The sequence below is a fragment of the Dipodomys spectabilis genome, unplaced genomic scaffold (genome assembly GCF_019054845.1).
Source record: "Dipodomys spectabilis isolate Male_0828 unplaced genomic scaffold, ASM1905484v1 ptg000015l, whole genome shotgun sequence".
Classification (NCBI taxonomy): domain Eukaryota; kingdom Metazoa; phylum Chordata; class Mammalia; order Rodentia; family Heteromyidae; genus Dipodomys; species Dipodomys spectabilis.
This window is the reverse complement of record NW_024870692.1, coordinates 11299091-11871605: the sequence shown is the minus strand read 5'-3', so window position 1 is coordinate 11871605 and position 572515 is coordinate 11299091. Positions and strand designations below refer to the sequence as shown.

Here is a 572515-nt window from a genome sequence, read left to right as displayed (position 1 = left end):
GCTAAGTTCAGTAAGCCAGTCACAAAAGCACAAATACTATATAACTCCCGTTAGCATTCAGGGGTGGGAACCTTTTTTCTGTCAAGGACCATTTGGCTAGTTATGACATCATTGGCAAATTTATCAAATTTCACTTTGAAAAAAGGCTCCTTGAAGTGCCATATTTTGAGTCTTGTCTTCAGTTGCCTTGGCAGGGCCAGCCAAATGACTTTGGGACACCAAAGTCTCCAACTGGACATTTCCCACCTCTGAATTATATGAGGGACCTATCATAGTCAAATCCATAGAAGTAGAATAGTAAATGCAGAAGAAACTGGAGTGAGGGGAGATGGAGAGCTAGAGTTTTGTAGGTAAAATTTAAATTTGGGATGATGAAAAAGTTCTGGAGACAGATGGAGGTAGTGATTACAAATAGCGTGAATTACTAAATTCCATGGAATGACTGAAATGATATAAAAATCACAAGTGTACTCCCTTATTCCACCACCAAAAATAAATGTCAATAATTCCATATTCCTCTCTAAGAAATGTGACTATGAGCCAGACACCAGTGGCTCACACCTATAATCCTAGCTACTCAGAAGGCTGAGATCTGAGGATCACCGTTCAAAGCCAGCCCAGGCAGGAAAGACCGTGAGACTCATCTCCAATAAACCACCAGAAAACTGAAGGTGACACTGTGACTCAAGTGGTAGAGCGCTAGCCTTGAGCTGAAGAACTGAGGGACAGCGCCCAGGCCCAGAGTTCAAGCCCCACAACTGACAAAAAAAAAGAAAAATCTGATTATAATTAAAACACTGTTCATTTGGTCATTTGAGAAAGCCAGCAGTCATTCTTGATTTGCCTCCCTCCCTTACCCAAATCTTCACTTGTCTCCTGCACCTCCAGGATTCATTAGTACTTATTTTTGCACCTATACTCTTTAGTCCCAGCCATTCTCCTCTCTTGCCTAAAATAGTACAATAGCCTTTAACTCTTGGCTTCCATTGTTGGAAGAGGTTTGGAATTTTTTTTTAATATTCTGAGCATAAAAAACTTCATGAAAAATCCATGGAATCTCTGACTTCTTACAGTCCCTTCACAGGCTGTAGATACTACAGACTGCAAGTGGATCTTTTGAAAGGAGTGATGATGGAAACTATTAATTTTTTTAGTTATTAAAAGAGTCTAGCAACAAAGCTTTAACAAAACAAATGGATCACATGAAATGTTTTACGCTGGCCACTATGCCAGGCACTAAGGAGACAAAGGTAAACAGAACAGCATCTCTACCGTCAAAACAAGCTCATGTTCTAGTTTTGGAGACGTAGTACATAATACTGTTATGTTGGTTTGGAGTAAATAAAGAGTATCTAACCTAGTTGCTTATAGAAGGCTACCAAAAGAAGCCTGAGCTCAGTCTGAAAAGCTGAGACAATTTAGGGAGATTCATTTGGGAGATGGGAGGATTTGCTCTAGTTGAAGGAAATAGTATATAGATAAACAGATTTGGCAGAACATCTCAGGGGTGGGGAACTAATAGCCAACTTTTGAGACCAGAATATATGGTGTTTTTTAATTGAGGTCATGAGGATAACATAGACATCACAAAGGAAGCAGTGTGTCATTGAGCCACGCTTCAAAGGTAATACAGTGATACACTATGTATATATGTTATATTCTACTACCTCCAATGAGTGCCTCAAACCATAGCTACTATCAAATTCTCTCTATACTTTGTATTTTCCTTTATTTACAAACCTATATTGAAGTTTTAATTTATAAATTTGGTACCATAAGTTAGGTGCTGGTGGCTCACACATAATTCTAGCTACTGGAGAGGCTAGCAATGGGAGAATTGTGGTTCAAGGCCAGCCAGGGCAGAAAAATTCATACGACCTCTTCTCAATCCATAGCTAGGTGCAGTGGTGTATGCCTGTTATCCCAGTCTACATAGGAGGCTGTGATTGAGAGGATCATGGTGCCAGACCAGTCTGAGAAAGGCAAGTCCTCAAGACCCTGTGATGGAAGAGATGCTACAGTGCACAGCTGTGATTTCAGCAACAACTGGAAACCTAAAAGAAAATCTATGTGTGTTCCTGGGCAGGGAGCAAAGCCATAGATTATCTAGTTAAAAACAGGCACTCAGCAGTATGCTTTATACTTACAAACTGACACTTTGGTAACCCCTCTGTACAACTACTTTAAAACCATAAAAATAATAGTATTTTGGGGAGGCATTTTACAGCTCTTCTCTGGCCGATGAGAAGTGCCAGCATCTTACTCTGGAGCACTGTGAGTGCTACTACTGAGTAAAACAAAGATAACTGGAACACAGTTGCTGTGCCAGGGTGCCGAGCGGGTTATGAGTGACTAGAGGGCATGGAATGAGCACATCAGGAACAAGCTAGATGAAGGACTATTAATGTTCTGGGAGAACAGCATGAGGTGTCATCTCACTACTTTGATGTTCAGCTCAAGTTCCAGGACTGAGAAACAAGAGTTTCTCCTGTCATAGAGATTTCTTTTTTCTGTTCCTAGTACCCCTGCCAACTCCTGGCCCATCATTTGATGTACCTGTACTCCTCAGACCTGTGCTCACTTATTTTCTGTATACTTGAGACTTTCTAGTCTCCTTGTCATCACCCTTCCTTGTAACCTCAGCTTCTGTCTTAGCAACTAAGTAACATTTTGTGTGGGAAACATAGACCTCCTCACAGAGGAGCACCTGGTTGGTGTAAATGGGAGGGAGAGTTGTGTTCTTTCCTATGTTAGGGACCAGCTTAGGTGGTTGCTGCTCTGAACCAATCATCTGGGACCAGAATCTCTTCAGAAGGGAACAGAAACTTAATTTAACCAAGGTAGTAGATAGGGTAAAGTTCTGAGACTTGGTTTTCCAATACAGTAAGGGAAAGACAGAAGCAGAAGGCAATGTCAAAAGTAGATATCTAGAGACCTGTTAGACTTGAGAGATGGGAATTGGACAGGAAGGAAAAAGATAGCTATAGATCTCTGACATGGACAGTGCAAAGATGTTTATGATCAGGATGAGAGATTATAGGCAATGAGGAAGGTGGAGTGTGAGAGAGAGGAAAGATGTTCCATGAATCTTTGTCTAGAGTTCAAAGATACTTCGTCAGCACTTAGAGATATGGAAGTGGAACTAAGTAGATAGAATATATTTTGTTGCTGGTGATGGGAACATTTTTCTTTCTTTCTTTTCTCTCTTTTTCAGTCATGGGGCCTGAACTCTGGACCTGGGCACTGTCCCTCAGCTCTTCAGCTCAAGGCTAGTGCTCGAGCCACAGCACCACTTCTGGCTTTTTCTGCTTATGTGGTGCTGAGGAATCGAACCCAGGGCCTCATGCATGCAAGGCAAGCACTCTACCACTGAGTCACCTTCCCAGCCCCATTAGTAACATTTTTCAACTGGCTTATGCAAAAGAAAATTCGTTGATGCAACTGACCTAACAAGAATCAGTGGAGTCAGGCTTATAAGCAAGAACAAGAATCTCCAACCTGTATTTCTATTTTGAAGGTCAAAAGTACCATAGTCAGTTGGGGTATGGTATTTTGGGCAGCTCTAGGCTCATATCCTGACCACTCTATAATCAGCAGGAAAAGCTGGTTCTTCCAGTTTCACTATGAAAAATATCCCAAAGATTCCTTGATTTATACTGGCTCACTCCCCATTTCTTAGACCATTCCCTGTGGTTAAAGAAACAGGGGGTTCTCTATATGACCCTGTTTTGATCTCATGTCTAATTCTGGCCAGAGTGTGTGTGCTGTCTTCCCAGAAAAAGAGTCACAAGAAGATTCTGGACAAATATTGTTTCCTTCCTTCAAAGCTTTTCCTTCTTTCCAATGTATGGAAAATGTATTACAAATAAGACTTCTGTCAGTAGCCAGTTCTTAAATGTCCATCATCTTTTTCTTCCTTCCTTGCTTCCTTGCTTCCTTGCTTCCTTCCTTCCTTCCTTCCTTCCTTCCTTTCTTTCTTTCTTTCTTTCTTTCTTCCTTTCTTTCTTTCTTTCTTTCTTTCTTTCTTTCTTTCTTTCTGTCTTTCTTTCTGTCTTTCTTTCTGTCTTTCTTTCTGTCTTCCTTTCTGTCTTCCTTTCTTTCTATCTTCCTTTTTCTTTCTTTTTTTTGGTACTGGGGATTGAATTCAGGACATTGTACTTGCTAGCAAGCATTGTGTCACTGAGCTATATCCTAGCCCTCTTTCTTTGCTTTTTTTGAGGGTTGTTTTGACACAGAGTCTTACTATGTATGTAGCTCAGGCCAGCCTCAAACTCATGATCCTCCTCCCTGAGCCTTACTGCTAAGATTGCAAGCATACACCAGTACATCCGGCTTTGTGATCTTAATTTTGCATGTATGCTTCTGTGTGACTTTGAGAATTTTTAAGAAACCTGGGAGTAATTTCACCTCTCTATATAGATATTTGAATAAGATGCCCATGAAATGCCTAGTATCAGGGAAGCTAGAGTCCTAGAGAAAATGAGAAAAGATCCAAGGCAAAAGTTCTTCATTCTGCCAGGCGTTGGTGGCTCACACCAGTAATCCTAGCTACTCAGGAGGCTAAGATCTGAGGATCACTGTCCAAAGCTAGCCCTAATGCCAGCACAGGTAGGAAAATACAGGTGAGACTCTTATCTCCCATTAACATGAGAAAACCAAAAGTGATGTTGTGATTCAAAGAGGCAGAGCACTAGCCTTAAGCAAAAAAGCTCAGGCCCTGAGTTTAAGCCCCACAAACAACAACAACAAAAAAAAGATCTTCATTCTATGGACGGTTTGTGTTGGTGTCCCCTTCCTTATAAGTCTGCTCACCAGAGCAACAGATCAGAATGAAAACTACTACCAATTTCTAGGCAACACTGAAATAGGAAAACTCTCATTATTATCAATCAATCAATTCTTCCTTGTCCTGTTTTTGGGAGTGCTTAGAAAGATACCTTGTTTGAGTAGAGAAAGAAAAGTCAGTATTTGAAATAGTGAACATAGATAGATAGATAGATAGGTAGATAGATAGATAGATAGATAGATAGATAGATAGATAGATAGATATGGTATGGTATGGTACTTATACATTCACAAAATATCTTTGGGGAAAAACATATGGACACTAATTCCCAAGAAGGGAACTTATAAGTAGCTAAAATACAAATATCAGAAATGGAAACTTTACAGTATTCACCTTTTGAATTTATAGGAAATTATTGCCTATTTAGAATGTAAATAATAAAGCATTTACATTAAAAGGCCTAGATGAACATGTAACCAAGTACTGGAGAGGCTTAGGTAAAAGGATCATGAGTTCAAAGTCAACCTAGGCTAGATAATAAAACCCTATCTCATTAAATAAAGAAATGATCCAGCCTTGTTTGCAACACACAGGCCCTGAATTCAAGCCGTAGGACCAGTATCAAAAAAAAAAAAACACCCCCCCCCCAAAAAAAAGAAGCTGATATGTGTATACAGCTGTATTAAAGTGAACTAGGTATTAAAAAAAAAAACCAGATTAATTTAAGGAGAGCAGGTGCTGATATCACAAGCTGAAGCAGGGATAAAGAACCTAATTATAGACAGTGAGCTGTGTGTACATGTGTGTGTGTGTCAGTCCTAAGGCTTGAACTCAGGGCCTGGGGGCTGACACTGAGCTTTTTTGCTCAAGACTAGCACTCTACCTCTTGAGCCACAGCTTTACTTCCGCTTTTGTTTAGGTGGTTAATTGGAAATAAGCATCTCATGGACTCTCCTGCTTAGGCTGGCTTTGAACCATGATTCTCAGATCTCAGCTTTCTGAGTAGCTAGGATTCTAGGCATGAACCACCAGGGCCAAGCTTATTCGTAAAGAGGAGACAAAGAGGAGCACAGGAGAAATTATGTGAAACACTAGTCAGTCTCCTTTCCTCTTTTCTTATTTGTTCCCAGAAGAGTGACGGCAAGTTATATATTGATGCCAGATAAAAGACTGAAACCTTATTCTCTAAAGAGTGTTACTAGAGGGAGAAAATGCAGTCACATATAGTGTTATGTAGCTTCTACAACAAATGGCCACTTGTCCTAATAGTGAAACCTACCAAGTCTCCATGTATTTATAGATAATACACAGCTTCCAATGACTATCTCATATATCTAAATATCACCAGATATGATAGCACAAAACAAACTATGGGAAAAGGACAACACAGAGAGAAAAATATTAATGTGCTTAGAGAAATAAGGGGAAGTAGTATAATAGGTAAAATAAGAATAAAATAGCATGAAAAATGGTTCTATGTAAAAGCTTTTCAGGAATATTTGGAAGTTAGAATAACAACAAAAGCCTTCTTGCCTTGACGTACCTCGCTTTGCCCTGCCTCACCTCTACTCTGGTCTCTAATGCATACTCTGTCAGATTCCTGAGCACTTCCCTTTCCCAATTCACCATTTGGGGGGAGTGTCCCACAATTCTCTCACATCCTGAATTGAGTTAATCCTTGGCCACTCTCGTGTGGGGTAATCCCATGGTGTTTAGGTGGGGCAGATTTTTGTCTAACTTCGGGGTGAGCTGGAAGGCAGTTTCAGGGCCCAAGACACTACTGGTGAGAGAATGATGCTCACAGGAGTGACAGCTCACCCAAGAAATGAAAGTTGCTCACTTCACAGAAACAAAACTATTATTTGTCTTCACCGAGGATATATTCTTGCTATGGTTTATATATGACTTGAATGTCCCCCAAATTTTTTCATTGCCTGAAATTGAATCCCCATTTTGAGGTATTACGAGGGGTAGCCTTTGCTGATTAGGATAGGTTTGTTCATCACAGTGGAGCTTGTGATGGACTGCTTCCTGAAGGCTGTAAGGAAGTGAGAGGCCAGAGGACAGACATTCACACCCACTGCCTTGCTCTTGCCATGGGAGACCCTGCACTACTTTGGAATTCTGCCAGTTAGAAAGCCATCACCCTATGTAACCTTGCATCTCCAGAACTGTCAGCCAAAATAAGACTTTTTTAAAAAATAACTCTTCCTATTTGTAGAATGGTGTCATTGGCTTCAGAAAAGGGACTGGTAGTATTCCTTTCTTCTTCTCTTAGTCTCATTTCCCAATTAAAATAAACTACTACTAATTGATTGCCCTGTATGTAGCCTATTCCTATTTTCATTCATCGTGATAGTGGAGGTAATACTTGTTCAGTCAATTCCTCAGCTGTACAAAGGAATCATTATCCCTGGCTCAAAGAGGTGTTGCAAGCCATGTGCCAGTGGCTCAGGCCTATAATCCTATTCAGGATGCTGAGATCGGAGGATAACAGTTCAAACTCAGTCTGAGTAGAAAAGTCCATGAAACTCTTATCTCTACCTAGCTGGCAAAAAGGTGGAGGAGTGGCTCAAGTGGTAGAGCACAGCCTTGTGCAAGAAAGGTTAGAGTGTGAGGTGTTGAGTTCCAGCCCCAGTACCAGCACACACATACACACTCACACACAAAGTGCTGTTGTCGGTATTAAATGAGTAATTTGTAATGTTTAGCAGAGAGGTTGGCACCTAACAAATCTTAATTGCTTATATTTTGTTTTAGTTGTGAATAGTACATTCATATATCCCTTTATGATTATTTTACTCTAACTTACACCTGCTAAGTGCCACAAAGTTCCATATTTATTCTGTAGTTAAGCTTTATCCCAGCTTTGTAACATTCACCTTCTTCAGATTAGAAGTTGGAACTTAATACAGTAGCTATCGTTCCTTAAGCAAGATTTTTCTGAACCTGGGACAATATTATGTTTTAGGTTAATAAGAGGTTAAAATTAATCATGTACATGATAAATGCTTGTTGGACTGCCATAATAGGTGTGTTTTAGTTTACTCTCCTTGTGATGTTGGCTTTGTTTTAAAGTACCCGGGTTTGATGATGCAAATGAGGAGAGGGCTCCAAGGACTCACTGGCCCTTATCTTATCCCAAGACTTTGCTTCTACTAGGCACTGAGCCATATAACTTTTTTTTTGAAGGTTACAAGCTCTCCACTCAGTTCCACCAGCCACAAATTACCCGCAGCATAATTCCTTCTAATTTTAGAAGCCACACAGGAAAGCATTCTGTGCAGAATGATGCTTTCTGTGTTTACTTCCCAGGTGACAGTGATGTACTACTGGGTAGCCTCCTTGGCAGATGCCAGTGCTCACTAACCTTCTGAAGCATCTACTGTCCTGGAGCTATTACTTGTCTCTATTTCCTTGTTTGCTCATAAGGAGCCAGGAGTATTAAGCAACAGTTCAACCAAGAGCTTTCAGCTCTTTATGATCACTAAAATTATTTCACAAATACATCTTACTACACATCTCCATAGCTTTGAGGCAGTTGCCTCAAATATAGTCATCCCTTCCATTTTTTCTTTTTTAGGCATGTTCATACTTCATTACTTCCTGTCTTGGTGCAACGACCTCCTCCTCTCTTTACCTCCAGAACTTTTTGTTTTTGTTTTTGTTTTTTTTTTTGGGGGGGGGGGTCTGGTCGTGGGGCCTGAACTCTGGGCCTGGGTGCTGTCCCTCAGATCTTCAGCTAAAGGCTAGCGCTCTACCACTTGAACCACAGTACCACTTCTGGCTTTTTTCTTTTTTGCTTATGTGGTGCTGAGGAATCGAACCCAGGGCCTCATGCATGCAAGGCAAGCGCTCTATCACTAAGCCACCTTCCCAGCCCATACCTCCAGAACTTTTTTTGGGGGGGGGGGTCCGGTTGTGGGGCCTGAACTCTGGGCCTGGGCGCTGTCCCTCAGATCTTCAGCTCAAGGCTAGCGCTCTAACACTTGAGCCACAGCACCACTTCTGGCTTTTTTCTTTTTGCTTATATGGTGCTGAGGAATCGAACCCAGGGCCTCCGGCTTGCAAGGCAAGTGCTCTACCACTGAGCCACCTTCCCAGCCCCTACCTCCTCCAGAACTTTTTACCATCTTATCTGAGACACCTATGATGCTTCATAGTTTTAGTTGATTAATACATCTCGATGCACACCTGTTAAGAGACCTATTTTACCCTCAAGGAAAAGCATGTGATCCAGTTGGACCCAAAAGTATAACATTATCTCCATTTCAAACGAGGGTAAAGACTCAACATTTGGCAACTACTATATGAAGCTTTAACTACCAGGATAGAGAATGTGAATTTTATTTTATAAAGTTATGGTGTGAATTCACTAAAGCCTACATATGGTATTTTGTGACATATAACAGGTATTAAGTCAAGGTGACATAATCATAAAGGAATGTGTGAATGTAATGTTAACACAACAAAATAAAAGCAGCTCGTATTTGTTGGGGGCCCATGCCTGTGCTAAGCACTACAACTTGCTCATTTAATACTGTCATTGAGTGAGGTACTTGTGTCACACAAGCTGGTACAAGGGTATCAAGCCTGTAATTCTCCCTACTTGGGGGGCTAAGAATGGAAGAATCGTGCTTGAAAGCCAGCATAGGCAGAAAAATTCTTGAGACTCCTTTTCATGCAATAGCTGGGAATAGCTATCATCCAAAACTATGTGAAACTGAGAAGCTCCAGGCTAGCCAGGGCAAAAAAGTCAGTGAAACCCCATCCGAGTGGAGGGGAGCTGGACGTGGTGGTATGTGTCTACTATCCACAAACAACAGGAAGCCTAAAATGGGAGTGTGCACCAAGGCAGGAAGCAAGACCTAAATGACAACCTGAAAACATATCTGGACCTTCACTGAACTGGGCTCCAGTGGCTCCTGCCTGTAATCATAGCTACTTTAGAAGCTAAGTTGTGAGGATTGCAGTTCAAAGCCAGCCCAGGCAGGAACACCTGTGACACTTTTATCTCTAATGCACCACCAAAAAGCCTAAATTGGCTGTGTGTTTCAAGTAGTAGATGCTACCCTTGAGCAAAAAAGCTTAGGTACAGTGAATGCTCAGTCCCCCTGAATTCAAGCCCCAGGACTGGTACCTGGTCTTGGGGCTTGAACTCAGGGCCAGGTTGCTATCAGGAGCTTTTGAGCTCAAGGCTAGTACTCTCACTTGAGCCATAGTTCTACTTCCAAGGTACCAGTTTTATGTGCCAGTTCTTAAAAAAAAAAAAAAACACTGTAACAAAATACCTGAGAAAAATAACACAAAATAACAGGACTGGAGGCAAAGTAAATCACTGCCTAACAAGGACAAAATGCTCTGAATTCAACCCCCAGTACTGAAAAAGAGAGAGAGAGAGAGAAAAAAAACACTACTAGCAAGCCTTCAACACTTAAGCCTTTCAACACTTAAGCTTTCAGACAGATACTTTATGTCTAAAATGTAACATATTTTCCTGGCCTGAAAACTCATATCCATTCAATGTAGTCCATCATTTAGTCCATCTCCAGGAGTCCCAATAGTCTCAGTTTTCAATATTGCCAAAATCCAAGTTCAAAGTCTTCTCTGAAATTCAAAACAAACTCAGGGCCATGAGCCTCAGTGAAATTCAAAACAAAAAGAATGCTCCTTCCAACATGCTGCGTCACAGAGATTTCCATTCCAAAAGGGAGAAATAAGGCCTAGAGAGAAACTATTGGACCAAAGCATGACTGAAATGCAACAAGGCAAACTACAACTCTTTTTCTAGCATCAAGGACAGATGTTAGCATGATTGAGCTCCATAAAACAAAACTGTATAGACTCTACAGCTTTTCCAATTGCAGCTCACAGGGCAACTGGCCCGTGGCATGGTTCTGCTCAATGACTACAGCATTCTTCAACAGTTATTCCAGACTTTTGTCATCTCTACCCTCCTGAGGTCTCCATTACAACTTTATCTTGACACTTCATAGCTTCATATACCATCCTCTCAGGAACTGCCTTGCAAGGATTCCAGTTCTGCAGCATACTGCCTGCTCCCCCAACCCCACCCCATGCCTTCCTTTGAAATCTGGGGGAAAGCTCCATCACTCTTAGTATTCTGCATACCTGAACCACCAGCACCAGGAGGATAATGCACAGGCCTGCTGTCAGCTTGAATAACAGACCGCTTAGACCATGGCTGCAGCTGCCTCTAGCTGCCTAGATGGCTGAACAACATTGGGCAATAGTTTCCTAGGTTACCTTATGCAAGCTCTTTCTCAAAGCAAAATCCTTTCAATGAGCTTACAACTTTACATACTTGCCCCTGCAATGTCAACGTTACATCCGTACCCCTGTGGGTATCTCGCTGATTTCTGTCATACCCTTCCAAGTATCTTGCTTAATGACCCTGTACAAGGAACTTGCCTTCTTTCTAATGGCAATGAATTCTTCAACAACCATACCTTTCCTGGACATAACTTTAAAAGTGCTTCTTTTCTAGCCAAACTGAAAGTTTTCCTAACTTTTTTGCTCTGCTGTTTTGCTCCTGATGTTCACTGCAAAAATGGCTAAAAGTAGCCAGCAGTACCCATTGCCACAGTTTGAATGCTACACTGCCTCTACCAGATTAATAAATTTGTTGCTTCTAAACTCAGCTTCACACAAAGTCTTAGGACATTGACAAAACAAAGATGAGTTCTATGCCAGGCTACACAAATGGCCTTTAGTCCAGTTCCTTGGGGAGTCCCCATATCTTCATGAAACACTGAACACAGTCTTTACTGTCTGCATTTCTATCAGCATTCTGATGTTCTGAGTTCATACCTGAATCATCTATTTAGCATTCCAAGTTTTTTTTAAAATTAGCTTCTTTGAACTTGTAAAAATTCCTTTCACAAACCAGTTCCAAAGAGATTTATAAACCACATGGTCAAGTAAAGTCACAGCAATGACCCTATTCCTTGGTACCTGATTTTTTTGTTTTTATTTTTATCATGGTCCTGGGGCTTGAACTCAGGGCCAGGGTGCTGTCAGGAACTTTTGTGCTCAAGGCTAGTACTCTCACTTGAGCCACAGTTCTACTTCCAAGGTACCAGTTTTATGTGCCAATTTTTTTTAAAAAAAATCACTGTAACAAAATACCTGAGAAAAATAACTTGACAAAAGGAAGGATTTTTATTGGTTTGTTTTTTTTTTTTGGCTTTTGGGGGTTTTGTTTTGTTTTGTTTTTGACTTACAGATTCAGAAGTTTCAGTCCATGGTTGCTTTACCACATTGTTTCTGGGCCTGTGTTGAGGCAGAACACTGTGGCAGGGAGAATGCAATGGAGCACAGCTCCATTATCGTAGCCAGGATGATGCACAAAGTCACAGCACAGCACCTTTCTCCAATAAGGTGCTTCCAACCTATAGACCATTCAGCTTTGAACTCATCAATGGGCTCATCTATTGATGCAGTTAGTTCCCTTGAGAGCCAATCCCCTTTCAATAGCACCCACCACTGCCTTTGGGGGAAGATGCTCCATTTCCAAACTATAACAGTGTACTGTTATGCCTTTTCTGCAGATGAAGAAATTGGACAAATATTATTATTAACTTATTGCTACTCACATCATGATAAATGGAAATGAGAATGTCTGTAAGAAATCACTTTGAATATACATACAGTAGTCCCTCTTATCCTTGCAGGACATGTTATAAAACACATTATATACACATAACTACTGCCTACTTGAGCCCACAGTGGGCTTCATGACACGAAGTGAGCAAGGATTAACTCAACTTGGGGAAATGGTGGGATCGCTCCCCCACATGGTGAATGGGGAAGGGAGATACTCAGGCATCTGACAAGGTGGAGAAGGTAAAGTTCAGGTTCAGCAAACATGTTAGGCTTCTTTATAGTGAAACTGTTGGTAGTACCACATACTATAACTTAAAATGCCTTCCATCTTTTTTTTTTTTTTAATTTTATTTTTGGTCCGGTTGTGGGGCCTGAACTCTGGGCCTGGGCTCTGTCCCTCAGCTCTTCAGCTCAAGGCTAGCGCTCTACCACTTGAGCCACAGCACCACTTCCGGCTTTTTTCTTTTTGCTTATGTGGTGCTGAGGAATTGAACCCAGGGCCTCGAGCATGCAAGGCAAGCGCTCTACCACTGAGCCACCTTCCCAGCCCATGCCTTCCATCTTAATTAAACATTATCCAGCAGAACCATAATTTCTGTAGCTTGAGGTTACCCCCAAAACTCCTAAGTATTTATTTTTGTCTTATTGACAGATTCATAAACAGAAGCACATTATAATTTCTCTTTACATATCCAGCAGAATCACTCTTGCATATGGAGACCACTAGAGAGTAAAGTTAGAATTACCTGAACACAGCAGCATGAATCTCTTAGATGGCTAAGAGATTAATGGTTATACCAGCAGTGTATGCAGCGTGGAATGCAGAACAAATGTTGAATCACACCCTAAGATGGAAGGGAAGATTATGCCAATACTCAGAAGAGCATGACAGTTTAGATTTTTTTTTAGTTGTTTATTTGTAGAATCTTTCATTTGAGACATGACTGACCTCTGGTAAACGAAGCCACAAAAAGCAAAGCCAAGACTGAGGAGTGGACTGCCACAGCAGCAGCTTTACTTTAATGAGAATGTGAATACAAGGTTTAGGGAATATTCCAAAGGAACCCTCAAGGGTTCCTAAGACAAATAATAGCTTTGTTTCTGAGAAGTGAGCCACTTCCATTTCTTGAGTGAGCTATTCCTCACTCACCATCAGTTTTTTGGGGTCCTGAAACTGCCTTCCTGCTTATCCTCAAGTTAGACATAACTACTGCCTACCTAAGCCCACAATGGGTTTAGATAACACAGGAGTGAGCAAGGATTAACTCAATTTGGGAAAATGGGGGGATCACTTCCCCCCATGGTGAGTTGGGGAAGGGAGGTACTCAGGCATCTGACAAGGTGGAAAAGGTAAAGTTCAGGTTCAGACATGTTAGACTTCTTCATAGTGATGTCTAACTGCGTGAGAGAGCCAAAAGAAGGGTCTTGCAGGCAACAAAAGATTTAAACCTGGAGCTTTTGTGAATGATTCCAGATCAAGCTATGTGTGGAAATTGCTCTATGTGACAACAATGTGTTGCTACCTGCCATGTGCCCCTTAGCCCGCGGCTCTGGGGAGCAAGGCAGTGACAGAGACAAAACCATGGAATTGAGGTTTGTGGTGCCAGGGGACCTGTAGTCTTTCTCCAGCTTCAGATCCCAAGGTTCCATTCACCAAGGTTATTGGGCTTGTTCAGGAAGTAAGGTACAAACTCTACAGGTGACAATATTTTGTATAAAAGTGGTACAATTTGCTTACAACTTGCATAAAACTAAGTCTATCTTCAGGCACCCACACAGGTTAGGATGGAGTTAGCCCACACTTGGGATAGAAATCTGAATTCCCTAACTGAACTGATTGACCTTTCCAGGAAACTCTCAAAGTGTCCTGCAGGTATGTTGGGAGAAGGCATTCTAAATTCCCAATCCTTTCAGGGTCTTACGGCTTGGATTTTCAGGCTCTCACAACAATGGTAGAAGCTACTAAAGTGGATCTGCCTTTAGAGGTGGTGGAGGAAAGAAGGAAGAGCAGGCAGGACTTGCTGGCTCATGCCTTTAATCCTAGTAACTTGGGAGACTAAGATCTGAAGATTATGGTTCGAAGTGAGCCCAAGCAGGAAAGTCTGTGAGACTCACTCTGTAATTAACTACCAAAAAAAAAAAAAAAAAAGCCAGAGGAAAGAAGAACAATAGATTCATTCAAGAGGGAAGTGGTACCATCACAGGGATCAAGGGGGATCAGGAGCCAAATTGTAGATGTGGAAGTTTTTTATTTTAATTTTTGTGTATGTAGGTCCTAGAGCTTGAACTCAGGGCATGGGTACTGTCTCTGAGCTTTTTTGCTCAAGGTTATCACTTGACCACAGCTCCACTTCCAGCCTTTTGGTGGTTAATTGAAGATAAGAGTATCCACAGACTTTCCTGCCCAGGCTAGCTTCAAACTTCAATATGCAAGTCTCAGCCTCCAGAGTAGCTAGGATTGTACATGTGAGCCTCCAGCACCTGGCTCAGATGTGACATTTTAATACCAATTATTTCAGAGTGCTTTTCAAACCACCATAACCCTGATTGGTGAAACTTTTTAAAGCCATAATATTCTTTCATGCTTTAATCCTAACATCTGATTTAACTTTAGTCTCTAATGCTATTGCAAATAATGTGCTAGTCCAATGGACAGTTATATCCTCTGAAGTTGAAATTTATTGAAAACACATTAAATGAATCAAGTAATAGAATGAGAAGAGAAAAGAAGGATAATTATATTAAAGAACTTAATTCCTAAGGGAAAAATATGTAACACTCATTTCTAGGAAGCCGAGACAAAAAGTGAACAGAATGAATTAAATATTGTTCAAATTCATTAGTAACACAAACCAGCTTAGTGTAGTAGGTCCATCCTAGAAATAGTTGGATAGAAGCTTCAAATGACCCTGGTTTTTTTTTTGTTTGTTTTGTTTTTGTTTTTTGCTATGTAAGTAAAGACTACTTATAATAGGAAGAAATGAAGCCAACTTTAAAGAGAGAGGAAGAGAGGAAGAAATAGGGAAGGAGGGAGGGAGGGAGGGGAACAAGTAAGAAGGGAAGGAGAAAAGGAGGGGATAGAGAGAAAGAGAAAGAGAGAGGATTCACTGAGTTCAAGTGCCTAGTTCTGGCTCCTGAGATCCATAACACATCCTACTTCCTGAAGCTTTTCTCTCGACTCTTTTGATGTTTGGTCCAATTCCTTGGTTAGTCACTTGCTTCTAAAGGAGTAATAACTAATAAAATCTAGTCTGTTGTAACTGAACTCTCCTATAACCTTCCCCAGTTCAACAAACATTCCCTTTGGCCAGCTGCTTTAACTGGTCCTCATCTCAAATCACCAATTCCTTTCAGAGGTCTAAGTCAACATCTTCCCTCTCTTGGATACTTTCTCTATCTTGAGGCCAGAGATGGGGCTGACAATCTCCTATCTCCCCATACCCCTCTCTACTGAAAAAGTCTCTTTTTTAAGCCAGTTATATAAAAGCCAGCTGCTCTTGCTGCAGAAGTGGAACTCTGTTCATAAATCTTTTAATGACCAAGTAAACTCTGTTAAATTTGTTTTGTCTGAAGTTCTTTTGGCAATCCAAAACAGAAATTTGGCTTATTTCTTGTGTTACTTTCCCTGATTGCACCATCCATGAGGCTGAACCTTAGCTCAGACAGAGTTCTAAGATGTGTGTCTCTACTTTCCTTTGTTCTTCTTTGCATGAAAAAAGGTGTCTTTCTCTATATTTTAGTCAATTCTAAACTATACAATTTTCCAGCTTCTCAGCAATGCCTTCAGTCTCTTGTTCTTCCTTTCCGCTGGTTATCTAAGCATCTGGTTATTCAATCATCACATCATTCCAAAACAAATCTTACCTAGACTCCCTTATTCCTCTTTCGTTACTATACACCTGGCTCCCTCCTGCTTTTCAAAGAAATTTCTTGAAAACATTGTCTACATTTCCTGTTTCCAGTCCCTTACTTTTCAATCTTTACTTTCTGAAACTGGTCTCTTTTTACCAAAGAATCATTAACTCAGGCTTCCTTTAAGTAAGGTAAAGATCTCTGCCGTGGGTTCCCTCAGCCTTCAGAGGCCTCAGGATCACAGTCCACCCCCACAGAATCACAGGATTCAGAATATTATTCCCTAGGATCACAGTCTGTACCCAGGATCTCAGTCTATTCCATAGTATCACAGTCTACTCCTCATGATCACAGTCTACCTCACAGGATCACAGTCTACCCCACAGGATCACAGTCTACAGGACCAGTGGATCCCACAGGACCAGAGTCAGTCCCACAAGATCACAGTCTACTCTACAGACTCAGTCTATCCCACAATTTCACAGTCTACTCCACAGGATCATAATCTACCCTTCAGGAGTGAGATGGGAGTGTCACCTATGGATAGACTGTTGGTCATAGCCACAAGCAACCAGCTCTCTCAATCATCAGATCACCTTCAAGCACAATGTGCCACTAGGTCCTGTCAGTCTTAAATACTAGGAACTCCCTGCATCATAAATTTATTTTATGATTTCCTTTCTTTCCATTTTCTTAATTGTTATTATAAAGGGACTATAAATTGTTATTATAAAGGAATTATAATTACATAAGTCAGGTAAAGAGTTCATTTCTTTTTTGAACAATGTCACCCCTTCCCTTGCTCTCTCCCAGTTTTTCCCTCCCATCCTGTCTCCACCCACAAGTTGTATAGTTCATTTCAACATAGTATCTAGCAGTACCCCTGCTACATTTGTTCACTCTTTTTCCCTCCATTTCTGTGCCCACACTCTCTCAAAGATAAAAGAACAAACAAGACAAAAAGAAAAGGTAAACAGCAACAAAGAAAGAAACTTGTTTCTATTTCCTGAAGTTCATTTTTATAAATACTATTTTATATGATCAGAGTCACATAAGCATTGGGCCTTTGCATTCCTCTCCTAAGAATGTCCTCCTTCTGTCTCATTGTGTGTAAATGCCTAGAGTCCTGTATAATTTATCATGTCCCAGTGTGTTTTAGACCAAGCTTCTGTATTTTTATGATTTCTTTAGCATTATATGTTAAAAAAACACATGAGTTTTGAAGATCAATGTAATGATTTCCCTTCCTCATAGAAACAGTTCCCATGAGTTAAATTTTAAACTTTAAAAACTTACTATAAATAACATAATGATAGTATGTAAATACATATATGACCTGCTTTACAAAAAATGGTGCAGGAGCTAAATTCTTTTTTTGTGTGTCAGTCATGGGGCCTGAATTCAGGGCCTAGGCCCTGTCCCTGGACTCTTTTGCTAGCACTCTTCCACTCTGAGCCACAGCCCCACTTCCATTTTTCTGCTGGTTAATTGGAGATAAGCATTTCATGGACTTTCCTGCCAGCCTGCTTTGAACCTCCATCTTCAGATCTCAGCCTTCTGAGTAGTGAGGATTACAGGCGTTAGCCACTAGTGCCTGGCATGGAGCCAAATGCTTAATTAAAAAAAATCGTATTAATATACATTGGTCTCATAGGGGGTTTGTGATGTGCATGGGGGAGAGGGGACCTCCCCTCTAACTACTCTCCCCTCAAACTGATAACATCCTCCAACAGAATCTGTTTTACTTTCCTGGCATTCTACTTTTTACTGTATATTAATTGTACCACAGAATTTCACATAGTATTCTGACATGTCTTGTTTTAACTCAGGGCCTTGCACTTGCTCCACTTTCTTACTCACAGCTGGTGTTTTAGCCCTTTAGCCATGCCCTTAACTTGGCTTTTTGCTAGTTACTTTTGGGCATAGAGTCTAGCAGACTCTAGTAATCTATTTCATCCAACTAAGACCCCCACTCTTAGATTTTCCACCACCTGCCAATAACCCCTCAGCTGGGGACCAAGCTTTTAGTACATAGACACAGAGGGACTTTTAAGATCCAAATCAAAACACTGGTAATGTGTGAATACTTTCATTGGGAGAAGATAAAAAAAATATGCTGAAGTTCTGTTACAATGACTGTTATTAAACAGTTTAGTAGGGGCTGGGAAGGTGGCTCAGTGGTAGAGTGCTTGCCTTGCATGCATGAGGCCCTGGGTTCGATTCCTCAGCACCACATAAACAGAAAAAAAATGCCGGAAGTGGCGCTGTGGCTCAAGTGGTAGAGCGCTAGCCTTGAGCTGAAGAGCTGAGGGACAGCACCCAGGCCCAGAGTTCAGGCCCCACGACCAGACCCCCCCCCAATAAAAAATTTAGTAAATATACTAAAAATAATTGAATTGCATACTTGTTTGCACACAACACCGTTTCTGGTTTTCTAGTGGTGTATTGGAGATGACTTTCCTTCCCCGGGCTGGCTTAAGCCGTGATCCTAAGATCTCAGCCTCCTGAGCAGCTAGGATTACTGGCATGAGTCACCAGCACCCAGCAAATTGCACACTTTTAATAGGTGTTATCTCAAAAAGAGTTGCTTTTAAAAGTATAATGGAGGACTGGGAATGTGGCTTAGTGGAACAGTGCTTGCCTTGCATGGGTTCGATTCTTTAGTACCACATAAGTAGAAAAAGTCGGAAATGGTGCTGTGGCTCAAGTGGTAGAGCAATAGCCTTGAGCACAGAGAGGCTCAGGGACAGCACCCAGGCTCTGAGTTCAAGCCCCAGGACTGGCAAAAAAATAAAAACAAAAAACACAATGGAATCTTGACAGATAGGTCAGTCATGGAATTAGTAAAGGTTTTAAAGAGAAACAGCAGACATTTCTGACTGGGTTTATGAGAAGACAAGAAAATATTCCAGAGGCAGTAGCAGATACAGAGGCCGCGAGCAAAGTGTGGGAGGGCAGCACACTATAGCTCCACACTGTGAGGGGCGAGGAAATGAGGTAGGGCTTACAGGGTAGGTCCAGGAAGGCTGGGCCAGGTGAGTTTCCATAGGCTGGGCCCTGTCATAAAGGCCAGTCATGCTAGCGTTCCATGACAGACAAGGGAAAACACTGAACAATATTGAGCCTGCTAGAAGGATTATTCTAACATAAAAACTGGAAGTGAAACTTCCCAAAAGGAAGGGAAATACTAATACCTGACTGAATTTATAGATTCCCCAACTCCCTGCTAAGCACTTTCCTTGGATCTTCTCATTTAATTGCTCAAGTGAGTGCCGCAATTATCTCCATTTTATGGAACCCATATGGCCTCCTTCAGGTCTCAGGCAAATGCTCCTTCCTCAAGCTGCCCTTTATTTCACTCCTGGGTCCTTAACTCAATTTAACAATTTTCACCTTCGAAATCTTGTTTAAAGACCTTTCTCCCCCTCACCACACTGAAAACCCATACAAATGGGTTAATTTAAATATCTCCTTGAGTTCAGAATCCCCAAACGTCTGGCTCATGGTCAACTCCAGTAAGTGAATACATGAATAAATGAATACCTGAAATAAATGAGGAAATTGAATCTCATAGAGATTTAGTAACTTGTCTATGACCATAAAGGTAGTAGACTGCAAACACTGACTTAGGAACACTTAATGATTCCACCAAGTAATATTATAGGTAGAGAAAAGCCTTCTCCTGGGACGAAGGCAGTGGGAAGTGGAATGGAATTGTCTAGATTGCGGGTTGTGGCAGGATGCTACAAGGACTAGATCTAAAGTGACGTTAGGTTGAGGTTACGCAAATGGGTAGTGATGCAGTTTCCAGTTAAAAGAATATAAAGGGTTCTCATTAGGGCAAAAACGTTGAAAGAGTAGTACACGTCTAACCAACCAAAATTATCTTCCAGGATTACTGTTGTCAATAAGAAATGTGATATTCTTAGGAGAGGCTATGAAGGCTCAATAGCTAGGTACATATAATCATATAAAATATTGATCAAAATGTAAATGCAGCAGTGATACTCGACACAATGTTGAAAATGAACTATTCCAACTTGTGGGTGGGGACAGGAGGGAAAAACTGGGAGAGGGCGAGGTTAGGGGTGACATGTTCAAATGGACTGCTTGCCCCCCTCAGGTAGCTGTAACCTCTTTGTACATCACCTTTACAATAACAATATTTTTTTAAAGAAACATTAACTAGGTGAACCCAGGCTGATCCCACCGTCTCCGTTGTGACACTCAGTGTGGGGGGTAAAGATAAAAACAACCTAAGGAGGAAAAACTATTGAAACTAATTTTTACAGCAGATGAAAAAAGAAAGAAAACGGTGTAGGGCACAGTCCTTTGAGGTTTCTCCGGCGGCCGGTGAACAAGCTGACCATCCGCACGGAAGGAAGCCTGGGCACCCAAGCCCAGGGGTGGCCAGGAGCGCGGGAAGACACGCCGGAGGACCTGCGTGCCTTCGCAGTCTGTTGACCAGGGACAGGAAGCTCGCGCCGCAAACGACTCCCAACTCCCAGCCTGGGATCCCGGCAGGGGCGCGCGCAGCTGGGGTCCCGCCGCCCGCGGATACCCGACCGACCTCCGAACTCCAGGTGGCGCTGTGGGCTGGCCAGGGCGGCCCCGGCGCGAGAGCGCGCCGCGTCCCGAGTGCGCATGCCCGCCCCCGCTGCGGGCTGGCCTGCTGTGCTTTTTTTTTTTTTTTTTTTTTTCCCTCCTCTTTTTTTTTTTTCCGGGCGGCCCCGGCGGCTGCGTACTGGCTGTGGGATGGGAAGTGAAGCCCCAGCGAGCGGCGGCGGCGGCGGCGGCGGCGGCGGCGGGGCGGTGAGTGGCAGCCCGGGGGAGGCGGCGGCCGCGGCGGCGAGTCGGTGAGCAGCTGGAGAGCGCGGAGCCCGGCGCAGCACCTGCAGGCACGGGCGGTGACCCCCCCACCATGGCGATTCGCAAGAAGAGCAGCAAGAGCCCCCCGATCCTGAGCCATGAGTTCGTCCTGCAGAATCACGCGGACATCGTCTCCTGTGTGGCGATGGTCTTCCTGCTGGGGCTCATGTTCGAGGTGAGCCCGCCCCGCGCCCCAACCGCCCACTCGGCTCCAGCCCCACCGACCCCGGCCGGGCCCGGGTCACTGGCTCGGTGGTCCCTCCCTGAGGCCGGGATCGCAGTTAGGGTGGAACACGGGGCGGGGTGGGGGGGAGTGGGAGTGGATGCTGTGGGACCCCCCCCACCTCGGGAGACGCGGCCCCAGCCCCGAGGTGCGGGCCTGCACCCCCCTCGTCCCGTTCGCCCCGAGGCCATCCCGGAGATGCGGGGCTCCCGCGGGCCTCGCCGGCGCCCCGCGGACTTGGGGGATGGGGGAGGCGCCGCGTCGGCCCCCCGGCCCCGGGCCCCGCCGCCCCCTCGGGCCGGCCGGCGGCGCCGCGCAGTTCCTGGTTCCCGCGAAGGGTTACGTGGCAGCCGGCGAGGGGCCGGCGGGCGGGGGCGGCCCAGCGCCGGGGAGCCGGGCGGGCGGGCGCGGTGGGCGGATTGGGGGGCGGCCCGGCTGGGCCGCGGCGTGGGGGGGGGGAGGGAGTGGAGTGGAAGGGGAGGGACGGTTCAGGAGATCGGGGTGACGAGAGGGGGGGTCCCCCCGCCTCCGGGGAGGATCAAGATTGGGGCGGAGGAGAAAGTGACGGAGCCCCGCGGCGGGGTGCTTGCTGCCTGCTGGGAGGGCGGTGGTCGCTGGACCCCGAGGGGGGGGGGGGACGCACCCCGATGCTGTTCGTTCTTGACTTACGGCCACTTCCCGAACTTTCTGGCCTGGTGCTGGCTTTTTGCCGTCCTAAAAATAAATTTTAAAAATTTAACCCCCCAAAAAAGGCTGGGGGGGGGGGGGAACCTAAATCGAGGTTTCCAGCAGCCCGCGCCGGCATCGAGCCGGGGGAGGAGAACGTCGGGAGCGTGTAGATTCTCTTCCCACGCCCCTCGTGTTTGACGACTTACTTAACAGCTGTTGAATGTGGTTAATAAACTTTGTAAGGTGAACGTGTGGCCTCCCACGGGTTTTTAACTCGCTCCCCAAGACGCAAGCCCATGGCTTTCCCCTTTTTACACGTTTGGCCCCGTGTCCCCGCAGATAGACCCAGTGTTTTCTTTAGGTACTGATGTGTCTCATTTTCTCATTTCTCTCCGTATGGAAGACAAAGATTATTGTTATTTTTTTAACTAGTCTATTACCAGTTCCAAGAATAGTGCTTTAAAAATACGAGTGAAATTAAGAACCTTGAGGAAAACTAATGGAATAAAAGGCTGCTGGGGAACCAAAAGATGAATGTTTGTTTACTTTTCTTTTTCTTTTTACATTGTTGTTAGGTAACTTTTTTCTTTTGCTTCTCTTCTAATTGGCTTTTCTGAATCTAGCTAGAGATTTTCTTCCAGATAGTTTCATGTATGGTAGAAACCACTATTTAAAGGGTAGCAGGTTTAGTTGACAGGAAACAGACTAGAACTAACATATGCCACAAGCTTACTATCTTGACCCAAAGCTGAGATTCCGTTTTCCGCCCTTTATAAGGAAATAAAAATCACTTATCTTCATATAGCTATTGACGCAGGCTGGGGCAATAGGATGTTTAGGCGTGACAGTTTACAAACTATTATATGAATGTATAATACATTGATGAAAGAAGTTAAAAAAATGAGGGGTAGTGGGGACAGGGAAGTGAGAGGAAGTCGGGGTCAATCTCATTATGCTGCTGGAAATACTTCAGCAAAACCTCTTTGAACAATGAACATACACGATGAATGAATGACAGGACCAAAAGCACAGGTCCTGTTCAGGTGTGGGTCCTAGTGGGAAGAGAAAGAACCTAGAGTGGTGAAATAGGGTGACTGGTTCCTATGCTTTATGTATACATATGGAAATGGAACAGTGAGGCTTGTTGAGATTGGTTTGGTGAGGGAAGAAGGAGAGATGGAGGTGAGTCTGATCAAGGTAGACTGCATTCATATATGAACAAATCAAAAGGAAACCCCTTTGTACGACTAATTGATGCTAATAAAAATGTGGAGATTAAAATGATAAGATCGAGGGCTGGGAAGGTGGCTCAGTGGTAGAGTGCTTGCCTTGCATGCATGAGGCCCTGGGTTCGATTCCTCAGCACCATATAAGCAGAAAAAGCCAGAAGTGGCACTGTGGCTCAAATGGTAGAGTGCTAGCCTTGAGCTGAAGAGCTGAGGGACAGCGCCTGGGCCCAGAGTTAAGGCCCCATAACTAACAAATAAAATGATAAGATCGAGTGTATAGTGCTTGCTTTATTCTTTTTTTTTTCTTTTTGGAGGGGGAGAGTGGAACTCTGACTCTCACATGTTAAGCAAATGTTCTACTGTCTGCATCCTTTCAGCTCCCAGTGCTTGCGTTGGCATGTGCCAGGAAGGCCCTGGGTTCAAATGACAGCACCACAAAATAAGGAGATGAGGGAGGAAGGCATGAAAAGACCCAGGGAGGAGAGGGAAGGGGAAAAGGAAGGCATTTGTACTCCTTGAATTTGGTACTTACATATACTTTTTTCTCTGATACTAAAGTAATACTTGTGTATATGCAACATGTGGTAGAAGACTGCAGACATTCAGGAATATCATGACTTGTAAGGCAAATGATTTGAATGAATTAGAATGTAAACCAGAAATTCTGACACTTGGTATTGCTATAACTTCTCATTCTTTTACCACATTTTCAAGGGAAGTTCACCACCCAGATTTTTCTGTGTTAGCAAATGAATAGATTTTCACCTTCATGTCAGCAGTAAAGTAGTTTTGTTTGTCTTTTGCTAGTCCTGGAGCTTGAACTCTGGGCCTGGGCACCATCCCTGATCTCTTTGCTCAAGGCTAGCACTCTGCCACTGGTAACCCAGCTCCACTTCTGGCTTTTTTGAGTAATGTATTGGAGGTAAGAGTCTCATGGACATTCCTGCTTGGGCTGGCTTCAAACTGCAGTTCTCAGATCTCTGCCTCCTGAGTTGCTAGGATTACAGGCATGAGCCACCAATGTGGGGCTAAGTAGGAGTTTTTAAAGTTATTTCCAAAGGAATGTTCAAATGGTGCACCGAAGAGGGAAGTTTGTACAGACTGTTTGCTTTCCTTACCATGTGTTAAGAGTTTTAGGATAGTGAAAATATGTTATCTATTGATGAGATGAGTTTTGCTATTTGACTAAAAAGAATTGCTGCTGCATCTTAGTTAACAAAACTATAGAACTATAGTTTTGAAGTAGAGGTTTTTGCAGAACGGTTAATGCATTTGTGTAAGTATATTGAGGAAATGGCAGAGGATTTATGAGATAGGAAATAACGTACTATATTACAACCAAAATGAAGCTAAGTGAGTATACTATAAAACTAAAGGTTGTGAAGCTAAAGAGATCCATATTCAAGGAAGGGCCTATGTGGGCTTAAGCTTCAATAGGCCTCATTGGCTTATTGAAAGAATCAGGTTTACTAACTTGTATTATGCCTCCATTAGTGTCCAGCTGAGAAGAACATAATTTATTCCTTGGAAATTCATCAAAGTTGTAAAATAGATGACAACATTTTTATATGTGAAAGTGTCCAACAGTTATTACAGAAAAGATTAAATAGACTGAAGGAATAAGGAAGTAATCTGATTAGGAGAAATGTAAGAGGGGTTTCCAGTAACTTTGTAAGTGTTGCAATTGTAGTTTTGTAGGTCTTTTTGTTTGTTTCTATTTGTTTTTGATTTTTCATAGAGCTGTCCACAGAACGTAAGTGTAATTATGACTTCATCTTTGAATTAGGACAGTTTGAACAGTCAAAAAAATAACAATACTTAAAACTTTCTAAAAGTAAGGATGCACAAGAGGAGTGCAGAGTTAGGGATTCACAAAGAAATACTTCCTTCTAGAAGAGCATGACTGTCCACACAGAAGGTCAAGAATCTGGGGGTTGCTTGTGCCTTTCAGGTTTGGGGAATCTTTGCAGCTAAAACAATCTTGGAACTGTTTTGGAGGCTTGTTTCATTTTTAAGCATGGCTTGTTTTAATGATAATGATAATTTTAATGATAAAATTTGTTTTCTCTTGTTTTTAAAGTAATTTATATATGGTGGTGAAGTGAAATTTGATATTAAGAAACTGGCTTCACTTTTTAGGAACCCAGTGTGTATAGCAACTTAATAGAGGTCTGAATAATTCATATTTTTTAATAGATGGAGACCGATAGTATTAATGTGAAGTATAAGAGACCCTCTAATATCTAGGAGAATGACTTCTGATTTGATTCTTCTATTAGCCCTTTTGGGTTTTGTAATTTTTTTTCTTCTTATTCTGCTTAAAGTAACATGTTAAACCAACTGCATGTCAGATTTTAATTTTATTTGGAATCCTAACATAAAAGGATAATTGAATTTTTGTTGCTTTTGGAATTTCGTGCTAAATTTTGAGGACTTTCATTTGTTTGTAAAAGACTCTGACACAAAGTTTTCTTAGCTGTGGTAATGGTAACCTCCTATTACAAACTAGAGACAGGATGTAGAGCCAGGGGAGAGGAGTCAGTGCGTGTGTATAAAGTCTAAAGAAAGAAAAGCTATGTGAAATTCAGTAATCAACGTGATTAAAATGGTTACATGAAATTATGTTAACTTTGTTAACATAAACAAGCTTCTGTTCTAATTCTGTAATGAATCCTTGCCCAAATTTTTTTTTTTTTTTTTTTTTTTTTTTTTTTTTTTGGGTCTGGGCGTGGGGCCTGAACTCTGGGCCTGGGCGCTGTCCCTCAGCTCTTCAGTTCAAGGCTAGTGCTCTACCACTTGAGTCACAGCGCCACTTCCAGCTTTTTTCTTTTTGCTTATGTGGTGCTGAGGAATCGAACTCAGGGCCTCAGGCATGCAAGGCAAGCACTCTACCACTGAGCCAACTTCCCAGCCCCCCCAAATTTTGATATACGAGCTTTACTAGACTTTTCTATTCTTGTCATCTTCATCGCCATCTCACTTTGGAACTCTCTTGAAGGGCCATATTGTAGACTTTTCTTTATTTTCTTCTTTTTTTAAATCATGTAGATCTGATTTTTCTCCAGGTCTTGAATTCCAATATAACAGAGGTCAGCCACAAACTTACCTGCTATTCTGCTACTTGTATGCCGTGCTGATTCTCTCTCTCTCTCTCTCTTTTAGTCTAATTTACGTGCCCATTTATTCATTGGATTACTTGTTCTCTTTATGATTTTTTTGAGCTGATTGTATATTCTAGATATTAATCTTGCATCTGTTGAAAAGCTGGTGAAGATTTTTCTCTTGTTCCAGGGGTTGTCTCTTGGTTGTGGTAATTATTTCTTTTTTTTCCATATATAGATTGTTATTGTGAAAATACTGTATAGAGGGGTTACAGTTACATGAGTAGGGTAATGAATACATTTCCTGTCAAGCATTGTTACCTCCTCCTTTGTTTTTCCCCTACCATCCCTTCCCTCCCAAACTCCCCAACTCCTTCCTTCCCCTCCCCAAAGTTGTAATGTTTGTTTTCAACAGTGTCTTCCTACATCTCACTATTACAATACAACCTGTATCCTTATTTAAAAGCATTTTGCTATGTCCCTTCCCCTCCTCAAATTATAAATATATATATATACAAGATGCAGATGCAGATTCTCTTATCTTTTTTCAGCCTTTTTTTTTTTTTTTTTGGCCAGTCCTGGGCCTTGAACTCAGGGCCTGGGCACTGTCCCTGAGTTCTTCTTTTGCTCAAGGCTAGTACTCTGCCACAGCACTACTTCTGGCTCTTTCTTTTAATGTGGTACTGAAGAATTGGACCCAGGGCTTCATGCATGTTAGGCAACTCTACCGCCAAGCCACCTTCCCAGCCCTCTTTTCAGCCCTTTTCCTGCCCTCCAGTTAACCAGCCCCTCCCTGCTTTGCTTTTTTTTGCCCCCTTGCATATGCTTCACTCTCCTTTATCCATAGGGATGCTCCTAAATCCTGAGTGGATGCCCCAAACCACATAAACTACCAAACCCTATATGTTCTAATGTTTTTCCTATTCATACACACCTATAATAAAGTTTCATGAATTAGGTACAGCAGGAGATTAATAATAAAGTAGAACAATTATAACAAAATACTATAGAGTATGTGAATGTGGTCTCCCTCAAAATAGGGTTATGCTTACTTGTCCTCCTTGTGGTGAGAGGAGATGGTATACAATGAGATGAAGTAAGGCAAATGCAAGTGTTAATTAGTCTGCAAATAAAGGCTCCTGAACCAAGCCCTGCCTTGATGGTTAATCTGATAACCAATACCAACTACCAAGCTAGTAGCACATACAGCACAGATACATTGAACAAACATGACTTCTATCCTGGACTAGATGAAGTGAGACAGCACAAGATTGCATCATACTGCTTAAAAACAGCCCACAGCTTAAAACTTAATGTTTACTTTTGGAATTTTCCATTTAATATTTTCAGATTGCTGTTGACTATGAATAACTGAAATTGCAGGAAGTGAAACTGAGTAAAGGAGATGAATGTTTATGCTTTTTTTTTCCTTTTCATTTTCTTTGAGACAGGTTCTTAATCCATAGCCCAGGCTGTCCTCAAAATTCTACATTCTCCTTGCCTCAGCCTTCTGAGTTCTGGCATTATAGGTGTGTGTCACCACATCTAGCTGTGTCTGACTTTCTGTGCCTCTCAATTCACAGATTGTTGAGGGATACTAGCAAAAGTTACATACTTGTCCTGCTGGATAATATTACAATCAAGATTTTTAGCTTTGGGCATTAACAATATCCATGTTTTACTTTTCCTAGCTAACTTCTTTCCATGTAAGAACTATGTCCATACTTTTTAGTCAGGTCTTCATTATTGCTTAACGTGTGACATTGTACAACAAAAGAAAAGGCTTACCAGATACAGATTTCTTCAGTTTCCTGCCTTTTGAATTTCTGTATCTTATCTGACTTGTACATTACAGGTTGAGCATCTTTCATACCAAAATCCAGATTGCTGTAAAAGATAAAATTTTTGAAGCACCAGTATAAAACCACAAGTAGACCTCACATGACAGATTGTGCTCAAAACACAGAGCCATTAAGTATGCTTTTAAATCACCTTCAGGGTAGGTATAGAAGTTGTATCTGAAGCATGAATGAATTCTATGATTAGAGTTGAGTCCCATTCCTAAGATTTCTCATGCATCTGCAGGTATTCCATAGTTGTAAGAAATATGAAATCCAAAATTCTTCCGATTCCAAACATTTTGGAAAGGGGAGAGTCCACAAATCTGCCTTTGCTACCTCCTCCCCAGCCTAAGAGGGACCATCCAAGGAGACTCCGCCCCTTTTCCACAGCCTGTGTGCTTAACTTCCCTCTTCTCCCTAGCATCTTTGCTGCTGCCCACACATGCAAGCTTTGTCTCCCAACTGAAAACACCAGTCTTCACTTGGCTTCTACTAAATTTCACGTTCTTCTCCTGTTATGTTCTTCAGTTCATTGCAGTTGGCTGCTTCTCTTAATACTTGGTGAATCCACTCAAGCCTTGGCCAGTGCTGCTTACATTATCTGGTCTGTTACACTCTCTCTGACAGCCACACCCCTCTTGGACATTTAACTTTGTTAACCTGCCCCCCTTTTGAAACATTTTTCTCAACTTTGGGGCTGCCAGGCTCTCTTCAGTTCTCTCCCTGCCCTCTGGGTATTTCTTCTTCATTGTGGGGACTATGTTTGTTTTCTGTTAACTAATTTTGGCTCACAGTTTTGGAGGTTTCAGTGTGTAGTTACTTGGTCCTATTGCTTTTGGGCTTGTGGCAAGACTATGTACGTAATGGTGGGTTACATCATTCACCTCAAAATGGGAAAGTCAAAGTAGAGAAAAGTAGAGAGGTGGTACGGGGGGGGGGGGGGGGGGGGGAAGAGCACAGCACCTTTCCTCTCCCCCCTCCCCCCCAATCAACTTTGGAGGTGATACTTCCACTCACTGGAAGACCTCCCATTAGGCTCTACCTCTTAAAGACTTTTTTTTTGTCGGTCATGGGGCCTGAACTCTGGGTCTGGGCACTCCCTCAGCTCTTCAGCTCAAGGCTAGTGCTCTACCACTTGACCATAGCACTACTTCTGGCTTTTTCTGCTTATGTGGTGCTGAGGAATCGAACCCAGGGCCTCATGCATGCAAGGCAAGCACTCTACCACTAAGCCACCTTCCCAGCCCCCTCTTAAAGACTCTTAACACCTTATGCAGGAGAACAAGCCTTTGGAGACATTTATCCAAATTACAACAGGACTTCAGTGTTGGCTTTTTCTATGCCCTCTCCACAGATCTGATGTCTTTCCTATAAATATGACACACCTTCTATATAGGATTCCAGTACTCCACAGCTCAATTTCTGTGTAAATAGACATCTGTAAGCTAGGCCCTCCCTGCTAAGATCTAGACTTAAGTTTTAGCTACCTGCTACTTTCTCTACTTGTTTATATCACAGAAATCTCAGGATGTCCAAACTCACTTTCTTCTCTTTCATCCCACATCTGTTCTTTTTGTCTTTCACTTTTATTAGTAGTAGTTGTTTAAGCTGTAAATAAACATCAGTAATCTTTGACTTTGTCTTTTATTTATTAAGCCCTATTCTATTTCCTGAGAATCTTCTCTGTCCACTCTCACTGCCTTCTTTCAGGCCTTACTTACCTTTCTGTAGACTCTTGCAAAGCCTTCTACTTGACATGCTTACTTACTCTAAGCGGTATTTTATCTCTATCAGGTAAAAATAGATGACCATTATTATTGACCAGTTGCCTAATATTTGCTAGGTCCCATAGTAGGCTCTGAGCATACTGTGACAAAGAGAAACAGGAATTGCCCTAGCACTTAGAGAGTCTTTATAAAGAATGAGGAAGAAATTAGTATGATCATAGCAAAGTATGTGTTCTGAAGGAAGGTAAAACAGTTCTCGTTAAGAGAAAGTAGACAAAGAAAATGCCCTACTCTAGGAAGACAGCAAAGGCTTCCTTGAAAAATTGTGATTGAATTGAGATCTAAACAAGATTCTTAGCAATGCCAGGATCCTGTGGTGGAGGGACAGTGGGGACAGGGAGCAAGAGGAAATGAAGATGAAGTTGAGCAGGCATTAGAGTCACATAAGGAGTTGGTAATGGAGTGTAGGCCACATAATCCTAGAAAGACAGGAATCCAAAGATAGATTTTTAGTGTAGGTGGGGAAAGGAACATAATGACACTACTAGATTATTGTAGTTTTGGGGTACAGAAGATCTGAGGGGGCTTGAGAGACGACTTAGTAGGCTATAGTCAGCAGTCTTCCTAAAAATTATAAATAGATATCCATTTCCTTAAAGTCCTCCAGTTGTGTGAACTACTCAAGTCAACAAAATGCTTTCAAAGCACTCAATAATTTCTGGACTTTTCTGCTGTCTTCCCTGAAGACATTTGTGCTATAATTGACACTGTACTGCTGCTTTACCTTACCCTGCACTGCCCTCTTCAACCTCTGTCCCCTGTTCCCTCTCGCTGATAGGAAGACTTCTGTTTCCCAATGTCATGTTGGGAACAGCCCCCACATCTTCTCTGAGAAGCATTTCCAGAACAAGCTTCCGTTTCTTACCCCAGGAAATGAAATTCACTGTTTGTCCTGTCTACTCATTGTGTGTATGTTGACACTGACTTGATGGTATTACAACAGTTTTATTTACTTGTCCTTTTGACATGGCTGAGCTTGTCATGGAGGCTGATTTGTTTTGTTCACTGGGTCTGTGTTTTTGTTTTTATGCTTATCCCCATGCTTGAACTCAGGCCCTAGGTGCTGTCCCTGAGCTTCTTTTTGCTCAAGGCTACCACTTGAGCCACAGCACCACTTCCGGCTTTTTTCTGAGTTGTTTGTTGGGGATAAGTGTCTCACATACTTTACTGCCTTAGCTGGCTTCCAACCTCAGTCCTCAGATCTCAGGCTTTAGAGTGGCAAGAATCATGGGCGTGAACCACCAGCGCCTGGCCTGATTTGATTTTGTATGTATGTATGTATATGTGTGTGTGTGTACCACGGTGCCTGCTATTTATCCAAGCTGAGTTATAATTCCACTTTCTGTTCGTTTGTTTTTTTGGGGGGTCCGGTCATGGGGCCTGAACTCTGGGCCTGGGCACTGTCCCTCAGCTCTTCAGCTCAAGGCTAGTGCTCTACCACTTGAGCCACAGCGCCACTTCCGGCTTTTTTCTTTTTTTGCTTATGTGGTGCTGAGGAATCGAACCCAGGGCCTCAGGCATGCAAGGCAAGCGCTCTACCACTGAGCCACCTTCCCAGCCCCTTTACTTTTACTAATAGTCAAGTCACTTAAACATTAGTTGTTTGGGAGATTAATACTTAGACACTACATTTGATATGGTTTTTAAAAATGCTATCTGTGCTTTTATTAAATTACATTCAAAAACTTGTTGATGGGAGCTTTGTGTTCATTACGTAGTTCTTTGGTAGAGAACCATTTGTGAAGTCGTTCACTGTAACTGCAAGAGGGTGTCACTTAAAGTTGGGGACAAATTACATAGTCTCATTTAAATTGCAGAATTTAAATTACAGAATTATCGTAACTCCCACATTCAACCCAAGACATGAGGCACTCCCATTGAGCTGATGGGGGGTGTGTCTAGGAAACCTCAGTTCTTAGATTTGGGAGCCAAATCTATAATGTTTTTATACCTAGTTTATTTGAGGGTTATAAACTCATCTTTTTTTCTTTCTTTCTAGATAACAGCTAAAGCATCTATCATTTTTGTTACTCTTCAGTATAATGTTACTCTCCCTGCAACAGGTAGGTAGTGTTCATTAAGAATTTCCTATTGTAGTAGTTCAGTTAAATAAACTGGGAAATATTCACAAACATTTGATTCTGCATTCATCCTTATAGCCCATGATGAGACAGACATTGTGTTGATGATTTTGTTATAGAAGATCTGATTATTGATTTGGGTTGATTTTGTCCTACATATTGTATGAGAATCCATATTATATGTTTAATGTTTATTTTCTTTTTTGTGTGTGAGTAGCTATGAAATTCCATTGAAGAACTTTATGAGTTGCTTTTTCCAATCTATTAATAAGAAAATTTTAAATCAATATATTAAATTTGTTCCGTGTCCTTTACTTAAGGCTTCTATGGGCACAATGTACTGTTTCAGTTTTTCTGACATATGTGTTATATTTTGTATCTAAAATGGCCTTTATTATTACACATAATTATTTTGTTTGCTGTTTTTAAATTGTGTTCTACCTCCTAGCAATTATTTTGATTACAATGTCATTAAACTTTAGGAATTACCAGGTAGTTGCTTCCAAACTATACTTTAGGTTTCTATTTCAAAATTTTTTATTTTTTTGCAGTGTGAGAATCAAGTTGTTATAGGAAGCTGGCTGTAGTTGAATATAGTACTTTAACTAGTGTGAATGAGAGAGTGATATATCTGGTTAATTAAGTGTGAATATATTCAAGCAGTTAATCAGAACTAAGGTTTTTAATTTGAATTTGAAATCCAGGTACATGACATTGAGTGGGGTTTTGGTTCAGTTATATGTAATTGTATAAATACTTTATTTGATCACTCAGATATCAGATTATATAAAACTACCATGTTCTTTTAACATTTAATTATTCCAGAGAAGTCCATTTTACCTAAATAGACTCATACACATAAAACTTGAGAACAAGTGTCAGCAAATCACAAGATTTGATTATTTGTTTTGAAAAAGTAAAGCAATTGTAAGCATTAAAAATTTTGAGTAGTCTTGGCCTCTGCCTTGACTGCTAAATCGAAACTAAGTCAGCTAAAGATCAAGTCAGTCTTTCTACCAAAATGATAATATAGTATTTCATTTGAAAGTAGGACTTTTCAAAAGTTCCTGAAAAGAGGCAAAGAGACCAAGTGTAACGCTTCTCAATTTGATCTATGCCCCTGAGGTAATCCCAGGTTAGTGAGTAGGGTCCCCGTCCCCCGTTTTTTGGTCTGTGATGGTGTTACTAACATTTGTCAAGTCTTTGTAAGTAATTTCTGAAGCTTTGGGTTTTTAGATAGCATTCTCCTCAGTTTTTATTGCCCCCTAAGACTTGAGAAGTCTAGGAACAAATTAGGATGTTTTTAGAGACCCTTTTTTTTTAAAAAAAAAAAACTGGGTTAGTCTTCTTTCGTTTGTTTCTATAACTGTGTTGTATTTAGTGCTGTTTTTATAATCTTCTGTATATTTTTGTGTATGTGTGTCCTTTTTGGCCTTCAGAGGAACAAGCTACTGAATCAGCGTCCCTTTATTACTATGGTATCAAAGATTTGGCTACAGTTTTCTTCTACATGCTAGTGGCGATAATTATTCATGCCATAATTCAAGAGTATGTGTTGGATGTAAGTATTCATTCTTAGAAATCTATATTTTGTAAAGCACTAGCTGTCCATGCTATGATAGTCATATATTAAATACATTTCATAATTTACTCTTAATTACTAATAGTTGTTTTTATTTTTAGAAAATTAATAGACGAATGCACTTCTCCAAAACGAAGCACAGCAAATTCAACGAATCTGGTCAGCTTAGTGCATTCTACCTTTTTGCTTGTGTTTGGGGCACATTCATTTTAATCTCTGTAAGTATGTCATTCTTATTATTGTTCTCCATTCTCTTCTTAATTAGAAACTAGTAAAGTGACAGTGTGAATTAAGCATGCTAGTGATCAATGTCTCTGTTAGTTTTTTTTGTTTTTTTGTTTTTTTTTTGGTTGGTCATGGGGCTTGAACTCTGGGCCTGGGCGTTGTCCCTAAGCTCTTCAGCTCAAGTTGAGCGCTCTACCACTTGAGCCACAGTGCCACTTCTAGTTTTCTGGTGGTTTATTGAAGATAAGAGTCTCACAGTTTCCTGCCTGGGCTGGCTTTGAACTAAGATCCTCAGATCTCAGCATCCTGAGTAGCTAGGATTACAGGCATGAGCCACCGGCTTCCAGCTCTGTTGGTTTTTTATACAGAAAAAATTCCCTTCACTGTTTCAGAAAGCCGTCTGCATTTGTAATCATTCTAGGGATTTTTTTTATATCTTATGATCATTTTCAGATACCTGTATATTAGCAAAAATAAAGTTAGAATCTTTACTAGGTCACATGAGATACAATGTTTCTAGTCACTCCCTCCTTCAAAAACATTCCAGTTGTTTTCCAGACAACTTAAAATGTATAATTTTTCAGGGAAAACAATCAAAAGCTTGGGTTGTCTCATTCTAGTGAAGAGGGGGAAAGCAGTATCAACCTTAATCTCTGAAATAAGAATCCCCTACATTTTTATAATATTTCATGGTTTCCTCATTTTTTTAGTTTTTGTTAGGCACATCATTTTTTTGGGGGGCCGGGGGGGTCCGGTCGTGGGGCCTGAACTCTGGGCCTGGGTGCTGTCCTCAGCTCTTCAGCTCAAGGCTAGCGCTCTACCACTTAAGCCACAGCGCCACTTCTGGCTTTTTTCTTTTTTGCTTATGTGGTGCTGAGGAATCGAACCCAGGGCCTCATGCATGCAAGGCAAGTGCTCTACCACTGAGCCACCTTCTCAGCCCTGCACATAATTTTTTAAATCATCCTGTTAAAGATGAATAACAGGTGAACTGAATTTTCCACTTAATGTTGGAGATGAGATTAAAACTCAACTTTTCAGTCTCAATGTATACTTCATTTTGCTTTGCTGTTTTTATAATCCTTTTAGATGTATGTCAATTTCAATTTACAATCTGTTGTATACATTTTTTTTAAGTCATACAGTTCTTTAGGAAAATATCCTTGTTACAGATATGTCATTTAGTTGTGGGGGAAGTTTATTTTTTTAAATACATAACCAATTCAAATAAGCACTTAAAATGGTAATAAGAACAATGAAAAAGTTGACTGTCAAGTGATGTTTGGTTAAATATAATCTGAGGATCTAAATGTTTGCGTGATACTTAGGTAAACATATGTCTTCTTTCTTAGGAAAATTACATCTCAGATCCAACTATCTTGTGGAGGGCTTACCCACATAACCTGATGACGTAAGTCATTTTTTTTTTTTTTTTTTTTTATTTTAATTTTATTTTATTTGTGAACATACTGTACAGAGGGGTTACAATTACATGGGCAGGATAATGCGTACATTTCTTACCAAGCATTGCAGCCTCCTCCTTTGTTTACCCTTCACCTCCCTTCCCAGCCTCCCCCCTCCAACCCCAATCCCAATCCTTCTACTTCCCCCTCCTCAAAGAGATAATCTTATAAATGCATTAGAAACATATGCATGAAAGAAAAAAACATTAAAATACATATCTAAGGGTTCATTTTCCTAACATCACATTATCTGACCTTTTCCCCTTGACTCATACATATACTAGATATTGCAAATAAGGGAAACCATGGGACCTATGTTTCTTTGGGCCTGGCTTACTTCACTTAATATAATTTTTTCCAAGTTTTTCCATTTCCTAACAAATGGGGCAATGTCATGCTTTCTAATGCAGGCATAGAATTCCATTGTGTATATATACCACATTTTCTTGATCCATTCATCTACTGAGGGGCATCTGGGTTGGTTCTATATCTTAGCTATGGTAAATGATGCTGCAATAAACATAGTTGTGCTGGTAGCTTTAGTGTGGTCTTGTTTGTAAACATTTGGGTAAATGCCCAAAAGTGGGATTGCTGGGTCATAGGGGAGCTCTATGTGAAGTCTTTTGAGGAACCTCCATACTGCTTTCCAAAGTCGTTGAACAAGTTTACATTCCCACCAACAATGAAGTAAGGTTCCCTTCTGTCCACATCCCCTCCAGCATCTGTTGTTGTTAGAGTTCTTGATTTTTGCCATTCTAACTGGAGTGAGGTGGTATCTCAATGTTGTTTTGATTTGCATTTCTTTTATGGCTAGGGATGTTGAGCATTTTTTCATGTGTCTATTGGCCATCCTTTTTCTTCTTCAGAGAAGTTTCTCTTTAAGTCTTTAGCCCACTTATTTATTGGGCAGTTGTTTCTTTGAGGATTTGTTGTTGGAGGGGTTGATTTTTTGATTTCCCAGTATATTTTAGATATGAGACCCTTGTCTGTTGTATGGCTAGTGAAGATCTTCTCCCAATCTGTGGGCTTTCTATTGATCTTGCCAGCTATGTCCTTTGCCATGCAGAAGCTCTGCAACTTCATGAAATCCCATTTGTCCAACCTTTCTTTGATTTGTTGTGTTTTTGGGTCTCTATTCAGAAAATTTCGGCCTGAGCCAAGGAGACCTAGTGTTTCTCCTATTCCATCCTGTAATGTTTTCAGAGTGTCTACTTTGACTTGGAAGACTTTGATCCATTTGGAGTTGATTCTGGTGCAGGGTGATATATAAGGATCTAGCTTTAGTTTTCTACATGTAGTTAACCAATTTTGCCAGCACCATTTACTGAAGAGGCTGTCTTTTTTCCATTCTATTGTTTTAGCTCCCTTATCGAAGATTAGATGGCTATAGGTCTGTGGGTTCATTTCTGGATTTTCAATTCTATTCCACTGGTCTTGAGGTCTGTTCTTATGCCAATACCAAGCTGTTTTGATTACTATGGCTTTATAGTAGAGTTTGAAATTTGGTATTGATATTCCTCCAGCAGTGTTCTTTCTGTTGAGGAGCGATTTTGCTATTTGGGGTCTTTTATTGTTCCATACGAATTTTTGGATTGCCTCTTCTATTTCCTTGAAGAATGAGGTTGGAATTTTGATAGGTATCGCGTTGAATTTGTAGATAGCCTTGGGAAGTACTGCCATTTTCACGATGTTAATCTTTCCAATCCAGGAGCATGGGAGGTTTTGCCATTTTCTAAGTTCTGTTTTGATTTCCTTTTTCAAGATTTTAAAGTTTTCATCATAGAGGTCCTTCACTTCTTTAGTTAATTCCTAGGTATTTTATTTTTTGTGGGGCTATTACAAATGGAGTTGCTTTCCTAATTTCAGCCACACTATTCTCATTGTTGGCATACAGAAAAGCCATTGATTTTTGGGGGTTAATTTTATACCCTGCTACTTTGCCAAAGTTTTGAATCAGCTTGAGTAATTTGGGAGTGGAGTCTATGGGATTCTTTAAATACAAGATCATGTCATCTGCAAAGAGGGAGAGTTTTATTTCTTCTTTCCTTATTTGGATCCCCTTTATGTCTGCATCTTGTCTTATTGCTGTAGCTAGGCATTCTAATACTAGATTGAAGAGAAGTGGAGAGAGTGGACATCCTTGTCTTGTTCCTGAGTTAAGAGGAAATGGCTTTAGTTTTTTCACCATTAACTATAATGCTGGCTGTAGAGTCATATACAGCCTTTATTGTATTGAGGAATGTTCCATGGATTTCTAATTTTTCCAGAACCTTCATCAGAAAGGGGTATTGGATCTTGTCGAATGCTTTTTCTGCATCTATTGAGATAACCAAGTGGTTCTTATTCTTGCTCCTGTTGATGTGATGAATAATATTAATTGATTTGCGTATATTGAACCAGCTTTGCATCCCTGAAATGAATCCTGTTTGATTGTGGTGTATGATTTTTTGGATGAATTGTTGAAGTCGATTGGCCAAAATTTTGTTGAGAAATTTTGCATCAATGTTCATCAAAGAAATGGGTCTATAGTTCTCTTTCTTTGATGAGTCCCTGCCTGGTTTTGGGATGAGGGTTATGATGGTTTTATAGAATGTGTTCGCTAGTGAGCTTTCTCTTTCAATTTCATTGAAGAGTTGGAGGAGTATTGGTGTGAGCTCTGCTTTGAAGGCCTTGTAAATTTCTGCTGTAAAACCATCTGGTCCTGGACTTTTCTTAGCTGGGAGGTCTCTTGTTGCTGTTTCTATTTCAATGCTTGATATGGGCCTGTTAAGCTGGTTTAACTCATCTTGGTTTAGTTTTGGCATGTCAATATTTGCTAGGAAAAGGTCCATTTCTGTCAAGTTCTCAAACTTATTAGCATAAAGTTTTGAGAAGTATTCCCTTATAATGTTCTGAATCTTGGTTGTTTCCGTGGTGATGTTTCCATTCTCATCTCTGAGTTTATTAATTTGGGTGTGTTCTCTTCTTTTTCTGATAAGATTTGCTAAGGGTCTGTCAATTTTGTTAAGTTTTTCGAAGAACCAACTCTTTGTTTTGTTGATTCTTTCTCTAGTTTTTTTGGATTCTAACTCATTTAATTCTGATTTAATTTTGATTATTTCTTTCTGTCTACTGGATTGGGGTTTATCTTGCTGCTCTTTTTCAAGGAGGTTTAGATGTGTCATTAAATTGCTAGTTTCAGATCTCTCCAATTTGTTGATGTAGGAGCTCAGAGCTATAAACTTGCCTCTGAGTACTGCCTTTGCTGTGTCCCAGAGGAGCTGGTAATTTGTGTGTTCATTTTTGTTGAATAGCATGAACATTTGAATTTCCTTTCTAATCTCTTCCATGACCCACTCTTGATTCAGCAGTGTGTTGTTCAGCCTCCATGTGATACTGGACTTTCTTTGGTGGCTTTTGGTGTTGAGTTCTAATTTTATTCCCTTGTGGTCAGAGAGAATGCAAGGTATAACTTCAATGTTTCTGAATTTAGACAAGTTTGCTTTGTGGCCTAAAATGTGGTCTATTTTAGAAAACGTTCCATGTGCTGCTGAGAAAAACGTGTATTCTGATGCTGCTGGGTGAAATGTTCGGTAGATGTCTGTTAAGTCTAGTTGATCTATGCAGCTGTTTAGATCTGCGGTTCCTCTGTTGAGTTTTTGCCGAGTTGATCTATCTAGTGGGGAGAGTGGTGTGTTAAAATCCCCAACAATTAATGTCTTTGGATCTATATGGGATTTGAGGGAAAGTAGTGTTTCTTTGATAAATTTGGGTGCTCCATTGTTTGGCGAATAGATATTTAGAATTGTAATATCCTCCTGAAGGAGAGATCTTTTAATTAGTATGTAGCGACCTTCTTTATCTCTTCTCACGAATTTTAATTTGAAGTCTATTTTATCTGATATTAGGATTGCAACTCCCTCCTGTTTATGGGGTCCGTTTGCTTGGTAGATTTTGTTCCAGCCTTTAACATTGAAAATGTGTTTGTTTTTACAGGCAAGATGTGACTCCTGCAGGCAGCAGATAGAAGGGTCTTGTTTTTTAATCCAACTAGACAGTCTATGTCGCTTAATTGGAGAGTTCAGTCCGTTAACGTTAAGAGATAGGACTGAGAGGTATTTGGGAGTTCCTGCCATGTTATCCACCTTCTTGGGGGCTGCGAAAACTGGGTTCTTCCTATGGTTCTTGGATTCTTAGTTTGGGTGCAGTTTCTTGGCCTTTGTTGTGGTCTTGTTGGTTTTCTATGTGTAAGACATCTTTAAGAATCTTTTGTAGGGCTGGTTTGGTGGAGATGTATTGTTTCAATTTTTCTTTGCTATGGAAGGTTTTTATTTGGCCTTCAGTTTTGAAGGAGAGTTTAGCTGGGTACAGTATTCTTGGTTGATAGTTGTTTGTTTTTAGGGCATGGCATACATCATTCCAGGCTCTTCTTGCTTTGATTGTCTCTGCTGAGAAATCTGAGGTGATTCTAATTGGTTTCCCTTTATAGGTGATTACCCTTTTCTCCTTGACAGCTTTAAGGATCTTTTCCTTATTCTGAGTTGATCCTGTGTGGATTATAATGTGACAGTGGGATGTCCTATTCTGGTCTGGTCTATTTGGGGTTCTAAAAGCTTCTTGTATCTGAATAGGCCTATCTTTTTGTATGTTTGGGAAGTTCTCTGCTAGGATCCTGTTAAACAAATTTCCTAGACCATTAACTTCTGTTTCTAGGTGCTCCTCTACACCCATTATCCTTAGATTAGGCCTTCTGATGGTGTCTTCCAGGTGTTGGATAGATCTATCATACTTCTTGGACTTGTCTTGGATGGTTGTATGTTCTTTCTCTATAATATCTAGGCTGTCTTCAATCCCTGAGATTCGATCTTCTGCATGGTCTAACCTGCTGTCAAGACTCTCTACTTTGTTTTTTATCTCTTTTCCTTCTAATTGGTCAGCTTTGATGGCTTCAAGTTCTTTGTTGAAGCTCCGTTTTAGGTCTTGTATGAATTTCTTTACTTCCTTAATTTGGTGTTCAGTGTTTGTTCTCAAATCACTTAGTTGATTGGTTATGGTTTCTTTGGACTCCCATTCCTTCTGTTGGGTTCCATTCAGCATTCCCTTTGTGGTCTCCCTGACTTCCTTCAGCTCTTTGTTAATGGATTCCATGAATGCCTTTAGTGATCTTTGTGTGTTCTCTACCTGGTCTCTCAATTCCTGAATTACTCTTTGATTAGCTTCCTCCCGTTTGTGGGATTCCTGCAGTTCTCTTTCCTCCCGTTCGTGGGATTCCTGCAGTTCTCTTTGAGTGTTCTCAGCCTGCTCACGCCATTCTTCTTTCTTAGGAAAATTACATCTCAGATCCAACTATCTTGTGGAGGGCTTACCCACATAACCTGATGACGTAAGTCATTTTTAAGAGGCCTTTTCTTTATTAAAAACTAATCATATCACAAGCAGATTCATAATTACTATTCCCATTAGAAATTCAGGCAAATACATAAAATAGGAGAAACTGTCTTGGCAATCTCATTGCCATTTGAAAAAGTCATTTTGGGCTTTTTTAAAATGATTATCTTTTCAGCATATTTATTAGCTTAAGGCAAATGATTTTAACAATTACCTTAATTTGATACGCCTTGTTTTTTCTTTATTCACCTTTATCTTTTCTCTTAATAGCTCCATCTTCTTCATGCTTTTCATTCTCCCCCACATCTCTCCTCAGTCCTTGTTTTTTAAATGGTTCAACCATTTTACTTCTTGCACTTAGGTATTATAAGGTTTCAGGTGCTTTCAGGAGCTCAGTGGTTATAAAGATACTTAGATAAGTTCGTCATTCTTCAGACCTTCCTCTGTCTACTACCCCTAATTCTATATTAATTTTCGTTGCTGATTTGTTTATACTGGTTTATGTTTTATGTGGATTCTGCTTAAGGTCCTGATTGTTTTATTCATCTAAGTCTTGTATTGTCCATTTCTACCAAGACTGCCTTAATAGCAGTGAGAACTCTCCTTTTGATTTTATATCCTTTACTTTGTTAGGTAGATTGTAGGTGCTTGTCATCTACCATCTCACTAAATACCATCTCCAATCCCCAGTAAATACATTGTGATATGAGAACTAGAGAAAAAGACTTGAAGAAGACAAGAATAATATGACTGTACATCTCTCTTTTTTTTTTTTTTTTTTTTTTGCGTCCAGTCGTGGGGCCTGAACTCTGGGCCTGGGCGCTGTCCCTCAGCTCTTCAGCTCAAGGCTAGCACTCTACCACTTGAGCCATAGCTCCACTTCCAGCTTTTTCTGCTTATGTGGTGCTGAGGAATCGAACCCAGGGCCTCATGCGTGCAAGGCAAGCGCTATACCACTGAGCCACCTTCCCAGCCCCAGACTGTACATCTCTTTAAGTCCAGCAATAGTATCCACTCTAATGAATCATTTTCTGACTTTAAAAAATTACATTAATTCAGTGACAAAATGGGGTTGTAAAAAATTAGACTTTATGTAGAACTATTTTTCCCTCAGAAATGAGTTTATTTGATGGGCTTTATGTATTTCACTTTAGACTTCTGGGGAAGAGGAGAAGGAAGGGAGAAAAAGTGGGATCAGAAAGATCACTGGGAAATCATGTAAAGAGGAGACGATTGTTCTAGACTGATCTTATGGGAGATCCTCCTGTGCCTTATTCTTGTCTTATTTGAGTGTTTTTTCCATGTTCCAACCACATAGAATTGCAACAGAAGAAAACAGGATATTTGACTTTGGGATTGTCTCAGATTCCAGTGATAATTAATATATGAGCCTTTGCTTTGTGCCAATCCTTTTCTTTCTGGCCTATATTAATTGTAAATAATGATTTTTATTGTGATATTTGTCCAGGTTTTTTATTCCCCCTTCTTGTTTGCTTTTTGATGAAACCTTACAAATCTGTGGGTTGATCAGTTCCTTGTATTTTTAGTCACTACCATGACTTATTAATCAGTATTAATTCACTTGTAAATAAAAGGCTCTGGCTCCTCTCAGACAGCGTGGGTATTAGCCACTGCCTTCAGATACTATCTGCCTGGTGTTTTGCCGAAGTGACTGATGGGCAGAGCTCTGCTAGGGCCCTAGAGGATCATGGCTGCTGAGGAGTTGTCTGAAATGATAACACAAAGATAATTGCCTGTGTCCTGATTTCCAGTGTTCATTTACTTTATTCTTTAAAAAAAAAAATGTTTTAAGATACTTTTTGCTTTCATGTGTTGTATAGATTTCAAATGAAGTTTTTCTACATCTCCCAGTTGGCTTACTGGCTGCATGCGTTCCCTGAACTCTACTTCCAGAAAACCAAAAAAGTAAGTTGGGATTTTATATTTGTAAATTTTTTTTTCCTTAATTTTGTGAAGTCTTCTTAAAAGTTTCTTACCTTGGAAGTGGAGCTGTGGCATAAGTGGTAGAGAGCTAGCCTTGAGCTGAAGAGCAAAGGGGCAGTGCCCAGGCCCAGAGTTCAAGCCAAAAAAGAAAAAGAAAAAAGTTTCTTACCTTTTTACTGTCAACTATTTTCTGTCATTCTCTCGCCTTCCCTATTTCTGAAAAGGGACTAAAATCCTTCAGTGTTTTGTATGTGTGTGTGTGTGTGTGTGTGTGTGTGTGTGTGTGTGTGTGTGTGTGGTCAATTGTGGGGCTTGAACTTGGGGCCTAAGCACTGTCCCTGAGCTCTTTTGCTCAAGGTTAGCACTCTACTACTTTGAGCCATAGCTCCATTTACCCTTCAGTATTTTTTGAGAAAAAACCTTACCCATTATTAAACTAAGGGGAGGAACTTCCCATTGGACCTACTAATTGCTTATTGTTAATTTATATTAGTGGTAATTTAAAGGAACTTAAAATTTAATCAAAAATTTTAAGTGTGAGTCATCATATTGGTATTTGTAGCTATTTATTTCACAAATGAGACAAAAAATGATTTGTCAGATCACAGGTAGCAGTTGTGTAAGTCCCAAGGAAAAATTCAATGTTGACAACAAAAAGTAAACCATGGTTAAATATTCACCGGGAAAGCCTTTCCTGAAATGGGTGGAGCATTCCCTTTTTAGCACTTGGGAAAGATGTTTGTTTAAACCAATATGTTAACTCCTGGAGTGCTGCAATATCCTCTTTCCTAGTTTTGCCCTCTTTCTGCAGTGGGCTTCTGTGGTATCACAAGTCAACTTCATTTTCTTTCACTTTTTTCCTCTGAAATCTGTAAGTCCTCCTTCCTACTTTTAACTAATGTAAAGCTGCTTACCTTGTCTCCAAGGATCTCTCTCTATGTGTTGCCTCTTCTGTGGCCTCTGTTCCTTCCAGCTTTCCTCCTGCTTCTCCCACACTGGCATTCTCTAATGATAGAATCCAAACATATCAGTACTTTTTCCTTTAATAAGTTAGCCAAGAGCTTACATTCCTTCGATGGTGATGTCCAAATGTGATGGGCTGTGTGGGATTTACTTCAAAGTATATCAGTTGAAAGGAAGTGGGTAAGGCTACAGAAGAAAGTTTTGTTACTTATTAATGACTGTTATGGTTGAGTTATATATAGAGATAGGGATTCATTTGATTCCATATCAGATATATGTATATTTACATTTGCTTACTTTCAAAATGTTACCTTTCTTTAACCACCTTTCTTACTTTGAGAAGGCTTCTTAAGTAGAAGTGTGACAGCTGTTTAGTGACCAGATTGCTCTGCATTTCCAAGAGCCAAAGACACTTGTTTTTTACTATTATGTTTTTATTCATATTACAAATAGGTAATTCATCTTATAGGCCCTTGATGTCTATTTTTGTGTTCTAAGTTTTTTTAAGCAATTTTTTCTGCTAGATTAGAAAAGAGGACAAAATTAGAAGCTATATAGTATAGCACAGTAGTTCTGTGTGTGTGTGCGCGCGCATGCGCGTTGGTCTTTGGGCTTGAACTCTGGGCCTGGATGCTACCTCTCAACTTTTATGCTCAAGGCTGTTACTCTGCCCCTTGAGCCACAGCTCTACTTCCAGACTTTTGGTGGTTAACTAGAGATTTTTAACTGTGGAATCTATTGGACTTTCCTATCCAGGTTGTCTTCAAATTGTGTTCAGATCTCAGCCTTTTTCCTGAGTAGCTAGGATTACAGGTGTGTAACACCACCACCTGGCACACATTAGTTTATTGAATGTTGATATCTTTTAACTATGTATATATTTTTGTCTTTTTTGGTACTGGGGATTGAACCCAGGACGTTACACTTGCTAGGCAAGCGCTTTGCCACTGAGCTACATCCCAGCCTGATAACTTTTATAGTGTTTTTTCAGTGAAGTTGCTTGTAAGTACAAGAATGAATATCCTCATGTATGACTTGAAACTGTATTAAGATAAAATTACTAGGCTTACAGTTTCCAGTAGCCCTTCCATGTTTAGTGAGCTACCCATGTAGCTCATAGAAACCATACTGTCCAAAATGGTAGCCACTAGCCACATGTAAACTAATTTTTATTAGATTAAGGGGGGAGGCACTTTCTTGGCCACATAAGCCATTTTAAATTCCCATTATCTACCAATTTGGATAAAAGTTTTTATTTGTTGATAGGGTCTTGCTGTATAGCTCAGTCTGTCTTAGAACTTGCTATATAGCATAAGCTATCCTTGAACTCATGGTACTCCTGTCTTGCCTCTAAATGTTGGGATTAGAGACATATGCCTAGACAGATTCATAGACTATATCTGTGGCTGTGCAAAGTTCAGTTACACAGTGTTACTGACAGTGTCAACGTTTCTTGGTGTCTTAATACTATGGCTCAAATATTTTGAGTTTTCTTTAGTTATTTATATACCCATGGGCATTATACTTGTGGATTTCATTATTAATCCACTTCTCTTGTCTTTTTTTATTGATCCTAGTAAATAAAAAAGGAACATTTCAAAGTAATTGTTCATTTTAGTTCTTGAAGCTTTTTCTCTTATCAATTCCTGCCAGATGGCATTTCTCCAGAAATGCAATCTAATTTTTATAGAATAATTTGCATAACTTAGAACTTAACTGAAACTATTTTTAACATTTACATGTGACAGTTGAAAGTAACTGTTTCAAGTAATTAACATAATTTGCAAGTAACAGCTGCACATGTGTTAAGCTGTTTCTTAAAATTTACTCTATGAAAATTATTTTTGGAAGAACTCTTTGCTGGAAGAAACTAGTACAGTGATTGTTTTGAACCAGTCTACAGAAAAGAAAGGAAGGGAGGAAAGGAATGGAACATGCTTAGAAACAGTTCAAGAACTATCACTCACAAATAACTTAGTTTCTTTTAAAGAGAAAATGTAAGCCACATATATTATAGACACTTCAGTCTAAAATAGTTTCCCATTTGCCCATGAGAAGATTCAAAATATCATTATGTTTAGCCAGGCACATAGCACACATCTTATGGTCCCAGTTACTCAGGAAGCTGAGCCCAGAGGATTGCTTGAGCCCAGAGTTTTGACACTCCCCTAAGCAGTTAGAGGAGGAGATACTGTCTTAAATAGTTAACAATAATAGTAATAATAATTTCATAGCCAACCTAACTTAAGAACTTTTCGAAACATCGTAAGATAACCAAATGTTTTATTTCTAATTCAAAATTTAAGTAAAGGATAGCTCAGGTTAGGAAGGAAAATCTTAGTCTTCTATGTGAGCATATATGTGATAGTTTGGGCAAAGTTTGTTAGTGTAGGGCAGTCAGGAAATATATTTTCTTATAAAAATAGGTATCTACTAAAATTGCCCTTTTTAATGAAAAGGTGTTGAGATAGGTGAAAATGTCACTTAAAGTTATTTATAGTTTTAAATTTTACGATTTAAGTGTATTGTACTTACTCGATATCCCATGAAAAACAAAATTTTCTGAATTTTGAGTTATTTCATGATTTTATCCATGTATAAACTGTTAAACAATAAGAGTATGTAAGAACTTTAGGCAGGCACTAGTGGCTCTCTCTTGTAATCCTAGCTACTCAGGAGGCTAAGACCCAAAGGATTGTTGTTTGATGCCAGCTTGAGCACTAAAGTTCAGGAGACTGTATCTCCTATTAACCAGCAAAAATCCAGACTAGAGGCATGGCTGAAATGGTAGAGTACTGGTCATGAACAAGAAAATGGAGAACTTTGCACTCTGAATTTCAGACCCAGTGCCAGCACCAAAAAAAAGAGGAGAGAGGGAAGGAAGAAGGAAAGAAAGGAAGGAAGGAAGGAAAGTAGGCAGGCAGGCAGGCTTTGGAAATGCTTTTCTAATAACTTATATAAGTGTATATAGTGTATATATGCACACACATATATCTGTATATACATATATCTCCCTTCAAGTATTTTTGAAATTACTAATCTTACATAATACATTTTGACTTCTGGGAGAACATGTTAATTCATACAACAAAATCATAGAATGCCATAGGAAATGTATTGAGAAGCCAAAGTGGCCTCTTTGTAGAGTACTGATGAGCTATCCTTGGACAGCTTCCTGACTCCTTGATTTCAATCTGTGGTGTGACTAATTAACTAATTTCATGAGCGCCCTCTTAGTTCACCCAGCCTCCTTAGTTCTCTCCTGGTTCCCACACCCTGCATGAAACCCCTAAGCTCCAGAGACTGGTGCTAGACAAGGTTTTTGTTGTCGTCTCAATCATGTGACTACCAAGCCTGAATGGGTTTTAGTGCAATGATAAAAGCTGCTTTTTTTAAAAATAAAATTTCTTATTTAAAAAAAAACCATCTCCACCACTGCTGTATTTTTCTTAATCAAATGAGAATGCCTTTATCTAGAATATGTGTTCTCCCATTAACCACAATCCCACCACTCCTGTGGTATTACTCATATCTGTCCCTCATTTTATTTGTTTTGGTATTATTGTTATAGCTTTTTATCCCCATTGTGCAGAGAGATGAACTAATTGACCAGAAATGTAAGTTTCATTAAAATAATTGGTTCAATCTTCCTAATAAGTTACATTTTTATAAAAGTTTTTCCAGTGGGTTAGTGTTTTGGTTTGACTTCTACAAGATTTTATGTAGTGAAAAAATGAGTTCAGTCAGCAGTTCAAAGACTAAAAAGTTATTGGGTGTTCGCAGCTCACACCTGTAATCCTAGCTATTCAAGAGGCTGAGATCTGAGGTCATGGTTTGAAGCCAGTCCTGATAGGAGAGTCTGTGAGACTCATGTCCAGTTAACCACCAGAAAACCATAAGTGGAGCCAAAGCTCTAATGGCAGAGTGCTAATCTGTAGCAAAAAAGCTCAGAGATAGCACCCAGGTCCCAAGTTCAAGCCCCTTGACCACCACCACCACCACCATCACCACCCCCACACATAACAATAACAACCTACTAAGCTTCTCTAATAAGAATCAAGGGTTTCCTTGGTCTTTCTTCTCACCAGAGACTAGGAGTATTGACTCACAGATCTTAAGAATCTGTGCAGCCATTCCCATCCTCAGTCATTTGTATGACACAGTTCTGTTTGACCATCTTCGCATACTTCTAATGCATGCTTTTCACTCTCTCATTGTTCTATGTAATCATACTCAAGACATTTTAATTATTAAGATATATGAATATCTTACTAGTTTATATAAAATTATAAAGTTAAATATGTGTTTTATTGTATAGTATCTAAAATGATTTTATGTAGTATCAAGGATGAACTATGCTTTGTAAAACCCAGGCATATCATGCCCTTAGTGGCTGCTTTATATTCCTGGAATATCTGTTGCACAATATCACTACAAGGAGCTATTTTGAAATTATCATAAAAGAAGAAAAAACAGATTCCTCTGTTGGTTGAACTTTAGCATATTGTCTCCACACATTTGTCTCTCTTTCCTTTTATCAGGAGAAATGTTTCACTTACGTATGTAAATGGAAAGAGGATTTAGGTACTGTACAACTTATTTTCAGAAACAGAAGAACCCTTGTAAACTTGATATTATGTCTTAGGGAATTCTCAGAGTCCCAAAATAAAATACTATATGTGAATCTACTCATATCCTCTTATAAAGGCTACAGTTATAACACTTGAACTTTACCCAAGAGTTCTCAGCTCAAAACTGTACTTATTATCCCACTGCTCTATCAGAAGATTTGGTGAAGCAGCCTTCACTGAAATGCAAGGGGGGCCATGGTGGACCAGCATGGCCTGTGCCCAACTACACTAGAGACTAGCGATGTCTTTATGAAGTTCCAGAGTAACATAGCCTACCATGCTGGTCATTTTAATCATTAGCTATAGTACCTGAGTAGTGTTAACCAGGCCATTAATGTAAGGAAACCCTAAGAAGATTATCTATCTATAATATATAATATGTATATTACATATTATATGATACATTAATCTATATTATATATCTATATATAGAAGGTATGTGTATATATGGATATATCCAGAGAGAGAGAGAGAGAAAGAGCGAGAGGGAGGCAGAGCGCATTCTAATCCAAGGGGAACAGGAGCAAGTAGAGGCTTGTCATCAGTCAGTGGATGCTTATTTAATCACTACCTGTGTTGTGCAAGCCAGGACGAAAACAAGAGTCTTCCTCATAATTCTACCCAATGTATACAATGTATACAATCTAGAATAAAATATTGTCGTACAATGCATCACATTGACTTTTTTTTTTTTTTTTTTTTGGGTCTGGTCGTGGGGCCTGAACTCTGGGCCTGGGCGCTGTCCCTCAGCTCTTCAGCTCAAGGCTAGCGCTCTACCACTTGAGCCACAGTGCCACTTCCGGCTTTCTTCTTTTTGCTTATGTGGTGCTGAGGAATCGAACCCAGGGCCTCAGGCATGCAAGGCAAGCGTTCTACCACTGAGCCACCTTCCCAGCCCATCACATTGACTTTTGTGTTGTATTTTATTGCATATTTTAAGAAATGCTGTGTGATTCCTAAATTGATGAGCCACTAGCGGGTTTTATTTACGTTACAAAATACTTTTGTGATAGCTAGAAATAGTCGACTTGAGGGCTGTGGGAGAGGAAAAAAAGGTATAGTTATTGAAGAATGGATGATCTATAATTAGGTGGTCTCATAATGAGAAGGTAGAATTTTAGCTTTTTAGGTACAACAGCTGATAGGGAACTAAAACTCAAATTTTAACAATGTGGCTATCCTAGGTGAACAAAAGCACCTCACTGCTGCTAACCCAGCAGTTTTAATATTGGCCATCAAATCACTAGCATGTTGCGGCTCTTATTATTGTGTTTATATGGTAAATGTTTATTATTTTAAAAATGAAACCAGCCGGGCACTGGTAGCTTACACCTATAATCCTATCGACTCAGGAGGTTTAGATCTGAGGATCCCAGTTCAAAGCCATCTTGGGCAGGAAAGTCAGTGAGACTCTTACCTCCAATTAAAAGCTACTCAGAAAAAAAAGCTAGAAGTGGCTTCGTGGCTCAAATGGTAAATTACTAGCCTTGAGCCAGAGAGGGCAGGGAGCACAGGGACAGAGTTCAAGCCCCAGGACTGGCAAAAATAAAACTGAAACTTTATAGCCCAGCACTGGTGGCTCATACCTGTAATCCTAGCTACTCAGGAGGCTGAGGTCTAAGGATCACAGTTCAAACCCAGCCCAGGACTCTTATCCCTAACTAACCAACAGAAAACTGGAAGCAGAGCTGTGGCTTAAAGTGGTAGAACACTAGTGTTGAGCAAAAAAGGTCAAGGATAGTACCCAGGCCCTAAGTGCAAGCCTCACGACAGACATTAAAAAACAAAAACCTGGAATGGATTCTGAATTCATCTCAATGAAGCAAACTGAAGTTTTCACATTTTATAGGTGAGATAGCTGATAACACCCCAAAAAGACTTGATAAAGCCGTGTAGCTAAGTGGAAATGAGAAGTAAGAATATACTCAGAGGGGAGCCTCCTGAGTAGCTAGTATTACAGGTGTGAGCCAACCACACCTGGCAGGTCTCATTCTACCTTATTGTACTGCTTTTGAACAGAAGTATGTAAGCACATTTTAACCTATAGTATATTTTCCTTTTCTGCAGGAAGATATTCCACGTCAGCTTGTCTACATTGGCCTTTACCTCTTTCACATTGCTGGAGCTTATCTTTTGAAGTGAGTTGGGATTGTGACTGGGTATGTAAGGAGATGGGGACAGATAGTGTGTTAATGTATCTTAATTGATTTTCTTTACATTTTAAATTTGCTCTTTCAACAGCTTGAATCATCTAGGACTTGTTCTTCTGGTGCTGCATTATTTTGTTGAATTTCTTTTCCACATTTCCCGCCTATTTTATTTCAGTGATGAAAAGTACCAGAAAGGGTAAGTTATTAACCATTCTTGTTACTGTGTAGCTGGTATTGGGAGTCATTTCCTAGACTGCCAAAGCCCATACCCTTGGCAACTATATTACTTTTTTAAGATGTTAGTATAGCAGCTTTAAATAAAATGAAACTAGCAATGCTCAGATCTGCTATTTTAATCTCTTAAGTATAGTCTTTCTCAGCTGGAGAGACTTGACGGTTTTCAAGGCTTTGGGACTTACTTTTCTATCCACAACTTTTCCTGCTTTAACTTTTGCATGTTTTTCTTTTTCTTTTTTTGTGAAAATCCTGTACAGAGGGGTTACAATTACATGGGCAAGATAATGAGTACATTTCTTATCAAGCATTGTAGCCTTCTCCTTTGTTTCCCCTTCTCATCCCGTCCTCCCCGCCCCCCTCTCACCCAACCTTCCCACCCAACCCTCCCCTCCCCCACCAAAGTTTAAAGTTCGTTTTTGACATACAACTTGTACATCTCATTGTTGCAATGGGTCTACCTGTATCCCTATTTAAACAATTTGTTTTTTTCCCTTCCCCTCCATAATTTTTACATGTTTTTCTTTTTGAAAAAGAGGTGAAAGAGAAGTCAACTTTCAGAAGCAAGGTGAAAGAATACATAATAGAGCATTAAAGATCCTTAAAAAATTGATAGAAAAGTCTAGCTGAAAATAAACATGACAAAGCTCTAATTTGTATAGAATGTAGTCTTAACAACAAAAAAAAAGAAGCTAGAACTGTCATGAGAATTAGACTTATAAAAAATATTATACAGCCTGACTTTTATTTTGTCCACATTTTTCAAAATTGTCCCAAGAAGCATTAGTAGAATCTTTCTTGTTTTGTGATTGTATGAAATTGATTTACTACATTTTTCTTACAGATTTTCCCTCTGGGCAGTTCTTTTTGTTTTGGGAAGACTTCTGACCTTAATTCTTTCAGTACTCACCGTTGGGTTTGGCCTTGCAAGAGCAGAGAATCAGAAGCTGGATTTCAGTACTGGAAACTTCAATGTGCTGGCTGTTAGGTATAGTCAGTTAACATATTGGCTTTGTACTACTGCTGATATGTGACAGTAAATTATAGGCAACATATAACATCAGTTACCTAAAAAGTAAGGGGATACATACAGGGTTTGGGAGTAAACACTCATTTGATATCCTTGCATGTATGCTGCAGCTAGTTTCTGAATGGAAATACCAACATATCTGTTTAACTTCTAGATTAAATTATTAGTGGAATGGTTGTTAACACCATCTTCACAAAGTAAAATTTGGGACACTGGATTACTGCTATCAAAGCCCGATGTATTTGATGGCATTTTCATACCTTCTTGATTTTTTTTTTTTTTTGCTTTATCTCTTGTGTTTCTCAGAATTGCTGTCTTGGCATCCATTTGTATTACTCAAGCATTCATGATGTGGAAGTTCATTAACTTTCAGCTTCGGAGGTGGAGAGAGCACTCGACTTTCCAGGCACCGCCTGTGAAGAAGAAACCAGCAGTAACCAAAGGCAGGTCTTCTAGAAAAGGAGCAGGTTGGTATCTGGTAGCCCACCACTTGTGGATGTGAAACAAAAGATTTAAATTGGTTATGGGGTCTTAATTATTTTCAAATCTTCTTCCTTCCCTCCCTCTCCCTCTATCCCCCCCCCATTCTCTTCCTCCTTCCCTCCTTCCCTCCCTTTCTTTTTTGGCAATACTGGGAATGAACTCAGGACCTCCAGCTTGCTAGGCAAGCACTCTAGCACTTGAACCATATCTCCAGTCTTTCTGCTTTAGTTATTTTTCAACTAAGGTCTTGTGGTTTTGCCCAGGGCTAGCCTCTATCTAGCCTATCCTACAACAGGATCTTCTAGCCTATCCTGTCTGTCTACCTTCTAAGAAGCATGTACCACCAACCCAGCTTTATTTGGAGGGATAAAGTCTTGCTAACGTTTTTTGCCTAGGATCCTCTTGTCTTAGTCTCCCAATTAGCAGGGATTACAGGTGTGCACCACCACATCCAGCCTTTATTTTCAGATCTTAGAAAGAAAACTTTATTTTACTCTTTATTAGAATTAACGACAAAATTATCTTCTTCTGTTCCAAAGGGGATTCCTTGAGTGAGGGGAATCCATCTCTCAGAACCTGTCTACTGTGTTATGTTCTTACAAGTCTTCCATGATTAGTTACTTTGAGCCATTGTAGACCAGCGTATATGTACATTTTATTGAATAGCTAAGCTAGAATATGGTAGTAGCTGTTGTTCACGTTCATATTTTTAGGATTTATTAACAGTGCAAGAGCGTTTGTGTGAAATTTTCATTGATATGTACAATTAGTTTTAAGCAAATTCACCTCTATTCTCTTATCCACCCAAATTTTTTAATGTTTTTTATTGTGAAAATACTGTACAGAGGGGTTACAGTTACATGAGCAAGGTAATGAGTACATTTTTTTATCCAGCATTATTGCCGCCTCCTTTGTTTTCCCCCTACCATCCCTTCCCTCCCACCTCCTCAGCTACACCCCCTACCCCCACCTAAATTGTAAAGTTTGTTTTTAAACATAATGTCTTGTATATCTCATTGTTACAATGGGTCAACCTGTATCCTTATTTAAACTTTTTTTCCCCTTCCCCTCCCCAAATTATACTAACATCAAATACAGTGAAAACAGGGGTTATACTATGGAGGAGGGACATACAAAGCAACAAAAAAACTAAATTAGAAACAATAGCAAGAAAGAATAAAACACTTGTGTTCCTATCTTGGGGTTCATTTTGCTTCATCTTATCTGGTCATATGTACAAAGCTTTTGACCTTTTCTACTTGTCCCAGACATATAACAGTTATTGCAAATAAGGGAAACCATAGGACCTATGTTTCTTTGGGCCTGGCTTACTTCATTTAATATAAGTCTTTCCATTTCCTAACAAATGGGGTAGTGTCATTCTTTTTGATGTAGGCATAGAAATCCACTGTGTATGCATATATATATATATATACACACACACACACACACACACACACACACACACACACACACACACACACACACACACACACATTTTCTTGATCCATTCATCTACTGAGGGGCATCTGGGTTGGTTCCATATCTTAGCTATGGTAAATAATGCTGCAATAAATATAGTTGTGCTGGAAGCTTTAGTATAGTCTTGTTTGTGATCATTTGGGTAAATGCCCCAAAGTGGGATTGCTGGATCATAGGGGAGCTCTATGTGGAGTTTGCTTTCCAAAGTGATTGAACAAGTTTACACTCCCACCAACACTGCAGTAGGATTCCTTTTGGCCACATCCCCTCCAGCATCTGTTGTTGTTAGAGTTCTTGATTATAGCCATTCTAACTGGGTGAGGAGGAATCTCAATGTTGTTTTGATTTGCATTTCGTTTGTGGCCAGAAATATTGAGCATTTCTTCATGTGTCTGTTGGCCATTCTTATTTCCTCCAGAGAAGTTTCTGTTTAAGTCTTTAGCCCACTTATTTATCGGGCAGTTGTTTCTTTGAGGATTTGTTGTTGGGGGATTTAATATTTTGAGTTCCAAGTATATTTTAGAAATGAGACCCTTATCCATTGTATAACTAAGTGAAGATCTTCTCCAAATCCATGGGCTTTCTACTGATCTTGCTAGCTATGTCCTTTGCCATGCAGAAGCTCTGCAGCTTCATGCAATCCCATTTGTCCAACCTTTCTTTGATTTGTTATGTTTCTGCTCACCCAAAGTTTTAAAAACTCTTCAATTCCTTCTTTTCATCTTTTATTCCCAAACTTATGATCATTTAAGCTTTTGTCTTTCAGCCTCTTTCTTGTGATTGAAAATGCATTCTAATACTTTCAGTGTTGTACTTGGGATCCTAACACAGGCAGTTCCTGTTTTAAGAATGCATTATCTCTGATTTGCTGGCGTTCGTTCTCCAGTTTCACCCCCTTGATTCTCGGTCCTTTGCACCTGAGTCTGTCTCCACACACAAACTTAACGAAATACTGGATTGACAATACTTCAAATCTCGAGATTTTTATAGACATATAGTTGAGTACTTCAGTGTGGGAATAGGCTATATGACTCCATTCACTTTTTATTTTAGTTGTATTTTTAATAACTATTGGGGTGTGATTCTCACATTAAAGTTACCATGATGCACCTGAAAAGTATGCATCTCAGTGGTTTTTTAATACATACTCACAAAATTGTGTGAGCCACTAATTCCAGGAAACTTTGTATAGCTTCCCAGAAAAATGCCACAACTCAGCAAACACTCTCCTTCTCTCCCCTTGCCCTCGGGCACCAATCTATTTTCTGTCTCTGGATTGGTTTTCCTCTGGACATTTTATATCAGTGGAACAATACGATATGCAGATTTTTGTGACTGACTTCCTGTATTTAACATAGTAGAGTTTCCCCAGTGTGACAAGATGTATCACTACTTCATTCCTTTTTAGGACTAAATACTCCATTGTACACATATATATATATATTGTTTATCAGTTTATCAGTTGATAGAGACATTTTGTTTCCATTATTTGACAAGGAATAATACTAACTTTCATGAAGAAATTTTAGTTTGCACACCTGTTTAAATTCTTCTCCTCTTTTATTCCCAAACTTCTGATCATTTGAGCATTTGTCTTTCAGTCTCTTCTCTGTCTTGTGATTGAAAATACACTGACATTCTGATTAACACTTTCAATGTTGTACTTGGGTCTATACCTAGCAGTGCGATGGTTGAGTCGCTTAGGGGAACCTGCCACACTGTTTTCCAAAGAGCCTGTGCCATTTTGCATACATTGTTTTACAGGTTGACATCCGTCCCTGGACCATTTGGGCTTTTCTCTGTTGAATTATCTTGATGCCATTTTGTTTTGAAAAAGTGGAGCTGTGGTTCAAGTGGTAGAATGCCAACCTTGAGCAGAAAAAGCTAAAGGACAATGCCCAGTCCCTGAGTTCAAGCCCCAATAAAAAAGTTTAAAAAAATAAATAAAATAAACTATGTATGTATATATGTATGTATTATATAGAGAGTTTATTTCTGGACTCAAATTCTGCTGCATGAATCTGAATATCTGTTGTTAGGAGTATCACAAAACCTTGGTTGCTGGTGGCTTAAATATTTAGCTCTTTAAAAAATTAACTTTTGAAGTCAGAAGATGTGAGCTTTCCAGTCTGTTCCTCTTTTTCATGATTTGTTTATTCTGAGTCTCCTACAGTTCTGTATGAATTTTAGGATCAGCTTTTCATTTTCTTACCAAAAAGCCAGATGAAGTTTTGATAGGAATTACTTTTTATCTGTAGATTGTCTTGAGGAATAAAAACATGATTGTCTTTTTCTTCCTTAATCTGATGCTATTATAAAATAGATTCATCTTCTTGATTTCACTTTTAGGTTGTTCATTGCCAACGTATCAAAATACTTTAATGTTTGAGCATTGATATGTAATCTCTAACCTTGTTGGATTTATTCTAACAGTGTTTGGTGTGGATTCCTTTGTACTCCATGTCTACAAAAATCATCTGTAAATAAAAGTTGTTTTACTTTCCATGCAATCTGGATGCTTTCCAGTTTATTTTCTTGTCAGATTATTCTGATTAGAGGCATCCTTGTCTTGTTCCTGATCTTGATCCTGATAAGCAACTGGTCTCACCATTAAGGATGATGTTAGGGTTTTATCAAAATGAGGGCTTTTTTTTCTGTGCCCCGGATGAGAGGGCGTGCATGCATATGCACACACATGCATATTGACAGTTTATACTTTGGTATTGTTTTTCTTTTCTGTTTTGTTTTTCTTAGACTCAGGGGGGGTCTCAGTCATGCTAAGCAAGATCTCTACCCAGCCCTGGTTGTGTTTTGGGTTGTAAAACTGTATTCAATTTTGTCAAATGCTTTGGATTTTTTTCTTCTGTATATATTATAATAATGTGCTTTTTTATTGATATTATAGATTATATTTCTTGCTTTTCAGAGGTTAAGCCACATTACATTCCTGAGATAAATCCCACTTTGGTCATGGTTTGTAGCTCTTTCTATATGGTATCTTCATTTGGTTTGCTAAGAATTTGTAGAGGATTTTTGTGCCCTTATTCTTAAGGGATATTGGCAACTGCTTTCTTCTTGTTTAAAGAGGCTCTTTTGGTTGTTGTTTACTTGGATTTTTTTTTGGTACAGTGTCTTTGCAAGTCATTTGTCAGTGAATTGAAAAATGTTTCCTCCTTTTCTTTGAAAGTGTTCTTGAAAGCAATATTTTGTTCTAAATAAGGATCTCATGTATTTTTCATTAGATTTATTCCCAGGTATTTTTTTTGGGGGGAGGGTCCAGTTGTGGGGCCTGAACTCTGGGCCTGGGTGCTGTCCCTCAGCTCTTCAGCTCAAGGCTAGCGCTCTACCACTTGAGCCACAGCGCCACTTCTGGCTTTTTTCTTTTTGCTTATGTGGTGCTGAGGAATCGAACCCAGGGCCTCATGCATGCAATGCAAGTGCTCTAGCACTGAGCCACCTTCCCAGCCCCTCCCAGGTATTTCTTTAAACCACCGTGTGTGTGTGTGTGTGTGTGTGTGTGTGTGTGTGTGTGTGTGTGTGTGTGGCCACCATGTATGTGTATCTGTGTGCGTGTGCATGCGCATGTGCACACGCGCACGAGCACACTATGGAAATTTGCATTTAGGGCTTCTCATTTGCTAGGCAGATAGCATACCACTTGAGCCACATCTGCAGCCTTGTTTCACTTTTGTTTTTACAATTTGTTTTACAGTAGGCTCCCACTTTTTACTCTAGCCCACTTAGATCTCATGCTTATGCTTCTTGCATAGCTGAAGTACTGCCACTGTGCTCAGATTTTTTTTTCCCTTTGTGGAAGTATAGGGGTTTGAACTTCGATCCTTGAGTTTGCTAAGCAAGTGCTCTACCACTTGAACCCACTCCTAATGCTCAGATTTATTTGTTTGTTTGTTTGTTTATTTTGGTGGGTCATGGGCCTTGAACTCTGGGCCTGAGTGCTGTCCCTCAGTTCTTCAGCTCAGGGCTAGCACTCTACCACTTGAGCTACAGTGCCACTTCCCAATGCTCAGATTTTAATTGGTTGAGGTGGAGTCTCTCAAACTTTACCTGTCTGTCCTCAAAATGTAAACCTCTCTATCCCAGGATTTACAGGAGTGAGCCACCATGTCTGACTTACATATGCTATCTTTTGTAGTTTTGACTATTTGTTATATAGAAATGATGTTGTTGTTTGTGGTTGTTGTTGTTGTTGTTGTTGTTGGTTGTGCAGCTTGAACTCTGGGCTAGACGCAGTCCCTGAGCTCTTCAGCTCAAGGCTAGTGCTCTACCACTTGAGCCACAGCACCACTCTGGCTTTTCTGTTTATGTGGTGCTGAGGAATCAAACCTCATGCATGCACTCTACTACTGAGCCACCTTCCCAGCCCCGACATTACTCTTCTTTAAGATACTATCCTTGTATTAAGGAACCTTCCTACTTTATTCTAAAATTTAACTGAAATACATAATCATATACTTGGCAAATATTTAATCTTTCTTTTCCCTTGCTGTATTAGACTAGCTAGGACCACACTATAATATACTGGAAGAAATAGACCTTCTTGTCTCCATCATATCATGGGGTGAGCTTGTAAGGGTATTTGGGTCTGGGGATGTTGTTTATTGGTAGAATGCTAGCCTAGCATGCCCAAAATCCTAGGAGCAATTCCCAACACACTGAGAAATAAAGAATATTTTGTAGATGCTTTTTGGTTCTCTAATAAAAATCTGTTCTCTGCTGTATTTATTACAAGTTATGACTTAATGTGGGATTTTACAAAATGTTTTTCTGTGTCTTATTTAGATGATTATATATGCAGTTTCTCTTTATTCTCTTAATGTAAAGCAAGTCTTATTCTGGCATACACCCAAGTTTATAATGTTAATATGTCACTTTTGCTGAGTAGGTTTTTAAGTATTTGGTAGGATTTTTCCATCTGTGCTTCTGTAAGAGAGTGGCCTATAATTAGCCTTTCTGTGTAATATCTTTGGCTGGTTTTGCTATGAAAGTTATGTTAGTCTTATAAAAAGCATTGGGCACATTTGTCCTTGGTTCAGTATCAACAGATTCTAAGTGTTCAAAAGAATTGCCCAGTGAAGACAGGTGTATAGAGCAGTTAACTACAGATTTACATTCTTTAAAAAATGAGATTACCCAGGTTTTTGCCTTTGTTATTGTATCCCCTTTAATAAATTGTTTTTCAAGGAATTTTGTATAAATATACAAGTTCATTGACAAAAAAGTATTCATAACTTCTTTTGTTATCTTAATGCCAGTAGATCAGCAGTGATTTCACTTTTTGTTTCCTTGTGTTAGTAATTGACATCTTTGGAAACCAGCATTTGAGGGCTGTGGTGTAGTTCTGCAGTGGTAGAGCACCTGCCTAGGCTATGTGAAGCTGTGACTTCTATCCCAAGCACTACCAAAAATAACAACAAAAATTGGATTTCTTAGGAGTATCTTTCTGTATCATTGATTTCTGTTCTTATCTCCCTTTTGTTGGATTTTACTTGCTCTTTTGTTGAGATGGGTCTTCAGATCCCTGAAATGTCCATCAACAAAGACAAACTTGCTCTCTCAGCTCAGCTCTGGTTCACAGATTTTCCATTGCCTCTAAGTTTATTGAGATGAAAATATTTTATAATCCCAAGTGTGATTTCTTCATTGAGCCAAAGCCTTTTTTAAAAATTAAGTTTCTGTTTAATTTACAAATATATGGTCATTTTCTACTTCTCTTTTTGCTGTTAATTTCTAACTTAACTCCACTGTAATGGAAAAACATCTTGCAAATAATTTCCATCCTGTAGACATTGTTGAGGCTTTGATTGCTGTTCAGCCTGTGCTCAATTTGGGTGTTTAGTTTGTACGTCAGGAGATGTACATTCCCATTTTTCCTGAGTTCCAGATTACAATTATTAATAGTATTCATTTTTTTGTCTTTACTGACTTGGTCAGAACTTTGCTTGATCTGACCATGACTACAAATTTTATGTTAAAATCTCACATTGTGATTTTAAAGGGGATTATTTGTTTTTGTTTTTTTGTGAATTTTTACTTTATATTCTTTGAAGACATGTTATTAAGTACATCAAAATCTAGGAGTCTTCATATTAAAAAAGTGCTTTTGTCATGATCAGATGTGGAGTTTGAATGTAGGGTAGCCACACCAGTTTTCTTTTGGCAAAATACTTTCATGGCATATCTTTTCTATAGCTTTCACTAGAAACCTTTCTTTTTATATAAAAATGATACTCTTATTAACATATAATTGGATTTCATTTTTTTTTATCTATTCTAATGACCATCTATACTTGTAGTGTAATGTATCATAGTATATCATTATTCTATGACATGCCTGGCTGTGACTCTTTTGTATCTGTCCTGTTGGATGGAGTTTTCTGAGCCTCGGTTTCTCTTACTATTTTTATAAATTTTCTTGACTATCACTTCCAAACATTGCTTTAACTTACTTCTCCTGTCCTGTCCTTGTATGACTCCGATTCTACATATGTGAGACCCCTTTACCCTGTTCATTATAAGCATTTTTTAATTGTGTCAAGAATTTGAACCTCAATGTTTTCTTCAGCTCATCTCTTCTGATATATAAATCTACTTTGTTTATTAAAAATTAATCTGTTGTCCAGTTCTCATATTCAAGTGCTGTTTCTCTAGTAAAGTTCTCTCTTCTATTTGTTTCTTTGTATCTTTTTTACTTTAAATATCTCTCTTTGATAGTTTCAGTCTACAAATTCAGATTCCTTTACATCTTCAGAATTCACATCTTTAATGTAGTCAGTCTCACTTCCTTTTTGTTCTTTCCAGAGCCTCGAAGCATCCATTCTTTAATCTTAAACTTTACAGATTTTTTTTTGTTTTTGGAGGGGTTAATCAGACATCAGTTACTATTTATATATAACTTTTTATGGTCATTTGCAGGGTTTGAACTCAGGGCCTGGGCACTGTCCGTGAGCCTCTTTGTGCTCAAGGCTAGCATTCTATCACTTGAGCCACAGTGCCAATTCCAGTTTTTGAGTGGTTAATTGGAGATAAGAGTTTCACGGGGCCTTTTCTGCCCAGGCTGGCTTCAAACTGTGATCCTCAGATCTCAGCCTCCTGAATAGCTAGGATTATAGGCATGAGCCACCAGCGCCTAGCTTACATAGAGCTTAAAGAAGGGAGGTGGCAATTATACATTCTTAAACATAGCAGTTATCATCCTAAACAACTTTTTATATGTTGCAAAGAAATATATCAAAGTACCTACCTTGCTATGAGATGTGAAAAGGTTCTTTATTTCCACCACAAGCACTACTTATGAGTATTATTTTTAAGCTGTTTTAACTGTTGTTTAGTTTCATTTGTTGTTCATTGTTGTTTCAATTGAATTCAGGCCTCATTCTTGCCAGGAGGTGGTCTACAACTTGAGCACCAGTTCCAGAGAGTTTTGAATCCTATCACTTTTTTCTGTTTCCAATAGTACTTAGTCTTTATTTGCTGCTTTCAATTTATTGTGTTCAACAGGATACCAGGTTTAGTTAAGATTAATCATTAGCTAGATATTTGGAATCCTAGCTACTCAGGAGGCTGAGACATGGAGGATCAAAGTTCAAAACTAGCCCAGGCAAGTTCAAGAGACTAACTCTACTTAATCAGCAAAATGCCTGACTGGAGCATGTACTATGAGCACAAAAGCTGAGCAAATGCTGGGTACTCGTGTTCAAACCTTAATACCAACACACACACACATACAAGTAAGCACAAGTTAGTCACTAGTAAATAAGTTTGGCCTGAGTATATATATTGTATTTTAAATTTTCTATCTAGTTGTATCTTTGTATATTATTACATACATATAAAGGAAGAGTTAACACTGATTTTTTTTTTCTCTTTTTAGAAAATGGTGTAAATGGAACAGTAACATCAAATGGAGCAGATTCTCCTCGTAATAGAAAAGAGAAGTCTTCATAATAAATTACAAGCTAACTGATTGATGTCCCCAAAGAAATCTGCTTTTTACTCTATATTTCAGCACTAGAGATTTTTTTCTGTTCTTCAAAATACAGTTTGTGCTCTTTGATTCTTGCTATTGTACTGTTTCATGCATTTGAGGGGAGGATGATTACTATGAGTGAAAAAATATTTTAGCTTAGACTAAGCTACCTGCCTTCAGAATAGTTTAGGGACCACCACATATTTTCTTTTTGTTTTTTATCTTTGAACATTTTTCTAATGTCTTGGGGAGACACCTATTTACAAAACCCCCACATACCAGTGATAAACTCTCCTCTCACCAGTTTTTAGTGTTTTTTTTTTTTTAAACTAATTTTAGCAAGGTGACCTGTTCCATCAGGGTCAGGTTTTTTAAGTTATCTTTCAGGGTAAAATGAAAATACTATAAAATCAGATGTCAAACTTTAATATGTTTTCAGTGTTCTCTAATTTTTAGGAATTTTTGTAGCCTTTGCACCTGGAAAAAAGGATTTATAAAATCACCAAAATAATTGTGTGCTTTATTTTGTATGTAGTGGTTGTGAGTGTTAGCTCCCCATCTAAAGAGAACATAGTAATGGTTACAGATGTGAAGATTTATTGCCATATGTATTGAATCAGAATATCTTATTAACATAAAAGTGCTTGTGAAGTAACTCTTTCTTGTGCATTTTCAACACTTGTAAATGGGCAATCAGAAAATGTTTACTATGAAGAGCCCTTTTTGATATGTTTATTAATAATGATTCTTAATGGGGCTTGTCATAAGTTTGATATGCATAGCATCTTAGAAAAATATTGTTTAGCCTGCAAACCCTTTTAAAAAATAATGCCTACTTGATTTATATCTATAAAAGATGTCAGGTAATTCTGTTTGGAAAACTAATGCACTAACTTTAAGGAAATTGCAAATTCAGGTGGAAAGTCTTACAAAAGACAGTGCTTTATGTCATACCGATAGCTTTGGTCCCATCTTTAATTGAGAAACATTTATCTGTATAAAACATATTTTTGGATAAATATATATATATTTGTATCTCTACAGAAAGGCTCTAAAAAGCATTTGAGTAAAATATTTGGTTCCCTTTTCTATAATTACCCTTTAAAACCCTCATAGATATATATCTGGTTTGTTTGTTGTCTTTCCATTAGTGCTCCCTTGGGTGTCCGCATCGTGTTCCCCTCTTCCCACTTTTGTCACCAGCTAATGAATGTCTGCGCCACTTTCCATGTAAGAGTTGCAGACCTGCAAGGTCTATGGTTTAAGTTGCAATGCTGCTAGAAAGTTGTGCTTTCTCTTTCCAGCTGTTTACCTACTCCCTGGGAAAAGTAGTAGCTCTCTGTAGCATTATGGACTTTCAGTGGAACCAAATTTTTGCCATTAAAAACTGGCATTATATTGAACTATACATTGAGAAATCAATCAGAAATAAAAATTTTTACTTTCACAAGCTGCTTCCTGGACAATTCCTTCATTTATTTATGTTGTAGTATTTATGTATTTATGTTGTTTTAGTATATAATCTCGTTAAAGTGTACCATTAAGAAAAGATTTTTTTAAAAAAGGATTGATCATTCCATAGAATATTTATGAAGGGCAGGGGAAGAATAGCTCCTAACCAAAGAATAGAAGAGAATGTTGGTTAAGTCAGTCTTGGGCTGCCAGCAGTGTTGACAGTGGTACTTCAATAAATACATTTCATTAGACTTTTTGTTGTTATTTGCAGCACCTACCATACAAGAAAAGCCCTTCGTGTGTGATTTGAACTTTACAAAATACACCCGTACACAGTGTAATTGTAAGTTCTAAGCTATGGCTACTGCTCCCAAAGGCCTAAGGAAAGTCTGCTTACTGGCTTCCGTATCAGGCTGGGCCATCTCTGTTAGCTGAACTCAGGTTGAACTTTGATACCTGATGGGCAACAGGATGATGAACCAGGATGCTGCTGTTTCCTCTCCGACTCAGAGACTGTGAACTAGGTGTGTTGCCATTCTGGGGTTTACTCTTTCTCTTTAAAATGCTTTTGTACCTCCGTTTTCGAATGTGACTGAGCAGTCCAAGTGACTATTCTGAAAAAAAGTAGTAAGTATCTTCTAAAAGAGTCAGTCTTACAAAGTAAGTTCAGAACTAATCCTGGAGCCAAGATAGATTGTTTATGTAAGGAATACAGGATTTTTTTTTAATTGTTAAGATGTGATTAGTAAATAACACCTTATATCTTCATGGTGTTGCCAAATGTTTAAACAAGCTCAGCAATGAAAATGGATTTTAAAAAGAAAAATAATGCTGGGCACCAGTGGCTGAAGATCTACTCAGCAGAAAAGTTTGTGAGACTATCTCCAATGAAGCACACACAAAAAAGCCCAGTAGTAGAGCTGTGTTTAAACTAGTAAAGTGCTAGTCATGAGCAAAATAAGGTCGAGGGATAGCACCAAGGCTCCAAGTGGAAGAGCCAGGTACACACACGCACGCTTGCGCCCCTGCGCACGCAAACACGCAGAGGTAACCGTGGCTAGGCACCAGTGTGCTCACAGCAATAATCCGCACAGGGCCGGAAGCTGACATGACGATAAAGTAGTTTTGGAGCCAAACCAGGCAGGCAAGTCCATGAGGCTTTTCAATTAACCACCAAAAAGCCAGAAGGGAAGCCATGACTCAAGTGGTTGAGTGCCAATCTTGAGTGAAAAAGCTCAGGAACAGTGGCCAGGCCCTGAGTTCAAGCTCCAGGACCCAAACTCTTCCCCCAAAAAAAGTAATCTTAGAGAATATTCTATATATGCTTATGCAGATTTTTTAAAGTTAAAACTATGCTGAGATTGAAATTATTAAGAATTATGTGCTACAAGAGTTCCATAGCATCAGTTTGGAAATTTCAAAGCAGACATAGTCAGGTTTTGCTGGAACAATTCAGACTAGAAATCCAAGGACCTGAGAGATTGCAGTCTCCAGGTGCGTTAGAAGAGCCCTGGGGATAAAACCAGTCCACTGCCATAAAAGGAAAGGCCAGAAGAGAGAGCTTCATTGGTCTGGTTACTGAACACTTCTTAGGGCTATTAGCCATTTACTGAAGACAGCAACACACCCACTTGGCTCACTACCATTTTGTGCAGACCATAGAGAATAGTATTTCCAAAGACAAACCAGTTCTGTGTCTTACGAGCATAAATTTCAAAGATTGTGTTATGACCGGATGTGACTCAAGTGCTACAGCACTTAATGAGCAAGCAAGAGGTCTTGAGTTTAATCTCCAGTAACACACACACAAACACACACACACACACACACACACAAAGTTGTAGTAGATACCAAGAGACATGCATGAGCCCACTATGTTCAGTATTTGGGAAAGATAAACCAGTTTGTCTAGCTTAACCATCTTTTGTGAAAACATGTATTTCTTCAAAGCTAGAATCAAAGATAGGGAGTTTCCTGAAAATAAATAAAAGATTTAAGAGGCCTACATCTATAACATGATCTCAGATAATTATTAGCAACCTTGCTTTCTAGCTGATTTTTAAGTTGGCTTAAAAGCTATGGAGAAAGCAGGGAAGAAGTGACATTGTCCAAAAAGAAATGTACTCATTACCTGACTTACATAAGTGTAACCCCTCTCTATATCCCTCTTACAATAATGACCCCAAAAAATAAAAATTAAAAAATAAGGAATAAAGTTCCTGCCTGGTAAAGACAAGGCCATAAGTTCAAACCTAAGTATATCAAAGAAAAATAATTCTCATATTTTGAAGATTAAAGTTCTACTAATTTAAGTGATAAATCACTTCCTTGGTTTTAGCTGTAATTGATAGTTACACGTGGGTCTTGGGCACTGAAGCAGCTCTGAGAGGGGCAATTGGAGTCCATCCTAAGGACCACTCAGCCAATCTGAGGCTCTCCCTCCAGAAGTCTGGTGTTCAGTTCCCAGAGAATTTCAGGTGAACCAACACAGTGAAGAACCTTTACCTGGCCTCTGCAATTTCCCCCAGTCTTGACTAGAAAGCCTATGTGCATAGCTCTTAATCCCTTAGACTGCAGGGCTTCCACAGAGAGGAGGGTTGAGAGAAAAAGGCAGAGACAGAGAAAGAATACAGTAGCTTTGTTTTCCAGACTGACATGGTCTAGGGGCAGTTCAGGTCTTTTGTCTCTGCCCTTTCAAGAATAACAATGCAGGAAATGTAAGACAGTGACTAATGTAGACAGAGAAAGTTTACTTGAAGATGAAAGCAAGCCATGAAAGGGAAAAGAATCAGCAGACTCTCCAAGTGGGAAGGGAATCTCCTAGTCACTCCATGAGAGAAATTTGAAGCTTCTTCGTTCCTGCTAGATAGTTGGTCCTTTGTTCCCTCCCACTTGAGGATGTACCTTTGGCTTGATCTGTTAAAGCAGTGGTTGCTCAGCATGGTGGGCCTCTGATTGGATGCAAGTTTCTGTCTGGTTGGACCCCTCCCATTCTGGGTGAAAGTGGGAGGGCTAGCTTCTGATCTAAGCCCTTATGCACAACATGGAACCTATCACCCTGGACAGGAACAGGAAATGTGATTTATGTCCTTTCTTTGTTTCCTGTCATAAAGGACCCAGTCACTTTCCATTCCTAACTGCCTAATTAGGGTCAAATAACTGTCCCTCAAGACCAGCACATTTGGAAGCTGTGTTCTCATTTAAACCAAGGAGGCAGTACTGAAGGCAAAAAAAAAAAAATCCAGATGCAGTACAACCTGTGACAGAAATCTCAAATGATTTTCATCTTTGTAATTTGTCTGGCCTTCTAGAGACAGGAACCCTACCACTGTTTAAGAGGACCCCCAAGGAATGCCAGATTTTTAATACCAACCTGGGAACCTGAAAAGTTGTACTTTCTCTTTCAGAGTCCTCAATAATTTAAGCAGCTTCTCATGGTTATGGTTAGACAGATATTTTCAAGTTGTCCAGTATTACCACGATGAAGGTTCAAGACCAAACAGATAAACTGACTTTGCACAGATTGACATAGACATAAAATGTCTTTTGTAGACTAGACAGGGATCTGAGAGTTTGCTCCACTATTCCTGGCCCTATGATAAACATACTGTTGTGATTCCTTTTTCTTCCCTGCCATTTGCAGCATCAGTGATAAATCACACATTCATTTTGGGATGAAGATTGTAGAGGTAAAGCAGATTTCTTCAAGATGCATTTACTAAGCCCTGAAACCATAGGTGACTGAAAGGAGCAAAGTACTTAGAGAGGGATGTTGGATCTATTAGGCAATTTGCAGCTGCCAATTTGAATCAGAAAGTCCTATTTTTAAAGCCAATAGAAACTGGAATTCATCAGTGAAATACTAGTGGAGAAGCAAAGGTTGGAATTAGGCCAAATGGAGGTCCAAGAGGGACATTTGACCCTACTAACTGCCAGAGAGCACAAGAAAGTATGCTCTTTCTTTGTGGGGAAAATTATGAGCAGACTGTGCTGAGCTTATGGAAATAAGAGGAGTGGTTTTGTTCTTCTCTTTGGGTGGTGGACTTCCCATTCTTGCTTCCCAAGGAGGAAAGTCCCATAGAACCACAGTCAGCCCCCTCACCCCAATGACATTCTCCTCCTGTGCACTGAACCAGAAAAGGTTTGTGGCCATCACTGCAACTTGTTTTCAAAAGGCAGAGAAAGTATTCTATCTGAATTCACCACAGTGATACATCCTGAAACATTACAAAAGGCAAATGTGAAATCACTCTCCATCTCTCCAGGCTATAGATGATGGGGTACCACCTGGTGGAGGAAATGTGACTCAGTCTGTGAAGCTGCCCAAAACCCTTCCAGAGAAATTACCTCATGAGCAATGCCCCAACATTGCCCTGCAAAGAATTAAAGCCGGATCACATGGGGGTCTCTTGGCCAACAGACTCAGAAACAGAAAAGAGCTTGTTGAATCAGTCACACTTCATAGAAACATTGAACTTTTCCGTTGTGTCCTCTTTGCCTTGCCATGGCTAAAATCAAATCCAGACCTGCCACATGTATAATAATCAGGTCTCTAGGCGGAGGTATTCCATACAACGTTCTTCACTATAAGAAACAGAAAACTCCTGGTGGTACATACCTGTAATCTCCATACTTGGGAGGCTGAGGCAAGAAGACTGTGAGTTCATGGCAAGCCTGGACAATGTAGCAAGACTCTGCTTCAAAAAGGAAAAAGAAGGAAGGACAAAGAAAGAAAGAGAGAGAGGAAGGAAGGGAGGAAGGAAGGAAGGAAGGGAGGGAGGGAGGGAGGGAGGGAAGGAGGGAGGGAGGGAGGGAAGGGAAGGAAAGAGAAAGAATCAGAAAATATGCAATTTTGATATGATAATATGTACCATTAAGGCTTTCCTTGATTGAGATTTTTTGTGAACTCTGGTCCTTGTGCTTTCTGGGAAGGTGCTCTTAACACTGAGGCACATCTCCAGCTCTGATCTCTTATTATTTTGCGATAGGGTCTCTAACCACCACCCTAGTCATCTTAGCTTCCAAATAGCTAAGATTACAGGCATAAACCACAAGTGCCTGGTTGGTTGAAACTTTAATGGTAGTTTGTTTTTACTTGGAGAATTGTAAAAGATAGCTCTCTGCTGGAGTAATGAATCAGCTTAGTATCTTCTAATCATGTTTTTTATACCCAAATAGTCAATTATTTACTTAGGACACAGGAAATAAAGTTACACAGGAAAATACTTGTCCCTGTAGACTGACCAGTGAGTTCAATTCATGTAGCCTCAGCAAGAGAGCCATATGAATTAAGCTTCATTGTGACATTTCAGGGGACAATATAATCAGGTAAGAAGGAGGTAGAGTGTAAAAAAAAATTCATTGAATGAGTTATAAAATCCCTATCAGTAGTTTGAATTACATATACTTGGTTGAATTACATATACTTAGTTGTCCCTACTTTTTTTACCTTCTTTGCACTTGCAAAATGCAAATGGTGCTGTGGCCCAAGTGGTAGGATGCCAGCCTTGAGCAAAAAAGCTAAGGGCCATCACTCAGGCCCTGAGTTCAAGCCCCAGAACTAGCAACACACACACACACACACACACACACACACACACACACACACACACACATTGCATTGTTGAGTTCTTTTTGAGTTGGTGTCCTTATTCCCACACAGCATTGCAATATTCTGCAGCATTTCCAACTGAACAATTTGAATTTAATTCCTCAAAAATACAACTTAACTAAATTTAGGTCATTAGTGAGCTCATGAGCTAGTAGAGAAGTCTTTAGTCCTCTTCTTAGTTCTTGTTGATTTGATTTACAACAAAAAGAATGAGATTTTTTTTATGTTACTGAGGTCAGAAGGCAAAAAGTCTATGTTATATACTAAATACAAGGAAAAAAATCAATTGTTGTTCTTACAAGAGTGAACTCAATTCTGCATGATCAAAGCTTAGACAACAACTAGGAACTGGTTAGAATTATACATGCCAGAAGTTTTATACAATTCCAAAAGAACTATGTAAGGCTGGGTTAATCTTTAAAGTGAATGTCCATAAGAGAGCAACCTCTTCAGCTTTACAGTTTTTTTATTTTATGTTTTATATTTCATATTTTATTTTTACTAACAGTTCCAGTACAAGACTAGTGGAAAACTGGAAGAAGGAATGGAGGAAACCAGGGCAATTGCATGGAGAAGCATTTATTACAAGCACAGATTAAAACCTGGTGGAGTCCCCCTAGGCTTATAAAGTAAAACGAAAGAGTCTCATTGCCAAGCCCCATAGTATACAGACCCGAGTTACATGCACTGTGGTAATAAACCAGGGTCAGGGACTCAGGGTTTTTCTGTGATGTACATAAGCAACTTCCAAAGCGCACGTGCAACCTCTCACATTGATGCGCACGCATGGCTTTTACATTGGCTCCCTCAACAATGGGTTGAAACTCAGTGTTTCAAAGAGCAGACCTACATGGTATGACCCAAGGCTTTCCACCCTGGAGACCAAGTTTGTTAGTTGTATCCCCACCTTTAGCCCTCAGCTCCACCCATACCTGAGCTCCTCCCTGTCCTGTAGTTCTCACCACACAGACCCACCTGAGCTCCCACCTACCTCACTTCCTCCCCCAGACCCTCCTGCTACCTGGAGAGGGACGGCTGCCTTGTGCTCCTTCTTGGAGGGAAATAGGGCTCCTTTAATAAACCTTATAAAAAATCTTTCTCCTGTGCCTGCCTGCCTCCACCTGGTCCCTGGGATGGATGTGAAAGATTCTTTTCAAAGTTCAGACGTCTACAGTCGGTGAAGCTACAGCTCAAATTGAGAAGGAACCTCATTGTGGATGTTGTGTGGTGGTCCATGTGCTCACACTGCAGGAACACAGAAGATAGAAGATAGAAGACAGCCACTACTCAAAAGAAAATCTTTCTCAAGGAAGAAATACTCCCGAGTGATTTTCAAGGCATTTATAGAACACATCTCTAGTTCATCTGATCTTATTCATCTTTTTTATAGCATCTGTATTTTGCATGGCCTGTGGATTTTTTTTTAATGAGTTTTAGCACGGAACAAAAGGCATTTAAGAAGCAATTCCATCTTGGGGAATGTGGCTTCAGGTTGAAGTAATCACTACACTCCTTGTTTTGCTGTGTTTTGATGAGCACCAGCATTCTAATTACAGTCCAGCGTCTCTCCTTCAGCAGGCAATGCCAATCATCCTCCATTATACATGGCTGTGGAGGAAGTGGCCGTGGGGGGAGGGGCGCTGCCATCACTGCGCTCCGTGTCTGCGCTCTGCTCTTCTGAGGTAAGAGCAGCTGGACTCCCTGTTCTTTTAAACCCAGCCATCCTTGACATTTGTTCCTCCCTCCCCCCGCAAAAAAATGTTATAAATTCTCTACTTTAGGCCTGTAATTTGAAAAAAAAAAAAAAAAAAGATGACTTCAGCTGTTTCTCATGTGGAATCTGCACTTCCATCTCAAATCCTGCTTTTATGCTTCATACTGAGGCTCAGAATTGCAAAGACTCTAGGCTACATAGAAAGACCAATGGTCGGGCCAAGTTAAAAGTAGGTCTAGAACTTCACTCAGTGATCTGAAAGTGCAACTTCAAAAGTTTTCAAAATTCGTTTCTTCCTGATATTTCCAATTGCTTAAAAAAACGACACCAACTGCCTAGGAAATTTGGGCACAGGGTCTTACTATGGAGCCCAAGCTGACTCTGAACTCACGATTTTTCTGCCTAAGCCTGGCTTGGGATTACAAGCATACACAGCCATACTCAGCTAGGAAAATTTCTACTTAGTGATTCTGCTTTGTTTCATTGCTGTTTTTGTGGTTGTGCCAGTACTTGGGCTTGAACTCAGGGCCTTGCACTGTTCCTTGGCTTTTTAGAGCTCAAGGCTAGCACTCTACCACTTATGCCATAGCTTCACTTCAGGCTTTTTTTTTTTTTTTTTGCCAGTCTTGGGGCTTGAACTCAGGGCCTGTCACTGTCCCTGAGCTTCTTTTGCTCAAGGCTAGCACTCTACCACTTGAGTCACTTCTGGCTTTTTCTGTTTATGTGGTACCTCCTCAGTACCAGGGCTTCATGCATGATAGACAAGCACTGTACCATTAGGTCACATTCCTAGCCTCTACTTCAGGCTTTCTGCTGCTTAATTGGAGGTAAGAGTCTCACATACTTTTCTGCCCAGGTTTCTTTAACCCACAACCCCTCAGATCTCAGACTCCTGAGTAGCTAGGATTACAAGCATGAGCTGCTACTCTCCTGCTACTTAGTGATTCTTATTTCAGAAAAGCTGTTACAATTAGATGATGTATTTTGGAATGCTCTGATTTCCTTTTAACTGCAAAATACCCCTTATTGACATTATTGTTTACATTCATCCATTCTTGTCTCTATCTTTCCTGGCATGAAATAGGGAAAGAACATTTGCATTTCGCATCCAGGTATATACACTAGACCTGAGAGTCATCCAAACAACCTCCACAGCCCAACTTTTCCACTCCACACTCTCTTCCTTTAAAAAAAAAAAAAGGCACAACTATATTAATCTTGGGCTGATTTATCCAAGTACATCAACTGGGTACCTTATACTTCAGAAATATACTTCTGGCACTTTTGGAGAGTGAGAAATTCATGATGGAGGCACTGGCAGATCAAGCATCTGGAAAGGATCTGCTTCTTTATAGACAGTGCCTTCTTGCTTTGTCCTCACATGCTGGAAGAAGCAAACAGCTCCCTTGGGCTTCTTGAGAAGAGACATGAAACCACTCATGTACCCTCATAACGCAACCACCTCCCCAAGTTCCCACCTCATTCCTCCATCATCCTGAGGGAATTGAACCTATGAAATGGGGGAGGGGTACATACACACATTCAGACCATGACAACAAGAACGCTGTCCTTTAGTGATTCTAAAACATGTTCGTCTTATACTTCAGCAGTTCTGAAATTAAGTTCAGGTCTTCCAATCAATGGCATTTTTTTTTAGTGATACACAAAATAAGAACCTTTGTAAAATCTGATTGCTGTGGTTTCTGTATCGATCCCCTCCCAAATGAGGTCATAAGGAGACTTTGCCTCATGAATGGCTTGTTGATTTTGAGGAAAGGGGAAAGGATGCATTCCAGTCTCATGCCCTTTCTTCGCCCTCCCCCTCCCCTTCCCTTCCCATCCTGGGATGTCACAGCAAGAAAACCTTTTCGATGATGCTGTCCCTTGGTCTCTCATGTCCCAACCTCCAGAATCATAACTCAATATACTCTGTTTATAAATTCCTCCGTTTTGCTGGGGTGGGGGGAGAGGAGAAGTGGGTGGGGGGACGGAGGAAGGATGGGAAGGGATGGGAGGGGAAAACAAAGGAGGAGGCTACAATGCTTGATAAGAAATGTACTCACTATCTTGCCCATGTAATTGTAACCCCTCTGTACAGTATTTTCACAATAAAAAAAATTCCTCCGTTTGGTATTCTGTTGCTGTACACACAACAGACCAAAAACATTGATGATCGCTCATGTTTATTGAGGGTGATTAAGCCTCCATTAGTATTTCAAGGGCTTAACATCCTCCCCCCGCCACACACACACACACACACACACACACACACACACACACACACACACACACACACACACACACCAATACCCTCCACAGGATCCCTGTGGCTATGTAGAGACCATTCTTAGCCACAAGTTACTAAGACTGTATCTCAGTGGTGCTGCAAAGCCAGGTTTCAAGCACAGGGGTGTTTAATGAAATTGCCACTCCTCACCAGATTTCACTTCACAAATTCCAAGACTCTAGGCAGAAAGGCAAGGGCACCCAAGAGACAGAAAGATGAGAACAGAAGAAGGAGAAAAGGGAGACCTCTCTGAGGAGGGGTATATGAGGGAGAAGACCAGGAAGTGTGACGTGGGCAGCTGTGAAGAGCAACCGTTGAGGAGTGTGATTAGACAGAGGCAGGCAGGATGAGATCCAGGGAAAAGCTCAGAGCCAAGAATGGAGCCAAACCTGGTGACTGCAAGCCCAGAATTCCTTCTGTTCTCCTGGGGGAGCTTGGAGGTTCTTCTCTTCCCTCCCTGTTCCCACCAGGAAACGTGATCCACAGGTGTGTACATGCTCAGCTAGGGAAAGAGTACATTCCCCTTCCCCTCCTTTCCATTCCATGAGGATGAAACTTCTTGGGACCCTCCCATATCTAAGCACCAGCTCGTGGCATGATTGAATGAGCTAGTATGATTTCATCACTTCATTTCTTCTCCTCATGTCTTGGGCAATATTGAAAGAGACTTGCATGTCAGTAAAGGGGAGAAAACAACACAAAACTACTGAGAGTGGACAAGAGGGGGGTGTACATTTCAGCTGGGCAACAAGAGGAATGGCAACTGGTTCGCAGAGAGAGAGAAAATCATTGATTCAAATTTGCCAAGCCCTGGTTGAAGTCATAGCATATACCTTCATAGAAGCTTCTGGGGAATATCAGCTGCTGTCTGATTTCCTAGTGGCTGATAGGCTCCTACCTCGGAAATAAAGCACAGCTCCATCATCACGCAAGCCAGGCTACTCAAAATGCAGCTAGGGACTCATTCTCATACTATCCTGTAAACCACTAGAAGTCTATCTGCAGGCATAAAGCCCAGAGTTGACCTTTATAATACTTTTTCACTAGAACAGTGTAGTTTCATTTTTGCTTTGTTTTGTTCCTGTGTGTCAGGACTAAGCTTGAACTCAGGGCTTAGGTGCTGTCCTTAACTTCTTTGCTCAAGGCTGGTACTCTACCACTTGAGCTACAGCTCCACTTCGGGCTTTTTGGTAGTTAATTAGAGGTAAGACTCTCACAGAATTTCCTCCCCTGGCTGTCTTAGAAACATAATTCTCAGATCTCAGCCTTCTGAGTAGTACAGGCATGAGATACCAGTACCCAAGCAGAACTTGAAAGGGAGACACCAGTGGCTCATACCTATAATCCTAGCTGCTCAGGAGACTGAGACCTGAGGTTCAGAGGCAACCCAGGCAGGCAAATCTGTGAGACCCTGACCTCCAATTATCTCACAAAAAGTGGAAAGTGAAAGAGTGGCTTGAGTGGTAGTGTACCACCGATGAGAAGACCCTGAGTTTAAGATCTAGTACTGACACAACAATAAAAATAATGGGCATAGCAAGCAAGATCAACAGAAAGCCCACGGATTGGGAGATCTTCACTAGCCATACAAGGTACAAGGGTCTCATATCTAAAATATGCTTAGAACTCAAAAAATTAAATCTCCCAACAACAAATCCTCAAAGAAACAACTGCCCAATAAATAAGCGGGCCAAAGACTTAAAGAGAGACTTCTCTGAAGAGGAAATAAGAATGGCCAATAGACACATGAAGAAATGTTCAACTTCTCTAGCCATAAAAGAAATGCAATGGGCTGGGAAGGTGGCTCAGTGGTAGAGCGCTTGCCTTGCATGCCTGAGGACCTGGGTTCGAGTCCTCAGCACCACATAAGCAAAAAGAAAAAAGCCGGAAGTGGCGCTGTGGTTCAAGTGGTAGAGCGCTAGCCTTGAGCTGAAGAGCTGAGGGACAGCGCCCAAGCCCAGAGTTCAGGCCCCACGACCAGACCCCCCCCCAAAAAAAAGAGAAAAGAAATGCAAATCAAAACAACATGGAGATTCCACCTCACCCCAGTTAGAATAGCTATAATCAAGAAATCTATTAACAACAGATGCTGGAGGGGATGTGGCCAGAAGGAAACCCTACTGCATTGTTGCTGGGAGTGTAAACTTTTTCAGCAGTATGGAGGTTCCTCAAAAGACTCCACATAGAGCTCCCCTATGACCCAGCAATCCCACTTTTGGGCATTTACCCAAACAATCACAAACAAGGCTATACTAAAGCTACCAGCACAACTATTTTTATTGCAGCACTATTCACCATAGCTAAGATATGGAACCAACCCAGATGCCCCTCAGTAGATGAATGGATCAAGAAAATGTGGTATATATAGTGGAATTCTATGCCTCCATCAAAAAGAATGATATCGCCCCATTTGTTAGGAAATGGAAAGACTTGTAAAAAATTGTATTAACTGAAGCAAGCCAGACTCAAAAAAAACATAGATCCCATAGTTTCCCTTATCTGCAATAACTAGTATATGTCTAGGACAAGCAGAAGAGGTCAAAACTATGTACATATGACCATATAACCTGATGCTAAGCTAAATGAACCCCAGGATAGGGGCACAAGAGATTTTATCTTTCTTGTTGTTCTTTTTACTTTACTTATAATGTACTATGTGATTTTTTTTGTTTCTTTGTATGTTCTTCCCCCATGGTATAACCCCTGTTGTCACTGTATTTGATTCTGGTGCCCTGCATCTTGTATATACATTTTTCTAATTTGGGGAGGGGAAGGAAAATAACAAAATGCTGAAATAAGGATGCAGGATGACTCATTGTAACAATGAGATGTACAAGACACTATGTTGAAAACGAACTTTACATCTTTGTGGGGTGGGAGGAGGGAGGCGTTGGGGAGGTAGGGAGGAGAGGGATGGTAGGGGAAAAACAAAGGAGGTGGTAACATGCTTGATAGGAAATGGACTCATTATCTTGCTTGTGTAACTGTAACCCCTCTGTAAAGTATTTTTACAATAAATATATATATATAAAAGAAAAAAATAACTATCTTGTGTTTTTCATGTCCTTTATTTATCTTTATAGCAAAAGTGAAATTTTGATGGTTTTATAGTGGTCTTACAAGATTGGTGTGTAGTGAATAGGCACACCCAAAGCAGTTGAAACAGGTTTTTTATCTTCTTACTGCACAGGTCCCTCCCCCTGGGTCCTCATTGGCTGAGTACTATGGGGTGTACATATCCTTTTACAATTTCATTTTTCTGGTAGTTTATTACACATTTTTTTCTATTTTAAAAATATTGATCCATGAAAAATGATCCTGCCTATCTGAGGCTCATGTTTATGTCTCAGCACCTGGGTTTCTGAGTGCTTTACTCAAGTTCTGGCACTCAGACCCAGCAGCTTCCAGAAGGACTTAGAAGTACTCACCCCCCAAATCAAACATGAGTCTGGTGCTCACTCTGCAGACTTTCTCCCTACAATCATCCTTTTTGCCCAACTTCTTGGCATCCTTTCCAACTCCTGCCAGCAAGAAACACAGATAAGGAGGTTGTAGAACGTCACTCACTCCCTGTGAAAGTCAGGTGATAAACCCTGTGATTGCCTTTGCCCAGGGGCAGAGCTGGGTTTCACATGAACTCTGAAAAATGATTCACTAGCTCCAGGAGGCACAGAGGGCCTGAGTGATTCTTGCCTGTCTGCAGAGCCAAGTGTTGGGTCTGCCTTTAAGGGAGATTAAGAGAGTCCCAAGGTGACAGGATGATACATCATGATGCACAGATCAAGGTGAGGAAGGAATCTTCAATTAACTGAAATCGTGTGTTTCTGGTAGGAAACCAGGTCTTCAAGCTCTTCAAGCTTCTCTGGCTCTGTAACTCCTGCCATGACTAAGAGATGCAAAGAATGTTGTTGGTGTGGGACTTCACAAGTGGAATTCAGCAGTCGGATTCTCGCTGGTACCCTGGCGACTGCTGAGACTGGAGGGAGCAGTTATTGCGCCCAACCTCTCCTCCCACAGTTGATGGAATCATGTGCCTCACGTGCTTCTGTCATCTGTACTCTCAGCTCTTCTCAGGTGTCTTCATCAGGTGTCTTCCAGTAGACTAAACTAGATGGATTTTTTTTTTTGCAGGTGAATAAAAAAGCATTTCTATATCTTTTATAGTTTCCCCACATCTATTATATTTTGTATGCGTAAGCATTATGACCGCCTTTGGTCCTCAGCTTTACCCAGACCTGAGCCCCTCCCTGCCCTGGAGTTCCCACCGTACAGCTGGCCCCTCCCTCTCTCCACCTAAACCCACCTGAACTCCATCTACTTCACTCCCCCCCCCCCCCCCCCCCCCCCGCTGTTACCTAGGTAGCGGAGGGGGACAAATATGGCTCCTCTAATAAACCTTGTAATACTCTTTCTCCTGTGCCTGCCTGCCTCTGCATGGTCCCCTGGCATGGGTGTGATGGTTCCTTTCATTGGTGGTTCTATGGGGTTATGTTCCTTGGTGGATTTGCTCCCCTGCCTCCACTTCTCCAGGACCTAGCCTGAGATCCTATATGCCTATTGCCAGAGGACCAACAAGGTCACTTTCTCCTAACCGTGCGCTCTACCTGCTGCCCAACACCGGCTATTTAAGTCCTACCGCAGGTCAGTGACCAGTTGACCGGAGTTCCAGGTTTCTGATTTCTGTACTCCTACTGTCTGACTGAAATCCTGGCCAGGTGCCCAGTGTTAGGTTTTTAAAAAGAGGTAGCCGAGTAAGAACAGCACCATGCACATGGTATTCAGGTAAGGGGTAGGTTTATTCATCCTTCTGGCTCGCACCAGGCCATCTTGGCCCTCCATGTGGGGGGACTGGGGGGAGGGGGGAAGCCTGGGAAAGAGCTAGAAAAGAGCTAGAAAAAGAGAGCGTCTGGGCCTGGGCTAGGCCTTATCTAGGGTATGGGCGGAGAATCAGGTGTGGCCACATCAAATTCAGATGTGACCTCATTGGATGCAGATGTGACCTCTTCCAGGTGTGCCAGTTGCCTAGGTAACGCAGGTACTGGGTGGAGACTTTGCTGTGAGGAGGGTGGAGTCTGCTGGCCATCCAGGAGGGGACTTACACCCAGATCTCACACCCACGGCCTTCCGTGGCTGGTGACCACCATGGAAAGAGGTGATGATCCTTCCCACTGGTAGATTCTTGTTCGAGCTACATAGCACTGCAGAGGACGCTTTGTAGCTAGCTTTTGGCCCCGGGCACTTACCATGGAAAAGGACACAACTAAATTTCAAATTTGGCCCCAAATTTAAAACTCCACTTATGTGAGCACTTGGGCAGGTAGAACACACAAACACACACTCTCTCCCTCTCTCTCTCTCTCTACCTCTCCCTTCCAACTGAAGGTAAAAGTATGGATGAGTTTAAGTTTAAACTCCTCCTGTGCAGCCTCCCCTGTGCGGTACCCCCCCTTTTGTGGCCTCACCAGTGTTTCAATGAAAAAGGGATTAAAAATGGCGTCCCCTTTGTGCAGATTTGGGAAGGTGTGGGGAGTGGCTGGCCTCCCAGACAAAAAAGTTTAAAATATAAATTTGTCCTAAAGGTTTATTTCAAGGTTTAAAAAAAAAGATAAATTAGGATTACCAGAGACCTGAGATTGTGTCCCTATTGAGATCTGCCTAAATCAGGTTTCTCAGCCAGCCAGAAAAAGGCTTTTATAAACCAGAGTGCTAAACAGGCTACCCTGCTATAGCCCAAGATATAAGCCACTTTAAACAGGCTGCCCAGAGGCAATGGGTGGTACTTACAGTGCTAATCAGTGCCAGTTTAAAAACATCTACTGGGTTTTATTAAAAAACTGACAAGTAATTGTTAGTCAATTGTTAACAACTTATAGGTAACCTCTATCTCATTGATCTCCTTGTTGCTTTAATTGGAAATAAAAGGGCGTTTGTAACAAAGACTCCTTTTGCTACAGTTCAAAGCTATTCTAGGCACAAAGAATCCCTCTAAAACTCCATCTCCCAGCTAATCATCACAGAGCTAGACTGGAGACATGGCTTGAGACTCACCTCTAAGTAACCAGCCGAAGGCTGAAAGTGGCATTGTGACTCTTAAATGGTAGAGCACTAGCCTCGAGCAGAAGTACTCAGGGACAGTGCCCAGGCCTTGAGTCCAAACTGTAAATGCCAACTGGGACAAGTTATCCCAGCAATGGATGCTGAGACACCCGCCAGGACACAGTCAGGCCTGACAATGGAAAACCGTGGAGAGGAGTCAGAGGATTGGATTATGGTTTAAAGGCATCCAAGGCAGGAAAGTCTATGAGACTCGTATCTCCAATGAGTCATCAAAAAAGCCCGAAGTGGACCTGTGGCTCAAGTGGAAGAGTGCTAACCTTGAGGAAAAAAATTCAAGGATAGCTTCTAGGACCTGAGTCCAAACCCCAGGATTGAAAAAAAAAAGAAAGGAAGGATGGAAGGAGGAAGGAAGGAAGGAAAGAAGGAAGGAAGGAAGGAAAGAAGGAAGGAAGGAAGGAGAAAAGAAAAGAAAAAAAATGATGATTCACACTTGTAATACCAGCTATGCTAGAAGCATAGATAGGAGAATCATGGTTCCTGGGCAAAAAACACATAAGACTATCTGAAAAATAACTAAAGCAAAAAGGGCTAGGGGCTATAGCTCAAGTGGTTTAGTGCCTGCCTAACAGGAGGGAAGACCTGAGTTCAAGTCAAAGGCAGGAAGGAAAGAAGGAAGGGAGGGAGGGAAAGAAGAGAAGCAACAGTTAGACCTCATGGGCTCAGTATAGCTCCTCTTCCCACTCTAGATCTTGGCACATTTGTATCAATACTTAATTTGTTCAGGCAAAACCAAGCTATTCATCATTTAGTAGCTTCAAATGATTAAATTTCTCTAAGGGGTATTAAGAAGCTGAGATGTAGCTAGGCACTGGGGACCCATGCCTATAATCCTAGCTACTCATGAGGCTGAGATCTAAGAACTGCGGTTCAAAGCCAGCCCAGACAGGAAAGTCCGTGGGCAGGGAAGTCTCTCTCTCAGTGAGACTCTTATCTCCAAATTAGCCACCAGAAAACTGGGTATAGAACTGTGGCTCCAAGTAGTAGAGTGCTAGACTTGAGCAAAAGAGCTCAGGGACAACACCCAGGCCCTGAGTTCAGGCCCCATGACTGACGGAAAGCAGGAAGGAAGGAAAGAAGGAAGGAAGGAAGGAAAGAAGGGAGAGAAAGAAAGGAAAAGAAACAGATTTAAGGGCTGGGAAGGTGGCTCAGTGGTAGAGCGCTTGCCTTGCATGCATGAGGCCCTGGGTTCGATTCCTCAGCACCACATAAGCAAAAAAAAAAAAAAAAAAAAAGCTGGAAGTGGCGTTGTGGCTCAAGTGGTAGAGTGCTATCCTTGAGCTGAAGAGCTGAGGGACAGCGCCCAGGACCAGAGTTCAGGCCCCACGACCGGACCCCCCCCCCCAAAAAAAAAAAAAAGAAACTGAGATTTAAGCACTGGTTCTTCTGTATTACTTTTATTTTCCTTTTTCTTCTCTGGAACTTGCTGAGAGCTGTCCAAAGGGCTGAAAGGGAAACTGAATGTGTTCTTTCCTGTGATAGTAAAACTCAGTTTCAACACCCAGGAAGCAGAGGACTCTCCTCTGAGGGTATGTAGAGGGACTGAAGTTGGTACAACCAGACCAGTGGGGACAAACAAGGGAAAGCTAGTCCGTGAGAGCAAACCACACACCACCATTGTTGACTTGCATCCATCTTCTGGTAACTTGGCAGAACTTAGGACCCAGAAATTTCATCCTACCTTTTCCTTTTCTCTTCCTTCCACCTGTTCAACTCCGCCTTTACTTAGCCAAACTCACTTCCCTTCTGTATAAATCTGTTTTGTATTGCTGTAACAAAATGCCTGAAGCAGGGTATTTTATAAAGAAAAGAGATTTATTTAGCTCACAGTGCCGTCATCTGCTCAGCCCTGGTAAGGTCCCCTTTGGCTGTGTTATAATACAGTAGATGGCATCACGGCAGGAATGTGTGGAAGGAGACATCACATAACAAGATGGGAGCCCATAGAGATTTGAGTGCCAGACTTATTCCTTTTATAAGAACTCCCTCTTGCAGGAATTAACCAGAAGCCCATGAAAACTGAGGGTGTGTCCCCATGACCTAACTGTCTTGTATGAGGTCTCACCTCTTAAAGTTTCTGCCATCACCCTACATGGCCACACTGGGGAGCAAGTCTGTAACACACATACCACAAAGGCTCCAATTGTGTGTGAATGTGTATGAATGTGTGTGTGTGTGTGTGTGTGTGTGTGTGTGTGTGTGTGTGCTGGTGTAGAGCTAAACTCAGGGTCATATACTTTCACTTGGTTTCCTGGCTCATGGCTGGTGCTCTACCATTGAACCATACATCCAACCTAGCCTTTTTGCTGGTTATTTTAGAGATAGACTCTCAAAGACTTTTCTGCCCTTTCTGGATACAAACTATAATCCTCCGGTTCCTAAGTAGCAAGGACCCTGGCAATAGTTCTGTTTTTATGTTCTGCATTATCTTCGTGACTCCTGCAGCAAACCTGGTGAGTAAAGTCCAATGGTTTTTTTAAGAAAGACCAAAACTCTTCAAATACAGATTGCAATATCACCAGGTCACTCTGTGGATACTAATTAAATCCTTTGAGAATTATAATAGTGTTTTAGAACATTGTCATCTGGCCCAGAAAAGACAACTTACATATTTGGTGTTGCCTCTGCAATGCCATTTGGCAACATTACTATTTATCTAACAACAAGCATGAATCACATTAGAGAGGGACATGTGGGAAGAGCACACACACACACACACACACACACACACACACACACGCACGAGATAATCAAATAAGGGAAAATTCAACCCCAGAATCTTTCCCTTCCTCAAATGATCTTGTGAAAACAGAATGGAAAAGAGGGGAGAAGAAAAAATAAAAGAGGGGAAAGAACAAAAGGAGGGGAAGAAGAGAGGAGAGGGGGGAGAGAAGAGAAGGAAGGGAAGGGAAGGGAAGAAAAGGGAAAGAAAGGGACAAAAGTGACTCATTTGCTTGTTCCTTCCTATTTCTCTTGTTTGGTTTTCTGAAAAGGAATTTTGGTGCATGACTATGGTATATTTTCCACCAGCAGAAATCTGTGGGATAATTCTTTCATTAGTGTAAAGGATCTGAGGGCTGGGAAGGTGGCTCAGTGGTAGAGTGCTTGCCTTGCATGCATGAGGCCCTGGGTTCGATTCCTCAGCACCACATAAGCAAAAAGAAAAAAGCTAGAAGTGGTGCTGTGGCTCAAGTGGTAGAGTGCTGGCCTTGAGCTGAAGAGCTGAGGGACAGCGCCCAGGCCCAGAGTTCAGGCCCCACAACCGGACCCCTCCCCTCCCCAAGAAAGGATTTGATTTGCCAGCTTGTTTTGAAGTCAGAACTTTATTACCTGTGGTGTCATGATACAGACGATTAGGATATTTTGGTGGATAAATGAAAAAAGGATTTCAGTTCAAAAACACTAACAGAAAGGGATGAACACACAATTTTAAAAAAGAGCTTTAAAAATGAATAACCAATTCAAATCAGGCTAAAGAGGATCCACTGCTTGTGCAATGCTACGTTCTCATTAGTAAGATTAAGAAGATGTCTGAGGCAGACATGATGCTTCCCTTAGTCTCTCATCATTTCTCTGTTTGCCTCTTGGAACAACCCGCCACTCTTATCTGACCATGTGTAGCAAGAAGTGGAGAATTAAGGCAGTCCACAACCTAGGTCCATGACATGCCAGATGGTACCTGTGTTTAACCTGCTCTTCGGGAAGAAGCAGTCATCTGACCCCATCCTATGACAGGCCACAGCTCCCAACATTTTCCTGGACAAAGACTATTCTTACTTTATTCCCAGTTGGAAATGTGGAAGCAGAACTAGAGCAAAAGAGGTCGTAACAAGATTCCAAAAATACATACTTATTTCTAATTGGCAAAGACAAATATGGGAGCAAGATCTGAGGTTGAAGGAGAGCACTGCTGTGCCAGAGAGTCTTTGTCTTTAAGATCCTGTTGAAGCTGGGCCCAGGTGGCTCACACATGTAATCCTAGCTACTTAGGAGGCTGAGATCTGAGGATCACAGTTCAAAGCCAGTCCAGGCAGGAAAATCTGTGAGACTCCACCTAAAAACCAGAAGTGGAGTTGTGGCTCAAAGTGGAAGAACATTAGCCTTGAGCAAAAATGCTCAGGGACAGCACCTGGCCCTGAGTTCAAGCCCTACAACCAAAAAAAAAAAAAAAAAGATCCTGTTGAGTTCCACTCACTGGGTTGTTCTGTTCCACTCATTTGTGATCACAGAATGAGTACAAAAGAAACTGTTGTGAAATTCAATGCAGTTTCTAAACACGCACGTGCGCACACTCACATGCACACACACACACACACACACACACACACACACACACACAGAGCCAAATAATCTCAGACAAACCTAGCCCCAACTTTACTTTTGCCCTTGAAATGCCATTGCTCTTTACAACCAAATCATGAGTCAGAGCTGAGGAAGAGAACTCTCTCACTGCTCTGTGGGCTCAAATGAAGTTCTGATGCACAGAACCCAATAGCTGAGCTTCCTATCAGACTATGAGAATATGTTACCGGAAGTGGAGGGGTGGCTCAAGCAGCATGAGCATGTGACCACTCATCCATTCTTCCATGAAACTAGTAGTAGAACACTTAGCCCACCCTAGTGAGCTTCAGGATCCCAGACCACAGCCACAGACCAAAGTTCCTATTCTCAGAGAGATTAGATATCTGGAATCTCCATAAATCATTTCATAGAAAAAAAGATATGAACATGAACACCCCAACTACTGAAAAAAATAATTCCATGTCTGCTGAGACCTGTGAGCCCTGTCTCTCTCTCTCTCTCTCTCTCTCTCTCTCTCTCTCTCTCTCTCTGCTGATTCATTTGTGCCATCCATCCTTCACATGGAACTCAGGCTCAAGATCTGTGGCCTCAGAACAAAAGAGTTCCATTCCATGTGTTTGTAAAATAACTGGTTTTTGGAACTAAATGTCCTCTTTACAAATTAGAATAATGTACAAATGGGCCGAGAGCAGTTCCAATGTTATTGTTAGCCAGAGACCTCACACCTCACAAGGACAACAGGAAGAGCAAGTAGGAGCTTGAGGTTAGTGGAGACAAGGACTGCCCTTTTGTGACTTAGACTGGTGGGTTCTCAGTCTTGGATGGGTAGAAAAGGAATCATAGACCTCTGAGAGAAGGGACAAAGACAAGGCCTGAGGTGAGTCAGTAGAGAGGCAGTATACACTTGAAGCCACTGGAGCCTCCTTTATTTCCTGTGTATTCCACAAGAAAGTGGGCCTTGATGTGCGTACTTGCCGTCACTCATTAACTCAACAATTACTGAGCACCTACTACATGCCATGAAATCTAGGCTCAGAGAACAATGCACCAGTACTCACTGAAGGCCAGCATCTCCGACATCACAGAGCCTGCCTTACAGGAGGAAAACAATAAATAGAATTCATCCCACCAGGCCCATGTGAATGCAACCAATCCTGGATGGAGAACATCTAAGGGAAAAAAAATGGTATCCAAACTGAAGGTGTACAGATTTTTTCTTGTCATAATTCTCTAGACATCACACTGGCATTATACTAGATATTATGGGGAATATGGAGATAATTTAAGGAGTATGGGAGGATGTGGGTAGGTTATATGAAAACACTATGCCATTTAGATGAGAGATTTGTGCACAACCAGGCACTCTAGCATCTGTAGAAAGTTTTGGAACCAATTCCTATGGATAACAAGGACGGAATTTATGCATCAATGTATTGTCTGTCAGAAAATGATCAGAACTGTGGGCAATGTCAAGGAGGGAGCAGGGAACAGGAAAGTCATCTGGGGTGTATATCTTAAAAGCAAAAAGCAGGGCTAGGACACAGCTCAGTGGCAAAGCACTTGCCTAGCAAGTGCAATGTCCTGGGTTCGGTCCCCAGCATCAAAACAGAAAAGACAAAAAAAATACAGCTAAAAGAAAAGGTGCAGTCAAGGAAGTAGAACTAGGCTAGACATCACAAAAATCAAAAAAAAATATGAAAAATACCCAGTGACTTGGAAGGTAACTCTGAGATTTTAGTTAACTTGAGAATCTAACAAGAAATGACTAGGGGACCAGAAAATATTTTGAACTGTGACGCGGCTGCACGTTTGCAGCCCCATTTTTGCCATTCCCATTCTCTCCATACCACCCCACCATTTGTAGGATCTTGGTTCTGTGCACAGAGGGCACCTATTCATAAGGCTTTCCTGTGCAGCCCTGGGCTGCAGCAGCTTCGGCCTGGTTTCATTTTTCCACACTGCTTCAGCTTCTTCCTGGAATTTCTGGCTTTATCCAAAATTGGTTTTCTAGAAGATTGTCCTCCCCTTTGATTGACCGAGTCACTACATGAGTACACTTGTAGGTCCCCAGACTATGTGTCTAAACACTTTAAAGTAGTAACAACCTAATTAACTGTTAAACAAAACATGTTCTTTCTTACTAGATTGACTTGCATACTTGGATGGCAACCTGAAAGACCAGTTTTGCATTTGAATCCCTGAGTCCTTGGCATTTAACACTTGAAGGAGGTGGAGTGGGAAAGTTAACTCTAGCATCACAGCAACTCACTTCTTTCTCTCCAAGTTCCTGGCCCTGCCCTGTAACCATCACTGGCCCTATCCTTTGCCCTCCTTCCAAGGTCCAACCAAACCACTCAATACAGCCTCCTCCCAGCCAGACCTTCATGCTAAGGCATAGAGCAACAGCCCAATCCACCTCTGGGATAGGCTCATCTACTCCCACAAATGATCCTAGAATCATTGAGGCAGGAAATCAAAAGCCCTAGATGCCTGAAATAGGGGAAAGGGTAAAGAGTTCAGGCTTTATGGGACACCAGTGGCTCATACTTGTAACCCTATTTACACAGGAGGCTGAGGTCTGAGGGTTGTGGTTAGAAGCCAGCTCAGGCTAGGAAATTCATGAGATTCTCTTCCCCAATTAACTACCAAAAAAGCTAGAAGTAAAGCTGTAGCTGAAGTGGTAGAGCACTAGCTTTGTGCAAAACAGCTCAGGGACAGCATTCAGGTCCTCAGCTCAAGCCTAGGACTGGCACAAAACAACAACAACAAAGAGTTTAGGCTCTGGGTGAGCATTTTTTTGGCTAGATGGATTTTGTCTGTAATCAGGAGGGATATGACCAGAAAAGGGTGTGAGTAGGACACAGGAAAGAATCTCTGTATTTTGCAGAGCTGCATCAAAAGTGACTAATTCACAGTATTTAAAAGTGGGTGCTGGTAGCACAGGCCTGTAGTTCTGGCTACTCAGGAGACTGTAATCTCAAGACCATGGTTCAAGGCCAGTCTGATCAGAAAAGTCCATGAGAATCTTACCTCTTATTAACCACCAAAAAGCCAGAAGTATAGCTGTTGCTCAAATAGTAGAGCATTAGCCTTGAGTACAAAAAGCTCAAGGACAGGCCCTAAGCCCCAAGTTCAGGCCCCAGGATGTCCACATAAAAACAAAACAATAAAAACCAAACAAAAAATATTTATCCAAAAGTGTAACACTAGCCAGATACTGGTGACTCACACCTGTAATCCTAGCAACTCAGGAGGCTGAGATCTGAGGATCGTGATTCAAAGCCAACCTGGGCAGCAAAGTCCGTGAGACTCTTATCTCCATTAAGCCACCAGAAAACCGGAAGTGGTGCTGCGGCTCAAGTGGTAGAGCACTAACCTTGAGCTGAAGAGCTGAGGGACAGCACCCAGGCTCAGAGTTCAAGTCCCACGATCGAGAAAAAAAAAAAAAGCGTAACACTACAAAACTACAGTATGGTGCATTGGTAGTATACTAGTTACTTCCCCTGTTGCTGAAGTAAGTGCTTGAGAAAAACTACTCAAAAGGAGGAATTATTTTTTTTGGCTGATACTTCAGTTCACAGCCCTTGAGTCTGTCGATTCCAAGACTGGGCCAAACATCATAGCACAGAAGCACAGATTAGACCCTGCTAACCTCATGGCAGACAGGAAGCAGAGTGAGCAAGCAAACGAGAGAGAGAGAGAGAGAGAGAGAGAGAGAGAGAGAATACCTGTGGTAGCAGGTGATGGAAAATGACAACCTAAAGCACTCACCTTCTCCCTGACAGACATTACTTAGGACTGTCCTTACACTCCATTGAATCATCCCCCCTTCCTTTACCCCTGAAGAAATGTAACAGCAGTCTTGGAAGGGAGCCTGAGACCAAAGCCATGTCTGATCCTGACTATCCTGATGCACACAAGATGCTGTTGAAACCCCTTAGTCAAAATGACATTGCTCACCACCCCACCTGTATCTCACTCCACTCCCAACTGTCTTTCCCCCCTCCACGCCCCTCCCTGCCCCTCCACTTCACTCTTTCTGCCTAATGCTTAAAGAACCCTAGCTGTAAGGGAGGTGCACATTTCCCTGTGAGCCATGCTGAAGGAAGACTTGGACACCCTTCCCAGGCTTCATTCTGAATAAAGCCTGTTGGTGTGTTTGAGCTTTCTTCCCCTTCTTTATTCTGATACCCTCATGACTCAATTTCCTTATAGCCTCTGTTTTTCTTCTTCTTTTATTCCATCCAGACCTCTCCCCTTTGGCATAATGCTGCCACCTTTTAGGGTAGGTTTTGTTGTTGTTGTTGTTTTCTCCTTAGCTAATCCTTTCTTGGAATGCCTTCAAATACAAACCCAGGGTGTGATTTACTAACCTAAGCCTGTCTCAATCCAATAAAGTTGACAAGTCATGTTTGTTTGCTTTTGTGGTTTGTAGAGCACCGCATCAATGATAGAGAAGCACTGGGAAATGACTTACGTCTTCTTACAGATGCTGTGTATGATAATGATAATGACGGTAAAGACTGGTAGCAATAATAATAATACCAGGCTTCAGTATAAAATGGTGGACTGCACACACTGGGCCTCTGCTTGTAGCAGAGATGAATGCCTTCTACCACAGGTATTGTCCCTCCCTGCTTCCTGTCTGCCATGAGGTTAACAGCCATGATTGTCTATGAACTGAAACATGAGGCAAAATATGTAATTTCTCCCTTTAAATAGTTTTTCCCAGGGTTTTTTGTTTTGTTTCGTTTTTGTTTTTATTTCATGGCAGGTATTGGGGCTTGGCATTCTAGACTTTATACAGCTTTTTCACTTTTAGCTGGTACTCTACTACTTGAACTACATCTCTGTTTTCAGTCTTTTGCCAAGTAATTGGAGATAAGAATCCCTTGTATTTGTCTGCCTGGACTGTCTCCAAAATCAGATCTCACCTCTCAGCCTCCTGAGTAACTATGATTATGAGTTACTAGTACCCAACTTTTTTCTCAGGATTAGACTTGGCATCAAGAAAGGCAACTAAGCTGGGTGTTGGTAGCTCACACCTATAATCCTTGGTACTCAGGAGGCTGAGATCTAAGGATTATGGTTCAAAGCCAGCCCAGGCACGAAAGTCCATGAGATTCTTATCTCCAATAAACCACCAGAAAACCAGAAGTGGTGCTGTGGCTCAAGTGATAGGGTGCTAGCTTTGAGCTGAAGAGCTGAGGGACAACACCCAGGCCCAGAGTTCAAACCCCACGACTGACAAAACAAAAAACAAAAAAATAAAAGCAACTAAAATACCTATAACATATTACTTTATTTTTCATAGTGTTTATACTTTGGATAAATATTAGTAACAAATCACTTTTGACATGCTTTACTTTTTCTTTACTTAATTGAGCTTAGAACCTGATTAATTGCTACAGCAAAGTATTTTTTACCATCATAAATAAGTCAAAAAAGAAATGAACAAATTGTCTTAATATTACAAGTAAAACTATTTCTATTATGTGTGTGAAATGTAATGTTTGTGGGTTATTGAAATACATGTCAAAGAAAGTCAGAGCTCACATATCAAAGAAAGTTTCAAAGGCTCACCTATTTGGAGAAGAAAGTCTGAGGAAGCAGAAGGGAAAGTTCTTTCTCTGCCCTTCAGTGGACTCCCCTGCCATGCCCACGAAAAACCACTACTCTCCATTCATTAGCACTCCCAAGTTCATTCTCTGCTTCTACAGACACAGAAACCACTTACCAAACCTTGGATCACACCTGCAGTTTGTCTTCCTTTCATGCAGCAATGTATTATGGGCATCTTTTCAGGTCAGTAGGTAAACTACCATAATTTGCTTATCAAAGTCGTAGAAAGCTAGCCTTGATCAAGAAGTCTTAGGGACAGCTCCTAGACCCTGAGCTCAAGCCCCAATAAAAGAAGAGAAAGAGAGAAAGACAGAGAGACAGAGACAGAGAGACAGAGACAGAAAGAGAGAGAGAGAGAGAGGGAGAGAGAGAAGAGGGCTAAATGCATCCTTTTGATAGGTGTCGGTGGCTCACACCTGTAATCCTAGTTACTCAGGAGACTGAGATTAGGATCACAGTTCAAAGCCATCCCAGGCAGGAAAGTCTGTGAGACTCTTATCTCCAATTAAGCACCAGAAAACTGAAAGTGGTCCTATGGCTCAAAGTGGGAGAGTGCTAGCCTTAAGCAAAGGAGCTCAGGGACAATACTCCAGCCCTGAGTTCAAGCCCAACCCACCGGCCAAAACAACAACAACAACAACTTATCAGCTGCTTAGTATTTAAATAATTTCCATTATTTGTATATTTACTATAATATTGCTATATGTGTATCCCCATACATATACATTTATAGGCCGATGAATCTTCACATGCTTTTAGACCAGAATCCAAGGAATAGTACTGCGGTCTGTCAAGTATGTGATATCTTCCAGTATTCTACTTTTACATAATGAACAACATACTCTTTTCCTCTTTGCTTACAATAGCTAGACAATATATGCATTTTTGAATTTTTGCCAGTCTGACAGGTTAAAAAGTTCTCTTTCAGGGCTGGGAAGGTGGCTCAGTGGTAGAGCACTTGCCTTGTATGCATGAGGCCCTGGGTTCGATTCCTCAGGACCACATAAACAAAAAGAAAAAAGCCGGAAGTGGCACTGTGTCTCAAGTGGTAGAATGCTAGCCTTGAGCTGAAGAGCTGAGGGACAGCGCCCAGGCCCAGAGTTCAGGCCCCACGACCGGACCCCCCCCCCCAAAAAAAGTTCTCTTTCATTTGCATGTCTTAACATATTAATTTAATTAATGTTTACAAGTCTGTTTTGGACTGAATGTTTATGTCCCTTCCACATTCATATATTGATATTCTAGCCCCAATATAAAGGTATTTGAAGGTGTAGACTTAGTGATGTAGTCTGTAAGGGTGGGTTCTTAAAAATGGAATCTGACTCTTAAAAAGACAGAAGAAGATGGGCACCATTGGCTCACACCTGCAGAGATAGAAGGATGGAGGTTTGGAGTCAGACAGAAAAGTCTGAAAGACTCTTATCTCCAATTAACTAGCAAAATGCTAGAAGTGGAGATGCGGCTTGGATAGAGCACTGAGCTAAGATAAGCTAAGAGATAGCACCTAGGTGTTAAGTTTAAACCAAAGTACTGGCACAAAAAGAAAAAAAAATCTTGTCTCCAGTACTTATTATAAATACTGTGTCATCTGTTGCTGATTTTGATGTTTTGTTTTGTGTGTTTTTGTAAGCTAAAAAAGTGGTTTTTAAATTGAGTCACATCTGTCAATCATTTCTTTATGGTATCTGGTTCTCAAGGCTTAGGAAATTCCATCCTGCCTCCTACTCTCCTTCATTTCCTTTTTTTAAAAACATATTCATATTTTTAAACAATGTACAAAAATGCACAAATTCACACCAAATTACTGAATGAATAAACAGTATTATTTTACTCTTTCTGATGTTACTTCTCTCCTTGGAGATAACTACCACCAATTTGGAAGATACTGCTGCCTTCCAAAAGGGTTCAAGACAATTGTCAAAGATAGAGACATACAGTGAGATAAAATATGTTGTAAATTTCCTGGCAATCAATGTTATAATGGAGGAATATCTCTATTTACAAGCTGGGATGCAAATCACAGACTCAGGAAAACCAGTCTCTAATTCCAAGATGTGAGAATAATGTTATTTGGAAGACATAGTAATGCAGTGGGCAACTTCCTCTCGGTAATCGCAAGTGGTAGCTTTTAGCGTTTACTAAACTAGCATTCAAGGTCAATGGTATCTTGTTTTTAGATCAAGTAATATGGGCAAATATCAAGCACTACAAGTTATCTCCTCTTAATAAGGTTGATTTTGGGGTGATGGGTTTTATAGCACATTATTCATTTTATGAAGAAAGAATCGAAAGCAACAGCATTGAAGTGACCTGGGTACTGGTGGCTCACACTCCTGAAGGATTGTGGTTCAAAGCCAATCTAGGCAGAAGAGTCAGTAAGAGCCCTTTTCCAACTAATGAGTAAAAAATCTGGGCTGGTGGCATGGCTCATGTGATAAAGCACCAGCAGTAAACAAATGAGATATGTGAGAGTTTGAGGCCCTGGCTTCAAGTTTCAGTACAATACACACACACACACACACACACACACAACATACACACACATACACAACATACACACACCACACACATTCACACACACATTCACACATACATACACACCACACACACACACACATACACACACACATATACACCACACACACATACACAACAGACACACACATACACAACATACACACACACCACACACATTCACACACACATACACATATACACACACCACACACATACACACACATATACACACCACATACACATACACGTATACACATACACACACCACACACACACACCACACACATACACACACATACACACACCACACACATACACACATACACATACACACACATACAGACACAGATGCACACATACACACAGACACACACCACACACATACACATACATACATACCACACACATACACACGTACACACACACCACACACACATACACACACACACATACACATACATATATACACACCCCACGCACATACACACATACACACATACACACACCACACACATACACATACACATATGCACATACATACACACACATACACATACATGCACATACCTACATACATACATTTATGCACACACAGACACACACAGACACACACAGACACACAGACACACACACATACACACACACAGAGTACTACAGTCTTTGCCTTTTATAAAAAGTAAGTCAACTAATTATTTTATTGTAATTTTGACAAATTTATGGGGATGCTTATGAAGTACTTTGTAGTAATGATTAGTAAAATTAAAAGCAGACATTTAACCCTCCAAATTATTATAAAATGTAAGAGAAAATGCAAGTTATGTTTATACTGAAAAGATAATTGATCTTTTTATTTAAAAAACAGAACACACAAAACAGAACAACAGAATTATATTACAGTTGTCATAACAATTATTAAAATTGAAAATTCTTGCTAAAAGACAAAGTTTATGGGAGTGTAAAATGGTTTGAGCATTATGTAAAGCTATTTAAGTCTCTTGTAAAATTGGATATACATATATCTTGTGACCCAACAATTCCATCTCAAGGTAAATTCCCAAGAAAAATGCATATAGTAGGCCTATCATGGTGGCTTACATGTTGCTACTTAGGAGGTACAGATCAGAAGGATAACAGTTCGAAGCCAACATAGGCAAAAAGTTAGTGAGACCCTTTCTCAACAGAAAAAAGTTCAGTGTGGTGGTCTATTCCTGCCATCCTCGCTATGGCAGGAACCATAAACAGGCAGATTGTGGTTTAGGCAGGCCTAAGTGAATATTGAGACCTTATCTTAATAATAACTTAGAGCTAAAAGGGTCAGGAACATAGCACATGTAGTAGAATATCTGTCTAACAAGTTGGAAGCCATTAATTCAAACACTAGTATAGTAGTACCACCCCCCAAATAATGCATATGTTAGTTTATCAAAATGTATGCACAAGTGTGGTAGCACTATCTAGACAAAACCCACAAGACCAGTAGCAGTGAATGTGATGTCACTCAGTAATAAAGATGAGAGCCAAGGGTACCCACCTACATGGACACATCACACCAACAAGTTATACAAAAGAACTCACTTAGGGGCCAGGAAGGTGTCTCAGTGGTAGAGCGCTTGCCTTGCATGCATGAGGCCCTGGGTTTGATTCCTCAGCACCACATAAGCAGGAAAAAAAAAAAAGAACTCAAACACCAAACTGCACACTTTCTTCTAGCCCATTCATTTTGAACTCAGTACCAAGCTGAACTTACCTACATTGTTACAGGTGATTACTGTGACAGGCTTGGGGCTAGAAGGAGGGAGAGAAGGGAAGAGAAGAGGAAACTCTGATGTTCTGAACCTGAATGCTGGTTCCTCAGCCCTTTCACTTTGTAAAAACGCATTAAGCAAAGCACTCTCTCTTTACACTTTTCAGGGTGCATAGTATTGTCAATAAAGCTAATTTTGTATGTGAGGGCAGTACTGGGCCTTAAAATCAGAGCTTTTCATTTTCACTTGGCTTTTTCACTCACTTTTCACACACGTTTTTTCACTTGAGTCACACTTCCAGCCTGGTTTTTTGCTGGTTAATTGGAGGTGAGTGCTTTGGATTTGTCTGCTAGGGCTGGCTTCAAACCTCATTCCTTATATTTCAGTCTCCTAAGTAACTAGGATTAAAGAGCTACCAGCACTGGATTAAAACTACCTTTTAAAATCATTATTTGATAACTTGCTGGCTACAAGAGGACACAAATAGCACACACACACACACACACACACACACACGGAAAGAGAATTGGAAAAAAGTTAGAAAATAAAAGAATTAGAAAGCTATTGGCTGTCGTTTATTGAGCATCTGTGTGTGAAGCACTCTTCGCTGATATCTCATCACTTCATTTACTTCTTCAATTCATATCGCATATAATAGGATAAAGATGATTTCTCAGCCATGAAGAAAAATGAAGTCATGTCATTTGCAGGAAAATAGTTGAAATGAGAGATCATCATATTGAGCAAGATAAGCCAAACTCAGAAAGCCAAATATCACATGTTTTCACTCACTTGTGGAGTACAGATCTAAAATAATGATGATGGTGACAGGGATAGTAATGTCATTAGGACATGAATAGAAAAGGGGCACTGTGAACTAAGGGTTCAGCAGGAGGGAAAAGTAGGGGATATGAGGGGTGAAGAGGATCTAAGGGTATGTGTGTGTTTATATATATATGTGTATGCATGTGTGTTGTATATTGCATGTATAACGTGCTATATAATATATGTACTATATATTATACATCTAACACACATGCATACACAGACACACACAGCATAATGAAACCTACCAGATGCTGTTTGAAAAAAGGTGGGGAAGAAGAAACAAATGGAAATATGGTAAAGGGGGTGAATTTACCCTGTCTTCGTGTGTAGAAATATTCCAATGAAACCCTTTATAGTACAAATGTATGTATGTTAACTCAAACAAACAAACAGTTAAAGAAAAAAAAGCTTCTAACAGTTTCAAACAGGATATTTCTTGGGACAAAGTGAGGGAAGAAAAAGAAAAGGAAGACTTCATTTCAAAGGTGTTTAAATTAAAAGTGCTATATGAAACTGATGGTAGATTTCTCAACAAAAACAATGAATTCTGATTTGAAATTCCACACTCAACAAGAGATGCTTCCAGAATGAATTTGAGACAAGAGATTAAAAACAATTTTTTAAAGTCATTATGCAAAGGAGTTGCCATTTAACAAGCAGCTTTATGAATACAATGCATCTTGATCAATGCTACCTTTTCAATATTTTCGCTCATCCCTCCCCTATCTATCCCTGCCCTCACTCTTCTTAACTTTGTATGATATACATTGGATTCTTGACTTCACACTCCCCTTCTTCTCTTCTTCCTTTGTGTAGCCCTGTCCCCTTGATTCTACTCCACTCTTTTTAGTGTCCACTTCCTGGTGTTTTATTTTGCTGAACTTTGACTTTACCTTTTTAAAAATTACACTGTTTGAGTTCTCTCTTGAATCTACTGTATTTCAGTTAATACATTTGTATATACTTGCATACACCCAATGTATTTAGCTTATAGATGTCACACATAAGAGAAAAATGCATCTTTAAATGTGTCTCTGGGCCTGACTTAACTTCACTTAACATAATTTTTCCACATCTTTCCATTTCTTTACAAAGGGTACAATAACAATTTTTTTCTTATAGATGAGTAATTGTGTATATATACCACATTACCTTAATCAAATCGTCCATTGAAGGGCATCTGGACTGTTTCCATACCTTGGCTATGGTGAATAATACTGCAATAAACATGGTTGTACTGATGGCTTTAGTGTATCCTGGTTTGTAATTTTTTGGGTGAATGCCCAGAAGTAGAATTGCTGGATTATAGGGTAGTTCTATATTTGATTTTTTGAAGAACCTCCATACTGCTTTCCAGAGTGGTTAAGCAAGTTTACATTTCTACCAACAGTGGGAAGGAAGGCATTCTCTGTTGACCACATCCTCTTCAGCATCTGTTATCCTTGACACAAAGGAATTTTTAAATAAGTTAGAGTAATTTTTATTGATAGAGCCTAGAAGACTGATTTTGAACAGAAAATGAGAAGCTGGAGATACAGAAAGGAATGAGAAGACATGGAGATGATAGCTATGTGGATAAATCTAAATGAACATTAATGGTTTAAAAGAGTAATAACTCCGGCGTTTAAAATGCAGAGACAGAGGTGACATTGTCCAAAAAAGAAATGCAATCTTTGCCTGACTTACATAACTGTAACTCCTTTGTACCTCACCTTTATAATAATAATTTAAATTTTTAAATGCTGAGACAAAATACCTAACAAAAATGGCAAAAATAAGGTAAGATAGCAAATAGAAATAAAATATTCTAAGGCTTTAGCTCTGCATGACAAGAGATATATTAGACCCTGGGAAGCTGAAAAGGTATGCTACTCTCATTAGGATTATTACCTAGCTACTTAAGATACTACAAAATATGGATAATTAAAAGGTATAAGCCAGGCACGGTGGTGTGTCTATCATCTTAGCACTCAGAAGGTAGAGGTAGGGTAGATCATGAGATTGAGTCTAGAGTGGTCTATATAACAAGACTGTCTCAAAAAAGGTACATATTTTAGTTAATAGAGGGGAAGATGGAATATTAAAAAGTCTTAATCTAAGAAAGGGAAGAAATGTGGAAAAAGAGGAAAGCAAATGCACTTAAGGTATATTTAACTCCCCTAAATAATACTGCTTAATTAAGTGTAAGTGGGAAAACTGTTATAATTACAGTCAAAGTGGATATAGGAGCATATTTTTATTTAGGTAATCTAAGACTATCTTGGGTGATATGGCTGATAGACTCACATGGACACATATATCAGCTATAGCTCCTAAGAAACAATTTTCGTGTGTTTGCAGCATGAGAAAACAGAAACAGAATGAAAAAGAATAAAAAAGACCCCAACTGGACCTTCAATGGTATTGTAAAATCAGTAAATCCTGTGTGAAAATTATTTCTAAAAAGGGGAGAAGGTAGGGATATCCATTATCCCCAGGGGAAAGGAGAGCAGGGAGCATCTGAAAGACAGGATGTCTTGCTCCCAAAGCCTGGTGCCTAGGCTTGAGGTTGAGCAGGAGTTGCAAGCTAGTGGTGAGCAGGTCTAGACATCTGTGATTAAAGAGACAAGATCCTAGGGAGTTCAAATCATTGAGTCCTGGGTATTGAAGTGATTTGTCACTGTGTCTCCTTTCATCACTAAGAGTAAGGGTGAGTGGGATGGCTCCAATAGAGCATCTGCTTAGCAAGCTTGAGGCCCAAAGTTCAAATCCCAGTATGATTTAAAATACAAATAAAAGAGTTGAGAAGAACATTCAAGAAGGAAGCAAGTGGCTTGCAGGGCTTTAGTAGTGGATGTAAAATTTAGGGGGTTGGGGTAGAACAGAAGGGAAGTATGATGACATCTGGGAACAAGAAAAAAAGGAGTAAATGGATCAAAGACTTTAAAGTCAAAGCAGACACCCTGAAAACATTACAGAAAGGAATAGGAAAAACTGGAGGGCTCCTTGGCACAGGCTGAAAATTTCTTAACAGAGACCCAGAAACACAACAAATCAAAGAAAGGTTGGACAAATGGGATTGCATGAAGCTGCAGAGCTTCTGAATGGCAAAGGACATAGCTAGCAAGATCAATAGACCACAGATTGGGAGAAGATCTTCACTAGCCATACAACGGACAAGGGTCTCATATCTAAAATATACCTGGAACTCAAAAAATTAAATCCCCCAACAAACAAATCCTCAAAGAAACAACTGCCCAATAAATAAGTGGGCTAAAGACCTAAACAGAAACTTCTCTGAAGAGGAAAGAAGGATGGCCAATAGACACATGAAGAAACATTCAATATTTCTGGCCATAAAAGAAATGCAAATAAAAACAATATTGAGATTCCACCTCACCCCAGTTTGAATGGCTATAATCAAGAAATCTAATAACAACAGATGCTGGAGGGGATGTGGATAGAAGGGAACCCTACTGCATGGTTGCTGGGAGTGTAAACTTGTTCAGCAGTATGGAGGTTCCTCAAAAGACTCCACATAGAGCTCCCTTATAACTCAGCAATCCCACTTTGGGGCATTTACCCAAATAATCACAAACAAGCCATACTAAAGCTACCAGCACAACTATGTTTATCATAGCATTACTTACCATAGCTAAGATACGGAACCAACTCAGATGCCCCTCAGTAGATGAATGGATCAAGAAAATGTGGTATATTTATACAGTGGAATTCTATGCCTCCGTGAAAAAGTACGATACTGCCCCATTTGTTAGTAAATGGAAAGACTTGGAAAAAATTATATTAAGTGAAGTAAGCCAGGCCCAAAGAAACATAGGTCCCATTGTTTCCCTTATTTGCAATAACTAGTATAATTCTAGGACAAACAGAAAAGGTCAAAAGCTATGTACATATGACTATACAAGATGATATGAACCCCAAGATAGGGACACAAGCGGTTTTTTCTTTCTTGCTATTGTTTTTAACATATTTAAAATGTACCATGTGATTTTTTTTTTGTTTCTCTTGTATGTTCTTCCCCCACAGTATAACCCCTGTTTTTACTGTATTTGATGTAGGTGCCCTGCATCTTGTATATACATTTTTCTAATTTGGGGAGGGGAAGGGATATAACAAAATGCTGAAATAAGGATACAGGTTGACACATTATAACAATGAGATGTATAAGATGCTATGTTGAAAATGAACTTTACAACTTGGTGGGGGTGGGAGTTGGGGAGGTAGGGAGGGAAGGAATGGTAGGGGAAAAACAAAGGAGGAGGTAACAATGCTCGACAGGAAACGTACTCATTACCTTACTCATGTAACTGTAACCCCTCTGTACAATATTTTTACAATAAAAAAAAAAAACACAAAGAAGACGAGAAAGAGTGACAGGCACCTACCAGAGTCCTGACAGTCCCAGAGAGATGTGGGTGACTAAATGCTCTTGTCTGTCATTGGTTAGTTTTCCCAGTAGTGTGGCTGTTTTGTTTGGTCTCAACTGTCTTCTTGCAGGGCAGGTATGTGAAGCTTTGCTTTCTTATTCTCCCTGAGCTCACTCCTCAAAGCACTTATTGTTCATGCGACTGCCTCAGTCCCAATGCAACAGAAGCAGGGAAAGACTGAGGCAGCCAGACAGTCTGTTCTTGTTGTACTCTACCTGTGTGATATGCAGGAGCCCCTTTCTGACTGCCACCATGCCTACCATGTCTTTTCCTTCCTTCCTTTTTCCTTCTTCCTTCTTTCCTTTCTGTCAGATGTGGGGCTTGAATTCAGGGCCTAGGTGCTATCCATGAGCTTTTTTGCTCAAGGCTAGCTCTACCACTTTGAGCCACAGTGTCATTTCTGGTTTTCTGGTTGTTGATTGGAAATAAGAGTCTCAACGACTTTCTTGCCAGGCTAGCTTTGAACTGCAATTCTCAGATCTCAGCCTCCTGAGTAGCTAGGATTACAAGTATGGGCCTGGTAAAGGCATGTGCTTGGCTGATCAAAAGCAGAGGAGCTTGTCAGAGCCTGGGTTCACCCAGCTGACCTGGTCTCCTAGCCACCAGAGAACAGTCCACTTACAGCCCTGCTGCAACCCCACACTGCCCAAAACACGTCTGCTGGAACAGAGATTTATAACATGGAAATTAAGACCAACTTTTCCTTAATAATCATAGAGTTTGGGAAGGTCTTTAAATGGTTTTTTTTTTATAAGAAAATATGTGGAGGGCAGGAATGTAGTTCAGTGGTTGAATACAAGGCTTAGCAGGCCTTAGGTTTGATCCCCAGCCCAATAATAGAAGGAAGGAAGGAGAGAAGGAAGGATGGAAGGAAGGGAGGAAAGAAGGAAGGAAGGAAGGAAGGAAGGAAGGAAGGAAGGAAGGAAGGAAGGAAGGAAGGAAGGAAGGAAGGAAGGGAAGGAGGGAGGGAGGGAGGGAGAAGAGAGGGAGGGAGGGAGGAGAAAGAGAAAGAAGAGAGAGAAGGCAGGGGAGAATGGAGAGAGAAGGATGGAAGGTAGGAGTTCAATTTTGAATGACCAACCCCAATAGTAAAATCAGCAGTAATCAATCAGCTCCCTGAGAAAACAAATATATATATTTCAAATATGCAATTTTAAACCACCATCACTATCAAAAAAGTGAATTCAAGCTCTACTGAAAGATCATTTTCTGTCTACCCTGCAAGAGAGGCCATCAGCTCCTCTGGTATAATTGGTATAATTCCTGTGCCTTCACATATGCAGACATGTCAGTCCTTCTGCTTCAGAAGCCTTTGACCTTTTTATCATTGGAATTCTACATCTAACCCCAACTCATCCTTTAAAACCATCTCAGCTCACCTCCTCCAGAAACCCTTGTCTATGCCATTCTAGTCTGAGTAATCCCTCATTCTTGGATTTTGTGTCATCTTTCCTTTTTAAACTTCGATCCTAGTCGTCTCTTGTTGATTCAATCGTTGATGTACTCATTCCTGTCCCCAGCTACTCTGTGAGAACACCACATCTAATTTGATTTTGTGTTCCGGAGGCCTAGCTCATTGGAAGCACTCAAAGATTCTTTGTTAGACAGATGAATGCAGAACTTGTTACTTCACTCAGGGAATAGATTTAGTTGGTTTCTAGATACAGGGTTCATGTCAAATACATTCCACTGGGAGGCAGTGTTGCGCAGTGAAAAGATCCCTTTGCAGGCCAGAAAACCAAGCTACCATTAGAGTTCTGATCTTGGGCCCTGCCCACGCTCTACAAGACATTAACAAAATGAGAAATCTGAGATTTTTTTTTTTTCTTCCATCAGTATGCTGAGAATTAAAGATCATTTAGGTCATTTTTTGGTCAAGAATATAGTTGGTGTATTTATCACAGAAAAGCTCTTGATTACTTATTTATATAACAAGCACAGTTGGAAAAGACCCATTTTGAAGTGATCTTCACAATCAGGCTACAAATGATTCTCTCTGAAATTGTCCACACGGTTTCACCTCCTTCAGAGGGCTCAGGGTTGGGTGCCTGAAGTTCAGAAATCCTTGGAGCTCCCTGAGTCTGGGTCTCCTACAGTCAAGGGCTCAAGGGACCATGGTTGCCAGGCCCTGATTCAATTGCCTGTGCATTAAATAGATTTTTGTGCAATGGCCTGGGAAACAAGCCACCATCTATAATTCTGTTTCTATGGGGAAAGGCTTTCTGTGTTCCAAACAACCAACTTACTAATGAACTCCTGGAACACAACCTATTTGTCGATGGGGACCGGCTGACTGGGTTTCCATGGCCAAGCCAGCCGCCCGAGTGACTGCGCAGTGTTGATCTAATTATAATGAGTTCTCAACGGTGACTAATCTAGCTGTGGTCTCCACAATTGAAATGGAATTTTGAAAAATTGGAGAGAGTTTTTCAAAGAACCACAAAGATGATTAAAGGACCGAAGGGAAATCCAGTCTGGTCTCTATAGCCTGAAGTATAGACAGTGCTCATTGAATAACCACTTGGAGATGAAACACAGTATTTGATTCTGTACCATGTCAAGTGCCTCTATCTTTTGCTAATTTACTACAAATTTGTAGAGAAGGGTGTTATATGCTTTGTGCGCATTTTACTTACAGTATTTAAGTCTATCTTCCAAATCACTCTGCCAGATAGACATCTCTATTTATAAAACAGATTCAGTAAGATTTGTGGAAAATCTTAACACTATAGGTTCAAATATAGGCCAGATTAATTTCAAAGCCTCTCTGGCTTTTCACACAGCAGCTAATGATTTTTCTACAACTCAAACCTGATAAAATGTCCATTCCAGAATAAAATAGTCCCCTGACCCCATTCTGCTCTGGCAATGGAATCTAAGCTTGTAAACATAGTAGATGGAATCCTGTGTTTTAGCCTCCTGCAAATCAGCTTTGTCTCTGACTTTCATCCATTCCCACTCTTCCTCATGCTGTCCATGTGCAGATAGCTGTCTCTCCATTTCTTCCCCAGGCTTCCAGCCTCCAGCCTTCACAACCACAGCTCCAGGCCTTGTGGTGCCATCTTGTGTACTGGCTGACTGCAGTTCAGTCTGTGCAGCTCAGTGATGCATGCTTTCCAAGTTCCAGTATAGCTCTCTTTACAGCTTCATACATGACACACTTCCACAGAATGACATTCATTACGGGCAATTGCACTGTATGTTGATTTAGCCCCGGACACTCAACTCACTCTGTCTGTCTGTCCTTCTCTGTTTCTATCTCTGTCTGTTTGTCTCTCTCTCCTCTCTCTCACACACACACATACACACAATATGCAATAATTATTTGGCAAATAGATGTTGAACGATCATACCACAAGTTATTTTTCCAAACAATTGATAAAGAGACTGACATTTACAAAATATTTACTTCTTTATTTTTATACATTTAGTTATTTAATTAATTAATTTTGTTAGTAGTCGGGCTGGAAATCAGGGCCTGGATGCTGTCTGTTAGCTTTTTTTGTTCAAAGCTAGCACTCCACCACTTCAATTGCAGTTCTACTTCTGACTTTTGGGTGATTAAATTGAGATAAGAATCTCATAGAGTAGCTTTGAATCTTGTTTCCTCAGATCTCAGCCTCCCAAGTAGCTAGAATTATAGGCAGGAGCCACTGGAATCTTGCTAAATAATGTGGTTTTGTTGTTTTGCTGGTATTGGGGGCTTGAACTCAGGGTTTTATTCTCTACTTTTTTGCTTATGGATGGTCCTTTCCTACTTGAGCCAGGCCTCCGGTCCTTACTTTTTAAAAGAGGCTTTGAAGTGACCCCAATCACCACACAGGTCTTACTAGTTTTCAGTGGTGTCTTCATGGGAGGGGAAGTGGGACACGGCAGCCTGCAGAATGCTGGGTGTTGGGCAAAGGTCCATTTAGCATGCTCTGGGTGTGCTGGGTGTGTCCCACAGTGGACGCCATCTGTGTCATAGAAAAAAAGTGTCATTGAGGACCTTCCTTCCTCAGTTGCAGGAGGAACCCTGGAAATCCATTGCATTCAAAAGAGCTCTGTTCTCTGTCAACTCTTCCCTAGAGAAATCTCATATGCTATCAGTCAAACAACCCAAGGGGCCAGGAAATTCTTTCTTTGATTTTAAACATTAATAAGCCCATTATTTTAGTGTCCTTGGCAACAGAAAGAAGAAAAAAAAAAGGAAACAAGAAACAAAACAAAACAAAAACAACCAGCCATCATATTCTCCACACTGGTTCTTCTGAAAGTTTAAGTTCAGTGCTGATTCTCTTTAAATCAGCCCTGAAGTTTCTGCTAAGCTGAATACACTCAGGTCCTTTAGCTCTTGTTTGGTGGTCTTTGAATGATGATCCTGTTTCTCGCGCTGAACTCTCTCCACATTGTCTCAATTTCCACCAAGCTATGGAGCCTGGAGCCAACCTCAGTGCTTGCTCGCTTTGCTACAGAGAGCTCTGCTCAGTGAGAGCAGTGTAACAATGACCTCATCCTACAGACATGCTTTTCAATTGCCACAGTTCTCTGCCTGCATTTTTTTTTCAATCAGCAGAACTGCAGGGTTGTGACAATTCCTCCTGGTCAACTGGCTATTCACTAAAGCTATACTTTGTATTTTCCAGCCAACTGCTTTTGAGTGCCTGGCATCTTGCCTTTGAACATGTTTACTTTTCAACTCTTAAGTGCAGAACCATGAATTTTTCTATTGAACTTTCTACTGAATTCCAGCCTTCTATGCCCCATCATTCCAATAAGCAATAAACCTGTCTTACTTTCAACCATCTTTCCCGTTGGTAATATGTCAGGGGGTAAGTTTTTAGCTGCTGGCTTCGAAGGCAAATTTCTTATTGAGCAGTGCTAACTTATTCTGTGGAAGATGACTGCCCCTAAATCTCAGTGCTATTTCCTATTCAGGTTACATTTTCTACACTGGTAGCAAAGGGGCATTGATGGCCATACCTTCTCCATGGTGCAGTTGGCAGAAGATCCACCAAGTGACATCACTGTTTTCAATGCCAGTCTTCAGGGTTCCTTTGGGCAGGAGGGAAAAAAAGTGTGAAAAACGGGGAGATTTTTTCATATGTATTCCATCTGCTAACATTTCATTTGCTAAAACAAGGGACATAGCTGGAATTTATTCCAAGGCAATGTGTGCTCTGAGAGGGGAGAAGAATTGGAGAGAAATCTTGGTAAGGTGTTCTGCACCAATGAGATTTTCCTAACCACTGTGATCTTGCCTTTCATCTTGTGTAGCATTCATAAAATCAGGGAGGAGAAGAAGAAGAAGAAGAAGAAGAAGAAGAAGAAGAAGAAGAAGAAGAAGAAGAAGAAGAAGAAGAAGAAGAAGAAGGAGAAGGAGAAGGAGAAGGAGAAGGAGAAGGAGAAGGAGAAGGAGAAGGAGAAGGAGGGGGGAGGGGGAGGGGGAGGGGGAGGGGGAGGGGGAGGGGGAGGGGGAGGGGGAGGGGGAGGGGGAGGGGGAGGGGGAAGACAGACGTGGATTCTCAACCTGTTTTTCCCCTATAGCATCTCCTCCAAAAATAGGCGTATTCTGGGGGCTGGGAAGGTGGCTCCGTGGTAGAGCCCTTGCCTTGCATGCTTGAGGACCTGGGTTCAATTCCTCAGCACCACATAAGCAAAAAGCCGGAAGTGGCGCTGTGGCTCAAGTGGTAGAGTGCTAGCCTTGAGCTGAAGAGCTGAGGGACAGTGCCCAGGCCCAGAGTTCAGGCCCCATGACTGGACCCCCCCCCAAAAAATAGGCGTATTTTTCTGTTCTATGATCCATGAAAATATGAGGGCAAAGACCAGATTCTACAAAATGCTGGTACGCAGAATGATAAAGCTCAGTAAAAATGTTTTCTCTCTACTGCTAGGAGATAGAATTGTTGGGAAAGCAGGGAGATAAACTTATGGGATGCATCTCTCTCAGTCTACTAAATCCACCACTCCACCAGAAGTAGTGTGTAGCTGATGGCCTGCTGCAAATATGAGAGCGAAGTGTGAGCTTGGGTTGAGTTTTCAAACCCAGATTAGACAAATGGGGCTGACAGATGGCTCAGCTGTAGAGCACCTGTGCAGTATACTTGAGACCTTGGATCCAATCCCCACCCCCACCCCAAATTATCTAAAGAAGACGAAGCAAACCAAAGCTCATGGAGCAGAAAAGACAGTAGCCTGGGAACCTTACTCAACTCCTCAGAGTGCCATGATCTTGGGACTCAAATGCCAGCTTTGATGGGGCAGTGTAAACTTGCCCTGTGGTTCTTAGGGTTGCTGGGAAGATTCTCCTTAAGAGTTCTATGGATTTTTTTCATTTTTTGTAGTGTGTGTGTGTGTGTGTGTGTGTGTGTACACACATGCATGTGCATGCATGCATATTTGTGCACTGGTACTGAGGCTTGAACTCTGAGCCTAAGCTCTGTCTCTTAGCTATTTCACTCAAGGCTGGTGGTCTGCCATTTGAGTCACACCCCTAGTTCTGGCTTTTTGCTGGTTAATTGGACATGAGGCTCTCAGATTTTCCTGCCCAGGTTGGCTACAAACCATAATCCTCATATCAGCCTCTTGAGCAGCTAGAGTTATAGGCATGGACCATCACTTGCAGGGATGTGAAAATTAATTTTTAAACTAATACACAAAAATATAAAACTACCTGAATTCTTGAAGCACATTATTTTTACTTCTAGCCACTTTTCTCTGCCTGTTTGCTCAGGTACCGACACACACTATATCAAGCAAGAACGTTTGAAAAATTAAAACCTAGAGAACTTCTGAAATATAGAAACCTCCCTGCAGGTCTTCCCTGGAGGAAAGCTGGCCAGGCGATGGTTCTTCCATGCTCCTGCAATGACCAGCCTCTGCTGTGTGTTCTCGTGGCTGTGGCCAGGATCACCGTGAAAAATGTCTCTCTTTTACTACCTTCCTTATTTAAACAAACCTTACAGAAGTGCCAGTGCTAAGCTCTTAGAACTACTTGTACAATGATTTTCTTCTTGAATGGTTATGTTGCCCAGCCTGTAGAGCTTAACAAAGAACATTTAGTGTAAAGTAGCAATGCAGATGAATGGTTTTACTGTGTATGCCCTAAAAACTGAGACTCGGAAGAACAAATCAAAAACCCATTAGGAATCATTCAGTTTTCCCCAATGATGGGCAGAAGTCATACAGGAAAAAGGAAGAAGTTATAAAGGCTTCGTTCTCAAGGGTCAAATGTGAGTCAAAGAACTGTTAACTGAAAATCAACAGTCAGCTATAGAAGTAATCACTACAACTAACTCTGTTATCTGTTTTCCTTCTCTCTCTTTATTTCACACACACACACACACACACACACACACACACACACAACCACACTTCACATATGGGAAAAAACTCTTTTGGTGTGACACTTCAACATCCCAATACTGACTGGTTTGAAATGCTTAGGCAGCAAAGAGCAGCTGTGTTAAGATTTCTCTGCTGTCATGTAATAGAGTTTAGGTCTTGTTTTAAAGGGCAGCAGGTACGATTTCACACAAGTCAAGTGATGTTTGGGGGAAATTCCAACTTTTTTGGACACATATACAGACCTAGTAAGCTCCCTCTCACCTTACTTTTTCTCTGTACCCTTCCCAGTGCACATCCACAGTTAAAAAAGAGGAAAACCAAAATCCAAATAAGCTGATTTTACAAATTAGATTTTACCTGGGACTAGGTCGAGCCAGCAGAAACTCTTTCACGCTCTCTTTCAGAGACAAGCTAGACTTTGGACAGGGTTGGCGGGAGGGGGGGGGCAGTTTTTGTATGATCCCAACCAAGGCACCATTTCATAACAGAAGCAAAGGAACGTGTGGGTTCACTAGGATGTGGTCTTTCTGCATTTTCTTTATTATGAACTTTTACCTCGTTTTCAAGTTTCTTTATTATGCTAACACATAGATTCTTTAGGGAAAAAAATGATTACATGTCAATATTAACTAAGCCAATGACAAAAGTAGGAAGTATCTGAATTATCTAAGAGCATGTGCTTCTCAGGGAATTCCCTCATGCTGCCAGTTTGTGGCTTTCCCCTGCCAGAGCTGGCCTTTTCATCCCCTCCCACCTTACCCTCTTACACACCTCTCAGCTGACAGGAGGCTGCCATAACAAAACGCCCTAGACAAGGTAGTTTAAACAATAGAAAATTGCTTCTTGCAGTTCTGGAGGCTGGGAAGTCCCAGATCAAGATACCAGAAAGCCAGATTTCATTGTGAAGCCAGCCACCCAACCAGTGTATTCTCATGACCTCTCTTTGAGAGCTTCCTGTAGAAGAGAGGGAGATCCTTGTCTCCTCCTCAATTAATGAAGACACAAATCCCATTGGCTCTGATCCTCACCTTTATGACCTCACTTAACCTTGATCAACTCCATAAAAGCCTAGGCCCAAACAGAGTAGGATCCTTTTGGGGCATGAATACATGAATTCCAAAGGGACACAACCTGATCCACAGAACCCACCTTTGTGCCTTTCTAACCATTTAGCTGTCTGCTTGACTTTGACTCTCTAAGGAGCAGTAATAGGAGATGTGACAGGAAAAACAGAACTGGAAAAATTGAACAACATTCGTTTTTTACTGTATTTATGATTGCCCACATATCTAGAATAGGGTTGGGGGGGAGTCCTATTTTTTGTATTAGTTGATTTTGGCTGATTTAAGCTAGGCACCGATAAGCAAATAAGTTTGTTTTAGATTGTAGAGGACTAAGTGACTCTAGATGGCCTGGTTTACGGTAGGCCTGTGTGGGGGTGGCTCTATTACACGTCTCTCATCCTGCAGGGACTAACAAGCAGGACTGGGCATGCTCATTTCATGAAGGAGGCTGAGGTTCCACAGTACAAGTGGAAACACATAAGGTCTCCAGTACTGTAGGCTTGAAACAGCATGCTGACATTTCTGATTACTCCACGAGCTGAAGCAGGCCCCATGGTCAAGCCTGAAGCTACCAATGGTACGATGTGGAGAGGAGTGAAAAACTCAATGGAAGACATCTCCTTTGCTTCCCATCACAGAGACATTACACAGGACTTCTGATTTTTACCACCACCATCTTCTGCCTTCTGCCTTTCCCCCTCTCCTCCAGTACTACCCTGGCCCAAGCTAGAAACATTTTATCCACACCCTATAATTGCCTCCCCAAATTGGCTTTTGCTTCTCTAATCTTGGACTTAACCCCAAAGTGATCTTACAAACTCACACATTTGCTCATGTCACTTCCTTTGGCTGCTCTTTGTTCCGAGAATAAAAACAGATTTCCTCATGTGATACGGCAGCCATTAGCCCTCAGTCTCATCTCATAACCCATTTCCTGTTCTCTATGTTGCAGGCCAAGTGGCGTTCTCTGAGGCCTTCGTGACTTCTGGGCTCCCCATTACTTCAAGGACACGTTTGCAAACCCTGTTTCATTGCTTGAAGTCCTATCCTCTACCCTGAGCCTCTGTATTCTGACTTCTTCTTCAGGTTTCAGTCCGACCATCTTCTCTTCAAAGAACCTTTTATGTTCCAGATGTGAAAGCAACTCAGATGACTTTATACCATGACTTTTTGTCACTTTTAACATTTGTCATGCTGTATTCACTTGTGTGATTATTCAATGTCCTCATTCCTAATCTATAGAAATAGACTAACTCTATGAAAGAATAAAAGCTTTCCGTTTTTGTTAATCATTATATCTCCACGTCTAGACTGGTACTTGGCACATGGCAGGAATTCAGTGCATTTACATTAAGTGAATGAAAGGAGAAATCCAATGGCAAAACCATATTCTCTTTTCCTTCTTTTTTCTCAAGGATCTGAGGGTACACACACACTTTTCCTCAAGATTTAAGACAGATATATTAGTAGATTAAAAAAAAAGGCAATCTAGGGCAAATTACACTTTCTCAGAACAATGAAATACAATTAGCCACACTCTTTCTTAGACTTAATCCAAGTTCATTTCAGCAGAAGAAACATTCTAAGATCCAAGGACTTTTTCTACATTTTCCTTCATGTGTATATCTAAGACTGCTGAATGAAACTAATAGAGGGCGTAAGTTTTTCTAGGAAGAAAAACAGATACTAAATAAAGACAGGACGTGTTGTTGAAGGTTATCTTTACCATTTTTCAATTGTAATCCACCCAGGTATTAGCATCATGGTAGATGGATTACATTCATTGCCTCAATTAGTGGACTCTGTACACATGACTTTGCAGTTCCCTCATCAAGAGATAAGGGTTGATTTTTCCACCTGTGAATCTAAGTTGGTCTTGTTACTCTGACATGAGGCAAACATGATTTTGACCCAACTAAATGTTTATGCCTCAAAAAGCTTCTTATGAACTGGGCATGTTCAGGAGACTGAAACAGGAGGAGCAAGAGCTCAAGGCTAGCCCGAGTGTTTCAGGCCAGCTTTGCTACAAAGCAAGACCCTGACCCCTGACCTCCACCTTTCCCCAGAAAGACTTATATACTTCCATTGTTCCCTTCTGGACTTCTGCTGTCCCATTAGAACAAGGCAAGCAGGCCTGATGGAAGATAAGAGGCCTTGTGGAACAATATCACTTGTCCTAACCAAGGCCAGAACCAATTTCCAAGCAAAGATCAGCCAAGATTGGTGCACTAGATCATAAATGATCTACTGAGCTAAACAGATGAGGATTGTTTGGGTAGGGAAAAGCCTGTAACATGGCAACAATTAACTAAAACAATGTTTAGGACAACAGAAGTAGGCTTCTAAAAGAAATTATGACTATTCCCATCCCGCTTTGTACCTCTCCTTAAAGCAGAGCCTTCCAGATAGACAGATGTTGGTTTAAGTCCACTCTCATTTACCAACCAGGCAATTAATGAATATTCCTAAGGCTCAGGTTCCTTACTTATAATATGGAGTTGATAATATTTTGGCCAGAGAAGGAACTTAATGGTCCCTAATATGTACTACCATCTTTTCTCCAAGTTCACCACTTGTAAGTTTAGTGACTAAGTGAAACAATCATGTTGTAGAAGTCTTAAGGAAACTAATGTATTTCCTTTGCTCCCCTTTAATCTATTTGTTGTTGATTGATGAATGACTGATCAAGGCACGGTCATAATATTTTTTTCTGTTGTTTCTTTTTTTTTGGTACGTTTTTTATTGTAAAAATGCTATACAATTACAGAAGCAAGGTAATGAGTACATTTCCCATTGAGCATTGTTGCCTCTTCCTTTGTTTTCCCCCTATCATCCCTTCCCTCCCACCTCCACAACTACTTCTCCCCATTCCCCCCACCCCCACTGCTGGAGTTGTAAAGTTCATTTTCAACATATTGTCTTGTACATCTCATTGTTACAATGGGTCAACCTGTATCCTTATCTAAGCATTTTGCTTTTCCCCTTCCCCTCCCCCAAATTAGAGAAGTATATATACAAGATGCAGGGCACCGACATCAAATACAGTGAAAACAGAGATTATAAAGGTCGTAGTATTAATGCTCCAGAGCTCAAGTAATCCTGCTGACTCAGTTTCCTGATTAGCTAGGGCTATAAACATTCTGCTATATTCAGTCTGCTTCTTTTCTCTCATCCCTTTCTCGTGCTTGGCATTGCAGTCATTGGCCAGTTTTAAATGAGAAAAATCCTGGGTTCTTTAATGACTTTAAGAAGCAGAACTGTGAAACCAGCCCTGGCCTGTCTGCCTGTGGATGTTCATGTGAGATAAATAACATTCTGTCTTATTTAAGACATTATCATTTCAGGTTACTCTTACTTGAAATTGAATGGTCATTGTAGTTAATATGAATAGTCATCTGGTTGTGAACTAGGTGATAAATGCCTGTGTTATTGCAAGAACACAGGAAGTATCAAAAAATGAATGTAGATGCCATGTTTCTAATTGATTTTAATAGTGAAGCCCCTACCAGTATGGCTCTGTGGCTAATGGAGAGATAGACCAGACAAATAGATACACCTATAATCCTAGCTACTCAGGGGCTGAGATCTGAGGGTCAAGGTTCAAAGCCAGCCCAGGCAGGAAAGTCCATGAGACTCTTATCTCCAATAAACCACCAGGAAGCCAGAAGTGGTGTTATGGTCAAGTGGTAGAGCACTAGCCTTGAGTCGAAGAGCTTAGAGACAGTGCCCAGGCCCAGAGTTCAAGTCCCATGAACAGAAAAAAAAAAAGTATTGTTGAAATCACTGATGTTATGACCCTAGTCACAATATTTGCAAAATAGTATGGACTGATTACATCTGTCTATTGATAATTGTATCTTAAAAGTGTTTTCTGCTTGACTCATACCTCCCTAAAACAAGGTTTTATCTTAATAAAATTTAGAGAATACATGCATTAGTTTTGTTGGTATAGAGTTCACTAATGTCTAACATATAGCAAATATGAAAAAGTTCTGAGCATGCCCTATGTGATTTTCCATTTCCTCACAAACACTTCAAAACATTTCAACAATATAACCTTGATAATGTTATGTATTTAAAATGATATGTTTACAAAGATAGCAGTTTCTAACAGAATTATACAATTTGAAATATTCAAAAGCTTTATTTTAGATATTAGAAGAAGAGATAGCTTTTAGAAAGCTATTGCTATTGTAACCCTGTCATTAGCTTCCTTGGGATTCCCTACTGTGAAGATCATTATTTTGAGACTTGGTAAGTCAGCAAAAAGGCATGCAGAGCCTCTCCCAGCACTGAATCAATTTTTAAAGCAAATTTCTCTCAGAAATATGGTGAAACACAGAGAAGTCATTCATAATGAGTTCCTCAAGCAAAATTTCTTCTTCATTATTCTGATACTGGAAAAAGCACTTACAGAGAAATTCTGTGCACAGTCACTTCTATAGTATTTGACTGTTATGTGTCATGACCAAAGTGACTAGCTGCTTCCATTTTAACTAAAATGGACATCTTCCAGTCCTTTGTAAAGTTAGTGAATTACACAAATCAATTATGAAGGTTTTTCAGTTAAACTTGTGTTATGAAAAATCAATAAAAAGATAGTTAAGTGGCTATTAAAGGATATCAGCAGAAACATTTCAAGAAAGCCTAAATTAAATCAACAAGGGAATAAAGAAAAAGTGTCAATGTGTAGTTAGACTTCAGTTGTCACAGACCCAATTAAGAGAGGAACAGAGTCTGTGTCCAAATTACCAAATTAACCAACAGATTTCATGTCTTCCCTACCTGGATTCCATCTGATCATTCTCCTCTTCCCTCGTCTCCTTCTTTTTATGGTACTGGGGATTTAACCCAGAGCTTCACTCTTGATAGGCTACTGCTCTACCACGAGAGTTCCATCCTCAGTCCTCCAACTGGCTTCTTTATACAAACAAACAAGCAGATCCTAAAATTCATCTTGGATGAATGTTGAAGATTTACATTTCCTTATTTTTTAAGACTTACAACAAAGCTCCAAAGAATCAGATATTAAGGCACCAGCATAAAGGTAGATACACAGAAAAATGAAACAAAACAGAGAATCCAGAAAGAATTCTTTTTTTGCTAAGGATGTCAAAATACATCAATAGAGTAAAGACCAATCTATTTCACAAGTGGTCCTGGACACAGGGGATAGCCACATGCAAAAGCATGAAGTTTGGTCTCTAACTTACACCATTTACAAAAATTAACTCAAAGTAGATCAAAGAATTCAATGTAAGAATTAAAACTATGTTTATAGTTTTTAAAATTTTATAGCTTTATAGAAAATGGAGGAGCAAATCCTTATGGCTTTCACTTTGGCAAGGGTTCCTTAGTTATGACACTAAAAGCATAAGCATCTAAAGTAGACTTCCTTAGAATTAGAAATCTTGTGCTTCAAAGCGGACCATGAAGCAAGTGAAAGGCAGAGGAGGCAAAAGGAGAGGGCTTAGAGGGTAAATATAATTAAAGTACCCCAGACATTTAAATGGTTTTAAAGGGGAAGAGGAGATAAGAAAGAGTAATGGAGTGAATTTGATCACAGTACAATATGTACATGTATAAAAAGTCAAAATGAAACCTCTTTGTACTAGTAATATATTATAGGCACATTTTAAAAGATCTGTTTTTAAAAAGAAGGTATTAAAAGTAAACAACTGGAGATAATATTTGTAAATCATATATATATATATATATGATAAAAAAATTTATACCTACAACATGTAATATTCTAGTCAACAACGAACAGGCAACTCAATTTAAAAATGGGTCAAGCATCTGAACAGATATATCTTCAGAGAAGATACACAAGTGGTCAATAATCACAAGAATACTCTCCACATGGGAAATGTAGATCAAAGCCGAAGAGATATCATTTTACACCCACTTGTTTGGCTATAATAAAAAAGATAGGTAATAACAGGTGCGGACATTAGGTATAAAGGAGAGCCCTCCTACACAGCTGGTGGGCTATCACATGGTGTGGCAGTGCCTCAAAGTGTCACCACGGGGCAACTCATGCCCCAGCAATTCTACTCCCAGACACACCCCCAAAAGAAATGAAAATATATGTTCACAAGAACTTGCAAACGAGCTGGGCACATTGACTAAAGCCTGAATCCTAGCTACTTTAGAAGCTGAGATTGGGAATTCAGATAAAAATTTGAGGGCAGCTCTGGCAGGAAAATTCACAAGCTTCCATGTCCACAGACGCTCTAATGTTGTGCTGTGCGCTTGTCATTTTCATCCTTGTGGGAAACCACAAAGAGGAGGTTCACAGTCCAGTTGATTTGGGCATAAAATGAGACCCTGTCTCAGAGGTGGCCAACACAAAAGAGTTAGGGTGTGGTTCTGTGGTTGACTGTCTTCTAATCAACTGTGAGGTCCTGAGTACAAATCCCAGCACTACCAAAAACAAAACAAACGTCCATGAACTGATGAGTGGGATAAATATGATATAATCCTACAATGACATTTTACTTGGCCATAAAAAGGAATGGAATATTGATGCATTCTACATCCAGATGATCTTTGAAAACATTATGCTAGTAGAAAAAGCCTGTGAAAACTGTACAGTATACTCTACATCTATGAAATAATCAGAAACCTACAGAGACAGAAAATGTTTTATGGTTGAACAGGGCCAGGTAGTGGGATGGGCGAATTTAGATAAAAAGCTGTAGATAAAAACTGTGGGTTTCGGGCAAGGAAGGTGGCTCAGTGGTAGAGCGCTTGCCTTGCATACCTGAGGCCCTGGGTTCAATTCCTCAGCACCACATAAGCAAAAAGAAAAAAGCTGGAAGTGGTGCTGTGGTTCAAGTGGTAGAGCACTAGCCTTGAGCTGAAGAGCTGAGGGACAGCGCCCAGGCCCAGAGTTCAGGCCCCATGACCGGACCCAAAAAAAACAAAAACAAAAACAAAAAAACTGTGGGTTTCTTTTGGGAATAGTGAAAATGTTCTAAAATCAATTGTGATAAAGGTTGTGCAATTCTTTGGAATTATACAAATTAAAGTAATCAGTGGTAGGCACTAGAGAGATCACTTTGACTGGAATGGAAAGAAAGGATTGTCAGAGACCAATCGGAGGTTCTTGCTTTTCATATTGAGGCTTTCAGAGGAAAGATTCGTTCTTCCAAGTTTTTCATCTTTGACTCTCCAAGAAAGAAGCCTGTTCCTTTCAGTTATAATTAAACTTACTCAGTTGTAATTAAATCAATGCTGATATGTTGATAAATATGATAGAGGAAGGAAAGGATGATGAAAAGAATCTCCCAGCGTTCTAGTGGCCATTTTTATTTAAATGATTAAGAAGAAAAGGTCGGTTTCTCAACTGTTTAATTAACCATTGAAATTTTTGAGTAGGTTCTGGGAGAAAGATATTTAGTCAATGTAGAGCTTCAGATTAGATGGTCAGTTAGTTTCTGTTTTGTGTCTGACCTATAATAGGCTTTCACTATCTTTCAAAATAATTTAATTGAATAAACTGTGCGCATAGAAACAGACTTTATGCTATGTTCTATTATATGAGTGAAGACAGAGTGAAGGAAAAACAATGATCATTATTTATCAAAACAGTAACTTCTGAAATCTGTCATGATGCTATTCCATCCTATTCACGAAAGAAAAATTGAATGAGAAAAGACAAATATATTTGTGGAAAAGAGTGAGAATATTATACTTAAATAAAACAAAAGGATAAAAATCAGTGTAACCCACCTTGTCAAAAGGCCGCTAAAGAGAAAATCATATATTTGTATTAATAGACACAGCAAAACATTTGACAAAGTCCAATTTTTTTATTTTTAAAAATGCCTGGAAAAGTAGGACATAGAATAATTTCCTTAACTTGATTGACAACATTAAAAAGGAAAGTAAATAAGTCAGAAGTCAATGCCTTTAAGGAGGCAGAGGGGAAAAACTAGTTGTTCCTTATCTAAAACTGATCAATAAAAAAGAAGTACAAGCTAGATGCTGATGGCTCACAACTCTATAACCCTAGCTACTAAGGAGGCTGAGATCTGAGGATCCAGGTTTGAATTCAACCTAGGCAGAAAAGTCTATTAGACTCTTATTTCCAATTAACCATCAAGAAACTCAAGTAGTAGAGCACTAGCCTTGAGTGAAAAAGCTGAGGGACACTATGTAGGTTCTGAGTTCAAGACCAAGTACCACTACAGAAAGAGAGAATGTGAAAGAGAGAGATAAGGAAAGGAGGGAGGGAAGGAAGGGGAGAGAGAAGGTGGGAAAGAAAAGAAGGAGGGAAGGAAAGAGGAAAGGCAGGAGGGAAGGAAGGAAGGAAGGAAGGAAGGAAGGAAAGAAGGAAGGAAGGACGGAAGGAAACAAGGAAGGACAGAAGGAAACAAGGAAGGAGAGAAGAGTACAGTAGGAAAAAAAGATATTAAGGGAAAAAATTAAGTAGAAAAAAGATATTAAAAATGGTAAAAGAAAACAAAAAATTAAGGCCCCATTTTCAGGATCCAAAACTGAAGATCATGTTCAGCTGTCAGAAACACCAAGCTTTGTTAGACAAATCTGTCCTTGTAAATCCAGAGAGTTCCTATCTTCATCCCAGAGAACAATTAGGAAGCTGAGAAGAAACCCAAGATTTAGGGATTACTAAATTCTTTCTCACAAGGACGATGATTAAAATATCATGATTGGGAATCAAGGACCTGTCACCTCTTTGGAGTGATTAGCAGGGATTAGGGTGAGACTAACTATCTTTACAAGGAAGATGATTTGACTCATTCCAGGTGCTCAGGGACAAAGGTGGCAGATGGTTTTGCAAAATGCACTGAGTAAAAGACTGTCAAATTTTCATTTTCATTTGGAAAAGGGAAGGAAGTTCTGGTGGACATGCTTCACGTTGTGTAGTTTATGTCATGCCTTCTCAATGTGTGGAGTGCAAACCTTATGTGATTCCTGTCTGTCTGGCAAGAAGGGAATGACTGTGCAAGGGCACCATGCTTATGTGTAAACATTTCACAACAAATTCCCCTCATATTACACATAGATGCTAATGTTAAAAAAGAATGGAGCCATGCAGGCAAAACATTAAGACCAGGGAACCCCTTTGCGCCTTTAGATAGTAACCGAAAGCCATTTGACAGTCAGTGCTGGAGGCTCACACCTATAATCGTAGCTACTCCTGAGGCTGAGATGTAAGGATCATAGTTCAGATTCAGCCTGGACAGAAAAGTCTACGAGGCTCTTAGCCCCAAACCACCAAAAAGCCAGAAATGGAAGCATGGCTACAGTGGTAGAGCACCAGCCTCGAGAAAAAAAAAAAACTAAGGGAAGCATGAGGCCCTGAGTTCAAGCCCTATTACCACTGCTGCCCCCCCCTTCCCGCCCCACCACACACACACAGTCTTTGGATGAGAATTTATGGTGTTGACTAACCTGTTTGGGCTATTATTTAGACAGATGTAGAAGGAAATAAAGTAGCTTAAATGTTTAAACTAGTGCTTGTGTACGCAGATGACATGTTAATGAATGTATCAACTGATGAGATTGTAAAACACATCTCTTGAGTATTTGATGCATATGTTTTAAAACAGCTGGTTCTAACAGAAGTTTAAGAGTAGCTATTTGCTTGATACAACTGACAAATTGGAGCAGGTGGCAGCTTGGAAGTGGTTGTTGTTTTAAAAAAATGAACCAGTTGGGAGAGAGAGGAAGGGTGGACAAGTGCAATCATAATGTTCAGACTACATATGTGAAAATGGAACTAGGAAACTTGAGGGAATGGGTGGGGTTGGGAGAAAAGGGAGAGAATGATGAAAGGTGTGATATTGATCACCACGCAATGTAGTCATAAGCTGACGTGTTGAATGGAAACCCCCTTGTACAAGTACTTAAGGATAAAAAAAATCAGTATTTTTAAAAGAACCAGTTGGGAGTTTAATTGGGTTTTGATAGAGTAGAAGCAATGAAAACTCCACAGAAAATAGATGTAGCAGATAAGCTGGTTTGCTCTAGCAGATTTCGAAGTTATTTTATTGTAGTGAATGTGTTGTTCATCAGAGCAGTTTCCCTCTTTGCCTTGAGCCATATGGAAGTAATTTGCCATGTTTTACTTGCTGTCCATTTGCAAAGTTATGTTGCAAGTTATGAAGGAGCTGGCAAAGTGCCTGTTTAAAAAAATCAACAACACTACTATCTTTACAAAGTTACCTTAATGAGCTGATTAAAGAGAAGATTCTTTGCATGGCAACCATAACTGGGGTGGTTGTCTTAACTTGTAAGAAGAATCTATGTAAGAAAGAACTTGACAAAAAAAGTCTTTCTTCAACAATCCTGTTATTGTAAAACGTAATTCAGAAGCATGCTCACGGAATACGCTACTGAAGGTTATCTATAGAAAAGCTTGCCTATTAAGCACAGTGTGTAAGCATTATTTTGTAATCTTTTGAAAACCTTTAGCATGATGGACAAACTTAGAAATGTTTAAAAAGCAAAAACGCTATGGAATCCTTTTTGGGGGTGAAATCATTTAAGGGAAAGAGCCACAAGGTAAGAGTGAAGAGCCTGCATTTCTTGGACCATGTCCATGATGGCTTTCCACTCATTCTTTTCCTGTATTATTTTCTTCACATGAATAAAACTATTAACAATAGCCAATGTTTATAAAAAGGCTTAGTAGCTGTCTGGCACAATTTAAACACTTTATACAACTTGTTTCATTTCCCCAAAACACTGAGGTAGATAACATTACTACCACATGTTACAGATGTCTAAACAGAATGGTGGTATTAAAATATATTGGATCTCCCATGATACTTGATTATACAAATGTAAGATTGCCAGCCAGGGGGATGTATAATGTATGCCTGTAATTGCAGCACTAGAGAGTTGAAGGTAGGAGGATTGTGAGTTTGGGGCCACCCTGGGGTTGTATAGTAAGACCTGTCTCAAACAAACAAACAAAAAAAGGTAAGGTTTTTTGTTTGCTTGCTTATCTTAGTGTGTAATCCCAGCTACTGAGTATTTTGAGCACAGTATAGACTAAGAATTGAAGAGAGAGAGTAAAAAGGATGACACTGGGATAAAAGGACTACTATCATGAAAGGGGCAAAATGAAAAAGGTTTTAAGTGGGCAAGAATGTGAAGCAATTTGACTGTTCTTATACCACTGGATAATATGCAAATATGTGTAACAACTAGGACAAATTGTTTGGAAATATCTACTTAAATTGAGCCTACCCAAACCTTCCATTTTATAGCAAAGAGAAACTTTACATACACCAAAAATTACATTAAAATGTTCATAGCAGGTTTGTTCATAAAAACAGAAAATACTATCAGCATTAGATGATAGGCATACTGTGAATAAATAAATATTTGATAAAAAGTGATCAAATATTTATTTGATCAAAGATTTTCTAGTAACCAAGGCAAAGACAGAAGAACAATAATGAATTGCAGGCTTATCTGGCAACTTGGACACCCATTTTCTTATATTAGAACTTCCTGAAGTCTTAGAAAGTTAATTTGAGAACAAGCTCATCTTTCTACCATGGACATTTATACTCTAAAAACAAAAATCCTATATTCAAGATTTCAGACCTTAGGACTCCTGGGCACAGGCTGAATTTTCTTAATAAAGACCCAGAAACACAACAATCAAAGAAAGGTTGCATAAATGGGATTGCATGAAATTGCAGAGCTTCTGCATGGCAAAGGACATAGCTAGCAAGATCAATAGAAAGCCCACGGATTTGGAGAAGATCTTCACTAGCCATACAAGGGACAAAGGTCTCATATCTAAAATATACCTGGAACTCAAAAAATTAAATCCCCCAACAAGCAAATCCTCAAAGAAACAACTGCCAAATAAATAAGTGGGCTAAAGACTTAAAGAGAAACTTCTCTGGAGAGAAAAGAAGGATGGCTAATAGACACATGAAGAAATGCTCAACCTCCCTAGCCATAAAAGAAATGCAAATCAAAACAACACTGAGATACCACCTCACCCAAGTTAGAATGGCTATAATCAAGAACTCTAATAACAACAGATGCTGGAGGGGATGTGGACAGAAGGGAACCTACTGCATTGTTGGTGGGAGTGTAAACTTGTTCAACCACTTTTGAAAGTAGTATGGAGGTTCCTCCAAAGACTCCACATAGAGCTCCCCTATGACCCAGCAATCCCACTTTTGGGTATTTACCCAAATGGTCACAAACAAGGCCATACTAAAGCTACCAGCACAACTATGTTTATTGCAGCATTATTTACCATAGCTAAGATATGGAACCAACCCAGATGCCCCTCGGTAGATGAATGGATCAAGAAAATGTGGTATACACAATGGAATATACACAATGGATATACACAATGGAATTCTATGCCTCCATAAGCAAGAATGACATTGCCCCCTTTCTTAGGAAATGTAAAGACTTGGAAAAATTATATTAAGGGAAGTAAGCCAGGCCCAAAGAAACATAGGTCCATGGTTTCCCTTATTTGCAATAACTAGTATATGTCTGAGACAAGCAGAAATGGTCAGATAAGTTGATGTTAGGCAAAGTGAACCCCAAGATAAAGACTCAAATGGTTTTTCTTTCTTACTATTGTTTCTAACATATTTATAAGATGATTTCTTTGTTTCTTTGTATGTCCCTCCCCCACAGTTTAACTCCTGTTTTCACTGTATTTGATGTTGGTATAACTTGTGGAGGGGAAGGGAAAAAAACAAATGGTTTCAATAGGGATACAGGTGGACCCATTGCAACAATGAGATGTACAAGACATTATATCAAAAAATGAACTTTACAACTTTGGTGCAGGGTGTGGGGGGGCAGATGGGAAGGGATGGGAAGGGGAAACAAAGGAGGAGGTAACAATGCTTGATAAGAAATGTACTCATTACCTTGCTCATGTAATTGTAACCCCTCTGTACAGTATTTTCACAATAAAAAAACATTTCAGAGAATCATGGAAGGAGAGGAGGTGGATAGCCTTAGGATTATTGCAGATTTGATAAACAACCTGTTAAAGGCATGGCTAGCTACAAGCAAAATTCTTTGTGTGATTGGAATCTCTCCTGGGAGAAATCAAAGGTTTTTCACTTTCCAAATTTGCTGCTGACCTAAAGCAAAAAGAGTCAGTTTTCATCCATACTTGAACCTTGGCTGCAGCCATGGATCTTCTCCCCCTACTGCCTCTGTTTTGTTTAGAGTATGATGCTGGTGATTGAACCAAACCATATCTCTAGCCCTTAACTCTGTACCTCTCTACTCTCTGAACTTTCTCCATATAGTATGTTAATAAGAAGAGTACAAGGTAAGACATAATTCTTTGAAGTGGATATTCATTTCAAGGTCTAACATATCTGTGATGCCAACATAGACCTTCAAAACAAAATCATTGGATTTTAGACAAGTCTCTTTTTCCCCTGGTGTCACTCAGATGATGTAATGATTCCTGAGAAGCCATCATGAAGCCATCATCTATGATAGTACAAACATAAAAGAAAGATATCTGTATCTGCCCTCTGGCACTGGCTTTGAAGACCAGAGCAACATTCTTAACATGCACCTGCCAAACCAGAATCACTCAACATCATAAAGTCAGTGCAATCAAGAGTGAACATTTCATTGTCTTCTTAGAGACTAGAACATTGTGCAAAAGTTAATAGATTGAGTGAAGGAAGGGGTGACATTGTCCAAGAAGCACTGTATTCATAACCTAACATATGGAGTTGTACCCTTTTGTACAACTACTTAATAATAACAATTTAAAAAGTCAATGTATTGATATAAACATTCAGAAATCGGAAATACACAGTTAAGTACCAGATTTAAGGAGAAAGGAATTGATCTCAGTGAGCTATGAAAAGAGGGAAATTGTCATTCAGTGTACATCTGCTGTGGATAGGAGTAGCACTCCGCTGCAAAGGAGTTTTTGAACACCCTACATAACATTCACTCTTATCTCCAATTAGCCAGAAGTAGAGTTGTGGCTCAAGTGGTAGAGTACAAGCTAAGTGCAAAAAAGCCAACGAAGACCTCCAGGCCCTGAGGCCTGTGTTCAAGCCTCCTTACTGGCGCAAAACAACAATAACAAATAAAAAATCGCATGCAAGTTCACTGTGTTGCAACCCATATTTTTTTCAGCAAAACTTTTACTTCATTTTTTATGTAATTTTATTTTGTTGTAAAGGTGATGTACAGCGGGGTTACAGTTATATAAGTAAGGTCATGAGTACATTTCTTGCCCAACATTGTTACCTGCTCTGTAGGTTTTCTCCCACTATCCCTCCCCCTCTTTGGCCCCCCCAATGCATTCAGTCACCCTTTGTCAGTCCTTGTCTCACCATTTTGTTATTCCCCTTCCCTTCACCAAATCAGATAAACATAGATACAAGACATAGGGTACCAGAACTAAAAAAAAAAACAGTGACTACAGGGTATAAACCAAAGGAAAAAAGAAAAAAAAAAGAAAAGAAAGAACTTTATATAGTACTTTAAAACCAACAAAATCGGGAGGGCGGGGCAAGAAGGCTACAGGACAGTAAGGAAACACCACAACTCTCTCCAACCAAATAGAGAGTTTGAGTTCCAATGCTTAATTTCCCCAAGAGACTGACAACAGCAAAAAGCTGAACCCCCAGAGAAAAACAGGAATTTTGAAAGAAAGGAAGAAAGAAAGAAAGAAAGAAAGAGAGAGAGAGAGAGAGAGAAGGAAGAAAGGAAGGAAGGAAGGAAAGAAAGGGAAGAATTTCAGACTGGAAAAGCATGAAGACCCTTCCCCCCACCCTTGCTGGCCAAACTGCAGCCAGTCCGGCCCTGGGGCTGCTGGAGACCCCGGAGACACAGTGGGTCGTCTGCAGATTGCCTGTGCAGAAGATGTCCAAGGTGCCGGTGCCAGACCTGCTGATCACAAACAGAGAAACCTTGGAGCTTAAAGCCTGCACTAAGACCCCTCACCAGAGCAGCGCCTCCTCATCCTGTCAAAACCACTAGGCCTCATGGCAAAGGCAGGAACCTAGAACTACAGAAGTCCATCCACAGAATGCCAGTGCAGAAGTCTCCCAAAGTGCCAGTGCTGACCCAGAGAGCATAAACAGAGACTGAAACCTTGGAGCTCAGAACTTTTGCAAAGACCCCTCTCCCACCTCTCCAGCGCAGCCAGAGCAAAAACCGCCCATGCCGTTGAAGGGACAGTATCAACAGAAGCAGAGATGGGGAGAAATCCAGACCCAGAGCAGCCACCAAGCATCTCAACCAAACACAGAGAGCAGTGGCAACCAGCGGCCTACATGGCACAGAAACAGCAATCTGCCACGGCACCTCTGGAGAGTTCCCAACTAGCTCCAGGGTGAGTACCCCGCAGAGGATAGCCTCCCCGCAGAGGAGACCAGTGCTGGTGGTAACTCCCAGAGCTTGACCACCACCTGGACTACAGGTCCCACTCAAACTGGGAACTGTTCAAGCGTCCCACCAGTCCACGAGTACATCCAGCCTGGCAGGCTTGATCAAGACTGCCCCTGGGAAAGAGCTTAAATGCTCAAACAGGGAACACGCCCATGGGCCACAGCAGGCAGCAGCAGAAGAAATCCGAACTGTGTACCCCAGGCTGTGTACCCCAGGCAGGATACCCAGCAGCACAGGTCCATATGGTATGCCCCAGGTGGGGGATTGGGAGCCAGGGCCAGGTCTGGGGATTGGGTGCCTGAGCTGCACGACCCATCCGACCCGATTCAAGTCAGAAGCTGAGCACACACCTCAGCAGAGGGGGGGAAAGCAGGGAACCACGCCACCTGGGAATGGCACCCATGAGGGAAAAAGACCTGTGTGTCCAGGGTGGGAGAACCAGAAGCTCAAATCCCACCAGAGCCTGACCTGTATATTCTAGGCTGGGGATTGGACAGCTCAGGCCGCCAGCATCTGATTATAGTCAGGAATTCATAGTAGACTCCAGCAAAGGGGAGAATACATTCAGGCCACGCGGTCTCTCCAAGAGCACCTGTAGGAGGAAGCAGGAGCAGTCTAGGCTGCTTAGTCCTTGGCTAAAGGTCAGAACTGCCCATGATCTCCAGCAGACAGCTGAGAGCCCTACATGGGTCAGACTAGCAGCTGCAAGCCGGCCTCTCCCCCAACAGAACCGAGACCAGGTATAGAGTCTCTCAGCCAACCCAGGGCCGAGAGCAAGCTTCATCAATAGATCCAGAGACCAACCCAGAACCAAGCAAAGATAGCCATCTGTTGACCAAAACAGTCAAAGTTTCAGATTAGTCTCCAATAATCCCTGAATCCCCATGTGAAAATCACAGAGAAAAATTACAAGATTTATTAATAGCCAGGATAGCAAGCTACACCCCCAAACCAGCAGCCACCCAGGAGAGAGCCCCACTGGAAGCAAAACAGCAATGGAAGACAAACGCTACATCCAAGAGCTGCTGGAGGCAATGACTCAAGAATTAAGGTGAGAAATAGATCAGAAATTTAAAGAAGACAGAAACAAAATATCAAAAGAGGTGCAGGATTTCAAAGAGGGGCCATGCATGCAAAAATAGATGCAGTACACACCTCACTAACAGATGAGATTAATACTCTGAGAACCAACATAGAAGCCATAAATGGCTCAATTTCCTCCCTGAAAACCACAACAGAAGCCATAGTTAACAGAATGAATGAAATGAAAATTAGGATATCAGATATAGAAGACAAAATGCAGCAACTGGAAAAAAAGTCACAGATATGGAAAAATCACTTAAACTATGCCAAAGGGAAATCCAAGAACAAGCAGACAGTGCCAAAAAATTTAACCTTCATATAATTGGAATGGACAAAGGTGAGGAATACCAGAACAGGGGAATGCAGCACCTATTCAGTAAGATTATCAATGAAAAATTCCCCCATCTTAAAAGAGAACATCTGGGGCTGGGAAGTTGGCTCAGTGGTAGAAGCGCTTGCCTTGCATGCCTGAGGCCCTGGGGTTCGATTCCTCAGCACCACATAAGCAAAAAGAAAAAAGCCGTAAAGTGGCGCTGTGGCTCAAGTGGTAGAGTGCTAGCTTTGAGCTGAAGAGCTGAGGGACAGCGCCCCGGCCCAGAGTTCAGGCTCCACGACCGGACCCCCCCCCCAAAAAAAGAGAGAACATCTTACCTACATAACAGAAGTATATAGAACACCTAACAAGCAGGATCCTAGGAGAAACACTTCTAGGTGTGTTATAGTAAAAACGATAGATCTGAATAATAAAGAAACAATCTTACATGCAGCAAAAACAAAGAAGGTGTTATACTATAATGGGATAAAAAATCAGAATCACTACAGATCTCTCTACACAGACACTAAATGCAAGGAAAGCCCGGGAAAGTATGATCCAAGCACTGAGAACCAATAACTGCCAGCCCAGACTGATATACCCAGCAAAGCTAGCATTCACATTTGATGGAGAAACTAAAATTTTTAATAGTAAAGAAAAACTGAATTCATAAACAATAAGCCAGCACTACAAAGAATATTAAGAGAGGGAATACAACCTGAAGAAAACAATCAAGAACAGGGATCCACATCAGACAGATATCACTAGAAGTCCAACTTAGTAAGCAAAGGAGAAAAAGAAAGAAGAAAAAATTAGGAAAGCAGGAAATTGACAGGAAACACAATGCATCTCTCCATAATAACCATAAATATTAACTGGCTCAATTCACCAATCAACAGAAAAAGAACTGCAGATTGGATCAGAAAACAAGACCCATCTATTTGTTGCCTTCAAGAGACCCACCTCACAGCCAAACATAAAAACAAACCCCAAGTGAAGGAAGGAGAAGGATCTACCATGCAAATGCTCCCAGCAATAAGGCAGGAGTTGCCATCCTGATATCTGACAAAATAAACTTTTCATTAGAATCAATACAACAAGACAAAGAAGGACACTACATATTAATACTGGGAACAATCCAAGAAGAGGATATTATAGTCCCCAAACATTGGTGAACCCAAATATGTAAAACAAATACCCTCAAACTTACAGAATAAAATAGATCCAAATACAATAATACTAGGAGACGTTAATACCCCACTATCATCAAAGGCTAGGTCTACCAACCAGAGAATTGGCAAAGAAACCATCGAATTAAGTGATGCCATATTTCAAGCAGAACTAATTGACATCTCTACTGAGTTTTCCATCCTATAAGGACACAGTACACATTCTACTCAGCAGCTCGTGAAACATTCTCCAAAATAGACTATATCATAGTTCATACAGGAATTTAAGCAAATACATAATCCCCTGTATCCTATCCAACTACAGTGAAATCAAGCTAGTTCTCAATAACAAAACATACCATAGAAATTACTCAAATACATGGGAATTGAACAGCACACTTCTGAGCAACACCTGGGTAACAGAAGAAATTAAAGAAAAAATTAAAAAGTTCCTACAATTCAAAGAACATGAATATACATCATAAAGAAACCTGTGGGACACAGTAAAAGCAGTCCTGAGGGGCGAATTTATTGCTCTCAGTGCACACACAAGAAAATAGAGACAGACCAAGTAAATAATCTCATATTGCAACTAAAACTGCTAGAAAAGCATGAAAAAAAAAATGAACCTAAAGTTACTAGACGAAGAAAGATAACCAAAATAAGAGCTGAAATTAACGAGATAGAGACTAAGAAAACTATAAAGAAAATTAATAAAACAAAAAGATTTTTTTAAAAAAATCAATAAAATCGATGGACCTTTGGCAAGATTAACTAAAAAAAGAAAAGAGGAAACCAAAATCAATAAGATCAAGGATGCCACGGGAAAAATTACAACAAATACCCAAGACATCCAAACAATTATAAAGAATTATTTCCACAATCTATACTCACTAAGGAAAGAAAACCTAGCAGAAATGGGTGAATTTTTAGAGAAATACAAATTGCCCAAACTGAACCAAGAAGAAATAAATCAATTAAATAAGCCAATATCTTATAATGAGATAGAGGAAGCAATCAGAAGTCTTCCAACAAGGAAAAGCCCAGACAGATAGAATTCCATAAACCTTTAAAGAGGAACTAATACCTATACTCCTCAGACTCTTCTGAGAAATAGAAACAGGGTGAGCTATCCCAAACTCATTCTACAAAGCCAATATCATACTCATCCCCAAACCAGGCAAAGAGCCAACAACAAAAAAGAGAACTACAGATCAATCTCCTTGATGAACACAGATGCAAACATCCTTAACAAAATTCTAGCCAACAGAATCCAGAAACATATCAACAACAAAAGACCTAGAATAGCCAAAACAATTTTAGGCAAAAAAGACAACATAGGAGGGATTTCAATGCCGGACTTCAAACTCTACTATAGAGCCATAATAACAAAGACAGCTTGGTACTGACACAAAAACAGACCCAAAGACCAATGGAATAGATTAGAAGATCCAGATATCCATGATTACAGTCAGCTGATATTTGACAAAGGTGCCAAAGACATACAATGGAAGAAGCACAGCTTCTTCAACTACTGGTGCTGGGAAAACTGGGTGGCCACATGCAGAAAACTAAAAGTGGACCCCAGCCTGTCACCATACACTAACATCAACTCAAAATGGATTAGAGATCTTATAATCAAACTCGAAACTCTGAAACTACTGCAGGACAGAGTAGGAGAGACACTTGAACTTATAGGCACAGGCAGGAACTTCCTGAACAGAGTCCCAGGGTCACAACAAATTGGAGAGAGACTCAACAAATGGGACTACCTTAAAATATAAAGTTTCTGCACAGCTAAAGACATAGCAACCAAACTAGAAAGACAGCCAACTAACTGGGAAAAAATATTTACCAGCAATATATCAGACAAGGGCCTAATATCCAGTATATACGGAGAACTCAAGAAACTAATCCCTTCCAAACCTAACAAACCAATTACCAAACGTGCAAGAGAACTAAAGTGAGACTTCTCAGAAGAAGAGATAAAAATGGCAAAGAAACACATAAGGAAATGTTCACCATATCAAGTTGTAAAGGAAATGCAAATAAAAACAACCTTGATACCACCTTACCCCAGACAGAATGGCCCGCATCCTAAATTCAGCCAACAACAAACGCTGGAGGGGAGGCAGAGAAAGAGGAACCCTACTGCACTGCTGGTGAGAATGTCCACTTATACAACCACTTTGGAGAGCTATCTGGAGGGTCCTCAGAAAGCTAAATATAGACCTCCCTTATGACCCAGCCATACCACTCCTAGGCATCTATCATGAACAACAGGAACCGGGACACAAGAATACATGCACCTCCATGTTCATTGCAGCACAATTTACAATAGCCAGCATATGGAAACAATCCACATGCCCCACTACAGATGAATGGGTCCAAAAATATACATATATGTGCACATATATATATACACACATATGTATGTATATATGTGTATATAGGTATATATACATGCATGTATATGTATATATACATATATATGCATTTTCTTGATCTAGTCGTCTACTGAAGGGCATCTGGGTTGGTTCCATATCTTAGCTAAGGTAAATAATGCTGCAATAAACATAGTTGTGCTGGTAGCTTTAGTATGGTCTTGTCTGTGATCATTTGGGTAAATGCCCAGGTGTAGGATTGCTGGATCATAGGGGAGGTCTGTGTCTGTCTTTTTACCTCCATACTGCTTTCCAGAGTGGTTGAACCAGTTCGCATTCCCACCAACAGTGTAGCAACTAGCAACTACAATATTTGATTCATTCTCAGATATCTTTTTCCCCACTCTCAATTATCTTTAATGTGGGAATATATCTTACTTTCAGTAACATCTAATAATTCACAGTATTTTTAATAGTGGTACATAAAATAACAACATATCCAATTTTTAAAATGAATTAAAAAAGATTCCAATGAAATTATCACCTCCAATGCCAAATAATTCTTCCTAGAGTAGCTATTTAACTATTTCCCTTGACATTAATGTTGGAAATTAAAAGAGATTTAAAGATAAACCAGCCATATTCAGTGTGACTTTTGTGTGATTGGTGATTTGAAAAAGCCAAAATATTTTTTGAGCAAGCAGAAAAATTTGACAACTTCTTAGGTATTGTGTGATATTGAGCGGTAACTATTAACTTTTAAAAATGTGACAATGGTATTAGGATTTAGGAGAAAGGCTCTTTATTTTTTAATGATACATACTGTAATATTTATGGATGAAATCATATAATGTCTGGGATTTACTCTAAAATAATCCAAGGAAGGGTGAAGGAATTAGAGCCTAAGTCCTACTTTCACCTTTATGGATAAAAACAGATTTACTATATGTGGGTTGTTAAACTGGAGTGGTGGGTTCATTATATTTTTCCTTCTGCCACTGTGAATGTTTAAACTTTTCTACAATGATAAGTTGAAAAATCAATGTTGTCACATCTTGAATGATTACATTTTGTTTTAATATACATGTTTTTCTCTGGGCACTGGTGGCTCATGCTTGTAATCCTAGCTACTCAGGAAGCTGAGAGCTGAGGATTACGGCTCAAAGCCAGCTCTTACAGGAAAGTCCATGAGAATCTTATCTCCAATTAACTACTAAAAAATAAATAAAGGATAGGAATAGAAGGAACATTTCTAAAAACAATAAAAGCCATTTATGACAGACCAATAGCCAATATTATACTTAATGGGGAAAAGCTACAACCAATCCTCCTAAAAACAGGAACAAGGCAAGGATGCCCACTGTCTCCACTCCTCTTCAACATAGTCCTAGAACCCTTAGCCAGGGCAATAAGGCAAGAAAAAGACATTAAAGGGATCCGCATAAGGAAAGAAGAAGTGAAACTATCCCTTTTTGCAGACGACATGATACTATACCTCCACGATCCCAAAAACTCCATCCCCAAACTTTTAGAAATCATAAGTCACTTCGGCAAAATAGCAGGATACAAAATAAACCCACAAAAATCAGTTGCCTTCCTATACACTGATAACGTACAGGAAGAGAGGGAAATAAAGGGAGCAACCCCATTCACAATAACCTCCCAAAAAACAAAATATTTAGGAATTAACCTAACCAAAGATGTAAAAGAACTATTTAATGAGAACTATAAAAAGTTAAAGAAAGAAATTGCAGAAGACACTAGGAAATGGAAAGACCTCCCATGCTCCTGGATAGGCCGACTTAATATAGTAAAGATGGTAATACTTCCAAAACTAATATACAAATTCAATGCAATTCCTATTAAAATCCCAATGACGTACATCACTGAAATACAGAAAACAGTCCAAAAATTTATATGGAACAACAAAAGACCTAGAATAGCCAAAACAATTCTAGGGGATAAAGACAATATGGGAGGGCTATCCATGCCGAACTTCAAACTCTACTACAGAGCTATAATCACAAAGACAGCATGGTACTGGCACAAAAACAGACCCGAAGACCAATGGAACAGAATAGAAGATCCAGAAATAAATCCACAGGCCTACAGCCAGCTGATATTCGACAAAGGAGCCAAAGACATACAATGGAAGAAACACAGCCTCTTCAACCGCTGGTGCTGGGAAAACTGGGCAGCCACATGCAGAAAACTAAAAGTGGACCCCAGCCTATCACCATGCACCAACATCAACTCAAAATGGATTAAAGACCTTAACATTAAACCTGAATCTCTGAAACTACTGCAGGACAGAGTAGGAGAGACACTTGAACTAATAGGCACAGGAAGGAACTTCCTGAACAGAGTCCCAGGGTCACAACAAGTTGGAGAGAGACTCGACAAATGGGACTACCTTAAAATAAAAAGCTTCTGCACAGCTAAATCTATCGCAACTAAGCTAGAAAGACAACCAACTAATTGGGAAAAAATATTTACCAGCAATATATCAGACAAGGGGTTAACATCCTGTATATACAGGGAACTCAAGAAACTAATCCCTCCCAAACCTAACAAACCAATTACTAAATGGGCAAGGGAACTAAAGAGGGACTTCTCAAATGAAGAAATAAAAATGGCAAAGAAACACATGAGGAAATGTTCATCATCCCTGGTGGTGACGGAAATGCAAATAAAGACAACCCTGAGATACCACCTTACCCCAGTCAGAATGTCCCACATCCACAAATCAGCCAACGACAAATGCTGGAGGGGATGTGGAGAAAGAGGAATCCTATTACACTGCTGGTGGGAATGTACACTTATACAACCACTTTGGAAAGCAGTCTGGAGGGTCCTTAGAAAGCTAAAGATTGACCTCCCTTACGACCCAGTCATACCACTTCTAGGCATCTACCCTGAACAACAGGAACCAATATACAAGGACACGTGCACCTCCATGTTTATTGCAGCACTGTTCGCAATAGCTAGGATATGGAAACAACCTAGATGCCCCACCACAGATGAATGGATCCAAAAATTGTGGTATCTATACACAATGGAATATTATGCAGCCATTAGAAATGACAAAATAATGGCATTTGCAGGGAAATGGATGGAGCTAGAAGGAATCATGTTGAGCGAGGTAAGCCAAGAACAAAGAGACAAACGGTACATGGTCTCCCTGATAAGTGGATGCTAAATCCAAAAGGTTAGGTGATACGACAAAACTAACAGGACTTAAGAAACAAAGAACTCCCGCTCATCTGGTTGAACCACTACTAAATATCCCCATGCTGCTGATCACAAATATGGTATATAACATGTGAACACTGTTATATATTACAGACTGTGGTAGACAATTTGCTCCAGGGAAGTTAGAATGAACTTGTGACTTTGAAATTATGTAATCACTTAATCACAATCAAAAAAAAAAAAAAAAAGAACCTCGGGGAAGGGAGGGAGGGAGGGGATGGTAGGGGGAAAACAATGGAGGGGTAACAATGTTCAAGAGGAAGTGTACTCATTACCTCACTCATGTAACTGTAACCCTCTGTATAGTATCTTTACAATAAAAATAAATAAATAAATAAATAAAGGCCAGAAATGGAGCTATGACTCAAATTATAAAGCATTAACCTTGAGCAAAAAGCTCAGGGACTATGTCCAAGCCCTGAGTTGAAGCCCCAGGACTTGCACAAAAATAAATAAATAGATTATATATATTATATATACATTATATATGTGATATTTTCATATACCCTTTGGCATAGTTTTGAAATTTATTGAGATCATCTTCATTTCTCATCAGAATGTATTTACAACTTACATTGATTTATTGATTTATTGAATGCCAGTATTCATATATACTTAGAAAGATTTACCACTTGGAAGTCCTACCAACTACAGCTTTCTCTCTTGAAATAATGTATTGATAGAAAAGAGATTGTAAGGAGATATGAGCCAAAATCCCACCTAGCTCCATCACTAAAACCTATGTGACCTGGAATCAGTCTGAAGCTGAATGGTGTTAATGACTTAATCTGTTTCACAGGTTATTTGGGGCTTGAAGTAAATAGTAAGTATAATTTTTTTCTTTCCTTTTAAACTTTCAGTAGTTGTACAAAAGGGTTTTAATTCAGCAGGTCAAGTTTATGAGTACCATGTATTTTGATCACTGTTACCCCTTCCATCGTTCTCCCCCCTCTTTCCCATTTCTGTCTATCCCCTCAAATTACATGGTTCAATTTTCACATATATGCATCAGTTATAATGAGTGTATTTGCCCACCTTTCCTCTCTCCATCTGTTTTCTCCTTGATACACATATACAGTGGGCAGTCAGCATTGTGCCATGTTCTGCTTGGCTTTAGCTGACTGCTTACTGTTCAAGAAGCTGTAGACAGGGCACAGCTGGGAAATGGGTTCAGCACAAAGTAAAAGGAATTCACAGGACACTGACTCCTGAGAAGACAGCAGCAGGAAGCTGCACAAAGAGCAGGCAGGAGAGGTCTCTCTTCCTGGGTCCTGTAGATTCATTGTAGAGCTCCAGAGAGTTTAAAAGAGAGCAACTTTCTGAAATGCTTGTCCTCAAAGCATCATTCCTTTGGTATGTATTTCTCTTTCTTTCTTTACTTTCTTTTTTTGTTGGTCATGGGCTTGAACTCTGGGCCTGGGCACTGTCCCTCAGCTCTTCAGCTTAAGGCAAGCGCTCTACCATTTGAGTGCGCCACAGCACCGCTTCTGGCTTTTTCTGTTTATATGACTCTGAGGAATTGAACCCAGGACCTCATGCATGTAAGGCACTCTACTACTGAGCCACCTTCCCAGCCCCTCTTTCTTTCTCTCTTCTTTCTTTCTCTTTCTTTCTTTCTTTCTTTCTTTCTTTCTTTCTTTCTTTCTTTCTTTCTTTCTTTCTTTCTTTCTTTCTTTCTTTCTTTCTTTCTTTCTCTCTTTCTTTCTCTCTTTCTCTTTCTTTCTCTCTCTCTTTCTCTCTCTCTCTCTTTCTTTGTCTTTCTGTCTTTCTTTCGTACTTTCTTTCTTTCGTGCTTTCTTTCTTTTGTGTTTTCCTTTCTCTCTTTTTCTGCCAATCCCAGGGCTTGAATTAGGGGCCTGGGATATTTTCCTGAGCTTCTTTTGCTCAAGGCTAGCACTCTACCACTTGGGCCACAGTACCACCTAGAGATTTTTCTGAGTAGTTTGTTGGAGATAAGAGTTTAATAGAAGTTCCTGCCTGGGTTGGCTTTGAACCACAATCCTTAGATCTCAGCCTCCTGAATAGATAGGAGAACAGATGTGAGCCACTGGCACCTGGCTTGGTCTGTTTCTTTTTTCCCTATTTTGGATATAGTTAATTTACTCCTGGTATGAAGGCCTTCCTAATGTGTCTTGGGTGAAATATCCAAAAAGCTGAAACCTTGAAAGTTTTCATCTCTTCTCATATAGACAATCAGGCAGTTGAAACTAAAATATAGTTCACTGAGCCCTGTGATGTTTTTGATTCCTTAATGATAACAATAATGTCTTTACTAGAATGTTTGCATCATTCATTGTAAAGTTTCAGAGCCAAACATAGCCATTCTCCTTCCGCTCCAAGAGTATTTAGATAATGTTTCTTTATTTCTTCTTTCAAGTCCAACAACCAGCTTATATTAACCAATGCCTGCCACTCTAGGGAGTGTGATCATGCACACATAAAAAAATTTGTCAGCAGCTGTCCTCCCAACCTACAAAATCAATAGGTTTATACAGCTCCTCTTCTCACTTTAGTGGTTTTTTTTTTATCAAGTTCTGAGTCTCTAATCCTTATCACAACACTTAAAAAAGGGATTTCTTTTTGTCAGTTATGGGGCTTGAACTCAGTGTCTGGGCATTGTTTCTGAGCTCTTTTGCTCAAGGCTAGCATTCTACCACTTTGAGCCACAGTGCCACTTCCAAAAATGCATATTTTTAATGACAGTATTTTCTTACCAACTGATGCTTAATAAACAAATTTTCTTATAATTTCTTTTTTGTTGGTTGTGGTGCTTGAACTCTGGGCCTGGGCGCTGTACCTCAGCTCTTCAGCTCAAGGCAAGTGCTCTACCACTTGAGCCACAGCACTACTTCTGGTTTTCTGGTGCTTTATTGCAGATGAGTCTCACAGACTTTCCTTTTGAACCATAATCCTCAGATCTCAGCCTCCTGAGTAGCTAGGATTATAGGCGTGAGCCATTGGTGCCCGGCTCATAACTTTTTATACCCCAAAATTTTCTGACACATTATAATCTTTTGAATAAATTCAAATGTTCAATGATAAATATAACACTAGTAAATTAAATCTGACTGAATATTTCCAAGTAACTTTAATTCCAGGAATGCAAGGATGGTCTGTTAATAAGAATACTAATTCAATTCCACATCTTAACATAAGAGATTATATCATTATGTTGATTAATGCGAAAAAGTCAATTGATAAATTTCACATTTTTTGTTTCTACACTAGTGCTACAAGAAATCTTTATTAATATAATAACCAAACTTTTCTGAAATCACAATCTCACTTTTAATAATGGATACACAAACCCAACCCATGGTCCATTGTCCTTGAACCTCCTAAAACTGTGGACAAAATTTTGTGCATAAATGCATTTTCCTAGAATTCATTTTTATCAAATTCTCGAAGGGATAGAGCATGCTAAAAATGCTCTAGGGCTAATATCACTAAAAAGAATATTTTTATTTCAGTATCACTAAAAGAATATTTGCTATCCCACCATTATTTAACATTATACTGTAACTTGTGGCTAATCCCATATGAAATGAAGCAGATTCAAGAGGCACAACCATGAGAAATGAGAAAGATTAACCTATCACTATTTTAGAATAATATGTTTGCAATAAGTTCTTCCAATGTAAGGCACAGAGAGATGAGCTCAAATAAGCCTTATTTGTTATAAATTATTATGAAGATGAACAGGACATGGACAGAGGAGACATCTCAGCCATGTTGAGTGGGTATTGCTCAGAACAGATGAATATGTCTAACCATCTGACAGTGGATGTCCCTTGTTCTTTACTGCTGAGCTCCACCACAATCGATTAATCCATTTCCTATTTCTTCTATAATTAGTTAACTGAAAGAATCTTCATATGTCTTCTTTGTAAAAAGACAAACAAAAAACTACTTTTTCAAAGCCCAGATTCATCTGGCCAAACCAGTTTATAAATGCTGATTCTCTTATTAGTATGGGAGGATGTAAAGGAGGAATCTCCCTATTTGCTGTTCAGGGAAATCTACAATATTGTGCAGAGTCCAGAATACTGAAAAATTTCTAGATGGATCGCTAATATGTAATTCAATCATCTATAACACATATTCATATGTGTTATGGTACAAATATCAAGTGTCCACAACTCACTCACATGTTAAACACTTGTTTTCCAACTGATAGCACTCTTTTGGGAGGATGTAGAAACTTTACAGGTTTGAGGCTAACCTGAACAAAGTAGGTCCTTGGAGGTATGACTTTGAAGGTTATATTCTTGGTCTTACACATTTCAAATTAATAAATCGATTAGGTAAAATAAAGTGAGAATGGTATTTTCTTGTTTTGTTCTGATTTCAGTGTTGGGAATTGAGCTCAGGGCCTTATGCATATTGGGCAAGTGCTCTATCACTGAGCTACAAGCCCATCTTGGTAGGGTTCTTTTGGGGACTAAATAAGTTAACAAGTTATAAAGCACTTTGAAGGCTTGAAGGCATGGCTCAGGTTGTAGAGTAACAGCCAATGAGTGAAAGCAACAGATACCAAGTTTGAGTCCTGGCCTCAGAAATAAAACAAAATAAAACAAAAAGCCATAAAGTATTTAGAGTACCTAGTAAACATTACATGAAGTATTTGTTAACTTACTAACTAATGTTTGTGGAGTACTTACTGTGTGTGTGACACACTGCTAAGTTTTGTTTTGTTTTGAGATGCTAGGATTGAACTCAGGGCTTTGAGCATGCTATGCAACAATTCTTTCACTGAGCTATGCTCCAGCCCTGTGCTGTTTCATAAGCAGTGAAAAAAAAATTAAACACTATATCAGCCTTGTAATGATGACTAAAGATCTAACACAAGTGTTTAAAAAGATTCTTTCTGCCTAGGTTTCAGCTGAGAGGAAAACAACATTAAACTAGAATTCTCACATTGCTCATCAACTTTGGCAGGACTTTGGAAAGAGGTGGTGAAGAACCAGCATTGACCTTGACATTAAGGAGACAAAAAGAGAGATGTGATTAGAAAAGGGTGCAGTTAATAGAAAGAGGAGATAAGTGTTTTCCTAATTCTAAACATAGAGAGAAGAGCCTTAAAGAGATATTGAGAAGCCTCACCCTGTGTCTTCTAGAATTTGGGATCTCCTTGGTCAAGTGTCTGATGCAAGACCTCATTCTAAAAAGTTTAAAGAATTGAGCAGGTTGACCCTTGGATGGCCAGACAGAGGAATGCAACGCCCACAAGCAGGATGGCCACATGGATTGGGGCAGCCTAGATTTGTCCTAAAGGGACCTGAAGCCAGTGACATGAGACGTTATGCAGAAACAGAGTGGGAGATCATTAGGGCTTGTACATTATGACCTTCAAGAGAGCTCTGGCCCGTGCCCACATCAAGGGTAGTTTCAGTATGTTCCTCAGTGAGTGTTCCCAGGAAACAACCTACACCATTCCAGGAAAGAAAGTCAGGGTTGATCACCAGCTTTAGAGAAGTCCAGCAGCAGTGCTAGTAAAAAGAAAACACAGAGGGGTCTGATGATCTGGGCATGGGTTTGCAGGAAGGGGAAAACGGGAGTAGGCAAGAATAGGTTAGAAAGAAAGGCAGGCAGCCAGAGCCCATGCTTCTTCACTTTGCAGTCCTATATATTCAATCAAAAATGCAGCACAAAAGGGGAAATGAAGTTCAAGCTTAGAAATTTACACAGAGCTGACATTTCAATTACTGAAATGTGACAATTTTGTGAATACTTCTGACAGAGAACTTTGTAGGACTGAGAATGACTGGAATAGTACTAGCATTGCCTTAGACTTCTCCCTGGGAACGGAAAAGGACAGCTCTACAGAGCAGGTGGGAGGGTAACTTTTTTTTTTTTTTGCTTGTTTCACAAGAAAGCTTGCCTTTCAAACCATCTAAAGAGAAAAATAATTAAACAATGATGATAACAATAATTACAAACCCTAACATTATTAACTTCTGATTTATGATTAAAGTATACTTAGAGGTGAAAATTGGAGGACCACAGTTTGAAGCTATCCCAGGCCACCCTCCCCAAAAGTTAGTGATATCTTGTTTTAACAATAAGCCAGGCCCAGTGGTCTATATCTGTGGCCCCAGTTGATAGGGAGGATCACAGTTATGAGGATGGCTCCAGGCAAAAGCAGAAAAACCTATCTTTAATAAAAAGTGAGAAAAACTAAAACCCCCCCAAAGCAAAACCAACTGGGGATATGGTTCAATGGGAAAGTATTTGCTTGGCAAACTCAAGGTTCTGAGTTCAATATCCAACACTGCTCCAAAAATTAAAAATTGAAAAGATAAGGCCAAGTGCTTGTGGTTCATTTCTGTAATCCTAGCTACTTAGAAGGCTGAGATCTAAGGACCAGAGTCCAAAGCCACCTCGGGCAGGAAAGACGTTGAGATTCTTATCTCCAATTAACAACAAGAAAATCAGAAGTGGAGTTGTGGCTCAAAGTGATAGAGTGCTAGCCTTGAGAAAAAATGCTCATTGACAGCATCCAGGCCTGGAGTACAAGCCCCAAGATCAATTTAAAAAAATTGAAAAAATATAGTTGAGCTCTCTGTATCCTCAAGTTCCACATATATAGATTCAGAAAAGTATTTCATCTATACTGAGTATGTGCTGACTTTCCTCCAAACAATATAATATAGCAAGTATGTTTATAGCATTTATTGTGGATTACCTATAAGTAATCTAGAGATGATTGAAAGTCCATGTGAAGATAGACATAGATTATATGTAGGTACTATGCCATTTTATACAAGAACTTGAGCATCCTGACTTTGGTAAACTCAGTTGTCCTAGAACCAATCTGTTGTAATGACAAGGACAATATATGGACATTTGGGAAGATTTCCAAATGTACATGAGGATTTTTTCTTCTCTTTAGATGGTTTCTACTATTTTGACTTCCTAAATGATACTGAACAGTTTTCTGACAAGCCATATATGCACATATAAGGGTATATATGTAGGAATGGCCATTTCTGCTTTTGTAAACTCAAAGTATGCTTTACATATTGTGTTGTTTGTTTTTATTTAATAATATATTGTGATTGGAAATGGTGAAATTCACAAAAAGAAACCTTTGGAGATAAACCAACAAGTTTTCTAAACATTCATTTGTATTACCTTTCCACTGCTATTTAAAAAAAAAACACCCCAAAGCAAAGCCTTGAAAATGAAATTGAGAGGGAGAGAAGTCTGCAGGGAGAGAAGCCTGTGGGCTCATGGTTTCAGAGGTGTCAGCCCATGTTGGCTTGGCTTGTTGCTTTGGAACAGTGGCGGCACAGTACATCATGGCAGGAGCACATGGCCCAGGAGGTTGACTCAAAGCATGTCATGTGGGAAGCCACAAAGAGAGAAAGGAGGGCTGCGTCCCAATATGCCCTTCCAGGTGTGCCTCTAGTGATCTAACCTCCTTCTACTAGGCACCGCCACTGGCTGGGCACCAAGCTTTCAACACACGTGCTCTGGAAGGACATTTAGCAATACAAATGAGAACTCTATTTATAGAAAGAGAGATTGGGGTTCTGAGAAATGCCATACCTGTCCATGATGACACAGTAAGTAGAAGAGCTTGTGTCCCTCTGGCATTTTATACTCAAATATGAACCCAGGCAGATCACTTCCTTGCCATAAGAAGCTGGCAAGCTCAGAACCAAGTCAGGGGCTGTCTTGGTCCAGGAGCCTAGACTTGCTCCCAAATCTTCAGGATTAGCCTGCTCATCCCCAGACTTCCTGTGGATTCCACACAATGAAATGTCCTGTTTTATAAACTTGTTAACAGTGGAAAGCAGAACTGAGTAGGTCTTTTTCATGGCATATACTATGGTTTTCTAATAGCCTCTCTTCAAGGACTCGAGCCTTTCTCTTCTCTGAGTGTCTTGGAATTTTTAATTAACTTAAGCCTGGAACTTGCCTGAGGGCCTAATACTTCTTGCTCTGTGGAGTTTGAATTGGGCAGAGAATCCTGTTTGTCGGGTCTGAGGGTTTTCGTTTGATACAATCAAACAACCTTTTGTGTTACCTGACAACTCTGTCTCTGTCTCTGGCTCTCATAATTGATCATCCTCAAGTACTTTGACTGTAGAGCCTCTCCTCTGCACATTTGGCTACTGATGCCTCTCATCTGCAGCTTCCCTGACTGGTGTGCCCACTGGCTCATTGCAATCACCTGGACCCACTTGCAATCACCTGGACCCTCCTGCAGATTCTCCTCTCAACATCACTGTAGGAAGAAACTGCCTTGTGTTTCAAACTCTTATGGGGAGAAATGAGACAATATGAAAGTAAACTGGGTGTTAAGAGTTGAGGTAAAACTGCATTGGGCATAGGCAGATCATGCCTAGAATTCTAGCTAATCACGAGGCTGAGAACTGAGGATCATGGTATCTGAGAATCATGGTTTGAAGCCAGTGTAAGCAAGCTTCACTTTTTATTCAAAAATAAAATGCAACAGTGGGCCAGGCGCTGGTTGCTCATGCCTGTAACCATAGCTAGTCAGGAGGTTGCAATCTGAGGATCGCAGTTCAAAGCTAGCCAGAGCAGGAAAGTCCATAAGACTCTTATTTCCAATTATCCATTGGAAAACTGGAAGTGGCACTGTGGCTTAAAGTGGTAGAATGCTCGCCTTGAACAAAACTGTTCAGGGATAGCACCCAGGATCTGAGTTGAAGCCCCACAACTGACAGAAAAATAAAAAATAAAAAATGCAACAGTGGAGTTTAGTGGCACATACATGGAGGCCCAGTTTACTTGAGAGTCAGAGGCAGGATACTACCTTAGGCAATCTATTAAAACCTTATCTCAAAAACAAAACAAAACAAAAATCCAGCCGGTGCAAGTGGCTCACAACTGTAGTCCTAGCTTCTCAAAGGCTGAGATGTGGAGGATTGAGGTTTGAAGCCAGCCTGGGTGGAAAACTCTGAGAGATTCTACCTCTGATGAACCAGCAAAATTCCAGGCTAGGTATTAGTTGAATGGAAAAAATGAACGGAACACTTTTCAAAAGAAGAAACACAAATGGTCAATAAAGACATAAAAAATTAAACATCTTTACATCTTTAGCTATGAGGTAAATGCAAGTAAAAACCACATTAAGATTCCATTAACCCAAGCAGAATGGATAGCATCAAGAAAACAAACCAAACACAATATTGGATGAGGTGGCTCATGCCTGTGATGCCAGCTTCACTCGGGAAGGTCAAGATTGGGAGGCTAATGCTTCAAGGCCAGCCTAGGAAAAGAGGTCTACGATTCCCCTGCCCCCTACCCCAAACCATCATGATCAATTTCAACAAACAGGCTGAGTATGTTGGTTCATGCTTATAACCCCAGATACTTGGATGGCATAGGTAGGAAGATCACAGTCTAGGCTAGCCCCATACAAAAAAAGTGAGTGAGAACTTATCTAAAAATAATTAAAGCAAGTAGGGATAGGTTTCAAGTCTGGATAGAAAGTGTAGAGACCTGAGCTCAAATGCTACTACTATCTCTCTCTGTCTCTCTCTCACACACATACACATACAAACACACACACACACAAACATACCAAGTTAAATAAAAATGTCCTTTACTCAACAACTCTGTTTCTGGAATTTAAGATTCACATACACTTATACACACCCCCCCCCCACCCCCCCCAAACCATATTAAATCATTATGGTATTTTTAGAACCAAAATGCTATCAATGCCTATCTATATCTATCTATCTATCTATCTATCTGGAGCTAATTAAATGATACAGTAAGGCAACTGAATGCTATGCAACTATTTAAAAGGTAAATTCCATCATTAAGACTAAATTCCATGATTATGGATTGTTAGAGAATTGTCTCCATAATGTTTGGTTAAATTTTTTAAAAATGTAATGTATAAAGCATGTTCTAATTTGGATTTATAATAAAAAGGACTATTTCTACATATACATTCTTGAGTGTGCATATGTGCCTCTCAGAAAACTTAATATTCTTTAAGAAGTAGAAATGGGGCTGGGAAGGTGGCTCAGTGGTAGAGCGCTTGCCTTGCATGCCTGAGGCCCTGGGTTCGACTCTTCAGCACCACATAAGCAAAAAGAAAAAAAGCCGGAAGTGGCGCTGTGGCTCAAGTGGTAGAGCGCTAGCCTTGAGCTGAAGAGCTGAGGGACAGCGCCCAGGCCCAGAGTTCAGGTCCCACAACCGGACCCAAAAAAAAAAAGAAGTAGAAATGGTCTAAATCACATAAAGAGAAGGGGAAAACTCCTTGGATGGTTTACATAGTGGAAGTAACATTTGTAAGTGTCCAAAAGACTCATGTGCATTAAAACCTTGGCTCTCTATCCTTGGGACTATTGGGAAGTGGTAAAACCTTTAAGAGATGAGACCAAGTAGATAGAAATTAGGTTGTTCAGGGAGTACTTTTGGACCCATGCTGCCCCGCCCCCCTCCTCCATAGATCCAAATCTTTAATTATCTTGACTATTTTATCCCAGCTATGGAAAGGGACTAACACAGGTATCAGCCTGAATCATCAACCAATCATGATTAAGCATATCCTTGACTGATTAATTCCTGAGAAGGCCTTATATGGAGAGTTTCATTTAAAAGAACTTTAAACACAAAACAAGCTTATTCTGATATTTTTTTCTCATTTAAAAAAAATGGGGAAATGCTTCATCTTGTTAAATAGTAAGTTCCAGTCAATCATGAATTTGTCACAGATATTTGCTTAATCAGTTAGAGGTACTATAAAAGACAGGATGAAATCATCCTAGAGTAAGTATGAAATCTCCCAGCAGCCTCTGGTGTGCTTTCACTCTCTTCCTAAGGCAGAAGAAGATAGAAAAGACAGGAGTCCCACCACAGGACCTAGGACCAGCTGCCAGCAGGAGGGGAGAAGCCCGAGGGAGCTAGAGTCCGCCACAATGTGTCTGCAAGTCACAGGAGCCTTGAAGGTTCAAGAACTGTATTCCACAGTCTCTATAATGAAAAGCGAAAAAAGTGTTTAGGAATGAGGCGAAGTCTCACCTCCCTGACTGAGCGGCACTCATGTTGAAGTTGAGCCATTTTCCCGGATTCTGCCTCAGACCCTGTTATGACTGGCAAGCAGCAAATGAGAACAAGTCTGTTTCCAGACATGTTGACTTGTAGTTTTCATCACGACCCATTTAGCAGCCATAGAAATGAGAGAGAAATATTGAAGTTGGTTCTTGATCAACCTTCATTTTTCCATTTGTAGCCTAATAGTTCACTGAACATGATGCATACTAGATGTAGCGATCTTGGGCTTAGGCAGAGGTTCTCAAGTAGTGGTGATTTTCATCCCCAGGGGACATATGACAATATCTAGAGACATTTTTCATTGCTGGCATCTGTGTGGGTAGAGATCAGCGATGAGGTAGACCTCCTGCAATGCATAGTCTAATTCTCCTTGTACCACAAGGGACTCGCCAGTAAGCATGTGTGGTGCTAAGCATGGGCCACCTTGGCCTTTTTTTCCTGGTAAAGAATCCCTACCTTAATGCAAGCTCAGGTCCAAACCCAGATTTCCTTTGGTTTAAGGTTGTCAGTTTATTTGTGACAATCTTAATGCAGATCTAAAAACGAATTGACTCCTAAAGTACATGTTCAGCCCCCTACCTTCTATGCTGTTACATATTTTCTTCCAAGATACTTTCAAAATAACTGCGGACATAATTCTACTACATACTTTCTAACAGCTAGTAAATATTGAGTAGAATCCTTTCTTCTAAATCAAATATGATGCTAAGTGTGCTTCATGCATTGCTCTTTTTGTGTTTTTCAGTACTGAGGTCTTGAACTCATGGTTTCATAATTGCTTAGGTAAATCCTCTGTCATTGAGGCCCCACCCCTCCTCCTTTTTGCTTTAGTAGTTTTTTAATAAGGTTATCTTGGACTGTGATCTTTCTATTTAGACCTCCTGTGTTGCTAGGATAATGGACTACCATACCCTTCTTATAATGACTGAGATGGGGATCTCTCCAACTTTTTACCTGGCTAGCCTCCAGTTGCAGTCATCACCACCTTCTCCTTCCAGGTAGCTGACATTATAAGGGTGGGCCACTGTCCTCAGCTGTGCAGTGTTCTTTTCAAGCTAATGGAAAGGTAGTCAGTAGCCAACACCTTGACAGGCGTTGCTTTCTTCTTTGATGATAAGGCATACTTATGCCTTACAGTAACCTCACTCTTAGTCTCTGACCTCCCCTCAGCCTTCCCTCTTATGACTTGGTCTCATTAACTTATATATCTTTAGAGCATTTTACCCAGAGACTCACACACTGTGAGATAAATAGCTGATGAATGAAAAAATGGCTAATTGGTTGTCTAGATGCACGCTGTCAAATGTGGAATCTTGTCACATTTGCCATATCTCTGTATAGATTCTCTGCCATGTTAAGGAGATCAACTATTTCAGCTTTCCTCTTTAAAAAAGATAAAGAAGTACAATAGTATCTGGAGGCTTCTATAAAAAGTATTTAGCTAAAAATATAAATTCTGATTCAGTGTCTTAATTCAATTCCCAGTGACCTAAGAAAAGCACTTCTATTCAAGAAGTATTCTATCAGAAATGTTTCCCAAAAATCCCTTATTTGGCTCATCTTCCAAGTAGTTGTCACATGGAATAATATCTGAGGTAAGTGTGAAAACGATCTTTGCAGTTTCTGAGTAGGATGCTCTACTGGCTCGTGGCTTTTTGGCTGTGAATGTGGAACCTCATGATGTCTAGACCAACAAAGCCAGAGACATCAGTTGGCTTGGACTTTGGGATGGGTTTCCATCTTTGCTTTCTTCCCTGGACCATGGAGTAGCTCTTTGGCCAGTGGAAAAGATGTACAAGTGTACAGAATAAGTTAAGACTCACCGTATCCTTAGGGGAACAGTGAACACAAAGATTTGATTTGGAGTTTTCCTTGCTTTTTAAAATTCTTTTTATTTATGAATATGTATGTGTTTAGTCATACACTTCGCAAAATATGAACATAATAGGATGATTCCAGAGTTTAAAAAAACAAAACCAATGATCCATAGCTGCTTGTTCTTCACTGCCTGTGTCTTTTCCCAGGGGCAAGCACTGTTTTATTGGTGTTTTCACTTGAGTGTGGATAATTCTTATGGGACAAACTTCAAAAACTATGAGAAAGTAAAGTCTGCCTCCATTCCTTTTCTCCAGAGCAGGCCATCACCATACTCCGCTTATCTTCCCAGAATGGACACAGTCTTGTAAGATTTAATAAAATTACATTTTTCTCTTGGAATCCACCCTCAGCATTTACAACATAAAATCAGTAGAAAACAAGTTAACATTTATTGACCATGTTTTTTCACCTTTTAGAACTAGAGAAAGGAAAGGTGCAAAAGGAGTAATCTCATTGAAAGTCTGGATCAACTAAGTAAAATCTGTGTTCTTCAGAAGGTATTTGTTGTTACAGTGGGTGAGCTTCTTAGGAAGCAGAAGAGGAATCACACAAAAGCTATAACATATTATTTTTTCTAAACATACTAATAGAGCATACCTAATAGTTCAGACCTGGCACCACACAGTACTGTGGCTTCAGTTCCTATATTGCTTACAAATCTGAACCACAATCATTCTAGGTGACGCAATTGTCCCAGGCAAAGGCCATCAGGTTTCCTGGAAATGTCTTCTGTATTGTATATGTTCAAGAACCATCTTTTCAGTCCTTTCCCAAGATAAAAATCTCATTCTCTCCCCGTGAAAAATGACCTAGCCAGTGTACATTTTAGCCACATTACTAAATGCACCTTCCAAATCTATCAGAAGGACTATAGTTGGGCCACACTTTGTGTGTGTGTGTGTGTGTGTGTGTGTGTGTGTGTGTGTGTGTGTGTGTGTGTGTGTGTTCTGGTACTGGGGTTTGAACTTTAGGCCTAGGTGCAGTTCCTTAGCTTTTACTGCTCAAAGCTAGCTCTTTACCACTTGACCCACAGCTCTGCTTCAAGCGTTTGGGTAGTTAATTGGAGATAAGCGTCTCACAGAAAGGGGTAACATTGTCCAAAAAAAATGTACTTATTACCTGACTTATGTAACTATAAGCCTTGTCTATCTCACCATTACAATAACAATAATTTTTTTAAAAAAAGAATCTCAGACTTTTCTGCCCTATCTGGCTTTATACTTCAATCTTCAGATCTCAGCCTCCTAAGTACCTAAGACTATAGACATGAGCCACCAGCGCCCAGCAGGACCACATTTCTGTCTTTAGGTTTTTCAGTCTTATTCTTTTACTTTGCTTTCATTTTGTTTCTCCTACATTTGTGCAAAAAGGAAAAAAAAAGATTGTCAACTCAATCCAGCATTCAAGGAAACAATGTGTACAGCATTCAAGGAAACTGTATACACCATACCAATGTATGGATTTTTCTCATAACCATGCCTTTGATTTGGTTGGGATGAAAAAATCTCAGGGCGCTTTAAAGGCTTCAAAGACATTTTATTCCTATTTTAAGTCACATTAACTAGCTATTTTATCCATGCAGTGCCTCTGTAATGAAAGTAGAGAGAACAGGGCGTTACTTTGGTGGATGCATGAGGAAGCCCAGGTCTCAGAATAACCTCAGTGCTCAGGGATAGCACTCAGATAGCATCTCAGAAAGAATACAGCACCGCTCCATCCCCACTAGCTTGATGGAGAATAACATGCCCTCAGCATTCTTGTCTTTGCCTGCAAGCAGTTCCTCTGCTCACAACACTGTGTCATCTATTTTGTCCATTGGACATGATGCACAGAGAAGCTTGAAGGTCCTCCAGTTCGCCCAGAGGCTAACAATAACCCATGCAATTGTCAGGCACTGCCCCTTTCACCTTCCATTTGGGGTAGCAATAGTAGAAGATAGAAAAGTCCATGTGCCTCCTGAAAAATGGCTTCCCTCCTGCTATGACCTACCTTGAGCCATTGGCTGCCTCTCTTCAAGCCTGGGCTCTGGCTTTGCACAGATAAGGAGCAGGGGAGACCCAAGGCTGCTGGGGAAGGATGTGGATAATTGAGGGTGTGTGGTGTGTTTCTGAAAAATCCCAACCAGCCAGGGGAAAGCAGCTTGAAGCCCTGCAAAACTGCCCCTCCTTCTAGTTTTCTTCAGTGATGTGCAAAGAGCCTGTAAGAGCCACTGCAGTTGGAGCAGGCAGGTAGGGAGGCTCGGTACAAATCCTTTAAAAATCTGCCCCTCAGACATTCAGAAGTTAAAAACCATTACACTCAAACAGATTAAAAGCAAATCCTAGCAGTCCAAGGAATATTTCTGTCAGAGAACAAGATCCCCTGAGTAGTGAATTTCCTATTTCATCTCCTTTTTACTTGAAGGCACATTGCAGCCCCAGAGACCAGGACAAGTTTCTTACTAGTGGTTTGCCTGTAGAACTTCTTTAATTGAAAAGGGATTAAGAAGGGAACTGTTGAGAAAGACTGAATAGGGTTATGAAACAAACTAGGGCCAGGCCCCAGTGGCTCCTACCTGTAATCTTAGCTACTCAGGAGTCTGAGATCCAAAGATCTCAGTTCAAAGCCAGCCCAATCAGGAAAAGTGGCATGAAATTCTTTTTTTTTTTTTCGGGGGGTGGGGGGGAGGTCCGGTCGTGGGGCCTGAACTCTGGGCCTGGGCTCTGTCCCTCAGCTCTTCAGCTGAAGGCTAGCGCTTTACCACTTGAGCCACAGCACCACTTCCGGTTTTTTTCTTTTGCTTATGTGGTGCTGAGGAATCGAACCCAGGGCCTCGAGCAAGGCAAGTGCTCTACCACTGAGCCACCTTCCCAGCCCTGGCATGAAATTCTTATCCCTAATTAACCACCCAAAATGCCAGAAATGGAGGTCTGGCTCAATGGAAAAATAGTAGCCCTGAGCTCAAGAGCTCAGGATCAGTGCCCAGGCCCTGTCAAGCCCCAGGACTGATACCAAAACAAAATCAAAACCCAAATAACTGAAGTAAAACAAAATGGATGCCATTTCTATATAAATTAACCAACTATCACAGAAATAAACACCACATTCTGCTGTTTAGACAAGTGAGCCATTAAAAAAGAGTCATATTTTATATTATCTTTAAGTAGTTGTACAAAGGGGCTATTATTCAACAAGATAGTTTATAAGTACAATAAGCAAGTAATTTTTATTATAGAAAAATGTGTTTAGTTATAGAAAAATAAGAAGTTGTGCATGAACAAAAAGAAAAAACTACATTCAATCATATTACTAGACATAACCTTCATGCAAGTTACAGAATTCCATTATACTTTTTCTATCCTTTTTCTTTATACATGTGCACATATATATTCATGTAAAACAGATCACCTGACACACCAGCTGATAAACTCCTTTTATTCTTACACTATGTTATAAATATATTTTACATAAATAAATATTTATCTATACTATTCATTTTAATAACTGCTTCACATTTAATTGTCTGACTATGGCTGCATTTATTTTATCAACATTATTGTTGACATTCAGGTTGTCTTCAAAATTTTCAATTTGAAGAACATGTCTAGAATAAATAGCCCTATGCAAATATCTTTTCAGATTTTCTTAATACAAATTCCTACAAGCAAATTTGCGCATGGGTCAAAGACAAGCACATTTTTGGTGATTGACTTGTTCAATGAGCATTTAACAGTAGTAAGTAAAAACTGGTTGCTAGTGGCTTATACCTATAATCCTAGCTACTCAGGAGGCTGAGATCTGAGGATCACAGATTGAAGGTAGCTGAGGCAAGAGTAAGTCTCTGAGACTCTTCTTTCCAAGTCACCACCAAAATGCCAGAAGTGGAGCTGTGGCTCAAGTGGTAGAGTGCTAGCCTTAAGCAAAAAAATCTCAGGAACAGCCTCTAGGCCCTGAGTTCTAGTGCTAGGAACAGCATACATGTGCATGCCTGTGTGTGCATGCACGCATGCTCACGTACACACACACGCACACACACACACACACACACACACACACACACACACACACACACACACACACACACACACAAATAGCAAAACAGAAGACTTTTTGTCTTAGAGTGACTTAACAGAATTTTATACTAGAGCTCTAAGTGCAGACATGTACCAAACACTTTCTAGGCAAATGTTCTACCAACGAGCCACACAGCTAGTGCCATTAGTAATTTGTTATACTCTCATTTTCATTTGACAGTTTGAGAGTGAAAGAGAGAAAAGGCAATTAAAAGACATACAACAAAAAAATCTATACAAATAAAACAAGGGAAAGAGAAGGCAATTTTGGCAAATTGGAGGTAGGTGGGGTTTTCCCCCCATTTCCTTGGGCAGTATTAGTTTTGAACTCAGGCTTTAAACTCACTGATTTTTGAAGTGTCTTGCATTACACACTCAGGCATTTTACTTCTAGAAATATACTCCCATTCCTTTTATGTTTTGATATTTTTGTACATAGGGACTTATAGGTGGATTTTTCTTGGTGTGAATGGGGGGTGGGAGTTTCTTTTTAGGCTGAGGTCAGTCTAAGGCAATAATTTTCCTATATATGCCTCCTGCATAGTTCATTATAGCATGCTCCACAGTGCTCCATAATTTGAACCAACAGTGTTGGTTCAAATGAGGTCTTGGTAACTTTTTGCCTGGGCTTGCTTCAAACCTCGATCCTCTCCATATCTGCCTCTCAAGTAGCTAAGATTACAAAATTATGATTGTCTTAAAAAGAAATATTAGGGGCTGGGAAGGTGGCTCAGTGGTAGAGCGCTTGCCTTGCATGCATGAGGCACTGGGTTCGATTCCTCAGCACCACATAAGCAAAAAGAATAAAAAGCCAGAAGTGGCGCTGTGGCTAAAGTGGTAGAGCACTAGCCTTGAGTTGAAGAGCTGAGGGACAGCACCCAGGCCCAGAGTTCAGGCCCCATGACTGGACCCCCCACCAAAAAAAAGAAATATTAGAGTTCTAAGAAAACACCTGGTATATGAGACCTAAATGCCTTTTAAATGCTCCAGGATGATTATTATACTCCAGGATGATTATTACCTTACTATGCCTTGTCTCAGCCCCAACTTGAGGTGTGACTCAAATGGTAGTATGCCAGCTGTCAGTGAAAAAAACAAGGAAGAGTAAGAGACCTTGGTTCAAGCCCCAATATCAGCACTCAAAAAAAAAAAGGAAGTTGAGGTGCAACACAAAAGCACGGTGCCTATGTGCCTCTGATCATATAACATTTATCAAAAAAAAAAAAAAAACCAACAACTTGGATCACAAAAGAAAGAGCAACTTTCTATGAAGAGGTAAAAGAGCCACACTGAGCAGAGCTGGTGAGAATGTGGGTGAACTATGCCAGCAACAGATACAGGTTAGCAATTGCAGACAAGAGTTAAAGCTGTGTGGAGCATATAGAAATATGGACCCTGTTGAAATGTGGGGAGATGGGCCTTCCTCCAAACAGAGTCATCTGTGGACCTTGCTATCTTTACACAAACAGGCACAAAGAAACCTCTCACTAAGCAAAACTGAATCAGATTTGTTTTATTTTAAGACATCACATTCAATGTATCAATCAATCCATTAACAGCTATCTTGTTCTCATTGATGGAGTAAAGAGAGCTGACCTGACCAAGCTTAAACCTGGTTGACTAGAGAATGAATGCTGGAAGACTTTAAATTTGTTGAAATGTTAAACCTCAGGCAATTATCTGCAAAGTTCATGGGTCATATAAAAGAATAGTAATGGATCTTCAGTGCAGGTGTGACTTCATCTATCAGTAAATACTTGTTGAATGTTTATCCTGAGGCTGGGTGCAGAATAAAGATAGATAGGTTCAGGAGTGGAATATAGCTTTGTCTGAGGCCTCTGCCCAATGAAGAAAGATGGAAAATTAAATACATACAACTCATCATTATGATGCAGATATGGACAAATTACCAAGGAAACAAAGCACAGAAGTCTGGGTCTATACTAGGGAAAATGAGAAGAAATGATGTTGGGGCTGTTTCTTTGAGAACAGTCACATACAACGTAAGACTTGGGTTCCAAATGGCGATGTGTGAAGTGAAACACTAAATCATCCAGAAGGTACAAGTGTCTAGACATATACTCTACATACCCAGGGTTGAGACAACCCAACACAGCCAGGTTTTCTTAAAGCCTTGAAACAGATTGTTGCTGCTTCTGGGAATACCAGATGAAGATGTGTTTATTGGCTCTACTGTATGAAAAATGCTTATGCTTAAACAATGAGGTGAGAGACACTCTCTGGTATGAAGTGAGACACAGCAGGTCTAAGCAGATTGAAGGAACAGGAGATCAAGCTCCATATCAAGTTTATTGAGGAAGAGAAAGTCACTGAGTGGAATGGGAAGGCAACATGGTCTTCTTTCTCAGTTACTTTGAGTAAGACACAAAATTCAAGATGCATGGGATCATCTTGTGACCCACCCTGTTTAAAAACAACAGCAAAAAATGTGAGTAAGAATGGTGTAATGGATAAAGGGACAAGAGTGAGGAAGTGGGAGAGGATCTTGATATGTTCAGAAAATCAAAGATGTTTAGGATGGTCAAGCTGTTAGAGTATGTGATGCAAGGGTTAATCTATGCCAGTACTGGTGCTTGAACTCCTGGTCTTTGTGCTCTTTTGCTTGGGTTTTCCCTCAAGGCTGGTGCTCTGTCATTTGAATCACTCCTCTACATCTGGCTTTTTGTTGGTTAATTGGAGGTAAGAGTCTCTTAGATTTATCTTTCCAGGCTGTCTTTGAACTGAGATTCTTGGATTTTAGCTTCCTGAGTAGCTAGGATTACAGGCTTGAGCCAAAGGCACTCAGCATGATAGTTCATCTTAAGTGGATTGAGAGATGCATGGGAGATTAGTAAAACACACTTCAAACTGTGTCTGTGAGGGCCTTTCCAGAGATGATTGGCATGTGAGACAGCAACTGAGGGGGAAGATCTACCCTGAGTGTGGGTGGCTGGGGGGAGGGGAGGGGGTCCAGATAGAACCGAAAATGAAGGAAGAAGCTGCATTTCCAGCTCATTCTCTGCCCTGCTTCCTGTTCAACATGAACAAAACCAGTTTGATCCTGCAGATGCTCCCTGACATGATGTTCTGCTTAACCACGCACAGGCCAAGGAACTACGAAGGCAAGTGACCATGAACTGAAATTTCTGAAATCATAAATCAAAATAAATCCTTTCTCCCTTGTTTCCTCAGGCATTGTGTCATAGCAACAGCTGCCTAATGCGGGCTTCAAAGAGTAGTTAATGGATTCGACAACTTGTCAACCATAGAAGGCTTTGGATTGACGACGTAGGCGATTTGGAACCATCTGAAACTTTTGAGACAGAAGGTGATAGAATAGGTGTATTTTTGGAAGGACTTTTTTTGTGTTAGGGTAAGGATGAAGTCAACACTTTTTTTTTGTTGTTTTTCTGTAAGGGGCAAAAGTATGAATTTTTTAGCCTCTGTTCATCACACCATCCTTTTCAACAACATTCACCTGCCTTAAAACTCAAAAGCAGCTAGAGCTAATATGCAAGCAAATAGATCTCGTTGTGTGTTACAAAAATAACATAGGCAAACTGGGGGAGGGGTGGAGAGAGAGAGAGAGAGGGTGACACTGGCAAAAAAATGTACTCACTACCTGATTTACGTAACTGTAACCCCTCGGTATATCACCTTTATAATAACAACCACACACACACACAAAAAGCTACATTTGGCCCAAGGGGGTAGGGTTTGCTGATCCCTGCATTAGAAGATAATGGCTTTACTGGTGGAGAGAGCAGTGTGTGAGGTGATAGTTGAGGACAGCTGTTGCATTAAGCCACCTGGGAATGCTGAGGCAGAATCCTGTGAGCAGTCCCGGCTTGGGTAAGCCCTCCAGATGATATTGATATTTGCTAAAGTTTGAGGACCACTCATCTTGGAAAGATGAAAGATGATGTATTCCTACATTTGACAAGATGTCAGTAAGGAAAAGAGAGGAAGGAACAGATTCAAGGGCTCTAGCAGAATGGGATCCCACTTTCTAACATACTGGTTTACAAGGAACGGGACGTGGGTAGTTGTTTGGAGGAGAGGCTGGGGAGACTGAAAGGGATATATAAATTTTCTTCATGCCTACATCCCCATGCCTAGAACACCACTAGGCAGGCAAAAAAGTAACTGTACCAAAAATATGGAAGTTTGTTTGTGTTAGTCCTGGGGCTTAAACTCAGGGCCTAATGTCCCTGCTCAAGGCTAGCCCTCTACCACTTAAGCCATAGCTCTACCTCTGGCTTTTTTGGTAGGTAGTTGGAGATGAGTCTCATAGACTTTCCTACCTGGGCTGGCTTTGAACTGTGATCCTCAAATCTCAGCCACCTGAGGGGCTGGGATTACATTGGTGCCTGGCCAAAAATATGTTTTGAATGAATCAGTAAATGACTCAAAGTTCAGTTTGATGACTGGATAGATAGGGAATGGTATTTGCTGAGATGCAGGGCATATTTCCTTGTTTTAGACAGTCATAAATGAAAGGGAAAAAGGGACATTTACATTGTCACCTACCATGAGCCAGGCAGTACTTTACAGATTTTCTCACTTATTCCTCTACTTTTTAAGTAGCTACAATCACCATCAAGTTTTTATAAAATGATTTTAATATAGGAAGTACAATGTAATAAATTGGACCCTTGTACATACTGTGTAAGGACCAAACAGGGATAATTTGACATTTCTATCACTTTAAACATTTTTAAGAACTTTAGATTAACCCCCAAAAGGTTGTCCATATTCATGAGCACAATGTGGACAACACTGGAGGCTCCCACAAGCGTAAACAATGGAGTTGGAATCTTACACAGGCAACTGATCTGACATTTAAACCCAGTTTGCAGAACCAAGAGTTCTGTTTTGAATTCGTGCCAGACTTTGTAGACTAGGAAAGCTCCAACAAATTCTAAAATAGCTCATAATGCATTTCCACAAAGAATTTCTTGTGAGAGGAGACTTGATGCAGCAGAAAAAACAGAAAGGTCTACGTTCCAATTTCACTATTGCCACTAATATGTTGGTAGCATGACACATTCATCTGCAAAATGGAGGCAATGATATTAACTAATGGAACCGCTACATAACATACCTCTAAATGATGCATGGTATTATTATGATTTACCTGTACTAGGGGTCATACTCAAGACCTTGCATTGACATGGCTTGGTACTGTCCCATTTGTGTTAGGCCTCCAGCCCTGCTTTTCACTGGTTCATTGGAGGTAGAATATGTTAGACTTTTCTACCCAGGCTGGTTTATCTCCAACTACCAATTCACAGAATCTCAAACTCCTGAATAGCTAGAATTCTAGGCATGAGCCACTGGAACCCAGCCTTATTTCTATCTGTTTTTAACTTTTATTTTTTGGTGCCAGTACTGGGGCTTGACCCCAGGGCCTAGTTGCGGTCCCTTAGCTTTTTCACTTAAGGCTGGTGCTCTATCACTGGAGCTATAGCTCCGCTTCGACTTTTTTGTGGCTTTCTTGCCTACACTGGCTTCAAATCACAATGCTCAGATCTCAGCCACTTGAGTAACGAATTTCAAGCATAAGCCACTGGCTCCTAGCTCTGTTTCATGATTCTACAAATGGCTTGTCATGCAAAGCTCCTGAAGATGAGAGTGGGCCACTAGGACCCCCAAGAGGTCATTGGAGAGAAGTTCTGCACCTTGTCTTACAAGTATCTTAATGAGTTTCTCCATTTCGCTTAGCAGTCCTAGCTTGTTTGAGGTGGGCTGACATTTAAACATGGGTTGTTCTTGGTTGAGATCTGCTCTACTCTCTCCAAAGGTTATGCCCCTTGCAAGCCCTGTCTCCAGTGGTGTTCCACTCCATTTGTATTGGTTTTCCTTCTTTCAACACATTTAAAAAAATCTGTACCTTCTACATTTTTTTCCCTTGTCAAGTCAGACAATGGGTGGGGGTGGGTATTAGGAAAACAGGAGCTGACGGAAGTACAGTTGTTCCTGAAAGAAATACCTTTTAGTTTCAAAGAAATATGCTCACTGTTACAGGGTGGGGGAAAAAAATAGTCCAAAGCAAGTAGGATTCGATAAAGAGGCAAAACCAATTCCTTTTTCACTGCCTCTTTCCCCTATTGAGAGGGGCTAAGAGGGAACTGGGCATGGTAGTACATACCTGGAATCCCAGCACTTAGGAAGATGAGGAGGGAGAATCAAGCATTGGAGGCCAGACTGGGCTGACCCTGTCTCAGAAGTGCTGGGGTTATAGCTTACCAGGAGAGCACTTACTTGGCATATGCAAGGCCTTATGCTGGATTTCCAGCACCTCAAATCACAGAAATGGTGGGCCAAGAGGGGCTGTGCCTGTTGTCCACCTTCCAGTCTCACAGTTTGGGACAGTTTCAGAATGACACCAGTTCTTTTATCCCAAAGAAGGTAATGTGACCTTATAAATGTCAGCTTTTGACCTCCTGCTTTCAGGAACTGCTGGGGAAATCAGAGAGCAAGATCATCACTTTGCCAAACCTATAATCCCAGCTACTTAAGAGGTGGAGACAGGAGAATCACAAGTATGAGGTCAGCCAGGGTGAAGGTACCAGATCCTATCTCAAAAACAAAAGGGTAGGGGGGGAGACTGGGACAATGGCTGAAGTGGTAGATTACCTGCCTAGTAAATGTTGAGACCCTGGATTCAATGACACCTACTCCCCAACAAACAAATAAATAAACAAAACTCTAAAAAATACACACATATATATGCATATATGTACATACTTGTGTATATTACAGCATACCCGCATATGTTCATATTATATATGCATATATACCTATGTGTAATGTATGCATAAATGTGTACATACATGCATCTATACATATTATATGTGTTTGCAAGTATTATACACATATATACATATGTGTACGTCTACATGTATATATGTATAAGTGTGTCTGTACATGTATAGTGCTTATATTCATATGTATATATATATATGTGTATATACATGTATATATGTATGTATTTTAAATAAGGTCTATTAAATGTGTGTTAAGTGAGAAACAGCAATTTCCATTTAAGGGAAAATCATACTTGGAAATCTTACTTCCTGAGTCTCACTAGGCTAGGCTAGGAAAACACACAGAGATTATAAACACTACTTGAGTGGAGTTAATTGAGCTTGTTAAGATAAATATAACTGACAAAAAACATATTGGACAAAATATACGCATCATCAGGAGAATTACTTTAAACCCTAATGTATGCAAATAATGCTTAATTTATTTTGGTGCAAGTATCTTTCTCCCAAGATTAAAATAAAATCTTTCAGGGTTGAGTGTTAATGGCTCATATCTGTAATCTCTGCTATGTAAAAGGCAGAGATTTATAAGATGGTAGTTCAAAGCCAGCCTAGGCAAAAAGTTAGTGAGATACCTCCCTACCCTCCCATCTCAACTAACATGCCAGATCATGTGGCAAGGATCTGGGATTTTAGGTATGCTGAGGTGAAGGTAGAAGGATCAAGGTTTGAGGATAGCCTAGGACAGAAATACCACACCCAATCTGAAAAATAACTAAAGTAAAAAAAAATGAAACAAAGAAAAGACCAGAGTTTGGCTCAAGTGGTTAAGTGCCTGACTAGCAAGCACAAATTCCAGTACTTCCAAAAAGAAAAAAAAAAATCTTTCTTTTAGTTTCCCACCTGTTCATCAGGCTTGCAGTTTTCAGACTGAAATAATCTGTGACGTGCCCCAGTCAATTTGAATGAGAACAGCATGCATGAGAACAAAGTGTGCTCTTCACTGTGTCCTGCCACACAACTGGCTTGCCTCGGACCTCACAAGATTTTATCACAAGATGGGAGAAGTCTGATTAGAGAACAATTTCCCTCCACATCGTTTGGCTTCTCAAAGGATGACAGATGCTCTCTTATGGAGTACTAAGCTGAAGTGGTAACACTGAGATAGATTTTCTTTTGTTTTGGTATTTTTGTTATGTATTTTTGGTTTTGTTGTTGGGATTAAACCCAAGTCTCACTCATCCTACCCATATGCTTTACCACTGAGCTACACAGCCAGCTCTAGGATGATTTTAAGGTTTACTGTGGATTCCTTCTCAAGATCTGCCCATTTTTGCATCATTAACATGAATTATAAGAAAAAAGGTCTCCTGCCAGACGCTGGTGGCTCACGCCTGTAATCCTAGCTACTCAGGAGGCTGAGATCTGGAGATCACGGTTCAAAGCCAGCCCAAGCAGGAAAGTCTTTGAGACTTTTATCTCCAATAAGCCACTAGAAAACTGGAAGTGGCGCTGTGATAGAGCGCTCACCTTGAGCTGAAGAGCACAGCGACAGCACCCAAGCCCAGAGTTCAAGCCCCACGACTGACAAAAAAAAAAAAAGAAGAAGAAGAAAGAAAGAAAAAAAAAAGAAATGAAAAAGAAACAAAGTCTCCTTAAGCACTGGTAGCTCACTCAAATAATCCTAGCTACTCAGGAGGCTGAGATCTGAGGAACTTAAGTCATCCCAGGCCTATGTGTCTTGGAAACTCTTATTTATTTATTTATTTATTTATTTTGTCAGTCATGGGGCCTGAACTCTGGGCTTGGGTGCTGTCCCTCAGCTCTTTAGCTCAAGGCTAGTGCTCTACCACTTGAGCCACGGCACCACTTCCAGCCTTTTCTGCTTATGTGGTGCTGAGGAATCGAACCCAGGGCCTTATGCATGCAAGGCAAGCACTCTAGCACTGAACCACCTTCGTAGCCCCTCTTGGAAACTCTTATTTCCAATAAGCCAGCAAAAGACTAGAAGTAGAGGCATGGCTAAAGTGGTAGAGCATCAACACTAGCTTTTGCTGAACCTCAGAAGAAAAAGCTGAGCGAGAGTGACAGGCCCTGAGTTCAAGCCCCAGTTCCAGCACAAAAAGAACCAAGGTTTCCTAGTTGATGTTTCTTCCATGCAGTAATAACTTGGAGGAGAAAAGGCAATCGTGTAGGCAATCCTTGTGGTGATTTGTATTACAGTCAGGTGCACTTCCAACACTTAAGCAGTTTCTCACATCACCATGTGCCCTTCCCTCCTCTGGAGGAAGTGTAACTACAACTCAAGCGCACTAGTGGGCCATGGTGAGTGCTTAGCCCCTGTTTTTACAACGGAAAAATGAACTAGAAGAAAATGAGGGAACAAGTCATCACTCTTGATTCCTTTTTTTTTTCCCTTTTCCAAAACAGCATCAAGTAACTGCTTCCAAACTTTCCTTCAGTATGCATGTCAAAATAACCTCATGGGAATTATCTTGAGATCCTTAAGCGAATACAACTGCTTCTTAAGAGTTGCGCAATAGTTGGCTGGAAGACACAGTCAAAGAGTCTGAATCATATTAAGTGGATTTTATGTTTATCAGCTACTTGTAGCACTATTTCATTGATTGATATATGCTTTAAATAGCTGTACACTATAAAACATATCATTTATAGCTTATTAAGTGTCGCATTGGTAAAAAAAAAAAAATCAGTATAAGGCCCTGGGTCAGGCCCTTTACCCTCAGCTTCAGCACTGTCTATAAAAAAAGTATTTGATAAACATTATTCCTGCTTCTAGTGAGTGGCCTAGGGTTAGAATCTATACATAAAGGCCATCGATATTTCCCAAGTACTACTCTCTGACAGTGTCTTTTGTGACATTGAGGTGAAATAATAAATAAGAGGAAATAGTAACAAAGCAAAGCACGTTCTGCCTGGCTTTTAGGACATCCAGCAAAAGCATAAGACACTAAGATTTTTTTAAACTATCTTAAGTACAGCCATTCCTTAGTGTCTGGGAGATGTTGTTTCCAAGACCTGCTTGGACACTAAAGTCCCCAAAGAGCAACTCAGTAGAATGACGTCACATTGTGTATAACCCATGACCTTTGAAGCATCTCTAGATGTCTTATAATACCTAAAGCAATGTAAATGTTGTGGAAATAGTTATGTCACGCTGTTAAAGGAAGAAGGATGAGACACAAATCTGTATTTGCTCTATTAGTCCTGGAGCTTAAACTCGGGGCCTAATGCTTTTGATTGGCTTTTTTACTCAAGGCCTGTGCTCTCCCACTTGAGCCACACCTCCACTTCTGGCTTTATCCTGGTTAATGAAGATAAAAATCTCATGGACTTTTCTGTCTGGGCTAGCTTTGCCTCATGATACTCAGATCATAACCTCTTGCATAGCTAGAATTACAGAGGTGGGCCACCGATGCCTAGTGTGTTTTTCAAATATTTTTGATTAGTGGTACTCACAGATACAGAAGCCCAACTCTATATCTACATCCTTGCCTATACCTCTATAATCTCAGTCTGATCATTGATGCAATATATAAAAAGTAATAAGAGACAGGTGAGGATGGGGAAGATGTGGGGGAGAATGATGGAAAGGGTGACTGATCAGGATATAGTCATTATACACAAAAATGGACCTGTTGGGCTTCTAGGCATTCACACACAGTCAGACTAAAGGAAGTTACCCTCAGAGGAGGATCCCAAAAGGTATAACTTCTTTGAACACTTAAAATTTGATTTATCAAAAATATACTTGGGCATGCTAAATTATACAGGACTCTAGACATTCACACAGTGAGACAAAAGGAGGATTTGCTCAGGAGAGGATCACAAGCTATGGGCATGTGATCATATAAAATGATATTTATTGAAATGAACTTCAAGAAATGGAAACAAGAGGGTTTTTTTTCTCTGTTGCTATTTTTGTTTTCTGTACCTTTTGTCTTTTTTGTAAGTTTATCTGTTTGAGGGAGGGTAAGGAGGGACACAGAAATAGTGAACAGCTGGGTGCTGGTGGCTCTCACCTATAATCCTATCTACTCAGGAGGCTGAGATCTGAGAATAGTGATTCAAACCCAGCCTGAGCAGGGAAGTCCATGAAACTCTTTATCTTCAGTTAACCTCCAGAAAACTGAAAGTGGTAGTGTAGCTCACAGTGGTAGAGTGCTCAGGGACAGAGCCCAAGCCCTTGAATTCAAGCCCCATGGCCGACAAGCAAGGAAGGAAGGAAGGAAGGAAGGAAGGAAGGAAGGAAGGAAGGAAGGAAGGAAGGAAGGAAGGAAGGAAGGAAGGAAGGAAGGAAGGAAGAAAGGAAGGAAGAAAGGAATAGTGGGACAACAAATGCAGCAGTGGTACTCATTGGATACTAGATGAAAATGAACTATACAACTTACAGGGCAGGGGAGGGCACAGAAGGGAAAAACTAAGAAAAAGTGAAAGAAGGCGTGACACTGTTCAAAAAGGAATTTATTCATCACCTGACTTATTTAACTGTAACCCCTCTGTCTATCACCTTTATAATAACAATAAAAAATAAATAAAATACCACTTAAAAAGGGAACTCCAGGAAATGGAAATATGGGGGTTTTGTTGTTATTATTGTTGGTGATAGTAGTAGTGGTGTTTGTTTTTGCTTTGGGTCGTTTTTGAGGAGGGCAAAGAAGGGGCACAGAAAGGAAGGAAAGAAGGATGAACAATTGCAATCATGCTATTCAGTATACACTATATGGAAAATGAACCATGTAACTTGTGGGCAGGAATGGGAGGGGAAAACTGAGGAAAGTGAAGGAAGGGGTGACATTGTCCCCTCCCCCCAAAAAAAGAAAAGAAAAGAAATGTACTTATTACATGGCTTATGAAATGGCAGCTTCTCTGCATGCTAGGGCCGGGGGCTGGTGGATCAAAACCGCGAGTCACAAGCCTCCACTGCCTCCCAAATCTTCCCCACTCAGAGGCCTATGTTTTGGGTTTTGTTTAGAATTGATTCAAAATGCTTCTTGTGCTAATGTGTAAATTCCAAGAATAATTCACTGTAAAAACCGAAAGGTCAGGTTAAATGATTCTTGAAAACAAGGCAAATTTCATTAAAACCAAAAACAAGGTTGGCTGTAGGGATACACCCTGCATTGCTAGCTGATGATATTGACTTGCATATCCTGCAAGGAATCTGTGGTTGGTTTCTTGCTTTGGGCAGTACTGGGGATTGAACTCAGAGAGTATTATACTTCCACTCCTCTGGCTTTTACTAGTTTCCAGTTAGGGTTTTGTGCCTTTGCCTAGACTACCTCAGATTACAATGCTTTAGTCTCCACCTCCCAGTTAGCTGGGATTACAGACATGCACCACCATTCTTTTTCTCGTCTATTCAAGTCTGCCTTCCTGTTTCTATCTCCCCTCTACCTCACCCTCTCTCTTTAAATGGCAGGTCATAGTGGGGTAATTAATGGAGCCAGACAGACCAGACTTCCAACCCCGGTAATGATGCTGTGGGAGTTTGGATGCTGGATTAGTGTTAGTTAGTTCTGAACTTGAGTTTCACCATCTCAAAATGGGCTTAACCATACTTCCTTGATAAAGCCATTAGGAGAAATCCTCTTTCTTTTTGTAAACTGCACAATATCTAATAGATTTGTTTTCTTTTGTCAACTTTGCATAAATTTATACAGCCACATAAATGTTGTGCTTCTTATCTTGGGCATTCATTTTGTACTTATAAGGAAAAATAGCATTGTTTTATTGGACTTAGGGGTTTCAGGGGGAAAGCTTTTAAACCAAGCACCAGTAATCATCTAAGACTTGCCTAGTTATTTCTTCCCATTTTGAGCATGAATCATCCTTTCTTAATTGTGCGTGGGTTTGAGTCCCTTTCTGGAGTAGTTTCCTTATATAGATGACTTTCGTAATATCTCTCTTTGTAACCTGAAAGATGCCTTTACCTCTGGGAAGTGATTTAGCTTGCAGCTACACATCCTAAGTGCTTGGATCATGTTGAGTCACTGCTGGCATCAGTGATCTTATTGTGCCTGCAGTATGGTCCCTTGTCCTTGAAGACAGGTCCCTCATCCAATTTGTGATGCTTTCCTTGACTCTGCAAACCATTCTCTTCAAAGCCCACTTCAGGCCATGTCTGCCCAGCCCTCAGCTCCCATAGCATTCATTCAAAGCAAGTACACCTTTGACTACATGCTTTCGTGTTGGTCTCTCTATTATGTGCTTTTGGGGACTCTGTTTCAATTTGATGTTTTTGTTTTGTTTTGTGTTTTAAATAGATTATAAACCTCTTAGAATGGATAAAAATGAATTCAAGGAGATCAGGTGAAAGAAAGCTGTGAAGGTAAGAACGATGGTGTTCCTGCTTTTTCTTTGTTCCTACCACATTATTTGACACATGGCAGAAAATTCAGCATATACTTGTCCTAAAACTAACCACAAGTATTCAGAGAAGGGAAGTTTTTGCTCAAGTGATTAGGCTTTCCTGATTAACTTCTGTCATTTGTTATTTTTAAACAATGTTAGATGAGAATGTTTTTGTGTGTACCAGTACTGGGGCTTGAACTCAGGGCCTCAATCTCTCCCTTCCTTTTTTCACTCAATGCTAGTGCTTTGTCATTTGAGCCATACTTCTATGTCTGGTTTTCTTTGCTTGTTTATTGGAGATGAGTCTCTTGGATTTGTCCAGGCTGGTTTCAAACCATGATTCTCAGATCTCAGCCTAGCAAGAATATTTTTAAGATGATAGGAAATGTCATGAGCAATGTGATGTACAAAGGGATTACGGTTTTATAAGTTTTATAAGTCAGGTAAAGAAATCTGTGAGACTCTTACCTCTGTTTAACTACCCAAAAGGCAGAAGTAGATCAATGGGTCAAGTGGTGGTAGAGTGCTAGCCTTAACCAAAAAGTTCAAGGATGGGGGGGGGAAGGAGGGGGAAGGAGAAGGATTGGGATTGGGGGGGAGGGGGGAGGCTGGGAAGGGATGTGAAGGGTAAACCAAAGGAGGAGGCTGCAATGCTTGGTAAGAAATGTACGCATTATCCTGCCCATGTAATTGTAACCCCTCTGTACAGTATGTTCACAAATTAAATTAAATTAAATTAAAAAAAAAAAGTTCAAGGACAGTTATCAGGCCCTGAGTTTAAACCTTGTAAATAGGCAAGACCCAAAATCAGGCAGCCTGGCAGAAATTGTCATTATAGCTGAAAATAATAAATTAGTCAATTGATCAACTGGTGATGATTGAACTCAACTTCCTCTTAACATTTTCTAGATTTCTTTAGGTAAGATTTCCATGAGACATTAATTGCCTCTCAGAACAGACTTAGATTTACATATTAATTTTTCCAACTCAGAGAGTGGGAAAAAATGATACAAATTGGGGGGAGGAGAGAATGTAGTTGTGGAGATGGGAGGGAAGGGATGGTAGGGGAAAAACAAAGGAGGAGGCAATAATGCTTGATAAGAAATGTACTCATTACCTTCTCATTACCTTGCTCATATAATTGTAACCCCTCTGTATAGTATTTTCATGATAAAAATCTTATTTAAGAAAAAAAATGATACAAATTTAGAGAACCAAAGTCCTAGTCAATACTGAATCATTTTCTCAATAAAAGGTATTTATTGAACATATATTATGTGAGAGGTAAATTTAGGTGCTAGAGATAGATCAATGCATGAGAAAAACAAAATTCCATTTCTCATGAAGACCGCATGCTGGTATCCCACCTGTGAATACTGATATATTGATTGGCATCCAAGCTTCCTATGCAAGAGTCTTCAGGGAACATTTTATATCCAAACAATAGCACTAGTCTTAAGGCATTTTGTTATAGCACTATAAATGGGTAAAGACAGCAATCTCTATGGCTAACTAGGAAGCTATACTTGAAGAATTTGAGATCAGCCTTTAGAGCTTTGGGTGAAAATTTAAAGACTGTAAGTAGGTATTTCCATAGTTAGCTAAGTAACCCTTCCTTCTCCTCTTCTTCCTTCCCAGGCCCTCCTCCATCCTTCTTGTTTTCCTTTTGTTTCTTTTTTTTTTTTTCATGCAGATCGTCACTATGTGGTCCAAGCTACCACCAAGCTCTACCTCAGCCTCCCAAGTGCTAGGGTTACAGGTGTGTACCACCAGGCCTTGATTTTCTTTCTTTTGTTTTTTGGTAGTTTTTCCATTTCCATCCAAAAATGAAAACATAGCCACAATGTAAAGACAATAACACCCCAGAAGAACAACCACCTATCACCTCCTTAATGATGGCCTTACACAGGACCCACTCAGACCCTAGAGAAGCACCCAGAATATAAAAGTAAGCAAATCATAAGAACACTAGCGTACTATAACACCCAATAAATCTGAAGAAAGTATTCATAACAGCACATAACACATAAAACCAGATGTTAATGCTGAAAGGTGAAGAGATTGCAGTACCATGTAAGAAACAAAGCAGTTAGCCTTCAAATGTGTAAATATATCTGTATATATACATATATTATTTATATATATTATATATATGTAAATCAAAAACATATCCTCCTGGGTTTTCAGCACTACTCTTTCATATAAATCAAGTTACTCCACAGTAATGATATTTAATATTTATGATGTTGAAGGACCCTTATAAATTATTCCACAAAACATAGCAAGATGGAAGCATCTAACTTTTTATGGCTGAATGGTGAAGGAGCTTAGGGAAAACCCAAGTTTACCTCCTGTCTGTGAAAGTTACACAAGTCAGCAATAGAGCCAGTTGAGTGTAGTGACAAGCTGGACAGCTTGTGGGAGAGATGCAAGATACAAACTCAGGTTCATGTTACTGATTCAAGCATTTAATCGTTCAAATATAATATTCCCCTTGGTGTACCATAGATTTTCTTCCTGTTTCTGCCATAAAATTAAGAGTATTGCTACTAATAGACACATCCAAGATATAACCAAGGCAACATTACCCAAAAGAAAACCAGATAGAATGGAAAATGAAAGATAATAAAACTTCCCAACTAAAAAAAATCGAGTCAGGCAGGGATGGGAGGGGGAATCTGGAAGAAAGAGAAGGAAGGGTGACTTCGTCCAAAAGAGAAATGTACACATGACCTGAATTGTGAAGTGGCAGCTCCTCTGTGCCACACTTTCGTAATAACAATAAAATTCTACTTAAAAAAACTGAGTCAGATGTGGTAATACGCTTCTTTCATCGCAGCACTCAGGAGTCTGGGGAAGGAGGACTGAGAATCAAAGGCAAGTTTGGAGTCTATAGCAAGACTTTGTCTTATAAAGAGAAAAAAATAGAAAAATATATGGAGAATGGTCATTTCAAAATTAAATGTGAATATATGTTCAAGTCTGTAGAATTTGATGTGACATCATGGTGGAAAACATTGACCTTCATCAAACTTTTATAAATTATGCCCTCAAGGAATCAAAAAGGACTGTACATGCAAAAATGTACACCCTGACTAATGCAGAGCTGGAAGAAGGATTATACCCTAAGGAACAAGATAATTAGAAAAACACAAAAATAGCTTTTAAAAAAAAAGTCTTAATGCATTTTAGGCAGGACTGTTGTCAGGGATATCAGCACATTAACATGACTTTTAAATATTCAGAGCAATCTGTTAATAAAATCATCAGCCAGAAAGAATTTTCTTAATTATAGCAAAAAGACAAAGCAAAATCTGCAACAAGAGTACAAATCCTCAGACCAGCAACTGAATGAAAGGACGACCTCGTCAAAGCGTTCAAGGTCAACAAACGGCCCGACCGGCTGAGAAGTAACCAAAAATAGAGAGACTTTGATTGTAATGGATGAAAGGGTCTTAAAAGATATTTTTTTTCTTTGTACCGCGGCCTCATTGTAAAGCAATGAAAAGGTTACCTATACTCACAAACTAAACTTTAAAACAGTTTGGACCCAAAGCATGTAATAAATGCTCTCTCTACTGCCAAAATGTCTGTCAGTTCAGAGAGAGTTTGCCTACATAATGCCAGACATCTGTGCAAAAGCTGAAAATTTTGGTCAAGGATTTTTAATGTTTTGTCGACATGGTGCCAAACATCTGGGTATTTGAAAGTATCTAGATAATTGACTGATTTTTTTTAACTTGTCATCCAGATGTTTGGCATCAGAATTAAATACCACCTATTTAAGTACATATGTTGACAAAAAATGCTCACAATATAGCTTTAAAACCACATACACAATGTGATCCCAGATATGAAAAAAAAAATTTGTGTGTATGCCCATAGAAAAAGAACCAAAAAGGAAACACACGGAAATGTTTACAATCATTCTTTGGTCTCTGGGTGATAGGATTATTGTTGAACTTGATTTTATTTGCACTATTTCAAACTGTTTATAATGTTTTTAGTAAAACATAGATTGTTTTTAGAATTACAAAGACATTTTAATTATGCACCTAGGTAGTGTCCGTTAATTTAGAAGCTAAAAGAACTTAATTTACTTTTTAGTGTCATGAGTATATCGTTGTAGGTTTGAACCCACTAGCTAGTTATGCTGGTTTTGGAAAAGCGAGTGTTGGAGAAGAAGTAAAAAGTAAATTCACAAAGATATGTAGGTTCTAGAAATCTGATGACCACTAAAAGCACGTGTAGCTAGAAAAAATGATGCTGACAGGTTGTTTTTTTCTTTTTACTAACTGAATGAACTAGCACTTTATTTTGCACATGTACTAGTAGATGCCCACAAGGACATACAAACTCTAAGGGCTGACTTGTAGCATGTTAATGTCCTAGTCCAAGTCTCTATGAGTAGAGACTTTGTATATGAGGAGAGACTGGCTCAATGTGGCCAATACTAGGCCTAAGTCTAGGGCCACAACTTGGCTTAGGCTGAGGGATGTGGCTCAGTAGTAGAACACTAGTCTGTCAGTCAGAGGCCTTGGGTTCTTCTCAGCTTTGGACGTGGCAGGGCAGGAAAGAGAATGGAAGAGAAAAGAGAAGACCTACTAAACCAAAGGGTCTGTTTCCAACTCAGGGCATTTTGTGTTGTTGAGAACAGGCTACAGTAATGATTCTACTCTCTAATTTATTCATCTACAAAAGTAGAATAAATACTTGAACAGAAACTACCTTGAGATCAAGTACTAGGACTTGAACTTGGGCCTGACATCCTTTTTCACTCAGGGCTGGTGCTTTACCACCTGAGCCAGAACTCTACTCTCAGCTTGTTGCTGGTCAATTGGAGATAAATGTCTCCCCAGACACCTGGTCTTCCCAGCTTTGCACCAAATTAGGATCCTCAGATCTTAGCTTCCTGAGTAGCTAAGATTATAGGTGTGTGCCACCAGTGTGTGGCTACCTTGGGATTTTTGAGTTAGAAACTAAATATAAATTTCAAGTATTATCTTTGTTTTTACAACCTTGTTCTTCTTATTTTTAAAAAATATTTTGGAAAACCTGCTCTGCAGTAATCTTGGAAAACGTAGATGTGATCTAGATAACATCTCTATAAAATCATCATAATAATGTAAGCTCCTCAGCCATCATAATCCTAATTATTCTGAAAGTTTTAGGAAACCAAGTGTTCTTCAGATGATCTAAACAGTCTGAAATTAAATAAAGAACAAATGGTAAAGTTATCTGGAAGCTTTTGAAATGGAAAATCTGAGATCCCTTTTAAAAAGTAACAAAAAAGAATGAAGGGTGATTTTTATTTTCAGCCTTTGTAGAGTAACCATAATTCACTGATGAATCCCATACACTCTTCGGTCTTGTTAATCTTAAAAAGCTGTTCAGTAAACAACATTTAAAGCAAAAAAGCAAACACTTTATTCTTTAGTTTATTTTAAAGTTCCTCCCATAGTTCAAGAACAAAACAACTAACCTGAAAAAAACACAGGCAAACAGATTTTTAAAAAGAAATGGCTTCCAGTCTCTGAATAAAGTTAAAGCTATATGACTTAAGAATACAAGTTGGTAAAGCTTACCTATTGCCTTTCAGTAGGAGAGCAGGAAGAACAAAATAATCATTTCTAGGCAGTGAGCCCTGTAGTTATATTCAACATACTTTATTCAACTCTTTAAAGCCAGACCAAGAAATACTTCCATATTACAATAAGTATTATAAAACATATGCTATCTTGGATCTAGAAACACCCTTAACATTGCCGGGTTTTTTAGAAAAATTATTTGCTCAAGTCATATATAAAAAGAAGCAAGAAGTTGATCTATAAATACTTTGTCTTTTTTATAAGCTTAATGTCATTTTCAAAATATCTTTCCATGAACCAGACCTGGGGGGAGGGAGTATCATAGTTACTTGTATGCAGGCTCATTATTACCAGTACTTTTCAAAGTATTTCACTATTAATTTCATGTCTACAAAGCAGAATGTTGGTCTTGATAGGAAAATGATCTAATCCAGTATGGAAAACTTTGTTACTAAAAAATTACACCTGGGAAGGGAAAAACCAGGTGAGAATTAAGAAGGGGTGGCATTGTCCAAAAATAAGTACATTCTTTACATGACTTATGCAACTGTAACCCCTCTGTACGTAATCTTTACATTAACAACTAAAAAAAATTAAAATCACACCTGGAACAAGAAAACTTCTCATTTCTTGTCTGTGCAGAATATTCTGGAATATAAAGAGCTATTAAATATGTCCCTACCATCACCTTCAAATGATGTTGGTGAAGCTATTTGAATACATAGAATGGATTTGTTGTTATTGTTTGGGGAACAGAGGGGGAAACTTCATTTATTACCATGAAGATGGTATTTTTTGATAAAGTTTGTTTTGTTTGAAATTGCCTTCATTTTTCAGAAAGGAAAGAAGGTAGTCAAATGAAATGTTAATGGTATGCTCTGAAACCAATTACCCATAGACTAGAACTGCCATTGAGATGAAACAAAAGATTAGTCTTTTTTTTTCCTTTTATTATTTTATTTGTTTAATTGCTTATTGAATATGCCAGTGTTGGGGCTTGAGCTCAGGGCCTTCTGCTCTTGTTTGTTGTTTTTATTTTTTCTTACAGCTAATGCTCTACCACTTGAGCCACATCTTCACTACCAGAACAAAAAGTATTTAAGAATGAGAAGGATAATAATTTCCTCAGAGAAGGGTCAAATAATCAGGCAACGCATTGCAAGGGAGTTTACAGTCAGGTTTTGATGAAGGTAGCAGTTCAGTTCTTTGCACAATTGCTACTTGTGCATCCTGTCACTCACTCTCTTCCCAAGAACAGCTCAAACTGCTGAGCTGTCATGAGCCTGACTTGATTCCTGTGAATTGACTGCGTTCCAAAACCTCATTATTGGAAAACTTTTCCATTTGATGCTAAATATAGAGTATTATATAAACACAATGTATTGTAGGTCACATTCTGTTACCCGTAAGTGCTAAGCGGCTATTCAATTTGGAGTTAGGAAGGGAGATTGCATTTGAATTTTATAGTACAGATCAAATCAGATTACAATGGTAGAAAACAAAACTATTTCAAGTGCTAGTCAATGGGCAACATATTTCAATTTTCAGTAGCAAATTCCTCACTGATGCTCTAATCAGAGTGCCTTGCGATGAAGTACTCTCAGCCTCTCCCACCCTTGTCATCCTCCTTGCCTGTGATACTTGCCCTGTACCATTCAGGAGAAATGGGCATCGCATATTCCTTTGCAGTATGGTTACACGTGGATTAAAGCATCACATTTGATAAAAATGTTCTAGGTATTACTGTTTGTCGTTGAGGGCCCAAATCAAAGATTTTATTCCTATGTGTGTCAAAACGTCATCCAGTACAGACAAAAATCCTTACTGAAAAAAGAGGGGGAAAGGAAACAGAGGAAAAGAAGAATTCAGGTAGACTAGAGGAGAACCTTTTGGAATGTGGGTCCTCATTAGGACTTTAGGGATTGTATTTATATAGGCTGCCATTTATTTACATATTAGTTTATTTATTTGCTTGTTTACTTATTTATTATTTACTGTTTTCTACTGCTAGGATCAACCCAGGGAGGGCCTCCCACACACAGTTCAGTGATAAGGGTACTTGTCCAGTATGCTTGAGGCCCTGGGTTTAATCTCTAACACTGCAAATTAATATGAGTTAATAATCAATTAAAAGAAATGAATAAATTCAATAAAGTCTGCTACTTACGGATACTTCAGTCTTATAAATTTGAAATTTTTGAATTTATTCCCCCTGAGGGTGAGTTCATAGGTTAAATGTTAGGCTTCCTTTTAATACACATGGAATCAATCTCTTTCTGCAAAATGGATTCATTTCTCTAGCCCTCAGCATGTGAGGAAGGGGTTATCCCTGTCCATAGTGGTGTCTGCAAAGTCTTAGGAGAGCCCTTAGCAGCTATCCATCTTTCTGCTGTCAACCAGCCTGCCCATGAGCCCAGCACCAGACTGCCCCTGAACTTGGCACCAGCCTGTCTGGATGTGGAACTAGATGGCTCTTACCCAAAATTTTCACCAGCAGCACGTTGGCCAGGTCTAAACTCCAAGCCCTATCCTGAATTAACCTTAGGTTAACAGGCTCCTTCATTTGAGACACTCCTAAAAATTTACCAACTATTGTACTAAGAGATATTAAAGTCAGGTGCTGTTGGTTCATGCTTATGAAGCTGCTTATGAGGCTAGCTACTCAGGAGGCTGAGATCTGAGGATTGCTATCCAAAGCCAATCTGAACAGAAAAACCAGGAGACTCTTATCTCCAATTAATCAGCAATAAGCTATAAGTGGAAGTGTGGCTTAAGTGGTAGAATGTCACACAAAGAAAAGGCCAAGCGAGACTTTGAGGCCCTGCATTAAAGCCACAGTACTAGCATAAAAAAATAAAAAGAGAGAGAGAGATTAGTCTTTACAATAAAAGCTTTGGGCTGGGAAGGTGGCTCAATGGTAGAATGCTTGCCTTGCGTGCATTGAGGCCCTGGGTTCAATTCCTCAGCACCACATAAGCAGAAAAAGCCGGGAGTGGCACTGTGGCTCAAGTGGTAGAGCACTAGCCTTGAGCTGAAGAGCTGAGGGACAGTGCCCAGGCCCAGAGTTCAGGCCCACGACTGACAAAAAATAATAATAATAAAATACAATAAAAAGCTTTGGAATTTCCATCTGGATAATAGCAGATTGAAAATACAAATCCAAACCTTTGTCCCTGCATTGATAATTAATTATCCACATCTTATAGAACCAGTTCTTTTATCCTAGTCTTCAGCCCCAGGATCCTTTTGATCTTTTGAATCTTTTGCCCTCAGTGATAAATAGCAATATGTAAACCATGCTACAGAGTGGGATAATTAAATTTATATTCTTACAACTTCATCTGTACTGACTGTCCCGTACACAGAGTATTCATATAATTGTCCGGGCAGGATGCATTGGGGGTTTTTGTTTTATTTTTGTTTGGCTTATAGGATAGTTTGGCAATTTCTAAAACTGAGCTGAATTTCATCATATATAATTCAAAGCCAAGTATGGGTAACTGGCTCACTTTTGTAATCCTAGCTACCCACCTCCACTTCTGGCTTTTGTTGCATAATAAGAGATAAAAGCCTCACAGACTTTTCTGCCCATCCTAGTTTCAAACCAGGATCCTCAGATCTTAGCCTCCTTAGTAGCTAGGATAACAGGAGTGAGCCACTAGTGCCCAGCCACATTTGTCCATATTTGAGTTGACTTGTTTTTTATAGTTGAATTGTAAGAGTTGTTCTTCAGGATACATTTGTAACTGAAAGGAACCATTGATACTTAAAGAATGCAGGCATGAGCTAAGACTTTCCTAAACAAGAGTATAGAGTTAACCTATGTATGCAGCATCGCAATCCAGCAGGTTGAAGAACAATGTTAATTTTAATAGGACAATTTATCCAAATGATCAAGTATATTAATCAAACTAAGTACCTATATAACTCATATTGTTACATTCAGTGGCAAGGAATATAAATAAACATACAAAAATGAAAGATATGACAGATATGGTGGCCCATCCTCTAATAGTAACACTTAGTGGGCTGAAGCAGGAGGTCAAGTTCAAGGCCAGGCTAAGCTATATAATGAGACTGTCTCAAAGAAAGTGAAGAAAAGAAAAAAAGAGAGAAAGAGATAGAGGGAGGGAGGAAGGGAAATACAGGAAGAAGGAGGGAGAGGCAGAGAAGGAAGAAAAGGAGGAAAATTCTTAATGTCTTAAGCAATTGAAGGTCAACATCAAAGAATAAGCAAAATCCACATTTAAAGAAATAATAAAGCAAAAGGTTGCATGCCACTAAGAAGAGTTTAGTATTGGAGTATGGGCAGAAGTTCAGCCTTGAAATACAAGTGGTACTGAGATTAATAGAAATTGTTTGAAAAGGCGAGTGACTATAGCAATAGCATATGCTTGGTGACTTGGAAACAATGGAGATTTATTTACAGTTTTTGAGGCTGGGAAGTCCAAGATGAAGTCAGTGGCCAATTCTGTGTACAGTGACGGCCTTTTTCTGGATGACACCTTCCTCACACAATAGAAGGTACTGGTATATAGTTATATAGGTACTTAGTTTGATTACTTAATGACCTCTTTTATAAGGATACTAATTCTATTCAAGAGGGTGGAGCCTTTGTGTCCTAACTTCTAAGGGTACCTTCTAACACTATCCTATTAAATATTAGGTTTCAGCATATGAAACTGCAAAAATAAGGGAACAGACACATGAACATTCAGACCATAGCAGTTTTCATGAATGTGTTTCCTGTGCCCAAGCTTGAGAAAGGACAGGGCAACCTTGGATACTCCTAGGAGGAGGGGAAAAGTGGGAAATGTTTCATGCAGTGCTTCTCTTCCTCCTGTCCAACTTCTCACATTGAAAAAGTAGAAGGAAGAGATAAGTTTCTAATAATGAAAAAAGGTATCTGTTATTCTGCAATGGGACTTTTAAAGAGGCAGAGAAGCTCTTCATGACACATGGATTCCATATATTTACTCCTTCATTGTCTTCTTCCAGACCCAGTTAAATATTGGCCCTCAGCTTGTACTACTGGCCTTAACCCCTTTGCTGTTCCAGGTGAATGTAGCTGCTTTCTTAAAAGTCAGCCTGGTGAGGACAAGAGCCTTCTTATTCGCTTGTCTGAACCCATCCTACGATCTTCCTCTAGCCTCCCTCTCCACTCAACTTGCCTCTGCCCCAAGTCTCTGGCTGTTGGACTGGATGGACGGACAACAGAATCTGAGACATTCAAATTCTGGCTGAGTTTGTTCAGCAGAGATATCCAGGTACAGACAAAACAAAGGAGGGAAAATTATTTCTAAGTGTTGGTCTCGGTCCTCTTGGCTTCATATCTAGCTGAGTTCTTTTGGTTTATCCTTCTCCTTCTCCCTTCAAAACCTAGAGCTGAAGCTGGGCATCAGTGGCTCATGCCTGTAATCCTAGCTACTCTGAGGGTAACAGTCCAAAGCCAACCTGAGCAGAAAAGTCTGTGAGACTCTCATCTCTGATAAACTAGGAAAAAGTCAGAAGTAGTGCTGTGGCTCAAATGGTAGAGTGCTAGCCTTGAGCACAAAGTGGCTTAGGGACAGTGCCCAGGGCTTGAGTTCAAGCCCCAGGTCCTGCAAAACAAAAACAAAAACCCTAATGCTGATAACAGTTTTGCTGACACTAGTGTTGGGTTCCTTCAATGCCCTCTTTACCTACTCCTTTGAGATTAATCTCTTTTGTACATAAACTCTCCCTGGATTATGCTGATTTGAACATGCCATCTGTTTACTCTTGGGATTCCTCACTTATAGAACCACTCAGAGTACCCAGATCTTTAGAAAGGGCTTCATAAATATCCATTGAATAATTAGCAAATAAAGAAATGAGGAGCAGATGATACCATGTCATCTTCTCCCCCCTGACAGTTCCTTGGGCAGAGGTAAGATATTTGATAAAGGCCATACAACCAGTAAATTCTCAGCTGAATATATAAGTTGACTTCATTTGGGAAATCTATTTTTAATTTAAAATGCCAGGTAGCATGTCTCATTGTGTGATAAATCTGCCTTACTACATCCCCACAGCAATTAAGTATATTGTTTTCTGTGGTCCAAAAAAAAAAGTAGGTAAGGGTAGAAGCAAAGGATATTTTCCCTTTTTTTCCCCAGTTATGTAATGTAAGTAGGGTGGGAAGTGAGTGTTTATGTGTATGTGTGTGTATGTGTGTGTGTGTGTTGAATATCAAAGGATAGAGAAGAGTAATTTTTCTCTTCACTCAGAAACTTTATACTTTTACTGTACTTTCTTTCTTAGTCATTATCTCAATTTCTGTCTCTGCCAATTGTCACACTACATGCTTCTGATCACAGGATAGTAGTTCAGAAAAAGCCCTGGGGTACAATAGGCTAAATTTTAACTTTTGTCTTACTTCTTCCAATTTTGCCTTCTCTCTGATTTTTAATTTTGTTTGTGGTGAGCATGTCTATTTGCTAGGTGCCCAGGCCATCAGTAAGGAAAGGGAGTTTCTGGGCTGGGAATGTAGTTCAGTGATACAATGCTTGCCTAGTGCACAAGGCCCTGGGTTTGATCTTCAGTACAGGAACAAAGGAGATTTTGTCCATCAGCATGTAGAGATGTCCCTTTTAGACAATTAGCTTACTCACAGAAGCAAGCTATCCACAGTTACCTGGCCCACAAATACCAACAAAAGTAAAGAGTTCCCTTAATCCTCCCCTTTTCTTTTCCTTTTCTTTCTGTGTGTGTGTGTGTGTGTGTGTGTGTGTGTGTGTGTATGTGTGTGTGTGTGTGTGTGTGTGTGTGTATGTGTGTGCCAGTACTAAGAATTCAACTCAGGGCTTCACTCTCTTTCTTAGCTTTGCCCACCCAAGGCTGTCACTGTACCACTTGAGCCACACCTTCACTTCGGCTTTTTGCTGGATAGTTAGAGATAAAAGAGTTTTTCTAATTTGTAAGCTGGCTGCAAACCATTTTCCTAAAATCTTAGCCTCCTGAGTAGCTAGGATTACAGGTGTGAGCAACTGGCACCTGCTTCTTCTTCTTAAGAAGAAAAAAATGCATTTTTAATAAGTGGACCTGTGTTTCAAAGTAGTAGAGTGCTAGCCTTGAGAAAATAGTTCAAAGACAGCACCCAGACACTGAGTTCAAGCCCCAGGACTGGCACCAAAAATAAAATTATCTTTAGTCCCCATTTTACCCCTTTGTGCCGAAGCCTTGGTAAACACCAAGGGAAGCATGTCCACTAGAAAAACAGGTGTTATTCTCTGCTTGCCAGACAATTTGACATGTTTGACCTGAACATATCCAAGATGACCAAGGACAAACAGCACTGAATTCACAGAGCAAAGAATAAAGAAATGGCCATTTTCGCAAGCTCAGGAAAGAAAAATAAAAGTGGAGAGAAAGCTTTTTCTCTCATCTAGGGATTAGAAGATAGAAACTTTGGTCTCAAAGAAAAAGTTTTATGGAGCATCTTTTTTGGTGGATTCTGAGTGAGTCACAATATAAATCCCTTGGCCGATTATTGCCGGGACACAGTGGGTGTGGCCACCATTATGTGACTGGACATGATCCCGGGTGCTTTCTAAATTGGGAGTTCCATGCAGGATCTTTTTGGAAAAGCTGTTTTCAAATTATTGCCTGGGCTTGTCATGGCTTGTCCCAAAGCAGTCAAACAACAAACAGTCTCCATTGCATTGAGTCCCAATCCAGCTGTTCTGGGCTTTGGAGAAGCTAAGGGCTATGTTTCTAGTCTGCATCATGAGAGAAATAACAACCAGAGGGCTTGGAATGCTAAATACTATCGTTCAGTGACAATGTATTAGTTTGTTTCCTTCCAATACATATGCCATTCTTTTTTCTCTTTTTCTGTTCTTAGGGCTTGACCCCAGGGCCTGGATACTATCCCTGAGTTTTTGTTTTGTTTTGTTTTTTTAAATGTTTCTTTTTGTGAAAATACTGTACAGAGGGGTTACAATCACATGAGCAAGGTAATGAGTACATTTCTTATCAAGCATTGTTACCTCCTCCTTTGTTTTTCCCCTACCATCCCTTCCCTCCCATCTCTACAACTACATTCCCCCCCCCTCTTTTGTTTTGTTTTCACTGCTTGAGCCAAAGCTTTACTTGTGATTTTTTGGTAATTAGTTAGAGATAAGAGTCTCATGGGCTTTTCTGCTTGGGCTGGCTTTGAACTACAGTCCTCAGATCTCAGCCTCCCAAGTAGGTAGGATTACAGGACCGAGCCACTGGCGCCCAGCTGCATATGCCATTCTTAATGACATTTTTCTCCAAGAGTAATTCAGGGTGATTGTCAAAGAAAAACTCAGTGATAAGTATGAACTTCCTATGGATTTTGTAGGACAGAGATGTCATCTCTTTGGGATATTTGGATTTTCTAGATTTTCCTAAGTCCAAGACAATTCAATGGAATTATTTTGATTTGGTTAATTCAAGAAAGAAATCTGGGAAGCCTACCATTGCTCAGCAGCCTGGAATTGAGACACTGATGAGCAGACAGTAACAAATGCTTTGTTGCATTTTATGCATAGTTTAGGATATACATCAAACTTTAAAGATTCTGAAGAAGCAGAGGTTGTATTAAATGATATATTTTGCTATTTCTTATTCCTCTAACTCATAGCAGAAGAACCATTTATTTCGGAAAAAAAGAAAACTTAAGTAGACCATCCTACCAGTAGGTAAATTAGACAAGTTGACCATCAAATTAGAATATTTCTCAGGTAAGCTCTGCAGAAAGGTAGGCAGCAAAAAAAAATGTACATTTAATGAAGGAGTAAAAAAAAGCAAAACACCGAAACTATTATGCAATGATGACCCAGGAATGAGAGCAGAAGAAATAAGGGCCCAAAGCTAAGCAGTAAGAGACGGTAGGAAAGGAAAGAAAGAGCCCTTGCTGAGAATGGGAATCCCTATGAAACCATGTAATTCTTTATCCTTTGCAGCCTTCTAGAAGTTTCCTTGGGGGTTAACGTGGCTCTGAAGCTATCCTGGGAGCAAATCAAATTTTAGGCACCCAGCCCTGAAGCTGATCAAGGGGTTGGTGGTGGTTTGATGTTGGTGAACAAAGGCTTCTCCCAGTCCTCAAATTTAAGTGCTGTCTTAGGAATGAGGAGCACAAATAACCATGTGGAGGGGTGGAGTCAGCTTGCTCTGAAGAGCTTTTTCTCTGGTGATTCTGGGACTAAAGATAATATTTGTTTATCTTGTATGTTTAGCTTGTGTCTTGTAATCCAGAGAGCTGGAAAAAAAATGTGGAATTACAAGTAAGTTAGTGAGCAAACCCATAGTATAGGGTATAATTTCTAGGCATGGGAAGGGCAGGAAGAACAAAATCAGCAGTTATGAGAGAATGTATTTTTTCTGTGCTCTCTCCAGGCCTTCCAGTAGGATAATTTTACAATTAAAGTGCTGATTGCACAGAAGCATTTGATATAAACTTATGTTGCATTACTCATGGAAGCAACTTTACTTGAAATATTTCCTTACTTAGGGCTCTAAATTCTTGCATAGTTAAATGGTTTAAAAATAAAAGTGAAATAAAATAAAACAAAAAAAGCCTTCCAGAGGCACTCAAAAGGCTGTAAAACCCAACAACACTGAAGAAAACTGAGGATTTAAGCTTGGAATATCATCAAAATGTAAGCAAAGAAACCCTAGGAATCTACGAGATACAGTAGAATAGAGAACACAACCAGAGGAAAGTGGGGTGTTCAGGTGTTTGGTGTACTTAAAGATAAAAGGCAGACATGTTGTGGTAGAGAGAAATCCCAGCTAACTTGGAGACTAAGACAGGAGAATTGCTTGAGCCCAGGAGTTCAAGGCCAGCCTAGACAACATAGCATGTCCCTACTTCCTAAGGAACAAACAACAAATCAAGGAAGAAGAAGAAAAAGGAAATAAAGTATATGGGGGGGGGAGGGGGGGACGGAAATTAATGAAGAATATGAATCCTAGCAAGAAATCCCAGGGAAGAGAAAGCAAATGTGTATCTCAGCATGCATTTTTCCCCCCTGAAATGGGCCCCTCCTCTTTCTCTGGTTACAAGCTCGGCTCAATATTATTGAAGTAAAGCCAACAGCAAGTTAGCAGACCGGCAGGGGAGCAAATTGATTATACAGTTAACTGTGGAAAAACTGAAATTCTTTATTAAGGGAAAATGAAATACAGTTAATTTATGCTTCAACAGAGCCTTCCCCCACGTGGCATTTACTCTAGTGGTTCTTTGACTTTGCTGTGTGAAGCTGTACCTCGGCCAAAAAATGACAGAAGCTTTACTGATTTAAAAATAAGGCAGGTTTTGAGCTTTTTTTCCCCCCTCCTTGCATGATGATTTTTCCAGCTACAATTACTGTAACTCACTCATTACAGAGGATAACACGGCAGGCAAACAGGCAAGAAAAAAAAAGTGTGGTAAAAGAGTTGGCAGGATGGCAATTGAAAGTCTTTGCCATCTAATTTAAAGCAGTATTTATAGAGAGCACCCATAATACAACATTCAAAGTCTCACACAAAATCTCTTAAGTAGTAGAAACATTTACTGAAGTTGTTAGCCAAGCTAATGGAAACTAATAAATGAAAGAAATTCATGAAACTCTAAATTCCAAACTTAAAAGATAGAATCAAAGTCCCATCATTATGGCCAGATTTTAAATGATAAAACCTTGCGTTCCTCACCAGAATTAAAAATAATATTAATTATTTACACAGGTGAATCCCTTCAAAAATGTGTAGTATATATCTTTGTCTTCTTAAAGCAACTACCAGTTCAGAGAAATTGCTATGTTGTCTTTTATTTTGAGATAATGGTAGATTCTCTATACTTGTAAAAATAAATAAGTAATGTAGCCTGATACCACATTCCCTTAGTAAGGTAATCCTCCAGGGTAACATCTTCTGTACTTACAGTACAATATCACAACACGAAAAATCAACATGAATATAACCCAGCAGCTTTATTCAGTTGCATATACACTCATTTGCTTCTGTGTGTATGTGTGTAGGTTCAATTCTATGTGGACTTAACACATATGCATTGTTGGGTCTTTGTCCTCCCACAAAAGACCGACTGGGTCCAGGAAAGGTAAGTGCGGTGCTCACCCTTTCCCCAGCCTCCCTCAGCCCGGGAGACAATCAGACACAGTAGGGAGCCAAATCCAGCAGGTAGAAAACTGTTTATTAACAGAGAGCAGCCCTGTTTAAAGCCAAAAAGGGTGGATGCCATGGCAAAGGAGGAAGAGGAACCAATCACTGTCAAGGTCACACCCTATCATGCACCTGAGCCTTCACGGGCTGGTTAGGCACTGACCGGAAGATCAATTGGGCTCTGCCCACTCTACTCTCTCCCAGCGCCATCTTGGCTGCCCATGTGCTCTACAGTAAATTGGGCTCTGCCCACTCAACTCCCTGTCAGCGCCATCTTTGCTGCCCATTTGCTCTGCAATGCATATTCTTGTCACCACCACCAGTCAGAACACATAGAAGTTTCATCCCTGAGAACCCTCCTGCCACCATTTACAGCTATAACCACCTTGTACCTTCCCCATTCCTTATTTCCTTAAGATGTATCCAAGCCATTTATATCAATAGTTTGTTCCTTTTATTGTTAATATTTTATAGTGTGGATGTACCACAATTTAACTATTCACCTATTAAAGGACATGTGGATTGATTTCCACATGAGGGCAATTACAGACAAATTGCTATAAACATTTGTGTGCAGGCTTTTGTGTAAATGTTGCTGGTTACTCTGAAATGAATAACCAAGACAACTAATCTGTGTGTGTGTGTGTGTGTGCACATGCACATGTGCACACACACGTGCATAAATATGAGCAAATGTGTATGTGTGTGTTTACTTAGTTACATGCAACTTATCACATGTTAAGATTTGTGGGACCACCATAGTCAAGATAATACATTATTCGTTTAGCAATAAAAATATATTGTCATATATGTTAAGAACAATTCACTTGGGCTGGGAAGGTGGCTCAGTGGTAGAGCGCTTGCCTTGCATGCCTGAGGCCCTGGGTTCGATTCCTCAGCACCACATTAGCGAAAAGAAAAAAGCTGGAAGTGGTGCTGTGGCTCAAGTGATAGAGCGCTAGCCTTGAGCTGAAGAGCTGAGGGACAGCGCCCAGGCCCAGAGTTCAGGCCCCACGACTGGACCAAAAAAAAAAAAGAACAATTCACTTATCCATGTGCAACTAATTCGATGTCTGTCCTTTAATTCAAATATTTTTTGAGGGGCTGGGAAGGTGGCTCAGTGGTAGAGTGCTTGTCTTGCATGCCTGAGGCCCTGGGTTTGATTCCTCAGCACCACATAAGCAAAAAGAAAAAAGCTGGAAGTGGCGCTGTCACTCAAGTGGTAGAGTGCCAGCCTTGAGCTGAAGAGCTGAGGGACAGCGCCCAGGCTCAGAGTTCAAGCCCCACAACCGGACTCAAAAAAACAAAAACAAAAAAAAACAAAGATCAAATATTTTTTGAACACTGGCTATAGTATTGACAGCTGAGCCAGGCCAAAAAAAAAAAAAAAAAAAAGAACAGAGAAGAGCTACCGCACAGTGAAATACATGGCTCCATTGTGCATTTCTCTATAGGCTGTCCAGAACAAGGCAGCAGGAAATACTCTAGGGTACCTAAGGATGCTACCAGTGATCCAGTACAGAGGGGAGTAGGATTTGCTGCCTGACAACAAAGACCCCTTTGCAATCTCAGGAGAAAGGTACTTTATAGCAGTATTTCCTGCTTTCAACTTAAGGTTATTCTGTCTCTCTGTCTCTCATACACACAGGTAAACATTGAGCTCCCTATCCTGTTAGAGCAACCTTTTTAAAATAATTTTATTGTCAAGGTGATGTACAGAGGGGTTACAGTTTCATAAGTAAGGTAGTGATTACATTTCTTGTCTAACTTGTTACCCCCTCACTCATTTTTTCCCTCTTCCTTCCAGTCTCCCCCCCAAGTTGTACAGATCATATCCAACATATTGTCTTGTGATTATCGCTGTCGCAAAGGTCTTTGTCCTTTGTCTCACCATTTTGTTGTTCCCAGGGTACCAAAATTGAATACAGTGACAACAGGGGATACACTCATGGGGGAAAAACACAAAAGAAAAAAGAAACCACATAGAACAACAACAGCAACAAAGAAAAACTTCTTATGTCCATGTCTTGGAGTTCATTTCACTTAACATCATCTTATACGGTCATATGTGTGTAACTATTGAGCTATTCTGCTCATCTGCTAAGATTATCCTAAATGTACACTAATTATTAAAAATAAAGGAAAACATGGGACCTATGTTTCTTTGGGTCTGGCTTACTTCACTTAATATGATTTTTCCCAAGTCTTTCCATTTCCTCACAAATGGAGCAGTGTCTTTCTTTCTGATGGAAGCATAGAATTCATATATATCTATGTATACATATATATCACATCTTCTTGATCCATTCATCTACTGAGGGGCATCTGGGCTGGTTCCATATCATAGCTATGGTAAATAATGCTGGATAAACATAGTTGTGCTGGTAGCTTTATTGTGGCCTTGTTTGTGGTCATTTGGGTAAATGCCCAGAAGTGGGATTGCTAGGTCATAGAGGAGCTCTATGTGGAGTCTTTTGAGGAACCTCCATACTGCTTTCCCGAGTGGTTAAACAAGTTTACACTCCCACCAACAGTGTAGTAGTGTTCCCTTTTGGCCGCATCCCCTCTAGCATCTGTTGTTATTAGATTTCTTAATTATAGCCATTCTAACTGGAGAGCAACCTTTTTATTTACTCATGTAAAAATGTATTATATACAACTGGGAACCAGGAATTGTACAAGGTATTTTTTTGTGTTTTTTGTGTTGGTGCTGGGACTTGAACTCAGGACCAGGGCACTTTCTTTAGTGTTTTTGTTCAAGGCTGGTATTCTACCACTTGTATCTCCACTCCTGCCCTTGTTTGTTTATTTATTTATGTGTGTGTGTGTGTGTGTGTGTGTGTGTGTGTGTGTGTGTGTGTGTGTCTGTATCAGTCCTGGGCCTTGAATTCAGAGCCCAGGAGCTGTCACTGAGATTTCGTACTCAAGGCTAGTGCTCTACTGGCTTTCTGGTGGTTAATTGGAGCTTAGAGTCTCATGGACTTTCCTGCTTCAACTGGCTTTGAGCTGTGTTTCTCAGATTTCAGACTCCTGAGTCTCCTGAGTAGCTAGAGTACAGGCATGAACCCCAGTACCCAGCTTGTATGAGATTTGGGGAACTTATGAATAACCAAAAGACTGGCCATGATTTCAAGGGGCTCAAAACCTAGTGAAGAGAGCATAAACCCAACTCTGGACTTTAAAGAATTCACATTCTGCCTACCCACTGAACATAGGATGTAAGTAGTATCACAAAATCCTGTATAGAGGTGAAGATAGTGTAAAGAGACCAGGGCTGAAGCTGCATCTCAAAGTGATAAGGACTTGTATAGCATTGGCAAGAAAGGAAATAAATCTGAGTTTTAAATTTAGGAAGCTCTCCAGGTGTGTGACACATGCCTGTAATCCAACCATTGGGAAAGCTAGGATAGAAGGATCAAGAGTTTCAGTCCAGCCCAAGCTACATATGAGATCCTACCTCAAAAATAAAATTTAAAAAGATTAGGGAACAGTAAGAGGAGTGATCAACTGGAACCAGTGTTTGTGCAGGAATTAGTTAAGGGATGACACTGGAAGATGCTTTTGATCTGATGTCATCACCTTAAAGAGTGGACCTGTACTCGGCCAGTGAAGGCTTTTGAGCATGAGGTAATATGATTAAAAAATGTGTTTAGTGCAATTAATCTACCACTATGAGGTTTATAGAATGGAGGACAATTGCAATTAAAAACTTAAGCTTTTAGAAATTGAATCTTGTTCGTGAAAGAAAAACCCTTGGGTGAAGAGTGAAGACCTTCCAGGACTGGTAAGGTTGATCTATCTCGGGAGACTGCACATGCACTAGTAGAGAGAGGATATGCCGTGGTACTACGGTAGGGACTGAATTAGTTGAAAGGTACAGAAATCAGAATGGGATGAATTACCTTGCACTCAGCTAATTGGATAGGGATTTCTCAGAGGTGTTCAGACTTGAATTGAAGCTTAAAATAACAACATGCCAATTCCCAAGTGGAAAGGGCAGGGGCAGGAAAAAGGAGCCATGGCAGAAGAGAAAGGTGCAGCCTTGGGCATGCGCAGGATAGATTCAAAGACCTGAGGGGAGCAGATTGCCTGAGGCCAAGTCTTCATGCCCTTTAAGAAGTTGCAGCAAAATATACTGTGTGCAGAAAATCACTGCTGTCTAAAAAGAGTGATTCTTCCAAGTTACAGAATAAATACAGGAGCATTGTACCTATGATAGTATACACACACACACATATTACGACTCTGAGAAAGGTCTAAAATTTCTATATTTGTCATTATTGTGTTTGTTAAAAACTAAATAAAGATTCCTAGCATCCCTGGGTTCAATCCCCAGACCTATGCAGTGAAGAAGGATAGTGAGAGAGAGAGAAAGAGAAGAGGAGGAACAAGAGGAGGAAGAGAATAAGGAGGAGGAGGAGGAGGAAGAAGAAGAAGAAAAGGGGTAAGATTTTAATGGACCATTGGCTCATCCACTCATGCCTACTGTTGCCTTAAAAACATTACTTTTACTTGGAAGACTTTAAGATGATAAAATGTAGTACATTGAAATTATGTCTCTGGTTGTCCTCTGGTCTTCAGAGCACTGTGCTAGGAATACCCATGGCTCTGCAAAAGCCTAAAGAGAGCAATTCTTACCACAGAACAAGTTTGACTCATTCTCTAGAAGTAACCGGACAAAGTGGTTTGTAAAGACTTCAGGGCATAGGGAAAGTTCTTAGTATGTCTGGGCTGCAACCTGTCTAAAAGTCCCTTTCCATAAGCAAACCAGACATCAGAACTGTAGACAAAGCATTATTACAAGACAATAAATACTGCTTACAGGCAAAATTTGACCCTCTGTTTCACAATTAGGCATGTGCTATTTAAGTCAGAAAACTTTTCTAACCCAAGCAAGTTTTCTTTTTTGTGCAAATGAAGGCTTTTTCAAGTTAATTATGAGCTAAGGAAGCCAAGCACTTCAAAAGTAGTATGTGAAAGGTTAATATACAAGAGGGGTGACTATTTTCATCTCTACTGAGGTTAGAACCAAAGTAAAAATAAGGTTTTGGATATGTTGCTTGAGGGATTTGTGTGTGTATACATCCAAGAAAGGGCTACAATACTGAAAAGTGTTGGAAATACAATTTTGCGATTGTTATGGAGGGAACTGGATAGTTAGATGAATATTTCCATGGGTATGTAAGTGTGTGTGTGTGTGTGTGTGTGTGTGTGTGTGCGCGCATACTTGGACATGAACTCAGGGCTTCTCACGCTTCTTCAGGTTTTTCAATCATGGCTGGAGTTCTGATACGTGAACCATACCTCTACTTCTAGCTTTTTGCTTGCTAATTGCAATAAGAATCTCAGAGATTTGTCTGCCATCTAGGGTGGCTTACATAAGTCTGTGAGCCAGATGCGTGAGTCAACTTGAATGGGAATATTCCCCACCAGGGGATCCTGTTCAAATGTAAATTCTACTCTGAGATCCCTTTTTTAAAAAGCTGTCCGGGAAATAATGCTACTGTGCTACCCATTGATCTCTTGGTGGCTCTTCCAGGCCTTTCAGTCATTGACAACATTGGTACAGTTCTTAATTTTGAGATCCTGAGTACAAAGCATGCTGGGATTCCAAGTATAATCTGGACAGGTTGAAGGAGGCTGGGAAGTGACACAGCAGAGGGCTCGGGTTGGGATAGAGAACCTGGCAAACAAATCCCAGTGTCTCATAAACAATCCTGTGTCCTATAATCAGTCTACTCAGCCTTCATTCAGGAGGCTACACTTTGGACCAGGGCAGCAGGAGTCTTTATGTGGAGGAATACCTCCCATCCAGTTGGGTGAGACATTGGATGGAATCCTTCCTGCTGAGCTGGTGTCACCTGTGACTCCTATATTTTTTTTCTTATAGTATCATCTTCCTTCCTCTTCAAACCTCATCAGTGCACTGGGGCAAAGCCATATCTTCTACTGGTAATACACAGAATTTGTTCATCAAGAATGCTGGATGGTTGAATGAACAAGACATCACATCTCCATCTATATTGGCTCCTCTCCTGTAATGTCTTCCCATCACCTGTGGTTCATGTAAACCTCTTACAAGACTCAGCACAACCCCCTCCCCTCTTCCTTATTCCCTCTCTACACTGACCAGATAGTGTGGCCTAGGACTTTTTCTGAATATCACCACTTTGAACTCGTTTAGGGCAGGGACTGTGTTGAACTTAGTTTTCTAGCACTTAACATAGAAGTTAGCACATAGCACTCCATATATTGTTGAGGATAGCAAAAAAAAAGACAGAAAATTAGGAAATCAAGTAAAAGAAGAAAGGAGGAAGAAAGAAAGAGAGGAAGAAAGAAAGAGGAAGAAAGAAAGAAAGAAAGAAAGAAAGAAAGAAAGAAAGAAAGAAAGAAAGAAAGAAAGAAAGAAAGAAAGAAAAGAAAGAAGAAAAGAGAGAAGGAGGGAGGGAGGGAGGGAGGAAGAGAGAAGAGCAAGGAAGGGAGGGAGGGAGGAAGAAAGGGAGGGAAGGAGGGAGGGAGGGAGGAAGGAAGAAAGGAAGGATTGGCATTGAATTAGTTCCTTTCATCAGAGAATATTAATAGATTTGTACACAGTAATTCCCATGCAACTTTGTTAATTAGGCAGCTATTACTGTAACCGTTTTGCATAAAGGTGGCCTTAGAGAAAGAACATATGCCATTAGAAGAGGACTTAGGCAGAAGCCCAGATTTCTGAATGGATAGAGGGCAGTGGTTAACATCTTCGTGCCTGATTTTCAACCCCTTGTCTGGAGTCTGTTATCACACAGACATGAGACTGCAACCAAATTCTAATACTGGAAAATAGAGTCTAAAATTGGAAGAGCCCCTTTGTGTGAGCTTCTGGAAGCCCGCGTTATTTACTTCTATATCAAGGTCCTTATTAAAATGGATTTTTTTTAAAGCAAAATGTAACTTCAATGGCAACGAGTCCTCAATATAAAAGTCCCCAATGAAGCCAAGTCAATCTCTTTAAAATTTTCCCAACAGTCACAATTTATAAAACATGTAAGCCAAACCCAATAAATCAAGTAAATAGCATTGCATAATGGAGGCTTAAATATAGAACAAGACAAGCCAGAAAGGTTCAATTAAGTAAATGCTGTGCATGTGTCTAGCTTTGGTGAGGTCAGGATAATATATTAGGTTATTTTAGTATAAAGCCAAAGAAAATAAGATAATTTAATGATTAAATAAAATAGAGGAAGAAAGAAGAATAACATGAATACTATAGGAAAATAAAATTGACCAAACAAAAATCCTAGGACAGACTAGAGTTATACATTAAACTATACTTTTAATAGTAACCTTTGAGTTCAAAAACAATCAAAAAAACAACACAGAAACTGAGTGAAATCTCTAAACAATTAGAATATACTCTTAGAATGGTATCATTGTGATTATTTTCAGTTAATTAATATGGAGCAAAAGCAATGCATCAATATAGAGCGGAAAGTTACCATGGTGATATTAGGTTATCAAAAGAATACACAACTCTGAAACAATTGGATAGAAAATGAATGTTTTGGGCTTGGGGTATGGTCCAAGTGAGAGAACTTAGCTTAGCTCTGCCATTTGTCTTAGAATGTACAAGACCCTCACTTCAAACTCTAGGATGGTCAGGAAAAACAAAAAACAAAAATTTAAACTAGGCACCAGTGGCTCATGCCTATAATTCTAGCTACTTGTGAGGCTGAGTTCTGAGGATCAAAGTTCAAAGCCAGCCCAAGCAGACAATCTGTGAAACTTCTATCTCTATTTAGCCAACAGAAAAAGTAGAAACATGGCTTAAGCAGATTGCCAGCCATGCACAAAAGAAAGCCAAGCAAGGGTGAGAGGCTCTTGCCTGGGGCTGGTGACTCAGACCTATAATCCAAGCTACTCAGGAAGCTGAGATCTGAGGATCACAGTTCAAAGCCAGCCAGCGCAGGAAACTCCATGAGACTCTTATCTCCAATTAACTATTAGAAAACTGGAAATGGTGCTGTGGCTCAAATGGTAAAGCACTAGCCTTGAGCTGAAGAGCTAAGGGACAGTACCCAAGACCTAGAGTTCAAGCTTCATGACCAAAAAAAAAGAGAGCGGCCCTAAATTCATGCCCAAGTACACACACACACTGAAAATTTCATCCAACTATCCAGAGGTCTTCTCTATAACAATTGCAAAATTAGGATGTTTAAAGGTATTTGGATCATATGATGAATTTAATTTTCCTATAGAAGTTTTATTCTGCCAACCTGTTTTTCATCTCACACACATAAAGGGAATCATCTCAATTATCAACAACTTATTTCATGACAAATATAACTACTCTAGGCATGTTCCATATGCTAGCTAGGAGTTCATGTCAATAGTGATGTGCTCTTATGCTCATCTTGGTTAACTTTTCTCTCCTCATATTATTTGCCTCACAATATTGTTTATTTTTCACTGATGTTTGCTAGCAGAGGAAAATACAATCTAACAGGCTTCAATTGTTAAGAAACATATATAGCTGGAAAACTTAAAAAGTAGAGAGCTTTGCCCACTATTATGTTATTTTTTTAAGCACTGGGAAATAAGAGTCATTAATTTTACCACAATAAAATTACTTCTGCACTTCGTATTTATCATTGTGGTCTCAGAGAATAAATTTAGGAATTACTTTTTCAACCAAACCAAATTTGTCACCAGTTTCCAAACATACCTTATATGAGATTTTTTTTTTGCTTTACTTTCTTTAGTTCATATTAATTCATGTATTCATTCCACAGCTAAGTTACCAAGCATGCTGTAGTTGTCAGACCTTGGTCTAGAAGCAGATAACCCAAATGATAACTGGACAGACGGACATGGATCAAGTGATCAAATAGATGAATGTGACTAGGGCCTGTGCTGGAAGGTTCCATCACTTCAAGGAAAAGCACTTAATCTGGGGGCTGAGGGACAAGTAAGGCCAATGGTGTTCCAGGCAGAGAGAAGAGCAGCTGAGAGAGATCCAGGACCTGAGGTAGCCAGTGTGGCTACCCAGAGAAAGGGCAAGAACAGGCTGAGCTGAGGAGAGGAAGGATCAGAGCGTTAGTCCTTGCAGGGAGCTACCAAAAGGTTCCATCATTTCTTGCCTCCTCAGGAAAGTGTAGATGGAAAACCCGGCTGCACAGTTGATCATCTCTATTTATTGATGACTCTAAGGCTCCATGCTAGGATTTATCTTGTCTTTTCTCTTTCTGGGGCTTAAACTCAGGGCCTGGTCACTAAGCTTTTGTGCTCCAGGCTAGTGCTATACCACTTGAGTCACAGTTCTATGTCTGGATTTTTGGAGATAAGATTCTCATGGACTTTCCTGTTCAATCTTAGCCTCCTAAGGCTAAGCTAGGATTACAGGTGTAAGGCACTGGAGTCCATTGAGTTTTCTTTTCTTACACAGCAAATGAGGGGTAACAGATTTCCTTAATAAAGTAGGCTTATAAGCCGAAAAAGAATGTGTATTCACAATCTACTAAAATGTGTCAGTCTTTTTTAAATGAGCTTTATTTTTATTTATATCAGCTTACATAGTTATACAGAGGGAGATTTCAAGAGGAAGGAGATTGATTGGGATGTATCATAAACATGTGGACATGTAAAGTGATATCAATTGTGAAGTGTTGTCAATTGTAAAATAGCTGGTTAGCAATCTCTGAGTATATCCTTATCAAAGATGACATCATTTACAGCATACACATTGTATTTTATTTGTACCAGTACTGGGCTTAAACTCAGGACCTGGTCACTGTCCCTGAGCTTTTTGCTCAAGGTTAATGCTCTACCACTTTGAGTCACTGTGATTTTCCATTTACAATGAGAACCAAGTATACATGACCTTGAGATTTAAAAATATATTTTAGGGACTATATAACTATCTCTGGTGCATTTGTTTGTGTGTGCACATGTACATGCACATGTGTATGTGCATGTTGGTATGGGGGCTTGAACTCAGGGTTTAGGTGCTGTCCCCAACCTTTTTTTTGCTCAAGGCTGGCATTCTACCATTTGAGATTCAGCTCTACATATGGCTTTGTGATGGTTAATTAGAGATAAGAGTCTCATGGACCTTCCTTTCCCAGGCTGGCTTTGAACTGTGATCCTCAGATCTCAGCCTTCCTGAGTAGCTAGGATTACAGATGTGAACCACTGGTACTCAGCACCATATTTTATTTTCGTTGCTATTCCTTCTTCAATTACATACTATGTGTTCCTATGACCAAAACCAATTTAAAATGAATAGAGTTTATAGTTGGACTTCCTCTATTGCCTATTCTCTGGGAGCTCTTTTTTTTTTCTTTGCTGGTATTGGGGCTTGAACTCAGGACTTACTCTGCTTTCTTGCTCACAACAGTGCTCTACCACTTGAGCTATACCTCTAACTTGTTTTTTTTTTATTGTAAAGGTGATGTACAGTTATATATGCAAGGTAATGAGTATTTTTTGAACCATGTTACCCCCTCCCTTGTTTTCTCCTGCTTTCCGTCCCCCAACACCCCCCGCCCAAGTTGTAAAGTTCATTTCCAAGATAGTATCGACTGAGTATTGCTGTTGCATTGGTTCACCCTTTGTCCCCACATGTCTGTGGTTCCCCTTCTTCAAATCAGATAAACTTACATAAGACAAAGGGTACTAAAATCAAAGAAAGTGACCATAGGGAATAAATCAGAAAGGGGAAAAAAATGAATGGAAAAAGAAATAACTGCAAACAGTACACACACACACACACACACACACACACACACACACACACACACACACAACACCTCCTATGTCCATATACAGAAGTTTCTAACTTGGTTTTTTTGCTGGTCAATGGGAGATGACACTTCATAGACTTTTCTGCCTTGGCTAGCTGAACCTTAATTCTCTAGATCTCAAAGTCCTAAGTAACTAAGGTTACAGGCATGAGCCACTGGCACCTGGCTAAGAGTTCTTAGCTGACTTCTACGCTTTCTCTTTCCATCTCCCATTATTCATTTATTCACCTGTCCCAAAAATATTTATTTTGTACCTTGTGCTACTTTATCCACTCCCATTATTTTCATGACAGCATATATGTACGCTAAGGAGCCTCATTTGTTTAATGAGTCAAATGTTTTTTTTCTTAAGGACTGGAGCTTGAACTCAGGGCCTCAAGCTCGCTAAGGACACTTTACTAGTTAAGCTACTCTGACAGTACTTTTTGCAGTGATCTTGGAGATAAGATCTCACGTTATGCTGTGGCCTCCCTGGACAACTATCTTCTTGTTTTTTGCTCCCTTACATAAGTGAGAATGCCAGGTACACACCACCATACCCAGCCTTTTCTTGATGAAATCTCATGAACTTTTTTCCAAGCTTGGCCAAATTGCAATCCGCCAGATCTCCACTCCCCAAGTAGTTATGATCATAGGCATGAAACTCCAAACCTAGTCCTGAATCTGAAATGTTTAACCCTAACAAAAAAAATGTTGTGTGTGTGTGTGTGTGTGTGTGTGTGTGTGTGTGTGTGTTTTATTTTATTTTTTTCTTTTTTTTTATTGTGAAAATACTGTACAGAGGGGTTACAATTACATGGGCAAGATAGTGAGTACATTTCTTATCAAGCATTGTAGCCTCCTCCTTCCTAACAAAAAATTTATTTCCTGAAGTTCCAGACTAGTTAGTGGACATTTCAAGTCTCCCAAATGACTTCAAACATATCTTAAACAGAACTGTCTCCCACATATGCTCGTCCATCTCCTGCTTCTTGTCAAGAGATGACAACTTCATTCACCTCATCAGTCATGCCAGAAACTTGTAAGTCTTCTGACACCAGTTACATACAGTCAATGAGCAAGTCTTGACATTTGTGCTTCCTTACCATCTCTGACATCTGTCTTCCATTCTCTAGTCAAACTACTACTCTATAACTCTGAGTCAGAGCAACTCTGTCTAGAAGGATTGTTCTTTGCTTTGAAACTTTTCAGAGCTTGAGGAGTGCAGACACAACCAAGTGCTAGCGGCTCACGCCTGTAAACATAGCTACTCAGGAGGCTGAGATCTGAGAATCAAGGTTTGGGCAGGCCCAGGTAGAAAAGTCTGTGAGACTCCAATTAACCACCAAAAAGCCAGAAGTTGAGCTGTGGTTCAAGTGGTAGAGAGCCAGTCTTGAGCAAAAACAAACAAAACTAAGGGACAGTGTCTAGGCCCAAAGTTCAAGCTCTTGTACCAGCTCAAAAAGAAAAAAAATAAAGAAAAAATTACCTACCTTATGTAAATATAACCCTCTGTATATCATCTCTATAATAACAATAAGAATTAATTTTTGTATTGTGAGAATACCATACAGAGGAGTTACAATTACATGGGCAAGATAACGAGTACATTTCTTATCAAGCATTGTTGCCTTCTCTTTGTTTCCCCTTCCCATCCCTTTCCATACTCACCCCCTCCCCCCACCCAATCCTTCCTCCACCCCCCACCAAAGTTGTAAAGTTCGTTTTTAGACATAACGACTTGTACATCTCATTGTTGCAATGGGTCCACCTGTATCCCTAGTTAATTTGCTTTTTCCCTTGCCCTCCACAAATTATACCAACATCAAATACAGTGAAAGCATGGGTTATACCGTGGAGGCGGGACATACAAAGCAACAAAGAAATCATCTTATAAATATGTTAGAAACAATTTCATGAAAGGAAAAAAAAAAACAAAAAAAACATTGGAATACTTATCTTGGGGTTCATTCCCCTAACATCAACTTATCCGATCTTTTCTGCTTGACTCAGACATATACTAGTTATTGCAAATAAGGGAAACCATAGGACCTATGTTTCTTTGGGCCTGGCTTACTTCACTTAATATAAATTTTTCTAAGTCTTTCCATTTCCTAACAAATAGGGCAATGTCATTCTTTCTGATGGAGGCATAGAATTCCATTGTGTATATATACCACTGTCCAATAAATAAGTGGGCTAAAGACTTAAAGAGAAACTTCTCTGAAGAGGAAAGAAGGATGGCCAATAGACACATGAAGAAATGCTCAACCTCTCTAGCCATAAAAGAAATGCAAATCAAAACAACATTGAGATACCACCTCACCCCAGTTAGAATGGCTATAATCAAGAACTCTAATAACAACAGATGCTGGAGGGGATGTAGACAGAAGGGAACCTTACTGCATTGTTGGTGGGAGTGTAAACTTGTTCAACCACTTTGGAAAGCAGTACAGAGGTTGCTCAAAAGACTCCACATAGAACTCCCCTATGACCCAGCAATCCCACTTTTGGGCATTTACCCAAATGATCACAAACAAGACCACACTAAAGCTACCAGCACGACTGTTTATTGGAGCATTATTTACTATAGCTAAGATATGAAGCCAACCCAGATGCCCCTCAGTAGATGAATGGATCAAGAAAATGTGGTGTATATATACACAAATTTTAAAAATTTTTAAATTTTAAAAATTTAAAATTTTTTTTAAAGATTGGAGACCCTTGATGATCTAACCATCCCCATATATACCTAATTTTTTGAGGCTTGTAATATTGTTGCTTTGAAAATATCTGAACTAGAGGCCCTGAACTGGCTTATACATAGCCCCTGAAGCTACCTTTGATATTTAGATCAGAACATATAGACTTTGTCTTGCTTAAATATGGATTCTACCTAAAGGAGACTCTTTTCTTTTAAAGTGTATTCTTTTCTTGAAATCAAAATATTTTTCTGTCATCCCTTAAAGTCCCTGTGTGAGGTAGGTAGGTGTTCAATAAATATAATCTGAAAAAATCACTACTGTCTATTATTCTACAGACTTGCATGTTCTTTCTCTTGGAAATATAATTATGTTATGAAACCACAGTATTTCTTATTCATATAATTTGATGGGAGGAAAGAAGAAATAAACTATAAATTCAATTTACTGACTTACTTAATGAGGAAATTGAGATATTACTAAGTAAAATATATATATCCAGACCAGTCTTTTCAAAAGACAGATATGTAAAAATATAGTTATTGCTAAAACCAGTTTGTAACATGCTTTCTCAGTTAATTTAATACAATTATAGTTTGCAATCAATATATAAATAACAGAATCCCCAAGCAACACTTAAATCTCTTAAAGAAATACATGAAAATCAGTTGTTTTGGGTTACATTTTGGGGCTTAAACCAAACATAGATTTAAAGTGTATTAAATTATATTTTCTCTTAGTTTGTTGCATGTTTGCTGAGTCTAAAGTCACTGTAGGAGACAGAAATACATACAAAAATTGAAATCAAAGGATTGGTGTTATAATTTTAACTCATGAACATTTCTGTTGTCTTTGTGAGTCTCAAGATTCTCTAAATTAAAAAGTAATTTTGAAAGGCAGGGTGTTGGTAGCTCACACCTGTAATCCTAGGTACTCAGGAGGCTGAAATCTGAGGATCAGGATTCAAAACCAATCCAGGCAAGAAAGACTGTGAGACTCTTATCTCCAGTTAACTACCAACAAACCTGGAAATGGTGCTGTGGCTTCAAGTAGTAGAGAACTATCCTCGAGCACCAAAGCTCTGGGACAGTATGCAGGCATGAAAAAAAAAAAAAACTAAACAAAAAAAAGTATGAACTTTACCTGGTCTACTACAATTCTCACTTAAAGATACTACAATTCTCACCTAAAGATCTTGTCTTCCAGAACACTTACAGAGTAGACATATCATAGAACTTCAGTATTTGTAAATCAAATCCATAGATCTTCAGACATACTACATTTGTAAATCAAAACTCTTCATTTGAGGCTCACCTGTCAGGGAAATTATTAACAAATTGAAGCTAATGAAGATTTAGACTTCCAGCATCCTTCCATTAGCAGTATTTGCCAACAGCAAAAATACCCTGCCTATATAAAACTTAGCCATACACTTATCTGTGTTAGCTTTCTGCTGCTGTAACACATACCTGAGATAATAATCATATTTTAAAATGTTAGCTGTACTTACAGTAGTCTATGCTTGTAATCCTAGCACTTGGGAGACTAAGGCAGAAAGGTCACAAGTTGAAGCCAGCCTGAGCTAAAAAGTGACATTCTATATCAAAAGATCAGACCTCGTCAAACCGAGGGGGGGAGGGGGAGCTGCACAGGCGGGGGATCTGCTTTGGGTTCACAGTTTTAAAAGTTCTAACCCATGTGTGGCAAAGCTGTTCAGATTGGTCTGGGTATAGCTCAGTGGTAGAGTACTTGCCTATTATACATTAAGCCTTGGATTCCACCTCTAATATTATATTTTTAAAAAGTAAGCAAACAAAGGCCCAAGCATAGCAGTTCACATATAATCCCAGCTACTAAGGAGGAAGAGATTATGAGATTTGAGTTAGAAAGATCCCAACTTAACAAACAAGCTGAAAATGATCGCATGAACCTGTCATTCCAACTACGTGGGAAGCGTAAATAGGAAGATCATGGTGTAGGCAGGGCAAGGCAAAAACATGAGATCCTACCTGAAACATAAAGCAGCAAAAAGTCATGGCTCAAGTGGAAAAGTACCTGCCTAGCAAGCACAAGGCCCTGAGTTCAAATCCCAGTACCACACACACACACACACAACCAGCAGCAGCAACAACAACAAAAATAATAAAACTACTTACCTTATTTTGGTGTCACAAAGCAAAGAACAAGAGACTAAGTTCTTTTTTTTTTTTGGGTCTGGTCATGGGGCCTGAACTCTGGGCCTGGGCACTGTCCCTCAGCTCTTCAGGCTAGCGCTCTACCACTTGAGCCACAGCGCTACCTCCGGCTTTTTTCTTATGTGGAGCATAGCCTCCAAAACTAAGACCTCCAACTAGATCATGCTCTTAAAAGTTCCACCACTCTCAGTATCACAAACTGAGGTTAAGACTCTCATACAGGGGCCTTTGGGAGACATTTTAGATCCAAGCTAGAGGGTCATCTGTCCCCATGTTTGGCAATCCTTGTCTATTTCCCTCCTCTCTGACCATATGTGTTCACTTTAATGACACTGTCCCATCATATCATTTACTACTTTGTCTGAATGTCTACTTCTCCCTCATCTGCTGCTAAATAAGAATGCTCAAAAAGTATACTCCAAGTCAGGTACCAGTGGTTCATTCCTGACATCTTAGCTTGGAAGATCTCAGTTTGAAGCTAGCCCAAGCAGAATAAAACAAGAGGTGGGCATTATAGTACACACTTGTCCACCCAGCCATAGTGGGAAAATTAAGCAGATTGAGGTTCAGGCACAGTCTTGGGCAGGAAGTAATGCTCTACCTCAAAACTAACCAAGTCATGGGGCTGGGAATGTGGCTTACTGATAGAATGCCTGCCTAGCATGCATGAAGCCCTGGGTTCAATTCCTCAGTATCACATCAACAGAAAAAGGTGGAAATGGTGCTGTGGCTCAAGTGGTAGAGTGCTAGCCTTGAGCAAAAATAGCTCTGGGACAGTAGCAAAGCCCTGAGTTCAAGCCACAGAACTGGCAAAAAATAAATAAAAAAATAAAAATAAATAGTTCTGCTGGGGGCCCATGGCTCACACCTAGTTACCCAGGAGGCTGAGATCTGAGGATCAAGATTCAAAAAACCAGACCAGGCAGGAAAGTCTGTGAGATACTTATCTTTAATAAATCATTCAAAACAAGCCAGAAGTAGAGCTATGGCTCAAAGCGGTAGAGTGCTAGCCTTGGTCAAAGAAGCTCAGGGATAGTGCCAGGCCTTGGAGTTCAAGCCCCATGACCAGCAATAATGATGATAATAATAATAACCAGTACTTTAAAAGGCTAGAGGTGTGTCTTAGTGGTACAGTGTCTTCCTAACAAGCTATAAGTTGTTTCGTTCAAACCCTACCACTGCCAAAAAATAGTTTGCTTCAAACATGAAAGAATCTGGAAATATTTTCATACCTTTAAAATTAGACTTGAATTAAAACCCCTTGGTACAACTACTAAAAAATAAATAAAATAATAAAGTAATAGTAAAGAAATATACAAGTGGGCTGGTAGAGTGCTTGCCTCGCATGCATGAGGCCGTGGGTTCGATTTCTCAGCACCACATAAACAGAAAAAAAGGCCGGAAGTGGCAGTGTGGCTCAAGTAGTAGCGTGCTAGCCTTGAGCTGAAGAGCTCAGGGACAGTACCCAGGCCTAGAGTTCAAGCCCCATGACTGACAAAAAAGAAAAAGAAATATACAAGTTAAACATATTTCAGTAAATTGAAAAATTGGATTGTGCACTGCTGTATCTTCCAAGACTATGTAAACACTGATTAGAACTAATAGACCTCTTGGAATTTGCTTTAATTAAAATTTTCATACAAACCCATGAATAAAATACATATTAGCCATGTGCTCTACATAGATTAATTGGTATTAGAATTAGTAAAGCATTTCCACACGTTGAAAAGCACATAGCCTGAAGAACTAATACTTCATCGTGAAAGACTAATTTGCTTTATGAGAAAAATAGTCATTCACCATGTGAAAACATTTTCATGCAACTTGCTTTCACAAATACTGAGTTTTTGCTTCTTGCTCTGTAGGGAAAGAGCTAGAAAAAGTAAAGAGAAACAGCTTTTGGCAATCAGTAAGTAGCACTAGTCTAAGATACTATAATTCTAATTGAGTTGTCTGTTTTTTGTTCCTAGGATAGCATTAACTTTTGATAATGCCACAAGAATGGAAAAATATATTGTTTATAAAATGAAGTAATGAGTCTAGGCACTGGTAACTCATGCCTGTAATCCTAGCTACTAAGGAGGCTGACATCTGAGGATCATGGTTCAAAGCCAGTCTGGCCAGGAAAGTCCCTAAGACTCTTATCTCCAATTACCTACCAGAAAATGGGAAGTGGCTCTAAGGTTCCAAGAGACAGAGCACTAGCTTTGAGCAGAAGAGCTAAGGAATAGTGCCCAGGCCCTGAGTTCAAGCCCCACAACTGACAAAAACAAACATAATAATAATGAGTCCCTGCACTGGTGGCTCTTGCCTGTAATCCTAGCTACTCAGGAGGCTGAGGTGAGGGTTGTGAGTCAAGTCAGCCAGACAGTAAAGTCCATGAGACTCTTCCCTTCAGTTAACCATCAGAAAGTTAGAAGTTAAGGGATAGCTCAAATGGTAGAGGGCCAGCCTTGAAGAAAAAGCTAAAAGGAGAACATGAGGCTCTGAATTCAAGCCTCAGCAGTGACAGAGAAGAGAAAAAATAAAACAATGAGTTTATTTACAAAATAAACAAAAGTACTAGCAAAATGTAAAAACATGTCTTCAGTAACACTGTCCAAAAAGAAATGTACGCCTTACCCGACTTATGTAACTATAACCCCCTCTGTACATCACCTTTATAATAATTTAAAAAATTTAAAAACTCAGGGCTGGGAAGGTGGCTCACTGGTAGAGCGCTTGCCTTGCATGCATGAGGCCCTGGGTTCGATTCCTCAGCACCACATAAGCAAAAAAGAAAAAAAGCTGGAAGTGGTGCTGTGGCTCAAGTGGTAGAGCGCTAGCCTTGAGCTGAAGAGCTGAGGGACAGTGCCCAGGCCCAGAGTTCAGGCCCCACAACCGGACCCAAAAAAAAAATTTAAAAACTCAGTATGAGGTACTGAACAATTTGAACCCCCCAAAAACACATGACTTCAAGTAAAACAGAATGAATACTGAAAAGAATATAAATAAATTTGCTGTTATATAAACATTATAAATGTCTTTCCACAATGCAAAACAAAATACAAAATGGCTTAATTCCACAAACCACCCAACTGCCCTGCTGTAATTTTTAGTATTCTCAGCCAGTGTTTACTTATATGAATACATACATTTTACATCTTGTAATAATAGATCAATACCTTTGCAACAATCCACTTCATTTTGTTATTGACATACAACTTCAATATACAGCTTACTTGACATTTATCAATGTCAGTCTCAATTTGGGGCTAGGTTTTACGAATCCATTTATTAATTAGAAAGAAGCTGATAGATGAGAATAGGGAGGGGGAGGAAGCCCACTATTTATTGAAATCAACACACCTCTTCTTTTACTTCATTTCCTGGATTCCTGAATCTTTAATCCAATTAGCATTCAGCTATTATGAAAAATAATCTTCAAGATCATTACTCAGTTAAGAGTTCTTTCTAATGACCTTCCTCTTCACTCAGGCACAGTTACTTTGCTTACAGTTAAAAAAATAAAACAAGCTTTTGATTAAATGAAAGGGATCATTTTAGCTTAGTTGTAGATTAGTAAGCATAATGCTGAACCAATCGTTGTGAACAGGATGGGGGCTGCTGAAGGAAGGAGATGGTGAGAAGGATCTGAGTGAGGAATGAACCCCAAAGAACAGGAAGCTTGGGAGTGATGGATATATTCTCAACTGTCCTCAAGAAGGGGATGGTTTCAAGATTATATACATATGAAACTTACCTAATTGCACAAATTAAAAATGTGCCACTTATGGTATGACAATTGTCCCTTCGTAAGACTTAAAAATGCCCTGCAGTTGTAAAAGCAAACATAATCAGTAAAGTAAAAACCTGTATAAAGTTGGGGACTGGTGGCTCACACATGAATCCTATCTACAAAGGAGGCTGAGATCTGAGGATCTCAGTTTGAAGCCAGCTAAGGCAGGAAAAGCCATGAGACTCTTATCTTCAATTAACCACCTAAAAACCAGAAGTGGAGCAGTGGCTTAAAGTGGTAGAGTACTAGCCTTGAGGAAAAAAACTTAAGGATAAAGCCTAGGCCCTGAATTCAAGCCCCATGACTGAACAAACACCACAAAAAAGTAGTATTCGAATGCCTGTGATTTTTTCCTACTATTTTTGCATCTCATTTTATTTGTGAGACAAATTCAAAATTTTAGAAACTTTTACTAAATGCTAGCACAGTTTTTCTTGTTCTTTTTTTTTTTTTTTGTACAGTTTCCTACATCTTGTTTGCCTTGCTGTATATTTCAATTCATAGCTGCAACTTGACTGCTATTTAAAAAATGCACAAAAGCAGGACTGGAAATTGTTAGTCAATGGGGAGGCTTATGATGTGTCCTTAGCATGCTGAGCTCCTGGGCTCTATCCCCAGTATAAACAAACAAACAAATAAACATTTTTTTAAAAATTAAAAAATTAAACAAAAACCAAAGGCAGCCAGGCATTGGTGGTCCAAGCTTGTAATCTTAGTTCAGGAGCCTGAAATCTGAGGATAGTGGTTCAAAGCCAGCCCAGGCAGGAAAGTCTATGAGACCCTTATCTCCAATTAACTACTAAAAAAAAAAAAAAAATGGAAATGGAGTTGTAGCTCACAGTGGTAGGGCAAAGCCTTCAGCACAAAAGCTCAGTATCCAAGCCCTGCATTCAAGGACTGGCAGAAATTAAAAAACAAAAACAAAATAAAACAAAACAAAACAAATACCAAGGCAAAGACCCTTTAACTAAAACATGAAAAATTGACAGAAACCACACATTGTTTTTGAGTATACAAGACATCTTATACTACTCCCTCTGTGATCTTCATTTTTAATCCTTTGCTCTTGAATTTGGTAATTAGAATTTGACACTTCACATTTATTAATTTTTATTCCCCTCACCTGTTAATTTGGTATTTTCCATTACTGCTGTTTAGTGAATTTCAGCCTTTCTCTGAATGAAAATAGTGAAATACCAGACAAGATTCATGAGTATGATTTAGAATCATCACAACACTAGGAGAAATTACCCACCCATGTGTATCACATAGATTTAGTCTAGGAAGCAAAAAGGGAAAGGGTTTGGTATGGATCAAATGATAGAGTGCTCGCCTTGTAATAGCAAAGCACTGGGTTCAATCCCTAGTACTGCCCAAAAATCAAAGGCAAAAAACAAAGGGGTGGAGGAGACATGTGGCTTAAGTGGTAGAGCATTTGCTTAGCTTGCTTGAGGCCCTGGGTTCAATCCCCAGTACCAGAAAAACAACAAAAGCCTGCTAAGGGCTGGGAATGAGATTCTGTCATGATTGACTCCAATGAAGTGATGCCTTTTGTTCTAGCTGCTTCTGGCACAGTTGGCAGGACTTGGCACATGGTAGGTGGTCACACAGAGGGCATGCAGCAAGTCGCTGATTTATCTACAGAGTGGTTGCTGTGTTATCTTGCTACAGGACAACTCCTCACCTAGTCTCTGGTCTTCTCTCATTGACAGTCCACAGGACTACTCCCCTAGCATCTCTCTCCTCCCGCCAATGGTCAGCACAGTGTGCTCCAGTAAATCAAAAGTGGGAAATAGTTACTGAAATCCTTGTCACCCTGAGACAGTTCATTAAGAGCATTCAGAACAGTTAAGAAACAGAGTATTGATGGGGCTGGGAAGGTGGCTCAGTGGTAGAGCGCTTGCCTTGCATGCATGAGGTCCTGGGTTCAATTCCTCAGCACCACATAAGCAAAAAGAAAAATCCAGAAGTGGCGCTGTGGCTCAAGTGGTAGAGCGCTAGCCTTGAGCTGAAGAGCTGAGGGACAGCGCCCAGGCCCAGAGTTCAGGACCCACGACCGGACTTGAGCACTTATAGAACCACTTTTAAATATAACTGTAAGATCGATAGCTGAAAAGAACATATCATATGTCATATATTTGATTTTAGTTTTTGTTTTGTTTTTTATTTTTTTTATTTCATTGTACAGAGGGTTAAAGTTACATAAGTAAGATAATGAGTATATATCTTTTTGAACAATGTTACCTCCTCCCTCATTTGGTCCCAGTCTTTCCCTCTCCCTACCCTCCTCCCCTACCAAGTGACAACATAGTGTCTAGTATCTCTGCTGACTTGGTTCACCCTTTGTCCCACCTTTTCTGTGCTTCTCCTGCCCCTACCTAAATCAGATAAACTTATTTATAAGACAAAGATTGGGGCTGGGAAGGTGGTTCAGTGGTAGAGCGCTTGCCTTGCATGCATGAGGCCCTGGGTTCAATTCTTCAGTACCACATAAGCAGAAAAAGCCGGAAGGGGCATTGTGGCTCAAGTGGTAGAGCACTAGCCTTGAGCTGAAGAGCTGAGGGACAGAGCCCAGGCCCAGAGTTCAGGCCCCAATACTGACCAAAAAAAAAAAAAAAAAGACAAAGGTACAGAAATTAAAAACAATGACAGAAGGGGAGGGAAAGAGGGAGAAAAATGAGGGAAGGGGTCACAAGTTAGACAAGAAATGTAATCACTACCTTACTTATGTAACTGTAACCCCACTGTACATTACCTTGACAATAAAATTAAAATTAAAAAAGGAATAAACAATGACAGAAGAGAATTACAACACATCACTACTCATACTCAGACACAATTCTAAGTATGGTAAGATTTTCATCTTCCTTTTAAAAGTAAAATTATATAAAGGTTCTTCTGAGTCTGTCTAATTTTCTTTTGACTAGTTTCTCTGTTTTAATGAAATACTGTACTATTTTTCCCCACTGAAAACTAACGGTATTTATTATTAACTTTATAGTCATTTTTAAAAAACTATAAACACTGGCTCTACTATTTAATATGGTAATAAACTCTAACTTTCAGTTGGGTAAGAAAATAAAAGTAGGGGCTGGGAAGGTGGCTCAGTGGTAGAACGCTTGCCTTACATGCTTGAGGTCCTGGGTTCGATTCCCCATCACCACATAAGCAAAAAGAAAAAAGCCGGAAGTTGCGCTGTGGCTCAGGTGGTAGAGCACTAGCCTTGAGCTGAAGAGCTGAGGGACAGTGCCCAGGCCCAGAGTTCAGGCCCACTACCGGACCCAAAAAAAAAAGCTAAAATAAAATAAAATAAAAGTTTCATATGAAAGGCTGAGTGCCAGTGGCTCATGACTGTAATCTTGTCTACTCATGAGCTGAGAGCTGAAGATCGTGGTTTTCAGCCATTCTGGGCAGGAAAAACTAATCACACACAAAGAAAGCTGGAAATGGAGCTTGGTTCAAGTGGTAGAGCACTAGCCTTGAACAAAAAAGCTCAAGTACAGTGTCCAGGCCCTGAGTATAAGCACCAAGACCAGCACACACATGCGTGCACACACGCGCGCGCGCGCGCACACACACACACACACACACACACACACAGCATTTAGTCTATCTCATATGTAATCAAGAATTACCATTTACATGGCACCAGACTAGTATTATTGAAATACTTACAATTGGTATTGAACATAACATATTCTTTCTTGGTTCATGAACAAAGCCACGGTATCAGATTAACAGTATTCAAATAATTAGAATACAGTATTAAGTATAATTTACTCTTTCTTGGTTCACAAACAAAACTAGTTCAGAGTTTTAGTGTCTCATTCACCTCCTCCCATAGTCACTCATTCATTCACTTATCATATATTTATCTGATATATATATATAGAGAGAGAGAGAGAGAGTTTACTATAATGCCAAGCACAGTACAAGAAACAACAAATTAAAAGATAAATAAGCCAGGTACAGTGAAATTGGCCTGCAGCCCCTGTACTCAGGAAGCTAAAGCAGGAAGATCACTTGAGTCCAGGGATTTGAGGCCAGCTTAGGTAATGTAGCCATGCTGTGTCTGAAAAAGAAAAGAAGAAAGAAAAAACAAAACAAAGAGATGCATAGTCCTGGACCCTGACCTCTAGGAACTTAGATCAAACAATATTGAATGGGTAGATGAAAGAACTACTCACATGCCACGTATCGCAAGGTCCATAGAACAACACAACTTTAACTTAAAGTGTGACTACATCAAGCAAGCATAGTGGTATGTGCTGAGGCAAGGGCATCATTTAAGCCTGAGAGTTGGAGAACTGCCTAGACAACCCAGGGACAGCCTGTCTCAACACACAAAAGCAGAACTACTGTTTCTGCTGGTCTTTTAGTCAGTTCTTAGGATAAATACTTGTGCCCAGAGCTAAGTCAATTTGAATTGATTTATTCAGTCCAAGTTCATGTAACTGTATGAATACTTTACAAAAAACAGATTAATCTTGTTACTGTTTATACAACACAGTCTTTTTTCCTAGTTATCTCTTTACTATGAATGTTTTCACCAGGTTGTGTCATATACCATTGCTCTTTCTTGTTCATGTACACGTTCAGTTCTTGTGAGAGCATTTTGGTTCAGCCTGTCATTCATGGAGGTGAGCCACTTGTCTACTTCCCCTGTTTATTAGTTTCCTGGAAAAAGTACTAGGTTATCTCCCCTTTTGGTCCAGAAGATACCAATTATCTCCAACTATGGATAGAAACTGTGCTGCCTATCTGGCAACTACTTTAAAAAAAAAAAAAAAAAAAGATTTGAATGAGCTGAAGGAAATGGAAGCTGTAGTCCAGACAATTTGGGGAAATTGGGCTGTATTCACATTGTTTCCTCTGACTCTCTTGGAACTGATGCTTGGAGGAGCAGATGAAGTTAGGGAAGCTAACTGTCCTAGAGAAATGTCTATAGGTCATAGAACACAGAAGTCCCTAGTCCTGAAGTTCAGGAGGGATTTTGTGGGAGAAATTGCCTTGAGGGGCAGCGGATTGGTGGCATAAGTGATGAGGTTCAATTCATCCTCTTTTTTTTCTTCTTAGAAAAGTATACAGAATTTTAAAATATATATTACTATTATTGTAAGCTGTACAGATTTATTTACTTGTTGTCATATATAAGCACCCAAGAAGTCTTCTCTACCTCTGGCATCTTCCTTCTATCCTGAGTTTCTCCACTCTGAAAACCAAGAAGGTAGGAAGAAAGAATCAGGACTGATACTACACTTTAGGCTAGAGGAGAAGAAAAATGAGGATTTGATTTGCATAAAGGGAAGTGAAGAGGTAACAGATCCTGTTGAGGTGACAGGATTATTGGAACTGAGGCAGGAAAAGGCATAGGATGTGGCTGGGTAGAGCCCAACTCAAGTGACTCTAAGTGGGTGATGGTGGGTAGAACTGGTCTAAGCCTCAAAATCTAAACTTAGGTCAGTGAAAAGAGTTTTTGAAGGTGGTAGGCAGTCTTCAGTGGGGTGAACCAAAGGTACTGAGAGGTCTCCATGGAAGAGGTTACAGACACAGTTAGAATGTAGAGGAAATAACAAGATGTTTTATACCTAATGTCTGTCCTCTAGAAAAAAAAAAAAGAATGCTCACTTACTTGCTGCTATGGAGGAAAGGGGAGATAATTATTGCTTGGTCTGTAAAGACTCTAAAAAGTATCTTCTTCTGCAGCTTTAGGTGTCAAACTTGGAGCTTTATGCTAGGCAAGTACTCTACCAATGAGGATACATCTCACCATAGTTTTTAAATGTCTTATGTTATTTTTAATTGACAATTAATAATTGTTATATAAGTCATACAGTTCTGGTGATCTAGTGTATAATAACTGTGTACATATGGTAGTCAGTTTTCCATGCCTATAACAAAATATCTGGAATTTATAAAAAGAAAATGGTTAAGTTGGGTGCTGGTGGCTTATGCTTGCAATCCTGAGATATGAGAATCAGTCATTGTTCAAATCCAGCCTGGACAGGGAGGTTCTATGAGAGTTTTATCTCCAATTAACCATCAAAAACCCAAATCCAAAAGTAGGACTGTGGCTCAGGTGGTAAAGCACTAGGCTTGAGCACAAAAGCTCAAGGATGGGGCTCAGGCCCTGAGCTCAAGCCCCAGGACCAGCACAAAAAAAAAAAAAGAAAAGAAAAGAAAAAGGGAAAGGGAAAGGAAAAGAAAAGAAAAAGAAAATGTTTACCCAGCTCACAGTTTGAGTGGTTCCAGTTAATGATCCATTCATTGTTCCTGCTACTTTTGGCACTGTGGCAAGGCAGCATGTGATGGTAAGAGCCCATGGAGAGACCAAACTATTTAGATCATAGCCAGGAAACAAATCAGAGAAAAGAAGTGGAGTCCTACAATCCTCTCTGAGTTCATTCCCCAGTGATCTAACAACCTCCCACTAGGACCCACCTCTTAAAGGTTCACCCTTTTCCCCTAGTACAGGATGGGGACAATGCCTTTAATATTGATTTTCAAGGAGACATTCCGGATCCAAATCATTAGGTACCTTTCCTCAAGGAAATAGTAAATATTTGAAGTGATAGATATGCTAACTAGCTTGATTTGATTGTTCCACAATGTATAAATAGAGATGTATTTCAGTATCACCTGATCTCAACATATGTAAATAATACAATGTACTATGTGATTTTTTTGTTTCTTTTGTATATTCTTCCCCCATGGTATAACCCCTGTTGTCACTGTATTTGATTCCGGTGCCCTGCATTTTCTATATACTTTCTAATTTGGGGAGGGGAAGGTAATAACAAAATGCTGATGACCTGTTGTAACAATAAGACATACAAGATACTATGTTGAAAACAAACTTTACAGGGGCTGGGAAGGTGGCTCAGTGGTAGAGTGCTTGCCTTGCATGCATGAGGCCCTGGGTTTGATTCCTCAGCACCACATAAGCAAAAAGAGAAAAGCCGGAAGTGGCGCTGTGGCTCAAGTGGTAGAGCACTAGCCTTGAGCTGAAGAGCTGAGGGACAGCGCCCAGGCCCAGAGTTCAGGCCCCACGACCGGACCCAAAAAAAAAAAGAAAACAAACTTTACAACTTCAGAGGGGAAGGGAGGAGTTGGGAAGGTGGGAAGGGAAGGGATAGCAGGGGAAAATCAAAGGAGGAGGTAACAGGGCTCGATAGGAAATATACTCATTACCTTACTCATGTAACTGTCACCCCTCTATACATTATCTTTACAATAATTTTTAAAAGAGGTATAATGGTTGAAATCTCTGTTTCATGTATATTCTTTAGAATTGTCCTAATGGAGTAGAGTATTATCACATCTACCTAATCATTCATCCACCTTAGCAAGCCTTACATTTGAAACAACACCCTTGAGAGGGTTAAGGAGACATGCAAACTATGGTCTTCACTGCCTTTTTTGAATTGTCCATGAACTGAGTAAGAATGATTAGTACATTTTTAAATGTATGAGGGTGGATGGGAATAAAAGATGAAGAATACTTTTTTTTTTTTTTGTCGGTCGTGGGGCTTGAACTCTGGGCCTGGGCGCTGTCCCTCAGCTCTTCAGCTCAAGGCGAGCACTCTACCACTTGAGCTACAGCGCCACTTCTGGTTTTCTGGTGGTTTATTGGAGATAGGAGTCTCACAGTCTTTCCTGCCCGGGCTGGCTTTGAACCGCGATCCTCAGATCTCAGCCTCCTGAGTAGCTAGGATTACAGGCGTGAGCCACCAGCGCCCTGCTGAAGAATACTTTGTGAACAATGAAAATAAAATGAATTAAAATCCAGCATTCATTCAATAAAGTTTTATTCAGACACAGCCAGGGCATTCATTTGTTAGCAGTTACATAGAGAAATCAGACTCAGTTAAATCCAGGTACCACACAGTGCTAGCCAGTTACTTTGGTTCCTTAGAATCCCAGTGTATTACTTCAAACAGCGAATAAAAGCTGGTGCTGATGGTTCATACTATAATCCTAGCTACTGAGAAGGGTGAGACCTGAGGACCATGGTTCAAAGCCAATCTGTGCATAAAGGTCCCCGTGAGACTCTTAGCTCCAATTAACCACTCAAAAACTGGAACTGGAGCTGTTGCTCAGTGGTGTAATGCTAACCTTGAGCAAAAAAGCTCAGGGGCAGAGCCCAGGCCCTGAGTTCAATCCCCACCACCAACAACAACATCAGAAAGCAGATAGAATAGTTACCTTGCTGGCTAGTGATAAATGCCTTTACTAAAGGCAATCACCTTACATGGAGCAGACCTTCAGGAAAATTTGGTATTTTTGCCCTCTCTTTAGCCCTAGTTCTCCAGAGAGTATAAATTGTGATTTGTATAACCAAGAAACCATTTAACATCTTATAGCAATAAAAGAAAAATATTATTGCCACAGAGCCTGGGGCTCATGTCTGTTATCCTAGCTACATAAGAGGTAGAGAACTGAGAATCAAGGTCCCCAGTGAGCCCAGACAAGAAAGTCTGTGAGACTTATCTACAATTATCCTCTAAAGAGCTAGTAGTGGGTGGCTCAAGTGGTAGAGCACTAGCATTTAGCAGCAAAGCTCAAGGATGGCATCTAGATTCTGAGTTCAAGCCCCTGGACTGGCATACACACATAAAATTAATGGCCATAGTTTGAATGTTGCCATGCAAATTTATGCTGAAATTTTATCCCCCTTAGTAAATATTAAGGTGAGACCTTCATGGGGGTTATGAGGGCTTGCCCTTAGGAATGGATACATCTATCTCCAGATTCCTGGCTTGATGGGTTATATCAAATGTGGATCTGTTATAAAAGGCAGTTTTGCCCCCTCCTTTGGGGTGCTGCTGTCACTGTGTGTGTACCCTATGCTGTTTCAGGATTTGACAGAATGCCTACCATCAAAAGGTTTTTCACCAGAAATGGCCTTCAGCGTTGGATTTCTCAGCTACCAGAATTTGAGATGTATTTATCTCAAAGAACCTCTTTTTGAAAATAAATTACTCACCCAGCGCCGGTAGCTCACACCTGTAATCCTAGCTACTCAGGAAGCTGAGATCTGAGGATCATGGTTCAAAGCCAGCCCGGGCACGAAAGTCCATGAGACTCTTATCTCTGATAAACCACCAGAAAACCGAAAGTGGTGTTGTAGCTCAAGTGGTAGAGCACTCGCCTTGAGCTGAAGAGTGCAGGGATATCGCCCAGGCCTAGAGTTAAAGCCCCACAAGTGACAATAAATAAATAAACAAACAAACAAATAACTCAGTCTGTGGTATTTCAGTTATAGCACAGAAATGGAAAAAAAACAGGCTGAGACATTTATGTTTGGATCACTATATGCTAAACGATTCAAATAGGAAACATGAGGATTTCTTTGTCTTTATAGAAAGCCAAGAAGGAGGAATAAAGTATTGTATAAGAAAAAAAAAAACAGCCGGGTGCTGGTGGCTCAGCCTGTAATTCTAGCTACTCGGGAGTCTAAAGTCTGAGGATCATGGTTCAAAGCCAGCCTAGGCAGGAAAGTTCGTGAGACTTAATGACAAAACTACTCAGAAAAAAAAAACTGAAGCAGTGCTGTGGCAAACGTGATAGAGAGCTAGCCTTGAGCAAAATGAAGCTCACTGCCCTGGCCCTGAGTTCAAGCCCCAGGACCAACACATACACAGACAACACACACACACACACACACACACACGCACGCACACGCACACGCACACGCACACACACACACAAGAAAACCTACTGAGCTGTACCATGACTATCTCAAAGTAGAATTGGGTTAATATATTAGAATATGGCCATGTGACTAGATACTATGTAGCCATTAAAATAAAAATACCTATTTAACATCATATATATACAAACATATGTATATATAAGTCGTAATGTCATTATACACATACATATGTGTATCTATATAGTGAATGGTATTACCTAAAAAAATAGAATTTTAAATGTATAAAATTTGAGCTTAACTGTATTATTATTATTATTGCCAGTCTCAGGGCTTGAACTCAGGGTCTGGGCACTGTTCATGAGCTTCTTTTGGCTCAAGGCTAGCACTCTACCACTTGAGCCACAGTACTATTTCTGGATTTTTCTGTTTATGTGGCACTAAGGAATTGAACCCAGGGCCTCATGCATGCTAGGCAAGCACTCTACTACTGAGCCACCTTCCCAGCCCCAAGCTTAACTATATTTAAAAAGCAAAAACATTCCAGGCACTGGGGGCTTGAATCTATATCCTAACTACTTAAGAGGCTATCTGGTTTAAAGAAGCTAAGGTAGACAAATCCATGAGAGTCTTATCTCCAATTAGCCAGCAAAACAATAGAAGTAGAGGTATGGCTCAAGTGGTAAAGCACTAGCTTTGAGCAAAAAAAGCCAAGCAAGAGATCAAAGCCCTGAGTTCAAGCCCTAATATTGTCATAAATAAAACAAACTACAAAAACTACAGCAATAAAAGCAAGACTTGGGGGGTTGTAGCTCAATGGTAGAGTATGAAGCATTTACAGGGTCCTGGGTTCAAATCTCCAGAATCCCTTATTCAAGCCTTTCCCCCTGCCCCTCTCCCCCACCATAAAAGGAACGACTAAAAAGGAACTACAGCTCATGGACTTAACTTTGATGAGAGAGAACTCACATGCTACAGCATAGCTAGTTAAGATGAAACAAGAAGACCTGTAGTGAGTTATACATGTTTATTCTTTTCAGGGGTTCTGAATGAAACGTTCATTTCATTGAAGATTTCAAGTCCCTAATTTTAACAATGAAACTGAGCCCCAGAGACATGAGGAGACCCACCTAAAGATCAAAAGCATGTTAGTAAGTAAAGTAGTCCTAGAACTTCAGGCTTCAAGTTCAGAACGCTTATACTTACAAGTCATTGAACATTTCTTCTGCTCTTCCTCCATGTTCACAAATAATTTTATGAGTAATTAATTAGAGTCACAAATTTAAAGAACAGGAAATCTTTGAAATATTTGTCATTCTCCCAAGTTCTGCCTGTCAATGCTAGTTCTTCATTATGTTTTCTTCTTAGTCTATTAGCCTGCACACCTAGCAATATGTACTCTCTTTACTTGCCTGTGTTGTATTTTTGTAAAAAGCCTAAGAAACACGAAGGGCCTTTTTACTGTATTTGTTGAGGTCCCTGATCTCAATTAAATTTTTTAATTTTAATTTATTTCCTCTTTAAAGTTTGCCTGTTTAAAAAGGAGTCATAATTTTTCTTCTCAATTTTTGAAGACAATAGATGCCTTAAAGAAAACTCCCCTCTATGGCCAAATCCAGCCTTCCAAAGGGATGATTGGACTCCACCCAAACTCCTCAACCCTCTTTCCCTAAAAAGAATTTCCCTATCACAGCATGGGGGGAACCTCATTTTTCTTCTGGTTTCTTAGGATGTGCCATCAGTTACTACTATCTTGATACTGTGTTGCTCTACCCATCACAGGGCAGGAGTTTTGGGGGGGTTCCCCCTTTTAATGAAGGGGTTCTAACTTATTTTTACTGCCAGAAGACAAAATTCTCATTCTCAGCCACGATTGAAAACTTTGTCTTGGATGAAGAGGTCAAGCTGAATGTGTTTTTCTAAGGTTATTTTTGTTGTAAAGTAAGTCCAGTTGGGAATGTAAAAGATTGGCATTTGTAAAAGAAATTTCATTTGGTATCATTTGGAGCTGGCAGAGGAAGTGTTCTTTGGAGAAGACCATAGAAATTATACAAATAATTTTGTTCTCATACATGCATTAACTATTTGTTCCTTAAAAATCTGCCCTATGCCAGACCATGGAGATTTCAATGTGGTTCCTTGCAATCTAGTAATAGGAGCTAACTACTCCAGTAAAGATAAAGTAATGTGTGTGTAACAGAGGTGTGAACATAGACTTCCTTTGAATAAGTACCTTAATGAAGTATAATTCTGTTGCACTATCTCTAAATCAGGTTTAAAACAGGATAGTAAGTAGGAGGGTGTAGGTCAGTGGTAAGAGTGCTTTCCTTCCATGAGCAAAGCATTCTGTTCCCTCTTCACCAATGGGAAAAAAATACAAAATAAAATTAGTGTTAATTCATGTTTAATTGAGAGTCAAGGGGAAAAAGGTTTATCCAGATACCACAGCTGTATCAGTAGCAAGAGAAAGTCATTTGAAATTGCCATCAAATTTAAGGAAAGCTTGAAATGCACAAGCTGTTTAACAATTGATTCTAAAAGGTAGTTAAAAAAAAAAGACAGATGACACAAACTAGTCAGAATGATAGGAAAAGAGAGTTTAGTTTCATAGTCAAAGTAAAATAAGTAAACAAGCCAGGCTCACATCTGTAATACTAGCTACTCAGGAGGTTAAAACTTATGGATCAAGGTTTGAAGCTAGCCCAGACAAGAAAGTCTACGGAGACCGAGACTCTTATCTCCAATCAACCACCAGAAAACCAGAAGTGGAAATATGGCTCCAAGTGGTTGAGTGCTAGCCTTGAGCAAAATAACTCAGGGACAGCACCCATGCCCTGAATTCAAGCTCACACACACACAAAAAAAAAAATAAATAAGCAATAAAAATCTATGAGGGCTGGGCATGTTAGTACATGCCTGTAATCCTAGCTCCTCAAGGAGCTGAGATCTAAAAAAGAGGGAAAAAAGCTTAGGGATAAAAGCCTAGATATGAGCTCCAGGACTAGTACACACACACACACACACACACACACACACACACACACACACACACACACACACACACACACACACACACACCCCGAAGAGGAAAAGATAATTGGATAGAACAATAGGATAGAAATAATTTGTAGGAAAAGGGGAAAGTACAGGGATAGCCATTCCTAACAGCTTTATAATGTAGCTAAGAGTATCATAATTAATGTTTTTAAAGAAAAAATAACAAATTTTAACAAAAAATATAGATAATAGCATTGTACTTATAAATAGACAAAACTGAACAGATTTTTGTTGGCTATTTATTTAAAATATGCGACATAACAAAATCCATCATTTTGGTTCATTAAAAAAACATTATTTTAGAAATGAACAGACCAAAACTAAAAACTGCACATGGAATTGTAAATTCCCCGAGTTATTTCTTTTCTTTTTTATTAATATATATTAATTGTTCAAAGGGGTTTCATTGTGATATTTCCATAAATGCCTGTAATGTACTTTGATGAAATTCACTTCCTTGTTTCTTACCTTTTGTCTTGCCCTCTTTTAAGTTTTAAGGGGTTCTACTTAAAATTTAACATACAAAAAAAATAAAAATAAAGGAAAATCCAATAGTGAAATCAAAGCAAACACACTGGCAGAGTTTTCTCAGTAAGGAGTAGCTAACTCTTCATAAAGTTCTAGAAAATTCTTTTGTCCTATTTTTAACAAAAAAAAACCTTGAAATTACACCTGTAGGGATATAAACCTCAGCTTGTCACTGCCAACCTATTATATACACTGATAGAAAGCATACTGATCACTGCTCTCCTTTTATTATTTCAGATAGATTACTTGACTCTAACCTTGTAGTGATTTATGAATAAGATCTTATTGCATTACAGCACAAATTATTAAAATTAATGTATCTAACAGAATACTACTTTTTTGTTTGTTACCAAAGTTTGAATTAGAGTATTTTAACTCCTGCTTCATTACTGTGTAATACTGGAGCTTGAACCCAAGGCCTGGGTGCTGTCCTTTATTTTATTTTATTTTATTTTTTTGCCCAAGCTTGCAGCTCTACCACTTGAGCTACTTCCAGTGCTTTCTTTTTGTAGTTAATTGGAGATAAGAATCTCATTGATATTCCAACCACAGCTGATTCTGAATCAAAATTCTCAGGTCTCAGCTTTTTGAGTAGCTAGAAGTACAGGAGTGAGCCACCAGTGCCCACTGTGTAAGTATGTTTACAGGGAGATAGTACTCATGAGTAAAATAATCCAAAAGGGTAGAGTTTTGGTTTTGTTTTTTGTTTTTGTTTTTTGCTGGTCCTGGGGCTTGAACTCACGGCCTTGGTGCAAATCCTGAGTCTCTTTCCCTCAAGGCTAGTGCTTTCCCACTTGAGCCACAGCTCCACTTCCAGCTTTTTGAATAGTTTATTGGAGATAAGAATTTCAGAAGGACTTTTCTGCCCAGACTGCCTTGGAACCATGTTAATCAGATCTCAGCTTCCTAAGTAACTAGGATTACAGGCAGGAGCCACCAGTACCCAGCTCCAAAAGAGTAGTTTTTACAGAAGCATTATGCACAGTGAAGCCAACCATATCTAGAGTGTCTATTACATTAATGACCATAAGCTTCTTTTCTTTTCCCATGATGGAAGTGGTCTAGTGGAATCAACCTGCTACCAGGTATCTGGCTGATCACTTTGAGAACTGACACCACATTGGGGACTCAGAGTTGTTCTCCACTGTTGGCAGCTTTGGGACTCAGTTGAGGCCATCCATTGTTCTAAGTGATAGAGCAACATTCCTTAGTGAAAGCCAAGCAAAAGCATGAAGCCCTGAGTTCATGCCCCACTAGTGGTGCGTTTGCGCACGCATGCGCGCGCGCGCGCGCGCGCGCGCACACACACACACACACACAGACACAGAGTTAACATTGCTACCTGGTCACTTTGAACTTCTGATACCTTTGAAATAGCAGACAAGGAAGAAAGTTAATATACTGTGCTGAGAGGAGTGATCAATCTGGATTGTCAAAAGGGAAGTTGGTTACCAAATACCTATGGAAGTACAAGATATCCATTAGAAATACTCTTGGTTCAAACATGGCCTAGAGTGATGTCAATGGGAAAGTATGACAACTTAATTTAAATATGACCACTAATGGCCTAGATTCTTCATGAATGATCACTCCACCAGGTAAATAATCATAACCAGCTGAGGGAGGTGCTTTTGAAATGCAAAGGGAATTAGACTACCTTGTAGAAGAAAATGGTTATAATTACCATGACCCACATCTAAGTGCCAGAAATAAGGATTGCTGTTGTAGTAGTATTATTGTTTCTTATTTAATTTCTTAGATATTTTCCCTACATGCATACACTGTTTTCCCCCTCATATCCCTTTGCTATATAATACAAGGTACACTAACTTTACATTGTAGTATTTAAGCACTGTTAACCTCCCATGGTAGTATTTACATAAGAATTGTGAACTTTACCCCAGGACTTTGCATTCTCTTCTAGGAAAAAGGTCAGTGTGCTCTTAGTTGTGTTAGGCCGTGTTAGTTATTAGTTGTTGTAAGCACTTAGTTGTGTTATTTATGTTAGAAGTGCCACCTCATTAGTGTCTTTATTTGGTGATTAAGTATGATTTAGGAGTTGTTTAGATGCTAGGTTGATAAGAACTGGACTCTTTTGGCTTGTAAGTCAACTTATCTGGGCTTTGTTGCCAAGTTGTTTGTTCAAACACTAGTAGATATACAGGTTTTTTTTTTTTTAGATGTGATTACCATTTAAAACCAGAGGCTAGATAAAGCAGATTACTCTCAATAATGTGGGTGGTCCTCAATCAACTAAAGTATTTTTGGAAGGTAGGAATTCTGCCTCCAAACTTCCTTTACACTCAAGTCTACAACATCAGCTCCTGCTGGAATTCCAGCCTGCTGACTCGCCATGCAAATTTTGGACTTTTACAGCCCCCACAATTGCATGAGCCAATTTCTTAAAATAAACCTTTCAATATGTATGTGTGTATGTGTATGTGTGCAATGTGAGTGTGCATCCTATTTCTGTTCCTCTAGAGAAGTCTGACTAATACAAGAATATTCGACTTCTTGAGGGGTGTCTTAATTGTTTATTAGTTCCTGTAGCAATACTATGCTATAAAATTTATACAAAAAAGTTCTAAGCTGGATGCTGGTGGCTCACCCTATAATCCTACTACTCAAGAGGCTGAGAACTGAGTATCTTAGTTTGAAGCCAGTCTGTGTAGAAAAGTCTGAAAGACTCCGTCTCCAATTAACCAGCAAAGAAGCTAAAAATGAAGGCATAAGTCAAATGATAGAGCACTAGCCATGGGAGAAAAGCCACGAGAACCCCCCCCCCCCCCAAACACACATACATATACATACAAAAGTATAAAGTTTTATTTTGATGGCTGCATTTGATGGGGTCCATTTTACTAGTGGGAATACTTCAGTCTTGGGGTGACACGGAACCTCACATTGTGAGACAGAGCAAGCTTACTAGCTTTTCTTCTTCTATAAATCTCCCAGCTCTAGTGACTCATACCTGTAATAGCTACTCAGGAGGCTGGACTCCCGATCTCAGTTCAGATTCAGCCCAAGTAGAAAAGTCTTTGAGATTCTTATCTCTGATAAACCACTCAGAAATGCTGGATGTGGATCTGTGGCTTAAGTGGTGTAGCACTAGACTTGAGCAAAAAAAAAATGTCAGAGAGAGCACCAAGGTTCTGAGTTCAAACCCCAAGACAGGCACAAGACCAACTAACAAAAAGAACCAAACTATCCATGGGTTTCACTCCCGTGGCCCTGTCAAATCCTAAATGCTTCCCAAAGACCCCACTTAAAAATAGAATAAATAGGGCTGGGAAGGTGGCTCAGTGGTAGATTGCTTGCCTTGCATAAGTAAGGCCCTTTCTGGGTTTGATTTCTCAGCACCACATAAGCAGAAAAAGCTAGAAGTGGGGTTGTGGCTCAAGTGGTAGAGTGCTAGCCTTGAGCTGAAGAGCTGAGGGACAGTGCCCAGAGTTCAGACCCCACGACTGGGAAAAAAAAAATTCTTAATCCTCTACTCGGGGGCTGGTGACTCACGCCTGTAATCCTAGCTACTCAGGAAAGTGAGATCTGAGGATCTCGGTTCAAAGCCAGCCCAGGCAGGAAAGTCCATGAACTCTTATCTCCAATAAACCACCAGAAAACCAGAAGTGGCCCGGTGGCTCAAGTGGTAGAGCCTTGAGCTGAAGAGCTGAGGAACAGCATGGAGGAACAGCTAGAGTTCAGGTCTAGAGTTCAGGCCCCATGACCAACAAAAATTAATTAATTAATTAATTAAAATTTCAACACATGAATTTAGGGAATTCACCTAAATCATAACATTAGGTATTGCAACTATAGGTAATATCATAAGGAAGAAACTCATTAAAGGTTTCTATGAAGATGAGATTTAAAATGCAACCCATGTATAGCTCAGCAGTAGAATGTATGCTTAAGCCTGTGAAAGTCCTGATACCAATAAAATAAATAAGGTGACATAAAATGTTATCACAGTGAAACATTTCATACTGTTAATATAGGTAATAAAACTCTAACCCAATTATTATGAACTAAAGCTTCCATCACATTTGATAAAATTCTTACATTTAATATAATGGCCTCAGGAGCTGAAATAGTTTTTGGAGACAAAATGATAAAAACTAAATTACTTGCAGATGAAGTAAGTTATTGGTTGCAAATAGGTGTGATGGTAGTGGCAGGATGGCACCTGTCTCCACACTAGTGGACAGCAAGTAAGGGCCACAGAGGGTAAAAAGGTGCTACCTTGCTAGTACTCACTCCCTAGTACTTCCCAGCATTAATTCATTGTGAATGTACAAGTATTTTAACCTTGATTGCCAAGCCAAATTCCCCTATCTGCCTACATTCTGCAACTCCTTTCTTGATTTTACTGAATTTTATAAAACATAAATATTTACCATACTCTAATGATTTCTTAGCTATAATCAATTTTTCACTCAACAAATATTGTGTACCTAGCATGTGTCGCATCTTTTGTAACTACTTAAGAAAGAGGAGTTGTATCCAGTATGGTGTCTCTGGTGCTGCAAATAAAGCCTCAGGAAGAGTAGAAACTCAACACATTTGTTGTAAATTAATAAATGAGTAGAAACCTATCCTACACTATTTGTAATAGTTTTATGTATTATCTCATGCTTCTTGTCCAAAGGTTGTTAATATAAGTCTCTTATTGTAAAAAAAATAACAAGTCCTTTATTAACTATTAGCTATGGCAGAAAGGATTTTTTTTAAAAAACTGTTTTTTATGAAAAGCTTTGAGGTCTTAGATGAAAAACACAAGCAATTTTCTTGGACTTATTTCATAAGTTTTTTTTTTTCATTGATTGTTGGTGAAGTAGTACATTTTTTTCCCATGACAAGGTTTTGTGACAACTTAAATTCTCATAGCTGCCCTCCTAAAAGCTGTGACATTAAAAAATGCTACTAAAGATACCAGGAAGCTGGAACATGTGTTAGGGCTGGAAGGACAGTCAAGGGAAAGAGGAGAGAAGAATGGAAAGAGAAAGAGTAATTGAATACAGCCCTAATATTCAATGTATGTATGTGAAAATGGAAATAGATAATTTGAAGGGGTGGTAGGTTTGGGAAAGATAGGGAAGAATGATGGAAAGGGAGATAGTGAAGGAGGTGCCCTGTACTCACAAAGTGATATGTTATTGAAACTTCTTTGTACAACTACCTAAAGATAATAATAAAACAATGAAAAGCTTGGTGCCAGTGGCTTATGTCTACAATCCTAGCTACTCAGGAGGCTGAGATCTGAGGATCAAAGATCAAACCAGCTAGGCAGGAAAGTTGTGATGCTCTTATCTCCAATTAACCATTAAAAAAGTTGGAAGTAGAGCCAGGCTCAAGTGGTAGAGCACTTATCATTGAGTCAAAAAGCTCAAAGACAGCATCAGGCCCAGAGTTCAAGCCCCAGGATTGGCACAACAATGAGAAAAAAAGTAAAAAAAAAAAAAAAAAAAGCACCTACTACTAAGGAAGGGCTGCAGGTATAGCCAGTGGTAGTGCGCTTGCCTAGCATGTTCAAGACCCCGGGAGTCATCCCTAGCACCTCCCAGCACACACACACACACACACACACACACACACACACACACACACACACACACACACACAAATGGGCCAGTAACAGACTTAACCACTGAGTGGTTATATCTAGGAAAAATTAGAAGCTAATCTGCACTTGGGTCTGGACCCTGTTCAGCATACACAGATTGGAATACTGAGTAATGCATTACCCTGTATTCATACTCACCTGGGTGTACAGTATTGCATTCCATGGGGAAAGGAAACAATGAATTCTTACGAGTAGTAGAACTCGGATAGGAGGAAATGGTCATATTGTAAATGAATCCCCTAAGGAAGGGGAAAAAGAAATATCTGTGGAGCCCCTAAAAAAGGAGGGTACCAAAGGAAAAAGATCTGTTATTTCAATGTAGCCTGTCTCCGGAAGATTGAACATTTATGTTCTCTGGACCAAGGATTTTGTAAAAGTTGTGTATTTTTTCTCCTCTGAGCATGCTTTAGTTCCCTGATAGAGTGTTTCCATTAAAAATATAGCGGGGCTATGATTAGAAACAGAAGTCTAGACACATTTAATGGTAAGTCCAAAATCTTTTCATGACAACTTCCAGAGATGGACAATAACAATGGCTGCACAAAAGTATGATTTTGCTAAATGCCACTGAATTTTACATTTAAAAAATGGTTAAATCACAATTTAGGTTATGGATATTTTAACACAATAAGAAAATAAAAGCAAGTCACATTAGATTATGTGTTCAAGGGTTGGAGATTTAGCTCAGTGAAAGAGCATCTGGCTGGCAAGCCCTGGGTTTGGTCTTCAGCAATGCAAAAAGAAAAAAATAAAATAAAAAAACCTGAAAACCAAAACAGTTCTAGTTCAGAACTTGAACTAGAATTTTCTTTGGAGAAGCTACTTGCTGTGAACTTTTATGGTAAGTGATGTAAAGCCAGATGAGGTCAAGTTCTATCTGCATTCCATTTTATTTGGCGGGGGCAGTACTGGGGTTTGAACTCAGTTCCTTGCATTCTCTACTAATGAGTGATGCCTCCAGCCCCAATTCTAATTCTTTTTTTTTGTTTTTTTTTTTGGTCCGGTTTTGGGGCCTGAACTCTGGGCCTGGGTGCTGTCCCTCAGCTCTTCAGCTCAAGGTTAGCGCTCTACCACTTGAGCCACAGCGCCACTTCCGGCTTTTTTTTTTCTGCTTATGTGGTGCTGAGGAATCGAACCCAAGGCCTCATGCATGCAAGGCAAGCGCTCTACCACTGAGCCATCTTCCCAGCCCTTCTTTTTATTTTATTAAGTAGCTGTACAAAGAGGTTACAATTTCATAAGTCAGGTTATAAGTACAGTACATTTTGATCAATGTCACCCTTCCATTGTTCTTTCCCATTTCCCCCATCCCATTCCTACTTTCAACCAATTCCAATTGTTGCTAGATTACTTGCCTTATATATGACTTTTCATATTGTATTTAAGTTATTAGACTCTATTTTAGATAGATATCTAGCCTTTTCTTTTGAAGCTATTATAGATAAACTAAGAAATTAGAAAGGATTAGGGAAAATATATTTAAATTATATATTGGTTATATATCCACATATGCTATTTTACTATTATTTCTACTTATATTAAAGCTAAATAAATAACCTTTATTGAAACTTGTATCTTTTTTCTTCTGTGTGTGTTGTGTGTGTGTGTGTGTGTGAGAGAGAGAGAGAGAGAGAGAGAGAGAGAGAGAAAGAGAGAGAGAGAGAGAGAGAAAGAGAGAGAGAGAGAGAGAAAGAGAAAGAGAGAGAGAGTCCTAGTGCTTCCACTCAGGGGCCTGTGGTCCTTGAGCTTTATTTGCTCCTCAAGGGTATTGCTCCACTTAAGCCACAACAGCTCTACTTCCAGCTTTTCTTAAGGGGTTAATTTATTGGATATAAGAGTCTTATGGACTTTCCTGTCTGGATTGGCTTTGAACTGCGATTCTCAGATCTCAGTCTCCTGAGTAGCTAGGATTACAGGAATTTAGCCACCAGTACCTGGCTCCTGTATCTATTTTTACAAGTTAATATTTTATAAAGGTACTCTGCTAAAAATCCATGAGGGATACTAAGAAATCTAAAATACCATCCTTGTCTTTGAGAAGCTACAACCTAGCAGAGAGATCTCAATAACCACACACAGCAATCACATTTTAAAAAGTCAAAATGCAGTATATATAGATACAGAAAGCATTTACATAACCTCTATGAGCTGTTCATAAATGGTTTCAAAAATGATCATACCCATGTGACCTCTGCTCAGATTAAAATGTAACATTCTCTGTGTCCCCAAATTTCCCTTATGTGCCCTCCTATGTACCATCTGCTTCTAGAAAGGACACATGTGTCCTGGCATGCATCACCATCAACTATTTTTGCATGTCTCTGTGCTTTATAGATATGGCATCATATAGTAGAATCCTTTTATATCTGATTTATTTTACTCAAGACTATTTTTATACAATTTCACTCACATTATTGTGTGGTATTGTAGTCCATCTATTTTCACAGCAGTATGATATACCATTCTAGAAAACACCATAACTTACTAAGTCTTCTGATAAAGAACTCTAGAGAATATACACTTAAGAATTATTGAGTTATAAAACACACTTTTTTCCATTATAATAGATACCACTAAACAGCTTTCAATGTATATTTCAAGTGTTCTTTTGCTAATTGCTTCTAATATAAAATTCAATTGATTTTTTGCATACTGTTTTACATTCCAGAGATACTATTTTTAAATAGTTTATAGGTTCTTTTGAATTTTTTACATAAATGTCCATACCATCTGAATAACAGTTTTGTTTTTATATTACTAATTTATATACTTTTTTTCTTTATCACATTGGTTAGAACCTCTGTACAATACTTAATACAAATGATAATAAAGGGCATTTCAGGGGAAACTGTTTTTGTTCCATCATTTAATACGACATTTGACATTTGTTCCAAAGTTTTTTGTATATACATAGTTTTTACATTGGGGAACTTCCTTCTTATTCCATTTTTTAAAATGCCAGCAGTACTTTATTCGGTGAACAAACTGAAAGGCACACATCTTAAGCCAGATCTCAATAAATTTTGACAAACCATTGTCAACTGTAACCACTTCCCAGATCAGTATTTATCATTCCAGAATATTTCTTCATCACAGAAAACTCTCTTCTTTCTTTCCAGTCAATCTCCACCACTCTGTTAACTTTTACCACTGTACTCATTCTGCCTGCTATTGTAGTGCATATGTCAGATCATATCCAGATGGATGCATAAAACAATGATTTGTTCCTTTTTTATTGTTGAGTATTCTTTCATTGTATGCGAATACAAGACTTTGTACCTCTACTTATCCTGTTGATGGAATTAGTTTCCATGTTTTCTTTAGTATGAATAAAACTCCTAACCAGGCAATGGTGTTTCACACTTGTAATCCTAGGTACTCAGAAGGCAGAGATCTAAGAATTTAGATTCAAAGCCAGCCTGAGCAGGAAAGTCCCTAAGACTCTTCTTTCCAAGTAACCAGCAAAAAGCTGGAAGTAGAGTTGTGGCTTAAGTGGTAAAGAGCCAGTCTAAGTAAAACAAAAACTCAAGGACAGTCTTCAGGTATCGAGTTAAAGCCCCAGGATGGGCACACACACACACATACAAAAACAAAAACAAAATACTCCTGCAAACATTATGTGCAGTCTTTTGAGGCAAGTTTTCATGCCTCTTGAATAAATACCTAGGGGAATTGTTGGGTAGAATCAGGCATCCTTAGCTTCCTGAGGAAGTGTCAATTGTTTCCCAAAGTGGTTGTGTAATTCTACCAGCAATGAGCCAGGGCTCCAGTTGTTCCACATTCTCTCTAGCAGCTGGTATTGTAAGCCTTTATAGTGGGTAAGTGGTATCTATTGTGGTTTAAATTTGCATTATTTCTCTGATGACTAATGACCCTGAGCATCTTTTCTACATTTACTAAGTGTTCATATAGTGCTGCAAAGTGATGTACAGGTGGCTTTTGTTTTGTATTGTATTACATTTTGTCACTTGGCTGTTTACCTTATCAGTGTGGAAGTGTTCTCTATCTTGAATCTAGTTACTTTGCCTTCAAACCATGATCTTCAGATTGCAGCCTCCTGAGTAGCTAAGATTACAGGCATGAACCACCAGCACTGGGCATTAGTATTTTCTTTTCTTTTCTTTTCTTTTTTTGCTAGTCGTGAGGCCTGATCTCTGGGCCTAGGTGCTGTCCTTTAGCTCTTCAGCTCAAGGCTAGCGCTCTACCACTTGAGCCACAAGGCCACTTCTGGCTTTTTCTGCTTAAGAATCGAACCCAAGGCCTCATGCATACAAGGCAAGCACTCTATCACTGAGCCACTTTACCAACTCTTTTCTTTTCTTTGAATGAGAATTTTATTAGTTTTTTTTTTTTTTAATTAAGATTAGGGAAATCTGGTGTATCATTTGTTTTCTTTCTGTTTTGCTAAAAAACATGTTTCTTTTGCCTGCTCCAAAGTTGTAACAATATTTATTGTCCCATTTTCCCCTACAAGCTTTATAGTTTTGTCTTTAACTTTTAAGCCTGTGATCCATCTCTAATTCATTTTTCTGTATGGTGTGAGGGGGGAGTCAATATTCATTTTCTCCAGCTTGACATCTAGTTGTTCTAGCACTATTTATTGATAAAACTTTTCTTTCTTTATTGAATTTCTCTGACAGCTTAATACAAAACTAGTTGTATATAAATTTGGTAGTCTATATCTAGACTCTTCATTCTGTTCCATTGATATATTTGTCTATTCTTAAGCCAGTATCACGCTGTCTTAATGAATGTAGCTTTAAACTAAGTATCAAAATCAGTAATATGAGCCATCCAAATTGTGCTCCTTTAATTTGTCTTGACTATTCTAGATAATATAAACTTTTACATAAATTTGAGAATTAACTTCTCAATTTTCATTTTAAAAGCCTCCTTGAACCTAAAGCCTCCTAATTGCTAAGAAGGTGCTCTACTTCTTGAGTCACTCCTCAGCCCTGTTTTCTACTGGTTATTTTTGAGATGGGGTCTTACTTCCTATCCAGGTACATATCTAGACCACCATTTACCTGTATTTTAGGCTTTCAGTGCTGGCCAGGATAACAGGTACATGCCACCACGGTTAGCTTCCTTCAATAGAGATGAATCTCAGATCAGGCTGATCTAGAAATGTGATCCTCTCATTTTCAGCCTCCCAAGTAACTAGGATTTTCAGTTGTGTGCCACTATTACCTGTCTCCTGCTGGGAATGTAATGCATTTGTTTTAGGCTTCTTTACCTTGACAACTACTTTAAGCAACTTAAGTGAATTTAGATTTGTTTCACTCATAGTTTCAGAAGTTTCAGTCCATGGTTGGCTGACCCCATTGTTTGTGATTCTATTGTGAGGCAGAGCATCATGTGGTGGAAAGGCTCCTGTCTTCATATGCTGAGAGAGAGGGCGGGAGAGGGAGAGACAGACAGAAAAACAGACACAGAAACACAGAGACACAGAGAGGAAATGGGGGTGGGGGGGATTAGGAACAAGATGATTTTTACCTTCCAAGAATTAAGAGGATCTTCTCAATGATTGGATTTACTAGCTGGAAACCAAGATGTCAACACATAAACCTTTTGGGGGAGATTTCAGGTCTACACGGTAACATTATTGACTATAGATCAATTTGGCAAGACCAGGTATCTTAATTTTGAGTCTACCCATCTTTCCTTTTAACCAGACTTTGCCAATTTCTATATGTAATTTTCTAATTTCAGGGTAGAGATCTTGTACATTTTTTCATTAAAGTTATAATATTTGATGTTATTTTACTTTCATGAGTGGAATTTTTTTACTGTTCTTATACAGATGATGTACAGAAAGGTTATAGGTCCATAAGTCAGGTAATGAGTACATTTCTTTTCGGACAATATCACCCCTCCATTCACTCTCTCCCAGTTTTCCCCTTGTGAATGAAATTTAAAATTTTCACGTTCTAATTGTTTCTTACTTACATATAGATATATAATTGCCTTCTGAGTTTTGACCTTAAATTATATATGTATATGTATGTATGTGTATGTATATAGTGCCAGCCCTAGGACTTGAACTCAGACCGGGTGCTATCCTTGAGCTTTTGTGCTCAAGGCTTGCCCTTTGCTACTTGAGCCATAGATCTACTTCCAGCTTTTTGGTGGTTAGTTGGAGATAAGATTACCAGTGAGACCTCAATCCTCAGGTCTCAGCCTTTTGAGTAACTAGGATTACAGGCATGAGCCATTGGCACTCCGCTATCCTATATTCTTAATTTAAGTAATTTTAGTATTTTATAGATATGTTTGAATTTTATTTGGGGAGGTCATGGGCTTGAACTCTGAGCTCAAGGAGAGTGCTCTATCACTTGAGCCACAGTGTAACTTCTGGTTTTCTGGTGGTTAATTGGAAATAAGAGTCTCATGGACTTTCCTGCTTTGGCTGGCTTTGAATTGTAATCCTCAGATCTCAGACTCCTGAGTGGCTAGGTGTGAGTCACTGGAGCTCAGCTATATGTGCACTATCATTTCATCAATGAATAAAGATGGTTTTGTTTTCTTTCTTATTTTCTTACTTCATTGTACTGGATAGTGCAATAAATGTGGTGTGTGTGTGTGTGTGTGTGTGTGTGTGTGTGTGTGTGTGTGTGTGTGTATGTGTGTGTGTGTGTGTGTGTGTGTCTGTGCTGGTACCTAGGCTTGAACTCAGCTGTGTCTCTTCAGGGGCTGGCACTCTACCACTGTGAGTACCTCCAGTCTAACTTTTTGCTGGTTAATGGACATAGACCCTCATGGACCTATTTCTGAGGCAGGCTTTGAACTATGATTCTCAAGTCTTGGTCTCTTAAGTAGGTAGAATTATAGGCATGAACCACTGGTGCTGGAAAATAATTACTATTTTTGCAAGTTTTAGCAGCTATAACAGGAAGAAAGAAAAATGGGGAAAATAGAGAACCATTTCCTGTTCCATATGTAGGAAATGGGAGTTAAAGTAATGATTGTGTTTTTAATAAAGTTGTTGCTTTTGCATTTGAGAATGTTTGCCAGCATAATATTTTCTTAAATATGTGTAAAGAACATGATAGCTAATTGCATACATTTATTTACACTATTTTAAGTTCCAATAATTATACATATGAAGAAATTGCAATATTTAGTGACATGTAAGTAACAAAGCACATTGCTTGTCACGTATATTATCTTCTATAGCTTTTTACCATCCTGTTTTACTTTCACCGTATTATGATGCATGTTAGCAGGTTAATAGAAAAAAGCAATAGAATCTCTCATTTTTATGTAGCCTATGTATGACAAAAGCAACTACCTTGAAAATTGAGGGCAGACAAACCCAGAAATTCTTGTATATTCTTTTGATTTTTCTTATATTCTTTTCTAGTTATTTTTTTGTGCTAGCTTGGGTGCTGAACCTGAGCTTCTTTTTGGCTCAAAGGCTAGCACTCTACCACTTGAGGCATAGCTCCAACTTCATCTTTTGGTAGTTTATTGGAGATAAAAATCTCACGGACTTTCCTGGCTGACCTGGCTTTGAACCACAATCCTCAAATCTCAGCATCCTGAGTAGCTACTGTGAACCACTGGCACCTGACCTGGTTTTTCTTATATTTTAATACACAATTTATCATTTTCTTCTTTATATTTCATGCTGTATTTATGATTCTGTTGATACTTTAGTTTGACTCATACATCCATGATCTGTTGTTTCTGCTTCTACTAAGTTTCAATAATTTCCTTCTTTTTTTATGATTTGCACCCACATTCTTTCCTTTTGGGGTCATTTTGTTTTGATTATACACCTAGTTACTATATTTTTTCTTTCTTTTTCTTTTGTGTCATTAAATCAACTTTAACCCCCACCCTGCTTTTTTTTGTCAGTTGTGGCTCAGGGGCCTGGGCCTTGAGCCTCTTTGTGCTCAAGACTAGCGCTCTACCACTTGAGCCACAGCACCACTTCTGGTTTTTGAGTAAATTGGAGATAAGAGTCTCACATGGACTTTTCTGCCTGGGTTGGCTTCGAATTGTGATCCTCAGATCTCAGCCTCCTGAGTAGCTAGGATTATAGGTGTGAGCCACCAGAGCTCAACACTACCCTTTTTCTTTCTTTCTTTTTAACCCTTTTTATTTTACATGATCACAGTGATAATTCACTAATAATTATGAATAGCTTTAATAAAAATTATTTGTGGTCTCACATGAACCCAATTCATCAATGAACCTTATACAACCTTTTGTTAGGTACTCTAGCTTATACAAATAATAACTTAAGATTCCTAGGCCCTGGGCTGGGAAGGTGGCTCAGTGGTAGAGCGCTTGCCTTGCATGCATGAGACCCTGGGTTCAATTCCTCAGCACCACATAAGCAAAAAGAAAAAAGCCGGAAGTTGAACTATGTCTCAAGTGGTAGAGCGCTAGCCTTGAGCTGAAGAGCTGAGGAACAGCGCCCAGGCCCAGAGTTCAGGCTCCATGACTGGACCCCCCCCCCAAAAAAAAATAAAAAAAGATTCCTAGGCCCTGAGCAACTTATAGCTAAGGTGATCATATAAAGAACTTTAGTACAAGAGGGAGCCTAGAGGCTATTAGATGCTACACGATTTCTCCAGGTTCAACACAACTGAGTAGCAGCTGAATGTGGAACTCATTGTACTATGCTGTCAGATTTTCTGTGCATTTATTTATTTATTGTTGGAACAGTCCTGTATCTTCAGCATTCAGTAGAAGTTTTACTGAGTAATACAGCAATATAATGGGAAGTCGTTTGCACAGACATCATGGATAGTTTTTAAAAGTGTTAAATCTACTGTGGCAGGACTGATGGACTCTGGACTCCTACCAAAAATCAGGAGGGGGAAAAAGCAGGAAGAACATTATTTATTTATTTATTATCAGTCATGGGGCTTGAACTATGGGCCTGAATGCTGTCCCTGAGTTCTTCAGCTCGAGGTTAGTGCTCTACCACTTGAGCCACAGCACCACATCTAATCTTCTGGAATTGGAGATTAGAGTCTTGTGGACTTTCTTTCATGCTGGCTTTGAAATGTGATCCTCAGACCTCAACCTCCTTAGTAGCTAGGATTACAGGCACGAGTCACCAGTTCAGGGCAGGAAGAATCTTTTCTTCTGATAATGTGCAGTTGGGGATAAGGACAAAAATCTGAGAAATGGGATAGATGTCACATGAGTAGCATTTCATTGCAAGAACATTACAGAGTAGTACTAATGAAAGATAAAGGCTATAAAACTCCATGTGCCAGGAACAGGTGCTTATGCCTGCAATCCTAGCTACTCAGAAGGCTGAGATCTGAGGATCCCGTTCAAAGCCTGTCAGGACAGGAAAGTCTGTGAGACTCTTATCTCCAATTAACCACAAAACAGGAAAACAGGAAGTGGTGCTGTGGCTCAAAGTGGCAGAGTGCTAGCTTTGAGCTGAAAAAGCTGAGGGACAGTACCCAAGCCTTGAGTTCAAGCCCCACAACCAACAAATGAACCTCTCCATTTTCTATTTCCAAGACCAAGTTTTGGGAATACTTTGTTTTTAGGGAGCATAATTCTGCTATTCCAGCTAGTTTAAGTTAAAAAATTGAAAACTGACAATATATGGTCTAACCAATTGCATTCTTCTTCTACTCTCCCAGTGCTAACATTTTCTAGTCATATTTAGGCACTTTTTTACTTTACTCAAATTGGTGCCATTCCCACAGTCGGGGGGTTGAAAAGGTTATGAAAGGCCTGAGCTCACTAGACTTGGGCTCTTATCTTCTCCTTGCTTGACATGTGCATGACCCTACGAAAATCACTTCAAGCTTTGTGTGTGTGTGTGTATTGTAAAGTATATAAAATTATTTTTTGAGGGCTGAGAGTTAAAACTTGTAAATTGCAACACAGTGCCAGACAAACAGTAAGTGCTCAATGAACACTTATTTTTTAGGTTTTAACAACTTACTTTTTTATTGTAAAAATATTGTACAGAGGGGTGACAGTTACATGGGTAAGGTAATGAGTACATTTCCTATCAAGCATTGTTACCTCCCTTGTTTTCCCTCTACCATCCCTTCCCTCCCACCTCTTCACCTCCTCCCCTCCCTCCCCGCCACCCAGTTGTAAAGTTCGTTTTCAACATTGTGTCTTGTACATCTCATTGTTACAATGGGTCAACCTGTATCCTTATTTTAACATTTTGAATAAAGACTATTATCTATAGTGACATTGACCCTTCTCGTTGTAATATGAAAAACAAGGAAATATGATTCTTTCATAGTTTGAGAAATTGTGGTTACACAAACGCTGCTCATTTTTCGTTCAACTAATTATATCTAACCTCGTTTGCCATTCTCTGCTGAGGTTGGGAGCGAACTTCCCAATGAAAAAAGAAAAACACATTTTTGTGTCCTTACAGTGTGGGGGGAAACGCTCGGCCAGGTTAGGTTTTAATTGAAGCCCTGTGTGCAGCATTAGCTTCATTAAGCAATTGCGGGGCCGCACCCCTTTAAGCTCATCGCCCACAATCGCGCCTCTCCATCCCCTCTTGAGTCGGGCTGCTTCGGGGCAGCGGGCCGTGGACAGAGCCGAGGGACTTGACCACTTGACCGCCGAGGGGCGCCTCCAGGGAGCCTCAGCAGGCTGGGTCGCGTTTGTGCTCTTGCGCGCGCGCGCCAGGTGCGCCCGAGGGGCGCAGGGTGCTGGCAGCAGGGAGCCCGTCCCCGAGCGCGGGGCTAAAGGCTCCTTTCGGGGTTGCCAACCTGACAGTTGGGTCTCCTCGATCATCGTCTTGGGGAGCCGTCCCCGTGGTGTGCAAACCCACGGTCCCCGTCCCGTGCCACTTGCTAGCTTTCTTTTTTGGCACTGCCCTTTGCCCTCGCATGGAGTCCTGTTTACTTTGCCTGCACTTCCAGTCGCCCTCAGGTCGTCCTCGCTCGGCCACAGTCACCCACGGACTCCCCATCCCGCTCCTCTGCCTTTCCCCCGAGGACCCCCCCCCCGCCTCCCCGCAGGCGGAGATGCTGCGGACCCCGCCTGCGGGCTCTGCGTCTCCCGGGAGCAGCCTCGGGCCACCTTTGCTCCCCGGTCGGGGGCGCGGGCGGCAAGTTTCCGCCCCGCGCTCTCCGTGGTGACAGGCGGCGGCCGCGGCCCGGAGCGGTGGGAGGGACCGGCCAGCTCCGCGCCCCCTCCCCTGCTCGCGAGCTCGCGCGGTCTGTGTCTCTCCGCAAGTGCGGAGACGCCGAGGCGGCGGCGGCGGCGGCGGAGGAGGCGGAGGGTTGGGGGAGGATCTCCATTGAAATAAACAACCAGGCAGCAGTTATTAACACGGGAACATGGCGGCCACAGTCTCAGCCCCAGCCTGGGCGGCGAAGGTCAGCGCCGACGGCAGCCGGCACCTGACGGCGTGACCGACCGTGAGCCGGTAACCGCGCCTTCCCCGGGGGCCACGAGGGCGGGCGGGAGGCGGGGGGCGCCGCGTCCCCACCCCCGGGCCGCGACTGCCCTTCCTGCGCGCAGCCCGGCGGCGCCGTGCGCGCTGTTGTGTGCGGGCAGCGCTGCCCCGAGCCGAGCGTGCGGAGAACGGGGAGTTGCATCGGCGGAGGGGAGCTCGGGGAGTTGGGGTTTGGGGAGGGTGTGTGGGGCGGGGAGGGCGGGAAGCGGCGGGGAGACTCGGAGTCCCCGGGAGAGAAAGGAGGCGCTCCAGCCCCTGGCGGGGACGAGTCCCGGAGCGCGAGGCGGGCGGAGGCTGCGAGCCGTGGCGCGGGCGCAGAGGTGAGCGGCGAGGAGCGGTGGGGAGGCCGGGGACGGCGGGTGCGGCCCCCCGCCCGCAGGAGCGAGTCCCCGCCACCCGACTGGGTCGGCGCGGGGCTGGCGCGGGCCGAGGCTCCAGCCACCCTCGGGGGGCAGCGCCGGGAAGGTGAATCCGAGGTGGTGCATTCTTTTCACGGACGCGAGGAGCGGCCGCAGCGCGGGGTGGGAGCCTGGCGTCGGAGCAGCGCTCGGGAAGTGCCGGGTGTGAGTGTGTGTGAGTGTGTGAAGGTGAAGCGGAGCGTCAGGAGCGGCCGGCGGCCGGGGCGCGGGGGGCGGAGGGGAGGTAGGACGGAGAGGGCGGAGGAGGAGGGGGCCGCGGCCCGCCGGGCCCGTGTCAGCGCCCGGGGTGGGGGGCGAGGGGCACCGCGGGCGGGCGGGCGGGCGGGCGGGCGAGCCGACGGGAAGGAGCTGCGGCGGGCGGGGCGGCGGCGCGCTGGGGCCGCGCAGGCCGAGCCGGGCCGGGCCGCGGTGGGGGCGGGGAGCCGGGGGCCGGGCCGCCGCGGCGCCGCCGAGCTGGGCTCGCCCCTGACTTAACTTTCTGGGTGCGGGCGTGTGTGCCGGCGGCGCGCTGGGGCCGGGGCCGGGGGCGGGAGGCGGGCCGGGAGGTTCCGGGTTGGCTCGCCAGCGCCCCCTTTTCTCTCCCCCCCTTCTCGCCGCCCCTGAAGGGACAGGCCCGGGGATGGGGTGTGGGGGGCGGCGCGAGGCGGGAGCTTTCTCCTCCCCGCCTCGGGCCGTCTCGCTTCAGTCATGGGGGCCTGAGACGCACCCCAGGACCCCGGGGGCTGCGGGGGAGCGGGGCCGGGGTCGCGGCTGCGGGCGGAGCTCCCCGCCCCCGCCCCTCCGGGGAGTCCCGGAGGCGCCTCTTCCGAGCTCGGGGGTGGGTCGGTCCCTGTTTCCATGGTCCCTCCCTCTTTCCCCTCCCCCTAGTGGTTTCCGGGGCCTGCGGGACCGAGGGGCGGGAATCGGCCACCGGAGCGTCTTCTGCGGCCGCGACTTGGGCTGGGGCTGATGCCTGTGGGTCCGTCACCGGTACGGGAAACTTTCCTAAACGTGAGACGGAGCCCGAACACCCTCCTCCGCCACCTCGTCCTCTAATCCTACTCCCACTCCACCTCCTCCAACGCCTTCCCCTCCCACCGACCCGAATCTTGCTGGGTCTGACGGATGGGGCAGTGAGCCAATCGGAGGCGGGGAACCGACCTGCCGGGTGTCGGTAAGCCAATGGTGGGGATCGGAGGAAGGAAGGGGGTGGGGTTTGTGCGGACCAGTTACAGCAGAGTTGCACGCGGGGCGGGGGAGTCATGGAGACGCCGAGAGCTTTCTGCTCTTGTCTATCCCCAGTCCTCCTGCTCCGGGGTCTGTAGGGTTGTGTGTCATCATGGGTCCGGGCTTGGGGAGAGGTGTGGAGGGACCCGAGCGACTGTATTTTTCTCGTGCCGCCGGAGGCGTTGTCTTGGACTCTTGGAAGTCTAAAGCCACTTTAGGAGGTGGCAGGAACTCCTGAGGCCCGGTCGGTTCTAAAATGGCATATGTCGTCGTGATGGTGATCTGAACCTCAGTGGCAGGCTTGGGTGCCGGGGCTCCTGGGACTCACCCGCCCACCCCCGTGTCAGCTCTGCTCGGGCACCCGGACAATGAAATTCTCAGGGCACCCGGAGAATGGAGGCATAGGTCGCCTTACGTCAAGTGCGGATTGGGCTCGTAAAGCATCATTGTTTGTCAAGGCTTCGCCGGTTCCTTGTTTAATTGGACCGCCGGTTCCCGAAATGCATTTGGAAATAAGGCATTTGGGGGATGTCATTAAAAAAAAAGTTGAGATTTATAGTATGCTCCCCCTTCTCTCTGTCTCTGTCTCTCTGTCTCTCTCTGCCCCCTCTCTTCCCCTCCCCCTTCTTTCTCCCCCCCCTCTCCCCTCCCTCTCCCTCTCTCTCTGCCTCTTTCCCTCTCCCTCACCCCTTCCCTTACCCCTTTTCTCTCCCCCTCCCTCTCCCCTTCCCTCTCCCCCTCCCTCCCTCCCTCTCCTTCCCCCTCCCTCCTCTTCCCTGGGTAAACAAAATGAAGTTCGGAATCAAAGCCTCAAGGAAACATTGAGCCGTGGGTATTTAAGGAGCAAAAAGCTAGTCGAAGAATAATTGTCCACGGGGGGGGGGGGAACACTTGGGTAAAACGTAGTTTGCCAAATTACTCCCACACAAAAGATTCTTAAAAATAATTTAGTTTTCGTCTTAAACACTTACTGAATGGGAACCGCATGTGGACACTTTGTTTATACGCGGTCAGGGGACATCTTTGGTTGTTTTTACTGTTGGGTTCAGTGAAGTGACTTTGCCAGTTGACTTTGAGGAACCCAGAGGGTAGGTTTGTGGTGCTCTTTGAGGATCACAGGTTACTCTGCTGAATTAGCATACCCTTCAAAAGACAGCAGCTGCCTCTAGGATTTCTGCGTGCGAGGAGCTTCTTCTGCTCTTTGTTGGTGGGATGAGTACACCCTGGCAGCAACACTTCTTTTCCCAACTGGAATCTATAGCATAATGGGGAGTTTAAAAGAGGAATAGTGTTAGATTGAAAAATGAGTCCATTCATTTTGGGGACAAGTATCTTCTGAATTTCAATTGGGAATTTTTAAAAAAACTATTTTATGAGCATGATATTTATGTTATTTATATCAGCTTCTCAAGATTTTGTAAATATTAAGTTACTAAGCAAGAAGACTGGAGACTGTCACTTTAAACACCAGTATTCTGTTGTTGTATACCATTTTCAAATTTATAATATGAATACCCAACCCAGTATAATTTGAAATGTTCATGTCTACATATATTAATTGTATTCACTTGCTATAGTTCTTTAAGTTGTTTTTTCAGTGATAGAAGATTTAAAACAGAAGATGCAGTATTTATTTAGGCCAACTAAAGTAGGTAGAATTGTAAATTAAACAGCATTCAAAGTTTGACAGCATTCACTCCCTCATTAGTTAGTGATGGCCATTGTGATGCATATCCTTTCTTCTCCCCTGTCTGCTTGAAAGTAATATTTCACTTCATTCTCTACAGCAGTTCTTGAAACTATCATCAGATTTTTAGTGGCAGAGAGTAGCAAGTCCTCTAATGAGCCTGGTTAGGAGGGAAAAATTTCCCAAGCATATGGAATCATCTCAAAAAAGATGTGCATGTCAGCTGTGATTCCATTGTGTTCTCCCAGACTGGGTTTGAGCCTTCTTCCTCTTGAGAATTTTCATGTTAAAAGAGATTTCTTTGATGTCAAAGCATTTAACACAGCATATAGAAGAGAGCTTAGAAATTATGAACTGATAGTTTTTTGGGTAGTCAATATTTTGTGTTTTGTTGAACCTTTATTTGATCAAATATAATTTAGGTGTCAGTATTAGAAAGTATTGTATTGGCATGTTAAAGGTCTTGGGTTTTGGTTTGAGTGGAGAGTAGGGTAATGTTCTGTAGTTGGCTTTTTCTATAGTTTTGTCTTGTTGAAGCTGTCCAAATTTCTGTGAGCAAGTTTCCATTACTCATCCTCTATACTTAAGGATTTAGTACTTAGCTAGACCAAAGCACATCAGATTGAAATGGGATCCATAAGTTGATAGCTTGACTTTCTAAGAAAAAAAATTCTGTTGTATTGGATTTAAAACCAGTTATTTTAAGTTGTCCTTATGATGTTGAGTAGAAACAAAAGAGTGGTCTCTCTATGCAATTTTTCTATAAGATTAATATGCAAATCGGTCTTTATTTTGAGCATTATTGTGCCATGATTGAAATTCTATTTAAAACCTTTATCACAAAACTACTATTTAAGAAATTACTCTTTTTTTTTTAGTATTTTGTGTTTATAGTTTTGTTTGACACTATGTTATTAAGTGCTTTATTAATTTTAAATGAAGAGAACTAGAGGGAGAAAGTAAGTCATTGTTTTAAGATATTAGTCTTTTAGTGCAGTAAATCATAAAATTAGCTATCAGGACTTTTACAAAATCCTATTGAAATAATACTATATTTACATTGATGTATTTACTGTACTTACATACAATAACAGGAACCCCCCCTCCCTTTTCCTCTCAACTTCATTTTAACTTCTGTGCCTTGTTTTAGAAAAGACATTCTTAGTATTTGTTTTTCATTTTTAAAGACTTCTAGACTGGCTTAGGAATTGCATGGAACAGCATGCACATTACTCAATTAAGACAACATAAGCACATACTTTATAAATAATTTCTAGATATAGGTGAGGAGATAACGTCTGTATTTTAGAAGATTGCGTAGTTATCCTAGTGGTTGTAAGCTGATTATGAAAAGAAGTGAAAATCTTACAAAGGTAAACTGCTTTGAAGGTCATTGGAATTAAAAGTCTAGATGTTTGCTCATAGAAAATAATACTTTTGTCTTTTAGGGCAAAGATTTTATGTGTTTACCCATCAAAATAGTGATCATTGACCACATTTCTGTCTTCTTTTGGCTGTGATGACATAATGCAATTGTGGAAATGTTGATTCTTGGACAACATTCAGTTAGTTCTCTGATTGGAAATTTCTAGAGAACTAAATGAACTGGAAACCTTTGGTAGTGTTTTACTTAGTTGCCTTTGAGACATTTAGATACATAATTACACTTTTAAGTAATGTTAAGAAGGGGCTCCCAAGTAGATGTTATTAACCACTAGTACCAAGCATTACAAATCTAGCTGTTGAAGAGAGAATGTAAAGTGGGTAATGATTTTCCCCCTTCTTTCTCTTCCCTTCTCCTTTCTCCTTTCCTTCTCCCTTCTCTTTCCCTCCTTTCTCTTACACTAACTGCCCCCCCCCCCTCCTTCCTTCTCTGCATCATGTGGGAGAAATTGGAAAGGGATATGTGTGCCTTAATTTCAACTTGCTTTGGTACTTAAGATCTATTCTTTTATGTGTGTATATAATTTTGGTTATGAAATGTCAACAAAGTCTGCTTTGATTGAGGATGGGTTTATCTTTTTTCCTGAAAATAGGATTATAATGTTTAAAATATAAAGTGGTTAACTGTTCCCTTGACTGATTAGCTTATAATTAACTAGATTTCCTTTAATAAAAGTACAGATAATTTAGGATTGCTTGTTTGATTTCCTCTGAAATAGAATTGTGCCCTCTGTCCAAAAGTCCCCTGCTGTGTGTGGCTGTGGAGGCACTTTCCAGTTGGTTGAAGGTGATAGGGCAGCATGTCAATGCCATGTTCGGACACTGGATTGCCTGTACATTAGTGCTGCTTTGGGTTTTATGCTGTGCCCCAGCACCCTAGCTTTCCAAGAGAAGGAAAGTTCCTGTGCACAGCTTTGCACAGGTGTTCTACCACGGTTGCCAGTTTTCCTAGATGTAGCTCATTCTTGATCTTGACAACAATGTCTGTTTTGGTAGAGTAATGGGAATAACACCATAATGACAATAGCAACTACCAATGAGTGCCAGCAGTGTTGTCTTGGCATGTGCTCCATTCTTGCCACTGCCATGAAAGTAGTTCCAGGAGATTAAAGTTTAGAGGTGATAAATAAGATCACTGTACCTATGGGCAAAAGTTTAGGAAAGGGTGAAATGAACTTTGATCAGTGAGTGAGGAAAAGGCAAGTCTGAGAAGGTCTTATTAGGAATCTGACAAAGCAACAGTTTGTGGAACTTTATAAGGCTTTCAGTCTATTTCAGTTTATTATAAAAGATGAGTTAATTTATTTTGAGTAGTTCTAGTCCTACAAGTTATGTCAGCAGGTATCTGTCTCACAGACTCTTGCTTCAGGATGGGTGTGTACCTTGTCAGAATTTGAAAGGTATAAGCAGTCTCTGCCTTTTTTAGTCTTCATCCCAGATTTTAACAGTTCTCAATATTGCAGGATTCTTTTAACTTTACAGAAGCAAGAACTGCAGTGAAGTAAAATAGTTAACATTTATTGTTTACTAAAAACATATTGCAGAGTCCAGGTTTCTTTATAGTATTCTCCCATGTTTCTCACTATAGTATTGTGAAATATTACTGGTAGCATCCTTCTTTTAAGTTCTAGCTTGGGTTCTTCTAGGTTCCATTTTGGGGGACAGAGGCACAGAGCCTCCAAGTAACTTGCCAAATGTTGTACAGTTAAGAGTACTGAAGAGGAATTTGAACCCAGGTAGCCCTTGTTCTCTAAGCCCTGGTCCCTTCACCTGATTTCTTGTTAGCTGTTAATCTCTCATTAATAGTTTGTTAAAATGGCATAGATCAGTAATTCTCCACAAATGGAAGGAATGGGGTACGAGTGCATTTTGCAAACACATATTCTCCTTTCCTATTGTTCTCACAGGAGAAAACTAGATTTGGTGAGATAAGCGGAAGATTGAGGGGGCACTAGAGGGGGCAGGGATACAGATATAGACTGGACTGCTTCTTATTTCTTTAAAACATATTTAATGTTTTTAAGTTGAACTGTTTGGTGCCTCTTGTGTGCCCATTGTTTTGCAGGTGTTTTGTACTCTGTGAAACATGGACGACGTCGTGTTGAGATACTGTAGCCCTGAAAGAAAGCTGATAATGAATTCAGTCATCTGACTTCTGCTCTGCTATTTGTGGAATTCTTCTGTCTGCTCAATTGTTTGCAGGGAGTCAGGAGAGCTATCAGGGAACTCTTTCACCTATGCATATGTGAGGATCTGCATACATTCCTTTTAATATTTCAACTGTCAGGATGAAGACCTGTTATCACAGATGAAGAGAAAAGCCATGATATATATTTTTTTTTATTATTCATTTGTGTTCATATGAAATGTGATCCTAAACTTTTCCAGGCTTAATGGGAGAATGCGAGTGGGTTCTGGAAGTTCCTGTTGTTGCTAACTCTAACCATTGAAGTAGCCATCTAAATGAGGATTGCCTTTTCTAGCAGATCATTCCTGCTTATGAATTAAGTTCATGATTTAAATGTGAAATGTCTGTCTTTGGTGTTAAGTAGCATTTTTAAGAATATCAAATATTTATCTTAAACTTTCTAATTCTATTAATAAACTTAAAAATGGAAAGCTTTCAGTTATTGTCAAAAAGTTCAATTACTGTAAATTAAAGCTAGATGTAATATAAACCACTATAATAGAGGGATAGGTAGAAGGATCATATTCCGAGGCTAATCCTAGGCCAAAATGCAATACCATATGGCTCAAGTGGTGGTGGTAGAAAGTGTATCTTGGGTTCAAATCCTAGTACTGCAAAAAAAAATTAAAATATTTGAGTTATATATCTTTAAAGACCATATGTTTTCACTTGAGCCATTTCTAGGCCATCTACTAAGGCCAAATGGACAATTCAGATAATTACCTGGGTCACCCTTTCCTCCTGCCCCCCTTTCCTCCCCTCATCCCTTTCCTTCTCCCTACCCTTCCTTCCTTGAACTCAGGATCTGGGCACTATCCCTGGGCTTTTGTGCTCAAGGATAGCACTCTTTTACTTAAGTCACAGTTCTGCTTCTAACTTTCTTATGTTTTTAATTGGATATATGAGTCTCATGAACTTTTTTGCCCAGGTTGGCTTTCAAATCTCAATCCTCAGATCTCAGCCTCCCGAGTAGCTATCTAGGATTGCAGATATGAGCCACCAGTGCCTGGCTAAAACACATTTTAGTGTGCCAGGAGGTATGCATATGCATACATATATTTTGGGGTGTGTTTATTTCAGTGTGGTGTTTGGGCCTCAAGTATGTTAAGCATGTGCTCTACAATGAAGCTAAACCCCTAACTCTCATATATACACACACATATATACACATACATAATTATTAATAAATTCAGTGCTTAATAGATCATTGATTCTGTGGTTATTGGTGGAACATGGCTGGGAAATTCTTTCATATATATTTTTAGACTCCTAAAAAAGGATTAAAGAACTCCTTACTAAAATTGTGACCATCAGGAAAACACAAATTTCTTAAAATTAACTTGAAGAAGTTGGTGTGGTAGTTGTGGAGACAGGTAGTAGCTCTGCTGGTGTTTGAGGCAATGTTGTCTTCCACCTGCCATCTTGTACCTGCGGTGTCAGTGTGTTGTGGGTGCAGCACATGATGTGCTGCACATTAAGACTAGGCTCGAGTCTGCAACTGCTCACTGCTACTTTGAAATGAGGGTAGAAGAAGAAATAATGGTACAACATCTAACTGCCTCTTTATAGTTCTTTCTCTTCTGCTTCCTTTTGTCTTTCCTCTTAGCTCCTTTTTCCTCCATAAAATTGGAAAATGGGTGGTAATGAACATTTAAGATTACAGAGGAAGTTTGTTACTGTCACTGAAGAGTTTACCTGTATGAGTATGATACACAGTTTGCCCCTTTAGCAAACATTTTCCTGGTAACAGCACTTAGTGAAAAAAGGAGCTGTTCCTTATGAGAGCTACTCAGGCTCAACAAATACCTAGTTACTGGCTAATTTATTGGAAGTAAGTTACTTGTACAGCATTGTGGTCCAGCAGATGGGACCTAGTTTCTGTTGTGATACTTCTTAGGTTTTATGTAGCTCATTTCTCCCAGTAAGGATATTTTTGTAAACTCTGTAATGGCGTAATAATGGCCATTAGATACAAGTAGTCAAAAGTGTCTAAGTTGAAAATACTAACAAAGTTTAAGATTGGTGAAAACTGTAACCAAATGAATTTCCAGAGACTTAAGAAGGGCTGCCTCTTTGGAGTTTTCTCATAGTTTATTATTTTTCAATTTCTATAAATCATTTTTTCAGATATATTTTATTTATGCATAGGGTTCTTGTTTCTGCCTTAAATCGTATTAATGTCTTAATTCCTTAAGGCTTTTCCATTCAAATGTGATATGAAAAATTCCTTGAAAAAAAAATTAAAAAAATGCTTCACCACTAGAGTCTTTTCTAAATAAATGGATTCTATAAATAATAATCTAGTGAAAAAAATGGAAGTCACATGAAGGTCTTCCTTCTGCCATGCTATCTTCTTAAGCAAGTAGCATATTTAATTAAGAATCTGAGGGAGTGGAAAACTAAGCTATTAGAGATAATACAAAAATGTGATACGTAGTATGAACTGAACATATGTATTGACAATAAACAAATCCTCCCCTCCCCCAGTTTTACAAAAGGCAGCATGTTACATTGAAGGACATTGAAAAATGAATTTGCAACATTGTCTGTCTGTCCGTCCTTCCTTCCTTCCTTCCTTCCTTCCTTCCTTCCTTCCTTCCTTCCTTCCTTCCTTCCTTCCTTCCTTCCCCTTCCTTCCTTCCTTCCTTTCTTAATTTCTTATTTTCTTTCTTTGTCACTTGTAGGGCTTAAACTCTGGCCCTAGGCGATGGCCCTACTCTCTTCAGCTCTAGGCTATAGCTCTACCACTTGAGCTGCAGCACCACTTCCGGTTTTCTGAGTGGTTTACTGGAGGTAAGAGTCTCAAGGGACTTTTTCTGCCCTTTTCCTGCTGGTGCTGGCTTTGAATAGCAGCGATCCTTAGATCTCAACCTCCTGTGTAGCTAGGATTACAGACATGAGCCACCGGTTCTGCTCATTGCTTATATTAAAGAAACAACATTCAGCAGAGGAGAGCTACAGGCTGAAGGAGCCCACATTTTAAGTTTGAAGAGCCAGAGCTCAGACTGGAAGGAACTGGGCCTGGGTATACTTGGCCCCTTAGCCTTGTTCCTTCAAGGCTTATGACCTTTTCACTAAGAAAGGGCCTGCTTCTCACCTTGTGACTGTTGTTAGAGTGAGTGTGTGAGTAGACACTTACTCTGTGGTAGGGAGAGAAGGAAAGGATCTATGGTGGATAGATAGGGTCACAGGGGATCGAGGTCCCTGGTACTCACCTGCACAATATTTGTCTCTATGTAGGTCTTGTATCAGGTGTGGGTCTCATTTTTACAGCTTTCTGATCTGCATCTGATCTGCCAGGATAGCAGTAATGATTGATACCTGCCTACTTGTTCAAGCCTCACTGATCCCCTAAGCTTTCAACCCATGCTCTGAATGACCAAACTGAGCATTTAGGGGATTTTTCTTTCTGTTGAAAAATCTGGTGAAGAATTAGGGGCATGACTCCACTCAAGAGCAAGTAAGACTAGTAGATAAGTCTGAAGGCCCTTCTGGAGTCTTCCTAATCAACTAGCATAAGCTACTTATAGTTTCTTAGAAGGTTTAGATAAATACATGACTACGTCAGAAATTTAGTAAGACAGATTAGGACTTTTGATATACAGTCTTTGAAGTATAATATCAAGGAGAAAGACCAGGAACTAAAGTGGTCTTCTCCATTTGCCAGTCTTGATTGTATTTTGTCCTACAGGTATGCCCAAAATATTGTGCACTGGAAATTGAGCACATGCTTTCTAGTTTACTAAACTTGGAAAATACATATGTTCATTACCTTCTCTATTCCACAATATGCAGAACAATAGAACACTGTCAAGACCTTCATTTTTAAACTATTATTTTGGACTGATAAATCCTCTTTCAGTGCTATAAGTCATTCTTAGACTGATCTTCCTAAAATATCCCTTTTCTAATATGAGAATTCCTACTCAGCGTAGTTCTGAACTCTAATGGGTAAGTGTGTCATGAAGCCAGCTTTTCTGTCTGCTGTTTGCATGAACCTTTGTACCTAGTAGTGTGTTCTTTCTGGCCTCCTGCAAACATCTTTTGATTGTGAAAGTTTACGCTTTTTGATTTTGCCTAACATAGTTGTTCTACGTTGAGGAAGTACTCTTTTGACATAAACTGAAGAGTTTTCTTAGTTAGCACTGGAATAATCAATGAGCACAAAAAATCCAAACATATTAGAGTTTATTACTAGGTTGCTTAATGTCTTGACTACAGGTTTTATTTAAAAATGTTCTATAGAAAAGGAAGAAATCTAGGGGCTGGGAAGGTGGCTTAGTGGTAGAGCGCATGCCTTGCATGCCAGAGGCCCTGGGTTCGATTCCTCAGCACCACATAAGCAAAAAGAAAAAAGCCAGAAGTGGCGCTGTGGCTCAAGTGGTAGAGCGCTAGCCTTGAGCTGAAGAGCTGAGGGACAGTGCCCAGGCCCAGAGTTCAGGCCCCATGACTGGACCCAAAAAAAAAAAAAAAAAAAGAAAAGGAAGAAATCTATTTACCTTCAAGTTAGAAACAATAAAGAATTAAAATTTTGGCTTTTGTCACTTTAGTAAAACTGAAAGTTTTACCTCCACTTACTAAATTTTCCCTTGCAGAATATTTTGACACTATGGGGAGAAGAGAGATTAATAATCTGAGTATGTAGTATACAGGAGAAAAAGGTAAAAACAAACCTTGGGAAATTCAGTAGTTTTAGAAAGGTAATAAAATCAGACACATTGTGGGAGAAAAATGAGAGGGGTAACAAGTTCAACAAGAAATGTACTCATTACCTTGCCTATGTAACTGCAACCGCTCTGTATATAAACTTGACAATAAAATTTTAAAAAATAAATCAGACACAAAGTATACCATGGTTAATACTTAAAGACTTCCACTGAAGAAGCTATAAAAAAGAGAATGAAAGCATCACTTGAAAAGCGTTGTCTCATTAGATAAATAATGAAGTTCTACAAGTATCCAAAGTGTAAAGCCCTTAGAGTCCACACATTAATGTATTCCGAGGGCTTGGATTTGGGGCCTGGGCGCTGTTCCTGCACTCATTTTGCTCAAGGCTAGTGCTCTACCACATGGAGCCACAGCACCAATTCTGGTTTTCGGGTGGCTAATTGGAAATAGAGTTTCAAGGACCTTCCTGGCTCAGGCTGGCTTTGAACCGTGATCCTCAGATCTTAGTCTTCTGAGTAGCTATGATTACAGTCATGAGCCATCACTGCCCAGCTTTAATGTAGGCTTGTGACAACGCTCATACAAATATTCTCAACCTTCCCTAAGTTCTACTTCAATAGTAATTCTTTTCCTTGTGGGAACATTTTATTTGCAGAATAAGTCAGAAGCTATTGATCTGTTATCTGTTTCTATTCTGTCATCAACCAGAATATTTTATTTGTTTTGTTTGTTTTTTTTTTGCCGGTCATGGGGCCTGAACTCTGGGTCTGGGCACTGTCCCTCAGCTCTTCAGCTCAAGGCTAGTGCTCTACCATTGGAGCCACAGCGCCACTTCTGGCTTTTTCTGTTTATGTGGTGCTGAGGAATCGAACCCAGGGCCTCATGCTTGCAAGGCAAGCACTCTACCGCTGAGCTACCTTCCCAGCCCCAACCAGAATATTTTAATAGAGAAGATATACAAGTGAGATGGAAGAGCTGGTTAGCTTTGTAATTCGTGGTGTCATGTGTTGCTTGTCCTTATGCCCTATTACATATTAATAAGTTTTTTTTTTTACATTTTATCTGTTATTTGGAAGTCAGATAATCATATATGTTTATTCTGCAGAAATTTAATAAATTCCTAGTAGCGCTAGTAATACACATTTACTATTATTGTTGTTGATGTTATTGTTATTATTAGTGGAACTGGAGTTTGAATTCAGGGAGTGGCATATATTAGGCAGGTGCTCTTGAGCCCTAAATTAGCCCCTTTTGCATTGGTTATTTTTGAGATGAGCTCACTTGGATTGGAACCCAAACATAAAAGCTATTGTTAGGTTGGATTTTGATCCTTCTGTATGTGCTTCTTCACATTGCTGGGATGACAGACACTTGCCACCATAAACAGCTGTTGATAAAGATGGAGTCTTGAGAACTTTTTGCCAGGGCTGGCCTTGTACTACACATTTCCTCAGTCTCTGCCTTCCAAGTAGCTAGGATTAGAGGGTTGAACCACCACATGTGACTGTAAAACAAAGACTGAAAGAAACATATGGCCCTGTCCTTGAAGATCTTACAATTATGGGAAGGAAAGAAACATATGGACACATTATTAGCATATAGCATATACATTAGAATAGAAATTTGTGTTAGAGAATAATGCAGATATTTTATTTTTTTTATTTTTTATTTTTTGCCATTCCTGGCTGGGTACTGTCCCTGAGCTTCTTCTTCTTCTTTTTTTTTTTTTATTGTGAAAATACTGTACAGAGGGGTTACAAGTACATGGGCAAGATAGTGAGTACACTTCTTATCAAGCATTGTAGCCTCCTCCTTTGTCTACCCTTCCCATTCCTTCCTAGCCTCCCTCACCCCCCTACCCTATCTCCCCCCCCCCCCCCACCAAAGTTGTAAAGTTCGTTTTCCACATGACAACTTGTACTTCTCATTGTTGCAACGGGTCCACTTGTATCCTTATTTAAACGACTTGTTTTTCCCCTTCCCCTCCACAAATTATACCGACATCAAATACAGTGAAAGCAGAGGTTATACTGTGGGGGAGGGACATACAAAGCAACAAAGAAATAATCTTATAAATATAATGCAGATATTTTCTGTGAGCAAACAGCTCTTTGTGAAGAAAGGCTATGGGCCTGACATAGTGTTTGATTTGAGGCTCAGGACTGCTTCAGTTGAGATTTCATCAGGGCATAGAAAGCACATTCTAAAGAGAGGTATACATATGAGATAGAAATGTTATAATATGTGTCTTCCTCTTAGGTTCATTTTTATTAAAAGCCACATGAGAATCTGAGAGACTTATAAAGCCTGTAGTCCTTAGTGTCTAACACTTGGAAAATTTATTTTGAATGTAGGGAAGGAAGCCTTTTACTCATTATCTCTTTTTTCACTTTTTACTATGTTCTAATCAGGACATTCTGCTTGCTGTTGATGCCTAATATACTCTCTAAACTAGTCATCATACTCATAGATACTGTGGGTCAGAATCATAAAGGAAGATGGCTGTAAAGTAGCTGGCATCTCACTCTGGAAGACTCAGAGATAGGGTTGGACAATAGCCAGGGCTGGAACCAACTGAAGCCTTGCTTACATCCAGCCTGATATGGATTCAGGCCATGACAGAGTTCTAGGCTGGGTTATATGTGTAATATCTGCAAATGACCTCTCTTCTACCTGTTTGGGCTTCCCTACAATATGGCATAAGGGTTTCAAAGCATGAGTGTCCCTGAAGCTGTATTGTGGTATCATTTTGTGATGTCATCACATGTCCCTCCTGATAGGCTAGCTGACATTGGGTTAGGTCACATTGTGAGATGAGCACTTGGTAGCCATCATCTGTCACAGGCTAAATTGTAAATGAACTGATTCATTATGAGATGTAAACAGTTTGTATTTAGTTCTAAAGAAGGCAGTATTCTTAACTGTCAAATGGGATTATAGGTAGAAAAATTTCCCAATAAAATTCATAGACTTTTTTTTAACCAGAGAGAATTTTTAAAGGAAATTTAATAATCAATAAATAGATATTATACTTATTGACCATTTAGTAACAATTAAGTATACATTGACTCTGGATGGACTTGTTCGTTTGGGCAAGTGTTTTAATGTTTTCTGTTGAATAAAGATACTAGTACTTTATGGTATGGATCAGTTAGAAAGTTTTATTATTAATGAAGTCAGAATGAATTAGATGATTTTACAGAAACTGTCTGGTGCCATATTCTTAGTTTATCACCAAAGACATATTACTTCCTGTTTTTTCTTAAAATTCTGAGAGATTTGGTTTTCCCCTTCCCTCCTTCCCTCCTTCCCTCCCTCCCTTCCTTCCATCCTTCCTTCCTTCCTTCCTTTTTTTTTTTTCGTGCCAGTCCTAGAGCCTGGGCACTGTCCCTAAGCTTCTTTTGCTCAAGGCTAGCATTCTATCACTTGAGCCACAGCTCTACTTCCAGATTTTTCTGAGTACTTTATTGGAGATAAGCCTCTCACAGACTTTTCTGTTTGGGCTAGTTTTGAACTGTGATCCTCAAATCTCAACTTCCTGAGTACCTAGGATTATAAGCTTGAGTTACTGGTGCCCAACCTGAAATACTTTCAAAATAGATAAATAGGGTCCCTTTCTATTATTATTTTTCCTTCACAGATACATTTTATGTAGAACTGATGGATCTTCTGAGACATGACCTTGTTACAGAGCCAAGGCTGGCTGCTACATTGTGATCTTCTTGCCTCAGCATCTCAAGTGGATTATAGATAGGTGTGCTTAGAGCTCTTGATTAAGTGATGAGAACATGTATTTTAGGATTCTTTGTTTAACCAGAAATATTTCTGAAAACGATTATATCTGACTATTCTGAAAGTAGCAGACTGGTACTGTTTAGATAAAGTCAGACTTTGGTTAAAAAGATGCTATTTTTTTATGTTCTGAGAACAAACCTAAAGCTCTGTGCAAAGAGTTATCAGATTTTAGAGTGCATAATTTGTCTTGCCCCAAAATGAAAGTTCCCAGTTCTCATGTATTGAGGTACAGAAATCTCCTTCTTTAAAAGGAGATTATTGAAGTGACTTTTGATAGACATTATGAGAACCTATGAAAGAGTTCTGATATGGCCACGAACACAGTGGGCAACAAGTACTCATTGGTAAAATGCTTTGCTTCCCACAGTTAGGTCCTGGATCCTCACCCCCACTCCCACCCCTGCATGGGTAGAGGGAGGAATCTCAGTAATTTGAGAGGAATAGGTGATAGGGACAATCAATGTGGAGGTAAGCTGGTAAGACTGTGTCAGTTGGCACGTAATGGTTGAGCTTTTCATACTAAGCAATTTCTCAGTATCAGAGATAAGAAAACTTTGTATTGACATAATATATCACCAGTTACAGACTTGTCTCTGGAAAAGCCATTTTAATTTTAAGGATCAAACAAAATTAGGAGCAGGTGTGGTGGTGCATAACTTTCATCCCAGTTACTTGAGAAGCTAAATTAAGAGGATCATAGTCTGAGGCTGACGTGGGCAAAAGTATGAGACTCTTATCTAACGAACAAAAGGATTGGAATTTTACTTAAGTAATTTAAGTCCTAACTTCACAAGGACTGGAAAACAAAACAACAATGTAAAAATAATCCAACCAACTAAACAAATAAAAACAAAGGACAATTATTTCAAGATCAAATATCATTGGGTTTTTCTTCCTAATGACTTTTATAAGGTATTGTCACTTTTGGAATGATTGATAATTTCTCTTAGTGAATCTAAAAACTTGTGGAATGTTCTTTTGGAAGATTTTAATATTAAGTACTTTCAAAATTTGGAGTATCTTGATTGTAGTGGTTTGTTTCTTGATTTGTTTCTCTTCTTTTCTATATAGGCAATTTGGAGTTACACTGTACACTGAGATCCAGTGTCATTATCTGAACAATATGTCCTTGTCTCCTAATTTCTTTAAACATTTGCAGTTGTTATCATTCTTTGTATTGCTGCCAGTGAGCAGAATTTGATGCATAGTGTCCAGTAAATCTTGGTTAATTATTTGGGATTGTAATTTAGATATATTAAATTCATTTTGAAGATGTTCCAAAGAATTATATAGGCAGTTGGTTTTGAAGACTACAACTACCAGGACAGTCAGAGTCAGTCTTTTATGGTCAGGCATTTTATTTAATCCTTTCTTTGTCATACGCATGTTTCAGTCATGAGTGCAAAGGATCATTTAACGTTTCATGTCAGAGTCTACACTGTTGAGCTTTTCTTTGTCAGCATTTAATAGTAAACGTGCCAATAGTTTGCTTGATTATAGAGCAGTTATTTTTATAGTCTCATAGCATTTTTAGTACCTACTAGGTCTAATTCAATATTCTCCACAGGTAAGGGGGAAGGACAGATTGTGTGAGTGACATTTGGTCTCTGAACATTCTTGTCCCTTTGTATCCAATTGATAGTTGAAGGCGAAGCTGATGTTCAAGAAGGTGAGAAGAGGGTGATTTAAATATATATTCCAAAAATGCCTGATATTTTGGGGAAAATGGAGAATCATTTTAAGTATTCAGAGATAGAACATTTTAATTATCACATTGAAATATCTGAAAAATAGAGTACATAGAATTCACTTTTCATTTACCTGGGAGGTTGACTGCTGGCTTGACATGTCTGAGTGTTGGTCTTATAAGTAGAACAATGTTATTCTCTAAAGAAATTATACTTAGATTTCTCAGAGAAATATCTAATGGGAACTCAATGTTAAAATCATTTTATTGGACACAATTTAAAATAAAACCTCTTTGGGAAAATTACTGCATAAAATTAAACGTTTTTTAACCAGTTCACTTTGTGGTTTAACATACAATAATTTTTTTAAAAAATGGAGTTCTTGCTAAAACTAATTCACTAAGAACAATTGTCTCCTTTTCTTGGAGTTAGAATACAATCCTTGAGTAGATTCTTCAAAACCATTGGCATCACCAAATCTGCAGTCACTTTCCATCTAAGTGAGCTTTATGGTACTGACCATCAGTAATGGTTCTTTTTTCCATAGGGGTAAGTTAATTCTCTCAACATTTTCAAGATTTGGCCTGTTCAGGATAAATCGACATTTCACAGATGAATAGTAGAGGATGCTTGTTCAGTAGTCATTTGTGTTTGCATATGTTTACTGCAGAAATAGAGTACACTGATTTACTCAGAAGTGATAGAAAACTTTATATAGCTGAATTCCCTGATGAGGAGTTTTTCATATCTACAGGGAAATACAAGGTATTTAGATATAGCTGCCAGAGAAAAATAGTTAGAAGCTGTGTTTATGAAGCTAAAGGAACAAATTCTTTTATTAGTAGAGTATGAGCAGAACATTTGTGAACCACACTAAACCCAAAAGAAATTGCTCGGATAGTTTTAGTGTACCTCTCACAGAAAAACATAATCAATTACAATGTTAGATTCATATGATTACTAAATCTCAGAAAAACTCCTATCTTTATACTAGACCAATAACCATTGCTTTCCTTCTAGTCACACTTGTGACAGTGTGGCCCTCTGTAATGTAATTACAGGGGAAGGGATTAAGACAAAAGGAGACAATATCCTTGAAAGCCGGATTGTTGCACATTCTCCCAGGAAAGAGGAATCTCATGCTGTGCCCATCCCTGTGGCCTGGTGGCTTCTCCAGGATTTCTCTGGAAACATACACCTGTGTGCACTAGCATATGAAGGCACTCTATATGTGCTGAGTGCTTTGTTTTGGCCTTACACTTTCAGAGAGATGCCACTGAACTGGCTATGGTAATTCACTGTGTTTTTACCACTCCTTCGTTTTTAGTATTTGTTTTTAAATCTTGAAATAGGAACATTTATTAGTAAGTCAAATGAGCTATTCAGTCAGAGCTGTGGAAACTGTGGAGTACCATCTGTAGTTTGTGATGTGCCAGTTCAACTCATGTTTGAGCTTTTAGCAGGAAAAACCATAGAAAGTTGCAGAGCGGTTTTTTTTTTTCTTGTTGTTTTTGTTGTTGTTGTTGTAGTGTTTGTTGTGGGGTCTGAACTCTGGGCCTGGGCGCTGTCCCCCGGCTCTTCAGCTCAAGGCTAGCCCTCTACCACTTGAGCCACAGGGCCACATCCGGGTTTTTCTGCTTATGTGGTGCTGAGGAATTGAACCCAGGGCCTCATGCATGCAAGGCAAGCACTTTACCACTGAGCCATCTTCCCAGCCCCCTGCAAAGCGTTTTTATTTAACACAGCTGATCCTATAGTATATCTGAGTGAGAAAATGAACCTCTGAGGGACACACTGCTCTTCTATTTGTTTTAACCCTTCTGGAGTATGTGATATTATTAGTAATCTACCTGTTGATACACATCAATTGCCATCTTGGTGTGTTATAAAATATATACATCCATGCTCCTGGATAAATTTAGTTTTATGGATAAGCTAGTTTTCATTTAGAATAAGTATGCATTATTGTTGCTGGTTCATCTTCTGCAATCTGTGCACATTCCCAATAGCTGCAGTTTGTGTTCTAGATATTATTGGGCCTGGAGCAACATATATTCAAGTTTTCCCAGCACAGAATATTGGCGTCTCATGACTTTATCACATCAAGGCTAAGACCTCTTTGCTTCCTTCTTTGTGGGAACAGAACAGTTTAAATGTAAGCTTTATAATGTGTTTCTATCACCCTTTGTTCTTGCCAGCTGAGTTATAGTTAAAAGCTTGGAAAGTGTCATGATTGTGAAGATACTCCTCAGACATAGAAGGCTACCCTCTCTATGTTGGGCAAGCTGCCTCCTGGCTTACATGATACTAAGAGGTCTACGAAATGTTTTCTAACAGCCTTAGCCCATCCATGGTTTTTATTCCTTTATGATCTTTACTAGTACTTATTTTCTCATACCACATATTTGGCTCTAGTGACAGTTTCTCACTTCTGTTTTTTCCTGTATCAAGTTGGGTTTTGTATCTTTAGTGAAATTACAAACTCCTTTGATAGCAGAAGTTTAGGATAATGGAAAGTGAAATGGATTGGGATTTAGATCATTATTTAGAATGGGTCTGTCTTCTTTGTAGTCAAAATTCACAGCTTTAAAAAATATTCTCAGTGGGGCCCTGGTGCCTCATACCTGTAATCCTAGCTACTTGGGAGGCTGAGAATAGGAGGATCATGGTTTATGAGAAAAGTTTATGAGACCCTCTTCTAAATCCAAGCAAGCACAGTATTGTATACCTTTCATCCCAAGCTATGTGGCTTGCTGAGATTGGGTAGATTATGGTTTTAAGTCAGCCTGGGCAGAAAAGTCGGAAAGATTCCGTCTCCAAGAAGGAAAACTGGACATGGTGGCAGTATGGTCTTCCCATCCCAGCAAGGATGGGAAGCCTGAAAGTAGATGTGTCACTGCCAGGGAAAGAAGTGAGACCTATCCTAAAAGTAACCAGTGAAAACAAGGGCTTGAGGCATGGTTCAGTGTTAATTGTGTGCATCTGTCTAGCAAGCTTGAGGCCCCGAGTTCAAACTCCACTCCTGCTCCCTCCCCCACATTCTCATATAATTATATTTGCATGAGGAAAAACTATTTGTAATGTTATTGTTATCATAAATGAGGCAAAGGGTACATTTCTTGTGGGGCACATGTAGCTCATGCCTGTAATCCTAGCTAGTCAGGAGGCTGAGATCTGAGGATTGCGGTTCAAAGCCAGACCAGACAGAAACGTCCCTGTGAGACTCTTATCTCCAGTTACCTACTCAGAAAGAGGAAGTGGCACTGTGACTCAAAGTGGTAGAGCACTAGCCTTGAGTAAAAGAGCTCAGGGACAGCTCCCAGGCCCTGAATTGAAGCCTCATGACTGACCCCCCCCCCAAAAAAAAAAAAAAAAAGTATATTTCTTTTTTGGATGATGTCACTCTCTCCCAGTTTTTCCCTCCCATCTTCACCTACAAGTTGTATAGTTCATTTTCAACATAGTGAGTATCATTGCTATATTTATTCACTCTTTCTCACTCCATTTCTGTGCCCCCCTTACCCTCCAAAAGAACAAATGAAAGAGAAGAGAAAACAAAAACAGCAACAATGAAAAAAATCCTCTGCTTTCCATTTCTTGGTGTTCATTTTGATGAATATTATTTTATCTGATCAGAAGCACATAGGCATTCCCCCTTTTTGTTCTCCTAAGAATATCCTCGTTTGGTCTTATTCTGTGTGTATCTCTAGAGTCCTGTATAATATTATCATTTCCCAGTATATTTTAGATCTAGTTTCTGCATATGAGAGAAAACCTTTGCTGTTTGTATCTCTGAGTTTGGCTTATCTCACTTAGCAAAATTTTTTCTAGATCCATTCATGTACCTGAAAACATGATTTTTAAAGAAAGTGAGAAAACATAGAACAAATAGTTTATTACTTGTAAAGTGCCATTATGAATATTATTTTGGTTATGGGCACATGTTTGCACTGTACAGTGTCTGGACCAGTTATTGACTAGGAGAAGCCAAGTAAAAAATGTGATTTTCACAGTCTGTTAAGTTTTTTTTTACAGTTGTTATTAGGAAGTATTACAAAGGTTTACAATTTCTTAAGTCAGGTAATGAGTACAATGCTTTTTGGACAATGTTACCCCTTCCTTCATTTTCTACCGCCTGTCCCTGCTTATGAGTTAGTTACATAATTCATTTTTTACATAGTATATATTGAATACCATGACTGCATTTGTTCCTTTCTCCATTCCTGTGCCCCTGCAATCTATTGGTTTTGACCCTTGTGTCCTATACTTGGTTATTTTGCATTTCTGTCATCACAATTCTAAACTTGAATATTATAACAAAATTATATTACACTTGAATTAGATGATGCTAAAGCAACAATCTCCATTCACTTGCTAGGCCAGAAAAGAAAAATACTACCTACCTAAGATCAGTGTTAGTGTTTCATAGCATTAGCTATGTAGCTGTTAGCTATATCTTGTAGGATTCTCAATAATAACTTTGATCAGAGTTTGGAGAGATATTAGTACTAGTCCTTTTGGTTTAAGAAGAGAATAATTTAAAAGGATATTTATTTTGTTTGGAGAGATATTAGTACTAGTCCTTTTGGTTTAAGAAGAGAATAATTTAAAAGGATATTTATAATTGGGTTAAGATTAAGATTTGAGGGCTGGGAAGGTGGCTCAGTGGTAGAGTGCTTGCCTTGCATGCCTGAGGCCCTGGGTTCGATTCCTCAGCACCACATAAGCAAAAAGAAAAAAGCTGGAAGTGGTGCTGTGGCTCAAGTGGTAGAGCAGTAGCCTTGAGCTGAAGAGCTGAGGGACAGCGCCCAGGCCCAGAGTTCAGGCCCCACGACCGGACCCTAGTAGCTAGTGGCAAGGCGCTTGCCTAGCAAAAATACAAGGTCCTGGGGTGGATCCCCATCACTAAAAAAAAAAAAAGAACGAAAAAAAAGAATCTCTTGAATTTAGGAGGGCACTGGTGGCTCATGCCTATAGTCCTGGCTACTCAGGAGGCTGAGATTTGAGGATCGTGGTTCAAAGCCAGCCTAGGCAGGAATGTCCGTGAAACTTACCTTCAAGTAACCACCAGAAAACCAGAAGTGGAGATGTGGTTCCAAGTGGTAGAGCGCTATCCTTAAAGGAAAAGCACGCAGGGACAGCCCCAGGCCCTGAGTTAAAGCCCCACAGACAAAACAAACAAACAAACAAAAGTTTAGGATCTTGGAGCCTGTGGTGGAGTAAACAGGAAGTACATTGGAGTATACTTGTTTTTGTGTTGTCTTTTTGTGTAGCTTCCTGAAATTTGTAAAAGTTTTTAATATTATGTAAAAGTCTTCCTATAAACAGTTTTATTTTAAATTAAGGAAATGTGTAAACTTTAGTAGAGGTAGAAGAATCATGTAATGAACCAAACTATCTAGACGGTTACCTGTTCCTTCCAACTATTGTGAAACAGATCTAAGGTGTATAATTTCATTCTACAAGCACTGAAAAAAAAGTTCAATTCTATGTGTTTTAAATTACAAATGCTAGTTGAAGCAACAAAGTCTTGTTTATTCCTTCAAAATTTTTTGCTTTGTGGTGCTGTGATAAAATCTTGACATAAGCAATGGAGTGAGAACTGAACATCCTTCTCTGAAAGTAATTCCGATAACAGGCTATTAGTTTAGTGGTGAATTAATTCTAAGTTCTGCAGTGACAGCAATCTTATCCTTTTGCCTAGTCCTGTGCATGCAGTTTACAAATGCTACATAATCTGTAGATTTAAAATAAGCTGAAAGTGAAATTTCCAGGCACTAGTGGCTCATGTCTAATCCTAGCTACTCAGGAGGCTGAGATTTGAGGAGGGCAGTTTGAAGCCAGCCCAAGTAGGAAAGTCTATGAGACTTTTATCTCCAATTAATCACCAAAAAGCCAGAAGTAGAGCTGTGGCTCAAGTGATAGAATACTGGCCTTAAGCAGAAAGGCCTATTGAGGCTCTAAATTCAAGCCTCTGTACCAGCACAAAAGCCAAAACAAATTACACAATAGAATTGAAATCTAGTAGGTTCTCAAGAAAGACTGAACTGTATTGAGATATGGAAAGTAATCCATATAATTCTACTAAAAGAAATCTGGAATAAAAAGTAATTTTGAAATATACATGGAATCAGTTTTTCTTTATTAGGCTGTAGTTGACTTACAACATTGCTGATATTTCTTTTCTTTTCTTTTTTTTTTTTTTTTGGCCTTAAGAACTTGATTGACATTTGTTTCCTGCCTTATTTATAGAGGGCTTAAGCTATATGTTAAGTAGTTATGTTTGCATATTCAAAGAACTTAGAACTAATAAACCTCATAGTTGTTGACACTTTTCTATTCTTTAGTGGGAAATTTAACTCCAGGAAACAGTAATTTCAATGTGTAACCATCAATTGGTCATCTTTGTGTGAGTGTTAATTGATGTATCAGGTAATAAGGAAATCATCATACCAGACAGCTGATAGAGTAAAAATCTTAATTGCTCAAGGTAAAGACCAATTACTTTGAGTTACTTCAATTTTTTTTCTTCTTTTTTTGGTTGGTCATGGGGCTTGAACTCTGGGCTTGGGTGATGTCCCTGCACTCTTCAGCTTAAGGCAAACACTCTAACGCTTGAGCCACAGGGCCACTTGTGGTTTTTCTAGTGGTTTATTGGAGATAAGAGTCTCACAGACTTTCCTGTCGAAGCTGGCTTTGAACCGTGATCCTCAGATCTTAGCCTCCTGAGTAGCTAGGATTACAGGTATGAGCCACTGGTGCGGCTTATGATTTTCTTTTGTACTGGTACTGGAGCTTGGACTCAAGGCCTTGAATGCTCTCTTTCTTTCTTTCTCCCCCTCTTCCTCTCTCCCTTTTTTTTCTCTCTCTCTTCCTCTCCCTCTCTGTCTCTCCCTCTCCCTCTCCCTCCCTTGCTCTTACCTTCATTCTCTTTTTCATGTTAGTCCTGAGGTGTGAGCTTAAGGCCTGGGCACTGTCCCTGAGCATTTCCACTCAAGGCTGGTACTCTACCACTGTTTTTTTTTAGTGGTTAATTGGCTATAAATTTCGTGGACTTGTATGTTTGGGCTGGCTTTGAACCATGATCCTTAGATTTCAACCTTCTGAGTCCCTAGGATTAATTGGAGATTAGAGTCTGGTGGACTTTTCTGCCAAGGCTGGCTTTGAACTATGCGCCTCAGATCTCAGACTCCCGAATAATTAGGATTACAAGTGTGAGCCACTGGCTCTTGGCCTGTTAGTGCAACAGATTTAAATTTGGAATGGGCACAAAGATAGCTTTTTTCTCTTGATGTATGCTATGTATAATCAGTAGATGGAATTAATTTTTCCCAGCTGTTGTCCCCTGTAAACTAGTATGATAGGAAATGTCAGTGACAGCATGAGCTCCTAATAGATGATAGGCAGCCGGATAGCAGCACCAAGCGGTAGTGTACTTGTCATCCACCCACTGTGGGAAAAGGGAGATTATGCTCAGATACTGACAAGGTTATGTGTAGCCATGTGATAATTGTAAGAAGTTTGAGTCTCCACTCTTGGCACGTACTAAATATGTTAATGAGTATTCCCAAAACATAGGGTTTCTCCTGTACTTACAAAATAGGAATTGAAGTGGAAGAGCAATAGATTTCCTAGGAGGTGGGTATATGTTCAGTTCACTCAGAGCTTTTAGAAACCAGGTAGCATTGTAACTTATTCATAGCTTAGGTTTATATTATATTCTAACTTAAACAAGAACAATTATAATGTAATATTTATTTTTCTAACGTGCTGCTGAAGCATTAAGAGATTTATCTTGTTATGGACCTCTCACATTTTCTACTCTTACCCTTGCTCTGTTGGTCCTTATGAGAGGAAAGTAGCCTGATCAGTGTTTTAGGGCATAGACTAGGAGCCAGCCACCCTGCCTGGTTTGAGGCCCCCTGTGCCACAGAGGAGCTATCTAAAGATTACTAGTGTTTGTGTTCCCTTGGTGCAGTAACTGAGGCACAGACAACAGTGCCTGTTACGTACTTCAGCATCATAAGGTGGTTTTTGACAAAGCTGGTTTATGTTGTTTCACAGTTTTGTTTTTGTATTCTCTCAACTATAAGAGGAGGGAGTTTGTCACTGGGTAACTTGCATTATTATTTGCTACTATTTTACTAATTAGTGGTCTTGGGAAAGTAATTCTGAAGTTAGTATATCAGGGTTATGGCAAGAAATCAATGCAATTAGTTTTTGAAAATCTACCAGATGCCACAAAACCCCTCTCTCTTTGAACCTGGAGTCAATTTTCTCAGCTTTTTGTTTAGCATTTAAAAGCATCTTGTATAGCTTGTTTGTTTGTTTTTATTTGGTACTGGTCCTGGGGCCTGAACTTTGTCCCTTAACTTTTTTGCTCAAGGCTAGAGCTCCACCACTTGAACTACAGCTCCACTTCCTACTTTTTGGACTTTCATTGGAGATAAGGGCGTTTCTGTGCCCACCTGGCTGCCAACCTTGATTCTTAGATCTCAGCCTCCTGAGTAGCTAAGATTACAGTTGTGAACTACCAACTCCCAGCCCTCAAAAATGTTTAAGATAGTATTTTGCCGTGTTTTACAGTAGCAGGTATGTTTGAAGATCTGCATATCTAATTGCTAACATATAGTTATTTGAGTTTTATTTTAAAGAGTTTATGACTGCTTCATTCAAAGCTGTGACTATGAAGTGTAAAGCTGTATCAAAGCTGTGTTACTGACCCAAATCATCTAGGAAATAGATAACCAAAGGGAATCAATTCATTTTACTTGATCTCTTGTGGTTCCAATGTAGGGCTAAATTTTTTGCTTCCTGCTGAAACTCAATGATTTGGCACTGATATTTAGGCCAATATCAGTCTGTGGAAATCAGAGTCAGACTTACCATTGTGTTTTAAGATTGAAGTAGCCGGGCGCTGGTGGCTCACGCCTGTAATCCTAGCTACTCAGGAGGCTGAGATCTGAGGATCGCGGTTCAAAGCCAGCCCAGGCAAGAAAAACCGTGAGACTCCTATCTCCAATAAACCACCAGAAAACCGGAAGTGGCGCTGTAGCTCAAGTGATAGAGCGCTCGCCTTGAGCTGAAGAGCTGAGGGACAGCGCCCAGGCCTAGAGTTCAAGCCCCACGACCGATAAAAAAAAAAAAAAAAAAAAAGATTGAAGTAAAATCAGATTTGTCATTTCATAGGGAAACAAAATATTTTAAATCCTCTGCTTTTTTGTTTTTTGCCAATCTAATTTAGATTTATAAGCTCCAGTGGTAGCAGCTGTTTCATTTTTAGGTTGTGTGCAAGAACTGTTACATTTTTGGTTGTCAATATGTTTTTGCTTTTATCTAAACTAATGATTCTGCCCATGAGCTAATTTACATATTACCATTTGTAGTACTATGGAGATGGGAAACATTCTTTTCAATTCAGTGCCTGGAATTCCTGACTGAAATTTCTGATCATCAGGCCTGATGAAAACACATGGTAAAGTTTTTTTTTTTCCCTTAAAACATTCCAACCTATTTTGCTTAGAAAGATCGATCAACATTGCCAAACTAGTTAAAAAAAAAGAAAGTGTTAAAAGGTTTAATTCTTTGCAATGGATGTTCTGGTTAATATTAATCATTGTAACACTAAATATTAAATTATGATAGCTAAATCTATATAGGGCACTGTTCTTATTATTTCAGGGGATGTAAACATTAGATTTATAGGAGATTTACAGTAGATAAGAAATAAGATTTCTTTGTAATGATAGGCTGATAGTTCTTTTTTCTTTTGTTTGTATGCAATCAAAATTTTAAGAGCACATATTTAAAGGTTTAGTAGAGGATCCTTCAATTGTTGGTTTTGTTTTTGAATCATTAAAAGAACTCTGATGACAAAGTCTTAAAAATAAATGCCTAAAGCACTTTTTTTCTGTGTTGATCTTAGTCTTTATGTATAAGAAAAAGATATACACACCTATTTGCTGCAGAAAAAGCCATCATCATTAATGGAAAATCATTAGGTATATGTATCTTTCAAAATTTAGATTGGCGATTGCTTGCCATCAATGTTAGCTGAAGTTTGGGGGATTCTTCAGGGGTCAAGAGCAGGCCAGATGATTGTCTCCATCATCCCTACGAGATGACTTTTTCAGGCAGGTCTTCATCTCTAGGCTCCCTGACTATAGATAAAAGATATACCTGAATGAAACTTTTGACAGGAAATAATGATAAGTGTTGTGTTGATCTGTATCTATAACACTGCTACCTTGGCTGTGGTAAGTAGAGTTTACCCATTCTTTGAAATTGAGATTCATTGCTATATACTTTTTTTTGTTGTTATCCTAGGGCTTGAACTCAGGACCTGGATGCTGTCCCTGATCTTTTTCACTCAAGGCTAGCATTCACAGCTCCACTTCTGGGTTTTTGGTGGTTAGTTGGAGATGACAATCTCATGGACACTTCTGCCTGGGCTGTCTTGCAACTGCCATCCTTAGATCTTAGTCTCCTGAGTAGTAGGTTTACAGGCATGAGCCAAACACAGTTTTATTGCTGTATTTTTAAATGTAAATTTAGTGTAAACTACCCAACCACAGACCTTTAAGATAATTTTGTGTTTGTACTGATCTCATAATCTGTCAAATCTATTTGCATCCTATTGCTTTCTTCTTTTTTTTTTTTTTGAGGGGGGGGTCCGGTCATGGGGCCTGAACTCTGGGCCTGGGCGCTGTCCCTCAGCTCTTCAGCTCAAGGCCAGCGCTCTACCACTTGAGCCACAGCGCCACTTCCGGCTTTTTTTCTTTTTGCTTATGTGGTGCTGAGGAATCGAACCCAGGGCCTCATGCATGCAAGGCAAGTGCTCTACCACTGAGCCACCTTCCCAGCTGCTTGCTTTTTTTCTATAGTAGGATTTTTCAAAATGTAGTTACATTAAAATTACCTTAAAAACAAACAAAGATGTAAAAAAAAAAATTCAGAGCACATTGTACAAAATTTAGGCCAGCACAAAGCTGGCGCACATATGAGTGCTTGTGTGTGTGTGTGTTCATGTGCATTTACTGGGCCACTGTCTAAAATGTGTGTATATGTGTATATATGAATACAAAATTTAAAAACTAAAATTATACTCAAAAACCTGTTACAAAGATATTATCAGGCAGTAACTCTTTGTACAGATATTGAGGGTAGTTACTTTTAAAACAGGAAGTAATATTGTTTTATTTTTAAGTGGGTATTATAGAATTGTCATTGTAGTCTACATTTGGAAATACTTATACTCCTGACTCATTATTGGAATGTTATAGAATCTGACTCTCAGTGTTCCCATGGACTGAATGGTATTTCAGTGTTAAAGATGAATGGAAGTGTGTTTTTCCAAATAATAGTAACTATTAGTAAGTCAGTGACTATAGTTTTCTCACAAATTCTTGTCCTATGATTTTCTGTTAACAGCAACTTAACAGCAACTTACTGTCCAATGTGAAAATGAAAGTGAAAAGAGCAAGTGAATCTAAGAAAACACATTCTTAATTCAGCAGTTAATCTTCTTCATAAACATATAAAAGTTTATATATCATGTATGTAGTATGGTTTTATTTCCCACTGGGAAAAGTTTACTTGTTCAGAGGGTGCTATTATATCTATATAATCCTTATCCTTTTGTGGGGAATTGGTTCTAGGACATCTCCCCATACCAAAACTGGCAGATACTTATATAAATGGTATAATATTTGCAAATAATATATGCACACTGTGTAATTAAATCATCTCTAGGTTGCTTATAATATTCAATACAATGTAAATTGGTATTATTTAAGAAATAATGACAAGGGAAAAAGGATGTAGCTCATGTTAGAATACTTACCTAGCATGAGTGAGGCCCTGGGTTTGATTCCCAGCACACAAAGATGACCACACACAAAAATGTTTGCATAAGCTAGATGCCCTCTATAATCCTAGCTACTGGGGAGGCTAAGATATAAACATCACAGTTAAAAGCCAGCCTAGGCAGAAATCTCTGTGGCTCAAGTGGTAGTGCTAGCCTTAAGCAACAAAGGAACAAAGCAACAAAGTAACTCAGGCTATGAGTTCAAGCCCTAAAACAGGCACAAATTTAACAAAACTTGTATAAATTTAATAGAGATACTTTTTTTTTTCTGAATATTTTCTATCTGTCTGGTTGAGTCCTCAGATGTAGACCCACTGATAGAGTGAACTGACTGTAACAATGTTTTATGTATTATGAGACCAGAGTTCAAAAGAAAAGTATTGAAGCTGCTCTGGTGGCTCATGCCTGTAATCCTAGCCACTCGGGAGGCTGAAATCTGAGGACCATGGTTCAAAGCCAGCCTGGGAAGGAAAGTTGATGAGACTCTCATCTTCAATAAACTACCAGAAAACCACAAGTGGCGCTATGTCTCAAGTGGTACAGCGCTAGCCTTGAGCTAAAGAGCTGAGCGTCCAGGCCCAGAGTTCAAGCCCAAGTACTGAGACTTCCAGGAAGTATGTCACCTGAATATGGCTGAGACTGTCACTGGGTTTGTAACCCTGTGACATCCTCTTGTATTTTCTGATAAGTCCTTAAGTGTGAATGTCACAAATGTAGACTGAAGCACCAGTCCTACAATAACAATCACCTGGAATACTGTTTCTAGTTAACAGTATTCTCACAAATGTAATGCTCTTTGATTTTTAAATATCATTTTAGCCCTCACTTTTAATTTCTAACTATGTGAGAGGGCTTAGTAAAATAGCTTACTCTTCTTTACCTTTGCAAGGATTGAACATGAATCCTATTTTTTTCCCTACAATTTTGTGTCCTAGAACTTAAATTCACGGGTTAGGCACTGTCCCAGGCCTTTTTCTGCTCACTAGAGCCACAGCTCCACTTGTGGCTTTTTTTCAGATTAACTGGAGATAAGAGACTTGTAGACTGCCCTGCCTTGGTTAACTTTGGACTTCGATCTTGAGATCTCAGCCTCCTAAATAGCTAGGTTTACAGGCAAGATCCACAGAGCCAGCTCATTGTAGTTTTAATTTAAATACAAATTTGAATACAAATTAAAACCACAATGAGGTAGAATAAAGTGGGTTTTTTTTTCTTTTCTTTTTAGACAGTGCCAAGTTATACAAGGGTAAGTATAAACCAAAGTAGATCTCTCATTTCTTGCTGGCCAGGCTGTCAAATGTACAGTCAGTTAGGCAGTTTCTTAGAAAGTATAGTTGAAAACGTGTTTACTATATTCTTCAATATTTCTCCAAGAAATGCCCTTAGAACAACATGAATTCTCCTCTATGTGGCCTAGGATAACTCATGACTTGATTCAAATTGCTATTTGTGGACCTTTTGGGAGTTTCTGCTGGTGGGCTGTTTCTCTGAACCTTGGTAGTGTGCTTGGTTGAGCAAAATGTCCATCAGATCTTATCATTTTTGAACATGTTAAATACTCCATTTTAGTTTCTGTACTGAATATAAAAGTGCATCTCCCTCTTCTCCAATAATTAAGAGAAATTTCATGGTGATTTCTGTATGGGTAAATGACCTTTGAGCCCTTTTAAAGCTTTAGAATAGAATCTGGTTTCCAGAAATACTGCTTTAAATTCTGCTTGGAATTTTTCTTTTGTAATCTAAGGGTTTCAAAATGAATATCTGGGTTTTATTTTCTTCTTGTTTTGTTTGCCTCTTCCATTAACTCAACATTTAGTGTAGTAATTTTTCCATTCTCTATGTCTAGTTGACTTACAGTTAACACAATTTTTAGTGTAATAAAAATATTTTTTGAATAACTTGAGTTAGAAACTTATGTAGATATACAATATACATTTATGAAAATGTATTATTTTATAAACTAGTGGGTTTTACTTACTAGATTAATATTAATAGGGGCCACTATGTTATTTAAAAACCAATTTTTAAAAAACCCTAGTTTTGAACTTTACAATTTAGGCAGGGGGGGATGGAGGGGTGATGGGGGGGGGAGGGAATGTAGTTGGGGAGGTGGGGGAGGGAAGGGATGGTAGGGGAAAAACAAAGGAGGAGGCAACAATGCTTTATAAGAAATGTACTCATTACCTTGCTCATATAACTGTAACCCCTCTGTACAGTATTTTCACAATAAAACAAACTTAGGGAAAAAAACAACAACAACCTAGTTTTTATACTAGTTCAATAAGATGTTCCTGTGATGTTGGCCAGAAGCCATAGGGAGTTTCCAAATTGGGTTTTTGAAGAAGCCAATGATAGGAATGGATCTTCAAATCTGCCATAGTCTTATGACCTTTTGGGATTAAGTATTTCCCCAAGTATATTTGTGTTTACAAGGTTAACAACAATAGATTCATATTTACAAACTTTTCATTGGTATCTATGTTATCAAGGACTCTTATCAGAATATTAGGAATTTCTAAAGATCATTTAACAGCACTTTAGTCTGTTTAGACATAAAATTTCTTGTTCAGTTTTTCATAAAATCTAGCTAATATGTAAAATGAGAAAAATGAGATGTTTCTATTTTAAGTCTATAGGAAGAATCCTAGATTGTTCTTCTTCTTTTTTTTTTTTTTTAGATTGTTCTTTTATGGTAAAAGTACACTTCAAAATATATTGTTTTAACTACTTTCAAGTAGTGTTAACACACTTTAATAGTGTTAAGTATATTTATACTATTGTGCTTACTTTTATACATTGTTTCTTAAAAATTAATTTTTTATTATTACTATTATTTTTTTGCTTGGCTGTGTGGTGTGAACTCAGGGCCTGGATACTATCTCTGAGCTTTTGTGCTCAAGGCCACAGTTCCACTCCAGATTTTTAGGTGGTTAATTGGAGAGAAGACTCTCAGGATCTACTCAGACTGGCTTCAAGCGGAGATCCTTAGATCTCAGCCTCCTGAGTAGCTAGGATTACAGGTGTGTATTGTTACTATTAATGTGTTGTGTAGAGAGGCTACTGGTTCATAAGTCAGGTAATGAGTATATATATTTTGGATGGTATCACCCCTTCCTTCACTTTTTCCCAATTTCCTCCTCCTGTCTCTGCTTATGTTTATGTTGTAAATATACATGTATAATTACTACCCAGCACAACAAAAAATATATTGGTCCTTTTCCCCTTCTCCTTCCCTTTCCCTTCCCCTTATTTTCCCTAGGAACTTATGCATGCTCTTTATCATGATATTTAAAGCCCATGTCTAGAATTTTTTTTGTTGTTCATGGGGCTTGAACTCTGGGCCTGACTGCTGTCCCTCAGCTCTTTAGCTCAAGGCTAGCGCTCTACCATTTCAGCTACCGAGCCACTAGCGGTTTTCTGGTGGCTTATTGGAGATAAGAGTTTCATGGACTTTCCTGCCTGAGCTGGCTTTGAACTGAGACCCTCAGATCTCAGCCTCCTGAGTAGCTAGGATTACAGGCGTGAGCCACCAGCACCCAGCTTGTCTAGAATTTTTGAGTCAGTTACATACCATTTTTCCTGGTGAATTTTCTTCCATTGTTTAAATAATATAGCCTTCTGATCTTAGCTTCTGTTCCTTTGGAATATTCTCCCCTCCTCATGTTTCCCCTTTTCTCTCTTCTTCACCATAATATTTTCTTAAAGAAATAAGCAGCACAAGTGTTTTATCTTTAACCCACTATTTTCTTCACAGAAGTTTAGATTCTTCTGCAACTGCATCTGTCTTCTGGCATATGAAGTAGTCCTCCACTCAGCAGGTGCTAGTGAAGCAATATTGTCTGAGGAAGGCAACAATAAATGATGACAGGTGGGAGAATATGGATTGACCCAGATCCAGCGTGAGAGCCTCTCCTCCTCCTCCTCGTTCCTGTTATAAACCCATTATAGGAAAGAGATAAAATAATTGAGGAAAGTCGGATTCTTTCAAATAGAATATATACTTATGAACTATAATGGAAGTTTTTATTTCATAATAGTGTTTACAACACTGTTTCTTGATATGGGAATTTCTGGAGTGTTCTGTGAAAGGAAGCCTGAAATTTTCTGACATATAGTCTTCAATTAGGCTTTTTTCTCTTCATGTCTTCTTTCCTTTTCTTCTCCCCATCCCCTCTGCTCTGTAAAAATAATGTTTATAATCCTGAAATAATATTACCAAAGCAGTTTTATGTCTTTTGCATTTTGTGCTTTCTTAGTTTACTCCTTAGGCAAACCCAGAAAATATAATGGACCAGGGACAGAAATGAGGACCTGCCATGTGCCCAGATGTTCTGCAAGTTGTCTTGTCTTACAGTTTTTCTAAGAGATGGGTAATAGCACCCTCCTCAGACTCCAGAAACATACATGCAGCCTTTGGAATTGTTGGCAACACTGCAGACTGATCATGGGCAGAAGCAGGGTGACTATAAAGGTTGTGTGCTGCTGTTCTTATCTTCAAGGCTGCCTCATGCTGCCAGGGTACAAGACACAGTGAAACTCATTGTGGATTAATTGGGTCTATTCCTCACTAATCACAAACTGATTTCTAGTATCACATTTCTCTGACCTATTATGTTGGGCGTCATTTGAGTACCATGTACATAAGCCAGTACATGTATATGTGTGTGTATATACACACACAATTTTGAAATAGGGTCCTTATGTAACCCAGGCAATCTTGTCTCTATCTCCTGAATTCTGGGATGCTGGGATTACAGGAATTCCAGGCATGCCCTATTATTACCTCCTCCCCCTTCTTTTTTGGGCAGTAATGAGGACTGAACCCAGTGCCTTGCGCTTGCTGGACAAGTGCTTTTGTCACTTGAGTTATACCTCAGGCCTTAAGCCAATATGTACAGTACCATTTAGAAGAGCAGACTTTAAGAAAATCCAAACTTACAAAAACCACATTAACCAGGGCTAATCTGCTCACTTTACATTGGTGTATATTCAAATTTATATACTCAATTATAGAATCAATTTTATAAAAGAATCAGTTGTACTACTGGTTTTCTTAAATGAATATCTTTCAAACTGTTTGAACTATTTGAGTCACAAAAATATGAACGTGTGTGGAATGATTTAGAATGTGTCAAATGAACCAGTGAATTTCCATGGAAATCTTACCTATTTTAATAATAAAATTCAGAGCATTTAAAAGAGTGCTCAAGTTTAATATTTATTGATTGATTGTTTTTTATGCTAGTACTGGGGCTTGAACTCTGGGCCTTGAAAGAAATTAGTAAGTGTATAATTAAAAACATTAGAAATTGAAAGTGTAAATATCAATTCTTTTTTCTCTTCTAGGGGATTTTAATGTTATTTTAGGAAAACATTTAATGCCTCTTTTAGTAGTTTAGTGGCTATTCTGTCAAATGCTAGTTTTGTTTTTGTATGGTAGGTTTATGGGGTACATTAAGAAACTAGGCTTTATCATAGATAAAGGTAGTGACAGTGTCAATTGCTCAATTTGGGGAGGGATTATACTGGCCCATAATAGCATCCTTTATAGCCTAATAGAACACATAAAACTGTTGAGACATTAATATTCTTTACAAACTTTTAGGACCAATAATAATGACTATCTTAATTTTCTAAATTAAAGTGGGTTAATAGTTTGTAATATGGTGTTTTAGAAACATAGTGAATGGTTTTAAAGATAAATTATTTTTCTTCAAAAATAGGTTTGGTGAAATTTCTTGATTTGGATAATCAGTTATTTTGGCTTCAGTAATATATATATATATATACACATATATATATATATATACATATATATATATATATATTTTTTTTTTTTGTTTAATTGTGGGGCTTGAACTCTGGGCCTGAGCGCTATCCCTCAGCTCTTCAGCTCAAGGCGAGAGCTCTACCACTTGAGCCACAGCACCACTTCCATTTTTCTAGTGGTTTATTGGAGATAAAAGTCTCATGGACTTTCCTTGCCCAGGCTGGCTTTGAACCATGATCCTCAGATCTTAGCCTCCTGAGCTAGGATTACAGGTGTGAGCCACCAGCGCCGGTCAGTAATAAGTTTTTTTTTTTTTTTAAATATGAAAACCTAAATAGTGTGGTTCTATTTCTCTGTCTTAATTTAATTGTGTACCATTTTACCTATTTGTCTAGGATCTTTGTCTTTCCCTTTAAGATTAAGTTTTCTAAAACTCTATCTTGTTCTCTTTCCAACTTGTCAGTGTCCTGGCCTGTTGGTTAAAGTTCTGGCCCAGGGTATTCTACAGGCTCTTCTCTGCTTACTTCCCCAAGCAAGTACTAGACTGAAGCCAGACTTTTCTATCCTGTATTCTCCTTATGAATCTGTGTTAGTATTTATAACATTTACTTGTACTGAAGAATTTTTTTTAACGTACTGAAATCCTAAAGGACCCAGAGTTCACAAAACCATAGTTTTTGAGCAAGAAATACTGTTCAAATAATTGTCATTTACACTTGAGAATATTGTGTCATAAAAGTGCTGGTTTTGGCCAGTAGTATCTTTCTGAAGTCATGATAGATATAGCTTGTACAAAGTTTTTTTTTTTTTTTTTTTTTTTTTTAGTCATGGGGCTTGAACTCTAGGCCTGGACACTATCCCTCAGCTCTTCAGCTCAAGGTGAGCACTGTACCACTTGAGCCACAGCACTACTTCCCATTTTCTGGTGGGTAATTGGAGATAAAAGTGTCAAGGACTGGGCTGGGAAGGTGGCTCAGTGGTAGAGCACTTGCCTTGCATGCATGAGGCCCTGGGTTCGATTCCTCAGCACCACATAAGCAAAAAGAAAAAAGCCGGAAGTGGCGCTGTGGCTCAAGTGGTAGAGCGCTAGCCTTGAGCTGAAGAGCTGAGGGACAGCGCCCAGGCCCAGAGTTCAGGCCCCACGACTGGACCCAAAAAAAAAAAAAAAAAAAAAATGTCAAGGACTCTCCTATCCCGGTCTGGCTTTGAACCTTGATCCTCAGATCTCAGCCTCCTGAGTAGCTAGGATTACAGGCAGGCGAGAGCCACCAGTGCCCGGCCCAGAGCTTATTGTTATCTGTACTATTTTTATTTCAGCAAGGGTTTGTAATAGTTTTTATCCACCCCTCAATAGTGCTTAAAAAGCACCCCTTACATTTAAATATGTAATTATCTTGGGGAGAATTTTCAAACATTTTGAATGGCACTATTTAGTACATAGAAACTGATGATCAAACATTTAAATTGAAACTGTTTGTACTGTTAGCTGGTTTTTACTAAAAGCTGGAATACTGTGATTATTGGTCCCTCTGTGCAGTGACTCTACAATCCATGTTATGCTCTCAGCAGTCCTATTTATATATGTTATTGGTGTAACTATTACTCTGTTGGTGTCTTTTCACTGTATCTGGAAATGTAGTCTACCTCCTGAGGAAAAAAAGGAAAAAAAAATACCAGTAGCACTTAATACCATTATTCCCACCGAGCTTCAGAAATTGGCATAGAAGTTTTCATGTTAATCTCACAAATGCTGTTATTTTGAATTTATTTAATTTCAAAACAGTATTCAGTGTCTTTTAATGAAAGCCAGAAGCTGCAATAAGGTCAGCATGATAGAAGAGGGAGATGAGAATGGGCTTAGGAGTGTATAAGAAGGGAGACAGCTGTAATTGCAGGGAAACCTGTGTTACTATAACCTGCGTGTGTATCTCTAAAGGGTTATTTTTTCCCTCTGTAAGGATTAGCAGAGTTCTGAAGGTCCTGTGTAAAGTCACGCCTGACTGCTATTCTTTTCTTCAGGAACTGTGGAAGATTTCTGCTATGTTACATCAGGAATGGGTTGTTTTATATAGATTTTCTGTATACTTACCACAGTCATCCTGTTTAAGTCTTTTCTCCTTGATGAACATTTAAATCAGAGATTTGACTGATACTTTGCAAAATGTGTGAATGGTTGCCACTGGAGTTTTCTTGAAACCTATTTTAGCCTAAAATTTGAATTCTAGAAAGAGCATCAAACTTCAGTAAGTACTCCAAACTTCCAAATAACCTTATTAAAACTGATCTTTAAACTAATAGCTATTTAGCTTAGTAGAGACTTGTTTCATTTCATTTTTGCTTGTTTTCAGAATGCTACAGATTCACAGATTTTCCTTTTTAAAATATTTTTTATTATCTTTAAGCAGTTGTACAAAGAAATGGCCATTCAACAAGGCAGTTTATGAATATAATGCATATTTTCCTCGTGTCTAGCTCTACTGATTTTTCTTAAAATTTGTAGGCTATACATTGAATTTTTGGCTGCATTCTCCTCCCTACTTCTCTTCATTTGTCTACCTCCATCCCGTTGATCCCACTCCAAACCTTTCAAGTACGTATTTCCTGGTGTTTATTTTGTTGAACTATGATTTTTGCCTTTTTAAGGATTTACACTGTTTGAGTTCTCCCTTAAATCTTCTGTATTTCTTTTTTTTTTTTTTTTGGTCGGTCATGGGGTCTGAACTCTGAGCTTGGGCGCTGTCCCTCAGCTATTTAGCTCAAGGCTAGTGCTCTATCACTTGAGCTACTATGCCTCTTCTGGCCTTTTTGGCTTATGTGATGCTGAGGAATCAAACCCAGGGCCTCATGCATACAAGGCAAGCACTCTACTCACCTTCCCAGTGCAAATCTACTCTATTGCAATTAATACATTTATGTATATGTTGCATACCCCCCCCCCCCCCCCCCCCAGGTATTTACTTATATGTTTGTAAACCAATTCTGGCTTTCACAGATTTTCTTTATAGGCATGGATATATAATTCTCAATTGAGTGCTTAGGAGAACAGCCAGTTGTGCATGGAAAAAGCCAATTTGCTACTCAGAAGACTGAGATATGGAGAATTGGGGTTTGAAGCTAGCTCAGACAGAAAAATCTGTGCAATTCCACCTCCAATTAACCAGTAAATTGCTGGACTGTTGGCATGGTGGTAGAGCATCTATCCATTGGTTGATACATAGCACCTAGTCATGAACTTTTATTCCTTGAACTGTGATCCCTCAATCTCTACCTCTGAAGTAGTAAGACTAGAGACTCCAACCACCACATCCTGACTTTGAAATGTTTAAGTAACTGCCAAATCATTTTCCAAAGTAGACATGCCCATTTTGCATTTGCAATAGCAGTATATAAAAATATTGGTTGTGCTTCCCCTTGCTAGCACTTAGCATTGCCAGTTATTTTCTTTTGACTATTTTAGTAGCATTGAAGTGTGATGTATCTTGGTTTTGTATTTTCCTAATGACTAAGGATGTTCAGCATGCCTTTGTTAGCCTATTGTTCTATTTGTGTGTCTTTGATGAAAAAGTTAGAACATTTTGGCCATTTAAAATTTTTGTGTGTTTTTTTTTTAAATTGAGAGTTATGTTTTTGATCAGTCTTTTATCAGATACATGATTTGGGGATATTTTCTTTCAGCTTATGGTGTGTCTCTGTCAATGTTTCTTTGGTGGATTGTTCTGAGTATAGACTTAATACTAGACCAACAAGAAAGCCTTTAAAGGGCATCTAGGTATGCCTGTGTGTGTTAATGAAGAGTTATGGTTTTCATTATCTTCTTTTTCATTTCTCCTGCTTTCCTTTGACTTCACTTTTCCTCATTCTGTCCCACCCTCTGTTCACACACACACACACACACACACACACACACACACACACACGTTTATTTATTTTTAAATTAGGTCCTGTAGAATGATACAGTAAATGTCTATGCTGCAAAAAAAATCTCCTTTCACACCATGTTGAACAGACCTTGAAACAATGCAGCTGTATAGAGCAAATGCATTCTGTTTTCTGTCAGAATTGTGAAGGGCCGCTTATTTTAACAACTACAGAAGATGGAAGCATTTATGCTGGGGCCATATAGCTTGTCAAAACTGGATATGTTCCTGTGTTTAAAATATTTGGGATTTTCCAAAAGTTACCATTTCCTCTTGATCCTTCCTAAGGAGAACTTGGTTTCTGATTACACTTAACCCCTACTTCACTGTACATGCCTCTGAATCAACTTAATATACTTTGCCCATTCAGATAAACAATAAAGCCTCATAAGTATTGACATTCTTTTTGCAAATGGTGAATATTAGAAATATGTTTATACACAATTGGACTGCTGGAGATTTTTTTTTTCACATTGATGTAACACTTTGGTTTTAAGGCCTGTAAAAATAGATTTTTAGGGAAAGCTTAAGACTACCACTGTATATTCTGTTCTTTTTTTGACTAGTGATAGCAGATAAATGTCTCAAAAGATTCTTGTTTAAGGAGCCAAAAAATATAGGTACATATTTAAAATGAATTAAAATTTCAAGACCATAATTTAATTTTTATACTTAATAGTTTTCATAAAGCTAGGAACTTTGTGTTGTAAGTGCTTGCTCTGTAAACATGTAATTTTGTGATTAGCAAGATAGTGTTTAAATTTGGTTAGAGATTAAGATTAGGGTAATTTTATTTTACAATGTGAAATTATTAATATTCTTTGGGTTTAAGATTGTAATTTCGGGCTGGGAAGGTGGTTCAGTGGTAGAGTGCTTGCCTTGCATGCATGAGGCCCTGGGTTCGATTTCTCAGTATCACATAAGCAGAAAAAGACGGAAGTGGTGCTGTGGCTCAAGTGGTAGAGTGCTAGCTTTGAGCTGAAGACCTCAGGGGCAGCACCCAGGCCCAGAGTTCAGGCCCCATGACTGACAAAAAAGAAGATTGTAATTTCACCTTGAATATTTTTAAAATTTGATATTTTGGGGGAGGAGTGGTATTATATTTTAAATTGCCTTAGACATTCTAGCCCAAGTCCTTTTTCCTTTGGTTATTTTTCATAGTGTCTGATTTTATGCTCAGGCAAGGACATTGATTCTTATTAATTAATTTATTGCCTTTATTGTTATTAGGTAGTTGTACAAAGGAGTTATAATTCTGTAAGTCAGGTTATGAGTCCAATGCTTCTTAGTCAGTGTCACCCCTTCCTTTGTTCTCACCTTACCCTCCCATCCCTGCTCTCAAGTTAGGAATATTAACCCACACTTCCTGAGCAATTGAGGTAATAGGCTTGCATCATCATGCCCAGTTTTTTCTTGACTGAGATGAGGTTCTCATTAATTTGAGATGGAGGAGTCTCACAAACTTTTGTCTGGGCTAGACTAGAATCTCCATCCTTCAGATCTTCCCTTGAAATTTTCTCCAGTAGCTAGAATCCATTGTGGGCTACTGAGACCAGCTTTTTGGCCTTTTTTTTTTTTTTTTGTGCCAGGCCTGGGGGTTGGACTCAGGCCTTGAGTGCTGCCCCTTAGCTCGTTTGCTCAAGGGTGGCACTCTACCACTTGAGCCACAGATCCACTTCCGGCTTTGTTTGAGTAGTTTATTGGCGTTAAGAGTCTCATGGGGGCTGGGAAGGTGGCTCAGTGGTAGAGTGCTTGCCTTGCATGCATGAGGCCCTGGGTTCAATTCCTCAGCACCACATAAGCAAAAAGAAAAAAGCTGGAAGTGGTGCTGTGGCTCAAGTGGTAGAGTGCTAGCTAAAGAGCTGAGGGACAGCACCCAGGCCCACAGTTCAGGCCCCATAACCGGCCCCCCCCCCAAAAAAAAAAAAAAAGAAAAAAAAGAGTCTCATGGCCTTTCCTGCCTGGGTTGGCTTTGAACTGTGATCTTCAGATATCAGCCTCCTGAGTGGCTAGGATAGTTTACAGGCATGAGCCACCAGCACCTTGCTTTGATCTTTTTAAAAGAGTTTTTACATACTGGGCATAGTGGTTTTGTTACATAAATGATAGATTTGACCAAAGGCCACATTGAGATCAGTATTTTACAAATAATATTTTAGGTGGCAGAGATATTTTAATCCTCTGATCATATGGAAATACATTAAAAAAAAAACCCTGGATTTTAAATAGGTATGTTGCAAGAAACTTTTGATGGGATAAATAACCATGAACATAAGATCTTCTAGTGACCTCTCTCTTTTAAAAATCTCATGTCCTGTAATGAACTTAATATAAGTGTTTTGTTTGTACTGCTAATTAAATTCATAGTTAAGAGTTGTAGTTTGTGTTGCTTTGTCTTGGGGCTTCAGTGAGTTGAAAGATGAGATGAAGGTAAAAGGAGCGAATTTTCAGTAAAATGTATAAAAAATGTATACTAATATCTCAGATAATTACTGACTTGTCTAAATACTAAACACATGGCCAACATAACAAATCTGATTTCTTTTCTTGCTATTACTGTGGTTTTATTTTAGTCTCCAAGATTTACCCATTGATGAAGATTTGACTTTGATGACACTTAAAATGTGTTTAATTTTCTTGATTATTTTAGGTTACTTTGTTTAGTGTGACTTAATATTTCAATACTTCATAAGTTTATTATGATAACCTCTTCTTGAGGGTCAAAGGTATATGATATGTAAATATTTTCTCCAGTTCTGTAGATTGTTTTGTCAATTTTTGGATAATGCCCTCTGATGAAGAATATTTTTTTTGGTCCATCTCGGGATTTGAACTCTGGGCCTGGGCACTGTCCCTCAGCTCTTCAGCACAAGGCTAGCACTCTACCACTTGAGCCACAGTGCCACTTCTGGTTTTCTGGTGGTTTATTGGAGATAAGAGTTTCAAGGGCTTTCCTGCCGTGTCTGGCTTTGAACCATGATCCTCAGATCTCAGCCTCCTGAGTAGCTGGGATTACAGGTATGAGCCACCGGTGCCGGGCTTAATCAAGACTTTTAATAGAATTCAGTTTAGCATTTTTTTTTTTGGGGGGGGGTTGCTTTTGGTGCCAAATCTAAGGATATAATGACTTGTATGTTTTTCAGAGAGTTTCGTGGTTTTTGTTTTTACAGATAGGTAGTTAACTTTTTTTTTTTTTTTTAATATGGCATGAGATAGGAGTTTACCTTTATTCTTTATGTGTGGATTATTCTGTTGGGTCACTACTGTGTGTTGAATAGACTTGTTTTCCCACTGTACTGTACTGGCATCAATACTGAAAATGAGTTGACCATAGATACTGGTATGTGTGCACCCTTAAACCAGTAAAACACTGTTTTGATTATGGTAGCTCTGAGCAATAAGTTTTAAAATTGAGAAGTGTGTTTTACCTTTACTTTTGGCCAACATTTGTTTTGGCTTTTTGTATTTGTTTTTTTAATTTTTTGTTGTGATACTGGGGTTTGAACTGAAGGTCTTTTGTTCAACAACTTGTGCCATACCTTCAATGATTTTACTATTTTGGATTCCTGTGTTTTCATTTGAATTTTCTACACACACACAAAAAAAACATTGAAATTTTGATAGGAATTACATTAACTCTTTAGTTTATTTGGGGTTAGTACTGACATTTTAACAATATTAAATCTTCCTGTTGATAGTGGTTTACTCTTGTGACTCTAGCTGAGATTTGAGAATCAAGCTTTGAAACCAGCTTAGGCAGAAAAGCCTGTGAGACTCTTATCTCCAGTTAGTCAGCAAAAAGCCAGAAATGGAGGTGTGGTTCAGGTGGTGGCCTTGAGTGAAAAAGCCAAGCAAGAACTTGAAGCCCTGAGTTCAAATAAATCTTCCAAACTAAGAACACCTCATGTTTTGTCATTTTAGGTCTTTGATTTTCTTTAGCAGTTTCTTAAAGGTTTCAGTGTATTGTCTTTACCTCCATGGTTGTTTATTTCTGAGTATTTTACTTTTTTGGATTGTTCGTTGCTGGTATTTAGAAACACAACTGCATTTTATGTTTTGATTTTATACCTTGACAAAAGACATTTGAAATTAAAGATTAGAATATATAACAAAAGTAATATAGGCTAGCATATTTCAAGCAGAGGGAGCTTATGATGGATGTGTTGATAATGGGGCAAGACAAAGACATATAAAATCTTCCTAAAGGGCTGGGAAGGTGGCTCAGTGGTAGAGCGCTAGCCTTGAGCTGAAGAGCTGAGGGACAGTGCCCAGGCCCAGAGTTCAGGCCCCAAGACCGGAACCACCCCCAAAAAAATCTTCCTAAAATATTAAAATTGATCTCTAAGAAAAACAATTAACCCTCCCCCCGCCCCACCACCACGAAAAAAAATACAAATTGAGGTAGGGGTACAGGGAGAATGCCAAGAAAGAAGTCTATATCTTAGATTAAGGATGTTTCTGTTTTGTGAAAACAACTAGTCATTGTTGTCATGTCTTCCAATATTTTTATAGTTTAATGAAAGACTAAATGTGAAAATAGCTAAAACTAATCAAACCAAAAACCTTGCAAATCATTATGGAAATATAAAGTGACATTATTTCTCTTGTGCTAAGAGTGTCCATATCACCAGAAAGTTTTGTTCTTAGGACTTTTTGCTGGTTTTGTACAGTTAGTAGGAATTGATGACCCATTACTTTTTAGAGAGGAAAAAAGATAATTATTTAAATATGCTTTAGTGTTATAACACTTAGTGTTTGGAAGTTTCTAGACTTGATTTTATTCTTACCTTTTTAAAATCTAGACAGTAGTTCCTATAACAGATTTTTTTTTTTTTTGGTAGTTTAGAGTTTCTTAGGAGGACTGCATTGCAGGACCTGCTACTGTTCCTGTGCTGCTGTAGCGTGTGTGTGTGTTAGCTTGTGTGCAGGAATGGCTTGGGGAGTTAAAACTAGAGATTTCCTTTTTACAAGGGAGATATGAACTTTATAATATCACATAGTCTAAAGTCCTGAGAAGGCATGTAAACATTATTACTGTAGTTGTATGAATAGTTCGGTGTGTGTAAAAATACTTACGTCTTATGTAGAAATAGTTCCATTAAATTGTGCTCCACTACTTTTACTGAGTGGAGATTATGTTTAGAATCTGAAAGAGGATAGAATCATGAAAACTTCGTGTAATGAGATTTTATGTGATAGATAAGGAGAAATATGAAAAAAAGTTACCTTAAAATCAGGGTGACAGGCTTAAAGTTCCCAATATATTGTTCTGAATGTTTATAACAGATACTGCTAATCAATGACAGCTTTTTCTGTTGGATTTTGGACATGGCCTTAGAAGTTTCTTAGTGGAGGATTTCAGGCAATATGTTGGAGTTTGTATCTGACTCATATAGATGGTAGATTCCAGGGGGATGGTTTTTCTCCCCCTGATTTTATTAATTGTTTTGACTCTATTGCCTAGAGCAGCACATAGCAGAGGCTCAGTAAAAATTAAAACAAAGAAAAACAGTATTTGTCTTAGAAAGTGTTGGAGATTCTGCCTTCAAGACTTTTATCTTTGATTCTTTTGTTTAAATTTCATACTGTGTTCCGCTTTAAGTGTAGATATTTGTGTGTTTTTATTAGCTTAAGTCAGCATAGTCTATCTTCTGGTTTTGAGTATTCTTGTGTGTACTTCATACTGAGAGTGGCTGATTTGGCCTTGTGCCACACATATGGTTGATATAGTAATAAAGATGTAAAGATATTTGATAGCTTGATCAGCATTTATTTCCCAATAAAAAAATAGCTTAATTTTGTTGAATTGAGCACCAACATCTGTGCCAAAAGCACCTTTAATTAAAGTAGTAGGTTTTGATCATCTTAATTTGTCTCATAAATAAATTCATTATATTGGAACTGTTCAAATCTCTGAGAATAATAAATTATTAGCTTTCCCAGAATCTGTGCTACATGAAGAATAAATATGGTTTTCTACTTTGTACTTCTGCTTTTGTTTATTTGTTGTTGTTGTTGGGACTTGAATTAAAGTCCTTGGCCCTGTCCCTGAGCTCTTTTGCCCAATTCCAACACTCCAGCACTATCAGCTGTAGCTCCACTTCCAGTTTTTGAGTAGTTAATTGGAGATAAGAGTCTCACAGGGACTCTTCTGCCTGGCTTTGAACTGTGATTCTCAGATCTCAGCCTCCTGAGAGTAGCTAGGATTACAGATGTGAGCCACCCGCACCTGGCAGTTTCTGTTATTTTTTAAGATTGTTGTGAGGCAGTCATATTCCTCATAGATTACCTTAGTGTTAAACTACACTTGTTTTAACCACCATTAATATTAAACTCTGCCAGTCATGAGTCTGTAATCCTAGCTACTCTGGAGTCTGAGATCTAAGGATTGCAGTTCAAAGCCAGCCCAGACAGGAAAATTTGTGAAACTCTCACCTTCAGTTCATCAGCAAAAAGATAGAAGTGGAGCTGTGGCTGAAGTCATAGAGGACTAGACGGGCAAAAAAGCTCAGGGATAGTGTAGACCCTGAATTAAAGCCTCAGTACTGGCACGCACTCACACGTGTACGTGCACACACACACACCCACATGCACAAAATATTAAATCCTTAATATTAGTAACTAAGAGACACAAGTAGTTCCTGGCAGATACTTTCATTTCGATTTTGTCCTTCTAATTTAGAAACACAGTGAAGTTTCTTTTCTTTCTGTTTTTTTGAGACCTTGTTGTCGAAGCTACACAAACTCATAAACTTGGAGACTTTCTTGTTTAAGTCTCCTGCATAGCTGGGACTAAAGGCCGCCTGTCTTTGGAAGCAGGTGTTCTAGGAGTGTATTTGTTATTGTTAAAGAACAATGACAGGTCACCTTTCACAGTAATCTTGTGCGAAGGGTTCTAATTCAATTTTGTCTTTTCAATAACTTAAACTAGAAGTCTTATCAACAAAACATCCAAATAAGTAATTATAAACCTCAATCATATTTCCAATTGCTAATTTAAAGAATCATATCAATAAGTAGTGATTTAAATTAAAACAATTTAAAATTATTTTTATTAAAATCTCAACCATCTAAGATAAAAATGATGGATGTGCTTTTGTATTATTTCTGATGCTTTGTAATGGGCTTAAAATTACAATGGAAACTATCATACTCTTGGGGAAAGGAGATTGGTACAAATAAAGACCAATTTCTTTTTTAAAACAAATTGTTTTTTTGTTTGATGGTTATAGCAACTGTGACAGAATTCAGAGTGAAGATTTTGGCAGGCATTGTAGGATGTTAAAAAATACTGGTTTTCTTTTCAATTTTTAAATTTTTTTCTTTTTTAGTTGTTATTATAAAGGTGATATATAGAGGAGTTACAGTTACATAAGTCAGGTAACAAGTACGTTTCTTTGTGGACAATATCACCCCTTCTTTGCTCTCTCCCAGTTTTTCCCTCTTGTCACCACCCATAAGTTGTATAGTTCATTTTCAACATAATGTCTAATAAGTACCACTGCTGCATTTGTTCACCCTATACCACCATTTCTGTGCACTCTTTTACCCTCAAAGACAGATAAACAAGACAAAAATAAGACAAACAACCCTTTTGCTTCCATTTTCTGGAGTTTGTTTCGGCAAATATTATTTTATACGATCAGAGGCACATAGGCTTTGTGCCTGTATCTTCCTCCTCTAAGAATATCCTTCTTTGGTGTCATTGTGTGTGAATGTCTAGGGTCCTGTATAATTTATTATGTCCCAGTGCAAAACTGATTTTCAAGTAGGTCTGTGGCCACACTATCCTACTGTGTTTAATAATGTATGTGTTAGTATATTTGTAAAGCTCTTTTTAGGTATTTACAACTAGAAAGCAATGAGAGAGGACAATGCATGAGATTATGTAATTATGCATATTTAAGTTATATGGCTCCAACTTTACCTTAGAATTTTTGATAAGAGGTAAACCATGGCTGTCTGTTGTTGTCATTGGTGTTGATACTTTTAAGATATGGATGATGTGAAACTTGGAAAGAGAACATTGGTCAATAAGAAGTCAAGTCCAAGTTCTTCCAAGTTCTCTCTCTAAGGAATCCAAATTCTCCCATTAGAGATTTACTGACTGGCCAATCACCTAACTCTCTAAACCTTGAGTTTTAGTTTTTTGTTTTTTAAATGAGTATACATGGTCATTTTGGTTTCAAAAGTTTTCAACTAGTTATGCTAAATAAACTTTAAAAATTTTCTTTAAAATCATATTTAAAGAGGGGTTAGGTTTCATTTTTGTATATATTTTTTATTGTAAAGATACTGTACAGTGGGATACAGTTACATGATTAAGGTAATGAGTATATTTCCTATGGAGCATTGTTACCTTCTCCTTTGTTTTTCCCCTACCATCCCTTCCCTCCCTACCTCCCCTACTCCTACCTCCTGCCCTCTCCCAAGTTGTAAAGTTCGTTTTCAACATAGTGTCTTGTATATCTCATTGTTACAATGGGTCATCCTGTATCCTTATTTCAGCATTTTGTTATTCCCTTCTGCTACCCAAATTAGAAAAATGTATGTATAAGATGCACCGGAATCAAATATAGTGACAACAGGGGCTATACCATGGGGGAACAACATACAGAAGAAACAAACAAACAAAAAATCACATAGTACACTATAAATACATTAAAAACAACAACAAGGAAGATAAAACCACTTGTGTCCCTATCTTAGGGTTCATTTTGCTTAACATCATTTGGATTAGGTTTGTTTGGATACCCAAGGTGATTGTTTTTCCTAATCATATTTTCTTTAATGATTATAGTCTTATAGTCTTTCTGTGTCAACCTTAACTTAGGTTGCTGAAGTAATTGATATAAAAATGATTTGCAATAATAGTTTGGATCCAACAACTTAACTTACTATTTCAAATTAGGAAAAATTTGAAGCTCTCGAAAGTAATTCATCATTAATTATTATGGCAATGTATTTAAAGTTTTTAGGTGGTTTGAATGATCAGTCATACTATGATTCAGTGTAGAAGACATAAAATATAGCTGTTACAGTGTTTTCTGCTATAAATGTTTCATCTACAGAGCATAGCCAGGTTGAATTAGAAGCTAAGTTGAGCTTTTTATTAGGCAGTTAATTTTAATCTAGGAAATGTTTTACAAATAGGGAGTATGTGTAGTAGGTAGATTGTGAGATGATTTAGTGGGTCATATTCAGTACTAGGAAAAATGCAGTAGAAGAGAAAAAGATGGGAGGATTATTTGTAGTATTCATAGTTACCTTTTGGTAAAACCTTGCCTTCTTTTATCATGTATATTGGCTCATGATATATAATATGTTCAATTTTTTTTTTTTTGGTCGTGGGGCTTGAACTCTGGGCTTGGGCGCTGTCCCTCAGCTCTTCAGCTCAAGGCAAGCGCTCTATCACTTGAGCTACAGCGCCACTTCCGGTTTCCTAATGGTTTATTGGAGATAAGAGTCTCACACTCTTTCCTGCCTGGGCTGGTTTGCACCTTGATCCTCAGATCTCAGCCTCCTCAGTACCTAGGATTACAGGCGTGAGCCACCGGCACCCGGCAATATGTTTAATTCTTAACTGTGGCTGTCCTTTCTAGGAGCTATTAGCACATTTCACAGTGCAATGAAAACCACCTAACTTTTTATTTATTTATTTAAATTGTGAAAATACCGTACAGAGGGGTAATAATTACATGGGCAAGGTAATGAGTACATTTCTTACCAAGCATTGTTGCCTCCTCCTTTGTTTCCCCTTCCCATCCCTTCCCATCTCTCCTCTCCCCCTCTTCTACCCCCTTCCGCCTCTGCATCAAAGTTGTAAAGTTCATTTTTCGACATAACCTCTTGTACATCTCATTGTTGCAATGGGTCCACCTGTATCCCTATTTAAACCATTTGTTTTTTCCCTTCCCCTCCACAAGTTATACCAACATCAAATACAGTGAAAACAGGGGTTATACTGTGGGGGAGGTACATACAAAGCAACAAAGAAATATCTTATAAATATGTTAGAAACAATAGCAAGAAAGAAAAATCATCACCCCTTATCTTGGGGTTCATTTTGCCTAACATCAACTTATCTGACCGTTTCTGCTTGTCTCAGACAAACAATAGTTATTGCAAATAAGGGAAACCATGGGACCTGTGTTTCTTTGGGCCTGGCTTAGTTCACTTAATATATTTTCTTCCAAGTCTTTACATTTCCTAACAATGGGGTAATGTCATTCTTTCTGATGGAGGCATAGAATTCCATTGTGTATATATACCACATTTTCTTGATACATTCATCTACTGAGGGTCATCTGGGTTGGTTCCATATCTTAGCTATGGTAAATAATGCTGCAATAAACATAGTTGTGCTGGTAGCTTTAGTATGGTCTTGTTTGTGATCATTTGGGTAAATGCCCAAAAGTGGGATTGCTGGGTCATAGGGGAGCTCTATGTGGAGTCTTTTGAGGAACCTCGAAACTACTTTCCAAAGTGGTTGAACAAGTTTACACTCCCACAACAATGCAGTCACCTAACTTTTTTTTTTTTTTGGGTCCGGTCGTGGGGCCTGAACTCTGGGCCTGGGCACTGTCCCTCAGCTCTTCAGCTCAAGGCAAGTGCTCTACCACTTGAGCCACAGTGCCACTTCCGGCCTTTTTTTTCCTGCTTATGTTGTGCTGAGGAATCAAACCCAGGGCCTCATGTATGCAAGGCAAGCACTCTACCACTGAGCCACCTTCCCAGCCCAGTAACCTAACTTTTTAAGGAGTATTTGTGGTCATTTTAGTTTTGGAAGTATTTTCAATGTATTATTCTAAACCAACTTTGTCAATATATGTTCAATTGGAAGAAATTTAGTAAAAATATATGAAAAAGTAATAATTTCAAAAATTTTCTAACAGAAAATAGCATTAGAGAAATTGACAAAAACTTACGTGTTGTCTTGTGATTATTTTGTGACATGCCTGTGACCTTGTTGGTTGTCAGGACTGTGTTTCATTTAGTTTATATCAGTGTACATGATGGAAGAAGCTGATTTTTAGAGCCAGAAAGCTAGGTTCCAAGTTTGTTTTTTTGTCCCACAGGAACTTTGGGACATTGAGTAAATTTTTCAGTACTTTGAGCTTCAACTTCATTTCAAAAGAAAACCAATGAGAGGAATATTACCTGTAAACATCTAGTACATCAGCTATAGTTATAGCAATACTATATACTTATTAGGTCAATTACAAGCGTATAAAAACAAATACTTGTGATTATTTTAAAACATCCCTTTGAGTATTCTGGAAAAAAACAGTGGCAGGTTCACTTGTAGGTATAGAAATTCTACATGGTCTTTTGAAAAACTGAAAAAGGTATAATTATTGAAGAAATATTTAAAAAAAAATCAAAGATGGCCCAATTAGTAAAGTATAATAGTCAGGTGTCAGTGGCTCAAACCTGTAATCCTAGCTACTCAGGAGGCTGAGATCCTGAGGATCGAGGTTCAAAGCCAGCCAGGGCAGGAAAGGCCATGAGACTCTTATTTCCAATAAACTACCAGAAAAGTGTTAGTGGCACTGTGGCTCAAGTGGTAGAGCACTAGCCTTCAGCTGAAGAGCTCAGGGGCAGCGCCCAGGCCCAGAATTAAAGCCCCATGACTGAACGAAAAAAAGAAAAAAAAGAAAGTATAATATGTAAGATGTAAACTAGAAATTATATGGACCAAAATCAAATCAAAATAAGCCCAAATAAATCCTTTCATATTAAAACCAAAACAAATGAAAAAACCGGTAAAGATTCGTTAGTAATCCCTGGAAATGATTGTCTTGTATAAATTATATAAAGGGATTAAAAAAAAAGGATATACTTAGGTGGTATCTTTTTATTTTTTAAGTTTTTTGTCAGTTGTGGGGCTTGAACTCTGGGCCTGGCCACTGTCCCTCAGCTCTTCAGCTCAAGGCAAGAGCTCTGTCACTTGAGCCACAGTGCTTCTTTTGGTTTTTTGAGTGGTTATTGGAGATAAAAGAGTCTCACGGATTTTTCCTGTCCTGGCTGGCTTTGAACCACGATCCTCAGATCTCAACCTCTTGAGTAGTTAGGATTACAAGTGTGAGCCACCAGCACCCAGCTTAGGTGGTATCTTTCAATAAACTTTCTCTTTCAACTAGAAACAGATAAAATTGTTGAAAAAATAGTATATTCTGGATTTAATTATCAAACAGTATAATAATTTGATAAAAATGTTCACTCAAGAAATGGGTTTTAGGGGCTGGGAAGGTGGGTTAGTGGTAGAGTGCTTACCTTGTATGCCTGAGGCCCTGGGTTCGACTCCTCAGCACCACATAAGCAAAAAGAAAAAAGCCGGAAGTAGCGCTGTGGCTCAAGTGGTAGAGCGCTAGCCTTGAGCTGAAGAGCTGAGGGACAGTGCCCAGGCCCAGAATTCAGGCCCCATGACCGGATCCAAAAAAAAAAAAAGAAATGGGTTTTAATTTTTAAAAAAAAATGACATTAATTTTAATGTTCATTTTAAGTATGTTCCTTAAGAAAGATATTACATTAAGTCTGTATTGTGAGATAAAAATGATACTTTATTTTTCTATGTCAGGTATTATCTGATATGAAAGTAATGCAGTCTTGGTGTTAGATTGTTCAATGAATAATTCTTAGACATGAATATAAGTCAGTTTCTAAGACAAGTATTTTTTACCAACTTGTAGGATAAGAACAATATTTTCTTGTCCTTAATATATATTTTTTATTGTAAAGATACTATACAGAGGGGTTACAGTTACATGAGCAAGATGAGTCCATTTCCTATCCAGCATTGTTACACCCTCCTTTATTTTTCCCCTACCATCCTCCCCAACTGTCCCCTGCAAAGTTGTAAAGTTCATTTTCAACTTAGTGTCTTGTACATTTCATTGTTACAATGACCCATTGTATCCTTATTTCAGCATTTCGTTATTTCCTTTTTTTTTTTTGGGTCCGGTCGTGGAGCCTGAACTCTGGGCCTGGGCACTGTCCCTCAGCTCTTCAGCTCAAGGCTAGCGCTCTTCTACTTGAGCCACAGCGCCACTTCTGGCTTTTTTCTTTTTGCTTATGTGGTGCTGGGGAATCGAGCCCAGGGCCTCAGGCATGCAAGGCAAGCGCTCTACCACTGAGCCACCTTCCCAGCCCCAGCATTTTGTTATTTCCCTTCCCCTCCCCCAATTAGAAAAATGTATATACAAGAAGCAGGACACCAGAATCAAATACACAAGCGGTTTTATCTTTGTTGCTGTTCTTTTTAATGTATTTATAATGTACTGTGTGACTCTTGTTTGTTTTTTTCTTTGTATGTTCTTCCCCCATGGTAAAATATATTTCTGGGCTCAGGACTAACACTCCCCTTGAGCCTTAGCTCTACTTCCTGCTTTTTTGGTGGCTAATTAGAGATAAAGAGTCTCATGGACTTTCCTGCCCAGGCTGGCTTTGAATTGTGATCTTCAGATCTCTCCTTGTTCTGAGTAACAAGGATTACAGGAGTGAGCCACTGGCACCCAGCTTTCACTTAAGAGTTTTGAGAAAAGTAATGATAGACTTATGGGATCATAGAAGTTTACAGCTTATACTCTTTATAGCAATTATGTTCATAGAAAGATGGATTATCAGCCCATATCCTATTTTAGGGAAGTTTAGAGGATTGGTAGGAAAGCATATAGTAGCTAATCTTGCTGTATTTTAATAATTTAGAATAAAAACGGTTAAATCTGGTTTTGTAAAGGAAAAATTTGCTTCTTTAGAGTTATTTTAGGAGAGAAGTATTAACAGTGAAAATAGCATGTAAACTTTATCAAACTTTTTAAGGTTTTATAGTTTACTTCAAATAGAATAAAATTTCTTTGGTCATAGGATAAAAGGGGAAAGTCTGTGAGGTCACTGACTTAGAAACAGTGAGTAAATGGCTGTGACTGTCACCTCTTCAGAAGGGGGAACAGGTGTTTTTTTTTTCCTTTTTTTTGTAGTCCTTTTTTGGGACTGGTCTCATATCACGTTTTTATAAGTGGTGTAAAAGATAGTATATACAATCCATAGTAGCTCTTCTGTGTAGTCAAATACCCCAGGGGGAAAAATCCTACCTGCAGTTAACTAATGAGGGAAAACACTAGATAAAACTCCAGTTTCATGTTGTATTTAGGAGGAAAATCATATGAATTTCATCTATTAACTGAGGAACCCTGAGCTTAATTAGGGCAAGCATCTATAAACTTTTATGGTGTAGATGATTCTTTATCGATATAGTGTTAAGTTCATTGATATAGTAGGCATTCTTTGAAAGGGTAATGAAAGAATATGATATCTATCCTTTATTCCATATTTTACTTAATTCACATCCACAGTGAATGCTTTATGTTGCTATGTTAAACATAAATAGCAAGTGTCTAAGTGATTTAACATGAGGAGTATAAAAAGTACTTGTTCCTTTGAGCTATTAATACTGAAGCAAGAGGAGGGGGATGTAATTGAAGTTACTGAACTGTGACCTTGGATAAATTCCTCAAATTCCACCATGCTGGAGTTAAGAGTGGGTTAAGAGTGCTTCTAGGAATTTTATAAACGTTCATTTTAAAATAGTTGATATTTTAGAGACTGAACTTGTGGGAATTAGTTCCACATCCTGATTTATAGACTGAAATGCTTTTTTATGAAAATTAGATTTATGAATGATGCATTTAAGGGAAGTATGAAATATTTAGAACATGATAGAATAATAAGGGACACTTGAAATATTTAGAATATTTTGTAAAAATGACCTGAAGATTTTTTTGAATGTTAGAATTCTGTATTTCACTATATATATTTTAACTCACTTTCTGAGTTAAACTTGGAAAGTATAGTTGGTTGCAATTGGAAGCACTCAGAGTTATTCATATCTTTTATTATTATGTTTAGCCCCCGTCTATACCTAGTTTGCTAATAGTATTTTCCTTTAGTTTGCATCTATTGATTTGCTCTCTTATTTTGCTTATTTTATGTATTGCGTTAGGGAATCTCAGGTAAAATGGTTTTCAGTGGTTACTATAAATTTTTATTTTTTTGAAATTATTTTTGGTGATATTGGGGTTTGAAGTCAGGGTCCTGAGCTTGTTTGCTAGGCAGATGCTCTCCATTTTTGCTTTTTTTAATTTTTGCAGTAGATCTCACTTTTTTTCTTTACTGGCCTGGACCATTACTACTCCTCTGTTTATGCATCCTTTGTAGCTAGGATGCTGGTAGGTTTTGTTGGTTGAGATGAGTCTGGCTTACTTTTTACCCAGGCTAGCCTCAAATTGAAATCTTCATGATTTCAGCCTCCCAGGTAGCTAGGATTACATGTGTGAGTCACTGTGCTTGGGAGGCCTATAATTTATTCTTTTTTCTTTTTCTTTTTTTTGGGTCCGGTCGTGGGGCCTGAACTCTGGGCCTGGGCGCTGTGCCTCAGCTCTTCAGCTCAAGGCTAGCTCTCTACCCCTTGAGTCACAGGGCCACTTCCGACTTTTTTCTTTTTGCTTATGTGGTGCTGAGGAATCAAACACAGGGCCTCATGCATGCAAGGCAAGCGCTCTACCACTGAGCCACCTTCCCAGCCCTCTTTTTTTTTTTAAGATCTGAAATCTGGACTCAAAATTGGCACATGATGCTTTTCTCATTGGCTGGTTCTCCAACTGAGCCATGCCTATAGCCTCTGATATTCTTGAAGCTATTTTATTTATTTATTTATTTGGTTGGTCATGGGCTTGAACTCTGGGCCTGGGCACTGTTCTTGAGCACTAGCGCAAGGCTAGTGCTCTACCACTTGAGCCATAGCCCCACTTCTGGTTTTCTGGTGGTTTATTGGAGGTAAGAGTCACAGACTTTCTTGTCCAGGCTGGCTTTGATCTCAGATCTCAGCCTCCTGAGTAGCTAGGATTACAGATGTGAACCACCAGCGCCCCATAATTGAAGCTATTTTACTTTTTTTGGAGTATTTTTATCAAGTATAAATTTTATTAAAGTGTGAGCATTGAGTTGTTCATAGTATTCTTTTTTGATGATTTTCTATGGCATCTGTGCATCCTCCTTGAGCCCTTTTTTGTAGCTGTTTTTTGTTCGTTTGATTTTCTTGGAATCACATTATTATTGTATCATCATTTATTCTGGGAACCACATCTTTAAACTAGCAACTATACTGTTTGTTTTTCATTATTTTGCCTCCAATACAATAATCATATAAACAGGCACCAATAAATTTCTCTTGAGCTTAACTTCAGTTCTACTCTGTCTCTGGCCAATCAGTCTCCTGTGCCCATTAGTAATTCTCCTTCCTGCTTTCCTTCCACTCCTCACAGTCATTTCTAGTTGTTTTCTTCTCTGCTGTCTGTATGTTCCACTTATTACCCATCCTAATCAATCCAAATGTTTGCCATCATTTTATTTAGAGCTTCCAAACTTTTGACCCTAGCTTGACCTATAAGTTCTGCTTGCTTGTTTGACATTTCTTTGTAGTATCTTGCTTATACCTCCACACAGCAAAACCAAAGTGAAACTCATTACATCCTCCACCCAAACCAGTTCTTCCCCCAGGTTTCCTGGTTTCTATTAATTGGTACTACCACAACCCAGGTACAAAAATTATTAGGCATTGTAACTCTTCATTGCACATGTTCTACGTGTGCTCTCTTGCCAACCTACGTGCAATTTACTTTCACAGCCTAGCTTGTAAGTATGTACTTTGTGCATTCCCTTCATCTGTCACCTGTGTCCAGACCCTCACTATTTTGTGCCCAGACCACTGTAATAATACCTCCCTGTTTTTTGGCTGAGTCAAGATTATGTTTTGCACTGAAAGAGGATGACATTTGTGGGACCACAGCCCTCTTCAGTCCTCAGTTACTTCTTTCCACAACTGACTAAGAAGGAAACTTAGCTTTCTCAAACGTACCTATGTTGGTTTGCTGCTCCCTTCCTTGTCTCATGTTTGCCTGGATTCCAGCATAAGCATTTTGAGTCTTTTATGCTTGCCTCTGATTTTGATCAGCGGTTTGCCTTTCAGGGAACACCATTTCTCTTATCTCCGCCTATGGAAAAGAAACTTATCAAGGGCATCTGTCACAGCCTTTGCTAGGCTGTATAACCTTTTCTTCTTGATAGCATACTTCTTACTTTGTATGATAGCTGTTCAAGTAGCCATTGGTATAAGCTGTTGCTTGGTGTCTCTGACTAGGAACATTTCTTACTCTTCTTTTTCTTGTTGCCTTAAGAAATTGACACACAGGAAGTATTGGTTGAAAATATTTATAAGTTTTTTTTTTTTTTGTAGAACTTCTAAACAGAGACCAAGAACTGCTTTGATGCACAGTAACCATGCTAGAAGGACAGTGAACTAATGTGCTCATGGGATGTTGTTTCATCTATTACAAGTCATGTGACAAGTGCTACCTCTCTACCAGGTGCTGTCTTTATGGCATAATGAGGCTTCAGCTTGAAATGGGTCCAGAGGCATCCTAACAAAGCCATTGATTGGTTTTGGCCTAGCAAGCTTAAGTGTGTATATTTTCTCTTCCTCCTCTTTTTTTTTTTTAAATTTCTTTTTGAAAATGTATTTTATTATTATAAAGATGATGTACAGAGGTGTTACAGTTTCATAAGTCAGGTAATGAGTACATTTCTTTTTGGACAATGTCACCCCTTAAAATTTCTTTTTTTTTATTGTGGAAATACCATACAGAGGGGTTACAATTACATGGGCAAGGTAATGAGTACATTTCTTATCAAGCATTGTTGCCTCCTCCTTTGTTTCCCCTTCCCACACCCCCCCCCCCCAGCCCCCTACCCAATCCTTCCCTCCCCCAAAAAATTTCTTTTAGGTAAAAGATTTCAACAATTTATAGTATTTAAATTTTAAGCTTAGATGTTTATTTTTGTGAATAAAGTGAGTTTATAAATGTAAGAAGCAGGGCTGGGAAGGTGGCTCAGTGTTAGAGCGCTTGCCTGAATGCATGAGTCCCTGGGTTCGATTCCTCAGCACCACATAAGCAAAAAGAAAAAAGCCGGAAGTGGCGCTGTGGCTCAAGTGGTAGAGTGCTAGCCTTGAGCTGAAGAGCTGAGGGACAGTGCCCAGGCCCAGAGTTCAGGCCCACGACTGGACCCCCCCCCCCCAAAAAAAATGTAAGAAGTAAATCCCATTGTTTTTGTTTTGGCATCTGTAATATGAAGATAATTAAGAGATTATGTTTTAACTTAAATTAATTTATATTAGTCATTTTAGACCAAATTACTGCTAATCTGCCAGTATATTTTTGTTGATGGTATTAGCAGTTATTAACATTGTGCCATTGTATAGTTTAAAAGTCATGGTTAACCTGTTGGCCTGTCAGTAAGCTAAACATACAAAATTCCATCATGATAAAAAATTGGGAATATAAGGAACAGATGTACATGGAATACATATTAAGTAATTTGCTGCCATATTTATAGGAATTAAGTTTCAGTTTGCCCTAGGGCTTGAACATAAAGCTGGATGCTGAAGTGAGCTCCTCTCCCTCTCCCTTTCCCTCTCCCTCTCCCTCTCCCTCTCCCTCTCCCTCTCTCTCTCCCTCTCCCCCTCCCCTCCCTCTCCCCCTCCCTCTCCCTTTCCCCCTCCCTTTTCCTTTCCCTCCTCTCCCTCTTCCTCTCCCCCTCTCCCCCTCCCCCCTCTCCCAGTCCTCCTTTCTCCCTCCTCCTCTCCCTCTCCCTCCCTTTCTTCCCCTGTCCCTTTCCCTCTCCCCTTCCCTCTCCCTCCCTCTCTCCCTTTCCATCTCCCTCTCCCTCTACACAAGTGTTTTTTGAGTTAAGTGATAGAGACACTGGGTTGGTAGCCTGAAGTCCAGTGTTCATATTGCAGACCCAGAAGTTGCTCGTGGAGCTTCTATTCCAGGACCTGGATTATAAACAATGTTTCTTATTTTGTGATAGAAAATAGTTCCTTATTGATAGTGTTTTTATGTTTTTAAAGGAAAAAGGCAGCCAGTTAAGGTTCAGGTTGTTAGCCATTTCCATAATAATCAGAAATTTACACTTTAGCAAGTAGAAAAATCTTTCACTCAGGGCAATCTCAGGCTTGAACCCAAGTCTCAGTTTGCTCTTTCAATAGAGATGTTGCAAGAAGAAATAATTAATGTTTAGCAAGCACTTTGATATTCACACCCAGTGGCTGTAAACAGTTATTAAAAAAGCTTGTCACACGGGTCAGAATGGCAGGTTCCATGGCATGACCAACATGAGGGCCTGAAAAGTAGGATTCTTTACAGCTTTGGATACACATGAAAATGTTCTTCTGAGGAAATATTATTTTACCAGTTTGAGTGTTTCCTCATTGGTGTATAGTCAGTCCTAGAGATTCAAATTCAATCTAGGAAAGGGTGTCCTGGAGAGAGAGGCTCCTTTCAGGAGAAAACAGGCAAGTGTGTTTGTACACAAGCCATCAGTAAGTGTGAGGTGGGGTGAATAGCTTGTTATGGTTGGAAGACATTTGGCCATAGCACCCCGATTCTAATGATCTTTCAGCCTCAGATGTATTATCAGCTGGCTGCACAAGCATTAAGTCATTGTTTCTTCAGCTTTTTGGTAAATCACTCTATCTTTTTGCTTTGCTTCTTTACAAATTGAGAGTGGATACACTGTGTGTGACTAGATGTTCTTTCAGGTTATGCATAGCAAAAAATCCTCAAACCATGTAATGGGTAGAGCAGTGGCAGAAAACCTACAGGAAGCTGATGATGCTACATTTAGGACTTTATAGCTAAAACAAATCTAAGTTATGAGTGATTCATCATTTTAATAGGATTTTGCAAGGTACTTGAAATGGGTCCAAACACTGTATGCACTTCTTTCTAGAGGTTGAGATTTTGTTACTAACTGCTCCTGTTAGTAGGTTTTGTAGCCTCTGTTTGAATAAAGCAATTCTGTAATGACTGTATCCCTTAAAAGTTGTTTACTAACTCAGGGAAAGAAGATGAGACACATTAGGTCAGTAGTTGGGTGGTTGCATTAATCTTCTAGACAAAAGTTATACTAAGTATACTTCCTTAGAAATGCTTTGAAATTTTATCTGACTGAAAAATTGCATTTCTGAATTTTAAGACAACTGAGAAGAAAACTTTACAAATCATGCATGACACATTTACAAATTCTCTGATAAAACTCTTGGTGGAAAGCCTTTGAGGTGATTATCCCTGTGTTTCCATATGTCACACATTGCCTTTTTCCCCCTGGGGAGTGACCATATTACGTCATTTGTGATCCTTTGGAGTTGTATGAAATGATAATTTACCTTTTCAGATGTGGTTAATCTTCAGACTTTGCTCTAACGATTAACATACATGGCATGACAGGCTTAAGTGCTTCCAGGTGTGATTGAAGAGCTTGGTTGCAAAATTATTCTTGGATTATCTGGCCACTGTAATTTACTACAAAACTATAGCTTTGGCATCATCAGTTGAAAGAGTATGTTAGCATTAACCCCACTTCAGGCATATTTTACACTAAATAAGTGGACTATCTACTTGAAGCAGTTATAGGTTGTTTTTTTATAATAAAATTTAGGGCTGTGTTTTGTTTTCTGCTTAATAACCAGGGTTTTGATATACATAATCCTCAGGGTTTTAGTCAGATCATGACTGTTACATGAGTGTTTGCTCCCCATTCTGTTTCCTGCTTCCTTCATGGGCATTTATTCCAGGGAGAAGCTATTTCTTCCTCCATCCACAGTATGTCCCAGTTTCTGGGAGTAGAGTCTCCCTTTTCCTACAAAACATGATCCCATGTCACTAATGGCAGCAGTAGGTGCCTGAGACATTTAGAGGACTTGTTCATAAAGACATCTAAGAGAAGTCATGTGCATTTCCCACTTGTTAAGTTGAGTGTGTGTGGGGGGGGGGAGGGGAGGCGGCAAAGTCTTAGGTGGAGATAACAAGTGGATTGGGTTTAAAGTGAGGCAGAAAGCTGGCCCTGGGTGGAGAACAGGCTCCTCTCAGTATCCAACGTTGTTGCCCAAAGCCTTCTTTTCCCAGCCTTAGTACCTATCTTTTAACTTTGGGTCCCCATCCTGGTCGTTAGCCATTCCCAAACCTTCTCCTGTCCTTTCCCTTAACATGTCCTACATCCCCAGGCCTCCTTCAGTGGGAGACAGTGCCCTCTGCAGTAAAGTTGAGGTTACATGGACTCCCCACACCCTTAATTGGGATTCCAAATTTTCTCCTCGAATATATTTTCCTCATGTTTGGTTACCTTTTATGAAACTGTGAGAGTGCTATTGTGTCAAACATACAGAATATGGGGCAACTTAGTAGCCATGCTATTTATATGTGAACAGTGTCCCTGGTTCTAAAATATCAACCTAGGTTGGATTTTAAAAGTGTTACTGTAGATTATAATGAATATTTCTGTAACTTTCTTAATCCAGAATTGGGATAAAAACTACACATAAGACTCCACTTACCAAAGGGAAAGATAAAGATCTTTAGTCCATAGAACTTCAAGTGACTTACCATCTGAGTTTTTGAAACAGCACTGAAATGATAATAGTTATAAAAATAGTTATGTATTATTTTTATGTTTTTAGGTTTTTGTTACATTATGAGAAGAACGTTTTGTATGTTAGATGGAACTTAAATAAGGAAAGGTATAGATAGAAATTCTGTGCTAATTTGATTATAAAATTTTTTCTTATCTAGGCACTGGTGGCTCATGCCTGTAAAGCTCACTACTCAGGAAACAGATCTAAGGATCAGAGTAGGAAAATATGTGAGACTCTTACCCAATGAACTACCATAAAAAGTTGGAAGTTGGGCTGGGAATGTGGCTTAGTGGTAGAGTGCTTGTCTAGCATGCATGAAGCCCTGGGTTCAATTTCTCAGTGTCACATAAACAGAAAAGGCCGGAAGTGGTGGTGTGACTCAAGTAGTATAGCACTAGCCTTGAGCAAAAGAAGCTAAGGGACAGTGCCCGGACCCTGAGTTCAAACCCCAGGACTGGCAAAAATAATAAAAGTTGAAAGTGGAGCTCTGGCTTAAATAATAGAGCGCTAGCCTTGGTCACAAAAGCTCAGGGACTGAGCTGTTCAAGCCTCAAGACTATTGGAATAAACTTTAGTTGTACTAGTAACTTTTTTCCCTTGGAAGTTGTTTATTGACCTATGGAGTTATAACTATAGGCATTGCTAATGTATTTGCAGTGACTGTTGAAATAATTCAGAGTTATTGACCATTGGAGGATACTAAATATTTACTTTTTCTGCTTTGTGCTTGTAGTGAAATAGAATATAAGTTAATGTTTAATGGCATGGAGGCTGCTTATTTGTGAAATACTTTCTTCATGTGATCTATTCAGTGGTATAGTTTATGTTTTCAATGGGTTAAACAGTGTATTTGAAACTTACATTATATAACTTTTGCTGTAGGACTACAACATATTGTAGAGGAGACTTCCAAACTATGAAGGTAATTTGTGTTTATGTGAAACTACAAGTTGAGAAATCTAGGAAGGAAACTTTGTTTAAAAAACTTGAATAAGGGCCTGGGAAGTTGGCTCAGTGGTAGAGCGCTTGCCTTGCATGCCTGAAGCCCTGGGTTCGATTCCTCAGCACCACATAAGAAAAAAGCCGGAAGTGGCGCTGTGGCTCAAGTGGTAGAGCGCTAGCCTTGAGCTGAAGAGCTGAGGGACAGCGCCCAGGCCCAGAGTTCAGGCCCCACAACCGGACCCCAAAAAAAAACTTGAATAAAACAATAAATGTAACTAAGAATAAAATAATAAATACTATGTTTCAGGATACCAGCTCTATTTTATAACTTCTGAATGGTTTAAGGTTGGCAGTAATTCATCATTTGGGAATCTGTGACAAACTCCTTAGCTTGATATTAGGGTATAATGAAATATGGGTTTGTAATTATAGAGTCAGAAAACAAGCAAAATTATTTAGATTTCCTTAAAAAGAATGATAATACCATAAGCTGAAAATATCTTAGCATGAAAGTAAGCTGGTTGCTGGTGGCACACTGGTAATCCTGGCTATATAGAAGGCTGATATGTGAGGGTCACAGTTCAAAGGTAGCCTTTGCAGGAAAGTCTGTGAGACTCTTATCTTTTGTTAACCACCAACCCCCCCCCCAAAAAAAAAATAAAAATAAAAACAAAAGCCAGAAGTGGAGCTCTTGCTTAAGTAGTAGAGTGCCAACCTTGAGCAGGACAAAGCTTATGCATAGTAAGTACCCAGGCCCTGAGTTCAAGCAAAAAAAAAAAAATGTATGTGTATATATATATATATATATATGGGTGGGTGTGGATGTGTGTAAACATTAGGGTGAACTGAAAACAGTTCTTTCATGTTTTAAACTTTTAGGAAAATAATTAGGTTAGTTTGAATTTTCTGAAAACTACAAAATTGACTTACACAAACTATTTTTCTGCAAACCCTAAAAAACTATAACATTAGGGTTTGTTGTTTTATTTTGCTGGTTTCTATTACATTAATTTTCATGATCCTGAAATTGACCACATTAGTAAGTGGTATTAATTTTAAAGAATCTAGATATTTAAAATTTTAAAACTACAAGAAACTTTAATGCCATTTGTGTGTCAGAACACATAAATCATTTAGGCGTTTTGGGTGGGTTGAATTATTACTTACCCATATGATTTATTTCCTGTGAAGTTTTAGGTATATTACAAAGTTTTGTGGTAAAGATAAAATTTTAAAATATTTCAAATCCATAAAAGTATTTTAAAAAGTATTTTAATTTTTTAATGGAAGGGAAACTCAAGAAAAAATTTAAAAGTCATATTCAAATGTTACTGTTACAGAAAAAAGAGGGATCTGATTTGAGTAAAAAGTCTTTATGTGATTCAAATGTAGCGTTTGCACGAAACGCATGCTTGTGACAGAAAATATGGTATTGAATATGTATTATGTAAGTGGAAGGCATTGAGTATTGGAAAATTCAGCCTAAATTTCATTACTTAATTCCTCCTATATTTGTCAGTATTGTCAAAAGTCATGTAGCGTATTCCTCATAACTTTTTGTACAGAAATTACAATTAGCTAATTCAGTAGCAAATAATATTTTTAGTAAGAAACATTCATGAGCAATATATTTAAAAAAAAATAAGCAACAGAATTTTTAGTAATTATAAAGCAGTTAAGGTACTGTTTTCTCTAGACATACATCATTGCAAGACTATTTTTGCTAACTTCTTTGTTAATGGATAATTAAATATTTGTGTGTGTGTATAAGTGTAAATTAAGTATGAGAATGAAAACAAAAGTTGTTTGAAGCTGAACATGTAACTCAGTGGTAGAGCACTTGCCTACCATGGGTTCAATCACCAATACCAAATTCATAAAAAATGGTTTGGACATCAGAACTTTAGTGATTGTGTCTTTATAATCCCCCCCCCACCTCAGTTTTATAGAACTTAAAGGAATTACCCATTTTTTTCTTTTACATCAACTTTTGAAAAGAAAAGTGCTGATTATGAGTACATTGTTTTCAGTGTTTTATTGTTGGTAACTCAGCTACAGAAAACAGCAATACCATGAAGATAGCTTAGAAATTTCCCTGATTTTACAGATGGTACACAGATGTTAGGTAACTTTAACTTCCCTTAGTTTTCACAGTTAGTATGTGAAGATCCCCTACTCAAATTTTGTAATTGATTCTGGGTGTGGTGGCTCACATCTGTAATCCTAGCTACTCAGGAGGTAGAGATCTGAGGGTCACAGTTCAAAGCCAGCCCAGATAGGAAAGTTGGTCAGATCTTACCTCCAATTAAACACCAAAGAAAGAAAAGAAAAAAGCTGGAAGTGGAGCTGTGCCTCAAGAGTGCTAGCCCTGAGGAAAACAAAAAACAGAAAACCTCAGGGACAGTGCCTTTGCCCTGAGTTCAAGGCCCCAAGGACTGGCATAGGTGCACATGTGTGTGTGTGCTCACACACTCGCTTATTTTGTGATTTGAATGGCTGGGCATGGTGGTTTACACCTGTAGTCCTAAGCTATTTGGTATGTGGAGATCAAGAGAATTGTGGTAAAAAGTTCACAAGTTCTCCAGGAGTGGTAGTGCATGCCTGTCATCTCAGCTATGGCAAGAAGTATAAATAGGAAGATTGTAGTCCAGGCTAGCCTGGGCAGAAGGTGAAACCAGCCAGAGCAAAAGGACAAGAGGCATAGCTCAAGCTGTAGGCAACTGGTCTAGCGAGCACAGAGCTCTGAGTTCAAACCCTAGTACTGATCCCACCCCCCAAAAAATTGTAATGTGTCTCCAACTTGTGGTTTTAACTACTATCTTCTGTTGACTATACCAGATCTCTCTGGGAAGGACAATTTCAAATTATTTTCTGAGTCAGACCCTTCTTTCAATGTTAGACCAGGCCCTTGGGAGGAATATGTTGGCTAAAGTGACTTGCAACAGTTGGTCTCTTCTTGGTGTTTGAGGGATATAGGCAATGTGGCAGCTCCTGAGTGATTTTGATCTAACTTGTTGAACAGTTGTTGACAAAAAATTCTGCAGTGGAGATTTTCCTATACTCAGCATGAATTCTGTCCTCCTGGTTTTTGGATCTAGGGTTAAGACACACAAAATGCTTTAGTTTGTATCTGGAATCTCTCCAGAGGCCCATATGTCCCCAGCTTGGTACCCAGCTTGTTGGAACTTTGAGAGATGGTACTGTGGGAAGTCTTCTATTCACTAGGATGTATTATTTGTTGTGCGCCCCACCCCTTTTTTTTCCTCCTATTTTATATCCTCTTCCGGAGATACCAACTTAGTTTCCCACCATTGGGCACAATAGCCAAAGGTGGATGAGTGGGTAAGTGTTCAATACCCTTTTTTTTTTCCTTCCAGCCTTAAAAAAGAACAAAACTTGACATTCATGACATGGATAAACTTAATAAGTCAGTCATAAAAAGATGACAAAGTACTATATGATTCTACTTCCATAAATACCTAGAGAAGTCAGATTTGTAGGGACAGAAATTAGAAAATGATTGTTAGGGACTGGGAGTAGTGTATAGGATGTAAAATAGGGTGTTGTTTAATATGAGTTTCAATATTGCAAGATGAAAATAGTTCTGGACATGGGTTGCATAACAATGCAAATGTACTTAATAGTATTGCACTCCACACTTAAAAATAGTGAGACAGGCTGGATGCCAGTGGCTCATGCCTGTAATCCTAGCTGCTCAGGAGGCTGAGAGCTGAGGATCGCGGTTCAAAGTCAGCCCAGGCAGGAAAGTCTGTGAAACTCTTATCTCCAATAAACTACTCAGAAAAAGCCAGAAGTGGCACTAGCCACGAGGCACTAGTGGTAGAACACTAGCCTTTAGCAAAAGAAGCTCAGGGACAGTGGTTAGGCCCAGAGTTCAAGCCCCAGAACCAGCGCGCGCGCGCGCGCACACACACACACACACACACACACACACACACAGAGTTCAAGCCCCAGAACCAGCATATACACACACACACACACACACACACACACACACACACACACACACACACACACACACACACACACACACACACACACACACACACGGTGATATGATTACTTAGGGACAGTGGTTAGGCCCAGAGTTCAAGCCCCAGAACCAGCATACACACACACACACACAGAGTTCAAGCCCCAGAACCAGCATACACACACACACACACACACACACACACACACACACACACACACACACACACACACACACACACACACACACACACACGGTGATATGATTACTTAATTTAATCACATAAATAAAAACCCAACTCAGATCCTCAGTATCAGTACAGCTTTAACTGATAGTCAGATACTTGTAGGTAGCAGTTGGCTCTGCCATGGCTGAGAACAACCAGCTCAGCTCTGCTTTCTAGGTAACAGACATTATGATGCCCGTGTGAATGTGTTTATATCAACTTACATTGATTCTGGAAGTTGGAGATAGTGTAAAGCATGTATGGATGGGGGCCAGTGTGGGCAGAGATCAAGGAGACAGAATGGATGGGATGTGTCTAGTATGACTGAGAATGCAATCATAGTTTATGTAAGTAGAGATAGTTGATATGACCCAAGCCAAATAACTAATGCTGTTATCAGTCTCATTCTCTTTCTCTCTTTTCTTTTCTTTCTCTTTTCTTTCCCTATCTCTAAGTCTTGATAATCCAAGTTATGTCAGCGTGCTTACATTCATTTTGCAGCCATGTATCAGTTTTAGAGTATTTGATGGCTTCCACTAAGCATCTATATCCATTCCAGTTACAAGTCATATCAAAGAAACAACTATATTAGGAGTTATTAGCAGTGATATAAAGATTAAGCCAGAATTCCTTATCCTTAAGAGTTTCACGGTCAAATAGGAAAGATAAGAAGCATGACTAATATATCTCAAATATAAAACAGATTCTCATAAGCAATATAAAGGACATTTTGTGGAAGCATAGTGATTTGATAGGTTGGTGATGTAGTAGGAGTAGAACCTTGAAAGACTGTGGAAGTATGCTAGGTAGGTAGAGATGAGGCCTGGGGTAAATACATGACAATGATAGATATGGGAAGGCAAAAAAAGCTCCTTGTTTTCAGAGACTAGGATGCTTTTAGTTTTAAAGCTTTTTAAAAAATTATTTTTTGTAGTACCAGGGATTGAAGTTGACCTTGTACTTGTTCAACCTCCTTGTTTTGCTGGTGTTGTACCACTTGAGCCATATCACCAGTCTTGGTTTTACACCTTGAATATCCTTTATATGAAATATTTGGGAGCAGAGGTGTTTTGGATATTGGAATATATGTCACATACATAATTGCAGGTATAGGACACAAGTTGAAACATAAAATTCATTGTATTTTTTATGTCTGCATACATTGCCTGAAGGTAATTTTGTACAATATTTTAAATAATTGTATGCATGAAAAAAAATTTCAGGGTGTGAAATTTTGTACTTGAGATAATATTGGCACTCAAAACTTGGGGGTTTTGGAGTATTTGGGGTTTTCAGATTAAATATGTTCAACTGTTAGTAAGAATAAAGCAGCAAAGGAGTTTGGAACTAGGTTACAGAAAAATGTAAATGTCTTGTTAAAAGAATTTGACTTGCATCCTGCAGGCCTCTGTAAATTGCTCAGTGTTAAAGTGTAGGAATGGTGTTTAGTTGATGCCAATGGGTTAGGCTACTATCTGTGGTATTAGTTAGCAGGAGGGCTGATTGGCTTATTTGGGACTGGACGCTCATTTGGGTCTTTGGTGTCCATCTGAAGAAGAAAATGAGCTTAGAGAGTAAATAAGAACAATTAGGCTTGGAAAGAGAGAATTGACCTGAATTGTAAGCAAGTGACTGAAGGTAAGAAGGATGGGAGGTAGGCAGGAAAATAAGCATTTACTAGTATATTTAGCCCATGGTAGTGTAACTGGCCAGTCTACCCTTTCCTAGAAAATAAATATCTTCATATTTTTTCAGAACAGCCTAGGGGAAGATAGCTATGACAAGCTACTGGGAATCCTGGATGCCAGTTAGGGCTATTGAACTGACAAGTGAGGTTTATGGTCACCACCAACATGTACTGGCTTTGTGGCTGTGTCCATAGATGTGCCACAGGGCCCTGGTTCTCAGTACCTTAGCATAAAATTGTAAAACCTGTGACATTTTCAGAGTCTGTATGAGCTTTTTGCTGTTGATGGGTGTGTGAACCGTGTCTGAAGGACACTAACTAAAGAAATTAATAGGGAGATTATCCCTAGTGACATTAGGGCAGAACTATTGCTGTTCTTGGGCCAGGGCCCAGAATGTCCCCTGTGGCAGAGTTTGGAAATTCTCTGCTCTAATGGCAGTACAGAGTGGAAGGTTACCCCAAAATTATACATCAGTGCACATAAATGTTTCTGATTATTCTAGACTTGGTTCGGTTTTGATGTGAGTTAATGTATTGAAATCTGCCAATAAAGAGAGTCCTCTTTGGATGTGCCTTGTAAGCATCTGGAAAAAGACTAGTCCCATCAGCTCTTGACACAAGCTGAGGCCAAATATAGGGGTAAATTAAGAAGGGTGAAAGGAGAATTGAGTTTGGGATGAGAAATCCTGGTCTAGTTTCTTGCTTGTGAGCAGGGAGACCTCAAGGAAATTCTTCAACCTTGGTTGTTCCGGTTCCTTTGTAAGATAAAGGCTGTATTTACCTCTCAGGGCTGCTCTGTGACTTGATTGAATGACTGAGGTATAGACACTGTACTTTGTAAGTAAAACAGTTTTTCCACCTTTACTATGTAACAACCTGGTGCTTTATTCTTGTCTGTGTTAAGTAACAGCACCCCAACTTTTGTACAGAATGTGTTTTTTTGTACTATGGACTCCTGGAGTTTGATCTTTAAAGAACTGTCTTCAAAGAATCCCAAATCAGCTGGTGCTGGTGGTTGATGCCTGTAACCCTAGCTACTCAGGAGACTTGAGATCTGAGGATGGAGATTTGAAGCCAACCCATGCAATAAAAGTCTGTAAGCCAACCCATGCAATAAAGTCTGTGAGACTTGCCTTGAGCACTAAAGCTCAGTGACAGTGTCCAGGCCCTGAGTTCAAGCTCCAGGTCTGGTATAAAACAACAACAAAATTTTCACCTACCCTAGAAAAACAGTGACAGAGTTTGTGACTGAAATAGTAGTCAGAGGAGATTTTTTTTCTCTGTTTAGAATTGGGAACCCAGTGGGAAAATTTTAGTGAGACCAGAATTCTTGAAATAGACTTAGCAATAGAATCATATCGTAATATATTACAGTGTTATAGACTGTATTCAAGTGTAGGTGGTTTTCTTTTAATTATTAAGCATAGTCTTAAACTGGCTTCTAAATGTAAAACCATTTTAATTTACAGTGAGCTAAACTTGGCACAGCTACTCAATACTCAAACACAAGTATACTTATTTAACTGAAAAAAAATGAGTTGAACCCTTTCAAAAATTTCTAGAGATTTAAAAACTTCATGTGAGTAATTACGTTGTCCTGTTTTAGCTACAAGCCATCATGTTGGCTTCTTCCCAACCCCTTTAAATTTCAGTAACTGTTTACTATGTGCTTGTGTTTTTAGTAAAACAGTTGGTTTACTAGTCTTAAAACAGCTTCTATCATCACAGTGGTGACTGTTATTCCTCTTTTATTTTTGAAACATTAATAAAAGAGGCCATGTAATGTGAAAAATAAAACCCTATTGCCTGCAAGGAACTTTGTATCCTAACATTGACATAATTTCTATTTATGTCATAATGTATGTTATGGACATTGTATAAAACCTTAGTTTGTGCATATGAAAACTGTCTTTACTGGGTCTTTTATTTTGTTTACAATGTATTTAATTGCTGTTTCAAATAGGAGATTTTGCTCCAGAAAATGTAAAGGTAATCACTTAGAGATAAACTTAAACCAGGTGTAGCAATGCACAGCTGAAATTCCCAGAGGCAGAAGCAGAGTCAGAGACAGAGACAGGAGGATTTCAAGTTCAAGGTCAAGTTTTGCCTAAGTAAAGTTAGGTAGACCACATCTCAAAAACAAACACAAACGGAAAGACTGCGTGCATGGTTTGGATTAAGCCCTCTATTCATAGTGTAGCACCAAAAAATAAAGTTTCTTTGTGTATAGTCAAAATGTTATACTCTTAAAATTAATATATAGCAAAAATTAATATATAGCAATAATTGTAGACAGATTAAGGAAGGAATACAGTTACTTTTATTCATAACAGAAGGAAATGGTAAGAATGAAAAGGCCTTTGTATAATCTATAAACTTGAAGTATTCTCAAATTCTTTTTAGGATTTTTAGTAGGATTTTATGTTATATCGGGACCTAATTTTTTGTCTTCTATCCACAAAAAGCTCCAGTACATCTTTTAATATTTTTTTGAAAAACTCCTGACATTACAGAACTAAACTAAAATGTATTAATATTCCACTCTTACCTTTTTCTTTCTTTTTTTGTTTTTGTTTTTTGATTTTTGGTCAGAGTTCAGGTCATGGAGCCTGAACTCTGGGCCTGGGCACTGTCCCTCAGCTCTTCAGCTCAAGGCTAGCACTCTACCACTTGAGGCACAGCGCCACTTCCAGCTTTTTTTCTTTTTGCTTATGTGGTGCTAAGGAATGGAACCCAGGGCCTCATGCATGCAAGGCAAGCGCTATACCACTGAGCCACTTTCCCAGCCCAGCTCTTACATTTTTCGTGACAAACGTTTATGAGCCAATAACCGCCCCCCCCCAATTAAGATTAAAATTCAGAGACCTATAAAAGGTGGAGTAAAAATTCAAAGACTATAATAGCCTTTTGTTATTATTTAGGTACTTTACTCTATTGCAGTACATTATTAGGCTTTTTCTTTGGCTGCCCTGGATCTAAAATCAAAGTTTCAATATTGCTTGGCACATATCCCTCCACCCTGGCCCATCCCCGGCAGGGGGCCCCCTCTCACCCCCCCCCCCCGGGGCCCCCTCTCACCCCCCCCCCCCCCCCCCCCCCCCCCCCCCCCGTCACCCCCTGCCATACCTCCAGTCCTGTTTTGCTTTAGGTAGGGTCTTGAATTTTCGTTCAGGAAAGGCATAGACTCTGATCCTCCTACCTATATCACAGGTGTATGAACCCACATACGGCTTCTTGGTTTAGATGGGATCTCACTACCTTTTTGCCTCAATTCAAAAATCTATCAGATCTCTGCCTCTCAGTAGCTGTGTTTTCAGGAGTGAGCCACCACACCTAGCTATGTTATTTCAAATATTTTTAAGTTAATGTTTTGGTAAGCTGATGATAATTTTCAGATTTTTTTTCCTATTAAGGAAGCTTTATACTGTTATCTCTATATGCAGAAATAATAAATGGTAACAATTATACTTTTAACCTTCATTGTAAGAGAAGACTAAGTCAATGATACGTATGCAGTATGTAATGTGTGCAGAATAAACTTGCACACTTAAGAGTTTGCAATTTATAATGAAAACCTGTACACATAGGCATTTCTAGATGTCAATAAATATCCTGTGTTAGATCTATTTTCTATGCTGATTGACTTTAAGTAAATGGCAGTGCAAGAGACTTTCAAACAGATTAGCTAATTGAAAATTTTAATGTACGAGAAAAAAAATGGCTATGAACATTTTTTATTTGGGGGATGGGGCATCAAGGAAGAAAGAGATTGAGACAGGGTCTCATGTAGCCCAGGCTGGTGTTTTCCTGCCCCAGCCTCTCAAGTGTTAGGATGAAAGGCATACATGCGGAACTTTTTATCTGTCTAAATGTCTTAGAATTGCTTTAAAAATGTCTTAGAATTGCTTTTATTTAATCATTTTATTAGAACTTTTTTCTAAGGCTATTGTACATGGTTATACCCTTTAAGATTATATAAATAGTTATTTTCTTATGACTGTGAATATCATAAACATGAAGTTTTGTTGTGTTCAGCTTTAATACTATGTCACCAGACTTTGCTAAATACTATTGTTTTGTATCAGATTTTGAACACTAAATCACCTTCCCAGCCCCAAGTTGGTAAAGATTTTTATCAAGGAATCCAGATGACTTTGGGAAGAAAAATATCATAAATGTCACTATTTATAGCATGTACATTGTCTTGTAGAAGAATTTGAACTGGACACTAGTGGCTTAGTGACTCATGCCTTTAACTCTAGCTACTCAGGAGGATGAGATGTGATGATCGTGGTTCAAGGTCAGCTTGGTCAGGAAAGTCTGTGAGATTCTTTATCTCTAGTTAACCACCAGAAAGCAAGAAATGGCACTGTGGCCCAAGTGGTAGAACATCAGCCTAGAGCAAAAAAGATGCATGGTTGCACTGAGGCCCTAAGTTTAAGCCCCATTGCTGGCACCAACCTCCCCCGCCCCCCTCCAAAACAACAAAACAAAAACAGAAATGAGTTTTATAATTGAGAAATCAAAGGTGGTTTTGCTTTTTTTTTTTTTTTTTCTATTGAAGTATGTAACATTTAGTTATAATCAGGCTTTATCTAAAATTTTATTCATTAGATCTTAGTTATTCTGCTAAAAATTTGTGGAATTGATTAGATCTTGTTTTTGCAAGTATGGTATAAGTTACACACGTTTAACTTTTGTATGTCTTAGGTATGCTGATTAGTCAGGCGGTCTCCTCTGAAACTAATGTATAATAGTGCTAAGTTGTATAACTTGCCATACCAGTTTCGCAGTGTTTTTGTTTTGCTCAAAGTAGATGAAAGGTTTATTTAAGTGTGGTCATACTGGTACCGCATTCCTGGTGATCTTGGTAGGTTAATGACCATCCTTTGTCATAGAAATCAGGAAATATGGGTTGAACCTCTGGGATATGTGAAGCTGCTTTAATTAAAATGCTTCTTCCCAAATGATTGGGGATGGTTGGAAGCACTGGGTAGGTAATGTAGCTTTAAAAGTGTGTGTGTGTGTGTGTGTGTGTGTGTGTGTGTGTGTGTGTATGTACACGCATGCATGTGTGCACACACACACAAATGCCTGTGTCTATTTATTATCTATCCATCACCCAGCCTATCTGTCTGCATCTTCATTCTGCTTTTTAAGTTCTCTTACTATATCAGTGTTTAGTTGTAGTGTTTACCATGTGCTTGTTTTCTCTGGTAAGACTAAAAGCCACTTAGGACTTTCCAATTTTTAGGTTTTTGTTTTACTTGGAGTGTTTTTTGGTTAGTTGTGAAGAGGGTCATATTATGAGATTGTACTGCTATTTTGTTTAAATGGTTGGATTTTAACTGAATTAACATGGTCAGTATTGTGATTTCTGCTATTATTTTTTAATTAAAGAGGATCAATTGGAAAAGTTGCTTGAAATATTTAAAAATACAATTAAGGCAGTTTGGGATCGCAGCAAGGATGTTCTTCAGACTATTCAAGTGGATTGCATTTTATTATGGATATTGTGAAAATGTGAGGGTGTTTCACAAGGATTTCAGAGAAGAGACATAGTTTTTCTTTCTGTTGACTAGTCTTTTTCCAGAATATATTCCTTAAGTTATGCCATCATTCAAAAGGCAGATGAACAAAAGGTAAGCTTGTTGCTCTGATAAGGAGTGTTCATTTGAAGACTTCCCTTTGCTAGTGTGGTAAGGAAAGACGTGATGTGAGCAGAACATACTTATTTTATTTATTTATTCCTGAAGCCAACTTCAAATTGAAGTTAGGCCAGCAAAGCTCAAGTGGAGGCAATGGGTTGGTTAGTTACTGGTAAAAAGCTGTTGGCAGGAGTGAGGGAGTTATTCATTGTCCTGTCCAAGAGCAATCTCTGGAGAAACCTGGTAAATATGTTATTTATTAGAACCACAGTAAGGTAGCTTTGGCTATTTATTTATTCTATTTTAGTCTTTTGTAAATTAGTATTTAAGGATCATTGTCAATAAGAGTAGGTCTAAAACAAGGAAAAGCTAAATACAAATCATCTTTCTTATTCTACTTTTTATACATCTGGCTGATTGGAAGGGTTGGGAAAGATGTTCCAGCTACCAATTCTAGAGTACATTAGGATAGAAGCCTCATAATAGTCACTTTTGTGCTTAAAATCTTCAACATTGAATCACTAGACGCTATCTCCACAATAAGTCTCTTCGTAAGTGACTTAAGAAAGTTACAATTTGCTATGGGTTTTCCTCACAGTGAACTTTTCTGTTACGTATGAAGTGTAAGGCATGTCCTTTAAATTACTTTAAGCTACCTGGATGATTCTGTGACTCACAGCTGGCGTGCGTGCGTGCGTGCGTGCGTGCGTGTGTGTGGAGGGAAGGGAGGGAGAGAATTTACTCATTTTCCATGACTTTATTTGAATCAGTGTTATTGTTCCCAAAGTGTATCTCAGGTAGGAGGAAGCATTGAGAAAGTTAGGATGTAGGAGTTTCGGTGGAAGTCTGTTAAACCTTAACCTGGTGTTAGGCTTGTCTTGCTAGTTGTGGGCAGGTGAGGAGCAGTCCAGGCTGTTTTCCCAGTGGCTTCATTTGACCTGCCTTCTGCAGAATGAAAAGAGCAGAGGGCTGCTTACAGTGTTCTTGTAGTGGTCTCTGCTTACTGGATGACAAGCTGGAGGTGATCAAGCATAGGCCAGGAATATGAGAATGCTGAGCCACACTAAGTGTGCCATCCGTGCCATTGGTTCTAGGAAGTCAAATTCCTTCCCAGCCTTGCTGAGAAATAGACTGGAGTCTTAAGTAAAAAGTGGAAAAAAATTACATGGTTGATTTTGTGAGTGACAGAGACTGACCTTTACTAGTTATGATTAAAGCACATTTTCAGAAGGCAGTTTTTGCTATGAATTGTTTCTGATCACCACTTTGTCATTACATATGAGAAGCCTTCACAGGAATCTTATCTTGGCCTAGGACCACCGGGGGCAGTCATCTCTCCATGTGAAGAGTTCTGTGCAGAGATTTCTGTCATGGCTCTGTCAACAGTGATAAAGTGAGACTAGGCCTGTGTGACAGGTAGACAGGGATCATTCAGGGGAGTGGGAGGGACTGAGGTCTTACTGACAATTCTCTTCAGCTGTACCTATGTTCCAGATAGAAAACCACTGGGAGAAACAGTACTGGTTGCTTCATGGTAGAAGGTAGTGAACTTTTTCCCACCCCTTGCTTACTATTTTCTACTTTCTAGTGAACTTTAATACTCTTAAATTTAAAAAGAACAGTGAAGTGGATCTGCAGCTCAAGTGGTAGAGCATTCACCTTGAGCAAAAGAAGCTCAGGGACAGTGCCCAGCCCAGAGTTCAAGACCCAGGACTGGCAAAAAAATTAAAATTAAAACAAAAAACAAAACCTAAAATGAACAGTGAGTGGTTCAAGAGAGAAAGGTGGAACTGACTTCATGTGAAAGGGCTGCTTCACATATGGTGGCAAGTTTGGAAATAGAAAGTCTAATATTTCAGAAGCAAGTTCTAGGGACAGAAGTAACACTTTGAAATCAGTAAGGATATTGGTTTTCTTTGAAGGGTTGTTAATACCTATATACGTATATGCTGTGTGGGTGAAAATACCACTAAAAATACCACTCTGTGTGTGTATGTGTGTGTGTGTGTGTTAGTCCTTGTACTGTCCCTGAGATTTTTGCTCAAGGCTAGTGCTCTACCCCTTGAGCCACAGCTCCCCTTTTGGCTAATTTTGGTAGTTACTTGTAGGTAACAGTCTCATGGGATATTCTGCCCTTGCTGGCTTTGAACCACTATCCTCAGATCTCAGCCTCCTGAGTTGCTAGGAATATAGGTGTGAGCTATTAGCACCTGTCAATAATACCACTTTTTAAAAAAAAAAGTCTGGCACCTGGCATTCATAGAAAGTGAATGAATGAGTAGAAGTTTGCCCAAGTGTTTTGGACACAATTGACAAGCTCAACCTTACCACATCTTCAGGCAGTTAGCTAGCATGTGTTCATGACATAAGAGAATTAGAGCAGAATCATCACCAGCTCCTGGCACATGCACATCATTCTTGGAAAAGTAGCCTTATTCATTACTAGAGCAGAAGCATCACCATCTCCTGGCCCATGCACGTCATTCTTGAAAAAGTGGCCTCATTCATTGGTGAAAAGACATTTGGAGAGAAAAGCTGGCGGTAGAGTTTGGGAGTAATGTGGGTCCAGTCACATTATACTTCCAGTACTAGGCCCAGGAAGTAGAGTCTACACTGTTTAGGGGTATCGGCTCCTCTGAAGGTCAAGATTACCATGGGAACACTGTATTGTTATTATACAGTATTGAATAGTTAATGTATACATGTACATACTATTTTTTTAATATGGGGCTCTTTTGGGGGTCCATTATACTTCTTTGTGGAGTAGTTTGAACTCCAAACCTGGTGCTTGCTAAGCACCATAGCCTCACCTTTTTTTTTTTTTTTTTTCTTCTTTAGTTATTTTTCAGACAGGGTCTCACACTTTGCTACTTATGTTTTTCGTGTAGCTAGAATTGTAGGCATGTTTCACTTATACCTGCCTATTTGTTCGGATAGAGTCTCACTTCACTATTTGCCTGAGTTGGCCTCAAACCATTATCCTACAGATCTGATCTCCAAAGTGTCTGGGATTATAGGAATCTGCTACTAGGCCCAAACTAAAACTTTCCATTTTCCTATAAAAACAAGCTCATACCAAGGATTTAGGATAGTTAGTTGACAATATTTTTGAGTAAGACAATGTTATAAACATACGATCATTGTTTGTTGAAACAGTGATCCCTCTGAGTGAATGAATAATTAGCAAAGAACCCAATATATAAAATACTGATTTAAAAAGTTTATTAAAATTTCCATATTTTTCAAACATCATTAACCTTTTTAAGTTTGCCAATTTTAGATTTTTCCTACCTCAGATAGTTTTCTTTATAAAACCATTTGTTTCAGGGCTGGGAAGGTGGCTCAGTGGTAGAGTGCTTGCCTTGCATGCATGAGGCCCTGGATTCCTCAGCACCACATAAGCAGAAAAAGCCAGAAGTAGCACTGTGGCTCAAGTGGTAGAGGGCTAGCCTTGAGCTGATAGAGCTGAGGGACAGTGTCCAGGCCCAGAGTTCAGGCCCTATAACCCACAAAATAAAATAAAATAATAAATAAAATTATTTGTTTCATCCGTGATGTGCTTTTTCACTGTTGATACAGTCAGTATCTAAATTATATTTATGATTGCCTCTCATCTATTAATCACCAATTATACGCTCTCATTTTTAGTTTTCCTTACATTTATTTATCTAATTTGTTTGGTTGGTTTGGTTAGTGCTGGGGATTCAATCCCAGCATATTAATGAATATTAAACACGTGTTCTACCACTGAGCTTGGCTGCCTCTGCCCCATGCCTTTTCCCATCTCTTCCCACTCTTCTCTTCCCTTCCCTTTTTTTCTCTCTTCCCACCTCCCCTTTCTTTTTCTTCTCTCTCACTAGGAATTTAACTCAGGGCCGTGTGCTTACTTGGTAAGATTGATATGACCTGAGCCACACCCCCAATTTGTATGCTTTTCTTAGTTTATATTTTACACAGGGTTCTACGCTTTTGCCTGAACCAGCCTCAGTAGTAGCCTTCCTACCTGTACTTCTTGAAAATCTCATATTATGGATGTGTATCACCATGCTCTGCCCTCTCCTGTTTTTTAAAATATCAAAACTGAGTGACTCAAAAGTGTTTCCCTAATTAACATAATTTGTGCATCAACCTGCATTACTATTTTTAGCTCACCATTATACTAAAAGATACTACATTTTCTACATATTTCATCAGCTTCCTTTTTGTTTGTGTTTCCTTTGGATACAAACAGTTTGAAGGCAGGATTTATCTTTGATCAAGGATGTATGTGACAAGTTTCCAGTACCCAGCTGTCTACCGGGTGGATTCAATACTCACTGAATACTCATTGAAAAATTCCATGCATTCCTCCCAGGTGTGAAGCATAGTCTGAGTGGCTTCTGTCTTAGTTCCATCTGACTCAGTAACTGGCAGTCCTTGTGTTACAAGTAATGATTGAACATCCTTGCCTCATAGAATCAAGTTAGTACCTGATAGCATGAAGGTGTCTCAACACAGCCTAACTCATGTACAATAAAATATACTTACTGTATGAGCATTGTGGAACCCCCAAGTATAAGTCTAGAACCACCTTTTATTTTATTTCTTTATTTCTTTATTTTTGGTTGGTCGTGGGGCTTGAACTCTGGGCTTGGGAGCTGTCCCTGAGCTCTTCAGCTCAAGGCAAGTGCTCTACTGCTTGAGCCACAGCGCCACATCCGGTTTTCTAGTGGTTTATTGGAAAGGCACGGACTTTCCTGCCTGGGCTGGCTTTGAACCTCAGATCTCAGCCTCCTGAGATTACAGTTAGGATTACAGGCATGAGCCACCGGTGCCCAGCCCTACCTTTTATTTTTTATTATTTTTTTGTGCCAGCCCTGGGGCTTGAACTTGGCCTGGGTACTGTCCTTCAGATTTTTGTGCTCGAGGGTACTCTACCACTTAAGCCACAGCTCCACTTTTGGTGTTTTGGTGTTTAATTAGGATGATACTTGTATGGACTTTCCTTTTGAGTCTGGCTTTAAACTACAATCCTCCTGTGTAGCTAGCCATCCCTTATTTTTATATGCTTAGTAAATATATATGCTACCACATAGTCATACCTCACCCGCTACAAACACCCTTAAGACAAATTCTATGAACTATTGCTGAAGTCCCCAAAACATTTCATTTTTCTGGCAAATTACTAGAAGGTGATTCATCTCTGTAACTTTAACAAGAATTGCTGCCATTATCAAGCAGCAGATACTCTACCTACATTTTTCTTAAAAATTTAAATGATGCATGTTTCTTTTACTTTACGAATGGATAGACAAGGCCAAGGGAGATACATTCACTTATCAAGAGTCACACATAGGATAAGTAGTAGATGTTACGTCTGTGCTTTGGTTTTGTCAGGTCTGAAAACTTAAGAAGTGAACTTTTTCTCCTGATGTCTCAGAGATGCAACACCATCCAGTGGAGGAAGAACTGTACTGTATGCAAATGCAGGAGCCAGCTGATGGCACTTTGAACACTAGTAAATACTCGTGTTGCTTTTATAGCATTGCTTACAATCATTGCCTAGCTTCTAGAAACCTATACTTTTCTGTACTTGGAATGACTACTGCTTTCTTAGTGAAAAGAAAACTCATAACATTTTCTTGTGGCCTGTTTATTACTGTGATGACTACTGTTTATCTTAAATATTGCTAAGTGTTTACCATAGGAATGAACTTATATTAATAGGCTTGACTAAAACCAAGAAGCGAATGAACACAGACTTCAGTAACAACCATAGTAAAAGCATTGAGCTGTAAGTTGCCAGAGCACCTTGATTTAAAGGCAAACCTGGTGATTTTACTAGTGCTATATTTCAGTGATGTGGACTTTTTTTTTTAGTGGTATAAAATATATTTATCACTTAAAAGCATATCTTTTTTTTTAGTGAGAGCATTTAAAACTTAATTGTTAGCAATTCTGAAATGTACAGTGTACTGTATTAACTATATTTATCATGCTGTACAATAGATCTCAAAAACCAAACCCATCTACCTATAAACATACTTTCCTGTCTAACAGATTTGTAGTCTTGACTATCATCTCCTCTCTTCTCCAGGCCCATCCTCTGTGTTAACTGAAACCTCTGATTCTATAGGTTCCATTGTCTTCTATTCCATATATAAGTCAGAATGTCTAATATTTGTTTTTCAGTGCTTGTCCTATTTCACTTAGCACACTGCCCCTGTAATTCTATCCATTAGTTGTCACTATTGACACAGTTTTCTTTCTTTTGTTTTTTTTAAAGGCCAAATAGTATTGCATATTTAAGCCACATTGTCTTTATGGATGCATTACTTAGATTGATTCTATAACTTAGCTATTGTGAATAGTGCCACAATGAGCATAGTGTAGACATCTCTGACAAACTGATTTCAGATCTTTAGGGTAAATAAACAGAAGTGGAATTGCCGAATCTTGACAGATAATTTCTTAAATGATTTTGAAAGAAAACGAGAGTGCTGCTTTAGATAAAGAGTTCTGTAGAGTTGAGAGAGTAGTGTTTGGGACTCACGTGAAAGATGTCTGCTTTTTGGAAAGTTGGTTGAGATTGTTTCACAGGGCTTGGTAAAAATGTGGAGCCTGTAAAACAGCTCATTAAACAGCCTTGATACCTTGTAAACCAAGTTCAGTCTTCAGATATAACCAGGCTTTTCTTTTCCGCCTTTTGTGGCTTTGACTTTGAGAGGAATTTGGACTCTTACTGTTGAGATTCATGGAGTTCATTAAGGGCAGGCAGACCAGGCAAATAGTTTCTGAGGGTGCTGCAACCTTCCCTCTATGCAGTGGTCCTCTGTCCAAGTGGATGATGCTGCCTAGAAAGCATGCACATTGTTAACTAACCTGTTTAACTAGCATTCCAATCAAGCAGGCTTCCTTAGACTACTTATATAAAGTTGTTTAACTTTGTTTCTGATGAGTATAATGTGATTGACACTCAGCAAGCAAGTGTTTCATTGAATTGGGTTAGGGCACAGTTCCCTCCTGAGCTATGCTAATTGCAGTTGCTATCTTGGCTTCTATCTGGAAAGCTTTCAAGGCTGCAGCTGTGTGGCCTGCTTGAAAGTACTGGGCTTTGAATGAAGTGTGTGGCAGGAAAGTGGGTTTACCCTGTTCCTGTTGCAAAATCACACTTTCCTCTTGCCTCCAATAGTGTGCTTTAGATTGTTTCTCTGTGGTTGTGGTCAGTGAGTGAGCACTCAATGCTACTTTCCTTGTATGCCTTTCTTTTCACACAGGCAGTGAAGAAGGAGATAATCACAAGATGTTTTTCAGTAGGTTTATTTGTCAACTTCGGGTTGAAGACCTTCTTATAAATCTTATGATAGTTATATATTTGAAATCATTAGTTTTAACCTACTCTCCCAACAATTGTTCTATTTTTTGACCTTCAATATAACTATTAACAATGTAGTTATCATTTTATGGATGTGGACATTGAAGAATGTACCCATAATGGCAACAACCTTATGCATCCATTTTTAGTGCTTTAGTGTGTTTTCTCTTAGGGGTCTAAGAGATTAATTTGTTTGTTTTGTTTCTTAAGTGCTATTACTGGTGGTGGAACTCCAAGATTGGAATTTTGTCTTGTTTTCCCAGCCCTTTCTTTTCCTTAGGGGTGTTGAATGCCCAGAGACAGCCCAAAGAAAAGAGTACAAGAATCAAAGATGTAATAACTTTTGTATATGCACAATCTAGATGGTGAGGTATTTCTAATTAATTTTGGATGGCTATCTTCCCTGGTTTCTATAAGATACACTCTGGAAGTGCTTGCTGGTGGGACATTGTATTGCTCTTCCAGAACTGTAAAACTTGCTTGCTTTCCCACATCTTATCAAACACTGAAATTTAGGACATGAAAGACATGGAAGGCTCAGGGCCTGCAGAATGGAGTGGGTTCAGTCTGCATCCATGTTGCTCATTTAGAATGCTGATTTGAAACAAATGTCCTGGGAAGCAACACACACAGACCAGAGCTGAATTTCTGACATTGATGCCCAGAGTACTGTTAGTGGGGAATGTTGGTCATTCATTAGACAGTTAAGAAAGACAATGGTTTTCTTTACACATAGAGTAACACAGTTTCAGTGTTCTAAAAAAAGATTATTGATAAACAATTTTAGAATGCTCAAGTGTTAATCTTTTCCATTAGACTTTTTGAAATTATATTTTATTAAGGAGGCTGAGAAGGATTTTGGCTCAAATTCAGCCTAGGCTAAGGGAGAGAGTTGTGTCTGTGCCTGGCATCCCAAGCTATATTGGAGTCTGAGATTCCTAGGATTGCAGTTCCAAGCCAGCTCAGGCAGAAAAGTGTGGAACTCCATCTTAGCAGATGGAAACTGGATGCACTTGTGTGTTCTCATAGGAACTATGGGAAACCTAATAAAATAGGTGAACCATAGTCCAGACACCCATGCGGGGGGGGGGGGGGGGGGGCGGGGGGGGGGGGAGGAGTGAGACTCTGTCTCAAAAGTAACCAGCAAAAAACAGGGCTGAAGATGTGGCTCAGCATCAGAGTGCCTGCCTAGCAAACATGAGACCCTGAGTTTAAATCACAATACTGAGAAGGAAATGACATTTACTATTCAGGAAATGACTGCTGGTTGGTTTCATGTTAAAGAACATTTCAGCCCTTTAGTTTACACTGTTTTACTTGAAGCAAACTAAAGGTTAATATGTGTTTCTGGGATTTTGTTCCAGTTAACAGTCAGCAGAGTGTGTATTTCTTCACATAGTACTAGTTTTCTCATAGAGGTTTATTGTATCCTTAATATTACATTAGTAGTTTCATCTCTTTAATGTGGCCTTCCAAAAAATGCTGTTTGTTATTCTTCAGTGAGTTTAGTCTTTTTAGACTTGTATTATTCTTCAATATAACTCATTTTCAGAGAGGTCACTTTATATAGTCTTACTCATAGCTAGAAATAGGATGGCTGTAGGTTGGTGACACATACCATATACTTTGATACTTTTTTGGGAGTCTTTGTGGTATCTTGAAATATGACTTGTTCATATATTTGTGGATAAGGAAGTTACTTTTGAAATTGATTTTGTTTCTAGAACTGTTTATGGTCTGGTTCAGAAAAATTAGCTGCTAGGTGCCAGTGGCTCATGCCTGTAATCCTAGCTACTCAGGAAACTGAGATCTGAAGACTGTGGTTCAAAGCCAGCCCGGGCAGGCAAGTCCGTTAACCACCAGAAAATTGGAAAATTGGTGGAGTGCTCTCCTTGAGGTGAAGAGCTCAGGGGCAGCTCCCAAGCACAGAGTTGAAGCCCCATGACCATAAAACAAAAACAACAACATCAAAATAGCCCAGAAAAATTACCCTCCTCCATTCAGAAATGATATAGTGGGGAGCTAGAAGACTAAGACGGTAACTGGAACATCCAAAATCTAGCCAAGACTGACTGTATTACTAAAACCTTTAAATAAAAATTTATTCTGCTGTAATCCCTTCCTTTTAAACATAATTTTAATTTGTGTGTTATATAAACTTTAAATTTCATATGTATGTATGTTTGGGCAAGGGTGAGGTTTGAGAAGAGAACCCACAATCTCTTTATTTTTCTTAAAATAGTTTTTTTCGACCTCCCAAGTCACCACTATTACCAGTGACTAGTCATACCTCATTGCCTGAAGTGGTAACTTATATACCACTTCTAAAATACCATTACTAAAAACAGCTCAAGTCTCTAAGCTGGCTTACATTTTAAAAAGCATTTGAGAGTATTTTTGGACTTGCAAAACATTATTAGATGGAAGTAAAAAAGGAAATATGTTTGGTTAATTTGTGTTAAGGAAGTCATAGTTGTCTTGAGGATAGTTAGAAATGTTGTCTGAGTCCATTGGGAATTGAATAAATTCATCTAGTATTATAAGATCATAAGTACATGATATATTCAGATTAGCTAATTAGCCTTTGCCTCAGAGTTTATTTTATAAATAGGACCAACCCCCACAGTAGTTGGTACTTTTCATGTTACAGTTGGGTTAACTTACTTTTTCCCTGTAGCCTGTTTGCTCCCAGTGTCAGACTCAGAACCTTGTACTAGCTTAAGTTGGTTCTTATGTTATTTCTTTGATAGACGTACTCTAGTTGTCTGTCTTTGCTAGTACAGTACATGTGCATGCTTCACCTGAACTGAGACTCCCCTCAGATTTCTCAGGGTCAGTTCTGAGTCTGTGATTTAGCATAACTACTGTAGAATACCTTTCAGTGTATGCTCATTTTCTGAGAGCATTAGGTTTGGTGTTTTTTTGTTGTTGTTGGTTTTCCATTCTTCTGTTCAAGTTGGTTTTGATTATAAAGTTCATTGGATGAATGTTGTTTTCAGTTAAAAAAAAAAGGTGGGACATATTGTGCCAGATGTTTAAAATGTAAAGCAGTACACTTCTCCACAAAACCTTGAAATTGTTTTGGGAATTAAGCAAAACTAATAATTTTGATTATTTTTGCGATGGTGCTAGACCTGAACTCAGGGCCTTGCTCCCCTCCAACCTCCCCCTGCCCCCCCTCCCCACATCTATCTCAAATTCCTCAGTAGGTAAGATTGTAGATATGAGTCACCGGTGCCTGGCATAACTTTGATTTTAATCTAGGAAGTAATCATCTTTTAAAAACAATCACAAGTTGATCAGCATGCATTGTCCTCATAAACTGATAAATTGAATTGTAACTCCTTTGTACAACAACTAAAGACAATAAAAGCAAAATTTAAAAAAATAAAATGATGAGCAGTATTTTCCCAGATGACTTTCTTCATTGGAACAAAAAGACTTTAAAATGAAAACCAGTATTTTTAAAAAGTCTGAAATGTGTGTTGATCCATCCATGTATTTGTAAATTTGAACAAAACAGATGCTGAAATTGCTACATTAAGCTAAAAAGCTTATATTCATTGTTCATTTACAAAAATTCAAAAACATAATCTACTATAGTCTTAGTCCATACTTTTTTCTACCAAGGAGTATACATTACCTTAGGCAAACTTAAGAGATGGTAAAATTTTGCTAACAAGCCACTGTAATTTTCTTGTTTCAGGAATCTTGAAAATAAATTTGAAACATAAAGGCCTAAAGTTGTGTTATCCGAGGAAATTAAGACAAGAAGCAGCATGATTTAAAGAAAATAATGCAATATTTTTCTATATGTATTGCTTTTTTTAAGTTTTTCTTTATGGCATAATTTGTTTTGTGGCTCTTACAGATTTAACATGTCATTTATAGAAATTTCTTGGGAGCACTGAACTTTCTTGGGAATCAGAGCATCTAATTTCTAGGCTCTCCTTGGCCAAAGCCACTTAGCTTTGGTAGATGCCTAGTACATGTCTCTTGTGCAGTTCTCACCTCACAGACTTAGAAAGATGAAATACAAGAAAAGGAGTAAAGTATTGAAATCTGAGAAGTGTTCAGTGAAAAATTAGAGAAATAATTGAACCATTTAGTTAAACAAATGAGGGAAGTTTTTATTTTGTTTTGTTTTTTAAGAACCAATCAGAAAACTGCAGATAATTGTGCTGCTCTCTCCGTTTGTCACTGAGGCAACTGAGGTCTAAAGATGTTGAGGGATGATGTTATGTGTGGGGCGGGGGGCGGGGGGGGGGGGTCCCAGGTAACCCAGGTCTCCAGCCCCTCTAAGGAGGAAAGGGTGAGCCAACTGTTAACGCTCCTCTTCCCCTAGTGGCCTCTTTCATGGAGGCGAAGTTGCCAGTTACAAGCTTCTGATTATGTTCCTGTTCAGAACTCTACTTTGACACATAGTGTATTTTGGGCAAATTATTAAGAAGTGGCTAGTTAGCAGTGAGAATTTTTCTTCATTGTGTCGTGTTCTACAAAAAGAAATCCACTTATGTAACGTTTAAAAATTGAGATTATGAGAGAAAAGATAAACAATCAGGTTATAATTTGTTATTGTTTTGTGTCATTTACTATTTTGACATTACAGCAAAGGGATTTGTAAACACACCTCATCACATACCTCTTTCAATCCTTTTTTTTCTTTTTCTTTTTTTTTTCCCGTCGATTGTGGATCTTGAACTCTGAGCCTGGGGGCTGTCTCTGAGCTGTTCAGCTCAAGGTGAACGCTCTACCACTGGAGCCATAGCACCACTTCTGGTCTTCTGGTGGTTAATTGAAGATAAAGTGGCTCACGTCTGTAATACTACCTCTTCAGTCTTTTGAAAAGAAAATGAAAATGCCAGGCATGGTGTGTGTGTGTGTGTGTGTGTGTGTGTGTGTGTGTGTGTGTGTGTGTGTGTGTGTGTGTGTGTGTGTGTGTGTGTGTGTGTGTGTGTGTGTGTGTGTGTGTGTGTGTGTGTGTGTGTGTGTGTGTGTGCGCGCTCTAAATTTACCTGTTTACTGTTTTGTTTCATTACAAGTGTGAGATCAAACTTTTTTGGGTTGGTTACAGGGGTTGAACTCGGGGCTTGGGTGCTTTTCCTGAGCTCCTTTGCTCAAGGCTAGTTCTCTACCCACTTTGAGCCATAGTACCACTTCTGATTTTCTGGTGGTTAATTAGAGATAAGAGTCTCTCATGGACTTTCTTACTAAGGCTGGCTTTGAACTGTGATCCTCAGATCTCAGCCTCCTGAGTAGCTAGGATTGTAGGTGTGAGCCACTAGCACCTGGCCAAACATTTTCTTATGTTTACAAATACCTGGTAAGATAATTTTCTCTAGTTGGCATCATGTGAAATTTGAATAAAGAGGTGCTGTCAATAGAAAAATATGAGTAATTTTAGATCCCCAGGAATAGTATTATGAATGGTTAAATTGTCTATGCTTTTAATAAAAGAAGCAGCTAAGCTTATTTTAGTCATTGGGATAGTATGTTTGTTTAAACTGTAGCACACCTAGACAGAAATAAATCTTGTTAAAACAACAGCTTACTACTGACCTGACTTGTTTTGCCTATTTTGGGTCCCAGAACCTCAACTGTGGCAATACAGAAAAGATCTGCTAGGGATCTTTGTAATGGTATCAATGAGTGGTTCTTTAATCCTTTGTGAAGAAACATTAAAAAGGATTAATTAAGCAAGCCCTGAAGTATGGTCTGAAATGAGAGCTTAACACACAAACTGCATGTGGCCTTCTGTGATTTTTATAACATCTTTACTTCCTCCTCAGAGAGGGGCTTGCACCTGGCTTACTCGCAGATTGCTCTGTAACTTGATTGATCTAAATTGTTGGTTATGCCCATGACAGTCTTATTTATTTATTTTGTGGCAGTACTAGTGTTTGAACTCGGGCCTTGGAGCTTGCTAGGGAGCTACTCTACCACTTGATACATGCCCTTAGTGCTTTTTACTTTTTTTTTTCCCCAGGTAACAAGCCTATCCCTTGCTTAAACTGTAATCATCCTATTTAATGCTTCCCATGAAGCTGAGTTGGCAAGGGCACTCCACCATGCCCATCCTTTTCTGTTAAAATGGGTTGGAGTCTGACTGACTAACTCAGTCACCTGATTTTAGTCCTGCAGTCTTCCTGATTTCAGCCTCCTGAGTAGCCACAAGTGGTTTGAGCCATTGTGCTGGGCTAGGGCTAGCTGTTTTTGTGAAATAAAATATTAGAACTTGAGGAAGACACAGAGGAGCATAATACTAATCTGTAAATTCCTTTGAGGCAGGATTTAAATTTTAAACACTTGGAGAAAGTTCCTGGTTCATGATAGTTGGACTTAATGAGCTCTAGATTTGATGATGGTACTAAAGTGACACACATTCAGTAGAAATCATGCTTAGAATCATGAATTTGGATATTTTCCCTAACTATATGTGAAGTGATCCTTCTTTGTGGTGCCAGGCAGGGAAAGGCAGTGACTTGGAGCTCACCTCACGTGGAGAAACAACTGATAGGTACTTCCTTGGGTTCCATATGGGGAAACAGCTGTAGATTAGATGCATTAAATGTCTTTGTAAGTTGAGGAATACCTATAAATCCCAAAGCCAGTGTATATCCAGATCTGTTTACAGATCTTCCTACTGTAAACATTTATTAGATAAGTGAACGGGTGAGTTTACATTTATCTTTATGCATCGTAATCCTTTTTTGTGTTTGATGCTGTTAGGCCTTCTTCCCTGTAACCTCCCCCGCTGGGGATGGAACTCAGGGCTTCACACATGCTAAGCAAAAGTTTTACCTCTAGCAATATTCTAGTTTCTGTTTAGTTTTCTTTAGTTGTTTCTATTTTGCTTTAAAGTCCTTATTGCTAAGCTAGATGCTAGTGACTGATGCCTATAATCCTAGCCATTTGGGAAACTGAGACCGGGAGGATCTTAGTTTGAAGTCAGCGTAGGTATTCGCATGAGACTCCTCAGCCAATAGCTAGACATAATGGCATATACTTGTTATTTCAGTTATGAGGAAAGCTGAAATAAGGAAGATTGATATTCTAGGCCGTTTTTATTTACTTTTTGGTTGCTTTTGTCTTAAGAAGGTATTATATGTATATTTAGCATATAGTCTTGAAGTATTTTACGAGCTTGTCCACCTTAAACTTAGGATATAAAAGGAAACGTATAAACTCATTTTTGTGTCAGAGTAATGGCTGCAACAGTAATTAGAGAGAAAAACATAAGGAGACCACTAGGACCTGGTAGGCGCAAGCCTGCAATCCTAGCTACTCAGGAGGCTGAGATCTGAGGATCACTGTTTAAAGCTAGTCTGGGTGAGAAAGTCTGTGAGACTTTAACAACCAGAAAACTAGAAGTGGCGCTATGGCTGAAAGTTGTAGAGCACTATAGCCTTGAGCAAAAAGAACTCATACAACACCTAGGCCTTGATTCAAGCCCCATGACCGACCAGAAAAACCATAAGGAAGTGAATTTCTGAAGGATGTTTATTTAAAATTGTCCACATTATTAAAATAAAAAACCTTTTATTTCAATTTCTATTTCACAGAGTAATTTCTACCCAACTATTTACTTTTTCTTTTCTCCCTGTAATTCTGTTAAAGACTGTTGTGAGAATCTTCTCACTGAGTGTCCTGAGTAAAGCCCACTACTTGTGCATCAGTGTTGTGTGTTATCTTACCAGAAGCAGTTGAAACCCTAGCCTTGTCTGCAAGGAGTTCACCATCTAGAGGGGAAGATAAGTTTAGATAAGGTAATGATAGCAATCAGGTTTCCTCACGTGTCTAAATTCTTATTTTTCTACTCATCTATCACCACCTCATCTGTGGGTGATTTATATCTTTCTGCAATGAAACTGATTTAAAAAACATCAGTCATTTCTGTTTGGAAATCAAGTGGAAGCTTTAATTATTTCTCAGCAACTGAGCAATGTTGACCACCCTCTTCCTTGGAACTCCTTTCTCTTATATTGTATAGTCTTGTCTCTTAGCTAGTTTCTTTGCATTCTTCTGCGAGTTTCTCTTCTACATTGTTTTTCAATGTCTATTTTCTTCAGGACTTAGTTCCAAGCTCTCAGATCTTCTTTCTTTATATCCTTTGCCTAAGAGATAGTAACCATTTTTATGAACTTAAGTACTATTTGCAGGTTATTTCAGGTTAGACTTCAAAATTAATACCATCAGTCCTCTTTCAGATTTGAATCTTGAATCTTAATTGTTTCCTAGTTAATTGCAGCCAGACTTTTGCCAGCCACAGTGATGTGTGCCTGCAGTCCTAGCTACACCAGAGACTTGTAGAAGGATTTCAAGTTTGAGACCAGCTTGGGCAGCTTAGGGGCCCCTATTTCTGTGCTGAGAATATAGCTCAGTGGTAGAATACTTAACCTAGCATTCATGAAGCCATAGGCTGTCCAGCACTGCCAAAAAGAAAAGAATGTTTCCGTTTTATTATAGTTGCTTTATTGTATTGTTCGACCATGGTGAGTGACAAGATTTAAAAGACTGGTTATAAGATATAGAAAATGCTGAGTATATTGTTTTGTACTGTATCATAAATATAAATTGTGAACTGTGCTTAACTGTATGTAGCTCAAGGACTTTTAAGCCTATGGTAGTATCCTTTTCTGTATAATTACTTCAATTATGACATAAACATTTTTATATTTAGTGTCGTTGAAAAGTTACTGAATTATAAATTTAAATCTGTACTTGTTTAGCTTGACTGTACTTTAGTTTGGCTAATTAGAATAAAAATTTAAAAATTTTAAGATTGATTAGTTTTAGTAAACTTAATGATTTCTTTGAGAGAAATAATTATATATATATTAAGAGACAGTAATTGGAAAAGACAATTAGAAGATTGTTTAATATTCATAACTTATAAGGGCTATATATTATTTTATGGCCATTTTGATATGATTTTACAAAAGATGTTAGAAAATGACAGCTACTTGTTAAATCCTTTCCTTGGCTAAGAGTTATTTTCCTCATTGGAGGCACAGACCTGTAGACAAAGCCAGAGCTTATGTATACTATATATAGAAGTTCATCAGTTAACTTATCAGTGTTTCTGTGGTCTTCAATCTTAATTTTAGCACAATCAGCTTACTAATTAGGGAAGAATTATACTTTGCAAATCTGGTATACATTCTTTACGTTATTTTTATTTGTTTATTTAATTTACTTTGCAGAAGTGGGTATAGAACTTAGAGTATAGTGGTTATAGAACATCCCCCAGCCTGGGCAAATGCTCCATCGCTGATCTACAATCCTAGTCCTATTTACCTTAATAAGTAATTTGAAATGCAATATTGGGTTTTACTGTTACTTTATTGAAATTCATATGAAAGCTTTATTTTAGAATATATTTGTATTATATATAACCTATTATCTATCCTGTTCAGTAATCTGTTGAACTAGTTCTTTCACCAAATACACATCCAATAAATGATAGCTGTTGTGTTGAGAAATCAGAAGAGGATAGTCCATTTTGTTTTTGTTTTTTGTCTGACAGCAGGATTAAAACTCAGTACCTGACACTTTTGCTTATGAGCTGGCACTCTACCAACTGAGCCATCTCTCCAACCCCAAGTTTTTATTCTTGTAATTATAAAAATGTTTTTTGTATTGTTGTTATAGGTATCACTTACTTTTATTTCTAGCCTACTCTTCTGCTCTAGATATATTTATAACCATTCATTTAAAAATGAAATATCAAGCATCACTTCGTAATCCCTTTCATCAACCTGTTTGCTCTCATGCCACCAGTAGTCTGTCTAGTTTTTATTTGGTATATGTTTAGTCTTGTCACAGAATATTGATTATTCTTTTTTTTGGGGGGGGGCCCGGTCGTGGGGCCTGAACTCTGGGCCTGGGCACTGTGCCTCAGCTCTTCAGCTCAAGGCTAGCGCTCTACCACTTGAGCCACAGCGCCACTTCTGGCTTTTTTCTTTTTGCTTATGTGGTGCTGAGGAATCGAACCCAGGGCCTCATGCATATGCAACACAAATGGTCTACCACTGAGCCACCTTCCCAGCCCCAGAATATTGATTATTCTTAACTTGTTAGTTAGTGCTACTAAAACTTCCTTTACCCTTAGTAGTTGCCTCCACTCACACAATAACGTTAGCTATCGCATGGGAAGGAACAGCAGGAACACTGGTGCTTTTGTAAACATTATTTAACTTTTTATGTGTATGTGCAGGGTACCATGTTGCCCCAGCTGGTTTGGAACTCTCTAGGTAGGATTTCAGGCATATGCTACGACATCTAGCATTCAACTTTATTTTAGAATTTAAAACATTTGTAGGGTTTTGTTTTTTAGTTTTGTGCCAGTCCTAAGCTTAAACTCAGAGCCTGAGCCCTGTCTCTGAGCTTTTGTGCTCAAGGTTAGCACTCTACCACTTAAGATATAGTTCCACTTATAGCTCTTTTGCGAGTAATTGGAGATGAGTCTCATAGACTTTTTCTGCCGGGGTTGGCTTCAAACTGGATCCTCAGATCTCAGCCTCCTGACTAGCCAGTTTTAAAAAATTGAGATATAACCTGCATACTATAAAATGCGTTCATCTTAAGTATATTTAAATACAAATTTAGCAAATTTTATATAATTGTATGAATCTTGTGTCTCAATTTTTTTTCTTTAGAATATGGTCTAATTTGGGAACAATTCTGTTCCTTCCCAAGATTCTTTTGTGCCCATTTTCAGTAATTCCCCACTAATGTTCCCTGATCTCAGAAACCATGGGTCAGCTTTTGAATTTTTTAGAAATTTCAAATATAATTATACAGTGTAGTCTTTGTGCCTAGCCTTTTTCATTTGTCATATTTTCGGGATTTATATACATTGTTATATATTTTAGTAACTCATTGCTTTTTTATTATTCAATGGCATTCTATGGAGTGGATAGACCTCCCTCCCTCCCTCCCTCCCTCCCTCCCTTCCTTCCCTTCCTTCCTTCCTTCCTTCCTTCCTTCCTTCCTTCCTTCCTTCCTTCCTTCCTTGTTTTGTCGGTAGTGGGTTTGAACTCTGGGCCTGAACGCTGTCCCTCAGCTCTTCAGCTCAAGGCGAGTGCTCTACCACTTGAACCATAGTGCTACTTCTGGTTTTCTGGTGGTTAATTGGAGATAAGAGTCTCACAGACTTTCCTGCCTGGGCTGGCTTTGAACCATGATCTTCAGATCTCAGCCTCCTGAGTAGCTAGGATTACAGGTGTGAGCCACCGGCGCCCAGCTTGAACTACTTTTTCTGATTGGTAAACATTGGTATGCTTTCCATTTCAGAGCTATTGTGGGACATGATTGCTGTGGGCATTTATAAAGAGTACTTCGTGTAAACATTTCTAGGAGAAATTAAAACATACAAGGGTGAATTTGCTGTGTTGGATGAGACAACTTCCCACACTTTTCCCAAATTGCATACCATTGTATTTCCCAATCTGGTTGTATAAGATGTTTGATTGCATTTTAAATTTCTTTTTTATTTTTGGAGGTCGTGGGGCTTAAACTCTGGGCCTGGGCACTGTCCCTCAGCAATTCAGCTTAAGGCAAGCGCACTCTACCACTTGAGTCACACCACCACTTCCAGTTTTTTGGTGACTTATTGGAGATAAAAATATCAGGGACTTTCCTTACCAGGCTGGTTTTAAACTGCTAAGATCTCAGCATCCTGAGTAGCTAGGATTACAGGCTTGAGCCACCGGTGCTCAGCTGCATTTTCAATTTCTTAATGACTAATGATACTATTTTTTTTCATGTGTTTTTCCTATGATGAGTGTGTTAAATTTCTGTCACTGTGACAAAATACATGACATAAATACTTAACAAGAGGAAACATTTACTTGGGCTTCCTGATTGAGGTTTCAGCCTATGGCCACCCACCTTCGCTGTTTTGGGGTGTGTGGTGGGGCACAACAATCATGATAGAGATGGATTTGTGTTGGAACAAAGCTGCTCACCTTGTGGCAGCTAGGAAGCAGAGAAAGAAAAGGAAAGGGGGCTGGGTTCCAGTATTTTCTTCAAAGACAACTTCAGTTAACTTCCTTATACTAGGCCCTTCCTCCTGTCAATAAGGCACACAGAATAATCTGGTATATCATGAGACAGACATGATTGTTGTTAGCTGCTACATTGATAATTTTGTAGGACCTGCAAATGTTATCCAAATGCCCCTAATACAAAAAATGTAAGATTCTACTACTTCCTAAAAATCACTATAGGCTGATAGCTCAGGCATTATTTTATTATTTATTAATTATTTTATTATCTTTAAATAGTTGTACAAAGGAGTTGCAGTTTATGAATTCAATACATCTTGATCAGTGTCAACCCTTTTGGCATTCTCATCCATCCCTCTTCTACCCACCCCTTCCTTGGTTTATTTTAAAAGCTTATATTATTTGTCTTATTATTGAATAAGAGCTCTTTATGATTTGTAGACATGTGCCCTTTATCATGTAATTATGTAGCTCTTTATTCTAGATTTGTATCTTTTATTACATGACAAGTCTGTAAATAATTTCCTTACATTTTGTCACTTGTGTTTTCATTTTTAAAGTGATGTATTTTGAGGAACAGAAATATGAAAATTTGATGTTCAAGTTATAAGTATTTTTCTTTTATGATATATACTTTATTTTTCCCTTGAACACCTTGAGCTACATCCTCAACCAAGTTTTAGTGTTTTAGAGCTGTGATACATTCTTTACAAGTTAATCTTGCACATGGTGCAAGGTAAAGATTGAAGTTCCTTTTCCTCTTTCCATATGTGTAACCAGTCTGCAGTACCATTTATTGGTAATACTATCTTTTTATCACTGAATTGCCATGACACCATTTGTTTCATATGAATGGACATAGATGAGCTCTGTTCTGTTCTTCCTATACTAATAATACTCTGCAGCTTTGATTACTGCTACTTTATAGTAAGCATTGAAGTAAGTAGTGTGATTTCTTTGTAAGTTATGATGTAGGCTTTTTTTGTGTGTGGTGGTAGGAGTTTGAACTCTGGAGCCTTGCACTTGCTAAGCAAGCGTGATAAACAACACTAAGCCATATTTTTGGGCTAGGGTCTCACTTTTTGCCTAGGCCTGTGCCTAGACCATGATCCACCTATATTAGCTTTCCTGTTGTGAATGGAATGACAGGTACACACCATCATATCCAGATTGGCCTGGAACCATGATCTTCCCTATCTTGGCCTTCCATATAACTGGGATGATCAGTACACCCAGTTTATGGTTGGGAAAGGTGGTTCATATGTCCCTGTGCTCACCTCAAACAACAGTCTTCCTAATTTCAGCCTCCAAATGATAGAGTTTAAAAGCAGCCGTAGTTTAGAAATTGCCTAGCAGTCTCCACATCAGCACATCTTTCAGGAGAGTTAAAAGGCTAGAAACACCCCAGGGAAAAATCAGTGTTATTTGAGATAGGGTGGGCCTGAAGTTCCATTTTACTTCATATCACTGAGTTACCTATCATACCAGCCATCACTTTTAGATGATCATACTTTGTAGAAACCTAATTATAATGCCTACTATCATTAAATGTTTCCAAGATGCTACAAAGATGGTATTATAGTACTAACTTTCCATAGTTGAATCCGTGATGCAGACAATAGGTCATATACCTAAGCTGATGGTAATAATAAACTATTATTGTTACCATAACAGCAGTTTCTGTGTGATAAAACTAGAATGTGAAGGCCAGGTCTAAAGATGCTGGGCTCTTTCTGCTATTTCACTATGCCTGCTGACAGTGACCTATTTATAGCATAGTAAGACAGAGCATACTTCCTTAGCTTTTCCCCTTTAGTTTACTAAAGACTATAGGACTCTTAGAAGAATTAATACTATTTTACAGTATAATCATCCAAAACAAATTATTACTGATTGATGTTATTCTAAGGGGTAAATAAACTTTCTTGGCTTATTGTCAAAAATATCCTTGGAAGCTAAATTTATTGTTTTTTTCCCCCTCAAATGCTACATAGTACCACTATTATAGATGTCATTCAGCTTTTCTTGTAGTAATAAATAATAAATGAATGCACAATAGTAGTAAATAGTAAATGAGGTGTCATAAGCATATATTTCCATCTTGTTTTTCACTGTGTATCTTGGAAAGAAACTTTGGAATGATTAGGTGCAGACTGGCTGAGGGTTCAGCCCTTCATTCAGATATAGACCTGAGGAAATGATATATAGATTCCTTCCTCTCACTAAACATGTACACTTCTTCCATTTCTTATGCACCTTTCTTTTGCAAATTGTTATGGTTGTAATAAGTAGTACATTCTTACTTCCATAAAGACTTTTCAAAAGTCAGTCATTTTGTTTGCTGCTTTAAAGTTACTACATAGATTATCGGGGGCGGGGGGGGGGGGGGAGGCAGTCCTAGGGCTTGAACTCTCGGCCTGGGTGCTGTCTCTGAGCTCCTTTTGCTCAAGGTTAGCCATGTGAGCCACTATGCCACTTTGGGCATTTTCTGTGACTAGCTGGAGATAAGAATCCTTTCCTGCTTGGACTGGCTTCGAACTGATCCTCAGATCTCAGACTCCTGAATAGCTAGGATTACAGGCATGAGTCACATATGTAGCGCTGAGCTATATAATTTTATTTAAGTACTCTAGGGCTTTTTAAAAGTCTCATATTTGGTAAACTATAAGTCATGTCAAATAAGGTTGTTATGTAAATATTTCATTTATGCAACAAATGTACTGTGTGTTACAGCCTGAAGTATGGAAATGGGTAGTTAGAGCCTTTGCTGGTACTCAGCTTCTAGTCTGGTAAGGAAAGCTAGTGATTAGACAAGTAGATGAGGTGTAGTCTAATGATGAGAACTCAAAATCTGTAACACCACAGAATTCAGTGAAATGTTACTCTGTACTTTTACACTGTCTTGCATAAATACAAATAATGAAGTAAGTCTACTCTTGATTTACTGTGAAACTTAATGGAGAGTTGTTATTAATGACTACTACTGTATATTGATGGCGATAAGCATGTGTTAGTCATAGATTAGCTGTAAAATTCATATTTACTCTAGAGAGTCCAGCAGGACACTGCAGAGTTTACTCATGCTTCTTTGTTTACATTGCAGATTTCTTTTGGATTTGGGCACACATTAATAGATCATCTGCACTGTGTACAGACACAGGTGAGTTAAAGTTTGAATTTATTATGTTAATATATTTAATATTAAGTAAAATTAAATATTTAAAGATTAATTGGATGCCAGTGGTTAACTCTTAGTCTTGGCTACTCAGGAACTGAGATCTGGGGGTTGTGGTTCAAAGTCAGCCCAAGGGGGAAAAAAGTCCCTGAGACTCTGTCTGCAAAATAAATCACAGAAACCAGGGCTGGATGTATGGCTAAAGTACTAGATAGGTAGCCATGAACAAGCAAGATAAGTGAAAGGGTGAGATCCACAGTTCAATCACTAGTGCCAGCACATACATGAACATTAAAAATTATTGTATTATAGTTTAGAAAAGTAATGGGTAAATGAAATTAATGAAAAAATGTCAGTTGTCTACATTTCTCTTTTGTGATCCCTTCCCTCCCTCCCTCCCTCCCTCCCTCCCTCCCTCCCTCCCTCCCTCCCCTCCCTCCCTCCCTCCCTCCCTCCCTTCCCTTCCTCCTTCTTTCCTTTGCCCTGGGGTTTGTACTGATGGCCTGGCCATTATCCCAGAACATTCATTCTGAAGGCTCGCCTCTACCACTTGAATCACAGCTCCACTTCTAGTTTTTTGGTAATTAAATGGAAATAAGAGTCTCATGGACTTTCCTGCCCAGGCTGGCTTGGAACCATGATGATCTTCTGATTCAGCCTCCTTAGTACATAGGATTATAGGTATGAACCTCCAGCCCTGCCTGTGATCATTTCTCATGAATATGTTGTTTACTGTGTATATCTCGAAAGAGTTTAAGTGATTTGATTATAATTTATTAAATTTTAATTTCCTAGCCTGGCAAAATGTTTACATTTATTTAAAATATTTGAGTAATGGTTTTGTTCATTTGTTACTACCAAACTATCAAGCGTTGGGTGTGATGTTGCATACCTGTAATGCCAGCTCCCACTGAGTGGATCACAAGTTTAAGGCCAAACTGTTTTTTGCAGAGCAAGACTCTGTCAAAACACCAAGGGCTGGGAAGTACATCAGTTAGTAGAATGATTGTCTAGTTTTACAAGGCCCAGCATTTGATCCCCAGTAAGGGGCAGGGGGCAGGGCAAGAGGGAAGGAGAAGCATGAGAGTAAAGGCTATAGCTTTTGCCCTTAGTGGGCAAATGGATCAAGAAAATGTGCTATATATACACAGTGGAATTCTACACATCCATCAGAAATAATGATATTGTACCATTCATCAGGAAATGGAAACACTGGAAAAAATAATATTAAACAAAGTAAGCCAGACCCAAAGAAACATAGGTTGCATGGTTTCTCTCATTTGTGGTAACTAGAATGTGCCTATAAATCTGTAAGTAAGCACACTGGATGGTAAAAGAGAAAAAAACATTACACTGGTACATGATAAATTGTCCGTAGGCATTTACACAGTGAGATCAAAGGAGGATGTTCTTAGGAAAGGATCATATAGGCACAATAGCTATGTGCATCTGACCATATAAAATAATATTTATTGAAATGAATTCCAAGAAGTAGAAACAAGAGGATGTTTTTTACTTTTGTTGCTGTTTTTGTTTTCATTTCCTTTTTGTCTTGTTTGTTCATTTATCTTTGAGAGGGTAAGGAGGGCACAGAAATGGTGGGACAAAGGATGAACAAATGCAGCAGTGACACTGACTAAACCCTCTGTTGAAAATGAACTGTACAATTTGTGGGTAGGGACAGGAGGGACAAACGGAGAGAGCAAGGGAATGGGTGACATTGTTCAAAAGGAAATGTGTTCTTTATCTGACTTATGGAACCCTTCTGGATATCATCTTTACAATAACAATAATAAATTTAAAGGAAAGACTATAATTTTTGGCAGCAAATCTCACTCTTATTGAGTAGGTGTTGTAAAATGAAATGAGATAGCTTTTTTGGGTTCAACCAGTCTGATAGAGCTTCACAGTCACTTTTTAAAAACCACATAACCTGGACTTTTTTTTTATTATAATGTTTATTAACACTCGGACATATCCTTATTTCTTTATAGCTGCCCTTCTGCCCCAGAAATGGGACAGAACAAACATCCTTACTTAGTCCTTAGGACAGTGCCTGCTTTGTAGTAAATACAAAACAAATGCCTGTTAATTATTAGGTAATAAATATCAAGAATATAGTTATATTCAGAGTATTTCAACTCTGCATCTACATATACAAATTAGAAATAATTCCTTATAATTATTTCTAGATATGAAATTATATAGTATACTTAAGTCTCTTAGATGTTATAGAAAATTAGATGTGTTAGATATTATTCTAAGAAGACTAATCAGGTAAAATTTAAGACAGGTTTTTTATTTTACATTGTCACTGCCATGAGATGTTTCTTATCATCAAGCAAGAAAAAAAAATTTTGAATGTATGGTATCCTCTCACTTTGTTAGATCGCTTTATTATCTTAGATATATATTTTGTAATATCGGTATAGAAAATAAAGTAGATTTGAAGCTGAACATGTGTGGAACAAAAGCTCTTGGGAGGCTGAAGCAGGAACATAACAAGCCTGGGCTACATTCTGAGCCCCAATTGTAAAGGAGCAAACTAACCAGGCCAAAGTAGATTTGAAGTATATCTGATTTTAATCTCTGAAAACCACATAAATCACAAAATTTGCCCGGCGCCAGTGGCTCACGCCTGTAATCCTAGCTACTCAGGAGGCTGAGATCTGAGGATCACGGTTCAAAGCCAGCCCGGGCAGGAAAGTCTGTGAGACTCCTATCTCCAATAAACCACTAGAAAACCAGAAGTGGCGCTGTGACTCAAGCGGTAGAGCGCTTGCCTTGAGCTGAAGAGCTGAGGGACAGTGCCCAAGCCCAGAGTTCAAGCCCCATGACTGACAAAAAAAGCAAAATAAAACAAAAAATTTCTATTACCTCTTAATGGATAGAAAAACATAATTTACTTAGTTTTCTGTTTTTAGATGGGAGGACTTTTTGGTTATTTTCTTGCCTTGAATATTAGTGTTTGAACTAGTTATCAAAGGTGGCTATAGACGTGTTGTAAGATATTGGTGGATATTCTTAGGTTCTTGCCTCTTGTTTGTTTTTTGTTTGTTTGTTTCTTCAAACATTTACCTGTCCTTCTGCCTGTGATTTTTCCATTTACAAAGAGAAACAAGTATGTATGACCTTTAGATTAAAAAATATATTCCCACTTTGGGGCATTTACCCAAATGATCACAAACAAGACCATACTAAAGCTACCAGCATGACTATGTTTATTGCAGCATTATTTACCATAGCTAAGATATGGAACCACCCAGATGCCCCTCAGTAGATGAATGGATCAAGAAAATGTGGTATATATACACAATGGAATTCTGTGCCTCCATAAGAAAGAATGACATTGCCCCATTTGTTAGGAAATGGAAAGACTTGGAAAAAATTATATTAAGTGAAGTAAGCCAGGCTCAAAGAAACATAGGCCCCATGGTTTCCCTTATTTTCAATAACTAGTATGTGTCTGGGACAAGCAGAAAAGGTCAGATAAGTTGATGTTAGGTGAAATGAACCCCAAGATAAGTATTCAAATGTTTTTGCTTTTATGCAATTGTTTCTAACATATTTATAAGATGATTTCTTTGTTGCTTTGTATGTCCCTCCCCCATGGTATAACCCCTGCTTTCACTGTATTTGATGTTGGTATAATTTGTGGAGGGGAAGGGAAAAAACAAATGGTTTAAATAGGGATACAGGTGGACTTATTGCAACAATGAGATATACAAATCGTTATGTTGAAAACGAACTTTACAACTTTGGGGGAGGGCACATGGGAAGGGATAGAAGGGGAAACAAAGGAGGAGGCAACAATGCTTGATAAGAAATGTACTCATTATTTTGCCCATGTAATTGTAACCTCTCTGTATGGTATTTTCACAATAATATATATATATATATATATATATACATATATGTATATGTATATATATATATATTAGGGATTATATAGCCATCTCTGATGGTGTGTGCAGGCATAAGTGTGTATGTGCATGTATGTTGGCATGAGGGCTTGAACTCAAGGCCTAGATGCTGTCCCTAAGCTTTTTGGCTCAAGGCTGGCATTCTACCACTTGAGCCACAGATTCATATATGGCTTTTTGGTAGTTAATTAAGGATGAGTCTCAGGGATTTTCGTGCCCAGGCTGGCTTTGAGCCATGATCCTTGGATCTCAGCCTTCTGTAATATTTCTAGGAATATAAGAGTGAACAACCCTTGCCCTATCACCACATGTCTTTTACAAATACAAATTGCAGAGATTGGACTGATGATTCTAACAACTGTTATTTATTACTGTATTACTGTTCCAGGCATTATGAAAGTGCTTTTCAGATATCTTCAGCATAAGAGATAAGAAAATTGAAGCTCTGAAAGGTTAAGTGACTTTTCCAAGGTCATACCAAATAAGTGGCAGTTTGCTACTCCAAGACCTTAATCTTAACCACTGAGCTCCATTCTGCCTAAATAGCCCTGATTACAGGCATATGTGGCAGTAAGTATAATACACAAAAATCACAGACATATTTGAAGAGTTCAAAATTAATTTTAAAATCATACATTATTTTATTTATTTCTCTTGCATTTAGCCTTTTCACTTTTTCTAACATTTCACCTTTGTTTCAAATGGAAAAAATAAGGACTAAGAATGTTATTGAGTGGTAGAGCTGCTTGCATAATAAGCTCTGGGTTTGATCCCCAGCACTGAAGAGCAAAACAAGCATGATTATTTATTTGGAATTTAATGACTACCTTGATGTAAGTTCTACTCTGGGGCTTTCATGGCAAAGTCAATTTTGGGGGACCAGTGATACAGATAAATTCATTTGTATTCCTTTTTCTATTGTAAACATGATCTGTTATGAATTGGTATTCTTTCTCTCCTGTAGTATTAGAAATTTTAGGTTACAGGTAACATCTGTGATTCATTGGTTAAATTGCCTTTCCTGTAAGGCTAGGAAATATTTCTTTGTATATGTTTAAATATATATGTGTATATATTTGAGGGCTGAGAATATAGTTTAGTGGTTGTGCAAATCTCTGGATTTGATTCCCAGCATCACACATATTTACATTTGTATGTGTATAATATATACACATGCATATATGAGGTATAGTGACTATAGAATTACTTTAGACCCATTATATTAAAAGATGTGATTCTATTTCTGGATTTTTAAAAAATTATCTAAAAAATGGCCTGGTATAGCCTTGTGGATAGAATACAGTTGATTTACATAGGATTTTTGCTTTTCTTATTTAGCAATATTTCAAGTTTGAGTAGGACAATAACCTATGGACAAAATAGTCTTGAAGACAACTTTGCTGTGAATATGCCTTAAAATTTTTGGTTGAAAACATGGTTAATTATATATCCTTAGACTTTCTAAAAGGAGTGTAGCTATGGATGTAAATGCAAATTCTAGGTTTGAATGTAGGAAAAGAAATTCTGTGGGATAAAAAAGACAAAGTTTGTTTAATAGAACAAACTGAATTTTAATCTATTGCTGAGCCAGTATTTTTCATTCTAGTTTCACATTTTAAGCATTTTTGAAGTTAGCCAATAAAATTTACTTAGCATTGATGAAACAGGAGCAAGTGCTAGCTAAATGTGCTTGACAATGTAATTTTCAGATGTGGCTTTCAGCTTGGAAAATTGAACTCACTATTGATTCAATATAGATTTTGGACTTATTTGTAAGTTTATTTTCTCTATTCTGTAAGATTTGAGGTAGAAGGGCAGGGTGGTAAGCATGGACAGGATAAGAATTGTTCATACCTACTAAATATACCCAAAGTCTTCAATAAATAACACATGGAAGGAATTCTGTACTATATAATAACTCATAGTATAGTTCATGGAGGTAGTAAGATATTTGGCTGTTAGATACTAGATATTAATTGCTAAAAATCATATTAAGGCATGAAATTTTGTCAAATTTAGTTCACAAATTTAGACAAATTTTATCTAATTTTAAGTATCGCCATATTGGGTAGATACGATTGAAAGTATACCTAATGAATATTCATTGACTTTTGAATGTTCTTTTTGCTTAGAGATGTGTGATTTGTGACACTGGTGGGGTTTTTTGTTTTTTTTTTTTTGGCCAGTCCTGGGGCTTGAACTCAGGGATGGGCACTGTCCCTGAGCTATTGCTCAAGGCTAGCACTCTACCACTTGAGTCACAGCACCATTTCCGGCCTTTTCTGTTTATGTGGTACTGAAGAATTGAACCCAAGCTTCATGCATACTAGGCAAGCACTCTACCACTAAGCCACCTTCCCAGCCTAGACACTGATTTTGTTTGAGGAGGTATGTGCTGGGGTTTGATCTCATTGCCTCATACATGCCTCCACCTCTGCAGCAATGCCTACAGCCCTTATTTGTTTTTGTTAATATTTCAGGTAAGCATCATATGATGAGTGAAAACTCAGGCTTTTTTTTTTTTAACCCCCCTCGGGTCCAGTCGTGGGGCCTGAACTCTGGGCCTGGGCGCTGTCCCTCAGCTCTTCATCTCAAGGCTAGCGCTCTACCACTTGAGCCACAGCGCCACTTCTGGCTTTTTTCATTTTGCTTATGTGGTGCTGAGGAATCGAACCCAGGGCCTCATGCATGCAAGGCAAGCGCTCTACCACTGAGCCACCTTCCCAGCCCCTTACTCAGGCTTTTGTTGTGGATTGTGATCCTCCTCTTTTCACTTGCTGTGTATTTGGGGTTACAGTTGGGTATGCCTCATCATACCCAACTAGACACTTGATTTTTACTGAGATGTATAAATTCACATGAAAACAATTTACTTGCCTTGAGTACGTTAACAAGCTTGGAACTCTACTGTAAATTAATATTACTAGCTAAATTAAAATTTAGGTTGATTGAATATATATCTTTCGTTTAGGTAAAAATCTACCTGTGTTTAATTACATCATTGCTTTTGTGGTATTTTCTCAAATGTCCAAATATGGTAGGCACTGTGATCTAGAAAATAAGGTTTTGACAGTTGACGAAAACCTTTAGTCATTGAAGTATTCAGAGTAGATTTATAACCCCAGTCTCACAGAGTGCCCTTTTTCACAGTGAACATGTGAGACATGCTGAACTCAGGACAATATTGGCTCACTGTTAAATTTCTGTTACCCTCCTATGCACTTTATTAACAACAAACCTGCAGTAGGAAACTGACTGACAGGCTGGTTTTTAACACTTTAACTGTTTCCTTCTTCTTTTCTCTCTTTTCATTCAATACCATAATCCTTTTTTGTCTGTTCCTGTTCCTTTTCTCCTAAGCGGTCCCTTGACCAGCATGCCTCCTTCCTTTCAGAGATAGTCATTACTTGTATTGTACAAGACTAGATGTCGTGGGAAATACAGAGAATGATCACAAAAAAATTATTAGACAGGACAGGATCATCAGTGCCAGTTTAGCTTTGTATTTTCTTATGTAATAGTTTCAGATTGATTTTTAGTTTCTCTAATTTCTTTCTTTTGTGAAATTAGGGACTGAGTAATAAGCATGTACTCTGTCACTGAAATATACTCTCAGCCCTGATTTTTTAAAATATATTTTATTGTTACTGTTAAGATGTTGTTCAGAGGAGTTACCATTTCATAAGTCAGGTAATGAGTACGTTTCTTTTTTTGGACAATGCTTTTCTCCAGTTTCCCTCTCCCATCCCCGCCCACAAATTACATAGGTCATTTCCCACATACTGAATAGTGGAATTACATTTGTTTACCCTTCCTCCCTCCCTTTCTTATACTCCAACTATACCTTCCTAACAGGGTGGTGGGAGGGGATGGAAGAACCTCAAAGCCAAAACAAACATTATTACCACCACCACCAACAACAACAAAACACATTTCCAATTTCTGGAGTTCCTTTTGATAAATAGTATATTAAATGTTAAGTGACACCTTGGCATAAAAAAAAAAGTGACATCTTTGAGTTCCTTCCCATATCCTCCTTTAGTCTGACTGTGTGAATGCCTAGAGTCCTGTATAGATTGTCATGGGTTTGTTGTTGTTGTTGTTAAGAAAAAACTAGGCATTGATTTCTGAATCATATGTCTAATCCTATCTGAATTCTTAATGTATCCTGAGAGTAAAGGTGAAAGCAACAATAGAACAAGGTGCTTGACTGTCACAGTGTTTGTTTACTTAGAGTTGACGGTGCTTCCAAAGTATATCTTAAGCTGGAGGTGTGATGATGCTCAGTGAGATTGAGCCAGGAAGAGCCTCAGAGCCCTAGGGTCTAGAAAAGTGTCTTTGTCGCTAGCTTTGAGCTGGCGAGCTGAGGGATGGCACCCAGGCTCAGTGTTCAGGCCCCATGACTGACAAAAAGAAAAAGAAAAGAAAAAAGGAAAGCAAAGTAGCTTTGTTATTTTGATGTGGATAGAAAGCAGCATGGTATCAGTAAGCATGGCACTTTGCTGAAAATGTGAGAGCACCTGATTTTTCCATTTACTCTACAAAGAACAAAAGGATCCTTGCCAACAGCCATTTCCAACAGGGTTAGTAAATTTCAAAATAAAGTTTTAAGCTGACTTCTAAGTAGTATAGGTAAGGCTATGATAAGGTTTAACATTTGTAAACTCTTCCTTTCCTTCTCTAGTGAGGTTTACTGGCACATATTATATGTTTACTAGTAAAAGCAAAGGTCTCTGAAGTGTATAAATTGCAGTTTAAACTATAAATGAAAATCAGCTATTGATTAATAAAGGAAAATGCAGGTTGTAGAAATATTAAGCTGTTCTGTGACTACAAATGAGGTTACATTGATAATGCAGTCAATAGGATATATCTTCGCTTTTCTGTTAACTTGGTTATTTTATTTAAAAGATGGAAAAGGAATCTGGTCCATTTTCTTTCATATTTCTCTTTAAAATTAACTTTAGCTGGGTAATGGTGGCTCACACCTGTAATCCTAGCTACTCAGGAGGATGAGATCTGAGGATTGTGGTTCAAAGCCAAACTGAGCAGAAAAGTCTGTCAGACTCTTAATTAACCACCCAAAAGCCAGAAGTGAAGCTGTGACTCAAGTGATAGAGTACTATCCTTGATCAAAAAAGCTCAATAGGCAGTGCCAAGGCCCTGAGTTTAAGCCCCAGGACTGGTACATAAATAAATAAGCAAACAAAAACAAACTTTAGAAGGTTGTACTCAGTGACAAAATGTTAAAAAAAAAATTTCTTAGAATTCTTACAATTGGAACCTGCAAAAGACCTTTCACACAGAGGGAAGGGAATCTCCGAAATCTTTTGTTAGTTTACATTCAAGGCTTAATCCATGAAGAAGAGTTTTCTATTTCATTTAAATTATATTTTCAGATTACATAATGATGTCTTAAACATAACCTTTTACATTTTATAAAATGTGAAAAAAAACCAAGCCATGCCCTCAGGTTTCTTCATGTTTTTTTTTTGTTGTTGTTTGTTTGTTTTTATTTTGTGATGTACAAGAAAATGACAGCTGCTCTATAGAATGGGTGCTTAGTGGTTTGGGCAGCTTGTGAGTTGTTACATAATCAGCAGTATTCATCCTGAACACAGAAAGAAAGAGTATAATTGCTTACTCTTTAGAATTTATGTATTTACAGCTGCCGTTTTTTCCTATTTTCATTTTAAGCAATTTAAGAGCATTTGCACAATAAATTTATAATTTGATCAATACTGTAAAATATGCCTCCATTGTTTTAATAATTCAAGCTATTGTTTTAATAATTCAAGCTATTTCTTAAATCTCTGGTTAAATCTAGTGTTAAAATTTGATTGGATCTTTTTGTAGTAACTCAGGGTTATTGAAAAGTCTTTTGAAAAGTTCATTTCATACGCCTTCTAATAAAGGATTGGCCACATTCTTTTAAAACAAAGTATGTAAATGCTTGTTACTAACTAGAATTTAAAGCTTATGAGTAAATTGTACATGATGTATTGTCCATTTGAAGATGCCTCAGTTGAAGCCTAAGAGCTACAAAATGACCAGTGGTAGGTAGTACCCCTGTGCAAGCCATCAGTTGCAGGTGGCTGCTTATGAAAAGTAGGAAAGGTCCATGTTGGTTGAGCAAAAGATGAAATATCTCTACCTTGAGACCCTACCTTGAAATTTTTTTTTTTTTTTGTCTTTTCTTTTTTGGTAACCTACCTTGAAATTTTGACACCAACTTTGATCTTAACTATGCTTCCTATTCTGATCTACCTCCCTTATACCCTAAGACATCTGTTCTTATTGCTAGCATTTGTTACATTAAAAGAATTCACACAGAGCACTAAAAACAACACAGAAAAAAATTTGTACTGAAGATATAGCTCAGTGGATGAGCACCTTATTAGCATGTGCAAGAGCCTAGTTTGGTTCCATGCACTGAAAAAAATTGAAAGTTTAATTGGTTGCTGGCCAAGTGCAATGGCTTTTGTCTACAACTAGGTCTCTAGAAGCAGATATGAGAAGAATTGAAGTTCAAGGCTTGACCAGACAAAAAGTTAGCAAGACCTTCCATCTCAACAAATAAGCCAGGGATATTGGTCCCATCTGTAATCCCAGAAATTTAAGTTGCATTGATAGGAGATAGTAGTCAAGGAAAATATAAGGCTATATCTGAAAATAACTAAAGCAGAAAAAGGGTTAATGATATGACTTGTGGTAGATTGTCTTCTTAGCAAGCATAAAGCCCTTAGTTCAAACACCAGTATTGCCAAATAAAATAAAATTGGGGATCCCTTCCTCCTTTTTCCTTTTCCAACCATGCTTCTCCACCATGCATGGCTGGGGCAGCAGTTTGGTAAATAAACTTCTCCTGTCTGAATAGCAAAAAAAAAACAACAACAAAAAAAAATAAAATTGGGTTAGATGCTGGTGGCTCTTACCTATAAATATTTGCTACTCAGGAGGCTGAGTTCTGAGAATTGCAGTTGAAAGCCATCCCTGAACAGGAAAGTCTTGAGACTCTTATCCCCAATTAACCACTGAAAAAACAGAAATGGAGCTGTGATCATTCTCCTGTTTCTCATCTCAATTCTTGAACACCTCAGTAGCATTTCCTAGTTTAGCTCCTCCTGTTGCAGGTCCTTCAGTGTGGTCAGCCTTCACCTCTCCTAACTTCTCTTGTTTTCTCTCTCTCACATTTCCTCCTTTTTTTCTCTCCTTCTTCCTTTCATTTCTCTTTCCTTTTCTTTATTTCTTGCTTCAACTTACCCTGAAAGAGGGCTGAGACAGACTTCTTCCCAAATAATCTGAGAGTAGCAGCAGAAATCTTTGAAAACCCAAATATTTATACATGACTTTAATCACTTAAGAAAGACTCTGCCTAAGTTAGCCTCCAGTGAACTGATAGGCAGGCTGGTAACAGGTGAAAGGGCGATGAGGGGGGGGTGGCCTACCAGAATCGTCTTTCCTTCTGAGACCTCTAAAAATAGATGAACCTCAAGAGAGCTGATGGCCTTCAAAGTGATGGCCTACACCTAGAACATCAACTTTCTGGGTCTTCAACTTATACTATGTTAACTGAAGATTTTACTGAGTTTTCTTTTAATAAATACTTCCTTTGGGATTCCTTTCTTACTCTGTTTGCTTACAGCCTGTTATGGCTCATTTTAGGAAGTAAAGAGAAATAAAGCAGATTTACACCTAACTAGGACTTGTAACAGATTTTCATTGGGGAGCATAGTCCAGAGATGTCAAAGGTATGATTATATAAAAAGGTATGAAAAGCAGTTTGTCACTTGTAGACTCTAGCAGATGTATCCTGTGGCCTTTTTCATCAACTTTCTAACGTCCCCTGCAGTTGTTATGACATGTGGCCATTGTTGGCAGTCATCTTGGGGAGAGAGAGAGAGAAGATAGAGAGAGAGAGAAAGAGAGAGAGAGAGAGAGAGAGAGAGAGAGAGAGAGAGAGAGAGAGCAGTTCTTAGAACTCTTCAAGCAGAGGAGTGCTCCGGCATGTTTTTGTTTCTAAATTTGTTATCAGCCACCAGTCAGATGATCACATATTATCACTGACATTTTTCCAGAAAATATGATTTGAGCAGTGTAGTATTTCCATTTTATGTATTTGCTAGGTTGACAACACAAAGACTTTTAATACCTCTTTTACTGATTGTGTTCCTAGTTGCTATAGTAAATGAAAGGTTCATCCTGGGTCCTCAGATCTTTATGTCTTAACATTAGGAAAGTAACGAGTGAACCAAACCTGGAAGGTTACTAGATCAGTACCAGGTAGCTGTGAGATCTTACACAAGTTGTGGTGGTTTTTGTTTTGCCTACCTTTAGTGTCCAAACCTGAAAGACTGTAGTCAGAAAAACTACTGTGACTGAACTTCATCTAAAAATTCATTAGTGACCAATTCAAATGACTCATTTTGTTAGTACAAATAAACATGTCTGCTTTGAGGGTAAAGGAGAAAGGATGATGTAATTTAACTAGCCTGTCCCTAAGAACTACTCAGATATCTGTGGCATAGGTTACATTCCCCACTAGTTTTTTGTCTTTTGCTCAGAATACCAATGGGCAGCTTCCTCAGTTTCATGGGTAAACTGTGTTAGAAAGACCTCATTAGTGTCACTTGGCCATAGATTGCATAGATGGTGATCATTCAAGGAAAAGCTATGGATCTTGAGTTAGTCAACACAGAGTCCTAGAGTTCAGGCTCTGCTTTTCTATAGTTTCATTACATAGCCTGTATTTGATATTAGTCTGAAAATATCTTCACTAATCTTTGCAATCAATCTGCAAACATCTAGCCGAATATGAAGAATTTTGATTAATATGAACCCTTTATTGAGATGCTCCGTTAAATAGTATTTGCATTGCTATTCAGTAGGAGTTCATGAAACAAAGTTATAAAACAATGCAGACATATATTCAATCAAGTAATTTTCTAGGATTGGAAGTCATTTTGTAGGATTTCTATCCCTTATAGCAGCTCAACATTTTGGTAGCAGATATTCAGAATGATAGTCCTAATGACTACAAGTCATAAAGGTAAAATTATCTTTAGATTGTTGTATTTATTAAGGTAGGAGATTGTGGTCATATATTTTAGGAGGGTTTTAAATAATTTTTTTTAGGTGGGGTCCGGTCATGGGGCCTGAACTCTGGGCCTGGGCGCTGTCCCTCAGCTCTTCAGCTCAAGGCTAGCGCTCTACCACTGAGCCACTTTCCCAGCCCCTTAAATACATTTTTAGTAAAATCTCTGCTTAATATAGCGGCTTTGTTGTAGAATCTCCATTTGGCTGTGTGACAGTCTAAAATTCTAAAAACTAAACTGTCTGAAAACATGTTATTAGTTTTGGAGCGTTGGTCTTCGGCAGGGGACTGCAATGTGGCATAAGGTAGGACATGTGGAGAGAACACTAGACTACCCTTTTTGTCTAGACTTCTGAATCCATTCAGAGATGCCATTGATGACAACTCAGTTTCGTAGGTAAAAGTTTTCTAGGCACAATCTCTAAGCACTTGTACTTAACATTCTCCCTGGTGTACTAGAGGCTGTAGTATAATTCTTTTCTGCTTTATTAGCTGCTTGCGATACTGGAACAGAAGGATTTAAATTACTTCAGCTACATACAAAATTCTATCTGGGATTTTTCATGTATTTTTTTCTTCAGTTGTAAAGACAGGTGATAAGGCTTAGAGAGTATCTTTCCTAGCTTCTATAGCTAGGCCAGCACTTCCATCCTGACTGCCTTCTTCCTTTCTTCTGCAGAGCCGTTTCTCTCATGTGAATTCTTTCCATGGAGCTCATGCTGGCCTCTGTTCTTAATATTCCACCGAGAGCAGATAGCCACCAACAGTGTTCTGCCAAATCATTCTTTAGGGACCAGTCTTGTAGTAAAGGATAGGGGAGATTCTGTGAAGAGTAAGTAACTGGTAGAAAAAGCCCTGAGGCTCCTTAGTGTGGAGGCTGTACTCAGATCCAATTTTGTGATTATTCTCTAAAACACCGTTTATTCTACCATCATGTGCTAGTTACTGAGGACATAAAGGGCATCTCAATGTCAACATTTCCTTCTGCTCTCCAGAAAAGAAAGCAGCTTAGATGAAACGTTACTTTTGTAACGTTTTCCAGACATTTACTCTACTTTATTTTTTTACTTCGTAAGATGTGTTGATGGTGTAAACAAATTCCCACTTCTTATATGAAATTGGCAGGAATTCTGAGCCTAATCCTGACCTCTAGTCTTAGCACATTGATTCCCCAGAAAATGAGTGAGCTTTTCTTTACTTGTTGTACTTCCAGAAAAATTAATAAAATATATAATCACGTGTAAATGGGAGGAACAAGGCTCTGGACACATCTCTGTGAAAAGATTTACATGTCATCATGTGGCCTGAACTCTGGGCCTGGGCATTTTTCCTTAGCTCTTGAGTTCAAGGCTAGCACTTTACCATTTGAGCCATAGTGCCACTTCTGGCCTTTTCTACTTATGTAGTGCTGAGGAATCCAACCCAAGGCTTCATGCATACAAGGCAAGCACTCTACCACTGAGTCACCTTCTCAGCCCTCTTTCTTTCTTTTTTATCTTTTGTGCCAGTGCTGGAGTTTAAACTCAAGGCTTGAGAGCTATCCCTAAGCTTCTTTTGCTCAAGGCTAGGATTCTACCACTTGAGCCACAGTTTCACTTCTGGCTTTTTTGGTAGTTTATTGGAGATAGGAGTCTCAAGGAATTTCCTGTCTTGGCTGGTTTGGAGCTACAATCTCAGATCTCAGCCTTCTGAGTAGCTAGGATTACAGGTGTTTGCTACCAGCATGGACTCACTCTTTTGTCTCTCTTCTGACTCCCTCCTCCCACCCTTTTCTGACTTTGACGTGATGTCAGTGAAGTCATCAGTTGCTCTGGAGTACATAATTTTTCACACCTATAATCTCCTTTAATAGGGGATCTTAGCTGTGTGCTGAGGGCTCAGATCATAGCTATTCAGCCAGTCTTAGGGATGACAGGCCAAGGTTGGATTGCCTGCCCATTTCTCATCCAGTTTTGCCAGGTGGCTTGGGATAAGTCAAGCAGTTGGCTTAGGTCAAGCTCCTGGTAAGACCTGGAGCTGCTTTTGAAGGGCACATATCAGGCTCATTGTGGACTGAGTTATATGATCTTCCCTTGCTGGTGTGGTAGAGGAGTAGCCAAAGTTCAGGTTTGTTTCTATGTTTGGAGGGGTGACGGGAGGTAACTAATTGAAGTTACCCCTTATTTGTAGAAACATAGGTAACCAGAGGTACCTAGGTACCTGGAGGGGTGGGGGGTGTTAGTTGGGTCCCAGGACCTTTTCCTGCTAAAGCATTTTACATTTACTTGAGTATTTTGAGGATCCATTGAAAGGAAAGGAAATGATAACATTTATGATTTAAGCTGAACACCCTGCACTGGGTCAAGTTGGCCAGAGGAGGGCAAAGCTGGATCTGAGACAAGATGAGGCTACTGAAATGATCCAGTTGATGGCAGGAACTGAGGGAACAGTGACAGGAATGAAAGATGAACAGCTTTAGATGGTAGTAAAGCAAGGGATTGGAAGTAGTGATTGATGCTGGGGTAGGGAGCATTCCAGATCCTGTTCCCTTTATGTATCTAGCTTTCTGTGATCTGTATCATCCCATTCCCAAAACTATACAGCATTATTTGTGATAGCAGTAAAATGAATCCAGATGTACATCAGCTGATAAGTATAATGATCTGTATACATTCATGGAATCGTTAATGGAATATTATTAAGGAATAACAAGAAATGGAACATTAATACATGTTACAAGGGGGTGATCCTCCAAATATATAAAATACCCAGGTGCTAGGTATGGTGGCTCATGACTATATAATCCCAGCTACTTAAGAGGCTGAGCTCAGAGGATTGTAACTTGAAGCCAGCTTGGACAGGAAAGTTCAATTATACAATCAAAAAGCCAGAAATGAAGTTGTGATTCAAGTGGTAGGGCACTAGCCTTGAGAAAAAAAAAAACCTCAGGGGCAGCACTGAGGCTCTGAGTTCAAACCCCAGGACCAGCCCAAAGGGAGAAAAAATAGCTCAGGGACAGCTTATGGGAAAATAGAAAATAGATTCCTAGTTTCCTGGGTCAGGAGTGAGAAGTAGGGGAAACACTTAGCAGGCTTTTTTCTGTTAGGTTGAAAATGTTGTAAAATTGATTGTGATATCAATTGTATGACTGTGAATATACTAAAAACCATTGAATTCAATGTTGAAAATGCATGAGTTATGTGTTACATAAATTACATTGCAAAATTGTTGTAAAATATGAATATGGGAGCGAAGTGCTCTTTAATTTAGCTAGGAAAAAAACTGGCTGGTAGAGTCAGTCGCCATAGGGAATAGCGCAAAGCTGGAAAAAACTCAAATAGGAGAATGGATAAATTGTAATATATTCATTTTAAAAAGAAATCACAGATTCCCTAATATTGACAAGTCCACTGAAAACATTTGTAACTTATAGATGTGACTTTAAAATAGCATGTTTTGAACAGTTAACATAGGTAAAATATCTCAAGGCAAGCGCTCTACCACTGAGCCACCTTCCCAGCCCTAGGTAAAATATCTCTACTTAACCCTCTACCCTCTTAAATTAATATCAACATTACCAAAGAACACCCATTTAAGAAGGCAAAGAGACAAACTTGTTTTAGAGCTAAGATTTTATTCTAGAATATAATAGGCTTTTTCAGTATTAAATAATTCAAGAGTGGTTTTACTTACTTGAAAGATTGTCAATTGGACCTCTTTAAAGAGGTACAACTAACAATTTCTCACCTTTATTGTTAGCTTTAAAGCTTTTTATATTAGGGTAAGAAGAGGAAAAAGAGACTATTACTTAAGAATAACAGAAAAAGAGATCTGAAGAGAGCACAGTAGGTTTCAGAAGAAAATTGGACAGTTGAGCAGCATGACTTAACTGTTAGGTGACTCCTGTCTTTTTTTCTTGATGTACTGTGAACTCAGGGTTTAACAGGTGCAATACAGATTAAGCCACACCTATAGCCCTTTTCACTGGCTATTTTTTGACATAGTTTATAATCCTGCTGTCTTCCTATTTATAATCCTGCCACAGTTGGGATGACGACATGTACCATCATGAGCTTCTTGAGCCACAGCTTAGCTTCTGGCTTTTTGCTAGTTTATTGGAGATAGAAGTCTCACAGATTTCCTGCCCAGACTGACTTCAAACTGTGATCCTTAGATCTCAGCCTCCTGAGTAGTGTGAGCCACTGGTGCTGGTGAAAATTAGGTTTTGTAAACCTTTTGGTAGGCGTGGCCTTGACCTCTTCTTGAGTAGTAGAACTATCAGGGGTGAGACCCTGGAGTCTGGCATGACTTACATACTTGCATGTAATCCTGTGTTATAAGTAATTTCTTGTCCTTTTATTTCATTTTGATTTTATATCATTGCTGTACCAGACATGCAGTGGGAGGGGATATTGGTCAATACCCTTTGTTTTAGATGAAAAAATGAAAAGTCAAAAGTTTGCTCATGATTGGGATTTGAGGAAAGTAGGCAAAGCCACAGATAAAGAGAAACCCTTACATTCTGCTTGGAACAAATCTCAGAAATTTTTTTTAAAATAAACTACTTTGAGCCCACCACTGGTGGCTCATTCCTGTAATCCTAGCTACTCAAGAGGCTGAGATCTGAGGATTGTGGTTCAAAGCCAGCCCAATAAACCACCAGAAAACTGGAAGTGGTGCTGTGGCTCAAGTGGTAGAGTACTTGCCTTGAGCTGAATTGCTGAGGGACAGCGCTCAAGCCCAGAGTTCAAGCCCCATGACCCACCCAAAATAAAAAAATAAATAGTAAATAAGCAAGCTACTTTGTCTTTATGTTTTGTTATTTATCAATTTACAGAACAAAACAACAAAATGTAAGGTAGTAGTGAATGATAGAGAAGATGATGAAAAACCTTCAACTAAACATAAATGATGCCTATGCTGTTTAAATGTCTGTACTTTAAAATTCAAGAGAAATACCCAGAGTCTAATAGATGCGTTTACATATTTAGACATTTTTTGTCTTCAGAAATGTTTGGTTCAGTATTTTTTAATTTTCTTGTTAAATGCCTTCAATTTGCTGTTCTTTAATATTGATACCTTGCCTTTTCCTGTATCCCAGCTAGTCCCTTAAAGGCTAGAAGAGATATATTTGTCTTTATCTTGAGAAGTTCCTTTCCTTATCTTTTTAATTCCAGTGCTGTTCTGGATCCTGTCCGGAATTTCTTCCTATCGCTTCATTTAATGTAGGCATATCTATTTCACATTAGTGATCTGCTTGCCAGAAGAGACTGGTGTTCTTTGAATTCACTGTGAAATTCTCCCCTTCAAGATAACTTCTGCAAACATTGAGGTGTCCTTAATAAAAAGAGGAATAATTCTAGACCTTGTCGAACAGTATTTTCCCTTTTATTTAAGTTGATAGAAAGCTCTTTGCAAAGTAGAGTGCTATTTGGAGGTTAAGTTTTGGCCAAAATATTTCTGCAGTGCCACTGGTTACACAGACTTTGTGACTGAAGCATGAGAACAGCCCTATTCGTGTATCCATTACACAGAACATTCACTGCAGCTTTTCTCATTGAAAAACACATATTCTGCCGTTAGTTGCATCTGTCTCATGCCAGTTCTCTGGAAAAACTGCCAATTAGAGTTTGGTTCTTTGTGTTGCTGTTCTAATTAATCAAAAGGAAAAATTTGCTTTTAAGTCTTTGTGAAAGCCCTTGCTAATTAGAAACATCAGTTCAAATTTTCTTTTATATTTTCTTCACTGAACTTGTTCTTTCATTTACTGTTTTGTTTTTTTTTTGGTTTTATATTAGGCTAATACTATGTAGCTCTAATATTTTAATATATTCATACATATAAAGTAATTTTAAGTGGGAGATTATCATTTGTATTGTTAAAGAATATTCAGTTTAGAAAAAAGGACTCGGCAGGGTTCTTTTAAAACTAGTGTTTTCCTTGTGAAGATTTAAATTTACATGATTTGTATAGTATTAAACTACAGCGCTATAGTATTGCTTTCTTATTTATGTTTGAAGACTATATTTCTTAGATTTTTTTTATTAGACCTTCTGAATTTATAGTGAAAGTTTCAATTCCCTGGAAATTTTCTGTAAATAATTATAGATATCGTTTGGCAAATAAAGTTTGATAATTTTGAATGGGAGAAATAATACTGTAGAATGAGAGGGGTTTTAGAACTTGGCTTGTTGGTATTCATTTTTAAATTTTGGGATAATTTGTGAATTTAAGCCAGCTGTGACTGGGTGAAAGTGCCTTCTTATTGGATGTCTGTGAGCTTAAAATATCCAGGAATTTTTTTTTAATTTTTATTTTATTTATTTTTTTTGTGAACAATATCTAGGAATTTTAACCTATTTAACTGTGGAATGAATATGTTTGAGCTGGGAACAATGCAACTCCTGGTGACCATTCTTCAGTTGAATGGGAGCATTGGGAACTACAGCACATGCTGCAGTGGGCACCACAGGTGAGACAAGTGTGGGCAAAGTCATCTGAGAGATAGGTTTGAGGCCAAGTTGACCTTCTCTGTGGACTCTTTGGTTGAAAGTTAGTAAAGGAGTCTTGGACTACTTGATCAATTCTATAGAGAGCGTTTTAGAAGGAGGAGAAAACTGTCAGTCCTTAAACTGAATATAGAAAAAAAATTTTCCCTATGAATGAATGCTGGACCCATAATACATGTGGAAATGGATTGGGGTATAGACTTAGTGTTGAACAGTATAGTATGATTTATGACTATTAGGCAGTACCAAAACTATTTAGAAAAATCTTCAAAGATGACCTAACTTAAATTTTGGTAATGACTGGTAAATTGTTTAAGAAATACCATAAATTTTGACCCTCCTTTACAAAGCCATCAATATGGAGGGTAGAAGACAGCACAGATGGCAGGTTTAGCATGGTCTCCTGAGCCTGTACAGCAGCCAGGAAGCAGGCTCCTCTGTGCACCTTAGAACCTGCAGTGTTCTCCTGGGGAACCGATGGATCTAGATTCTCTTCCAGGTGCTCTATGTATTAGAAAACCATCAGGCACCTTTAACTAGAAAAGAAAATCCTAGCATTTCACAAGTATTTATTGTTGCTTTATCTAAATGTTTCCCTGACAAGTGTTGTTTTTGGCATGAAGTTGTAAGTTAAAACCACTTAATCTTAGGTTTCTGAGATACCAGCTGACTGCCTTAGGCTACACTGATCATCATTTTTAAAAATAAGAGTTATATTTTTGGTTCATTTAAAGGTTCTCAGATTTAGTAGATTTCACTGTTAATATTTCTGAGAGCATTAGAAATGACTTCTTGACCGAAAAAAGGTAAATAAAGAGTTTTCTTCACTAGAGATTACATTGCTATCCTATAAATTGTTAATAAATCTCTGTGGATTTGAGTAATAAAAGGATTGCTATTTTGTAACTCCAAAGAGGATTTTAGTTAGGAAATTTAAAGATTTTTTTTAAACTTTAATACTCAGTTTCATGTTCTATTTAACATTTTATCCCTTTGTCCAAATTATGTGAAATAAAGAACAGAAACTATTTTGTGGTTTTGCCTGTTTTTTTTTTTTTTTTGGTCCATGTGTTTTCTTTACTCATTCCGATGATTTGTAATCTAACTCTGTGACAGATGTTATGAGATGGGCAAAGGGATTCTCTGCTTCTAGGCCAATCATTTAAGAGACTGCTGTATTAAATCTGTGGTTAAAAAAAAAAAAGTACTTTAGCTTTTCAAATTACTTGTAGCACAAATGACTGGAAGTACACTATAATATGAACAGAAAGCTAAGTGAGAATGAAGGGTGGAGGTGTAGCTATGAAGTTGAGCTTGGCAGGCACTGCTGGGGAAGCCGGAGGGGGCTACGGTTTGCTTTCATGTTGAAGCATGTGCTTGGCTTGGATGGAGTTGACTACATTTTTTTAAACATCCCTCCTTCGAGGATGAATCAATGCCTTTCAGCCATGCCTGTACCTGTAGCAGAACTCTAGTGTTCAAAATGAACCAGCAATTAAGAGATGAGAGAAAAGTAGGAAACTTTGATATTTCGGAGATGCCAAAGACTGCTACATTGACATATCTAAAAAATATAATGTGTATGTGCACATTTAAAACTATTCTTCCAGTGTTTATGCATGTATTTTCACAAGTTGGAAATCAGTTGACCATAAATATACTTGCAGACATTTCTTCCATGATTATTCATGTATACAGAATCTCTTCAATTTTCAGTCTCTTATTCAGCTTACTAGATATCTCTGTTTTTCCCTGTGGAAAGCATTTTCAGAGGAGAGCAAGAGTTTTCAGCTCAACGCTTCCTTCACTAGGCAGTGTGTCAGGAGCAAGGGGAAGGTTGTGGCTTCACATGTAGAGCTTGCATCTGCAGACCCAAGGATTATGAGTATGACAGCACCTGGTGTACCACCAGTGGTGACCATCTGGGGAGGGCCATCACAGGAGAAGTACCTGGACCTCCCATGCAATGTGCCCTCATTCCTAAAGCCTTGCCAAGCACAGTGCTGACAGCATTCTCAGCTTAATGTTTTGGTGAGCTCTGGAAAGGATTTAATCACGGTAGTTTCTAGAAACCTAGTTTTCAAGAACAACTTTTAGTAATTTGCAACTTTAAGAATTGTATATGTGTTCCCCTATATCTCTTGCCTATTTGAGGGGGGCGGCCGGGAGAGGGGAGGTAGGCAGAAAGTACTGGGGTTTTCAAACAGCATCTCAGACCTCAGCTAATGCTGACTGTGATCCTCCTATGTATGCTTCCTATGGAGCTGTGATGAGAGATGTACACTACTATTTCAAACTTACTGGCTGAAATGAAGTCTTGGCAACTTTTTTGTCTGAGTTGGCTTCATATTACCTCCCAGGTAGATGGGATGTAGGTCTAAGCCAGTGCAACTCAGTCTAATTCTTAACTTTATTAAGGCAGATAATTATGTTTGTTTGCTTTTGCTTTGCTGGGAATAAACTCATGTCTTCATACATGCTAGACAAGTACCCTACCACTGAGCTACACCTGTCCCCCACTCCCAACCTTAAATCATTTAATTTTCAGAGGAGAAAGAACTTCTCAGTTTTCTTTTTACTAAAACAAAGATAAACAGTGCATAATGACCATTACACAGTCTTCACAGAAACAAAGCATTTTACATTTTCAACCAGGGAACCCAGTGGAGCTACATGTAAAAAAATTAATATTAAAAAATTAATATTAGTAATCTCAGTGTCACCTGTAGTACTCTGGTACTTACCTTGTTCTCATTTTTTTGAGTTTATTGTTTCTATTAGTTAAAAGAAGACATAGAAAATCTGTCATATACTATACTATGTCTTGGTTATAATCAGGACCAGAAATGAATATATGTTTGAAAGATGGCAAAGAGAGAAAGATGGCAAAGAGAGAGAATACCTTCGTGCATTCTTTAGATAAAAGCATGTGCCGCTTGTTGCCTTTTTTAATGAGTCAAATGTATTTTCAACATAGTTTCCCTTTTACCACATATTGCCAACAAAAAAATAAAATTAGCATTCTAAAGTGTATATATGTGTGTATATATATATATAAAACAGAATTTCAGTTGCTAATTTTGTGCAATTTGAAAACTCAAAAGTGGGACTCTATTTTAAATAAATACAGGATAGGCAATTCAGCACTACCATCTTTACCTTTAAACAAATTGCTAGCAAGTATATGTTCAAAATAAAAGAATTAAAGCATGCTATCATACAGAGTTCTTTTAATTAACTATACAAGTATATTTCTTTGAACAGACAGTATTAGTATCTGTTGATCAGGTAGATTTCAACATAGACTTTTTTGTGTACCAGAAAAGTAAATGCAGGTTTTTTTCATGGGCACAACTCCAAATACTACATTTTGATTTTGTTGTCGAAAGTTTGGAAACCAAGTTGGCAAAAAAAAAAAAAAAAAGCAGAGCAAAACAAAAGCACTGAAGCAGATTTGTTTATTTACTTCTATGTATGTATGCATGTATGTATATATGTATTTACTATATATGTATGTATTTATTGAGACAGGGTCTGGCTCTATAGCCCAGGCTGCCCTCAAACTTGGGATTCTTCTGAAGCAGATCTTAGGATTTTACTTTTAAGGAAAGCACTCTATTTATATAGTTAAGAAGCACAGACTAGAACAGCACTGAACATAATGCAGGTGTTAGGATCTAACATCCATCAACAAGTTGTGTATATACCATTTGATGAAACTGTTAACATCTGTGCTTCTTTGTATCTTGACTTAAGAGCTAGAAGAAGCCCCAGGGATCATATAATGCAAAGACTGTACTTTAAAGTGAGAGCCTGCAGTTAGTAAGGATCTTCTTCTTGCTTTTGCCTTCCCAGATCAATGGTTCCCTTCATCAAGCCATGCTGCTCCCCTAGTTGTTGTTGTTTTATGTTGGAATTGGCAAAATTAGTAATTGGGTTTCAGTGAATATGTGGTAGGTATTTTGCAATCTTTCTTAATCTACAGCATCCTTAAGCTAGTAGATGGAAAATTAAGGTTGCAGCAGAAGCATATTTTACAGATTGTTTTTATTGCAGACAAACTGCAGTTAACTTGCCTTAACTTGGAACATAAACATGTGTACTCTGTATATTGATTGAAGTTGTTGATTGATTTGTTTTTATGAACAAAATGGAAATACTCCTTTAAAAAAGTTCATTTTCTTTCTTTTTTTTTTTTCTTTTTTTTGTCTTGTTGGTTGTGGGGCCTGAACTCGGCCTGCGCACTGACTCTTAGCTCTTCAGCTCAAGGCCAGCACTCTACCACTTGAGCCACAGCGCCACTTCCGGCTGTTTCCGTTTATGTGGTGCTGAGGAATCAAACCCAGGGCCTCATGCATGCAAGGCAAGCACTCTACCACCTTCCCAGCCACCCAAAAAATTTCATTTTCTTAGTGCCTGGGTTGGCCTAGGATTCTGTATATAGCTCAGGCTAGTCTCAAACTCTTGATAATCCTGTTAGCCTCCTGAATGTTGAGATTACAGATGTGAACCACCATATCTAGCAGAAATATTCTTTTATGAAAATTGTTATTTATGCTGAAGTCATACATCTATTCAGTAGTTTTCTTTGTATTTAATAGTAAAATGCTCCAATCATTGTTCTAGCCATTCTAAATAGTAGCTTGATTCAGTGTTCCTACTATAGTAAGATAATCTGCATACCCTTGGTTGCAGATGCTAACAACTGACCATTTTTTATGGCAGTGTAGTTGGGTATTAAAGGAAGAATCAGTAGCATGCTTACAGTAATTAGAACAAAGTTCTGTGTAGGTTTGCTTTAGAACATATGAATTCAACTCAGAATATTGTGATACTGTACAAAATTTCTAAGGTGGTTCTCTGTGGGTTTGCCATGTAGCTGAAAGCGTGGAGAGAATAATGAGAGCTGGGTGGCATTGCTAATTAGGAGAGTTGGGCTTTGTATATTAAGGCATTGAGGACAGAGATTAAATAGTGGTTTAAATCACAAACTCAGAAAAATGTTCAACAGGTAAGTTCAAATTGTACAAATTTCATCTCTCTCTCTCTCTCTCTCTCTCTTTCTCTTTCTCTCTCTCTCTCTCCTGCTGCTATTGGAGCTTAAACTGTCTCAAGCTCTAGCTTGACTTTTTCCTCCAGGCTCTGAGACCTTTTAAGGCTAGATTATGGGATTTTTCATTCTATTCTACAGCTTGTGCCTGACATCAAATATTTAAATTTTAGGCGTGGCAAATGCCAATTCCCAAGTGACATTTTATGCAGATTGGTTCATAAAGAGAGTTTAGGAAATGGAGAGAAAGAGATCAGAGGTGAAGAAAACACTAAGAAGCTATTTATGGGTATAGAAGAGTAGAGGTGGCATTCTAAATTTATTTTGTGATAAATGAATGTATACTACTCTATATATCACATAGAGGAATCATCATAAATATGTTATTCAAATGAAAAAGTTGTTCAGTTTGACCACCACACACACACAACTCAGTTGTACAGTTTGGTGGTGATAAGTACATTCTTGTTGTTCCGTAACTGTTATCACCATCCATCCCTAGAACTATTTTCATCTTCCCAAAATGAAACTCTTACATTAAACAATAGCTTCCCTCCTTGTATCCCTTCTATAGCAGGTCTAGACATGCCCTAATTGGGGCTGTGTTCAAGGGACTGCAATTTGAGAATATCCCTGCTTTCCTTTTCCTATGTTAAGAACCAATTATCACCACTTTGCCTAGTTTTCTTTTCTCCATGTGAAAGAACTTGAACATGTATTGGTTTTTAAACTCCATATGGTAACTCCTGTACCTGGGGACTGGGCATATTAATTACTCCTGGTATGCACTTAAGCTTTAAAGTTATAAGAAAGTTAATACCATACATAATTTATTGTTTAGAGAACCAAGTCAGACTGAGGATTTGAAACAAACCTCTGACACTTACTACTGTAAAATAGGTCATAATATAAGTATCTTCGTCATAAGGTTGTTAACAAAGTGTTTCACAATAGTCTTCAATTACTAAAACACTCAAAATTTGGCTATCATTAAAATTAATTTTAAGCTCTGATATTTAGAATGTATATAAATGTGAGGTGCTAACAATTTCTTTACTATGTTTATTTCATATATCTGGTATATTTACTGAGATATAAAATTTTTAACTTGACTTTACATTTTTTACTAAAGGAATACTTAGGCTTCTCTTTGGTGTTTTGCTGTCATATTCATTATTTGCCATATTCTAACTTTGTCCTAATCTGGAAAAAATGAGACAATTTTGTCATTTTTTTTCCTGTAAAAGCATATTGTCATGTAAGGAAGGTTTTACCTTTCATGTAATGTACTGTTGTTTTATCTTTATTATCACCTCTCATAGGATCCCAATTAGTATGGTATTTCCTGGTAAAATGTTTATGCTGTTCACTCTCCAGTTCATATTCCAGTAATCACAGTAATTCTTTACTTTTTTTACAAAGCTCCTTGTTTATCATTTTTAACTATGGGCTTTATTTAAAAGTCTGTATCTGAAGGAATAGATTTCCCATTAAAAGTGAAAAAATTGCAGAGCACTGGTGGCTTATACCTGTAATCCTAGCTATTCAGGAGGCTGAGATCTAAGGATCACTGTTCAAAGCCAGCCCAAGCAGAAAAATGCCCATGAGACTCTTTATCTCGAATAAACCACTGTGGTGGTGCTGTGGCTTAAGTGGTAGAGTGCTAGCCTTGAGCAAAAAGAGGCTTAGAGAGAGTGCTCAGGCCCTGAGTGTAAGCCCTACAACAGCAACAACAGCAACAGCAACAACAGCAAAGGAATGAAAGTGAAAAAAAATTGACAGACTTTAGTATCTTTTAAAAAAGTATGCCAAAAGCAAATGATGGATATTAGTACATGATGGGTATGGTGTATAATACCCATCTAGTGTACTAATATCCAGCTAAGAAATTACACTTTCCTACATAATTTCTTAGTTGTTTCTTATGTAATATGTAATTAATTGATTGTGTAATTCTAGTGTTTAACATTAAAAGTTGAACAGTGAAACTATTACATTAAACTATAATACTTAATCACCAAACATAGTGCCTATGCCCTTCATCTCCACCCTTTTCAACTCTCTTTGTAAGTCATAAGTCTCATTTTTAAGTCCTAGGTCTAGGAAGTAATACTTTGGAGATGTTGACTCTTTCTACCCTCTGAGCATGTATTTATAATGTCTACATTAGTGAGTAATTGACTTTTATTTGGCTTTATGTTCAATAATTTGTTCAGGAGGTTGATGATTCTAACTTCATCTTCTGGTCTGCGTTAGAGAAGGCAGATGTTTTTGGTCACATCATTTTCACACTTTCTCTGACTCGCCCTTGTAATTACTAAGCCTTGTGTTTAACACTGGCCAGGAACCTAGTATAGTAGATTTGTTCTTTATTCCTATTCATTTCTGTTGGCATATGTCATGGTGATTCCCAATCACAAGACTTTAAAAGTTTAATAAAAGTGAGCAGTATGAGGGTTGAGAGATTCATTGACTTGTTTAATCTTTAGTCTTTGCTATGGTGTGTTCTTTAGATTCTAAGTTTGGAGATCAGTGTCTAAGACTAAATTGTGTTCCTAGTTTTATATATTTAAATCACAGTAAAATTTTAGGCATAAAATTGCTGTATAATTATTTCTTCATCTAATATTTTGCAAATAATAGTCCTTTTTCTCTTTTTAATAGTAGTTAATTTTCCCTTTGAAATCCTTTCAGATTGTCTGGAATAAAGCATTATTGAAATCAAAGAAAAGTATTGTGTCTACCATCAAGTTTAATTATATATATTCCAAAGTTTCATAATAGGCTATATAATATTGACATAGGGAATTCAAAAATAAGTAATAAAATGGACAGCAGTGAGTTTACAGTCATCATATTGGTCCACTTCTGGGTGAAAAATATACTTAGAGTAAAATAAGTACGAAGATAATAATGATGAGGATGAATTTAAAATAGAGTCATTTTCACTTCTGTGTCTTTATTTCTGATATATTGTCATTGGGGGAAGGATGCTGCCACAGTTCACTGAGGACTAGGGAGACAAAAAGAGGTGTTTCCCTCCCCCACCCCCACCCCCACACACAAGGAAGCAGTCATAGCAATCAATAAGATTTAGATGGGGAAAAGTCATCAGAATGGAAGGGGTAGAAAGCATGAACAGTAAGTCAGGGCAAGTTAAGGAACTCTGCTCCAATTTAGCCAGAACTCAGACCACACAACTAGGAGAGTGTGGGGGACATAGCTGAAAAGTAGGTAGTAGATTGCACAGGCCTCTAAGTGCCAGATAATGTGTTTGATTCTGCAGAGTGAGAATAAGAAAGAGAAATAACATTAATTGTATCATATGTGTTAAGAACTCTGATAGCTTATTGCTGTAATATTGCATCTTACCCTCAAATTTGTACTATATGTAATTTCCATCCCTAGGTTAAACTTGACAATAATTTGCTACTCATTATAAGATAAAATGAGTTAAGGGAGAAACTTGACATAGGCTAAAATTATAGAGAGGCTACAGAAGAGAAATGAAATTCTGGTAACTACAGAGGAATTAGAGAATCTAAACTGACCCTAAAGATCCAAAAGAAGACTCTAAAGAGAAAGTTGTGTTTGAGGATTGAGAGATAAAAGAGTTAATAAGAAAATTTATTTATTAATTAATTATTGCAAAGCAAAGGACTGCACTCAGGGCCTTGTACTTGACTGATAAGTGTTCTTCCACAGAGCTAAATCCCCACCCCTGTCAAAAGAAAATCTGCTGAGCACTGTTGAAATTAGAAGTACCAGCTAGGGGTGGGAAGATGGGCTCAGTAAGATGAAGAGGAGTCCTGTTTTGTATCCATCTAGGGAGAAAGAGAGGTTTGTGAGAGGTTGAAAGTAGTCACTGAAAGCTGGGCTTGGTGAGCATATCTTAACCCCTAGCTACTAGGGAGGCAGAGGCAGGAAGATTTTGAGTTCAAAGGTAGCAGGGAGCGCCTACCTGAAAAACAGAGCCCTGGATTCAGTTCCTAGTAATGGCATGTGCACGTGACACACACACACACACACACACACAGAGCCCTGGATTCAGTTCCTAGTAATGGCATGTGCACGTGACACACATACACACACACACACACACACACACACACACACACACACACACACACACACACACACACACGGCAAGCGAGCTAAGATGATAGCCCGAAGCTAGAAGTATTAAGGTATAAATTAGGTCTCATTTACATAGATATGATCATTTGAAACTGTATCATCAGGTAAGATTTCAGGGAGTGCCATTGTGGTTAAGAAGAAAAAGTAAATGCCATGGTTGGGGTTGGGTTTAGTGGTAGCAGGGAAGTGATAGTCTAACCAAAGGTCAGGGGGAAATTATCAATAGTACACTGTCACTGAAACCAAAAGACAACCGCTGAAAGTATTCTGACTGGGATCAGATTAAAGGTGAGGGGCCAGTTTGGGCTGGCAAGTAGCTATGCTAATACTCCTACATGCTGCTTCCCCCTCTATCCCCGCCGGCCAGTCCTTGGGCTTGAACTCAGGGCCTTGGACACTGTCCCTGAGCCTCTTTGTGCTTAAGGGTAGCACTCTACTACTTGAGCCACAGCATCACTTCAGGCTTCTTCTGTATAGTTTATTGGAGATAACAGTCTACACACTTTCTTGTCCTGCCTGGCTCTGAACTGTGATCTTCAGATCTCAGCCTCCTGAGTAGGTAGGTAGGATTACAGGGACGAGCCACTCACTGGTGCAGGGTTACATGCTGCTTTTTTACCTTAGGGCTACTGTATGGAGATTGTTAGGTCAGGAGGACAAAGATTTTGTATCTATTTGGTTTCTAGATCAGCTTAGATTAGTATCTCACGGATAGGAAGGACCTCAATCAATAATGGAAAATGAAGTGATTTGAATGTTGTGTTTTTCTCATGTAGTTTATTAAATGGAGCTGAGTCATTTTTCTGCAACAGTGTAGCAAATTAGTACCTGAAGGGAAAAGCCACAGATTTTAGGATTTAGATGGTCTGAGTGTGAATTTCTGTTCTACTAATTTGACCCCAATGAAACCAACCAAATTACTCTCCAAGACTCATTTTCCTAAGCTGTCAAGTGAAATAAATCAGACCTATGCCAGGAGGATTAGAAGTAGTGTATGCCAGAGTGTCTTGTACCCTTGTCATACAATAAATAATCGTGCTTTGCACAATTGTTGGATAGCCTTGGGTAAGTTACTTAATCTCATTGAGCTTCAGTGTTTTCGTCTCTAAAAGGGGAAATTGCTTTCATTTGGAAGAACCAGTAAGATGCCACATGCAAAGTACACAGCTGGCTTACTTCCTGTTTTCTAGATAGATCTCTGCATGATCATCTCTGTTCTTATCTTGTAGTGGCTCAGAGACAGGCTCTGGCATCAGAGTGCATGAGTTCAAATCCTTAACCTTTATCAGCTTGGCTTCCCTTCTCTGTCTCAGAAATTTGGGAGTAATAGTACTGTCAACTTCCTTTGACTGTTGTCATAGCTACCTGGCACCTAGTTAGCACTAAACATAGAAGAATTACAAAGTAATGTTTATTACTTTTTTCTTCCTAGTCTGGTAAATACTTTTAAATCCGATGTAATCTGAGAAGGATGACTTATTATAAGTGATGTCTAATGAAGTTGGACATGTTTAAAAGGGGAATGCAATAAAAACAACATGATTTGACTGGTTAAATAAGGTTGTTGTAGTCTTGAGTCTTCCATGGTCACCAGTGAAAAAGCCATACTTTGCTCTCCATTCTGAACAGTATTCACTTACCAGAAGTGGTAGGCAGCTTTAGAACCTGTGTCTGAAAAAAAAAAAATATTCTGTCACTTAGTCCTCAGCAGCCCCTTAGTCTACCTGCTGGTCTCTAGGATGTATTGGGATGTAGTACGAGTGGAAACCTATGAGGAAGCAGCAAAACTGGAAAGACAAGTGGGAAGTAGCTGGCCAATCTGGAAACCTTCCTGACTGGCTGAACAAGGTTTTCTTTGCTAGCAAACCATTTTACTAATAAGACTCCTCAGCTCTTTAGTCCTATCAAGGACAAAAGCTCTGTAAGTAAAGAACCATGGACTTGATTGCATCACTGAGGACTTGGCTGGATCTTTATTCATGTCTAAAGCAGGCTCAGAAGAGAAAAGTAGCTGCTTCACATCAGCACATTGTGCTTCCAGTTGCAGTATCTGGTGTGCTTGATGTCGCCCTTTTCCCATTTGCAGAGTTCTGCTGAGTCTTTTTCTCTATTTGCTGCCACACTGATCCTGTCTCACTCTCATCCTGAGATCACATGGCAAGCATGATTCTGCTATAATGCCAACTCATTGATTATACTGTACACGGCCTGGACTGCTGTATTCTGGAGAACTGTGAGGCTACATATAGGCTCCAAAGCCAGCTTGCATTTCAAGAGGCAGAAACCTACAGCATATGTGTCATGCATGTGTGGAGCATGATGATTCCACAATGGGGCCTGGCCTTGAGAGGCAGAGGCTCATTTTCTGTCTACATATTTTTTATCTGTGAATTAACATCATGCTATAACTTTATGAAACAGTAAGATAGAAATATATTTAGAATCACAGCTATTGGCTTGTGGCAAATGTTTCTTTCTAAATCTTTGATTTCTGACTTCCAAAATGGAAAAAAAAATCTTTTTACTTAGTTTTAATACATGGTTCTGATCTTCTGTTTGTATGTTTGGTAGAAAATACTTTGACATTCTGGAGGATTTCTGCTGATTAATTGAAGTGAAACACACTTGAATCCTGGGCACTCAAACAGGTAGCTGTAACAGTATAATTATTCCAGAGCTATAGTATGTATATTGCCTTTTGGCCTCTCTTCTTAGAGGCCTCAGGTAATCACCAGCCTATCTGAGGTCCAAAGACAGATATTTTTTATTTCTTTCTTGTTAATCAAATTTTATACTCTCAGCTGGGTGCTGGTAACTCACATTTGTAATCCTAGCTACTCAGGATGTAACTCACATTTGTAATCCTAGCTACTCAGGATGAAGACCGCAATTTCAGTAAAGTCTGTGAGACTCTTATCTCCAATTAAGTACTAGAAATCCAAAAGTGAGGCTGTGTCTCAAAGTGGTAGAGCACTAGCCTTGAGTTAAAAAGCTGAAATACAGTGCCTAGGCCTTGAGTTCAAGCATTTGGGGAGCTGACAAAGAACACTTTCATTGAGTCAGTAAGAATGTTGAAAATACAAAGTTCTGGGTAAGAGGACATTTTTGACATCTTCTAACTAAACAATATACATGTTATACTTTTTAAAAATATGATAAAAAATAGAGTCAGGTGTGATGGCTCATATTCATAATCTCAGCTACTTCCCCTCCCAGTACTACCCACCTACCCAAGAGAGTCTTTTACTTTCATGGCATTCATTTTTTATTGTGTATTAATTGTAGAAAGAGGATCTGTCATGGTATTTTTGTCATGCATATATTATATTTCAATAAAATGCCTCCTTACTGCTTTCCCCTGCCTTGCCCTGCCCCATAGACTGTATTGATCAGCAACTTTCACTGGGATTCTTTCATCTTCATACAATGTATTTTGAAATTATTCACCCTGTATCTTTTCCCCTCTCTTCTTTCCCTAATCTCCCTATAGTTAGAATCACTTTCTATATATATATATTTCTATATATATATGTGCATATCTACATATAATTCATATATGTGTATATACATATATACATGTGAACATGTATGTGTGAACATAAATGTGTGCATATATATACATATGTATGTTCATGAATTTCAAGTCTAGGTTCTATACTTGAACAAAAGCATACAATATTTGACTTTTTGAGCATGGGTTGCCTCATTTAGTATGATGTTCTCCATCCATCCACTTTCCTGGAAATGTCATGATTTTGTTTGTCTTTATTACTGTATAATGTTCTACTACTTTCATGTTTTATACCTTATCTCTTCATCTGTGGTTGAACATCTCAGCAGATTCCACAGTTTTGCTGTTATGAACATGAGTATACAAATACCTTTCTTGCATACTTTTCCAGGTATATACCCAATGTGATATGATGAGGTTATAAGGTACGTCTGTTTTTAGGCTTTTTTCTCCTTTTTCTGATGGAGCTTGAACTCATGTTCTGACCTGGCTTTTTCATTGAAGGCTGACATTTAATCACCTGAGCCCCATCTTCATTTCTTGCTTTTTGCTGGTTAACTGGAGTCTGCCTTTTCTGCCTGGGCTAGTTTTGTATTACAGTCCTCAGATATTAGCTTCCTGAGAAGCTAGTATTTTCAGTTTTTTGAGGAACCTCCATACTGATGTTGGTAGTGGTTGCACTAGTTAACATCCCTACCAACAGTATGAGGCTTCCTCCCTTCCCTCCCTCTACTCCCAAATTCTTGCCATCATTTGTTTTCTTTTTAAAAAGTGTATTTTATTGTTATTGTCAAGGAGCTGTACAGAGGGGATACAGTTACATAAGCCATGCAATGCGTACCTTTCTTTATGCACAGTGTCACCCCTTCCCTAGCAGTCCTCCCACTCCCACAGGTTTTCCCTCCCATCTCCACCCACAAGGTGTGTAGTTCATTTTCAACATGTCTAGTGAGTACTACTGCTGTTCACCCTTTGTCCCACCTTTTCCGCAACCCCCCCTTACCCTTTCTAAAACAAATAAACTAACAAGACAAAAGGGGAGAACAACAACAACAACAACAAAAAGCAGCAGCAACAACAAAAAACTATCTGTTTCCATTTCTTGGAGTTCATTTCAAAAAATATCTTATGTGATCATATGCCTTTGTTATCTACTCCTATGAATATCCTCCTTTGGTCTCACTGTGTGAATGTCTAGAGACGTGATTAATTCATCATGTCCCAATATGTTGTGTTTTCTTGATGGTTGGCATTCTAACTGGGGTGAGATGGAATCTTCCTGTAGTTTTGATTTGCATTTTATTTATGGCTGAGGGATTGAAAATTCCTTGATATATCTATCAGCCATTTGTATTTCTTCTTTTGAGACCATCAGTTCTGCTCATTTGCCCGTTTGTTAATTGGATTAATCTTTTATTGTTTAATTTTTTAGATCTTTGTATTCTAGTTATTAATACTTTATATGTTAAATAGCTGGCAAAGTTTTTTTTTTTTTTTTTTTTCTGTTCCAAGGGCTGTCTCTTGGTTCTGGTAATTGTTTACTTAACTGTGCAGAAACTTTGTATGAAAGTTTTGAACTCAAGGCCTGGTGCTGTCCCAGAGTTGGGTTGTGTTTTTTTTTTTTTTTTTTTTGGCTCAGGGTAGCATTCTACCACTTGAGCCACAACTCCACATTTTGTTGGTTAATTGTATATGAGACTCATAGACTTTGCCACTCAGCCTGACTTTGAACTGAAATCTTCAGATCTCAGCCTACTGAGTGGCAAGGATTTACAGGTATAAGCCATAGGTGCCTGGCTACAGAAACTTTAATTTTATGTAGTCTCACTTGTCAATTTCTGTTTCTGGGCAATTGGAGACCTATTCAGAAAATAATTGGCTGTGCTCAAACTTCCAAATTTTCCCTGTGTTTTCCTATTGTAGAGTTCAAGTCTCAGGTCTTACTTTGAATTCTTTGATTTTGAAAATATTTGAAGTTGACTTTTGTACAGAATTAGAGATGGAGATCATTTCAGTCTGCTGCATGTAGGTAGTCAGTTTTGCTATTACTGCTTGTTGAAAAGGCTTTTCTCTTTTCTTCATTGTATGTTTTTGGCTCCTTTGTAAATTTATTTTTCTGGTATTCAGACTAGAACTCAAGGGCTTTTGCTCTTCCTTATTTTTTCACTGGAGACTATTGCTCTACCATTTGAGCCACACCTCCACACCCAGTTTTTCTTTCTTTCTTTTTTTTTTGCTGGAGATAAGTGTTCAGTAAGATAAATAGGATTTGTCTGCCAAGGTTGCTTCAAGTCAGGATTCTCAGAGCTCATCTTCCTGCAGAGCTAGGATTACAGATTTGAGCCATCAGTGCCCATTCTGTTGGTTTTTGAGGAAGACTGGGCAGGAAAGTCTGTGAGACTCTTATCTCCATTTAACCACGAGAAGAATGGAAGTGGACTTTTGGCTCAAAGTGGTAGAGTGCTAACCTTGAACAAAAGAGCTCAGGGACAGCCCCCAGTCCTTAAGTTCAAGTCCAATGACCTAAAAAATAAAAAATAAATGGAAGAGTGTAAATGGCCAATACTAAAGTAACAACTCAAAAATAAACAGCCTGTATCAGGTATGCAGAGCAAATTAATATCATATATATAATATAATATAATAAAAAAGTCAAAACAGTCAAACCCAGACTTCAACAAAGATAAACATATAAAAACAAAAATGAAGTTTAGTGGTTTGTGTGTTTGTGTGTGTGTGTGTATGTGTGTGTGTGTGTGTGTGTGTGTGTTTAGAGTATACACGTATCTTTTTGTGGGATGCAAGAGACCTTAGAAATCACCTGATTTTGGTCTGGTTAGGAGAAAGACTGTTTCCTTCAGCAGTCAGCCTGTAGAGCTAGGGGGCCAGGCCCTTGACAGTGAGTACCTTCCACACTCTTGGTTCAAAGCTTTGTTTCTCCCTAGTTTCAGGCAATATTTTTCTCTCCTGGCTAAGGAGAGTGGAACCTTGCCATTCCTATGCCTTTAGAGTCTACTCTTTCTCTCTCTCTCTCTCTGTTTTGTTTTTTGTTTGGGGGGCTTGAACTCAAAGCTTGGGAACTGTCCCTGAGTCTCTATGTACTCAAGGTTAGAGTTATACTACTTGAGCCACAGTGCCACTACCAGCCTTTTTTCTGAGTAGTTTACTGGAGATAAGAGTCTCATGGATTTTCCTGCATAGGCTGGTTTCGAACTGTCCATAGATTTCAACCTCCTGAGTAGGTAGGATTACAAATGTGAACCACTGGTGCCTGGCTCCACCTTCTTCTTAGTTTCTGGTTCTTTTCCCTCCCCTATTTTCAGAATCTGTTCTCTTCTGTGTTACTAGAATCTTCCATCACAGAAAGGAGAAAATGGTTGGTGCTTTTTTTATCCCCCCCTTTCTCTTTCTCTCTTTTCTCCCCTCTTCTCCTCCCTCTTGTTTGTGTGTGCATGTGTGTGCGTGTGTGTGTGTGTGTGCATGCGTGTGTGTGCATCTGTGTGTTGTGTGTGTATGTGTGTGTGTTGTGTGTATATTGTGTGTGTATGTGTGTTGTGTTGTGTGCATGCGTGTGGTGTGTGTGTGTGTGTGTGTGTGTGTGTGTGTGTGTGTGGTCTGTCTATGTCTGTGCTAGGGCTTGAACTCAGCCTTTTCAGTCACAGCTGGTGCATTACTACTTGAGGCACTTCTCCAGTCCTGTTCTTTACTGGTTAGTTAGAGATAGTCGGTCAAGACTGGTTTGCCTGGGCTGGCTACGAACCTCAATCCTCAGATGTCAACTAGGATTACAGATAAGAGCCACAAGTACCCAGTTTTTCATGTGCTTTCTTGCAAGTTTTAGCTCTTGTGTTTAGATATGTATAAGTTTTGATATATATAAGAATCCAGCATCATTTTGGGGGGCATGAGAATATTGTCTTACCATGCTTCCTCAGTATTGTTGTGGTAGCTTCCTGACAAGTCTCCCTAGTGCAATGATCATTTCTGACACATTTCTGCTGTGGCATTCCTGATCATATTTTATCAATTTCACGTGCTTTTCTGTTTGCCTTTTTTGGATATGGGTCCCTGGAAACCAAATGTTTTTGTCCTGGAGACATAGTGTGTTACACACAATTAGAGGACTGTTGAATTAATACTTGTTTGAATGAAAAAATTAGAGCTAATAAAGAACTGAAAGACATCCAATTAAGTATCAAAAATGCTTTCCATTATTATAAGATATTGCTGTGATTTATAGGATTTTAAGGAAAGAGTTCTTCTGCTTCTGATTTGCCCTCCTTTTTCTTTGTTGCACCTGTGATTGCAATTACTACTGTCCGCATCCTAACAAGGATAAATAATCATAACAATATTTTGAGAGGAAGGAGAGAATAGGAGAAAGTAAAGAAAGGTGAGGGGAAGGGGAATGAAATTAACCTTCTTCGAAAGCATTTAACAAGTCACACTTAAGTTGAGTCAAAATTGGCTGAGCGTGGTAGGAAGTAATGATATGCTGTGAGAGATGCAGTCCTATAGACAAATGTAAAACACACATTCCTTAGCACCTTTCATCACAAGTGCCTCTTGTGCTTGTGGAAATTTTAAATAGATGAATAGTTATTTGCCTCGGAATAAAACATCTTCACAAAGAGTAGCTTTTTGGTCTAACTTTGATTCTATTTATATGTCCATTTTTTTAAATAAATGAAAATTTGCAGTCTAATCTTCATTAAAACAGGTCATCAAGAAGAGGCCTAAGAGCCTTAATGTTCATATCATGTAGCATTCTTTTGTGATATATTGTGAGGGGCAATCCAGGCTCTTCTGTGTTTCTAAGTGTGCCGCTCTCTTTCTGTTGGCTTTGTCTAGGAGAAGCAAATACTTAGGGGAGTCTGAAAACAGCAAAGGCAAAAGTGTAAATTCTGTTTACCCACATGTGTTAAAGTCTGAAAGTCTGGAAAGCCATCAGCCAAGAGTCCAAGGTTCTGTTGCAGTTCTAGTATCTGTTTTGCCCCCTTGATTTCTGTGTATTTCAAAGATGCTTAGTGAGGATTTGGAGGCCTGGCTCGTTGATAAAGCACCTGCCTAACAAGCATGAGGCTGAGTTCAAACCAGACGCCATGCAGTCTAGTCTCACATCTGTTAGTCTTAACTTTGTAATAACATTCCAGGTTTTCTCCTTAATTAATAGACAAGTGATTGATTCTAAAGCTAGAAATTTGAAAAGTCTGACCAGAGACCTGGAGACCTTAGTGTCACCCAAGACTGGGAATTTACAGTAGATGATTTGGGTGTCCTAGGACTAAGTGGCTTTTGTCTTCTTTTTCCCTCATGGCTGGCACTCTATCACTGGAGGCATGTCTACTGTTCCAGCTCTCACCTTCTTTTTTGTTTGTTTTTTTGGGTCCGGTCGTGGGGCCTGAACTCTGGGCCTGGGCACTGTCCCTCAGCTCTTCAGCTCAAGGCTAGCGCTCTACCACTTGAGCCACAGCGCCACTTCCGGCTTTTTTCTTTTTGCTTATGTGGTGCTGAGGAATCGAACCCAGGGCCTCTGGCATGCAAGGCATGCGCTCTACCACTGAGCCATCTTCCCAGCCCCTCTCACCTTCTTTTTAGCCCTAGGATTTTACAATTCTATTTAGTCATAGAAAGTGGCAGAGATTTATTAGATAATAATCCTAATCTTAGAAAGCTAGATTATATATATTATATCAGATTCTTATGGTATATAATCATCTCTGAACCTTTAGCATCTTTGGAACTCCACGGAATATAGAGTTTAAGTCCTGTTAGATTACTAGCTTTCTCAAATTCTGGTCATTTAATTTCAATTTTAGCCTAGTGGTACTCCAGGGATTTCGAAGAATAAATTCACTTTTTAAAGGAGATTTTCTTAAAAGTGTTTACATATGCACTAATTGGGAAGAATCTGGTGCTATAGTTTGGAGCCTCTGAAATCCTTGGATGAAGTACAAATGCTAAGATGGAAATGTAGTATGCTATTTGTGTATTATTTCATTTCATGAAGTGGTAACTTGGCAGTGTCACATTTAAAAGTGATTGCAATCCATGGTTCTTCTCCTCAGCCCTCTTTTGTGCGGGTATAATCTACTGCAGTAGTATCATAGACATCTATGCACTGCTGTTTGCATAAGCCTTTTATTGGAAATAACCCAAAAAAATAGCACTCTGTCCTAGCTGAGTACAGTTGGGCCTTCTCTAAAGCTCATTTTTCTACCCGTGGAAAGAATGAAATCTCTAGTTAATGTTAGTAGGATGATATCTGCAAGTAGAATATTGAAAATTTTTTTCATGGCTCACATCCCTGGCTCACATCTTAATGAAAAAGGTTAGGGGCCCAATTCCTTTTAAGTTTCAAAAATGTGGTATTTAGCTATATAACACATTTTTAATGTTAAGAAGGTATTAGTTAATGTTATCAGTGACTGAAAAGTTTGTCTACTTTGTAGAGAAAACATTTGCAGATTAAGTATATGTCACATTTTAAGCTGGGTGCCAATGGCTCATGCCTATAATCCTAGATCTCAGAAGGCTGAGATCTGAGGATCACAATTCTAAGCCAGCCTGAGCAAGAAAGTCAGTGAGACTAATTCCAATTAACTACCAAAAAGCCAGAAGTAAAGCTGTGGTACAAGTGGTAGAGTGCCTGCCTTGAGGCAAAAAGCTAAAGGCCAGCATTTGGCACTGAATTAAAGCTCCAGTACTGTACTGGCACCAAATTTAAAAAAAACAAAAACTAGCAATAACTATCATTGATTATGGTCTTGTAGGTATTGAACTGGTTGCTTCACATATAACTGTTAAATTCTTCACAATAACAATGTAGTTAGGTCTATAAAGATAAGGATCTAAAAATCAGGATAAGTAATATACTCAAGCATCATATATTCAGTGTATGAATTCTTTTTTTGGGGGGGGGGTCCGGTCGTGGGCCCTGAACTCTGGGCCTGGGTGCTGTCCCTCAACTCTTTAGCTCAAGGCTAGCGCTCTACCACTTGAGCCACAGCGCCACTTCCGGCTTTTTTTTTTCTTTTTGCTTATGTGGTGCTGAGGAATCGAACCCAGGGCCTCAGACATGCAAGGCAAGCGCTCTACCACTCAGCCACCTTCCTAGCCCCATAGTGTATGAATTCTAAGGCGGTGTTCTTTCTCCCTACAAAGTGGCCCCTTCAAAAGCATTTTTTCATGTTGACACATAATGACCTTTTTAAGGAAAAGAGGTGTTCTGACCATATAGCAGAAACAGCAGGATTAGTTCTGAGTTAGGGACAAAGGGGTAAGCCCAATCCCTCTAAAGTCCTAACAAATAAAGCCTGTGGGTAACTCCACCTAGATCTATTACCTCTCCAACTTAAAGCCTTTGTTCCATGTGACATAAACTAATCACTTGGGTGAAAATCAGTCATATGTTTGGTCCTACAGATTATACCCTGATGTGTGTACCAAGGAGAGGAGAATCTAGATGACCTGTTTTAGAATTCTCTTTGCTACAAGCCCCCTGTTGGAAATAGCTCAAAGGTCCATCAGCAGAAGAATGGATTAACAAACTATGGCATATTCATACAATGGAGTACTGTTTGGGATAAAAAGGAACAGACTTAGCATACACAAGAACATGCTGGATCTCAGAAAGAAGCCAGAACAACAAATACTAACCATATGATTCTACTTTTTTTCACTTCTAGAAAATAGCAAAACAAATCTTTACTAATAAAAAACCAGCGTATTTTAGCTGTTGGCTTATGAAGGGAGTGCAGATTGCTGGAGAAGGGCACAGAGAACTGTACAGAGTAATCTGAGTGTACTCATCTTCATAGGAACCCTGATTCCATCACTGCATTCATTTAATCTTGAACTTGACTCTTAAGAGCTGTGTTGTGTACTGAATATAAATTGTGCCTCAGTTATAAAGCTTAAACATTGAATTCTTACTAGATTTTTCAATTTAGAAATGAACCTCGATTATGCATAACCAGCATCATAAATGTTATAGCTAGAAACAACTTTACAAATTATCGTATCTAATTCCCTTGAAAAACACTCTTGCCTTTGTGGGAAAAAAAAAACAGCTTAAAATTGCAAACGATTAAATCTGTTGTGGCCACCTTCTACATTCAGGAGGAAAGTTAGGCAATTTTACCAATTTGTGCATGCCAGCAGAAAACATGACAGAGGGACAGATTTGCTATCAGCGATTCATCTTGAAGTATAAGCACAGAATCTGGATCAAGACATTTTACTTAGATGTGTTTGGCAGGAGACATTTTCTTACTATGATTGATCTGATCAGAGAAATGCATAGCATTTTGCTGTTACCCTTATCTGGCTGAGAAAATTTGCTGAAGCTCCATGTGGTTAAGAAAGGACATGTGGTATTAATGTTTGAATATCTGTGCCCTCACTGTCTATGGAAGTTTGCAAGTTTACCTCAGTTTCCTTATCTTATGGCAGAAGATTCTTTATTTTCATTGTCTTCCAAAATTCTAAATTGTGCATTAGTGTTTTGTTATGAAATGTTGCCATGAGCTACCATTTAAAAATTTTTAATTTGTTTTCTTAATCTGAAATAATTACTATCTCACTTGTGGAAACCTATGTTCCCGATGACTCACTATCATTTCAGGTGCCTAGCTCTTACAATTGTCTTCCAGCATGGACATGGTCCCTTCATGACTAAGGAGAATTAGTAAACATCTACTCCATCCTATCAGAGTTACCTATTTGTTAACTGGTTAATATAATTAAACAGAGTTTAGGAATTAGAACTATCAGATTTCTTTTGAGTTCTGAGAAGTCACAAGGTTTTTTTTTTGTGTGTGTGGTTAAGATTTAGGTAATAGTGATAGTATTCACTTCTGTTTAGCAGTTTCTATAGCAATTCCTGGTTTTCCTGTATTAAAGCTTATAGCTTTAGCTTGGTTTACTTATGAATAATGCAGTTTATGTACATTGATTTTGTGAGAAACTCTTTGTTTTGATTATTCTTTATAATATCTACCCACAAAAGGACAGGTGCCATATGACTTCTATATATGAGGTTTACTTAAAGTAGTGAGATTTATAGAAACAGAGTCTAATGGTAGTTGCCAAGGGCTAGGGAGAGAGGAAATGAGGATCTAAAGTTTCAGCTCTGCAAGATGAAAAGGCTCTGAAGGTCAGTTACACAACAGTATGATTACATGGAACATTACTGGTAAAGATGTGAAATTATACACACACACACACACACACACACACACACACATATCTATTATACCCTGATTAAATCTAAAGAGGTGAATATTAAAACTATTTATTGTGTTTTCATTTTTTACTTCAGGAGACTAGTATATGAAATATGAGTTGGTTGATTTGAGATTAAAATTCTGTCTTTCCGTCATATAATATACATGCACTTCCCTTGTGTTGTGTGGTGTTCTTCCAGCGCAACTCCTTCCCTCATCTTTTTCTCCGTGTCTTTGACAACTTGTACTTGCCTTAAATGTCTTCCTAAAATCACTTTGTTAATGGATTAAAAACAGCTTTTAACATGAAACAAGGATAGCACTAATTATACAATGTGTACATGAATCATAAATATGCACAATTATGTGTCAGCCAAATATTAATGAAATAGGCAGATAGTGTAATCTTCTGTCTCTTTGTCTAGTGTTTCCACTTGTTACTGGGGACATTAATAAAAAAAATTTCTGGAGCAGTCTCCGTGTTATTACATGTTTTGAGAGTCAGTTGTTTTTCAGAAAGAAATCAAATTGACCCATCAAGGGATTTTTTAAAAACTGTTTTTGTTTTAGTTATGGAATTGGGTTTTTCTTTCCCTTAGCACAATTTATAAATTACTTGTTGAGAATCTAATTGTAATAAGAGTATATTTTGGTGTTAAATGTGTGTTTATATGTGTTTTTACTAATACAGGGAATTAGTTCCCAGCATGTGAGTAGCTATAATGTCTCCAAAGCCTTCATTATGCCAAATTTGTCTGATTTATATCACTGTGGGCAAAGCTCAAGAGAGAACAGGGTGCATAGATTTTCCCTTCTGACAGGCCCACTTGGTTTTGCTGTTTGTAAGGAGGGTTCGAGGTCAGTGTGCTGTATTGAATGAAAGGAACACTGGGCATTACGTTTGTTTTGAGCAGTTATTTTTAGCATCAGATTTAGATACTATTTTCATTTTAAGGGTTGCCTTTTTGCTTATTATGCATTTAAAAAGGACATGATTTTGGAAGTATGTGTATGCATGTGTGCATTACATGTACATGTTGTGTTTATATGAGAGTAAGAGACTAAGGTGTGTGTGTGAGAGAGAGAGAGAAAAAAAAGAGAGAGAGAAAGAAAAGAGGAAGAGAGAGAAGGAGAAAAAGACATCCCCTTAATAGCAGGGGGGGGGGTAGAGGCTTACTCAGTCTATTATCATAAAGCTCTGCTAATGTAGCTTCTGTGTCATGTGACTGCAGAAAAAGCTATTATCTCAATGAAAAGGAAACCAGTTTTTAGAGCAAGCGATAGAATAGAAGCAAGAGGAATTTTCGAGTGTTCCACCATGCTGGATTGTCAAAGGGGGATCTGTCTGATCAGCAGCTAAAAAAGGATTTGTGTGGCTAGTTTGTCAGCTATCGTTAGGAACAAACGATAGAGGAGCTGAGTCGAGCGGCAGGGTGCTCAGCATGTGCTTAGGTTTACATCAAGACATAATGTGGGCTTGGGTTAATAGAGGAGATTTATCTCTCAGGCAGTGCATTTATTGCTAATTGTGGGGGTTTGGGTTTGTTTTGAAGAGTGATGTATGGTATTTGTATTTGCATCACTGGTGAAGATAAAGAGACCTGCTGAGCTCTGATTTGAACTGCAGAGGCTGTGGACAATTACAAGGTGTGTTTCAGAAGTGCTCTGACTTAATATTTGATAATGTTCTTGGAATTCTGTGTGCTTGTGGATTGGATGTGCGTTGTTGAAGGGAGAACGGAGCATGACAACCAGGCAGTGATAATGTTCTTAGGAACAAATAGATACAGTGTGACCCAAATTGATTCTGTGGTCCTTATTTCTTTTGTGTTTGTTTAGTGTTTAAAAATTACTTGCAGATTTTTTTTTTATTGGTGTGGCCGAATACAGTGTCTTGCTTGTTTTTAGGAAGTATTTTGGCAAATATTTTCTAAAAGAAGACTCTTAATTATTGCAAGCCTTAATTTCTAAGGGAAAAATAACTATCAGCTTTAGATTTGTATCTCTATCGTTATTTTCATTATTCTTTTGTAATTTCAAGCTTAAAGATGCTTGCAGCGAGTTTGAAATTATCTAATTTTTGTTTAGATAATAAGTAGCCATTTCTTTTTTTTTTTCTGGCTGAGGCCTCCATTGGATGACTTCTGTTGATGTTGTCATGTGTAATGCCTAACTCTGATTTATCCTTGTGCTTACAGTCTGCAGAAAACTAAACAACATTCATTTCATCTCTATAGCCTGTGCTTGCCTACTTTTCTTCATGACGATGTACCTTTCTCTTAACCTTGGAAGGTATAAGTACTTCAAAGTCTGAGATCATAAGCTTGATCAGAAAAGGGTTAACTATTATACAGTATTTACCCGAGGTTTCATTTACTTAGTTTTTTCATTTAACTTCTAGAGCATATGTGTTCAACTTGGAGTGGGGGATGTTTTCAAGTCACAGTTGATTTTTTTTAATTGATGTTAGAGGAGGTAAGAAATCAGTCTATTCATCCACTGTGTAGACAGTTTAACAAAAGAAGTAATTCTTGCTATCTTTTCCAATATAGGATGCTAAGAGCAACTCAAACATAATTTTTAATTATGTTGAGTGTAGGAAATTTTCCTTCCTTATAATACCTGCAAACCGTATCTTAGTATAATATAGTTTAATAAATCATTAATCTTATTAAATGAGATTTTCTTTAAAAAAAAAAAAAAGCAACAACAACTCACTAACACCCATGGTAGCCTGTTGTTAACTTGGTTTAAATAGACAGCTAACTAACTATAACTATGATTCTGGATTTTTTTTTTAAACTGTAGAGCTGTATCCTCATTTTAAAAGTAGGCTAACAACTTCCAGTCTTAAAGACTGTAGCCTCAAATTTTAATTATTTTGAATAATAAAAATTTTGAAGTTGCAAATTTGTGCTTTATTTTCCTTTTTTTTTTTTTTTAACTTATGGTGACTCCTTCAAATGAGAGTAAGATTTTTAGATTGTGGAAGGTGGCTTTTTTTTTTTTTTTGTAGCCTATATTATTATAAAACAGTGAAACTGGGGAAACAAAGGCAAATTAACTGGAACCCAACTTGAGTAAGTGTAATCACACTGCACCTTCCTTTTTCCCCCCTAGGCTATTCAGAATATGTATTTTCCTCATGACTTTAGGCATGACTTTTCACACTAGCAGTCTTAGATGGTAATTTTAAACTAGTTTATGTTTTCTTTGTATATGGCATAAATATTCATTTTATTTCTACTCCTAAAACTATTTTATTATAAAAGTTTATTGTAATTATAACGCTTTTATTTTTGGATTTGGGGTGCGGAGGAATTGTGCGGAAGAGTAATTCCTGGGCTTCGCACATGCTAGCCAAGCACTCTAGACACTGAGCTATTCCTCAGCCCCAGTTTTTGTTCTTGATAATATCTTCTTCCTAGTACTTAAAGCCTTTCTAGGATTTTCATAAACAGATTAATATTCTGTGTTATCTACAAACATGTTTACTTATGGAGGATGGGGAATGAGGAAGCATTCTGTCCACATTGTTAGAGTTAAAAAGACAGAAGTTTTTACCTCAGGGAGGTGTCTAAACAAGCCAGAGGACTAGCTTGCAAATCCTGCTACACTTCAGAATTCCAACCACAATATTAACCACAAATATTATAATCGGGTCTGATCTTGTTGGGCTGAAGGAGTTTGTTTCTTGGAGCGATTTTTAATTTGTAGGAAAGATAGGGTAAAAAAAAAAAAGGAATTAATAGTGAATTTAGTATTCAGTGCTGTGAAATTCAATGAAACATTCTTTTTTGTTGTTTGGGTTTTTTTTTTTTAACTGTATTTTTTTGTCTTTTCTTTTTTGGTACTGGGGATCGAACCCAGGACGTTGCACTTGCTAGGCAAGCACTTTGCCACTGAGCTACATCCCAGCCCCAATGAAACATTCTTATAGGAGAACATCTGTGGTTTTTGAGGAAGTAAAAATTTTGGAAAGGTTAGGTAGGGTTAAAGTATTATACAATATTCTAAACACAGTTTAATTCTCTGGAACTCATGGGAATATGTAATTCATGAAGTAAAAAAAAGGCAGTATCTGAGGCAGCGTATATTTTTAGGGTATCTTTACAGGCTTACTCTAAAATTTACTACTTAGAAATGCTGGAAGAGGCTTAGGATCAGTTGTTTACCCATTTCTTTCACAATACTGTGGTCTTTGACTTTGAGAGGCTAGGCTTGGCATTTCTGATGTGTTTTAGTTGCAGTAATAACTTGTAACTAGTTCACAGTAAACATGCAGCGTTAGACCTTGTAGGATAACAGTCACAAAGACAGCATAACACACATATATTTCTTTTCATTGTAAAGGTATTCGTTTTTGCTATTTGTGTTTTACTAATGACTTTGTAAGAAACACCAAATATTATAATTTTCTTTTTTTTCCTTTGGAAGTACTGTAATTGGAACCCAAGGCCTCCAGCTTGCTTGGCTTGCTTGCTTAGGACTGTCACACTACCACTTGATTCATGCCTCCAGTCCTGTTTTTTTGCTGATTAACAAACATAGAGTCTCAAGAACTTTTTTGCACAGGCTGGCCTTGATATCTAGGTTTCAGCCTCCTGTGTGCCTAGGATTGAAAGTATGAGTGACCCACTAGTACTGAGCGTAAATACTATAACCTTGACTTTGGATGAATTAGTTCTTCTTAGAAAATCAGTCATAATGAAGACATACATTGAGATAGAAGCTAGACATTTGTTTTTATCATTTAAGATACCAACTTAAAAGAATAATTAATTGGTTAGAGTAAATGGAAGAAGCATATTATGAAACATACATTTAAAATACATGCTTTTGTAAATCTTTAGACTTCCATCAAATTGGATGACAAATCTTATGTTCAAATCTCAGATTCAAATCTCAGATAAGAACCTCTGGTGTTATAGCTCAAGTGTTACAGACTTTTCCTAAAAGGTTCAAGACTCTTAGGTCAAACCCTATTAGCACCAAAAAAAGAACTTTAAAAAACTTTTATTAATTGTCCTTTCTAAACTTTAATTTCCTGTTTTAACATTGGACGTTCCGTTTTCACGTTGTATATGTATGTTAAAGTTTACATTTTGCCTGGGCACTTGTGGCTCACACCTGTAATCCTAGCTACTCAGGAGGCTGAGATTTGAGGATGCAGGTTTGAAGCCAGCCTGGGCAGCAAAGTCAGTGAGACTCATCCCACAGAAATAGAGCTGTGGCAAGTGGCAGAGTACTAGCCTTGAGCACAAAAGCTCAGGGACAGTACCCAGACCCTGAATTCAAGCTCTAGGACCAACTGGAACCACACACACACACAAACACACACACACACACACGCACACATGTGTGCATGCACACGTTGGTGGTGGTGCATTCCTTAGCCAAAGCAGTACTAGTTTTCTTAGCTCTGAACCTAAACTTTATATAATAGAGCTTTTTAGGAGTTAGGCACTGGTCTTTGGGTTTTGCCTTTGTTAATTCATTTAGTCCTACAACGCTACAGGTTATACTATCCTGTGTCTATAATTGAAGAAATTGAAGCAGAGAAAAGGTAAAATATGTTATACAAACTCACACAGCCAATAAGTAGTAGAGCAGGATTCAGCTACAAATTACTGTGTATTCTGAATTCCAATGAAATTGCTGATTGATTCTAGAATATTAGGGTGAATATAGTGACAAGGAAAACTATGGGAAGGTTAAGTTTTCTTTGGAATGTTTTGTGCTTCTAATGATCTTCCTGTTTTATTCAAATATGTTAGGAATAAGGCATTGCTTAAATGATGTTTGGTTTTTATTGCAAAGAAATATTTATCATGGAAATTACCTCACAGCTGATTCAAGTGCACGTTAAGGAGGTTCAGAAAAAGGGACAACGAAGTGTCATGCATTGCCATGTGATTAAGAGAGAAGAAAAGCCCTGTAGTTAGTCATCTGAAAGGCATGGTACATATTTCTTTACTTAACTGCTTCTCCTTTGTTTTGGTGGCTGGAGACCTTGCTGTCCTTTACTCAAGGCATTTCTCTAATTACAAGCGGAAATACAGAAACTGAAGAGGATCCAAATTAAGATCCTAGAATATAAACTGCCAACTTGATATTTATCACAATTCTCTTTACATCTGTGACCATTTCCTAGAGATGAATGCTTGTCTGTGTGGTTTTGTTAGATGGGTATCTCCTGTACTTTGTAAACTGTGTTATTTTAAGTTGTATTTGTCATTTTTTGTTAATATAACAAAATACCTACAGTAAGCCAACTTTATAAAGAAAAGAAATTTATTTTGGCTCATTCTTCCAGAGGTTCAAAGCCAACATCAGGCTGCCTTATTATTTCAGTCTGTGGTGATTGCTCACAGGATATTTCTGTCTTAGTGTTATTTAGAGTGTAGAGGACAGCATGTGTAAAGAAAGAAAGAAAGCATTAAGTAGTTGTATTTTATAGATGTACGCATGTGCCAAAGACCAGCAAGGATATGCTAAGGAGCAGAAAGGTATAGATCCTTCCTAAAGCCCATAGTCTTTGACTCACTAACTGCAGATTAGAATCATTTCAAGTCTACGTTCCTTAGTAGGATGTAAAGTCTTTTGTGGTCTGTATCTACCCTTCTACCTTATTCTTCAAGCATAGTCAGCTATTCATATATTTTGCCTTTGGAGTACAACTGTCTATTCTCCTTATTTACAGGAGCTATATTTTACTATGAAGTCACAACAAACCTCTGAATTAGTAAATATTAGGCTCCTAAGGGAAATACTGGTTAGGTTTCTGGGATCTTCTAGTCACATTTAATGACTGCAGCATATCCAGTCATTGTGTACTCTACCTATGTGTGTTTCTGGATAGTAGAAACGCTTTATTTATTATATAACATTGTTTCATTAACTCATGACTATTAGAGCTCAAGCTCCTATCTAAGCAGACTTCTGTGTATTCTCTCTATAAGCACATCACAACCTTCTTGCCCTTAAGAACACTACATAGGGGGCTGGGAAGGTGGCTCAGTGGTAGAGCGCTTGCCTGCACGCATGAGGCCCTGGGTTCGATTCCTCAGCACCACATAAGCAAAAAGAAAAAAAAAGCCGGAAGTGGCGCTATGGCTCAAGTGGTAGAGTGCTAGCCTTGAGCTGAAGAGCTGAGGGACAGCGCCCAGGCCCAGAGTTCAGTCCCCATGGCCAGACCCAAAAAAAAAAGAAAGAAAGAAAAAGAAGAAAAGAACACTACATAGTACTTCAGTACTACAGCTGCAGGGAATCTTAAACAGAAAAGACAGATGTGAAAGTAAATGTGACCCTAGATAGACTGAAAAATGGATACTTGTTTTACAATATGAAAGCAGGAAGGAGGTAGCCTCTCCCTATTCAAATAGAGAGTGTTGTTTATGGAGTACTTACAAAGTGCCAAGTGTTTCAGATAATAATCCCAGTTATAAAGGCAGCTAATTTGTTTGAAACCTTTATACCATCTACATATCATCACCCTTTTATCTTTTTTGTGTATAATATTTAATGTTTATTCTAAACAATAGTATGTAGAACATATTTACAAAATCTCATATAGGACTCAAATATTTTAAATTTAGGATGTGGACTTGCCAGTTTACAAGGTATAAAGAAAGAGAACAACTGTTATCTGAACTTTATGAAAAGAGAATTTTAGCACTTTATTACATTGAGTCAAATGCTCTTAAATGTATTTTCTATCATTTTACTACATTCAGTGGAAGAAGAAAACAGGTTTGCATGTATTTGGGTCTCAAGAATTGCTACCTTACCTTTAGCTAAAATAAACTACAGTTAACTCAGTCTAACTATGTTGAAAATGAACTTTACAGCTTTGGTGGGGGAGGAAGAAGTTGGGGAGGTGGGGAGGGAAGGGATGATAGGGGAAAAACAAAAGAGGGGGTAACAATGCTCTATAGGAAAAATATTCATTACCTTACTCGTCCCCTTTGTACCGTATCATTACAATAAAAAATGTATATTTAAAAAAATCCTCAGTCTAGATTACACTAAATATAAACTCCTAGACCAACATACTGAAGTGTTTAGTTTAACAGGGTCTGTTAGGTGTCTAGTCATTACTACCTTCCATCTTTTTCTTTCCTAAATTTATTCTGCCCTAGTCTTCACTTACTCTCACATGCATTTTTTTCCATCAAACATCATTTCCCAGGATCGATGGATTTGAATAATCATTAAGCCTGTGTATACCCTCACAAGGCACTGGTTAGTTCACCTTTTTTGGTTAGTAAAAGAATGTTCCATACAGATCCAAAAGTCGTTTATTTCTTTAAAATGAAAGATAAGCTATTTGGTGACTGGTAGGTTAACCACTCAGTAAAAACATATCAAAAACTCACATTTTATGTATACTAAATGATTATAATACATACTTCTATCTCTTGCATATAAACTTGAGAAATAAATATTATTTCCAAGTATTTCAGACATGGAAACTGAGGCTCACTAAAGTTAACACCTTTCCCAAAGTTGCCCAGCTAGTAAATGATTAAAAACAAGACATGACTTGAAAGATTTGTAATCTGCAGGTTCAGGAACCCTGAGGCCAAGTTAGGAGATAAAGATAATTTAACTAGACCAGGTATGGAAAGGAGCAGACTTAGAGTTTATAGTTTGATCTGTATCCCCCAGATCAAAACCCTCACATGCATTTGAGTGTTTGTGTGAGTGCCTAACTGCTGAGATCCAGAAGAACTATGCAGATGAGAGGACTTACAAGCTGTAAAGCTTGAGAACCACTGTGAAGTGGTGACAGACCACCCCCTCTGTCAGCTTCTCTGCCTCTGTTCTACCATCCACTCAAGCCTTTCCCACTCCTGTTGCTCATCTTTGTGGCCTCCTAACTCTGGCTTATAGGTGACTCCATGAACGTTTAATTATCTAGTGGTTTCTTCCTAAGTATCTTTTTGCCTCAACAACTCTCTTCTATTTCCCAAAGACAAAGAATGCCTTTGACCCAACTATTCACCCTTTTATCTTTGGATAGAACTTTTGTGTCCAGCAGCCCCCAAGGGCCCCTGGGCAGACTGTAGGCTGGATGCCTGCCTCAGACATCTGTGAGGAGTAATTTCTCAGGGTCTGGTGATGGTTCTTTGAGGTAAGAAGCTTGATAAAAGTTGCCTCCCATGGAATAGCAGTTTTCATGTCCTCAGGAAGGTCTGGAGCAGGCATTGTTCAGTTTAGAACAGGGGACATCTGTTTGAAACTGCAATAGATACCAAGGTCTGTGAGACTCTAACTCTTGTATTTCTTTAAATTAGAAGTCCAGTTTGAATCCTATCATATTTCTGCATATCTTTCTCTTGAGGAATAAATTGGGATATAAGTTTATATGAATTAACCAGTGTTGAATTAGTAATAGTTCCCTGCAGGGTTTTAAGGCTCCTTTGCCCTCCCCTGGTTTGATCTCACATCACTTTCTGATTATTTTAACTCTCCTTAGGTAACCCCAAGACAATTGGAATTAGACCTTGAAATGTAATTTTCTAATAAATTTGGCTGAAATGTTGTCAAGACACTTTGGATTTGGTAGTGACGAAGTAACAGATATGTGCATAAGTGCTTTCTTATATAAAAACCCACAAAGTAAGTGGACCCCATTTATTTTGGGCCATTAAGAATAGATGCTTCACTAGAATCAAGGGTCTGTACTGCAGCTGTGAAGACATTGAGGGCATAGAGGAGCACTACTGTCCTGAATGTCCATTCTACCTGAGGTTATAGTACCATTTTGTAGTTAAAGCAAATAATTTCCTGTTGGTTGCAGCTGGTACCTGGAAGTTCTGGGAGCAATCTGTGGTGTATTAAAGTGTCACTGACTTTAAATAAATTCAGAGAAAATGGAAGATCCTATTTCCTTAGTAGTGCTAAGAGGAAAATCAAGAGTCTGATTTCTTCATTCCTTAGCATGAGATCAGCAGCTTTTGGCTCCTCTGTTGGAGTTTCCGTTCACTTTGGAAGGCCAGCAGTTAGCTAAATGTGTGTGGATGCTGGCTATACCTGGAAGTGTTCTCATGATGGTAACAGCTGAGCTCTCCAGAGATAGGCATTCACAACTTGCAAGATAATATATTTTTTAATGTGTGACACATTATGGGCAGAACCTTATCCTTGCAGTTAGCTTGGTTTGAAACCTCAGATCTTGAACAGGTCAGTAAACATCTCTGAAATTTGTGTTTAACTCAGTAAAATGGGGGACAGTATCTGCTCTGTAGAACTCTAAAAGCTAAATAACACAGTGTCTGACAACAATTACTGAACACCTAATAAATTAGAAAGGGAGAATCCAAAATGCTAGCATTCCAGATTTTCTTACAATAGATGCCCTAACTGGTAAAGTCTTTGCAGAAACTTAAATCCTAAGATCTGAAATATTCCTTATCCCAGGCATTTAGAATAAGGTATACTTCATTTTGCGTTTGTTTTCAAAATTGCATACTTTGCCACTGTGGCATCTCTTCTCTTTGGAATGTCCTTCCAACACACACAGTAGATGTGCTCTCATCTGTGATTGTTTCCCTAGTAGCTTACCACATATTCTGTACTCTCCCTCCCTCTCCTTCCCTTTCTCCCTCTCTTCTCCCTTCTTTCTCTCTCTCTGTGTATCTGTGTATGTGTGCATCGCTGGCTAATTTCCCCATAACCCTCTTAGATCTGGATCTCAGTACAGAATCTCATGTTTTGATCTGAATCACAGAATTCTAATTTTGCTTTTGTTCTTGAAGTCTAAGAGTAAATTTATTTTAATGTTTAGCATCAAGTAAATTAGTTACATCATATTCAGCTCGCAACCAGCTAAACTCCCCTGGAATTTTCACTCAAATAACTGGCATCTTGGTTTCTCTTACTTAGAATTTCATACACTTAATTGTTTTTCAGCATGGTTGGATTGCAAGCTTCTGTGTTTTACCTTTTACAGGCTAGCTCTGAGGACTAAGCTAATACTTTCTTACAGGTTAATATCAAAACTTAAAAAAAAAAAACTTACTAGGGAAAAATACTGGTAACAATTATCCATTGGAGGAGATGAAGTGGCCCCTAGAAGAAGCCGAGAGTAGTGAAATGAGTGTCAGGTGAGAAGACAGCATAGGAGCTGTAAAGCATTCAAAGCATGCAAGTCTAGCGTTAGACAGCAGCAATTCTAGTCCCACCTCCAGCATCAGTGCTGCTGACCTTAGATTTGTTTTGGAGAATGATAATAATTCAGAGTCAATTGTGAGTCAAACTTAATAATACAGATATTTTATGGTGTCGTTATAAATGTTCAATAATGTTACCTATTTTGGCGAAATCATTTTATTTAAACTCTAGTAGTTTGTGAAGCAATTTATCTCATAAACCGTAACTATTCAAATGACAGGCAGCCTAATAAGGCCCTAGGATTTTTAAAAATGCTTAGCTTCTGCCCTTTAAGAAGCAGAATAAGAAACACAGAAGATAATTATGACATGTTAATGGTAGAGTTATATATAAGCTGTTACACAGAGATGGACAACAACGTAGGGGTGGGAGATACTAGAGTTGGTTTTAGGAGATAAAAGAGAGTTAACTAGAAGAAGAAAGATCTCTGTCTTATTCCTTAAAGGACAAGCCAAAGACTGAGGAAGAGGAGGTATGTAGTAGGTTAAAAAACCCTGTAGTTTACAGATTTGGCTAACAGGACAGGAGATGAGCCTATAGAAACAGGCAAGAGCAGTATCATGAAATGCCTTGGCTGACTTTTGAGGAAACAGGGTTCCTTTCTAAGGGAATTGAGTAACTAAAGATGCTAAACAAGGAAATAATCAGAAAGCAAGGAGACTGGTGTTGGAAAATCCAAGTAAGAGATAAAATACAAGCAGTAGTGAGTCATGATCAGGGACACTTGGAATATTTGAAAGACAAAAGTTGCCTTGTGGTGGTGTGAAAAGGAGAATCCAGAGGTGATGTTCAACAGAACACCTTGCAGGTAGAACATTATGGGGAGGGGGCAGAGAAATGAATGAGTTCATCTTTGTTAGTAAACTCCCAGCAGTGACTGGATTTTGAGGTGAGAGCCTTGAGCCTGGAAAGAAAGATTTGTGATTCTAGGTTGGTTCAGCCAAAGAGGTGGCAGTTCTTAATCAAGCTGAATCTCTGTATTATCTAGAAAGCTTTGCCGACAGTCAAACCACACTTCTAAGTATATATACACAATGGAATTCTACACCTCATTCAGAAAGAATGACATCGCCCCATTTGTTAGGAAATGGAAAGACTTGGAAAAAATTATATTAAGTGAAGTAAGCCAGGCCCAAAAAAACATAGGTCCCAAGGTTTATCTTATTTTTAATAAGTAGTATGTGTCTGGGACAAGCAGAAAAGGTCAGATAAGATGATGTTAGGCAAAATGAACCCCAAGATAGGGACACAAGTGGTTTTTTTCTTCCTTGCTATTGTTTCTAACATATTTATAAGGTATCATGTGATTTTTTTTGTTGTTGTTGCTTTGTATGTCCCTCCCCATTGGTATAACCCCTGTTTTCACTGTATATGATGTGGGTATAATTTGGGGAGGGGAGGGGAAAAACAAATTGTTTAAATAGGGATACAGATTGACAAATTACAACAATGAGATGTACAAGATGCTATGTCAAAAAATGAACTTTACAATTTAGGCGGGGAGGGGGGGGCTGGAGGGTGTAGCTGAAGAGGTAGGAGGGAAAGAAGGGATGGTAGGGGAAAAACAAAGGAGGAGGAAACAATTCTGGATAAGAAATGTACTCATTACCTTGTTCATGTAACCCCTTTGTACAGTATTTTCACAATAAAAAACTTAATTTAAAAAAATCACATACTTCTAATGGTTCCCAATAATGCCCTTGTTGTATTTGTTTGACTTTTGCTGTTTTTTTTAATTACTGTGGTAAAATTCACGTAAGCATTATTATTTTTAAGCATGTAAGTTGGTAACATTAAATACATTAAAAACTGTGCAACTGTTGCTACAGTCTAGAATTTCATCATCCAAGAGAAAGAAACTAAACTTTAGACATTCCCCTCCTGGTTCAGGCTCTGGTAAGCTTCATGAACCAGACTGTTCTAAGTACCAAATACAGATGGAATTATTATAAATGACCTCAGTGTATTTTCTAGACACCTGTGAGTTTTGCTTATCTGGTTATCACCATTAAGCTTAAAAACTTGGAGGTTTTGTTTTTATGGGAGGGTGATAGTTCTTACTAATAATTTTACTAAAATTAAATATACAGCCAGGTGCTGATGGCTCATGCCTATAATCTAGCTACTCATGAGGCTGAGATCTAAGGATCATGGGTCAAAGCCAGCCCTGTCAGAAAGGTCCCTGTGAGAATATTATCTCCAATTAATCACTCAAACCTGGAAGTGGCATTGTGGCTCAAGTGGTAGAGTGCTAGTCTTAAGTACAAAGAGGCTCAGGGGACATCACCCAGGCCCCAAATTCAGGCCCCACAGCTACCATCAACAACAACAAAATTTAAATTCATCTAACAGAATTTAACCTTCGAAGGTATACAGCTTTGCAACGTTTAGTTTATTCACAGGTTGTACAACCTTGAATACTGCCTGATTTTAGAGCACTTTCATCAACCCAGAAAGAAACCCTATATTTATATTAGCAATCACTTTTTGTTTCTCCTTCCTCCATCCCCTGGTAACCACTCATCTGCTTGCAGTTTCTATGAATTTGCTTGCTCTGGACATTTCATAGAGATGCAGTTGTACCATGTATGGCCTTTTGCAATGTCCTATTAGCTTTCTTCAGCCCCTTTCCCTATTTCTGCCAGAAAATGTCCTTTATGCCACTGCCATGCTAATGTCTCAGGCATAACTGATTTTTGCTGCCTTTATCTTATACTTTTCTTTGTGCCCACACTATAGTAAGTTAGTCAAAACAACTACTACTCATTCTATCAAGTAGAATTTTCAGGCTCTACAATGTAAGTATTTAACTAAGTATCTGATAACTAAAAAGAGAGCTGAATGAAAATGCACTCTATTTTATCTGTCTTCATTCTCCCCAAGAGAAAAAGAAAATTGTTCAAGAAAGTTAGCCAACTTCAGGTCACTGGTGGGCAAGAAAATTTAAGTTGAGGGCAGAAGTTCTTCAGCTTTAGCCATGTAAGCATCACAGGCAGGTTGGATAGAAAGATGTGGTAGGCCCCACCTCAGTGTCTTCATTTTGCTGTCTGGCTAGAGCCAGCATTCATTTCTTGCCAGCTCCTGTGTGACACTTTGAGAAGCACAGTTGTAGGCTTCCATTGGCTTCCTTAGGGTGCAACAGGACCTTAGCCTAATTCCTCCCTCCTCTGGTCCTGTGGCCACACTGGCCATGCACCACACTCTAGCACCTCTGGCCTGGTCTTGTTCTTTGTGAGCTGCACCAGTGTAAGATCCTGAAGATATCTCCTACATATTCACCACCAGCACTTAACCTTGGAGAATTCTACCCATTCTTTAAAACCCAGCCCAAGTATTCATAAAACCTTTGCCAGATATTTCCTCAAAGCAATAAGTAATTTCTCCTCAATAGCACTTTGCATTTCCCTGTGTAGTTTTCCATGTTACTTAGTTCCCTATTTGTATCCTCTTCCTACATCTTTCCTTTATTGATATCAAGTTTTCTTTTTTACTTGCTGACTTCATCACAGTGTCCAGAGCACAATAATTTGCCCTTAGTAGCTGCACAGTAATTATTAGGACAGTTGAATTTAATATAGGAAAGGGAAGGGAAAGGAAAGGGAAAGGGAAGGGAAGAGAAAAGGGAAGGGAAGGCAAGGGAAGGGAAGGGAAGGAGAGACAGCAAGAGAGGAGAAGGAAAGGAAGAAAGGAAGAATGAAAAGAGAAAGAAAGGAAAAAAGGAAAGAAATAGACTGTAAGCTAAAAGCCTATAATATAGTTTGGAATTTTCAAACCAAAAGGAGACCTATATGGTTTACGAATTTGACCTTCTAAAACTTAATTGTTAAATATGTTTTCCCTAAGTAATAGTCACTGCAATTGGTTTTGAAACACTTGACTTCTAACTAAAGATGTCATGTGTGTGCTTGAGGACACATAATATGTAATGTGTCATGATGAGAGCTAGCTTAGGTTTTCCACATCACTCTAACCCAATGGAAAGCAAGAGTTGAATTTCAGATTAATGAATCATTATCCCTTTGATTTTGGTAGGAGACAGAAGGAACATAATATAGTTAGCTGTCTCTGTGGTGTCGAGCAATTACCTTAATTTCTTTAAAGGTTCATTGCATGCTTATTCCCTGTGAGTTATGGCTAATAAAGTTCAGTAGTCTCATAGATCTTTAGTCAAAGATAGGTAGGTTTTACAAAACAATTGTTCTTTATACTTTCACATCAAAAATGTCTTAGGATGGGGGAACAAATGAGAAATTTCTTTTAATCTTCTTAATATCTCTTAGAACCACTCTTCTTTAGTAATCTGCATAGGCATTTTATTTTCAACACACTTCAGGCTTATTTGTGTTTGAATTTTTTATTATTTAAGGGATAATTAGAGGGGCTCAGTGGTAGAATGCTTGCCTTGCATGCATGAGGATTTGAGTCGTCAGCACCACATAAGCAGAAAAGCCGGAAGTGGCGCTGTGGCTCAAGTGGTAGAGCTCTAGCCTTGAGCTGAAGAGCTGAGGGACAGCGTCCAGGCCCAGAGTTCAGGCCCCACAACCGGCCAAAAAAAAAAAAAAAGGGGATAATTAGAAATTACTTTTTTTTGCGGGGCTGGGGGGATGTTCTGGTCCTAGGGTTTTTACTCAGGACCTGAGTGCTGGTGCTATCCCTGAAGGTTTTTGTTGTTGTTGTTTTGTTTTGTTTTGTTTTTTGCTCAAGGCTAATGTTCTACCACTTGAACCACAACTCTACTTGTGGATTTATGGTGGTTAATTGTAAATAAGTGACTCATGGACTTTTCCTGCCTAAGATGTCTTTGAACAGCCATCCTTAGATCTCAGCCTCCGAGTAACTAAGACTACGGGCATGAGCCACCTGTGCCCAGCAAAATGGTCATGTTTTAGTGTAATTTTTATTCCAGAAAGCACAGTGACTCTCCATCTGGAAAAATAAACGTTGTGCTCTTTATAACTTTCCCTACAACTTTCCCTGGCCTCCAGCCTTGAAGACTTTGTTCTATAATCCCACTGATAACAGTATAATTGTCTATCTGTTAAAGCTGTTTGTGTCCCAAATTTGAAACATGAGCTGCAACATAAGCTCTGCTAGGCTTACAGTAGTATTTGTTAGGATGATTACCAAAATACAACATTTGGGAGAGAGAAAAAAATCATTATTTTACCCCACATTTTTAGGGAAAAAGATAATTTTTTAATTCAAATAATGAGTTATTGTAAATAAAATTTTAATTCTACCAATTTAGTTAATTATTCTCTAGGCTTGTGCTATTTGTAAATAAAAGTTATAAGACCAGATAGGACTGATTGGGCAGGGTGGGGGCATGGACTCTATCGATTACAGTTGTGTTTTTCCTTTTGAGAAGTAGCCATTATCTCATAGTAAGTGCTGTTGGAGTTAATGTAATTACCTGACCAAAAGTAAGTTTGCTGAAATTTGTATGGTGAGAAAATGACTCAGAGAACTTTCTAAAACCACATTTTCCCCCGTGTCATTTCTCCCCCTGTAGAAGTGTGGGAGAACATATAACATCCAGAGAATATTTCAAAAACAATATTACACAGCATTTACCCCAGTAAAGAAACATAATTCAGACTGACAAAAAAGCTGTAAGTAATATTTCTTCCAACCTCAAGCCCTTAGTTTGGCTTCTATACTTTTTCCCCTGCAAATGTTTGCCTGTTTTGGCTCTATTTTGTTTTCATGTTTGATTAGAGATAAAGAATTGAAAAGACTGCCAGGCCCTGGTGACTTATGCCTGTAATCGTAGTTGCTCAGGAGTCTGAGATCTGAGTAGCAGAGTTTGAAGCCAGCTCAGGCAGGAAACTCTGAGAAACTCTTTTCTCCTATTAACCACCAAAACAAAACTGCTGGAAGGGAAGCTGTGCCTCAAATAAAATAGAGCACTTATAAAATAGAGCACTTGCCTTGAGCAAAGAAGCTCAGAGACAGTACCCAGGCGCTGAGTTCACACACACACACACACACACACACACGCACGCACGCACGCACGCACGCACGCACGCACGCACACACACACGCACACACACACACGCACACACACACATACACACACACGAAAGACAGAAAGAGAAAGAGGGAGATTAGAATTAAGTGAGTTTTGGAGTCTTTCAGAAACTGGAGTGGGAGGCCACAGCATGGCCATCCTGTACACCAGCAGAGCTGTCATGAGAACTTACAGGTGCAGAAATAATGGTCCATGAAGGGTTACAGAAAGAAAAAGAGAACCTGTAATTCTTCCTACAGGCATCTATGAAGCCTTCTATTCACCCAGATCTACATTACAGTGTATCCTAACCTTCCTTTACTGCTCTTTGTGTCTCTAATCACAATCTGATAGAATAAATATTTTATTTGTTTTTCTAGCCCTTCCCTACCCGCTTCCTACCTGGTAGAACCTAAAGGCATAGACGTGGTCTCTTGTTTATTGCGATTTCCCTAATACCTAGAACCATGCTCGGCCCATAGTAAGTTGTAATAGATACTATTTGCTGATTAACTGAATGACCTCTCTCTTGAGTTTCACTTTGTAAAATTCTGACCTATGTAATCAACCTCTGTTGGATTGATAGAGCTGCATGTTCCTGTGATCTGTATTCCCCTCTATATATCATAACCCCATGCTGCTAGCCTTTGGAGATTACCAACCAGTTTGCAGTTCTAGGCTGTCCCATTTATGCACCTTGCAAGGACATGGCATGCCCACCAACAGCCACCTTCTGGTCTCCAAACCAGTTTGTGCCACTTGTATTTGTTATTTCAATTGTGTAATTTAACTGTATATGTTACTTGTTATGTATTGATTTGAAAATAGTTGTTTTGATGAAAACTGGACCTTAAACTCAAAATGGACAAAAGTTGCTGCTAAATGAGGATCTATAATACATCTCTAATAGACTGGAAAAATAATATCTGTACCTTAAAAACACTTGTAAGGGCCAGGTGTAGTGACTTAGACCTATAATCCCAACATTTGGAAGCTAAAGCAGGAAAATCTTGAATTTAAAGCCAGCTGGCCACATAGTGAAATCCTGTCTCAAAAAACAAAACATAGAGTCATCAGCGTTCCATGTCCATAATCTTAGCTACTCAAGAAGCCTTAAGATCTGAGGATCATGGTTGGAAACCAGCCAGGGCAAGGATTTCTGTGAAATTTTGAACTCTATTGACTACCAAAAAAGCTGGTAATAGAACTGTGACTCAAGTGTTAGAATGCTAGCATTTAGCAAAAAAAAAAACAAAAAACAAAAAACTCATTGACAGCACCCAGTCTCTGAATTCAAGCCCCAGGACAACAACAATAATGGGGGAAAAACTTTTTTCAAAAAGTGTGTAGGGGTGTTTCAAATAAATAAAATTTGGAAGTAGTAGGCAGTACCTCATTATAGGTACATTCAGACTTTGTATTTATTATACAATGAATATAAAGAATGCAATCATTGCAATAAAATACAATTATTAAAATAATAATGTGTTACTTTCTAAAGTTATCCATAACTGACTTTTAAACCCAACCACTTACTGTCTGGTTGCATAGCGAAAGAACATTGTTACTGTTATAGATGGAACCTTATAAGTTGGTGTACTAGAGAAAATTCCTGGTTCAATTTTTTAAACATAATAACAGTACTTTCCTTTTCTATAATCACTGTTTACTATGTCAAATGCATTCTTCCATGAAAGTATTAAAATACTAAGAAACTAATGTACATATTATAGCTGCTAAGAGTTGAGGAACTGTTCAGATTCACTTATGAGCTCTAAAACTTCAGTGTAGCCTTGTATAACTCATTGTTATCGACGCCTCAGTTTCTTCCTCTGTAAATGATGACAAGCACACCTTGTTCCAAGAACGGAAGGAGTTACAGGGTATGCCTGCCAACATAGTGAGCACTCAGAAATGATTGTTGCCAGCTTTTAGTTGTTGTTATGAGTGTACTGGGACTTAAACTCAGGGCCTTGAGTATTTAGGTAGATAATCTAACATTTAAGCTATGCTCCCAGCTCATGACTGTTATAGAATTGTACCTGAGTTTGCATCCTGCCCTGTTACTGTCTATGTGTTCAGTTACTATGGAAGCAAATCAGAGAAGTTAGATCACCTGTTAGACATATATACACATTTTAACCAGATATTCATCAAACTTAGGTTTTAAAGAGGAAGATATACATAAACTGCTGAACATATAAATCCTCAATAAATGTTGGTTTTAAAAAATTCAACAAAGTAGAACATGTTATACTGTGGGAGAAGATTATAGAATAGTACAATTCATACTAGTTTTATTTAACAAATTATGTATAATTCTAAATGTATAAATACAAATATATTTACTAAACTGTATATGCTTCTATCATATTTTCTTTTTCACTTTACTTTTTATTGAGCGATCTTCTACAACTCATGAGAAAAGCCCTTTTTGTATAGGTTCAATCTATCTACCCTTGCTATTTTAGTAAATTTGTCATTAATGGGAGGTGTTTACTCTTATAAAGGAGTTTAAAATTGGTTTCAGATTAAATAAAGGTAATTGAATTTTAATGAAACTCAAACAGAAGCATGTCATTACCATTCCACAGTTTTTAAGTTTTGGCAGAAAACTGGTTTCCAGAATGTTAACAGACTAAGAAGGAGAGGGACACTGTTCACATTATGGAAGGTACATGGCTTCTTCTAAAGTTTTCTCAATTGAGGTCTTACCAAAACCCTGTCACATTGAGGTCTGCTGATGTTGCCTAGTATATAAGCAGCCCAGTGACAGGCTGTGTTAAGGAACTTTGTAAGAATTCAGAAAGTGGAAACCATCTTAGGCCACGGATGTCAGACTAGATATGTTCCCCCTGTTGGTAACGAGAGTGCAGAACAGCTTCTACCTCCTTAACTCTGCACCGAATTTTGCCTCAACTTTGGAGGATTTCTCTTCTTTAAGCACTGTTGATGGAAACGTTACAGCTAAATATTTGTATCACCAGTGAACATGAATTTAGCCATTTACTTGATTATTGCAGCATGTGTTAAAGAGCTGCTGCTGCCCATTTGCAGACTAATGTGTTTATTACAGTCTTCCCAGTGGCATCTTGAAGTGTCTTTCAGCTAAAAAATTCATGAGTATTATTGGCTTTCAGTCAGAAAATGGAATATGTCTTCTGGTTACTGTCTAATATACCACTTTAAGGCCATTATAGTCAAGTAAATCTAAGAGCAGAACATATTGAGAAGGAAGGAAATTTTTAGCTTAAACATTTGTTTATGCACTGTTACTGTTCCATGGACTAAGATACAAGCATTCAGGAGGTAGGTGCTAATGACCATTTTACTTGGATAGTAGTTAGTTGTGGGATCTGTTGTTTTCTTTTATTGTGTACCCAACTATAGACTGCTAGTGTTTTAGTACTGAAAAATCCTATCTCAATAAGAAGACTGTCTGACTTACTGTGGTTACATAAGAAGTCAAATGTACAGTATGCTGTTGTAAATTAGTAGCATTAAATTGAGAATTTGTTTTCAAATAAGGTGTCATTAATTCTGGATTTATTTGAAATGATTCCTCTAAAACTTTACAAGCTAACTGTTGTCAGGGTGTGAATTAATGTGCAGTTTTATGAGTCTGAATCTGTAGATGTAGACTATAATATGTGAGGTAAAATTACATTTTTATTGTCTGAAAACTGAAAAGTACCATAGCTTTACAAAGAGATGAAGTTAAAAATGACCTTATGATATAGTAAAAATGAGTTTTGGGGAAAAATAAAATATACATTTTATTGGCTAAAATGTTTTGAAATATTATATAGTGTCCTCTGTAACTATTAACTGCATTGTTTGCCAGTGGGAAGAAAATGGTTGATTTTCTGTATGCTCCCACTCCTTTGTATATAAATCTAAGTAGTTATTGTTTTTATTTGTACATGTGATGCTTGAATGAATCAAAAATTACATAGTCTGTATGGAGTATTTAACTATTACAAAAAGTTGAAGTCTTACCAAAAGTTGACCTTGGGTAATTTTTACCAATTAACACTAATTAGAAGGTGATATTCCCCTGCTGTCTACTGAACATCTTTTTATTGGTGTCGGTGTCATATGACTTTCAAATGCCTGGCCCACTGTTTTCTACCTTTCTCAGGCATCCACAGAGAAAGGCATGTTTTGTCTATTGTAGCATTAGATACTATGTTTCCTTAGCCTTATCAGAAACTGCTGAGAAATTTTGCTTAACAAAGGGATCACTCCCAAGAACACAGTATAAAGGAAAAAGTGTTTTTGTGTGATAAAGAAGTAGCGCTTACAGTTTAGCTTTTCAGATGGCCTTCTGAACAATGGCTATTTGAAAGACCCTTTTGTAGTTTAGTAGAGTCCAAATGGATGATGAATGATTTATGTATACTTTTATATTGTTAGAGCATTAAAAGGTTCCTGTCAAGCTGGGCACCAGTGGCTCATGCCTGTAATCCTAGCCACTCAGGAGGCTGAGATCTGAGGATCATGGTTCAAAGCCTGCCCCATGCAAGAAAGTCCATGATACTCTTATCTCCAATTAACCACCAGAAAACTGTAAATGGCTCAAGTGGTGGAACACTAGCCTTAAGCTGAAGAGTTGAGGGACAGCACCCAGGCCCAGAGTTCAAGACCCACGACTGACAAAAAAAAAAAGGTTTCTGTCAACCAGGCATTATGGTGCATACCTGTAATTCCAACTGTAACTCAGCAACTAAAGCTGTATGATCATGAGTTCTAGGCCATTTGATCTACATTTGTTGCCTGCCACACAATTCCCCTCATCTTTTGAAAAAAGACTGAAGAACCTGGAAGTTGTTGGAGAATGTAGAAGCCTTTTAGAAGTTAATTTATTTGACAGATCCTCCTCATAGAGGATTTGATGACTTGTTTTAACAACTTTCTTTGTTGTTTCTACCTTGGGAACAAACGTTGTATAGATCAATCCCAGTGTCAGGTTTAACTTTTAAAACCTATCTTAGAGCTAGCTCCAGAGATCTGATATTTCATCCCCAAATGTGGATTTTAATCAATGGTATTCATATCCTTTAACTGAATTTGTTCAGCATATAACTAATCTGATAGTTTCCTAGGCATTGGTTAGAAGATGACCTATACTGAAAAGAGGGTAAAACTAAAATGCATATTATGGGTTACATAAATTCTGAGTGATTCATGGTATGAGGCTGTTTTACATGCCTCATACTTCATTCGTGATCTGGATGGGTTTATGAAAGAGGGGTGCGTTTTAAATTGTACTAAGGACTCCGACGTATTTTGCTTTCTGTTGGTAGCTAAGTATTTGACTTTACCCCCCAAATGTCTTGGTTTTTTGTTTTGTTTTTTTGTTTTTTTGGGTGTTGGTCATGGGGCTTGAACTCTGGGCTTGGGCTCTGTCCCTGTGCTCTTCAGCTCAAAGCGAGCGCTCTACCGCTTGAGCCACAGTGCCACTTCCGGTTTTCTAGTGGTTTATTAGAGATAAGAGTCTCACGGACTTTCCTGCCTGGGCTGGCTTTGAACTGTGATCCTCAGATATCAGCCTCCTGATTAGCTAGGATTATAAGCACGAGCCACCGGCACCTGGCTAATGTCTTGTTTTTAAAAAATAAAACTTAACTAGTTCTTGGTGCTGTAACTCCTTCCTTTGCTATCTAGGACAAGTTGATATCAACTGAGGAGAGTGAAGGGGTGCAGTTACAGTGAAAGCAGGGCTATTGTGTGGCTGTAGATAACAAGAATGGACAAAGGGAAACTTCTTGTTCAGTCCTGTCCTTCACTACCCTCAACATCTGCTTGAAACCGGTTCATTCTCAATGACTGTAATTATCATCAGATACACTCTGAGAGATTACTTGTATCCATGATCAGCTTTTACATTTACATCGAACAGTTTCAGAGTGAGATATGCTCAAGAATTTTAATTTCATGCAAATGTTGCAAACATGCAAAAATGTTAACAAACTATTCCCTAAGGGTAAGTTACAAAATAAAAATGTTTAAACCTTCAGTGCTGCCCTTCTTTGTATTCTAGTTCCAACTTTTTTGTTGGAAATTAATTTTTAACTTTGATCTGCGAATGCAGTCAAATGCATCTCCATAGAATTTAATGCTTAAGATAATTTCCAATGAGTAAGTAGCAGTGAAATAATCTGATCAGTTCCTGTCATTCTCCCTTACTCAATTTTTAGAGTAGTGGGAAAAAATTAACTTCGCTGGCCTAACACACATAAGTGTCATGCTGACACTCCCTGCCAGCCAAGCCACACACAAGTTAGTAAAGATATCAGGCATTTCAGTGGCAGCACAATGGTTCTCCTGAAGCCCTTTGTTAGTGAGGTTCACTGTGACTTAATTTGATCCCCCTCAAATTTATGCGACTCATAAATCTATGTGCCTGCTTCAGGATAGCAACTACCATGTTCTGTATGTTACCATCTTTCTTCCTTCCTGGCTCCAAAGTTTAATTCTCGCCTTTCCTCCAATCCATGCCTCTTTCTTTGGTCTCAGGTCCTTGTTTTCCCTGGGTGATTGGCAGTGATTCAGATGGGCTGCCTGATGGGGCCCACCAAGGAGCAACTCCCTTTCTTGATTGGCCAAGTTATCTACACCTCCATTTCTCCTACATGTCCTCCTTCTCTTTGTGGTATCAAAGCTGGTTGGAAATGTTGTGGGGGGCACGTATCCTATAAGAGTTGCTTGAAAAAAAAAAAAGGATATTTGAAACAGGCATAGAAAAATACAGAAGCAGTTGTGTTCAGAAAGCAGAAATTTAGATCCTAAGGAAATACATTTAAGGCACCACTGTATAATAAAAAGAAAAAACTTGGCAATTAAGAAACTTATTCAGAAGGAAATAAATGACATTTTAAAATTACAAATAGAATGGTTTGTAAGCTAACCTTGAGTAAGTGCAAATAAAACAGTGTGCTCAGCTGCTTTTACCACACTTAGAAAACGTTTGCTCTTGGTCCACTCATTTACTCTAGTGCTGTTGGAATACAGCAGTGCTGTTTCCCTGTGCAGTTGCAGTGATTAGGATATGCATATCAGGAAATGTTTAAATGTAAACAATTATGATACTATGTTCAGTCCACAAACTAGGTACACAGAATGTTGTCACTTATTTTATCAATTGAAAATTTTTCTGATCTTTCTTTTTCTCTTTTCTCGTCCCCACCCCACACATGTTTGCTAGCTGGCACTGTGCCAGTTAAACCACATCTCTGACCTGGCTTTTTATTTTTGCTGGTTCTTTTGGAGATGGACCCTTACTTATTTCTTTGTCCAGTCTGGCCTTGTACCATAATTCTATAAATCTTAGCCCCTGTGAATAGCTAGGATTACAGGGTTGAGCTGCCTTAATGCAGCTTATAGTAGCATTTTAGTTAAGAATAAGAGTATACTTGTGTATAAATCCCAACTCTGACACTTAGTAGGCTGCCTGGTACCCTCTTCTGTGGATGTTAATGACCATCTCCATTTTACACTAGCATAGTGGGCTCACTAACTTTTTAAGGTCACTCAACTGACCGAGTAGTGAAGTTTGGACATGGGTACTGGCCCATGGGTGCTCTACAATACTGCCTTTCATAGTGTGTCTTTGAATGTGTACACCAGTTGATACATAATGAATGCTAACAAAGCACAGATTATATTTATTATCAGGCCAAAACTGTGATCACAGTACAAGTCCTTGGGACTTAGTTACATTGCTCGCACCAGCAGGCAGCATAGGCATCAATTCCCAAGTTGCATCTTCCATGTGACCTGAAGTGAATGTGCAATTGGTGCAGCCTCCCTCAGCTGATAGATAGGATGACTTTAAGAACAGTTGGTTCTGCTGCCCCCTTAGATCCGAACAGTGGCCAGAAGAAGCAACTGTAGTGAGACAAAGACTGAGCGTTGCAGAGTATACTCAAAAATCGGACGCGCAGTTAGGTATGTGGAAGTGTGATCCTGCATTTGCTCTCGGGTACTGTTTTCTTTAGCCCACCTTTTCTTTTTTATCCTGGTTCTTGATGAACCTATTGCCATTCTTAAATTCTTGGTCTTTCGCTGACTTGGCCTTCTCTCTTTTCTAACCTAGAAAAGCCTCCACAAAAAGTAGAAAAGGGCAGAAATTACTTAGAAGGCTGGAGAACATAATGAAGGGGAAATGGCATAGAATTGGGATCTCTAAGAGACTTTTAAATATTGCCTTCACTTTTGAGGCTGCGTATTTTTCCATTTTGCTAAGCAGTTATTACACTGCAGAAGTAGCCATCTTTTACACTTTCCTAAAAACCTTTGCTAGTCTCTTTAATTCAGAACTAAAATTCTTTTAATTCTGACTCTAGTTCTCTCTTGTTTTTTCATATTTAAAATAGTATTTTCTTTCTCTTTCTTGCTCTTCTTTCTTCTTTCTTTCTTTCTTTCTTTCTTTCTTTCTTTCTTTCTTTCTTTCTTTCTTTCTTTCTTTCTTTCTTTCCTTCTTTCTTTCTTTCTTTCTTTCTTTCTTTCTTTCTTTCTTTCTTTCTTTCTTTCTTTCTTTCTTTCTTTCTTTCCTTCCTTCCTTCCTTCCTTCCTTCCTTCCTTCCTTCCTTCCTTCCTTCCTTCCTTCCTTCCTTCCTTCTTTCGTTTGTTGTGGGGCTTGAACTCTAGGCCTGGGTGTTGTCCCTCAGCTCTTCAGCTCAAGGCGAGCGCTCTACCACTTGAGACACAGTGCTACTTCCGGTTTTCTGGTGGTTTATTGCATATAAGAGTCTCAAGGAGTTTCCTGCCCAGTTTGGCTTTGAACTGTGATCCTCAGATCTCAGCCTCCTTAGTAGCCAGGATTACAGGTGAGCCACCAGGACCTAGCTTAGTATTTCATTTTTGATAGTGATGACCAGTGTGATTACACTGATTCTTTTGTCCTTAACTTTCTTACAGAAAGGAATTCAGTAATCTGGAGCTATAATGATTCTCCCCGCCCATAATCAATTGTTGCCCTGAGTTTTTGAGTGCATTAAAGACTATTGGTGATGACAGCTAGAACCAACTGAGGGATTTGAGGGGGGAGGGTGCAGGTGAGATAATGGAATGTGACAAAGCAAACCATGGTGCATTGTGCAGGGAAGGAGTCTAACTTCCAAAAAGAGAGGGCAAGGGAACCAGACATCTGTGGCTCACACCTGTAATCTTAGATACTCAGGAGGCTGAGATATGAAGATCCCTGTTCAAAGTCAGCCTCGGCAAGAAAGGCCGTGAGACTCTTCTCTAATTAGCTACCAAAAGGCCAGAAGTGAAGCTGGGCCTGCAACTGTATGATCTGAGGATCGTGATTCAAAGCTAGCCTGGTCAGGAAAGTCCATGAGACTCTTTCAAAATAAGCCAGAAGTGGAGCTGTGGTCAATGCTAGTCTTGAGCACAAAAGCTCAGGGATGGTGCCAAGGCCTTGAGTGTAAGTCCCAGGATCAGCACAATGGGAGGGGAAGAAGAGAGGTGGGGGAGGAAGGAGGAGGAGGAAGAAAGGGCAGGAGATCCAGTCATGTGAGCCTTCTAAGGGAAGCAGGAAGAGAGAGCCTCCATTTTGAGGAGTACTATTTAAGAATCCTTGCACAGGGATCCGGGACAACACATGGGTGTCAGATCTACTAGCTAAATTTAGAAGCCTTCAATTTAGAATTATAGCACTGCCTCTTCCCTAGGTGAACTATTACAGCACAGACATGACATTGGCCAACCCAAAACAGAGACTGGGAGGAGCCCCTTACAACACCTGTAGTTTCCACATAGTACAACAACGCCCCTGAAACTGCAGGCTGCAGCCTAGGCCTAGTCTAGCAGAAAGCAACTCATGGTGCTTTTGTAATCCAGCTCCTGTCTAAAGAGTCTGGACTCACTGAGGTAGGCTGGTTTGTTTCATGTTATTAACCTTTCCATTTGCTTAACCTTTTAGGCAAGGTTAAACAAAATAAAAGACAACTTTGTAAGTACAAATTATACAAGCACATATAGCAAAACAATGTGTTAATTGCTTTGTTACTGTTGTCAAATTTCTGATGAAAGTCAAAGTTGTTTGTTGACAAAATGATCAGACACTTTATCAACAGCCCATTTACTCTTTCTTTTTCCTTGTTTTCTTTTATAGTTGCTGATATGTGTTCAAGATGAGTGGGATGGGAGAAAATACCTCTGACCCATCCAGGTCAGAGACAAGGAAGCGAAAGGAATGTCCTGATCAGCTTGGACCCAGGTTAGAGTTTTACTTTTTAAAAAATCAGTATTAACAGCCGGGCACCGGTGGCTCATGCCTATAATCCTAGCTATTCAGGAAGCTGAGATCTGAGGATCATGGTTCAAAGCCACCCCGGGCAAGAAAGTCCGTGAGACTCTTACCTCCAATAAACCACCAGAAAACTGGAAATGGCGCTGTAGCTCAAGTGGTAGAGTGCTAGCCTTGAGCTGAAGAGCTGAGGGATAGCGCCCAGCCCCAGAGTTCAAGCCCCATGGTCGACAAAAAAAAAAAAAAATTAGTATTATCTATGAAAGGATCCATCACATCCATCTGAGGGGACCATGCAGAAGCAGGCAGGCACAGGAGAAAGATTATTGCAAGGTTTATTAGAGGAGCCATATTTGCCCTGGAGAGAGAGCACATGGCGGCCTCCACTATCCAAGTATCAGTAGGGTCTTGGGGTAGGAAGTGAGGTCAATGGGAGTTCAGGTGGGGTCTGGGTTATTTTAGCATTTACTACTAATTCAAATACCATGTTTGGTTTTTCTCCTTTACAACTGAAGTTTTAAATATTGTAGTAGCAGTAGCTTAAATTTCAAATATACTAATCAGTTACCGATTTTATTTTTCTTTACACTCAGAGGAAAACCATATGCTTTTTTTGTGTGTGCTGATCCTGGGGTGTGAATTCAAAATCTGAGCATTATCCTTATACTTCTTTTGCTCAAGGCTAGTGCTCTACTACTTGAGCCAAAGCTTTATGGTTTTTTGGATTTGGGGATTTTATTCTTGGTAGTTTTTTGGAGATAGGAGTCTCATAAACTCACCTGCCCAGTCTGGCTTCAAATTCTGCTTCTCATATCTCAGCCTCCTGAGGAGGTAAAATTATAGTCATAAGCTACTGTTCCTGGCTGAAAACGATATACTGCTTTTTTTTTTTGGTCATTTGTGGGGCCTAGTGCTGAGCTCTTTTGCTCAAGGCAAATTTTGCTCTACCACTTTGAGCCACAGCTCTACTTCCAGTTTTCTGGAGGTTAATTGGAGATATGAATCTCACAGACTTTCATGCCCAGTCTGGCTTTGAACCACAATCTTTAGATCTCAGCCTCCTGTGTAGCTAGGATTACTGGCATGAGCCACGAGTACCCTGGGAAACTGTATACTTTTTGATGGCCCTTTGTACTTTTATAGTCAGTTCATTTGCTCTATAATCAATGTATGTTTTCCTCTTACGTCACAGAATGTTATAAGAAATCCTGTAGTGGGCTGGGAAGGTGGCTCAGTGGTAGAGTGCTTGCCTTGCATGCATGAGGCCCTGGGTTTGATTCCTCAGCAACTCATAAGCAAAAAAGAAAAAAGCCGGAAGTGGCGCTGTGACTCAAGTGGTAGAGTGCTAGCCTTGAGCTGAAAGAGCTGAGGGACAGCGCGCAGGCCCAGAGCTCAGGCCCCACGACCGGACCAAAAAAAAACAAAAACAAAAACAAAAGATAAGGATAAAAAAGAAATCCTGTAGTAAAAGGATTTGCTGTGTTTTATGCTGCATTATTTGTTTTATTTTCATAAGAACAGATTGTAGGTCTTAAGTGCAAAAAAAATTTTAAGCAAGTATGGATGATAGTGAGAATTGTTAGACTCTCCATGCAGGCTAATTTGGCTTTATCAGAATTATACATGCCTATCCTCATTGTGTTGATTTTGTTTGCTTTGGTTTGGTTTTTATTTTATTTTTCTGTTATTTTTGTGCTGGAGCATGAACTTAGAACCTGTCACTTAGTGTTAATTGGCGATAAGCATCTCACAGCCTTTCCTGCCCAGGCTGATTTTGAACCACAATCCTCAGATCTCAGCCTCCTGAGTAGCTTCGGATTAAAGGCATGAGCCACTGGCATTGGTAATATCCTGTTTTATCCTAGCATTTTCCCTTCTAAGAATTTTTCTATATACACTTCTGTAAATGCAAAATATATATGTGCCTGTAATCCTAGATACTCAGAAGGCTGAGATATGAGGATCACAGTTCAAAGACATCCAGGCAGGAAAGTCTGAGACTCTTATCTCTAACTACCAAAAGAGGCAGAAGTAGAACTGTGGCTCAAGTGGTAAAACATCACCCTTGAGCACCAAAGCTCAACAGCATCCAGGCCTTGAGTTCAAGTCCCAGGATCAGCGTATGTGCACACGTGCATGCATACACACACACACACACACACACAAACACACAAAAACACACACACACACACACACACACAAGTGATAATAAAAATAAAAAGAAATAGCCAGGTGCTTGCGGCTCATGCCTGTAATCCTAGCTACACAGGAGACTGAGATTTGAGGATCATGGTTCAAAGCCAGCCTGTGCAGGAAAGCCTGTGAGACTCTTATATCCAATTAAGCACTAGAAAACCAGAAGTGGTACTGTAGCTCAAAGTGGTAGGGCACTAGCCTTGACCAAAAAAGCTTAGGGACCATGCCCAGGATCTGAATTCAAGCCCCAGGATGGACAGACAGACAGACAGACAGATGGGAGGGAGAAAGGGAGAGAAATATATAGAAATATATTATGAATTGCAAAATTTTTTAATTAATATATTCAATTACATATAAAAGAAGCAACTGGGTGCCAGTGGGTCATACCTGTAATCCTAGCTACTCAGGCGGCTGAGAGGATTACGGTTCAAAGCCAGCCCAGGAAGGAAAGTCTGTGAGATTCTTACCTCCAGTTAAACATCAAAAAGACAGAAGGCGGGGGGGGGGGGGGCTGGGAAGATGGTTCAGTGGTTGAGTGCTTGCCTTGCATGCATGAGGCACCACATAAACATAAAAAGCCAGAAGTGGCACTGTGGCTCAAGTGGTAGAGTGCTAGCCTTGAGCTGAAGAGCTGAGGGACAGCGCCCAGGCCCAGACTTGAGGCCCCCACGACCGACCAAAAAAAAAAAAAAGACAGAAGTGGAGCTGCGGTTGGAGTGGTAGAACGCTAGCATTGAGCACAAAAGCTCAGGGTAGTGCCTAATTCCTAAGTCAAGCCCCAGAACTGGCAATAAATAAATAAATAAAATTCAAGCAGCTTCTATTTTATTAAACAACTCTTTTAGTGTTTTGAATATCATTTAGTGGGTCTTTCACTGTACTTGTACAAAACAATTATACAGTTAATATCTGAGTTTGCTATTCCATTCAAATGAGATGATTTTGCCAATTTTGGTATTTTCCTTCTCCATTGACTTTTTAACACTTTACTTGAATTTGGACCCTTTGAATTTCATATGTCATTCAGCTTGGACAGTTAACAAATATACTGTATTAGTTTCACTTTTGCTGCCTATTGTAACTTCTTGTATTATCTACAGAGGCTGCAGGATCTGATTACTAACACTTTTAAAAAGTCTATACAATTATAAAGATTTCTTTTTTATTATCTCAATGTTTTACAAGAAAGTCATTGCAATTTTTTATAACTGGAAATAATAGCTTTCTTCTTTTAGTTATCTTAAGTAAAATTTTTACAAATGTAACCTCCCTAGCTGGGTGTGAGTAGCCATACTTATAATCCTAGCTACTCAGGAAGCTGAGGTCTGAGAATTGCAGCTCAGAGCCAGCTCAGGCAGAAAAGTCTTGATACTCTGTCTCCAGGTAACTAAAAAAATGTCAGACTAGAGGCTTGGCTCACATGGTAGAGCATGATCAGTTTACTCACAAGCCAAGTGAGAGTAAAAATCCCTCTTTGTTCAAACACCAGAAAAGGCATAAATAAATAAATAACTTGTTGGCCGGGCGCTGGTGGCTCATGCCTGTAATCCTAGCTACTCAGGAGACTGAGATCTGAGGATCATGGTTCAAAGCGAGCCTGAGAAGGAAAGTCCCTGAGATCTTTATCTCCAGTAAACCAACAGAAGACCGGCAGCACTATGTTTCAAGTGGTAGAGTTCTTGCTTGCCTTGAGCTGAAGAGCTAAAGGACAGCAAGCACCCAGGCCTAGAGTTCAAGCCCCACGGCTGACAAAAATAGATAGGTAGATAGACAGATAGATAGATAGATAGATAGATAGATAGATAGATAGATAGATAGATAGATAAAATGTTACCTCCTTTACCTTTTCAAAATATTTCTTTATTTGCATAACAATAAATCCAGTTCCCACTTGTGTGCAACTTCATCAAGTAAGGACAGTATTGAGCATAATCATGCAGATCCTGGTCGTGTAGAATCTGACAGCCCAGTGTGAGACAGTAGGCACCTTGATTATTTAATTACACAAGTTATAAATATATAACTATGTAGTAGTATAAACTTAGGCTTGTTTTTTAATAGTTTTTTTTCCCAGTCCTGGAGCTTGAACTCAGAGCCTGAGTACTATCCCTGAGCTGCTTTTGCTCAAGGTTAGTATCCTACCACTTGAGCCACAACTCCACTTCTGGCTTTTATTTATTTTTTTATTTTTGGTAATATACTGGAAATAAATGTCTCACAGGCTTTCCTGCCTGGACTGGCTTCGAACTATGATCCTCAGAGCTCAGCCTCTTAAATTAGCTAGGATTACAGGCATGAACCACTGGCACCTGGCAAGTGTAGGTTTTAAAGGGCATGCAATATTTTTGGACAACCTCCCTTTCCCCAGCCAAAGAACTTCTGTGTTTATATAGGTAGCTTTTATTTGTCGTGTCTGTATTAAAATTGGCTTATCAGCCAGGCGCCGGTGGCTCACACCTAGTAATCCTAGCTACCCAGGAGGCTGAGATCTGAGGATCTCGGTTCAAAGCCAGCCTGGCAGGAAAGTCTGTGAGACTCTTATCTCCAGTAAACCACTAGAAAACCAGAAGTGGCGCTGTGGCTCAAGAGGTAGAGTGCTCTCCTTGAGGTGAAGAGCACAGGGACAGTGCCCAAGCCCAAAGTTCAAGCCCCACGACTGACAAAAAGTAAAATAAAATAAAATAAATAAAATAAAGTTGGTTTATCAGCTAGTTGCTGGTGGCTTCTGCCTAAGTGGAACTGTGGTTAAAATGGCAGAGTACTAGCCCTGAGCAAAAAAGTTCAGGAACAGAACCCTGAGTTCAAGCCCTGGGATGGTACAAAAAAAAATTTTATTATATATTTTCATAATAGCTCAGTTTCAAATACATAATAAAAATGTGTTTCTTCTTTTTAGCCCCAAAAGAAATACCGAGAAACGTAATCGTGAACAGGAAAATAAGTATATTGAAGAACTTGCAGAGCTTATTTTTGCAAATTTTAATGATATAGACAACTTTAACTTCAAACCTGACAAATGTGCAATCTTAAAAGAAACTGTGAAGCAAATTCGCCAGATCAAAGAACAAGGTAAGGGGACTGAATTCATATATCTGAACAGTTAAGTTGGTTTCTCTTTTTCCATGTATGAGAAGGCCCTTCAGAGTCTCTTTAATCCATTTCTTAGGCTTACATTATTGATGAGAAAATGATGTCACAGTGTAAGATGAATGCAAGTATCACTTGCAGTGGTTTATAAATAGGCTTTATATAAAATTCAGCCATTCCCAAGACAGGGGACCGAGGTAAATTGGGATGATGTAACTTTTCATCTGCTAAACTCAGCTAGGAGCCCACTCATTCTTCTCCCCCACTAGGACTTTTCAAATCTTACACAGCAAGTGACTATCATAATTCACAAGTGAGAGTAGGTGGAGATGTAAACCAGAAGTGAGGAAGTGAAGCACCTCTAGTTTCAGCTAGTCAGCATATTTGATTACGTCTGAGCCTCCACTGGTCTTGCCAATGGATTAGAATTACATATCCTGAATGACAAGAGGTTGGAAAGGCTATAATCACTAGGAAAAATTCTTTTGTGAAGTTAAAACACAGAACATGAACACTTTCGTCCAGTGGTTTTCTTTTTTTCCTAAGATCATTTTGTGCTTCTATTCTTTGATATTTTTGCCTACAGAAAAAAAGTAAGTAATATTTTTTAAAAAATACATTTGTCTTGTGGTGCCAAAAATCAATCTTTATTGGGCATATATTAACAGCATCCAGTGCTGGGGTGAATACAGGCTCTGAAGTATCTGTATACAAGTCTCCTGCAGGGCCAGGAATATCATTATCTCTCCTGTTTTCCAGTGGATCCTCTTGAAGTTCATGTTTTTTAATCTCCCTTTTATATAATATTCAAACAGGTAGACTTTAAAAGTATGTCTTTGTCTTTATAGATTTGTGAGCCTCCAATTGTGCTATTAGTCATAAAGTGCTATCTGTTAGCATATTATCATCATAGCATTTTTCATTTTCATATATATTCTAATGAACAGAGTTCTATGTAGAAGAGTTTCACAAATAAAGGTCTGTCTTGTAAGAACTTACATACATTGGTCTGGGAATGTGGCTTAGTGGTAGAATGCTTGCCTCACATGCATGCTCTGGGTTCCATTCCTCAGTACCACATAAACAGAAAAAGCCAGAAGTGGCGCTGTAGCTCAAGTGGTAAGAGTGCTAGCCTTGAGCAAAAAGAGGCAATAAAAAAAAATAAATAAAAAAGGGCTGGGAAGGTGGCTCAGTGGTAGAGCGCTTGCCTTGCATGCCTGAGGCCCTGGGTTCAGATTCCTTAGCACCACATAAGCAAAAAGAAAAAAGCCGGAAGTGGCACTGTGGTTCAAGTGGTAAAGCGCTAGCCTTGAGCTGAAGAGCTGAGGGACAGCGCCAGAGTTCAGGCCCCACGACCGGACCCCCCCCCCCCCCAAAAATAAATAAATAAATAAATAAATAAAAAGGGAACTTACATGCATATAGCATACACAGGGCAATTTCTAATACCAGCCTACTCTGGAAACCAGTTTCACTTTCCTAGTTTCTTTAGCAAAGTTAACTCCATCAACATTCAAGTTTTCTTCCCTTAGTGTATTAGCTTCCCTTCCTCATTTTTCTCTTTTTCCTCTTACCAAAACTCTGTTTTAATTTTGTACCTTTGTTCATTTAGGCTATAAATGAATGGATGAAAGAATATTCCTAGAACTCTTAGAAAAAAAGGTTTCATGTCTTTTATGTCTGAACATAATCATATGTGTATTTTTAACCACTGTGAAAGTCTTACATTGGTTTTTAAGGTTTTACAAAACCTTGGTAATTCCCCACTCAAACCATAAAACAGGTTAAGATGTGTCACGCTGGGCCTGTGCCATGCCTAAACTACTCTAGTGTTAATCATAAGGTGCATACCGCAGCCACCCAAGAAGCAGCAATAATAAACACCTTGTCACACTGTATTCTTTCAATCACGTGCCTACAGATTTGAAAAGCAATCTAATTGGAAAAGGGAAGCAAACATTAAATAAAAATGAAAAGTACAAATATGCTTTTAACCTCATAACTAGTATTTCAGGAATGTTCCTTGTTTAACACATGGTTTTTGTTTAGAAGAGCAAAATCACACCAGAAAATCATGTTGCCACCTACCTTTCGGAGCCTTAGCAAATTATTTCATCTCTGTGAGACAGTCTCCTCGGATTGTCTGTGGAAGCACTCAGCAAGAACCTGTTACAATATATGTTCATTAGCTGGTAGCTTTCTTTCTCACATGAAGCAAAAAGGCAGCTTTTCTCTCTCTTCTGTGCTAACATCATCTGATAGTGACTTCTTCCTTCATATGGAAAGCGAAAGAAAAAAGGTTGAAGGGTGATTATCTTTTCTCCAGGGTCACTTAAAGAAATTAAATATTTTCTAGAGCCAGAGAACTGTGCATAGACTGTGCATCACTCACCACTGATGCTCTGGTTGGGCCTGTTTGAGTTCTCTCTCAGTATGTTCTAGAGCAACACCTAAGTCAGGCTAAGTCATTCTGCCTGTTGCCCAACCGCTCCATCACTTCTGTTGCCAATCATTATAAATAATAAGTGAAACCCAACTTGCATCTTTCTACCATTATCCCAAACTTGGTATTTCAGCCTCACCTGTCACCTTGACTAAAACTAACTCGAGAGTTTATGAAAATATACCTAAGTAGTAAGTCCGTGTTTCAATACCAGTAATTAATAATAACAGTCTTCACTCATTTTTTGTAACTTTTTAAAGAGACTTAGATATATTCAGAGGCACCTCTATTCAAACTTAAATACAGAGGGGCTGTGAGGCCCCTGAATTCAAGCCCCAATACCAGAAAAAAATGGTATGAGGGCACAAATTTCATCATAAAGTCTATTGATAACATATTATTGGTACATTTTCTTCATAAGTCTTTTGGCTTCTGTTTGCTTTGTTTAATGTTTCTGTATTTTGTTGATATGTATGGTACATGATATTTATGATCAAAATTCTATCTTAAGTGAATAGTAGCATTTTGATTTACTTTTCACCATAATTTTCTTTTACCATTTCTGTTTGTGTGACCAATGCTAGTCCATGAAATAGGTGCAGACAGATTAGTAGGAAAGCCCACCTGGACTTTTGGGACCATATGTAGATGTGAACTAAATGAGTCAAAGGCTTGGATTGATGATTGCTTTATAACTCCAATTTAAACAGTTGTGTAGTATGTACACAGAAGGGGAATTGCCCTCCAGACCTATAAAAATGTTTCTTACCTGAGCCTTCTTACACTTAACAATATACTGAGTAAAGTGGAATAAACCTATTTTGCCTTTGGGGAGGCTGGGACCAGGAAGATTATGTTTGAGGTAAGACTGGGCTCCATAGGAAGACCTTGTCTCCAAAATGCACAAAAGTTTTCTAAATACTGTTTGCTTTTCAAACAGATTATTGAGAGCAGTTTTATTCTTGAACTTATTATTCTGGTAAAACAAAGGAGAGTGAAATGTGACTATATTTGTAGACTTTAGACCGAAGTGAATTTTCAGACTGAGGTGGCTTACACAGTAGTAATTTATTCTACATGCAACTACTTTAACTGATCCTTCCAAGGAATTTTTTTTTTCCAGTTTGGTGAATAAGGATGGGATGTGAAAAGCCCAAACCATAAATTTACTCTTGTAACAATTTATATCTGTACCTGACAACAGTACTGTCAACTGCACATTGTTGTAAGCAGTTTCTAGAACTTTTCATCTTTCATGACTAAAACTCAGAACCCTCTGCTGTTGTCCTCCCGCCCAGCAGCTCCTAGTAACCATCATTTATGTTCTGTTGATAGGAGTTGGACGATTTAAATACCTCATCTAAGTAGAGTCAAAGTGTTTATTGTTGAGTGATCTATGTGTTTGCTAGTGACCATCCTAATGTGTTTAAGGTGCTATCTCATGTGGTTTTGATTTGTTATTTCCTAATGCTTAATGATGATAAACGTGATGATAACACATTTGGGGAAGAATAAGGTTCTACTACCACACTGCAGTGGAATGCCTACTAGAATCAAATACTAAAATATTAGACCTGTAGAAGTCTACTTTAGTACATAACAAAAACAATGAGAAAAAAATGAAGTTCAGTCCTAGAAACAAGAGTGGCATGTACTCTGGAAAGAAGGTTCTGGGGTACAGGAACCAGGTCCATATGAAGCTACTGGCACTAAGATCTCACTTCTAGACCTTGTACTTCATTTCAGCTATTTTATCCCCCAGCTTTCTACTGCATTAGACTTCCTTATTCAGGGAAGGGAGATATGTTAAGTCTTTATAGCCTGCACTGGTAGTTGCCATGGGTGAAACGAGGCTCTGTCCATCTGAGCTCTTTCATCCTTCTATGACTGTGAAATGTTTTACTCAGAAATATTTTAGTTTATGCCTTTCTGCTTAGAAAATGTTCGATTTTTTTTTCCTCTCTGAGGCATCCCTGATAGTAGTGTAGGGGCCCATTTTTTAAGTGTTCCCTTCTCTCTGTACCCCTGGGTTCTTTTACTTAGAACTCTAGGAAAACCGGTTCTTCACTTGAGCTTTATAGTAGAAAATGCACACCTTTCCAACTCGTGCTTTGCCATGCGTGCAAAAGTCCACTAAAAGTTGACCTCTGCCATTTTAGGCCAATATCCTAATTGTTGGATATTTTACTCCTGAATTGCTCTTATCAGCAATCAGGTCATAAATTGTATTTATATAGGTTTTCTGAGAAAGTTATAGATATTTCTAAGGCAGTGGATGGTAGTTAATACTTATTGATTAAAGACGCTAGATACCAATTAAGTTTAGCCAGAGAATTGATTTTAATTTGACCCTTTTTATTGTGGTAAGTATACATAGCATAAAATGGCCATTTTGAAATGCATGGCTCCGAGCAGGCACTAAGTATTCACGTTGTTCTGCAGTCACCGCACTGCTCATCTTCAATGAATTTACTGTTCCAGGTATTTCATGTTAGGGAAGTAATGCAGCATTTGTCATTCGGTGGCAGGCTTGTTTCATTTAGCACAAAGTCCTCAGCATTCATTTGTGTTAGAGCACTTGTTGCCTTCAATTGTGTTACCTGGCTAGGTAGAGGCGAGGCAGAATTACATAACTATTGTTGGTCTGAAGTGAGATGCTCCTTTTTGTGAATACGGCAGCCCACAGGAGTTATGACTGCTTCTGTCTTGAGCCCAGAGTTTAGTATTAGGAAAGACTAGCCATGGATAAAGAAATTCAGTGCAAAATCTAACTCTAAAGGATGTCAAGGCCCAATTTTCTTCAGTATAACAGAAGGTGTTCTCTGGTCTTTCAAGCTAGAAATAAAAACATAAGCCAGGGGCCGTACACCAAGTTCTAGTAGTACTTACTATACATGTGTGCTATGAAGAAATAAATAAGCATTTTATATATTATGTAGATATTAGAAACTTACATTTATAGATATAAATAGCTATTATGTGTAGAAGAATCTTCTAGCAGAGAATCTTTGTCTAGTAGGCTCTCAGTCGATGTGAGTAGCCTTCTAGCTGAGGAGTGAGTCAGGACATGTTGAGACCAAGATAGAGCTGAGATTTTAATGATGGTTTTCTCCTATCTGTACCTTTTCCTTTCTTCTTCCTTTAGTTGCCAAATTCTTTACAGAATTAAGTTGCAGACATATTGCTTGTTTAAGAATTCAGATCTGGCCAAACATCCATGGCTCATGCCTGTAATCTTAGCTACTCAGGAGACTGAGAGCTGAAACCAGCCTGGGAATTAAAGACCATAAGACACTTACCTCACTTACCAAGCAAAAAGCCTAAAGTGTTACTGTGGCTCAAATGATAGAGGATTATCCTTGCTAGAAAAAGGTCAAGGACAACATTCAGGCCCCGAGTTCAAGTCCCAGTAAACACACACACACACACACACACACACACACACACACCGAGTTCAAGTCCCAGTAAACACACACACACACACACACACACACACACCGAGTTCAAGTCCCAGTAAACACACACACACACACACACACACACATACACACACACACACACACACACACACACACACACACACACACACACACACACACACACACACACACACACACACCTGTGTGCCTCCCCTTGACATCACTGACTGCTTCCTGGGCGTAGGCTTCCTGTTGATCTTGTCTAGCAGCTCTTGCTCCTCTTTGTCTGGGAGCTTCTCTGATAGCTTTCCCCTGTTGACCATTCCTTTTCTAGGCACTGTGCTTTTTGTCTGTCCTCTGCATGCTGTTCACTGTCTTTTCTTGCGTATCTAACCCAACTAAATTCCCTTCTTAAGTTATTTCTGCCTTCAGCTCTCAAATCTGTGCTGACAACTGCCAGCTTTAACTCTTTGTCCTTGACCTTTTGCACACACTCAGGGCCTTCAACAAGCTTCAGTACTTCAACCTCTCTAGCTGTCCATTCAGAGTTCCAGATACCTGTTGGATATCTCCACAGAGGTGCCCCACAGGCATCTTATTTTATCATTGTCTCACACTGAACCCATTTTCTCCTATCTCCTAAAAAGAATGACTTGTTCTTTTTCCAGGCTTAGTCAGTCTCAGTGTTTGTCTCCCTCATCTATTGTTCACCTGTTCTGTGCTAAGCTAGGATAGAAATCTCAATTCTAGATGTATCCACCTTCTCTCTTACCCCTTCTGCATACTTAGCCAGTCAGCTCAATTCCTTCCACACTACTTTCTGTGATACCTAAGCCTGTCCTTATTTTTGTTCTCAACACTCTTATTTTGAGATACCTTTCCTCCACCATCCCTCATATCCCCTTCTCTTAACTTTTGTAATTCTTTCCCACTACTATCAGCATTTGTTTCCTAAAAATATATTAAGATATGCAGTTCTTGTTCTCAGAATTTGCATTTACCTGTGGAATAAAGTAAAATACTTTGTGTAGCATTTAAGACCTTTACCACCTGGTCCTTACATGTTTGGGGGGGCTGTGTCTTGTCTCTTCAGCCATTCTACTTCTAGACAGTCCTCAAACCTTAATGACTCCTTAACGTACAGCTGCATAGCTCATGGACAACTGTTAGATAAAATAGGCACTTTATTTGGCTTTTAGTAAAGTCTAAACTGAAAACAGAACAATCAAAATACTCCTTACTACAGTGCCGGCTATAATGAAGGAACCATAGCTTATTCATATGTGTGTCCTTTTCCTTTTTATCTTATGTATAGGATATAATTAGTCTTTACATAAAATGGCCAAAAAGATAGGAGTTAGAGAAGATGTTTAAAGCCAAAGCTTCTTTGTTAAGCTTCAGGAAAATATAAATAGAATAAGTGGGTTGGGGGCACAGAGGGGGTAAAATAGTAGCTTTGAAGCACTGTTGGCTAACTCCTAGGTCAGTCTCACATAAATACCACAATATCATATGGAAATGACTAACAGGCATTCCATAATTATCCTTCTTACACATGGTGAATGTTTGAGGAATTCACAGTTAATATTCAGAACTCATTTGCCATAAGCCTTCTGTATACCCTGAGATGTGGCTAGGCCTCAGAACATAAGAAGTGAAACCATGTCTCTCAGTCAAGGCTATTAGTCTGCTACAGGCCTCAGATAAACTAAGAAATTATAAAAGGCTGTCTAGAATCAGCTCAGCATATATATGGCCTTTTCTCTGATTGTAGAACTTGCCCCAAGGGGAGGCTTGAGTTGTCCAGATAGGCCTGCACCTACATTTAGTAAGTGGTAGAGCTTATATTTGAGTCTAAAAAAAAGAAGAAAAGGAAGAATCCAGGCACTGGTGATTCACACCTGTAATCCTAGCTACTGAGGAGGCTGAGATCTGAGGATCACCATTCAAAGCCAACCAGGGCAGGAAAGTCCATGAGTGTTATCTTTAATAAACCACCAGAAAACTGGAAGTTGCATTGTGGTAGAACACCCACCTTGAGCTGAAGAGCTGAGGGACAGTGCCCAGCCCAGATTTCAAGCCCTTACAACTGATGAAGAGGAAGAAGGAAGAGGAGGAGGAAGAGAAGGAGAAGGTGGGGGCAGGGTGGGGAAGTGGGGGACTCTCACTTGTTTAGAGCTCATGCCTATAAATCCTAACTACTTAGGAGGTTGAGATCTAAGGATTGCAGTTCAAAGCCAGACAGGGAAGAAAAGTATGTGAGACTCATCAAGAATTAGCTGGAAGTAAAGGTTGTAGCTCAAAAGGTAGAGAGCCAGTCATGAGTGAAAAAGCCAAGCAAGACAGGCCTGAATACTAGGTTAACAGAGGAAGTAGACAATGATTTTTTGGGGTGGGGGTGAGGGGTTAGTCATGGCACTTGAACTCTGGGCCTGGGCGCTGTCCCTCAGCTCTTCAGTTCAAGGCGAGTGCTCTACCACTTGAGCCACTGCGCCACTTCCAGTTTTCTAAGTGGTTTATTGGAGATAAGAGTCTGACTGGCTTTCCTGCCTAGGCTGGATTTGAACCATGACCCTCAGATCTCAGCCTCTTTGTGTAGCTAGGATTACAGGTGTGAGCCACCAGTGCCCAGCTAACTTTTTAAAACACCCAACATAGAGTATATTACAGTGCACCATACAAAAATTGTATCTAAGGCTTTGTAACTGATTTTTTTTCTTCAGCAATATTAAAAGCACGTAACAAGAATGTTTGTACATAGTTTTCTGCCACCTTCTCACTCCCTGCCTTGTTCTCAATCCATCTGGATTGATATTACTTCCTGTGTTTTGTTGGTAAGGGAACTCATACGCAGTCACAATAATAAGGTTGCCACCAAAAAGTCACAAGTGGAACTGTGGCTAAATTGCAGAACACTAGCCTTGAGCAAAAAAGCTCAGGGTCGGGTACTCCAGCCCTGAGTTCAAGGCCCAGGAACAGCATGAAAAAAAAATTTGAGGCCTTGAGGCCAGTGGGTATAGAATTCACACTATAGCCTGGAAATTTTTTTGGGTCCGGTCGTGGGGCCTGAACTCTGGGCCTGGGCGCTGTGCCTCAGCTCTTCAGCTCAAGGCTAGCGCTCTACCACTTGAGCCACAGCGCCACTTCCGGCTTTTTTCTTTTTGCTTATGTGGTGCTGAGGAATCGAACCCAGGGCCTCATGCATGCAAGGCAAGCGCTCTACCACTGAGCCACCTTCCCAGCCCCAGCCTGGAAAATTTTTTTTTACACTGTTTTGTCCCCTGCTTCTGAAAATGATGGTTTTGGCTTCCACTTTGTTTAGGTTTATTATCAGAGAAAGTGGTATTCCAAAAGCATTGTGCTCAAAATTGAGTTGTAGTAGTCACTTCTGTGTCTGTAGGGGTAGTTTTACCATATAGTATTGAAGGGAGAGGCAGTGATAATGATTTCGGGCTGTATGTGGTTTTGTTAAGCACCTTATCATGACTAAAGTCTAAAGTCTAGAGCCATGGCATCATGGGGCCCTAGACACTGAGCAGGCACTATCGCAGATGGTACCTCTAGGGTATAACTGTCTCCGGCCTGGGTTCCTGTGCCTTCTACACTTCAGTGAATAATAACCAGGTGCCTTTGATTTCTGATGAGTATCTTTCAAAGGGAAAGATTACTGATGTAGGCTGTTTCTCATTTCACCCCATTCTGAATACTGTTGCTCTGTATTCAGCGCTTTCATGTTTTCCTGTGGTCTCAGAAAGAAAATAAATGGCACAATTGTGTCCTCTGTGTCACAAGTAGCTATCATTCCACATCTGACGTGACCAAAGCATGTTTGGGATAGGAGAGGAATATGGGGAGGCAGCTGTTAGGCAGAAAATCCGAAGCTATGGTCAGGTGAGGTGGGATGTCTGTGGCCACAAGGATAATTGAGATAGAACAGCAATGTTATATGACCAGTTAGATTTGAGATACATACACATATCGGAACTGGTTGGTAACAATATAGCTAAAAATGTGTAGAATATAAAATGTAACTACTATTATAAGCCAGGAGCTAGATGCGTGATATAAAACAATAAACAAGAACGTACATCGAATGCTTTTAGAGACAGAATCACCTCTAAGCTAAGAATGGAGATTACTTCAAGCAGCCTCATTGGCCTTTGTAAGTACTCAGACTGTAGACTGTTCCAGATAGGGAAGCTAAATTTCAATCAAGAGGCATTTGTTTACAAGTATTTCAGATAGCTATCTAAAGAGAAGAAACTTTACTTCTTCAGTAATGTAGTGTTTTACTGCTGATTCTTGTTCATTTTATGTAAATACTTTTTGCAATAGGATCTCACTGTAATATAGATGGCATTAACACTCCTAATTCTATAGTTATCAATGCTACAAAGTATAGATCTATCTAGCAGAAGTCTATGTACTAAGCAGCGTGTATAATCTTTGCTTTGCTTACTTCATTCTGGTATTTCTGAGTATACCCATCATCTCCTTTCATCCTTGTGATTCTCCTACAGAGTAAGTTTACTTACTTATCTTCATTTTGCAGTAGGAGCAAAGGTTTCAGTCTAGACTTACCCAAAGTCACACAACTGAGAGAGAGCACTAGAGGTCACATGCAGATTTCTGTCTAGCTTCAAGCATTTTCCTGCCATTTGGAAGATGACGTTATAAATGAATTGAATAAATGGTATCAACTGTTATTTAAAATAACTATGAAAAATATTTCTTGCTGATCTCTACTTTAGAAAATGGCACACACACGTATTTTCATGGCAAGTTAGTTTTCTGGTCAGGCAAAAGATGATGATGATAAAAATCCAAAGAAACTACAAAGTTGTTGTATATACCAAAAGACATCTTGGTAATTTGCCAAAAAGTTGGGTAACAAGCTTGTTTTAGGACATTTGCTTCATACCCTGTTATGTTGTGAATGGAGACTTTCCATCAAGAGTGCATATTCTGTTTTCTCGTCGTTTTATCTGTCCATCTCCATGCAATGTAACCTCTAGATGTACAACAGTTCTGCCTATGATAAGAAAGCATAGTCTCCCTTTTCAGGAAATATATTGAGGACACAACAGACTTTGCTGACAATCACTGTGACTACCCCAGTACTCATTGCATAATTGGTCTAAAATAAAGGAGTAGATCTGGGGGCCAAGAGTCCTTAACTACATACAAGACTCTTAAGTATATTTTTATCTTATATTCTAAAAGGGAACTGTGGAAATATAAACTTCCACTTAGAAAAATGGATTTATGAGATTTCAAGAATTTAAACTATTAAATATCCATAGCTATCTGAAATTGTATCTTTGCCCATTGTATCTTTTGTCCTTTCTTACATAAAAAGGGGCCAATATAACATGGTTTCATAAAAAAAAAAAAAAAAAAAAATACATGGACTATGAGAGAAAAGTTGTTTAGGTAAAGTGGGCTTGGATTCTCCTCTTCTAATATAAAAGTTCGATCATCCGTGCCAAGTACCCAGGGCTGAGACCTATAATACTAGCTAGTCATGAGGCTGAGATCCAGAGGATTGAGGTTCAAAACCATCCCAGGCAGAAAATGTCATCTCAGTCAATTAGCAAAGAGCAAAATTGAAAGTGTGACTCAAATGATAGAACATCAGTGGAACAAGCAAACCAAGCAGACAGGATGCCTCAAGTTCAAACTCTTCCTCTAAAAAGAAAAAAGCCCGATCACCTGTAAGAGATTTAGAGTCCTGGTGGGCCTGTCCATTTTGGAAGTAAGACACTTTGTCTTGTGGAGGAAATGAAAAGTGAAATAAATAGGACTGATATTGACATAGTACTCCTTCCCATACATTCATCACTGAGATGGCCTTTCACTCCCAGTTAATGCTAGCTGGTGGATAATACAGAATTCTTGTGCCATTTGGAGGAGTCTGTTTCTTCTGCTCTCTTAGGCCTGAAGTCTTTCTTGATGTGATTTATTATTTAAGCCTGCCTGCATTCGACAGACGCATGAACAGTGTCATTTTATTACATTAATTTCATTATATCTGATGGAAAGGAAAGAAAAGTAGGATCTTTCATAATTGACATAATTCTAAACCACCCCTAAATTAAACTTACCTTCTTAAGAATCATTTTCTTTTGATAGGCAATTTTTAATCAGTAATCCCTTCCATATCAGTCAGTTCATGAAAAAAAATACATCATACATTTTTTTGGAATATTATTAGTGAAATTGTCAAGGGCAAAAAATATAAGTATTTTTGTCTCTTAGATTATAGGGAAGTATATCTCATGTGTGATTGAATTTATTAAGCCCATTTTCCATTTTCTGTCTCTCTTTAAGAAAAAAATTCAGTTTTCAACCTTAAAATCTTTCTTTAAGATTTCTTAATAAATTAATTGTTCCCAATAGAGAGCATTTTCTATCAAAAGCTATGTCTCTCTAAGTGTACTTAGATTCCCAGACCAGTTCCATAAGCGTATTAATACCAGTAATGCTTCTAACTAGAGTGGGATGTATTCAGCTCTGTTTCAAACATATAGATGTTAGATAAATAAGGTAAAAAATGTTTTAGAAGCATTGTGAAAGGTAATCCAAACTTTTCTTTTATCTTACTTCAAGTCTAGATAGCATCCTATGAGCTTCTAAAGGTAGGATCCCTTCTCCTGGTGTTTAATACATGATGAGTACTGGAGAGGCTACTCAATTGACACATCTGTGATTTCTAGAGAGATCTGTTTTGGCTTTCCAGGCCTGTGCTTGCCATGCAGTACCAGTCAAGACTCTTAGAGCAAGAGCAGCACCAGAAGTACAGGCCTGCAGTGGAAGCGATGAGCAGACCTGGCTTGGCTGGGGCTAGAACACACATTTTCATAGACTCTAGGCTACCTTTACCAGTCTTCCTCATAGTCCACCTGCTTCCCCTTCCACTGTTTTCATCTAACCATACTTCTATTTCTCCTGGACTTTTTCTTTTCTGGTCCACTGCAAGCACAAAATTCAGGTTTTTGTGTACTCATGATCTGGAGTACACATTCAACTTTTGAAATTGTCTAAGGATTGTCACTGCTAGTAACAAGTAAAATATATGTAAAATAACAAAAGTCACACATTTTCATAAAGTTTTAAAAATGCATAAGAAGTTGTGTTCCAGATGTTTTTGAAATATAAGTGAAGTTTAGTCTTTGTCACTTTTATACCTCAACTTCAGTTTATCCCTTTTTATCTCACTGAAGATGCTTGGGTCCCTTCCAGTTCCTGAGGAGACTTTATTTCACACGTGTGTGTGTGTGTGTGTGTGTGTGTGTGTGTGTGTGTGTGTGTGTGTGTGTGTGTGTGTGTGTGTGTGTGTGTGTGTGTGTGTGTGTGTGTCTGTTCCTCTTCCTCCATCTCTGCTTCTCTCCCTCTTCTTTAGGGTCTATTTGTAGAAACAAAGCCCACATAATAGTAGTAGGTCTGAGATCACTTGAAGAAAAACATTTGTTAGCTAGGTGTTGGTGGCTCACACCTCTAATCCTAGCTACTCAATAGGCTGAGATCTAAGGATCACAGTTAGAGGCCAGCTCAAGCAAGAAAGTCCATGAGACTCTTTATCTACAATAAACTACCAAAAAAAAAAAAACCTGGAAGTGGAGCTGTGGCTCAAGTGGTAGAGCACTACCCGTAAGCAAAAAGAATCACAGGGAGAGTGCCCAGGACCTGAGTTCAAGCCCCAAGACTGGCAAATCTACCCACCCCTATCTCCCCCTAAAAAAGGTTTATTTTCAGAGGAGCTCCTTTGCCAGAGGATATTGTAAGCAGGTACTGGGAATGTGGAGGAGGCACCTGTGCAGTTTGATGAATGTTTAGGAATCTGCATTGTGTCCTTCGGTACTGAAGTGAATATTCATTTTCTGACTCACAGGCAGACTTAAGGTTTTGAATCTCTACCCTAGTGGTTTCAAAGCCATAGCAGTTTTTAATCTCTCATACTTGGCTACTACATATGTAATCACTTAGGGTTGTTAGAATATACTCACTGCTTGAGCCAGTGACTCATTATCTATAATACTAAGCTACTAAGGAGGCTAAGATCTGAGGAGTGTGGACCAAAGCCAGCCGAGGCAAGAAAAGTCCATGAGACTCTTATGTCTAATACCATCAAAAAGCCAGAAATGGGGCTTTGGCTCAAATGATAGAGCACTAGCCTTGAACACAAAAAGCCTAGGGAGAGTGTAACGTCAAACCCCAGTAACAGCACGCACACCCACACTCACACTACCCATTCTTCACCTGCAGGACTCAGTAAACATATTCCATATTTTTTAAATACATAAATTATGAACAATTGGACTTTTTCATAAAGTGACCCCTGAAGTGGAGATAGTGGGAATCGTTAAATCACCTAGCTGAAAGCATTCGATGTTAGCATTTGTAAAGACTTACAAGTGCCAAATGTTTGTGGACCAATGTCATGTACCTACCAGTTTCATTATTAGTTTTCTTTCTAGTAGGTCTACCTGTTTTAGCTTTCATACCACCGCAGTATCTTCTCATAAATAATTCTTGACTTTTAGATAGCCTACCTACTTTTTTCCCTTTTGCAGTATTGACTTTCTTATAAGAAGTAAATGATTGTGGCCATCCTCCATATTGCTTCTCTTCCATATTCCTCTGAAGAGCCCCTTAGGTAATTTCTTTTTCCCCCCTTAGGTAATTTCTATGTGCTCTATTAAAGTCTGCTTTTTGCAGCGATTAAAGTTTTAAATTGAGTTCCCAGTTTCAGGATTAGGATAAGCAAGTGAAAAGATCTGTGCTCCCATGGGGTTAAACTCCACTTCTAAATTAAGAGACTCAGACTTTTCTTAGAAAGGAAAGATCATATAACTTACATTGCATAGATACCTCTATAGTTAAATGATGGTACACTTTTTCCTTTTAAAGTCCACCTCTTAACTAGGTTTAATGTTGAAAAATTAACCAATTGTTCCTGGAAAATGTTATCAGCCTGAATTTTTGAGATTTGTACATCTAACTTCCTTGGCAATTTGGTTTATCCTTAGAGAATTATATAGAAGATCATTAGCCATCACCTTTTTATTTTCAAATTCGTTTGTACTTTATACCTCAGAGAACTAATTAGGCACTGTTAAGATCCTGAGGTATATGCATGGTTCCTGGTGTGTTGATGGAAGTTTATTTTGAGGTACGTAATCAGCCTTGCCACATTCATACTCTGATGAAAGCATTCTTGGTGAAAATCTCAAATAATTAGAGTCTATGTTCATTTCAGCATCTAAACTGCAGTTTCCTAAACTTAACTTTTCAAACAAGCTAAGTCTCCCAACTAAATGAATAAAATACATTCATACTTCAGCTCATACTCACAAGTTTCAAATTTTCAATTCGTTCATAAGTCCCTTCTCCTTTAGCCTGTCAACCCTATTTCAGCTTTTGGCTTAATCATGGCAGTGTGCCTTAAAACTCAGAAGAGTTCTAAGTTTTTCTTTTAGTCTTTTTGCATCCCTGCCACCTGACATTATGATTCCTTTAAAAAGATAAAAATACTACTTTTTTGAAAAGGAAATTTTAAAAGATAATTAAGGAGTAAATTTTCTTGTTTTGTTTGTTGAAGTTGATCCCCTTAGGGAACCCAGTCCACCTAAAGGACTTTTTCTGTGCTTTTCTCCAATGTGGTAAGCACTCACCTCTCCCCATCTCTGCCCTTTTGTGTCTACATGGTTAGCACTTATAGTGGGATAAGAAGGTACAAAAATAGAAAACCAGTCTCTGGTTCCTGGATTGATGGTCCCATGGAAACTCAGAGAAGAACCAATTAGATGGTTTCCATTTGATGAAGCAAGTGATATTAGGACTATATAGGGAAACACCAAGCATAATAACTTGAATCTCTGAGATAACTTGGAGAAAATAATACCTGCTGAACCAAAAAGAATACATACCACCCAGTAGAGATAGTGACACTTTAGGGCCTAGCATTAGCATCTCAGCCCAGACTGCTTGTTAGACACTCCCAGCTGATGTGGGATAGAGGGAAAGTATCAGATATTCCTTATCTGAGACAGATGTTATTGGCCCCTTTAATTAAAAAAGCAGACTTACTCTAATATTTAGAAAGGGGAAAAATCACATACAGTAAAGTATTTGCAATTTTTTTTTTTTTTTTGGTCTGTCGTGGGGCTTGAACTCTGGGCTTAGGTGCTGTCCCTGTGCTCTTCAGCTCAAGGCGAGCATTCTACCGCTTGAGCCACAGTGCCACGTCTAGTTTTCTAGTGGTTTATTGGAGATAAGAGTCTCATTGACTTTCCTGCTCGGGCTGGTTTTGAACCGTGATCCTCAGATCTCAGCCACCTGAGTAGCTAGAATTATAGGCGTGAGCCACCAGCGCCTGGCTAGTATTTGCAATTTTATTCATGTTACTTAAAACTGATGTTCAGTATTGTCATAACTGAAGAAATGTATTGCTGTTTCACTGACTTTAACCTAAAGTATAAGTTTATTGATTAAAAACCATAGAAGTAGCCAGATGCTGGTGGCTCATACTCAAGGGACTAAAATCTGAGTTCAGTGCCAGCCTAGGCAGAAAAGTCCATAACACTCTTATCTCCAGAAGTGCAATAATAGTAGAGTGCTAGCTTTGAACACAGAAGTTCAGGTACAGCACCCTGAGTTGAAGCCCCAGGACTTGCGCGTGCTCATGCATGTATGTGTGTGCACATGCACACACACACACACACACACACACACACACACACACACACACAATCCACAGAAGTGTTATTCAATTCATTAATACCGATATCTTAATAATTATAATAAAATGTTACAAGTTCAATTTATATTTTATCACAAAGACATGTAATGTTCTTTTCCTTTAGTAGAAACTTGTCTGATTCTTTTCATTTTGTTCAGAGATTAGAGTCTATGTATTCCATTTTTAAGCCAGGATGATTTCAGATTCTTCTTGTGTTTTTATGATACTGTTATTTAAAGTAGTATTTATTTGTAATTTGTGAATAGATCTATAAGGTCTTGTCTTTGTAAAGCTGCTTATAATTATAAATGCGGAATAATATTATTACTTCGCACTTGCCTTCTACAGATCTCGAAGTGTCCCACACGCATTATTTTATTAAGCCTAATAACATCCCTGTGAGGCATAGGCATTTTGCAAGTGATTATAGATTGCTTTGCTGAATCAGCACAGCCTCATGGCATTATGATAAGCTTGGAAAAGATTGAGGTCATGTACTAACTTGCTCTCAGGAAACCCTATATGCAACCAAATGTTTTTCTTGGCATTTCAGAGCTGACAACTACCACCATTCTAGTATCTGTGAAACCACACTGTGCATTTGTGCAATAAAAACAACAAACAGTACATCTTGAAAAAGCAAATCAAAGGTATTAGTTGATTCATTTGAGAGGCAGCTGAATGAATTACCAGTGACAAAAGGCTAGCACCTCTCTAGGCCAGGCTAAGAATGCAAAAAGGCTGGCTGTCTTCTGCTCCTTCAGAGCCTTTGGAACTGGGCCTGCCAGCTCTTCTGTCAGTCATTTTCAGCCACATTATCTGCCTCACCTGCAAGCTAGCACTGGGCGGGTAGGATTTCCAAAACAGGTTTCTTGGTTTCAAACTGTCCAACTGCACTGAAGCTGAACTTGTTCTTTCAAAACGCCATTCCATAAATTGCTTTTGAAGTCTTGATGTATTGAACTAAATCATCTAGGGTTTAGAAACTTAAGTAGAATAATTAAGATTGACAATAAGAAGACATTCTATTTTATTTCATTGAGTACATATGCATATGTGGTAAACATGTCTTATGCCTGATATATGTGAAACAAAATTAATTTTCACCTAACTTAAATCAGTTAGTATATTAAGAAGAACTTATCAAGAATAAGAATTATCAAGGATAATTTACCATTGTGGTTTTCACGTTTATAATAAGCTATTGCAATGTGATACATTCCATGGTGTGTAAGACTGATCATTATTTGCCTTCAGAGAAGTTTTCTGTTGTCTTATCTGTGGAATAGCCATGGTTATTGTAATCTGTACAGTGTATCTGTTATAACCTAAATTTGGACAGCAAATGGACAGGCTTTAAGTATTCTAATTTCTTGCAAGTGGATTTGACTACTTAAATAGTCTCTTGTATTTGAGAGTACAAAACCAATATAAGCCTCTGGGAATTACTAGTCACAGTGGTAATCACAGTGTTTTCCCCTCCACTTACACAGAATGCTATATGCATATAGAAGAACGCTACAATGCTGCACAGATGCTATGTGCATAAGAATGGGAGAAGAAGGCCACCTCTTGTATACACTTTTGTTGGGCTCTGAAACACGTAGGCACTGGTAATTTCTAAGATTGTGGACCAGCCTCTCCTGCTGCCTGGTTTGATATGGGTCAGGACCGAAGAATTCAAACTCTTGTTTTCTTTCTCACTGCTGCTTTAAGCAATTGTAGACATTTGCTTGATGATTCACTGCCCTTACTGCTTCATTTAGAGAGAATTCATGCCATAAAAAATTTGAAGGATTGCTTTAAAGTTTGATTTTAAACCTGTTCTCGCTATGAAATGCAGTAACTATTGAATAGAGATTTGGTAGGAACTCTTTCTAGAACACACATTGAATTTAGAGTACTATGATAACAATAACGGAACATTATTTTGTGTCCAATTAGGATTGTTTTTCAAATGTTTCCCAGTTTTTCCTTTCCTTTCACCTACTGTTTTAATTGATCTCTTGCTCAACTTAGTGATATGTTGTGCAATCTAAGTTTGGAAATGTTTATTAAAAATCTATGGATACAGGGACATGGTTTACATGGCAAGCCCAGAGTTCAAACCGTAGTACCTATCCCCACCCTCCAAAAAGGTGAATGAATACTGATCAGAATTCTCGTGTTTATATAAGAAAGCTTTCTTGCAGGGAATGGGGTGGCAGTTAATGTTTTGGCATATTTGGTCTTCAGAATGAATCAACCTGTTCTTCTAAGCCCTTCCCTGCTCCCACCTCCCCCAGCCTGAGACTAGCCCAGCTAACTGCTCTTTTTCTTGAGAGGGCCAGAAGACAAATCCTAACTACTCTGTTCCTCACAGCATTTTACCCTTCTTGGTCAGCCCCCAAAACTGAGTAGCCTTGCTGGTGCCAAGTTCATAAAGACTAAGACCATTTTGAATTTATGTATAAAAGGTGAATTGAAAAGGAAAACTATGCCAGGCACTGATGTCTCACGCCTGTAATCCTGGCTACTCAGGAGGCTGAGATCTGAGGATTGCAGTTGAAAGCCACATGGACAGGAGAGTTGGTGAGACTCTTATCTCAATTAACCACCAGAAAACTGAAAGTAGTACTGTGAGTCAAAGTGGTAGAGCATTAGCCTGGAGGGAAAGAACTCAAGAACAGTCTTCAGGCCCTGAGATCAAGCTCCACAACTGAATAAAAGAAAGGAAAAGAAAAAGAAACTGAAAACTATTTGAAGCATTTGAAAAGAATAAACTTTACTTTCTATGTTTTGTAAAAATGATATTTTGTGTAATTTCTCTTAACAAAAGGTATTTTGGAGCATGTAGACCTTCTGAATGATCAACTCCTAGAATTATACACTTTTTCCCCATCCTTTCTTGAGTTCTGGTAGTAAACTTGGGTTCCTTTCATTTCTATAGACAAAGGATAAAAAACATTTTTAGGTATATCATTTGTGTTGTTAGTATGTATGTGTATATTAACTATTTTGTAGTCCCATTCCCATATCAGGTTCCTAACAGATTAGAAAACAAGAACAAAATTTTGTGAGGCAGGAAGAATATAAACAAACATACAAAGAAGGAGCAGTGACCTACGCATAACAGCAGTTGCCAAATGGCAGATGGTACTCTTTGCTACAGTCATTGTTACCTCAGACCTCACGTAGTCCCAGGTTTTCCTCCCTAAATGCTCATCTAGGATTTCTTTGTGGAGTTTTGTCTTAGTTAGCAACTTGCAGAGTTGATCCAGACTGAACCAATTTGTGAGTGCGTGCGTGCACGCCTACATGTGCGCACTGGTCATAGGGCTCAATCTCAAGGCCAGGGCCCGGTCCCTAAGCATTTTTACTCAAAGCTAGTACTCAACAGCTCTGCTTTCTGGCTTTTTTTTAGTAGTTAATTGGGGTTTCATTGACTTTCCTGCTCCAAATTGTTAACTATTCAAGATTTTGGGCTGTGAAATACTTGGGAAGTATTAGATTGCCCATTTTTTTCTGCATCATGCTTCTCCTCATATATGACTTAGAAAGCAAATACCACCATTGACCCTGATCTGAAGCAGCTCTGCAGAGAGCTCTCTTTTCTTGGCCTCAGATACTTGGACTGTTTTGCCCTTAAAGCTGTCCATGTTCCTCCTGTCTTTTTTATTTGTCCAGAGTGGTATTCTCTGTACTTACATAAAGTTCTTTCATTGTTCTCAGTGTTTTGTTTTCTCTACTTAGATGATAGGATTTAGAATAATTTAATGTTGTCAGTGTCAATTGGATGATTCTGTTCTGTTATCCAGTTTTGCATTAGGTGCATTACATTGGGAACACTTGCTTTTTAAAACGCATGCTAGTGAGGTCTTCCCTTCGTTTCTGAAGCAGACTAGAACGATAGAACTGGGAACTCTCAGTAAGAAGCAAGATGAAATCCAGGAGCTATAGCCTCCCAAAGTATTTTTAGGATCTCAGTTGTTTTTTTTGTGTGGAAGAGGTCTGTTGAATGGCATTAGGTCCTGTGTTGCAAAGGAAACCTGAAAGGAAGAGATGCTCAGATGGACGAAAAGATCATGTGGAGAGCAAAGCAGGTAGGTCTGCCGTAATCCAAGAGCAAGATACACAGCAATGAGAACAAATGAGGATGAGGTGTCTGGATGGTTTGGGAGGATCTCTGTGTCTGGGAAGGCACCCCTTTAAATAGGCTGAAGCCATTAGAACTGGTAGCAGGGCTAGAGCTACAGGATAAGGAAACTGAGTAGCCAATGCTCACCTTTGGTGCACAATCTTCATGATGTCATTTAGTGGATTTGTGTGAGAGTTGTAGAACAAAGGATGGTTGAACACAGGGCCTCACATATGCTACCACAGAGCTACAATTCTAACACATGGCTTATTCAAAGCAGTGGTAGCTAGGAAAATCCTCCAGTCTGATTAAAAAAAAACTTGTGCTACCCAAACTGCTTTTTTTTACATGAAGCATGTCATAAGTTCCTACATGGCAGTCTGGATTAATAAAGTCAGTCTGTTTAATGTTTATTCCCTTCATCTGTCGGGTGTTTAAAAAGGATTGGTGGTATTTCATCTTTCCAAATTCGTTTTCTGGTGGCATGACCACTGGGAATTATCATGATTCTCTAAGCATATATGATATAAACTTACTTTTTCTCATCCAATCTCTATCTAACACCTCTGATGCAAAAAAAATGAAAATCAGTTGTAGAGACATTCATGATCTTTTTTTTTGCGGTGGGGGGGGGGGGGGGGGAGGGGGCAGTCCTGGAACTTGAATTCAGGGCCTGGGTTCTGTCCCTGAGGCAATTTGAGCTCAAGGCTAGCACTCAACCACCTGATCCACAGTGCCACTTCTGGCTTTTTCTGTTTATATGGTACTGAGAAATAGAACCTAGGGCCTCATGCATGCAAGGCAAGTATTCTATCACTGAGCCACCTTCCCAGCCCGACATTTGTGATCTTGAGATCCTAGCTAAACTGAATTTCATTTCAGTTCCAGCTAGGAAACAGTTCAGTATTAATGAGCACCCATATGCGCCAGGCAACAAATAGACATTCCTCACAGCCCCTGAGGTTAGTACATGTGTGTAATACCTACCAGCTACATGGGAGGTATAGACAGGAAGGACACAAAACAAGAGCCTATGGAAGAAAAATAACCTAAAACAAAAAAGCTTGAGGTATGGTTCAGGTGGGAACTCATATATGGAGCCCTGAGTTTAAATACAATACTACTATAGACTCTAACTTCTGAAAAAAAAAATGCCAGTGGAGCTGTCAGAATCTTGAAATCTGTGCTGTATTTGAGATGAGGCAATGAGCATTAATGTTGCTGAGTAGTAAGGGCAGGAATGTTAGGACTTGAGGTTTTGCAAGTCTGTAAGAAGATATATACTTAGATGGTAAATATTTATACTACTTAGACTGAAGTCTTTCAGATGTAAGTTTTATTATAATTTCCATTTTTCTCATATTTATTTTAATCTAATGTATCAGAAACTTTGAGTGCTCCTATTGTGTGATTTTTTTGGCATTGCTTTTGAAAGAAGCCACTTTTAAAATCTCTGAATAAGTCATGATTATTACATGTCCTTACTCAGATAGCTTCTAAAATCATAGCTAGTTGAACCTTGTGAATTATAATTTACTCTAATAAGCAGTCTTCCTGTATATTTGTCCTTCCATCGTAATACTCCATTGCTGTAGATGAAGGTTAGGGGCACACGAACACACTGAGTTAGTGCTGCCATAGCAAACTTACTGATATATGTACCTGTTGCCTTTTCATTTGGTCATTTGTGCCACTTTTGAAACCATGTTTCCTTGGGTTTTTGCCCTATGACTATACTGACAGGTTGTATTTAGAGCAAACAAAAATATATGTGGTGACAACAGATGAGTGATAGTTTTTGTGAACAAAAAGCAGTTATTAGCCACTGTTACCTGACCTGAGTCTGTTCAGATAACTGGCCATCTCTTTCTTCAGTGTAGGCCTGCAGATTTTCAGTTTGTGACATGATTGTGGAATCTTAAGTAGTCATGTCTCACCATTGATGAAAATGAAACCAAATCTGTTGCTTTCCCTGAAGAGTGCTGGTTGGAGATGGCCTTGAGATTGGTTAATTTTGCTGATTTTCATGCCAGCAGAGGAAATCATGATGTGGTAACAAGAAGCTCAATGTCAGAAAGAGAGGGAAGCAACTTGGGACTTAGGTTCCTCCCATTACTAAAGAAAGTGCAGCTGCACATATTTAATATGCACGGCAGGAGACTTCAGCAGCTCCATGATATATAGTGCATTAATGTTGAAAAGATAAACACATTTGGAGAGCAAAGGAAGGGCCTTGTGTTTTTATGTTAGCAGAATGCTTCCTAATGAATAAGAATGTGACGCTGGCTTCACAGAGCCATATGGCAGCTTTTCTAATTTTAGTTTGTTGCAGATGCATAATTCTCTTGTTTTTACCTTCTAGAACCTTTGAGATGCTACATAACTTTATCTATAATATTTAATATGTTACGCTTGGCCAGAAACTGCCATCATTGTTTCAGTAACTTTGCTCTGAATGGATTTCACTGCTGCTGAGTTTGATAGTCACTTCACCTGAAACCATCCAATTCCAAACTCAAGAAAAAAAAGGAAATTGTAGGTGTATTCCCCACAGAATCTTAATATTTGTTGTGAGGGTGATTAGACTTATGTTTGATGTCAGTCCACTGAAAAATTGAAAAGTTTCTGGGTGAATGATTTTACTCATTTTGAAGCAAGGGAACTTATTATAAAAACCTGCACAAATGTATCAGGCTCATTTTAATCAAAGATTCTATTGCTTTAAATAATGTACCTTCAGTAAATGCAACTTGTCTTCATACTTGACCAAACATAAAAAATGACTTAAACTTTTAATCGGCTTAAATGTCATGAACTGTGCAAAATTTTTTCTATATATCTGGGGGGTGGTTCTATATATTTGTAAGTACCCTGCATGTTATTTCTCAATTGATATCCTTTTGCAGATTAAGTGGTATTTGTTTGACTTCTGATTTTCTTTAAGATAGCCTAATATCTACAAGCTTTCTGCAGTCTTTTCAGATGATTTTAAAGACAGGAAAGAAAGAGTGGCAACTTCTGCCATGATGATATATCACCTGTCATAATGAACAGGCATTAAATTTCATGTAGGCTTCCAAGTTCTCAGTAGTGGTTGCCACTGCTCTGCTGTGGTTAGAATGGTGGTGTGGCTGCCCCTGAGCTGTGGCACGCCTTTCTGTTTAGGGATAAGACCCTGTTCTCATATTTATGATCTTGATTCACTTGCCTAAAAACATACAGACAAGACTCCCTGATATGAATCAAAACATTTCCAAAACACAGTGAGTGTTTTGGAATAAGAATATGTTAGAAAGAGAGAAAGAAATAGTAGAGAGTAGAGCTGAAGGGAAAGGAATATATAAAGGTAAAATGCCTTACCATTTATTAATATCTAATGATCAAATCTTGATTTATTGCTATTTCATCAGAAAACTATTACTTTCAAACTAACACCGGTAATAAAAAGCAGTTTAATCCAGCTACTTAAAAAAAATACTGCTGCTATATTGTTACATCAGCCTTATTTCTAAAGATCAAATGTCTCATCTTCCTTGCTCTGAGAAAAGCCACAAATAATAATTACCTATGAAAAAACATATGGAATATAATATTAATGATTTTTCCCCCAGTGTGTGGCATGACTCATCTTAATACAGTCCCTGAAGATGTAGGGTTTTGTTCTTTCTTTGGAACTGGAAATCTACTTAATTAGTATTAGATTTCTGGAAAAGGGGACCAGGAGAGATTGCTCTGGAAACAACCACCCAGAAAGAACAGTGAGGAAAAGATTATATCATAGAGACATCGTTGGACAGTCTAATAAGAAATTGGCATTATTTGTAAAACTGCTATTAGAAAGATCATAACTATTAGGATTTTTTAAACTTTTTTAGGAGTAAAGAGAAAATGATAGAATTCAGATTTTCACTGTTATTTTCTTTGGTTACATTCTTTAAAAAGAATGCATTTTTTCAGGAAATGGAAACATGGGTTTTGGGTGGTGGTGGTAGTGGTGGTGTTTTTATTTGGAAGTCTTTTTTTCTTTTTTTAGGGGGCAAAACAGAGGGAGGAAGGAACAGAGGGAGGAAGAGTGAACAAATGCAATCATGCTGTTCAGTACATACTATGTGTGTTGACAGGACTGACTTCGGACTCTGACAGGAGGGGGAAACTGGGAAAAAAGCAAAGGAAGGGGTGACATTGTCCAAAAAAGAAATTTACTCCTTACCTAATTTATAAAAATGTAACTCCTCTGTAATCACCTTATTAATAACAATAAAATTATATTTTTTGAAAAGAATGGGTGTTGGCCGGGTGCTGGTGGCTCACATCTGGGTGCTGGTGGCTCACTCAGGAGACTGAAGTCTAAGGATCACGGTTCAAAGCCAGCCCAGGCAGGAAAGTCTGTGGAACTCTTATCTCCAATTAACCACCAGAAAATCAGAAGTGGAGCTGTGGCTCAAAGTGGTAGAGTGCTAGCCTTGAGCAAAAAAGCTCAGGGACAACGCCCAAGCCCTGAGTTCAAGCCCAACAACCAAAAAAGAAGTTTAATACTCAAAGTGCAGCAGAAGGGCTAAGGATATAGCTAAGTGGTAATAAGCATTTATCTTGCATGTCCAAGGCGCAGGGTTTGTCCCCCAACACTGCAAGAAAACTTCAAGCACCAGAGTTACTCTCTAACACATAACTGACAGTGCATGGGGAAATATCATGAAGTCAAGATAGAGAGGAGCTATGTTTTCCTAGGCACTGGAAATTAGCATCTCTTTCTCTAATTTAAAAATTCCATCTAAAATAATGAGATTTCATAAGGTTTGAATCATGAAACTCTGGAACTAGCTCTCTACTGTGGAGTTTACTTAAGGGTATTTTTGCAACCGAATTTATTTTTATGGTCAATGGATGCAAAATATAGAAAACCAAATATAGTTTGTGACCGCTGAGAAAACTGCCTAATTTAAAAATATTGAACTGTGTTTTAGTATAGTAATGCTGTACTTACAGACAGAGAAATATATCTTAAGGATTTAAGCTTATTTTTATCTCTCACATTAAAAAAAAAAACAACATACTCATGACTGAAATGCTCTGTCAAGATACCAGCATATGTCCAATTAGCATAATACTAAATTTCAAAAGAGTCCTTCTTTTCATCTTCCTCTTTCTGCCACCCTCTCTTCTACTTCCCTTCTTTCTCCTCCTCCACCCACTATTTAATTTCAAGGCTCCACTGAATAGAGGTATTACTTCTTGAAATACTCAAATAACATTCAGGATTAGTTTAATTCAAATTTCACTTATATTATTGAAACCATATTTCTAGGTGTTTTCTATCACTTCATACTGATTTTTTTTTAATACTGAGAAAAAGCCAAGGCATAAAATCAATTCAGAATTGAAGAATAGATAACAAGTTGGGTAGAAATTACATATATTTCAAACATGCCTGTGAAGAGAAGAGTGAGTTCCTATCTCTTTGGCTTTTCTTTGTTTACATCACAAGTAATGAAAAGTCCTCATTCTCTTAATGTATCTAAATTGCATTTATGTAAGCATTGCAACGTTTTGTTCAAAGTTCTCTTGCAATCTTTAGACTAATTTGGAGTTTTTAAGTTCCATGTTCCACTATTTCAAAATGCTCAAATGAAAATGTTCAGGGTTTTTGTTTTTGCTTTTGCTTTCAAGTTAAGGATTGCTAGAGCGACAGCTCAGTTGTGCTTTTTTGCCAGTATTCCTAAGTGTTGTTTTTCAAGGCTAGCCTGAAGTTTTCTAGTAGCCTAATGCCACACATCCATTACCATGTGTCTTTGTTGCATCCACATGCACATCCCACAGCACAGGAAAAATATTTTCAGCCATGGCCAGCTGTTTTTCTCTCTGTTTGGAACTCAAAATTAGTTCCTTGCAGTTAAGGCCTTGTCATTCATTTAATTGTAATTGTTTTGCTCCTGGCTAAAGTTCCAGATTTTTGCTAGAGGCTTGTTCACTTTACTTGAACCAACCTATAGTCCCAGATAGGACACAGACCCATCTCCCAGGCAGTGTTCTACCTCCTCACAGAGGCCTCTCAAACTATGACACTAGTATTAGCTGCTGTTACTTTTCTTTTAAACATTTATCAGCTTAATACTATAAAGGGCTTATTTTGTTATTATAAATAGTATTTCAGGGTAATCATTTAATCTAAGGTTCCCAGTAATGCCCCAAACACATTTTAACTTAACTAAATTATCTCCTAATTTAAAATGTAGTCCCTTATCTTAAATTATATTGAATTTAAAAATTCTGTACCAGTTGGTACTGATAATGCATATCTCATAAAACCCTAAAATTTTTGCCAGGGCATGTTACTGTAACATTAGGAAAATCCAAACATCAAGATTTCTCTGGGAACTTGCCCGGTTGAATTATCCTAGTATTTTTAAATTTCACAAAAATTTAAGTCCTCAGAAAGTTGAGCAGATCTCAAAATATAAACATCTCACAAAGTTTAGTGGTTGTGTATCTAAAAGACTCAAAAGCCAAGTATGATAAGCATCATTCTTTTTTTCATTTAACCCTAAAATAAAGCATTAGTATAGATGCTACAGAAAACAATGATTCACTATTGCTATAATTTTAGAATCTCATATCATAAAAGCTGAAGTTTTCTACTGGCCAATATTAGGTGCTCATCTTTCACTCTCCCAACATCAATCTTTCTTACAATTAAATCCATTCTTTTTTCTTTCTTTGGAGAGTGTGGTCAGAAACCAAACTCAGGACCTCACATTTTACCACTGAGCTTTACTTCCACCCACATCCATTGTTTAAAAGGTAGAAGAAAATGTTTTAACAGTGGAAAAATGGAACTGGTGAAGATGAGATACCTTGAAGTATGAAAGTCAAAAAACTTTCTTGTTAGAACCTGTTCTCCAGAAACCCTAAACTCCTAATTCCGTGAATCTGCCTATGTCTCTTTGCTTTCCTGTCCCTGTGTCCCCTGCAGGGCCAGGGGATAGTTAGTCCCTCTTTCCACCTACCATCAACTTGACTCACTTCTACCCTCGGAGGAATGAGTGCAGGGAAGAGTCTATTCTGTCAGTCAGACACAACATACTTAGTGAAAAACTTGCTTGAGGTCAGTGCTAGCCATCAGGGACCTTCTGTACTGTGTGGTGGAATAGCATAATTCATGGGCCCCAGGAGCACAGGGAAACCCACTGGAATGTATCAGTCAGACTCATGTAAGAAAGGCCTTCAATCTATGTTCAGATTTTCACTGTATATTCTCACAGATCTCCTAAAGCATTCCAACTTGAACATTGTTGCTGCTGCAGGGAGTTTCTGATAGGAACACATATAGTATTTCTGTGGGTAATGAGGCATCAAAGGAAAAAAGTACAGAAAACTAACCTGCAGCATGGTAGCACCTTACTTCTTCACATATAAAAACTAAAAGTGAAATGAGAATATAACAGGACCATGTAAATCCATAATATCTGACATGTACATAGGTTTGAGATTTGGTACTAGTAAAGTTTTTATCTGAAGCATACAAGGGCCTTCATAAAGTAGGGCAGTTAAAAGAGGTGCAGTGCTGGTGCTAGTGGCTCACGCCTGTAATCCTAGCTACTCAGGAGGCTGAGAGCTGAGGATTGCAGTTTAAAGCCATACTAGGCAGGGAAAGTCCATTAAGATTCTTACCTCATTAACCACCAAAAAGGCAACATGGAGCTGTGGTTCAAATGGCAGAGTAGTAGCCTTGAACAGAAAAAACGTTCTGAGACAGTGCCCAGGCCCCGAGTTCAAGCCCCAGAATGGCACTCAAAATAGATAGATAAATAAAAGGAGCATCAAGTTGTGGTATAGTTCGGTGGTAGAGCATTTGTCTAGCATGCACAAGGTCCTAAATTCCCTATCCATTGCTAGTGAGATTACACGTAGAGCAATGTGGGTGGAAGCACATGAGGTAAGTCCAGAACTGCTCTCCAGCCAAATGTTCCCTGAAAAAGATGAAGGAGCAGATAAGATAGATAGGACATGTTCTGTCCTTGCTCTGTGAGTAACAGAGTGAGCAGAACCTGAGAAATCTACAGCTTACAAAGTGAAATGGTCAAATGTTACATTGATTCAGGTTCTACTTGAAATGAAAGAGATTCTGGAAAGATGGAGGGAAAGGTATCCTGTGAAGTGACATTATGTTTATTTTTTAAATTATCTATAAATAGTTGTAAAAGGGATTTCAATTCAGCATGTCAATTTATGTGTACAATGTATTTGTTCCCAGAGTCATGGGAACAAATCGATTGTGTGAGTTGTATGTTGTATTTTTTTTTTGCATTTAATTATAGTACACTCTTGTTATCTTGTGTGTATGTGGTTCCAAGGAGACTGTCATGGAGGAAACAATGATCAGCATGCAGAGTTCAGTACTGTACCTCAGCCACATGATTCATTTTTCCCCATAACACTGCCCTACTTCTGCCATGCCATCTTCCAAAAAACATAATTTGCACTCTATCCTTTAGACTAGATATATTCATTTTTACCTTGGTTCTTGAGTAATGTTTGCTTTGGGGGAGGTAGATTTTCACAAAATGCAGGGCAAAGCGATCGTGCAGTGATTTAAACATAGCTAACAATACATAGGACTGACTGAGCACTGTATTAGCCAAGCTTCATACTGAGGCATTAGGGGATTAAACAAATTTTGTGTTGTCCTAGGGCTTGAACTCAGGGCCTACACACTCTCCCTGAGCTTTTCACTTAAGGCTAGTGCTCTGCCACTTGAGCCACAGCTCCACTTTCAGTTTTTTTGGTGGTTAATTGGAGATAAGAGTCTCATGGCCTTCCTATCCCAGCTGGCTTTGAACACGATCCTCAGATCTCAGCCTCCTGAGTAGCTAGAATTATAAGCATGAACCACTGGTGCCTGACCAAAAAAAATTACTTTCAAATTTCTTTTGATTTTTTAAAAAAATAATTGTGTTTTTTACCACAAGTGGTCAAAACTGTGTGTAATAATCTGTGAATACAGTAGGCTTACTGTACAATGTTCACATGTGGTGTAAAAAAAAAGGTATAATTTATTCAGTTACAAATAATTGGCACATGGTTTCTGTGTTGTTTTCTAGAGGATTGTTGATAGGTATGTTACACTTTAACCTTTTGTGGTGCTCTTGAAATAACTATATGTATATATATATATATATGAATATATATGGATGGATGGATAGATAGATAGGTATGCATCTCTTCTGTGAGCTTTTTCACTAAATATCTCATCCTTGTGGGATGTCTCGTGACCCTTGAGTTTCAGTCCTGGAGCATTATGATACACCTCTATAGCAGATCAGATCATAGCTATTGGTCTTCTCCGAGTACCTCACCAGTTAGGTCCCTTCCCTCTATTTTAAATCATTAAGCCTTTTCAACAAGTTAGGAACCATGTCTAAAATGTCAGTGTGAGCAGGAGTGGAATAGTAAGAGTCAAGGCAGACCTCCTAGAATATCATGTGGGAACAGCTATAGGTGGTTAGGACACTACTATTTCTTCTCCAGATGTGTGCAGCTATATCCCTGCTAATGCTCTTACATTGAGAGCAACAGACCAACCCTTCCTTTATCCTAGTTTACGGAATCTCTTGAGTAGAAACTAATTGTGCCATAGTATATAGTGGTTTCATAATCTGGGGGGGAAAATGCCTGCCAAGACTAGCACAAAACCTCTAAACTCATTTTCTCTTCAGCCTGAAAGGGGATCCGAGCCACAGGTTCTAAAGGTGAAAAGTTAATGCCTGGCTCCTGCTGCCAGCCCTCTCTGTGTTTAGGCATGGTGGGAGAGTAATCTAACTCTCTTATAGCCACATCTGATCCCACTAGAGATTTTATAAATCATTACAATAAAAATATTTCTGTGTCACTCTGCCCTTGAAATAGTACCACCATTTAATTCACTTTTATGTTTGTTGCAGAGAAAGCAGCAGCTGCCAACATAGATGAAGTGCAGAAGTCAGACGTGTCATCTACAGGGCAGGGTGTCATTGACAAGGATGCTCTGGGGCCTATGATGCTGGAGGTAACACTTTCCTCATTTGTTTCTGTAATTTAAATTTTATTGATCTTCACTTGATTAGATTTAATTTCAGGTGAATTAATTAGAGTAGAATCTACACTAAGTACTACAGAGCTTGAGTTTAATAATATGTGTATATGTAAATACCTATGTCCTGGCTCTTCTAGTATTAGGTTTGAAATTAACAACACAGAATTAGATTAACTAGTTTAAATTGCCACTTGAGCACTCTTTTTTTTGTTGTTGTTGCTTTGTTTTGATTTGGTTTTTCTCTACCACTTGAGGCACAGCTCCATTGTGGCTTGTTTTGGTGGCTAATTGGAGAAAAGAATGTCACAGATATTCCTGCTTGGGTAGCTTTAAACCTTGATACTTAGATCTCAACCTTCTTCATAGATAGGTTTGCAGATGCGAACCACAGATGCCTGGCAAGTACCCACTTTTGGAAAACATTTTGCAGGTCAATTACGTTCTATGACATATTTTAATTTGAATATTCCCCAGTCATACGTTTTATGTGTACCATGTACCTAAACCTGTATCAATAGATTAGAACTCAAGAACCTAAAAGGAGCATTATGCTTTTTATGTGTACGTTTTCAAATGTGCTGGTTAATCTCAAAAATAAAGTTGAAATAAGAGACAGAATGAACATTTAAGATAAAGAATAGTTGGTAGTTGGCTTTAACTGCCTCTGTATTAACTTTGAGAAGTTAGATGACCATCTACTGTTGAGATTTGTAGCACCAGCTTTCCTTTCTTACTAACTTGTACAAAATTCAAAGAGCTTTGCTGTACCTGATTTAAAATTAAAATTCAAGATGTGGGCTATAGTAAGATGAGAGGAAAAAAAATGTCAGTGAATATATAACAAGGAACTGCAGAACCCGAGACATAAATTATGTCAGTTCTCAGGATAATTTACTCTGCTGATGATAGGCTGAGGCTGAAAAGTACTGCATCGCCAGGAGCAGCAGCATTGTCATTATGAATCAATTCGCTTGCTGCAGCAGCCTCACATATATGTGAAATTAGGATTTTAAAACAGCCAGAACTCTTCCAATCTTACTGTCTCTTTTTTCAGTTGGTTCATAGATGATTTTTATTTTTAGAACATCTAATTCTATGAAAATCTGTATAATTGAGGGCAGAAGGTAGGGAAGAGACAGAAAAGATTAAAGATCATCTGACCCAGTATTTGTACTTAAGAAATAACAAAATTTGTTCCCTGAGGCTGGACCTGCTGGCCAAGAGGCTTTCAATGACCCTGTGTTGAGCCTTGTTTATCTTCTCTTGAATCACTGGCTTGAAAGCAGTCAACCACCATTTCCAGGGAAAAAACAGAAACATGTTTAACCTGATTTTCCCTACCCATTCAGGCAGTAGGCCAGAGAATGCTACTTGCACTTGTTTCTTAGAAGCAGATAATGAAAACTGTAACCAGGTAGATGATAGGAATTACATAAAAGAAAGTGGGTAATTTCTTTTGGAAAACTTTTGAACTACAAACAGGAAATTGATTTGAAAATTATTGGAATTTAAATTGTTACAATTGGGAAATTTCCACACACCATGCTTATTTACTATGTCTGGGGAGGCGGTCAGGGGAATACAGTGGGAAATCCTAGGAAGACTTAAGGCATCTAAAAAGAAACTTAAAAAGGAGCTTTAGTGTAACGTCATTCTGCAACTCAAGCCATTTGAGAACAAGTTCATTAATTGCACAAACTGATTGCTAGCTGTCCGTGGACCTGATTAAATAAAATGAAGCCAGCATTTTTGCTATTTCAAAATTATTTGAGAATTCAGTGCGTTGAGTCAAGTACATGTGTAGGACATTAGTGCTAAATATATTAGAAAGTGCTTGAATGAATCAGGGACTTAGGACTTGAATTTACATTTTACTCCTGTTTACATGTCATTATTTAAACAGAGAAAACATGTTCCCATAGAGCTGTTTTGAGGCCTAGATGCACACTCATGCTTGCATCATAGCATAGTGGTTTCTAAGCAACAGAACCAAATGTCAGCTTTTTTTTCATCAGACCATATCGTAGTGAGCTATTGAAAAAACAGTTTTATGAGATGAACCACTTCCATCTTTCAGTTTTATCAGGCCACAAATTAGTCTTTTTATCATGTTACAAAACAATATAAGCAATGTGCACTCTCAAAAGTGAATGAGAAGTAATATAATTATGAAAACCCTTGTTGAATGTGCAGCTAAAACAGTGAGTTTAGAAGGGATGCTAGGCACATAACTAATCACCTGACTACCTTCCTGTTCCCTGCTACTACCAATGCATAAAACTGTACAGGTTTCCTGGCAGCCTACTGTAGAAGGCCAATATAATGGTAGTTTTGCTTTGCCCTAAGTATGTTTTATACTAGTGACTGCACATGACAGAATATTTAAGAAAAACAGAAAGCCAAGTAATGTTAGACTTAAATTTTTAAAAAGAAAGAATGCCTGATACCAGTGGCTCATTCCTGTAATTTTAATAGCTCAGGTGGCTGAGATCTAAGGATCATGGTTCAAGGCCAGTCTGGACAGAAAAGCCAAGAGACTCTTACCTTCAATTAATCACTAAAAAGCCAGAAGTGGAGCTGTGGCTCAAGGGGTAAAACACTAGCCTTGAGCAGAAAAGCCCAGAGACAGTACCTAGGTTCCACTTGAAGTCCCAGGACCAGCACCAAAAAAAAAAAAAGAAGGAGCTTCAAACTGGTTACCTTATGGTCACTTCTAGATTGAGAGAACATTCAGCTTTGGAATAGAATTAAAAACAGAATATATCAAAGATGACTCACCAAGCAGGAGTCTTGTAAAATAATAGCTTATAGAAAAAGCAAACTAAGGAGATAGTAAACACTTTAGGCCCCATCCATGTCTACTGTTATATGGGAATGTACATAAAACATTTATGTTAAATAAAGCATGTATTGTGGAGTAGCATAAACTGACTAGACCCTTTGGCCCTGATTGGTCTCAAACTTTTTCTAGTCCTGATCATGTACCTGACCCATAAAACATAGCTCTATGGGTCAAAAGGGAAAGAGGAGTTAATATAACTAGGAAAAACGGAGTGAACGACCAGACTTTTCATTGTCAGTGCAAACTCGGTGGAAAGTGGACTTGGAATAGATACTGTAAGAAAATAACCTGCTCCTTGGTACCTGAAAGCATGATCTCTAGAGTCAGGTTCATCTGGATTCCAATCCCAGTTCTACCACTGACTAGTTAAGCTGTCATATACCATTTTGAGCCCAGTTTCCTCTTCTGTAAATGAGGAAAAATGAAAACATTGCTTTGAGAGTTGAAAATATTATAATGACAGCTGTAATATTATAATGACAGCTGTGTGTAAAGCACAGTAAACATTCCCAATAGCTACTACTATTATTACTATTATTGTTGTTGTTAGTTTACCTTTACTTTCTGAGTGATCTTCGATTCTTCATCTCTTTTTCCTAATCTGAATTGAGATGACACAAAGAATGGGACTTTGCAGCCATATAAGAAGCATGCTACTGATACTTTGGTAATTTGGGAACCCACATCTTCATCTGGAAAATACGCACTAGAAATACTGAAGTTCACATGAGTTTCCCATGTCAGAAACTACATTGCCATATCACAGACCCTGTCCAGAACCTTCTCTGAACCTGCCAAACAATAAAAAACTGATGTTACTCTCAGGGTCTGAGATGATCTGAAATTCTTTCCCTAAACCCTGGCAACTTTACAAGTGTTAAAATGGGGGAGGGAGGGTCTTTGGTCATTGTTTTTAATCTGAGGGGGAAAAAGTCTCATTGATCTCTTACTCCTATTGTATAATGTGAAAAACTATGAAACAAAGGACTGCGTATTGGGTTAGTAACATCAAAGTTGTGCTGAGTCTTGTGGAGTAGTTCATTTTCATTTTTAAAATACAGAGAATGATGCCTAATCACTTTTATTTGGTAGTAGTTATAACTTGATAAATTTGTTGTTTATCACTTAGCTTAATCTAAGATGGAATCATTTCTGTTTTCCAAAACTTGTAAAGTGGCTAGAGAGATCTTTTTTCTATCCATATATGAATTGATTCCCTTGAAGGGATCCTTCTCTTCTTAAAAATTGCATATAATATGTATATAACCATTTGTCTTTTTCTCTAGGCCCTTGATGGGTTCTTCTTTGTGGTGAATCTGGAAGGCAATGTGGTGTTTGTTTCAGAGAATGTGACACAATATCTAAGGTATAACCAAGAAGAGCTGATGAACAAAAGCGTATACAGCATCCTGCACGTTGGGGACCACACTGAATTTGTCAAAAACCTGCTGCCAAAGTCTATAGGTGAATGACATTCTGCTGTCTGCTGGGCCTCGGTCCCCCACGTCCCTTCCCCATACTGTTCACATAGATTGTTTTGGTTGGAATGGGTAAAATAGATCGGTATTTTTGTTAGTTGGGAATTTGAGGGACTTGGTAGGATTTAGAGGCACTTAAGTATTTAAGATTAGAAGTCATGAAAAGAAGGATGTCTTTGGATACTGATCTTGAATTGAATGATCCTTTTGATCCTATATAAAGTACATGAAAATTATTCATATGACAAGTACTCATGACAACGATTTTCAGAGGTTTTGTTTATTTGTTTTGTTTTTTTGTTTTTTAAATAAGGTAATAGGGCAGAAGGAATGGCTAAAATGGCCCTGAGTTCAAACCCCAGTACCACCAAAAACAAGAGAGAAAGAGAGAAAGAAGGTAACAAATTGTCTCACCTTGCCCTACCCAATACTAGCCACCTGGAATTTGTCCACCTGAAAAGTAGGTCATTAGAAGTGAGATTCAGCTCGTTTTGAGTCCTACTGGTGAAAACGAGTATGATGTGTGTATACAAAATTCTACAGGAACAAGTGTCATCGAGAGAGCTTCCAGCACACCAGCCCTGCAGCCCCAATGGGTTCTTTCCATCACAAACACTGCCTCCATAGCCCACTCACCATGGCTCAGATTCCCTGGCTTCTTCAGCTTGCTTTGGAGATACTGCCCAGAAGTGTGTGTGATGATTAAGGGCCACCTTCTGTGGTGAGGTTCACAGCATGGGCCCACATTAGTTGCTGCCTCAGAGCACTGCGATTCCCACTTAGTCAGTGCTTCTTTTTAAATATTCTCACTTAAACTGATGATGCTAAGAACATCTTCACTGATAAAAGGAGTGCATATTTTAGTACAGAATAAGGTCAGGTCTGAATTGTCAAGTGTTTCTATTCTTTTTCTTAAAACCGTTTATATTAGCGGGTCTTATTGTCATCAAGGTACATAGGAACAATCCTTTTCAAATTCCATTATGGCTAGCTTTTCCTTGACAGGATAACCCTTTGTTCAAAGCAACTGCAACATTAATACACAATTTAGGAATACTAGAGTGGGATTCCTTTATTATATTCTTTAATAAATGAAGAAGAAAGTGAATCTCTTATTTCAAGTAATGTATATTTTCAGATCTCTTCGGTGATTTCATGACTTTCTCAAAGGACCTATACTTATTAATTCACTTCTCAAAAGAACTCATTGCCATTCTTTTTTACTTTCACCTTAGTATTAATTCAAATTAATAAGAACTCTTCTTCTTTTTCCCACTAATTGCTTTATATAATTTCCATGACGTGAATGAGCTTTTACAAGTGATGGTAATGAAACAAGAGTGTCCGATGTCTAGGAAAATGTAGCAGGCTGGCTGTAGGTCCTTCTGTAATTTTAACTTGAGGTTTACTGTTTTCTGTCTAGAGCTTTTTTTAATCCCTCAACAGCCTAGAAGCCAGGGATTTAGCAGTAGTTTTACCATAATAACTATTGTCTACAGTGCTCATTGATTAGCGACTTCCACGGGCATTCTTGCTTTTCTTTTGGTTGCTGATTTTTATCTTCTTTTTTCGTTTTTGTACTGGACCTAATTTTTTTTAATAAAGTACAGGGAATGGCAAAGAAAAGAAAACCAAAGTAAAAGGATTGATACTAAATGCAGGTATTCTACAAGTTGAACATGCTTTTGTATATCTAATTTCTTATCTGACCCATAAACATGGTAATACCCCCCCCCCCCCAAATTAGTCCTTGTTTTCCTTAATGCCCTGCTTTAGTTGAATATCTCTTTCCTTTTTTTCTGTTTTTTGTTTGTTTGTTTGTGCCAGTCCTGGGCTTAACCTCAGGGTCTGGCTGCTATCTTTGAACTTTTTTGCTCAAGGTTAGCACTCTACCACTGGAGCCACCACTCTACTTCTGGCTTCTTTTCCCCTTTTTTTGTCATTAATTTGAGATACAAGTCTCATAGACTTTCCTCCACAGGCTGGCTTTGAACTAGGATCCTCAGATCTCAGCCTCCTGAGTAGCAAGGATTATAGCACCTGGCTCAATATCTCTTTCCTAAGTTAATTTTTAAATTGATATATACATTTTTATACTAAAATAGAAGGTGTATGGAGTTTTGCATCTGTAAAGAAGTAAATCACGTTAACATTGCATCTTTAGGGACATTTCAGTATTGTTAAAGAACTAACTATGGCTGGAGCCATTAAGAGAGATTGCATGGGAGTACTTCAGAAGCAGCTAACTTACAGCCTATACAGGAAAGTTTCTATAGAAAGATCTGTAAGACAAGGCAGTATGAGGGCTAGAGGCATATTGTAAAGGGTTAAGCATCTGCCTAGCAAGTGAGAGGCCCTGTGTTTAAACCTTAGTACCACCACCACCACCACCAAAGAAAAAGAAAAAAGAGGAGAGGAAGCAGTGGGTACCTGAGTAGTTAGTAAAGTGTTTATTATAGAAGCTCTTGGAATACAAGCTCCTTAGAGGGAGTTAGAATCAACCTGATATTTTAGGTGTGGTAGCGGTGCAAGATCAGTTGAGATGGTTGGAATGGAGCTAAATAGTGAGGCCCCATCACTAATGAAAGGACCTTCTACTCCTGACTATAGAAGTCCAAGTGCTCTAAAAAACTTGAATGTATTTAACAGTTGATATCATTCACTAGGTATAGGGTAGTAGGTAGCACATAAAACTAAGCTTCTGAGAAATCACAGGAAAACTCAAAAATAGAAACTATAACATTTAATAATAAGAAATCAAGATATGGTCTTGAAGAAAAATGGGGTAGAAAGGAATATAGGTGTTTTGAAAATTCCAAGGAGGTTCCCAGGTTGTTAAAATGTTTACTTAAGAATTTCTTCCCTCTAGATTATCAAAGTATTTAGAAAAGAATCAAGCACTTATAAAAGTAAAGTGATCCTATTTTTTGGTAGTTTAGCGGCAGTGAATCTGTTGTGGTTTCCTTGTAATGATGCATAACTCTTGCTTTGGTAGTGAACGGGGGATCTTGGTCTGGAGAACCTCCTAGGCGGAACAGCCATACCTTCAACTGTCGGATGCTGGTAAAACCTTTACCTGATTCAGAAGAGGAAGGTCATGATAACCAGGAAGCACACCAGAAATATGAAATTATGCAGTGCTTTGCGGTCTCTCAACCAAAGTCCATCAAAGAAGAAGGAGAAGGTAAGACAGACCTAGAGGAGTTAATGTATCTATGAATTTATTCCTCACCCTTAATAATCTATACCAAGAAAACGTAGAAGCAGTTTCTGGCTCCTTTTCAGTTGTGACTCTCTTTTTTGACAAATTCAAATGAGGTTTTGTTTGTCTGTTTTTGTTGTTTTTGGTGCCAGTTCTGGGCTTGAACTCAGGGCCTCTCACTTGGCTATTTTCACTCAAGGCTGACTGTCTACTGCATGAACTATACCTTCACTTCCTCCTTTTTGCTGAGTAGTTGGAGATAAGAGTCTCATGGACTTTTGCCCAGGTTGGCTTTGAACTGCAATCCTCAGATCTCAGCCTCCTGAACCCTGAGGCATGAGCCTGGCAGTAATTTCAGTTTTTAAGTTCCTAGAACAGTACTGTCCAGGAGAATGTTCTACAATGATGAAAGGGACTTATTTTCAGTGTTCAGCACGGTGGCCATGATTCACATTTCTCTTGAACACTTATAATGCATATAACCAGGGGGTTGCATTTTTTTTAAATTAAATTTACATTTAAATAGCCACCTGCTACTAGTGACTGTGTCCAGTGCAGCTCTAATAGTGGTTAAATATTCAGGGGCTACAAAGTTCCTTCAAACATCTAATGCAAATAAGACACAAAGGTACAATTTTTTTTTTTGTCGGTCATGGAGCTTGAATTCTGGGTCTGGGCGCTGTCCCTCAGCTCTTCAGCTCAAGGCTGGCGCTCTACCACTTGAGCCACAGTGCCACTTCCAGTTTTCTGGTAGTTTATTAGAGATAAGAGTTTTACGGCCTTCACTGCCCAGACTGGCTTTAAACCGAGACCCTCAGATCTCAGCCTCCTGAGTAGCTAGGATTACAGGCATGAGCCACTGGCACCCAACACAAATAATATTTTTTAAATGTACTTCAAAGGAATTCATGGAATTCCTCTCCATGGACAGAGTCTACAGTACAGTTTAGTAGAAGATATGAAAATATGGAAAGGAGAGGCTTCAGATTATGTAAACTCATAGGCTACTTACCATAAAGAGATATTGATTGGTGTATACCCCTCCGTAACCCTAGTCAAGGTGTTTCACACAGCTAGTTGCTACTCTCTGTAGCACAAGTATTGGAGAACACATTCCACATTTGTAGAGAAAGCAAAGTAGGAGAAAAGTCCTGTGCTATGTAATCAGACAGGCCAGCTTCTAATTCACCATTTACAAGCTCTGTGACTACGGCCAAGTTCTTTAACCTCTTTGAATATCAGTTTATTAGCAAGTGAAATCAATAATACCAGTATCAGACTGTAATAAGGTTTAGGGCTGGGGCTATAGCTCAGTGATAAAACCCTTGCTTGACACATGTAAAACACTAAATAATTTTTTTAATTTTTAACAAGTTTACAAAAAATGACTAAACCATAGATGTCATTGAATACTAGTTATTTAGTACTTCTTATTTAAAATGGACTTTAAAATTTCTTTTGTGGGCTGGGAATGTGGCTTAGTGGTAGAGTGCTTGTCTTGCATGCATGAAGCCCTGGTTTGATTCCTCAGTACCACATAAACAGAAAAAGTTGGAAGTGACACTGGCTCAAGTGGTAGAGTGCTAGCCTTGAGCAAAAGAAGCTCAGAGACAGTACCCAGGCCTCAGGCCTGGCCAAAAAATAAAAAAATCTTTTGCAATTCTGCAATTTGCACTCAGGATCTTGTGCTCACTTGGCTACCTCATTGGATTGGCTCTCTACTACTTGAGCCATGTCTCCAGCCTAGTTTTCTACTCTACATTTTTTCATGGCAGAGACAGTAGTCAGGAGATGGAGCAGTAGGACCATAAGTTTGCCTGTGTTATAGTAAGACACTGCCTCAAAACAAAAAAGGGTCAGGTGCTGCTAATTCACCTGTGATAGTATTCTAAAACGGTATAACAAAGGTACAGCTGTGCTAATTGATTATTTTGTGCTTCAGATTGGAACATTTTTTGCATATTTAAAATCAGATATGTAACAGCAGTGTTTCTTTTTGTTTTGTTTTGTTTTGTGCTACCAGAGATCATACCTAGCACTCCACCACTGAACTTTATATCCCAGTATAAAGTAGAGTTTCTAAACCATGGTGTGCTCAGATTTGAGGTCTAGCTTCACTAAAATATGATAGGATATTGGGCAAGTTTCTTAAACTTTGCACTTCTACTTATTCCTCTGTTAAGTGGAAATAATGTGACTACCTGCCTCAGAATTGGTGAGAGGACTAACAGAGTTGATAATCTATAAAATGGCTAGAAAGAGGTTTATCTCATAGTATGCATTCAAAGCTTTGGTTTTTATTTTGTTGAAGGATGATGATTACTCTGTGTGTGTGTGTGCATGTGTACATGTGTGTGCATGTATGGGTACTTTGATAATAATCAAACCCAGGGCCTGAGTCATGATGAACATGGTCTTGACTACTGAACTACACTTGTAACTCCAACGATGAATTTTAATCTTGAAATATTAGCTATTATTGGATGTATCTCAAGAACTTCCTAAGTTTAAGGGCAACAATCATAAATCAGTGACATAAGAAGATATAAAGAAGCTGGGTGCTGGTGACTCACAGTTGTAATCCTAGCTACTCAGGAGGCTGAGATCTGAGGATCATGGTTCAAAGCCAGCTGGGGTATGGAAGTCCATAAGACTCTTATCTCCAATAAACCACTCAGAAAACCAGAAGTGAATCTGTGGCTCAAGTGGTAGAGTGCTCTCCTTGAGCTGAAGAGCTAAGGGACAGTGCCCAGACCCAGAGTTCAAGCCCCACGACCGATTAAAAAAATATATGTGTGTGTGTGTATGTGTGTGTATACATATATATATATGGAGATTATTCTTTGTATCAGTTTTTTGGCCACCCTTTTTTAATTTGAAAAGGACTTGTAGTCCTAGCTACTTATAAGACTGAGATCTGAGAAATATGGTTCCAAGCCAGCCCAGGCAGGAAAGTCCATAGAACTGTTATCTCCAGTTAACCACCAAAAACCAGAAGTGGAGCTGTGGCTCAAGTGGTAGAGCTCTAGCCTTGCATAGAAAAAGCTCAGGGTCAGCATCCAGGCCCCAAGTTCAAGTCCCAGTACCAGCACAAAATAATAATAATAAGCAAATAAAAATATTCTTTTTAAGCCAGGCACCTATAACTCATACCTGTAATTCTAGCTACTTAGGAGGCTGAGATATGAGTATCCCAGATGAAGCTAATCCAGGCAGAAAAGCCCATGAGACTCTTATCTCCAATTAAGCACCAAAAACAAACAAACAAACAAGTTAAACTGTGGCTCTAGTGGTAGAGTGCTAGCCTTGAGCAAAAAAAGCTCAGTAACGGCACCAAGGCCCTGAGGGCCCTGAGGTCACATCCCAAGACTGGGCAGGGAGGAGGGGCTGTGTGTGTGTGTGTGTGTGTGTGTGTGTGTGTGTGTGTGTGTGTGTGTGTGTGTGTGTGTGTGTGTGTGTGTGTGTGTGTGTGTGTGTGTGTGTGTGTGTGTGTGTGTGTGTGCACGGAGGGGGGGCTGTGCGTGTGTGTGTGTGTGTGTGTGTGTGTGACTTATTTTGATTACCAAAAAACTAATACCATAAACATAAATGTGTATGATTTAAGATTTGCAGTCCTGTTTGATTTGTGTGGCAAGAAGAGTCCCTATGAAGGAAAGACCAGTTCTTCCCTCATCTGAAAGTTTTACTACTCGCCAAGATCTCCAAGGTAAGATTTTTTTTTTTCCAGAGAAGCCCTAAAATTTTAGGTATTTGTGAACACAAGAACCATAGTTGGAATATTATCAAGAAGTGATTGCTGCTGGGGTAGAGGTATTGAGGAGCTGGAGGACCAGAGCAGGAAAGGCTGAATACCCTTAGGTACACCCTGAATATCCTTTGGGTCTGTGTATTGTACAGTCTCCATATCTGCAGGTTCCAATTCTGTGAATTCTGCTAAACATGGGTCAGAAACACTCAAGAAAAAGAAAAATATTATATCTATACTGAACAAATAATAGACAATTTTCTTGCCATTACTCCCTAAATAATACAGGATAGTAACTTTATACAGCAGTATTTGCATTGGACTCAGAAGCAATCTACTGCATGGGGAGTAGGAACTGTTGCTGTTTCTCTCTAATTTAACCTTTTTACACTAAGCTAAATCCTTGCTAAAACTTTATTTAAAAAAAAAGTGATCTAGAGATGATTTAAATAAAGTATATGGGCAGAGTTGGTGAACGGAGAGTATGTATATACAGGACTGAAATTCCATGGAGTAAACCTTTCAAATAGTTATCAGACAGTTTTAACTAAATGAGTATCAGGAAGCTGAAATGAGATTCTAAGAACTGGACTTGTGGGAGAGGAGGTGAATTAATGAAAAAAGGAACAGAGGACAAATACAAGAAGAGTGAAATGAGGGGCTGGGAAGGTGGCTCAGTGGTAGAGCATTTGCCTTGCATGCATGAGGCCCTGGGTTTGATTCCTCAGCACCACATAAGCAAAAAGAAAAAAGCTGGAAGTGGCACTGTGGCTCAAGTGGTAGAGTGCTAGCCTTGAGCTGAAGAGCTGAGGGACAGCGCCCAGGCCCAGAGTTCAGGCCCCACAACTGGACCCAAAAAAAAAAGAAGAATGAATGAGTCTAGGTGAGGGAATAGACAGGGTTGGGGAGAACGATGGAAGAGGTGACTCAGCAACGAAGCACTGAACAATTACATGTACATGTTAAAGTCTAACTCCTGTGCCATCTTTTGAAGTTCCAAAAACAAAAAAGTAAGAGGATGTACATGAACATTTGCAAATATTTCTATTCGTTTTATGTAAGGAACCTTGGCATCCATGCATTTTGGTATCCACTGGGTCTCTGAGCCAATACCCATAAGGAATAGATGAGTCTATGAGTATAATGCCTGCTTTTATCTGATAGGCAAGATCACTTCTCTGGATACTAGCACCATGAGAGCAGCCATGAAACCAGGCTGGGAGGATTTAGTGAGAAGGTGCATTCAGAAGTTCCATGCACAGCATGAAGGAGAATCTGTATCCTATGCTAAGAGGCATCATCATGAAGGTAAGCACCTCTGAGCAATACTTTTCTCAAAGAAAATGTTACATTTGCTTCCTATGAGGGTGTTTGGGGGGTGGGGACAGTAATTCCTGAAGCTTGTCCCAGACAGTGGTCCTGTGTGTCATCTGGCCTCAGATGCTTCCTGAGGATACAGAGCAGGACATAATAATGTCACAAAGACAGACAAAAGGATGAGGGAAGAGGTTGTCTTCTTTGCTCCTGAGATTTCTAAGCAGACATATCACGAGTTAAAAGATACCATCTAACATATCTAATTCACAAAGGAAATTTTGGAAATAGGAATAAATGAAATTTACAACAGTTAAATCCTTGGTAGAGAGAACAGTAGGATCTTAAGTCTTCCTGCAAAGAAATGGCAAACAATGACTTGGATGTTTCCTGAAGCCCCAGAGATATGTAGTGACTCTTCTCAGGTAACAATAGGACAACTAGAACACACTCAAGACTTCAAGTCATCTTTTAGAAATATTGCATCCTTCAGTGAGAACCTGGTCTATGTGTGGCCTTATTTCTACTTTGCATCCTCACACCCTCACCGGAATGAAGGGTCCGTGAACAAGGCATCTCAGCCCTCCCTTTTTATACATGCAGGCCAAGGCAGGGCAAGTGTGGACTCTCCAACATTCAGTCAGTGTCAGCTGAGATATCACCTGAGCCCACCCTGGTGGGCATTATGACTTGTTGCTCCCAACAGTCTTTCTAAAGTCACTGTTTTCAAGTGCATTTCAGTCTTTTTTTAAAGAATGTTTTTGCTTTAATAAATGCACAGTCAAGGAGGAAGACACTTTCTCTCAGTGATTGGCAGGTTGTGGTTGGTCAGTGTGTGCCTTGTAGTACAGGAAGTACTCATGACAGTGCAGTGTACTTCATAACACAGCATGGACAGTTGTCTGCATCTTTGCAGAAAAAAAAATTGTTCATAATTGTTGAAAATGGAGTTGTAGTTTGTCATCCATTTAATGTGCATCTGTGACCTTGGCATTTTACCAGGACAGTTTGCATGTTTGCACTTTATACATTTTGGGTTACTTAATGAAAAAAGAACATCTCATAATAAATGAACTTTCCAGTTTCCACTTAAATTTTTCTCATTTTACTTAGCATATGTCTTAGAATTTCTTAGCATCCACTAATGTGCACTTTCTAGTATTTTCATTTAAGTTGGAAAAAGTAAGATTCACAGAAATCAATATTTAACCGACCATTTTACTAGCTACCACTTGAAAAAAAAGAATAATAACAGAAATTTAAGTAATCTTCATGTATGAACATGTTCATATGGTTCCTTACCCTGATGTGCCAGGCACATGCTTGGTTTAAACAGATAAGATTAACAACAAAAATCCCATATAGCATTCATACTTAGGAAATCAGTAAGTAAGACCAGGGACTTTTCTATGAATTGAATAGAAATCAACATGGGGGGAGCTTCTGAAATGATTCGGGTACATACTTGCTCAAACTAGCTTAGTAGAGATGTTGGATATAGAATAAATGGAAATGTGAAGTTTTTAGAGAGCACAGCCAAGGTCAGATAAATTCTGAAATAAGCCACTGGAAATGTGAACCTAATTCTAAAAGTTTTATCTGTGTTACCTTTTAGAAACTCTCATCTCCAGTTAACCAACAGAAAACTGAAGTGGTGTTGTGGCTCAGTGGTAGAACACTAGCTTTAAGCAGAAGAGTTCAGGGACAGCACTCAGGCCCCATGACCAAAAAAAAATAAAAGTCAAGATTATTTAAAAGAAATTATAATAACCTAATTGATTTGTGTCATTTTGATGTTTTGAAGTATCTGACCTTTACCTAAAGGTTAAACCAATTATATGTCACTGCAATTTGTACTTTTATTGTTTCAATTTTGTATAGCCTCTTTTTCTTTAGAAAGTCTTCTGATTATCTTCTTCCTGTTGTCTTAACAATGGAAATACACTTGCACTCTGAGAAACAAAAGTGGGGGAAAGTAGTATGAGATGATGGATTGAACGGTGTATTACTTCAATATGAATATTAAGAGAACACATTTAATGTCATGAATTTCAATTTAATAATTGTATTATATAGGAAACCAAAGACAAATTGTACTCATTAGAGATACCATGTTTTGGCATTTGCCTTGTATCCTTTTCTATCCATTTTTAAACAAGTCATCCAAAGCCTTATTTGGACCTAATAAACCTTTAACACTCTTTTTTTTGCTTTGATACTAAAGATCTGAGAAAGTATATGGTTTGAGGACTCATGACGTTATTTTTTTTCATAAGAAGACAAATTTCTGGGTTTTTGGATATTCTGAGTGAAAATAACATATGCGTTTAAAAATTGGACTGTTTTAACATCATAATGTATTACTTACAATTTTTTAACATATTGGAAGGAAAATGCCATGAAATTTAATGAAGTTAATTACTATTACATGTCTTTCTCATACGCACCAGTGTTTTTCTTTTTTTTTCCTCCTAACTGTGTATTATGTTTACTTGTTTCCCTGCAGTACTGAGACAAGGATTGGCATTCAGTCAGATCTATCGTTTTTCCTTGTCTGATGGCACTCTTGTTGCTGCACAAACGAAGAGCAAACTCATCCGTTCTCAGACTACTAATGAGCCTCAGCTTGTAATATCTTTACATATGCTTCACAGGTAATTCTAATTCTAAGAACTCATTTTCCCTTCCTAAGTTGAGAGAAAGTGTTTCAAAAGCAACAAATTTTGCTGGAGTTTTACAGTTTATGAAACATTTCTGTTTGTCTATCTTGATACTACAAATATAAAATTAAATTGTTATTGACTGGTGGTCAAAGCCAGCTCATCTTGTTGGGAAATTAAATAGAGCTATCGTTTGATGACCTTAATGCTAGCAAATTTCAAGGCCTGGCTAGAAGAACAAAGGCTAGTATTAACTTTACTCTGACATGACCTCCCTTTGCATTGAAGAAGGCAGATTCACAAAGGCAGGAATATTGAAGTCAATGCTGTGATTTCTCATGTGTTTAAATCTTAGACTTTTCAAATATATTCTTGAAATAGTTTAAATTTTTGTTCTTGTTTAACTTTTTGATATTAGATTTTAAATTGAATGCTTACAAACATTTCTATAATGAAGAAAGAAAATTGAAACATTATTTTAAAATAAATGTCATAACTTGTATTTTTGTTGTTGTTGTTGTCGGTTATAGGGTTTGTACTCAGGTCCTAGAGGCTGTCCTTGAGCCTCTTTGTGCACAAGGCTAGCACTCTACTACTTGAGACACAAGGGACTTTTCTGCCCGGACTGCTTCCAAACCGTGATCCTCAGATCTCAACCTCCTGCATAGTTAGGATTACAGGCTGAGCCACCAGCACTGGGCTCATAACTTGTATTTTTAAGAACATTCTTTAGGGGCTGGGAAGGTAGCTCAGTGGTAGAGTGCTTGCCTTGCATGCATGAGGCTCTGGGTTCGATTCCTTAGCACCACATAAGCAAAAAGAAAACAAGCTGTGGCTCAAGTGGTAGAGCGCTAGCCTTGAGCTAAAGAGCTGAGGGACAGCACCCAAGCCCAGGGTTCAGGCCCCACGGTCGGACCACCCCCCGCCCAAAGAAAAAAGAACATTCTTTAACGGTTAAATGTCAAAGTATATATTTAATTATTTTATGCTATATTAATCTTTATGAGGTACTACCAGACAATAAATCAAGTTGCTTTCATTAGAATCCTAGTTTTTTTTACATTTCTCAATTATTTACTTTCTAATGTAGAAATTTTAAAAAATCAGGCAGCCCTATTTACAAACTGTAAATAAATCTGACCTCAAACTAAAACAATTTGAAAGTGATTACAGATTTAGTTGTGGCAGGTTTCATCTACCTAACTGCAGGCTGATGTTTGACAATTTGTGAAACCTGTTTTGTTTGGATGTGTGAACATGTTTTGTAACTCACAAGTGACTGCCAAGCCTGAAAATGAAAGCTCATGGGGCTTGGGAAATAAATCATCTCACTCAAAAACCTGCTTTTAGTCATCAGTTAAGGGGTGGATTGGAGTGTCCCAGGAGCAGGGGGGGATTAGATGACAAACTACCTTCTCTCTAAAGTCCTCCCTTGTGGGACTAAGGCTCCTGCTGTGACTTGGGGCGGGGGGCGGGGAGGGGGCAGCAGGGAATGAGTGGAAGTCTGCTAGACAAAATGATCTAACTCCAAACAGTAGTAATTGCTGAGTCTAGAACCAGCAGTTTGTTGTTCATTTTGAGCCAAGTAGTATATCTCAAATCCAACAGATGTGTTGTTGTTAGATTATGGGTTTTTTTGTTAGATTATGTTAGATTACATAATTTCTGGCAAAAAATTGAAAGCAGCTATATTTGTTTGCAGTATTTTTTGAGACATTATCATTTGTTACTCGTGAGGAAGCTATATATTGTATAATTGAAACCCCTGTGATGTCCTATCTACTAACTGAAATTTCAGTATGCTAGAAGTCAAGCACACTCCATCTGTGAAACCACAGACATCTTAATGAGTTCCCTGAAAAAAAAATCCCTCTTGTTCCAAAACTGTACCTGTTCAATCTTGTCCATAATTGGCAATTGTTTCATTTAAGTATTGTCTATCCTTTAAAAGTAGCCTGATCTTATAAAAAAAAAAAAAGAGGCCATCTCATTTTTCAAATTAATAACAACTTGCTAAGTATTCTTGCATTTATCTTATATTTGTTTCTTTCCTCATTATACAGAGAGCAGAATGTATGTGTAATGAATCCGGATCTGACTGCACCAGCGATGGGGAAGCCATTGAATCCAATTAGCTCTAGCAGTCCTGCCCATCAGGCCATGTGCAGTGGGAACCCAGGTCAGGACATGACCCTCAGTAGCAATATAAATTTTCCCATTAATGGCCCAAAGGAACAAATGGGCATGCCCATGGGCAGGTTTGGTGGTTCTGGGGGAATGAACCATGTGTCCGGCATGCAAGCAACCACTCCTCAGGGTAGTAACTATGCACTCAAAATGAACAGTCCCTCACAAAGCAGCCCTGGCATGAATCCAGGGCAGCACACCTCCATGCTTTCACCAAGGCATCGCATGAGCCCCGGCGTGGCTGGCAGTCCTCGCATCCCACCCAGTCAGTTTTCCCCTGCAGGAAGCTTGCATTCCCCTGTGGGAGTTTGCAGCAGCACAGGAAATAGCCATAGTTATACCAACAGTTCCCTCAATGCACTGCAGGCCCTCAGTGAGGGGCATGGGGTCTCATTAGGGTCATCGTTGGCTTCACCGGACCTAAAAATGGGCAATTTGCAAAACTCCCCAGTTAATATGAATCCTCCCCCACTCAGCAAGATGGGAAGCTTGGACTCCAAAGACTGTTTTGGACTTTATGGGGAGCCATCAGAAGGTACAACTGGACAAGCGGAGAACAGCTGCCACCCTGGAGAGCAAAAGGAAACAAGTGATTCCAGCATGCCCCAGGCTGTCAGTGCGGACAGAGCTGAGGGACAGAGCCGGCTACATGACAGCAAAGGGCAGACCAAACTCCTGCAATTGCTGACTACCAAGTCTGACCAGATGGAGCCTTCACCCCTGCCCAGCTCTTTGTCGGACACAAACAAGGACTCCACAGGTAGCTTATCTGGGCCTGGCTCTACACATGGGACCTCGCTCAAGGAGAAGCATAAAATTTTGCACAGACTCTTGCAGGACAGCAGTTCCCCTGTGGACTTGGCCAAGCTAACAGCAGAAGCCACAGGCAAAGAGCTGAGCCAGGAGACCAGCAGCACAGCTCCTGGTTCGGAAGTGACTATTAAACAAGAGCCAGTGAGCCCCAAGAAGAAAGAGAATGCACTACTTCGCTACTTGCTAGATAAAGATGATACTAAAGATATTGGTTTACCAGAAATAACCCCAAAACTTGAGCGACTGGACAGTAAGACAGACCCTGCCAGTAATACAAAACTAATAGCTATGAAAACTGAGAAGGAAGAGATGAGCTTTGAGCCCAGTGACCAGGTAAGTTTTGTAATGTCTTCTCCTCAGGTTACTAATGTTTATCCATCAAGGCTTTTCTCCACAGATACAATGTGAGGCCTTGGGTGATCCAGTAAAAATGAGCCTTTTCCTTTTAGTTCTTACCTTGAAACAGTTAATTTGCATTGAAACTGTGAAATTAAGGAAGATTTCAAACCCTCCTCCTAGTTAAAAAAAAAAATGACACCTTTCTAGTCAGGTATAGACTCTGTTATTAACCATTTAGTTCAGCCATTGTAGTATAAAACAGGCATAGACACTGAGCAAAAAAGCATGGCTATGCTTTAATAAAATTTTGCTTATGGATGGGCTGGGAAGGTGGCTCAGTGGTAGAGTGCTTGCCTTGCATGCATGAGGCCCTGGGTTCGATTCCTCAGCACCACATAAGCAAAAAGAAAAAAGCCGGAAGTGGCACTGTGGCTCAAGTGGTAGAGCACTAGCCTTGAGCTGAAAAGCTGAGGGACAGTGCCTAGGCCCAGAGTTCAGGCCCCATGACCAGACCCAAAAAAAATTTTTTGCTTATGGAGTACACAGTTTTCATGGGCACAAAATACTCCATAACTACAAAAGAGATATGTTCTTGCTGGGAAGGTGGCTCAATGGTAGAGTGCTTGTCTTGCATGCATGAGGCCCTGGGTTTGAGTTCTCAGTACCACATAAGCAGAAAAAAAGCTGGAAGTAGTGCTGTTACTTAGGTGGTAGAGCGCTAGCCTTGTGCTGAAATGCTGAGGGACAGCGTCCAGGCCCAGAGTTCAGGCCCCATGACTGACAAAAAAAAAGGGCTGGGAAGGTGGCTCAGTGGTAGAGCGCTTGCCTTGCATGCCTGAGGCCCTGGGTTCAATTCCTCAGCACCACATAAGAAAAAAGAAAAAAGCCGGAAGTGGCGCTGTGGCTCAAGTGGTAGAGCGCTAGCCTTGAGCTGAAGAGCTGAGGGACAGCACCCAGGGCCCAGAGTTCAGGCCCCACGACCAGACTCAGAAAGAAAAAAGTGTTCTTAGCTAATTAGTCATAAAAAAAAAATAGGTGGGCAGGATGAACAACAGGTTAGCAATAATTTACTGATCAGAGTTTAACTAGTTTTCAACTAATAAAGATCATTGTACCTTATTCAGTCAACACGAGAATTTCCTCAATCATTGTTATAATACATAAAAAGAAATGGGTAGAGAGCAAAGAGAGGTAAAAGGTGACTCAGTGGTAGTAATACACAAGTTCAAAACTAAAATAAATAGCCTATACTGTCCCTTAGACTTGTCTGAATAATTAATACTCTGAAAAAATCCAGGGTATCCAAGTAATCCCAGGTGAAGTTCAAAATCATTCTCTTTTTTTATAATTGAAAAAATAATTCACCTATATTTACAATATATAATACAGTGTTTTAAAATATGCATACATCATGGAATGGCTAAATCAAGCTTATAAACATATGTATTGCCTACCAATTTTTGTAGTGCAAATGCTTACATTCTGCTCTAAGTGATTTTCAAGTGTAAATACATTTGTTATTAGCTATTGCTTCCATGTTTTACAATAGATATTTGAAACTTTTTTTTTTTTTTTTGTCGGTCGTGGGGCTTGAACTCTGGGCCTGGGCGCTGTCCCTCAGCTCTTCAGCTCAAGGCGAGCGCTCTACCACTTGAGCTACAGCGCCACTTCCGGTTTTCTGGTGGTTTATTGGAGATAGGAGTCTCACGGTCTCTCCTGCCCGGGCTGGCTTTGAACCGCGATCCTCAGATCTCAGCCTCCTGAGTAGCTAGGATTACAGGCGTGAGCCACCAGCGCCCGGCTAGATATTTGAAACTTTTAACTGATATGTTATATCTTTTCAAACACCTCAAACCCTTTCCTTTGAAATCATTCTTTTTTGAGAGAGGAATGTTGGTTTGTTGGGGGTTTGGGGAAAATGCCAGTACTGGGACTTGAATTCAAGGCCTGGGGGGGCACTGTCCCTTAACTTTTTGCTCAAAGTTGGTGCACTATCACTTAAGCCACAGCTCTACTTCCAGATGTTTGATGGTTAATCAGAAATAATAGTCTTATGGACTTTCCTCCCTAGATTGCCTTTGAAAGATTTCAGCCTTCTGAGTAGGATTACAAATGTGAGTCACAAGTACCCATCTCAAAATTATTCTTGATAGCATTCTAATATAATAATAGCATCACAGGGGGAAATGTCAGTTTTTCTTACTTAAAAAAATAGGTGAAGGGCTGGGAAGGTGGCTCAGTGGTAGAGTGCTTGCCTTGCATGCATGAGGACCTGGCTTCGATTCCTTAGCACCACATAAGCAGAAAAAGCCAGAAGTGGTGCTGTGGCTCAAGTGGTAGAGTGCTAGCCTTGAGCTGAAGAGCTGAGGGATAGCTACCAGACCCAGAGTTCGGGCCCCATGACCGACCAAAAAAAAAAAAAATAGGTGAGTTCCAGTAGCCATAATGGTTTGGCATCAAGCCTTTCCTGGGGAGTTGTAGACCAAGTGAGAATTAGTGATCCCAAACTTCACCCTGGACTGTCAACTCTTCTTTAATCCCGAAACATGTCCTGCATGATGAACCTTTTCTTTACTCATGATGGATTAAGAAGTAAAGAAGCTGCAAAGGCTTTCCTACTTAAACAATGGCTCATAAGTTTGTCCTGAAATTTGTTTTGCAACTGGGTATATTATCTGTCACCATCTTCAGGGAAAGAAAAGATGGAACAGTGCTCCATAATCTTGGTCAGAGGCTGGCTAGATGTCTGCTGGGGACCAAGAACCAATGAGACCAAAAGCCTGCCCTTCTGGCCAGTTCTAGACCCTTCCCACACAAAATTTCTTTTATTTCTTTTATTTGATGTTTTTACAACTGATACCATCCTTGAGGACAGATAAAATTGTTGAAAACCCACATACCATTCAAAAGGGAAATGGTCAAATTTGTGAAGAACATTGGTAATTTCCTTCCTTAAACTAAATTAATGCAAGGTTCTTGTAACAGCTATTTGGTAATGTAAAATCTTGAGTTGGGGATACCAGGGCTTCAGCAGAAAGTTACTAGCAATGTCTTGACATCTGTCAATATTTTCACCTTTTGAGATTTACTAAATTAGACTATACAATGGCAGGTCAAAGTGACAGACACAGAGAGTGTCATTCAAGTGTCTTGACACATGCTAGAAAATAAGATTGTGACTCAGGAGGTCCACTTTAGCTTGGTATGTAACATGGGCCCATCCCTCCCTCCATAAACAGAATTTGTTTCTGCTTTGGCCTGAGACCCTAGCTACTTAAAGGCTCAGGGAAAGGTGACATTTCTATATATGATTGTACTAACTACAGTCAAGAAAAGAAGTTTTGTGATGTTACTGGCAGTTTCTAATTGTTATTTAGGAGAAACAGTTTCTAATTAAAATTGTCTCATCTAGGAAACCTAAATCTGAAGGTGTAATCAGCATAGGTCTGTTATTTTGGGTGGATCAATAAGCAGGGTTCAATGTGTATCAAATGGAGAATACTTCAAGAGGGGAATGAAGTGAAAGAAGGGAGGGCATGAGGAGAGGGTAATGGAGAGGATAGTTATACTTAATATACTTTATATACATGTATGAAAATAGAATTGTAAAACCTGTTAAAGTTGGTTAAAAAGCAGGAAGGAGCACAAGAAAGAGCATGGAGAAGGTGAATTTGATGAAAGTAAGTTATATGTTGTATGGAAATGTCACAGTGAAACTTTTATATAATTAATACACTAGCTTAAAAAGCACAGGCACAAGTATACACATGCACATACTATAAGTGTATTTTTGTAATGAAATTGGATTCTAGTCTCTTCTTCCTTTCACACCCTCTTAAAACTACATAAAAAATGCAGAGCAAGTGTAACATCAAAAAACATTGTAATGCGAAGTTACTGCAGGAAGTATGCATTACCTATATTTAGATCATAGTTAGAAAGAGAAAAGCAAACAATCATCTTAACACCTTGCTCTCCTTCCCCACTCTACAATATAAAGGAATTGCATGTGTTATCCCTGCTGCATGAGATATTGAAGAATCTTCTTTCATTCCAAAGGTATACAATAAGTTATGTAGTAAAACAGCCTGAGTTGCAATTACTGTCCTATTATTTTAACTTAGAAAAAAAAAGTCATTCATTGTTCAACATATCACTAACTTACTAAAGATAGGAAGTCCTTGATGGTGCCTGTACTATTATATCAAAAATAGCATTTTTAAAAAACTGAGCAGAGTAGTTAAACAAGATGTTTCTATGACATTTCCTAACCAACAGGAAACAGTGACAGAAAAATTTCCAGTATGTTTACTGACTTAAGTCCTATGCTTATTTATTTATATAATGGTGCATGGTTGACTCCTCACCAAACGAAACTCAGATTCTTTCAGATGCTACTGAAACACTAAGAGTGAGGCATTGGAAATTGTCTCTTGGCATTTTGACTCCTTTAGAAAGGCAGACCACATTTTAATTTCCTGAAAATTTCCCTCCAAATGTGGTAGACTTGTGTTTTTCTTTCTTAGTTTAGAAAGTTAGATGTACTGAAATTATACCTTTTACTTAATATATTTTGAAAAGATACTTTGTAACTTGTTATAATACTTACATTATTAAAGATACATGTTTTATTTATCCCCTTTCCCCAGGAGAACAAGTTGACTTACACATAAAAAATCATGAAAGTAGAAAAATGAAAATGAAATCAAGTCTATTTTTCATTTTGTAGAACTTTTATAAAAATCTGACTCATTTTCTGCCTGAAATAGTTTAAGCTAAGTACTCAAATTGATGTGGCTAATTTGAGCATTCAAATAGATGCCTAAGCAAAACTTTGAAGTATCTTGGCAAAGCATTTTAAAGGAAGGCATTAATCTTTCTGTCTTGCAAAGAAATTGTGCCTAACAAAGTGGGTAGGGACTAAAAGAACTTGTGATGAGAATTAAAACTTAACGAAAGTATAGGAGAAATTTTATCAGAAACTACAAGTAATCAAATTCATCTCTTCCAGAACTTACAGGAATACAGAAGATAGTGCTATAGTCATTAAATTTTATTGTTAACCAATCTAAAAAATATAGATATTCTGAACTTCTATCTCTAAAGAACATTTAAAATTACAGATGGGTTTGGTGTGACAGGCCTGTAAACATAAAACATTAGTAAAAAGTAAAAGTTAGGGCTGGGATTATAGTTTGGTTTTACATGCATAGAGACTTAGGCTTAATCTCCATACCATAAGAGCAAATAGATGAAATTCTACAATTGATTGAAGAAAATAGTAGACTTTTAAGTACTTTATTTAAAATAAACTTATTTAAATCATTCATACTTTAACACATGTATGAGCTAAACATTATGCTTATGTTTATCTGTACATATTTCAAACGACACTTGTGTCAAACACCACTTATGATTAACATATCACATATGTACATTGTTTTAGACACAGAAGTAAATTACAAAGGAATTTCTGTGAATCTCATCATCAGAATTCTTTGACACTGTGATATCATTGTTATGCTGAGATGGTTTACAGTATTATTTACTTGATGGGAATGGGAAAACAATAAAAAGAAAAGATGATAGTCTAAACCCATACTGTATGTAGTTTACAATATAAAACTATTTTTAGGTATTTCAGGGTAGGGAGCAAATATAAATGCATTCACTAAAAAATGATATAGTTTACTTGTATTCTTGTTTATTGGGCTTACTTTAGGTATTTCTTACTAAAGGCAATCTGCAAAACTTTTTTTCAAGAGGCAGTTTATTACTTATTGTCTGCTTTCCTCCTTCTGCACTCACTAAACTTTAAAAGCCATTTTTAAAAATTCTCCACACGAAGCAACATTGTAGAGAACATTGGCTTCAAAGAGCAGAGAAATACTTCACAGCTTATCAGAACCTATTTCTGGTCTCTTCATTTTATATGACAAAACTGTAAGCATTTTACACATTAATTTGTGGAACATTTTTCTGAAAAAAATCAATGAAAATTGCAGCTATTTCTGTAAGAAACTTTTATATAGTGGATTGTAGCAGGAAAATAAAAACTTTTAAACTATGTGTTAATATAATTAAGGAAATTAATCTTGTTGATTGAGTGCCCATAACTGTATTGCAAAGACTAGCCTTGGAGTACAAATGTTTTTATAGAGTGTTGACTTAGATATGTATTCCTTAAAACTTAGTGAAGATAACTTTATAATAAATTCCCTATCCATGTGCATTTAAGTATACAAGGTCAGTTTATTCATTTGGGAAAAAAGGTGGTCATAAATGGTTGTTAAAGTATTGTCACTTTTGCTCACTAATCAGCTCAATAAGTTACATATGCCCTAGCAATGTGACAGTGACATGAGTGATATAAATTTGACTGTCTTTAGTTTTCCATGTCTCTAAAAATGTGAACACATAAATATATGTTTTTAAGTGTAGTATACCTGAGCTACTAGAACTGTGCTCAAAAAAGCCATAATACCTGGAAGAGTCTCAAGTGCAAGGCCTTCCAAAGGTGCTTTAAGGATTGTTTTATCTGTACTTTAGGTTGTTAACTTTGGAGTTTAATCCTTCTCTAGATATAACTATTCCATAGAGATATCTTATTCTTCTGATGGTGATGGATGACAAGAAAATGGCCTTATAAATTTCTCTAACAGTACATTAAGAATTCCTTGGAAAATGGTTTTCAGCCAAGTTTTCCACCAAGCTATCTCTGAAAAGAAATAAACTGTTGTTTCAGTCAGAACTTTCTAACTTGAACTGTTTCTAATCAGAAGATATCATAAATCAGATGTTGTATTTTATATTTGTAATCCTCGCACTTCACAGAGGCAGAAAGATAAAGAGTTCAAATCTAACTAGGGCTATATGGTGGTATCCTGTCTTAAGGTTGGGGGGGAGGGGGGTCCATCCTACATAGAATACTACTTATACTACTTTTGCTACACATTGCAAAAAATCTCAGCAAATCCCTCCTGCATGTGGAAGATGGAGTTTATGCAAAGGATGAAAAGAATAAGCCATTCTGTAAGTTGAACTCATTTTATGTATGGCCTCAATTTCATCTGATTTGCCAATGTAGAGAAAAGAACCACATTTTTCTTGATTCATGGTCAAGGCTTCAAAGCCCATTCAGTGACCTTGAGGAAACTGCTTAACATATTTTCTTCACTGAAAAGTAATCCCAGCATTTAGCTCGGCCACTTTCTTCTGTGATTGAAATAGCTAATTTTAAATACTGACACAAATTAGATTTCACTTAAGAGAATATCTGTGAAACCAGTTTAGCCTCATGGAAGAAGAAAAGTCCTAGCTATAAAATAATAGACACCTTATCATCTTAAAATTATTAATTTACATTGAATATAAAGGGAGAAAGAGAACCCTAAGAAACACTGTAGCTTCTTAAAATGAACAACAGCTTTTATCCTGCTTTCCTCTTTATTACCTAAATTGATGAATGACTGAGAAAGCCACTGTCTTTTGACATTGAAAGTGTAGGCAGAAAAAAAAACACTATTCAAATTGAAAAGGCAATGCTTAACTAGTTCCTAGTTCCTGGAAGTTCATTTTGCACCCACCCTCACTCCAGCTATCCTGCTTTTATGCGGTAGTACCCTACCAGGCAATGAACATTTGCTATTTGGATGAAATTTTATGCCACTTTTTGTGTTACCACTATTTCTTAGGGAAGCTTACCAAAACTTAGACTTGAACTATAAGTCATAGTCTGCTCAAATTAATTGGAAAGTACTTATTCATAATTATTTAAATGATTGGCCAAAAAGGGAGTTTATAAATTGCTAATGAGTCATGGTTTAAGAAGAGCTTTCTTTTTACTTTAGCTATCTCTTCTTGATGAGTGGATTCAGGACTAAGATTAAATAGTTTACCTTTGTCAGTTTAACTTTTTTTTAAATGATCAGTCAGCTGTTAAGCCTGAAATGTGTGTGCATTTTTTTGTTTGACTGTGGTGCCTCAGGTAGGTGTGTAATTGCTATTGAGCCTGGGGAGCCTACTCTTGGAGTGTGCCAAGATGAACTCTTCTGTTTGTTGACTGCAGCCTGGCAGTGAACTGGACAACTTGGAGGAGATTTTGGATGATTTACAGAATAGTCAATTACCACAGCTTTTCCCAGACACGAGGCCGGGCGCCCCTGCTGGATCAGTTGACAAGCAAGCCATCATCAATGACCTCATGCAACTCACAGCTGAAAACAGCCCTGTTACACCTGTTGGAGCCCAGAAAACAGCATTGCGAATTTCACAGAGCAGTGAGTATGAGATGTTGCTGGGTTTACCAAGAAATTCCTATGTAACCACTATTCAATTTAAAGTCTGATATACGCATATCAAGGGTTTTGTGATCAAATAGCACCATCTGCTGTCAAGTTTTTCCAGGAACAGTGTTCAGAACATAGTCTGGTAAACAAGGCTCCCTGACTTTTTCTTGAGGGTAGTGTGATCCATGTTGCGCATGTAGCAAGCCTGACCTACTGATAAAGTTCCTCAGCTGATTGTCACAGCTCCCTTCATTTCAGCTACTGTGCTCCAATGGCAACCTTAATTCTATTAAGACAGAGGCAAAAGGATTATAAATTAGAGACCAGCTGTGTTACAAGGCCAAGAGACACTGTCTCAAAAACTAAAATCAAAAGAGGATGGGAAGGGAAGGGGGAAATGCTTCTCAAAATACATTTTATATAGAAATTTGTCATATATCTTACGTTTAATTCATTTTATTTATAAAATGCATTTCATCATTTTTTTTAAAACTTTTAAAGGTAATCATTAAAAACTATTTACTTAGGTAAAACCTTGATAATCTCTGATATTTTTGAATGAGGAATTTTTTTTTTCTGTAGCAGGACCATAATTGATAGATAACCTCTAGTGTTGGTGAACAGAGTGGCTTTTTTCTTCAAATGGTTTGACCACCTATAATCCTAGCTGTGCGGAAGACACACTGAGGATCACAGTTCAAAGCCAGTCTGGGCAGAAAAGTTCATGAGATTCTAATCTCTATTTAACCAGCAAATAGCCAGACATGGATGTATGGCTCAAGTGGTAAGACTGCCAGCTTTGAGCAGAAGAGCCAAGTGAGAGTGCAAGTCCTTGAGTTTAAGCCCTGTACTGGCACGCATGCATGCACGCACACACATAAACACAATTGGTTTGGCTGGTGCCTAACATTTGTTCTCAAACCACCAGCCAAGAACTACTATATATTGTCTCAAATGATTCCTGACCATTCTGAAAGGGCGGGGCAGGGTGGGGGGAGGAGTTTTTATTTTGTTGTCTCTCAAACTTTTTCTTGGGGAGTGGAGAATTAATGATGGACCAGTGAGATTACCAAGTCAAAGAATTGAGAAGTGAAAAAGAAACACATTGGATAGTTTCTGCTGTGAAGAGACAGTGAGAGGAGCTGGAAGGAGACACATAACTCCCCTTCTACCTGTATCTCCTAATGGGATTCAGGTGTTGATTCCATTTGCAGACTTAATTCTTCCAAATATTTTCTCTCTCCTGTGGGTTAGTAAGAAATTACTTTTTCTTACGATTTTTGACTGTTTATATATAATCTAGAAAAGATAAAATACTTGATACTTTTTATTGAATTGACTCTGAAAATGAAAATTTAACATCCACTACCTTATAGATTATCTGTGTGAAATTAGTGTAATGCTTAGAACATAAAAAATTTTGTGAACTAGCTATAAAAGTTATTTCCTATCTAAATATGTTCAGAATTTAAAGAAGCTAACTTAAAATAATAACCTTCAGATTAATATTGCTTCAGATAACACAGTTTATATGTAAAGATTTTTATCTTCCAATGAGAATATCCTCTTTTAATTCTAATCCAAGGAAAGTCAGATTAGGAAATTGCACTTTAGGCTGGACTCTAGTGGCTTACACCTGTTATTCTGGCTACTCAGGAGGTTGAGTTCAAAGCCAGCCCAAGTGTCATGGGACACTTATTTCCAGTAACCACTAAAAAGAGCTGAAAGTAGAGCTGTGACTCAAATGCTAGAGCACTAGCCTTGAACAAAAAAGCCCGGGGACAGCACCCAGGCCTGGATTTCAAGTCCCAAAACTAGCACTAAGAAAAGAAAGGAAAGAAATTATATTCTAACCCAGTAGACTAGGGAGGATTGTTAAATTTGAGGCCAGCCTGATTGACATAGTGAGATGCTATCTTCACACCTTACCCCTCAAAAGTCACTAGTCCTAGGTTTTAATAATGTACAACATACCATGGGGGAAAAAACATATTAATGATTTTCTTCTGCAGTTCAATATTAAAACTTAAAATTGGGAGAAAAATGTATAAATAATACACATGTGCTTTTTATTTTTATATTTGCAAGATTGTCACAAATAAGAGAACTGATTAGATCACATATCTACACTTTGTCACTGCATATATTTGTGAAATTTGTCTTCTGTGTAGGTAGTTGGTCCCTGGTTTGCATATCTTCGTTATTTTACAGGTAACATTTTCCCTAAAACTACTACTGTGAATACTCTTTTCCACCATTCTATATTAACCTTCAATTTTCATTTGTTTTCTCCTTAGCTTTTAATAACCCACGACCAGGGCAACTGGGCAGGTTATTGCCAAACCAGAATTTACCACTTGACATCACATTGCAAAGCCCAACTGGTGCTGGACCTTTCCCACCAATCAGAAACAATAGTCCTTACTCAGTGATACCTCAGCCAGGAATGATGGGTAACCAAGGGATGATAGGAAACCAAGGAAACTTAGGGAACAGTAGCACAGGTAAGGGGCAAATGCACTGCTATTTTATTGATGGGTTGTTGACTGAATGTTTTGATCCACATTGAACTAGTAGAATTTTGCCATCAAACTGTTTAGAAACTAACGTGTAAAAGTAAAAAAAAATTCTACAGAGTCTCTGTGAGAGTGAAAACCATCCTAATAAATTAACCCATTCCATTCTGTGATTGTTACTCTACTATGGCTTCTGAAAAGTAATCCTCCAGCCTAGCCTTATTTTACTTCTAATACTCTGGTTAGGTATCTGTAAAATAAATTGGTGATTACTAGTTTCCATTGATAATCTGTTGATATCCCAAAAACTTTATTAAAGATAAAGAATTTTAGCCAGGCTAGGTAGTACATGTCTGCAGTCCCAGTCTCTGAAGAGGCTGAGACAGAAAGATCACTTGACTCATAAGATTAAGACAAGCCTGGGCATTAGAGCAAGACTCAGTCTGGAGGAAATATAGAACCTTTAAATAATCATTTCCCTAGCCCAATAATAACTTTCAGATCTAGAGCCTCAGTTCTGAAGATACAGAAGCTTCCTGTTGTCTGATTCAGATCTTAACCTGCTATAATTTTCAGGAGTCTGCTAAGTAATAATCCTAAGTAATAGTCACTGTGCAGCAGATGTCATAGTCCCAGAGTGCCTTCTAACCCAAGCCAGAGATTATGGCACAGCAGTGGCTGTGGCCACACCCTCTTGTACTCCAACATCTGCTATGGATACGGGGGATTACTGAATTTTCTTATTAAGACTTGCCCACAATCTGTGTCTTTCTTCCTTTGCCTCAATGAGATACTCAACACAAAGGCATAGAAATGGATATTATAAAAAGAACTTAACAGTTGTATTTTCATTCTAGGATTTTATTTTTTAGATTAGTCTGTAATTCCTATACATTGCCATTTCGTTAGCTGAACATAAAAGACCCATTTAAGGGAAGATGATGGGCTTTTTATTTTCAATTATTAGTTCACACAATTCATGGGAAACATGAACTGTGCTAGATCAAAAGAGTTCATCAACATATACTTATTGGTTGCCTCAACTATATTCCAGGCACTGACTGTATCATTAATTTATGTACTTATGGAAACCATCATATTCACCTTGCTGTTTTCTTTTAATTTTTTTATTTAAGTAGCTGTACAAAGGGGTTTCAGTTCAACATAGCAGTTTATAAATACAGTGCACTTTGCTGATTTTAAGATAAATGAAGTCTGATTAAAACTAGAATGTGGATTTGTTAAAAATTTTATAAAAGTAGACCATATTTTAGCAAGTGTTTTTTTTTTTTATTAGCAGAACACAGACAACTTTGAGTTGTATAAATCTAACAAAGAAATTTGGTAATATGCCTATATCTGGCCAGTCCAGAAATTAGTGGTGGCCAGGCTATAGCAGGTATTTACTATCCTCATTCTGTTTCCCAAAACAGACTAAAATGGAACTACCCAAGTTAGTATTAAACTACTATTACTGAATTATGAATAATCTTCCCTTATGCATTCTAGTCTTGGTATAGTATTTAGTTAGATTTTTTTGGAAAATGAAACATACCTTTGTATAGTTCAAACCTTGAAATTGTTTTTAAATATTAATACTGTTCCACATTTTAAGTCTAATTACTCTTTATCATTCTCAGCATATTTCTCATTTCACAAGTGAAGAAACTTCCTCAATCCATATCCTTGCCACTTGTTAAACATACTCAATTTTTAATTGTTGGTCACATTAAAGTACATGACAGCAGGCCATGAATTTGAAAGCAAAGATTTTCAACACCCAGAATTAAACATTTCAAAAGAAAGCTTCACCATTGGTGGGCTTTTCCCTTCAGAAGTTCAAGTCCTGGCTAATCCTGGTCATTGGCAGCATCCTAGGTACCAGGCCAAGATCCTGCCTGGCAGTGTTTTGCTTGCATTGCTATCTATGTGTGGTCATATACCTGTTAAAATCTTAAGTGTAAAAGGATTTCCATAAGTCTGTTCTGGTCCAACTAGATCTGTACTATTAGGAATATAGTGCTCCAGGATACTGAATAGTAAGGATTCCTTTGTCTTGACTTAGGAAGAACTATAGTAAAGCAGAAAGGTCCTTTAATTTCTTCATTACTTAGAGGCTATGCCAGGCAAATTTTGAAGCTTACCAAATTCTAAAACTCTGAAAAGGGTGGTAAGATTTTGAAGCCTTGTATAGGCCTTTTGAAATGTTCTCTGTGATTTGGGTCTATAAGCAGGGTATTGATTATCTTAGCCTCACCTCCCTTTTGGAAAGCAAAGCATTGACGTGTATAGCAGCTAATATGATTCACTTCCTGAGGAAGGAAGTTGGGGTTATCCACCCGCCACAGCACCTGTCTCTTAAGTACATATGGGAACAATTTTAACTGCTTTTCCGAACTATGAAGAGTGGCAGGCCTATGTTGTGAAAACTTTGTAGTAATTGTCACTTCACATCTGCAGCAGTGAGGGTGTTAGCTATTGGGCTGTGGGTTATAAAATGATTGTCTTGTAAAGAGTAAGATTCTGCTGTCTATTCTATGTTTTCAGCATATGTGTATGCATTTCTCAGCTTCCTTTGGCTTGCATGCAGGAATGATTGGTAGCAACGCTTCCCGGCCCACCATGCCATCTGGGGAATGGGCACCTCAGAGTTCACCTGTGAGAGTCACTTGTGCTGCTACCACCAGTGCTATGAACCGGCCAATCCAAGGAGGTATGATTCGGAACCCAACAGCCAGCATCCCCATGCGACCCAACAACCAGCCTGGCCAAAGACAGATGCTTCAGTCTCAGGTCATGAATATAGGTAAGGTAGTGCAGTGCTCACTGCCTTCAGATTTATTCTTTCCTACAGAGAGGCTTTGGATCTCAAGATTTTTCAGACGTGCTCCTGGATTACAGTTCAGGTAGTCTTTCCTGTGAAGCAGCCATATGTGGGATTTTACTAGCATTATATGTAGAATCATTTTCTGGGTATATAAGAAAACTAAATACCTTTATGTATGCTATATATATGATTTTCATTGAGTAGTACAGCCAGTTTCTAACTTCATGATCATCAGAAACCTCTCAGGAACTCAGATGCCACCAGGGCTATTAAATCACACTCTCCCAGATCCTCACTGAGGGGGCAGGGGCCCATAAACATTGCACATAATGTTGGGATCACTAGACTTCAACCTAGAGATAGTTTACATGATATTAAAAATAATGGCCTGATATATTTCATAGCACCATCTATATGAAATATCCAGCTTAGACAAATATAGAAAGTAGAGTGTGGTTACCTAGAGCTAAGGGTTAGATGGAAAAAAAAAGTTGTTTGTTTGTTTTTTGTCTTTTCTTTTTTTGGTACTGGGGATCGAACCCAGGACGTTACACTTGCTAGGCAAGCACTTTGCCACTGAGCTACATCCAAGCCCCAGTTGTTTGTTTTTTGTTTTTTGTTTTTGGGTCCGGTCGTGGGGCCTGAACTCTGGGTCTGGGCGCTGTCCCTCAGCTCTTCAGCTCAAGGCTAGAGCTCTACCACTTGAGCCACAGCGCCACTTCCGGCTTTTTTCTTTTTGCTTACGTGGTGCTGAGGAATCAAACCCAGGGCCTCAGGCATGCAAGGCAAGCGCTCTGCCACTGAGCCACCTTCCCAGCCCCTCTCTGATTCTTAATAAGCTCAAAAAAGACATGAAATTGCTGGGCAGCAGTGGCTCACACCTGTAATCCTAGCTACACAGGAGGCTGATATCTGAGGATTGCGGTTCAAAGCCAGCTGGGCAGTAAAGGCCATGAGACTCTTATCGCCATTAAACCACTCAGAAAACTGGAAGCGGCGCTGTGGCTCAAGTGGTAGACCACTAGCCTTGAACTGAAGAGCTGAGGGACAGCGCCCAGGCCCAGAGTTCAAGCCCCATGACCAACCAAAAAAAAAAAAAAAGACATGAACGTAACAGAAAATTTCTGTGTCGGAGGGAGCTCTACAGGTAATCATAATATAATTTAAAAGCTTTTATTAGCCAGAAGTGGTCACACGTACTCCTTGCACTTGGGAGACTAAAGGCAGGACATAGAACTATCATAAGTTCTATGTAGCCTGGGCTACATAATGAGGTCCTGCCCCATATTTTAAAAGAAAAAAATCCCTTAGTTATAAAGCCTATAAGAGAACTTCTGAGAAGCATGTCTGAGTTGTCTTCCCCCATCTCCTCTGCCCTTACTCTTCTAGGAGAACTAACTGAAGTGCAATTAGCAAAAGCATATAGGCACAGATAGTCTAGAACAGCACAATACCCAGTGCCTTTCAGCGTATCTGCAAGGCCCAAATGTCTTCATCAGATACAGTGTGTCTTATTTGCTTTTCTGCTCCTTCAGGTGGCCACTAGAATATACCAGAAGTTCCTGCTGGCAGCTATTAGCACAGCCAGTAGTATGGAAGCAGGGAGGAGGGCCTCCTCTCTTCTATTAGTCCACATATCCAAGCACTTTATAAAAATGCAAAGCAATGCCAGTAAAAGGATTGGGATTTCTTTTTATATTTTTCATTTTAAAAATCTTGAGTATATTAACATATAGTCAGGGGCTGGAAAGGTAGCTCAGTGGTAGAGCGCTTGCCTTGCATGCATGAGGCTCTGGATTCGATTCCTCAGCACCACATAAGCAGGAAAAAAAAAGCCGGAAGTGTTGCTATGGCTCAAGTGATAGCATGCTAGGCTTGAGCTGAAGAGCTGAGGGACAGCACCCAGGCCCAGAATTCAGGCCCCACGAACGGACCCCAAAAAAAAAAAAAAAAAAAAAAAAATATATATATATATATATATATATATATATATATATTCTTATGACTTTTTAAAATAAATTAGTACTTTTTTTTTCTACTTTCCAGCTTCAATTTCCAGTTCAGTAAATTACTTAGAGATACAGTAAGATACAACACACATGGACAAAATCTTTAAAAGTATAGAGGAGTCTGTTGTTGCTATTAATCTAGACATCCCCTAAAGTAGATGCTATTAACCTTCATTTCTACTCAGAGCAGAATTTTATGTTCTTAACTTTCACCTAGATAATTATTCTTTCTATATTTTCCATTTTCTATATATCAGATATTTCCCTTTCTGTTATACCATGGCAGAAATAGAGACTACCTTGATTACAAGATGTAAGGTTTCAAGTGTTCCCCGTACCCCTTCTCTTTTAGGTCCATCTGAGTTAGAGATGAACATGGGTGGAGCTCAGTATAGCCAACAAGCTCCTCCCAATCAGACTGCCCCGTGGCCTGAGAGCATCCTGCCTATAGACCAAGCATCTTTCGCCAACCAGAACAGGTAAGTCCTGCACACCAGGAGAACCAGGACAGAAAAGCACTTGTGAGTTCTGTATGTCTTATCATAGTTAAACTTGAAGTGAATTCCTTCTGAATAGGTACTTGACAAATGTTCATGTATTCAGAACAGATCATCTGAGAGAAAGTTAAAGGGCCAGTGAAGTTGGCAAAGCAGCAGTGCAGGGCCCAACAGGTTATAGTAGCAACACAGTATGTCTAGAGTAATAGGAAATCATTGTTTTATATTATCTGTATTTTAACACAATGAAACAATAAAGGACAGTAAAATAAGGTTTATCAGTAGATTAGTAATAGATTTATGGAGGATCTTAAATACCATCCTCTGAAAAACAGATTTTTTTTTCATCAACCTTTTGAAAAATATTTTGAAAAGGAAAGATAGTATATGATCAAATTTGGTTGAGTTTTTGTTCTGGTTTTGTAAGCATACTTGTTTCTTTTCTAATTGCTTTTCACTATTTTTTTTTTTTCTTGAAGGCACTTGGGTTTAAACTCAGGGTCACTATCCATGCTCAGAACTCATTACTGGAGCCATGCCCTCAGTAATTTTTTGATTTATTTTTCAAATAGAGCCTCTTGCTTTTTGCCCAGGGCTATCTTCAGACCACGATCCTTCTACCTCACTTACACCTAAGACATAGCTGGTTTGACAAAGTGTGTGCCATCACGGCCCGTTTGTCTATTAATAGAGAGAAGAGTCTTGCTAACTTTTTTTGCTGTGTAGCCTCAAACCATGATTTTCTGGATATCCATTACTGTGTCCAGTTTTTAATTGCTTTTGAAATATTTTTTGACTTTGCTGCATTGTTACTTCACTGCATGTTTAGGCATGGAGTTATATATTCATCCTGCTTTGTATTTGATATATGTTGAATTTTATTTCTCTATAGGTTCATGGAGTTTTTTGTTTTTGTTTTTCTGGGTTTGAACTCAAAGCTTTGTGCTTGCTATACAGGCATTCTACCACTTCAGCCATGCCCCTAGCTATTTTGACTTTAGTTACCTTTATTCACTTTGCTCAGGCCAGCCATTCCACCTATATCTCCCAAGTAGCTGGGACCACAGGCATGCACCAGTACACATAGAACACTCCATGTGATGCTAGCACTTCTAGCTCTAGACCTGAGTGAAAAGATAAGCAATAGTATTCAGGCCCTAGGTCCAAACCCCAGTACTGGCACAAAGAAAAGGAACATGTAAGTTTCTGCTGAGGTGGAGCACAGCAGCTGGGCATGGTGCGTGGCACGTGAGAGGCCTGGGATCCAGTCCTAGCTCCACAGATGCACACAAAGTGGAGGTATCTGGGAGAGAGAGAGAGAGAGATGTGGATATGGTACACATTGTTGCGGCTAATGAGTAGTTTCTCATTCCTTAGTGCTAAGTGCCTCCTGGGGTATATGTGTATGTTCCTCATTTTCCCTCTGAAGTTTGTCCTCACTAATGGTACATTTATCTGTTAGATGCCACCTAGCTTGTAACTATATTTCTAATTACTCAAAAGGAAGAAAATAATATATTCACTCTATTGTTTTTATTAAGTTTACACTAGAAGTCTGGGTTTTTTCATAAGTTATTCAGCTACAATGTCTCTGAGGGCAGCACTATAACTTAAATTATACTCAAATTTCTAATACCAAGCCATGATACAACATATTTTTCTTGATATAAAGGTTATGCCTCAAACCTATAATCCTAGTTACTCAGGAGGCTGAGATCTGAGAATGGAGGTTGCAAGGCAGCCCCAGGCAGACAAATCAGCAAGATTATCTCCAGTTAGCCATCAATTTAAATTTTTTAAAAATCCCGAACTGGATTCAGCTGACAGCATCATCCTTTGATTAATTTATTCTCACTTAAGAATGAGTTTGCACCTGGGTACAGTGGCTCACACTTGTAATCCTAGTTACCAGGAGGCTGAGATCTGAGAATCGTGGTTCAAAGCCAGCCTGGACAGGAAGTAAAGCTCTGGCTCAAGTGGTAGAGCACTAGCCTTGAACAAAAAAAGCTCAAGGACAGTGCTCAGACACTTGAGTTCAAGCCCCTGGACCAGCATTTAAAAAAAAATATTTTGGTTGTCCTTACAGTGTTTATTTTCCTCATAGTATTATATAGTATTAAAAGAATATAAAACAGACCATTAGCAAAACACAAGTATCATTTTCTCTTTCAGTATTAAAGTAACTCACACTCTGGAAAAGCTCTTCTGGGCCTGGGGTCATGGCTCAAGTGATGGAATTCATACCTATCAAATAGTGCATGACTGAATTCAAACCCTGGTACTGCAAAAAAAAAAAAAAAATACTATAAAAAATAAAAGCATTTTTCTTTTTTAGATAGGGTCTTTGTAACCCAGAGTATCTTGAAACATGTGATCCTCCTGCCCTTACCTCCTGAACACTGGTATTACAAGTGTACACTACTTGCACAGCGAAGAGGGGTTTGTTTGTTTTGTGTGCTGATCCTGGGGCTTGAACTCATGGGTAACGTGCTATCCCTGGGCCTTTTTGCTCAAGGCTAGTGCTCTGTCACCTGAAACAGAGCTCTGCTTCTGGCTTTTTGATAGTTAATTGGAGATTAGCATTTCACAGACTTTCCTGCCCAGGCTAGGCTCAAACCACAATCTCCAAATCTCAGCTTCCAGAATATCTAGGATTATGGGCCTGAGCCAGCAGCAGTAGTGTTATGATTTTACCCCTAAATTATCTTACAATCTCATCTCTAATGTGCGTCTTGGTGGTCAACCTTAAGGGTCTTTGATAAATATTTGCCAGTTCTGGGTATGCATGACAAGGCAATGTCCTTATCAGTCATGTCAGCTTTAATCTAGCTGCAGCTAAGATCAAGAAAAAAAAAGTCTCTTCTTTCCACATGTACATCATAGCCTCCTGTAGAAAAATCCTGAGAAATCAGTCAGCACAGTCCTTTGGTGTATACTAAATAGATGTCTACATAATCGTGAGAGCAGATTATTGTACCAGGACTCACACTGACCCACAGCCTCTCAGAGTTATCTTCAGAATCTCCAGCAGATGTTCGGACCTGGAAAACCTAAGCATCCATTTTGTCAGATGTGAAGTGGAGACAATGGGAACAAAATCATGCCTACAAGTGCCTAGATTTGTGTGGATATTTAAATGTATCTTTTATTTTAGATTGTCATTTTGTTCTCTGTTGGGCTGGTGTGGGAGTTTATTGCAGAGACCCTGGAAGCTGACTAGCTTATCAATCAGCTCAAGATGAAGTTTGTCTCTTTGCAGGCAGCCATTTGGCAGCTCTCCCGATGACTTGCTGTGTCCACATCCTGCATCTGAGTCCCCGAGTGATGAGGGAGCCCTCCTGGACCAGCTTTATCTGGCCTTGAGGAACTTTGATGGCCTTGAGGAGATTGATAGAGCTTTGGGAATACCAGAACTGGTCAGCCAGGTAGGCACCCAAAACAGCAGGGGATCCATCCCCTCTGACAGCCACAGATGCTGCTCTTTCCTTTCTTTGCATGTAACCTTCCGTTGGTTTTACAGTATACTTTTTGTTTCCCAATAGGATGGCTATGTTTGTTTGTTCTCCCTTCTTTCCTTTACTCTCACATAAACTTTTGCCCAGGAAAAAACCTAGGATTTGTGTTATTGGGCAGAAGGGCAGAAACTCAAGCACAGCTCACCTCGTGTTCACTCTTGCTGACAGGGAGGGACACACAGGGAGCAGAGAACAGAGGAAGTACAAGGATCCTAGCTGCCCGGTGACCTAGGCCCTTCACCTGGAAGGGAAGCTAGGATGAACAATCCATTTACAGTGGGCAGGTGTAGGTGGCTGTTGGTGGTAAAGGAATCCTTTACAGGTAGCTAAGCAGAGGTTAGGGGTGACTACAACTTACTAATCATTTTGATCTTTATGTACATAGGGCCCATAATAATTTGGGAGATATTTAAACAAATGAGAAAATTATAAAGTTACTCAGTCTTAGCTTATTTTCCTTTTCTTCTCCTGGCAATTAGTTTGTTACTTTTAAAACCCATGCCTCTGCTTTGAGAGAACTTGGTAGCAATGATATAAATAGCTTACAGTATCAGAAAATACACAGTGCTTTCTAAAGCTAGCCACATGCACCCACGTTCCATGAAGCAGCACTTCCTGATTCGCTGTAGGATGAGTGACCCAGAAAATCCATCCTGCTCTTGTCACTTCTTCCTCTTTACTCAGCATGAGTCATCTTTATTTCTTTTTGCTATAAAGTACTATCCAAGGTCCAGTGTACATCTTAGATGTCTGGCATGTCACTGGGTCTGTGAGGAAGGTTTTACGGATGCCTCTTAAGCATTAAAAATAGTCTTGTCATAATTCCCACTGTTTAACAGACTAAGTGGGAGTTCAGACTTGTCGATTCATACTGAAAACAGCATAAGGGAAAGATATGACTGGAGGTTACATGGGTAACCTGAAGTAAATTAAAAAAGGAAAATGGAGGTTAACTACTTGCTGTGTGGCTAACTGGCTTTGCCTTTAGTGTCAGTTAGATTTAACATTCTGATTAATTATCTGATTAATTTTTCAGATTAATTATCCTTGAGTTTGTCTAAGGGAAATGTTTAAATGTCCTTGGGAGTAGTGGAGCACTGGTGGCTCATCCTATAATCCTAGCTACTGAAGAAGCTCTTGAAGATTGCCATTCCAAGCCAGTCCTGGCAGAAAAGTCTATGAGACTCTTATCCCCAGTTAACCACCAAAAAAACAGAAGTGGAGCTGTGGCTCAAGTGATAGAGCATCAGCGTTAAGCAAAAAAAGCTCAGTGACAGTGCCCAGGCCCTGAGTTCAAGCCCCAGGAAAGACAGACAGACACACACACACACACACACACACACACACACACACACACACACACGCACGCACGCACGCACACACACAAACTTACCACTTTTAGATGTTATCTGAACCTCATGTCTGTGACTGGCTTTGATTGATGGGGTGAAGAGAAGTGTTCTGTAGCTGTGACTCATTTCTCCCTTCACTTGGGAATAGGACTGCTGAAAGTCAGGCTCTCAACCCCTGCTTCTGTCTTTGTATAAATGGACCTTCCAAACAGATATCATAACATAGAAATGTGGAGTCTAGCTAATGATACTTTTTTGTAGTAAGTACAGGTAAACAGCTTCAAATGTATGAGCAAGAGAAAACAGCCTTATATTTACTGTGCTGGTTTTAGTGGCCTTGTTTATTTTTTATATATAATTTTCTTCATAATAATAATGTATTGTAGAGAGGGTTACCATTTCATAAGTCAAGTAATGAATACATTTCTTTGATGAATAGTGTCACCCCTTCCTTTGTTTTCCCCCAGTTTCCCCCTCCTGTCCCTGCCTACATTGTTCATTTATTTATCTACTTATTTGTCATTGGGGCTTTCTCCTCAGAGCCAAGCAGTAGATCCAGAACAGTTCTCAAGTCAGGATTCCAACATCATGCTGGAGCAGAAGGCCCCTGTTTTCCCACAGCAGTATGCATCTCAGGCCCAGATGGCACAGGGCAGCTATACTCCCATGCAAGATGCAAACTTCCACACCATGGGACAGCGGCCTAGTTATGCTGCGCTCCGTATGCAGCCCAGACCAGGCCTCAGACCTACAGGCCTAGTGCAGAACCAGCCAAATCAACTGAGACTACAGCTTCAGCACCGCCTCCAAGCACAGCAGGTTTGTTCTTCCATGGGGCCTTCAGCATTGGGATGGTGGTGGAAACACAGGAAGATTAGTTGTATATCCAACAATATGCCGGTACTGGGTCAGCCAGGGCAGTTACTGAAAAAAGGTGATTGAAAGTAAAATATGTTCTGTTTAAAAAAGGTATTGATTCCTATCTATCTGTGTTTAGAATCGCCAGCCACTTATGAATCAAATCAGCAATGTTTCAAATGTGAACCTAACTCTGAGGCCTGGAGTACCTACACAGGTAAGAGAGCGGACTAGGCATCTACTTTCACTATGTTAAATTCTGTTGTCATTTCTTCTTCCTTGCTAATGTGAGTCAGATTATGGCCTAAAAAGGCCATAAGATCCACATCAACATACTGGTTCTACTCTGTCCCATCTATTTAGACTCTCACTTTTTTAGTTTCTTCTAGATGCAGCTATCTTTATTGCCAGCTTCAGTTGATTCTTGGTATTACATAAAGTTACTTGTATTTCATAAAGTTGCTGCCAATACTGAGTTAGAGAGTGCTAAGCTATTGCCCTGGGAAGAGAAAAGGCTTTGGATCCTACAAGCCTATGGCCACAATGCTCTCAGCCAGTCAGCCAATACATAAACTTGTTTTATGTGAGTTTCTGTTCAAAGACATGTATGTGTGTGTGTCTGTCTGTCTGTCTGTCTGTATATTGTATCATTAACATTGAACTCTTGGATAATAAACTGTAACTGAAGCCTAAACACCATGAGGTAAGCACATCAGAGTTTTATACCTCATAACTGCGGACAGCATTTCTTTATTATACTTAATGACTACTTAAACAGTAAAATCATCAACAGAAAGACCAATGTGAATATTATGAAACTATTTTGGCAGTCTCTTAACATTAAGAAAAAGTATTATCTCACTTCACCTTAGTGAGTGATGTGCGTGTTGGGCATCTGAAATTATTTGCCAAGGTTTTTGTGACCATGTATGGCTATAATGGTGCCATAAGCTATGATTTTGGTGTTAACAAATAAATTTTAGTGAGCAAGTGGATTTACAAATATAAAAGTCACAAATGACAAAAAGTTTGACTAAATCTTCTTAAACATAAACAGCTGTATCCCTCTTACTGGTACTTTTTCCTTCATCCATTCATGTGTGCCTCTTCTCCTCCTTCCTTGTCCTGGCCTCCCTTATCCTGTCTGTCTTCTTGTGCTTCCTTCCTTTCTGCAACTGGAGTACCGTATCACCGTTTGGCACAATGACTGATTCTTTTGAATATTCCTTGAACAAACTACCAATCTTCTGATGGGCATGGTGGCATACTCTATAATCACAGCACTTGATATATGGAAGACAAGAATATTGCAAGTTTTAAGGCTAGTCTAGACTACATAACAAGACCCAAAAACAAAACAAAGTCTTCCTATAAAAAACACTGTGGGCCTAGGAATGTGGCTTAGTAGTAGAGTGCTTGCCTTGCATGCATGAAGCCCTGTGTTCGATTCCTCAGTACCACATAAACAGAAAAAGGCAGAAGTGGCACTGTGGCTCAAAGGGTAGAGTGCTAGCATTGAGCAAAAGAAGTTCAGGGACAGTGCCCAGGCCCTGAGTTCAAGACCCAGGACTGGCAAAAAAGAAAAAAACACTGTGTTCTTTTGAAGTCCTTTAGTTACCTGTACTCTCACAAAATGAGTAAATGGATATTATCAGGACTTTAGAATCATCGTATGTGTAGAAATTAACTCACATACTTAATCAGCAGTTATTCAATTCTAAGTAGTCTCTCCTTCCTATGTAATTTTATTTTCCAAGTAACTGTACATGAGACAGTATCATTGGTTTCCTTTTTAATCTGGATCTATTCTATTGTTCTTCTCTGTGTATTGATCTAGGCACCTATTAATGCACAGATGCTGGCCCAGCGACAGAGGGAAATCCTAAACCAGCATCTTCGACAGAGACAAATGCATCAGCAACAGCAAGTTCAGCAGAGAACTTTGATGATGAGAGGACAAGGGTTGAATATGACACCAAGCATGGTGGCTCCTAGTGGTATACCAGCAACCATGAGCAATCCCCGGATTCCCCAGGCAAATGCCCAGCAGTTTCCATTTCCTCCAAACTACGGTACTGGATTCACATCCCCACCACCTCTCACCAGTCCTTTCTCCCCAGTGTCCCCCAGTCATGGGTCACAGCTCCTCTCTCACAGCTCTTTGCATGGCTCCCAGATGAATCTGGCTAACCAGGGAATGATAGGAAACCTGGGAGGACAGTTGGGGCCTGGCTGGAGTCCCCAAGTCCAGCACAGTACCTTCCAGGCTCTCAGCTCAGGTACCTCCTTTTCTCTGAGTGCAGGTCTTACTTTAAGAATGACCGAAGTAAGTGTGTATGTGTAGAGTGTATGTGTCTGTCTGTCAGGCGTGTGAATGTGTATGAGTGTATCTGTTCTAATCAATGCCTGTGAACACAGTGCACATATATTTCTATTTATATTTGAATGCCTCTGAGACTGACTCAAACAAATCAATAGATGAAATACAAACTGTTTAATAATGGAATAAACATACATAATAGTTACTCTTTTAAAGCTTTTGAAAAATAAGATTTTATGGATTACATTATGAAGAGGTAATTCTTTTTATATATTATTTTTTATTGTAAAAATACTGTACAGAGGGGTTACAGTTACACGAGTAAGGTAATGAGTACATTTCCTATGGAGCATTGTCACCTCCTCCTTTGTTTTTCCCCTGCCATCCCTTCCCTCCCACCTCCCCAGGTGCTCCCTCCCCGCCTCAAGAGGTAATTCTGAGAAGTACTATATGGAAACCATAATGGGAGACCTCTTAGTTTACTTCATATTGATTTGTTCTTCAGTGTCCGTCTTAAGAGATAAAATACCAAGCATGTAATGTCATGAACATTAAAATTAATGTGCATGTTGTGTTCAATTAATAGCTGAATTTTTGATAGATGTAAATGCTTACATTAATATTCAAAATGTCTTTCCCTAACCCTTGTTGGAATTATCTATATATAGCCAGTAACAACTTTGTGTTGGCTAGATTCTAGTATCCTAATTCTTTAAAGAAACAAAGGTAATGTGTAACTTGTTATATTAGTGTATGGATCTTAAACTTCTACTGCTAATTTAAGTATTAATTAGTAAGTATTATTAATGAGTTTTACAAGTCTGAAGCAAAAATAAATTTAGTGCACATCTCTGAAACATTCAGGAGGTGTTGCCTGTTTTCCCAGTTTCCTTTCTCCAGTTCCTTTTTGGATTTTGTGTGTGTGTGTACGTGTGTGTGTGTACGTGTGTGTGTGTGTGTGTGTGTGTGTGTGTGTGTGTGTGTGTGTGTGTGTGTGTGTATTATTATGGCCCTCAAACCATGGAGATATGGAATATGAAACTGTTTTCTCAAAGTATGGAGATTTTTTTTCCCTTTGTGCAATTTTTTGTGGGGGCTCAGGATCATTTTTTAAAATGTATATAATTAATCAGCATATGATCATGTGTTTGAAAGTTTCTTTATGTACTTAATTTGGAATGCTCTCTTTTTTTCCCCTCGTCTCCACAAAGAACCTAACGATCTCTGGGTTTCTATTTTATTTTTTTTTTGAAGGAATAAGTCAGCAACCTGATCCTGGCTTCACTGGGGCTACGACTCCCCAGAGTCCTCTAATGTCGCCCAGAATGGCACATACCCAGAGCCCCATGATGCAGCAGTCTCAGGCCAACCCAGCCTATCAGGCCCCCTCCGACATGAATGGATGGGCACAAGGGAACATGGGTGGAAACAGGTAACACCACATTAAGTCATTCTGATACAAATGATAAGGAAAGCTTCTATAGATTACCTTTCTTTTTATCCTCATTTTTAAAAATGTATTAGCTGAAGAAGGGTCATGCCAATATACTTCTATATAAGCCAGTTTACTCTCCTAGAGAAAAAAGTACCAGAGATTTACAAAAACTGTTTTAGCAAAACATCTTTCCTTTAGAGGTAAAAGGAGCAGTCCAATCAGGTACTCCCATACCTATTTATCATAGAACTTCTATGGAAGTTCTATCAGGACAATGATAAGACAAACAAAAGGTCCCTCTGATGCTACCAGGACAGTGGGGAATATATGTGGACTATTGTAGTGATATAGAAGCTAGAAAGAGTTTGATTCCTTTGCAGCCTTCTGGAGCACTTCCTCTGTTATTTTAGGCCTCACCACTACCATGACTACCATGCTGCATGCCCCCTCCAAGCCCTCCCCCCAGTTCATTTAAGTTACTGTAAATAAGTGCCTGAGAAACAAGTGCTCAGAACTGCTGCCTCTATTTGCAGCCAGATGCTAACATTTATCTTTCTGCTCTGTTCTAGCATGTTTTCACAACAATCCCCACCACACTTCGGGCAGCAAGCAAACACCAGCATGTACAATAACAACATGAACATCAATGTATCCATGGCGACCAACACAGGTGGCATGAGCAACATGAACCAGATGACAGGACAGATCAGCATGACCTCAGTGACCTCTGTGCCTACGTCAGGGTTGCCCTCCATGGGTCCCGAGCAGGTGGGCGCCAGGGAGAAGCAGCAGGTGTCTACTAGCCATAGCTTTCTGTCTGTTTCTGCACTAGCTGTATCTTCGCACCTTCCTAGTGTCTGCTCTCAACTCCCACTTACATTTTAAAGGTTTTTTTTTTTTTTTACCAGATTTTTACCTTTGTTAATGAAATTAATAGAAATGCTTATTAATGAGATAAATATGGAAGAATTCCTATCAATTTTTTTATGTTTCTTTTACATCATTTACATTTTTTCTTTTATTTGGGGAATTTAACAGTACTAAATGAATCTAACTTCTATGGCTTTGTTTGGGGTTTGCAGATTAAGAACTGATTTTTCTTTTTCCATCATGGGGCTTGAACTCTGGGCCTGGGACAACTCAAAGCGAGCACTCTACCACACCACCACTTCAGGTTTTCAGGTGGTTAATTGGAGATAAGAGTCTCATAGACTTTCCTGCCCGGGCTGGCTTTGAATAGAGATCTTCAGATCTAAGCATCCTTAGTAGCTAGGATTACAGGCGTGAGCCACCAGTGCCTGGCTCATTTTCATTTCATTTTTAAATGTAAAACCAGATTTAAAAAAAAAACTATCTGCCTCCTAGTTGGCTTAAAATACTGACACACATCCTCCAAAAACTTTTCCTTTTGATGTCAGGAGATAAAACTCAATGGTAAAACACTTTCCTAGCATGTGCAAGGTTCCTGGACAGTCTCTAGCCAAAGATAAAATATTCTTTTTACTACTAGAAATAATCCTGTCCCTAAGCATGCACCTGCTTCACTAGGTGATGGATAGTAAGTCAACAGCCTACAATTTAAAACTCTGGATGGTTCAGAGGTAAAGCTATATAGATTAGTAATTTTAACATGGTATTACAGATCTTTTGAAGAACCCAAAATACTATTTATTTGACTACTGAACTTCAGTAGTTTGTTCAAAGTAAAAAATGGTGGTAAGAACCCTGAATCTTACTTCATATTTGGACAAACTGAGACATGGGAAGTTTAAATGACACCAACAATGAATTCTTGGCATGCCCATGAATTTCAATTTAGAATGTGATTTTGAGAATAGACAATTGAAGTTTGGGTAGTCTGTTTTGTGAAAAGTTTCTAAAGGTTACAGTGCTTTCTTTATTCTATAAAATGATTATTTTGCATATTTATGAGACAATTAAAGCTCTTTACTATAAGACTGTGTGCTTATAGTAATAACTTGTATGTCTGTTATAACTGATCAGTTTAGTTTAAATCAGCCATAAACAGTTATAGCATGAATATGTTTCCATTATCTCCAAATTTAATTTCTGTATAGAACGTAAATAGAGTATACTTTTGAAGACAGCTAGTTTTCATGTTTCTGTATATTCTTCCTAAAGTACATACATGAGAGAATAGGATAAAGCTATTTTTGTGTGGTCTCTTCCTCAGTATTATACCGCTAAAACAAAGAAGAGGAAAGTCAATGGTCAGTTTTTCCATGTACACTTTGGATGCCCTACCATCGTTTCTTATTGCCCTCAGGTTAATGATCCTGCTCTGAGGGGAGGCAGCCTTTTCCCAAACCAGCTGCCTGGAATGGATATGATTAAGCAGGAAGGAGATGCATCACGGGTAAGCAACTGACATGTGACCTGTGAAGTGAAATAAAGAGTGTTTTTGTTTGGGTTTTTGGTTTTGGGGCTTTGGGGCAGAGCTGAGGACTAAACTCAGGGCCTTTCACTCACCAGGCAAGTATTCTTCCACTGAGTTAAATCCCCAACTCCAAAAATGAGTATTTTATAGGCCAAAATTGGCATAGATGTGTTATCAACTAGTAAGGTAGAGGTAATTGTAAAATTGCTTTCATTTGGCATAGTGTTCTGGCATGAATATTTTAATTCAGTTGATGGTAGTGTATGACCTTAGTTTTGCACTGAAATGATAATATAACAAAACAATAAAATTTGTCATTTAGGACAAATTTTTCTTATTGCCTGTTCTGAATGATAATAAATGTTTAGGAAGATAAAGAATTAACTTTTACTTGCTTTCCCTTAATTAAGTCTTAGTGTTTTTATTTCATTGTGCTTCAGCAGCAATCTTGTATCTTGCTTATATTATTTGCTTATGACAGTTGAAACACTTCAAGAGGAGTTACATTTCCATGGTCTATGTGTGCCTGGCACAGATGTGTGAACCGCTTAGTACACAAGTAACTGGGCCTGCACAGTACACTTTAGAGAAGAGATACAACTCTCAGCAGTAAAGAACACTCTTAAAACTCTATCCAAAGTAAAACAAACTTGGATAGGGTAGGTGCACCAGCAGAAGGACAAAGGAAGAATGTGGGTGGGGATGAATATGGTCAGCAGAGTTTGTTTCCATGTATTGAAAAAGAACAATGAAATCTGAACTTGTTTTCAGAAGTAGAGAATTGAGAGAGTGACAGATGGGGGAAATTAATATTGATACATTGTTTAGATGAATGGAAATGTCACAGTGAAATAATGAAGCTCTCCTTGTACAACTAATGTATGCTAATCTTTGTAAGCCAGTCACCAGTAGTATATACCTATAATCCTAGCTACTCCAGAAGCTGAGATCTGGAGATTTGCAGTTTGAAGACAGGTCAGCAAAAAAGTCCATGAGACTCTTTATCTCCAATTAACTACCCCAGAAAGGCCTGAAGTAGAGCTGTGGCTTAATTGGTAGAACACTAGCCTTGCAAAAGCTCATAGATACTGCCCAGGCCGTGGGTTCAAGCCACAGGACTGGCACCCAAAGAAAAAAAACACCTATCCAATGGAGAAACATAAGATTGATGTTGAATTGCCTCAAAAAAAGAGCCTGTCAGGCTGGGAAGGTGGCTCAGTGGTAGAGCACTTGCCTTGCATGCATGAGGCCCTGGGTTCGATTCCTCAGTACCACATAAGCAAAAAGAAAAAAACCAGAAGTGGCGCTGTGGCTCAAGTGGTAGAGCGCTAGCCTTGAGCTGAAGAGCTGAGGGACAGCACCCAGGCCCAGAGTTCAGGCCCCACGACCAGACCCAAAAAACAAAAACAAAAAACCTGTCAGGGGGCTGGGAAGGTGGCGCAGTGGTAGAGCGCTTGCCTTGCATGCATGAGGCCCTGGGTTTGATTCTCAGCACCACATAAGTAGAAAAGGCCAGAAGTGGCGCTGTGGCTCAAGATGTAGAGCGTTAGCCTTGAGCTGAAGAGCTGAGGGACAGCGCCCAGGCTGTCTCCTCCCCCCCCCCCCATGCAAAAAAAGTGCCTCTTGGATGGTTTTGTTAATAATACTAACAGTCACGCTTAGAAAGTCAGTATAAATTTGATCCTTATTTTAGTATCATAATTTTCTCAATGTGACTTCATGTGGTTTTTTAAATTTTTATTAACACATACTAATTTTATAAAACAATAGGTTTAACTGTGACATTTTCTTGCATGTATACCATGTACGTTGATCAGATTTCACCCCTGCACTTCCTGATATTGTTCCTTTGTTACCAGTTCCTTTCCTCTCCAAATAGTCTCGTGTGTGTGTGTGTGTGTGTGTGTGTGTGTGTGTAATGTACATAGGTGTTTAAATCTAGATTCCAAATATCAGAGAAAACATTGGTCTTCCTGACTTTGGCCTGTTCACTTAAATTAGTTTTCAGTTCTATCCATCTTACTATAAATGACAATGATCTTATTATTTTTTTAATAAAACCCTATTGAGTATAGATACCATGTTTTCTTTGTGATAGGCACATAGGTTAATTCTGTGACTTGAGTATTGTCAATAGTATTGCAGTAAACACAGGTATACATGCATCTGTCATATATGTAGGGTTTGGGGTTTTTTTTGGTATATACCAGTGACTGGTATTTCTTATTTTTAGTTCTTGAGAAAATTCCATGCTGATTTCCATAGTGATTGCACTAGTTTTCATTCCCAGCCACAGTGTATAAGGGTTTCTTTTTCTCATATCCTTGGAAGCATTTGTTGTTGGTTGGTGTTGTTATTGTTGGGGGGTGGGGGTTGATGGCCATTATGCCTGGGCTAAGATGGAATCTCAGTATAGTTTTGATTTGTGTTTCCCTAATGGCTAAGATATGAAACATTTATTTGTCTTTTTATTGGTCACTTGTACTACTTCTTTTGAAGTAGTATGGACTGTCCAATTCATTTGCCTGTTTATTGGTTGGATTATGGGGGAAGAGGTGATAGGAGCAATTGTCAATTCTTGGTCATTTCCAGAACTATTGGAATCTTGTTTAGAAAGTCATTTAGAAAGTATTTCCTCCTATTTGTAACTACTGGTTTTCTAGAAGTTTCAAATGTTCAGATCTTACATTAAGGTCTTTGATCCATTTTTAATTGGTTTTTGTGTAATATGAGAGATAGGGCTCTAAGTCCAGTCTATTACATGTGGTTATGGAATTTTTTCCAGCAGCTACTTTTCTCCAGTATGTTTTTAGTACCTTTGTTGGGAATTGGGTAGTATTAGTTGTACAAATTTATTTCTGTGTTCTCTGTTATATTTCACTGGCCTGTCTGTTTTTTGTTCTAGGACTATGCTATTTTTGTTACTATGGCTCTGTAGTATAATTTAAATAAAGTTTTATAATACCTTCAGCACAGTCCTTTTTGATCAGAATTTCTTTGGCTATTTAGAGTTCTTTGAGTTTCCATATAAATTTTAGGAACACTAGGGGCTGGAAAGGTGGCTCAATGGTAGAGTGCTTGCCTTGCATGCATGAGGCCCTGGGTTCGATTCCTCAGCACTACATAAACAAACAAAAAAAAAAGCCGTAAGTGGCTCTGTGGCTCAAGTGGTAGAGCGGCACTAGCCTGGAGCTGAAGAGCTGAGGGACAGTGCCCAGGCCCAGAGTTGAGGCCCCACAACCGGACCCAAAAATAAAAATAAAAAAATAAATTTTAGGAACACTTTTTTTTATTTCTGTAAGGGATTCCACTGGAGTTTTGATGGGAGATTGCAGTAAATCTGTAGATTGCTTCCTGTAATATAGCCATTTTCACACTATGAATTCATCAATGAATGTGAGTTCTTCCTTCTGATGTCTTCTTGCTTGATGTTCATAGTTCTTGCAGTTAGATATCTTTTAACTCCCAGGTTAGGTTTATTCCTAGGTACTTTTTAAAAAACCTATTATGAATGGTACTGTTTTCCTGATTTCTTTCTCAGTTCATCATTTGTATCTAAAAAAGCTACTGATTGATATATGTTAATTATTTGTGTATTCTGCTACTTTGCCAAAGGTGTTTAATCAGATCTGAGTTTTCTGGTGGAGACTTGAGTCTTTTAAGTATAGGACCATCTCTGCAAATATGGGTAACTTGACTCTCCTTCTTTATTATTATTCTTGCCTTACTGCTCTGACTGAGAATCCAGCACTTTATTGACTAAAAATAAAAGTCACGTTTCTTTTTTTTTTTTTTTTTTTGTCTGTCGGTGGTGGGGCTTGAACTCTGGGCCTGGGCATTGTCCCTTAGCTCTTCAGCTCACGCTCTACCACTTGAGCCACAGAGCCACTTCTGGTTTTCTATGTGGTTTATTGGAGCTAAGAGTCTCATGGACTTTTCTGCCTGGACTTTCCTGCCCAGTCTGGCTTTGGACTGTGATGCTCAGATCTCAGCCTCCTTAGCAGCTAGGATTACAGGCGTGAGTCAGGTCTCTTGTGGGCAGCGAATGATTCAAATGTGGTGGTTGTCGATGATGATGTTTTGGTGGCAATATTGCACCTTGAACCCAGGGCCTGGGTGCTGTCCTTGAGCTTATTCCACTAAGGTGGAGCCCCACAACTTAAGTCACTCCTCCACTTCCGGTTTTTGCCAGTTAACTGGAGATAAGAGTTTACTCTTGGATTTATCTGTCCAAGATGACTTCACATCCCTGAATATTTATTTAGTGTTAGGCATTAGTATCTGGTCTCTAGCTGAATCTTGTTTGTTTGTTTTTTAAACAATTCATCCATTCATCTTATAATTGAGATTCAAGACTTTTAAGCCAGGCACTAGTGACTCCTGCCTGTAGGCCCAACTACTCTGGAGGCTGAGATCTAAGGATCACAGTTTGAAGTCAGCACAGGTAGACAACACATCCCTAAGACTTTTGTCTCCAGTTAGCCAGCAAGGATCTGGAATTGGAGCTCTGACAAATGGTAGAGCACCAAAAGCCAAATAAGAGCCTGATTTCAAGGCTTATCGCCAGCAACAACACAGACAGAGAGACAGAGAGAAACTTCACATTCAGGGTTATTACTGAAATGTTTAACTTATACATTTGTCTTAGAAGTTTGCTGATTTACTGAGTTAATACTATTTAGTTTGTTCCTATTTCTCATTTGTTTATTTATTCTGCTAAGAGCTCTCCTGCTTATGCATAATTTTTCTTCCCTTCTCTGTGTCCTATTCTTTTAAATATCTTATGCAATGCTGGCTTAGTAGTCATAAACTACATTTGATTATGCTTATCATGGAAGGTTTTTATTTCTCCTTCAATTTAAAGAATAACTTTTCTGAATATAGTAATCTTGATTGGCAGTTTGGTTCTTTTTGTTATTGGGGTTTTTTTTCAGGGACTGAATTATATCAGTTCTACCTTTGTGATTCTTGTTAATTTGTCTTTGAACATAACTTGGCACATAACCAGCACCAGCTTTGAGCATTCTTTATTATTTTATTATAATAACAATGGAGTTGTTCTTTTCTGATCATGCCTGTTTGGAGTTCTACATGGATGTCCATTTTCTCCCTAGATTTCACATTTTAACAAGTCATCAATTTTTGGAAATGTCGTGTTGCCTTGCAAGTTGTGATTTGTGCATCTGTTTAGGGTAGATATCTTCTAGTTTTATTAGGGTTTTCTTAATGAGCAACCTCCTTTTGAGGATGCAGTCAGTTTAGCTTTTTATTGGTTAGATAGGCCTCAGGCCTTGCCCAGGCTGGCCTTGAACCGTGATCCTCTGAGCTAAGATTACAGGTTACATAGTTTTTTTTGTTCTTATTGTTTTGTTTTGGAGTCAGAGTCTCCTTCAACTCAGATTCTCTTACCTTAGTCTTGTATACTGAGATTGTAAGTATGCACCACCATGCCTTGTTTAGAAGGGACATTTTATTGGCAATGTATTTGTGTAAGTTTGGGGATAGATTAGGAAATGGCAGCTTTCCTGGGTTATATGCTGCCAAAATCAAGGACATTTGGCAACTGTGTTCATCAGTAATATTTGTGGGAGAAATGGAATTGGACAAGGATATGCTGGTTCAGTAGCACAAGCCAATCACAACAGATTGGTAGTCCATTTGCAGATTATGTCCTGCAAGAAATTGCACAGAATCTGTTGTGCTGTCTTCATCCCCCTGGAAGCCTCGAGTCTAGTTAGAGCAGCCCCTCTGCCTCCCTGTGTCAGTCATGGAAACTCGTTGGCATTATTTAGAACAGTCGGGTCGTTGAAAGTTTTTGTGATGCGCCTTGTGATGCTTTCATAAGAAACTCAGATATTGGGCTGGGAAGGTGCCTCAGTGGTAGAGCGCTTGCCTTGCATGCCAGAGGCCCTGGGTTCGATTCCTCAGCACCACATAAGCAAAACGAAAAAAGCCGGAAGTGGCGCTGTGGCTCAAATGGTAGAGCGCTAGCCTTGAGCTGAAGAGCTGAGGGACAGCGCCCAGGCCAAGAGTTCAGGCTCCACAACCGGACCCAAAAAAAAAAAAAAAAAAAGAAACTCAGATATTACAACTAGAGGCATGCCTCGAGTAGTAGAGCTTCAGCCTAACAAGTGTGAGACCCATAGTTCAAATCCTAATACCAAAAAAAAAAAAAGACAAAACAACAACAAAAAAACTATTTTACAACTTTCTATGTATGTTTTCCTACAGAAATACTGCTGACCTTGAAGGTAGCTGGTTGCTTCATTCTTCAGCTGACCAGGCTCACTTGCTCAAAACACTTACCAGTCTGGAGAGCTGTGTCTATTTGTTTTGATCCACCTGGCCTGTGGCCAGTTCTCCCAGAGCTTGATCAGCGGACAGCTGGGCCTCAGCCCCAGCATGGAGCATACTCAGGCTGCCGCCAGTGGAGGAGCCGCCTCTTCTCCTGACAGCCCGAAGCCGCATCCAGACCGTCGCTCAGTCTGTTCACTGCATTCACCTTAGTGCAACTTAGATCTCTCCTGCGAAGTAAATGTTGACAGGCAAACTTCATCCCCATGTCAGATTGAATGTATTTAATGTATGTATTTAAGGAGAACCATGCTCTTGTTCTGTTCCTGTTCAGTTCCAGACACTGGTTTCTTGCTTTGTTTTCCCTGGCTAATCAAATTAGTCTAGTTCAGAATATCATGGTTTCATCTGGGGAAAAGAAAAGAATTCTTGAAAATTAACGTGAAAGGTGTCTGAGGCGAAGGCTTGCATTTGGGAAGGAAGCAGGGCAGACACATGGACAGCGCGGTAGGTACAGACACGCTCGATAAGAGAAAACCAAGAGTCATAATTGCACCTTTGCAGAAAGCTCTAAAGAACACATTGCAGTTTCCACTTCTGAGCAGATGAAAAGGAGCCTGCAAGAGGCTGTTAATATTAACAAGTATCTGTTCCATTGTTGTCATTGTTAAAAGCAACTAGTTCACCTAAATCATAGCTATTCTAAATTGAGTTCCCTTTACAGTGATCTGACACATCTCCCTTTCCCTCATCCTCACCTTCCCCTCTGCCTTCCGTAGCCCCTTGCTTTCCATGTTTCAATGTCACATAAGCTACAGAAGCCAGGTAAGCCCTTTACTTCCATAAATGTTTTGCCAGCTACTCATCAGTTGCTAACTATTGAATTTCAGAAAAAAATGCATTTACTGGCAAGGAGAGCAGCGAAATTAAGCCTTGGTTCCAATCAAGCTAAGGATACCTGCTTTGGATGCATGATTATTCTGTTCCCAGCAGCTCTGGCCTCCAAAATGGGAGAAATACCTTGTGTATTGAAATTGACAGCAGATATCACGACAGATTTCACCTCTGCCATGTGTTTTTTATTTTGTTTTTTAGCAGTGCTGACGAAGCCGAAGTTTTGTAAGGTACACAAAATCCGATTTATATGTAAACAAGCAATAATTTAAGTTCTGAACTTAAGTGTTTTAATTGTATAATTTTTGTGAGGTATACATATTGTGGAATTGACTCAAAAATGAGGTACTTCAGTATTAAATTAGATATCTTCATAGCAATGTCTCCTAAAGGTGTTTTGTAAAGGATATCAATGCCTTGATTAGACCTAATTTGTAGATTTAAGACTTTTTATTTTCTAAACCTTGTGATTCTGCTCATAAATCATTTATCTATATGATATGCAGCCGCTGTAGGAACAAATTCTTGATTTTTGTATGTTTATATTCTTTCTTAATGAACCTTAGAAAGACTTCATGTGACTAAGCAGGCCACTTTTATGGTTGTTTTTCTTGCCCCTTCCGCCGGGGATAGCCTTTTATTAACTGGGCTCAGTTTCAGACAACCGCAATACCAAGAAACTGATGACCTTTTTTGAGCTATTGTCTCCGCAACCCTAGTACACATACTTTCTTACCTAAATTTCACAGTGATATCTTTTTGATGTCTAAAAAGCAAAGCATTTTATAATACCGCATTAGCCAGGCTTTTTAGGAACAGACAAGTCCCCCCCACCCTTGGAATTTGATTATTTTTGGCAGGGTAAAAAAAAAATGTACAAAAGTAGCTCCCTTATTTATATTTATATCTCTTTCTATCTGCAAATTATGGGACTATGGAAAGAGATACAGCCCAAAGAGAAATGGTAAGTAGACAGTCTGAAAGTGTTGCTCCATACTAAAGAGACATTCTAGAAATTTGCATTTCAATACTTCTTCCCGCTTTGAGAGGGTTCTCAGTACTGGGAGGTGGCCAAGGAACCACACTTCTTAGCTGCCGCCAGTTCACACGTTCCCTCAAAGGCTCTACTTTTCTCCACCAAACTGTTGGGTTGCCCAGTTGAGACGTCAAGATGGCAAGCAGGTGTAGGCCCGAACTCCAGGCCTCATCCAAGCCATGAGGCTCGTGTGGCACACAGTGTAACGTGACCAGTTTATAAGTTAATTGTTAGAAATATATGTGAGTTAGGGTGACTTTTAACTTCACTCAGCACAAAAGAAAATGGAATTTAGACCACAGATGTTCAGTTTTGAGTTTTATGCCCCTTTTCACTATAATTCACCCCCAAATATCCACATAGCCATCACTGTTTATTCATTGGCCCTGTGTTGGGATGTATATCCCATATCAGACAAACTTGCAAGCCTGTCATACGGGCAGGTTAGAATAATTCATGATCATATGTCTAGAAAGGGAAAGAGAATATAAGTCCTCTTATGGTTCAGATCAAGTAATGGATTTTTTGTTTTACATCTAATTAGGAAAAGAAAATCAGTGAAGTAATCCTCTGATCATATTGATCACTGTAGAAGCAAAAGCCAAATCAATTCCCTTGGTTATCAGTATTTCTCGTGCTGTATACAAGAAATTGGTTAGACTGAGTACTTGGTTTTTGTTTAATAGACGAAATAATCAGTGTTTTACTTAATATTACTAAATGTGAAAAACATAATGTGAAAGTATGCATACATTAACTAGGTTATAAAATCCATTTAAGTGTTCATGTAATGTGGTAAGGTTAAAAGTGAAGTGGGCTGTTTTACTACAATGAATTTGGTTGACTGGAAGATAAAAAGGCCCCTCCCCCACGTGTATCTCTTACGGCCTGTAATAATTGAAAGCAATGTTTTTGCAGTTTGTATGATGCAATTTTTAATCTGTGTTTAAAAATGGAGTTCATATGGGCTTAACGCATGAACTGGGTGGCACAGATCCACTTGCAGAACCCAAAGATACACAATCAATTTTGAAATGCAACTTAAGCCATTAATTGTTGGTGTGAATTTAAAATTTTCTAGTGTTTATATGGTAGTATGCTGCCTAAGAGCAAAGCATCCTCTGCACAAAAGAAAATTACTGTAGTGGCTTCGATTTTCATTAGAATTTTCTCCCTGGTGTTTCTTTATAGACTAAAACAAAAATCTTTTAAGTTTCTTACTACAGGTAAAAGCTATGTGCAAGAACCTCAAAATGCTAAAATCTAGCATAATGCCTTAGATCTGTTTTTCAGTCTTGTATATTCCTACATAGCTGTCTGATGTATTATATTTGTATAGTGAATTGTGTACAATTTTTGAATACGTGCATCATCACTTGCCCTTTATGTTCCTGAGTAGTGATGATGGTACATTTCTGCAAACATTTAACTGTCTTTTTTTTTCCTTTGTCATATTTGTGGGTTTTATTTGTACAGTTCCTCATGAAGTTGCATCTGAGATGTGTGTATATGAAAAGATTATACAAGGGTAAAATTAAGCAATATATTAACTATGGTTCTTCAGGAGAAAGCGTACAGTGTTCAGGTTGTGATTTATTTTCAAAACGGAGTTAACTCTGAACATCACTTTGTTCACCTGCATTGATGTTTGTATTTCTAGTGTGAGCAGTTTATGCAAAGGTAGATATATTCAGAGAAATTTTAAATACATTTATGCAAGTTAATATTGCTTTGCTGATGCTTTTTGCTTATTTGATGTTAAATAATGCTATTGTAAATAAAGATTTCTGTTGTTATTGCATCATTTAATAAATTTTAATGCCTTCGGGTTTTACATGGCTTTAGAGATTTTAATGTAGTTATGTTGTATCTTCTTTCATAATTGCATTTAAATAAAAAAATACCTTACTTGTCTTTTAGAAAGTTTTTACCCCACTAGGGGGCAGTTAACATGTTCACAGCACTTTAACGGTTCATTTTCTCAGGAACGAACCTATTTTACAGATTATTGATTTGAAACCAAGAAGAATGATTACACATGGGTCAAATTTGTCCCTAAGTGAATTACTAAATGTTCCTACTATTTTCACTATCCTGTTCTTTACTTCCCCAAATCTATGAAAACAATGTGAACTTTGACTAGCTTCTTAAGGCATAAAGGGTTAGCAGATTGATCTGGTAATAATGGGTGAACAATGCAAGTAAAATTCCTAAAACTCAGGTCCTAAACTCTGAAATAGATGACCTGAAATTGTACTTTTTTCTTCTGTTTTTTCTCTGAAGTAAGAGTCTGTTGAGCTGTTACATACAGATGGTAGCCTGAAGAGGAACAGGTCCTGACAGGTTCTGCAGTGGCCAGAAGCAACATATTTCTCCAGTTACCTTTCTCAGAAACACCAAAACAAGATGAAAGATTAGAAAAAGCTACCAATGCCACTAACTACGCTAACAGATTAAAAGAAAGGAAAAAGGTATCCATTAGAGCTGGAAGTATGGCTTACTGCCTCTCTAGCAAGTGTGAGAGTTCAAAGCCTATACTGGAAGAAAAAGAAAAATTTATAAGCCCACAGTGAAATGCTAAGAAATTAAATACTAATGCTAGGAATGGAAGCAAGAAAATACACAGACCCAAAAAAGCCAGTGAGTAACTCTTGGAATGATGGAAATGTCCATTTGGATGGCTAGAATATACAAAAATCAATACTACCACACTAATAGACAATGTTTTTAATTTATTTAGATGATCCATAAAATTGTAAATATTTGTGGAGTACCATCTAAGGTGTCTACATGTATAACTGTATGTATTTATGAAGTACCATGTAATGCGTCAATACATTATACATTGTGTAATTTTTTTCTTTTTTTTCTTTGACTGTGTGATATTTAAATGAAGATAAACATACCTCTTCAAATATCATTTGTTTATAGAAAAAACATTCAAAATCATTTCTACTAGCTTTCTTGGTTTGTTTTATTTTGGGGTTTTTCTAGTGTGTGTGCCAGTCCTGAGGCTGAACTCATCATGTGCTCTACCACTTGAGCCACGGCTCCATTTTCAGCTTTTTAGTAGTTAATTGGAGATAAGAGTCTCATGGACTTTCCTGCTCTACTAGCTTCAAACTGTGATCCTCAGATCTCAGCCTCCTAAGTAGCTAAGATTATAAGCATGAGCCATCAGCTCCTGGCTCATCTATCTTTTTGAAATATAGGGTCCACTATGATTTCCTATACTATATCATTACCTATACTTGAAGACACACACCAGAATTTACTTACCTGTCAGTACCCAGTGACATCTCCCAATCCCTTGCCTCTAATAACTAGTTTATAGATGCATTTCCTAAATAGCCCCCATTCACAATCACCAAATACTGCAGTGTTTATCAAATAGAATTACTTCTTTAAGAAAAACCAAAATGGAGCCATGCCATGAACCCAGAAAGACCCAGGCTCCAAAGTCATTACAATTCCATCAGCATCCAAAAGACACAACTGAAAAATACATGTAAGTGAGAACTCCTTAAGAAGAAAAGGATACAGAAATTGTACTAAAACAACATATTGGTTAATAGGATAGCCACATCAAAGCAGAAATCAAGAGAGACTGCAGCATAAGTATAAGCATACTATAGAATCAAGATTCCAGTTGTAATCCATACGAATCATTTTAAAAGAAAGGTGCTGAGGTGATTACTATTCAGATCAGAGAAACCAAATACTGAATCCTACCATAGTAGCATGCCAAATAGATCGGCTAGGCTAAACATAATAAAATAGCAATTAGGATATGTTTACATTGTTGGAGATGTAAAGACCCTTTTTTAAAGACAGGCCCTCACTTTGTCGTCCAGTTTGCCTTTAGATCTGTAGTCCTGCTTTAGATTCCTGGGTGCTGGGATTACAAGCATGAATCATCATGCCCAATAAATGAAAGCATTCTTTAAAATGCTCACAGGATTGAGGGCATGGCTCAAGTGGTAGATAACCTGTCTAACAACTGCAATATCATTACAATACATTAAAAAATACAAAAGAAAAACTGATGAGCTGGGAAGGTGGCTCAGTGGTCTACCACTTGCCTTGCATGCATGAGGCCCTGGGTTCGATTCCTCAGCACCACATAAGCAAAAAAAGAAAAAAGCCAGAAGTGGCGCTGTGGCTCAAGTGGTAGAGCACTGGCCTTGAGCTGAAGAGCTAAGGGGCAGCTCCCAGGTCCAGAGTTCAGGCCCCATGACCGGACCCCCCGCCCCCCAAAAAAGAAAGAAAAACAAAGTGTGACAATGTTCATCAAAATAAGAAAATGAACACAGTAAGATCACATAGTGAAAGCGAAAGATGGCTAATAAATACTAGAAGTTTAGCGCCCAGTACGGGTGGCTCATACCTGTGATCCTAGCCATTCATAGCCAGCTGGAACAGGAAAACCTATGAGAAGCATTGCCAATTAACCACCAGAACAGAAGTGGAACTGTGGCTCAAAGTGGTAGAGTACTAACCTTGAGCAAAAAATCTCAGGGACAGTGCACAGGCCCTAAGTTCAAGCCCCACAACAGACAAGAAAAGAAAAAGTTATTCAGCATCACACATTACCAAGATGCAGACAAAAAGTGAGACTTTTGCATCCATCTGTTTGGCAGAATTAAGAGTTAAAACTGTGGGCTAGGAAGGTGGCCCAGTGGTAGAGTGCTTTCCTCACATACCTGAGGCCCTGGGTTCGACTCCTCAGCACCACATAAGCAGAAAAATCAGAAGTGGTGCTGTGACTCAAGTGGTAGAGCACTGGCCTTCAACTGAAAAGCTCAGTGACAGTGCCCAGGCCCAGAGTTCAATCCCCACAACTGACCAAAAAAATGTTTAAACTGGGCACCTATGGCTCACACCCATAATCCTAGCTACACAGGGAGGCTAAGATCTAAGGGTCACAGTTCAAAACCAGTCTGGGCAGGGAAGGTCACGATACTCTTATCTCCAATTATCACAAAATTCAAGTAGAGCAGGGGCTCAAGTGGTAAAGCACTAACCTTGAGCAAAAAAGCTCTGGGATAGTGCCAATGAGTGCCCTGAGTTCAAGCCCTAGAACCAGAACCAAGAAAATAGTTTAATCATTGCCACAAAGATAACCATGAGTGTGGTGAGAACAGGAATGCTTTGCTTTGGCACCTGGAGTATGTGTTAGGAAAACTTGGTAGGATCTGTCTAGCGTCTGTCTCCCTTTGGTAGAGTCTCACTTACGTGTGTTTGAACTTTTTTTATTTTTTTGGTTCCCTAGTTGTACTTGGCTTTTGGCTCTTTCTAGTACATACAGTTTGTTTTTCCTAACTTCTTGAAGCTGTTAAAGTATTCCATTTTCAACCCTATTCTCTTCTAATAGCCTATGAATTTTCTGTTTGCTGCTTTCAGCAGTATGCCACGTGTTCTATCTGCTTAGCCCATGAATTACAATTTCACATTCTAACTCCTGGGGTGGAGGTTAGTAGTAGAGCTTGCCTAACAAGCCCGGTTCAATTCCCAGCACTTCTAACACACACACACACACACACACACACACACACACACACACACACACACACAATTACACCTTGTGGTTCTTAGTTCTGTCAAGTTTTGCTTCTATTGTCCATGTAGAAGCTGCACATCTGTTCAAAATGGCTCATTATAATCCCTTAACCTTAGTTAATCTTTCTTTGTCTCATATGCAAATAAGCTTACTAAAGCTAGGTTAATTCTACATGTTATATCATTATCCCTTAACTTTCAACATAGTAAACAGCACAAAAGTGATCCTTTATTAATTTTCATTTGGTTTTCTCTCAGAGATTTGAGAAGTCTTTCTTCATTTAATTATATTACTTTGCTCTTGTATCTTGACACATTGCTAGGCACATGGACACACATGATAGTTATATGTGCTCATAAGTTGACCCTTCAATCATTCTGGCTTTTTGTTGATTAATTTTCATCTCACAGACTTTTCTGCCTGGCCTGGCTTCAAACCTCCATCCTCAGAGCTCTGCCACCTGAGTAGCTAGAATTACAGGTTTGAGCCCCCAGTGCCTGGTTACAAAGGCCTTTTTAGAAAGCCATAAACACGTAAGGACAAGGACCATCCAGGCAGAAAGAATAGCAAAACCTGAACCTGGAAGTGAGGTAAAAAGAGTGGTAGCTGGTTTTGTAGGCCATGAGTGGCATGGCAGTGGTGAGAGGCAGAAAAACTCCACAGGATACAGGCCCACATGTGGCCACATCTGCTCCTAGGCCCAGCAAACAAGTTCCCTTGCCTGAGGAGAGGAAGTGAAGACCTCTTCTCCACAAAGGTTTAATAGGGGCAGGGGTGGGAATGGGCCTTATCTGAAATAACAACTACAGTTATCACGTGGGTCCCTATCCCCCCACCCCCCAATCAACTCCCCCCAATCTGAGTGTCTCCACAAGATGAGAGCATCCCAGAGAAGAACTCACTTCCAACAGGTAGCGTCTGTGGCTCCCAATGGCAATGCCGAGATCATCTTACAGTGAAGGCCACTCACAGTCCTCTCCCCACACAGCACAAAGACAAACTGCTGCCTCTTGAATCTCCTACCACAGCACTGGTGCAGCCATTTAGGCTCTGAAGAACACACCCTCTATTCACAGGACCGTGGTTCAAAGCCTTCCACCCAGAGGAAGGTGGTTCCAGTTCTTCCACCAGGTGGCGCAAAAGGATTCTAAGCTCCAAGCTGCTGTGCAGAGGGTCCTGCAATCGGATTTTCAGAGCCTGTGGAAGAAGCAGTCAGCAGTAGAAAAATGTGCAGAGTGAACTCTGGTGTAAGAATCCGATCACAGGCTCCTATGTCATCTGCAGCAGGGAATAGTTGTCCCTCCGAATCTGTGGGGGTTGATCAGCTTCTCGAAGCCCCAAGGTTACAAAATCTACATATAGACACTTGGCCCTTTGTATAAACAACACAGTATCCACATGAAGTCTCCCTGTAGACTTTAAATCATCTCTGGATGGCATAAAATAGTTGATACAATATAAATACTATGTGAACAGCTCTTACGTTGTTTTTTGTTTTCATTGGCACTATACCACTCAAGCCTCACGTCCCCTTCCAGGTTTTTTGTGGCTCATTGGAGATAAGAATCTAATGGAATTTCTTGACAGAGCTGGCTTTGAACCATCATCTTCCGATTTCAGCCTCTTGAGTAATTAAGATTATGGTATAACCATAGGACATCCTCACCTGGCCCTTATATTGTTAAGAGGACAATGACAAGCGGGAAAAAAAATCTCTATGTATCTTCAGTCCTGACTCCAGTCTTTTCTTTTTTAAATTTTATGATTTAGTAGTTGTCCAGAGAACTTAAAATCCACAAATCAGGTTGTGAATACAATGCTTCTTGGCCGGTGTCACCCCTTCCTTTGTTCTCCCCCATTTTCCCCTTCCATCCCTATCCGCAGATTACATCTTTTTTTTACATAATGTACATTGAATATAATGATTTCATTTAATTACCTTTTCTCCCCCAATTTTGTGCCCTCCCCTTAGCCACCCCCAGAATGTGTTTCCACTTTCTGGTATTCATTTTGATGAACAAGTCATTAGTTGTTCAAGGGACTTACACTTGGGACTGCTTCCTTAAGTATACTATCAGTCATGGGGCTTGAACTCTAGACTTGGGCTCTGTCCCTCAGCTCTTCAGCTCAAGGCTAGCACTCTACCACTTGAGTCACAGCACCACTTCCAGTTTTCTGGTGGTTTATTGGAGAGAAGAGTCTCACGGACTTTACTTCCCGGGCTGGCTTTGAACTGTGATCCTCAGATCTCAGCCTCCTGAGTAGCTAGAATTACAGGCATGAGCCATCTGCACCCGGCTTCCAGTATTTTTCAATATGTAACTGATTGAATCTGTAGATACAGAGGGCCAATTCTCTATGCACTTTAAGAAACAGCTCCTAAACAAAGGACCTTTCTTAATTTGGCCTATGGTTTTTAGATGGCTCTGTATTCTTTACCTCATAGATGGTGTATACATGTGTACATCTGAGGGAAGGAGGGAGAAGAGCACAGAATCAGTGAAAAGCAGGTGAAAAAATTATAGCAAAGGGGCTCATCAGCTACACTGGATATTAATGGAAGTGAACTAAGTAAGCAACTCAAGGGCAGTGAAGGGAGGGAGGAAATGAGAGAGAAAGAGGAACAGCTGATACTACGCAAAAAGAAAGAAATGTACGTATCACCCAATTTGTAAAAAAAAATTAGCTTTATTGTTAAAGGTCATAGAGTTCATAAGCAATGTAGATTAAGATGATGATGACTATCATTGTGAGGATTAAAAGGTATTTGTGACTTTAAAATAAATAATTTTTTTAAAAAAGAAACAGCTCCTAGCATCTTACTGGCCCCTGGTAGAGACAGAAAACAGTGACCAGAAAACAGAGATTTACCATACATCCATAAGTCATTGCTGTGAACTGGGTTCCACTGGACCTAACATGTCATAAAGGCACAGGTGCTCAGCGGTAATCATACAATGCAAGTGATTCATGATGATAAGGCCTGAGAGGGGCAGATGAGACAAATAATCTGCATGTACAGGTTGCCTGCCCAGATGCCCATGGCCCCTGCCACAGATGAACCAGTGTCTCTCTCTCCAGGGGATCCCATATGACTAGCAAAAGAAAGATAATCCCAAGCTTTACACAGATCGGGGTACAGCTGAAAATGTATATGAGCTATATTGAGAGCTGGCCCTGAATGAGAGCAAGCTTTCCAATGGAGCTACAAAAGGCAGAGAGAGAAACAGAGAGAGACAGAGAAGGGGGAGGTAGATAAATAGATAGAGACAGTTAGCTGATACAAAGATGATAAATACAGATAGATGATAGATATAGATATAGACAGAGGATAGATAACTGGTAAACATACATGTAGATGATAAGGATGATAGGTGTTAGATAAACAGGATAGATAGGTGGTACATAGATTGACAGACTGATAAGTAGATGGATGATAGATGATACATAATAGATACAGATAAGTAGATGATAAATAGAGGTGATTGGTAGACCGACAGATGCTAGATAGATCCCTTTAAACCTAAGGAAAATGGCCCAAGGTAAGTATATATGGCTGACCATTGGACGTAAATAGTCTACAATGATTACAAACCTTATGCAGAACAGAGTGCTTCCCCACTGGGGGGCCCCAAACACTAAGCTAAGCTAAGAGTGAGTGAGTGACCAGAAGAGGGAGTCCCAGCTGCAGCGTCCTCCTCCTAAGAACTTTAGTGCAAACCATGCTGGAAAAGGTGGCTTTTCAGCATCTGGTCTCTTCCTTCTGCTCCAAGTGCTGGCCATTTCCCCATCCACTTGCCTCTTCCAAGGAGAGACCTCACAGCCCCAGGTTAACCCCCTCTTGCCCAGTGGTTTCTCAAGTTCTTTGGACAGTTTTCTAGTCTGAACAAGAAGAGTTCAAAATTCCAAGATGTTTAAAAACAAAACACCAAGAGACCCAGCCATACCATTCCTGGGCATCTATCTAGAATATTACAAGCCAGGACACTAAAGATACCTGCACATCCATGTTCATTGCTGCGCTATTCACAATAGTTATGGACACAGCCCAAATGCCCTATGATTGGATCCAAAATATGTGGTACTTGGTCTGGGAAGGCGGCTCAGTGGTAGAGTGCTTGCCTTGCATGCATGAGGCCCTGGGTTTGATTCCTCAGCACCACATAAACAGAAAAAACCAGAAGTGGCACTGTGGCTCAAGTGGTAGAGCGCTACCCTTGAGCTGAAGAGCTGAGGGACAGTGCCCAGGCCCAGAGTTCAAGCCCACGACTGACAAAAAATAATGTAGTACTTATACACAACAAAATTTTACACAGCCATTAGAAAGAATAATATGTCATTTGCAGGGAAATTGATGGACCTAGAACAAATCGAAGGAGGATACTCTTAGGAGAGGAATACAAAGGCACAATGCCTATGTGCCCTTGATTATATAAAATAATATTTATTGAAATGAACTCCAGAAAATGGAAACAGGGTTTTTTTTTTTTTTTTTTTTTTTGCTGTTTTTGTTTTCTTTTCTTTTTGCCTTTTTTTTTTTTCTTTTTTTGTCTTTGGGAGGGTAAGAGGGCCACAGAAACAGAGAGACAAAGGGTAAGCAAATGCAGCAAGTTGGCAGACCCGAGTGAGGGTTGGAGGCTTCTGAGAAGTCAAGGGGACAGAGGCAGGGGTGGATGAATTAGAGCCCACCTCGGTATCACAGAAGCAGCTGGTAGGGCAGGGCATTAAGGGGAGTCAGCTGCTTCCCTCCCCCCCCCCCACACACACACTCACTACACACACACAGCAATCAAGAAGAGCCTAAGGAGCAGATGAACTCTGGAGTCAGGGGCTGGACACTCAGGTCAACTTCCCAGCCAATGGAATTAGCAGATAGATCCAGCTGGAACCAATCTCTACATCTGCTTCTACTGGGCTGCCTCCAGAGTGAGCAGAGTAGTAGCTAGCCACCCTAACCTCACCTTGTCCTGTTGGCATGTGACCATTGAAGGGTTGGGCATGGAGAGTATTTCCATCCCTTGGCTTCTGACCCTACAGAATAATTACTAAATTATTATGATTCTATTACTTCTCTTTATTTACCTTATAGAAAGATTGGCCTTTTTGGGGGGAAGAGGCGGGGAGCGCCCTCTCATCCTGGGTGAAAGTGGGAGGGCTTGCTGGTCTAAGCACTGCCTGGACTTGAAACCTACTGCCTTGGGCAGGAAAAGAAAAGGTGATTTATGTCCTTTCTTAGTTTCTTGCCATGTATGCTTTTGTCCCAGCTGTCTTCTATTCCTAACTGCATAACTGAGGCCAAATACCTGTCCCACACACCTAGTACACACTTGTATATTTAAAAGTTAGAAGAAACTGGTGTGGTAATGCATGTGTGGCAATCTTAGAACGAGGGAGGCTGAGGTAGGAGGATCACAAGGTCAAGGCCAGTCTGAGCTACTAATGAGGGACTCTGCCTCAAAAAAAAATCAATCAATAAAAGATTGGTGAACTAAATCTTGGTGTTTCTAATCTAGCCTGCCTGCCTGCCTGCCTGCCTTCCTTCCTTCCTTCCTTCCTTCCTTCCTTCCTTCCTTCCTTCCTTCCTTCCTTCCTTCTTTCCTTCCTTCCTGTCTGCCTGCCTGCCTGCCTTATTTATTTATTTAGCCTGGTGCTTGCTAAAGCTAAGCTGGCATAATACTGCTCAGCCACACCTCCAGAAATCTTAGTATCTTAGTGCTGGTTGGTTTGTGTCTGTTTTATAGGATTTCCCCTTATTTGCTCCCATTTAAGCCATTTCGCTTCTAAAATTTTAGTTTTTTATAGTAAGAAGGACTCTTATGTGCAGTTTATCTTTGGTCAGTGGGGAGTATGTCTTTTCTATGCACATGCAAGGCAGATGTCAACTGTAAAGTGTGAAGGAGTCCAAAACATTGGAAAGAGTCCTGTTACGTTGATGTGTTTAAATACTGATATCTTAATAATAATCCTTCAGCAGCACTTAATAAAGTTACAGGCCAATAGGTTACTTTAGTATACTGTCAGATTGCTGGCCTCCATTTCTAACAGATATGTGTCAGAAAAGTCTGTTTCCAAAATGAACTGAGGAGTTAAAAAAATATAGCTGAGAAAAATTGCTAAAGTCCAGGCTAGGAAAATAGGGCCTAATAACTAATTCATGTTTAGAATTTTTTCCTTTTCTTTTTCCAATTAGTTCATTTCTCAGTTGGAGACCAGAAAGGAACCTCAAATGTACCCTTAGAGCAGCAGACTGTTAAAAAAGTGGGCGTCAGTTTGACTCTGGTGGCTCACACCTGTAATCCTAGCTATTCAGGAGGCTGAGATCTAAAGATGGTAGTTTGAAGCCAGCCCAGGCAGAAAAGAGTCTATCTCCAATTAAATAGCAAAAGGCCTGAAGTAGAGGTGGAGCTCAAGTGGTAGAGCACCAGCCTTGAGAAGAAAAAGCCAAGCAGTAACTCAGTGAGACACTGAGTTCAAGCCCCAGTAATAGCATGCAGAAAAAAGTGAGGGTCAGAGTCTAGTGAGAGTGTAGGCCTATAATCCTAGAATCAGAGAGGTAGAGGCAAGAGAATCATGAGTCAGGCCATCCTGGGCTACATCATATGACCCTGCCTCAAAAAAGTAGGGTCTTGGGTGCTTGACAAATAGTAGTGCACCTATTTGTGAGGCCCTTTTACAAACCTCAACACACACACACACACACACACAACCTTTGGGGTTCAGGAGTCAATTCTCCATTGGTGTGTACACATCTGAAAAGCAAGTCTGCCCTCTCTTCACAACTGTTTTCATAGACACACTTGGAAGAAAGAGACATTATTTCCCTCCAGAGCCAAAGACAGGTTTTCTTCCAACCCTGAAAGACACAGTGAAGAGCAAACATGTTCACTCCTCATTATAATTGTAAGAGCTTCTTGCCAGGCGCCAGTGACTCACACCTGTAATCCTAGCTACTCAGGAGGCTGAGACCTAAGGATTACGGTTCAAAGTTAGCCTGGGCAGGAAAGTCCGTGAAACTCTTATGTCTAATAAACCACCAGAAAACCGGAAGTGGTGCTGTAGCTCAAGTAGTAGAGCACTAGCCTTGAGCTGAAGAGCTGAGGGACAGGGCTCAGGCCCAGAGTTCAAGTCCCAAGACCTACAAAAAAAAAAAAGCCTCTCAACCCAGCACTCCAGCAATTCACCCATTCTTCCACCCTCTGAAAAATGCTGACAGTCCAGCTACTGTAGGCTATTACTAGGAATAATGAATCAACTTGCATCTCTTACCAGCATACTAGTTTCTCCTATCAACAACAATGAAGCTTCAGTAGCTCCCTTGGTACTTGCAAGTAGGGTAAAATCTCAGACTCCTTAGAACCTTTTTTTTTTTTTAATGCCAGTACTGGCATTAAAATGTGTGTGTGTGTGTGTGTGTGTGTGTGTGTGTGTGTGTGTGTATTACCAGTACTGGGGCTTGAACTTCGGGCTTCTTGCTCTTGGAATTTTTTGTTCATGGCGGGAACTCTGCCTAGTTAAGCCACATTTCTACTTCTGGCTTTTGGCATTTGGCATTTTGCTGTCCCTTCATTTTTTTTCATTCCTTCTTTCTCTCTCTTTATTTATTTTTCTGCTAGTCCTGCGACTTGAACTCAGGGCCTGGGTACTGTCCCTAAGATTCTTCTTCTCAAGGGAGTACCATTTATGGCTTTTTCTAAGTAGTTCACTGGAGTAGTTCACTGGAGATAAGAGACTCACAGACTTTCCTGCCCCAGCTGGCTTCAAATCACGATCCTCGGATCTCAGACTCCTAAGTAGATAAGAATACAGATGTGAGCCACCAGGGGAGTCTTTTCTTTCTCTTTTTGTTGTTGATAATAGTGGAGTTTGGAATTTAGACCACATGCTTGCTAGGCAGCTGCTCGACTGCTCTAGCCACATCCAGAGCTCACAGTGGATTTCTTGTAGACAACCAATGGATAGATCTTGTATTGATTGGTTTCAGTTTTTTATCCAGTCTTACAACCACTGCCTCATAATTGGAGTTTTCTAGGTCATGGACATTTAGTTTATTAACAGTATGTCTCCGTTTAATATTACTATGGGTTTCCTTCTGCCTCCAGAACTTTTCATCCTGGGGCTTGAACTCAGGGCCGAGGCACTGTCCTTGTGCCCCTCTGTGCTCAAGGCTAGCGCTCTCCCAACTGAGCCACAGCACCACTTCCAGCCTTTTCTGTTTATGTGATACTGAGGAATTGAACTCAGGGCTAAGCAAGCACTCTACCACTAAGTCACATTTCAGCCAGAACTTTCCTTAATATCCTATCTGTATACCTGAAAAATTAACCAAGGTCATAACAATTCTAATATTCCATTCCAGAAATCTCCAAAGCCCTAAGGAATAAAAATTGGGGCCTAGGGTAGTGGTGCTTGCCTGTATTCCCAGCTATTCAGAGGAAGAGCTCTAATTTGAGGGCCTGCCTAGACAATTTAGTGAGCTATCTGTCTCAAAATCTTAAAAAGGTGCTGGGGATGTAGCTTAGTGGCAGAACACCCAAACACAGGAAAGGGCTTGGATTCAGTTTCCGGCAGTGAAGAGGCACAGAGAGGAACTGTACCAGCTCTATACAACGATCACCACTAGTACAAATAAGAGATGTGTATTTCGCCCTGGGGCTAACGGCTCATGTCTGTAATCTTAGCTACTCTGAAGGCTGATCTGAAGTTCTGGTTTGAAATCAGCCTAAGCAGATGAATCTGAGCAGCAGACTTTTATTCCCAATTTACCTGAAAAATGCTAGACAGATGTGGAGCTGTGACTCAAATGGTAGAGTGCCAGTTTTGAGTGAAAAAGCCAAGAGTACAAAGCTCTGAGTTCAAGCCCCAGTACTAGTGCATACACCCACCCACACATACCACACACAAACACACACACACACACATACACACACACACACCACATTTTATCAAAGCTAAAAATTGTCTTTAAAAATTATAGGCAGCATGGGCTGAGAAGGTGGCTCAGTGGTAGAGCACTTGCCTTGCATGCTCGAGGCCCTGGGTTCGATTCCTCAGCACCACATAAGCAAAAAGAAAAAAAAGCCGGAAGTGGCGCTGTGGCTCAAATGGTAGAGCACTAGCCTTGAGCTGAAGAGCTGAGGGACAGCGCCCAGGCCCAGAGTTCAGGCCCCACGACCAGACCCAAAAATAAATAAATAAATAAATAAAAATAAAAATTATAGGCAGGGAAGTGGTACTGTGGCTCAAGTGGTAGAGTGCTCGCCTTGAGCTGAAGAGCTAGGGACAATACCCAGGCCCAGAGTTCAAGTCCCACAACTCTCCCCCCACCTCCCCACCTCCCCCCACCCCCCGTCCAAAAAAAAAAAAATTATAGGCAGCCAGGTGCCAGTGGCTCACACCTGTAATCCTAGCTACTCAGAGGCTGAAATCTGAAAATTGTGTTCAAAGCCAGCCTAGGGCAGAAAAGTCTGTGAAACTCTTATCTCTAGTAACCACCAAAAAACTGGAAGTAGAGCTGTAACTGAAGTGGTATAATGCTAGCTTGGAGCAAAAAAGCTCAAGAACAGCAACCAGGCTCTGAGTTTAAGCCCCAAGAATGGGGGTGGGGGGGTGGGATCTAAACAAATACTGGCCTTTAGTTAAAGCTTTACGTGTTTTTGATGTTTACAGAGGCTTTCCACTTAGACAACTCTGGTGTCTGAAGATTGACTCCACAGTGCCCTGTAGAAAAACTGAAGAGTATTCAAGTCCCTTACATAAAATATTGTCAAATTTCCATACAGCCCTCACACATCTTCCTGTTTACTTTATTTCGTGGCTGCTAATCACATCTAATAGATGCTATCCACAATACTTAGCATAAGTTATTATATTATATAATTTAAAGAATAAGGACAAAAAATCTGCATATGTTCAGTACAGATGTGATCTTTTCCAAATCTTTTTTGATCTGTAGTTGATTGAATCCAAGGATCCAGAACCCTAGGACACAGAGGGCTAACTCCTCCAATGAAGACTTGCACGTAAATACACAAGCATTCTCCCATCTCACCAACTGTCTACAGCAAACCTCCCATCCCCTCAGGCCACTCCTCCACCTTCAGTTCTGAGGAGCCCAGCTCTCTGGATGTAGTGCCTGTGGTAACCTAAGGCCTGGAATAGCACTTGTCACTCCTTCGCTGAGCTATGTCCTCAGATCTTTCCAGTTCCTTTGGTGGGCAGAACTTTGTCATCCCCTCAACTTCCCAAACTCTCTTCTCTTTGGTACTTTATATTTTTTTCTTTGCTCCCTTTACATTTGTCAAGTATCTACACAAATTCAGACCTTCCTCAACACATGTAAAGGAGATTAGACTACTTTGCTCACAGTTGTATTCCCTGTACCTAACTTTGTACCCTGCCAATTAGTAGCTAGGTTTTCAAACAATGTTTGTTAAAACTGTGGGTGCGGAAGGCACACTAAGCCCAAGATAAACCCCTAGAAGTTCAAGTCCAGCCTAAGCAAGGAAACCAAACTGGTCAGGAAAGGGAAGAGAAAGGAGAAAGGAAAGAAATCAAAATGAATGGAAAAGAAAGGAGGAAGGAAGGAAGGAAGGAAGGAAGCGAAGGGAAGGAGGGAGGGAGGAAGGGAAGGAGGGAGGGAAGGAAAAATTCTATACAGACATCACATATAAGGAATAAAATCCTCAGATATTAATAAGGAATGGTGACTAGTGGACAGATAAATACTTAATGAATAATAATACTATTGGGGGGGGGCTTACATGGAGCATGCTACCAATGACTTATGCCTGTAATCCTAGCTACTCAGGAACCTGACCTCTGAGGATATCCATTTGAAGCCAGCCCAGGCAGGAAAGCCCTTGAGATTCTTATCTCCGCTATAATAAAAAATAAAATAAAATCCAGAAGTGGAGCTGTGGCCCCAGTGGTAGAGTGCTAGCCTGGAGCACAGAAGCTCATGGACAGCACCCAGACCCTAGTTTTCAAGCTCCAAGACTAGAACCCACCCACCCCCCCAAAAAAGGAAAGCTAAGGTTACAACTCAAGTGGTAAAGCATCTTCTAACAAAGGTGAGGCCCTAAATTCAAATCCCAGTACGGAGGAAGGAAGGAAGGAAGGAAGGAAGGAAGGAAGGAAGGAAGGAAGGAAGGAAGGAAGGAAGGAAGGAAGGAAGGAAGGAAGGGAGGGAGGAAGGAAGGGAGGAAGGAAGGGAGGAAGGAAGGGAGGAAGGAAGGGAGGGAGGAAGGGAGGAAGGAAGGGAGGGAGGGAGGGAGGGAGGGATGGGAGGAGAGGGAGACACATAAAAGAAGAGAGAAGAGAAAAAAGACAGAAAAGCTCCAAGCAGGCTGGCAGTGTGACTTGGTTAAGGAACTGTACCTAAATTGGGCGGAGGAATGGAAGGAATGGGAGGAATGGGAGTAGGGAACAAACCGAACTGTTGATTGGGATTGCCTTTGAAGAGTTAAGGATGAAATCGCAGGGACTTCTGCTTTTATTTCTTTCTTTAAACGATTTAACAGGCACGTGTTGTTCATTTTAAAAGTATTTAAAATATAGCAAACTTGATTATAGAATAAGACTCTAAGGTAAGGTGCACAAGGCTTCTAAAGCCCAAGCAATTGAATACACTTAGAAACGGCCTGACACCTGTGGGCCACCGCTTTAAATCCTTCAGGAAGATGCCGCGGTGGATGGAAAGCCAGGGGTAGAATCCCGGGGAAGCGCGGGCGGCCGCGTGCACTCTGCTTTTCCAAGCACACCATCCTTTCCCAGAGGCGCTGGCTAGGCGCAAGATCTAACAGGTACTCCTCACTTCTCCGATCTCTGCGTCGAGATCTCAGGGTCTTAGAAGACAGAACTCAGTGTTTCTGACCATCTCCATCGCAGCTGGGACGACAACGGGCCGCCTCTAATCTCGAACACTCCTCAACCCCAGCAAAACTAGGGTGACTGCGAGGCCGGCGTGGACAGCTGAAGGGGGCCACGCTCGGCCTTCGGTCGCCCCCCACCCCGCTGCCGTACCCGGGGCGATGGCGTACAGGGGCAGATCTCCAGGACTGTGAAGGGCTGTCCAGAGTCAGAGCCAAGACCGAGAGGGCCAAGCTAGGCCGGAGACCTGCACCCAGGACCCCTCTTCCCCAGCTTCGGGAACTTGGCGGCTTCGCCTACCGGGGCGCGAGGGTTTGCGCGTCTCCCCTCCCCTCCCCAGCCCGCTGAGGGGCAGGTGGCTGAGGGGTAGCCGGGGAGAAGCGGCTGCTGGGGTGCAGGGCGCCCGGCCAAGGTCACCTGTCCGGCGAGACTGCGCCTTTCCCCGCCCTAGGTGCTTGCACCTGTTGGAGTCCATGCAAATGGGTTTAAGCGCTCCTTTCTCCGCCTCGTTGACCCTCGTGGGGAATATAAGAAGCGGTCCTTGAGCGCTGGCTAAGGGTTGGGATTTTGGTTTTCGGAGCCAACAGCGTCCAAGGTCGAAAGCCGTCCACCGTAGGGTCAAGCTGGCCCCCGGCGATTAAAACTTCCCGGGGCGCAGAACGTCCACCCGGAGCCTCCCGTGCCTCGGGAGGGGGAGGCGGAGGCGGAGCCGTGGAGCGCAGGTGCCCAGTACCCGCCACTCGCCGATGCCCGCATCTCGGGGTAGCGCCTAATCCACGGCCGGTGACTGAGATAAATGCCCACGGAGCCGGAGAAGGTCTGTCGGCCCCAGGCTTTTGGCACACTGGACGCCGAGACCCTGAGTTCCGAGGCTCAGCCTTCTCACCGCCGGGGTGGGTGTGCGCGCGGAGGGACTTCCTGGGGACTCTGGATGACTTTTGCCAACTCGCGGCTTCCCGACCCTGCCCTCCGAGAACATCTGCCTCGGGAAGTGGGGGTGGGGGGGTGAGCGCTCTACCTGGGCACCCCGGGGAGGGTGTTTAGACCTCCGGAGACCTGGGGACCAGGGGAGTGCCGGCCAATGGTTGCGGTGGGCGGGGAGAAGGCGGTCCCGGGAATCTACCAGGGGCTGACCCCTCCCTACCCTCGCCGTCTAGGATCCCTTGCAGCCCCGCCCTCCACCTTCGGTCTTAACCCAGCCTCAGCCCAGAAGGTGCTGCTCGAAGTCCCCCACCCTGGTCCGGAGCCTGCTCGCCCCACGGCGTCTGGAAGCGTTGGCTGCTTAAAGGTAGGCGCCTGGCTAGACGCGACTCTGGATCTCAGGGCCGTGGTCCTGCCCAGCTTCGGGCAAGGGCGCTCAGCGCTGCCATCGTGGGTGTCTGATGTGCCAGGAGAGGGCTGGGCTGGGCTGGGCTGCGGTGGGGTAGTGCGGGAGTCCTTAAGCGGCTTTCGAACTCGAGTTGCACGTCCTTGGGGTTGAGGGAAGTCAGGAGCCGAGCGGCCCCGGCGGCATCGCTGCGTGGTGGCTGACCTCTTCTGCTGACCCCATGTTCTTTCATTTCTGAGTCACGACCCTGCTTGGTTTTCTCATTGGGCTCATTGATCCCGGCTCTGGAAGAGCTTCACTCTTGGGGTAACCAGACTTTTGCCCGAGACGCGAGATGTCGGCCGGACTCGGCGTGCGTGGGAAACGGAGCGCCGGAGGCGAATCTCCGGGGCGATCGGGCGCTGCGGGCTCGCGGCTCGGCTGCGGGAGTCGCGATCGCGGGGACTTGCGCGGGAGGGAGCCAGGTGGCCGGGCTGGCGGCCGGACCTCCACCTGCGGGGTCCCACGCGCAGCGGGCCTTTGGCTTCTCCCAGCTGCCCCCGCCCCGGGACATCCAGGGGGTGGCGGCCGACTCCCTACCCCTCTCTACCTTTTTATTACCCTTGGCTCCAGCTACCTGCCCCAGAAGCGAGAGGGTCGGCCGCGGCGGACGGCCCCGGGGACGAGGCGGGTTTAAATAAGGGTTGCTGGGGCGGGGCTGGGGGAGAAAAGTGGGGAGGTTGGTTAGTGAAGGTGGTTTGGAGATGGAAGGCCAGGGCGACCAAAGCCTCGCAAGTTCCTAAGTAGAAACTTGCAATCGCGTGGCACGGAGGCTGATTTTCGTTTTGATGCGTTTTGTAGTTTTTACATTATTATTTTTATTCCTACTGTGGGATCGAGTTGGGAAGTCTAGATTCAACTAACTGCGACGGGAGGCCTCCTCGGGTGGGAGAGGCGCGGCCGGGTCCCGCGCACTCAGCCGGGCTTGCTTCCCCGCAGGCCGCCGTGCGCAGCCCGCGATGGCTCTGCAGCAGCCCGCGGAGGCCGAGCTCCAGGACAAGGCGTGCTACCCGCTCGAAAGGTTCCAGAGCACCCCGCAACACCTGGCCACCTACTACGCGTCTTTCCCAAGCTACGGCCACTACGGGAACGCCTTGACCTCGAGCGAGGAGAACCTGCAGCCTTTCCCGCAGACGGAGTCCTCGGTGACGGCCACCCAGGCGACCGCCCCTTTCCCCTTCCGAATGGCGCCTCCCTTGCTGAGCCCCGAGCTGGCTCTACCGAGCGAGCCTTTCTATAACCTGCCCTGGTACAGCAAGCTGTCCACGTGGTACCCAATCCCCCCCCTCCCCAGGGAGGCGCCACCCTGCCCGAGCAGCGCGGAGTACACAGGTGACATCAGTCACGATTTGGTTTCCTTTGGTGGCCTCAGCAACAGTGGCCAGTGTTGGGGGCCTGAAACTTTCTTTCTGCCTCCTTCTGTGGTTGCTTCCCTGTTACCCGAGGGACTGAAGAGCTCCCAGCCGATGTCTGGCTCCAAAGCCCTGAACCAAGACAAACTGCCAGGTCCTCGCTTCCAGTTCACCCAGGAGGAGCTGCACTTTGTCTTATATGGCGTCACACCCAATCCGGAGCCCCAAGTCCGTCTGCACCACGCGATTTCAGGCTTCCCGGTCCCCACAGAAAGTTCGGGTAAAGGGAGTTCTGTCTGGGAGGTGGATGGGAAAGGGGACACCAGCGCCTGTGTTGCTCGCTGAAGTACATCCTAGGATTCCTGGGGTTGGTTTTAGTGAGAATCGAGACCTATCTATGGAAGAAATGGTTGATGTGGTGGCATTGTTGATGTGCAGGATATCTCTCCCAGACAGCTTCCTGAAAATCCACATTTGGTGCGAAAGTTAGATGACTAGCCATTTACCTTGACCTCAGTCAAGCAGTAGCTATGATTCTCAGCTTTCTCGAGTTTGCAAAGTGGAGATATTACATACAGACCCTTGCACGATGGATGGGTTTTTTCTGAGTCTCCAGTGCGAGATTGTACATGAAAAGCTCTCTTCAGAGAAGGGGAGGGAAAAAAAAAAACACAATAAAGGATAGATTCAAAAGGAACTCAGAATGGTGGTAAAACTGGAGGAAACTGCGTCAGGGAAGTATTTCATACTACATTGCTAATGGAAAAGGTGTACCTCTGGTTTTTTGGTTTTTGTTTTTCTAGGACCAAGCCATCTTCCCCAAACTCTGGATAAAGATTCGCTCCAGCTTCCAGAAGGTGGGTAGTTGCACTCCTTGCTTGCATTTATTTCCAGAGACAAATACCCAGTTCTTTTAAACTTGGTTTTTCTTTCTCTCTGCCTGGCCCTGGTTTTCCCTAGGTCTCTGCATCATGCAGGCAATGGTTGGCAGCATTCCTCATCTTGGTGTGTTCTGCAGCAATTTCATTGCTAAAGGAATCCGGTTTGGCCCCTTTCGGGGTAAAGTGGTCAACGCTAGTGAAGTCAAGACCCACAGGGACAACTCTCTGATGTGGGAGGTAAAGTTGCTGAAGGTCAGAAGGGTGGCTGGAGGGGGACAGTGACTTCTCTCTTGGAGAGTCCAGGCCTGAGAGGGAGGTGAACACCTGCTGTGAACACATCCCAGTAGAATAGATATTTAAACAACACATTGTATTATATTTATAGACAAAAGCAACTGCTTTAAATGTTACACAGTGCTGAAAAGTATGCTAAAGGAAATATAAATGAATTTGAGACTTTGGTATTTGCCTTTCAGCCAAGAATTTTTTCAAAGGTTTTTTTTTTTTGCATACATTGTTGTGTGGGTGGGGGTATTGTAACATTTCCATACATGCATACAATGGACCTCATCAACCTACCCTACAGCCAAGAGTTGTTGTTGTTTTCTTTTTTCAATGGATACTCTCCAAACTAGCAAAGGACCCTAGGGCATGTTGGTGAGATTGCATCTTGCTGATTTACAGGGGAAAAAAAATGTTTGTAAGAATATACCAGAGGGCTGAGAAGGTGGCTCGGTGGTAGAGCGCTTGCCTTGCATGCCTGAGGCCCTGGGTTGGATTCTTCAGCACCACATAAGCAAAAAGAAAAAAGCTGGAAGTGGCACTGTGGCTCAAGTGGTAGAGCGCTAGCCTTGAGCTGAAGAGCTGAGGGACAGTGCCCAGGCCCAGAGTTCAGGCCCCACGACCGGAACCCCCCCCCCCCCCAAAAAGAATATACTAGATACCTTAAAATGTTTAAAATAGCTTGACCCTAAATTTCTACTTTTAGAAATAGTAAACAGAAACAGAAAAGTTATCAGAAATTCAAGGTAGGTGGGAGAGGGTAAGAATAAAGAGTTGCTATAATAAAACATTAGGATTTCTTATTTTTTGTTTTGTGATCAGTGTTTTTTAGCATAATTTTATTGTTATTATTAATATTAAGGTATAGTACTGAGGAGTTACCATTTCATAAGTCAGGTGATGAGTAGCTTTTGGGGGGGGGAGGGGTTTCGGTTGTGGGGCCTGAACTCTCTGGGGCCTGGGCGCTGTCCCTCAGCTCTTCAGCTCAAGGCTAGCGCTCTACCACTTGAGCCACAGTGCCGCTTCTGGCTTTTTTCTTTTTGCTTATTTGGTGCTGAGGAATCGAACCCAGGGCCTCATGCATGCAAGGCAAGCGCTCTACCACTGAGCCACCTTCCCAGCCTCAGCTTTTTCTTTTTTATAACTCAGCCCTATCCCTGAGCTTTTATGCATAAGGCTAGTACTCTACCATCTGAAAACCAAGACTCCATTTCTGGCTTTTGGATTGTTAATTGGAGACTCTTGGAACAGAAATCCCCAGATCTCAGCCTCTTGAGTAACTAGGATTACAAGCATAAGGCACAGGCACCTAGCTTAATGTTTGTTTTCCTTTTTAATGTTATTGAGGTAAAATTTAGCTCAGGGTTTCTTCTATGCTGTACAACTTAAGCCACGTTTCCAGCTCAATTAAATGTTAGACTGAAATTGTGCAATGACTCTGTCAGTATCCGAGGTAGTAAAAAGTTGCATTTAAGTGGTGGGATTAAATTTGTTTCCCTTACTTCAGAAATCTGATTTAGCCTGGTACTGGTGGCTCATGGATGTAATCCTAGATACATTCGAGGCTGGGATCTGAGGATCATGGTTCAGAGCCAGCCCAGGCAGGAAAGTCTGAAAATTCTTATCTTTAGTTAACCACTACAACCTGAAAGTGGAGATATGTCTCAAGTGGTAGAGGGTCAGCCTTGAGCCAAAAAAAGAAAAAAAGCTAAGGGACAGCACCCAGGTCTTGAATTCAAGGCCTGCTACTCGCACAAAAACAGAGACAACAACAACAAAAATCTGATTTATTGAAATACAGTTAGTATTATTCAAGTAAGTAATATATTCAAGTAAGACATTTGAATGATCAGTTCTTCATAAGTTTGAAAACAAATCACAAATCAAAACTTCATGTGCAGCCTGTAGGCTCATGTCTAACCCCAGCACTCAGGAGACTGAGGCTATTTAAGAGAGACCTTGTCTCCGCAGAGCAACAAACCCCCTCTTCGTGTCTCATTTTACTCAGATCTTTGAAGATGGTCACTTGAGCCACTTTATTGATGGAAAAGGTACTGGACACTGGATGTCTTATGTCAACTGTGCCCGCTTCCCCAAGGAACAGAACCTGATGGCAGTACAGCATCAAGGGCAGATCTTTTATGAGAGCTGCAAGGAAGTCTACCAGAACCAGGAGCTCCTCGTGTGGTATGGAAACTGCTATGAGAAGTTCCTGGATATTCCTATGAGCCTTCAGGCCCCTGAGCAGGGCAACCAGCTGGCTGGGCAATCTGATGGTGAGTGCTCACTTTTGCCCCGTTCAGCAAGAGCTTCTAATGGGAGGACTGGGCTCTTCCTAAACACACCCAGTCCTAATGCAGGAAGCCAAACTGAAGCTGTCTCCTCATCTTTATAAGGATATATCTTTTCTACCTCTGCAACCCTCTGGAGAATAAAACTGAAATAAATGGGTGCCACCTGTGGCTTAGGTGAGCAAGTTTCTGAGTCATCTCTGTCAGGCTAAGCTTTTTAAATGGTGGGTTGCAGCATTTTAGTGGGGTGGAAAAATCAATGTAGTGATTGAGACTGGCATTAAAGAAAAAGAATAAAAACAAAGTAGAATACAAAATATTGATGGGAATCACTTAAACAGTAACACTGCTTTAAGTTTTTCCTTCAAAGGATTCCTTGTGTATAGGCTGGGTATCAAGTAAGAATCTCTCTCTCTCTCTCTCTCTCTCTCTCTCTCTCTCTCTCTCTCTCTCTCTCTCTCTCTCTCTCTCGCTCGCTCTCTCCTGCTGGTTCTAGAGCTGAACTCAGGCTGTGGCACTGTCCCTGAGCCTTTCCACTCAGGACTAGCACTCTTCCACCTGAGTCATACCTCCACTTCTGGCCTTTTTGGGTGGTTAATCCTTTTTGGGTTGTTAATTGGAGATAAGAGTCTTCACAGACTTTCTTGTGTGAGCTAGCTTTGATTTGAACCATGATCCCAAGTAGTTAGGATTACAGGTGTTAGCACCAGCACTCAACTGAAGTTTTTTTTTCTTTTTTGCCCCCTCCCTTTAGTTTGGGTGAGGTTTTTTTTTTAAATTTTTTTAATTGTTACTGTTACAGAGAAGTTGTGTGTGTGTGTGTGTGTGTGTGTGTGTGTGTGTGTGTGTGTGTGTGTGTGTGTGTGTGTGTGTGTGTGTGTGTGTGTGTGTGTGAGTTGTGGGGCCTGAACTCAGGGCCTGGGCTCTGTTCCTCAGCTCTTCAGCTCAAGGCTAGCACTCTACCACTTGAGCCACAGCACCACTTCTGTTTTTTTCTGCTTATGTGGTACTAAGGAATTGAACCCAGGGCCTCATGCATGCAAGGCAAGCACTCTACCACTGAGCCACCTTCCCAGCCCAGTATTTATTCTTAAACACTGTCAGTCATCCAACTTAGGGCCTGCTTCAGGCTAGGAAAGCACTCTACCCCTGAGTTAAAACCTCAGCCCGAGGGTCAGGCAAGCTTGAGAAACACTGACTTTTTCTTTTTCAAGACAGGTCTCGTAGGCATGGCACTGGTGGCTTATAACTACAATCCTAGCTACTAAGGATACCCTGCCAAGATAGGAGGAGTTGGGGTTGAAGCCAGCCTGGGCAAGAGAGTAGTCAATGAGAGTCTTTATTTCTAATTAACTACCCAAAAGCCAAAAACTGGAGCTGTAGCTTAACTGGTAGAGTGCTAGCCTTGAGGTTTTTTGTTTTGTTTTGTTTAAAAAAAGGGCTGAGAAGATGGCTCAGTGGTAGAGTGCATGCCTTGCATGCATGAGGCCTTCGGTTCAATTCCTCAGCACCCACATAAGCAGAAAAGCCGGAAGTAGCACTGTAGCTCAAGTGGTAGAGTGCTAGCCTTCAACTGAAGAACTGAGGGATAATGCCCAGGCCCAGAGCTCAGGCCCCATGACCAACCAGAAAAATAAAAATAAAAAACTCAGTGACTGCACTAGTACTGGGACACAACAAAAGTAAAGATGGTTATAAACAGTTGTTTATCTTGTAGAGATGCTACTCTTTTTTTTCTTCCTTTCCCTTGTTTTTTTTTTTTTTTTTTGGTGCTGGTCCTGGGGTTTGAACTCAGGGCCTGGGCACTCTCCCTGAGCTTTTATGCTAAAGGCTAGGGCTCTGCCACTTTGAGCCACAGTGCCATTTCTGCCTTTTTGGTAGCTAATTGGAGGTAAGAGTCTCATAGGCTTTCCTGTCTGGACTGGGTTTAGCAATGATCTTCAGATCTCAACCTCCTGAGTAGCTAAGCTTACAGGCCTGAGCCCCAGAGTGCCCAGCTCCAGTTTTTTTTTTTTCTTTTCTTTTTTTTCTTTTTTGTCAGTCATGGGGCCTGAACTCTGGGCCTAGACACTGTCCCTGAGCTCTTCAGCTCAAGGCTAGCCCTCTACCATTTGAGCCACAGTACCACTTCTGGCTTTTTCTGCTTATGTGGTGCTGAGGAATCAATCCCAGGGCCTTATGCATGCAAGACAAGCACTCTACCACTGAACCACCTTCCCAGCCCCTCCAGCTCTTTTTATACATTCAAAAGTTGGGAAATCTGATCTAGACAAATGTAATTTGCAATGATATGTGTAATAAAATAGGACACCCCATTTTTGTGATATACTAAAAGTCCCAGGAAGCAGGTTAATGTGTATGTGTGTGTTTGTGTAAGTATGTATGTATTGAACTCATCACACGCTGCAGTGAGTGTCTACATACGTCTCATGCCTGACTGATACTCTTTAGGACATGAACTGTTCCCAAATATCTATCACTGACTCCTGGAGAAAGAGAAAGAGAAAGCTGCTTAGGAATGAAGATGAAGTAGGGGTCCTCTGGGTGGGAAGAGAAGGAAATCAGGCTCAGGCAACAGTGATACAAAGGCAAAAAAATACCCACCAAGCATGAGGAGGTCACAGGTGCTGTTCTGGTGGTCTGAATAGCTGTCAAAGTTGTCTTGGTGGGGCTGGGAAAATGGCTCAGTGGTAGAATGCTTATCTTACATGCATGAGGCGCTAGGTTTGATTCCTCAGCACCACATAAACAGAAAAGGCCAGAAGTGGTGCTGTGGCTCAGGTGGTAGAACACTTGCCTTGAGCTGAAGAGCTGAGGGACAGTGCCCAGACACAGAGTTCAGGCACCATGACCGACAAAAAAAAAAATTGTCTTGGTGGACTACTCTCCTGTTCCCCCTGTATGTAGGTGTGGTCATGGGATATAGGTTGAGATGGGAGGGGTATTATCTCATTCATCACCACAGCAAGAAAGCCTCTTTAAAAAGGTCATGTCCAGAAATGTACCAACACTTTTGAAATGCAAGTGAAAAGTGGATTGAGAAATATTATTTACAAACCTGTTATGTCTTTGAGAAGTTATTTTAGTACTATTATTAAAATGTCCAGAATCAGCTAGGAACTGGTGGTTCATGCCTGCAATCCTAGCAAGTCAGGAGGCTGAGATCTGAGGATCACAGTTCAAAGCCAGCACAGGCAGGAAAGTCTGTGAGACATCTCCAATTAACCACCAGAAAACTGGAAGTAGAGCCATGGCTCAAAGTGGTAGGGTACTAGTCCTGAGCAAAAAGAGCTCAGGGAAAGTACCTAGCCTCTGAGTTCAAGCCCCTTGACCCACAATAAGTAAATCTTAAAAAATGTCCAGAATCTTTGATAGCCCAGCCAGAGGGCTAGACGTGTGGCTCAAGTGGTAGAGTGCTTACCAGTAAGCACAAGACCCCCAATACTGCAAAGCAGACAAACAAAAGAGTCCATCCTGGCCAAGTCACTTTAGGCACTTTGACAGGCAGAGGCAGAAGGGGACTATGAGTTAGTCAGTATAAGCTCATAGTGAGACAGCCTGGATTATGCAATGAGACCCTGTCTCAAAAATAAGGAAGAAAAAAAGGAGAGAAAAAGTGGGAGGAGTCCTAAAGGAAACCCAGAAGTATGTATGTATGTTGTGTATGTGTTTGTGTTTGAACTCAGGTCCTCAGTACCATACTTTAGCTTTTCTGTTCAAAGTTAGTGTCTATCACTTGAACCACAGGCCCACTTCCATGTTTGGTAGTTAAGTGGAGATAAGAGTTTTGACTTTTGAGTGGCAAAATTCTAAGTACTTAGTAATAGAATAATTGTTAAATAAATAATCATCTTTTTCTAACATGGAGTAGTGAGCAGGTGTCTGAGATCACAATTATAGAAATAAACTGGATGAAAGCTAAGGATGGAAAAAGAAAACCCAGTTTTCAGTTACCTGTGCTCCACTTCTGATCTGTCAGCTTTGGATGTTTGCATCATTATTGAATGGCATGGATTTTGAACTGTACGTGGAAGGGAACTTGAATCAATATAATTTATTGGCAAGACTCATGAATGACTTCGTTTTCTATTGATATGAATAACATTTTGTTTTGTTGCCATGTTGATGATCAAACTGAACCCAGGGCCTCAAATATGCTAGGCGAGTGCTCTATCACTGATCTATACCTTCCTACTCAATATGAATTCTTTTAGGCATGATTTAAAAAGAAGCATCAAGTTAGGCATAGCAGTGCATGCCTGTAATCACAATACTTGGGAGTTGAAACAAAAAGATAGGGAATCTGGGCTGGGAAGGTGGCTCAGTGGTAGAGTGTTTGCCTTGTATGTATAAGGCCCTGGGTTTGATTCCTCAGTACCACATAAACAGAAGAAGCTAGAAGTGATGCTGTGGCTCAAGTGGTAGAGGGCTAGCCTTAAGCTGAAGAGCTGAGGGACAGCGCCCAGGCCCAGAGTTCAAGCCCCACGAAAAGGGAGTTTGAGGCAAGCCTGGAGGAGCTAGACCCTATGTCAAAATAACAATAATTATTATAACCAAAAATAAATATTAAAATTAAATTACAAAGACCTAAATAGAAATGTAAAGGGTCACTGTTCCTTTTCTGCCTAAGTAGTTATAGAATGCCAACTCGTTGAACCTTCATTCTGAATTGTGGTGTGCTTTAGTGTTTTGATTTATGAAAATCACTAATCTTGTCTTAAACCCTCTTTCTACCCCCCAAATTCAGCAAGGCTAGTATTTCCTAAACACAAAAAAATCTAACTCTTGAGATAGAGTGCCCTGGGCAGGAGTCCCCAATTCCAAGAGTGTCACATATTTCACAAAGCAAGTAGTAGGGCCCTGGGTGTCCCTCGCTGGCCAGTGTCTTCTGGTGGTATTCACTTTAATGGGTGTTTTGTTTCCTTAGCCACCTGTGAAACATCCCTAGTGTGTTGTCAGTTATCAAAATTTCTGACCACAGCTTTCCTGTGTCCCAGTGCCAGAATGATTTTATCTGCAGGTTCCCAATAAATGTTTCCAATTAAAGGAAACATCTCAGTAATGCTGTGTAATGTGAAAGTCAATGTACTTCAACCCTTAACATGCTAACATTTGAACCAAATTTTGCCCAATGGCCTGTTTCAGGAAAACTAGGAGGTAGAGGGAAGTGTTCTTAATTCTTAATTGAGCTGGAGGGAAAAATTCTTCCACAGAAACATTTCCGAGAACTAGTAGAAGAAGACCTATAGATTAAGGTGTTTAAGAGAAACGCAACCGTGGACAACATGTAGAATTTGAATCTTAATTTAAGCAAACAATAAATACAAAAGTCAGGCACTTGGTGCCTCATACCTGTAATCCTAGCTACTTGAGAGGCTGAGATCTGAGGATTATACTTGAAAGCAAACCCAGGCAGAAAAGTCTGTGAGACTCTTATTTCCAAATAACCAGCCAAAAACTGGAAGAGGAAGTGAGGCTCAAGTGATAGAGTACCAACATTGAGCAGAAAGAGCTAAGGGATAATGCCCAAGCCCTGAGTTTATGCCCCAGTACCAGAAATAAATAGAGAAGCATGTGCATGTCTATTTACATATCTATATTTTGTTTAAGGCACTAAATGTTAGAGATGACAATACTATTGTGAAATACTTTATTTAGTCAGTTGTGAGGCTTGAACTCAAGGCCTAGGTGCTGTCCCTGAACTATTTTGCTCAAGGATAGTGCTCTACACTTCAGCCACAGCTCAACTTATGGTTCTCTAATTGTTAATTGGAGATAAGTATCTCACGGACTTTCCTGCTTGGACTGGCTTTGAACTGTGATCCTCAGATCTCAGCCTCCTGAATAGCTAGGATTGCAGGCATGAGCCACCAGCTCCCGGCACTACTTATTACAAAATCCATATCTTGCAAGGATTGAAGTTTGAGGTGTGTATTAGCCAAATGGTGAATTAGAATTAAAATTGTCCTATTGAGAAGCCATAGACACAAAAATGAAATGGCTTGAGAATTGGTTATTGTCAAGCTGGTGTTGGGCACATGCGGATCTATTTACATTTCTACCTTGACTGTATATATTCATGGTTTTATGTAAAGAAAGATGTTTTAAATAAACGAAAGGAGGAGGGGAAGTAGTTAATGGGTCCCCTGGCTCTTCTGTCCCCATTTTTGACAGAGTCTGCAGAAGGCTACAGGTGCGAGAGGTGTGGAAAGGTGTTTACTTACAGATATTACAGAGATAAGCACCTCAAGTACACCCCGTGTGTGGACAGGGGGGACAGAAAGTTTCCCTGTTCTCTCTGCAAACGATCCTTTGAAAAACGGGACCGGCTCCGGATCCACGTCCTTCATGTCCATGAGAAGCACAGGCCTTACCTGGTGAGCACTCTCTAAATACACGAATCAATCACATGATGCTTGAGGTCTACAGCCTGGTGAGGAAGGCAGAGTGGATGTTAGGTAACAGACAACCTGCTAACTTTCCTGGCTGGGGACACCCAGCTGCTCATTTCACACAGTGGGACCCACTCCTACATGGGAACATGGGGATCCCACCCAGTTTCCACACTTCAATCTGCCATCCAGCAAGGCTGGATGAATTGCATGTCATCACAGCCTTGGTATTCAGCAGTGTTGGGCAGGGTCTGGACTAGAGCCCCCCTCCTGAGATTTCAGTAGAGTCCTTGGACATTTTTCCTCCTGTTACAATAATGGACCCTAACCAGGGCTGGGGAAATCCACTGCTTATAGCAGTCCACAGAATGAACAAGAGCATTCCCTTTTGTCCTGGTGAGTTAAAGTAGACACAGACTTCCTTAGGAAAGTGAGGTCTCAGCGGTAACTTTCTTTTCCTCCTTAGTGCTCTATCTGTGGGAAATGTTTCTCTCAGTCCTCCAGCCTGAACAAGCATATGCGGGTGCACTCCGGAGACAGGCCATACCAGTGTGTATACTGCACGAAGGTACGTGGCATGCCCTCCCAGGGTCCACCTGGAGCCCTGCCCTGGCATCCAAGCTCAGAACTGGAAGCGTGAAGCCCAACTGACAATGCATTCAGTTCGTGGCTAGCTCAGCCCCCATTGCCACTCAATATGTGCCTGAGCTTGCTGAAGCAGGTCAGATCTGGCCCAGATTTGCAGAGTTTTGTGATTGTAGACATTGTGAAGAAAACTTTAAAAGCATAGACTTGGCTAGAGTTTGAGCCTGGCTTCTGAAACATACCTACTTTGCAGCCTCGAGCAAGCCCACTTATTAGCTTGTCTCTTGCTTAGTCCCTCAGTGGTAATGGGATGTAGGGTGGGTGGATTCCCTAAGTCAGTTGATGGCACACTATAAACACTAATGGAATGCTAGACTCCTATTACTACTTTTTGTTGGGTCAGTGGTGGGGCTTGAACTCAGGGCCTGGGCACTGTCCCTGAGCTCTTTGGCTCAAGGTTAGTGCTCTACCACTTTGAGCCATAGCTCTACTTCCAGTTTTTGAGTGGTTAATTGGAGATAAAAGTCCCATGGACTTTCCTGCCCGGGCTGGCTTTGGACTGCGATTGTCAGGTTAGCCTCCCAACTAGCTAGGATTCTCTAGTATCTGGCCCAGTTCCCACTTTTTAAAGCGTGAAGACTTAGATTGGAAGATTGAGACGTTGTAAGTGTGGCATTTAATCTATGTCACAAGGAACATTCGATTATTAAAATGAAGGGGGAACTAAAGTAGTGACAATAACATGACCAAAGATGATTAGCAAAATAGCTCAGGTTCAGTTTTGATGATGGACATGTTCTGTCCAATGTGTATCCATTACTACGTATCAGTGTATTACTACACATTACTATGTGTTGCTATTTGAGTTCATATACATACATTTGGCCAGGCTTGGTGATGTCTATCTATAACCCCAGCTACTCAGGAGGCAGAGATTTAGAGGAATATGTCTCAGACCAGCCTAGGAAAAGTTAGTGAGACCCCATAACCTAGGCACAAATTAGTGAAATGTCAGCCAATAAGCTGAGCGTGGTGATTCTCATCTTTAATCCCAGCAATGAGAGAGGTCTAGGTAGGTGGATGGTGGGCTGACCAGACCCAAGCTCACTTGACCACTTTAACCTTGCATTTTCTGTCAATGTCCTTGGACTTCACTCCAAATAAAAGTCATTTTCTTGTCCTATGTTTAAAATGAAATGTCACTATATAGCCTAGACTGGCTTTGAACTCACAATCCTCAGCCGGGAGTAATGTGCTGGAATTACAGACATGGACCAATGAATAGCTACAAAAAATTTGAAGGATCTGGAAATCTAGCAAATTGGTATAATACCTTGGGAGTTTCTTTAAAAAAAAAAAAAAAATTGAGCCAAGCATGGGTGGCTCAAGTCTATAATCCTAGCTGCTCAGGAGCCTGAGATCTGAGGGTTGTGGTTCAAAGTCAGCCTGGCAAGGAAAGTCTGTGAGACTTTGATCTCCAATTAATAACCAAAAAAGCCTAAGTGGAGAGAATGTAGAACTAGGCCCTGAGCCCAAGCCCCAATGCCAGCAAAAAAGGAGCGGGGGAGGCAGGGAGGAAACCTAAGGGTGACATTAGGATCCAGGCGCGGAACCAGCCCGTGGAAGCTGGCTCTTCCTTCTACCCTCGGTTCTCTGCAGAAATTCACTGCGTCCAGCATCCTCCGCACACACATCAGGCAGCACTCGGGGGAGAAGCCCTTCAAGTGCAAGTACTGCGGCAAACCATTCGCCTCCCACGCTGCCCACGACAGCCACGTGCGACGCTCGCACAAAGACGACCAGAGTGGCGCCTGCAGCCTCTGTGGGAAATCCTTCCCGGATCAAGAAGCGTTCTACACCCACCTGAAGTTCCATGGAGACTACTAGCCCTGAGTGTGGGGCCGTGGCAAACGCAGACTTTCCCCCTCTTCCTCTGCTTTCTCTCTCTTTTCCTTGTGATGGCACATCCTGTGAACGAATAGGCCTCATGTGGACTGCGGATGTGGTTCTTACAGAAATGCTTTGCACAGTTGTTAGCAAGGATGGACTTATCTAGAAAGAGTGAAAGTGTAAGGGAGGTGGGTGCCAGGGAAAGGAGTCTAAAGACTCACTATACCCAAAGACCCACCTTGGCCTCCCAGCACACAAGCCCTGGGAAGCGCCTCAGATTGTGTGGTAAGTTAGAGGAGGCCGGGCCTTTTCTCCACTGTTTGCCTTGGGTCCCCAATTGTACAATGTGGCCACCTGCTGTTGAGCTTTATGGAAGAATGGTTTTTCGAAAAATCAAGTCAGAGCTTTGGTGGTATTGTAACTAAGTCTTTCATTTTTTTATTGCTATTGTTATTTGTTATTATTTAGCTAGTACCATCGTTTGAACTCAGGGCTTTGCAAGCTTGCTTGGCTTGTTTGCATGGCTAGTGTCCTATCCCTCGAGCCATACTTCCAGTCAGGCTTTTTTTGCTGTTGGTTAATTGGAGATAGAGTGTCACATTTTTTTTTTCTGCCCTGGTTGGCTGCAAACCTCAATTCTCCTGAAGTTAAGAATACAGGAGGGCTGGGAAGGTGGCTCAGTGGTAGAGCGCTTGCCTTGCATGCATGAGGCCCTGGGTTCGATTCCTCAGCACCACATAAGCAAAAAGAAAAAAGCCGGAAGTAGTGCTGTGGCTCAAGTGGTAGAGTGCTAGCCTTGAGCTGAAGAGCTGAGGGACAGTGCCCAGGCCCAGAGTTCAGGCCCCATGACCGGACCCCCACCCCCCACCCCCCCAAAAAAATACAGGAAGCCAGGGCTGGTGGCTCACACCTATAATCCTAGCTACTCAGGAGGCTGAGATCTGAGGATCATGGTTCAAAGCCAGCCCAGGCAGGAAAGTCCATGAGACTTCTATCTCCAATAAAAACCACTAGAAAGCCGGAAGTGGTGCTGTGGCTCAAGCTTTAGAGCCCTCGGCTTGAGCTGAAGAGCGCAGGGACAGCACCAGGCCCAGAGCTCAAGCCCCATAACCAACCAAAAAAAAAAAGAATACAGGAATTCCAGTGGTGCCCAGCTGGAAGGAGCATTTTCAACTAGCTCCCGTTCTACCCCATGTGAAGATGAGCAAACACAAACTCAAATATTCACATAAAATATTTGAGACAAGTAGCCCAGGCACTGATGGCTCATGCTTGTAATCCTAGCTACTCAAGAGGCAGAGATCTGAAGATTGTGTTTCAAAGCCAGCCTAGAGAGAAAAGTGGATTGAGATTCTTATTTCCGAAGAATCAGCAACAATCCAGAAGAGGAGGCCTGCTTTAAGTGGTAGAGCACTAGTCTTGAATGAAAAAGCTAAAGCGTGAGGCCCTACAGTCAAGCCCAACTACTGACATTAAAAAAAAAAAGTTAAAAAATTATTAGAGACAAGTATTTCCTATGAAACTAGCTAGCAACAAGGGGTGCGGCCCGTTCCTAGCTGCGGTCCTATTGTCCCCCTGAGCATTGACTGGCTTCTGCCTCTCCATGGCCCATAGTCAAGAGAGGGGAGTGAATTCAATCCAGAACAGCTGCTCTGACAGCTGTGTCCCAGCTCTTTGAGCAGTAGATGGAGTGAAGGTAGAAGCAGTGACAGATTTTCCTCTGGGGAATTCACGGCCTTGACTAGGGTCCAGTAATTTTTCCTAATGGGAATGTGCTCTGTTTTAATTCATGTTAATTAAGTTGGAACAATGGTCTTTTGAAAAGGGGAAAGCTCACCAGGTAATTAGCAGCCTTCCTTTGACTGCTGGTTTAAAATATATTAACTTGAAACATTTTCTTAACAGGTATGAGTTTGAACTTTTTAATCAGACGGTAAAGCAAGTGTTGGTAAAGCTGGTGTGATTCTCATTTTTTCACTCATTGAAAAACTGTTCTTCAAACTTGAATAGTATAAAGTGTGTGTGAGTGTGCGCGCGTGTGCATGTGTATGTGTATGTGTGTGTGCGTGCACGTGCACCAGTACTAGAGTTTAAATTCAGGGCCTCACATTCTCACTTGGCTTTTTCACTCAAAGCTAGCAAGAACTGTTTTTTGTTTAAGAAATAGTATCTTTTCCCAAGTAATTACTTGGAGCACCTACATTTATTTCTTTTTCTTTTTGGTTCCAGACCTGAAGCTTGAATTCAGGGACTGGGCCCTGCCCCTGAGCTTTTTTGTTCAAGGTTAGTGTTCTACCACTTGAACTACAGCTCCACGTCAGCTTTTTTGGGTAGTTAATTGGAGAGAAGAGTTTCACAGACTTTGTTGCCCCGTCTGGCTTTGAACTGTGATCTTCAGATCTCAGTCTCCTTAGTACTAGGATTATAACTTGAGCAACTAGCACTTGGCTCAAATTACTTTTTGTATTTTATTAGTGTATATTGTGTAAAGTTTTCTAATTGTAATAGTTTCATTCATGCATCTAATGTACTTTAGTCAACTACATCATTATTCTCATCTCTTCAACCCCTCTTGTGTTTTACTTTGTCTTTTTTTTTCTCCTTCAGTACTGGTGTTTGAATCTAGGCTTTGTGATTGCTGTGAAGTTCCTCTACCACTTTAGCATCAATTGTCTTGTTTTTTTTCACAATGTGTATTTTACATATTTCTAAAGATGTTTCAAGCCAACTTTGTAACTATCATAGGAGCTGGGTACTAGTAACTCACACCTTGAATCTTAGCTACTCAGGAGGCTGAGATCTGAGGGTCCTGATTCAAAGACAGTCCAGGCAAGAAAGTCCCTGAGATTCTTACTTCCAATTAAACACCAAATAACCAGAAAGGAGAGATGTGGCTTAAGTAGTAGAGCACTAGCTTTGAACTAACCCTGGACAGCGCCCAGACCCTGCCAAGCCTCAGGGTGGCACAAACAAATAAGACAGCAGATCTCATCTATAAAATAATGCAATTTTTATGTAGTAGAGTGGGTGCTAAGAGGAATGAGACTAGGCAACTTTTCCTTCCTCTTAAGCTAGTAAGAATTGCACCAATTTTATTGATAATATTCTTTCAATGATTCTAAGAGATATGTTTCCTTCATCATCATTATCACCCGGAAACATGTTCAAAATGCAGGTTTACTGGCTTTACCTAGTGGGTCAGAAAGTCTGGAGGTGGAGCTCAGCTCTTATTATTTGAGAATCCCACTGCTATACTTGATTCCTGCCCTTCCCCCCTTCATTCCTGCAACACAGCAACAGGTGAAATTTAGTAGCCTGATGATTTGGCAAAGCCCACAAAGCTACATTAGAAGAAAGCATTCAAAGTAGGCAGGTGTTTGCTTGGGACCTGAGTAGGCCTACAACTCAGTTGTGCCAACATCAGTTCAGCTTAGGATGTACCCAGTGAGGAATCGGACAACTGTGGAGCAGCGGCCATTCACAGTATCATAGAGGTAAAATAACAAATCCTGACTTAGACCTTCTGTTATTGGTGGTTCAAGTCTGACACTACAGGTTTAAGTACTTTCAGAACTGCTTGGGGGCAGGGGAGTAGATTTTGATTGTGTTGATCTGTTAGGAACACTAAACCTAAGAGCAGGACATCCTTTCACTGGATGCTGGGTACTATGATGCTAAATATCTTATAGTTCTTGTTGATAGAAAATAAATAAAATGATCAGAATTATTTTGAAAGAGAAAGTATAAAGAAAAATAGAGCTAAATGTGTCTCTTATTTATCATCTCCATAACATGGGAAATCATAAAGCAAATTTTTCTAAATTATTTTAAAAGAATACATATTCAGGAAGTTAGTAGTGCTTCCATACACAGATGAAGTTTTTACCTTATTGTTTTGTTGACTTTCAGTAACTTGAAATAAATTGCAGTAATTTAAAATGAGATGCTTAGTGATGAATTTAGGGAGGTTCTGATTTTGTATATGAATATCTTATCTCAGGATAAAATATTTTCCTGACATACTCTTTAGTCATCAATTAGAAATTTTGAAATTCTTTACTGATACATTAAAATGTGAAGTAAATGGTACATGCTTTAATATTATGTAAGTTCTTTATAGATTTATAAATTTTATTTTGGATTTCTAGCAAAGAACTTTGTGTTGAAAGCAGTTTCTTGTTAAGAAAATACAATATCTGCCAGGTGCCAGTGGCTCATGCCTATAACCCCAGCTAATCAGGAGGCTGAGATCTGAGGATTGGGGTTCAAAGCCAGCCCAAGCAGGAAAGTCTGTGAGACTCTTTATCTCCAATTAGCCACCAGAAAACTGGAAGTAGTGCTCAACTGGTAGAGCACTTGCCTTGAGCTGAAGAGCTCAGAGATAATGCCCAGGCCCAGTAATTCAGGCCCCACAACCAACCAAAAAAAAAAAAGAAAGAAAGAAAGAAAAAAAAAGGAAAATATGAAATCATAGGTGGTAACATCCCAATCTTGGTTTTCACAAACTGGTGAACAGAGTTCAATATTTCTTGTTTTTGTTTGCATTTTGGTTGACATAACAGAATAAAATACATTTTTTTTCCATTTGCAACAAATTCACTTACTGAGAAAAGGGAGAGAGCTAAGAAGGAAAACCTAGTGAACAGCAAAGTCATCTCATTCTCCTCAAGCTTGTTTTCTTTTTTCCTAGGGAAAAAAAAAGAAAGCAAAAGAAAAACTAAAAGTCAAATGATAATAAAAATGAAATTGATCTCGTTTGTAGAGTGATAAAAGTAGGCTGTTTACATATGCACCATCCAGCTTTTTGCCCTCTAATAATAAGTGGCGGGTTAGGAATCCATAGAAAGAAAACCAGCAAGCAATCCCTTATCTAGATTTAGTGTTTTAATTCTCAAATAGAAAGGGCTTGCTTGTGATAAAGGAGGCCCTTTATCAAATTTCCCTAAGGATAAGAATCACTGCCAGTACTAGCTACTCAGGAGGCTGAGGATTGCAGTTTAAAGCCAGCCCAGGCAAGAAAGTGTGAGCCTCTTCTCTCATTAACCACTGAAAAGCTAGAAATGGCTTAAGTGATAGAATACTAACGTTGACAGTCCAGGCCCAGAGTTCAAGCGCCAAGACTAGCATACACACCCACACATAGCCACACATTTATAGCTCATAAATATATACAATTACTATGTATTAATAGATATTAGCTGGATGTGGTGTCATGAACCTGTACTTTCAGCTGAATCAGGAGGATTCTAAGTTCAAGGCCAGCCTGGGAAACCTAACCAGACCCTGTGTCCAAAATTAATTAGCTCAAAAAAATTAACATTTTGTAAAAGGAAAGAAATGTGATGTATGCTTCTACATATGAACGAACCTTGGGGACATTTTGCTAACTACAATAAACCAGTCACAGAAGGATAAATATGATGTGATTCCCAGTGTGTGTTACTAATAATCGTCAAAAATCATAAAGTAGAATGGGAATTGTGATTTACTCTTCAGTGGGTACAGATGAAAAGAGTTTCGAGGATAGATGGAGGGAAGCAGTACGCCATTGAGCTGTTTGCTTACTAATGATAAACTTGGCTTTGTGTATTTTAGCATGGTTTTATTTGCTTTTGTTTTTTGAGATGGGATCTTTCGAGCTGCCAAGATGACCTGAAACTTTCCATGCTGCCTAGGTTGTCCTCAAACTCAAAATTCTTCTGTATCAGCTTCCTTGGTGCTGGGTTGACAAGTATATATAGCCTCTAGCACATTAAAAAAAATTGATGAGCCTAGGTTATGGCTCAAAGTGGCACAGTACCTGTCTAGCAAGCTTGAGGCCCTGAGTTCAAACCGCAGTACTACCACAAATAAAGGAAAATCAGTATAAAACCCTAGCATATATGCATGTATGTGTATGTGTATATGCACATATGTGTACATATATACACATACATTTTATTTGAAAATTTTTAAGTGGCATGCCACAAGTGGAAAAACCATAGGAACTGTGGGGCTTTGAAAGTACCTCCCAGATGGGAAGGCTTTCTGAGCTCTGATGGTTGCCTGCTATCTGGGCTTTGTTTCTACCTCCTGTCCCATCCTAGCACGGACTGCAATCCAAGCCTTGCATTTCAGAGTGTTTATGCCCTGTACCCTCTCTCTAAGAGGCTACCTGCCATTTTCTATTTGAGCTCTACCCCTCTACGTATAGGGCTGCTGACCACCAGCTGACATATTACCTACATCGATTCTCTAAGAGCTGTCAAGGTGGAGGGAAAGACTATTCTAAGGCTTCCCTGGGCTCTATAGCTGAGTGGGATTGTAAACACCCCCATTAAAGATTTCATTCAATAGCAATCTTCGCTAAAGTAAATGGACATTGGTCTCCCACCCCCACACGAATACAGAGGCCATTATCAATGGGCAGAGAGATCTGGGCTGGGGCAGTATCAGTTTCCACATTTTCAAATGATTCCTTTAATGAAAAGCTGCGTTCTTTCCAGACCATAAAACACCCAGGAAAAGTCTATTCATTTAGCTGTTGAACATATTAGCTTATTTATTTATGGCTAATGCTGCCCTCAGCATTCCCCGGGTGTAGACTTAACTCAACGATTGCTTGATAAATGGCTAAAAAGCAGATAAACTGATGTCAGCTCTCAGGCAGGGCAAGTTAAGTTTATCCTCTCATTTCAACCCCAAATGCACTGTCTTTCCACTGTATTTAAAATGATTCCTGGGACAGAAAACATTTTACATTTGCATTTCTACTTGAACCAGAGAATGCAAGGACTGATTTTTAACCACCTTCTTGGGAAATAAGCATCATGTCACCATTTTACTAAAAGAGAGCATGTTATTATCACTAAACAACAGGGGGTCTCTTTTACAAAAAAAAAAAAAAAACTTCTGGTTCCTCCACTCTCTTCTCTCCTTCCTTACTCCAGTCTTTTTCTCATTAAGTAATCAGTGAGTACTAAGTCTGAATTAGTTCAGTCCTGTCTGAATCAGTTCAGTGCTGTTTCTCACACATCAGGGACCCAGTGCTTGACAGAATCATTTTGGTTTAGGAATATGGTATCTGGAGAGAAGTAATTCATGAATGCAGGGAAGAACTGAGGCTCTCTGCATAGTAGCACTTCCTGAGATTAGGGTTCAGAACCTGGTTCATTGTTTCTGTGTTTTAAAATGAAAAGTTGTCCTTACTTGCTAATGGCTAGTACTAAAATGGAAGAATGTAAGACAGACAAACATATTCAGAGCCCAGCTCTGATGGCTCATGCCTGTAATCCTAGCTACTCAGGAGGCTGATATCTAAGGATCTTTGGTTAGCAGCCAGCCTGGGGAGGAAAGTCCCTGAGACTCTTTACCTCCAATTAACCACTGAAGTACTATTACTTTGAGCAAAAGAGCTCAGTGCCCAGGACTTGAGTTCAAGTCCCACCACAGACAAAGAAAGAAAAAAACACATTCAGTAAATTAGAAACATTCTTCAAGTGATCCATTCCTCTTGTTGTTGAGACATACTTGTAAAAATTGGAAAGAAAAGCTGAGCACTGGTGGCTCATTTCTGCAATCTTAGCCACTCAGCTGGCTGAAATCTGAGAACTGAGGTTCAAAGCCAGTTCTGGCAGAAAAGTCTGTGAGACTCATCTCCAATTAACCACCAAAAAGCCAACATACAGCTGTGGCTCGAATGGTAGAGTGCCAGCACTGAGCACAAAAGCTCAGAACAGTGCTCATGCCATGAGTTAAATAAAGAAAAAGAAGGAAAGAAAAGAAAAATGGGAAAGAAACTCCAGAGAAAAGTCCTAAACGCCACCTTCCTTGATCTTTAGGGTTTTGTTCAGATGACAGGGTTGGGTAGAGAGATTGTCCTTCCTTTGCCACAGTGGACTTGGTTATTTTAATCACCAGTGTGTGGAAGTCAAGAAGAAAAGCAAAGTGGTTCCCAGGCCCTTCTAACAGTCCCTCAGCATGGATCCCCAAGCTGCAACGCACAGTGCTTCCCGGGGGACCCTGCCCCCCAGCACCTCCAGGCTTCCTTCTTCCCCAGATCTGAAAATGGTGGTGGTGTTCTGTGTCCTCTTGTGTCCCAGCCTGGCCCAGCTCCTCTTTGCCATCGCTTGGTTCAATTTCTGTGTGTGCGCTGACACTTTGTACTTCCTCGATTGAATGCGGGGTGGGGTGGGGGGTCGTGCAGGTCCCACTGTTGGCGACCCTCCCCTCCCCTCCCCTCCCTTCCCCTGCCTCCTTCTTCCCTTTTCCCTTCCCCTCTTTCCCCCTTCCCTCCCTTCTCCTTTTCCCTTTTCCCCTTCTGCTTTTCTTCTTCCCTTTCTTTTTGCAGTTGACTTTTGTCCCCGTCAGGGTCAGGCTCCCTCTTTTTGTGCATTTGGAAGTCGTGAATAGGCGCAAAGCTGAGATTCCTGTGGACTAGGAAAGGGGGGGGGGTTACTTTTTGTTCCCCCTTTGTCACTAGCAGCCTTCAACTGAGCAGTAAAAACTGAGAGAATGGAGTGTTTGTTTCTGTGGGAGGGGAAAAGCAAAGCTGCAGGTTGGGGGAATGAGACACTGCTCCTGGGACCCGCGCGCGGAAGCCCCCGAGGCGACAGACAGACGGGGAGGACACGCGGACAGTCTCCCCGACCGCGGCCCGGGAAGCCAGCGGCCACTTGGGGCTCCTCACCTGGTTTTTGTTTTTATTTGCATTTTTGTCTCGAGTAGGGATGGATCCAGTCTCTGCTCGAACGACCTCCCTTCCCTGCAGCCAGGAACCCCGAGCCCTCCTTCCCCGCGCAGCCGCAGCCCGCACCACGTTGCTGGGGAGGAGACTCAACATGCCACCGTAGGCGGAGGCCCCCAGGGACTGGCGGGGCCATTCGAAGCCCGGCAGGCCGAGCCACAGCCCGAAGTCCGCGGGCATTTCATCAGCCTCCTAGTTCCCGGAGTCAGCGCTGCCAGCGGGGTCGTCAGCCCGGGCCCGGGTCCCCCACCCGCCTCGCATTCCCGGAGCCGCCAGTGGACCTTGAGCCCAGCCGGGAGCCAGGGTTCGGCAGCCTCGGTTCCCGCACCCCGCGGCGGCGGGAGCTGAGGACTGCGTCGGGAGCAGCCGCGCGCTCCGCAGACGCTCCGCGGGAGGAAGCGCACCCGGTGCGGGAGCAGGGTCGGGAGGGAAACCTGGGAGGAATTGAGGGGCGGGGCGACTCTGTTCCTCAAGAAAGGTACTCATTCTCTGACCTGTGCAGCTGCAATCCCTCCGTCCATCACCTTCACAACAACAATGAAAACACAGACAAGTGTCCTTCTTATCTTTACAAAGTAACATTTTCAGGAAAATGAACGCTCAGCATTCAGCCGCCCTGTGACAACCACGTTCCTCTCTCTGCCTTTCCAGATCATTTCCACTTGTGTTCTTCTAAAATTGACACAGTTTGGTAAGTTGCTCCAACACACGTAGAACACTCACATGCCCATGTGCACACACGCACGCAGGTGCACACACACAGGGTTTTTTTTTTTTTTTTTAATTTAAATAGGCTTGCCCCTATGTTGCTCCGGACTGGTCTCCATCTCATGAGCTCAAGCCACTCCTGTTTCAGTGTCCCAAGAGGCTGGAACTACAGGTGTGTACCATCACATCCTGCCTTTAAATAACTATTTTAAACCAGAGCATCACATTTCACTTACTCAATAACCATGATCGACAACCAATCATCTGTTAGCTCCTCCCCCTTTTATTTGTGTGCTTGTACTTGGGCTTGAACTCTGGGCTTCAAGTTTTTGTCTTAAGCTTTCTCAAGGATGTCACTCTGCCCTATCACTTGAGCTACAGCTCCACTTCAGACTTTTTGCTGGTTAATTGGGGAAAAGAGTCTCAGATTTGTCTGCTAGGACTAGCATCCAACCAGGATCTTCACAAATTGGCCTCAGTAGCTGGTAGTATAGTCATAAACTATATAAGGAAGATGCAGAAAGGGAGGAAAAGTGAACAAATGCAATCATGCTATTCAATGTATACTATGTGTTTCTCTCTCTCTCTCTCTCTCTCTCTCTCTCACCACCTCTGTCTGTCTCCGCCCTATGTAACTTGTGGGCAGGAACAGGAAGGTGAAACTGGGGGAAAGTAAAGGAAGGGGTGACATTGTCCAGAGAAAGAAACATTCATTACCTGACGTAGGCCCCCTTACAAAACCTTCACAATAACAATGAAATTATTTTTAAGTCCCACAAAATAAAAAAAAACACTATTAAACATTCATGTAAACATGTACCTACATCCTCATTGGTTTTCATCTGAATCAATTCCTAGATAAGATGTAATGGCTATGCAATATAGTAAATATAGTTAGGCAATAGAAAGGCATGGGCCCAGCCATACATACTGATGATTAGGCAGCTCAGCTGTAGAGAGACCTCAGCTGTGGCTGATTGTTTACCGTTAAACAACTGGAAGTATATTTGTCTTCCTTCCTTATATTTCATTATTATTTTATATGCTTATCTAGAATAACATATAATATATAACATATATACTATAATATACAATGCATATTAATATAATGTAACAGATATATCAATGTTTATAACATATTTATACATTAATATCTTATATAATTTATAATTGTAAGTTCATTATTAATAATAAATTTAGTATACTGTGTATTATAATACAAATTATAATTATATTTTATTATAATACATAATATTGTAACTATATTATAAAGTACAGAGAGGTTGTTGTCTTTGTTTCGTTTCATTTTATTTTTGAGTCAGGGTCAAGCTAGAATAGAACACTTGGTCCTACTTCAGCTTCCTGAGCACTGGGATTTCCTTCCTTGATTTCCCCCACTCCCATAATAATGATAATAATAACTTTTTGTGGGTGTGTGTGGTCCTGGGGTTTGAACCCCGGACCTGGGCACTGTCCCTGAGCTTTTATGCTCAAGGCTAGCGCTCCACCACTTGAGCCACAGCTCCACTTCTGGCTTTTTGTGTGTGTGGAGTCTCAGGGATTTACCAGGGCTGACAGAGAACTGCTATCCTTAGATCTCAGCCTCGGCAGGGAGAAATACAGGCGAGAGCACCGGCGCTTGGCAACCATTATTTTTTATTTGTATATTTGAAAAAAAAATCGTGCTTCCATTATTGTTAAATGGGTGCAGAGGGGTTACCGTTCCACACATCCGCTGCGAAGTTCACCGCGTCTCGGTCTTGTCACCCCCTCCACCCTTCTCCCCCACCCCGGTACGACGGTTCCACGCGGGGCGTCCTGGGTTTCCGCGAGAGCAAAGGCTGCGGTGAGGGTCGGCTTTGCGCGGCGCCTGGGTTCGGACGCGGTGTATGGTTGATGTACCCGCCTGGTGGCACCCAGGGCCGACCCCCTCTCGCGGGGCATGGCCGGGGTCTGGATGACAAATGCCCTCCTCCTCCGGCCCGCGGCTGGAGGCCACCGGCCTCCGCCCTGCCCGTTCTCAGCTCCTGGTCCGCGGCCTGGACCCCGCGCAGAGGCCGGGGGCTGGGTCGGCTCTGACCCCGCCGCCGCTCAGCACCCGCAGGTGCAGGACCCGGCCCTCCCGCCCTCCCGCCTGCCGGCCGCCGCCCAACCCCCGGGCCCTGCTAGCCCCCAGGTTTACTTCAGGCAGGGCCCGGCCACCGACCGGCGGGACCAGCCCTTGGAGCGACGGGCCCCGGCCACACACTGCAGTGGGAGACTTCATGGTGGTCTTTATGTGGAAGGTAAGATAAGTTCTTGGCCCGGCCAGAGACACCGTTGGCAGGCAGGTGTTCCTCATCCTTGCTTTTTTCCTTTGCCAGTTTTTCAGAACTGTTCCCGCATCCCGCACCCTTACTGCGCGGCCTCCTCCCCTTTCCCCTAGTCCTTCTCTGCTTTCCTCCTGCCTCTTCCCCTCTCTCTTTCCTTCCCCTTCCGATCTCCTCCCGCTTCCTCCTTTTCCTTCTTTTCCTTTTTCCTTCTCCTTCTCACTTATCTTCTCCCCTTTTCTCTTCCCTGAATGAAATTTCTAGTAGCCCCTTCTAGCTTTTATAGCTCTGTTTGCTTCTTGATATGTATGTGTGCATTTGTATATGCAATACATATTTACAATTATTTTTCACGCTGGTACTGGGGCTTGAACTGAGAGCCTGGGTGCTGCCTTTTAGCTTTCTTTTGCTCAAAACTAGCACTCGACGCTTGAGCCACAGCTCCACTTCCGGGTTTTAGTGGTTCATTGGAGGTAAGCGTTTCCTGGACTTTCCTGACTAGGCTGGCTTTGAACCACAGTTCTCAGATCTCAGTTTCCTGAGTAGCTAGGGTTACTGACCTGAACCATCGGCACTCCGCCCACATACTTACATTTATATGTAATGTATACAACTTGCTCATTCATCCACTATTGCTTGGCCAAGAGGGTTGGCTAGGAATGAAGCCGCAATGGAACACATGCACACAAAATGGGTTTCGAAGCCATCACTAACTGGAATGTGTCCAACTCAGTCAGATATTTACTTCTATTGTATTATTAAAACAGTTGACAATTAGTGAGTTCCTTGTGTCTTGCTCCTGTAATCCCATCTACTTAGGAGACTGATTACCCAGAGTATCAAAGTTTAAAATCAGCTGGGCTTTTGCCAGTAATCCTAGATATTCAGGAGGCTGAGATCTGAGGACTTTTGGTTAGAAGCCAGCTCAGGCAGGAAAGTCCCTGAGACTCTTACCTCCAATTAACCACCAGAAAACCAGAAGTGGTACTGTGGCTCAAAGTGGTAGAGCACTAGCCTTGAGCTGAACCGCTCAGGGACAGTGCCCAGGCCCTGATTACAAGCGCCACAACTGACCAAAAAAAAAAAAAAGTTCAAAATCAAAATCAACCCAGGATAAAAGTCTGAGAGACTCCATTTCTGATTAACCAGTAAAAAGCCAGGATGGAGGTGTGGCTCAAGTGGGTAAGAGTACCAGTGGAGAAAGCTCAGGAAGCACTGAGTTCAAACTTTTGTACTGGCCTGTTGATCATTGGTCTGTTAATCTACTTTTCATGCTCAGAAAAGATTGCCTAGCACAAATCAGGCCCTTTCTATGATTTACCTTGAAACATTTTAAGCACATTTTCTCAAGTTCCAAATTGTACTTTCATTACCCATTTGTTTCCTCTCATTCTAGATATTTCCCCCTTTTTTTCTGTGATTTTTTTTTTGGGGGGGGGAGGCTTGAGTTTTCTTGCTCACTGATGCTCTAGTACTTGAGCCATGCCTCCATCTGGCATTTCTCTGGTTACTTGGAAATGGAGTCTTGTGGTCTTTTCTCCCCAGTCTGGCTTTGAACCTTGATCCTTCAGGCCTCAGCTTCCTGAGCAGCTAGGATTTTATGAGCCACGAGTTCCTTTTTCCTTTTCAAAAACACAGCACCACACTAAAACATATTCATTCCCCATTCTTACTGAGCAGTCCTTTGCACAAAAATAGAACAATAAAACAAATTAAAAATAATACACCTAAAAAGAATTTTGGACAGAAAGGAGAGATTTCTTATATTGTGAAATAGTTTGGTGGACATTGTAATATATTTTTGATTGATTTGGGGCAGATAATTTAGGAGCATTGTGTCATCGTGACCATTTTCTTGCATAGAAAATACATTTCTAGTTTTGCTTCCCTAGGGTACTCTGAGCAAACTTTGGGTACTGATTGAACACTTGCTTTAGGTCATATAAAAGACTTCTAACTAGAAATTGATCTGTTGATTTTTAAAATGCTTCTTAGGATAAGATTGCCCATTATGTTTCAGGTTGAAAAAAAGAAGCAATATGAATGACTAATGCCACCAAGAATGTCAGCATGCAGCACATGTACATTTTTTGTAGTCATATTGAACATGTCTCATTTAAAGAGTGTGACCTTGAGGTGTCATTGCTCTACAAAACATAGACGGGTTAGGGCATCCATTAATGTCCTAGAACAAATGCTGTAATAGAATCCCCAAGGGAGACAAGGATTTTACTGGTCTCTAGACACAAGAATCCATTTGTTGAAGCATATGCTGAGTCCAATGAGCTTTAAAATGAAGTTAATTTCTGTACCAGACCTAACTAGGTGAATGACCGAGCAACTGAGTAAGGTGATGACTGCATGCTCCTCTGAAGGAAAAGCCACTGCATTTTCCTCTATATTGCCACCTGCAATAGTTTTGTTTGTTTATTAGGTAAGGCCCTGTGGGACAAACAAGAGGAACACAACTGAGCTAAGAAAGGTGGCACTTGCCTGCAGATCCAGGGACTTTAGAAGCTGAGCCCAGCGGGGTTAGCCCAGGCAGGAAAATATGGAGAGACGTTTTTAAAAATGAGGAGAGAAAGATAATCAAAGTAAAAGGGATAGGGGTGAGAGTAAAGAGATAAAACCTAAGAGTTTTAAGAGTTCCAAATCAGGGTCTAGGAAGCTCTGCTTGTGAAATCTGCTTTCATATTGCATTCCATTCGCTATTGGAAGGAAGGACAAATTCTGGAAGCATCATCTAAATGGAAAGGCTCTGACCATTTTTTTCTTTTTTAAGTCAGTCAATAGGGGCTTGAACTCAGGGCACTGTCCCTGAGTTTTCTGCTCAAAGCTAGTGTTTTACGTCTTTGAGCCACAGCTTCACTTCTATTTCTCAGCTGGTTAATAGAAAATAAGAGTCTCACTGATTTCCTGCCTGGGCTGGCTTTGTACCACGATCCTCAGATCTCAGCCTCCTGAGTAGCTAGGCATGAGCCACCAGTGACCGACTGACCATCCTTCTTGTAACTGAAAATATTTTGAAATATCTCACATTTGGGCTATTTGATTATCACAGGCGTTACTATATACTTTGTTTTAGTTTTTTTTTTTTTAGGGATAGTCTCACCATGTAGCCTCAGTTAGTCCATCATTTTGCTTTTTGCTTTTTTGGGTTTTTTTGGTATGCGTTCCAGTAGTGAACTCATAGTTATATACCACTTGAGCTATGTCTCCAGTTCTAGCATTTTGCTTGTTATTTGGAGTTAGAAGTCTTACAGATTTGTTTGTTGAAGCTGGCTTTACTATAATCCTCATATCTCAGCCTTCTGAATAGCTAAGATTATAGGTACCTGGGATGCATTTTGTTATTCATCTACTACAAAGAGTACATTAAAAAAAAAAAAAACCAACTAAGAAACATTTACACTAGGACTTTATCCTAAAGATGTAACCAAATGAAATTTTCACCATCCCCAATATTGAAGGGTTAGTGCACTAAATAGTATAAAGCAGATTGATCAGTTAGAAGGACTGAAACCAACAATAACTAAGAACAATTTCAATGTAAGTCATCATAAAAATGTTTTAAGAAAAACAAGCAATGAGGGGGATGTTTCCTATTCTAAAGATGCTCACATTTTATCGAAGACATTCCATCCTAGCTGCAGTGTAACAAAGTAGAAAGACAAACTCCTCTACTACCGCTGGGTTCCAAGCCCACTCCCAGTATCTGAAAGCTTCTAGCTCAATTATTTTCAGAGTCATGCAAGGAGCCGGTATACCTCTTTGGTCCAGTCTTTGTGGTATGTCTGGGTATCAGCTCTGTGAACCAAGCAGCTGAGATCTGCCAGAAGGCAGATGAAATTTAGCAGCTGACAGGTCAAATTTGACAGGTCAGTGGCTGGGATCCATGATCTTCAGGTGCTTTTCATGTATTTACAAATACACCTCTTTCTCAGATTCATACTTTGCCTTAGTTCTGGCTTCCTGGTGGGCTGGACCGGCAAAATGGTATGAGACACTGCTCAGGCCTCCTCCCTAGACTGCTTCTCATCCAGCCCCTGCCTCCAAGGCTCTGCCACAAAGTCTCCAACAGCCATGCCTGCCAGCTTCCAACCACAGGTCTTCCAGACTTTTAGTTTTTGTTTTATTTTGTTTTCTAGATGAGATTCTCTTGCAGTTAGTAATGGTTTTTCTAGGATTTTCTATAAAGTTGTGTTTACCAGCTGTTTAAAGATGCTCTGCTGTTTTTTAAACACAACTCACTAGATACTAAAAGTGAAGCCCAGTGGGTTTTTTGTTTATTTGTTTGTTTTCTGTTTTGTTTTGCCCTCCTGCAGGTTGAACTCTGGGCCTGAGCGCTATCCCTAAGCTACTTTTGCTTAAGTCTAGCACTCTACCACTTGAACTACAGCACCACTTCTGGAGACTTCTTGCCAGGGCTGGCTTCAAACCATGATTCTCAGGTCTCCTAAGTAGCTACAATTACAGGCATGAACCACCAGTGCCTGGCTTCACTAATCATTTTATTTAGCTTGGTACTTGGGGCCTATTCCTGTAATACTGGCTATTTAGGAAATTGAGATCTAGAGGACAGCAGTTTTCCTGCCAGGCCAGCCAGGACAATCCATGTGACTCCATCTCCAAAATTGGCATGCATGCATGTGTGCATGCATATGTGTGTGTGTTGTGTGTGTGCAAGCCTTCTTCCAGGAAGATCATTATTATTATTATTATTATTGCCTTATTTATTCCAATATGGTGGGAGTTAGAAAGATAAAGAAAGTGTACATTTCCCTTAAACAGACATGATTCTGTCTTGAAATAAAATTGCCTCCTTAGTTTGCCCTTGCACAGTTTAGCATCAGTGCCTTATTGATCAGAATTAGGAAGTTAATAAGGTTTGGGCTAATTAATCAGATGGGTAGGGACTGGAACTGCACTGCAAGGCTTAATAAAGTCATCAAAGCTCTCAACCCATGAAGAAGGTAATTAAGGGAAAAGGAGGCCTGTTATATAGTAACAGGAGACTGGGGACAGGACAAGAGCAAGATAGAGAACCTCCATTTTCTTCTGTACACTTTTCTGATATAAATCAGACCCAATGACCACAGCACATGGCTCAGCTTCCTATCAAAGAATTAAGTTGACTGAATTTATAAATCACCCCATTGGGTAATTTGCTTGCCTTAGACTAACTGTCAATGAAATTGTGCTTATATATAACAAATTCAGCCTTTGTCGGGTTCTGCAGAAATGAGTTCTTTAGGATAACCTACAGTTGTCATTAATGATTGCAGTAAATTTGACTTATAAACAATAAATAATTCAGTAGTTGATCATTCAACAGATTCTGAATGCCCTTGCTTCTAAAACTTCTACTAGACACTCAACTAGGGATATTGTTATCATCATCATCATCTTCTTCTTCTTCATCATCATCATCATCATTTGTGCTAGTATTGGGCTTGAACTTGGGGCCTTGCTCTCTTAATTAGCTTTCTCACTCAAGGCTGATGCTCTGCCACTTACCTCCATTTCTGGATTTTTGGTGATTAATTAGAGATAAAAGTCTCACAGACTTTTCTCTATTTTTTAATTATATTTTTATTATTGTTAAGTAGTATTGTCATTCAACAAAGCAGTTTATAAATACAGTGCATCTTGATCAGTGTTATGACTTTCACATTGTCTCTCATGGACTTTTCTGCCCAGACTTTTTTGCCTGGGCTGTCTTTGAACCACAATTCTCAGATTTCAGCCTCCTGAGCAGCTAAGATTACAAGTGTAAACCATTGCTGCTGGCCTATTGACTCCTCTGGACTCTGTAGAGGTAGCACAAATCAATATTCATTGACTAAACAGTTGGCTGAATAGCTGCCAGGCTTTTCTTATCAAGCTTCTTTTATCCCACTCGTCCCAATTTAGAGCCAAGATACAAATAGAAGTTATCACCATTATAATTTCCACTGCAAGGTTCCTTTTTCTTTTTTGGGGGGGAGGCTGTCCAGTCATGGGGCCTGAACTCTGGGCCTGGGCACTGTCCCTCAGCTCTTCAGCTCAAGGCTAGCGCTCTACCACTTGAGCCACAGTGCTACTTCCCGCTTTTTTCGTTTTCTGCTTATATGGTGCTGAGGAATCGAACCCAGGGCCTCATGCATGCAAGGCAAGCGCTCTACCACTGAGCCACCTTCCCGATTCCTCTTTCTTCTCGGGTAATTTTCCACTAAGTAGCTGAGCTGGTGCTGAAAAGCATTCTATGATGAGTCAACAATAGAGATAGTATTGTTTTTCTTGATGTCTTGCTCAGATTGTTCATTGTTGGTATTACAAAGAAGTTACTGATTTTTGTATGTTGATCTTATATTCTGCTAGATTACTAAAAGGATTTATCAGAGATAAAAGACTGGTTTTGGTGGAATTTTTAAGGTATCATGTATAGAACCATATCACTGGCACATATGGCTAACTTGATCTCTTCCCTTTAACTACAGATTTATTTTTCTTGCCTTATTGCTCTAGCTAGGAATTCTAGTAGTATATCAAATAAGAATGGAGAGAGTGGACACCCTTGTCTCATTCTTGATGGAAGAGAAAATGCTGGGGCTGGGAAGGTGGCTCAGTGTTAGAGTGCTTGCCTTGAATGCATGAGGCCCTGGGTTTGATTCCTCAGCACCACATAAGCAGAAAAAGCCAGAAGTGGTGCTGTGGCTCAAGTGGTAGAGCACTAGCCTTGGACTGAAGAGCTGAGGGACACTGCCTAGGCCCAGAGTTTAGGCCCAGACTGACAAACAAACAAAAAAAAGAGGAGATGCTTTTAGTTTTCCCAATATATGTTTTATGTTTCTTATGTTGAGATATGTTCCTTTTATTCCTAATTTCTTCAGAGCTAAAAGGGTGCTGAATTTTGTCAAATGCTTTTTCTGTGTCAATTGAGATGATCATGTAAAGTTTGTCCTTGATTCTGTTTATGTGTTGTATGATGTTTATTGATGCATGTGTTGAACCATCCTGTGTTCCTGGAATAAAATCAACTTGCTTATGGTGTATGATCTTTTCAATGTGTTTTTGACAAGTGCTTTACTAATAAGTTTTCCATCTGTGTTCATCAAGGAAATTGATGTGTAATTTTATTTTCTTTGTTGTGTCCCTACTGGATTTTGATGTCAGGGTAATACTGACATCATAGGAGGACTTTGGTAGTATTCCTTCCTTCCCTCTCTCTCTCCTTCCTTGCTGCCTTCCTGCCTTAAATTTTGGGCCTCATGCTCTCATTTGGCTTTTTCTTTCAAGGCTGGTGCTCTACTGCTTAAGACACATCTCTACTTCTGGCTTTTTTTTGGTCAGTCGTGGGGCTTGAACTCTGCACCTGGGCGCTGTCCCTCAGCTCTTCAGCTCAAGGCAAGAGCTCTACCACTTGAGCCACAGTGCCACTTCCAGTTTTCTGGTGGTTAATCAGAGTCTCCCAGAATTTCTTGCAGGCTGGCTTTGAATGATGCTTCTTAGATCTCAGTCTCCTCAGTAGCTAGCATTACAGGTGTGAGCCATCAGTGCTCAGGTGCTTTGGCCTCTGGAATTCTGGGTATGTTCCACCATTCCTAGTTTCTTCTCAGTTTTGAGGGGGGGTCTATATTATTTTCCATAATGACCATACTACTGTTTTTATATTTACAGCTAGTGCATTTATAGTATTTGTCAAATGATAAGCTACTGGTTGTGTGTGTGTGGTTTGTTTTTGCTTTTCTGCTGGTACTAGGGTTTGAACTGGGGGCCTGGGTCCCATCCCTTACCTTTCTATCTCAAGTAAAGCATTTCGTCAGTTGAGCTGAGTAATTCCAGAAAGAGGCTTTTTGGTTTTTTTGTTTTGGTTATTTATTTATTTATTTATTTTTGTTAATCTGGCTGGCTGGTTGTCTTTTAATAAGGATCCTCAGATCTCAGTTTCCTGATTAACTAGGATTACAGGTGTGAGCCACCAGTGCCTGGCGATAAGCCACTGTTTAACCAACATTATAATTGATCCTATTGGATCAATGTGTGTTTTATAAAGTATATGATCCTTATCCTATAAAATAAAATCATAATACAAAAGCATTCAATAATGTACAAATTGCACCAAAGTGGAAATTAGTGTAGATATATTTGTGTGTGCAAATATCTGAATCTCTATGTATTTACATGATAAATGCAACAATATTTTGCTTTATTTTATAATTTGGAGGGGTGTTAATTATAAATCTAAGATGGCAAGTAAAAAATTAAAATTATAATGTAATATATAATGTATAATGCAATATATAACATATAACTGTAAGTTTATTCATTTTGAGACAAAGTCTTGCTTTGTAGCCCAGAGGAAGACCCATGATCCAAACTCACGATCCACCTGCTTCAGTTTCCTGCATACATATACCACCATGCCCAAGTTGGCTTTTTTGTTGTTGTTGTTGGTCGTGGGGCTTGAACTCTGGGCCTGGGCGCTGTCCCTCAGCTCTTCAGCTCAAGGCGAGATCTCTACCACTTGAGCCACAGCACCACTTCCAGTTTTCTGAGTGGTTTATTGGAAATGAGTCTCATGCAGAAAAGGTCAGATAAGATAATGTTAAGTGAAATGAACCCCAAGTAGGGACACAAGTGGTTTTTTTCTTTCTTGCTATTGTTTCTAACATATTTATAAGGTACCATGTGGTTTTTTTGTTGCTTTGTATGTCCTTCCCCCATGGTATAACCCCTATTTTCACTGTATTTGATGTTGGTATAATTTGGGGAGGGGAAGGGAAAAAACAAAATGTTTAAATAGGGATACAAGTTGACCCATTGCAACAATGAGATGTACAAGATGCTATGTCGAAAAATCAACTTTACAATTTAGGCGGGGAGGGGGAGTAGTTGAGGAGGTGGGAGGAATTGGATGGTAGGGGAAAAACAAAGGAGGAGGCAACAATGCTGGATAAGAAATGTACTCATTACCTTGCTCATGTAACTGTAACCCCTCTGTACAGTATTTCCACAATAAAAAAATTATTTTTTTTTTTAAAAAAGGAGTCTCATGGACTTTCCTGCCTGAGGGTTTTGAACCTCGATCCTCATGGACTTTCCTGCCTGAGGGTTTTGAACCTCGATCCTCAGATCTCAGCCTCCTGAGTGCCTAGGATTACAGGCATGAGCCATCAGCGCCCAGCTCATGTCCAGTTTTTTAAAAGTCATTTTATTGTGCCGGAATTCATTTACCGTATATAACTCACACTTTAAGGTGTATAATTCACCAGTTTTTAGTATATCCTCAGAGTTGTTAAGAACTAAAATTTTAATTTTCCTTAAATAGGAAAAAGTAGAAAGAAACAGTAATTTTCATGTGATTGTTGTTTAAAAAAATTTAGTATTTTTTTTGCTGTGTTATTCTTCAAAAGCCTGACTAAATAAAAAAGGTAATTACCAATAATAAATTTGCATTTAATTAAAGCAAGTATCATTAATGAGAAAAACAAGTTCATTTTCTCCCAGTGCTCATTCATCTTCTCTGAAAGGGTATAGCACACTTCTGAACAGTGATGATTACATCCAAAATTTATATGCTTTGCTTTATATACTCTTTGATTAATCCATAACAACCAATTACCATTGCTTACCTTTATCATTAGACTTCCCAGCACCATTTCACATCTGACTGATGAAAGTGCTAAGAACAGTCTATTAAGGGCAAGCACACATTTTCCTAGCTAATGCTGAATGGATCTTTGTCTTGGAAATTTGAAGTCATGGTCTTCTATATGGTATCACCACTCACTATAAATGAGTCTCTCTAAAGGTCTTGGAGGGCTGGGGGTTTCAGGGAAGTAGCAAATAGCAAATGGTATACCTGTCTAGCAAGTGCAGGTCTCTCTCTTTCTCTCTCTCTCTTTCTCTCTCACTGCACATATAGAACAAAGTAAATAAATGCCCAGTGAGTAAAGTGATCATCATAATTAAGGCACTTTTCTTTGTGTGGTGATACAGTCTAGGGGCAGTTTGGATGCTTTTCTCTGCTCCCCCCCTCCTGCCCGTGTGTGTGTGTGTGTGTGTGTGTGTGTGTGTGTGTGTGTGCGCGCGCGTGCGCAGCGCGTGCGTATGTCAGTCTTAAAGTCAGGCCTGGGTTCTTTCTCTGAGCTTTTGTGCACAAGGCTAACACTAACACTTGAGCCACAGCTTTACTTCCAGCTTTTTGGTGGCTAATTGGAGTTAAGACCCTCCAGGACTCTCCTTCCCAGGCTGGCTTTGAATCTGCTGATCATCAGATCTCAGCCTCTTGAGTAGCTAGTACAACTGGGATGAGCCATCAGCATCAGGTTTTTGTTTTTCTAAACAGTAGATACATCAACAGGTAGACCACTGAGATGCAATTATGTAGGGTTTCCTTCCAAAGAGAGAAGCTTTACCCACCGGGATTGAGGCTTATTAACCTTGGTCTAATTGTGGTCTGGTCATTTATTATTTATCCTCTTACCCTCTAACTTGGTTCTCTATCCATTTTAAACAAACAAGACAGCCCTAAGGGCTTTCCTAAGCCACCTATGAAACAGACATTCTTCCACTCAGCCACAAGCTGATGTCTGTTCCTTGCAAAAAGTGATTGGTGAGTGGGTTGAGCTGGGTGTTTTGCTAGTGCCAGAGTGCTTACCTAACATGTTGAAGTCTGGGTTCATCCCCAGCATTGCACAACTAAACAAAACAGTGATCAAACCTTGCAGAGACAGCAGCAGAATTCTTGAGATAAGTAAGACTTAATGTTTTCATTGTTTTAGAAACCCAAGAACATAAAGCTCTTGGAATAACATTTTAGGGTTGTAATTTCAGGCATTTGTCAGCAAAGCTGGGAAACCTTCAGTGTGTACCTTTTTGCTTATGCACCAAGGTGAAACTGTCATTATTGGCACTGTTTCCAGTGTCAGTGCAGTAAACAATGTCAGCAGGCAGGTAGAGCTGAATGAAGACTGGAATTATAGACCTCTGTATCTGAGGAGTGGTTGAATACCAAATTTCACCAAGGTACAAGTCTCACATAGAAGGGCACTGGTGACCCACCTGTAATTCTAGCTACTAGGAGGCTGAGAACTGACCATCACAATTTGAAGCCAGCTTTGGCAGGGATTTTTTTTTTTTTTTTTGGTCAGGCCGTGGGGCCTGAACTCTGGGCCTAGGCGCTGTCTCTCAGCTCTTCAGCTCAAGGCTAGTGCTCTACCATTTGAGCCACAGCACCACTTCTGGCTTTTTCTTTTTGTTTATGTGGCGCTGAGGAATCGAACCCAGGGCCTCATGCATGCAAGGCAAGCGCTCTACCACTGAGCCACCTTCCCAGCCCCTGGCAGGGAATTTTGTGAGTTACATATCTAATTTTAATTAACCAACAAAACCTGGAAGCAGAGCTGTGGCTTGAATAGTAGAGTCGTAGTCATGAGTGGAAAAAGCTAACTCACAGTGCCCAGGGTAAGTTCGAGCCCAAGTACAAGGAAAAAAAGAAAAAAGAAAAAAAAGAGAGAAAGAAAAAAGGAAAAGAAAAAAAAGTGATCTAGAAGTTGTACATAATCTGTTCACATGCATCTGTATATTCCGTATCAGCTCAGCTCAGCTCAGTTTACTTTTAATACCTTATATATATTGGTGAGGCAGGATAGACTAGGGAAAATAGGCATGGCAAATGATGGCCAGTTATTCAGAAACAAACTGGGTATTCAGAAACATAGAAGCACTATCTTCTGTATTTTAACCCTTTTACTCCTTCATAAACTGCAGTATTGGCACAAGAAAAAGGAGCACGAGCAGCTTTTCCATCTGACTTTGCCTACTGGCCCTAAAAATCACTGTGTTCTAAACACTGAGGGAAAATATCATTAAGAAAAAAAAGACATGTATACTGGAGAAGCAAATACTTGGTAAAATGGCTCCTGACACACAGTGCTTATCTCACAGGATCAACATCTGTGGCAGGATGCATTCCTTTTTTTTCTTTTAATTGTGAAAATACTGTACAGAGGGGTTACAATTACATGGGCAAGATAATGAGTACATTTCTTATCAAGCATTGTGGCCTCCTCCTTTGTTTACCCTTCCCATCCCTTCCCAGCCTCCCACAACCCCCCACCCAGACCTCCTTCCACCCCACCCCCACCAAAATTGTAAAGTTCGTTTTTGATGTATGGACTTGTACATTTCATTGTTGCAATGGGTCCACCTGTATCCCTGTTTTAACGGTTTTTTTCCCTTCCCCTCCACAAATTATACCAACATCAAATACAGTGAAAGCAGGGGTTATACCGTGGGGGAGGGACATACAAAGCAACAAAGAAATCATCTTATAAATGTGTTAGAAACAATTGCATGAAAGAAAAAAAAAACATTTGAATACTTATCTTAGGGTTCATTTCCCTAACATCAACTTATCTGACCTTTTCTGCTTGACTCAGACATATACTAGTTATTGCAAATAAGGGAAACCATGGGACCTATGTTTCTTTGGGCTTGGCTTACTTCACTTAATATAATTTTTTCCAAGTTTTTCCATTTCCTAACAAATGGGGCAATGTCATTCTTTCTAATGGAGGCATAGAATTCCATTGTGTATATATACCACACTTTCTTGATCCATTCATCTACTGAGGGGGCATTCCTTTTTTTTTTGTTATTGGTCAGTCGTGGGGCCTGAATTCTGGGCCTGGGCACTGTCCCTCAGCTCTTCAGCTCAAGGCTAGCTACCACTTGAGCCACAGCACCACTTCTGGCTTTTTCTGCTTATGTGGTGTTGAGGAATTGAGCCCAGGGCCTCATGCATGCAAGGCAAGCACTCTACCACTGAGCCACCTTCCCAGCCATCCCCCCTCTTTTTTTTTTTTCTGATCATGGGCTTGAACTATGAGCCCGGGCACCGTTCCTCTGCTCTTCAGCTCAAAGCGAGCATTCTACCACTTGAGCCACAGCGCCACTTCTGGTTTTCTGTTGGTTTATTGGAGATAAGAGTCTCAAGGATAGCTGGGCGCCGGTGGCTCATGCCTGTAATCCTAGGTACTCAGGAGGCTGAGATCTGAGATTGCGGTTCAAAGCCAGCCTGGGCAGGAAAAGTCCGAGAGACTCTTATCTCCAATAAACCACTAGAAAACCGTAAGTGGCGCTGTGCCTCAAGTGGTAGAGCACTCGCCTTGAGCTGGAGAGCGCAGGCACAGCACTCAGGCCCAGAGTTCAAGCTCCATGACCAACCAAAAAAAAAAAAAAGTCTCAAGGCTGGGGCTGGGAAGGTGGCTCAGTGGTAGAGTGCTTGCCTTGCATACATGAGGTCCTTGGTTCGATTCCTCAGCACCACATAAGCAGAAAAAGCCGGAAGTGGGGCTGAGGCTCAAGTGGTAGAATGCTAGACTACAGCTGAAGAGCTGAGGGACAGCGCCCAGGCCCAGAGTTCAGGCCCCACGACTGACCCCCGACCCCCCAAAAAATAAAGTCTCAAAGCCTTTCCTGCCTGGGCTGGCTTTGAACCAAGATCCTCAGATCTCAGCCTCCTGAGTAGCTAGGATTACAGGTATGAGCCACCAACACCTGGCATGGATGCATTCTTTTTTTTTTTTTTTGGGTCCAGTCGTGGGCCTGAACTCTGGGCCTGGGCGCTGTCCCTCAGCTCTTCAGCTCAAGGCTAGTGCTCTACCACTTGAGCCACAGCGCCATTTCCAGCTGTTTTTTTTTTTTTTTCCTGCTTATGTGGTGCTGAGGAATCGAACCCAGGGCCTCATGCATACAAGGCAGGCACTCTACCACTGAGCTACCTTCCCAGCCCATGGATGCATTCTTTATCTCAAGGATAAACACACCAGTTTTAAAAGTATGGCTGGGTATATTCTTTCCTACAAGGGATGCTCAAAGATAATAATATTTAAAGGTCAGTCTTAGAGACCCTGAGCCCAAGAAAAAAAAGTAACACCAAGAGTGGGAATGTTGCTTAGTGATAGACTGCTTGCTTAGCATACATGAAGCCCTGGGTTTGATTCTTCAGTGCCTTATAAACAGAAAAAGCCCCAAATGGTGCCCAAAGTGCTAACTTTGAGCAAAAGAAACCCAGGAACAGTGCCTAGACCCTGAGTTTAAGCCTTAGGACTGGCAGAAACACCTAGCTTTCCATCATTCTAAGTCAAAGCCTGCTCTATTATACAAATACCCCTATGTCAAAGTGCCCAGGATCTCTCTATTTAAGAACACCCACGGTTTGCTCACGTGTGCCTCAGCTTTTCTGCTTGCCTGATTGTTTGCTTGCCTATGGCCTTACTCAATAAAGCTCTGCCAAGTTTTTGTTTGTTTTTTTACAATTATGTCTTGACCCCAAATTCTTATTCTGTGATAGCAGTTGAGGAACCTAAGTGGAGCATCCCTCCTTGTAAAGAGAAGCTTCACAAAACCTCACGGGGAGCTGGTGATATAAGTCATTTATTAGACTTTCAACAAGAGCTGGAAAAATTCTGTGTATGTTTGGGTCAGAAGTTATTTCTTTTGAACACTTTCTATCTGGGGACAGAAGCTTAAGATGCAGGAGCTAAACATACAAAGCTGTTAGCAGCCAGATGCTGGTGGCTCACACCTGTAATCCTAGCTACTCAGGAGACACCTGAGGGTTGAAGTTCAAAACCAACCCAGGCAGAAAAATCTGTGAAACACTTTTCCTTAACCACCAAAAAGCCAGAAGTAGAGGTCTAGCTCAAGTGGTAAAATGCCAGTCTTTGAGCCAAAAAGTCAAAGGAAAGTGTTCAGCTCCATGTTCAAGCCTCCAAACAACGGCTATAATCATCTAAGCTCCTAAATTACACAATTCTGGATTGAGAATATTTTGCTAAGGCTAGTGGCCACTTACAATTACTTTCTATCTCCATGCCAGCAGACCATTTCTGTTAGTAAACTGTCTGCCATCCTCCCTCCTTCATCTCTGCAAATGGGACCTGGGGCTGCCACACCTCTCTTTGGCTTTCCTAGTTTGGTGTCCCGGAAGTCCAGTGTCCCATCTCAGCCACTGTGTCCTCCCAAAGCTACTGGAGAGGAATCTCTCATCTCATTCAGCCTCAGTTTTGTTCTCTTCCTCCCTACTTGCAAATCCCGTTCTAGCCAAGCAACCCAAGAAGGGCAGACGTAGGGAGAAGCCTGGAGATCACTAGAGGCTTTTGGAGACCTGGCTTCTAAACTTGCCTGTGGAGAAGACACTGGAGCTGTACTTAACGTACTGACTCTCTGGATCCAAGAATGGTTCTGGGAGTCTTTTCTATCCGCCCCCCCCAAGTGTCATTTTATCACCAGGATAGTTTTGGAAACAGATATTTAATCCAGTGCTAGATACCACCCCTAGAGAACCAGGCTCGGGCAGTCTAGGGGTGTCTGGAAATTTACATTTCCAAAGTGAAGCTAAGGCTGCAGGTGACTGCCTTGGGCAAGTGCTGATTCTAGTTTCAGCAATTGTTTTGAAGGTGGGTTCTCTAGCTCTATGTAGAAAGTACTACTCTTTCATTCAGAGACAAAGAGCTCTGCACTGAATCAAATAGAATGATTAGAAAACAAAGAGCCAGGTGAGGGTGCCTCAGGCTTGTAATCCTAGCTACTCCGCAGGCTGAAGTCTGAGGATCTTGGTTGGAAGCCAGCCTGGGCAGGAAAGTCCTTGAGATCGTTATCTCCAATTAAGGGGGGGGGGGGGGTGCGTACACACACAAATTGAAATGGAGCTGTGGACACACACACACACAGAGAGACACACAGAGACACACAGACACACACACACACACACACACACACACACGGGACGGGGGGGGGGGGGGGGGGGCGGGGGGGGCGGGGAGAACAGGACAAAGCCCATCTTTCAGCCTCCAGAACAAGTCCAAGAATCTCTCTTAAGATTTGTTTTTAGCTAGGTATGGTGGGGCGTGCCAGTAATCCCAGTAATCCTAGTACTCAAGCCTGAGTTACAGGGAGAGCCTGTATCTATAACCTCCAAATAAATAGATGAAGAAACCTGCTTTTCTCAAGCAGTGAAAACTTTCACTGAGGGTTGAAGAACAGGCAAGTGCTCCGGAGCTAAATCCCCAGCCTCATTAAAAAAAAACAATTTTTTTTTGGTGGGTCGTGGGGCTTGAACTCTGGGCCTGGGCGCTGTCCCTCAGCTCTTCAGCTCAAGGCAAGTGCTCTACCACTTGAGCCACAGCACCACTTCAGGTTTTCTGGTAGTGTATTGGAGATAAGAGTCCCATGGAGTTTCCTGGCCTGACTGGCTTTGAACTGTAATCCTCAGATCTCAGCCTCCTCAGCAGCTATGATTACAGGCGTGAGCCACCAGCTCCTGGCCTCATTAAAATCTTGTATTCCCTCCACCCTTCTTCCCCACGCTCTATTCTTTTGTACCAGCTCCTGGGACATCAGGGCTCTAAACTCTTGCTCTTTTTCTTTTTTCCCCCAATCCTGGGGCTTGAACTCAGGGCCTGGGCACTGTCCCTGAGCTTCTTTTGCTCAAGGCTAGCACTCTACCACTTGACCCACAGCACCACTTCTGTGTATGTGGTACTGAGGAATCAAACCCAGCTCTTCATGCATGCTAGGCAAGCACTCGATCACTAAATCACAGTCCCGTCCTTGCTCATATATACATTTTTCCCCCTGAAGGCTGGTGGTGCTCTACCACTTGAGCTACACCTCCAATTCTGGATCTTTGGATCTCAGCCTCCTGGTTTCTAGAACCCTCATCTCCCGGCTCATTAGAGTTTCCATTCTTTTCTCAGCGCAAACTAGCAGAATGACTCAGAATTTTCCAGTCAGTCGGAGTCAAAGAGCTTTATGTCTGATTGCAGGGTTCTGGCGGGAAGGTATTGGAACTGCACGCAGATGGGTGCAGTCTAGCAGCGACTTTGGAAGGTAGGGTCCCTGTAGCGCGGAGTATGCTTTGTGGGGTTCATTATGGACCGAGGAAATGGGGCGAGAACCAAGTAAGTGTCAGGAAGCCTGGCGCATCAGCCGGTAGGCTGCAGATCAATTGGGCATCGAGGACGTGCTCACTCTGGGTAAGTGGGTCTTTGGGGAGTGAGTAAAAAGGGAACCGATACGCCGATGCTGTGCTACTTTGCAGACATTATGAGTTAATAAAACTCATTACCTTTTAGCTTCTTAGCTTCCTCTGGCCAGGGACAAAGCACTAATTTATTCTGGCATAATCCTGTGTGTGAGCACACACATACACGAGTACAATTAAGTGACTGGTTACCAAAAAAAAAAAAAAAAAATGCTCATTAAGCCAGGCACCGGTGGCTCACACCCATAATTTTAGCTACTTAGGAAGCTGAGATCTAAGGATCTAGGTTTTGAAGCCAGAGCAGTTAAGTCTCAAGATTCTTATCTCCAACTCACCAAGATAAAGAAAGAAGTGGAGGTAACCTAAGGGACAGGCAGCCCACCAACCTTGATCAAAAAGCTAAGGGAAAGCATCTGGGCGGACAGGGTTCAAGCCCCCAGTCCTGGCACCTACACACAAACAAGCAAGCATACATACATACATACATACTCCAAACCCTAAATGCTTCATTTTCCAAACTTCTTTCTAAAAAAACATTTGTAGGCTTAGTTTTTATCCATTGAGGTGAGATTCTAAGATTAGCCTTGTATCTGGTTCAGACAAAGAAAGAGAAATTAGATCTTTCTGTTGAGCACAATACTTTGGGGGTGAGTAGGGAAAATGAAGTGAAAAATCACTTATCTGGAAATTTCTTTGCAACTCGAGACTTTTTGTAAGGAATAAATGGTAGCAGTGAATTTTGTCAAATGCAGAGTACTATAGGAGACAGCCTGGGGCTATGGGTGTAAGACAGAGGTAGAGTCCTTGCTTCCCATGCCCCAGGCCCTTGGGAAGGGGAGAGGGGAGAAAAAAAGAGAGAGGTGGTGAAGGAAGGAGGATGAGACAAGGAGGAAGGGAATTAGGTAAGGAGAGGAGGGAGATTTGATCTTGATGCCAGGACTTTCCAAGGTATTGTCTCTGTGGACTTACCATATTTTTTTTTGGGGGGGGGGGGTCCGGTCATGGGGCCTGAACTCTGGGCCTGGGCACTGTCCCTCAGCTCTTCAGCTCAAGGCTAGCGCTCTACCACTTGAGCTACAGCGCCACTTCCGGCTTTTTTCTTTTTGCTTATGTGGTGCTGAGGAATCGAACCCAGGTCCTCATGCATGCAAGGCAAGTGCTCTACCACTGAGCCACCTTCCCAGCCCAGGACTTACCATATTTATAACATGTTTATTTTATAACTATTTACTAAACTGTATCAGTTTAAGAATAAATTCTGTTAGATTTTGACCTCCAATAGACTGTCAGTCATTCTTTTAGTTTTGGATATAGTTTTGCTCATAAATACCTCACTTTTCCTTTGTGGTCCTATTGATCCATTCATTGATGACTGCCTCATAAAAAAGTTAAAAGGTCAGAATGAGCCTTATGGAATATAGACCTACGTAGTTAATAATCTGCAGACTGGACTTGTCAACTCCTTTAGGAAAAGACTCAACCTACTTACAAAGCCCAAACTGCACAAACCTAATTAGTCCCTGTTAAAAAATAATTGCGGTTTCTGCATTATGATTAGCCTGGGTGATGCAGATGTTCAGAGTTGTGGGGGGTGGGCAAGTTTTCAAACCCTTTAGGGCTTTCTAGAGTTGTATGTCGATTGTAATTGCTCAGAAGAGGTAGCTGGGACTCCAGATTGACTCTTGTTACTTTGTGTGTGGGGTTTGAGGGGGTCTCTATTTCATTAAAATGAAGCTTTTAGCCTAGATTTGAAACAACAAAAGATCAAGGCCTAATGACTTAATCCTGCTGGGCTATTGTCTACAGGCAAGTTTTTTCCCTGGGTTTCTCCCAAGGTTGTTCTATGTAAATAAGACAACTTTTTGTTAAGTAAATGTAAAAATTAAAAAATATGCAAATAAGAAAACTTTTTTTTTTTGATGGTTGGTTTGAGACAAATAGTTTCTTAACTGGTTAATTGCAGATAATAGGCTTCTGGACTTTTCTGCTAAGCTTGGAAGAGTGAAGAGTGATCCTCAAATCTCAGCCACTGGACTAGCTAGGATTATAATGGTGAGCCATCAGTGCCTAGCCACACCAATCATGTATCGATTTTGAGATTGTATTCACATTGTGCCAGATATTTCTTAGTCATTCACAATTTTTATAAAGAAGCAAGGTAAACTCCCAGTCATGCTTTACATTTACAGGGGAAAATGGAACTCTACTTTTTGCCACCTGTGCAATCATTTGTCCTCATGGTTAGGAGTGCTGGCAGTAAATGTACCTGGCTTCTGTAGATAGGAAATTTACAGGCATAGAAAGTGTGTGTGTGTGTGTGTGTGTGTGTGTGTGTGTGTGTGTGTGTGTAGGCAGGCATGGAAAAGCAGCCTTTTTTATTCCTGTACTAGCTTTGTTCTTGTCTGAGATCCCTTTAGGCATGCTATGAACTCATGACCTGGGGCAAGTCAACCAACCTCTTGGGCTTTCCACAAGTGGGAAGTGGGAAGAGCTGAATGTTGAATATCCAAGACTGTGCTTAGTGTCTAGTGAGCACTCCATCCATGTTGTTTATTGTTATTATCAGTCTATATGATCAGATATTGAAAGACCCCAATTTCCTAGGGGTACTTTCCTCAACGGGAGGGTGCCCCAGAAACCCAGACTCCAAGCCGGTAGATGCAATAAACAAGAGGAATTTATTTGGCGTTTGCGCAAACGGACTCTCTACCTCGGGAAGGGAGAGAGCCGAGCTGCAGTTACAGGCATTTTTTTTTTTTTTTTGTCGGTCATGGGGCTTGAACTCTGGGCCTGGGCACTGTCCCTCAGCTCTTCAGCTCAAGGCGAGCGCTCTACCACTTGAGCTACAGCGCCACTTCCGGTTTTCTGGTGGTTTATTGGAGATAGGAGTCTCACGGTCTCTCCTGCCCGGGCTGGCTTTGAACCGAGATCCTCAGATCTCAGCCTCCTGAGTAGCTAGGATTACAGGCGTGAGCCACCAGCGCCCGGCTCAGTTACAGGCATTTTTAAAGGCAGAAACCACAAGATTGACACATAACACGTCTGGGGATTGGCACGTTTAAAAGTCACTATGCACTCCAGCAATCATTTTTACTACGCGGGAAGTTTGTAACACTCTTTGTAAAAACGATTGGCGCGGGTGATTCAAAGGAGGTAGTCACTCTGGGAGGTAAGGGTTAGGGGAGTTCACATAGTTACAGGCTTGTGATTGACTAACATTTGGCCTAGTTTGCTGGACTTGCCAGGTGGTCCTTATCTTGGGTCCTTATCTTGGGTCCCTATCTTGGGTCCCTATCTTGGGTCCTTATCTTGGGTCCCTATCTTGGGTCCCATTTGGCCACTTGGGGAATTTCCAAACAGGAACTAGAAAAACACATACCGGTTTGTTCTTTATCTATGACCACAGACCTTGTCCAGGGGCCGCCATCTGGACTCCGAGACTTTTTACTCAATTCCTTATTTCCAGAAGGAGGGGGGGGTGGCTAGTGCTACCGCAAGCAAGTTTACAAAAGCGAAATCAGCAGTTAGCAATTATAAAATGTAACTCTAATTTTTAATCTTCCAATATGAAAGCTACACTTAATATTCATGGACTTAGGAGACCTTTGAGGTATTGTCAAGCAGGGATAGTAACATCTGACATTGATGACTTGGGCACAGGTATGTTTTGAATTCTTTGGATTTTTATTTCTTTTGATTTTTCCCCCCAGAAAAGTAGGAATTACCGCTGTCCTAACTTTTACAAGTAAGATGGTTGGTCAGGACCCGATGATATGACAGGGCTGAGATGAGGTGCACACACTACCTGGTTTCATTGCTGGGCACCTGCTCATGGTGTAATACCGCCACTGGTCTGGCCCTCAGCTCTTTCTTTCTCTATATGCTATCCCTGAGTGAATCAATCCTTTCTCTTTTTAGACAGTTACAATACATAGGCTATATCCTAGGCTAGCCTCAAACTCCTGATCCTTCAGCCTCTGACTCTGTAGTGGCTGGATTTACATAAATGTATAACACTACATTGATTTGATATCATCCATTTCTGTTCCTTTTAATGCCACTGATGAATCTGTAATTCCTGCCAGATCTTTCTCCTACACCCAGACCTATAATTTCCAAATGTATCCCTTTTATGTCTTAGGCTGAATTCCCTCCTCAACCCTTAGGGATATCAACAGAAACTTGGAAGTCACTCAGGACCTTGAACCCCGGTCCTTCATATCTAATTGATCATCGTGTGCTATCCTAGTCCAGCAGCAAATTATCTCCCAAATCTTTCCTTTTCTAACAGTCATTTCCACCCAGAGCCTCAGGAATGTAAGGTATATTAAATAGGTAGGTTTCATTAGGTAGCCGATGAAGAGAACACCCCGCGCTATTCAGGCAGGAAAAGAAGTTTATTTACTGAACTGCTGCTCGCGCCATGCATGGTGGAGAAGCATGGATGAAAAGGAAAAGGGCTCAATCAGATTTTTTTTTTTTGGCTTGAACTCTGGGCTTAGGCGCTGTCCTTGGGCTCTTCAGCTCAAGGCCAGTGCTCTACTGCTTGAGCCACAGCGCCACTTCCGGTTTTCGAGTGGTTTATTGGAGATAAGAGTCTCAGGGACTTTCCTGCCTGGGCTGGCTTTGAACCGTGATCCTCAGATCTCAGCCTCCTGAGTAGCTAGGATTACAGGTGTGAGCCACCAGCACCAGGCTAATCAGATCTTTTTTTATCCCACTTTTTTTTTTTTTTTTTGGTAGTGGTGCTTGAACTCTCTGCCTGGGCGCTGTCCCTGAGCTCTTCAGCTCAAGGCAAGCATTCTACCACTTGAACCACTTGAATCTGGGGGTTTATTGGTGGGTTTATTGGAGATAAGAGTCTCACGGACTTTCCTGGCCGGATGAGCTTTGAACCGAGATCCTCAGATCTAGGCCTCCTGAGAAGTTAGGATTACAGGTGTGAGCCACCAGCTCTTGGCTTACTCCCACTTCTGAATGCCTAATCCCACTTAACAGCATTTGTTCTATGTCTATCCATTTCCCTACAAATGACTTATTATTCTTTCTAATGGCTGTGTAAAATTCCATTGTATATAAGTACAACATTTTTTTTTTTGATCCACTCATCTTGTAGTGCATCTGGGCTGTCTCCCTAACTGTTGTGTACAGTGCAGCAATGAACATGGTTATGTAAATGTCTTTATGATGTCCTGGCTTGTGATCTTCTGGGTAAGTGCTTAGGAGTGGTATGACCCAGAAGATATTGGAGTAAAGAGGGCTTGGTCTCAGGCTATATTTATTATTTACAAGCTCAAGCTTGTAATCCAAACTACTCAGGAATCTGGGAACTGGAGTAGAGTACTATAGTTCAAAGCCAACCTGAGCAGAAAAATCTGCAAGACTGTCTCCATTTAACTAGCAAAATATAAGACTAGAGGCATGGCTTAAGTGTTAGGATATCAACTGTGAGCAAAAAAACTGAGCAAGAGAGACCCTCAACTCAAATGTCCTGGTACACACACACACACACACACACACACACACACACACACACACACACACACACACACACACACACACACATTATGGCTCTCATGACTTACTGGTCTAGAACAAATTCATTTTACAATTGTTGTAAGCGAAGGCGCATTTGAAGGCTGAGAATGTACCTCAGTGGTAGAGTGCTTGCATGTATTCATGAGGCCCTGGGTCAATTCCCAGAAGCCCCTTCCCTTAAAAAAATCTTAAAAGGGTTATTTGAACTAACATTCATGATATTCAACAGATTATGCAGAATATAATTTCAGCCTATATCTCTTTTCACACTCCTATAAACCTTGATAAATATGAATTTAGAATTAAAAAAACATCTGGCCAGTATTTAGAGACAAGCTCTTCCATGAACATGCCAATATAAGTCACAAATGCACAATCCAATACTGCTTTATTTCACCCCAGGTAATGGGACAGAGAAATGAGAGCTTTGGGAGTTAACTTTCCATCAGAGATGGAGAGCAGACAATCACTATTACTCTGTGTATGCCAAACAGACATGCTCATGTCAGGGAGAAATCGGATGTATATTAATGACATTGATTAGATTCTTTCTACCATGAAGCTATATTACCCCAAACAGCACCAGATCAGAACATTGGATTTTCCTTACTCATATGTTATTTTAAAAAAGGAGTGAAGATTGTTCACACATACATACACACAGATACATTTGTAATGCCAAATAAGATATAATTAATTTTTATATTATAAAATTTTATAAACATTTGAGTTGTTTTTTCCCAAGTGTGTTAGAGTACAATGTTGAAATTCCCTCATTTTATTTGTTTGTTTTTTTGTTTTTTGGGTCCAGTCATGGGGCCTGAACTCTGGGCCTGGGCGCTGTCCATCAGCTCTTCAGCTCAAGGCTGGCGCTCTACCACTTGAGCCACAGCACCACTTCCGGCTTTTTTCTTTTTGCTTATGTGGTGCTGAGGAATTGAACCCAGGGCCTCTGGCATGCAAGGCATGTGCTCTACCACTGAGCCACCTTCCCAGCCCCCCTCATTTTATTATTAAAAGTCAATGACATGTGCTAGTGGCTCATGCCTATAATCCTCGCTACTCAGGAGGCTGAGATCTGAGGATCACAGTTCAATACCAGCCTGGGCAGGAAACTCCGTGAGACTCTTATCTCCAAAAAAACCACTCAGAAAACTGGAAGTGGCGCTGTGGTTCACGTGGTAGAGCGCTTGCCTTGAGCTGAAGAGCTGAGGGACAGTTTGCAGGCCCAGAGTTCAAACTTAACAGCCAAAAAAAAAAAAGTCAATGACATGTTAGTTTTACTGTCTCATCATGCTCTTGTTTATGTAGATACTTAATAGTTCTCAGTTCTTTTTTTTTTCTTTTTTTGTCAGTCATGGGTCTTGAACTCAGGGCCTGAGCACTGTCCCTGACTTTTATGCTCAAGGCTAGTGCTCTACTACTTTGAGCCTGCTTCTAGTTTTCTGGTGGTTAATTGGAGATTAGAGTCTCAGGGACTTTCCTGCTTTGAACCACAATCCTCAGTTCTCAGCCTTCTGAGTTATAGGGGTGAGCCATTAGCCATCTAGCTTCAATTATAGTTCTTGAATTAATGAAAGGTGTAAATGATTGGAAGGAAGAAGTGAGAGAGCATACTTTTACGACTTTTTTTTGTGTGTGTGTGTAGACTCTGCCCCTTAGCTTTTTCATTGAAGTCTGCTCTACCACTTGAGCCACAGCCCCACTTCTGGCTTTTTTTTTGGTGGGGGGGGGGAGGATAGGGGTGTTAATTGGAGATAAAAGTCTCACAGACCTTCCTACTTGGGCTGGTTTTGAAAGGGGATCTTCAGATCTCAGCTAGGATTACAGACATGAGCCACTGGCTCCCCAATTCCATGACTTTTGCAGGTGTAGTTCTGCTCAATAGTTTGCAGAGTACTGGCTAAAATTCTTTTAGTTGCAAGTGAAACTTAAATTTCTTGAAGGACACAGGTAAGCTGAGGGTTCCAAACTAGAGTAGGGGACATGGTTGCAATCAGCCTTCTGTATATGTGGGCTTCACATCCATGAATTTGACTAGCCACACCTTGAAAATATATTTTAAAAATTGCATCTCTACTGCACATGTATAGATTTTTCTTGTTACTATATTCTAAATAATCCAGTATAGCAACATGTGCATGCAGTATTTATACTACATAATACAAGTAATCTAGAGATGACTTAAGTATGCAAATACTAGGCTATAACACATCATGGGCTGGGTTCTATTGGTGGGATCAAGCCTCAATACTAGCTACTCAGGAGGCTGAGGTCTGAGGATGGTGGTTCCAAGACAGCCAGGGCAGGAAAGTCCATGAGACTTATCTCTGACTAACCAACAAAAAACTGGAGCTGGGGTTCAAGTGGTAGAACACTAGCCTTGAGTGAAAAAGTTAAGGGACAGTGCCCAGGCCCCAAGTTCAAGCCTCAGTATGGACATATACACACAAATGGGTTCCCTCTCCCTCTCCCTCTCTGCCTCTCCCCACTTCTATTGGATTCAAGCATCCACAGATTTTGGTATCCCAAATAAGGTGGGGCCTGTTTTGGAATCGTGCCCCACCCCCCAGCAGATACCATGTGATAACCATATCTACAGACCACACTGGCTTAATTCAGACCTCCAAGATTAAAATCACCAAGGCTGAGCTGAGGCTAGTGGTGTGTTTGTGTGGGTTTACACGTGTGTGTGTGTGTGTGTGTGTGTGTGTGTGTGTGTGTGTGTGTGTGTGTGTGTTGGGAAGGGGAGGATTGGGGAGATGAAAGGACAACACAAACAAAAAACTCCAGGAGGCCACTCCCCTGCCTTCCTTAAGAGTTTCCCCTCCCCATCATCTTCCCCTCTCCCCTAGTTGCTAGGCAGCAGAAAGCTGCTCTTCTACAGGGCAGGAGGGGGGGAGTGTCTTACCCAAGGAGGGAATGAGGAGGGAGAAAAGGGGAAAGGCAGGAGAGCAGGAGGCTGGAGGCCCCTGGCTCAGAGAATCCACCTTGGCCTCCGGAGCGCCCTGCCAGTCCTGAGGAGCAAGTTCTGTGCGCCCAGACCCAGGGAAGGGGTGCCTGGGGTCCTCACAAGGCTCTGAAAGCCTCTCAGAAGCTAGGATCAGGCACTTGGATTTATCTAGCAAAAGGGCTTGCTGGACGTTTCTTAGGATAATTCCTCCAAAGCAACAGACAGTGATGATCCCAAAATCAGATAATCAACACCCAAGGAAAGACTCTAAGCCAACTGTGGCCAAAACTGGAGGGACAGAGCCAAGACTAGCAATTTCAGCTCTAAGAATACATAAAACTTGTTTCATGGGAATTCGTTTGGGAGAATCAGAGAAGCCACATTTTGAGAAGTTGAATTGGGATTCTTTATTAGAAAGCTGTAGACTGCAGGTGGACTCCTGTCCCAAAGACTTGCAGCCCAGAATGTAGTTAACACAAAGCTTTTAAAGGCAAAAACCACATGCTTAGGGGCTGGGAATGTGGCTTAGTCGTTGGGTGCTTGCCTAGCATGCAGGAAGCCCTGGATCTGATTCCTCAGTACCACATAAATAGAAAAAGCCAGAGGTGGTGCTCTGGCTCAAATGGTAAAGTGCTAGCCTTGAACAAAAGAAACTCAGGGACAAGTACATAGGCCCTGAGGTCATACTCCAGGACTAACAAAACCAAAACCAAAAATCCCCTCAAGGTTGGAGTGGGGACTCAAGTCCAACAAAAGCAGACCTTGTGGGGGAATATACAGGGGCCAGCATTCTCTGTAGCAAAACTTTCCTGGGGCTAATCAGCATGATACACCTGCATATTCAAAGAAAGGCCAGTCTAACTTCTAGCTTTTCAAAGCTGAGTGAAAAGGCCCCACCACCCAGCAAGGCTCCAGGATGGCTGTGAGGACAAGGCATGTTACTTAGACCCAGTCTTCTTATTTCCAGCTTGGTACATTGATGTGGATAAAAGAATATTTCTACTCCTCAAAGCCACCATTTGTGCAGTGGTACATGTTGTTTTGTGGCACAGGAAATACTCAAGAAAATGAGCCACTTAGAGGTTGAAGTAGCATGAAGTGTAAAGTAAGATGCAGATTTGGTGGAGGAACATTTTCATCTTTTATCATGTTCAAAATTGTTTGCCATCTTAACAGCTGTGTTCCCAACTTTTTCGGTGGGAAAACTTTCTCCATGTCATCAAGTAAGGCAATGCTTGATACTTGCTACATAATGGGGAAAAGGAAATTTTATCATCAAATTATGGAAGATGAGTGTCACTTTCCCAGAAGTTCAAAATGACTTATCATAGAGATATTACATATCTGGTGGCAGAAAAAACCAGTGGTAAAAACTCAATTTGGGAAGCCTTCCCAAGGCCTTGATGATGTACAACACAGTTAATTATGCAGTGGTCAAGAGTCAACTCCCACTGGTTACAGAAGAATATGAAGGATCTGTTAAAGAAGCAGCAGCCAGCCACAGCTTGTTTGGGAAATTAGGTGTCTGTCCTTTACAAGAATCTCCTGCTCTCCAGTGTTCACTGCATTGTCAGGTTGGAAATGGTAAATGACCCTTCAGCCTCCATGGAGAAGCCTTATCTATTCAATTAATGGCCCATAAAATGATTGAAGTAAAAGACAAGATTGCAATTTCTTCTTCCAAGGGGGAAAGCTTTTAAAAGGTTTTAGGAGGGGCTGGGAATGTGGCTCACTGGTAGAGTGCTTGCCGAACATGCACGAAGCCCTGGGTTCGAATCCTCAGCACCACATACACAGAAATGGTGCTGTGGCTCAAGTGGTAGAGAGGCTGAGGGACAGTGCCCAGGCCCTGAGTTCAAGCCCCAGGACTGGCCCCCCAAAAAAAGCAAACCACATTTTAGGAAATGTAAAATATTACTTGCATAGGATTTTGGAAGTCACAAGAAGAAACTAGAAGCTAAAAGGCAAAAGATAAACTGTGGGTATGCTTCAAAGAGGAAAATCTTTAGTTTCTTTTTCTATGCCAATGTGTTGACCTCCTTGTCTTTCTCACACAGATGGCTTCTTTAGTGAGAGCAAATGTTGATCTGGACTGGAGGAAACACTCATTTTTTAAAAATTTTTATTTATTTAGTTAATTTATTTTTGGCTGTTGTGGGACTTGAACTCTGGGCCTGGGCGCTGTCCCTCAGCTTTTCAGCTCAAGGGTGGTGCTCTACCACTTCAGTCACAGTGCTACTTCCAGTTTTCTGGTAGTCTATTGGAGATAAGAGTCTCACGGACTTTCCTGCCTGGGCTGGCTTTGAACCATGATCCTCAGATCTTAGCCTCCTGAGTAACTAGGATTATAGGTGTGAGCCGCTGGCACCTGACTAAATTTTATTTTGTGTCTGCTCTAGGACTTGAACTAAGAGCCTGGGCACTGACCCTGAGTTCTTTTGTTTTGCTCAAGGCTAGTGCTTTGCCACTTGAGCTACAGCTCCACTTTTGACTTTTTGGTAGTTTATTGGAGATAAGACCAGCACAGATGTTTTTCTACCGTCTGGCTTTGAATTGTGATCCTCAGAGCAGCCTCCTGAGTAGTTAGGAATACAAGTGTGAGCCGCTGATACCTGGCAGATATGCTTACTTTTTAAAATGGCACATTAAATGGAAGCTGAGGGTATGGCTCTGGGTTTGATTCACAGCACCAGCAAAGGAAACAAAAAATCAAATGCAGAAAACAGTAACCATCCAGGTTCAAAGCCAGCTAGGATATTCCTCTAGAATAACAAGCAAAAACAGGGTCAGAGGCATGGCTTCAGTGGTAGAACACCAGTCAACAAGCTTAAGACTCTGAGTTTAAAGTCCAGTACTACCCAGACAAACAGTACTACCTAGAAAACAGTAACAGCTACTCAGGAGCCTGAGATCCTGAGGATTGAGGTTCAAAGGCAGCCAGGGCAGGGATGTCCGTGAGACTCATCTCCAATTAACCACCTGAAAACCGGAAGTGGTAGAGCGCTTGTCTTGAGCTGAAGAGCTGAGAGACAGCACCCAGGCTCAGAGTTCAAGCCCCACGACAGACAAAAAAGAAAGAAAGAAAGGAGGAAAGAAAGAAAGACAGTAACTGTGCTCACAAGTGGACTCTATATAGACATTGCTTTTTATCTTATATACTAACAGTGAGTAAAGTTGTATGATGAAATAATGTGATTGTGGAAAGGAATGTGGGCCAGGCTCTGCTGGCCTGGTCTTTCAGCTTAAGACCTTATAATAATACCAAAAATGTGAATTGAGTAGTTGATTTACCCAGGGAGTGAAAGAAACCTCTGTGTCCTGAGAGTATCGGCTGCAGAATGACTGAAAGAATCTCAAATCCTTTACAGTAGCTACTTGCTGGTGGCTCATGCCTATAATCCTAACTACAGGAGGCTTAGATCACAGGATTGAGGTTCAAAGCCAACCCAGACAGGAAAGCCTCAGAGACTTTTATCTCCAATTAAGCATCAAAAAAGCCAAATATGGAGCTGTGGCTCCAGTGGTAGAACATTAGCCTTGAACAACATAGCTCAAGGCTATTTTGTGTATAGGCCCTGAGTTCCAGCGTGGGTGTGTGCATACCCTCACACTTACACGCCTCCCCCCCCACCCCAACAGAGTCCTCTACAGAGTGGCTTTGTCCCAGAGTTCCACTTCCTCAAGGTGACATTCTCAGTTGGGCATGAATGGCAGACATTCTACTGGTCACATTTTCACACTCACATGCCTGTGGCCACTCTGCTCTATCTCTGCAGCTCACAGGCAGTCTGTATCTGGCTCCAGTGACACAAACTTGGTTGTCTCTGCAGTAGGTGAGCTGTGAACAGTGGAAGTTTCTTGCCTGCCTTCTCCTGGGAATGCTGCCTTGCCTGGCCTGCCTCTATTCCTTCCCACTGCTGCCTGGGGCTCCCACCTCTGTTCTCCCTCGGGGCCCATCTAAGTCTTGGAGTAATAGAGACCACACATGACTCAACTTTCTGATAGGATAGAACAGCTTCTAGTTTGAATGATGCCTAAGAAGTCCTCTTTCCCAAAGCAGGAGCTTTGGAATTTGAGATCCATCCAATCCATCGAATCCATCCAACCATGCATCCATCCATCCTTCCATTCTTTCATTCAATCCATCTAATCAATCCATACATCTAGCCTATCCATTCCATCCAGTCTGCCCATCCAATCCATCCAGTCCATCCATCCATCCAATCCATCCATTCATTCATCCAATCCATCCACCCATCCATCCATCCATCCATCCATCCATCCATCTGTTCATTCAGTTTGTCTTTTTTCTATTATACTAGTCAAAGAAATAAAAAAAAAAAAAACATAAATTTAGGCTAGCCTTTTTGTCACATCCCTGGAATCCCAGCACTCAGGAGATGGAGGCAGGAGGATCTCTTGTTCGAGTTCAAGTTCAGCCTGATATAGATAATGAGACCATATCTCAAATAAAGCAAAACAAGACAAAACAAAACATCCCAGCTGGGTGCTGCTAGTTCATATGTGCTATTCAGGAGGCTAAGATCTAGAGGATCCAGGTTCAAAGCCAGCTAGGATAGACAGTTCCTCTAGAATAACAAGCAAAAACAGGGTTGGAGGCATGGCTTAAGTGGTAGAACACCAGTCAACAAGCTTAAGATGCTGAGTTTAAAGTCCAGTACTACCCAGACAAAACAAAAAATGAATCCTTCCCCCATTTCCATACACTTGGGCTGGTAATATAGATTAGTGGTATAATGCTTGCTTAGCATGCATGAAGCACTGAGCTTGATCTTCAACATTGAAAAAAAAAAAAAACAACCAAAATGTCATTTTCCTACTCAAAATCTCTCTATGATCCTATGGCCTTTAAAATCAACTCCAGGTCTTTATCTTACCCTGCATATTATTTCATTGCACAGTTGTTTATTTGCAAGCTTTGTGTGTGTGTGCAGAGCCAAGTTTAGATGTTAAGGATGGATTGCTGAAACAAACACAAGACCCCTGGGCATTCTAGTAAGGGGAGTGAGTAAAAATAAATATGACACAGAAGTAAATTGTAGTTCATTAGAAGGTAAAAAGTACTACAAAGAAAAGACAAAATATGTCAAATGTTGTGTGTGGTGGTGAGTAGTCCTTTTCATTAAAGTCTGAACTAGTTATTCCCAGCCCAGTGGGAAATACACTGACTGACTGCCAAACATTCTGCCTCAGGACTTTTGGACTCCTTGCTCCTCAGCACGGAGGTGGGCACTGTGGGGACTAATGCTAAGCACTCCCCTTGAAACTTCCTCCATTACTCAATGCTGAGTTGGGTGCTGCCCCCAGGGGATTCTTCTTTGCCTAAAGTTCACTTTCTGAGGTTCCATGTGGGTATTTATAATATGAATCAAGGCCCAGATTACAATGACACCAAACTGGTGAGTTCTAACTGCAGCCTGAAAAGCTGCCTCACTATCCTGTTGGCCAGTAGAGAGCATGCTGAGAGCTGAGAGTTACTTCCCACTAATCTCTTTGTGTGCCTCTAGCCTTTTTGTCCACACCCCACTGTGGTAAGGGTCATTATTTCTACCCTGTTTTGTAGAGGACACCATTGAGGCTCAAGGTCATAGGTGTCAAGCTAAATCCAGATGAGAACCACCTCCCTGTCTCCAGAATTCTCCAGAACCATAGGGTTCTGCTGCCTGTTTCTAGCATAGCAGCCCTTTTGGAAATGGGTTGTGTGTCTGTCTGCCTCTTGGAGCTTGAACTCAGTATCTGGGCAAAGTCCCTGAACTTTTGTGCTCAAAGGCTAGTGCTCTAGTATTTTAAGCCAAAGCACTATTTCAGGATTTTTGCTGGTTAATTGGAGATAGGAGTCTCACAAACTCCACAGCTTGGGCTGGCTTTGAATCTTGATGCTCAGATCTCAGTCTCTTGAGTAGCTAGGATTATGGGTGGCAGCCTCTGGCACACCGCTGGAAGATGGGCCTTAATTTCCCCACAGTCCAACTCCCTTTCCTGCTCTTACAGTGAGGCTTGGTTCGTGGGTTAAAAAAACCTGCAGATAATCGTTCTAGAGGCTTACTCCTGTAATCTTAGCTACCTGAGTCTTGGGGCTTTTTTAGTGGGGGGGGGGGGTGTCCGGTTGTGGGGCCTGAACTCTGGGCCTGAGCACTGTCCCTCAGCTCTTCAGCTCAAGGTTAGCGCTCTACCACTTGAGCCACAGCGCCACTTCCTGCTTTTTTCTTTTTGCTTATGTGGTGCTGAGGAATCGAACTCAGGGCTTCAGGTATGCAAGGCAAGCGATCTACCACTGAGCCACCTTCCCAGCCCCACTACTTGGGAAGATTGGGAAGATTATAGTTTGAGATTAGCCAAGCAAAGAGTTAGCAAGAGTCAACCTCAAGAAATATCTGAGACATATGGCGTATCTGTAAAATAGCCTAAGATGGGAAGGATTGCAGTTCCAGGCCAGCACAAGCAAAATGTACAAAAGATCTTATCTCAGCAGAAAAAGCTGGGCCTTGTGGTGTGAGCCTGTCATTCTTGCGATGGTGGAAAACGTAAATAGGAAGATCACAGCCCAGGCAGCCTGGGCAAAAAGCAACTGGGCACTGGTAGCTTATGCCTGTAATCCTAACTACTCAGATGCTGAGACCTGAGGATTGTAGTTCAAAGCCAGCCCGAGCAAGAAAGTCCAAGAGACCGCTTATCTCCAATTAACCACCAAAACACTAGAAGGAGAGTGTGGCTCAAAGTGATAGAGCAAAAGCTTTGAGCACAAAAACTCAGGGACAGTGCCCAGGCCCTGAGTTCAAGACCCATGACCAACAAAACAAAAAAAGCCTCCCAACTCTCCAGAGCAAAGAGGACTGGAAGCATAGCTCAAGTGGCAGAGTGCCTACTCACCAAGTGTGATACCCTGCGTCCAAACCCTAGTCTTGCTAGAAAAGAAAGAAAAAAGAATCATACAGATATAATTCTCTCAAAGTTACTCCAAGGTTTTTCCAGTGTTTCCCACTGATGAGCTGAGCAGAACATTGCAGAAATATCGGAATTATTTAGTTCTTCCTCAGTCCTACAGGTCAAAGAATAGCTAGCTGGAACCATCTTGCTTTGGGTTTGCTTCCTCTACTGTGGGGCCCTGTAAGCAGAGGGTGGGACTGATGGTGTCCTGCTGGCCTGTGATTGGTGAGGACACCTCACAGCTGGAGGTGGAGGTGATGCTCACCTTCCCTGAAGTTGTGATGTTGAGTGGTAGGGACCTTCATCTCCATTTCGTCTCCTATAGGAAGTTCTAGCCATGAGTAATGTCATTAAACCAACCAGGTTTTGTCCTTGATCAGAGCTCCTTCTACAGAAATGGGAAGACCCACAGAAAGGGGGGTCTTGACCCTCCTAAGGGCTAGTGGGTCTGACCCAATGTATATGGACTGAGTTTATTTCAACAAAGTGGTGATGATTTTCCAAAGTGACACATAATCATTAGCCTCCTGGTTGGATTGGAATATGGATCTCTCTCTGCAGCATCTATGCTCAAACCACTTCATCACACCCCTGTCTTTGGGTCATTTCAATGAGAGTATAGACTGTCTAGTGGAGTATCACATCCCAATGACACGGTGGCTGGAGAGAGGACAGGGAGAGGGGAAGGAATTATGGGACTTGTATTCTGTTTCCCAGGTTTGCATGGCTCTGAGGCTGTGGGGAACTCATCACCGACTTAGATATTCTGGTCTTTTGGAAGAGTCTTGCAATATTAGGGTTATGCTAGGCATGTAAAACAACAACCACTGTATTCTTAGCCATGAAGATGACTTCAGACGAAAGAGCTGCTTGGAGACCAAAGACATTTCCCTTCCCCTTGCTTGTATGCTGAACCACAGTCCCACAAAAGATCATTTGCTCTCAACTGAAGAGCTTTCTGTTACTGAACATTTAAACTTCAACTGTTAACTTCGTGAAGACAGAGAATAAGATACTGTGATTTCTTGTCTCTGTTAGGTTCTGTTGTATCTTAGGAAAATGTTCAAAGACAAAACATTCTGTACATTATCACCTGTGCAGGAGAGCAGAAGGGGAACATTAAAGTTTACATTGATTGTCTCCTAGCATTTTTGCTCAAGGCTGGTGTTCTACCATTCCAGCCACAGCCCCACTTCTGGCTTTCTTATATGTGTATGTGGGTTAATTAGAGATAAGTGTCTCATGGACTTCCCTGACCAGGTTGACTTTGAACCACTATCCTCAGAGCTTAGTTTCCTGAGTAGCTAGGATTACGAGCATGAGCCACAGAGCACTTCAGCTTTGTTTACATTTTAATGACTTAAGTTTTGAAAATGTCAGCAAGATCATGTGACTTCTCCAATGAGTACACTAGTTGGAGGAAGTGTAGTGGGTGTGTTTGTGTGTTGTTCTGTGTTTTACAGAATATTGATAAGCTTATCAGAACAATGGAGAAAGACGAGCAAGATGATGAGGTTAGAAATCATGTCAAATGAAGAATGAAAGTAAAATAGTTCCTCTTTTATTCATGACTTTCATTTCCAGGGTTTCAGCTACCGTGTCAGCCATGATCTGAAAATATTATGGAAGATTCCTGAAATAAATTGTTCAGAAGTCTTAAATTACTATTTGTATAGGAGATTGTTCTAATTATTCTATTTTCTTATTGTTATATGATTCATCTCTTACTGTGCATAATTTATTTTTATGTTTTATTTTTTATTGTGAAAATACAGTACAGAGGGATTACAATTACATGGGCAAGATAATGAGTACATTTCTTCCCATCTGACCCCCCAACTCCCCCCCCCCCAGCCCCGTGCCTAATTTATAAGGTAAGTTTTCTATAGGTGTGCATTTATAGAAAGAAACATATTCAGCTGTGTACTGGTGGCTCATGCTTGTAATCCTAGCTACTCAGGATGCTGAGATCTGAGGATCATGGTTCAAAGTCAGCCTGGGCAGCAAAGCCCCTTGAGACTCTTCTCTCCAAAAAACCACCAGAAAACTGGAAGTAGTACTGTGGCTCAACTGGTAGAGAGCTTGCCTTCAGCTAAAGAGCTGAGGGACGGCGCCAGGCCCAGAGTTCAGGCCCCATGACTAACAGCAAGAAAGCAAGAAAGCAAGCAAGAAAGAAGGGGGCTGGGAAGGTGGCTCAGTGGTAGAGTGCTTGCCTCACATTCATGAGGCCCTGGGTTTGACTCCTCAGCACCACATAAGCAAAAAAAGCCGGAAGTGGCGCTGCGGCTCAAGTGGTAGAGCGCTCACTTTGAGCTGAAGAGCTGAGGGACAGCACCCAGGCCCAGAGTTCAGGCCCCATGATCCAAAAAAGAAAGAAAGAAAGAAAGAAGCAAGCTTTATCGGTTGGGTACCATCTAGGATCTTAGCATATGTCCCTTTCATTCCCAGGAAAATCTGAGTATGAATGGAATTAAGGGGGCACTTACTACCTTGACATAAACTATAACTGTCATGTCAAAAAAAGAGTTTGGTAGCCAGGTGCCGGTGGCTCATGCCTGTAATACTAGTTACTCAGGAGGCTGAGATATGAGGATCACAGTTCAAAGCCAGCCCAGGCAGGAAATTCCATGAGACTCTTCAATAAACCACCAGAAAACTGGAAGTGGCGCTGTGGCTCAAGTGGTAGAGCGCAAGCCTTGAGCTGAAGAGCTGAGGGACAGCGCCCAGGACCAGAGTTCAAGCCCATGACCGACCAAAATAAGAAAAAAAGAGTTTGGTTCAGTTGAGGGCAGAAATAACCCAGTGACGATTACTTCCCTGTAATGCAAAGAAACCGTCCATAAAAATTCAGTTATTTTGCCACTAGAATATGTTCCCATGAAATAGTGAGCCCCCTGCTGGTGAAAGTGTTCTAGCTGAGACTTGATGGCTTGCCAATTTTGCAGAGATGCTGTAGAAGGCTGGATGAAAGACCAGAGAGTCCTCTGAGTTTAAGGGTTCCTGAACGTAAGATGAGAGAGTTGGTAGGGGTGAAGAGCTAATGGCAGAGGCAGGCTCACACTGAATTCCACCTCCCTGAAGCCTTACCATACTTCTCTTAGTTTCTGTCCTTCCCACCAGCACCCCTGCACTACCTAGTCACTGGTGACTTTACCTGGTTGGGCAAGCCAGCTTCCCCCAAGCTGTAGTTGGCTCAGTTGCTGCTTCTGGGCTTAATTTCCTCCAGTGCCCACCTCCCCCCCCCACCGTCTGTTCTGCCCCTGTCTGGACTCTTGCCACCCTCCCTCCTCTCCCATCCTAACCCTAATATTCCTCTCCACAAGGAGACTGGCACCCCGGGCAGGACAGAAAATAGAAAAATGAGCAATGCATGGTATTTTAATTAGGTAAATTATTATCTAGCAGGGGGAAAAAAAGCACATCCAGGGTAATGCTTAATTAATGAGTGGTTCCTGATATGGGAACTAAAAAGTTCTTCAGCTTAGACTTTGTCAATATTTTAATTAAAGACTTGGATGAGTATAAATGAAGTTTAGTTATCCAACTATTGGATAACAGGAAATCGAAGAGGGTTACAGATGCATGACATTGAAATCACATCCCAAATCATATTTTCTGGCTAAAAGAAGTCAGATCCAAGACAGAAATGAAAAAGGGAGTAGCATAAAGTTCTACAATGGAACCCAGAAACCCAACTGGACAAATTTGCATAAGAAAGCCACAGATTGGCAGCTACTTTGAATAATTTGGAGTTTAAAGATTTGAGAAAAATAGAATAATACAAGGGCTCCTAGTTCATGCCTGCAATCTTAGCTACTCAGGAGGCTGAGATTTGAGGATCACCATTTGTAGTTAACCCAAGCAGGAAAGTCTTGAGGCTTGTATCTGCAATTAGCTACTAAAAAGCCAGAGGTGGAGCTGTGGCTCAAGTGGTAGAGTGCTAACCTTGAGCAAAAGATCAGGGACAGCACCTAGGCCTTGAGTTCAAGCTCCCAGTTCTGGCACAGACAGACAGATAGACAGACAGACAGACACACACACACACACACACACACACACACACAACAGGAAAGAAAAAGAAAGGAAATAAATCCATAGTATGTGTTATTCTTAGCCCTTCTCAATTCATTGCAAATACCTGATTTCAGATTATGTATTAGAGATTTCAGAAAACTTATAAAAGGAGATGTATACATCATGTTGTTTCAAAAGAGTTTCCAATTTTTTTTCCCTTTCTTTTTGTGTCAGTCCTGGGGCGTGAACCTCATGTAGTCCTTTAGGTTTTTCAAGCAAGAATAGTGAGCGTGCTACCACCAGAGCCACAGCTCTATGTCTCACTTTTTGTTAGTTAATTGGAAGCAAGAGTCAGAACTTCTCTGCCCTGGTTGACTTTGAACTGCAATCCTCACATCTCAGCTTTCTGAGTAATTAGGATTGCAGGCTGCTGGTACCCAGTCCCATTAACTTTTTTTTGTGTGTGTGTCTTTTCAGTTTTGGTACTGGGGATGGAACCTAGGATGTTGCACTTGCTGGGCAAGCGCTTTGACACTGAGCTACATCCCAGCCCCCATTAACTTTTTTTTTTGGGGGGGGGTCTGGTCGTGGGGCCTGAACTCTGGGCCTGGGCGCTGTCCCTCAGCTCTTCAGCTCAAGGCTAGCACTCTACCATTTGAGCCACAGCGCCACTTCTGGCTTTTTTCTTTTTGCTTTATGTGGTGCTGAGGAATCGAACCCAGGGCCTCATGCATGCAAGGCAAGCGCTCTACCACTGAGCCACCTTCCCAGCCCCCCATTAACTTTTAATGATTTAAATTATATGCAGTTAAAAAACTCATTCTCTGTACTACTGGCACAGTCACATGTGGATCAAGAAGCTGAAGAGCTGCAGGTGTCTGGAGCTGTTTAGGGTCTCCAGTGTGCTGTGGCTATTTACAATGCAAAAGAATTTAAGTACAAGTATTTGGAACAAAGAATCTGATAGTTCAAATTGAGTCTACTTTATTTGGATTTTATCTGAAGTATTTCATTCTCTTCTAGTGAGGCAAAGTCTGTTTATTGAGAATTGGGGAGTTGGCCCATGAAAGGGGTGAAGCTCTCTTTCTTTCTTTCTTTCTTTCCTTCTCTTTCTTTCTTTTCTTTCTTTCTTCCTTTCTTTTTTTCTTTTTCTTTTCCTTTTTTTTGCCAGTCCTGGGGCATGAATTCAGAACCTGGACACTGTTTGTCCCTGAGCTTCTTTTGCTCAAGGCTAGTACTCTACCACAGTGCCACTTCTAGCTTTTTCTGATTATGTAGCAATGAGGAATGGAACCCAGGGCTTTGCGCATGCTAGGCAAGCACTTTACCACTAAGCCACATTCCCAGCCTAAAGCTCACTCTTAAGTGTAGGATTAAGACTAATCTATGGAAGCTCAACATTAGGAAGTTTCTAGATGTCATATGGGCTATCTTGTGAATTATGTTGACTCCTAGAGGACAAAATGTGTGTGTGTGTGTGTGTGTGTGTGTGTGTGCTGGGCTTGAACTCAGGGCCTGGGCACTATCCCTTAGCTTTTTTTTTTTTTTTTTTTTGGGTCCAGTCATGGGGCCTGAACTCTGGGCCTGGGCGCTCTCCCTCAGCTCTTCAGCTCAAGGCTAGCACTCTACCACTTGAGCCACAGCACCACTTCCGGCTTTTTTTTTTCCTTTTTGCTTATGTGGTGCTGAGGAATTGAACCCAGAGCCTCATGCATGCAAGACAAGCACTCTGCCACTGAGCCACCTTCCCAGCCCCTATCCCTTGGCTTTTTTGCTCAAGGTTGGTGCTCTACCACTTGAGCCACAGCTCTACTTTTGTCTATGATGGTTAATTGGATAAGAGTCCATAGGACTTTCTTGCCTGGGCTGGCTTTGAACTGTGATTCTTAGATCTTGGCCATGTGGGACTCTAGGATGGTAGTCATGAGCCACTGGTGCCTGGCTGACAAAGCTTTTTGAGGAAGGCATGGCAGAAGATTTCCAAGGAAAGAGGCTTTTTGAGCTAGATTATTCATAGTCCATTTCAACTCTGATTTTAAAAATTCCTTTCTTCTTAGGGACCATTTGGGATTCTTTTGGTATGTCTGTGGAGAATAAAATTCAGGAATTAGAAGTGACTTTATAGATCATGTAAGCCACGATTGTAATTTTCTACATAGAAAATAGGGGACTCTAAGAAGTAAGTTAGGGGGCTGGCTGTTTAAGGTTACCTTGCTGTTTAGTCCTAGGTGTCTGGAAACTGGTGCTTCCCTTCATGGGCCCAGTTATTTTCTTTCCCCTTGTTGAAGGGGAGAGTTCCCAGGTGAGGAAATGCAAAGGGAACATACTGGGCTTCTTTCTTTTTTTTTTTCTGGCTATTTATTTATTTATTTATTTTTAATTATACCGACATCAAATGAAAGCAGGGGTTGTACTGTGGGGGAGGGACATACAAAGCAACAAAGAAATAATCTTATAAATGCGTTAGAAACACATGCATGAAAGAAAAAAACATTTAAATACATATCTAAGGGTTCATTTTCCTAACATCACATTATCTGACCTTTTCTGCTTGACTCATACATATACTAGATATTGCAAAAAAGGGAAACCATGGGACCTATGTTTCTTTGGGCCTGGCTTACTTCACTTAATATAATTTTTTCCAAGCCTTTCCATTTCCTAACAAATGGGGCAATGTCATTCTTTCTGATGGAGGCATAGAATTCCATTGTGTATAGATACCACATTTTCTTCTTTCATGGGATGCGTACGAACACTTCGTGATTCTTGGAAGGTCAGAGCTGGGTTCCTTCATTTGAAACCAGTGCACAAGCGCCACCTACAGGATCTATGGAAGAGACTCATTTTTCTATAAAGGTGAGGAATAGAGAGGTTAGTTACCTAAGTCAGATAAAGTGTGTATTTCTTTTGTGGCAGTCACTCCTTCCCTAGCTCTCTTCTTCCAGTTTTTCCCTCCTGTCTACACGCACAAGTTGCATAGTTCAGTTTTAACATAGTATCTAGTGAGCACCACTGCAGCCTTGGTTCACCCTTTGTTCCTCCATTTCTGTGCCCTCCCTTGCCCTCCCAAAGACAGATAAATGAAGAAACAAGACAAAAACAAAAACAAAAAACAGCAAAAAAAAAAACCAGTTTCCATTTCCTGGAGTTCATTTCAATTAATATTATTTTATACGATCAGGTGCCTTATAGGCATTGTGCCCTTGTGCTCCTCCCCTAAGAATATCCTCCTTTGGTCTTACTGTGTGTGAATGCCTAGAGTTCTGCATAATTTATCAGGTCCGTGTATATTAGATCTAGCTTCTGCATGTAAGAGAAAACGTGGCATTTGTCTTTCTGAGCTTGGCTTACCTCACTTAACATGATTTGTTCTAGGCCATCCATTTCCCTGCAAATGATATTCTTTCTAATAGCTGTGCAAAATTCCATTCTGTGTAGGTACTATACTTTTTTTGATCTAACTCATCTATTGGAGCGCATCTTGGCTCTTTCCATAACTTGGCTATTGGGAATAGTACAACCATGAATGTGGATGTCTAAGTGTCTGTATAGTAGGGACTCAACTGTTTTATCAGACAGTTGCCTTTCAGTGTCAAGGTAGGGCCTTCTGAAAATGACTATTTTAATATTCAAATGAAGGTTACAGGACTAGGGTGTGGCTTGAGTGGCAGAATACTTGCTTAGCAAGCTTGAGTTCTGAGTTCAATTCCCATTAGAAAAAAAAGGGTGTAAGGGATACTTGTGGTTTTAGTGAGAGCTAACTTTCTTCTTCTTCTCCAAAGATCCACTGTTCATAAATAATTGTCCTTGCTAGGCACCAGTGACTTGTGCCTGTAACCTTAGCTCCTCAGGAGGTTGAGATTTGAGGATTGGGATTAGAAGCCAGCTGCAGTAGACACATCTTTTAAGCTGGGTGTCAGTGGCTCATGTCTGTCATCCTAGCTACTCAGGAAGCTGATATCTGAAGATCAAGGTTCAATGCTAGCCTAGGCAGGAAAGCGCATGAGACTTTTATCTCTGATAAACTACTCAGAAAAAGCTGGGAGTGGTGCTGTGGCTCAAGTGGTAGAGTGTTAGCCTTGAGCACAAAGAGGCTCAAGGACAGCACCCAGGCCATGAGTTCAAGCCACAGGATTGGGAAAAAAAAATACAACAAGCACTAGTGACACATTCTTGTAATCCTAACTGAAGGACTGACCCCCACCCTATTGTCCCAGGCAAAATCCCAGGTATGTGTGAACTTTATTTGAAGTGCAGGCAGGGCAATCCACCTAAGCCCCGCTGTAAACTTCCCATGTGGGCCCAACTGAAAGGCCCCCACCTTCCTTGACCTAGTGGCTTTTTCATTCACCTCTGCCTCCTTGCTGGGACCTCCTATAAAAACCCAGCTCCAAACCAGGAAGTCTGTGCCCCTTGCTGTTCCCCAAACAGTCCTTTCCTGTTGATGATCAAGTTCTGGGCTATTCCTTTTCCATTCTCCTCCATTTTCCTAACACTAACTACTCTCTCAGATTTGAGGACAGCAGTTTGAAGCCAGCCCTGGCCGGAAAGTTCATGAAACTTTAACCCTACTTAACCACCAAAAATCCAGGAATGTAGCTGTTGCTCAAGTGGTAGAGCACTAGTATTGAGTGAAAAGGCTCAGGGATAGCACCGAAGCCCCAGAACCAAAAAAGAAAAGAAAAATAAATATCATCTTTTAGAAAAATACAATCACAAATGTGAGTTATACTAGAGAGAGACAGAATGGAGAGATGAAAACAACACGGGTTTTTACTTTGGCTGACTTAATTTCCAGTTTCATCTGAAGGCATTTCATGCTGACCATTGCTTCACAAGACAAATAACACTGACTATATATAGTATGATCACAAGTAGTCAAGGTGTCCAAGGTCATGGCAAGTACAGAAAGTCCCAGGTCTAGCCGCTATGAAGGTCTAGCTGCTATGAGCTCATTAGTTCTCACTGTAGAGGGTGTTTGATATCTAGGATAATAGGATACCTTTTGGTCTCTAAATGATGCCTGAAAAAAAAAAAAGACTGGCCTCATTGACAGTGGCTTGTCAGGGAACAAATGTTTTTTTCACTAAACTTCTACTGTGTGTGTGTGTGTGTGTGTGTGTGTGTGTGTGTGTGTGTGTTGCTGGGGATTGAACCCAGGATCTTCCACATGCCAGACAAGCACTCTACCACTGAGTTGCAGCCTCCAGTCCTGACCTTTCCTTCTCTTTGTGCTTGCTTGATGCTGGACGTGCAGAGACTAGATTTAAACACCTTCCTATCTTGTCTCCTATCTTACTTGCCCCCCCAAAAACATTGAAAATGAACGAATTCAGCAAATGTCCAAAGTAGAGAAAGATGCTTTGATAAGATCTGGTGGGAAAATTGTTAATGACTGAGTCTTTTTTGCTGTTTCTTTCCTGATTTGGGAAGGGCTGCTAAAGCTTCCAGGATTCCTATGGCCAATCATACTCCATTTCCCTCTTCTATGCAAACATTCCTTTGGGAGTCTTTAGGCTCTGGCCGGAATGTCACACTCAGTCTCTTTATACAAATTCTGGAGCTGAATTTGTAACCACTGCGAACATTTTCTGCCAACATTTTCTGTGTTTTCTCCTATCACCAGAACCAGCTATTCTTTCTAGCTACACGACAGTGCCCTCTGCTGGAACTTCTCAGAAACAAATGGCTATCCAAGCCGGTGCAGGGATGCAAGTCAGTGAAGGGCCCAGCTCCTAGGGAGGCTGAAGCAAGAGAAAGGTTTGCGTCTGGAGGATGGATTGAGCCTTGTATCAACAGGCGTGTGGATTTGAATCCAAGTCTTGCACTTGATAGGTAGGTTCTCCACAACTTGTGCCGCTTGCTAAGCCTTTATTGCTTCAGTTACTTTTCAGATCAGGTCTTCCTGGACTTCATTCCTAAAGTCTGTAGCTGGGACCCCAGACTCATGCCACCGTCCCTGTGAGCGGATTACCCAACAATGATCCTCCTCATCTCAGTCTCCGGAGTACCTGGATTACAGATATGAGACACTATGCCTGGCCCTTAATGATTCCACCTTCATGTAAACACATGCAGAATCTCCTGTGATGTCACTTCACCCTAAAATGGATCATCCAGCCTGTGGGAACCAGTGGCATAGTGAATCCCCATACAACCAAAAGAAAAGACACAAACCAACTAACCAAACAAACAAACAAAAAACGGTGGAATCATTAAAAATGGAGTTAGAGCTCAGAAAGCATTCTGGACAAAGTCCAGCTCATTTTAGAAGGGCACAGAGAATTTCCTTGGAGCTTTCCAGCAGCCAGTATGAGTAGGAGGGTGTTATGAGACAGGACAGTGTGTGGAGGTACTTCTGTAGGTGTAAGCCAACAGTAAAGCCAGAGTCCTGTGGACACAGGGAGCAGGCCTTGCTGTTAGTTAGAATCCATACCACACCTCAGAGATGCCATTGACAGGTCTCCTTTGAACAGTTGAAAATGCAAAGCCCAAATCTGCAAACAAGAAGAAACAGGGCATTGTCCCTGAGCTCTTCAGCTCGAGGCTAGCACTCTTCCACCTGAGCCACAGTGCCACTTATGGTTTTCAGGTGGTTAATTGGAGGTAAGCGTCTCATGGACTTTCCTGCTGGGCTGGCTTCAAACTATGATTCTCAGATCTCAGCCTCCTGAGTAGCTAGGATTACAAGCAGGAGGTACCAGTGCCTGACTTCAAAAGCATTCTTGGCATAGATATATAGATATAGATAGAGATAGAGATGTAGATGTAGATGTAGATATAGATTTTTTTTGGAATATAATCTTATTATGGACTAGTGCTGCTTCTGAAGCAATAATTCACTAGAAATAATTGGAGTGTGGAACTGTGTTTGGTATATAAAGAGAATGTGCTGTAAGACATGCACCTGGAGAAGGAACATTCTTACTAAGTGAAAAGTCACCGGCATTTATCTGTACAGTTTCTTCCATGACAAACTTTCCAAGCTGGTCAAGGATATTATTTTCAGCAAAAGATTATCCTGTGGGGCTGGGAAGGTGGCTCAGTGGTAGAGTGCATGCCTTGCAAGCATGAGGCCCTGGGTTCGATTCCTCAGCACCACAAAAACAGAAAAAGCCGGAAGTGGCGCTGTGGCTCCAGTGGTAGAGCACTAGCCTTGAGCTGAAGAGCTGAGGAACAGCGCCCAGACCCAGAGTTCAGGCCCCATGACCGGCAAAAAAAAAAAAAAAAGATTATCCTGTGTCCTAGTGGTTAAGTAACCATTAAGAAGTTCTCAAGAAGTCAGGCACCCGTGGCTCACGCCTGTAATCCTAGCTACTCAGGAGGGTAAGGTCTGAGGATCTCGGTTCAAAACTAAACCTGGGCAGGAAAGTCCATGAGACTCTTACCTTCAATTAATCACCTGAAAACCGGAAATGGCACTGTGGCTCAGGTGGTAGAGTGCTAGTCTTGAGCTGAAGAGGTCAAGGACAGTGCCCATGTCCAGAGTTCAAGCCCCATGGCTGACAAAAAAAAAAAATTCTCAAGAGCTAGCCCTGGTGGTTCATGCCTATAATCCTAGCTATTCAGGAGGCTGGGATCTGAGGATCATGGTTCCAAAGCAAGCTGGGCAGGAAAGTCCATGTGATTATTTCCAATTAACCACCAGAAAACTGGAAATGGAGCTCTAGCTCAAGTAATAGAGCACTAGCTTTGAGCACAAAAACTCAGGGATAGCACCCCAGGCCCCAAGCCTTTCTCAGGAAAGTGGCTGGATACTGTTGGCTACTGCAATCTTAGCTATTCAGGTGGCTGAGAGCTGAGGATCATGGTTCAAAGCCAATCTGGGCAGAAAAGTCTGTGAGACTCTTACCACTAATTAACCACCTAAAAAGCATAAAGTGAAGCTGTGGCTCAAGTGGTAGAGCACCAGACTTGAGTGCAAAAGTTAAGAGACAACACCCAGACCCTGAGTTTAAGCTCTAATATGAGCACAAAATAAAAAAGGAAAAAAGAAAGGAAACACAAATGATTAATTCGTGTTTATTTAAGTATAATTTAAATGAGTAAAATTTTTTGTTGTTGTTGGTTATGGGGCTTGAACTCAGGGCCTATGCACTATTCCTAAGCTGTTTTACTCAAGGCCTGGCTCTACTAATTTGACCGACAACACCACTTCCAGCTTTTAGGTGGTTAATTGAAGATAAGAATCTCACAGCCTATTCTGACTGGGCAACTTTGAACCAAGATCCTCAGATTATGACTAGCCTCCTGAGTGGCTAGGATTACAGGTGTGAGCCCCAGTGCCTGGCTCAAATGGTAATGTTTATAATATTTAATAATGAAAAAATATTTGAGACAAAGTCATATTATGTAGCCTGGGCTGGCCTCCAATTCTTCCTCTTTCTGCTTCAGCCTCCTGTACTCTATTTTTATAACTATTTTCCAATATTTTTATAACTATTTTCATAACTATTTTATTTTTGTTCTGGCTTGGGGGCTTGAACTCAGGTCTTAGATTCTGTCCCTGAACTTTTCTTGCTCAAGGCTAGTGCTGTACCACTTGAGCCACAGCTCCACTTCCAGCTTCGTGTGTGTGTGTGTGTGTGTGTGTGTGTGTGTGTGTGTGTGTGTATGTGCGTGGTGTGTGTGTGTGTGTGTGTGTGTGTGTGTGTGTTTAATTGAAGATAAGAGTCTCAGGAGCTTTTCTTGTTCAGGCTGATTTTGAACGAAGAGCCTCAGAACTCATAAATATCATTTCATTTTTACTTTTATTTGTTTATTTAATTTTACATATACTTGATGCTTTTTTTTTGTTTGTCAGTCATGGGGCTTGAACTCTGGGCATGGGCACTGTCCCTGAACTCTTCAGCTCAAGGTTAACACTCTACCACTTGAGCCACAGCACCACTTTTGGTTGGAGATAAGAGTCTCATGGTCTTTCTTCCCTAGGCTGGCTTTGAACTGGGACCCTCAGATCTCAGCCTCCTGAGTAGCTAGGATTATTGGTGTGAGCCACCGGCGCTCGGCCTTACATGGTGCTTATTATACAACTATTTATACAGCACAACAGTCTAATGCCTTTCTATAAGCCAAACAAATAATGATTTCTTCTTTACAGAAATTAAATAGTTGTACACGGAGGTTACAATTCCAGAATACTCAGATTAAGAGTACAATGCATCTTGATCAATGTTAGCCCTTTGATCACTGCATTATATTTTAAATTTAAGTTAACTTTACAGATGGGGTGGGGGGGTCTCACTATGTTTTCCAGCCTAGCCTTGAACTCCTAGACTCAAATGATCTTCCTGTCTCATCCTCCTGAGTAGCTGGGACTATAGGTACGCCACTGTATCCAGCCTTTTCATTTTCTACAAAGCACTTTATTAAATGCTAAGGAGCCTAAGTCTCTGAGGAAGTGTGTGGAAAACTATTTTTTCACTGTGAACTTGGGAACAACTTTCTCAGGCATGGTTAGGAAAAGCATCTGTGTGTTGCTTGCTGTGTCTTGGAAGCATTTTCTGCCTTGATGTTCCCCAATGGATACTAGCAGAAAAGTAGGATGGTCAGGTGCTGGGGGCTCATACCTGTAATCCTAGCTACTCAGGATGCTGAGAACTGAGAACTGAGGATTGCCAGGTTCAAAACCAGACTGAGCAGGAAAGTCCATGAGACTCTTACCTCCAATTAACCACCAGAAAACCAAAAGTAGTGCTGTGGCTCAGAGTGGTAGAGTGCTAACCTTGAGTAAAAGAGCTCATGGACAGCACTCAGGCCCTGAATTCAATCCCCACCACCAACAAAAACAAACACAAAACAAGTGGTATGGCTGGAGGGTAGAGTTGCCAGATACAACATAGACACTCAAACTGGTTTTCAGATAAATAACATATATATTTAGAATGTGTATGTTTCAAATATTTCCTGGACCCTACACTGAACAATTTTTCCTTGTTTACTTGAAATTCTAATCTAACTGGACATTTCCTATCATTGTTTTTGTTAAATCTGACAGTGGTCAATGGGGGACCTCCTTGAGCAAGCCATTTGCCCTGTTCCTGTAACCCTCTTTCC

The 572515-nt window shown here is 39.9% G+C and overlaps 3 protein-coding genes across 7 annotated transcripts; all 3 read left to right on the top strand.

Moving 5' to 3' along the window:
- The first annotated feature begins 20972 nt into the window (after positions 1 to 20972).
- Positions 20973 to 63055, top strand: Tram1 (translocation associated membrane protein 1). 2 transcript variants are annotated; one of them, XM_042665944.1, is made up of 11 exons: positions 20973 to 21308; positions 31983 to 32046; positions 33504 to 33625; positions 33748 to 33864; positions 35224 to 35282; positions 42543 to 42627; positions 50307 to 50377; positions 50481 to 50585; positions 51468 to 51611; positions 51960 to 52120; positions 61510 to 63055. In XM_042665944.1, exons 1-11 carry the CDS (start codon positions 21186 to 21188, stop codon positions 61581 to 61583), a joined length of 1125 nt encoding a protein of 374 aa, XP_042521878.1. In that variant the 5' UTR covers positions 20973 to 21185; the 3' UTR covers positions 61584 to 63055. The 2 variants fall into 2 exon arrangements, with proteins under 2 accessions (XP_042521878.1, XP_042521869.1); XM_042665935.1 differs by lacking the exon at positions 35224 to 35282 and adding an exon at positions 40638 to 40696 and having other exon boundaries at positions 20996 to 21308.
- Positions 63056 to 226482: 163427 nt separating this feature from the next.
- Ncoa2 (nuclear receptor coactivator 2) lies at positions 226483 to 484612 on the top strand. 4 transcript variants are annotated; one of them, XM_042665840.1, is made up of 24 exons: positions 226483 to 226749; positions 321918 to 321974; positions 390731 to 390835; positions 395961 to 396133; positions 426810 to 426913; positions 431069 to 431246; positions 431574 to 431657; positions 434256 to 434444; positions 438067 to 438168; positions 439372 to 439515; positions 442028 to 442175; positions 444245 to 445514; positions 453589 to 453799; positions 456106 to 456312; positions 458915 to 459130; positions 461513 to 461639; positions 464917 to 465082; positions 467065 to 467343; positions 467522 to 467599; positions 469220 to 469454; positions 470957 to 471134; positions 471707 to 471905; positions 473425 to 473514; positions 479767 to 484612. In XM_042665840.1, exons 3-24 carry the CDS (start codon positions 390750 to 390752, stop codon positions 479776 to 479778), a joined length of 4476 nt encoding a protein of 1491 aa, XP_042521774.1. In that variant the 5' UTR covers positions 226483 to 226749; positions 321918 to 321974; positions 390731 to 390749; the 3' UTR covers positions 479779 to 484612. The 4 variants fall into 4 exon arrangements, with proteins under 4 accessions (XP_042521774.1, XP_042521778.1, XP_042521777.1 ...); XM_042665842.1 differs by lacking the exon at positions 226483 to 226749 and adding an exon at positions 227023 to 227099; XM_042665843.1 differs by lacking the exon at positions 431574 to 431657 and having other exon boundaries at positions 226484 to 226749.
- A 16900-nt stretch (positions 484613 to 501512) lies between these two features.
- Positions 501513 to 514223, top strand: Prdm14 (PR/SET domain 14). The gene is made up of 7 exons (XM_042665816.1): positions 501513 to 502185; positions 502709 to 502762; positions 502866 to 503023; positions 505077 to 505344; positions 511534 to 511736; positions 512218 to 512319; positions 513996 to 514223. Exons 1-7 carry the CDS (start codon positions 501513 to 501515, stop codon positions 514221 to 514223), a joined length of 1686 nt encoding a protein of 561 aa, XP_042521750.1.
- The last annotated feature ends 58292 nt before the right edge of the window (positions 514224 to 572515 follow it).

Excerpts from the sequence above, each read along its gene's own strand:
- Tram1 (XM_042665944.1), top strand. The coding sequence starts at position 21,186 with ATGGCGATTCGCAAGAAGAGCAGCAAGAGCCCCCCGATCCTGAGCCAT. Across the intron at positions 21,309-31,982 it reads TGCTGGGGCTCATGTTCGAG|ATAACAGCTAAAGCATCTAT; the intron begins GTGAGCCCGCCC and ends CTTTCTTTCTAG. Across the intron at positions 42,628-50,306 it reads ACTTCCAGAAAACCAAAAAA|GAAGATATTCCACGTCAGCT; the intron begins GTAAGTTGGGAT and ends CCTTTTCTGCAG.
- Ncoa2 (XM_042665840.1), top strand. The coding sequence starts at position 390,750 with ATGAGTGGGATGGGAGAAAATACCTCTGACCCATCCAGGTCAGAGACA. Across the intron at positions 445,515-453,588 it reads GCTTTGAGCCCAGTGACCAG|CCTGGCAGTGAACTGGACAA; the intron begins GTAAGTTTTGTA and ends TGTTGACTGCAG. Across the intron at positions 469,455-470,956 it reads TCCATTTCCTCCAAACTACG|GAATAAGTCAGCAACCTGAT; the intron begins GTACTGGATTCA and ends TTTTTTTTGAAG.
- Prdm14 (XM_042665816.1), top strand. The coding sequence starts at position 501,513 with ATGGCTCTGCAGCAGCCCGCGGAGGCCGAGCTCCAGGACAAGGCGTGC. Across the intron at positions 502,763-502,865 it reads TTCGCTCCAGCTTCCAGAAG|GTCTCTGCATCATGCAGGCA; the intron begins GTGGGTAGTTGC and ends GGTTTTCCCTAG. Across the intron at positions 503,024-505,076 it reads ACAACTCTCTGATGTGGGAG|ATCTTTGAAGATGGTCACTT; the intron begins GTAAAGTTGCTG and ends CATTTTACTCAG.